The sequence below is a fragment of the Drosophila ananassae genome, chromosome 2R, assembly GCF_017639315.1.
Source record: "Drosophila ananassae strain 14024-0371.13 chromosome 2R, ASM1763931v2, whole genome shotgun sequence".
Taxonomy (NCBI): domain Eukaryota; kingdom Metazoa; phylum Arthropoda; class Insecta; order Diptera; family Drosophilidae; genus Drosophila; species Drosophila ananassae.
Genome location: NC_057928.1, coordinates 13,135,146 through 13,570,882, shown reverse-complemented (window position 1 = coordinate 13,570,882; position 435,737 = coordinate 13,135,146). Strand labels below are relative to the sequence as shown.

The 435,737-nt window shown below is 46.7% G+C and overlaps 58 protein-coding genes, 3 long non-coding RNA genes and 9 other non-coding genes across 119 annotated transcripts; 38 read left to right on the top strand and 32 right to left on the bottom strand.

Annotated features, from left to right (window-relative positions):
• Positions 1-10,117: 10,117 nt before the first annotated feature.
• LOC6493347 (protein kinase 4) lies at positions 10,118-15,373 on the top strand. Its single transcript, XM_001957533.4, is given in 4 exon segments — positions 10,118-10,196; positions 11,140-11,391; positions 14,183-14,305; positions 14,371-15,373. Coding segments are annotated over 3 exon segments (1,137 nt in total). The 5' UTR covers positions 10,118-10,196; positions 11,140-11,217; the 3' UTR covers positions 15,211-15,373.
• Positions 15,374-16,942, bottom strand: LOC123257086. Its single transcript, XR_006507021.1, has 2 exons — positions 16,433-16,942; positions 15,374-16,360 (listed from the first exon to the last, which is right to left on the bottom strand). It is a non-coding gene; the product is annotated as an uncharacterized LOC123257086 (long non-coding RNA).
• A 7,623-nt stretch (positions 16,943-24,565) lies between these two features.
• On the top strand, positions 24,566-25,406 carry LOC123257085. Its single transcript, XM_044714576.1, has 2 exons — positions 24,566-25,102; positions 25,170-25,406. Exons 1-2 carry the CDS (start codon positions 24,774-24,776, stop codon positions 25,369-25,371), a joined length of 531 nt encoding a protein of 176 aa, XP_044570511.1. The 5' UTR covers positions 24,566-24,773; the 3' UTR covers positions 25,372-25,406.
• Positions 25,407-48,607: 23,201 nt separating this feature from the next.
• LOC123257084 lies at positions 48,608-49,348 on the bottom strand. Its single transcript, XR_006507020.1, has 3 exons — positions 49,254-49,348; positions 48,714-49,186; positions 48,608-48,646 (listed from the first exon to the last, which is right to left on the bottom strand). It is a non-coding gene; the product is annotated as an uncharacterized LOC123257084 (long non-coding RNA).
• A 4,426-nt stretch (positions 49,349-53,774) lies between these two features.
• LOC123257083 (skin secretory protein xP2-like) lies at positions 53,775-54,775 on the bottom strand. Of its 2 annotated transcripts, XR_006507019.1 has the most exons (3): positions 54,291-54,775; positions 53,908-54,223; positions 53,843-53,860 (listed from the first exon to the last, which is right to left on the bottom strand). XR_006507019.1 is itself a non-coding variant. In XM_044714575.1 (2 exons), the coding sequence occupies exons 1-2, from the start codon at positions 54,758-54,760 to the stop codon at positions 53,983-53,985; spliced, it is 711 nt and encodes a 236-aa protein (XP_044570510.1). In that variant the 5' UTR covers positions 54,761-54,775; the 3' UTR covers positions 53,775-53,982. The 2 variants fall into 2 exon arrangements, 1 of the variants encoding a protein (XP_044570510.1); XM_044714575.1 differs by having other exon boundaries at positions 53,775-54,223.
• Positions 54,776-56,257: 1,482 nt separating this feature from the next.
• LOC123257082 lies at positions 56,258-57,658 on the bottom strand. Its single transcript, XM_044714574.1, has 3 exons — positions 57,351-57,658; positions 56,774-57,283; positions 56,258-56,706 (listed from the first exon to the last, which is right to left on the bottom strand). Exons 1-3 carry the CDS (start codon positions 57,383-57,385, stop codon positions 56,466-56,468), a joined length of 786 nt encoding a protein of 261 aa, XP_044570509.1. The 5' UTR covers positions 57,386-57,658; the 3' UTR covers positions 56,258-56,465.
• A 163-nt stretch (positions 57,659-57,821) lies between these two features.
• Positions 57,822-58,757, bottom strand: LOC123257081. Its single transcript, XM_044714573.1, has 3 exons — positions 58,450-58,757; positions 57,928-58,382; positions 57,822-57,860 (listed from the first exon to the last, which is right to left on the bottom strand). Exons 1-2 carry the CDS (start codon positions 58,482-58,484, stop codon positions 57,962-57,964), a joined length of 456 nt encoding a protein of 151 aa, XP_044570508.1. The 5' UTR covers positions 58,485-58,757; the 3' UTR covers positions 57,822-57,860; positions 57,928-57,961.
• Positions 58,758-70,891: 12,134 nt separating this feature from the next.
• On the top strand, positions 70,892-75,013 carry LOC6493348. 2 transcript variants are annotated; one of them, XM_001957535.3, is made up of 2 exons: positions 70,892-71,029; positions 73,963-75,013. In XM_001957535.3, the coding sequence occupies exon 2, from the start codon at positions 74,430-74,432 to the stop codon at positions 74,694-74,696; it is 267 nt and encodes an 88-aa protein (XP_001957571.1). In that variant the 5' UTR covers positions 70,892-71,029; positions 73,963-74,429; the 3' UTR covers positions 74,697-75,013. The 2 variants fall into 2 exon arrangements, with proteins under 2 accessions (XP_001957571.1, XP_044570507.1); XM_044714572.1 differs by lacking the exon at positions 70,892-71,029 and adding an exon at positions 72,295-73,389.
• A 2,442-nt stretch (positions 75,014-77,455) lies between these two features.
• Positions 77,456-86,222, top strand: LOC6493349 (nucleolar protein dao-5). Of its 3 annotated transcripts, XR_006507017.1 has the most exons (10): positions 77,457-77,561; positions 78,098-78,245; positions 82,149-82,236; positions 82,401-82,594; positions 82,661-82,755; positions 82,818-82,932; positions 83,197-83,330; positions 83,397-84,675; positions 85,310-85,495; positions 85,553-86,222. XR_006507017.1 is itself a non-coding variant. In XM_001957536.4 (9 exons), the coding sequence occupies exons 3-8, from the start codon at positions 82,197-82,199 to the stop codon at positions 85,474-85,476; spliced, it is 2,658 nt and encodes an 885-aa protein (XP_001957572.1). In that variant the 5' UTR covers positions 77,456-77,561; positions 78,098-78,245; positions 82,149-82,196; the 3' UTR covers positions 85,477-85,495; positions 85,553-86,222. The 3 variants fall into 3 exon arrangements, 2 of the variants coding, with proteins under 2 accessions (XP_001957572.1, XP_044570506.1); XM_001957536.4 differs by having other exon boundaries at positions 77,456-77,561; positions 83,397-85,495; XM_044714571.1 differs by having other exon boundaries at positions 77,465-78,245; positions 83,397-85,495.
• LOC6506598 (helicase POLQ-like) lies at positions 85,983-90,401 on the bottom strand. The gene is made up of 7 exons (XM_001957537.4): positions 89,554-90,401; positions 89,051-89,503; positions 88,787-88,992; positions 88,130-88,732; positions 86,597-87,475; positions 86,402-86,536; positions 85,983-86,324 (listed from the first exon to the last, which is right to left on the bottom strand). Exons 1-7 carry the CDS (start codon positions 90,350-90,352, stop codon positions 86,250-86,252), a joined length of 3,150 nt encoding a protein of 1,049 aa, XP_001957573.1. The 5' UTR covers positions 90,353-90,401; the 3' UTR covers positions 85,983-86,249.
• LOC6493350 (probable helicase senataxin) lies at positions 87,737-96,380 on the top strand. Its single transcript, XM_014908857.3, has 8 exons — positions 87,737-87,919; positions 90,639-90,881; positions 90,945-91,929; positions 91,986-94,005; positions 94,066-94,199; positions 94,263-94,364; positions 94,421-96,045; positions 96,103-96,380. Exons 2-8 carry the CDS (start codon positions 90,702-90,704, stop codon positions 96,241-96,243), a joined length of 5,187 nt encoding a protein of 1,728 aa, XP_014764343.1. The 5' UTR covers positions 87,737-87,919; positions 90,639-90,701; the 3' UTR covers positions 96,244-96,380.
• LOC6506597 (phosphatidate cytidylyltransferase, photoreceptor-specific) lies at positions 96,377-100,186 on the bottom strand. Its single transcript, XM_001957539.4, has 7 exons — positions 99,789-100,186; positions 98,796-98,920; positions 98,492-98,588; positions 98,260-98,436; positions 97,713-98,201; positions 97,525-97,656; positions 96,377-97,466 (listed from the first exon to the last, which is right to left on the bottom strand). The coding sequence occupies exons 1-7, from the start codon at positions 99,921-99,923 to the stop codon at positions 97,254-97,256; spliced, it is 1,368 nt and encodes a 455-aa protein (XP_001957575.1). The 5' UTR covers positions 99,924-100,186; the 3' UTR covers positions 96,377-97,253.
• A 302-nt stretch (positions 100,187-100,488) lies between these two features.
• Positions 100,489-103,059, top strand: LOC6493351 (SUMO-activating enzyme subunit 2). Its single transcript, XM_001957540.4, has 4 exons — positions 100,489-100,778; positions 100,838-100,992; positions 101,051-101,338; positions 101,401-103,059. The coding sequence occupies exons 1-4, from the start codon at positions 100,635-100,637 to the stop codon at positions 102,887-102,889; spliced, it is 2,076 nt and encodes a 691-aa protein (XP_001957576.1). The 5' UTR covers positions 100,489-100,634; the 3' UTR covers positions 102,890-103,059.
• A 22-nt stretch (positions 103,060-103,081) lies between these two features.
• Positions 103,082-103,665, top strand: LOC6493352 (39S ribosomal protein L36, mitochondrial). The gene is made up of 2 exons (XM_001957541.4): positions 103,082-103,155; positions 103,210-103,665. Exon 2 carries the CDS (start codon positions 103,210-103,212, stop codon positions 103,594-103,596), a length of 387 nt encoding a protein of 128 aa, XP_001957577.1. The 5' UTR covers positions 103,082-103,155; the 3' UTR covers positions 103,597-103,665.
• Positions 103,666-103,700: 35 nt separating this feature from the next.
• On the top strand, positions 103,701-104,678 carry LOC6493353 (2-aminoethanethiol dioxygenase). The gene has a single exon (XM_001957542.4). It carries the CDS (start codon positions 103,860-103,862, stop codon positions 104,589-104,591), a length of 732 nt encoding a protein of 243 aa, XP_001957578.1. The 5' UTR covers positions 103,701-103,859; the 3' UTR covers positions 104,592-104,678.
• Positions 104,618-106,527, bottom strand: LOC6506595 (lariat debranching enzyme). Its single transcript, XM_001957543.4, has 2 exons — positions 106,157-106,527; positions 104,618-106,099 (listed from the first exon to the last, which is right to left on the bottom strand). Exons 1-2 carry the CDS (start codon positions 106,351-106,353, stop codon positions 104,710-104,712), a joined length of 1,587 nt encoding a protein of 528 aa, XP_001957579.1. The 5' UTR covers positions 106,354-106,527; the 3' UTR covers positions 104,618-104,709.
• Positions 106,528-106,649: 122 nt separating this feature from the next.
• Positions 106,650-111,988, bottom strand: LOC6506594 (importin-7). Its single transcript, XM_001957544.4, has 10 exons — positions 111,630-111,988; positions 110,574-110,809; positions 110,021-110,518; positions 109,781-109,957; positions 109,574-109,719; positions 108,720-109,517; positions 108,437-108,660; positions 108,062-108,372; positions 107,528-108,000; positions 106,650-107,458 (listed from the first exon to the last, which is right to left on the bottom strand). The coding sequence occupies exons 1-10, from the start codon at positions 111,717-111,719 to the stop codon at positions 107,262-107,264; spliced, it is 3,150 nt and encodes a 1,049-aa protein (XP_001957580.1). The 5' UTR covers positions 111,720-111,988; the 3' UTR covers positions 106,650-107,261.
• A 379-nt stretch (positions 111,989-112,367) lies between these two features.
• Positions 112,368-114,875, top strand: LOC6493354 (actin-related protein 3). The gene is made up of 6 exons (XM_001957545.4): positions 112,368-112,607; positions 112,714-112,894; positions 112,966-113,280; positions 113,472-114,008; positions 114,063-114,146; positions 114,201-114,875. The coding sequence occupies exons 1-6, from the start codon at positions 112,564-112,566 to the stop codon at positions 114,294-114,296; spliced, it is 1,257 nt and encodes a 418-aa protein (XP_001957581.1). The 5' UTR covers positions 112,368-112,563; the 3' UTR covers positions 114,297-114,875.
• LOC6506593 (transcription factor 25) lies at positions 114,845-117,760 on the bottom strand. 2 transcript variants are annotated; one of them, XM_001957546.4, is made up of 6 exons: positions 117,414-117,760; positions 116,982-117,349; positions 116,028-116,894; positions 115,630-115,956; positions 115,348-115,565; positions 114,845-115,279 (listed from the first exon to the last, which is right to left on the bottom strand). In XM_001957546.4, the coding sequence occupies exons 1-6, from the start codon at positions 117,567-117,569 to the stop codon at positions 115,122-115,124; spliced, it is 2,094 nt and encodes a 697-aa protein (XP_001957582.1). In that variant the 5' UTR covers positions 117,570-117,760; the 3' UTR covers positions 114,845-115,121. The 2 variants fall into 2 exon arrangements, with proteins under 2 accessions (XP_001957582.1, XP_014764840.1); XM_014909354.3 differs by having other exon boundaries at positions 114,845-115,276.
• A 244-nt stretch (positions 117,761-118,004) lies between these two features.
• LOC6506592 (vesicle-associated membrane protein-associated protein A) lies at positions 118,005-118,944 on the bottom strand. The gene has a single exon (XM_001957547.4). It carries the CDS (start codon positions 118,847-118,849, stop codon positions 118,130-118,132), a length of 720 nt encoding a protein of 239 aa, XP_001957583.2. The 5' UTR covers positions 118,850-118,944; the 3' UTR covers positions 118,005-118,129.
• Positions 118,945-119,163: 219 nt separating this feature from the next.
• LOC6493355 (gametocyte-specific factor 1 homolog) lies at positions 119,164-120,021 on the top strand. Of its 2 annotated transcripts, none has more exons than XM_014908858.3 (2): positions 119,164-119,492; positions 119,571-120,021. In XM_014908858.3, exons 1-2 carry the CDS (start codon positions 119,313-119,315, stop codon positions 119,835-119,837), a joined length of 447 nt encoding a protein of 148 aa, XP_014764344.1. In that variant the 5' UTR covers positions 119,164-119,312; the 3' UTR covers positions 119,838-120,021. The 2 variants fall into 2 exon arrangements, with proteins under 2 accessions (XP_014764344.1, XP_001957584.1); XM_001957548.4 differs by having other exon boundaries at positions 119,178-119,507.
• LOC6506590 (NAD(+) hydrolase sarm1) lies at positions 120,012-165,914 on the bottom strand. 9 transcript variants are annotated; one of them, XM_044714567.1, is made up of 13 exons: positions 165,369-165,912; positions 158,939-159,360; positions 158,064-158,857; positions 157,875-157,999; positions 135,488-135,751; positions 130,474-130,895; positions 129,736-130,126; positions 124,108-126,024; positions 123,866-124,045; positions 123,627-123,796; positions 123,245-123,492; positions 121,923-122,862; positions 120,012-120,190 (listed from the first exon to the last, which is right to left on the bottom strand). In XM_044714567.1, exons 3-13 carry the CDS (start codon positions 158,566-158,568, stop codon positions 120,106-120,108), a joined length of 5,247 nt encoding a protein of 1,748 aa, XP_044570502.1. In that variant the 5' UTR covers positions 158,569-158,857; positions 158,939-159,360; positions 165,369-165,912; the 3' UTR covers positions 120,012-120,105. The 9 variants fall into 9 exon arrangements, with proteins under 9 accessions (XP_044570502.1, XP_014764836.1, XP_014764838.1 ...); XM_014909348.3 differs by lacking the exon at positions 120,012-120,190 and adding an exon at positions 120,252-120,554; XM_032453596.2 differs by lacking the exons at positions 120,012-120,190; positions 121,923-122,862 and adding an exon at positions 120,252-120,554 and having other exon boundaries at positions 165,369-165,914.
• On the top strand, positions 136,727-141,039 carry LOC6493356 (dyslexia-associated protein KIAA0319-like protein). Its single transcript, XM_001957551.4, has 8 exons — positions 136,727-137,649; positions 137,709-138,995; positions 139,053-139,184; positions 139,241-139,349; positions 139,407-139,597; positions 139,651-140,167; positions 140,224-140,391; positions 140,454-141,039. Exons 1-8 carry the CDS (start codon positions 137,017-137,019, stop codon positions 140,639-140,641), a joined length of 3,225 nt encoding a protein of 1,074 aa, XP_001957587.1. The 5' UTR covers positions 136,727-137,016; the 3' UTR covers positions 140,642-141,039.
• LOC26513815 lies at positions 152,636-158,211 on the top strand. Of its 3 annotated transcripts, none has more exons than XR_004310785.2 (4): positions 152,636-153,373; positions 153,434-153,499; positions 153,557-154,101; positions 156,590-156,860. It is a non-coding gene; the product is annotated as an uncharacterized LOC26513815 (long non-coding RNA). The 3 variants fall into 3 exon arrangements; XR_006507018.1 differs by lacking the exons at positions 152,636-153,373; positions 153,434-153,499; positions 153,557-154,101 and adding exons at positions 154,199-154,519; positions 157,741-157,990; positions 158,071-158,211 and having other exon boundaries at positions 156,590-157,061; XR_004310784.2 differs by lacking the exons at positions 152,636-153,373; positions 153,434-153,499; positions 153,557-154,101 and adding exons at positions 154,205-154,519; positions 156,935-157,061; positions 157,741-157,875 and having other exon boundaries at positions 156,590-156,769.
• Positions 160,676-161,122, top strand: LOC116655924. The gene has a single exon (XM_032454950.1). The coding sequence runs from the start codon at positions 160,676-160,678 to the stop codon at positions 161,120-161,122; it is 447 nt and encodes a 148-aa protein (XP_032310841.1).
• On the top strand, positions 161,446-161,528 carry Trnal-cag. Its single transcript has one exon. It is a non-coding gene; the product is annotated as a tRNA-Leu (tRNA).
• On the top strand, positions 161,822-161,904 carry Trnal-cag. The gene has a single exon. It is a non-coding gene; the product is annotated as a tRNA-Leu (tRNA).
• On the top strand, positions 163,931-164,013 carry Trnal-cag. The gene has a single exon. It is a non-coding gene; the product is annotated as a tRNA-Leu (tRNA).
• Positions 164,162-164,244, top strand: Trnal-cag. The gene has a single exon. It is a non-coding gene; the product is annotated as a tRNA-Leu (tRNA).
• Positions 164,393-164,475, top strand: Trnal-cag. Its single transcript has one exon. It is a non-coding gene; the product is annotated as a tRNA-Leu (tRNA).
• A 3,043-nt stretch (positions 165,915-168,957) lies between the features above and the next one.
• Positions 168,958-169,040, top strand: Trnal-cag. Its single transcript has one exon. It is a non-coding gene; the product is annotated as a tRNA-Leu (tRNA).
• A 146-nt stretch (positions 169,041-169,186) lies between these two features.
• Positions 169,187-169,269, top strand: Trnal-cag. Its single transcript has one exon. It is a non-coding gene; the product is annotated as a tRNA-Leu (tRNA).
• A 147-nt stretch (positions 169,270-169,416) lies between these two features.
• Positions 169,417-169,499, top strand: Trnal-cag. Its single transcript has one exon. It is a non-coding gene; the product is annotated as a tRNA-Leu (tRNA).
• Positions 169,500-169,645: 146 nt separating this feature from the next.
• Trnal-cag lies at positions 169,646-169,728 on the top strand. The gene has a single exon. It is a non-coding gene; the product is annotated as a tRNA-Leu (tRNA).
• Positions 169,729-172,951: 3,223 nt separating this feature from the next.
• LOC6493358 (molybdenum cofactor biosynthesis protein 1) lies at positions 172,952-175,833 on the top strand. Of its 2 annotated transcripts, XM_014908860.3 has the most exons (5): positions 172,952-173,077; positions 173,194-173,403; positions 173,466-173,544; positions 174,116-174,967; positions 175,126-175,833. In XM_014908860.3, exons 2-5 carry the CDS (start codon positions 173,230-173,232, stop codon positions 175,692-175,694), a joined length of 1,674 nt encoding a protein of 557 aa, XP_014764346.1. In that variant the 5' UTR covers positions 172,952-173,077; positions 173,194-173,229; the 3' UTR covers positions 175,695-175,833. The 2 variants fall into 2 exon arrangements, with proteins under 2 accessions (XP_014764346.1, XP_032309750.1); XM_032453859.2 differs by having other exon boundaries at positions 172,965-173,403; positions 175,032-175,833.
• Positions 175,834-175,892: 59 nt separating this feature from the next.
• LOC6506587 (probable prefoldin subunit 2) lies at positions 175,893-176,871 on the bottom strand. The gene is made up of 2 exons (XM_001957557.4): positions 176,598-176,871; positions 175,893-176,482 (listed from the first exon to the last, which is right to left on the bottom strand). The coding sequence occupies exons 1-2, from the start codon at positions 176,726-176,728 to the stop codon at positions 176,182-176,184; spliced, it is 432 nt and encodes a 143-aa protein (XP_001957593.1). The 5' UTR covers positions 176,729-176,871; the 3' UTR covers positions 175,893-176,181.
• A 315-nt stretch (positions 176,872-177,186) lies between these two features.
• LOC6493359 (lebercilin-like protein) lies at positions 177,187-179,758 on the top strand. The gene is made up of 5 exons (XM_001957558.4): positions 177,187-177,476; positions 177,541-178,044; positions 178,104-178,329; positions 178,394-179,185; positions 179,244-179,758. The coding sequence occupies exons 1-5, from the start codon at positions 177,406-177,408 to the stop codon at positions 179,511-179,513; spliced, it is 1,863 nt and encodes a 620-aa protein (XP_001957594.2). The 5' UTR covers positions 177,187-177,405; the 3' UTR covers positions 179,514-179,758.
• Positions 179,759-179,939: 181 nt separating this feature from the next.
• On the bottom strand, positions 179,940-183,644 carry LOC6506586 (ribosome biogenesis protein BMS1 homolog). The gene is made up of 2 exons (XM_001957559.4): positions 181,761-183,644; positions 179,940-181,707 (listed from the first exon to the last, which is right to left on the bottom strand). Exons 1-2 carry the CDS (start codon positions 183,538-183,540, stop codon positions 180,014-180,016), a joined length of 3,474 nt encoding a protein of 1,157 aa, XP_001957595.1. The 5' UTR covers positions 183,541-183,644; the 3' UTR covers positions 179,940-180,013.
• Positions 183,645-183,893: 249 nt separating this feature from the next.
• On the top strand, positions 183,894-187,142 carry LOC6493360 (coiled-coil domain-containing protein 6). Of its 2 annotated transcripts, none has more exons than XM_001957560.4 (5): positions 183,894-184,234; positions 184,707-184,824; positions 184,890-184,980; positions 185,057-185,968; positions 186,030-187,142. In XM_001957560.4, exons 2-5 carry the CDS (start codon positions 184,709-184,711, stop codon positions 186,519-186,521), a joined length of 1,611 nt encoding a protein of 536 aa, XP_001957596.1. In that variant the 5' UTR covers positions 183,894-184,234; positions 184,707-184,708; the 3' UTR covers positions 186,522-187,142. The 2 variants fall into 2 exon arrangements, with proteins under 2 accessions (XP_001957596.1, XP_014764348.1); XM_014908862.3 differs by having other exon boundaries at positions 184,687-184,824.
• A 573-nt stretch (positions 187,143-187,715) lies between these two features.
• Positions 187,716-203,292, top strand: LOC6493361 (folliculin-interacting protein 1). 4 transcript variants are annotated; one of them, XM_014908864.3, is made up of 8 exons: positions 187,716-187,886; positions 188,689-188,974; positions 198,178-198,469; positions 198,535-199,557; positions 199,619-199,806; positions 199,867-201,988; positions 202,050-202,319; positions 202,383-203,284. In XM_014908864.3, exons 2-8 carry the CDS (start codon positions 188,727-188,729, stop codon positions 202,587-202,589), a joined length of 4,350 nt encoding a protein of 1,449 aa, XP_014764350.1. In that variant the 5' UTR covers positions 187,716-187,886; positions 188,689-188,726; the 3' UTR covers positions 202,590-203,284. The 4 variants fall into 4 exon arrangements, with proteins under 4 accessions (XP_014764350.1, XP_032309707.1, XP_032309706.1 ...); XM_032453816.2 differs by having other exon boundaries at positions 187,716-187,909; XM_001957561.4 differs by lacking the exons at positions 187,716-187,886; positions 188,689-188,974 and adding exons at positions 196,435-196,718; positions 197,000-197,137.
• Positions 203,293-208,207: 4,915 nt separating this feature from the next.
• On the top strand, positions 208,208-209,572 carry LOC26515390. Its single transcript, XM_014910239.3, has 2 exons — positions 208,208-208,475; positions 208,534-209,572. The coding sequence occupies exons 1-2, from the start codon at positions 208,307-208,309 to the stop codon at positions 209,496-209,498; spliced, it is 1,134 nt and encodes a 377-aa protein (XP_014765725.2). The 5' UTR covers positions 208,208-208,306; the 3' UTR covers positions 209,499-209,572.
• A 22-nt stretch (positions 209,573-209,594) lies between these two features.
• LOC6506584 (rho guanine nucleotide exchange factor 16) lies at positions 209,595-234,069 on the bottom strand. Of its 5 annotated transcripts, none has more exons than XM_014909346.3 (10): positions 233,522-234,055; positions 220,122-223,413; positions 218,779-218,879; positions 214,536-214,783; positions 213,505-214,470; positions 213,252-213,444; positions 210,783-211,354; positions 210,279-210,728; positions 210,014-210,218; positions 209,595-209,948 (listed from the first exon to the last, which is right to left on the bottom strand). In XM_014909346.3, the coding sequence occupies exons 2-10, from the start codon at positions 223,277-223,279 to the stop codon at positions 209,785-209,787; spliced, it is 6,057 nt and encodes a 2,018-aa protein (XP_014764832.1). In that variant the 5' UTR covers positions 223,280-223,413; positions 233,522-234,055; the 3' UTR covers positions 209,595-209,784. The 5 variants fall into 5 exon arrangements, with proteins under 5 accessions (XP_014764832.1, XP_032310837.1, XP_044570501.1 ...); XM_032454946.2 differs by lacking the exon at positions 233,522-234,055 and adding an exon at positions 227,425-227,946; XM_044714566.1 differs by lacking the exons at positions 218,779-218,879; positions 220,122-223,413; positions 233,522-234,055 and adding exons at positions 214,919-215,296; positions 218,058-218,168.
• Positions 211,595-213,246, top strand: LOC6493362. Its single transcript, XM_001957563.4, has 2 exons — positions 211,595-212,142; positions 212,197-213,246. The coding sequence occupies exons 1-2, from the start codon at positions 211,959-211,961 to the stop codon at positions 213,186-213,188; spliced, it is 1,176 nt and encodes a 391-aa protein (XP_001957599.1). The 5' UTR covers positions 211,595-211,958; the 3' UTR covers positions 213,189-213,246.
• Positions 234,070-236,458: 2,389 nt separating the features above from the next.
• On the bottom strand, positions 236,459-248,810 carry LOC6506582 (2-oxoglutarate dehydrogenase, mitochondrial). 5 transcript variants are annotated; one of them, XM_014909342.3, is made up of 12 exons: positions 248,719-248,810; positions 245,170-245,287; positions 244,974-245,111; positions 244,606-244,785; positions 243,768-243,897; positions 241,881-241,959; positions 241,408-241,819; positions 240,485-241,353; positions 239,528-240,422; positions 239,310-239,464; positions 238,057-238,356; positions 236,459-237,019 (listed from the first exon to the last, which is right to left on the bottom strand). In XM_014909342.3, the coding sequence occupies exons 2-12, from the start codon at positions 245,263-245,265 to the stop codon at positions 236,920-236,922; spliced, it is 3,354 nt and encodes a 1,117-aa protein (XP_014764828.1). In that variant the 5' UTR covers positions 245,266-245,287; positions 248,719-248,810; the 3' UTR covers positions 236,459-236,919. The 5 variants fall into 5 exon arrangements, with proteins under 5 accessions (XP_014764828.1, XP_032310736.1, XP_001957601.1 ...); XM_032454845.2 differs by lacking the exon at positions 243,768-243,897 and adding an exon at positions 242,721-242,823 and having other exon boundaries at positions 248,719-248,809; XM_001957565.4 differs by lacking the exon at positions 248,719-248,810 and adding an exon at positions 247,010-247,116.
• Positions 248,811-248,939: 129 nt separating this feature from the next.
• LOC6506581 (general odorant-binding protein 70) lies at positions 248,940-250,972 on the bottom strand. Its single transcript, XM_001957566.3, has 3 exons — positions 250,423-250,972; positions 250,069-250,358; positions 248,940-249,609 (listed from the first exon to the last, which is right to left on the bottom strand). The coding sequence occupies exons 1-3, from the start codon at positions 250,601-250,603 to the stop codon at positions 249,322-249,324; spliced, it is 759 nt and encodes a 252-aa protein (XP_001957602.1). The 5' UTR covers positions 250,604-250,972; the 3' UTR covers positions 248,940-249,321.
• Positions 250,973-252,568: 1,596 nt separating this feature from the next.
• Positions 252,569-256,219, top strand: LOC6493363 (fibroin heavy chain). The gene is made up of 4 exons (XM_001957567.4): positions 252,569-252,899; positions 253,619-253,756; positions 254,492-254,673; positions 254,726-256,219. The coding sequence occupies exons 1-4, from the start codon at positions 252,772-252,774 to the stop codon at positions 256,078-256,080; spliced, it is 1,803 nt and encodes a 600-aa protein (XP_001957603.2). The 5' UTR covers positions 252,569-252,771; the 3' UTR covers positions 256,081-256,219.
• Positions 256,220-256,344: 125 nt separating this feature from the next.
• Positions 256,345-256,995, top strand: LOC6493364. Its single transcript, XM_001957568.3, has one exon. It carries the CDS (start codon positions 256,377-256,379, stop codon positions 256,968-256,970), a length of 594 nt encoding a protein of 197 aa, XP_001957604.1. The 5' UTR covers positions 256,345-256,376; the 3' UTR covers positions 256,971-256,995.
• Positions 256,996-259,763: 2,768 nt separating this feature from the next.
• Positions 259,764-266,970, top strand: LOC6493366. 5 transcript variants are annotated; one of them, XM_032454681.2, is made up of 5 exons: positions 259,769-259,866; positions 260,054-260,149; positions 261,922-261,992; positions 265,670-266,349; positions 266,415-266,970. In XM_032454681.2, the coding sequence occupies exons 2-5, from the start codon at positions 260,135-260,137 to the stop codon at positions 266,855-266,857; spliced, it is 1,209 nt and encodes a 402-aa protein (XP_032310572.1). In that variant the 5' UTR covers positions 259,769-259,866; positions 260,054-260,134; the 3' UTR covers positions 266,858-266,970. The 5 variants fall into 5 exon arrangements, with proteins under 5 accessions (XP_032310573.1, XP_032310570.1, XP_032310571.1 ...); XM_044714564.1 differs by having other exon boundaries at positions 259,775-259,876; XM_032454682.2 differs by lacking the exons at positions 265,670-266,349; positions 266,415-266,970 and adding an exon at positions 264,320-265,509 and having other exon boundaries at positions 259,764-259,866.
• Positions 266,971-268,276: 1,306 nt separating this feature from the next.
• On the top strand, positions 268,277-271,332 carry LOC6493368 (cip1-interacting zinc finger protein). Its single transcript, XM_001957572.3, has 3 exons — positions 268,277-268,495; positions 269,710-270,704; positions 270,768-271,332. The coding sequence occupies exons 2-3, from the start codon at positions 269,711-269,713 to the stop codon at positions 270,962-270,964; spliced, it is 1,191 nt and encodes a 396-aa protein (XP_001957608.1). The 5' UTR covers positions 268,277-268,495; position 269,710; the 3' UTR covers positions 270,965-271,332.
• Positions 271,333-271,818: 486 nt separating this feature from the next.
• LOC6506580 lies at positions 271,819-272,994 on the bottom strand. The gene has a single exon (XM_001957573.4). It carries the CDS (start codon positions 272,495-272,497, stop codon positions 271,916-271,918), a length of 582 nt encoding a protein of 193 aa, XP_001957609.1. The 5' UTR covers positions 272,498-272,994; the 3' UTR covers positions 271,819-271,915.
• A 350-nt stretch (positions 272,995-273,344) lies between these two features.
• LOC6506579 (four and a half LIM domains protein 2) lies at positions 273,345-327,755 on the bottom strand. Of its 9 annotated transcripts, XM_014909330.3 has the most exons (10): positions 327,668-327,755; positions 326,136-326,357; positions 311,202-311,287; positions 297,963-298,339; positions 297,601-297,845; positions 282,941-283,141; positions 281,921-282,095; positions 274,982-275,151; positions 274,449-274,635; positions 273,345-274,387 (listed from the first exon to the last, which is right to left on the bottom strand). In XM_014909330.3, the coding sequence occupies exons 2-10, from the start codon at positions 326,217-326,219 to the stop codon at positions 274,230-274,232; spliced, it is 1,683 nt and encodes a 560-aa protein (XP_014764816.1). In that variant the 5' UTR covers positions 326,220-326,357; positions 327,668-327,755; the 3' UTR covers positions 273,345-274,229. The 9 variants fall into 9 exon arrangements, with proteins under 9 accessions (XP_014764816.1, XP_014764817.1, XP_014764825.1 ...); XM_014909331.3 differs by lacking the exons at positions 311,202-311,287; positions 326,136-326,357; positions 327,668-327,755 and adding an exon at positions 307,526-307,854; XM_014909339.3 differs by lacking the exons at positions 311,202-311,287; positions 326,136-326,357; positions 327,668-327,755 and adding an exon at positions 298,519-299,034.
• LOC26514698 lies at positions 314,992-317,041 on the bottom strand. Its single transcript, XM_014910169.3, has one exon. The coding sequence runs from the start codon at positions 316,802-316,804 to the stop codon at positions 315,248-315,250; it is 1,557 nt and encodes a 518-aa protein (XP_014765655.1). The 5' UTR covers positions 316,805-317,041; the 3' UTR covers positions 314,992-315,247.
• A 506-nt stretch (positions 327,756-328,261) lies between the features above and the next one.
• Positions 328,262-330,208, bottom strand: LOC6506577 (coiled-coil domain-containing protein 22 homolog). Its single transcript, XM_001957578.4, has one exon. The coding sequence runs from the start codon at positions 330,108-330,110 to the stop codon at positions 328,440-328,442; it is 1,671 nt and encodes a 556-aa protein (XP_001957614.1). The 5' UTR covers positions 330,111-330,208; the 3' UTR covers positions 328,262-328,439.
• A 98-nt stretch (positions 330,209-330,306) lies between these two features.
• Positions 330,307-331,351, bottom strand: LOC6506576 (probable palmitoyltransferase ZDHHC24). Of its 2 annotated transcripts, none has more exons than XM_014909329.3 (2): positions 330,922-331,351; positions 330,307-330,863 (listed from the first exon to the last, which is right to left on the bottom strand). In XM_014909329.3, exons 1-2 carry the CDS (start codon positions 331,264-331,266, stop codon positions 330,825-330,827), a joined length of 384 nt encoding a protein of 127 aa, XP_014764815.1. In that variant the 5' UTR covers positions 331,267-331,351; the 3' UTR covers positions 330,307-330,824. The 2 variants fall into 2 exon arrangements, with proteins under 2 accessions (XP_014764815.1, XP_001957615.2); XM_001957579.4 differs by having other exon boundaries at positions 330,307-330,868; positions 330,922-331,349.
• A 257-nt stretch (positions 331,352-331,608) lies between these two features.
• Positions 331,609-341,222, top strand: LOC6493369 (opsin Rh4). Its single transcript, XM_001957580.3, has 2 exons — positions 331,609-332,250; positions 340,516-341,222. Exons 1-2 carry the CDS (start codon positions 331,659-331,661, stop codon positions 341,064-341,066), a joined length of 1,143 nt encoding a protein of 380 aa, XP_001957616.1. The 5' UTR covers positions 331,609-331,658; the 3' UTR covers positions 341,067-341,222.
• LOC6506575 (probable protein S-acyltransferase 12) lies at positions 332,384-333,457 on the bottom strand. The gene is made up of 2 exons (XM_001957581.4): positions 333,051-333,457; positions 332,384-332,996 (listed from the first exon to the last, which is right to left on the bottom strand). Exons 1-2 carry the CDS (start codon positions 333,453-333,455, stop codon positions 332,436-332,438), a joined length of 966 nt encoding a protein of 321 aa, XP_001957617.2. The 5' UTR covers positions 333,456-333,457; the 3' UTR covers positions 332,384-332,435.
• On the bottom strand, positions 333,592-334,990 carry LOC6506573 (probable E3 ubiquitin-protein ligase sinah). The gene is made up of 2 exons (XM_044714563.1): positions 334,500-334,990; positions 333,592-334,439 (listed from the first exon to the last, which is right to left on the bottom strand). The coding sequence occupies exons 1-2, from the start codon at positions 334,757-334,759 to the stop codon at positions 333,773-333,775; spliced, it is 927 nt and encodes a 308-aa protein (XP_044570498.1). The 5' UTR covers positions 334,760-334,990; the 3' UTR covers positions 333,592-333,772.
• On the bottom strand, positions 335,448-340,170 carry LOC6506572 (E3 ubiquitin-protein ligase sina). Its single transcript, XM_001957583.4, has 2 exons — positions 339,399-340,170; positions 335,448-337,840 (listed from the first exon to the last, which is right to left on the bottom strand). The coding sequence occupies exon 2, from the start codon at positions 337,717-337,719 to the stop codon at positions 336,751-336,753; it is 969 nt and encodes a 322-aa protein (XP_001957619.1). The 5' UTR covers positions 337,720-337,840; positions 339,399-340,170; the 3' UTR covers positions 335,448-336,750.
• A 28-nt stretch (positions 341,223-341,250) lies between the features above and the next one.
• Positions 341,251-348,041, bottom strand: LOC6506571. Its single transcript, XM_001957585.4, has 6 exons — positions 347,919-348,041; positions 347,573-347,864; positions 344,131-346,302; positions 343,866-344,065; positions 343,664-343,801; positions 341,251-343,606 (listed from the first exon to the last, which is right to left on the bottom strand). Exons 1-6 carry the CDS (start codon positions 347,925-347,927, stop codon positions 341,423-341,425), a joined length of 4,995 nt encoding a protein of 1,664 aa, XP_001957621.2. The 5' UTR covers positions 347,928-348,041; the 3' UTR covers positions 341,251-341,422.
• LOC6502785 lies at positions 346,409-347,705 on the bottom strand. Its single transcript, XM_001957584.4, has 2 exons — positions 347,573-347,705; positions 346,409-347,519 (listed from the first exon to the last, which is right to left on the bottom strand). Exon 2 carries the CDS (start codon positions 347,126-347,128, stop codon positions 346,433-346,435), a length of 696 nt encoding a protein of 231 aa, XP_001957620.1. The 5' UTR covers positions 347,129-347,519; positions 347,573-347,705; the 3' UTR covers positions 346,409-346,432.
• A 16-nt stretch (positions 348,042-348,057) lies between the features above and the next one.
• On the top strand, positions 348,058-348,567 carry LOC6493370 (transmembrane protein 258). The gene is made up of 2 exons (XM_001957586.4): positions 348,058-348,198; positions 348,259-348,567. The coding sequence occupies exon 2, from the start codon at positions 348,260-348,262 to the stop codon at positions 348,494-348,496; it is 237 nt and encodes a 78-aa protein (XP_001957622.1). The 5' UTR covers positions 348,058-348,198; position 348,259; the 3' UTR covers positions 348,497-348,567.
• On the bottom strand, positions 348,548-350,693 carry LOC6506570 (tumor susceptibility gene 101 protein). Its single transcript, XM_001957587.4, has 7 exons — positions 350,485-350,693; positions 350,298-350,382; positions 350,152-350,217; positions 349,806-350,081; positions 349,435-349,655; positions 349,024-349,373; positions 348,548-348,966 (listed from the first exon to the last, which is right to left on the bottom strand). The coding sequence occupies exons 1-7, from the start codon at positions 350,527-350,529 to the stop codon at positions 348,780-348,782; spliced, it is 1,230 nt and encodes a 409-aa protein (XP_001957623.1). The 5' UTR covers positions 350,530-350,693; the 3' UTR covers positions 348,548-348,779.
• A 5,589-nt stretch (positions 350,694-356,282) lies between these two features.
• On the top strand, positions 356,283-381,076 carry LOC6493371 (vitellogenin-2). Of its 3 annotated transcripts, none has more exons than XM_032454021.2 (4): positions 356,283-356,415; positions 379,798-380,067; positions 380,179-380,629; positions 380,693-381,076. In XM_032454021.2, exons 2-4 carry the CDS (start codon positions 379,798-379,800, stop codon positions 380,719-380,721), a joined length of 750 nt encoding a protein of 249 aa, XP_032309912.1. In that variant the 5' UTR covers positions 356,283-356,415; the 3' UTR covers positions 380,722-381,076. The 3 variants fall into 3 exon arrangements, with proteins under 3 accessions (XP_032309912.1, XP_014764351.1, XP_001957625.1); XM_014908865.3 differs by lacking the exon at positions 356,283-356,415 and adding an exon at positions 363,267-363,812; XM_001957589.4 differs by lacking the exon at positions 356,283-356,415 and adding an exon at positions 378,474-378,879.
• Positions 371,685-382,474, bottom strand: LOC6506569 (nuclear migration protein nudC). The gene is made up of 5 exons (XM_001957588.4): positions 382,015-382,474; positions 381,659-381,942; positions 381,409-381,598; positions 371,929-372,326; positions 371,685-371,865 (listed from the first exon to the last, which is right to left on the bottom strand). The coding sequence occupies exons 1-5, from the start codon at positions 382,087-382,089 to the stop codon at positions 371,814-371,816; spliced, it is 999 nt and encodes a 332-aa protein (XP_001957624.1). The 5' UTR covers positions 382,090-382,474; the 3' UTR covers positions 371,685-371,813.
• Positions 382,475-382,848: 374 nt separating this feature from the next.
• LOC6493372 (glutamate synthase [NADH], amyloplastic) lies at positions 382,849-402,245 on the top strand. 5 transcript variants are annotated; one of them, XM_014908866.3, is made up of 16 exons: positions 382,849-383,073; positions 390,370-390,900; positions 391,137-391,264; positions 394,148-395,234; positions 395,501-395,503; positions 395,652-395,818; positions 395,883-397,046; positions 397,102-397,232; positions 397,294-397,652; positions 397,712-397,857; positions 398,614-398,723; positions 398,777-398,910; positions 398,966-399,297; positions 399,357-400,844; positions 400,905-401,563; positions 401,634-402,245. In XM_014908866.3, exons 2-16 carry the CDS (start codon positions 390,562-390,564, stop codon positions 401,765-401,767), a joined length of 6,381 nt encoding a protein of 2,126 aa, XP_014764352.1. In that variant the 5' UTR covers positions 382,849-383,073; positions 390,370-390,561; the 3' UTR covers positions 401,768-402,245. The 5 variants fall into 5 exon arrangements, 3 of the variants coding, with proteins under 3 accessions (XP_014764352.1, XP_014764353.1, XP_032310704.1); XM_014908867.3 differs by lacking the exon at positions 382,849-383,073 and adding an exon at positions 390,085-390,189; XM_032454813.2 differs by lacking the exons at positions 382,849-383,073; positions 395,501-395,503 and adding an exon at positions 390,085-390,189.
• Positions 402,246-403,200: 955 nt separating this feature from the next.
• LOC6493373 (eukaryotic translation initiation factor 3 subunit E) lies at positions 403,201-404,875 on the top strand. The gene is made up of 3 exons (XM_001957591.4): positions 403,201-403,404; positions 403,489-403,881; positions 403,943-404,875. The coding sequence occupies exons 1-3, from the start codon at positions 403,315-403,317 to the stop codon at positions 404,762-404,764; spliced, it is 1,305 nt and encodes a 434-aa protein (XP_001957627.1). The 5' UTR covers positions 403,201-403,314; the 3' UTR covers positions 404,765-404,875.
• On the bottom strand, positions 404,867-407,013 carry LOC6506568 (acetyl-coenzyme A transporter 1). Its single transcript, XM_001957592.4, has 3 exons — positions 406,772-407,013; positions 405,294-406,715; positions 404,867-405,236 (listed from the first exon to the last, which is right to left on the bottom strand). Exons 2-3 carry the CDS (start codon positions 406,704-406,706, stop codon positions 405,063-405,065), a joined length of 1,587 nt encoding a protein of 528 aa, XP_001957628.1. The 5' UTR covers positions 406,707-406,715; positions 406,772-407,013; the 3' UTR covers positions 404,867-405,062.
• Positions 407,014-409,602: 2,589 nt separating this feature from the next.
• LOC6506567 (cold shock domain-containing protein CG9705) lies at positions 409,603-411,725 on the bottom strand. Its single transcript, XM_001957593.3, has 4 exons — positions 411,372-411,725; positions 411,019-411,279; positions 410,394-410,516; positions 409,603-410,305 (listed from the first exon to the last, which is right to left on the bottom strand). Exons 2-4 carry the CDS (start codon positions 411,150-411,152, stop codon positions 410,134-410,136), a joined length of 429 nt encoding a protein of 142 aa, XP_001957629.1. The 5' UTR covers positions 411,153-411,279; positions 411,372-411,725; the 3' UTR covers positions 409,603-410,133.
• A 148-nt stretch (positions 411,726-411,873) lies between these two features.
• On the top strand, positions 411,874-415,503 carry LOC6493374 (E3 ubiquitin-protein ligase RFWD3). The gene is made up of 2 exons (XM_001957594.4): positions 411,874-413,787; positions 413,842-415,503. Exons 1-2 carry the CDS (start codon positions 412,056-412,058, stop codon positions 414,399-414,401), a joined length of 2,292 nt encoding a protein of 763 aa, XP_001957630.1. The 5' UTR covers positions 411,874-412,055; the 3' UTR covers positions 414,402-415,503.
• On the bottom strand, positions 414,497-425,158 carry LOC6506566 (neurotactin). 2 transcript variants are annotated; one of them, XM_014909326.3, is made up of 3 exons: positions 424,582-425,158; positions 417,679-418,328; positions 414,497-417,618 (listed from the first exon to the last, which is right to left on the bottom strand). In XM_014909326.3, exons 2-3 carry the CDS (start codon positions 418,283-418,285, stop codon positions 415,691-415,693), a joined length of 2,535 nt encoding a protein of 844 aa, XP_014764812.1. In that variant the 5' UTR covers positions 418,286-418,328; positions 424,582-425,158; the 3' UTR covers positions 414,497-415,690. The 2 variants fall into 2 exon arrangements, with proteins under 2 accessions (XP_014764812.1, XP_001957631.1); XM_001957595.4 differs by lacking the exon at positions 424,582-425,158 and adding an exon at positions 418,406-418,553.
• Positions 425,159-435,737: the final 10,579 nt, after the last annotated feature.

Genomic DNA, 435,737 nt, shown 5'->3' with positions numbered 1-435,737 from the left:
ATGGGGTTTCGAGAGGTGGTAGAGAGTCTGTTAGGGTCTAATAGTTCAATGAGATTTCCATTGTGATTTATAGCCAATTTCGTTACTGATAATGCCAAATAATTGAAGACTTCTAAAATAAGTAGGGTAAGTTAGATACCCTTTCCTCGCTGATTCTCTCAAGGCTAAAGTTCTTAAGGATCTACTTTGAAAACTATGCTTTAGTTATAGGGAGCTATAGATTATTTTTAATTATCCGTATAACTTACAGGCAGACGGAGATGAACTTTCCGACAAAGATTCAGAAGTTCCTATCCTTATGTCTTATGTAAAGGCTGAATAAAAAATCTTCCTTTTGCTTACTTTCTTCCCACTTACTTAGTACTTCCACTTTCTCCGGTTTGCTTTCTCCCTTTCTTTTTTGTTAAAGAGAACTCTGGGGAAATATCGTCCGAGCAAATTGAGGCACAAAATTAAGAAGAAAGAAATCATCTAGAGGAAATGCAATCTGTAAGTGATGCTGCCTGATTGGGTTTGTCTGCTTTCATTACGACCTTGGGATGGCTTCCGCCCCACCAATGCCACCGCGCAGTCCCTCCATCTCTCCGGGGCAATCATACAGACCATTTAACTTTAACGACAGTCTGAGGCGAAGAAAGCAGAAGGCGGAGAAAGCTAGGCTCGCTGGCCAAACTTCTCCACTCATTACAATTATATTTGCGAAACTTTTTCAGCACATTTTTCCAGCTATTCAATTTCTTGCTTTTTGTTGACTTGACTTTAAGTGTCGTCTTTCGTTTATTATTCATATGTTGTTTGTTTATCGAAACTCTGTATTTTATGAGACTTTCCCGAAGGCGGAAGGGGATGCGCTCCGGAATCTGAAAAATTAATAGAATCAAGGTGCCAACAGAAGTCGAGGAAGTCCAACAGGACGAGGGGTTGAGAATATTTATGGGACTTGCAATAAAATTGCCACTGAATGAATTCCCTTTGGCCCTCTGACCTTTCAGACAGCCTCAAATCGTTTTTCATAACCATAAATTGGTGGGCAAGGGAAAATCAGGAGACTAAAGGCCAAGTGCCAGTCTCTCAAGCCGCCCTTTGTTTGAAGTTTGAGTTGTTTATTTTGAAAAGGAAAACTCTATTGAATTGCAGGTTGTGGTAGAATCATATTAATCCATCAGTACGTTTTTATTTTACATTTTATATAAGTTTAAAGTTTTAAGTTCGAAGAAGTAGTGTATGAAAATGATTTTTCACCTACATAGCATGAAACTGAAATATAAAATATAGAGTAACTCTTTTAGAAATTTTATAAAAATATAATTTTAACACCAGCAATATAACCAGAAAAATACAAATTTATAATTTAAAATGTTATGATTCTTATTTATTTTTTGTATAAAAACAGGCTATAAATAACAGGTACGCCATCTTGAGTTTGTTACAAGAAGCACAGGCCACCATCGTAGTGCCAGTTTTGTCTGCACAGATGGCGCTAGCATATGCGTGGGAGTCGGTATATTCGGAGTTTCGTTAAATGGCTCGAAACTTGGTTTTATAGGAAACTTTGAGTGAAAGTCCTTCAAACTTTACATCCTTATTATATTAAAGCTCATCAAAACTTGCCATTTGAGTCATTTTGACTCTGCCTCGCCAAAAATATTCACATAATCACCCACCTTTGGGCAAATGTCAATCGAATCACATCTACCAGCTTCCATTTCCAAAACCTCAACAATCGATCAAGTCTATTAGCTCATAAATTTACACCAAATAATCCCACGGCAATGGAGCAATAAAAATTGATGCTCATTGCCGAAAGAAACTGTATATTTAGCCTAAAATAAACAAATGCCAAACTCGTTTAGAGGCAAATTGCAGTTCCAGCTTCAATAAAATCGGAAATCAATTCCAAGCAAAAAACAAAACATTGGCTGAGTCATTTCCAATAGCATCACGAAATGGATAAATCTGAAATCTGGCCGAAGGTGTCATCTTCAAATCAGCCAAAGTCTAGCCAAAGGTCGTCCTTACTCCGTTCGCACGAACAACAAATAATAATACAACTAAAATACAAGCAAAACAAGCAAAATCAGCAGCAAATAGCATTGAAGTTAAAGTTGTCGGATCAGTGAAGCGTTTGATAAAGGTTTTTTATGACTTGGCCATTTTGAGGGGCCTTTGCCTTCTCGTGCCGCCGTTGTTTGTGATTACTCGAGTAGGTACTCCTCGTCGTACTCCACCACTTTGGGTATACAAATCTCAAACTCGACCCAATTACAACTTGTTTGTTCTGACTCGAACACGAAAGTGAGACATCAACGCGCCATCATCCTCAAAGTCTCTAAAGTCTATAAAGTCTATGAAGTCTACGAAGTCTACGAAGTCATCGCCATGATCATCGGTTTTGCCTTTTCTGCAAATGGCCTTGCTTCCAACATTACTCCAGTTTCGAGACATAAAAAAAATCAATTTACAGCCAACAAATACAAAATAAAAGGAAAAAATAATACATAACAAGAACTTGAATGGCAGAAGTTGCGGACCACATGACGTATGCGGAATATTTTTGTTTTGAACAGATGCTTTGCTCTTGGAAGTTATTTCTTTGGATTTCTTTCAAATCTTTATAAAATAAAAATAAATTAAACAAGGAATTGTGTAACTGTATAGATTATGTCCCCAAATACATGATATGATTTATAGACTTGTACAAATAATGACAAGAATGTATCTATTGTTTAAAGTGGTTTGTAATTCATATACAAAATAATTGACCTGATGGAATTTAACACTCTTTGCCAAAATTCCTCAAATCACTTAGCTGCACAAAAACAAAAGATACACAAAATAGTTAGTTAGTAATTCCCACTCAAGCGATCACAAGACAAAAACCAATTGTTGCACCTTGCTGACAATTTTGGCAACTGCTTTTGGACCCGATTCTGGTGGCCAGCATCTAGTTTTTCCTAGCCAGACACTCGTGTTTCGAGTTCAACTGGCCGGCACCGAAAGGTGATCGCCGCCAAGAGGCTACCAGAGCTGACCCTGTTCGCACCTCGTTATGTTCCGATCCAATCCAATGCAAACCAATCGCATCCAATCCGATCCGAGGACTGGCATTTCGCAGAGCTCCGTCATAAGTACCCACGACGTATCTGGTTAATGTAATCTCGAGCTCTCCTCGCTTATTCATGGCATTTTCTGTATGAAATTTCCCCTAAAGCGCTGTCTATCAGCACCATCATTCTCCTCCACCTCCGAACCGTGAACTTTGCAATCCGATCGGACAGAGTTCAGTTGGCCTTCTAGTTTCTGGCGTTTTTATATTTTTGAATGGATCTGCCATTAATTTCAATCATCTTCAACAGCTTTTGGCATTGTTGGTGTAATTGGTTTTCCTTTTGTGTTATTTCTTGTGAATTTTCAATTTTTTGTTTGTCACTTTGCTTTTGGTGAATAATTTGTGATATATGAATGGCAACTAAATCAATTTTTTATGGCATTTTCCTAACAGATATTTCGTTAATGACAAATTGCAGTTATAAATTTTGAGGTTCAAGAAAATGCAATGTATTAGATTCTCTATACTTTTAAAAATGTATGTAAAATATCAGTCATCAAATGCCAAGACAATTTATCAAATAAAGTATAGTTCTAAAATTCAGTTAATTTTGACGCAGTTTGGAGAATCTTTCTACAAATCGTTAAAGGTATTCCGTTTAAGGATATGATGATTATTGGCGAAGATATGGCCTTCGTTGTAGGCCATAATGTTATTTGCAGCGGTTTTCATAATTTTGAAGGGGACCCCCAGGAAAATATCAAAAAAATCTGAAAAAAAATTCGTTCTCAGGTTTTGACGCAGTTTTATGGAGAATCTTTCTAACAATCGTTTAAGGTATTCCGTTTAAGAATCTGATAATTATTGGCGAAGATATGGCCTTCGTTGAAGGCCATAATGTCCCTCGCAGCGGATTTCATAATTTTGAAGGGGACCCCCAGGAAAATATCAAAAAAATCTGAAAAAAAATTCGTTCTCAGGTTTTGACGCAGTTTTATGGAGAATCTTTCTAACAATCGTTTAAGGTATTCCGTTTAAGAATCTGATAATTATTGGCGAAGATATGGCCTTCGTTGAAGGCCATAATGTCCCTCGCAGCGGATTTCATAATTTTGAAGGGGACCCCCAGGAAAATATCAAAAAAATCTGAAAAAAAATTCGTTCTCAGGTTTTGACGCAGTTTTATGGAGAATCTTTCTAACAATCGTTTAAGGTATTCCGTTTAAGAATCTGATAATTATTGGCGAAGATATGGCCTTCGTTGAAGGCCATAATGTCCCTCGCAGCGGATTTCATAAATTTGAAGGGGACCCCCAGGAAAACATCAAAAAAATCTAAAAAAAATTCGTTCTCAGATTTTGACGCAGTTTTATGGAGAATCTTTTTACAAATCGTTTAAGGTATTCCGTTTAACAATCTGATGATTATTGGCGAAGATATGGCCTTCGTTGTAGGCCATAATGTCATTTGCAGCGGATTTCATAATTTTGAAGGGGACCCCCAGGAAAATATCAAAAAAATCTGAAAAAAAATTCGTTCTCAGATTTTGACGCAGTTTTATGGAGAATCTTTCTAACAATCGTTTAAGGTATTCCGTTTAAGAATCTGATAATTATTGGCGAAGATATGGCCTTCGTTGAAGGCCATAATGTCCCTCGCAGCGGATTTCATAATTTTGAAGGGGACCCCCAGGAAAACATCAAAAAAATCTAAAAAAAAATTCGTTCTCAGATTTTGACGCAGTTTTATGGAGAATCTTTCTAACAATCGTTTAAGGTATTCCGTTTAAGAATCTGATAATTATTGGCGTAGATATGGCCTTCGTTGTAGGCCATAATGTCATTTGCAGCGGTTTTCATAATTTTGAAGGGGCCCCCAGGAAAATATCAAAAAAATCTAAAAAAAAAATGTGTTCCCAGATTTTGACGCAGTTTTATGGAGAATTTTTCTACAAATCGTTTAAGGTATTCCGTTTAAGAATCTGATGATTATTGGCGAAGATATGGCCTTCGTTGTAGGCCATAATGTCATTTGCAGCGGTTTTCATAATTTTGAAGGGGACCCCCAGGAAAATATCAAAAAAATCTAAAAAAAAATTTGTTCCCAGATTTTGACGTAGTTTTATGGAGAATCTTTTTACAAATCGTTTAAGGTATACCGTTTAAGAATCTGATGATTATTGGCGAAGATATGGCCTTCGTTGTAGGCCATAATGTCGTTTGCAGCGGTTTTCATAATTTTGAAGGGGACCCCCAGGAAAATATCAAAAAAATCTAAAAAAAAATGTGTTCCCAGATTTTGACGCAGTTTTATGGAGAATTTTTCTACAAATCGTTTAAGGTATTCCGTTTAAGAATCTGATGATTATTGGCGAAGATATGGCCTTCGTTGTAGGCCATAATGTCATTTGCAGCGGTTTTCATAATTTTGAAGGGGACCCCCAGGAAAATATCAAAAAAATCGGAAAAAAAATTCGTTCTCAGATTTTGACGCAGTTTTATGGAGAATCTTTCTAACAATCGTTTAAGGTATTCCGTTTAAGAATCTGATAATTATTGGCGTAGATATGGCCTTCGTTGTAGGCCATAATGTTATTTGCAGCGGTTTTCATAATTTTGAAGGGAAGGGAAGGGATAAAAACGAAACAAAAATTTGTTCCCAGATTTTGATGTAGTTTTGTGGAGAAATTCTCCATTTTTCCGAATCTAAAGGTTTGGTCGTAACAAATTTGTTCAAAGGAAACTGTTAACTGTTATTTGCAAGCTCTGCTTCTGATGAAAAAAATACTGTTCAAAGCTCACACTTTTGATTCACATGGCCCAGTTAAAATTTAACCAAATCTTGGTAATTCCGCAAATTACAATTTTGTCACAAATTGCCAAATATTTCTGCAAATCAATTCACTTAAAAGTCACTTGGAATGACTGAATGACTGGCAGGTAACCAGAAAAGGGAGGAAAAGTATCAATCAGCTTCGAGTTGGGCAACTGGGACTGTAAATGAACTCGACTAATCCGCAAAAGTGACAAAACAATTTCGCAAAACAAAAGCAAATTCGCTTTTGACCCATATGCGGCAGATTCTGCACTTCGTTGGCCACCAAAAACCACTACGAACAAAATTCAATGGAAGAGCTTCGGTTTGATTTCAAAACCCATCGACAACACCACAATTTGCAGTTGAGGTGAAAACTTAACAAAAACAAGAAAACCTTTTAGCCCAGATGATGTATGAGGTCTGCTTCGATTTCGCACGGAGAGTGGAGATCTGGAGATCGGACCCAAAAACAACAAAATAAAAAATGTGGAAGGAAGGGGCGGAGTTGCGCAAATCCAAGACAAAGACTGGTGATGATGATAGATCATGGCTCGGCTTTTGGTATATGGTTTTTGTTTTTCATTTTGGACACCGGCGGATGTGGCATGTGCCACGGCTCCCCAAGGAGGATGTTCTTCTCATCCTACCCAGAGACCAACATACTATACGTTCGACTTGGAACCAGACTGTTTAGCATATTCATTGTTGATTGCAGTGCCATGATAATTATCATTCCTCCGTTGGAACTACAGCTGGCTGCTGTTCTGCCTTTAATTACCTTCCTCTTCTGGCTCTGGCTATTGCTGGCTTTTGCCTTTGCATAATTGCATTGTTGTTGCCGAAATCGTCATTAGAATTTTTATTTGCACAATAATCAACTCGTTCCAAACTCATAAAAAAAGAACCGAAAAAACAGTACCTACCACCCCCAAACCCGACCCGAAGTGCATTGTTTTTGTGCAATGGCAGAGAATTTTTTTACGAGAAGCAGCAAACTCCGAACCAGAACAATGAGATCTAAATGCGTTTATCAAAACGTTTGCGGTCTGTTTGCGAGAGTTTTTTATTAGGATGGATTAAGTGGGAGCTATTTTATGGTGGGGGTAGCTATTTTATTTCCAACAGAAAATGATGTTGACGGGGAGGCCTTACCGCCGGATAATCCATTGGCCAAGTGATGGATTAACTGGCCGAGATGCAAAACGGATTGCAGGCCAAAGGCCCTTGATCTAGTTGGCTTAAAAGATAAATTAAATATGCATTTATCTGCCGGATAAATAAGAAAAAAAAAGGATTTTCTATAGATTATAATCATGATAAATTAGTGGGACTATGTTTATACTGATGAAATAAATGTTTCAAAAAGATAAAATTTTTAAATTTTTGAAATGGAATACAACTCATAGAATCTTGAGTAATATCATTTAAATACCAACTACTCATTAATAACCTTTTGAAACTGGCCCTCTAATTGTATCACATTTGAAAACCGTGCTCCATTTAATGTTTATTTACCACTGATGGTAACCACATAGCACCCAGCACTTGTGGTTAAAAAACGATCACTTAGAGGTCAGCTTCGAACGACCCTGATGTAATGGCATTAAAAGTGTAATCCAGTTCTCCGCACAGCAGAAGACGCTTTGAATCCGCTTCGCCACTTCCCAGAGCACATTAAAAAACATTTCTAAACCAATTTAATAAATTACAGCATCATGCCCATTAGGCTGACAAAAGAATGGAAACGGAAAAGCTGGGGACAGAAGTGTCATATCATAGAGACGGGAAGCCGACATTTATAAGCCACATAATTACTTGATAATTGTTTTCGTCACGTATTAAACAATTTTCAGCACCAGCCAACTAAAATGAAGAAGCTCTGGGCGACTCTACGATGATGATGCCTCTGAATGGGTATAACCTTCAAACGGGTAAAAGTCAAGGTCGATCTGAGTAAATTACCGCAAGCCCAGCGTGTGAAATCATTGGAAATTAATGATTGTTGGGGGAGGTGTTTTGGAAATATTCGAGATCTTCTGGTCAGATCGTTTTATTGTCCATTAGGCGCAAATCAATTGGGAAACCAGAAACCTGCCAGAGAAATACTTCGACCACGACCAACGCCTAATGATAATAAGTTATTTTACGAGAAGTCCATAAGGCAACTCTTGTCCATTTTCAGTGGCCTGGTATCGGCATTTTATGGAGTGCAGTGCAACCAGCACTGTGCTGATTAAGGGAATTTCTCACACAATCCAACCGACGCCGAAACTCGCTCACAAAACTGAAAACTGAAAACTTCAAACCGAAAACTAAGCCACGAAAGACGTTTGGCAATGCTCGACTGCAAATGCTGTGCTTTTCTCGAAGGTGAACCAGAATGCGGTTGTCAGCTCGGTCTCCGTCTGGGTCCCAGCCAAGTCTTGGATCTCCGGTCTCCACTAGCCTCCGTATCTGTTTCTGTCGATGGCGATGTCTCAGCCATCCAGCAATTGAAGCGCACTGAGTGAACCGGATTGCCACCGGATTGTGCACATCTTTTGAAAGTGAGCGGCTGCGACTCAGACTCCGACCCAGACTCCGTACTGCGACTGCATCAATTCTAGAGCAAATGAATGTCTCTTGCCAAAGGCAGAGATGAAAATTTATTGCAGCATTTTATTTTAATTAGTCTAATTTATGATAATTTTTGCAAATCGAAATTAAATGCTGTCAGAGAATGAGGAGAACAGTAAGAATTGCACAAGTTGCATCCGTTGGGAGTAGTTGAAGGTTATGGTGGGAGTCCCTTTCAATTAAGAAATAAGAGTAAATATATTTAAAATTACAACTAAAAAAAATTACAACTTCTTTTCGCTCAAAAACTTAACTTATTTTTTATTTATTTTATTTGCATTATATCTTTTTCAAAAAATAACAAGAAAGGAAAGCTAACTTCGGGCGGAGCCGAAGTTGATATACCCTTGCAGTTCAGTCGCAGTCCGCTAGGTGGCGCCACCCATCTTATTTTATTAGATATATAGCGGATCGTTTATAGTCGGCCGATCCTTATGAAAATTGGCAGATCAGATTGTTTTCCCCAAAATAGAATCTGTACCAAATCCCATCTTTCTAACTTAAAAAACACCAAAGTTATGCCAATTTCGATCGTTCTATGACAGCTATAGGATATAGTCGGCCGATCCTTACGAAATTTTGTACATAAGATATTTTGGTCAAATATAACATGTGTAGAAACTCCCAACCCTCTAACTTAAAAAACACCAAAGTTATGGCATTTCCGATCAATCAGTTATATGGCAGCTATAGGATATAGTCGACCGATCCCGGCCGTTCCGACTTATATACTGCCTGCAAAGGAAAGAAGGGTGTGTGCAAAGTTTCAACTCGATAGCTTTAAAACTGAGAGACTAGTTTGCGTAGAAACAGACAGACGGACAGACGGACAGACGGACCGACGGACAGACGGACAGACGGACAGACGGACAGACGGACATGCTCATATCGACTCAGGAGGTGATCCTGATCAAGAATATATATACTTTATAGGGTCGGAGATGTCTCCTTCACTGCGTTGCACACTTTTGACCAAAATTATAATACCCTCTGCAAGGGTATAAAAACTACCATATTTTAACACCTAAAAGCAAAGTTTAAATAATAGCTATTATTTGCGTTTAAATACTGACCATTTCTTCCTATTTCTGCTACCCCGCTACGCTTTCCGCTTATTTCATTTTTCTAATCAATGCCAATCGAGTTCGTTGCCTAAGTCTTTCGTTTATCCGGCGCTAATGAGCGGCAAACATTTCGCACTACGCTGGCGACAATTAAATTGAATCGCCGTTAAGTTGGCCAAGTGGCATCATCAATAAGCTGAAATTTGCACTAATTTTTGTGCAGCTTTTTGCAACAGAGCCGCCGAGTCCGAGCAAACATCAACAAACCGCGAAAACAAAACAAAAGCCGATACAATGCGATATCGTATTGAACACAAAAATTCCCCCGAACTCTCATGAATGAGAGAAGTGCCGACTCTTCACAAGATTCACGATGATTTAGATTTTCCAGCTTCAGCTTCGGCTCTTGGCCACGATGAGGTTGCTCTTTGGCAATTCCAGCGCGATGACGCGATGGATTTGGCCACTAACCACCAGCGTCGCTCATCTCCAGAGAGCCGTCAGGCCGAAGAACCGGCCGAGCGCCGAACCGAGTATAAAACTAAAATTGATGCGAATTTTTTTACAACTTTTGTATCAACTTCAAACGCGGCAACACGTGCAGAGCTCCAACGCCAGCTCAGCTCCTCCGATCCGTGAAACCATTTGAAGTGAGTCCGTGCGATCCGATCCCCAGAGATACGAGATCCGATCAATAAATATAAAGTGTGTGTTTTGTGTGCGCGGCAAGTGCGTAGCATTCAAATAGTGTGCTGAGAGTTGAGCAATAAATTACGCAAATTGGTTCCCATGAGGTGCTCCTCATAGCAGTTTCAAAAATCAGAACGAAAGTGTGTTGGATTTTTCGTAGCAAAGGATCTTAAGAGTATTAAACTAAACATATATACATTTTGAATCATAAACTGATAGGAAAAGGAAGCTTCGTTCCCTAACCCTACGGTATTCAATTTCAAATCAGATTTCTTCACAAGGATTATGCTGATCACTTAAGGATCCGACTTAATATATATTTTTATTATTTTTGCTCTAGATTTTTTTTCCAACGTCGAATCAACTTCTTAAGAATTTAAGCAAAAGAATTTTTAAAAAAGTAAAAAAAAAGTACTTTGAAGATAGATCCCTATCTAAATATTTTTTTATAAACAAATTTAACAAAAACTCTAAATCCTCTAAAAACTTCGAAAAAACCTTTATTATTCCCAAAAGCTTGCTAAACAAAAAAATAATGGATAATTTGGTCATTCTGCCGGTAAACAATTCAAGTTATTATCAATTAAGATCCCCAAGAAGTATCTACTGAATGCCCCCGCACAAAAAAGTGAATGCAAGCGGCTGCAGCTGCAACATCACGGCAACATCCATTAGCAATTGCGGTTGCCTCCTCTCAGCACTCGACCCCAGCATAATAGACATGTACATATAAAATCTAATTATATGCCGCATAAGCCAATAAACAGAAGAAGCTACTTTTAAAGTTACCTTTCTAAAAAAATAAAAAAATATCTACAAGAAAAACCGAACAAGAAAACTGAAAATTAATATCTTCAACCCACTCGACTCGTTTTCTTTCGATTTTCGTTTTGTATTTTTTAGATAATAACGAAAAAAAATCCCATTTAAATTACGTATTACCAAAAAATCACAAAAAAAAAAACCAAAATCACAGACATCATGGCAGCGACAACAAAAACAACAAAAGTAAGCAAATCACCGCTGCAACATGAAAAGCCGCAGCAGCAACATCACAGACGGCAGCAGCAGCAGCAGCATCTTCAGTGGAGCCTTTGCATTTTGATAGTCGTGTTCGGATTGTTTTCGCTGCTGGCAGGGAACTGTGTCAATGGGGTAAGTCGACCTGGAGCTGCAGCCTCCAACTTCCCGATCTCGAGCACCCTATCCCTTTATCCCTCATGCCCCCCGACCTTACTTTCCGATCTCAGTTTAGTTGGCTTTTATGGCCGGCAATTACTGTAAATATTATTTGATGCGGCCCGTAAAAAGAGTTTTTACCAGCCTGGGAAATGGCTTATTGAATAATTTGGCTCAGCAGTATCTGAACATTGATTTGACAACTTCATTGGCCGACTCTGTTACCATTTGTCTGTCTGTCTGTCTGTCTGTCTGAGAGTATCGTTGCTGTATCAACATGGGCAACAACATGGCCTACACACGCAAAAAAGTGTCATCTGAGATAATTTTGTACATTCGTTCCGAGTAAAAAGATTGCGCACACCATTTGTCTCTTGTTTGATAGCGATCTGAGCCAGCAACAGCCGCAACAAGAAGAAACCCAGCAACATGCAACAACAAACTCCCACGGCAGCAACAATTGTTGCCCAAAAAAAGAGCTGCTGGCTCCCCTATTCCCTTCCCGCACACTGGCCATCATCCCATTCCCGCATGCGGCATGTTGCATGCAGTGTTGCATGCAGTGTTGCAAGTGCAGACGACCCCAAAGAAGCTGCAGATGAGCAGGCCCCGGGGGGGTGGAGCCAAAACACGAAGCAGACAACCTGTCTGCCAAAGTGTTAGACAACTTCTCACGTCCAGGCCAGAAAAAAAAGATGCACATTCGAAAAAGTAAACTAAAAAAAAAAAAAGTAAACTTCTTTCCCTAAGAAGGTGTCGTCATGAGTCTTTCTTCCTCTGATGGATACTCTTTTTAAAAGAGGGTTTTTTGGTTTTACATAGAACTGATATATCTTCTTTAACATGCTAAACAGTTCAAAAAAAAATTTTAAATGTATAAGTGACTTGCTTTCAATATTTGATGAAATCTATTGCTCTGCAATGTCTTATTTTTAAACTGACTGAATAAAAAAATTTAACTTAAAAATCAAAAGTAGAGTAATCTCTTTTCGTTGTCATCCTGTAAAAACGGTAAAAGACCTGTGTTACATTATCAATTAGCCTTGGTTGCCCCGCAGCCGTGCTCGGCAAATAGAAATAAAAGGAAAATGCAGGGAAAATTAACCATTTTTCCATTTTCAAGTTGTAGCTGGAGATGCCCAAAGCTGGCTTTGACTCGTCTGCATGGCAGCTAGTTGGTATTTAAAGGAAAATGCTCTGGCCAAAGGTTGAGAGTGGCGGGAATAATTGTTGCTACAGGGTTTCAAGGGGGATGAGGGGAGGAAGTGGGCGGTGAGTGGTAGGTGACGGTTGGTGGGAGGAATATGGGGTACTGGGCTTTGGAGTTGCATCTTGCTCGCTATTTTTGGGTTACTGAGCCAATGGGCGGTTTATGGCGTTTGCTTTTGTCTCTGGTTTGCTGTTGGAAATGTTAAAAAGCCCAGGAAAGTTATTAGCGTGAAAATTGCAAGCGATTGAGAAAAGTTTAAGCCAAAAAACGAGGTAGCTTAAGTGGAGATTAAGTTAAATAGGAGTATGGCAGGACACTACGAGATATTTGTAGGTTTAAAAAAAACTTTAATAGTATCTTTATATCTTTATTATAACAATTATTTTATTTCCCGGCAAAAAATTATTGTTTGATTTTAAATATTTTATAAAAAAAGTATTAAATAAATGAAGATTAGTCTTTAAAAATTACATTTTTAAAAAGATAAACTTGCTATATTGTATTACAATACCTATGCAACAATCTCTATACAAATGCTACAAAATCTCTCCATTCCCATCCCATCAAATCCTGCACATTGCCAATCACAATCACTTTTGGCCTGTTCCAACATCTTCAATTAGCATAAACTCAACATTAACCCAAATAGACAGGCCGCTTTAACCCCTTGAGGACCCGAAGATGCAGCCAAAGGGAGTGAAATTTATTCGAGCGTAACGACAGCGCCAGAGGCAACAATGGGAAACTGCATTTCGGATCAGAAATTGAGGCAAGATCAAGATAGATGCCCCGATGGGCGCAGATGCAAGATGCAACAAGGGGGCGGCACAAATGAGACTGGAAGGGCTTGGATAAATTCGACTGGAAAACTATATATCCCCAAAAGAGTCACAAGGGGTTACAGATGGGTCATACATCCAATGTGTGTTTTGTGATCCGTGTTGCCGAGTTTATTGTTTTATTTTGCTCTTTTGGGCTTTCATGGTTTCGTACGCATGAGATTGACAGTTGGTTGTCACATAGAAGCCCCCTCTGCCCCATTGCCCCTCCCCCTGGTTTATTTGCAACTATTGCAAGTGCACAATTTTCAACACTCACTGGTTCTTTTGTTGGTTTAGTTTTTTTCCCCCTATTTTTTCGACAGTTTTTTGTGTATGTGCTTTTTGGGTTGTTGCATTTGCATTTTAAATTCGTTGTTTGTGTGGCAATTGTTTCAAATTGTAATTTGTTATTGTTTAGAGTTCATTTTGTTGGTGCTTGAGCAATGTGTGGCTGCCACAAGGCATCCCCTGCCCCACCACCACCACCCACAATTGAAGGTCGCTGGCTAGCTGAGATAATTCACACGAGAGCATCACATCAACAGCACCAGCAACAGCACCCATGGAGTCACAATTTAATTCCATATTTTGTGGTTGAGAGATTCGCCATTAAATGCATTACAATTTAAATTAAAATTTGCATTGTAACTGATATCAAATGGGGGTTAATGGTATACAGGTTGCATTTTAGGTCGAAAAGTGTCGAATACTCAAGGCTCACTTTTCTATTCCCCAGCAAATTGATGGCTATATTGCTGGAGAGGATTATCCTGCCTACGACTCCGTGCCCAAGGGGTTGGCCTTTAACTGCCAAGGACGCCAGCCTGGATACTATGCGGATACAGAGACCCGTTGCCAGGTGAGATATCAGTCTCAATCACTTCATCATGAAAGAATTTATGTTATACTATTGAACCCCCACAGGTATGGCATTGGTGCCTCCACTCGGGCCACCAGTACTCGTTCCTCTGTCCCAACGGAACAGTCTTCAACCAGGCCGTCAGAGTGTGCGATTGGTGGTCGAACGTGAACTGCGCCGGATCGGAGCAACTGTACCAGAACAATGACGAACTGTATCGCATCCCGGAGCGCCAACAGGCGGCTAATGATGTATGATATGAGGCCGATGATGAGTATAAGATTGGGACAGCAAACGGAACCAGACAGCGCGGCGGCAGACAGCGGCAATTTCAACAGCAACAACAGCAGCAGCAACATCAGCAACAGCAACAGCAACAGCAATCACTCAACAACAATATAAGCAGCAACAGAATCGTAGATAGCAGCAACTACAATAAAATGACCAAAAATAGTTTTAGAGGTAGCATGAGATTTACCACACCAAGTACCAATCCTCAATCGTCATACTCATCATCACAGCAGCAACAGCAACAGCAACAGCAACAGCAGCATCAGCAGTATCAGCAACATAATTCTAGTAAAAATAGCGAAAGGAAATCAAAGCCTAGCAGTAGCAATAAGCCCAATAGAGTTAGCCATAGAGATAGGGAAAACCACCAAACTAGATCTAGGTATCGCACTAACAACACCAACCAACCAGGCCAGAAGAGAAAGAATCCCAGCAGCAATACTAACCCACAACACAGCAACAACAACTCGCGAGGAAAACAGCGATACAACACAAATCGATTCGAAAATGATGCAGAACTCAAAGATTATAAGAGCAAGATCAAGAACAAATACAACATCGATTATGATCATTCTTTGGATGAAGAATATGAAATAATTGAGGCCATTGAATGAGTAAAAAAAATAGCTTTGTTCTTGTTGTTGTTGGCAGTCAAAAAACACAGAAAATTGGCGCTAAATTAACACAATCATTTCGTATGTTTCCCAAAATTATCTATTGTAAATAAACACAAAATACTTTCATTGTTAAATACACACGAAACATTTCATAAAAATATAAAATTGTAAAATATATTCCAATTGTGGTAACACAAAACTAAATAAAAAAAATTACACATTAAACGATGTGCATTTAAAATTAAATTTAAGCAATACTTCGCACGAGGAAGAGTTGTACTCCGTGCGCGGATTAAAGACTGGTACCTTATTTCTAGATTGGATACAAACTGGCTGAACTATACGTATGGAAAGGAGAGAAAATATCCAAGGGGGGCAAAATGCCGGAATTTCATAATTTCATTCCACAATCAGCAAACCTTCTGCCATTTTTCCTTATTCAAAGTATTGTTTAAAAGTGATTTAAAAAATTTTTGACCCGATCAGGGAACTATTTGCGGCCGATTTGCATCAAAGGATCTTTTTATTTCCTTAAATTTATAAAAGTGCCATCGTCGTGTTTCTCACACTTTTTGGCGAATATCCTTATCATTTCGCACGGGGTGTGCTCTGCTCGGCGGTGCAGTGCTCCAGGATGCGCTGGATAACACATAGGGATGGGTGCTCAGCGAGTAAACCTGTCCCTTAAAAAGCATTGATGATGAACTGCAGGGCAACCGGATCCACGTATTCAAGCACATGCTTCTCGTCATCCGTGGCTTGCTGCAGCTTCCGTTGGATGAACCGCGAGCCGTGCTGATCCTGCATGAATTCTACATATGGTTAACGAGATCGCGCAGCTGAAGATTCGGGTAGCGCTGGTTGCGGAAATATTCGGCTGTGGCGGCCACTTGACGCGAATTCGCGGCGGCTGCTGCAGCCACTGCTGGAGTTCCCGGGATGGAAAAGTGATTCGAAAATAGTATAAATAGAAAATAACGGCCACCGATCCCTGGGCAGAAGCTGCTGTTGCCGGCAGTTGATGCTGTTGTTGCCGTCGACGGGACTCGGCGCCCGGAGCTAGACTGCCTAACAGGCAGGACTGTGCCGTTGGCGGAGGAGTCAGAAGGGCCCTCCTCTTCGATTCTCATAGCTTGCACATAAGCACCTCCAAAAATTAAAATAGAATAATTATTTTTTTATATTTTTTTTCAATAAAATAAAAAAATAGCGCCCTTACCGGAAGCGGAAGCTCACCACCCTGCCACTGCTGGAGGGGGAGCACACACCTAGCCCTGCTAGAGGAGGCACACCCACCTGCCCCTGCTGGAGGAATGCATCCACCTGCCCCTGCCGGAGGAGGAAGAGCTCCCACCTGCTCATGCTGCAGAAAGAGCAACCATCTAGCACTGCCTGCTGGAGGACGAGCACCAACCTGGTACTGCTGGAGGAGGCGCACCCACCTGTCCCTGCACCTGCTGGAGGTAAAGCAGTTACATTTTTTGTATTTGTTTGTTTTTATTTCAGATCCGTGAATTTAATCGCCACCTGTTCTGACTAGAGGTGGGGAACTATCGATAGTCGGCACCATCGGTAGCGAGCGATAGTTTTTCTCAAACTACCAAGTTCCCCACCTCTAGTACTGGCTAAGCCTATATAAGGCGGACATTCACAACCCCTCAGGCACTTTCCCCTCGGCGGGGGGGCCGGCCGGACTGGCCGGCGACTGGAGGAGGCGCACTCCCCTGCCCCCGCCCCTGACCAGGAGGAGGCGACCTGGCTGGCCCCTGCCCCTGCCCATAACCTGGAGGAGGCGACCTGGCTGGCCCCTGCCCCTAACCTGGAGGAGGCGAACTGGCTGACTGCTGGAGGAGGCGACCTGGCTGGCCCCTGCCCCTAACGTGGAGGAGGTGACCTGGCTAGCCCCTGGAGGAGGTGACCTGGCTGGCCCCTGCCCCTAACCTGGAGGAGGTGACCTGGCTGACCCCTGCCCCTAACCTGGAGGAGGTGACCTGGCTGGCCCCCGCCCCTGACCAGGAGGAGGCGACCTGGCTGGCCCCTGCCCCTGCCCATAACCTGGAGGAGGCGACCTGGCTGGCCCCTGCCCCTAACCTGGAGGAGGTGACCTGGCTGGCTGCTGGAGGAGGCGACGACCTGTCTGGCTGCTGGAGGAGGCGACCTGGCTGGCTGCTGGAGGAGGCGACCTGGCTGGCTGCTGGAGGAGGCGACCTGGCTGGCTGCTGGAGGAGGCGACCTGGCTGGCTGCTGGAGGAGGCGACCTGGCTGGCTGCTGGAGGAGGCGACCTGGCTGGCTGCTGGAGGAGGCGACCTGGCTGGCCCCTGTTCCTAACCTGGAGGAGGCGACTGGAGGAGCTGCCCCTGACCAGGCCGGCGACTGGAGAAGCTGCCCCTGACCTGGCCGGCGACTGGAGAAGCTGCCCCTGACCTGGCCGGCGACTGGAGAAGCTGCCCCTGACCTGGAGGAGGCAAAACTGACCGGCTGCTGGAGGAGGCGCACCCACCTGCCCCTACTGGAGGAAGAGCAACCACATGGCCCTGGCTGCTGGAGGAAGAGCACCCACCTGCCCCTGCCGGAGGAGGAAGAGCTCTCACCTGCCCCTGCCGGAGGAGGCGCACCCACCTGGCCCTGCTGAGGAGGCACACCCTCTGCCACTGCTGAGGAGGCACACCCATCTGCGCCTGCTGGAGGAAGAGCATCCACATGCCCCTGCCGGAGGAGGCGCACCCCTGCCTCTGCTGGAGGAAGAGCAACCACCTAGCCCTGCCGGAGGAGGCGCACCCCCTGCCCCTGCTAATGGAAGCGCACCCATCTGGCCCTGACTGCTGGAGGTAGAGCACCCACCTGGCCATGCTGGAGTTTTCATTTTTTGTAAATACTATTTTGTTTTTATTTCAGATCCGGAATTGGAGGAAGGAGAAAGAGCACCTACCTCGCCATGGCCCTGCTGGAGGAGACGCACTCACCCACCTGGCCCTGCTGGAGGACACGCACCCACCCACCTGGCCCTGCTGGCCCACCTTACCCCACCTTACCCTGCTGGAGGAGGCGCACCCACCTTACCCTGCTGGAGGAGGCGCACCCACCTTACCCTGCTGGAGGAGGCGCACCCACCTGGCCCTGACTGCTGGAGGAGGCGCACCCACCTGGCCCTGAGTGCTGGAGGAGGCGCACCTACCTGGCCCTGACTGCTGGAGGTAGAGCACCCACCTGGCAATGCTGGAGGAGGAGCATTTTAATTTTTTGTAATTAATAATTTGTTTTTATTTCAGATCGGAAATTGGAGGAAGGAGAAAGAGCACCTACCTCGCCATGGCCCTGCTGGAGGAGGCGCACCCACCAGGCCCCGCTGGAGGAGGCGACCTGGCCGGCTGCTGGAGGAGGCGCACCCACCTAGCCCTACTTGAGGAAGAGCAACCACATGGCCCTGGCGGCTGGAGGAAGAGCCCTAACCTGGAGGAGGCGACCTGGCTGGCCCCTGCCCCTAACCTGGAGGGGCCGACCTGGCTGGCTGCTGGAGGAGGCGTCCTGGATGGCTGCTGGAGGAGGTGACCTGGCTGGCCCCTGCCCCTAACCTGGAGGAGGCGACCTGGCTGGCTGCTGGAGGAGGTGACCTGGCTGGCCCCTGTTCGTAACGTGGAGGAGGCGACCTGGCCGGCGACTGGAGGAGGCGCACCCCCGTGCCCCATGACCTGACCGGCGACTGGAGGAGGCAACCTGGCTGGCTGCTGGAGGAGGCGCAACCTCCTGCCCCTGACCTGGTGGAGGCGACCTGGCCGGCTGCTGGAGGAGGTGACCTGGCTGGCCCCTGCCCCCTAACCTGGAGGAGGCGACCTGGCCGGCTGCTGGAGGAGGTGACCTGGCTGGCTGCTGGAGGAGGTGACCTGGCTGGCTGCTGGAGGAGGTGACCCCACCTGACACTGCTGGAGGAGGCGCACCCACCTGGCCCTGACCCTGCTGGAGGTAAAGCGGGAAAATTTTTTGTATTTAATTGTTTGTTTTTATTTCAGATCGGTTAATTATTCGCCACCTGTTCTGACTAGAGGTGGGGAACTATCGATAGTCGGCACCATCGGTAGCGAGCGATAGTTTTTCTCAAACTACCAAGTTCCCCACCTCTAGTACTGGCTAAGCCTATATAAGGCGGACATTCACAACCCCTCAGGCACTTTCCCCTCGGCGGGGAGACCGGCCGGACTGGCCGGCGACTGGAGGAGGCGCACTCCCCTGCCCCCGCCCCTGACCAGGAGGGGCCGACCTGGCTGGCTGCTGGAGGAGGCGACGACCTGGCTGGCTGCTGGAGGAGGCGACGACCTGGCTGGCTGCTGGAGGAGGCGACGACCTGGCTGGCTGCTGGAGGAGGCGACGACCTGGCTGGCTGCTGGAGGAGGCGGCGACCTGGCTGGCCCCTGCCCCTAACCTGGAGGAGGCGATCGGCTGGCCCCTGGAGGAGGTGACCTGGCTGGCTGCTGGAGGAGGCGACGACCTGTCTGGCTGCTGAAGGAGGCGACGACCTGGCTGGCTGCTGGAGGAGGCGACGACCTGGCTGGCTGCTGGAGGAGGCGACGACCTGGCTGACTGCTGGAGGAGGCGGCGACCTGGCTGGCTGCTGGAGGAGGCGGCGACCTGGCTGGCTGCTGGAGGAGGCGGCGACCTGGCTGGCCCCTGCCCCTAACCTGGAGGAGGCGATCGGCAGGCTGCTGGAGGAGGTGACCTGGCTGGCCCCTGGAGGAGGTGACCTGGCTGGCCCCTGGAGGAGGTGACCTGGCTGGCCCCTGCCCCTAACCTGGAGGAGATGACTTGGCTGGCCCCTGTCCCTAACCTGGAGGAGGTGACCTGGCTGGCCCCTGGAGGAGGTGACCTGGCTGGCCCCTGCCCCTAACCTGGAGGAGGTGACCTGGCTGACCCCTGCCCCTAACCTGGAGGAGGTGACCTGGCTGGCCCCTGCCCCTAACCTGGAGGAGGCGACCTGGCTGGCCCCTGCCCCTGCCCATAACCTGGAGGAGGCGACCTGGCTGGCCCCTGCCCCTAACCTGGAGGAGGCGACTGGAGGAGCTGCCCCTGACCTGGCCGGCGACTGGAGGAGCTGCCCCTGACCTGGCCGGCGACTGGAGAAGCTGCCCCTGACCTGGCCGGCGACTGGAGAAGCTGCCCCTGACCTGGAGGAGGCGACCTGACCGGCGACTGGAGGAGCTGCCCCTGACCTGGAGGAGGCAACCTGACCGGCGACTGGAGGAGCTGCCCCTGACCTGGCCGGCTGCTGGAGGAGGCGCACCCACCTGCCCTTACTGGAGGAAGAGCAACCACATGGCCCTGGCTGCTGGAGGAAGAGCACCCACCTGCCCCTGCCGGAGGAGGAAGAGCTCTCACCTGCCCCTGCCGGAGGAGGCGCACCCACCTGGCCCTGCTGAGGAGGCACACCCTCTGCCACTGCTGGCGAAGGAGCACACACCTGGCCCTGCTGGAGGAGGCACACCCATCTGCGCCTGCTGGAGGAAGAGCATCCACCTGCCCCTGCCGGAGGAGGCGCACCCCTGCCCCTGCTGGAGGAAGAGCAACCACCTAGCCCTGCCGGAGGAGGCGCACCCCCTGCCCGTGCTAATGGAAGCGCACCCATCTGGCCCTGACTGCTGGAGGTAGAGCACCCACCTGGCCATGCTGGAGTTTTCATTTTTTGTAAATACTATTTTGTTTTTATTTCAGATCCGGAATTGGAGGAAGGAGAAAGAGCACCTACCTCGCCATGGCCCTGCTGGAGGAGACGCACTCACCCACCTGGCCCTGCTGGAGGACACGCACCCACCCACCTGGCCCTGCTGGCCCACCTTACCCTGCTGCGCACCCACCTTACCCTGCTGGAGGAGGCGCACCCACCTTACCCTGCTGGAGGAGGCGCACCCACCTGGCCCTGACTGCTGGAGGAGGCGCACCCACCTGGCCCTGACTGCTGGAGGAGGCGCACCCACCTGGCCCTGACTGCTGGAGGAGGCGCACCTACCTGGCCCTGACCCTGCTGGAGGTAAAGCGGTAAAATTTTTTGTATTTAATTGTTTGTTTTTATTTCAGATCGGTTAATTATTCGCCACCTGTTCTGACTAGAGGTGGGGAACTATCGATAGTCGGCACCATCGGTAGCGAGCGATAGTTTTTCTCAAACTACCAAGTTCCCCACCTCTAGTACTGGCTAAGCCTATATAAGGCGGACATTCACAACCCCTCAGACACTTTCCCCTCGGCGGGGAGACCGGCCGGACTGGCCGGCGACTGGAGGAGGCGCACTCCCCTGCCCCCGCCCCTGACCAGGAGGGGCCGACCTGGCTGGCTGCTGGAGGAGGCGACCTGGCTGGCTGCTGGAGGAGGCGACCTGGCTGGCTGCTGGAGGAGGCGACCTGGCTGGCTGCTGGAGGAGGCGACCTGGCTGGCTGCTGGAGGAGGCGACCTGGCTGGCTGCTGGAGGAGGCGACCTGGCTGGCTGCTGGAGGAGGCGACCTGGCTGGCTGCTGGAGGAGGCGACCTGGCTGGCTGCTGGAGGAGGCGACCTGGCTGGCTGCTGGAGGAGGCGACCTGGCTGGCTGCTGGAGGAGGCGACCTGGCTGGCTGCTGGAGGAGGCGACCTGGCTGGCTGCTGGAGGAGGCGACCTGGCTGGCCCCTGTTCCTAACCTGGAGGAGGCGACTGGAGGAGCTGCCCCTGACCAGGCCGGCGACTGGAGAAGCTGCCCCTGACCTGGCCGGCGACTGGAGAAGCTGCCCCTGACCTGGCCGGCGACTGGAGAAGCTGCCCCTGACCTGGAGGAGGCGACCTGACCGGCGACTGGAGGAGCTGCCCCTGACCTGGCCGGCGACTGGAGGAGCTACCCCTGACTTGGCCGGCGAACTGGAGGAGCTGCCCCTGACCTGGAGGAGGCAAAACTGACCGGCTGCTGGAGGAGGCGCACCCACCTGCCCCTACTGGAGGAAGAGCAACCACATGGCCCTGGCTGCTGGAGGAAGAGCACCCACCTGCCCCTGTCGGAGGAGGAAGAGCTCTCACCTGCCCCTGCCGGAGGAGGCGCACCCAACTGGCCCTGCTGAGGAGGCACACCCTCTGCCACTGCTGGCGAAGGAGCACACACCTGGCCCTGCTGGAGGAGGCACACCCATCTGCGCCTGCTGGAGGAAGAGCATCCACATGCCCCTGCCGGAGGAGGCGCACCCCTGCCTCTGCTGGAGGAAGAGCAACCACCTAGCCCTGCCGGAGGAGGCGCACCCCCTGCCCCTGCTAATGGAAGCGCACCCATCTGGCCCTGACTGCTGGAGGTAGAGCACCCACCTGGCCATGCTGGAGTTTTCATTTTTTGTAAATACTATTTTGTTTTTATTTCAGATCCGGAATTGGAGGAAGGAGAAAGAGCACCTACCTCGCCATGGCCCTGCTGGAGGAGACGCACTCACCCACCTGGCCCTGCTGGAGGACACGCACCCACCCACCTGGCCCTGCTGGCCCACCTTACCCCACCTTACCCTGCTGGAGGAGGCGCACCCACCTTACCCTGCTGGAGGAGGCGCACCCACCTGGCCCTGACTGCTGGAGGAGGCGCACCCACCTGGCCCTGAGTGCTGGAGGAGGCGCACCTACCTGGCCCTGACTGCTGGAGGTAGAGCACCCACCTGGCAATGCTGGAGGAGGAGCATTTTAATTTTTTGTAATTAATAATTTGTTTTTATTTCAGATCGGAAATTGGAGGAAGGAGAAAGAGCACCTACCTCGCCATGGCCCTGCTGGAGGAGGCGCACCCACCAGGCCCCGCTGGAGGAGGCGACCTGGCCGGCTGCTGGAGGAGGCGCACCCACCTAGCCCTACTTGAGGAAGAGCAACCACATGGCCCTGGCGGCTGGAGGAAGAGCCCTAACCTGGAGGAGGCGACCTGGCTGGCCCCTGCCCCTAACCTGGAGGGGCCGACCTGGCTGGCTGCTGGAGGAGGCGATCGGCTGGCTGCTGGAGGAGGTGACCTTGCTGGCCCCTGGAGGAGGTGACCTGGCTGGCCCCTGCCCCTAACCTGGAGGAGGTGACCTGGCTGGCCCCTGCCCCTAACCTGGAGGAGGTGACCTGGCTGGCCCCTGCCCCTAACCTGGAGGAGGCGATCGGCTGGCTGCTGGAGGAGGTGACCTGGCTGGCCCCTGGAGGAGGTGACCTGGCTGGCCCCTGCCCCTAACCTGGAGGAGGTGACCTGGCTGGCCCCTGGAGGAGGTGACCTGGCTGGCCCCTGTTCCTAACGTGGAGGAGGCGACCTGGCCGGCGACTGGAGGAGGCGCACCCCCGTGCCCCATGACCTGACCGGCGACTGGAGGAGGCAACCTGGCTGGCTGCTGGAGGAGGCGCAACCTCCTGCCCCTGACCTGGTGGAGGCGACCTGGCCGGCTGCTGGAGGAGGTGACCTGGCTGGCCCCTGCCCCCTAACCTGGAGGAGGCGACCTGGCCGGCTGCTGGAGGAGGTGACCTGGCTGGCTGCTGGAGGAGGTGACCTGGCTGGCTGCTGGAGGAGGTGACCCCACCTGACACTGCTGGAGGAGGCGCACCCACCTGGCCCTGACCCTGCTGGAGGTAAAGCGGGAAAATTTTTTGTATTTAATTGTTTGTTTTTATTTCAGATCGGTTAATTATTCGCCACCTGTTCTGACTAGAGGTGGGGAACTATCGATAGTCGGCACCATCGGTAGCGAGCGATAGTTTTTCTCAAACTACCAAGTTCCCCACCTCTAGTACTGGCTAAGCCTATATAAGGCGGACATTCACAACCCCTCAGGCACTTTCCCCTCGGCGGGGAGACCGGCCGGACTGGCCGGCGACTGGAGGAGGCGCACTCCCCTGCCCCCGCCCCTGACCAGGAGGGGCCGACCTGGCTGGCTGCTGGAGGAGGCGACCTGGCTGGCTGCTGGAGGAGGCGACCTGGCTGGCTGCTGGAGGAGGCGACCTGGCTGGCTGCTGGAGGAGGCGACCTGGCTGGCTGCTGGAGGAGGCGACCTGGCTGGCTGCTGGAGGAGGCGACCTGGCTGGCTGCTGGAGGAGGCGACCTGGCTGGCTGCTGGAGGAGGCGACCTGGCTGGCTGCTGGAGGAGGCGACCTGGCTGGCTGCTGGAGGAGGCGACCTGGCTGGCTGCTGGAGGAGGCGACCTGGCTGGCTGCTGGAGGAGGCGACCTGGCTGGCTGCTGGAGGAGGCGACCTGGCTGGCCCCTGTTCCTAACCTGGAGGAGGCGACTGGAGGAGCTGCCCCTGACCAGGCCGGCGACTGGAGAAGCTGCCCCTGACCTGGCCGGCGACTGGAGAAGCTGCCCCTGACCTGGCCGGCGACTGGAGAAGCTGCCCCTGACCTGGCCGGCGACTGGAGAAGCTGCCCCTGACCTGGAGGAGGCGACCTGACCGGCGACTGGAGGAGCTGCCCCTGACCTGGCCGGCGACTGGAGGAGCTACCCCTGACTTGGCCGGCGAACTGGAGGAGCTGCCCCTGACCTGGAGGAGGCAAAACTGACCGGCTGCTGGAGGAGGCGCACCCACCTGCCCCTACTGGAGGAAGAGCAACCACATGGCCCTGGCTGCTGGAGGAAGAGCACCCACCTGCCCCTGTCGGAGGAGGAAGAGCTCTCACCTGCCCCTGCCGGAGGAGGCGCACCCAACTGGCCCTGCTGAGGAGGCACACCCTCTGCCACTGCTGGCGAAGGAGCACACACCTGGCCCTGCTGGAGGAGGCACACCCATCTGCGCCTGCTGGAGGAAGAGCATCCACATGCCCCTGCCGGAGGAGGCGCACCCCTGCCTCTGCTGGAGGAAGAGCAACCACCTAGCCCTGCCGGAGGAGGCGCACCCCCTGCCCCTGCTAATGGAAGCGCACCCATCTGGCCCTGACTGCTGGAGGTAGAGCACCCACCTGGCCATGCTGGAGTTTTCATTTTTTGTAAATACTATTTTGTTTTTATTTCAGATCCGGAATTGGAGGAAGGAGAAAGAGCACCTACCTCGCCATGGCCCTGCTGGAGGAGACGCACTCACCCACCTGGCCCTGCTGGAGGACACGCACCCACCCACCTGGCCCTGCTGGCCCACCTTACCCCACCTTACCCTGCTGGAGGAGGCGCACCCACCTGGCCCTGACTGCTGGAGGAGGCGCACCCACCTGGCCCTGAGTGCTGGAGGAGGCGCACCTACCTGGCCCTGACTGCTGGAGGTAGAGCACCCACCTGGCAATGCTGGAGGAGGAGCATTTTAATTTTTTGTAATTAATAATTTGTTTTTATTTCAGATCGGAAATTGGAGGAAGGAGAAAGAGCACCTACCTCGCCATGGCCCTGCTGGAGGAGGCGCACCCACCAGGCCCCGCTGGAGGAGGCGACCTGGCCGGCTGCTGGAGGAGGCGCACCCACCTAGCCCTACTTGAGGAAGAGCAACCACATGGCCCTGGCGGCTGGAGGAAGAGCCCTAACCTGGAGGAGGCGACCTGGCTGGCCCCTGCCCCTAACCTGGAGGGGCCGACCTGGCTGGCTGCTGGAGGAGGCGACCTGGATGGCTGCTGGAGGAGGTGACCTGGCTGGCCCCTGCCCCTAACCTGGAGGAGGCGACCTGGCTGGCTGCTGGAGGAGGTGACCTGGCTGGCCCCTGTTCCTAACGTGGAGGAGGCGACCTGGCCGGCGACTGGAGGAGGCGCACCCCCGTGCCCCATGACCTGACCGGCGACTGGAGGAGGCAACCTGGCTGGCTGCTGGAGGAGGCGCAACCTCCTGCCCCTGACCTGGTGGAGGCGACCTGGCCGGCTGCTGGAGGAGGTGACCTGGCTGGCCCCTGCCCCCTAACCTGGAGGAGGCGACCTGGCCGGCTGCTGGAGGAGGCGACCTGGCCGGCTGCTGGAGGAGGTGACCTGGCTGGCTGCTGGAGGAGGTGACCTGGTTGGCTGCTGGAGGAGGTGACCCCACCTGACACTGCTGGAGGAGGCGCACCCACCTGGCCCTGACCCTGCTGGAGGTAAAGCAGGAACATTTTTTGTATTTAATTGTTTGTTTTTATTTCAGATCGGTTAATTATTCGCCACCTGTTCTGACTAGAGGTGGGGAACTATCGATAGTCGGCACCATCGGTAGCGAGCGATAGTTTTTCTCAAACTACCAAGTTCCCCACCTCTAGTACTGGCTAAGCCTATATAAGGCGGACATTCACAACCCCTCAGGCACTTTCCCCTCGGCGGGGAGACCGGCCGGACTGGCCGGCGACTGGAGGAGGCGCACTCCCCTGCCCCCGCCCCTGACCAGGAGGGGCCGACCTGGCTGGCTGCTGGAGGAGGCGGCGACCTGGCTGGCCCCTGCCCCTAACCTGGAGGAGGTGACCTGGCTGGCTGCTGGAGGAGGCGACGACCTGTCTGGCTGCTGGAGGAGGCGACCTGGCTGGCTGCTGGAGGAGGCGACCTGGCTGGCTGCTGGAGGAGGCGACCTGGCTGGCTGCTGGAGGAGGCGACCTGGCTGGCTGCTGGAGGAGGCGACCTGGCTGGCTGCTGGAGGAGGCGACCTGGCTGGCTGCTGGAGGAGGCGACCTGGCTGGCCCCTGTTCCTAACCTGGAGGAGGCGACTGGAGGAGCTGCCCCTGACCAGGCCGGCGACTGGAGAAGCTGCCCCTGACCTGGCCGGCGACTGGAGAAGCTGCCCCTGACCTGGAGGAGGCAAAACTGACCGGCTGCTGGAGGAGGCGCACCCACCTGCCCCTACTGGAGGAAGAGCAACCACATGGCCCTGGCTGCTGGAGGAAGAGCACCCACCTGCCCCTGCCGGAGGAGGAAGAGCTCTCACCTGCCCCTGCCGGAGGAGGCGCACCCACCTGGCCCTGCTGAGGAGGCACACCCTCTGCCACTGCTGAGGAGGCACACCCATCTGCGCCTGCTGGAGGAAGAGCATCCACATGCCCCTGCCGGAGGAGGCGCACCCCTGCCTCTGCTGGAGGAAGAGCAACCACCTAGCCCTGCCGGAGGAGGCGCACCCCCTGCCCCTGCTAATGGAAGCGCACCCATCTGGCCCTGACTGCTGGAGGTAGAGCACCCACCTGGCCATGCTGGAGTTTTCATTTTTTGTAAATACTATTTTGTTTTTATTTCAGATCCGGAATTGGAGGAAGGAGAAAGAGCACCTACCTCGCCATGGCCCTGCTGGAGGAGACGCACTCACCCACCTGGCCCTGCTGGAGGACACGCACCCACCCACCTGGCCCTGCTGGCCCACCTTACCCCACCTTACCCTGCTGGAGGAGGCGCACCCACCTTACCCTGCTGGAGGAGGCGCACCCACCTTACCCTGCTGGAGGAGGCGCACCCACCTGGCCCTGACTGCTGGAGGAGGCGCACCCACCTGGCCCTGAGTGCTGGAGGAGGCGCACCTACCTGGCCCTGACTGCTGGAGGTAGAGCACCCACCTGGCAATGCTGGAGGAGGAGCATTTTAATTTTTTGTAATTAATAATTTGTTTTTATTTCAGATCGGAAATTGGAGGAAGGAGAAAGAGCACCTACCTCGCCATGGCCCTGCTGGAGGAGGCGCACCCACCAGGCCCCGCTGGAGGAGGCGACCTGGCCGGCTGCTGGAGGAGGCGCACCCACCTAGCCCTACTTGAGGAAGAGCAACCACATGGCCCTGGCGGCTGGAGGAAGAGCCCTAACCTGGAGGAGGCGACCTGGCTGGCCCCTGCCCCTAACCTGGAGGGGCCGACCTGGCTGGCTGCTGGAGGAGGCGTCCTGGATGGCTGCTGGAGGAGGTGACCTGGCTGGCCCCTGCCCCTAACCTGGAGGAGGCGACCTGGCTGGCTGCTGGAGGAGGTGACCTGGCTGGCCCCTGTTCGTAACGTGGAGGAGGCGACCTGGCCGGCGACTGGAGGAGGCGCACCCCCGTGCCCCATGACCTGACCGGCGACTGGAGGAGGCAACCTGGCTGGCTGCTGGAGGAGGCGCAACCTCCTGCCCCTGACCTGGTGGAGGCGACCTGGCCGGCTGCTGGAGGAGGTGACCTGGCTGGCCCCTGCCCCCTAACCTGGAGGAGGCGACCTGGCCGGCTGCTGGAGGAGGTGACCTGGCTGGCTGCTGGAGGAGGTGACCTGGCTGGCTGCTGGAGGAGGTGACCTGGCTGGCTGCTGGAGGAGGTGACCCCACCTGACACTGCTGGAGGAGGCGCACCCACCTGGCCCTGACCCTGCTGGAGGTAAAGCGGGAAAATTTTTTGTATTTAATTGTTTGTTTTTATTTCAGATCGGTTAATTATTCGCCACCTGTTCTGACTAGAGGTGGGGAACTATCGATAGTCGGCACCATCGGTAGCGAGCGATAGTTTTTCTCAAACTACCAAGTTCCCCACCTCTAGTACTGGCTAAGCCTATATAAGGCGGACATTCACAACCCCTCAGGCACTTTCCCCTCGGCGGGGAGACCGGCCGGACTGGCCGGCGACTGGAGGAGGCGCACTCCCCTGCCCCCGCCCCTGACCAGGAGGGGCCGACCTGGCTGGCTGCTGGAGGAGGCGACGACCTGGCTGGCTGCTGGAGGAGGCGACGACCTGGCTGGCTGCTGGAGGAGGCGACGACCTGGCTGGCTGCTGGAGGAGGCGGCGACCTGGCTGGCCCCTGCCCCTAACCTGGAGGAGGCGATCGGCTGGCCCCTGGAGGAGGTGACCTGGCTGGCTGCTGGAGGAGGCGACGACCTGTCTGGCTGCTGAAGGAGGCGACGACCTGGCTGGCTGCTGGAGGAGGCGACGACCTGGCTGGCTGCTGGAGGAGGCGACGACCTGGCTGGCTGCTGGAGGAGGCGACGACCTGTCTGGCTGCTGGATGAGGCGGCGGCGACCTGGCTGGCTGCTGGAGGAGGCGGCGGCGACCTGGCTGGCTGCTGGAGGAGGCGGCGGCGACCTGGCTGGCTGCTGGAGGAGGCGGCGACCTGGCTGGCCCCTGCCCCTAACCTGGAGGAGGCGATCGGCTGGCCCCTGCCCCTAACCTGGAGGAGGCGATCGGCTGGCTGCTGGAGGAGGTGACCTGGCTGGCCCCTGCCCCTAACCTGGAGGAGGTGACCTGGCTGGCCCCTGCCCCTAACCTGGAGGAGGTGACCTGGCTGGCCCCTGCCCCTAACCTGGAGGGGCCGACCTGGCTGGCTGCTGGAGGAGGCGACCTGGCTGGCTGCTGGAGGAGGCGACCTGGCTGGCTGCTGGAGGAGGCGACGACCTGTCTGGCTGCTGGAGGAGGCGACGACCTGTCTGGCTGCTGGAGGAGGCGACGACCTGGCTGGCTGCTGGAGGAGGCGACGACCTGGCTGACTGCTGGAGGAGGCGGCGACCTGGCTGGCTGCTGGAGGAGGCGGCGACCTGGCTGGCTGCTGGAGGAGGCGGCGACCTGGCTGGCCCCTGCCCCTAACCTGGAGGAGGCGATCGGCTGGCCCCTGCCCCTAACCTGGAGGAGGCGATCGGCTGGCTGCTGGAGGAGGTGACCTGGCTGGCCCCTGCCCCTAACCTGGAGGAGGTGACCTGGCTGGCCCCTGCCCCTAACCTGGAGGAGGTGACCTGGCTGGCCCCTGCCCCTAACCTGGAGGAGGCGATCGGCTGGCTGCTGGAGGAGGTGACCTGGCTGGCCCCTGCCCCTAACCTGGAGGAGGTGACCTGGCTGGCCCCTGCCCCTAACCTGGAGGAGGTGACCTGGCTGGCCCCTGCCCCTAACCTGGAGGAGGCGATCGGCAGGCTGCTGGAGGAGGTGACCTGGCTGGCCCCTGGAGGAGGTGACCTGGCTGGCCCCTGGAGGAGGTGACCTGGCTGGCCCCTGCCCCTAACCTGGAGGAGATGACTTGGCTGGCCCCTGTCCCTAACCTGGAGGAGGTGACCTGGCTGGCCCCTGGAGGAGGTGACCTGGCTGGCCCCTGCCCCTAACCTGGAGGAGGTGACCTGGCTGACCCCTGCCCCTAACCTGGAGGAGGTGACCTGGCTGGCCCCTGCCCCTAACCTGGAGGAGGCGACCTGGCTGGCCCCTGCCCCTAACCTGGAGGAGGCGACCTGGCTGGCCCCTGCCCCTAACCTGGAGGAGGCGACTGGAGGAGCTGCCCCTGACCTGGCCGGCGACTGGAGGAGCTGCCCCTGACCTGGCCGGCGACTGGAGAAGCTGCCCCTGACCTGGCCGGCGACTGGAGAAGCTGCCCCTGACCTGGAGGAGGCGACCTGACCGGCGACTGGAGGAGCTGCCCCTGACCTGGAGGAGGCAACCTGACCGGCGACTGGAGGAGCTGCCCCTGACCTGGCCGGCTGCTGGAGGAGGCGCACCCACCTGCCCTTACTGGAGGAAGAGCAACCACATGGCCCTGGCTGCTGGAGGAAGAGCACCCACCTGCCCCTGCCGGAGGAGGAAGAGCTCTCACCTGCCCCTGCCGGAGGAGGCGCACCCACCTGGCCCTGCTGAGGAGGCACACCCTCTGCCACTGCTGGCGAAGGAGCACACACCTGGCCCTGCTGGAGGAGGCACACCCATCTGCGCCTGCTGGAGGAAGAGCATCCACCTGCCCCTGCCGGAGGAGGCGCACCCCTGCCCCTGCTGGAGGAAGAGCAACCACCTAGCCCTGCCGGAGGAGGCGCACCCCCTGCCCGTGCTAATGGAAGCGCACCCATCTGGCCCTGACTGCTGGAGGTAGAGCACCCACCTGGCCATGCTGGAGTTTTCATTTTTTGTAAATACTATTTTGTTTTTATTTCAGATCCGGAATTGGAGGAAGGAGAAAGAGCACCTACCTCGCCATGGCCCTGCTGGAGGAGACGCACTCACCCACCTGGCCCTGCTGGAGGACACGCACCCACCCACCTGGCCCTGCTGGCCCACCTTACCCTGCTGCGCACCCACCTTACCCTGCTGGAGGAGGCGCACCCACCTTACCCTGCTGGAGGAGGCGCACCCACCTGGCCCTGACTGCTGGAGGAGGCGCACCCACCTGGCCCTGACTGCTGGAGGAGGCGCACCCACCTGGCCCTGACTGCTGGAGGAGGCGCACCTACCTGGCCCTGACCCTGCTGGAGGTAAAGCGGTAAAATTTTTTGTATTTAATTGTTTGTTTTTATTTCAGATCGGTTAATTATTCGCCACCTGTTCTGACTAGAGGTGGGGAACTATCGATAGTCGGCACCATCGGTAGCGAGCGATAGTTTTTCTCAAACTACCAAGTTCCCCACCTCTAGTACTGGCTAAGCCTATATAAGGCGGACATTCACAACCCCTCAGACACTTTCCCCTCGGCGGGGAGACCGGCCGGACTGGCCGGCGACTGGAGGAGGCGCACTCCCCTGCCCCCGCCCCTGACCAGGAGGGGCCGACCTGGCTGGCTGCTGGAGGAGGCGACCTGGCTGGCTGCTGGAGGAGGCGACCTGGCTGGCTGCTGGAGGAGGCGACCTGGCTGGCTGCTGGAGGAGGCGACCTGGCTGGCTGCTGGAGGAGGCGACCTGGCTGGCTGCTGGAGGAGGCGACCTGGCTGGCTGCTGGAGGAGGCGACCTGGCTGGCTGCTGGAGGAGGCGACCTGGCTGGCTGCTGGAGGAGGCGACCTGGCTGGCTGCTGGAGGAGGCGACCTGGCTGGCTGCTGGAGGAGGCGACCTGGCTGGCCCCTGTTCCTAACCTGGAGGAGGCGACTGGAGGAGCTGCCCCTGACCAGGCCGGCGACTGGAGAAGCTGCCCCTGACCTGGCCGGCGACTGGAGAAGCTGCCCCTGACCTGGCCGGCGACTGGAGAAGCTGCCCCTGACCTGGAGGAGGCGACCTGACCGGCGACTGGAGGAGCTGCCCCTGACCTGGCCGGCGACTGGAGGAGCTACCCCTGACTTGGCCGGCGAACTGGAGGAGCTGCCCCTGACCTGGAGGAAGCAAAACTGACCGGCTGCTGGAGGAGGCGCACCCACCTGCCCCTACTGGAGGAAGAGCAACCACATGGCCCTGGCTGCTGGAGGAAGAGCACCCACCTGCCCCTGTCGGAGGAGGAAGAGCTCTCACCTGCCCCTGCCGGAGGAGGCGCACCCAACTGGCCCTGCTGAGGAGGCACACCCTCTGCCACTGCTGGCGAAGGAGCACACACCTGGCCCTGCTGGAGGAGGCACACCCATCTGCGCCTGCTGGAGGAAGAGCATCCACATGCCCCTGCCGGAGGAGGCGCACCCCTGCCTCTGCTGGAGGAAGAGCAACCACCTAGCCCTGCCGGAGGAGGCGCACCCCCTGCCCCTGCTAATGGAAGCGCACCCATCTGGCCCTGACTGCTGGAGGTAGAGCACCCACCTGGCCATGCTGGAGTTTTCATTTTTTGTAAATACTATTTTGTTTTTATTTCAGATCCGGAATTGGAGGAAGGAGAAAGAGCACCTACCTCGCCATGGCCCTGCTGGAGGAGACGCACTCACCCACCTGGCCCTGCTGGAGGACACGCACCCACCCACCTGGCCCTGCTGGCCCACCTTACCCCACCTTACCCTGCTGGAGGAGGCGCACCCACCTTACCCTGCTGGAGGAGGCGCACCCACCTGGCCCTGACTGCTGGAGGAGGCGCACCCACCTGGCCCTGAGTGCTGGAGGAGGCGCACCTACCTGGCCCTGACTGCTGGAGGTAGAGCACCCACCTGGCAATGCTGGAGGAGGAGCATTTTAATTTTTTGTAATTAATAATTTGTTTTTATTTCAGATCGGAAATTGGAGGAAGGAGAAAGAGCACCTACCTCGCCATGGCCCTGCTGGAGGAGGCGCACCCACCAGGCCCCGCTGGAGGAGGCGACCTGGCCGGCTGCTGGAGGAGGCGCACCCACCTAGCCCTACTTGAGGAAGAGCAACCACATGGCCCTGGCGGCTGGAGGAAGAGCCCTAACCTGGAGGAGGCGACCTGGCTGGCCCCTGCCCCTAACCTGGAGGGGCCGACCTGGCTGGCTGCTGGAGGAGGCGATCGGCTGGCTGCTGGAGGAGGTGACCTGGCTGGCCCCTGGAGGAGGTGACCTGGCTGGCCCCTGCCCCTAACCTGGAGGAGGTGACCTGGCTGGCCCCTGCCCCTAACCTGGAGGAGGTGACCTGGCTGGCCCCTGCCCCTAACCTGGAGGAGGCGATCGGCTGGCTGCTGGAGGAGGTGACCTGGCTGGCCCCTGGAGGAGGTGACCTGGCTGGCCCCTGCCCCTAACCTGGAGGAGGTGACCTGGCTGGCCCCTGGAGGAGGTGACCTGGCTGGCCCCTGTTCCTAACGTGGAGGAGGCGACCTGGCCGGCGACTGGAGGAGGCGCACCCCCGTGCCCCATGACCTGACCGGCGACTGGAGGAGGCAACCTGGCTGGCTGCTGGAGGAGGCGCAACCTCCTGCCCCTGACCTGGTGGAGGCGACCTGGCCGGCTGCTGGAGGAGGTGACCTGGCTGGCCCCTGCCCCCTAACCTGGAGGAGGCGACCTGGCCGGCTGCTGGAGGAGGTGACCTGGCTGGCTGCTGGAGGAGGTGACCTGGCTGGCTGCTGGAGGAGGTGACCCCACCTGACACTGCTGGAGGAGGCGCACCCACCTGGCCCTGACCCTGCTGGAGGTAAAGCGGGAAAATTTTTTGTATTTAATTGTTTGTTTTTATTTCAGATCGGTTAATTATTCGCCACCTGTTCTGACTAGAGGTGGGGAACTATCGATAGTCGGCACCATCGGTAGCGAGCGATAGTTTTTCTCAAACTACCAAGTTCCCCACCTCTAGTACTGGCTAAGCCTATATAAGGCGGACATTCACAACCCCTCAGGCACTTTCCCCTCGGCGGGGAGACCGGCCGGACTGGCCGGCGACTGGAGGAGGCGCACTCCCCTGCCCCCGCCCCTGACCAGGAGGGGCCGACCTGGCTGGCTGCTGGAGGAGGCGACCTGGCTGGCTGCTGGAGGAGGCGACCTGGCTGGCTGCTGGAGGAGGCGACCTGGCTGGCTGCTGGAGGAGGCGACCTGGCTGGCTGCTGGAGGAGGCGACCTGGCTGGCTGCTGGAGGAGGCGACCTGGCTGGCCCCTGTTCCTAACCTGGAGGAGGCGACTGGAGGAGCTGCCCCTGACCAGGCCGGCGACTGGAGAAGCTGCCCCTGACCTGGCCGGCGACTGGAGAAGCTGCCCCTGACCTGGCCGGCGACTGGAGAAGCTGCCCCTGACCTGGCCGGCGACTGGAGAAGCTGCCCCTGACCTGGAGGAGGCGACCTGACCGGCGACTGGAGGAGCTGCCCCTGACCTGGCCGGCGACTGGAGGAGCTACCCCTGACTTGGCCGGCGAACTGGAGGAGCTGCCCCTGACCTGGAGGAGGCAAAACTGACCGGCTGCTGGAGGAGGCGCACCCACCTGCCCCTACTGGAGGACGAGCAACCACATGGCCCTGGCTGCTGGAGGAAGAGCACCCACCTGCCCCTGTCGGAGGAGGAAGAGCTCTCACCTGCCCCTGCCGGAGGAGGCGCACCCAACTGGCCCTGCTGAGGAGGCACACCCTCTGCCACTGCTGGCGAAGGAGCACACACCTGGCCCTGCTGGAGGAGGCACACCCATCTGCGCCTGCTGGAGGAAGAGCATCCACCTGCCCCTGCCGGAGGAGGCGCACCCCTGCCTCTGCTGGAGGAAGAGCAACCACCTAGCCCTGCCGGAGGAGGCGCACCCCCTGCCCCTGCTAATGGAAGCGCACCCATCTGGCCCTGACTGCTGGAGGTAGAGCACCCACCTGGCCATGCTGGAGTTTTCATTTTTTGTAAATACTATTTTGTTTTTATTTCAGATCCGGAATTGGAGGAAGGAGAAAGAGCACCTACCTCGCCATGGCCCTGCTGGAGGAGACGCACTCACCCACCTGGCCCTGCTGGAGGACACGCACCCACCCACCTGGCCCTGCTGGCCCACCTTACCCCACCTTACCCTGCTGGAGGAGGCGCACCCACCTTACCCTGCTGGAGGAGGCGCACCCACCTGGCCCTGACTGCTGGAGGAGGCGCACCCACCTGGCCCTGAGTGCTGGAGGAGGCGCACCTACCTGGCCCTGACTGCTGGAGGTAGAGCACCCACCTGGCAATGCTGGAGGAGGAGCATTTTAATTTTTTGTAATTAATAATTTGTTTTTATTTCAGATCGGAAATTGGAGGAAGGAGAAAGAGCACCTACCTCGCCATGGCCCTGCTGGAGGAGGCGCACCCACCAGGCCCCGCTGGAGGAGGCGACCTGGCCGGCTGCTGGAGGAGGCGCACCCACCTAGCCCTACTTGAGGAAGAGCAACCACATGGCCCTGGCGGCTGGAGGAAGAGCCCTAACCTGGAGGAGGCGACCTGGCTGGCCCCTGCCCCTAACCTGGAGGGGCCGACCTGGCTGGCTGCTGGAGGAGGCGACCTGGATGGCTGCTGGAGGAGGTGACCTGGCTGGCCCCTGCCCCTAACCTGGAGGAGGCGACCTGGCTGGCTGCTGGAGGAGGTGACCTGGCTGGCCCCTGTTCCTAACGTGGAGGAGGCGACCTGGCCGGCGACTGGAGGAGGCGCACCCCCGTGCCCCATGACCTGACCGGCGACTGGAGGAGGCAACCTGGCTGGCTGCTGGAGGAGGCGCAACCTCCTGCCCCTGACCTGGTGGAGGCGACCTGGCCGGCTGCTGGAGGAGGTGACCTGGCCGGCTGCTGGAGGAGGTGACCTGGCTGGCCCCTGCCCCCTAACCTGGAGGAGGCGACCTGGCCGGCTGCTGGAGGAGGTGACCTGGCTGGCTGCTGGAGGAGGTGACCTGGCTGGCTGCTGGAGGAGGTGACCCCACCTGGCACTGCTGGAGGAGGCGCACCCACCTGGCCCTGACCCTGCTGGAGGTAAAGCGGGAAAATTTTTTGTATTTAATTGTTTGTTTTTATTTCAGATCGGTTAATTATTCGCCACCTGTTCTGACTAGAGGTGGGGAACTATCGATAGTCGGCACCATCGGTAGCGAGCGATAGTTTTTCTCAAACTACCAAGTTCCCCACCTCTAGTACTGGCTAAGCCTATATAAGGCGGACATTCACAACCCCTCAGACACTTTCCCCTCGGCGGGGAGACCGGCCGGACTGGCCGGCGACTGGAGGAGGCGCACTCCCCTGCCCCCGCCCCTGACCAGGAGGGGCCGACCTGGCTGGCTGCTGGAGGAGGCGACCTGGCTGGCTGCTGGAGGAGGCGACCTGGCTGGCTGCTGGAGGAGGCGACCTGGCTGGCTGCTGGAGGAGGCGACCTGGCTGGCTGCTGGAGGAGGCGACCTGGCTGGCTGCTGGAGGAGGCGACCTGGCTGGCTGCTGGAGGAGGCGACCTGGCTGGCCCCTGTTCCTAACCTGGAGGAGGCGACTGGAGGAGCTGCCCCTGACCAGGCCGGCGACTGGAGAAGCTGCCCCTGACCTGGCCGGCGACTGGAGAAGCTGCCCCTGACCTGGCCGGCGACTGGAGAAGCTGCCCCTGACCTGGCCGGCGACTGGAGAAGCTGCCCCTGACCTGGAGGAGGCGACCTGACCGGCGACTGGAGGAGCTGCCCCTGACCTGGCCGGCGACTGGAGGAGCTACCCCTGACTTGGCCGGCGAACTGGAGGAGCTGCCCCTGACCTGGAGGAGGCAAAACTGACCGGCTGCTGGAGGAGGCGCACCCACCTGCCCCTACTGGAGGACGAGCAACCACATGGCCCTGGCTGCTGGAGGAAGAGCACCCACCTGCCCCTGTCGGAGGAGGAAGAGCTCTCACCTGCCCCTGCCGGAGGAGGCGCACCCAACTGGCCCTGCTGAGGAGGCACACCCTCTGCCACTGCTGGCGAAGGAGCACACACCTGGCCCTGCTGGAGGAGGCACACCCATCTGCGCCTGCTGGAGGAAGAGCATCCACCTGCCCCTGCCGGAGGAGGCGCACCCCTGCCTCTGCTGGAGGAAGAGCAACCACCTAGCCCTGCCGGAGGAGGCGCACCCCCTGCCCCTGCTAATGGAAGCGCACCCATCTGGCCCTGACTGCTGGAGGTAGAGCAGCCACCTGGCCATGCTGGAGTTTTCATTTTTTGTAAATACTATTTTGTTTTTATTTCAGATCCGGAATTGGAGGAAGGAGAAAGAGCACCTACCTCGCCATGGCCCTGCTGGAGGAGACGCACTCACCCACCTGGCCCTGCTGGAGGACACGCACCCACCCACCTGGCCCTGCTGGCCCACCTTACCCCACCTTACCCTGCTGGAGGAGGCGCACCCACCTTACCCTGCTGGAGGAGGCGCACCCACCTGGCCCTGACTGCTGGAGGAGGCGCACCCACCTGGCCCTGAGTGCTGGAGGAGGCGCACCTACCTGGCCCTGACTGCTGGAGGTAGAGCACCCACCTGGCAATGCTGGAGGAGGAGCATTTTAATTTTTTGTAATTAATAATTTGTTTTTATTTCAGATCGGAAATTGGAGGAAGGAGAAAGAGCACCTACCTCGCCATGGCCCTGCTGGAGGAGGCGCACCCACCAGGCCCCGCTGGAGGAGGCGACCTGGCCGGCTGCTGGAGGAGGCGCACCCACCTAGCCCTACTTGAGGAAGAGCAACCACATGGCCCTGGCGGCTGGAGGAAGAGCCCTAACCTGGAGGAGGCGACCTGGCTGGCCCCTGCCCCTAACCTGGAGGGGCCGACCTGGCTGGCTGCTGGAGGAGGCGACCTGGATGGCTGCTGGAGGAGGTGACCTGGCTGGCCCCTGCCCCTAACCTGGAGGAGGCGACCTGGCTGGCTGCTGGAGGAGGTGACCTGGCTGGCCCCTGTTCCTAACGTGGAGGAGGCGACCTGGCCGGCGACTGGAGGAGGCGCACCCCCGTGCCCCATGACCTGACCGGCGACTGGAGGAGGCAACCTGGCTGGCTGCTGGAGGAGGCGCAACCTCCTGCCCCTGACCTGGTGGAGGCGACCTGGCCGGCTGCTGGAGGAGGTGACCTGGCCGGCTGCTGGAGGAGGTGACCTGGCTGGCCCCTGCCCCCTAACCTGGAGGAGGCGACCTGGCCGGCTGCTGGAGGAGGTGACCTGGCTGGCTGCTGGAGGAGGTGACCTGGCTGGCTGCTGGAGGAGGTGACCCCACCTGGCACTGCTGGAGGAGGCGCACCCACCTGGCCCTGACCCTGCTGGAGGTAAAGCGGGAAAATTTTTTGTATTTAATTGTTTGTTTTTATTTCAGATCGGTTAATTATTCGCCACCTGTTCTGACTAGAGGTGGGGAACTATCGATAGTCGGCACCATCGGTAGCGAGCGATAGTTTTTCTCAAACTACCAAGTTCCCCACCTCTAGTACTGGCTAAGCCTATATAAGGCGGACATTCACAACCCCTCAGACACTTTCCCCTCGGCGGGGAGACCGGCCGGACTGGCCGGCGACTGGAGGAGGCGCACTCCCCTGCCCCCGCCCCTGACCAGGAGGGGCCGACCTGGCTGGCTGCTGGAGGAGGCGACCTGGCTGGCTGCTGGAGGAGGCGACCTGGCTGGCTGCTGGAGGAGGCGACCTGGCTGGCTGCTGGAGGAGGCGACCTGGCTGGCTGCTGGAGGAGGCGACCTGGCTGGCTGCTGGAGGAGGCGGCGGCGACCTGGCTGGCTGCTGGAGGAGGCGGCGGCGACCTGGCTGGCTGCTGGAGGAGGCGGCGACCTGGCTGGCTGCTGGAGGAGGCGGCGACCTGGCTGGCCCCTGCCCCTAACCTGGAGGAGGCGATCGGCTGGCCCCTGCCCCTAACCTGGAGGAGGCGATCGGCTGGCTGCTGGAGGAGGTGACCTGGCTGGCCCCTGCCCCTAACCTGGAGGAGGTGACCTGGCTGGCCCCTGCCCCTAACCTGGAGGGGCCGACCTGGCTGGCTGCTGGAGGAGGCGACGACCTGTCTGGCTGCTGGAGGAGGCGACGACCTGTCTGGCTGCTGGAGGAGGCGACGACCTGTCTGGCTGCTGGAGGAGGCGACGACCTGTCTGGCTGCTGGAGGAGGCGACGACCTGTCTGGCTACTGGAGGAGGCGACGACCTGGCTGGCTGCTGGAGGAGGCGACGACCTGGCTGACTGCTGGAGGAGGCGGCGACCTGGCTGGCTGCTGGAGGAGGCTGCGACCTGGCTGGCCCCTGCCCCTAACCTGGAGGAGGCGATCGGCTGGCCCCTGCCCCTAACCTGGAGGAGGCGACTGGAGGAGCTGCCCCTGACCTGGCCGGCGACTGGAGGAGCTGCCCCTGACCTGGCCGGCGACTGGAGAAGCTGCCCCTGACCTGGCCGGCGACTGGAGAAGCTGCCCCTGACCTGGAGGAGGCGACCTGACCGGCGACTGGAGGAGCTGCCCCTGACCTGGAGGAGGCAACCTGACCGGCGACTGGAGGAGCTGCCCCTGACCTGGCCGGCTGCTGGAGGAGGCGCACCCACCTGCCCTTACTGGAGGAAGAGCAACCACATGGCCCTGGCTGCTGGCCCTGGAGGGGCATGTGGATGCTCTTCCTCCAGCAGGCGCAGATGGGTGTGCCTCCTCCAGCAGGGCCAGGTGTGTGCTCCTTCGCCAGCAGTGGCAGAGGGTGTGCCTCCTCAGCAGGGCCAGTTGGGTGCGCCTCCTCCGGCAGGGGCAGGTGAGAGCTCTTCCTCCTCCGACAGGGGCAGGTGGGTGCTCTTCCTCCAGCAGCCAGGGCCATGTGGTTGCTCTTCCTCCAGTAGGGGCAGGTGGGTGCGCCTCCTCCAGCAGCCGGTCAGTTTTGCCTCCTCCAGGTCAGGGGCAGCTCCTCCAGTTCGCCGGCCAAGTCAGGGGTAGCTCCTCCAGTCGCCGGCCAGGTCAGGGGCAGCTCCTCCAGTCGCCGGTCAGGTCGCCTCCTCCAGGTCAGGGGCAGCTTCTCCAGTCGCCGGCCAGGTCAGGGGCAGCTCCTCCAGTCGCCTCCTCCAGGTTAGGGGCAGGGGCCAGCCAGGTCGCCTCCTCCAGGTTAGGGGCAGGGGCCAGCCAGGTCGCCTCCTCCAGGTTAGGGGCAGGGGCCAGCCAGGTCACCTCCTCCAGGTTAGGGGCAGGGGTCAGCCAGGTCACCTCCTCCAGGTTAGGGGCAGGGGCCAGCCAGGTCACCTCCTCCAGGGGCCAGCCAGGTCACCTCCTCCAGGTTAGGGACAGGGGCCAGCCAAGTCATCTCCTCCAGGTTAGGGGCAGGGGCCAGCCAGGTCACCTCCTCCAGGGGCCAGCCAGGTCACCTCCTCCAGGGGCCAGCCAGGTCACCTCCTCCAGCAGCCTGCCGATCGCCTCCTCCAGGTTAGGGGCAGGGGCCAGCCAGGTCACCTCCTCCAGGTTAGGGGCAGGGGCCAGCCAGGTCACCTCCTCCAGGTTAGGGGCAGGGGCCAGCCAGGTCACCTCCTCCAGGGGCCAGCCAGGTCACCTCCTCCAGCAGCCAGCCGATCGCCTCCTCCAGCAGCCAGCCAGGTCGGCCCCTCCAGGTTAGGGGCAGGGGCCAGCCAGGTCGCCTCCTCCAGGTTAGGGCTCTTCCTCCAGCCGCCAGGGCCATGTGGTTGCTCTTCCTCAAGTAGGGCTAGGTGGGTGCGCCTCCTCCAGCAGCCAGCCAGGTCGCCTCCTCCAGCAGCCAGCCAGGTCGCCTCCTCCAGCAGCCAGCCAGGTCGCCTCCTCCAGCAGCCAGCCAGGTCGCCTCCTCCAGCAGCCAGCCAGGTCGCCTCCTCCAGCAGCCAGCCAGGCCGCCTCCTCCAGCAGCCAGCCAGGTCGCCTCCTCCAGCAGCCAGCCAGGTCGCCTCCTCCAGCAGCCAGCCAGGTCGCCTCCTCCAGCAGCCAGCCAGGTCGCCTCCTCCAGCAGCCAGCCAGGTCGCCTCCTCCAGCAGCCAGCCAGGTCGGCCCCTCCTGGTCAGGGGCGGGGGCAGGGGAGTGCGCCTCCTCCAGTCGCCGGCCAGTCCGGCCGGTCTCCCCGCCGAGGGGAAAGTGCCTGAGGGGTTGTGAATGTCCGCCTTATATAGGCTTAGCCAGTACTAGAGGTGGGGAACTTGGTAGTTTGAGAAAAACTATCGCTCGCTACCGATGGTGCCGACTATCGATAGTTCCCCACCTCTAGTCAGAACAGGTGGCGAATAATTAACCGATCTGAAATAAAAACAAACAATTAAATACAAAAAATTTTCCCGCTTTACCTCCAGCAGGGTCAGGGCCAGGTGGGTGCGCCTCCTCCAGCAGTGCCAGGTGGGGTCACCTCCTCCAGCAGCCAGCCAGGTCACCTCCTCCAGCAGCCAGCCAGGTCACCTCCTCCAGCAGCCGGCCAGGTCGCCTCCTCCAGGTTAGGGGGCAGGGGCCAGCCAGGTCACCTCCTCCAGCAGCCGGCCAGGTCACCTCCTCCAGCAGCCGGCCAGGTCGCCTCCACCAGGTCAGGGGCAGGAGGTTGCGCCTCCTCCAGCAGCCAGCCAGGTTGCCTCCTCCAGTCGCCGGTCAGGTCATGGGGCACGGGGGTGCGCCTCCTCCAGTCGCCGGCCAGGTCGCCTCCTCCACGTTAGGAACAGGGGCCAGCCAGGTCACCTCCTCCAGCAGCCAGCCAGGTCGCCTCCTCCAGGTTAGGGGCAGGGGCCAGCCAGGTCACCTCCTCCAGCAGCCATCCAGGACGCCTCCTCCAGCAGCCAGCCAGGTCGGCCCCTCCAGGTTAGGGGCAGGGGCCAGCCAGGTCGCCTCCTCCAGGTTAGGGCTCTTCCTCCAGCCGCCAGGGCCATGTGGTTGCTCTTCCTCAAGTAGGGCTAGGTGGGTGCGCCTCCTCCAGCAGCCGGCCAGGTCGCCTCCTCCAGCGGGGCCTGGTGGGTGCGCCTCCTCCAGCAGGGCCATGGCGAGGTAGGTGCTCTTTCTCCTTCCTCCAATTTCCGATCTGAAATAAAAACAAATTATTAATTACAAAAAATTAAAATGCTCCTCCTCCAGCATTGCCAGGTGGGTGCTCTACCTCCAGCAGTCAGGGCCAGGTAGGTGCGCCTCCTCCAGCAGTCAGGGCCAGGTGGGTGCGCCTCCTCCAGCAGGGTAAGGTGGGTGCGCCTCCTCCAGCAGGGTAAGGTGGGGTAAGGTGGGCCAGCAGGGCCAGGTGGGTGGGTGCGTGTCCTCCAGCAGGGCCAGGTGGGTGAGTGCGTCTCCTCCAGCAGGGCCATGGCGAGGTAGGTGCTCTTTCTCCTTCCTCCAATTCCGGATCTGAAATAAAAACAAAATAGTATTTACAAAAAATGAAAACTCCAGCATGGCCAGGTGGGTGCTCTACCTCCAGCAGTCAGGGCCAGATGGGTGCGCTTCCATTAGCAGGGGCAGGGGGTGCGCCTCCTCCGGCAGGGCTAGGTGGTTGCTCTTCCTCCAGCAGAGGCAGGGGTGCGCCTCCTCCAGCAGGGGCAGGGGTGCGCCTCCTCCGGCAGGTGCAGGTGGATGCTCCTTCGCCAGCAGTGGCAGAGGGTGTGCCTCCTCAGCAGGGCCAGGTGGGTGCGCCTCCTCCGGCAGGGGCAGGTGAGAGCTCTTCCTCCTCCGGCAGGGGCAGGTGAGAGCTCTTCCTCCTCCGGCAGGGGCAGGTGGGTGCTCTTCCTCCAGCAGCCAGGGCCATGTGGTTGCTCTTCCTCCAGTAAGGGCAGGTGGGTGCGCCTCCTCCAGCAGCCGGCCAGGTCAGGGGCAGCTCCTCCAGTCGCCGGTCAGGTTGCCTCCTCCAGGTCAGGGGCAGCTCCTCCAGTCGCCGGTCAGGTCGCCTCCTCCAGGTCAGGGGCAGCTCCTCCAGTCGCCGGTCAGGTCGCCTCCTCCAGGTCAGGGGCAGCTCCTCCAGTCGCCGGTCAGGTCGCCTCCTCCAGGTCAGGGGCAGCTTCTCCAGTCGCCGGCCAGGTCAGGGGCAGCTTCTCCAGTCGCCGGCCAGGTCAGGGGCAGCTCCTCCAGTCGCCGGCCAGGTCAGGGGCAGCTCCTCCAGTCGCCTCCTCCAGGTTAGGGGCAGGGGCCAGCCAGGTCGCCTCCTCCAGGTTAAGGGCAGGGGCCAGCCAGGTCGCCTCCTCCAGGTTAGGGGCAGGGGCCAGCCAGTCAGGTCACCTCCTCCAGCAGCCGGCCAGGTCGCCTCCTCCAGGTTAGGGAGCAGGGGCCAGCCAGGTCACCTCCTCCAGCAGCCGGCCAGGTCGCCTCCACCAGGTCAGGGGCAGGAGGTTGCGCCTCCTCCAGCAGCCAGCCAGGTTGCCTCCTCCAGTCGCCGGTCAGGTCATGGGGCACGGGGGTGCGCCTCCTCCAGTCGCCGGCCAGGTCGCCTCCTCCACGTTAGGAACAGGGGCCAGCCAGGTCACCTCCTCCAGCAGCCAGCCAGGTCGCCTCCTCCAGGTTAGGGGCAGGGGCCAGCCAGGTCACCTCCTCCAGCAGCCATCCAGGTCGCCTCCTCCAGCAGCCAGCCAGGTCGGCCCCTCCAGGTTAGGGGCAGGGGCCAGCCAGGTCGCCTCCTCCAGGTTAGGGCTCTTCCTCCAGCCGCCAGGGCCATGTGGTTGCTCTTCCTCAAGTAGGGCTAGGTGGGTGCGCCTCCTCCAGCAGCCGGCCAGGTCGCCTCCTCCAGCGGGGCCTGGTGGGTGCGCCTCCTCCAGCAGGGCCATGGCGAGGTAGGTGCTCTTTCTCCTTCCTCCAATTTCCGATCTGAAATAAAAACAAATTATTAATTACAAAAAATTAAAATGCTCCTCCTCCAGCATTGCCAGGTGGGTGCTCTACCTCCAGCAGTCAGGGCCAGGTAGGTGCGCCTCCTCCAGCACTCAGGGCCAGGTGGGTGCGCCTCCTCCAGCAGTCAGGGCCAGGTGGGTGCGCCTCCTCCAGCAGGGTAAGGTGGGTGCGCCTCCTCCAGCAGGGTAAGGTGGGGTAAGGTGGGCCAGCAGGGCCAGGTGGGTGGGTGCGTGTCCTCCAGCAGGGCCAGGTGGGTGAGTGCGTCTCCTCCAGCAGGGCCATGGCGAGGTAGGTGCTCTTTCTCCTTCCTCCAATTCCGGATCTGAAATAAAAACAAAATAGTATTTACAAAAAATGAAAACTCCAGCATGGCCAGGTGGGTGCTCTACCTCCAGCAGTCAGGGCCAGATGGGTGCGCTTCCATTAGCAGGGGCAGGGGGTGCGCCTCCTCCGGCAGGGCTAGGTGGTTGCTCTTCCTCCAGCAGAGGCAGGGGTGCGCCTCCTCCGGCAGGGGCAGGTGGATGCTCTTCCTCCAGCAGGCGCAGATGGGTGTGCCTCCTCCAGCAGGGCCAGGTGTGTGCTCCTTCGCCAGCAGTGGCAGAGGGTGTGCCTCCTCAGCAGGGCCAGTTGGGTGCGCCTCCTCCGGCAGGGGCAGGTGAGAGCTCTTCCTCCTCCGACAGGGGCAGGTGGGTGCTCTTCCTCCAGCAGCCAGGGCCATGTGGTTGCTCGTCCTCCAGTAGGGGCAGGTGGGTGCGCCTCCTCCAGCAGCCGGTCAGTTTTGCCTCCTCCAGGTCAGGGGCAGCTCCTCCAGTTCGCCGGCCAAGTCAGGGGTAGCTCCTCCAGTCGCCGGCCAGGTCAGGGGCAGCTCCTCCAGTCGCCGGTCAGGTCGCCTCCTCCAGGTCAGGGGCAGCTTCTCCAGTCGCCGGCCAGGTCAGGGGCAGCTTCTCCAGTCGCCGGCCAGGTCAGGGGCAGCTTCTCCAGTCGCCGGCCAGGTCAGGGGCAGCTTCTCCAGTCGCCGGCCTGGTCAGGGGCAGCTCCTCCAGTCGCCTCCTCCAGGTTAGGAACAGGGGCCAGCCAGGTCGCCTCCTCCAGCAGCCAGCCAGGTCGCCTCCTCCAGCAGCCAGCCAGGTCGCCTCCTCCAGCAGCCAGCCAGGTCGCCTCCTCCAGCAGCCAGCCAGGTCGCCTCCTCCAGCAGCCAGCCAGGTCGCCTCCTCCAGCAGCCAGCCAGGTCGCCTCCTCCAGCAGCCAGCCAGGTCGCCTCCTCCAGCAGCCAGCCAGGTCGGCCCCTCCTGGTCAGGGGCGGGGGCAGGGGAGTGCGCCTCCTCCAGTCGCCGGCCAGTCCGGCCGGTCTCCCCGCCGAGGGGAAAGTGCCTGAGGGGTTGTGAATGTCCGCCTTATATAGGCTTAGCCAGTACTAGAGGTGGGGAACTTGGTAGTTTGAGAAAAACTATCGCTCGCTACCGATGGTGCCGACTATCGATAGTTCCCCACCTCTAGTCAGAACAGGTGGCGAATAATTAACCGATCTGAAATAAAAACAAACAATTAAATACAAAAAATTTTCCCGCTTTACCTCCAGCAGGGTCAGGGCCAGGTGGGTGCGCCTCCTCCAGCAGTGTCAGGTGGGGTCACCTCCTCCAGCAGCCAGCCAGGTCACCTCCTCCAGCAGCCAGCCAGGTCACCTCCTCCAGCAGCCGGCCAGGTCGCCTCCTCCAGGTTAGGGGGCAGGGGCCAGCCAGGTCACCTCCTCCAGCAGCCGGCCAGGTCGCCTCCACCAGGTCAGGGGCAGGAGGTTGCGCCTCCTCCAGCAGCCAGCCAGGTTGCCTCCTCCAGTCGCCGGTCAGGTCATGGGGCACGGGGGTGCGCCTCCTCCAGTCGCCGGCCAGGTCGCCTCCTCCACGTTAGGAACAGGGGCCAGCCAGGTCACCTCCTCCAGGGGCCAGCCAGGTCACCTCCTCCAGGTTAGGGGCAGGGGCCAGCCAGGTCACCTCCTCCAGGGGCCAGCCAGGTCACCTCCTCCAGCAGCCAGCCGATCGCCTCCTCCAGGTTAGGGGCAGGGGCCAGCCAGGTCACCTCCTCCAGGTTAGGGGCAGGGGCCAGCCAGGTCACCTCCTCCAGGTTAGGGGCAGGGGCCAGCCAGGTCACCTCCTCCAGGGGCCAGCCAGGTCACCTCCTCCAGCAGCCAGCCGATCGCCTCCTCCAGCAGCCAGCCAGGTCGGCCCCTCCAGGTTAGGGGCAGGGGCCAGCCAGGTCGCCTCCTCCAGGTTAGGGCTCTTCCTCCAGCCGCCAGGGCCATGTGGTTGCTCTTCCTCAAGTAGGGCTAGGTGGGTGCGCCTCCTCCAGCAGCCGGCCAGGTCGCCTCCTCCAGCGGGGCCTGGTGGGTGCGCCTCCTCCAGCAGGGCCATGGCGAGGTAGGTGCTCTTTCTCCTTCCTCCAATTTCCGATCTGAAATAAAAACAAATTATTAATTACAAAAAATTAAAATGCTCCTCCTCCAGCATTGCCAGGTGGGTGCTCTACCTCCAGCAGTCAGGGCCAGGTAGGTGCGCCTCCTCCAGCACTCAGGGCCAGGTGGGTGCGCCTCCTCCAGCAGTCAGGGCCAGGTGGGTGCGCCTCCTCCAGCAGGGTAAGGTGGGTGCGCCTCCTCCAGCAGGGTAAGGTGGGGTAAGGTGGGCCAGCAGGGCCAGGTGGGTGGGTGCGTGTCCTCCAGCAGGGCCAGGTGGGTGAGTGCGTCTCCTCCAGCAGGGCCATGGCGAGGTAGGTGCTCTTTCTCCTTCCTCCAATTCCGGATCTGAAATAAAAACAAAATAGTATTTACAAAAAATGAAAACTCCAGCATGGCCAGGTGGGTGCTCTACCTCCAGCAGTCAGGGCCAGATGGGTGCGCTTCCATTAGCAGGGGCAGGGGGTGCGCCTCCTCCGGCAGGGCTAGGTGGTTGCTCTTCCTCCAGCAGAGGCAGGGGTGCGCCTCCTCCGGCAGGGGCATGTGGATGCTCTTCCTCCAGCAGGCGCAGATGGGTGTGCCTCCTCCAGCAGGGCCAGGTGTGTGCTCCTTCGCCAGCAGTGGCAGAGGGTGTGCCTCCTCAGCAGGGCCAGTTGGGTGCGCCTCCTCCGGCAGGGGCAGGTGAGAGCTCTTCCTCCTCCGACAGGGGCAGGTGGGTGCTCTTCCTCCAGCAGCCAGGGCCATGTGGTTGCTCTTCCTCCAGTAGGGGCAGGTGGGTGCGCCTCCTCCAGCAGCCGGTCAGTTTTGCTTCCTCCAGGTCAGGGGCAGCTCCTCCAGTTCGCCGGCCAAGTCAGGGGTAGCTCCTCCAGTCGCCGGCCAGGTCAGGGGCAGCTCCTCCAGTCGCCGGTCAGGTCGCCTCCTCCAGGTCAGGGGCAGCTTCTCCAGTCGCCGGCCAGGTCAGGGGCAGCTTCTCCAGTCGCCGGCCAGGTCAGGGGCAGCTTCTCCAGTCGCCGGCCTGGTCAGGGGCAGCTCCTCCAGTCGCCTCCTCCAGGTTAGGAACAGGGGCCAGCCAGGTCGCCTCCTCCAGCAGCCAGCCAGGTCGCCTCCTCCAGCAGCCAGCCAGGTCGCCTCCTCCAGCAGCCAGCCAGGTCGCCTCCTCCAGCAGCCAGCCAGGTCGCCTCCTCCAGCAGCCAGCCAGGTCGCCTCCTCCAGCAGCCAGCCAGGTCGCCTCCTCCAGCAGCCAGCCAGGTCGCCTCCTCCAGCAGCCAGCCAGGTCGCCTCCTCCAGCAGCCAGCCAGGTCGCCTCCTCCAGCAGCCAGCCAGGTCGCCTCCTCCAGCAGCCAGCCAGGTCGGCCCCTCCTGGTCAGGGGCGGGGGCAGGGGAGTGCGCCTCCTCCAGTCGCCGGCCAGTCCGGCCGGTCTCCCCGCCGAGGGGAAAGTGTCTGAGGGGTTGTGAATGTCCGCCTTATATAGGCTTAGCCAGTACTAGAGGTGGGGAACTTGGTAGTTTGAGAAAAACTATCGCTCGCTACCGATGGTGCCGACTATCGATAGTTCCCCACCTCTAGTCAGAACAGGTGGCGAATAATTAACCGATCTGAAATAAAAACAAACAATTAAATACAAAAAATTTTACCGCTTTACCTCCAGCAGGGTCAGGGCCAGGTAGGTGCGCCTCCTCCAGCAGTCAGGGCCAGGTGGGTGCGCCTCCTCCAGCAGTCAGGGCCAGGTGGGTGCGCCTCCTCCAGCAGTCAGGGCCAGGTGGGTGCGCCTCCTCCAGCAGGGTAAGGTGGGTGCGCCTCCTCCAGCAGGGTAAGGTGGGTGCGCAGCAGGGTAAGGTGGGCCAGCAGGGCCAGGTGGGTGGGTGCGTGTCCTCCAGCAGGGCCAGGTGGGTGAGTGCGTCTCCTCCAGCAGGGCCATGGCGAGGTAGGTGCTCTTTCTCCTTCCTCCAATTCCGGATCTGAAATAAAAACAAAATAGTATTTACAAAAAATGAAAACTCCAGCATGGCCAGGTGGGTGCTCTACCTCCAGCAGTCAGGGCCAGATGGGTGCGCTTCCATTAGCACGGGCAGGGGGTGCGCCTCCTCCGGCAGGGCTAGGTGGTTGCTCTTCCTCCAGCAGGGGCAGGGGTGCGCCTCCTCCGGCAGGGGCAGGTGAATGCTCTTCCTCCTCCGGCAGGGGCAGGTGGGTGCTCTTCCTCCAGCAGCCAGGGCCAGGTGGGTGCGCCGCCTCCTCCTGCAGTGTAAGGTGGGTGCGCCTCCTCCAGCAGGGCAAGGTGGGCCAGCAGGGCCAGGTGGGTGGGTGCGTGTCCTCCAGCAGGGCCAGGTGGGTGGGTGCGTCTCCTCCAGCAGGGCCATGGCGAGGTAGGTGCTCTTTCTCCTTCCTCCAATTCCGGATCTGAAATAAAAACAAAATAGTATTTACAAAAAATGAAAACTCCAGCATGGCCAGGTGGGTGCTCTACCTCCAGCAGTCAGGGCCAGATGGGTGCGCTTCCATTAGCAGGGGCAGGGGTGCGCCTCCTCCGGCAGGGGCAGGTGGATGCTCTTCCTCCAGCAGGCGCAGATGGGTGTGCCTCCTCCAGCAGGGCCAGGTGTGTGCTCCTTCGCCAGCAGTGGCAAAGGGTGTGCCTCCTCAGCAGGGCCAGGTGGGTGCGCCTCCTCCGGCAGGGGCAGGTGAGAGCTCTTCCTCCTCCGGCAGGGGCAGGTGGGTGCTCTTCCTCCAGCAGCCAGGGCCAGGTGGGTGCGCCGCCACCTCCTGCAGTGTAAGGTGGGTGCGCCTCCTCCAGCAGGGCAAGGTGGGCCAGCAGGGCAAGGTGGGCCAGCAGGGCCAGGTGGGTGGGTGCGTGTCCTCCAGCAGGGCCAGGTGGGTGGGTGCGTCTCCTCCAGCAGGGCCATGGCGAGGTAGGTGCTCTTTCTCCTTCCTCCAATTCCGGATCTGAAATAAAAACAAAATAGTATTTACAAAAAATGAAAACTCCAGCATGGCCAGGTGGGTGCTCTACCTCCAGCAGTCAGGGCCAGATGGGTGCGCTTCCATTAGCAGGGGCAGGGGGTGCGCCTCCTCCGGCAGGGCTAGGTGGTTGCTCTTCCTCCAGCAGGGGCAGGGGTGCGCCTCCTCCGGCAGAAGCAGGTGGATGCTCTTCCTCCAGCAGGCGCAGATGGGTGTGCCTCCTCCAGCAGGGCCAGGTGTGTGCTCCTTCGCCAGCAGTGGCAGAGGGTGTGCCTCCTCAGCAGGGCCAGGTGGGTGCGCCTCCTCCGGCAGGGGCAGGTGAGAGCTCTTCCTCCTCCGGCAGGGGCAGGTGGGTGCTCTTCCTCCAGCAGCCAGGGCCATGTGGTTGCTCTTCCTCCAGTAAGGGCAGGTGGGTGCGCCTCCTCCAGCAGCCGGCCAGGTCAGGGGCAGCTCCTCCAGTCGCCGGTCAGGTTGCCTCCTCCAGGTCAGGGGCAGCTCCTCCAGTCGCCGGTCAGGTCGCCTCCTCCAGGTCAGGGGCAGCTCCTCCAGTCGCCGGTCAGGTCGCCTCCTCCAGGTCAGGGGCAGCTCCTCCAGTCGCCGGTCAGGTCGCCTCCTCCAGGTCAGGGGCAGCTTCTCCAGTCGCCGGCCAGGTCAGGGGCAGCTTCTCCAGTCGCCGGCCAGGTCAGGGGCAGCTCCTCCAGTCGCCGGCCAGGTCAGGGGCAGCTCCTCCAGTCGCCTCCTCCAGGTTAGGGGCAGGGGCCAGCCAGGTCGCCTCCTCCAGGTTAGGGGCAGGGGCCAGCCAGGTCGCCTCCTCCAGGTTAGGGGCAGGGGCCAGCCAGGTCACCTCCTCCAGGTTAGGGGCAGGGGTCAGCCAGGTCACCTCCTCCAGGTTAGGGGCAGGGGCCAGCCAGGTCACCTCCTCCAGGGGCCAGCCAGGTCACCTCCTCCAGGTTAGGGACAGGGGCCAGCCAGGTCATCTCCTCCAGGTTAGGGGCAGGGGCCAGCCAGGTCACCTCCTCCAGGGGCCAGCCAGGTCACCTCCTCCAGGGGCCAGCCAGGTCACCTCCTCCAGGGGCCAGCCAGGTCACCTCCTCCAGCAGCCTGCCGATCGCCTCCTCCAGGTTAGGGGCAGGGGCCAGCCAGGTCACCTCCTCCAGGTTAGGGGCAGGGGCCAGCCAGGTCACCTCCTCCAGGGGCCAGCCAGGTCACCTCCTCCAGCAGCCAGCCGATCGCCTCCTCCAGGTTAGGGGCAGGGGCCAGCCAGGTCACCTCCTCCAGGTTAGGGGCAGGGGCCAGCCAGGTCACCTCCTCCAGGTTAGGGGCAGGGGCCAGCCAGGTCACCTCCTCCAGGGGCCAGCCAGGTCACCTCCTCCAGCAGCCAGCCGATCGCCTCCTCCAGGTTAGGGGCAGGGGCCAGCCGATCGCCTCCTCCAGGTTAGGGGCAGGGGCCAGCCAGGTCACCTCCTCCAGGTTAGGGGCAGGGGCCAGCCAGGTCACCTCCTCCAGGGGCCAGCCAGGTCACCTCCTCCAGCAGCCAGCCAATCGCCTCCTCCAGGTTAGGGGCAGGGGCCAGCCAGGTCACCTCCTCCAGGTTAGGGGCAGGGGCCAGCCAGGTCACCTCCTCCAGGTTAGGGGCAGGGGCCAGCCAGGTCACCTCCTCCAGGGGCCAGCCAGGTCACCTCCTCCAGGTTAGGGGCAGGGGCCAGCCAGGTCACCTCCTCCAGCAGCCAGCCGATCGCCTCCTCCAGGTTAGGGGCAGGGGCCAGCCGATCGCCTCCTCCAGGTTAGGGGCAGGGGCCAGCCAGGTCGTCGCCTCCTCCAGCAGCCAGCCAGGTCGTCGCCTCCTCCAGCAGCCAGCCAGGTCGTCGCCTCCTCCAGCAGCCAGCCAGGTCGCCGCCTCCTCCAGCAGCCAGCCAGGTCGGCCCCTCCTGGTCAGGGGCGGGGGCAGGGGAGTGCGCCTCCTCCAGTCGCCGGCCAGTCCGGCCGGTCTCCCCGCCGAGGGGAAAGTGCCTGAGGGGTTGTGAATGTCCGCCTTATATAGGCTTAGCCAGTACTAGAGGTGGGGAACTTGGTAGTTTGAGAAAAACTATCGCTCGCTACCGATGGTGCCGACTATCGATAGTTCCCCACCTCTAGTCAGAACAGGTGGCGAATAATTAACCGATCTGAAATAAAAACAAACAATTAAATACAAAAAATTTTCCCGCTTTACCTCCAGCAGGGTCAGGGCCAGGTGGGTGCGCCTCCTCCAGCAGTGTCAGGTGGGTTCACCTCCTCCAGCAGCCAGCCAGGTCACCTCCTCCAGCAGCCAGCCAGGTCACCTCCTCCAGCAGCCGGCCAGGTCGCCTCCTCCAGGTTAGGGGGCAGGGGCCAGCCAGGTCACCTCCTCCAGCAGCCGGCCAGGTCACCTCCTCCAGCAGCCGGCCAGGTCGCCTCCACCAGGTCAGGGGCAGGAGGTTGCGCCTCCTCCAGCAGCCAGCCAGGTTGCCTCCTCCAGTCGCCGGTCAGGTCATGGGGCACGGGGGTGCGCCTCCTCCAGTCGCCGGCCAGGTCGCCTCCTCCACGTTAGGAACAGGGGCCAGCCAGGTCACCTCCTCCAGCAGCCAGCCAGGTCGCCTCCTCCAGGTTAGGGGCAGGGGCCAGCCAGGTCACCTCCTCCAGCAGCCATCCAGGTCGCCTCCTCCAGCAGCCAGCCAGGTCGGCCCCTCCAGGTTAGGGGCAGGGGCCAGCCAGGTCGCCTCCTCCAGGTTAGGGCTCTTCCTCCAGCCGCCAGGGCCATGTGGTTGCTCTTCCTCAAGTAGGGCTAGGTGGGTGCGCCTCCTCCAGCAGCCGGCCAGGTCGCCTCCTCCAGCGGGGCCTGGTGGGTGCGCCTCCTCCAGCAGGGCCATGGCGAGGTAGGTGCTCTTTCTCCTTCCTCCAATTTCCGATCTGAAATAAAAACAAATTATTAATTACAAAAAATTAAAATGCTCCTCCTCCAGCATTGCCAGGTGGGTGCTCTACCTCCAGCAGTCAGGGCCAGGTAGGTGCGCCTCCTCCAGCACTCAGGGCCAGGTGGGTGCGCCTCCTCCAGCAGTCAGGGCCAGGTGGGTGCGCCTCCTCCAGCAGGGTAAGGTGGGTGCGCCTCCTCCAGCAGGGTAAGGTGGGGTAAGGTGGGCCAGCAGGGCCAGGTGGGTGGGTGCGTGTCCTCCAGCAGGGCCAGGTGGGTGAGTGCGTCTCCTCCAGCAGGGCCATGGCGAGGTAGGTGCTCTTTCTCCTTCCTCCAATTCCGGATCTGAAATAAAAACAAAATAGTATTTACAAAAAATGAAAACTCCAGCATGGCCAGGTGGGTGCTCTACCTCCAGCAGTCAGGGCCAGATGGGTGCGCTTCCATTAGCAGGGGCAGGGGGTGCGCCTCCTCCGGCAGGGCTAGGTGGTTGCTCTTCCTCCAGCAGAGGCAGGGGTGCGCCTCCTCCGGCAGGGGCATGTGGATGCTCTTCCTCCAGCAGGCGCAGATGGGTGTGCCTCCTCCAGCAGGGCCAGGTGTGTGCTCCTTCGCCAGCAGTGGCAGAGGGTGTGCCTCCTCAGCAGGGCCAGTTGGGTGCGCCTCCTCCGGCAGGGGCAGGTGAGAGCTCTTCCTCCTCCGACAGGGGCAGGTGGGTGCTCTTCCTCCAGCAGCCAGGGCCATGTGGTTGCTCTTCCTCCAGTAGGGGCAGGTGGGTGCGCCTCCTCCAGCAGCCGGTCAGTTTTGCTTCCTCCAGGTCAGGGGCAGCTCCTCCAGTTCGCCGGCCAAGTCAGGGGTAGCTCCTCCAGTCGCCGGCCAGGTCAGGGGCAGCTCCTCCAGTCGCCGGTCAGGTCGCCTCCTCCAGGTCAGGGGCAGCTTCTCCAGTCGCCGGCCAGGTCAGGGGCAGCTTCTCCAGTCGCCGGCCAGGTCAGGGGCAGCTTCTCCAGTCGCCGGCCAGGTCAGGGGCAGCTTCTCCAGTCGCCGGCCAGGTCAGGGGCAGCTTCTCCAGTCGCCGGCCTGGTCAGGGGCAGCTCCTCCAGTCGCCTCCTCCAGGTTAGGAACAGGGGCCAGCCAGGTCGCCTCCTCCAGCAGCCAGCCAGGTCGCCTCCTCCAGCAGCCAGCCAGGTCGCCTCCTCCAGCAGCCAGCCAGGTCGCCTCCTCCAGCAGCCAGCCAGGTCGCCTCCTCCAGCAGCCAGCCAGGTCGCCTCCTCCAGCAGCCAGCCAGGTCGCCTCCTCCAGCAGCCAGCCAGGTCGCCTCCTCCAGCAGCCAGCCAGGTCGCCTCCTCCAGCAGCCAGCCAGGTCGCCTCCTCCAGCAGCCAGCCAGGTCGCCTCCTCCAGCAGCCAGCCAGGTCGCCTCCTCCAGCAGCCAGCCAGGTCGCCTCCTCCAGCAGCCAGCCAGGTCGCCTCCTCCAGCAGCCAGCCAGGTCGGCCCCTCCTGGTCAGGGGCGGGGGCAGGGGAGTGCGCCTCCTCCAGTCGCCGGCCAGTCCGGCCGGTCTCCCCGCCGAGGGGAAAGTGCCTGAGGGGTTGTGAATGTCCGCCTTATATAGGCTTAGCCAGTACTAGAGGTGGGGAACTTGGTAGTTTGAGAAAAACTATCGCTCGCTACCGATGGTGCCGACTATCGATAGTTCCCCACCTCTAGTCAGAACAGGTGGCGAATAATTAACCGATCTGAAATAAAAACAAACAATTAAATACAAAAAATTTTACCGCTTTACCTCCAGCAGGGTCAGGGCCAGGTAGGTGCGCCTCCTCCAGCAGTCAGGGCCAGGTGGGTGCGCCTCCTCCAGCAGTCAGGGCCAGGTGGGTGCGCCTCCTCCAGCAGTCAGGGCCAGGTGGGTGCGCCTCCTCCAGCAGGGTAAGGTGGGTGCGCCTCCTCCAGCAGGGTAAGGTGGGTGCGCAGCAGGGTAAGGTGGGCCAGCAGGGCCAGGTGGGTGGGTGCGTGTCCTCCAGCAGGGCCAGGTGGGTGAGTGCGTCTCCTCCAGCAGGGCCATGGCGAGGTAGGTGCTCTTTCTCCTTCCTCCAATTCCGGATCTGAAATAAAAACAAAATAGTATTTACAAAAAATGAAAACTCCAGCATGGCCAGGTGGGTGCTCTACCTCCAGCAGTCAGGGCCAGATGGGTGCGCTTCCATTAGCACGGGCAGGGGGTGCGCCTCCTCCGGCAGGGCTAGGTGGTTGCTCTTCCTCCAGCAGGGGCAGGGGTGCGCCTCCTCCGGCAGGGGCAGGTGGATGCTCTTCCTCCAGCAGGCGCAGATGGGTGTGCCTCCTCCAGCAGGGCCAGGTGTGTGCTCCTTCGCCAGCAGTGGCAAAGGGTGTGCCTCCTCAGCAGGGCCAGGTGGGTGCGCCTCCTCCGGCAGGGGCAGGTGAGAGCTCTTCCTCCTCCGGCAGGGGCAGGTGGGTGCTCTTCCTCCAGCAGCCAGGGCCAGGTGGGTGCGCCGCCTCCTCCTGCAGTGTAAGGTGGGTGCGCCTCCTCCAGCAGGGCAAGGTGGGCCAGCAGGGCCAGGTGGGTGGGTGCGTGTCCTCCAGCAGGGCCAGGTGGGTGGGTGCGTCTCCTCCAGCAGGGCCATGGCGAGGTAGGTGCTCTTTCTCCTTCCTCCAATTCCGGATCTGAAATAAAAACAAAATAGTATTTACAAAAAATGAAAACTCCAGCATGGCCAGGTGGATGCTCTTCCTCCAGCAGGCGCAGATGGGTGTGCCTCCTCCAGCAGGGCCAGGTGTGTGCTCCTTCGCCAGCAGTGGCAGAGGGTGTGCCTCCTCAGCAGGGCCAGGTGGGTGCGCCTCCTCCGGCAGGGGCAGGTGAGAGCTCTTCCTCCTCCGGCAGGGGCAGGTGGGTGCTCTTCCTCCAGCAGCCAGGGCCATGTGGTTGCTCTTCCTCCAGTAAGGGCAGGTGGGTGCGCCTCCTCCAGCAGCCGGCCAGGTCAGGGGCAGCTCCTCCAGTCGCCGGTCAGGTTGCCTCCTCCAGGTCAGGGGCAGCTCCTCCAGTCGCCGGTCAGGTCGCCTCCTCCAGGTCAGGGGCAGCTTCTCCAGTCGCCGGCCAGGTCAGGGGCAGCTTCTCCAGTCGCCGGCCAGGTCAGGGGCAGCTTCTCCAGTCGCCGGCCAGGTCAGGGGCAGCTCCTCCAGTCGCCGGCCAGGTCAGGGGCAGCTCCTCCAGTCGCCTCCTCCAGGTTAGGGGCAGGGGCCAGCCAGGTCGCCTCCTCCAGGTTAAGGGCAGGGGCCAGCCAGGTCGCCTCCTCCAGGTTAGGGGCAGGGGCCAGCCAGTCAGGTCACCTCCTCCAGCAGCCGGCCAGGTCGCCTCCTCCAGGTTAGGGAGCAGGGGCCAGCCAGGTCACCTCCTCCAGCAGCCAGGTCAGGGGCAGCTTCTCCAGTCGCCGGCCAGGTCAGGGGCAGCTTCTCCAGTCGCCGGCCAGGTCAGGGGCAGCTTCTCCAGTCGCCGGCCAGGTCAGGGGCAGCTTCTCCAGTCGCCGGCCTGGTCAGGGGCAGCTCCTCCAGTCGCCTCCTCCAGGTTAGGAACAGGGGCCAGCCAGGTCGCCTCCTCCAGCAGCCAGCCAGGTCGCCTCCTCCAGCAGCCAGCCAGGTCGCCTCCTCCAGCAGCCAGCCAGGTCGCCTCCTCCAGCAGCCAGCCAGGTCGCCTCCTCCAGCAGCCAGCCAGGTCGCCTCCTCCAGCAGCCAGCCAGGTCGCCTCCTCCAGCAGCCAGCCAGGTCGCCTCCTCCAGCAGCCAGCCAGGTCGCCTCCTCCAGCAGCCAGCCAGGTCGCCTCCTCCAGCAGCCAGCCAGGTCGCCTCCTCCAGCAGCCAGCCAGGTCGCCTCCTCCAGCAGCCAGCCAGGTCGCCTCCTCCAGCAGCCAGCCAGGTCGCCTCCTCCAGCAGCCAGCCAGGTCGCCTCCTCCAGCAGCCAGCCAGGTCGGCCCCTCCTGGTCAGGGGCGGGGGCAGGGGAGTGCGCCTCCTCCAGTCGCCGGCCAGTCCGGCCGGTCTCCCCGCCGAGGGGAAAGTGCCTGAGGGGTTGTGAATGTCCGCCTTATATAGGCTTAGCCAGTACTAGAGGTGGGGAACTTGGTAGTTTGAGAAAAACTATCGCTCGCTACCGATGGTGCCGACTATCGATAGTTCCCCACCTCTAGTCAGAACAGGTGGCGAATAATTAACCGATCTGAAATAAAAACAAACAATTAAATACAAAAAATTTTACCGCTTTACCTCCAGCAGGGTCAGGGCCAGGTAGGTGCGCCTCCTCCAGCAGTCAGGGCCAGGTGGGTGCGCCTCCTCCAGCAGTCAGGGCCAGGTGGGTGCGCCTCCTCCAGCAGTCAGGGCCAGGTGGGTGCGCCTCCTCCAGCAGGGTAAGGTGGGTGCGCCTCCTCCAGCAGGGTAAGGTGGGTGCGCAGCAGGGTAAGGTGGGCCAGCAGGGCCAGGTGGGTGGGTGCGTGTCCTCCAGCAGGGCCAGGTGGGTGAGTGCGTCTCCTCCAGCAGGGCCATGGCGAGGTAGGTGCTCTTTCTCCTTCCTCCAATTCCGGATCTGAAATAAAAACAAAATAGTATTTACAAAAAATGAAAACTCCAGCATGGCCAGGTGGCTGCTCTACCTCCAGCAGTCAGGGCCAGATGGGTGCGCTTCCATTAGCACGGGCAGGGGGTGCGCCTCCTCCGGCAGGGCTAGGTGGTTGCTCTTCCTCCAGCAGGGGCAGGGGTGCGCCTCCTCCGGCAGGGGCAGGTGGATGCTCTTCCTCCAGCAGGCGCAGATGGGTGTGCCTCCTCCAGCAGGGCCAGGTGTGTGCTCCTTCGCCAGCAGTGGCAAAGGGTGTGCCTCCTCAGCAGGGCCAGGTGGGTGCGCCTCCTCCGGCAGGGGCAGGTGAGAGCTCTTCCTCCTCCGGCAGGGGCAGGTGGGTGCTCTTCCTCCAGCAGCCAGGGCCAGGTGGGTGCGCCGCCTCCTCCTGCAGTGTAAGGTGGGTGCGCCTCCTCCAGCAGGGCAAGGTGGGCCAGCAGGGCCAGGTGGGTGGGTGCGTGTCCTCCAGCAGGGCCAGGTGGGTGGGTGCGTCTCCTCCAGCAGGGCCATGGCGAGGTAGGTGCTCTTTCTCCTTCCTCCAATTCCGGATCTGAAATAAAAACAAAATAGTATTTACAAAAAATGAAAACTCCAGCATGGCCAGGTGGGTGCTCTACCTCCAGCAGTCAGGGCCAGATGGGTGCGCTTCCATTAGCAGGGGCAGGGGGTGCGCCTCCTCCGGCAGGGCTAGGTGGTTGCTTTTCCTCCAGCAGGGGCAGGGGTGCGCCTCCTCCGGCAGGGGCAGGTGGATGCTCTTCCTCCAGCAGGCGCAGATGGGTGTGCCTCCTCCAGCAGGGCCAGGTGTGTGCTCCTTCGCCAGCAGTGGCAAAGGGTGTGCCTCCTCAGCAGGGCCAGGTGGGTGCGCCTCCTCCGGCAGGGGCAGGTGAGAGCTCTTCCTCCTCCGGCAGGGGCAGGTGGGTGCTCTTCCTCCAGCAGCCAGGGCCAGGTGGGTGCGTCGCCTCCTCCTGCAGTGTAAGGTGGGTGCGCCTCCTCCAGCAGGGCAAGGTGGGCCAGCAGGGCCAGGTGGGTGGGTGCGTGTCCTCCAGCAGGGCCAGGTGGGTGGGTGCGTCTCCTCCAGCAGGGCCATGGCGAGGTAGGTGCTCTTTCTCCTTCCTCCAATTCCGGATCTGAAATAAAAACAAAATAGTATTTACAAAAAATTAAAACTCCAGCATGGCCAGGTGGGTGCTCTACCTCCAGCAGTCAGGGCCAGATGGGTGCGCTTCCATTAGCAGGGGCAGGGGTGCGCCTCCTCCGGCAGGGGCAGGTGGATGCTCTTCCTCCAGCAGGCGCAGATGGGTGTGCCTCCTCCAGCAGGGCCAGGTGTGTGCTCCTTCGCCAGCAGTGGCAAAGGGTGTGCCTCCTCAGCAGGGCCAGGTGGGTGCGCCTCCTCCGGCAGGGGCAGGTGAGAGCTCTTCCTCCTCCGGCAGGGGCAGGTGGGTGCTCTTCCTCCAGCAGCCAGGGCCAGGTGGGTGCGCCGCCTCCTCCTGCAGTGTAAGGTGGGTGCGCCTCCTCCAGCAGGGCAAGGTGGGCCAGCAGGGCCAGGTGGGTGGGTGCGTGTCCTCCAGCAGGGCCAGGTGGGTGGGTGCGTCTCCTCCAGCAGGGCCATGGCGAGGTAGGTGCTCTTTCTCCTTCCTCCAATTCCGGATCTGAAATAAAAACAAAATAGTATTTACAAAAAATTCAAACTCCAGCATGGCCAGGTGGGTGCTCTACCTCCAGCAGTCAGGGCCAGATGGGTGCGCTTCCATTAGCAGGGGCAGGGGGTGCGCCTCCTCCGGCAGGGCTAGGTGGTTGCTTTTCCTCCAGCAGGGGCAGGGGTGCGCCTCCTCCGGCAGGGGCAGGTGGATGCTCTTCCTCCAGCAGGCGCAGATGGGTGTGCCTCCTCCAGCAGGGCCAGGTGTGTGCTCCTTCGCCAGCAGTGGCAAAGGGTGTGCCTCCTCAGCAGGGCCAGGTGGGTGCGCCTCCTCCGGCAGGGGCAGGTGAGAGCTCTTCCTCCTCCGGCAGGGGCAGGTGGGTGCTCTTCCTCCAGCAGCCAGGGCCAGGTGGGTGCGTCGCCTCCTCCTGCAGTGTAAGGTGGGTGCGCCTCCTCCAGCAGGGCAAGGTGGGCCAGCAGGGCCAGGTGGGTGGGTGCGTGTCCTCCAGCAGGGCCAGGTGGGTGGGTGCGTCTCCTCCAGCAGGGCCATGGCGAGGTAGGTGCTCTTTCTCCTTCCTCCAATTCCGGATCTGAAATAAAAACAAAATAGTATTTACAAAAAATGAAAACTCCAGCATGGCCAGGTGGATGCTCTTCCTCCAGCAGGCGCAGATGGGTGTGCCTCCTCCAGCAGGGCCAGGTGTGTGCTCCTTCGCCAGCAGTGGCAGAGGGTGTGCCTCCTCAGCAGGGCCAGGTGGGTGCGCCTCCTCCGGCAGGGGCAGGTGAGAGCTCTTCCTCCTCCGGCAGGGGCAGGTGGGTGCTCTTCCTCCAGCAGCCAGGGCCATGTGGTTGCTCTTCCTCCAGTAAGGGCAGGTGGGTGCGCCTCCTCCAGCAGCCGGCCAGGTCAGGGGCAGCTCCTCCAGTCGCCGGTCAGGTTGCCTCCTCCAGGTCAGGGGCAGCTCCTCCAGTCGCCGGTCAGGTCGCCTCCTCCAGGTCAGGGGCAGCTTCTCCAGTCGCCGGCCAGGTCAGGGGCAGCTTCTCCAGTCGCCGGCCAGGTCAGGGGCAGCTTCTCCAGTCGCCGGCCAGGTCAGGGGCAGCTCCTCCAGTCGCCGGCCAGGTCAGGGGCAGCTCCTCCAGTCGCCTCCTCCAGGTTAGGGGCAGGGGCCAGCCAGGTCGCCTCCTCCAGGTTAAGGGCAGGGGCCAGCCAGGTCGCCTCCTCCAGGTTAGGGGCAGGGGCCAGCCAGTCAGGTCACCTCCTCCAGCAGCCGGCCAGGTCGCCTCCTCCAGGTTAGGGAGCAGGGGCCAGCCAGGTCACCTCCTCCAGCAGCCAGGTCAGGGGCAGCTTCTCCAGTCGCCGGCCAGGTCAGGGGCAGCTTCTCCAGTCGCCGGCCAGGTCAGGGGCAGCTTCTCCAGTCGCCGGCCAGGTCAGGGGCAGCTTCTCCAGTCGCCGGCCTGGTCAGGGGCAGCTCCTCCAGTCGCCTCCTCCAGGTTAGGAACAGGGGCCAGCCAGGTCGCCTCCTCCAGCAGCCAGCCAGGTCGCCTCCTCCAGCAGCCAGCCAGGTCGCCTCCTCCAGCAGCCAGCCAGGTCGCCTCCTCCAGCAGCCAGCCAGGTCGCCTCCTCCAGCAGCCAGCCAGGTCGCCTCCTCCAGCAGCCAGCCAGGTCGCCTCCTCCAGCAGCCAGCCAGGTCGCCTCCTCCAGCAGCCAGCCAGGTCGCCTCCTCCAGCAGCCAGCCAGGTCGCCTCCTCCAGCAGCCAGCCAGGTCGCCTCCTCCAGCAGCCAGCCAGGTCGCCTCCTCCAGCAGCCAGCCAGGTCGCCTCCTCCAGCAGCCAGCCAGGTCGGCCCCTCCTGGTCAGGGGCGGGGGCAGGGGAGTGCGCCTCCTCCAGTCGCCGGCCAGTCCGGCCGGTCTCCCCGCCGAGGGGAAAGTGCCTGAGGGGTTGTGAATGTCCGCCTTATATAGGCTTAGCCAGTACTAGAGGTGGGGAACTTGGTAGTTTGAGAAAAACTATCGCTCGCTACCGATGGTGCCGACTATCGATAGTTCCCCACCTCTAGTCAGAACAGGTGGCGAATAATTAACCGATCTGAAATAAAAACAAACAATTAAATACAAAAAATTTTACCGCTTTACCTCCAGCAGGGTCAGGGCCAGGTGGGTGCGCCTCCTCCAGCAGTGTCAGGTGGGGTCACCTCCTCCAGCAGCCAGCCAGGTCACCTCCTCCAGCAGCCAGCCAGGTCACCTCCTCCAGCAGCCGGCCAGGTCGCCTCCTCCAGGTTAGGGGGCAGGGGCCAGCCAGGTCACCTCCTCCAGCAGCCGGCCAGGTCGCCTCCACCAGGTCAGGGGCAGGAGGTTGCGCCTCCTCCAGCAGCCAGCCAGGTTGCCTCCTCCAGTCGCCGGTCAGGTCATGGGGCACGGGGGTGCGCCTCCTCCAGTCGCCGGCCAGGTCGCCTCCTCCACGTTACGAACAGGGGCCAGCCAGGTCACCTCCTCCAGCAGCCAGCCAGGTCGCCTCCTCCAGGTTAGGGGCAGGGGCCAGCCAGGTCACCTCCTCCAGCAGCCATCCAGGACGCCTCCTCCAGCAGCCAGCCAGGTCGGCCCCTCCAGGTTAGGGGCAGGGGCCAGCCAGGTCGCCTCCTCCAGGTTAGGGCTCTTCCTCCAGCCGCCAGGGCCATGTGGTTGCTCTTCCTCAAGTAGGGCTAGGTGGGTGCGCCTCCTCCAGCAGCCGGCCAGGTCGCCTCCTCCAGCGGGGCCTGGTGGGTGCGCCTCCTCCAGCAGGGCCATGGCGAGGTAGGTGCTCTTTCTCCTTCCTCCAATTTCCGATCTGAAATAAAAACAAATTATTAATTACAAAAAATTAAAATGCTCCTCCTCCAGCATTGCCAGGTGGGTGCTCTACCTCCAGCAGTCAGGGCCAGGTAGGTGCGCCTCCTCCAGCACTCAGGGCCAGGTGGGTGCGCCTCCTCCAGCAGTCAGGGCCAGGTGGGTGCGCCTCCTCCAGCAGGGTAAGGTGGGTGCGCCTCCTCCAGCAGGGTAAGGTGGGTGCGCCTCCTCCAGCAGGGTAAGGTGGGGTAAGGTGGGCCAGCAGGGCCAGGTGGGTGGGTGCGTGTCCTCCAGCAGGGCCAGGTGGGTGAGTGCGTCTCCTCCAGCAGGGCCATGGCGAGGTAGGTGCTCTTTCTCCTTCCTCCAATTCCGGATCTGAAATAAAAACAAAATAGTATTTACAAAAAATGAAAACTCCAGCATGGCCAGGTGGGTGCTCTACCTCCAGCAGTCAGGGCCAGATGGGTGCGCTTCCATTAGCAGGGGCAGGGGGTGCGCCTCCTCCGGCAGGGCTAGGTGGTTGCTCTTCCTCCAGCAGAGGCAGGGGTGCGCCTCCTCCGGCAGGGGCATGTGGATGCTCTTCCTCCAGCAGGCGCAGATGGGTGTGCCTCCTCAGCAGTGGCAGAGGGTGTGCCTCCTCAGCAGGGCCAGGTGGGTGCGCCTCCTCCGGCAGGGGCAGGTGAGAGCTCTTCCTCCTCCGGCAGGGGCAGGTGGGTGCTCTTCCTCCAGCAGCCAGGGCCATGTGGTTGCTCTTCCTCCAGTAGGGGCAGGTGGGTGCGCCTCCTCCAGCAGCCGGTCAGTTTTGCCTCCTCCAGGTCAGGGGCAGCTTCTCCAGTCGCCGGCCAGGTCAGGGGCAGCTTCTCCAGTCGCCGGCCAGGTCAGGGGCAGCTTCTCCAGTCGCCGGCCTGGTCAGGGGCAGCTCCTCCAGTCGCCGGCCAGGTCAGGGGCAGCTCCTCCAGTCGCCGGTCAGGTCGCCTCCTCCAGGTCAGGGGCAGCTTCTCCAGTCGCCGGCCAGGTCAGGGGCAGCTTCTCCAGTCGCCGGCCAGGTCAGGGGCAGCTCCTCCAGTCGCCGGCCAGGTCAGGGGCAGCTCCTCCAGTCGCCGGTCAGGTCGCCTCCTCCAGGTCAGGGGCAGCTTCTCCAGTCGCCGGCCAGGTCAGGGGCAGCTTCTCCAGTCGCCGGCCAGGTCAGGGGCAGCTCCTCCAGTCGCCGGCCAGGTCAGCGGCAGCTCCTCCAGTCGCCTCCTCCAGGTTAGGAACAGGGGCCAGCCAGGTCGCCTCCTCCAGCAGCCAGCCAGGTCGCCTCCTCCAGCAGCCAGCCAGGTCGCCTCCTCCAGCAGCCAGCCAGGTCGCCTCCTCCAGCAGCCAGCCAGGTCGCCTCCTCCAGCAGCCAGCCAGGTCGCCTCCTCCAGCAGCCAGCCAGGTCGCCTCCTCCAGCAGCCAGCCAGGTCGCCTCCTCCAGCAGCCAGCCAGGTCGCCTCCTCCAGCAGCCAGCCAGGTCGCCTCCTCCAGCAGCCAGCCAGGTCGCCTCCTCCAGCAGCCAGCCAGGTCGCCTCCTCCAGCAGCCAGCCAGGTCGGCCCCTCCTGGTCAGGGGCGGGGGCAGGGGAGTGCGCCTCCTCCAGTCGCCGGCCAGTCCGGCCGGTCTCCCCGCCGAGGGGAAAGTGTCTGAGGGGTTGTGAATGTCCGCCTTATATAGGCTTAGCCAGTACTAGAGGTGGGGAACTTGGTAGTTTGAGAAAAACTATCGCTCGCTACCGATGGTGCCGACTATCGATAGTTCCCCACCTCTAGTCAGAACAGGTGGCGAATAATTAACCGATCTGAAATAAAAACAAACAATTAAATACAAAAAATTTTACCGCTTTACCTCCAGCAGGGTCAGGGCCAGGTAGGTGCGCCTCCTCCAGCAGTCAGGGCCAGGTGGGTGCGCCTCCTCCAGCAGTCAGGGCCAGGTGGGTGCGCCTCCTCCAGCAGTCAGGGCCAGGTGGGTGCGCCTCCTCCAGCAGGGTAAGGTGGGTGCGCCTCCTCCAGCAGGGTAAGGTGGGTGCGCAGCAGGGTAAGGTGGGCCAGCAGGGCCAGGTGGGTGGGTGCGTGTCCTCCAGCAGGGCCAGGTGGGTGAGTGCGTCTCCTCCAGCAGGGCCATGGCGAGGTAGGTGCTCTTTCTCCTTCCTCCAATTCCGGATCTGAAATAAAAACAAAATAGTATTTACAAAAAATGAAAACTCCAGCATGGCCAGGTGGGTGCTCTACCTCCAGCAGTCAGGGCCAGATGGGTGCGCTTCCATTAGCACGGGCAGGGGGTGCGCCTCCTCCGGCAGGGCTAGGTGGTTGCTCTTCCTCCAGCAGGGGCAGGGGTGCGCCTCCTCCGGCAGGGGCAGGTGGATGCTCTTCCTCCAGCAGGCGCAGATGGGTGTGCCTCCTCCAGCAGGGCCAGGTGTGTGCTCCTTCGCCAGCAGTGGCAGAGGGTGTGCCTCCTCAGCAGGGCCAGGTGGGTGCGCCTCCTCCGGCAGGGGCAGGTGAGAGCTCTTCCTCCTCCGGCAGGGGCAGGTGGGTGCTCTTCCTCCAGCAGCCAGGGCCATGTGGTTGCTCTTCCTCCAGTAAGGGCAGGTGGGTGCGCCTCCTCCAGCAGCCGGCCAGGTCAGGGGCAGCTCCTCCAGTCGCCGGTCAGGTTGCCTCCTCCAGGTCAGGGGCAGCTCCTCCAGTCGCCGGTCAGGTCGCCTCCTCCAGGTCAGGGGCAGCTTCTCCAGTCGCCGGCCAGGTCAGGGGCAGCTTCTCCAGTCGCCGGCCAGGTCAGGGGCAGCTCCTCCAGTCGCCGGCCAGGTCAGGGGCAGCTCCTCCAGTCGCCTCCTCCAGGTTAGGGGCAGGGGCCAGCCAGGTCGCCTCCTCCAGGTTAGGGGCAGGGGCCAGCCAGGTCGCCTCCTCCAGGTTAGGGGCAGGGGCCAGCCAGGTCACCTCCTCCAGGTTAGGGGCAGGGGTCAGCCAGGTCACCTCCTCCAGGTTAGGGGCAGGGGCCAGCCAGGTCACCTCCTCCAGGGGCCAGCCAGGTCACCTCCTCCAGGTTAGGGACAGGGGCCAGCCAAGTCATCTCCTCCAGGTTAGGGGCAGGGGCCAGCCAGGTCACCTCCTCCAGGGGCCAGCCAGGTCACCTCCTCCAGGGGCCAGCCAGGTCACCTCCTCCAGCAGCCTGCCGATCGCCTCCTCCAGGTTAGGGGCAGGGGCCAGCCAGGTCACCTCCTCCAGGTTAGGGGCAGGGGCCAGCCAGGTCACCTCCTCCAGGTTAGGGGCAGGGGCCAGCCAGGTCACCTCCTCCAGCAGCCAGCCAGGTCGCCTCCTCCAGCAGCCAGCCAGGTCGCCTCCTCCAGCAGCCAGCCAGGTCGCCTCCTCCAGCAGCCAGCCAGGTCGCCTCCTCCAGCAGCCAGCCAGGTCGCCTCCTCCAGCAGCCAGCCAGGTCGGCCCCTCCTGGTCAGGGGCGGGGGCAGGGGAGTGCGCCTCCTCCAGTCGCCGGCCAGTCCGGCCGGTCTCCCCGCCGAGGGGAAAGTGCCTGAGGGGTTGTGAATGTCCGCCTTATATAGGCTTAGCCAGTACTAGAGGTGGGGAACTTGGTAGTTTGAGAAAAACTATCGCTCGCTACCGATGGTGCCGACTATCGATAGTTCCCCACCTCTAGTCAGAACAGGTGGCGAATAATTAACCGATCTGAAATAAAAACAAACAATTAAATACAAAAAATTTTCCCGCTTTACCTCCAGCAGGGTCAGGGCCAGGTGGGTGCGCCTCCTCCAGCAGTGTCAGGTGGGGTCACCTCCTCCAGCAGCCAGCCAGGTCACCTCCTCCAGCAGCCAGCCAGGTCGCCTCCTCCAGGTTAGGGGCAGGGGCCAGCCAGGTCACCTCCTCCAGCAGCCATCCAGGACGCCTCCTCCAGCAGCCAGCCAGGTCGGCCCCTCCAGGTTAGGGGCAGGGGCCAGCCAGGTCGCCTCCTCCAGGTTAGGGCTCTTCCTCCAGCCGCCAGGGCCATGTGGTTGCTCTTCCTCAAGTAGGGCTAGGTGGGTGCGCCTCCTCCAGCAGCCGGCCAGGTCGCCTCCTCCAGCGGGGCCTGGTGGGTGCGCCTCCTCCAGCAGGGCCATGGCGAGGTAGGTGCTCTTTCTCCTTCCTCCAATTTCCGATCTGAAATAAAAACAAATTATTAATTACAAAAAATTAAAATGCTCCTCCTCCAGCATTGCCAGGTGGGTGCTCTACCTCCAGCAGTCAGGGCCAGGTAGGTGCGCCTCCTCCAGCACTCAGGGCCAGGTGGGTGCGCCTCCTCCAGCACTCAGGGCCAGGTGGGTGCGCCTCCTCCAGCAGTCAGGGCCAGGTGGGTGCGCCTCCTCCAGCAGGGTAAGGTGGGTGCGCCTCCTCCAGCAGGGTAAGGTGGGGTAAGGTGGGCAAGGTGGGCCAGCAGGGCAAGGTGGGCCAGCAGGGCCAGGTGGATGGGTGCGTCTCCTCCAGCAGGGCCATGGCGAGGTAGGTGCTCTTTCTCCTTCCTCCAATTCCGGATCTGAAATAAAAACAAAATAGTATTTACAAAAAATTCAAACTCCAGCATGGCCAGGTGGGTGCTCTACCTCCAGCAGTCAGGGCCAGATGGGTGCGCTTCCATTAGCAGGGGCAGGGGGTGCGCCTCCTCCGGCAGGGCTAGGTGGTTGCTCTTCCTCCAGCAGGGGCAGGGGTGCGCCTCCTCCGGCAGGGGCAGGTGGATGCTCCTTCGCCAGCAGTGGCAGAGGGTGTGCCTCCTCAGCAGGGCCAGGTGGGCCAGCAGGGCCAGGTGGGTGGGTGCGTGTCCTCCAGCAGGGCCAGGTGGGTGGGTGCGTCTCCTCCAGCAGGGCCATGGCGAGGTAGGTGCTCTTTCTCCTTCCTCCAATTCCGGATCTGAAATAAAAACAAAATAGTATTTACAAAAAATTAAAACTCCAGCATGGCCAGGTGGGTGCTCTACCTCCAGCAGTCAGGGCCAGATGGGTGCGCTTCCATTAGCAGGGGCAGGGGGTGCGCCTCCTCCGGAAGGGCTAGGTGGTTGCTCTTCCTCCAGCAGGGGCAGGGGTGCGCCTCCTCCGGCAGAAGCAGGTGGATGCTCTTCCTCCAGCAGGCGCAGATGGGTGTGCCTCCTCCAGCAGGGCCAGGTGTGTGCTCCTTCGCCAGCAGTGGCAGAGGGTGTGCCTCCTCAGCAGGGCCAGGTGGGTGCGCCTCCTCCGGCAGGGGCAGGTGAGAGCTCTTCCTCCTCCGGCAGGGGCAGGTGGGTGCTCTTCCTCCTCCGGCAGGGCTAGGTGGTTGCTCTTCCTCCAGCAGGGCCAGGTGTGTGCTCCTTCGCCAGCAGTGGCAGAGGGTGTGCCTCCTCAGCAGGGCCAGGTGGGTGCGCCTCCTCCGGCAGGGGCAGTTGAGAGCTCTTCCTCCTCCGGCAGGGGCAGGTGGGTGCTCTTCCTCCAGCAGCCAGGGCCATGTGGTTGCTCTTCCTCCAGTAGGGGGCAGGTGGGTGCGCCTCCTCCAGCAGCCGGTCAGTTTTGCCTCCTCCAGTTCGCCGGCCAGGTCAGGGGCAGCTCCTCCAGTCGCCGGCCAGGTCAGGGGCAGCTCCTCCAGTCGCCGGCCAGGTCAGGGGCAGCTCCTCCAGTCGCCGGCCAGGTCAGGGGCAGCTCCTCCAGTCGCCGGCCAGGTCAGGGGCAGCTCCTCCAGTCGCCGGTCAGGTTGCCTCCTCCAGGTCAGGGGCAGCTCCTCCAGTCGCCGGTCAGGTCGCCTCCTCCAGGTCAGGGGCAGCTTCTCCAGTCGCCGGCTAGGTCAGGGGCAGCTTCTCCAGTCGCCGGCCAGGTCAGGGGCAGCTTCTCCAGTCGCCGGCCAGATCAGGGGCAGGGGCCAGCCAGGTCGCCTCCTCCAGCAGCCAGCCAGGTCGCCTCCTCCAGCAGCCAGCCAGGTCGCCTCCTCCAGCAGCCAGCCAGGTCGGCGCCTCCCGGTCAGGGGCGGGGGCAGGGGAGTGCGCCTCCTCCAGTCGCCGGCCAGTCCGGCCGGTCTCCCCGCCGAGGGGAAAGTGCCTGAGGGGTTGTGAATGTCCGCCTTATATAGGCTTAGCCAGTACTAGAGGTGGGGAACTTGGTAGTTTGAGAAAAACTATCGCTCGCTACCGATGGTGCCGACTATCGATAGTTCCCCACCTCTAGTCAGAACAGGTGGCGAATAATTAACCGATCTGAAATAAAAACAAACAATTAAATACAAAAAATTTTACCGCTTTACCTCCAGCAGGGTCAGGGCCAGGTGGGTGCGCCTCCTCCAGCAGTGTCAGGTGGGGTCACCTCCTCCAGCAGTGTCAGGTGGGGTCACCTCCTCCAGCAGCCAGCCGATCGCCTCCTTCAGGTTAGGGGCAGGGGCCAGCCAGGTCACCTCCTCCAGCAGCCGGCCAGGTCGCCTCCTCCAGGTTAGGGGGCAGGGGCCAGCCAGGTCACCTCCTCCAGCAGCCAGCCAGGTCGCCTCCTCCAGTCGCCGGTCAGGTCATGGGCCCCGGGGGTGCGCCTCCTCCAGTCGCCTCCTCCAGCAGCCAGCCAGGTCGGCCCCTCCAGGTTAGGGGCAGGGGCCAGCCAGGTCGCCTCCTCCAGGTTAGGGCTCTTCCTCCAGCCGCCAGGGCCATGTGGTTGCTCTTCCTCAAGTAGGGCTAGGTGGGTGCGCCTCCTCCAGCAGCCGGCCAGGTCGCCTCCTCCAGCGGGGTCTGGTGGGTGCGCCTCCTCCAGCAGGGCCATGGCGAGGTAGGTGCTCTTTCTCCTTCCTTCAATTTCCGATCTGAAATAAAAACAAATTATTAATTACAAAAAATTAAAATGCTCCTCCTCCAGCATTGCCAGGTGGGTGCTCTTCCTCCTCCGGCAGGGGCAGGTGAGAGCTCTTCCTCCTCCGGCAGGGCTAGGTGGTTGCTCTTCCTCCAGCAGGGCCAGGTGTGTGCTCCTTCGCCAGCAGTGGCAGAGGGTGTGCCTCCTCAGCAGGGCCAGGTGGGTGCGCCTCCTCCGGCAGGGGCAGGTGAGAGCTCTTCCTCCTCCGGCAGGGGCAGGTGAGAGCTCTTCCTCCTCCGGCAGGGGCAGGTGGGTGCTCTTCCTCCAGCAGCCAGGGCCATGTGGTTGCTCTTCCTCCAGTAGGGGGCAGGTGGGTGCGCCTCCTCCAGCAGCCGGTCAGTTTTGCCTCCTCCAGTTCGCCGGCCAGGTCAGGGGCAGCTCCTCCAGTCGCCGGCCAGGTCAGGGGCAGCTCCTCCAGTCGCCGGCCAGGTCAGGGGCAGCTCCTCCAGTCGCCGGTCAGGTTGCCTCCTCCAGGTCAGGGGCAGCTCCTCCAGTCGCCGGTCAGGTCGCCTCCTCCAGGTCAGGGGCAGCTTCTCCAGTCGCCGGCTAGGTCAGGGGCAGCTTCTCCAGTCGCCGGCCAGGTCAGGGGCAGCTTCTCCAGTCGCCGGCCAGGTCAGGGGCAGCTTCTCCAGTCGCCGGCCAGGTCAGGGGCAGCTTCTCCAGTCGCCGGCCAGGTCAGGGGCAGCTCCTCCAGTCGCCTCCTCCAGGTTAGGGGCAGGGGCCAGCCAGGTCACCTCCTCCAGGTTAGGGGCAGGGGCCAGCCAGGTCGCCTCCTCCAGCAGCCAGACGATCGCCTCCTCCAGGTTAGGGGCAGGGGCCAGCCAGGTCGCCTCCCCTCCAGCAGCCAGCCAGGTCGCCTCCTCCAGCAGCCAGCCAGGTCGCCCCCTCCAGCAGCCAGCCAGGTCGCCTCCTCCAGCAGCCAGCCAGGTCGCCTCCTCCAGCAGCCAGCCAGGTCGCCTCCTCCAGCAGCCAGCCAGGTCGCCTCCTCCAGCAGCCAGCCAGGTCGCCTCCTCCAGCAGCCAGCCAGGTCGCCTCCTCCAGCAGCCAGCCAGGTCGCCTCCTCCAGCAGCCAGCCAGGTCGCCTCCTCCAGCAGCCAGCCAGGTCGCCTCCTCCAGCAGCCAGCCAGGTCGCCTCCTCCAGCAGCCAGCCAGGTCGCCTCCTCCAGCAGCCAGCCAGGTCGCCTCCTCCAGCAGCCAGCCAGGTCGCCTCCTCCAGCAGCCAGCCAGGTCGCCTCCTCCAGCAGCCAGCCAGGTCGCCTCTTCCAGCAGCCAGCCAGGTCGCCTCCTCCAGCAGCCAGCCAGGTCGCCTCCTCCAGCAGCCAGCCAGGTCGCCTCCTCCAGCAGCCAGCCAGGTCGCCTCCTCCAGCAGCCAGCCAGGTCGCCTCCTCCAGAAGCCAGCCAGGTCGCCTCCTCCAGCAGCCAGCCAGGTCGCCTCCTCCAGCAGCCAGCCAGGTCGCCTCCTCCAGTCGCCGGTCAGGTCATGGGGCCCGGGGGTGCGCCTCCTCCAGTCGCCTCCTCCAGCAGCCAGCCAGGTCGGCCCCTCCAGGTTAGGGGCAGGGGCCAGCCAGGTCGCCTCCCCTCCAGCAGCCAGCCAGGTCGCCTCCTCCAGCAGCCAGCCAGGTCGCCTCCTCCAGCAGCCGGCCAGGTCACCTCCTCCAGCAGAGCCAGGTGTGTGCTCCTCCGCCAGCAGTGGCAGGGGTGTGCCTCCTCAGCAGGTGGGTGCGCCTCCTCCGTCAGGGGCAGGTGAGAGCTCTTCCTCCTCCGGCAGGGGCAGGTGGGTGTGCCTTTTCCGGCAGGGGCAGGTGGGTGCGCCTCCTCCACCAGCAGGGCCAGGTGTGTGCGCCGCCTCCTCCTCCAGCAGGGCCAGGTGGGTGCGCCTTCTCCATCAGCAGGGCCAGATGGGTGCGCCTCCTCCAGCAGGGCCATGGCGAGGTAGGTGCTCTTTCTCTTTCCTCCAATTCCCGATCTGATGTAAAAACAAATTATTAAATACAAAAAATTAAAATGCTCTTCCTCCAGCATTGCCAGGTGGGTGCTCTACCTCCAGGAGTCAGGGCCAGGTTGGTGCGCCTCCTTCCGCGTGGGTGCGCCTCCTCCTCTAGCAGGCAGGGTCAGGTGGGTGCGCCTCCTCCAGAAGGGCAAGGTGGGTGCGCTTCCATCAGCAGGGGCAGGGGGTGCTCTTCCTCCCAAGTGAGCAGGCCCAAGTGGGTGCGCCTCCTCCAGCAGGGCCAAGTGGGTGCGTCTCCTCCAGCAGGGCCAGGTGGGTTCCCTCCCTCCGGCAGGGGTTGCTCCTTCTCCAGCAGGGGCAGGGGGTTGCTCTTCCTCCAGCAGGGCTAGGTGGGTGCGTATATTATTAAACACAGCCTTCCGATTTTCAACTGGGATACATTAAAGGAATCTAGGAACCGTTCCCCATCGATCCCCATCAACACCTTGCCGCCACGGTTTTGATACATTTTTTGGCTCCATTCAGAATTTGTTAAATATGCTTTTCCAAGGTTTTGTGAAACTTTTTAAGGCTGTATAATTATTAACCGTCAACCGATTTTTATGTGGCATACTTTTGGTTACCTAATTACTGAATGGTTATCATGGTTTGGCTCCTTAGCTAAGACAACCACCAATTTTGCTGTGAAATTATAAAATAATTTATACAAGAAACAGTTATGTTTATATGTTTGTTTGTTTTAATGTTTTAAAAGATGAATATGTGTTTTAAAAGAAAAATATATAGTATTAAAATAGTTGAATAAAACGCTTTACATTTAGTCTTCATTTATTTTATATGTTTCTATAAGTTTTTAATATGTTAACTGTTACGTTGACTGCAGACTCTGTAAAGCTCAACTTGACAGAAATCAGCTGATGATCATATGGCATTTAAGCTTTCGATCCAACTGGAAGAAGAAGCTTTTGCGCGTCAAAACTTATTATTTGTGCAATTGTGTTTTTTGTTTAATGTTTGTAGATTATGGATTAAGAGATAATGGACCTGTAAGTACAGCAAACGATGATCGACAGGCAGATGAAACTTTGGACTTTGAGGGTATTACTTTGGGAGTACCGTAAATACCAAATGCTAACCTGCCCCCCTTATACTAACAAGTTGGGGGAAATGCACACAAACGAGGCCTAAATACTGGGTGAATGTTGACTTTTTGATGTTGAACTGGGAAGAGGAACTAGACAATGGTTGGCAAACATAATAAGTTGGCTAAACCCCCTTCACCGGATTAGCATCTCTACTAATGGTGGGTGGCACAAGCTTTATGTTTGGGATACAAAGGTTGCCTAAAATAAATTGAAATTTGAGAGGCATTAACCCTTCAAAAAGTGTTGATTTATTCCATAAAACGCAAGCCAAACACCTTCTTTTATCGCCACGATCTGATCTGATCCATAATCCCCCAAAACCCGAAATCCAAATCCATTTCAACACACTCAAAATTCAAATGAGGAGGAAAACGGGGCAGAAGAAGTAGTTCAAGTTTTGTATGCCACAACGGGAGACTCCGTTTCCGCGTACAACAAACCGAAGTAATCACTGGTAATTATATACCATATATGTATACCCCAACTACACCTACGCAACTCCAGTCGCTCGTGCATAAGTTATAGGCCTCCAGCTGCGATGCGGAAATATCGCTTTTTAACCAAATGAACTGGCCAAGTAAGACACATACAATCAAAATCAAAAACAAAACCAAAACGAAACCAAAAACCTAATTAAAAGTCAATTTCAATTTCAGTCATTAACCGAAAACTGAAAACCGGCGGGCACACAAATAGTTTGTGACACACTTTTGGTATGACACTTGGTCTACCACTTGGACCGCCCTCCCTTCTTAGCCACCTTGTGGCAACGGAATTATAAATCACAAAATGTTATTTTTCTTGACCATTCACCGGTCACCCACATTCGGGTCTCCCTCTTCGTTGTACGGTTTTTAATGGGCTAGACGACAGCCCAGCAACAAAAAACTGGTAACTGGAGTCAAGTTAACACCATTTGCATTATGTAAGGAGCTTAAACAATATTTTTGGCCCTCATATATATGTATGTTTCTTTGTTGCGGGCTGTGGGTTGTGGGAAGTGTCCACTAATTAATATGCAACTAAATAATTTACAATGTGACGCGAATTTCATGCAAAATATTAGCAGAAATACGAGACTGTCGGCGAAAAGAGGGCCATTCATAAACGAGAAATTATTTAATTAACTGGACTGGAGGATGTTGAGAAATTGTCTTTAATAAATTGCGCAAATTTAATTTATTTACGAGGTGGGATGACTACATTTCAAGGACCTCAAATGCTCTTAACAGAGATTTCTTACAACATGTTTTTTTAGGAAACTCATTAAAACAATCCTTTAATTTCTAGGGACTCTTTTAGAATTTTTTAAGGTAGAATTTTATTTATTCTTCACAAAGAACCTCTTTAAGTTGAAGAGCCAACGTCCAGAGACAAAAAGCAGAGTAACCGAATCAGCAAAATGTCAGAAGGTCTCTCAAGGTGTCTGGCTCTGGTCTCGAAAAACCGGTAGATCTCGTCTCCATCGTCGAATCTCCATGGAGAAGAGTCTTCTGCGAAATCTTCTTGTCCATTTGCCGGCCGACCTGTCAGATTCAATTCTCCTCCATCCTCCAGTCTCCGGTCTCCGGCCAGTCACGGTTGATTTTATGCGACAGTTCAACTTCAGCATTTGCCATTTTTTTGCAGGAAGCGTCTCGACTCGGCTCCATCCCCCAAAATGCTCCCCCCGCCCCGCCGTTGAAGGCTATTCATATTACCATATTGGCAACTGGTTTTTGAATATTTTTTTTAAAAAGACCCACTGCAGTTTGGGATTTGTTTTCTGTTTCGCATGCGTTTTGAAATTAATGCAAAACATTTCTGCGATCTGGCAGCCGGAGGCTCAATTCCCAGTGCCGGGGCTACCGAACAGGTTGGAGTTAAAGTTGATTTGTGTGCTTAGTATAATTGCTGCGATTATCGAGTCGGCGAAGAGGAGTCGCAGTCGTCGGTTCGTAGTCGTTTGCGTTAAGCGATTGTCAAGTGTATTCAAATCCGAAAGATGCAATCTCCCCCATGGAGGAGCTTGAATGGGGTTTGTCTCGTCTTGGCGAATGGCGAATGCCAGTGGCGTGGGCCAGTCAGAGGGGGATCTGCGATATGAATCAAAATTTGAATAATCGTCACTACCAAGGCTGAACTAGCTGGTGGAGTGCGCGTCACAGGTGACTGATCTTTGATCCATTTTGATTGGATCTCTTGAAGACTTGTGAGTCGAAAATGGATTGACCGACAAGTGGGATTAGAGCCGTTCATTACCAAGGTCATGGGGGAGTTGAGTAAGTGATTGGACACTTTAAAATTTATTAACATCGTATAAGGTCAATGTTTCAGTCAAAAGTGTAATAAACGTTGATGAGTTTATTTTGGGAACACACGAAATCAATCGACTTGACGAGTTTTGAGTGGAAATTGCCAATGAGTTACTGGTTGTATTTTCGCATATTAAAGAGTATTAATTATTTATGTAGAAAATAGCAAAATGTCTTCAGTACATCATATTTTTTCATTAACCTTTAACATATATTTTTTATTACAAAACCTGGACTTGATTCCAAGGTTTCCCCGGACAAATTTGATCTTGTTTCCCGTCCCCACCATCTATCTGTTTCGAATTAAATATTCAATTTAGCCCAACACCAATTTTCTATGCAAATCGAGTAATCTGACCTGCCCCAAGACCCACGAGATATCCATCCCATCGATCTACCATTTCGGTCACACCTTGTGCTCCAGTTTTTTGGATCACTTTTTCGCAATCCAATTTGTTTACCCTTTCGTTCATCTTTTTGTGTCTCTCTAATTAATTTTGCGATCAAATTAAAACGAAATTTGTTTGTCTGGCATTTCAGGGAGCTGAAAACTGAAGACCGAAGCCGAAAATGATTTTAAATCTCTGAAAACAACGGCGCTGAGAAAGAAAGAAAGGCCACAAAGGCCCCCTGAAAGACAGAGCCGTGCTGCTCCACAAAAATTAGCATAATTAAGGTGCCTACCCAATGGCTGACCATTGAGAGATATCGAGAAATAGACGCACTTTTGTGCCGCGATCATCAACACTATCAAATGCAAATGAGCCCACATCGACGGAGGCGACATCACTCAAGAGCCGAAAGCCAGACTCCAAAACTTTGAGCTAACCATTGCATAATAGGGCCCAGGCTGCGCCAGCTAACCGAACACGACCTCATTTACAAAATCGCAAGCTTTGATCAAACAGAAACTACACAACAAAACTACAAAAATAAATAAATAAAACCAAAAACTACACAAAAGACTCCAACTTTTGCATGACGTATACGCAACGTGGGCCGCAGTAATGGATCTAATGGAGCTGCTGCATCAGCTGGCCTGGAATGCTTTCGATATCTTCAAGATCTACATTAAGTTCGCTCTGCTGACGCTGGTCTTCTACCTCATAGCCGAGTGGTACATCCTCCGGTATGGAGCCGAGCTGGAGGCCCAGCTGGACGCCCACCTGGCGGAGGGGGCACCGCTGCAGGGGCAGTCCCCCGGGGAGCGGCCCGAATCGAACAGCACATTGAGCAAGGTGCTGCGATTTGTGGTGAACTTCTTCATCCTATAATCGAGTGACTGATCGGACCGGGCCACTCAATCGAAACGCACTCACTCAATCACAAGCTCATGGCGGCAAGGTCAATCTCATCGCAGCTGAATCGGTTTATTGGATTTTGTGCTTTTATTTCGCGGAATTGCAATTCGTTTCAGCTACCACATCTCAAGGCCCCTCCCCGTCAAGAGAATGTAACCGACCACTTTTGATACAATCGAACCAGTTGCATTTAACAACAAAAAACAGAAAAACTAACTCAAAAGCCACCAAGTAAACACAATCTTTATATGTAATAAACAATAACAATAAGGAGCTGAACAAAAAAACAAGTTAGGCGACTTTTTATTTCGAAGGGTACCAAGGGGGAGCTATATGAGAAATATACTTAGGAGCTCTTGAGTAAGCAAATAAGAATAACTCGGAAAAAAGGGTGAGGTTGTCACGTATTTGGGCTAATTACTGAATAAGCCAGCAAGAATTTGGAAGTTAAAAAGTTGAGCACACTTAAGGATATGCAAATTGTTGTTAAAGAATTTCTTTGAAGAGCCAATTATCATAAAAGATTTATATTCCATTCCAATCCTTGTTACTTTTCAGTTACCACCTCTTTGTGAAATGCATAAAATTTGCACCAAATTGCAGTTTTTATCAGGAGTTATCTAAAGCAGTGGACTGGGGAGTGGGGATCTATTGATCTGGCTGTTTGAGGTTTGTCGACCAGTTAAGTAGTAGTTACAACACGTAGTAAGCTACCTGCCACCAAAGTGGAATACCGGTTCAACAAACCGTCGACCCACACAACCGATCACGAAAAAAATAAAAAACAGACACATCGGACTCGGTAGCCAGGCGACACGGTGCTCTCATTCTCATACGAGCCAGATACAGATACGGATACATTTACAAGATATAGGGGGGGGAAGACACAGATACTTAGATACATAGATACACAGATACCTAAATCTGAAACCGAAGGGGCATGCCGCATGCGTTTGTTGCAAGATGTGAGGCACACGCCGTTAGAGATAAAAAAAAGGCACTCGACACTCGACAATTCCGCATGCTACAGATACTCGTATCTGTATCTTACGGATGGCGGCCCAGAGCCCGGCTATGTTCCAATTTGAATATGTTACCAAGTCGTTACCAAGTCAGCCGTCTAAGCGGTAAGTTCAGTTCAGTTGAGTTAACTCGAGTGGAGTTTAGTTTTCGAATTCAACTTTCACATGCTATGCGGAACGAGCGCAGATGCAGTGCAGTGTTATTACTATTAATGCTGTGGCAGCTACTAGTACACTGGGAGAAATAATCCAAACTAATATTTGAAAAAAAACAGGAAGCAGAGCCTTTCAATCATCACATCTTGAAACTTATTTGCAAACCAAACTGGTAGATCTTGTTCTAATTCCACTCATAATATAACTTTTCTCTCAGTGTATTGTTAAGCCAATGCTACAGTACCTTGTGACGTAATAAGACCTGAAAGAGACAGCTGCAGATATTAAGAGCTAAGGCCAGAAAGAGATAAGGCCCAAAGCCGCAGCGAACGGTGATTGATTCCATTATGAGGAGGGAATGCCGCGAAATGGTTTGCATTATTTTGCATTCGAAACGAATTTCGAACGATCTGCTTGCGAGTGAGTAGGCATTTGGTCAATGAATAGGCTTTTGGCCATAGCAAAGTGCAGTCTTGACCAACTACTGTTGCCCAGCCATTTAATTGCCAAACGAAGCGAGCCAGGCACTCGAACGACCGAACGGGCGAACGAGCGGACCACGCGGCGTATGCGCAATAATTCATGAGGCGTTTAAATAATTTTTGTTTTTATTTACTGCTCTGGTGTGTGTGTGTGTGAGTGCGTATCTGAGTGGTTGTGACTAATGCGTTGGCAGATGGTTCGGGTTCGAGTTCGTTTTGGGCCAACGCGGTTCATTAATTGAACTGTAACCGTAATTTGGTTGTGTTATTGTTACCATTATGTCATTGCGGTCAGTCCGGCGAGTGAAAGAGGCAGAGAGGGAGAGAAAAGTGGGCATTTTGGCCACTAAATATAAAAATAAACAATGCACACCGGCATTTTAGTTGCTAAATCGATAATGGATCATGATCAATTTGTTAAGTAATCAGTAATATATTGTGGGACAGCAGATTGAGGCATTAAAAACAAATTGATATTTTCGGGGGCTAAATTATGGATAATTTGAGTGTTTAAAATTAGTATGAAACATAAAATAAATTTAATATTTCTTCTAGAAGAATCTCAGGTATTAGGCAGAATTAATATACCCTCTGTAGCTCACTTTGGCCCACCAACTGCTGTGATAAGCCCGTATTAATTTCTGTTACATTTTTTCCATATTTTGCAAGAAAAGAGACAAAAAGGTCTGACAAAAAAAAAAATCTTAATAAATAAACCTGTTAAGCACGATTATCGAGCACCCGCCAAGCCAGCATGCCCCAAACGCAATCCAAAGTCAGCGAAGCAAAGTCAAACCAAAGACAAAAGCCAATCGCAAAGACAAACGATTGCAGAATGCTGTCAAAGGAAAATGACAAAGTCAAACGGAAAAAGCTCTCCAGCCGGAGAGCCAAAAGAGAGGCTCTCAGCTCGGCTTCGCCGAAGCGGCAAGAAACCCGTTTTTCTCAAGCCCCAGCCGCAGACGGACCAAAATTAGCGAGCGCCAAAGCTTTCAACGACAAAAAAAGATACAAATCAAAGGCAAAACCCAAAAGGCAAAAGGCAAAATACAAAAGACAAAAGCAAAGCCAGCCGAATTCCCATTTTTATGCCAACCCCGGGTTGGCCAATACGATCTGCAATTTCAGTCTGCAAGCGGTCAGCCAGGTGAACGGCAGCCAGCACAGCTGGGCACTGAGTAAGTGGGCGTGGCAGGCGGCAGTATCAGCTACCGATCGAGTGCATATATATTTTTTATATATATATATTTGTATCCGAAGACGTCGACGGGTCTTGTTGTGCGTGTGATGTGTTGAAGAGTGTGCGTGTTTGGGAAAAATTATATAAAAAATAGTGGAAAATATTAAGAGAAAATGCAAAAATAATGCGAAAATAGTGTTTCAAAAAATGAGATATTTAAGATATATAAGAAATCCCTTAAAGGAATGGCTTTTCCTTTAATTTAAAAACAAATAACCGCAAAGGCTGTTACAAAATCAGCCAAACAACAATAAAAATTTCCACAATTACACCAACACAACAACAAACCAACAACACAGACACAAAGAAAACTGCAACATGAACACCAATACAAGTGCAAGGGAAAAACATAAATGATTTTCCTTTGTACAAAGTATGTGCGATTTTTCTTGCGTTTCTTGCGTTGCTTTTGTGTGTGTGTGTTTGTTTTGTGAGTGTGACTAAAATTTTTATTGTTATTGTTCATCATCTAAGAGGACCCATTAAATAAAATTCAAATAAAAAGCATCTGGAAATTTTCAAATCAGAGATAATCTGCCCTAGCAGATAATAAAACTAATGCGAACACATTAAACCTTAATTGTGGATTATAAAATCAACAAATTTCGACCATCAATAAAAGGTAAGTAAGTTGGATGATTAGTTTAGGGAGGGGGGTCTTGGGGATTTATGTTCATGGCAGACACCTCCGAGTGGGGTGTATAGCACCTCTGTTTTTTGGCTTTTTGCTTTTTACCAACCATTAACGGCCAACTCTCATGGCCAAAAGAGCGTTTTGCAAACACAAAAATGATCTCAGGCGTTGCTAATTATTTCTCCGAGACTTGTACATTGTTAGGTACCCCCTGCCCCATCCGCCATCCGCCTCCGCAGACACGCCCCCTGGGCTATCCGCCCCCCCTTATTTTTGCAGTTACAGTTTATATCGGTGTCTGTGTGGAGAGATGTTCAAATTGTTTGCGCATCTTCAGCCAACACCAACAGCAGCAGCAACCACGAATATGGCCAACATAACTAAGCCAAGATTTTACTTTCATCATCAGCAACACAACAACAACAGCAAAAGCAACAAAAACAAAAACAACAACAACCAACAAGAGGCAAAGCAACATCAGCAACAGCAGCCACAAGCAACAAATGAAATTTTGAAATTTTACTTTCATCCATCTCTCTGACTGAAATGTTTTATTCGGCGCTTTTCACTCTCGATTTCTTTGCCATCTTCTTTGTAATATCTTCTTCTTTTTCTACTGCAACATTTGAAGTTTTCCACAATTAAGCCAAAGTGTTAACAATAATATTTTTGGCTAATTGTCCCAGAGCGCCAGAAGTTGAATAATCACTTCTTTTTTACGAGCTTCTCTCAAGTGCCTGGGAACTGAACTCCCAGGGTGTTGGGGTCATCAAGTTGGCCAACTAGATGAAGAGTTTTAGCCATATTTTGAAGCCAGTATATAAGCCAAAGTAAATGCAAAGACAAAATACAAATTGATTTTGATTTGTGTGTGGCCAAAAAGGAAATTCAGTTTTCACTTGCTGCCAATCAAAGCGCTGGAAATGCCGTGAAAAGTTGGTAATGGGTGCCATGTTGGCCAAGATTTGGGTTAAATATAGGAAAATATAAAGCAATATAAAGGAGAAAAGTGACAAATATATTATTGATATTATTTCTTGCTTATAAATATTTACAAGGCTTCCGAGAATTGAGACTAACGTTAAAGCCAAACAATTTATGGCCGTTAGTCATTCGACAAAAAATATAAAAAAGTGTTAAACAAGTTATGCTTCGGTGCTCCTAATTAAGTCTTCAAGAACTGGCTTCCCCTTCCTGTGAACTACATACCTGCGTCAGACAATTAATAATTCATAAAGCCAGAAGTTAAAACGATTAGGGTTTAGGGCAACTATAGGCCATAAAACTAATTGAGCCATAAAGACTAAAGGCATCTCTGTGCCAGCAGGTATCAGGGAAATTCTTTGAATCTCCAATGCACCAATAAACCAAAAACTAATAATCAACGACCTTGAAGAGATCTCATAACCACTTATAAAGATGCTAATTTCTTGTGACGACCAGCAACCTGTCTGGGCCAGATGGCAACTGGCCAGGAGAGTGAAATGATGGTCCAACTTCTGCTTCTATCGGGCAACCGGATCGGGCCAACTTGGATCATAAATTTTGGATCGCAAAACCCGTTGCTGACGTCGAAGAAATTTATACGCAAAATGTAAACGAAAACGAGAGTTTGCTGTTGGCCATGATGCATCTCCCAGGCCAATAAAATTATAAAACTCTGTCTTAATTGCTCATTGTGGAGGAGGGAGACACGAACATGGCTCGACCTTCGTAAGATTCTAGGGGCCTTTTGTTGTTTCGGATCGTCAACGTCAAGTGGAAAAATTTGCACAGCTTCAAGGAAACCCCAAAGACAGCCGGTGGCCCATAAAAATGTATATTATATGCAAATTCTCCAATTAAATTAATATCAAATAAATTTTTGGAGGCCCTCGACAAATTGAAACGAATTTCCTAAAAACCTGATCTCAATTTTATTGTTCTCTCTTGTTTTTAATTTCCGTTTTTTGTGTTTGTTTTTTAACTGCAGTCGGATATGACTGAATATTCATCAATTCAGTTAATTCGAGAAACAAAAGTGGCAACATCTTGCCGGTATTTGTCATCGTGCTTAGCCTTGAATTTGAACTTGGCCAAGACAATAAGGCCTGCCTGCCTCTCGGCTCGTCTCGTCTCGCATCGATTGGATCATTTATTGTCTCAGCTCTTGGCTATCTCCGTGGGCCGTAAAGATTAGATGGCCAAAATTAATAAATTAATATTTCATTTATGAACAATGTGCTGCATCAAATGGGCGACTTTAAACAAAAAAGGCTGAAAATCAGAAAAGCAGAGCCATAAATTAACTCGGCACAGGGCAGGCAATTTATCACCAATATCCGAAGACAGTCGATGGGCGGGATGACCTTTACTTTTGGCCAAGAAAATGTGAAAAACTGAGAAGCAAATAAGCAGTAGTTGATGGATGGAAGGTCTTGGAACGAATGTGTGGGTTTTTACATGCTAATAACTTGAGAATATATTACACTTTTGGAAGATCAACTCGAAGTATAGGTTCTACAATAGAGTGTTTCTACCTTTTATTAAAAAATTGGAAAAATATTTATGACAGCCAAGAACCCTTTGACATTTCATCAGAATTGTTATCTCAGCCAAAGCCAAACAATTATCATATTTTGTCAGATGTTTATCGCCGCACTCGGCCCACTCGCTCAGCCAAAATGTCAAAAAGTGCAAAGCAGCTAAAACACAAACAGAAAAACACTCAACAGAGACGACAGCGAGACATCAAATCCAATCAAATCTCCACTTAAAATGCACGACACACTTTTTGGTTAAACAACAAAAAGTTGAAAAAATTGAAAAAAAATACAAATTCAGGCTCAAAACAGGGTGTGAACGTCTAAATCTTTGAACTCATGGCCCATAGGGGCCACTAAAATTGCGCATAAATGGTGCGGAGGAGGAGCCATCAAGTATACGCCCCGTGTGTGTTTGTTTGCTGGCCAAGAAAACCATCCGAAACAATGCACAATAAAAATACCTATTCAATTTTTTTTTTTATTTCTGGATAAACAAATTGCATTTTATTTTGCCTATCGACTGCCAAATTACATTGCTCCAATGATCTTTTCCGCGGCAAGGGTATAAAATCGAAAAAAAACGCATTTTGGAAATGAAAGTTCGCTTTTCAATTTGTTATAGTTATGCATTGTGTTTATTATGTAGCCAAAGTATTTATTTATTTATTTGCGGCACTCGACAGCTACCGAGTACCGAGCTATGGAGCTACCCTTTCAATTTCGCTCTCCTTACGTAAGTTAGCCCGGCCAAAAGTGACATTGAAGGCTGAGGCTGCCGGAGCCAAAAAGCCAAAGCCAAAGCTAATTATGCAATTACCAGACCCCCGAGACGGAAATCGAAAAGTGAAGCTGATTAAGTCGTATACAATAAAGTTTACTCAGATTGCATTAGTTAATTGAGCGTTTATGGCTGAAAGAGAGTGCCATTTAATAGGAGTACTTAGATATGAGACCTTTATTTTTGGTATCATTTTTAAAGGCAGTCCCCTTTACCTCTAAAATTTCACTTATTTTCTTTTACCAAAATCGAGGAAAACTTTAAGAACACTTTCTACAGACAATTTTGGGAGTGAGTGTTCGATTCCCCTAGAAATACATCCCAATATAAGTAGTTAGTTTCCAGTCTTGGCCACTTGAATGACAAGCACGGAAAGTAACGTTAATCCCAGAACGTGCCGGGCATTATAATTCGATCATAAGTCCAGAACCTTAATTCAAAAGCCCCGAAAGAGGAAGAAAGCCAAAGACAGGTCTTTGAAGCGTTCAACGACTCTGCTAGAACATAAATCTTTCACAAAGACGTGGGCAATAGAGACTTAAGTTTCAATATTTACATAATATTTCATACTTTATATGGTCTTTTCAGTTGGCCAGAGGAGTTTAAGCCAAAAACCAGAGACCTGAAGCCGTCAAGATGAAAAGAGCCAAAGGCTGGCTGTTAATGACAGCAACAGGTGAGTGGGTTTGGACTGACCCGAAGGACACTCATCCGAAGCACTTAATCTTGTTACTCGAACCGGACCGTGACATAACACGGCCATCCTGGCCAAAAGATGTTATGCAATTTCAGTGAAATTTTTAATTAATTTTAATTTTTGTTTCCATGACACGATCGCAGTGCTGCTGCTGAGCCTGCTGGCCACCACAGATGCCGCCCTGCCCTTCAAGAAGGTATCCATTGCCAAGACACCCGCCTCCACGAGCAGCACCAGCAGCACCACAACCACCACAGAGGCAGCCGCCGGCGAGGAGGAGCCGGAGGAGGAGCAGCCAGTGCCCAGCGGGGAAGGTGCCGACAGTCAAAGTGTCAAGGTAGGGGAACCGATGTCCGATGTCCCTTTTAAGTGAAGTTTCATGTAAATCCATTTATTTTAATAGTCGGACAATGGCACACTGTCGAAGAACTCCAAGCTGACGGGCATTCCACAAATCGATTACATCTGGGATCCCAATCTGCCCAGGGAACTGAGGGGGTAAGCATGTTAAAAAAAATAATAATAAGTATGGTAAAGACATTCAAGAGTCTCTCCTTTAGGTACAACCTTTCAACGTATCCCTTTTTGGCCACTGTCCCGCCCATGGATGAGATTCACTTCGAGTGCGAGGGTCTGCACGACGGCTTCTATGCCTCCATCGAGTACAAATGCCAGGTGAGTTAGCCGGCATGACCTTGTCTGGCCAAAATAGCCACATAACCCAAGAGCCAAGCCCCAAACCCCAAACCCCAAACGTAGTTGCATGTCCAGTAATTTCTCTTTTGTCGACTGTCTCTACTGTCGACGTGACGCCAAAAAATAAACTTGTTTGTGGGTCGATCTTGACCTCAAAAGCGGGCACAGAGAAGCGCTAAACGATGGCTGTTAGCCGGATTAGTTATGGCCAAATGTGATTAACAAATATTGGACTTGTTGCAGATCTACCACCACTGTGTCTACGGCATCAGGCACGATTTTCTGTGCGCCAATTTCACGGCCTTTGACCAGCGCACCTTCATCTGCCACTTTGCCTCCGATGTGGACTGCGAGGGATCCCAGAAGTACTGGAACAGGTGAGTCTCCTGGAAGAAGGTACTCTTTGATTTCTTTAATCTTTCAATAATAATTACCTGCTCCAGGAACGATGAGCTGTACATGGCCACCACCACCACCTCCACGAGTACCACCACAACGCCACCGCCTCCCACGGAAGCCTCTGCCCCCCGCCGGCGACCTCAGAGACCTCAGCGGCCACTGAGGCGGCCCTACAAGCGGAGGCCCATCGACGATTACTACTACGAGGAGGACCAGTACGAGGACGACTACTACGAGGAGCGACCTGTCCGAAGGCCAAAGCCCAGACCCCACCAGCGCAAGCACAAGGTGGAGGTGGACTACGACGATGAGTACGATGAGAAGCGGGCGGAGGCGGAGAAGCCACTGCGAAGGAACAGGAATCGCTACCGGGACGAGGAGGAGGCCCCGGAGGACGACTACGATGAACGGCCCAGCAAGAGGCAGAGGGGCAAGACCACTGCGGGACCATCGGGCCGTAAAGTCTCGCCCCGAAAGCCGGGACGGGTAGAGGAGCGACGCAGCTTCAATGAGGATCGCCCGCTGGGCAGAAGGCGCATCGAGAAGCAACGCACCACGCCCTCATCAGCCTTGGACGACCTGGACGAGTACGAGAAGCCCTACGGTGGAGCGGATCAGGAGGAGGCCGCCGAAGAGCAAACCCCGCAAAAGGTCAAGACCACTCCAAAGCCCCTGGCGGAGTTCATCACTCCCAAGGCAGCAGCAGCCTCCGTATACGCTCGTCCTCGTGCTCCTCCCAGGATCGCCCGTCCAGTGCCCATCAACGAGAAGAAGAAGTACTCCTATCCAGTGCAGAAGAACACGGCCACCACTCAGGCCCCTTCAGAGGAGGAGGAATACGCTGATGAGCAGGTGGATGACTACGAACAGCCACCGCCGAGGAACACACCCAAAAGACGCACTCCGGCTCCACGAGTCGAGCAGAAGCCTACGAGGAATACTCTCCGCAAACCGGTGACGGAGAAGAAGCCCCTGGAGGAGGATTACTACGAGCCAGCAGAGCAGCCAGAGCCCGTGAGGCCACGAAAGCGTCCCTTGGCCCCCCGATCTCGAGCACCGGCTCGGGACGTGGACTTCGAGGATGTGGATTACGAGGAAAGCCCGGCACCGCCTTCCAGCACAGCCGCGCCAGCAAGGAATCAGAGATTGAGGGCCAAGACCACCACACGGAAGCCCACAGTGCCGCCACGGCCGCGGCAGCCCATCGTGGAGGAGGAAGAGGAACTGGAACACGCGGAGGAACCGGCGGAAGAGGAGACGCCAGCTCCCAGGACGAGAGCCAACTCCCTGAACGGCCGAGGCAAGGCGCAGCGTCCGTCGTCGGTACGTGTGGTCAAGCGACCCTTCCTGCCCTCCAGAGGCGGAAGTCCCTATCTGCCCCGTGGCCTTCAGCCCGTGGGCGTGGCATTAAAATCACTCCCCACCACCGATAGCACGCCCATTGACATGGGCTCCACCATTTCGGGAGTGCGTCTCCTGGAGCATGGCGCCCCCTTGCTAAGAGGCGATCCGGATAGCGAGGAGGAGGTGGATCCACCACCATCCCCCAGTCCTCCAAGGACTACGCTACCACCGCGCAGTGCTCTGCCGGCCACGCCGAAACGGGCGGAGCCACAGCGTCCGAAACTGAATCTCGATGAGCTCTATGAGAACGACTACGACGTGACATTGAACGATGCTCTCGATCCCACGCTGAAGCCACTGTCGCCCCAGCATCCGCATCCCCATTCGCTTCCACATCAGCATCAGCTTCCATACCACCAGCAGCAGCAGCAACAGCAGCAGCAGCAGCCACAATCGCAGCAACAACGGCAATACGCCAGTGCATATAATCCATTTGGCTATCAGCCAGCGTATCAATCACCAACATCCGCTTCAGCATCAGCATCTGCATCCGCACCTGCATCTGCATCACAGCCAGCTGGCTATCATAGTGATTCCTATTTCTCATCGACAGATATACGCCGGCGGGCTGTTGTCCCGGCGCAAGCCGCGCGTCCACATCGACTCGAATACGCTTCTACCGGAGGAGCAGCCGGCGGATCATCCGGCGGAGGAGTGAGCCGGAGTTACCAGCCAGTGGGCCGGGTTGCCCAGCATTTCTACGACGACTTTGCGTACTGAAAAGTTTGCGTATTCTTAGGTAAGTGTTCCTTATAATCTATTTAAGTTTAAAGGTTAATAGTTTCTTTTTTTTCAGTTTCTTCAGCTGTAAATAAGTTTCCCCCAACATAGAGGAGAGTTCCAATTGGTGCACGACTCCAACTTCTTAAACAAAATCTGTCTCTACCTTAGTTTAGCCGCAAAATGAAATACCTACTCTTAATTCAAAAAACAAGGTTCAGGACCTAACCAAAACGCTATAATATAAGCGATCTAAAAACAATAATCATCCCTGAGAGAGAGATATAATATTTGAACCTCAACTACATCGCTTATAATGCTGTTGCGTTGAATAGATGATTCGTCCGGAACCCCTCTAATTATATATACGTTGTATAATACTCAATTGTCGTGATAGTAGCAGCTTGCGAATGAATTTTTCTGCTAGCTCCTTTCTAGTAGTTGATAAACCTAACATCCTGCTCATCCTTCTCCGCTAAATTGGAAATCAAAATGCAGAACACACATCCAACAGTACAGTACGGAACAGTTAACAACAACAGCCGGACAGCCGTACAGTGTTTAATGTACATTTAGTGAGAACGAAATACCTAAAAATTTAATTTAAAATTGCAATTTTTATAAGAATTGTCCGTAATATTTAAGCTTTGTCGGAGATCGCGTCCGTTGTGGAGAGCCAGGATCCAAGACTTAAGTCGGAGTGCATAACAATCAAAATAAAAACTCAAATAAATATAAAACTTAAATTATGTTTCTCCTATTGCTCCAATCTACTACTTTCTTTGCAGGCACACCTTCAGGTTTTCCGTTTCCTCTTCCAAGTGATCTAGTTTTTTCATAAGAATGATCTAGAAACGAAAAAATAACACACATATTATAATAAATGATTAAAAAGCTAAGCAATTAGATTTAAAGATCTGTCCACCTTAGCTGCAGAAACAATTTCGGTTGCTACTCTGAGAGGCATGTGCTCTACGGACTGGACCAGTGTCATAGCTGGTATTCTGGCTATATCTTCGATGGTTCTGAAGCCGGCGGCATACAATTGCTTGGCACGGTTCTAAAATATATTGAAAATTAAATAATAAATAGTAGCATCTATTAAAAAGTATCTACTCACAATTTTAACAGCGGGCAGTTCCAGCAATGGCTCCAGTTCGTATGTGCCGCATCGGTCCATTTTGTGAAGAATGCGCTCAAACAAGGGCTTGTAGCACCAGAACTCATCCATCTCCTCGCAGAGCCGGACAATTGCACTGGAGGCAGCTATTGATTGGCTGATCAGGTGCTGCAAGGTTCCGCGCTCCACGTTGTATTTGTTGGCCACAGTGGGCAGCGGAATCAGCTCCAAGACATCCTCCAGAATAAGCACCTTGTAGAGGCGATTAAGTTGTACGGATAGAGGGCCCTGCACCGATTGCGTTTTCAGGAGCCTGGCTGCATGAGCTTCGGTGAATCCCAGCTGCTTGAAGAGAGCCTGCGACTCCACCGGAAGAGATGTATAGGCCCGAAAGAGTATGCTGGCATTGGCAGGAAACAGTTCGTCTCCCTTTTCATTGGAATTGAAGCACACGACGAGGTACAGTAGGTGGGAGTAGTTGGTCAGGATGAGCTGCTGCTGGGCCTGCTTCAGCTCCTTGTGTATGGCCTGGGCCTTCTTGTAGTCGATGCCCGCCTTGAAGGCAGCTCTTCCAATACTGGTTAACTTGAAACGCGTAGACTGGCCGATGAGGAGGCGTCGCTCTCCAGCAGGACGGTTGCTCTGATTCGCATCCTGGGTTGTTATGATCTCCGAGCAATCGATCTTTGACTTGGAGTCGGGTTCGCTTAACTGAAGCACCTTCTTCTTGAACATCTCACGCAGAATAAGGAGCACTACTTTGTCCACGGCCACATTCAAGGTATCAGCCTGCACGGAGAGCAGAGTACTGTCCACCAAACGGTTCAGATCCCGACGACATTCCGCCAGGTTCAGACCAATCACACTGAGAATTAATGACTGAACAAATGGGGGTATTATTAGTAAATGTGCTGACAAACTCCATTGCATTATTATCTAATATTTTAAAGCTCATCTGAATTTGCAATTCCCTCAAAAAAATTGCAATATAATCTTATTTTCCAAAAAAAAACTGCAAGCATTGGCAAATGTATCAATTACACTTGGAATCAGCATAATTATTTGATTTGACTCAGATACCTGCTTCCGTAAAACAAATTTAACAAGTATGCTACCCTCGAGCTGTATATAAGCCGAAATATTTGACTTTTTAACTTCAGTTCTCATTACTTTCTCGTGCCTGCAACATCTTTAAAAAAAGTAATCTTTAAAAGTATATTTTTCTGTGATGTAGAAAGAAAATAAAAGTATTTAAAATTATAGTGCCTGTGATTATAGTTCTGTGATATAGTAAGCTGGTATATAGTTTACTTTGCATTTGTGGTAAGTAATAAAAGATAAAATATGTAGTATTTAGTTTTTTCGGTAAGTATAGAATATAAGTAATGTATGTGATCCGAGATGATTCCTTTCACGAACAGGTAAGTAAACAAACCAAAGGCAATAAAACATTGAAAACCAAACCACTGCTTTTTCTTTCAACAACTCTCGTCTAAGAATTCTGTGAAAAGTTAGTCTTCTTTCAAGCATTACCTGTAATCCCACTGCCTCTTGCTGATCCATTGAGCTCAGAGCCTTGTCCATTGGCGAAAAAAGCATCTGACCGACTTGTAAGTTATCCCTGCTCTGGGCAATTAGAATACTTTCACCCGCCTCGCCCAATCCTGCGCGTCCAGCTCGTCCCACCATTTGCTTGTACTTGCACAGCGTCATGAACTCCTGGCCGACATAGGGAGCTCTAATTATGACCCGCTTAGCGGGAAGGTTTACCCCTGCAGCCAGGGTTGAAGTGCAGCAGATTACAGTCACCACTCCGAAGCGATAGGCAGTTTCTATGTACTTCCGTTCATCGGTGGTCAACCCGGAATGATGGTAGGCAATGCCATATGGTAGAGTTTTGGCAAGCACCGGGCTGAGAATGCCACACATCTTGTCGAGGGCGTCCATTAGATCCACTTTCTCGCTCCGACGATGTTCGAAGAACTTTTGTTTCGGCACTATGCGGCTAAGTAGAAGTGCCACATTTTCGCAGTTTTTCCTGCTGGGGCAGAAAACCAGGCAACAGTTTTCCGGAGCACATTCGCTAACCAAGCCGGCCAAATGGTCGGGATCCGCGCGTTTCACAGCTTCACTATACTGTAGGAAAGAGTATAAGTCCCTAATTCCAGCTATTATTCACAGAAAACATACTTTAAAGTCAACGGTTCGACTGGGCACAAAGATCTCCTCCAGCGTGTGACCTTCCGAATGGATTTCTAACAAATCAGGGCCACATTTTATATACTCCTTCAGTTCCACGGGACGAAAGCCCCTTGTGTAGACATCGGCATTCAGAAAGGAAGATATTTCGCTTAGATTTCCAATCGTGGCACTCATACCCACAATTTGTATGTTGGCTAAAAAAATACACCAAATAATTACAAGTGAAAAAGTTGAAATATTTTGAGAAATTACCATTCAAAAACATTACTTTGGTGAGAAAAGCCTCCAAGGTTGCTCCCCTTCCCCGTTCTCCAATTAAATGCAGTTCATCCACAACTACCAGGCCAATTTCGTGGGGTCTTTCCACATCGATCAAGCTATCCATTAAAACTGCACCCTTTTCTATGGAAGCTATGAAGAGACTGCGCCTCTTGCGACGTGGTTGAGGCGGACATTTTCCCTTGCCCGCGGTGTATTCCTCCACAAGGAAGTCCAGGTCGATAGCAAAGGGTGACATGGCACTAACCTTTTCTTGAACAATAGAAACATATGGCAGAATGAACAGAACGTTCCGTTCGCGACATAGAAGTTCGCGTAGCATAAGAATCTCGGCCACCAGGGTCTTCCCACCGCTCGTAGGTAGAGCATATATCAGGTTTTTCCGCTGCTTTATGGCAGGTAGGTTCAGGCATTCGTCCTGCCATTCTAAAAGGAATAAAAATTAACAAAGAATGGTAGTTCACTTTTTAACTTACCATATAGACTCTTGATGCCCTTGTGCTCCAAAATCATCTTCTTAACTTTCTCTGGAAGTCCGTAGAAGTCACCTTTGCTGGGAAATGTGTCCTTTGTTTGGTTGGATGCGGTTTTCTTCTCAAAGTCTGCAAAGGCTTGAGATTCCCAGATGGAAGGGTCCAAAATAGATCTATTCCTCAGTGCCTCACAAGTCTCGTATTGAGTTCCATGGACTATACCCTCCAAAATCGACTTGGACATAATCGACTCGTCAATGGGCCGCGCTGGAATCTTCTCCGGTGTCTTGGGAACTTTGAAAGCCACTGCATCTAAGAAAATCTGGGTATTTTGTACGAGGGGCTCACTGAAATCCTCTGCGCCATGGAAAATATCCTCCATTTCTGTTATGCTCAGATCGTTTAGGTTGATCTTCTTGAACAGCGAGTCCGGATCTCCCTCTGCCAGGTCGATTGGATGGTTGCCGCCTGTGTCAGCGGCCTCTTTATGATCTTGGGTGGGCAGTAGCTTCTCCGTGGCCGGGAACGAGGTGTCGCCGAAGAGTCCATCGTCTGATCCGCTCTGGTGCAGCTTGCTGGCGCTGCTTGTCTGGGCCTGGGTGCCAAAGAGCTCCGTATTTCGCCCGCTAAGCAAGTCTTCCAACTTGGCATTGGAAAAAATGCTGTCGTCGTCACTATCCGGCCAAAAGAGGTTTTCGCTGCACTGCCGCTTTGCATGGCTTTGACTTTCCGGGTGTTCGGTCAGCTCTAAACATCTTTTATTGCAATTTGGGGCATTGTTTTGATTTTGCTGATTCGACATCCGTGAAACTTGGCGCTCAACAGTGTGACCGTTGCAGCGAAGTTTACAACGGGATAAATTAAATACCAGCGATCGAAAGCGGCTTAACCACGACCTGTTGAACTTTTCTAGACCTATTTATATAAATTGATAAGGGGAAAAAGAAATTCTGAACTTGGGCTAAGCTTAAACTATGTCTATATCAATAACCTGATTTATTTAGAATACTATCTTTTCTGAACTGATTCTGGTCACACCGCCCTATCACCTGTTATTGCGCGTCCTTTTTGGTATTTGATTTCACCAGCTTACATCTGAGACGTAAACAAACTTTTGTTCTGGCAAAAGAACGCCTCAAACGCTTGCCAAGATGAGCAGCTGGTATTTGGAGCATGTTACGACCCGGGACAAGATTATCCTCCACAAGGGGGATAATGTTATGGGCCGCCATTCCCGCTGCAGGATTGTGATGAAGGCGAGCTACGAGTACGTTTCCCGGGAGCACGTCAACATGATTGTCGACGGCGACAAAGTAGTGGTTAAATCAATGGTAGGTTCATCTCAATCTAAAGAATAAACACCACCTTTTAAAGTCTGTCTCTGTGTCCACCAGAACGCTCTGAACGGAGTCTTTATCAACCAAGGACGTTTAAGTAACAAGATTAAGTGCCTTGAGGTACTCGAGGGCTCCGTCATCAGCTTGGGAGTGGAGGGACCAGCCATTGATGTGCCTGCTAACCACGCCATGTTCATCCTACGAAAAATAGCCCCAGTTGAAGAAGCCGTCGTACTTTCTTCAGACGACGACGACACTAATCCGCTGCCACCTTTGAAAACGCCCCTTGGTGCCAAGGATCCCATAGAGTTTAATCTGGAGAAGCAGCTCAATGGCAGCGAAAATATTCCAGATAAGATTAAGAAGGATGTCCAGGCTCCCTGCGCCAACCTGCACCTCCCCAAACTGCCCGAAGTGAAGCAGGAACTGATGAAACAAACCTCCGAAGAAATTACTAACATCTTCGGCGAACCGAATGAGGCCATACTGGGAGGCGTTTTAAACATTAATCCCTATATTTATAATACTCTTAGCGCTCAAAGTGGCGCTAGTATGAGCACCGCCAAGAAAATGCACGATGGCGACTCAATAGAACTAGACTCGGTGGAGGAAAATGGTGAAATGCTTCCGCCGGCAGTGCCAGCCCAAAAAAATAAAGCGAACGAGGAATTCGACGAACGGTTCGAATTTTCCCAGGCTGTGCTCCAAGAAATTAAGGATGAGATGGACTTCTGCGATGGAGAGGAAGACTTTCTGGAGACAAATGGATTAGACTACGGTGATCCTGAATCTCCTTCGTCCCAGTTGGGTGAAGGCGAGATCATCTTGAGTGATGATGAAGATTACGACGTATCCAGTTGGTCTGATAAATTGCATAGCCAGAAACCTGCCGATGACTTCCCCATGTCGCAGGCATACCCCATGATGGGGGATGCTGGATCGGACAACGAATCCGAGATGCAAGTGAAAATTCCGCCTAAGCCACTGTGCATCGATACCAGCTCCTCTGAAGACGAGGACCCCAGTGGCAGTCTTCGCGAAGGTAGATATACTTTAACATTTGCTTTTTCTCCATTCATTGTTTCTATACTTCCACAGCGGACAGTACATCATTTATCCGGCAATGCTACGTTCGTCTTCAACCTGTTGCTCAGCCAGAAATCAGCTCTACGGTCGAAGAACCACAACTATTCTCACGGCGCAACAAGAAAGCGTCTAAGACTGAAGAGAGGAGCCATGAACGTCTCTTTCAACGACGCCCTGCTTTAAAAGAAGCAAATAATAAATCCAATGATAGTGACATTGAAATAATCTTAGATAGTGGAGACTTATTGGAGAAAGAACCACTTATTCCTGACCAACCATCCTCTCCTAAGGTTGGCGTGGCAAAAGATTCAGAAAAGCCGAAAACTCGTAGTCGTTCCAAATCAGTGGCTTGTCGCGAGGACTTGGATGCGGACACTCCCACCACGTCCAAGAAATTCGTGGCGGAAAAACTGCCAATTCCTAATCTTGAGGCTGAGAAAAGTTCGGAGAAGTCTAAAATGCGTACTCGAACCAAATCGGTGGCTTGTAGGGAGGACTTGAATGCAGAAACTCTCACTACGTCCAAGAAACTCGTGACAGAACGACCATCCATTAGTAGTATTGAGGCTGAAAACAGTTCGGATAAGTCGAACATTCGGAAACGAACAAAATCAGTGGCTTGTCGCGAGGACTTGGAGGCAGAAACTCCTACCACATCCAAGAAGTCGAGTGTCCTGGGAGCCCTACACAAGCCAGTGGAGAAAAGCATGCGTCTTCGTAACCGTTCCAAATCTTGTTATGTTGAGGAACCAATCGAACTGGACATCCCAGAAGAGGAATTGAAACCTGTGGAAATAACAGAGTCGAAGGCGTCTTCGTCCACGAAAACATGTTCCATAAAACAGCGACGAAAAAGTATCTGTGACCAAGAGAACGATAAACAAAAGTCAAATAGTGTGCTTGCGAAGGAGTCTAAAGAAGCTCCCAAGCCAGCGGAATCTCTAACCAAACCTAGAATAAGTCCCCGTCTTCAAAACCGAGCCAAATCATGCTACGTTGAGTTCGAAGCTTTGCCCCCCGCATCAAGTGATTCAGCGAAGAAAGAGACCAAGAAATCATCACCAGCTAAGACTGATGCATCCGCCAGAGTATCGGACTTCAAGGAGAATAGACTGAACCGCGGTCCTTCAGTAATAGATCCGCCTGCCCTGCCACAGAATCGTGGCAAGCTCAGGGGAGTTTCCGTTGAGGTGAAGGGTCAGGATAAACAGAAGCAATATGTGCTTGCGAAGCAAAAGCTTATCGATGATGCGAAACGATTGAACGACAAATGGAAGCAAAAGCCAAAGGATAAGAAAAAAGAGGACAAGGAGATAAAAGACAGACGCCGGGAGGTATTAAAGAAGCTATCCGAGAAGCCAAAGGAGCAGGAAAAGTCGAGTGGCGAGAAAAGGAAACACGCAACCACCGTGCCAACCGTGAACAACTCCAATCGTGGCGAATTCCTGACCAAGGAAGTAGAGGGTCCACCACCGAAAGTGCCTAAAAAAGACAATGCTAAGAAGGATCAGATGCCCGCACCCAAAAAACCATTGCCACCGAGGCGGTCTACGATTGAAAGCTTCTCCCAGCAGCTTCTGGCAGCCGATGATGCAACTATTAATCAGCCAAAGCGAGGCGCTCGTCCGGCGGAGCGTAGGGAAGCGGAAGCGGCTAGAAACCAGCGTACCTGCAACCGGGTGACCTTTGCCGAAATGGAACGCCAAAGACAATGGCAAGAGGACCAAAAGAAAAAGAGCAAGCGCGTCCGGTTCGATGACAACGTGAAGATTATCTACATCGAAAAGATCGTTGGAGTTTCGAAGTTCAGAGGCTCGAAAGAGTCGAATAAGCTTATCCTTAGCACCTATAAGGAGCGCAGGGAGTGGACACTTAATGGCGGGAAGGCAACCAACGACATCAGGCACCACTCCAGGACAATATTGAAATGGGGGAACCAGTGGCTTAAGCACCGGAGTGTGGATGCGGTTGCCGAGACTGATGTCCTTATTCCCATTCCCCAAGATTTTGAAAACTTCAAGCAGTACAGGAAGTGAGTATATTTAGATGGTATGGCTAGGTCGAAAGGCAGTTAACCATTACATCCCCACAGCATCATTATTCCGCTGATGAAACTAGAGCTGCTTTCCACCATCGAACGAGACTACAAGAGCTCGAATACCACTTTTGAGGTCGGCGTTGTGAGCGTCTACAGCGAGGACAACTGTTATCGCTTGATTACCAGAGGTAGTTAATACTTCTAACTACTTACTTACTTATTAATAATCAATATTTCTTTATGACTTCCAGTCAACAGCCGTCCCATCGGAAAATTTATCCTTTACACGCTGAAAAGTGGCAGCGAACTTCCCGAAACTTTTGGCAACCTGCAAGACCAAAAGTGTATTGGTGGTTGGTGTTTAAAATATTTAATAAATGAATTTATATTTAATAGTTTTTTTTTTTAGGAAACGCCTACAACATGACCTTCGATATACTGATGCAGGACATTTCGCTGGAAACCATGAACAAAATCAAGCGCATTACTGTCCGTCCCGTGATCGATAGTCTGCGCATCGAGCTGGGGGCCATGAGTGCCGTGCATCAGCTCTACCGGTCGCCGCTTTGCGGAAGGATCATGCGGCCTGCGAAGGCGGCAATGCCATTCCGGCTGCCAAAAACAGGCCAAGCATTCAACTACAAGGGCTACGACAAGTTGAATGAACATCAAGAGGATGTCATCCTTAAAACCTACCAGCGGGTTATCGACGACGCCAATCCCAGCCTGACGTTGATACAGGGTCCGCCTGGAACTGGGAAATCCGCTGTGATATCGAACATCTCGCTGCAATGCTTGTACGGTAATGCTGCCAACAAACTAGATCGAAAGATCCTGATTTGTGCCCACTCCAACACTGCGATAGACCGCATCGTGAGCACGCTCTATTCCGTCCACCGCCTGATGAGCAAAGTGCAATTCGAGCTACTGCGTTTCGGATTGTTCGAGAAAATGAGCGACAAGGCGCGTTTTTTCTCCCTGGAAGCGCGATTTCAAATCGTCAAGGATCAGAAACTCAAGCGGTTATCGCCCGAGAACTTGGCGATTCTTCAAAAGCAGTACGCGGTTCTTAAATCCGATATTATAAAGTTGAAGGAGAAGGAGAATCTCGCAACCACGTACCTTCAGCAGCAGCTCCAGCAAAAGGAGAAACAGCTACAGTTAATTAGCGAGCAGATCCATCCGGGACTGACACAACGGGAGGAGTTCGAGATCGCCAAGAGTTGCCTTAGCCGGGCCAACATAGTCTGCACCACCCTGTCCTCGTGCGTCAAGCTGGCCAACTACATAGACTTCTTTGACATCTGCATCATCGACGAGGCCACACAGTGCACAGAACCCTGGACACTCCTGCCAATGCGATTCGGCCTGCGACACCTTGTTCTGGTGGGGGACACCCAGCAGCTCCCGGCGGTGGTGCTCTCCCAGAAGGCTATTGAGTACGGACTTTCAAACTCGATGTTCGATCGGATTCAAAGGAGCCTGCAGAAACAACTCGAGAGCCCCGGGTCAAATCAGTTTATTCACACGAAACTGTTTAAGCTGAGTGTCCAGTACAGGATGCACCCGGAGATATGTCGCTGGCCGAACAAGTACTTCTACGAGGACCAACTGGTCAGTGCGCCATGCACCGAAAAAAGTGCGGCTCTCATTCCCTATAGTGTCATCAATCTGAGCTACACCAGGGACAGCAGTACCATGTCAAACAGGAGCATCAGCAATGACGAAGAGGCACGCTTTGTGGCCAAACTGATAACAGCGATGCAGAAGCTCATGCCCACCAAAAGATATTCCTACGGACTGATCTCGCCATACAGCAACCAGTGCTACGCCTTGAGCCAAGTAATGACGGAGGACATGAAGGTGACTCCCCTGACCATCGATGCGTACCAAGGTCTCGAAAAGGACGTCATCATCATTTCGTACGCAAGGACGCGCGGCTGCGGCTTCCTCTCGAACTACCAACGCCTCAATGTTGCCCTGACGAGACCGAAGCGATGCCTGGTCATATGTGGAAACTTCGATGATCTACAGGTGAGTTAAATAGCTTCCCACACAGGCAAGATACTTATGTCTTGATGTTTCTTCCAGTCTGTGGACATGTGGCGGCAGCTGCTAGACGATGCCCGCCAGCGCAACGTTTACTTCGACGTGGAACGCAAGGACGCAGATGACCTAACAGTTCTGATGGAGAAGATGGCCACCAAGAGAGCAGCGCCTCCAAGACAATAGCATTGACGAATATGACAGAATAGGAGTTGCAGAGGCTAATATAGATATAAGAAAAGTAACATAATTACAGATATGTGCCATACAATGCCAAAAGGGGCTTCCAAAGAGTTGAATTAAATACATTTTTTTTACATTCATTCATTTTCATTTATTTTTAACATCGATAGAGACTTGAAATTTGAAGTTTGTTCATCGAAATCTTTGTACACTTATTCTTAAACATCGTAGACTCGCATTTCATTCGTAAATGCCCCATACATATATGTATTTGAATAACAGGGTTTATAAGTAACCATTTATATATCATCTATATATATATTTTTTTGTTTTGTGATAGCGACGAGTTCTCTGGATGATAAATGTGTATTACCAAAGGAACGTTAAGAAATAAAGAATTGTTTTCCCATCGTTTACTTTCTACGTATTGCACTATATAGAATCGTAAGCATAGTATTTAGAAGTTCTTCCCCATCCTTTAATCAACTAAAATGCATTCTAATTATGCTAATCTCTCCGACTACTGGTCTTCTGCTTCCGCTAAATTCTCATCTATAAGTTATAGTAATAGTATTTAAATTCACTAACAACACTCACACACATTTAGTCAATTTTAAATTCATAATCTGTTTGCTTAGCCATGCGTTTGATGTCTCGCCGAAGCCACCCACTTTCATTCAGCATTAGACGTTCGGCATTAAAATTAATGGAATCACTTAACAAGTCATGGAACTGTCAACACAATCTGGTAAACTTAATCCAAAATCAAAACGGGAGGTGGAACTTAAAAAATAATAACAAAAGTCTAACTAGGGTCTAAAAACATAACAAAAATTATGCCTGTAATTATAACTAATTTTATGTGGCTGCCGAAAGTGCTGCCCGCATTCTTATAGTTACACATATAATGGTATATATAATATATATATATATAAATTTTGCATTTATATGTAGAACGTACGACTAAAGCAAACATTTTGTCCGAATCTAACTGGTAACCTGGTGATTAAAACTTAATTTAGCATGTCGCCCAGATTGTCCTTGAGCGACTGATAGATTTGGTATTGCTGATCGGGTTTTAGGTTATAGATTTGCGTCAGCAACTTAGCGGGCGAGGGAGTTCTGATGAAGCTCGAAATGTAGACATTGACAAAGGTGGCCATTAGGAACTGGCAGTCGAAACGATCCATGATGCCGCCATGTCCGGGAATCATGTCGCCAAAGTCCTAAAGATTACAATTGTTTCAATTACTGATTCAAATTCCAAAAAGACTCAAAACCCACCTTGATTTTGAATGCCCTCTTAAAGCCGGATGCAAAGAAGCCTCCAAAGGGTCCAATGATGGAGCTGAACAAGCTCAGGGAGATTGAATGCCAGATGAAAGGGTAAACGTTTAAGGTCTTGCCAATGCCAAGCTGGAAGCAAATAGGTATTAATAGGAACCTCTAAAGCATAGAAAACTTTGACATACCAGCTTGAGGTTGTACTCCTGGGGGGTGAAGAGATAGCTGGGTACACAGGACATGGTCATGCGACCCAATTCCTCCGAATACTGGATGGGGCAAATGAAGTACTGGTAGTTGCACAGCACATACGAAAATAGAATGCCAAAGAGGACGGTGGCGAAACCGCCACCTATGAAGCCCTCCCAAGTCTTCTTCGGGCTGAGCTTGATGAGGGGTGTGCGTCCAAAGAAGAAGCCGAACACATACGCCATGACATCATTGCACACAATCATCGAGACAGGTACGATGAACCAAATGAGACCCTCGAATATATTCTGGATGATGAGGTAGCTCTGGGTGACGACAATCAGCAGGGAGACGTGTGTCCAGGCGAACAGGCTGAACTGCTTGATGTAGTACTTCTTCACGAGCGAGAGCACAAACCACACAAATCCAATGATGTACAGGGCGAAGGACAAGAAGCGGTGGTAGGTCACCAGGAACTTAAGGTACTCCTGCAAAGAAAAGTAGGGTGAACATAGAAGCCCCACAAAACAGATAGATAGAACTTACCACTCGGTTGATAACCACCCCAAAGTAGTCCACCAGATTCTCCCCGTAGAAGAAGTAGTTAGAGGTGAGAAGGAAGTACCAAGAGAGACTCCGGAACCAGGGCAGTCCGTGAATCCTATACACCTGGTAGCCAATAGAGATGATCTCCTGGAAGCACTTCACCTGGACCAGCAGCGTCTGTTGGATAGTATTTATAGAATAGGTTTGTTTTTGAAGATTCAATGGCACTTACAGTGATCATCAGGGCCAGTGGTCCGCCGTAGATGATCAGAGCGAAGCCGCAGATCATAATCCATGTGAAGATGCCGCGAATGATCCAGTTCCTCCATCTGCGGAATGCAAAAAAATATTGTTTCTGTTATTTCACACATTTGTTTATTTGGAATATTTGCTAGCCAAGTGCAGCCAGCTGTGGGTGGAATATTTTTGGAGCACAGTTTCTTAAATACAAGACCAAATGGATGATATCACCACTCTCGTTACACATTCATATTTTATGAGTTTATTTTAAAAATAAATATTTTAAAACCACTTACCGATCGGGCAAATCCTTTAGAGCTGCGTCAAGTATCTCTGGTGTTTTGTCGGTTCCCTGGGGCAGGTTCTTGGCCAGCTCCTCGACGAACTTCTCCTCGGGAATCTTCTCCTCCTCGGAGTCCACCTGCAACCAGAACGAATGCACTTCATTGATAGCCCGTTCAGACTTATTGGCAATCGGGAATCGGTAGAGAGAGGAAGGGCTTTCGACCACTTTCTATTGAATGGGTGGCGTGCAAAGTCCAAGATACGTGTATGTACATACATATGGCTCTGTATGTCTATGGCTATATACCCATAATCAGTATATCAGGCGTTTATCCAAGACCCGCACACATGCAAAGCCAACACAAGGAGGTCGCACGGGGAGAGACAAATTGCGGCGGGCTTTTTTGGTGGCGTGTTTTGTTTGTTGCCAAATAGCGTGGTGATAAGACATGCTGGGGGACATGGGGGGAGAAGTGGGCGCTTATCGCCCAAGAAAAACTTAGCCGGAACCTTTGCAAAAAAAAAAATGGTATTAAGAACGGGAAACCGAGAACCACCAAGTGGGTGGGTGGTAATTTGGTGCTTCCGTAATTTTGCCGTCAACTTAATTGGATTTTCTCGAAATAATGGCACTATATTGCAACACAGCGGGGGGTATTGGGGGTGGGGGTGGTGTGGTGTGGTGTGTTATGGGGGCCTCCATGTAACATTGTTATGGTGTGTTCTGCGTATTTGTTATTGGATTTTCTCCTGTCTTCTCTCGCCTGGCTCTCCTGCGCTCTCCGGTTCTCTGTTTCGCCCACCTGCTTGTGCGTCAGAGAATAACAAAAACATACACACACAACGAAACACACCGTGCTGGTATACACACATTTGTTTCCCATGTTTCTTTTGCGCTCCAATGAATTATGCAAATGGATCGGAATTGGAATCGAAATCGGGAACCGGAGAGCAGGTCGCTCCACTTAGGAGTCATTGGCACACACTGGGTCGTGGACACTTACATGATCCGATGAGTCCGCGGCGGAGGAGTTGCGCTTACTGGCTGCCGATGGGGCCGATGCTGATGCGGATGCTGGGATACCAGCAGATTCTTCCAGTGCCTCCTCCTCCTGCTTCCTTCGTCGCACTTCGGTCATTGTTTTCGGCTTCTTTTCTAGTCGTCTCACTCGAGCTGTGGCAGGTTCCTAGTCCGTGATCTGTGTCTGGCTTTGTCCACAAACACTTTGTCCTAAACAAGTCCAAGTGTCTCCCGACTTTTCTCTATTTCTGATTGGAGCACTGCCTGTCGGGAGGAGGGGGTGTGACCAGAGCGGCAGCGCAGATAAAAATGCACTAAAAATGCGGGTTGACGCAGTGCTGGAAAACGTATTTACTTTTTTAAATCTTCAAATATGATTTATAAAAAAATTTGGAATCAAATGTATTTCTAGCACAAGATAAGTTAAAAAACAAATGAGAGGAGTGAAGGATAAATCGGTTGTTATAAACTTTGTTTTGGGATTTCCTTTAAACAATACATTTCTTTCTTATTGCCATTTAACTTTTTACTCTGTGCCAAAAATCATTCTAAGCTCAAATATATTCTATTATTTTTTGGTCTGAAACTAAAAATAACAGACAAAATATATAGAAACAAGTCGAAGTCACTCTTAGCTGATCACAGTTTCAGTCACACCAAAAGTCACAATGTTGTTAAGGTCCGGTCTTTCTTTTGACGTTGTCCAGCACTTGCATCGCCGGCGTCTTTACAGATTTTTTTGCAATTTGCAATTTTTGTGCCGAAAAAGCAAAGAATAAGAACCTTTCCTATAACAGTTAATTTTTACTAAAGATAAACTTCAACGAAAATGGCAGCCGCTATTGATGGCGTTTTCCCGGCGTCCTTGCAGGAGCTGGTGAAAAAGTCAAAGGTCCTGGTCGTGGGAGCTGGTGGAATTGGTTGCGAGGTGCTGAAGAACCTTGTCCTCAGCGGCTTCACGGATATCGAAATTGTAAGTAGTTTAAGCATCTTTTTAATCCCACTAAAACTAAAATTAACATTTCATTTCAGATCGATCTGGATACCATAGATTTGAGCAACTTGAACCGCCAGTTCCTCTTTCATCGCGAGCACGTTGGGAAGTCAAAGGCGCGTGTGGCGCGTGAGAGTGCTTTGAGCTTCAATCCAGATGCCAAAATTACCGCCTACCATGACAGCGTTACATCGTGGGTATTGCATTTGTTTCATTGTTAAAAATGTCCTAATACCATCTAATATTTGCAGGACCGATTATGGTGTTAACTTTTTCAAGAAGTTCGACGTTGTCCTGAGTGCTTTGGACAATAGGGCTGCCAGAAATCACGTGAATCGAATGTGCTTGAACGCAGATGTCCCCTTGGTCGAAAGTGGCACCTCTGGTTACAATGGCCAGGTGGAGCTAATCAAGCGGGGCCTGACACAGTGCTATGAGTGTATGCCGAAGGAGGCGCAGCGCAGTTTCCCAGGATGCACAATTCGTAATACTCCTTCAGAGCCGATCCACTGCATTGTGTGGGCCAAGCATCTGTTCAAGTGAGTTGGGCTGGCATATTCTTCTCCAACAGTTTTCTAATATTTGCCATTTTCGTTTTCAGTCAACTCTTTGGCGAGTCTCAGGAGGATGAGGACATTTCTCCCGATGCCGCCGATCCAGATGCTAAGGATGCTTCAGAAAAAGAAGGGGAGTCAACTACTGTGAGCAACGAAAAGGATAAAGAAGCCGAAGATACCGCCAACGGCAATGTGGTGCGCATTAACACGCGACAGTGGGCCAAGGACTGCAACTACGATGCCGGCAAGCTCTTCAACAAGTTCTTTAACGAGGATATCAACTATTTGCTGCAAATGTCGAATCTTTGGAAGACCCGCAAGGCACCTGTTCCCGTTCAATGGGATACTCTGTTGCCAGAAGGCGCGGCCGATGGCGAGAAGGAGTTTGCCAAGCAGCATCACAAGGTATGGAGCGTTGAGGAGTGCGCCCACATCTTTGCCAATGCTTTGAAGGAGCTGAGTGCCTCTTTCCTGAAGCTAGAAGGGGATGATACTTTGGTGTGGGACAAGGACGACCGGCCCGCCATGGACTTTGTGGCCGCCTGCGCCAACGTTCGCTCGCACATCTTCAACATAGAGCAAAAGTCTCGATTCGAAATCAAGTCGATGGCGGGCAACATTATACCAGCTATTGCCACAACTAATGCCATTACGGCGGGTATTTCCGTGATGCGGGCATTCAACGTATTGGAATCAAAGTGGGAACAGTGCAAGGCCGTCTATACCCGCTTGCGGCTGAACGCACGCAACCAGATCCTTGTACCGGAACTGTTCTTCCCCAAGCCCAATCCCAACTGCTATGTGTGCTCCAGTGACCCGGCTATAGGACTCAAAATCGACACCAAGAAAGTGAACATAAAGCAGCTGCGCGACGACGTTCTCGTCAAGACACTCAACATGCTCAATCCTGATGTTACGGTGGAAAGCACGGGCTCGATCCTGATATCCTCAGAGGAGGGTGAAACCGAGTGCAACGAGGATAAGCTACTGGCTGATATGAACATCGTGGATGGCGTGATCCTTAAGTGTGACGACTTTTTCCAAAACTACGAGCTGAGCATTATAATTTCACACTTCGATTCCGAGCGGGATGAGGCTGTGTTCGAAGTTGTTGCCGATCCCAAGCAACTGCAACCGAAGGAGCAGGATAAGGAGGAAAGCGTAGCAGCTCCCGAAGAAACCAAAGTTGCCAAGAAACGATCTGCTAATGGAAATGAAGTTGCCGCCGACGAAGGACCATCTACTTCTAAGAAGAGTCGCCCCACGATAGTCGAGGACGACGACGACGATGACTGTCTGTTGATCGAGGATGAGGATGAGACTGCACAGGAGGAAGCTCCCGTCGCCAGTGATAAGCTGAGTTCCCCGAAAACAGCTACGAAGCGCAAGCCCAGCACAGATGTAATCGATGCTGACGAGGACATTACGGAGATTCTCGACTCCTCCGATGAAGAGGAAGCGGGACCCACCAAGTGCAAACGATCGCGGCTGGATGAGCAGCCGAAGCCCGTAGAGATCATCAATATTGATTAAGAAAACATTCTTATAAGTTATCAGCCACATTCTACGATGTTTCAGTTTTTTTTCACAGAAATGCATTTCTTTTATTTAAGCCCCATTTTCAATTTGCATCTGTTAAACAAGTTTTGTATTCCCTTTTTAAAGAAAATAATCTAAAAGAAAGCTCCATTAAATATCAAAAAGTTTTGTTTAAAATTTTAAACCGATTGGCGAAGAACCAGTGTTGGCTAACACTTGGGGACATTTGTGTTATCGTTTATTTGGACTGCCCACAAAATGTGAGTTCTTCGACTGAAATTTCTGTAAATTCTAACTGAAAATCACTTTTTCAGATGTCTCTGGTCAGCAGAATTCTGCAGCAAGGCTCTTCTGTATGGAATAGCCTAAGTGCCGCTCGGGGTTTCCACATGTTGGTGCGACCGACTGCCGCTCCAATGATGACCTCCCAGAACACACAACTCATGACCGGCGCGAATGTCCTAACACAGCGACCCGGACTGCTGACACCTTGCTTTACCCTACTGCAGCAGGTGGCTGGATTCAAGGTCAAGGGGCGTCTGAAGCGACGATGCAAGGATTGCTACATTGTTGTCCGTCAGGAACGGGGTTATGTCATCTGTCCCACGCACCCGCGCCACAAGCAAATGTCGATGAAGAAACGCGACTACAAGTCGTGGATCCTGACCCACGCCACCCAGTCGAAGGAACGGGGCTATTAGCTTATACTAGTTAAAAGCATTTTCAATTAAATACATTTGTTTTAAAAATATATAACATTACAAATCGAAGCAGCCATAACGGACCTTTTCAACACTGTCTCGCGCAGCTGTTGTTTTGTTTATCTTGATTTGTGGAGTCGGAGATTTTAGTCACTCTTGCCGTAACTGTGGACTGCTCTTTTTCGCCCGGAGTCTTGACCGTCTGACGTCAGCGCTGTGTTACGGCTGCAGTGCAGTCACGATAGCCTGAAAATCATATCAAAATGACGACGCACTTCATCAATGTGCTGCGGCAGGCCTTCAAAACCTTCGACCGGGCGAACCATGCCAATTTCCAAGCCAATCTTCAACATCTACGCCAGCTAACAGACGAACTGACACACCGGGATCTGCACCTACGGGAGGAGCTCTTCCGCAGTCTGGCCACTAACCGTGCCCCCTGCAGCTACATGCACATCTTCGAGGACGAGCGCTTCTCCATGAGTTTGTTTATAGTCAGAGGATCGAGCAATATTCCTCTCCATGATCATCCCATGATGTTTGGACTGCTCCGCTGCATCTGGGGCCAACTGCTGGTGCAGAGCTATACCCAACAAATCGGATCGGATGATCCTATAGCCTATGATCCCCATCCCACGATGGTTAAGGTGAATGCTGAAGAGCCATGTCTGGTTACCCCCGATACTCCGTGTGCCACATTGACCCCGAGGAAGAGGAACTACCATCAGGTGGCTCAGACGGGAAGTGGAGGCGTGGCCGCGTTTTTTGATATTCTAAGTCCGCCGTATGATGCGGATATGCCCGTATATGGGCCTCGCCAGTGCCGCTTTTATCGCCCCAAAACAGATGGTGGACAGCTGCAACTGCAATGCATACCCTCCCCTGTCACCTACTACTGCGATGTGGTTGCTACCCCGGAGTCTGTTCAGCGAGCTGCGTTCCAAGTCGCCGATGAATGCTATGCGGCCAGTTCCGTCATGCCAAGGAAGCAGTGATTCCTCGCTACCTCGATTTCCGGTATCAAACCCTCCTATTTATTCGCCCAGCTGTGTTATTTAAATAAAATTGCCTCTTTTTTTTAATTAGTTCCGCTTTTACGGAATTTGTTATTTGTTAATCTTCTTCAGATTTATAGATGTTCTGATTGCGTCGTTTAAGTTTCTTTATATTGGGACTAGGCTCCTGGAGTGGCTCTTCTTTAGTGGGTGTGTCCTCTTCTTTTGTCTCTTCCTCGACCTCCTCTGGTATTTCTACCTCCTCTGGAACCTGGACAGGTGCTGGCAAGGACAAGTTGAGTTTCCGTTTCGTTGGAGTTATCAAGGGTTCACTTATTTTCTCCGGCTTGTGCTCTTCGTCTTCACCAATGTCCAACGTTGTTTCTGGAGCCTTTGATTGTTCCAGAGGCCTGGCCACTGGTAATTCCTTTCCATTGGCCAACAAAACCAAGCAGAGAGGATCATCTATTCCAAGAGCGGCACAAAATGAATTGCTCTGTGGATTCAGTTGCGGCTGGGGTTGGCTCAACACCATGTTCTTATAGTTGGACTCCTTTTCGGGATCATAAGCTGGCACTGTGCATTCAAAATTTTCTGGGACCTTGAGGCTCTTAAACTTTTCAGTCACTGCTTCCAATTCGTCCGCTGTGGGTGTGAAATTATAGCGCTCTGTGACTTCCCCAGCCTTTTTCCCGGGCAAATAGTAATAGTTTTCTTTCACGGAAATCAAGTGGTTGGTACTGTGCAAGATGGCCAGCCACTCAGCGTCATACTCCAGCTGAGGATTCCCCTCTACCGGAGCACTGGGAATGTCCACTATTTGGAGGAATCCTCTTCTGGGAAGGCATTTGTCCAAAGCCAGAAACTTGGTGACAGAAACTGGCGCAGCAGATGGTGTAGAAGCGGGTTTACTTTTGACCTCCTCATCGTCTTCATCCTCGCTACTACTGCTACTGGATTGGTTGTCGTCGTCTGTTCCCTTTTGGCTTGAAATGTGCGGAACCAAAGCAGCGAACTTGCAGTGCAGATGAGCAGCAAACCAGTATGTGGGCTGTAGGGCCTTCAGTAGCTCCTCCAGAGGCCGGCTACCCAGCTTTCCGCTTTCCATGTCCGCAGCAAAGAAAGGTTTCTTCCGCAGCAACTGTGCCTTGTTTCCATATTCGTAGATTCCCGTCGGCCAGTCATGGGAGATAATGATGTCTATTTTTCCGGAGAGCTGTTTGAGCCGGAAAACCTCCAGCTGGCGCACATGGTAGACACTTCTGCATGTGGATTCTGTATAAGGAGGGTATTCATGGTGTCCTCTGAGAAAGTCGTGGCCCTTAAAGATGCCACTAACGCCTGCAATGCGAACACCATTGACGTTGACAACTCCGGCATAACCAAGATAGTAAATGTTGGGTGCAACCCATCCTCCATACGGCAGTTCTTGCAAATAGTTTGAAGCCTCGTGGTTCCCGCCAATGAAAATTGTTAGAACTGGAGCCACTCGCTCACCGCTGTAGTACCTAATGAGTTAATCAAACAGTATATTAGTTATTCTGGAGATCGGTTTCCTTAATTACTTGTAAAAGGTGCAAATATCCAAGTATTTCTTGGGCACCGCCATCGTCTGCAAATCCTCGAGATTCCGGGTGGACTGGAAATCGCCGCAGCATAGTAGCAGATCGATTTTGGTGCCGCTCTCCTTTTCAATCCCCTCAATGGTGTCATAGATGCGCTCCAGTTCGCCATGGGCACATCCTTCCACAGCTATTTTCATGGTTTCACAAGTTTATTTACTTTTTGCAATTGTAAACAAAAATCAAAGCGGCATGGACACAGTGTAATAAAGGAACATTATGTTCTGCATTTTGCAACACTATTTATCGATCTGCATTTATCGAAGGCGCGTAAACAATATAAATTTAAATATTAAGTTAAAATACTACAAAAATATAAATATAGATAACAATACATCCAAAATTAGATCTTGGGAAAAAATCATCTGATTTATGAGTGAAAAAACCGAAACATATAAATATACTTGAAAGAGATTGTTTTTTTTTATCCAGTTCAAACGTTAAAAATGTTTTGTTTATTTTTCAAAAATATCGCTCCATTTAGTAAAATATATACGTTTATGTGTATAAAGAAAATGTATGTGAAATGCTCTTCGTTGAATTCTCATCCTCTGACCGAATTGCCGTACTTTTTTGGAGTTCTGGGGGGCGTGCGGGTGGGCACAATCTCATTACATGAGACCTTTTCGTCCTCGACGTGTTTGTTTTTCGTTTCGTTTCGATTTGTTTACATACAAAGATTTACAATAGACTTTCGACTTAAGTTATCATAATTTAGTTGGCAGCCGCGTGCCAAGAAATAGGAAATAAAATATAAATCTACAATAAATATAGGTGCGGTCTCACCGCTGCTCAAATCGACCGCTAGCTACTGTGGTCGACCAACGCAGCACTTGGTACACGGAGTGTACGAAAACCAGGAGAATGCCTTAAAGCCATTTAGCAGCACGCCACATCTGTATGTTTGACGTTGTTAGTTTTTTTCTTTTTTTTTTTTTCGTTTTAGTTTTTTTTGTTTTGTTTTGTTTGGAAAGAATAAGAGAAACAATCAAGTCAGAAATCGAACCAAGTCTCTTGTGATCTGGTCATTTCAATTTAGTTGATTCAGTTAGGAGCCGAACTTGAAGGACGTGGGCACGGCTGTCTGGGGGAAGGCGAAGCCACCCTGCTTCTCAATCAGCTTCGATTCCTTGGCGGCCTTGCGTTGGTCGGCGGTAACCACAACTTCTTGCAACGCCTTGGTCTGATCGGCGGTCAGGTTCGACGTCAGCTGGTTATACCAGGCAAGGTCCTGTGCGGAAAGTGCTATATTCCAAGAAAAAAAATAGTTAAAGTTATGGAGGGATAGTGGAGGGATAACTATCAAAATTTCACCTGTAATAACTTCCTTAAACGTCCAGTACTCGTCGATGGCGCTCTCGTTCTCCTCGTCGTCGATCGGCGTGGTGAACGACTCTAGTCCCGTCTCGTTCAGATCTCCAATGGACTCTTCGGCCTCACCGTCCGAATCCGCATCCTCGTCCTTAATTTCAGTCGTAACCTCGAAGCCGGCTTCACCCGCCTTGGACTTGGTGAACTCGGCCAGCTTGTCCAGATAATTGGGAGCCATGTCATCCATATCGTCTTCGTCGCTGGACAGAGCCTCCTCGCAGTCATCGCCATCGTCCTCCTCCTCCTCTTCTTCCTCTTCCTGAGCACGCGACTCGTAAGCTCGCTTCAGTCCATCAAAGAGCAGTATTAGAGCCGGCACGATCTTGCTAGCCACCTCGCTCAAGACTTGCGGCTTGGCATCGCCCAACGAGATGAGTGTGCACAGGCCCAGGACGCACAGCTTGCGATCATGAATTCTACAATAAAAATAAAATATAAATAAATGATTTAAACTAAAAATTGATGAGCAATCTTTACCCCAAGAAGCAGTCGGTGTCGTGGAGCCACTGCTTGATGAAATGCGCGCTAATCGACTCGTTGTTCTGCTGCGACATCTTGTCCAGAATGGAGAGCAGAAGCTGGGGATTGTAGTAGAGGGCAGCGATCACCACTTGCAGGCACATGGTTCGCAGCTCCGAGGACTGCACCTCCCGCGTCAATCGCGACAGAGCCAGCTCCACGAACATGTGTATCACTGAGTCGATCTGGCCCTTGCACTGCAGAATGATAACCTCCATCAGTTTGGCGGCATGGCACTCTGGATCCTCGCCAGGGCTGCCAGTTAACATCTAATAGAAAAGGAGTTGAAAATTAAAATCACAATAAGATTCCAAAGCCAGTCAGCATTCTTACAGTCTTGCACATGTCGAGAATGGCCAGCAGCCTGTTGGGATTGGAGAGGAATGCGGGCGTGTCGACAGTCACATAGTTATGCAGAGCCGGCATAATGTCGATGAAGTAGTCAATGCCGTCCTTCTTGAACACCTGGTAGATCAGTTCCAGCATCTGCCACATCTCGGGCGAGATGGACTTGGCCGTCAAATCGTAGACAAGAGAGAAGGTCTCCTCATAGAAGTCTAAAAATAACATAAGAATTTAAAATATAGACCTTTATTGGGAGAGAATCCCAACCCACCAGTAATGTTGTGCTGGAAAATGTGTCCCACCACATTGATAACAATCGGATGAAGATTGAGGAGGACGTCGGGATGCTCCTCCATCACACTGAGCAGAGTCTCGATGGTGTTGAGCAGACTCATGGCGGTGATGGCCTTCTCGTCGGATCCCTCCTCGGACTCCAACACCTGGCTGAAGGTGGTTGCCAAGTGCTGGCAAATCTCGGTGGCGACCGGCAACAGTTGCTCCGTAAAGGTGCACACGATCTTCTGCATCACGTTGGTCAGATCTTCGTTCTCGGTTTCACGAATGATGGTGAGCAGCTCCTTGGTGATCTCCTTAATCTGACCCTCAACGTATTGGGGCGCCTCGTCCTGGGATGAGAGGAACATCTGCAGGCCAATGGCCGCCTCCACTTTAACGGGCAGTTCCTTGTCCGTAAGCAGGGCATTGGTGGTTAGCCGCATGATCTCGGCCAGGACCTGGGGATTCTTGATCTGCACTTCGCAGAAATAGTGCAGAACCCAACATGCACGCGCCCGCATATGGCCGGCGGGATTCTGGAACTCCGGGAAAACGTATGTGGTTAGCATAGATTCCACTTGGTCCCGGTATTGAGCCTTCTTGAGCAGGACATCCGCTAGAGTTCCAATCATGTGCAGAGCACCATCCTTTTGCTTGTTGTCCGCATTCGGCGACGTGATGACCTGCATAATTGTGCTCATGGCCTTGGGCAGAATGCCCTTGCGTTTCTTGCACATGGAATGCAGCATGGATTGGGCAGCCGGAACTGGCGTGGCATAGTCCTCAAATATATCTGAAAATTATGGAATTAAGAAGGTTCTTTTGTTTCAAAAGATTGCTATTATTTACCAAACTTCAGGCGGATATACTCGTAGGGATCGTTCTCCCACAGGTCCTGATCGGAGTCGGTGAATGACATGATGGGGAATATCACATCCTGGATAACTGCCACCATGTGCGGCTTGATTAGCTTCCAGGTATAGGCGTGGCTTACACTAAAAAGAATGATAACAAAAATAATATAGAAGGATTAGGGATAAAGTGGCAGGTACTTACGCATTCTTCAGATAGTTGAGCACATTCGTGAGGACACGCGGCGATACGTAGATACGATTGCGGTACTGGTCGAGGATCTTGAGAAGCACCTCCAGGACACCTTGGCTGAACGTTGGCAAATACCACTCGGCGAATTTTTGGTACTTTTCACTAACTACGTTGCTGGGACTTCCATACCTAAAAAACACAAGAAAATTTCAAGTTTTCGACAAGAAGTTTATGATTCCTTTGGAAACTTACCTCTCGAACATGCGGACCATGATGTGGAGAGCCCACTTCTTGGTCTTCCAGTAGGGGAATTCGGTGCGCTCATCATCGTCCAAATGGGAGCTATCGGGCACATCCCGATCAGCAATTTGGCGACAAATCTCCATCCACTGGGAGAAGATCTCCTTGGTGATGAGATCCAGCGGCAGACTGTACTGCGTAAGGGCGAAGTAGATCTTAAGGATCTGCTTCTGGAGCAGCACCGACTGCTCCGACTGCTCGGTCAGGAGGCGCACCATCAGCTGGTAGATCATCGGCAGCAAGAGGTTCATGGCCTCGTTCAGGGGCGTTCGCTCCTCGCTCCGCTTGTACTCGTAGGTCTTCACCAACTGGTACATGGTCACCAGGGCTCCATTCCAGCCGTTCACATCCTGATTCTGCAGATAGATGCTGATGTTGTCCACCACCTGGGGCCATCGTCCCGGGAAGTCACTCTTAATGATGTGATTCACGCAGACGGAGAGTTGAACTCTAAAATAGAAAATCACATTAGACGAATTCGAAGTGGAATCTACCTGAATCTTACCTGATCAGCTCGGGGGCATGGACAATGGCGTCCACAATGGAGCCACGGATCATGGCACGGTCCTGCTCGTGAATAGAGAAGGGAATCGGCTCGCCCGGCTTGGCCTCGTGGTCGGACCAGCTGCTGTTGATCAAGTTCTTCAGGTAGACAGCGCCCGCCTGGCGCACCGGCTGCTCCACGGTCGTCTGCATGACGATCTGCAGTATGGTGGGCACGAATCCGATGATTTTGTGTATCTGCAGAGGAGGAAACAATGTTATAGATTTGTTTACACAGCTGTCGGTTGGAAAAATACACAATCGGTGGGGTTGGATTGGGATTGCCTCGAAGAATCGATGGTAGCACATGGTTAGGGCACTTAAAATTCTGCTCACAGCCCTCTCGACTAATATGGAGGAGCCAAGAGCCACTGGCTATAAACGCTGATAAAGTTAATTAACCCAAGAAGGGGTGGCGATGGGAGGGGCATGCAAATCGTTAGATGCTGACTCAGTCGTAATGAGCATGCCTGGACAGTGGTGCCGAAGCAATTGGTTAATTGCGGCCGGGCTCTAATTAGGCGAAATGTTCTGATTGGATGGACAGTGTAGAGTGCCTCTAATCCCAGTAGGATTGCATAAGTCCAATTAGGTAGAACCTCTTGGCGACAGCTCGATTATTTATTAACAATTTACTTCTCAAGAATTCAATTAAAACCACAGTGCTGACAAACACATGGGCATCGCCACCGCGTATATATTTTCTTCATACATATATCCCTCATTTTAGCACACATACAGTGTGTAGAGGTGGCCATGGGCACATCAGTACTTGTTGCCGGAATGAAAACGGGCAGAGGGCAAAGGGAATAATGACAGGAATATAAAGGTCAACACAGGAGCACCGATATCGGCTTACACTGCCATTACCCCGCCGCCGCACAAATACAAACATCCCAGAAACAAAGCTAGGGAGAGGGAGGTTAAAAGCGAACAATTAAAAAAGCACATGGTTTCGGACGATGGCGCCACCCCGGAGATCTTTTGAATTTGCACGGCCTGGTAGTTGGACTCTTACCTGGGCCAGTTGATCCTCGGCCGCCTTCCGTTGCTCCGGATTCGGATCAATAGTTGCGCGCAACAGTTCCGTCAGTTTTTGTGCCTCCATTTTTGCGATTCGTTCCTCCTAATCCGTATCAAATCCGAATGCGGCTCTGTGCCGGTCGTTGCTGCTTCTGCTGCTGCTGTTACTGTCCCTGCTGTCCGTTGCGGCGACACCCGCTGATCCTTTGTTTTCCTGCTTGAGAAGTCACCTCGCGTTGGCTCCAATCTCGGGGGCCACTGGCAAAAATCTCTGCACCCTGCACCCAGAGGAAAAAAACGTGGAAAAGGCTCAAAGTGTGACCATTGGCTGGAAAGATGGAAACCCTTCCTTTGCGGCTTTCCGCCAATCTTGGAGAGAGAGGACAGAGCGCGAGAGAAAACGAGATGTTTTGCAAAAATTTAGAATCTGGCTCGCATTTATGTTTTTTATTTCTAAAATTTTGGAATAAAAGTAGTTTTTATAGGGGCTTTAGAACTGTAATACTATTTATTCAAAAAATATATATTTTAAGTTTAATGGCTGTTTAAAGCTAAGCAATAACTAAGTCTTTTCTTTTTAGCAAAAATATAAGTTATCCATTTCGTCTTCAATGTTTAAATTATAAATAAAATATATTATTTAAACAAATGGATAAAAATATGTATGTTTATCAGAATTTTGAACAATCGCCATTCAGTTGCAGGCCTATAATGGCGCTGTTGCAACTCTGGCAGCTGCAAGTACGTGAGCTGTGCATGTGTGAGTGACAAAGAGCAAAGTGACACATCGTTTGGCGGAGGCGTGGTTGAAAATATATAGATTTTGGTGTTTATCGGCTCAGAAACGGCCCCAAACTAGTGGCAACCGAGAGCTCAGACAGGAATTCATTTGTTTTGAATAGCAGCAAGCCGAAAACCAGAACAGCGACATGGCAGGCAGGCTACCGGCGTGCGTAATCGATGTTGGTACCGGGTAAGTTGGATTTTACAATTGGATGCCCGTGGGGGTCTCTCCGTCGCTTCCAATTGGGGAAAAGAGGTCGTGTGACTCAACAGACCTATTGTTTGTGTTATTTTAGATACTCCAAGCTGGGCTTCGCCGGTAACAAGGAGCCACAATTCATCATCCCATCGGCCATTGCCATCAAGGAGTCCGCGCGAGTGGGCGACACCAACACAAGGCGCATCACAAAGGGCATCGAGGATCTGGACTTCTTTATCGGCGACGAGGCCTTCGATGCCACCGGATACTCCATAAAGGTGTTGTCCAGCCACTTCAGCTCACTCCCCGCCCAGTTATGACTTTTATCTTTTTTTCATTCTCGGTTCAGTACCCGGTGCGTCATGGCCTGGTCGAAGATTGGGATCTGATGGAACGATTCTTGGAGCAATGCGTCTTCAAGTATCTGCGCGCTGAGCCCGAGGACCACTACTTCCTGCTGACCGAGCCGCCGCTAAATACGCCCGAGAACCGGGAGTACACGGCCGAGATCATGTTCGAGACGTTCAACGTTCCCGGATTGTACATCGCCGTGCAGGCCGTTCTTGCCCTGGCTGCCAGTTGGGCCTCCCGATCTGCCGAGGAGCGCACCCTTACGGGCATAGTGGTGGACAGCGGTGATGGAGTGACGCATGTTATACCCGTGGTAAGTAGCACACTCCTATCTTATCAGTTGAGTTGTGTTCTGGCTACAGTAGTTATCGGCTAAAAGGGAGGCAATTCAAATCATTCATGTACCCTTAAAGAAAAAGTATTTATTGCTCAAGAATTGCTTTCACTTTTTATCATGCTTTTCAATGAGTCATAAGTCATGCTTCTCAATGCGTTGTGTTTCAGGCCGAGGGCTACGTTATTGGCTCCTGCATCAAGCACATCCCGATTGCCGGCCGCAACATCACCTCCTTTATCCAAAGCCTGCTCCGGGAACGCGAGGTCGGCATTCCACCGGAACAGAGCCTCGAAACTGCCAAAGCGATCAAGGAGAAGCACTGCTACATATGCCCAGACATCGCCAAAGAGTTCGCCAAGTACGACACGGAGCCCGGCAAGTGGATACGAAACTATACGGGTGTCAATACGGTGACCAAGCAGCCGTTTAATGTTGATGTCGGCTACGAGCGCTTCCTGGGCCCCGAGATCTTCTTCCATCCTGAGTTCTCGAACCCCGACTTTACCATCCCGCTCTCCGAGATTGTGGATAACGTGATCCAGAACTGTCCCATCGATGTGCGGCGTCCGCTTTACAACAACATTGTTCTGAGTGGAGGATCCACCATGTTCAAGGACTTTGGCAGGAGACTGCAGCGGGACATCAAGCGCTCGGTGGATACGCGTCTCCGGATCAGTGAGAATCTATCGGAGGGACGCATCAAGGTGAGTAACAAGCTCTTGGGAGTGATGAAGTCATAATATCGGTCTCTGTTCCAGCCAAAACCCATTGACGTTCAAGTGATTACGCATCATATGCAGCGGTATGCCGTTTGGTTTGGTGGCAGTATGTTGGCTTCAACGGTGAGTAGTAGTAGCAGTTTCTAAAAGTTAATAACAACTAATTTACATTTTCAGCCGGAGTTCTATCAGGTGTGTCACACAAAGGCCGCTTATGAGGAGTATGGCCCGAGCATTTGCCGTCACAACCCGGTTTTCGGCACCATGACATAATTGATCCGATCCAATCGGCCTGCAGCACTATTTCTATTGATTTATTTTTCAATTTTAAATATGATTTCTTCCCGAACTATCTATATATATATATTGCGATTATGTATTCCACACTAAAGTATTAGTAATGTTTCTTCCCATTGTGTATGTGTTTAGCTCTAAACTCTGTGTGAATCGTTTAATTTCGTGTGATTCTGTTAGGATAACAACAAACTGTTCTGATGTCTGCCAGTTGAACTCTACTAAGGTGCATTTTATCTAGAAGATTATCTAGACCCTAAAGCCAAACTCGATCATGATCACATACACCGCCACTCTGCACACCAAACAAAGATCTTTTTGAAAAAAAAATCCCCCTTCTCTTCACACTTATATACGAGAAAGCTGTACTTGTCATAGTAATATTTATAATTGAAACAAACTAAATGTCGGTTTATACACAACAGGAATGGAAAAACAAAGAAACTGATTGAACAAAAAAATGAAAACGATAATATTGATGAGAAATCTGTTTGTTATATTGATAAGCGTAATTGAAAAGGCATTAATTAAATCAATAAAACATTCTTTAAGCTCAGAGCGCTCGCTCGTCTCTTCTTTTGATCTAAAGCTTGTACTGGAAAATTTTATTCAATGCATAAGTTCATAAGGTTCGTAAGTGTTCAAATTTCTCTAGTATATATACTAATATATATATATATATATTTCGTATATATCAATTTTTGTGACGGTGTCGCTTAGCTAAGGGAATAGCAAAAGGTGGTGGTCTCGAAAAAAACTGTTCCAATCGTAACATCGCATGCGTTTCACATAATTGACAACTGACTAGTCCACGTAGTCGCTGGAGCCCTCCTCCTCGTCGGTGCTGCTGGTGGACTGGGCCGCCGCCGTTTCCGGCGAGCGCAGATGCTCCGCAATCCTAAAGTTCTGCAGAAAGTCTCGCATGGCGTCCATCATAATGGTCAGCGACTGTTGTAGGCCTGCTTTCGTGTAAAATAGATACATTTTATAAAATAATTGATCGTAAAAGGAGTAAGAGAAGTGTGCCAACCTTCACCATCACCGTTAGCCGCTCTGGGTTCATCAATTGCAGCTGCGGCGCCGGCGGCGCCTGCGCCTGCTTCAGGTAGAGCTGCAGCTCCGGCTCCGGCAGCCTGGGGTTGCTGAGCAGCTGCCAGGTTGTTGATGTTGAACGACGGCAAGAGCGACTGAAAAAACATGGATACGGAATTGTTCGGGTTCGTTGTTGGGCTGCTACTGGAAGATTTTCTAAAAATAATAAAAGAAAATTATCAAAAACAATTAATACTTAAAACATATAATTTCAACCCACCGCTCATAGCTGTTGATGCTGTTTGGTGGCGGCAGTGGGTCGTAAGTCATGATGGCCTGCTTTTCCTTGGACACAAAGACGGCCAGCGGCACCTTCTCCTTGTAGTCTGACAATATCACATGGCGTAGAATGGGCCTGGGCGGTGTTCCTCCATAACGCAGCGATCGCTTTTCCTTGTACTCGTTGACCAGGGGATCTTTCTTCTCAATCCTGTCCAGCACTATGTTCACATTGGACTCCAGCCAGGGCAGAACTTCATTCTGGCGCCATACAACACGGGCTCGGCACACGTACAGGCACACCAGTTGGTGCAAAGCTGGCGATTGACTAGAAAACAAGATAAGATATAGATAGAATCCATTAATCATCAAATGAGATAAGCCTTGCCAGACACTTACTTGCCAGACACATCCGGGAAGAAGTAGGTGGAGGCCAGCACCCGCTTGTCCGTTTGCACGGACATTTCGTCAAGGAGCGGACGCAGGACACCAGGGAACATCAGCAAGGCGTATTGCAAGGCTTCGTTTGAACGTTCGCACGCTCCGTGCAGGGTGTGTAATGCCAGGGCATACGAATAGGCCATGTTGGGCAGTTGATTGAGGTTTCTGGCGGCGTTGTACTCCTCGTAGAACTCCACAAACCATCCAAACTGCTTGCTGCGCAAAGCGTAGTAATCGATTACCAGGATCATAGCTAAGGGATCTGTGTCGGGTTGCAAGCTCAGGATCAGTTTGGAAATCTCGAAGGCTGTGCGACTACAGGCGCGCTCTTCCAGGTACTGGGCATGCTTAAAGAGTACAATAAAGAAAGAACGGTTCTCCTGGCGGCGGTAGTCCAGCCGGCAGTTGCCCGATGTCAGGCTGAAATTGATATGCAGCGATGACTCCAAGAGCAGGAGAGCTCTCTCTAGGAGCTCCGAGGCCAAGGCAAAGTCTTCGGTCATCTTGCACACCTCACTCAGTTGAACCAAAGAGTCCACATGATATGGACACCGTTTAATCAACGTAATTAAGAACTCTGAATCCATACGCTCCAGGGCAGCTAGAAACATGTGCTGAACTCCTTGGTAATATTGGCTATGTTCGAATCTGAACCACTCAACAGCGCCGCTATTTTCGGCGGATGACTTGGATGAATCTGGTGGCACCTCGGACGCCGGCAGACATATCATGGTTATGGTGTTTTTGGTCAATGGTGGCCAGGATTCCTTGGCCGTCACCATATAAGTTGACTTCAAGGTGGGCTTCTGCCGGCCACGTTTGTTTCTGAAACGGATTATGAATGTTAGAGAAAGAGAACAACTAAAAAAGACTCAGGTCCATCTATCCATCACTCCCTTAAACGCCACTTACTCCACTTTAACCACTTTCTTTCCAAAGGTACGTCGCATCTCGTTCTGGGAGTTCAGGTGTCGCAGCTCCACGCCCAGCAACTTTTTGGTTGCGGGAGGGCCTGCTGCGACCACCTGTTTCGCCGACTGCTTGGGCACAGCATCGTAGACCTTGCCCAGCAGCGGATCGACTTTCTCGAAGTACTTGTCCTGGCGCTTGTTGTCCTCGCTGCTGATGTTGTTGCCACTGGACCGAACCTTCTTCTTGCGCTTCTTCTTCTTCTTCTTGGCGGCAGCACTGGCATTCGGCAGGGCCGTCGATGGGGGCTCCGTTTCGTTATCGTCCTCCTTGAACTCACTCTCCGACAGACTTAGTCCCGGCTGGTTGAGCTGCCCCAATGGATAAGATATACTATAATGTCGAGTTGGCAATAGGGGGCAGCAAGTTACCCACCAAATCGAATGGATTAAGGTGCGTCTTACGATCACGTTGGACTTCGTCGTCCTCCAACTCGTCATTGTCCGACAGCTCCTCGTTGTCCTCGTCTTCTGACGGAGGCGCCAGCTTGTCGGCGTCCCGTTGGAGCTTTTTAAGCATTCGCGCGGACATATTGGGGTCCGGTGGTCGGTTGGATACCCAATGCTCTGGTCCTATATATTTTTGTCGCGGAAATACGTATGTATTTGATGTTCTACGCTGTATTTGTATTGTTCTGCGCTGGATTTCCCATTCGGAGCGGCAGTGTTGTGTAGCGTCAACGTTGACAAACAGCGCAGTGTTGCAAAGGCTGCGAATATGCAGAACTTTCGTGACACCTCTTCCACTGACAGTTGATGGCGCCAAAAGCTTTTGGATTAAATTAATTCCTGTTATCACCCAGGTTTTTCTATTTTTTACGTTGTAGGATCATTTTTTGAATGAAATGATTACTTCCTGTTCTCTAGAAGCCCCAAAACTGAATTCGTATATATTTCTTTAGTCCTTACTTCTTGTTTCCTTTTAAAATTTAAATATTTGTAATATCTAGAATTAAAACATTCGGAATTAAATGAAACCAAAAAAACCCTATAGAAGGCCTGACTATATTTTCCTTTCATTGACAAATAATTTCTGTACAATTTGGGCCAAACCACAGGCTTCTTAATTTCAAAATGATATTTTTTAAAGATTCACAAATAATGTTTGCCATAAAATGCGCCAACAATGGCAGCCAGGACAGTGAAAATACAGGCGATGAAGGTGAAGAGGCTTCTGCGTCCCTCCTGGCTGCGGCGGATCATCCGCTGCTCCACTCCGTCCTCCCGCATCATTTTGATCTCATCCTTGAGGGCTGAGCGCTCATCCTCCAATACGCTGACCTGCTTTAGCAGCTTGGCAACCGGCTCACTGACCTCGAGGGCATCGTACTCCCCCTCTGTGTCGCTGCGCGGAGAGGCGGCCACCATTCCACCTCCAGCTTGGCGGTACTGATCGTCAGACTTTGCTGGAACCAGCTCACATTTGATCTTCGTGTCCCAGATATGTCCGGACTTCTGCTGTTTCCAGAACTCTGTTAGATCGGTGACTTCCGGTGGCGCCGGGGCCCCCAGGATCAAGAACTTGTGACGCTTCTGTCCCGGCTCTATGACGATTGGCTGCATGAAGATGTCCACAGTGACCGATTCGTTTGGCGCCAACATGCCGATATTGGGGCGAACGAAGAAGAGCCTAGGCGAGGTGGTCTTCATCTTGAATGCTACCCTAGTAGTCTTGCTGGTATTACCGATGACCAGCTTCTTGCACACGGAACGGTTGAATGGACCGTGGAAAACAAGCTCCTCGCTAGGATCCAGAGACAATAGGTCTCCGGACATGCCCGCGCTATTTTTTAATTCTTGCATATTATTCATCACAACCGGATTCGGGATTTCTTTTTATTTTTAGACTCCAAAACGATGTGAATGGGTGTGGGTCCGAACGGGAAATGATTAAGATTGATAATATAAGCTAGAAACTCCGAAAAGTGACACATCAGACTCATGGACTACTTCTAAACAATAATCTTTCTACTTTTTGGGATTAGCAGTGCCAACGAAGGAACCAAGAAAGTGATATATTTAACTATATATGTTTTTTAATAATCCTTGGTAAAAATTTCTAGGGACTAAGCCATGATCCCCGCCAAATTTCCTTAAATTAGATCCCTCGATAACTCGATAACTTCGATATCTAGTTTTCCTTGTGAACTTTCAAAATCGAAAGTTTTCGATAAATGACAGCATGGGATTTTTGTTCATTCTTATTTTCAGGTTGAATGACGAAGGAAGTATTCTGTTCTTAGGAAAATAAATAGAATAAATAGAATTTGTGAAAATGTCGGAAAATAAAGTGTCGGTGGCCGGACCTTCTTATGAAAATTACATAACATGTCCGTACGATCCAGTACATCGCTTGGCTCCAGAACGCTTCGCCTTTCATTTGACACGCTGTGCCAGGAATTTTCCGGCTTCGAAGATGGTGCGCTGCCCTTTCAACAACACCCATTTGTTTCAGGTGGATGCCATGCACGTAAGAGTCTTCTTACATAGCTATTTTAATCCGAAAATTAACTCCTCTTTCTTTAATATCCAGCGGCACGTGGTGATGTGTCCGAATAGGGCGTATTTCGTGCGCTATACAAATCCGGACAAGCTGCCCCCAGCTGAGCCACCAACTAAGCCATTTGAAATAGAGACATCCGAGGATTGGGACGCAGAACCACCAGCTCCTACATACGATCCTGCAAAGCGCTGTCGGGAGGGATTCGTAATCGTAACCCCACAGGGTTCTTCACTATCCGGCCGTCGCAAGTTTCGCGAGAAGGAACGCAGGCGTTTCCTCGATAATGACAAGTTTTAGGCGTTTGGACTTATGGAATTAGGACTTAATTTACATAATTTAAATTCCATACCTTAACATATCCTCACATTGGTTCAATTTAAACAATTATTACTCTGAATTTACTTCTAACAACTATGCCAATGTTACATACAGAACCATAAAGTCCATCAAAAACACTAGTTTATTGATTCGTTCGTTTTTATTCGGTCGTTTTTTTTTAATATTTATAAATATTTACACAAATTCGATGGGTTGGTAGGATTGGGGTGAGGTTCTGGGCGTTCCATTACCAAAATATCATGCGGCCTGCATTGGGAGAAGTGGCTTTGGAGAGGATTATTCCCGACAGTTCATCGTCCTCCAGTTCGTTGCTGTTTAAGGTTTAAGGGAAGGATATAATGATTTTTTAACAGTAATTTTGAACATAAGATATTGGATTTATGAAATTATATACACGTTTATTGGTATTCGCAATGCTGATACTCTTTTTGTGGATATCTGGTTTCTTCAGTTTCGCAATAAATTAGAATGAATGTTGGTTGGGTTGTCGAGACAGCGGATGCTGGATCACCACCGCTGGTGAGTTGGGATGAAAGTCGGGGGTTCTCAGAGTCGATTCGATCGATTGTGAGGGTGGTTGGTGGTCGTGTGGTTGTGTGGGCGGGGTGTAGTACAACAGGCACAACGATAACAACAGTTATAACGGATTGCGTTAGCCAATATCGCTTTTATGGTCTACAAATATAGAGTCCGGTCAGGACAGAGAGAAAGACATAGAGAGGGAAGAAAAGAAATTGATAAAAAAAATATACAAATTCCAAACACAAGATCAAGTATGGAACAAAGTAACAAAATCATGACACATAAACAAAAACAATCTGGTGTGGGAGGACATGCAGTTTGATGATTGGAGCGGATGGGCTGATAAAGCAGGGCACAGGACCAAAAGGACAATAATACACATTTCGATTTAATTGATTCATATTTTATTTTTTGTTCCTTTGTTTTATTTTTCTTTGCGATTTTCGTTTCTTTTCAAACTTTAGGCACTATTTAAATATTAAATATTAAATATATTGCAAAAATCAATAAAAAAATATGCCTTAAAAACTCCTGCGCTAAAAATTAGGTTTTGTACAGCATTTTGTAGTTGTAAAAACTTTGAATTAAATAAATTTCGATTATAATTTAAATATCACTTAAATATTTTCGTTTCAAGCCACACAGTTTTAATTTCAAATTTTGTCAAATTTTGATTTGAAATTTCTAATTTACGCTTTCGGACGGTTACACGAACAAATTGCATACTCGAGAAATTTACAAAATTTTATGTATATATTATTTATAAATAGCATATTAAATATAGAGTGTATTTTTTTTGTTTTCTTTTTGTGTGTGTGGTTTTTTTTAATTAGTTTGTTTTGTTTTCTATAAATTAGGTTTCGTAGTTATGCAGTCGTTAATTGTTTTTTTTTTTTTTTGTTTTGTATAAATTAGTTTATCAATTGCAGTGTAAATTCGCTTACTCATTTACGTAAAAAATTAATAATCAAAGTCAACAACTAATCACAAGGCAAATAGACTGTCTAGAGAAAGTGAAGAGGAGGTAGGGCGTTTTTGTTTTTTTGCTTTCGAACAACGCAGGCGATTTAGTGGATGCGTAGCGTAACGAGTTGAGTCAACGAGTGGCGAGAGATAAATAGCAGGGGAAGTACCAGCACCAGAGAAGTAGAGATTTTGTTTTTGATTTTGATTTTGAAGAACAGTAACAGTAACAGTAATAGAGAGAGAGAGGCACAAATGGGGTAGAGGGAATGCGATGGGGCCCAGGGTCTGGGGATTGGATGATTGGGTGGACAGGTGAGATTCTTTTTAGATGGCACAAATGCAGCGAGTAACGGGTTAGCAGGCACTTAGTGAGCGAGTAACAGGAAACAAACTTTCAAGATCTGATTTATCGTAGCATACTTTTTAGGTGCTATGACTTTCAGACCAGATCTTAAAAATGTGTTTCATTTTTAGATGGAATACTCTGCGAGACGAGACAGCGAGTTGTTGTCCGGCTCGCTCCTCCGTACGTTTCGACTCTGTCGATTGGCTTACTTTTTCATCAGCGAACGGACCTTCTTCATCGTACGATTAAAGATGGTCTTGTTGTTGCCGCCGGCACTGTTGGTGGAGCCCAGCGATGAGTTGGAGGTCTTGTTGCTGGTCAAGCTGGCGCCTCGGTGAACGGAAGCGGAAGCCCTCTGTTGGTTCCCGTGCCTCAGGCACCCGTCCGCCTGGTCCTCCCGCTCGCTCTCCGTCGCACTCACACCCTCGGGGCTCTGACGCTCCCGCGGCACCCTCTCCCTCGCCGGCGGCGGTGGCCTGTCCGGAGACGGTGACTTCGAGGAGGAGCTGGTATCCCTACGCTGCGGCTGGGGGGTCATTGGAATGGCCAGGTTCTGCATACTTTGGGTTTCATCCACTGGCTCGCTCCCGGGCGGCAGTAGCTCCGCCAACGTCTGCTTGCTGAGGATGTGGTCCAGGCTGCGGGATTTCCGGTGCTGCTGGACATTAGATGGCGGGGATAGAGTGTGCTTGTCGCGACGCGTCACCGGATCCGGACGGGCTTCCGCTTCCTCCTCCTCCTCGGGCTGCAGAGTGCGCGTTGAACTGGCATTGGTCAGAGCCGTGCTCCCCGCCGCCACCATCGCAGCAGCCGCTGCTATCCGTTGCTCCGGCGTTGTGGAGCTGGAACCCGCCTGGTCGAGCAAACCGTCCACACTGTGCGATCGATAGCCACTGCCCATGCCCGAACTGGCTCCCAATCCCGCCGCCGAACTCCTTCGGGGCGGTAGATACGCCAGCGGTGTCATGTTTTGCATGGATGCGGATCCTGCTCCCGACTTGTTCAGCAGAGCCGCCTGCTGGGTGCGATAGGGGGGCAGGATTTGGGAGCGCTTGGCCGGGGCCCGGGAGTAGCCACTCAGCTGGGAGGTGCTGCCGCGTTGTCGTGCCGGCGAGGGGGACTGGCGGTACCTATTTGCCTGGTGATTAGCTGCGCGTGAGTCGGCGTTTTGAAGCGATTTTGAGTGTGTGGCAATCAGAATTAAATCATAATTAATATTAGGTAAGAGTAAAGGAGTAATGGGTAGTGGGTGATCTGTGACGGGTGATTCGTTTCGTGGGTGGGTGGTGTTGAGTATATGTGGGTGTGGAGTATATGGAATTAAGAGAGAGGGGGAGATAGAGAGAGTTGTACTAGAGAGTGTGACTGAGGATCTCTGCTTAAGCCTAAAAACATATTCGAGGTGGCTAGCTCTGCAAATCATTAGCTTATCTTCGCTCACTCTACGCTGGACTGGTAGCTGAGCTCGAGCTCGGATTTGAGTTGGAGCTGGGTAGTTGGGTAGAAGTAGTTGAAGTACTCGTTGGCCCACCTTGTCCGCTGCCATTGGTCGCCACCATAAGGCCATCCACCACACTGCCTGCGCCGCCGCTGCCGTTGCCGCCGCCGCCACCACCTCCTCCTGACGATGCTCCAGATCCGCCTGGCGGCCCTCCTCCGCCGCCGCCACCGCCTTGATAATCGGAGTCGTTGCTGTGCATTCTTTGGTATGAGACCGAGCCGGGTGTGCCGGGCACCATTGCCGCAATGCGATCGATATTCTTTTCGCCTCGCAAAAATCTGCCGCATCAGAAGAATGGGAATCGTTTAAGTTTGTTATGAGATTGGAACAAGCTAACAGGCTATCGGGAATGGAGTTATCCATCGTCCTAGTCCCCAAGGCTAATCCAGGCTAAATGCGTCGCTTAATATACCTTTCGAGCTTATCGATGCACGCGTCCTGGTAGTCGTGGATCCAGCTAACGCCATTAAAGTGCGCCACACTACGCATGTCCTCCGGCAGCGTCTCCACCTCCGGCCAATAGAATTGCTGATCCATGATGGGTATGATGTTGCAGTTGGAGTTCAGGGCAGCCACGATTTCCTACAAGGATGGATGGGACAACGTATAGGGCTTCTGTTGTAGGGGTTTCTGGGGAGGCAGGATACTCACGCGGTGCACCCAGTCCTTGCAGTCCTCGTCGTTGATGCAGCGGTGCAGGGCATCGGGGGTTAATACTAAGACAAAGTTCTTTGCCTGCCGAATACTGTTCAAGAGGCCGTTGTCGAATTTGCCCGCCTCCAGTCGCTCCACGTCAATGAATACGGAGAAGCCACGCAGCTGTAGATGAACCTGTGGATGAAGTGAATGAGTGGATGAAGTTGTTCCATAAATACCACAAAAGTAATACGCACCTTGAGCAAACTAGCCAGCTGGGAGCCATTGGAACGCCTGTAGCTAACAAACACGTCCAGTGTCTTGGCCATGTTCTCCTCCGACGAGCTGGGCAGCGAGTTCTCCAGGTTCTTCACCGCATTGAGGATGCGCAACCGATGGATCGAATTGTGGATGCCACACTCCGTCATCAGCATGTCCTCGTTAACATGCGGCAGGGAGCACTTGTCGATGCCGGCATTCAGCATCGCGTACGTATACGTGCAGTAGTCGGCGCCGATCTCCAGCAGGAACTGATGCATTTTGGCCGTGTCCTTCGAGGAGTAGTCCGCCATTCGCTTCAGGCACTGCAGTTCGCGTTCGAAGCGCTTCAACAGGATGCCATTGCCGATGCCAATATCGTCGCGCAAGTTGTCCTGGTTGAGCTTCAGCAGCAAGTCACCGTCCACCTGGGACTCCTTGAACTGGTCGATGTAGTCGTTGAAGCCGATCTGCTTCACCCACTCCTGGACATCCTCGACGGACCACAGGGGCACCTGCTGGGACAGCTTATGGGGCACCGTCTCGCCGATTAATCTCAGTGCCTGGGCGGCAAACTTGGAGGCGATGGCGTTCGGGCAACTTGCCACGGTCTTCAGCGCCTCAATGGCATTGATTTCCCGGAAGATGTCTGTGTTTCCCTGCTCCCGCTTGATGCCCGCCTCCATGCAGAAGTGGAAGGCGGCCAGGTTGCGGGCCTCCTCGCGATTCGAGCTCAGCACCGGCACCAGTCGCTGCAGCCAGTGCTTGCTCTGGCCATGGGCGTGGGCCAGGTTGGAGCGCGCGAAGGCCGAGGGATCGTGGCTGGTGACGAACGGCTCCACCAGATCCAGGCAGCCGGACTTCAGCACTTCCGCCTCGATCTCTTTGTTGGCCACCAGCACCGCGATGGCCAGGCAGGCGTAGTACTTGATGTTGTCGTCGTTGTGGAAGGCCAGCGGGAACAGCCACATGGGCACTTTGCGGACGATCATTTCCTCCTGGTTCTCGGCTCCGCCGTAAAGCGACAGATTCGCCAGAGCGCTGGCACAATGTCGCAGTGTCTCCACATCGCTGGTTCGGCACTCGAAGAGCACGGCATCCAGGCCGCCCAGCCTAATCACATCGGAGCAGGTTCCCTCCGAGTGCTTGAACAGATGCTCCAGGATCCCGGTGCCAACGCGGGAGTGCTCCATATTCGACTTTTTGGTGCAGACGCAGGCCACATTAACCACCTTGTCCAGGCCATTGTCCACCACGTGCTTGCGGTTCTCGGTGGTCAGACACTGCTCCAGCAGCTGGGCGGAGGAGAACTGAAGATCGGGCTTCACGCAGTTCTTCATCAGCAGGTCGAGGCCGCCGCTTTGCCGGAGCGAGTTGCACAGGGAGTAGCCCAGCTCGTGGCCATGTGTGGGCACTGCCCAGGCCCTCCGGATGACTTCGTTGATCTTCTCCAGGTACTCGGACTTCTCCTGACCGGCCACATGCTGGGTCAGGCCCCGTTCGTCGTCCTGCAGCGAACTCACGATGGAGGTCAGCATGTTGGAATACTTGTTGATCGTCTGCTCGATCTCCTGCTGGCCACTGCCGGCGGTCAGGGACTTGAGGTCGTCCAGTTTGAGATCGGTGAGCTTGACCATTTGGCCGTTCATGGCGGACATCTGGGAGGAGCTGGTGATCATGCTGCTGCCGGAGCTGGAGACGCCCTTGTGGGTCATGGAGTAGTTGGCCTGGGACGCGGATGAGACGTGCGAGTTCTGGCTAATGATACCGTTGGAGGTCATCGTCTGGGACTGCTGCGACTGCGAGATGGCCTTCTTGTCCGCCGAGAAGGTGTCGCTCTGGACGCTAATACTGGAGGCGGCCACATTGTTGCTGGCCTGCTGGGTGATGTCGCCGGTGCGCAGGGAGAGTGCTTCCTGGATCGCAAAATGGAATAGAAATATTGGAATATATACAAAAAATAATATATTTTGTAAAAAATTTTAAAAGGATACAAAATGTTTAGTACGAGCTTAATAACATGCTGCAATATACTGTTATGAGAACGGTATTTTATTGTTTGGGTTTTCGGGGGACCTGATATGGTATTTTTTCGGGAAATTCTTAGAAAAAAATACCATAAATTTGCTAAAATTTAGATTAAAATTGATTGATACAGATTGTGTTCAAAGAAAGTATAAATTCAAAACCATAGCTTCTTTCTTTTGATTTTGAAGAGGATCAACCATAAGTTACCAATTTTTCTACATATATTACTCATACGACCCGTGGTCCACCTAGTACATGGTATTTATGGGGAAATTCTTAGTTATTTTACCAAAAATTCCCAAAAATTAGGTACAAATTTAAAACCATAGCTTCTTATATTGATTTTGAAAAGGATCGACCCTAAAGTCTTCCATCAAAAATTACTTATACGACCCGTGGCCCAACTAATTTTTAATTCCAAGGTTTGTTACCTAAAATTCCTTTAAAGCTAAGATGAGGCTATTGAAATTTAACTCTGGGTAGAAATTATTGGTTCTAAATGGTATTAGATCTAAATGATTGAACAAAGTCTGCCTACTTCTGCATAAATTACTCATACGACCCGTAAGCCGACTCCCAATTTCTTGTAAGAAATACTCCCATAATTATTATAATCCTAAGCCTAGATTTTAAGTTTGGATTGTTTTAATATCTCTGTAAGGGAGAAACTTTCCTAGAAAAACCGTTTATGAACTAATTTCCCCTCCACTTTATACCTTACTCTGCTCCACCTCTATGGGAATTTCGCGCACATGTTTCATGTGATTTCCGTTGCAGTTGTGATTGTTGTTGTGATTGGGTGTTGTAATTGTCGAGTGGTTGTTCTTGCAGTGATTGTTGTTGTTGTTGTTGTTGTTGTTGTTGTTGTTGCTGGGGTTGGGTGTGGGCGTGGTTGTGGGTGGTGGAGGAAGTAGTTGCAGCTGAAGTTGCTGCTGTGGTGGTGGTGGCGACAGTGGGCAGTTGCTAATTGGCTGTAGGGGCGGATTAGAACTCTTACGTACTCTTGTGTGCGAACTAGAACTGGAGGACGACGACGACGATGACGACGACGAAGAGGAGGAGGAGGCAGAGGCGGAGGAGGAGGAGCAAGAAGCAGAGGCGGCAGTTGCTCCAGACATTCTGGCAGCGGACGCCGTGGACATGGTAGTGGCTGAAGTTCCACCGGCCACCACTTGAATGGGCTGAGGAGGTGGCGAGAGTGGCGAGCTGATCCCGAAGCGATTGCCGGAGGGAGGCGTGGCCACCGGAGGCGGGGAGAGCGGCATCTCGACAATGGGACTGGGCGAGCGGGTGGGCGTGAAATCCGACTGGCCGGTAGAGCGGAAGATGCCCTTGCGGACGGGCCAAGGCGCCTGGTTCGCGGACATGGCTATCTGTGTTTTGTATTTTTTTTTGTCAGGTATTTGAATATGTATTTCAATGCCAAAGTCGGATCGGTAGTTGCTGATTATTTCGTTGTTCTCGTCGGCACTCGGACTATAGATGCCTTTCCGTCTTATATACTTAATATTTATTTATTTTCATTCACATAAAAATAGCGCACAAATTGGCTGCGTCGACGTCGTTATACTTTCTCTCTCAGTATCTGTATCTGTATCTGTATCTGTATCTGTATCTGTATCTGTGTATTTGTATCTCAGTATCTGTATTTTAGTTGTATTTGTGTATCTTGTGGGTGACACTGACCGACAAATAGAGCTTGTTGTAATAATTTACAGTTAAAAGGGCAATTAACAAGGCACTTGACACAACTTCGTGGAACGACACTCTGGGCATGCTATGACCGAATCGTGGGGCACTTGTTGAGCCGCATTTGCATATGGATTGAGTCGATTGAGGGGCGAACAGAACAGAAAACTCAACGAAGGCATTAGGAAAAGCTCACATAACGCCGAAAGCGGTAGGCCATCTGTCTTTGTTTTTTTTTTTTTTCAAAATTTTTCTTCCTTATGATTTCAAAATTTTCGTTGTCAAATTTCACTTTAAAATGATTTCATCACAGATTCAAAGCCAGTGACTTTGACCTTCATGTTCTCTTTATTTTCAGCTGCGACAATATTTCACTTTCGTCAACATTAACTTCCAAGTGTTTTGGGCCAAGAACTCCTTGTCACTCGCTGTTGCCACAGATTATCATCGGATTCGTCACCGTACATTCAGTATATATGCAAATAATTGTACTAATCTGCTCAAATACCATATAGTTCGATCGGTCTAGAAACGCTCGCGACGATGGTCTGTCTGCTACTGAGCTCCCCCCATCGCTCCCAGTCGTTTTATTCTAAAGATTTTTCGAAAATAAAACAAAGAGAGCGTCGCACTTATTTTTTCGAAAAATACATTTTCAGAGCGTAATATCGGGCGTGGGAAATAAATCAAAAATAGTATAGAATCTCTTATTTCTCAGTTTACTTCTTGGAAGTAATTTCGGGCAGTGCGTGCCATTCCATGGGATTCTCGCAATTGACGCAAATGTCCTAAGACCGATTGGATTGTTCCACCATCCCATGAAATTCATCCCAAGTATTTTTATTGAATTTTTTATTAATTCCCAAGCCAGAGCACTTGTCGGGGGGCACATGTGGAGGAGCGTGGCTGGTTGTCTGTCTGCTATTTGGATTTTTTGGCCATCGTCCAGGCACAAGCTGCCTTTTAAATTAATGTTTTTCTTTTTCTTTTTAATAGCCTGTAAGCAGTTCTATCTTTTGATGAATGATGTGATGATTTGAAGGGATTTCTAAAAGTGATCTTCAATCTTAAAAGTTCCAGAAACATTAACCTACTTCTCCTAATTCTTTTGGAACATCCAACTCTTTCCATTGTCCTTGACATTTGCATGCCAGGGAATTTAATCATCCCATTATAAAATAATTAATGCTAATATACATTATCCATGAAAACAAACAATGATGTAATAAAACAAAAACCCGCCCCCAACCCGTCTGATTAGATAAACGAGACTATTGCCGGGGCTTAGTGGTTCCCCTTTATGGGAATGGGAATTTCGCAGTAACCCAGGGTAACAAGTGCCCCAGATGGAGGTACAAACATTGAACCTGAAGTATACCTGAAATTTTCGAAACATTCCTGTACGTTTATCCTTCTTCGATTTGCAATAGTTACGCACTAGTTTGGGGCTCCCGAGGAGCAGGCACTTGCCGAGAAACATTTCACATTACTTTCGCGCAAAAGTGTTGCCTAGTTTTTGGCGCCAGACAATCGATTTTCTTTGTTTCTGGCGGTCGGAGTCTCTGGCACTTTACAACTTGACAGACTTTCACTTTCGGTCGGCTTCTGAGGAATGTTCTTGATGTTCGGTTAACGCCTTGGCACTGGTGGCCCTTATGCGACCTTAACATGCACGCGATGAACTCCCAACTGAAAGGAGTGCCCCGGTCTAACAGTTAGCGAAAGCTCTCCAAGCCGGGGGTAGTAACTTTCCTCCCCACTCCACAGGAGTGGTCACTCCTAAAGCTCAGCGGAAAAGCTCAGCTAGGGGGAAGGAAATGTCAAAGGAACGAGTTCAATGACTATGCAGCAGGTTATTAACTCTGATTGTATCCTTGTTAGTTACTTTTCGAATGAGGATTCAAACTCACCTTAACAATGGCTGCCTTCTCCTCGGTTTTGACTCCGTCCACCTCCAATCGATTCTGCATCGCCGCCGTGGCCTTCTTCTCCTGGTAGTCTATGTCCCCGGCCTGGAGTCGCTTCATCTCCGCCGAATTGCTGGTGGCCTGCTCGGAGCTGAAGCCATCGGTGACGACCTTGGTCTTGGACTCGGTCTTCATGCGTTTCTCCTGGAATTTGATCGTGTCGATCGTTTTGTTCGAACCACTTAGCCCACTGGCGCTCAGCTGGGCGGCGGTGGGGTGGGTGAGGTCCAGGCCACTGCCAAAGTGGTTGGTGGGGCAGTCGTCGTCGTCCGGCAGGGTAACGATCACATTGCTGTCATCGTCGACGTCCAGATTCTCGAACGACTGTCGAAGTCTGTCGGAGGAGAGAGGAGTTGTATGAAAATCATATGTCTGATAGGGAATTCGACACCCCACTTGAAGTGAATCATGAGAAGGTATTCATTTCAAAGGCATTTTATCTCTTGGAACTTGAGTGAACCACAAAATGAATGACTTGCGTCAATAGCATTCAAACATTGACATTTTTATTCATTAATTTGATTCAGGAACAAGGAATTTGTTTAATAAAAATTAGATGACTAAAGTTTGTAGTTATACTTAGTCTTCTAATACCTCAGTCTTCTAGCCACCTCATTATTACATAAGTAAGACTATCTATTAGGTTTCTGACCAAATTGGCCATCTCACTGTGACACTCACTTCTTTTGCAGCTGCGTAATCTTGTCCTGGTTGCTGAGACCCCTGAGATCGTCGATCGACGGATGGGCCGATGTGAGTTTGGGCGTCAGCCGGCTGGCCGTCGTCTGGGCCATTGTGCTGGGCGCTGTGATGGCCTGTGTGGATGATGTGTTTGATCCCGATCCTGCTCCTGTGATACGCTCAATGGCCAGATCGTTGATTTCCGACATGGACTTCTGGATGTTTGTGAGATCGCGCTTAACCATCGCCGCCTTCATCTCCGAGGATGTGGACAGGGCCTGGGCGGTGGAGCTGGAGGAGGACGATGAGGAGGTAGATGAGCTGGAGGATGAGGAGGTTATGTGGTGGTGCAGGCGCTGTGATTTCTTCTCCACTCGCGTCGTTGTGGTGCTGCTGCTGCTATTGCTGCTGCTGTTGACAACCTAATAAATAAATAAATATAGATAGTTTGTGGTTATTTTTTGGCACAGACTCATAGGCGTAGGAATGTGTGGAATGCGTTGCGTACAGAGACTCTCTGTGCAAATATTATATATTTTATTTCCCACCCTGTCTGGCGCTATCTCTGAATGCCTCGGTTTATGGCAGGCCAGTATAAATCATATTATTTTTTTATGGAAAATGGATGGCCTTCCCTCTCCTAATTCCTAGATATTTTTTTTTCTATAAAATTCTATTAAATTGTAGCTTCATTTCTGTGGAATATGATGACATTCAAGCCATTGACCCTAGCCCTAGGTCAGTAAACCTGTTGATGCTCTCATCAGGCCTTAATTAGCCGAGTATCGATTCTTTAAAATATGATTTATTAAATTCTAAATTAGCTATTTATTTTATTCCCCACTCTGACACTCATAACTTTCTTGGAAAAACCCGACAGAAGAGACTTTTCTATTTATGGTTTTGTTGCCGATATGAGAAAATAAGCCAAGACTCGCTGCTTTTTGACAAATGTTCGGGCATTACGAATCAAATCTAATTTTGGCCAGAGATTTCTGGCGTCTGGCATCAAGAGACAAGGTAAGAAGAAGCCCCAAAAGTCAAACCCGTGTGGGCTGCGATCGGTTTTATAAGGCGTTCTTCTGGTTGGCCAAAAAGACACACAAATCGAGAGCGATTTGCGATTTAAATGAACGTTACGCATACGCCATGTTGGCCCCGAGCGAACTCTCCTCTCTTCTATTTTCAAACTGTCTGACATACAGTTATCGGTAAGGTAACACCCTCAAGCACCTACTGATCAATAAATATTTTATTTCCCTTACAAGTGCTGGGGAGCTTGGCTCGGACATGAAATCGAAAGATTAGATATCACTTGTGTTTTTATTTTCTCAGCCATTTGCTTGCAGAGAGCGACTCTGCGTCATTTTACCAATTTATCACAATGATGTTTTATGCGAGGAACACCGACTAACTAACCCTGTTTCTATAACTCTCTATATATATTAACTTCTTCGAATGGCTGCTTTGCTTTCAATTGAATATTACGTATACGCCTACGTTCTGATAAAGCACTTAACTCGGACATAAACGTATGCGTTTATTGTATACTATATAGTACTTCTATATAATCAGTTTTGGATGAGGGTCTGTGCTTATCAGACCCACTGTCACACACACACACACACACACTGGCACACAGTATACCTTTGCAATGAAATTCAACCGTTAGACCCCTAATGGTTAGCTTTAATTACCGTTATGTTTACAGGACTTTTACTTTTATTTTCCAGCACTTTTCTTACTCTACACTGACTTTTCACGCTTTCATTTTTTTTTAACGGCTTGTCGTTGTTCGTTTTTTATTTTTTATTATTTATTTGTGCAAATACTGATAACAAAGAGAGTTCGTTTAATTGTTCGTTAATAGGCGAAAAAAAACCCACGATTTTTCGCCAATTGATTTCGTTCGATACTCGTTAAATTAAAGAAATTATTATTATATTTTCTTGATTTTTATGGGTTTTGGTGTTTATTTTTTTCGACGGCACACACGCTGGCAATAGAAATACACGGCACGGCAATAGAGGGCAAAAAATTATTTCCGCTTCGGTCGCGTTGACTGGTTGTTCGAGTATTTTTGCTTAGTATTTCTTGAATTTCTCAGCGCGGCGCTGGTTCGTTCGTTTCGTTAACTAAAATAAAAATGAGCGCCGAGTGCGAAATGGCTGGCTTCGAAGGCAGCGTGGGAGCTTGGCGAGAGCTTTTTTTTTACCTCAGTCGCGTCGCTGCTAGCGTCATTTTAAAGTGCGATCGGTAGGATGCACTGAGAGAAACAGTATGGATGAAAGGTATAGATTTTTTACCTTTAAATAATAAAATAATTTAAGAGTCTATAATTTTAAACATTCTTTTTAAAAATAATTATTATTTAATTTTATTTTAGTTATACATATATTTTTTACAGTGCATGAGAGAGAGATAATGGCTGAATGACAACACACGAAGGTGTGCTGGTGTGAGTAGGTTCGCAAGTCGAGGAATTCTAGGAAATCAAATTGTAAATAAAAGTCGGCGGTCGGCTCTCCTTCTATAATGTTTTTTTTTTTTTATTTATATTCTGATGTGTGTGTTTATTTGCCGTGTTTCCCTTCGCTTAATCTTTAATTTATGCTGTGAATAATTTGCATTTTCATAATTCAGCCACCTAAGCCCAGTTCTGTTCACGTTTTTTTTGTCCAAGCTTCAGCTTCTCTAATTAACGCGTTCTTAGCTTGTAGCTTCGATATTTCATTTTTTTCATTTGATTTTGTGATTTGAGCTTGTTGGAGATTGTATCTCGTTCTGCTCATTTCAATTTGCGTTGTTTACTTTTCTGATTACCACGACGGGTAAACTTTTTCTTCCCCCCATCTCGTAGAGTATATGATTGTGTGGGTTTAGGGGGGGGGCTCTTTAGCTTGTTTTGTTTTCATTTAATATTTGAATAATTGAGTGTTAATCTATTCGTAATTATTCAGAAAATTAGTTGTGCTATTTATATTATTTAAAACATCATTAGATTTATTATTTCCTTTGAAAGAGAGGAGAAATTGTATAATAGTTGGGCTATACCCGTCATAATATTTATTCTTCTAGTTTACCTCAACAAATTCTGCGAATAGGCAATCATATCGGCCAATGGACTGACTGGCTAACCCATCTAAAATAAAGCTCTTTTCCCCAGAAAACTCAAATTGTCACAAGTCAGACACACAATTCATTGATGATTCGCCGAACCCAAAGGTAATTTCTGCCTCTGTTTCCAATTTCATTCAACATGAATGAAAATGTTGATATTTCGAGGGGAGGAAGTCGTCAAAATAACAATCACTGACGAGGCTTGTTGAACTTGGACCACTTGGTCCGGTACAATCTCAGACCCAAGACCCAAGACCCAACCAGGATGTAAACAGATAACGAGCAAACAATCGCACCATCAAAACCCGAATAGGAGGCAGAATTCTACTATATATAGTATAGTATGTACATATATATATATTTTTTTTTTAATATTTAAAAAGCGGAGGCACCGGCTGCTGGTGCTGGTGCTGACGTCGAATCCAATGGAGGAGGCACACTTCGCCGGCAGCCGGCAAGTGACTCAGCCTCCCATTTAAAGCGAGTCAATAGGAGGGCGTCTGTGGAAGTGTGCTTTTATTTTTATGGCCATACCCTACAGTAGAAGGGATGGATATATTCGATATCTGCTAACCAGATATTTGATCAGGTATAACCATAAAACAAGAGTCTAAAAAGTATTGAAATTATTTGAAAATTAAATTTCAATTTTAATGGTTTTTCAAAACTGATTTTTGAAATATTATAAAGCATACTTTAAGGCTTCTTAAGCACTTAAGATGCAATTTCTAAAGAAAATAGTATTTGTAATTTAAATGTTTTTCAAGTAAATATTTAATTACTTTATCTGGAATACCTCCCAGGAAGTAGCTTGTAAAAATGTATCATAAATAAAAATAAATACAAAAGACAACAACTTCAACAGTGACTATCTAACTAAACTTTCCGACTATAGTTTAATAAATCAACCACAAGTAACGAAGAGAATTGTAGATCATGTCAGGGTCTATTTCTAATAGATGAGTGGTCAGTCAGGGTGGTCAGGACTTGATGAACTCGTTTCCAGTTCCAAGTAGATCCAAACTTTCCACGTCAATACTATATAATTGAAAGTTTCAAATGGGTCAGTATCTATTTTTGTCGGGGCGAGAGTGTCAACTATCTGAATGATAGACTATCTGATTGAAAACTTACTCCTTATCGAAGAAACAGCGGGAAAAACATTTAGATAACTGGTATAGGTGATGGCTATGCAAATTCTGGTGAAAACCCAATTCATATCTTATCTGGCTGAATCATAAAAAAAGGCATAAACAAGTTGTTAACAGGTCATTATAAAATTGTCAAACACTTGTGCTGGCACGTTTTTCATCGCCTTTTGTCTTCTCTCGACTTGACTGTTTGGCAATTACTTAAGTGTGTATTTATGTACCCACAACTCAATCAACCTGATGATTAATACTTTTGTCCAGCAGCCTCACTGTCGCCTATGGCATTCCAGAGACTAATCTAATCAGGGACCTAAAAGGGGGGTGGCCATTTGGGAGGCAGGTGTCGCCATAGAAGGGCACATAGCCGATCGGTTTGTTGGAATTCTTTATCAACTACATATTAACCTCAAGACTTATCGGTGAAACAGTAACAATACAGAAAGGTTCCCTCGATTAGGGGCTTCCTTAGTTAATGCTTTAAAAGTAGCGACATTATGCCAGCCAGTCAGCCAGCTAGCTCTACCTGATTCTGATTCCGATTCCGATTCTATACTCCTCTGTTACGATATCTAAGCTGATGACCAGAGCTGCGTCAGAATTTATTTTGTCTAATCGGGGCACTTACGATTCTCAATGAAAAAATCAGTCAAAATTAACTCTTGAGCCAGACCATCAAATTGTTAAATATTTATGACAGATAAAATGTTAAATTGTTCAAGTATTATTAATCAATCATTTCTCACCTGTTGCGAAGTGGATGTGGACTGGTGTGAGGTTTCCTTAAGACTACTGCATGAACTAGAGCTGGTATTGATCTGCCTTCCATTCGCCGTGCCGGCCACCACGCCACCCACTCCACCCACTACAGATCCGTTCAGGGCTGCGGGTGTCACCATGGTGGTGGTGCTAGTGGGCTGTGGAGAGCCGTTCTTCTTGTGGAAATTCTCGATCAGGGAAGTGGCCGGACTCAGCACTCCGCTGGGCGAACTATCCGAGAAGTCTGTCATCTGGGGGAGAGAAGAAAAACAGAGAGATAAGCAACCAGGGGATATAGTTTCCCTTATATGGTCAAGTCTACGACCAATGACTAATCCTAGTCTCACTGCTCTCAGTGATAAATGTAAAGTAAATAGAAATTCTGGAATCCCCCTTAAATAATTCAACTAATTAGACATTCAAACAAACCACTCACATATAGAGACTTGAAATATCAACATTTTTGCAAAAAATACCATTTAATTTTTGAACCATTTCCACTCTCACAGTGCACTACCATGCCGTATGGCTGTAATCAATATTTTATTAAGCTAGTTAATGCAACAGCTTTAGATAAAACACACAGCTGGCCATAAAAATTGTCAAAAAGGCCGTGAAAATTATGCGTCGAGATAAGCAGGCTTTCAGAGGACTTTCGGAGTTCGAAACCCAAACCAAATAGGCGACTGGAATAGGAATTGAGATTCGTATTCATAGTCTGTGGCTCGATTCGGTCAATCCAAGTTGATTTATGTTCTTTTTTTTGCTATTGCCTGTTTTGCAATTAACGATTTGCATAAATACAATGCAGTGATTTATTCCTACTCGCCTGGAAGGTAATTAATTTTTTCTGCAATAGTATTTCTCGATTTGCGAAATTCGATTGGCGCGTGGGCCGTGTTATAACTTATTTAAATCAGAAGGCAATGGGTGTGGGTAGAGTGGCGTCTATAAATGGTAATATCAGTAGCAACTAAAAAAAAATAATATTAGTCTCTAAAGAAGACGAAATCAAGGCATTTCACCAGATTTATTTCACACTTTTGTGAAATTCTCAGCAGATAAAAACTTTGTTTAGGTCTTCATGATTATTTAAACTTAAATATACCTAAAATATTACCTAAAAGTTAACTCATATACATACATCTGGCAATTCTACCCTAGAAATCAATATAATCCATTTATTTAAATGAGGTTTAAAGACCTTTAGTATTAGAGCTAAGAAACCGTTACCAAGCCAACAAAGAAAGCTTTCCCGCCAAGCTTTTTCTAACGCTCTATTCCATGGGCACCCTCCAACACTCTCCCGGGCTATCTATCTCTGTTACACCCCCAGAAGGCCACTTACAACACTGCTTCATAAATCAGCTGTCAGCTGGAGGAATTGGTTTTTTTTTTGTTGTGCGCTGGCGAAAAAGAAGAAAAATTGCAGTTCTGGTGTTTTGCTAGTGATTTTCGCCATTTTCTGAACTTTGGCAAGGCCCTTGTCTACTCGAAGGCGGATATTGCATTGGAGATGGCCGGCGCACGAAGACGGATTTTCAAATGGCTCTTGCTGGCCGCTTGGATGGCGTCAGCATATGCCGACGTCACGGGCGGCAGTGGAGGTGGTGGAGGTGTTACCACGCAAAATGCCCTGCTGCTGGGCAAGAAGCACAAAGAGACTGCGGACGCGGCAACTGGCGGTGGCCTGTCCCAGTCCGGAGTTTGCCCACGAATGCTGCGCCACGTATTCGAGAACGCCACACCGCGGGACGAGCAGCAGGCCGGAGTCTTCGAGGAGTACAAACCCTCACCGGACAGTGGGGAGCCCATCGAGGAGGAGGCCTACCTGTGGAACTGTCTGCAGGCCTGCTGCGACAAGCCCCGCAACCAGACTGTTCCCTGCAACGTGGTCCTGGTTTTCAAGGGAAAGTGCTACCACATCCGCTGCAAGAGCGATGATGCATGTTTGCCGAAGCAGAGGATTCGTTTGGCTAACGAGAAGGTCCAGATGGTGCTGGTCAATCCCGTGGGCGAGGCCTCATGGCCCCAGCTCCTGAAAGCCGAGGCAGCCAAGCAGAATGCCGAGATCCTGCCGTACGATGAGGCAGCCCTGAACTTCTGGAAGCAGCCCAGGCGACTGGGATACCTAGGGTCGCGTAATCAGGTGAAAAAATCCATTCCATCCACAAAATAAATTTAATAATCTATCCCTCGACCTTTTAGGAATCCCCCGCTTACGAAGACGAGGACTTCCCCTTGGCCGACAAGCGAATGAATGGCCAGATGATCCTCCAGCCGGACGACACTGATGTGCTGGCCAACGAGGAGCTCGGCTTCTACGACCAGAACTCCAAGTTCACGGCTTGCGACATAGAGAACCCCTGCCCGCCGCCCCAACAGTGTGTGCCCCTGCAGGCCAATGCCGTGAGGGGCGTGTGCACCTGTCCGAATGGATTTGTGTGGAACAAGCAGCGGAAGTGCGTGATGGCTGCCATTCCGTACAGCTCCTACCTCACCAGCAACGAGGTGGTGCAGCCGGACACGGCGGCCAGTGACAATTCGCCCGAAGTATCGTCCTCATCCACGAAAGCCGAGCCAAACAAGGACATTGTGGTGTCGGTGATGTCCAAGGAGGTGCGTCTGCCGGAGCAGGAGGTGACACTGGCCGCCTTCACGGTGCCCGATGAGCAGACCAGCAACACCAAGTACAAGTACCTTTGGACTCTGATCTCGCAGCCGAAGGGACCGATGAATGGCACCATTTCGGACCAGAGCAAGTCCAAGGTGAAGCTATCGAATCTATCCGAGGGACTGTACACTTTTAAGGTCACCGTAACGGGCGACAATGGAACCTTTGGCGAGGCGACAGCGAACGTCACCGTGCTTCCCGAGAATCGCATCAACCAGCCGCCCCAGGTTATTATTTCTCCCAGCGAGCAGATCATCCGGCAGCCCACCACGAACGCCATCTTAGACGGCAGCACCAGCACGGATGACGACAAAATCACCAACTGGCACTGGGAGGTGATCTCGGGACCCATTGGCTATCAGCCAGTGCTGCCGGAGGTCAACACCCTCCAGCTGGATCTCACCTCTCCGGGCAACTACACTTTCAAGCTCACCGTAACCGACTCGAATAACGTCACCAACTCCACCACGGCCACGATAGCGGTGCTGAAGGAAACCGACTATGCTCCAGTGGCCAATGCTGGAGACGCTGTCATCCTCTATCTGCCGAACAACAATGTCACTTTGAACGGAACTGCCAGCTCGGATGACCACGAGATCGTGGCCTGGGAGTGGACAAAGGACGCCAGTGACGAGGCCAAAGCGGTGGACATGCAGAACACAAGGACCCCGTATGCCCAGCTCTCCAATCTGGAGGAGGGCATGTACACCTTTGTCCTGAAAGTGACGGATGGCAGCGGGCAGTCTAGCACCGCCAAGGTCCATGTCTTTGTGAAGCCTCCAACCAACTCTCCACCAGTGGCACGGGCAGGTGCCAATGCAGTAGGTTTAGTTTCCGATTCGAGGATTAACTTGAAAGATAACTCTTTTCGCTTTCAGACCACCAGTTTGCCCATCAACTGGGTGCTTCTCAATGGCTCTGAATCCAAGGACGATATAGGCATCAAGTCCTACCTTTGGAAGCAGCTGAGTGGCCCCAACAACGCCGTCATTCTAAAGTCCAACTCTTCGGTGAGTCCAAGGACTTGATGCAGTTACTCCAACTCTAAGATTCTCCTCCCCAACAGATTGCCAATGCCACTTCCCTGACCCTAGGTCTCTACCAGTTCGAGCTGAGTGTCTCGGATGAGAACAACAACACCGCCACCGACACCACCTGGGTCAAGATTGTACAAGGTGGGAGTAGCTCCTAAGACCTCAACGAAACACTTAACCATTTTATTTTCAAAACAGAACGTAATGCACCTCCGATAGCCAACGCTGGCGGAGATCGCAGCATCACCCTGCCGGCCACCGCAATCTACTTCAATGGGTCCAAATCCTGGGACGACCTGGCGGTGGTGAAGTATTCTTGGACGCGGGAGGACAACAGCCTGGCGGCAGGTGTCATTGTCGCCGACACCGACAAGCAACCAGTGATGATTGTGAGTCTCCAAATCTTGTCAAGCCAACTGCTCCTAAGGCACCTTCTTTGCAGCTGACCAACCTCGTCAATGGACGCTACGTCTTCAAGCTAACTGTGAGCGATGACCAGGGACTAACCAGTTCGGATACGGTCAGCGTGAACGTCCATCCCGATCCCATGCTGATGCACCTCGTCCAGATGACACTGCCCATGGGCATGTCGGTGCTCGCACAGTCCGAGCTGGACTCGGTGGTCCAGAAACTGCAACTGTTGCTTGGCGACGAGAACAAAATCCAGATCAGGGAGCTCAAGTACGACCTGCACACGGGAGCGGCTGTCCTGGTCTTTTATGTCAACGATGGGAGTGGAAAGCCAGTCGATGGCCTGCATGTGGAGCGGCAGTTGCGGGCCCAGCTGCAGAAGGATGCCTCCATCTTGGGTGCCCTCTTCGTGGACATTCGCACAACGGTCTGCCAGAACAATTGCTCCGGCCATGGCAGCTGCAATCCCACCACCAGAGCCTGCATCTGCGAGGCTTTTTGGATGCCCTCGGCAGGGTTCTTCTTCAACAACCAGGAGGCCAATTGCGGTAGGAGAGACATTTTATTTCAGACTATTAGATAGATTTTAATGATCCTATTTCAGATTGGTCCATCCTGTATGTCTTTGTGGGAGTCATTGTTGGCTGCCTGCTGTTGTCGGGCGTGTTTTGGGGCATTGCCTGCGCCTGCCGGCAGTCGAAGAAGTCGCGTCAGCGCCAGAAAGTGCAGAAGTACGCACTGATAGGCAACCAGGACGAGGAGGCAGCTGGTTGTAAGTACAATATTAACATTTTTAAAAGAATAATAGTAAGAATATTATAATTTCACCCGCAGATTCCCGTAACACATCGCTGACTGAATCGGAAACCGACTCCGATGTCCTGTTCGAGACGCGCACAAAGTCCAATGGCTTGGGCAAGCACAAGCCCCACCACCACGGCAGCAGTGGCGGCAGTGGCTCCTCCGGACGGGAGGGACACAAGTACAGTATGCAGAAGCTGGGCCGCAAGATCAAGGCCTGAACAGGCGAACAGCGAAGTAGACAGTATATATAAGTGTGTGTTAGTCGATCAACTATACTGTGTGTGTGATATATAATTGTATTTCTATCTTGTACTCCTTTTTTTTATACTTTTTATCTGCACACCCCACCCTTGTTGGGTGGGGGTGTCCTTGCCACTTTTGTCTCTATGTTCCTTTATGTTAAGTATTTTTATTCATTATTTGTTATATTTTTAAGCTGCTGCTGCTGTGCAACAAAGATTTATGTTTAATTTTAAATGGAAATGCTTTACCTCGATATCGATATACTTTTTATGTCTGTATATAGAGATAGCTGTTCACAATCAATGTAACAAACGACATGTAACTGCTTAAAGTGCATTATTCCCACATTAAACGAAACCAATAGATGAAAAAAGTCTTCTTTTTAATTATTCTGATGGGGGCAGGTACTTGAATCTCATTTAGTTGATGGGAGAAAAGATTTATTGCAGTTGGCTGGGAGCTCTGGCTCTGGCTCTGGCTCTGGTCATTGGTATGCAGATGCCATCCGCCTAATAATTGACATTTTTTTTGTAGCCAACTTGTTGATAAGTCAGTGATGTTGCCGTGTTTCTGGCAGCTTCTCTCTAAGATCACTCATTGACGCATTCGATTCGACCCGGCCCACACACCTAATGCCAAAAAGGTAAGTTGGCAGGCGGATTTCTTGCCAATTTCTGCACTGAGAGAAATGTTTAATCTCAAAAGTTTCATTTCTTTCGAGTGTCATGTCAGAAATCTGACACTTTGAATTAAAAAAGTGTTGGGAAATACCCATTTTTGACATGTTTTAGACTTGTCTTAGATAACAGTACTTTTACTTGGTAACAGTATTTTTCTTTCGGTATATTTTTAAACTCAATATCTTTAAGAGTGCGCTGATTCAGTCTGAGCTGGGGGCTTAAGTATTTGCGTGTTTGTTATTGATTTTAGCCGGATTTGGGCGGCTTGGTTTGGTCCTGACCCGGACCCGACCCCCCCCCCCCCCCCCCCTGTCGACTGTCACGCGCGACCCATTTTTCACAGCTGGGAGCGGCCAAGACACGCGATTTCCCCATAGCCGTGTGGCGCCTCTAGCCTGTAGCCTGCCACATGTCATGACCATTGTACGCTGTCCTCTTGGCTCTAATTACCCCACCCCCCCACTCTTTATCATTATGATCCTCAACCCACTTGGTGTTTCTTATCCAAGCTGACCTTTGTGGCGGACCGAAGGTTCTTGAACCCATCTCTTCCAACCCACCCACCCTGTTCTTTTTTATTCAAAACTTGTTTAATTGTTTGTTTTCCCCTCGTAAGACTCAATTAAACGCCTTTGGTCTGAGGAATGCCAGACTCTTGAATTCTTTTCCACGAACTCTTCAAAAAATTATGAATTTTTAATTCCCCAATATCCGAGAAGAGCTCCCAACTAATTTGCATGATCTCTGATCTCAGCCGATGACAGTTAACAGCTTTTTTTCAGAGAGGAGGGGGTATGGTCAGTAATAATCACCTTTATAAAGCCTAGACCCCCCCAGCCCCCAACAGGTGGCTACTGGTATTATCATTATTTTTTGTCATTTGTCAAATCAGCCTAAAAAAAAACTGATTTTTAAGTCGAATTCCGCTGTCGCTTTGAGTTATGAAGCATTTTGCATAAATTACCTGATGTCTTTATTTTGTTTTAAAATTAAGAAAAAAAATACAACAAAAAATTAAAACGTTTATTTAAGGAATTCAGCGTATGAATGATTTATGAGGTGGATGGATAAATTAATAGCATTTTTCAGGGGAAATATAATCAAATTTAAAACTGACCTAGACATCAATAAACAATTAAATTAGAGTAGCTTTTAAATTAAAATATTAAAAATAAAATAAACAAATTTTTAAGAGTGTTTAAGAGTCTGTTTATAGAACCTGTGACATTTTAAGGCTCTTAAGTCCTATTTTATCTGAAATCTTAAACTTAAAAACAGTGATAAGCAAAGTTTTATTGACTTATCATAGAATATTTTGTTGTTTTTGCTATTTATATTTAAACTTAAAAGGTTTTAAGACTTAAAACCATTTCAAGGCTAGTGTTTCTCTTAGTTTTGTTGTATAATTTCATTAAAAAGTTATAAAACTTTATCAATTAACATAAAATACAAAAATTGAGAAGACAAAGAACAGAACCCGTAATAGAATATCAAGTTTTTTTGTTTGATTTTTTTTTATGTGATTTAAATGAACACATTTTTTTGCAAGAGGAGAGATCTAAGGGGGGGCAGCCAAAAAAAAAAATAGAAAAAAAAAAAATTGGCACACGAGACAACGGTTGAGTGATTTTTAATGTATTCGTGACAATAATTTTTTTTTTTTTGGGTGGTGCTGATATGGGCTAAGGTATAAGAGGGGGTGGTGAGTGGGTGGGTGGCGGCGGCAACACCATAAAATGTTTGTATTTTGCCGTTTTATTTGCGTTTTATTATCGTTTAATTAGTCCCTGGCATTCATCTATGAATGCCAAAACTTTTGTTTGCAGTGGAAGAACAGCTCCTCCCCCTTTTCAGCTCCCACACACAGTCTCTCTGGCAGAAACACAAATAAAATTTTCCATCGTCATGAAGCAAGTTTATTGTTCTAGGGCGGCAAAAAAAAAATCAAAAAAAAAAAAATGCAAAAAAAGAAGCTGGAAGAGACACTGAGACTGCGACTGTTTCCGCCGCAGCAGGTCGTAGGTTGAGGTCGTTGGCGTGGGCGTGGGCGTGGGCGTGGGCGAACTCGATAAACGAGCTGAAAGTGCTGAAAGTGCACCCCCAGCACACACAGTGAGTGCAAAAAGTTGATAAATGGCCCAGCTCGAGCAGTCAACAATAAAGAAAAGCAAATACAAAAGATATATGTATTCCGAAAGAGCTCTTTTCAAAGAACTCTTTAAAAAAATAATATTCAGTTTTTTGCTTGAAAGATAATTGGGTCGTAAAAATGGTTCTTTATGTTTTACAAACAGGCGGGGTGTTGCCAAATGTCTGTTTAAACAAATTAACAAACTTTGAAATTAAATGCCAGTCAGGGCTGTAAAGTAATTCTAAAACAATATAATCTAGTATTGGCTTAGAACTTGGCTTAGAAACTCCTCTAGAATCTAGATATATGACCTTATACGCACACTTGTGGCACTCACTGTCTTTGGCAACTGCCACCTTCGAGTGCACTTATTTTAGCCAACTCTCAATAATTCACTTTTAGCGCTTTCCTCTCCGCCGATGCACCTGTCCGTCTGGCCGCCTGGCATCCCACCTGCCAAGTGCGCGACGAGTTTCGCAATTCGAGCTCTCAAAGGCAGCAAATTGAATGAAAAATGGAAGAAAAAAATAAATAAAAATAAAGCGGGAAACTATCAGAGAGTGGCTATGACTGGCAGTCGCTGGAATTTCCGTTCTCAGTTCAATTTTCTATTCAAATGGCTTCGAGCTTCGGGCTTTGGGCCATAGATAATTCAATCGGCTAAGCTACTAAGCCAAAGGGAAAATCAGAAAGAAAGAAAAGAAAACAAAATAAAACCGCACAAGTTCAAGGTCACTGCCATTGTCATTCGTCGGCTAAAATAGTATCTGGGGGATTGCATCTCGAGAGTGCACTAGCGGCAGCTGTTGGGGCAGCCACTGCCGTTGCCAATTAGTGTTGCCTCAAATTTGTCTCATTAGCCGCAGATTAATCTAATTCTGTTGCGATTTGACGTTACATTTGGCCCCCGACTGCGTGGGCGGCTGTTGCACCTGAGAGCCCAGCCAAGAGTGCCAGGAGGGGGAGAGGGGGTTAAAGGGGAGCACTCTTCAGGTATTGAAGGATAAAGATACATTTTCAAAATAAAAATAAAAATTTGATAGTTTACAGAAGTAGTTTCTAATAGATAATTTTATTTAAGATCTTGGCTTAAGTTTCTTTTAAGATTTTTATTTTGAATAAAATCTTAATAGAAACATATATAATTTACAGAATAAAATAATAGAATAAAAAATACTATAAAAATAACTATTTCCTGGAATAGAACTCCCCCTAAAAAGTATCTTTCTTGAAGGCTAAAATAAGAAAACCCCCTAGGCCTCTCATTTAAAACCCAATTTCATCATTTCTTGCAATTAAAATTGTATAAATTAATAAATAAAAAGTAATAATAACAAGATTCAATGTACTCTCAGTATTATTACAATTAAATAGCAGTAGAACAAGGGTTGTTTTCCTTACAAACACCATTCCCTACCCCAAAGACCTAAGACAGTGCCTTATATCCTCTAATGACGCATTTTGAAAATGAATTTTTTGTTGTTTGAAGGCGCCAATGTTTTTGGATGTCTGCCTGGGGGCGAGGAGGTCATCAGGTCGGGTCAGATTGCAATCCCTGCAACACCATTACCCCCTTTCAACCAAAGGGGGTGTGTGTTTGTTTTGGTGGCAACACCGCTTTGATTGCCCGATTGCGTGGGCCAGACCAATGTCTTTGGACAAGTTGGCGGTGCTCGCGATTCGATAACAGTTGTGTAGTGGCAGTGAGATAAGCCATAAATAACATTTCGCCAACATTCCGCCTCTCTACTCATATCTATGTAAGACAGGGGCGGTATTTTACCTGAAAAAATACCTTGAACCTCAAACCGGTTCGCATATTCTTTTCACCTGGGCGAGTGCCAAGTGCCAAAATGGGTTGGTTGGTTGGTTGGTGGTTCCTCTATCCTCTATGGCGAGGTGCAATCAGAAAGCATAATCGACCCGATCGACCATGAAACTGAGCAACAAGCCGACGGAAACAATCTACAAGATACATTTCCTCAGATTCTATAAACAATAACAAGACAACAATAGTTTATAATAGAATTTCCTGTGATAAAATTTTACATAAAATTTTTGATAGAAACTAAAACTCAAATCTTTAGAGATTCTTGGTAACTATTTTTCACTTTTTACCTTTCAAGATCACCTGATAATTAGCAAAACATTGATAGTTTCAAACATCAATATTTATACTCTATTTAATCACTGTTTTTTCCTCTATTTCTTTTAATAATTCTTAATCATTTTTTGGTTTTAGTTTTCAGTGAAAACTTTTCCCATCACAAGATCAACATTTTCACACTTCACTTCACAGGTTCTATCACTTTTTTTCCATAATCTTCCAATCTTCCATCACTTTTTTTTTTTTTTTTATTTTTTATTGATAGCTTAACCCGTCGTATAAAAAGTGGGGAATTTCTGATTTATTATTCCGTTTTAAAATCAGTTAATAATCGTATTTCAATTTCGATTTCTCAGATTTTGCACGCGCGGCGGCCACTGCGACTGCGAGTGCGACTGCGACGAACACATCTGAGCTATGAAAACTGAATGAAAAGCACAAAAGCAGAGCAAAGTAAACTTGTTTGTGTTTGGACGCCCGCCCACCCCCAAACCAGCCAGAGAGAGCGCTTTTTGACCAACACTGGCAGCGGTGAGCGTGAGGCATTGCCAGCCAAAACGGTCAAAAGCTTTCCCATACTTGTTGCTCTTGTTTATGTTTACAAGAGCCTCCATGGGTAGTTCTCTCTTCCCTCCTCGGATAGCCTCTCTCTTGGATAATATAAATATAATTACTTTGGGAGAAGTAATAATGAGAGAGTGGCAAAGATCAACTGGAAACCCGGCTTTACTTTTCTCATGGGGAGCACCCTCCCATATCCCCATCTCTTTCTCGCACTTCCAGCCGTTGCAAATTTGAATTAAGGCTTTTTAATTTTTTATTTTCTTGTAATTAAGTTGAACTGCAAGTGGAGCGTGTGAGATCTAGGGGGTTTTCCACATCTTAATTGAATTCATTCATAAATTATCTGTCTGCCAGGCGCTATCTGGAAAACATCTACGAAATTGCTTAATAAGTCAGAAAATTAATCGAAGGCCCATTCGGAAAATGGATTTTAATTGATTCGGTTTGGGATAAAAAAGAAAAGTTGAAAATCACTGAAAAATTCAGTCTTAAATGGATGTAAATAGAAAATTAATTATGGGATTTTTTTTAACCAAATTATAAACAAAATGAAATTTAAATGCAAATAAAATGTTAAAAAAGATATCCGAATGTAAGAACGAAGAATTTCCCAAGAAGCAAACAATTAAATCTAGAAAACTAAAATTAAGTTACTACGCCGCCCATAATTTATCCCATAAACAGACCCGAAGGGGGCGCCAAAAAAGATACATCTCAGCATACGCATGAGATACGATTCCCCCCTAATCTCTGGGTCTCTGGCAGAGAAGTCTCCTGCTCCTCCTGTCTGCCAGTCCGCCAGTCAGCCAGTCCGCCCCTCCATTGACGTCAAGAGTCAGTGAGGCAGGCCAGAAGAGGCACGTACTGGAAATCAAACGATGTAGTTTCTACATTATACGAGATATAGACAAAGGCGACGTCGGCCGCAGCAACAGGCTACAGAAATAAAACATTCGGTTCCACTTTCAGAACAGAAAAATCCAAACCGAAACGCCAGAGGAAAGATTTCCGATCATCTTGGGGGCTACAATTTTATTTTTATCAAAAAAAAAAAAAAAGAGGCACAATTCTTCAAGCAATCTTAGGGCTGTGGCTTTTTCCTTGGGCCAGGTCGAGAGTTCACATTGGCAGATGTTTTTCGGTGGCGAGTCGGAAAGTCAGAAACCCCCTTTTGGGCCAACTGCAGTTGACGCATTTTCCGCCGAGCTATTTGAATTTCATTAAACAAAAGCCACACGGAATTAATTATAAACAAATAGCCCCGTTTCTCGATTAGATTTATATTTATGTGCCGGCATTTCCAATTGTTTTGTTTTCAGAAATTTGCCAAAAAGGCAAATTTCAGTGCTACGGGGAATTAAATTAGAGGAATTATAAAGCATCGTTTAAAAAGGATTTTATTTATTTTTACAACCGACCTTCAAAACCATAGTTGCCTTAAAGTCTAGACTTTAGACTAAAATATGGAAATATTTGGAAAAATTATATTTTTGAAACTGGTACAGTAGTTCCTCTAACTCCCCTAATCACTAACTATTTTAGTATTATTAGTTAAGTCTCAAAAAACAAATCAATCTTAGCTCAGATGAGCTATTTTTTTATGACCTTCTGGGCAGTATTTTTCCGGGAATTTCCACCCGCTGGGCTTGGAACCTCAATTACCAGTTACTGTCTCATTGCGTCACACAACCGATCATAAATAATATTATTATAGGTAGTCAAAAAATATATATATGTCTGTATATCTAAAGAATAGAGCGCCTTTGTAGTCCGGCCTTTCACTGACCATTAGAGAGTTAAATGGCCGACTGTCTGGTCTGGTCTGGTCTGGTCTGGTTGGTAATTTTCAAAGCGGCGACGGTCGCCTCGGGGTTAATGTACTTTCCGACCTAAACCCTTAGCACTGGGATAGTCTTTAAGAGGGGGGAGGCTTTATAGAGGGGATTGTTGATTGACAATTTACCTGATAGTGCTGGCGGGGGAATATGAGACGCGATCGCAGAGCGGCTGCCGTGTGGCTGCCACTTGAAGTGGCATTCGGGGGCTGGGTCTGCGCCAGCAGTGGACTCCTCGTCGAGGTGACGACCATTATTGATCTCTGATACTGATACTGATTCTGATTTTGATTCAGATTCTGATTTTGATTTATTCACTTTTCTGTTTGAATCACTCACTTAAGAGAGTTTAATTTTCTTGAACTTTCGCTTTAAGATCACACGATTTATTTATGCGGGGGTTCGTTGGCATTTTTCCCAGGAATTCTTCTAGTCGAACCAAAACAGAAACATTTTTCATTTAAATAATTATTAACAAGTCGGGGGGGTTAACAACAGAAACCAAAACAGTGTAATTTATCCGCATAATCGCACTCTGAAATGGTTTTTTGGCTCTCTGAAAGTATCTCAGTGTTGTGGCGCATAAACAATTATAATTATCAGGCATCTGGTTTTGTGCTTCGGCTTTTATTCTGATTATTTTTAATGCTTTTATTTTTATTTCAGATTTTTGTATTATGGCTGGTGGCTTGTGGAGAAGCAACCGTTAACCAAAAAAAAAAAAAGATACAAAAGATCGGGAAAGCCTTACACAAGATATGTTCCCCACAAGTGGGAACAGGTTTTCGTGCCTGGCAGTGGCAGTGACAAAAGTATCTGCAAGATACACAATAAGCGTAGCTGATTATGCCTGCCTTCTATGGCTAGATATTGTCCAGAAATTCTCCGAATTTTTCTTTTATTTATCAATAACTAATGATTCATTATTATGTTTTGAAAAATAATAAAAAAAAAGGAATCTCTTTCAAGAAATTACACTTCTCTTTATCATTTCTTTACAATCTTTTTAATGGTCTATAAAATACAAAAACCTTTCTGGAAATTCAATGCCTTTTATTACAAAAATTCCAGGTTTTTCCAACCTGGCCTCTGAGCCACATCCAACATCCACCAGATGCAAATGAGTAACTCCGAGATGCGAGCTTCTTTGGCTTCAGACCTTGACTCGATTCGACTTTGGTCTGGTTTTTCACACTTAAATGGGCGTGGGGACAAGTTCAAAGCCCACATCTCGAAGCTCGAATCTCGAATCTCGAAATATCCGAAAAAAACCCACGTGCTGTGGGTCTTTTCCTTGGGGGCTTCACTGTAGCCAGCGCTCATGTAACTTGGCTAATGAGTTTCCGCTTGGCTAAGGCGTTAACAGCCTTTTCCTGTTGCACTTTTGGCCCGGCCAACAAACAGTTGGCCAGTGGTAGTACCTGTGGGCGACTGTCTGATTGATTTCTTGTCTACTTGGCCACAAAGGCCTACGCAACAATTTCAGTTTTCAGTTTTCAGTTTGTGGTTTTCAAGTGATTTTCCGAGCCAACTACTGCGGTTCGACTGGTTTCTGCTGTTAACTCGTTTTATTAGCCCACTTATGTATTATTTATTTAGGCAATTTATGGTAATATATTCTTGAATTTTCTATTATCTCTGCACTAGATATTATGTTTGATTTTATTATATTTTTTATTAATTTGTTTTATAAACTTCTAGAATGTATCTCTTGCACTCTACACTCTTTCCACATGTATCTTTCGGATCTTAAACGTCACATATGTGACGAAAAACAAGAATTTGTTTTATTTTTAAGCCTTTTAGCATTTTATTTTTAGACTTCTTCTAATTTATGAGCACTGGCCATTATAGCCTTTCGCTTTACGCACTTTTCACTTCGATTTATTGCGACTTTTAGGCATTTTTCTCTATTTCACAATTCTACGTTTATTTTTTTAAACAAATTTATTGTTATGCTTTGATTTTAATTTAAGACTCTTTGTTGTTTTAAATTATTTGTCGTTGTCTTCGATAGCGACTCTTCGAACTCGACGGTTGAGTGTTCGACACAAGACTGAGGACTGGATGGCTGGCTGGCTCTTGAAAAGATACAAGATACAAAAGCGGGAGAGAGTCTTCGGAGAAAGAGTATCTCAAGAGAGCTAGCTACGAGAGAGAGCCTCAACAAGTTATTCGTATTATTCGATTTGATTTCTTGTTATTTTTTGATATTTTTACATTTTGGCAACGAAATGCCTCGAAACATTTTTCGCGGAAATCTTTCACAGATTTCACCTTTTTTTTCCTATTCTGATTGCTTCCCTACAGATCGCATCATTGTTTATATTTACAATTTATTTATTTGTACGACTATTTTGTTTTATTTACTCTCGAAACTAAGCAAACAGCAATCATCTCTAATCGACTCGAGTTCGACACGTGCGTTTGCAAATCTTTTAACATGTTTTTTTGGCATTTTTTTGGCTTTCTTTTCAGTTTACTTGATCCAAGGTGTATTTGTTTATATGTTCTTTTATGTGTTTCCAGGAAATGGCAAAGTGGAACAAAAATAAGCAAATCTTCGCGGGGGGAAAACGTAAAAATCTAAACTGAAAAAGGCCAAAAGAGCGCCACCTACATCTCGCAGCTACAACTCAGTATCCATCAGATACAGTGTACTTCAATTGTTATGCAATATCCCTGCAGAGTAATTCAACATCTTGGCAAGTTGCTCGCACAAATCTGTCGCATCCTTCAGATACATACTTTCGCTATTCAGGTCAGCAAATTAGTCACTAAATCAGTGTCAGTTTCTTTTGAAAATTCGTACAAATTCGTATTCGCTGAAAGAAATATTAAAAGAGATGTTCCAATTTATCTTTAGTTGAAGTGTCAAGTCCTTCAACTGACTCATGAATGCAATTTTTTCCCATAGTATCTGAGTATCTGAGTATCTGTATCTGTGTATCTATGTAGAAATGAATGAATGGGAGGCTTTCGCCTAAAACATCTCTGACTCATCGTCGTCATCGTCGGTGGAGAGCCGTGTCTTGAGTTTTGAATCAAAACAGAAACACACACACTTGCCCCGAAGGAGTTTTAAGCTCTGACTCACTGTAGCTCGTCGTGGGAGCTTTGTATCTGGCGGATGCATCCGCATCTAAGAATTAGTTAGTCAAGAGTGGAGTACTGACACGCCCCTTTCCTCTTCTGGCTAGCCACGCATGCGCTTCATCATTTTCGTTGATTTTTGACTCCAGATTGGAATTTTCACGCGTAATTGATTTTTATGCATTTCCCTGCCAGCCCCTGCCATTCCCCTCCACCACAGATATTATTTATTTATTTAAGATTTAAGATTTGAATGGAAAGAGCGTGCTTAACACGTTTATTGGCCCCTTCTCTGGCACTTTTGTGATTTATTTGTGACTCGGAATTGGGTCACTTGCGGGTCTCCAGTGTAATTCCTTCCGAACCCCCAGGGGAATGGATTTCATTTCTGGTTTTTCGATTTTCAGTTTTCGGACCAAAAGATACTCGTAATTTATGGTGATTAAAAGGGTCTTGAGTGCTACGATAAAGGCAATTTAATATTGAAAAGTCATCGAAAAAAAAAACCCAAATTTCTATACTACTTGAAGTTATCAAAATAAATGCTTTAGTGTTTTTCTTATTAAAAGAAATATTATATCACTAGTTTTTAGAAATATCTATAGCTATTTAAAGGCATTACTTAAGTGTTTTGTTGCCTCTTAAAAGGTATCTGCGTCGTTTATTGAATTGTTATCTAACAAGATATTGAAACCCTTCCTCTCCCTCCAGTGCTATCATCAGGTCTTGTTTACAAATTCAATTAGAGCTCTGGGGGAGTCATAAATTATGACGGCTTATCCCGATCGAGACAGACACCTTACAAGCATCCGCATTTACAAAAAATGCTAATGACACCATCTCTTGAAATCCAAAGAGCTCCGAAAACAATTTGTTTTTCAGATTTTGGCCATGAACTGAGTAGCATATCAAAATAATTCAAGTTTGGCTTTTGTTTTCATTTCGACAAGCATATCTATTTCTAATGCCATTGCTATTGCTATTGCCATTCAAATGACATAATTGTTGTTTTAGCCCGGCCGTGTGTGGAATGTGTCGAGTGGAACTACTCACCTTGACAGTGGCCAGTGGCATTAGTGGTGCATTAACTTTCATACTGGAATTGGTCAATTCCCGATACGTTTGTTCCACCGTAGCAATGGCCCGATCTTCAGGCAGTTCTGTTTTATTCGAAATTTGTTTCTTATTCGTCAGAGATAATCGCCGCACGCTGCCAATGCGAAAGATACCTCTACCATCACTCCGATTCCGGCCGGATTTATTGCTACTGGTAGTGCGATTCTTATCCGATGACCCACCGGAAGTGTCACTGGGCTTCTTCGTGAACTCTTCGTGGGTAATACTCAATGTTGTCTTTTTGCACCACAATCCGCTCAAACGATTGCCCATGCTATCCGGATTTCACATCAACTTTCCAGCACGGGACTTCAGCACGATCTAAACACGAAGCCAGGCCAGTTTCCGAGCCAACAACAACACTATTCCACTCAGTCACTCAGTCTAAACAATTAATCTCGAATATTTACACAAATTCTCAACAGATCTAAGGCTGAGACATCCAAACGGCAGAGATACAGATACAGAACCGGTGCGCATCTCAATTCAGCAAATACTGAAAATGGAATTCTTGCCGAAAACCACAAAATGCAATCCGGATTCCGCGGATGCATCGGCTCCAGAAGTGGCCAAAAAGAGGCAAGAAGTGGCCAAAAAGAGGCAAGAAGTGGCCAAAAATAGGCCAGAATTTTCGCCGGAGAGGATCGCGGTAACTCCTCGGAGGTCGCCCAGTCCCCTTGGAGAATTAAGTAATGTAATGAGTCCTTTGCCGAATCTTCCGAGCCCCCCCCGTGCAGTGGAGGATAATTTAATTAATTTATCGGCCACGCCTCCTCGCAAAAGAAGGAGGTTCCACCCCACAATTTTTTGGAAGCCGGAATCGCACAAGGACGGCAGTGGTCGAGAGTGGACCACATTAAAATATCAATGCGAAATTTGTTTTAAAATTTGCCAAAAACCGAAGGCATATGAGAACCACATAATGTTGTGCAAAAATGATTGCAAAACAGTGGCTTGCAAGTGGTGCCCCTATGTCCAAAAGTCCTCCAATTTGGGAAATCACTGGAAGAGGTGCATAGGGGGGAAAAAATTGTATATCCCCATTGGGGAACAATTGAAGCAGCGGAAAATGTGGTCCGAAATGAAGGACACGTCGGGATCGAAATCGCAAGTGGAAAGTGTGGCCTCCACCCAAGATTTTGGATTTTCGGAAACGATGCAGTTCGTCTTCAATTCCATTGGTAAGTAATTTTTCGACATTCATATATGTATACATTTTAATTTATTTCTTTTATCAACAGATGAAGACTTTTGAAAAAATATTGCCCACGGAGAAGTTACTTCCTTTCGTGTTTTATTTTACCTCTGTAAGTTTAAAGCTGAATTATAATATTCGAAATGCTAATATAATTGATTTCTTCCAGCGCTGAAAACCCGATCCAGCTTTCACATAATCCTGCCCAGCTTGTCCAGCTTACAACAACTATTTTACAGAATTTCCCTGGTTATTATTATCTGCATATACATACATATATTATCTGTACATATATATATATATATATATATATTTTGATTTTCGTTTTAGTGTTGAAAATTTCTCAAATTAAGCTGTTGAAAGTGTTGAAAATTTCTCAAATTAAGCTGTTGAAAGTGTTGAAAATTTCTCAAATTAAGCTGCTGGAAAAATAAATTTTTTTTCAATTTTTTTATTTCAATTTTTTACAATTAATTTGTGTTACCATTTAAACAAGCGCCAGCAAGAGAATTGCTACAATTTGTTGCATTATTTTGGCTAAATTCTAATAATTACTACAAGTCCACGTCGTGTTTACAATTTTCTTAGGCTAGTGATGGGAGTATTGACCCGGCTGTTGCGATAGTCGCTACATACCAAAGGCACCCTGTACTTAGCCGAAACGAAAAAAGCAACGATAAAGGGTATTATATCTTTGCTACCTGCGGGAGAAAGGTAAAATAAACGTATTTAAGAGTGAGGACACAAAAGCATGAGTATTTTTAAAATTGAAGCCACGTTCGTGCTTTCGATATTTAGGCAAAATCCTTACCCGATTGCAGCACTACGTTTATCGATATATTGATAGTTTTGGTATATTATCAACAACCCTAATACTTTGAACGTCCCTAGTTTTTTTTTTGTTTTGCTTCGCTCGCGGTGAAAAATTAAAGTAATTATTAAACCACACTCCAACTGCCAACTGCATACGAGTCAACGAATCGCGTCGCCGAAAAACCAAACAGTATTACCTGTGCGAGTGTTTGGCAACAGCACCAAATTTGTGTGGCAAATCAATAAACCGTGAGAGCGCTGCGCAAAAGAGAAAACCAAGAAATCGACCAACGCATAGGAGAAGAAAAAAAAAAACAAGGTGAATAAATAGAACATGGCAAGCAGAATCAATTCGAATTCAATTCGAGCCACAGAAATAGAAAAAAAAAGGGCAGGGGGCTGGAGTGGACAGGAGGAGGAGAGCAGTATTAGGCCATTAGCCTAAGGAGCTCCAGGAGAACTCTCTCTCTCCCTCCCTCCCCCTCTCTCTCCCAGCCCGCCTGAGTTAGTGTGTGTGTGTGTATGTGTTTATGTTTTGTTTAGAAAATTAATAATCTTAATTCCAGTGGGATTTCACCACTCAGGTGCTAAAAAGAAAAAAAAAAGTGCACACCGTGATAACTCTGGCCTTTGTGTGTGCTACTTGTGTGTACTTGTTTATACTTGTTTGTTTAATTCATATTTATTCAAGTAAATTAATTCATTTGCCCTTGTACAATAACAATAACAACTGCAGACGCTGTTTGCTTAGAAACTCGTTCTGGCCTGCAGTTGTTCTTGTCTCTCTCTCTCTCTAACTGTTGGCTCCCCTCCCCCATGTCCTCTAAATTCTTTTTCTCTATTCTCTCTTTTTTGCATCATTTCTGTGTTCTGTTTTTTCCATTCAATGCAAGACGGAAACGGCCCCTTAAGATTTTCATTCATTCGGCTTCTTCCGCTTGCATCTTCATCTCTGTTCTCTCTGCATCTCGTTTAACTGGTTTCCTGCATCATCAGGGGGCAGCTGCAGTTCAGTCTCCCCCCCTGCCTCGCTGCTACTGTCTCGTTCTCACTCATACACCTGCAGCTCGGCAGCTGTCCACGCGCTCAAATTTCTTATCAACGGCACATGTACATATTTATGGTTCGATGCATTGGATCCCTTCAAGGGCAGGTCGTCCAGGCAAAGGGCGGACTCCCAGCCCCACACCCCCCAGTTCTTTTCAAACAATAATTTCTACAACAACAAGAAAGAGAATCAACTGCAGCAGCTGGGAGCTTGAAGAAAAATATTATCAGAAAAATGCATTGTAATGGAAGGTAAACAGGTGATTGTGCAAAAAAACTAAACAACAATTATATTTGCCAACGTGCTCACTGATCCGGAATTTCCTTTGCTGAAATGTATATTATAATAAGATTACTAATTAGTTTATTAAATAATTATTTTTAAACAAAAACACGAAAATATAGGGGGTCTGTCTTTCGATTGAGGACCTTCCTTATGACTATTATATCCTTATAATTACATCCCTCTAATAGATAAATATTAAGAGTACCTAGATCAAAAGTGATATCTCATAAAGCTATGGGAAGCTATGGTGTCAAGGCTGCGTCACACATCAGAAATAGATATCAGATACGATTTTGGCGCGTATTAATGTGCTATTTGCTATTTCAGTTACCACAATTACTCCAACAGGCTGATCAAATATTAACCAACTTGAGGACCATGTGAGCCATGTGGGGAGAAAGAAATTAATTGATCGAGGGTCTATGGGGTAAATATGAACAGGGAAATACCCTCCAAGATCGTGCAGGGAATTCACAATTATCGAATATTTGGACACTATAACTCACAGCCGATAAAGTTTAGTAATTTTCAATGTACCCTTCAGAGGTTTTTCATATCAGACCTTTAGGATCTTGTAAGATTGTTTATTATTTTTTCAACCTTATCAAGTAACTCGTAATGCCCTCCAATATATGGGTCATCGGTTATTATTATTTTTGTTTTTTAATTAAAAGGTTGTTGGCTTTCCTAATCTTTTGATTTGTGTTCTAATGAACACGAATACCTTTGTTTTTTTTTATTATAAACTGATTAAATTGGTAGATCTTTATTATATTCGAATGTTATAGGGACAAATGGTTTGAAAATTTAGGTATACCCCGGGAAGGGCATTTCGCTAACGAGAAATTTGCTTAACGACGCACGAGCCATGCTAAAAATCAACGCCAACTGCCGATTATTCATAGCCGGTATCCATATAATAATGTGGTTTTAGCTTTATATACTCTGTCCCTTTTTCCCCCACTCCTGCTTTCTCTCTCCCCAGACTTTTGTCTTGAAAACGTGCTAAATGTTATTTATTAATTAAGTTGACGCTATTTTCTACCTATTTTCTAGCTATTTACATAAAACAAGGCACCAGTCGCCGAGTCTGAAAAGAGAGTCATCATCATCGTTGTTTCTGGACGAAGCCGGTTTTTGGGAAAGTCGCCAAAGTCAGGGAGTGGTTCCAGACCCCAGACCCCAATCCCTAATCCCCAACAGAGCTCCAATCCCGCTCCAATGGTCGCGTGCGAGGTGTGGGTTTATGTACATAAGTATTTTCTTAAAAAATGTTTTTCTTATTTAAATATAATTAATAAAATATGAAATAAATAATAAAAAAATATCTCAAGCTTTGGGTTTATTTATTTTATAATTTTTTTCTATTATTTCATTCAAATATATATCTATTTTTCCAAGTGTATGCAAAACTATAATCAGAGAGAACCTGAACATAGGCCTAAAAGGACTTGGACTTGGACTTGTGGCAGTCTGATAGAGAGAACTTATGGACAGAAAGAGTCTACCAAGCCGGGAACGAGTTCAAGTGAGTCATGACCTTTGCCTTGCTGTGCGTTTTTAAAAATAGCCATCGGCAATTATTGCGAGTGTGAATTTATAAAGCCTAAAGGGTCGCTACTCAGCAGTTAACGACCTGCAGGTTGGGCATATGCGTTTGCAGGGGAGCTTCAATATGGCCCAAAAAGAAAGTTATATCTTTGGTAATACATTTCAGATTTATAAACGGAATACCTTAAATGATTCGTAGATCCATTCCCTTCCAATCTGCATTAAAATCTACCAAAAACTTATTTTTTTTCGATTTTTCTAAAAATTTATAGAAGATTCCCTTTAAAAAGTGCGAAAAAATGCATTAAAGGCTAATATGGCTCATATCGAAGGATATATCTCAGCCAATGATCGTCCGTTTCTTAAAAGGGATACCTTAAACGATTTGTAGATAGATTCTCCATCAATCTGCATCAAAATCTGGATGTAAATATTTTTTAAATTTTTTTTGTGAAATTTTTTGGAGGATCCACTGCAAAAATAAAGAAAGCGCATGGAAGGCCAATATGGTTCATATCTAAGGATATATATTTCGGCATATTAATGCCCGATTTCTAAAAGGAATACCTGAAACGATCAGTATATCGATTATCTCTCAATCTGCATGAAAATCTATAAACAAATTATTTTATTTTTAATTTTTTTTATTTTTTTAGGTGTCAATCTTCTAAAATCTTGAAAATGCATGGGAAGCCCAATATGGCATATTTGTTTATTTTATTTTAAAATAATGTTTCTCTTAATATAAATCTAAAAATAATTCCACAAAAGCTCACATATAAGTACTCACATTTCCGTAACTCCTGATACTGGAAGGACTCAAGCTGAAGAGCCTGCCCAGCTGGTGGTGATGGGTTGGCGATCCATTGCTGTTTGCCGAAGAGATGTCCGTAAACATGGGCGAGTGTGAGTGATCTGGAAAGATTAATGTTTAAATATTGTATATTATTTTATAAAATGAATTTTAAATTATTATTACCACTCAGAACTGGCGACATGTCCTTGGGGAAGGAGAACAGATCATTGTTGTTCCTGATGTCCGAGGAGTTCAAGGTCAGGCTGGGCTTTCGCACCCCCAAGAAATTGGAGGCTGAGGAGGCGCTGGAGCAGCCGCTGCCATAGCCCAGGCGAGTGGGCGTGACATTGGGCAGGTGATGGGACTCCAGGGGTGAGGCGGATTTCGGAATTCCAGTGCTGCAGCTGGTGCCGGGAGTGACCCTCTTGAGAACCGGAGCCGGTGGCAGCTGCGAAGGGGAGTGCCGGAAAACACCCACTGTGTGGGGGTGGCCAAGTGTGCTGCTGGGGTCACCCGGTTGTTGTTTGGGAATCGCCAATCTGAGAGTTTGCCGGGCGGCTAGCCTTCTTCCAGGCGCGTACTTATTCGCCGACTGAGCAGTCGACGCTTGCTGCGGCAACGACGTCGAACCGGCGTTCTCAGTGTGGTGAGCTTGCGCCGCTGTTTGCACCAGCTGTGGTGAGTTCATGGCTGAGAGAGAAACCTGTTGCTCTCACGAATGTTTTCTTTTTTATTTTTATTAATTTTTATAATTAAAAATTATATTTATATTTTTTAATTTTTTTTATATTATGTTTGTTAAACACTTTACTTTAAGTAGTATATAATTTTTTATTGATACTGTTAACTGCTGTCTCTGTTATCTCTCTGTTAAGTTTTTGTTTTTTAATTTGTATGACACTTTTTTATTGTTTTTGTTTTTTTATTGCCATTTTTTATCAATGAATTGTTTGTGTTTGTTGTTGTTCTTCGGGGAACTGCAATGATTGCATAATTACTTTGTATCCCATATGCATTTGTAAACAAAAGCGGCTGAGGCGTATAATAAATTAACTTACAACTCTGTCGGCAGATTTTTTTTTATTGCTGCAATTTCTTGGAACGTGCCAATGGCAAAAATGTATCTTTTGTCAGCCTTTTCTTCCTCTTCTTCTTTTGACCCACTTGTCCAGAAATGCAGGTAATACCGTGAATATTTTCTTCAATTTTTTGATGACTTTTTTGTATTTTCTTTCTTTAATTAACCGGATTTGATGTTCCCACAGTTTTAGTTTTATTTTATTTTTTTGTTTTTATTAAACTTAATTTTTTTTTGTCCGCCAGTGAACTTGAGAATTGGTATGCTACGTGGTCCGAGTCTCAGTCTCCGGAGCAATAATATGAGAATTATCCGACAATGAGAAATCTCCGTTCAGTTTTCGTGACTTTGCGTGGGACCAGCGACCATAAAAGCCACACGCCATTTAATTCTCGGGTTAATCTGTAATAAATATATAGACACATGTATGGGCATCAGTATATATAGCGAAATTCGTTTTAGTTAAATTACTTGGAAACGTGAATGAATCTTAGGCTATATGGCAGTGGCTATGACTTTATTTGTCTGAATATGGTGGGTTGCAACTTGCAAGATCGTTGGAAATGAGATTATTTTGCCCTTGAACTCGGGGGGAGAGAAAAGCTTCTTTTTTCCCACCACTAGCCTAAAGGAGCGAGTAACGATGCCGCATAATGTACGGCTCAATTAGAGAGGGTTTTATCAAGCGAGTAAAGGAGAGAGTTAATCGGATAAGGTCTTAAAGATAAAAGATTTAAAATTAGAAGTAATCCTATCATACTCATTTATATTTTCTACTTCAATAATTTGTATATTTATTGGATTAAATAAAACTGATTAAATAATCTAATTGATCAGGTTATAGGTTATCTTTCCAATTATTTTAATTCCAATCCCTATTATATCAATTTTCCCCAGAAATGCACTTGCGTTGAGAACTTTTGAATAGAAACCTGTAACTTGCACTCGACCGAGTGCCTATCCCTAACAATTTATTGGCAATTTATCAATTAGAGAATCGTTAACCCACTTGGCCAATCGCAGCTCCAGCTCCGCTGACAACTAATTAGCAACAATGTCAGATGGAGTGCACACACAGATTGCTGATTGATGGCCAGCCCGCCGATTGACACGAAATACTAAAGAGCCTCGATTTCCCAGAGGCTGAGAGGCTCAGAGGCTGGCCAACAATTAGTGGAGATATTCTTTTGAAGTCACTCTCATGGAGTTGGAGTGCAATTTGCATATGACAGGCAGAGTTGGCTGAAACCAACAGATCGGGCAGACAGTCGGAGATTAAACAAATCCAAATGCGTGATTCGTGAAAAGCCGTTGGCCTCTGGTTTGCCTTAAAGAGCTGCAAATTTCTTGAATATTTGCACACGGATTTACAATAAATTGCAATTATGCAAATTGAAGTCGTATGGAGCTGCAACTCTCTGCCAGAAAATGCCAGACATTAATCATTGCGAGCATTTAGCAATTATTGATATTGACGGGGCGTGTCAATGGCTGGCTGGAAGGGGAAATGATAAATGATTTTGGCATTTCGAGTGAGTTTTTGTTTACTTTTCGAGTCAGCCCTGGATTGACAGTCCATGTTCAAGTAGTCTCTGAGTTAAATGCCTTCCTGATCTAGAAAACAATCAAAAAATTAAATTTGAGAATGGAGCGTAAGACGGAATCATCTAAAAATATGAATTTGGAATGTGAACAAGTTTTGGAACAAAAATCAAGAATGCGCCGCCATCCGTCGCAGGTTTGTGGCAAGCCGGCTTCAAGGTGGCGCTTTAAGGTGGCGCCCCTCTTCAAGCCAATACGCCGGAATCTATTTTCCGCCGGGGTGGACTTCAAGTGTTTCGTGGTCACCGTCCTCTATAGTCGGCAGGGCAACAGGCGGTTCTTCCTCAACCTGTCGCGCCATCACAGGCAGCTGCCGAAGGTCCTTACGACCACGTTGAACACACTCCGTTGGAAAAACTGGCACACCTTCTTCATGCTAACCCCGGCCCGGGAATTCCTCTACTGGCGACTCCGCTATCCCATGAATCCCATCAACGCACTAGACAGAGAAGCTACCTCCAGTCTGGAGCTATGCCGGAAGAAGCTGAAGGTCATTTGCAAGCCCAAGAGGTGGGAGGGCCATGGAAGGAAGCATCGGAACGCTCACAATTCCATCCTTTAGATGAATAAAGTAGATGCCAACCCAAAAAACATTTGTTTTCAGAGTCTATTGAATACGTCAGATTTTAATCCGCAGGCCCACCAGGAGCACAAGGTTAATTGCGGATCTATTTTCACGCTTCTGAGGGCATTCATCCTCGTGTCTGGCCTCAAAGGTGCTCGGCCATCGAACTAAAGGTGAAATTTATTCGACGGCTAGCGTACATATACGATATAGCCGTAATATAGCCGGATTTTTTGGGTAAACAAATTTAGTTTGATTTATTCCAGATTTTGTTTTGTGTCGTTGTCTTAAATAGACACTCTGGCCCGCTGCCGGCATAAGTCAGGATGGCCGAGTGGTCTAAGGCGCTGCGTTCAGGTCGCAGTCTACTCTGTAGGCGTGGGTTCGAATCCCACTTCTGACAAGACTTTTTTTTTCATACTTTATTTTTTTTTTATTAATTTTCTAAAATTAAAAATAATTTACTTAATCAGTCAAGCACCTGTTAATTTCTTTTCTTTTCTTTAATAAAAAGATATGAAAATGAAAATTTTATGAAAACTTTAGCCGGCATTTGTTACATTATTTAAGTTTGAACTATATTTACTTATTATATTTGAGAAAACACCTCTAAATTACTATAATTATACTATAATTAAATACAATAAGTAAAAAAAAAGAAAGTCAGAACATTTTCTGGCACTCGCTACTTTAACAGTCAGGATGGCCGAGTGGTCTAAGGCGCTGCGTTCAGGTCGCAGTCTACTCTGTAGGCGTGGGTTCGAATCCCACTTCTGACAATAATACTTTTTGTATATTTTTCTTTTATTTTTAATGCCTAGTATATATATTTTCCGGTTATTATCGTTTTGGGATGGAGTGCAAAGACCTTCAAATCACAATCAAGCCATTTCTCACGCCTTACCTGACACTAAAAAGTGGAAACCTATATCGTGGCTGGGGGCTTGTATTTGTTTAGCTCATTGTGGTTCATATTCACATGATATTGGGTAATCGAGAGGGCATTAAAGTGCATTAGGAGTGCCGCAAAACGGCTTATCACGGCGCGAACATGACTGCCGCGTCGCAAGTCATTCATCAAACGGCTGGCCGTGAGGAGGTGGCTCGGTTGGCTACTAATGGATACAGGTTTGCGGCCAGGAGAGTGAGTGACTCCCCATCCCCATCCACTCACACTAGATAAACACTCGAAACAGAACTGATAAACCCGTCCAGACCTTGTGCGGTAAACGCTTTCGATTCCCCCATTCCGAAATCTGTTGACGCAGTGGGTTTAGTTTTGCGCAATTCTCTGCATTCGCATTTATAATTTTATATATTTATTTATAAGCGATACGAATATAGAGTAACAACAGAACTGACCCAGCCGAATGGCATTGAGCTCCTGCCCTGAAATCGGAATCCAGCTCGGAATCAGAATCAGTATCATCATAATCCAGTAGAACTGTGTCAGCTGCTTCGAGTGGCTCGACTGCTCTTTTGTTTACAAACAAATGCGAAAAAATTCACTTCACCTCGATGTCCACTACTAAATGGTGTCACTTTCGAACTTATCCATTCCTCCAGCAGTTTCTGCACTGTTGACAACTATTTAGTATTTAATAAAATTGAATAAATAGCTGGCCAACTTGGAACTATACTCGGTTTAGAATTAATTTCCTAAAACTATCTACTTTTCTGATTATGATAGCTGGTGGGGAGAAGTTCAATGGCAATCGATTGTCAAAACATTCCTTGATTTGATTTTTCCGTTTCAGATTCTGTATTCAGATTCTTGAGCTTTTGGTTATTTTCTTTTAATAAACAAATAATTAGCGGGAAAATGCGCAAATTCAAATTACGCCAATACCCACTGGCATAGACACATGTCTAGCTCATATCTATCTGAAAATAGTATCTGAAAAAAGTATCTGAAAGTAAGAAGATGTCGGCACACATTCAAAGGCAATGCCATAAACAATGCCCGTCCATTCTTTGTCAAAATCTAATTTGAATTTCCTTTCTCTTCAGCAGCAGACACTTCTTTTTTTTTTTGCGGAAAACTGTCGTCCAAACTCATTAAAATATCCATTTCCCAACTGTAGTAAAAAAATATGGAAGAAAAAGAGCTTCTACCAATCATAATAAATAATACAGAATATTAAAAAAACAACAAAAGACAGGCCGCCGCTTAATGAGAAGGGTTCGCGCGTTCCATTCCCATGCTGGCGCTGCCACGCCTCCTTCAACCGGATTATTATTAGCGAGCTGCGGGTCTTGACCTCTTTTTTTTGTTTTGGGAAATCCATAAAAGGCCAGTACGGAGTTATAGATATTAATGGCACAATTCTTTAAGACCATGTTTTCTTTTGTTCGCTGGCAGTGGCAGTGATTGTGTTGTTTCCACGCCGACTCGCGAGTCGCGACTCGATCGGCTCTCGGCCCAACCCCCAACTTACAGATAAGATTTATCTGTATGGAAAATGACTGAGTAAACAGTTTGTCGGCATTTGAACAAAGTGCAGCGAAAAGCTGCTGATCGAATCGATTTAATTTGCAATTATTCCGTCATGAAACTGGCCGGGCCAGCTCTTGTCTCGTTAGTTAGCTCTCAATTAGTTTTGTAATGCTGGCAAATTAGCGTCCACAGCTATTATCCACGGATACTGAGAAATATGTACAATTTCCATCACAAGAAAGTTGTATAATTTGCATAACATCCGCCATAACATCTAAAAATGTGGATTTATTTTCTAAAATCACGATTTTACAGAAAGTGACAGCGAGTGTAGGGCAAACTGCTCATTTGGTGCGCTCACCCCAGATGTCAGGATGGCCGAGTGGTCTAAGGCGCTGCGTTCAGGTCGCAGTCTACTCTGTAGGCGTGGGTTCGAATCCCACTTCTGACAAACTTTTTTCCCCATTTTTATTTGTTTATTTTAATTGGAACTAATTCATTATATTTGAGAAAACACCTTTTAATTATTATAATTATACTATAAGTAAAAATTAACGAAAAGAAAGTCAGAACATTTACTGGCACTCGCTACTTTAACAGTCAGGATGGCCGAGTGGTCTAAGGCGCTGCGTTCAGGTCGCAGTCTACTCTGTAGGCGTGGGTTCGAATCCCACTTCTGACAAACTTTTTTCCCCATTTTTATTTGTTTATTTTAATTGGAACTAATTCATTATATTTGAGAAAACACCTTTTAATTATTATAATTATACTATAAGTAAAAATTAACGAAAAGAAAGTCAGAACATTTACTGGCACTCGCTACTTTAACAGTCAGGATGGCCGAGTGGTCTAAGGCGCTGCGTTCAGGTCGCAGTCTACTCTGTAGGCGTGGGTTCGAATCCCACTTCTGACAAATGACTTTTTGCCCTTTTTTTTTTTGATTTCTCAAATTAATTTGTTTATTCTTTGGAGCTAATTTTGGTTAGTTTTTAGTTGTCTGCGGGAAAAAACAACAATTTTGGATGTATGAATCCAAATAAATACGTACGTAAATTCGTGTGTGTTCGCCTGTTTATGGCATAAACAAAAACATGTGCAAAAGGCCAAAACTTCAATCAAGTGAAATGGAAATTGAAAATTTAAAATTGAAAATGGAAAAACATGTGGGAAAACGCAAAACAAATTGTTTGGGGCAAAGGAGAAAGAACGCAGGCGGCAGGCTGGTTATGCGAATGGAACATACGCTTCCCGGAATTGCCAAATTCCGTATCTGCGGCCGAGAGGCTCCATTGCGGCTCGAACAAATAGATTTCCAAATACCCGTTTTCGTATACATTTTAATGTGTGGGTGTCGTCTGTTTTGGTTTTATGGAAAAACGGAAAATCACAGTGGCAGCGGCGATTTGTGGGGGGAATTTAATTAGAATTTAATAAACTTTTGGCGAAGATAAATTAAAGCCATTCCAACTGCCAATCCCCCGGCATGGGAGGTGATAACTCATGGCGCCTCCGCTGTCTGTCTGTTTAACATTTAAATTACTTGTTTCTTTGTTGTTTTTCCCCTTGTTGTTTTTTTGGGTAATTTATCCGATGCCCTTTCATTGATTGACTTGACTTTTATGTGCATTTTTATAGGCGTTGAATTGACGTGAGTACAGCCCAAATAAAGCCCCCAAAAAAAATCCCCAAAATGTGTACACTTACGAAGTTTATGACTCTGCAGAAAAAAATACACATTTCCAACTATATATATATATACACATTGGATTTTTAAAGTATGTTTGTGGCAGAAGATGTGCAACTTACAGCAGACGATGCAACTTGGAGCGTTTCACAAGCGATCGAAATCGCGTCGGAAGATAAGGCTGGGAAGCAACGGAAGCTGCGCGGATGCGTCTGCGGCTGCTGGATTTTGTTTTCGGGTTATCTCTCAAGGGGATTCACTCACACACACCAAATTCCTTCAAGTCAATCAACCCGTCAGTTATGCTGATGATATTTCATATTTAGCATTTCGGCCTTTTTGCTTTTTAGTCGGGTTTTTCGCCTTTTGTTGCTGGCGTATTTATAGACGCACACATGGAAGCGCAGCCAAAATTAAAACGCACAAATATCACACAACACACACACACAGGGAATTTCGTAATTGCACGGCCGGTTGGGATTTTTCAAAATTTCTTATATTTTTTTTTGTTTTCACATTACTAAACACTATTTAATATAATCTTCGGTAGCAAACTAAAGTTGTTTCCACAAAAACAAAGCGACGCACCAAAGCGACGAGTGCTGGCTTTTATTTACCGTTTACCGCTCGATGTTGACTGCGACGCCGTCGCCGACTGAATGCAGCGGGCAGTGCCAGAGCAGCGCCACAAAAGCCAGCCGATCCACAATGGGAAGTAGTTCTCCGGTTTGGGAATTAATTTTTAATAAAATATAATTATTTATCACATATAGCTTCTGTTTATTCATAAAGCCAAGCCAAGTATAAAATAACTAAACGTATTTTTAAAATATTTAAAAAGTTTTATAGAAATTAGATTGATAGTCCTATTTAAAAAAAAAATATATATATATTTAGGTACTTTTCTAGTAATTAATAATTAAAAACATATTATTTTGCCCACTGTGCGATCGTGGGAGCAACTGAGAGAGGGCGTGAGAGTTTGGCGAGAGGGCTTCCATTATCGAACTCAGAGAGCGCCACAGAGAGAGCAAGAGAGCGGGCGAGAGAGTGCGTGGGCGAGGGCCAACACAAATATACAAACAAATTTGTACCGTTGCACGTGCAGTGCAAAAACAAAAATTTTTTGGAAACGTATCCCGAAGATAGATAGTCAAATATTGAAGAGATACAAATTGCATGTTTAATTAAGTGTCTTCTATAACAGGCTTTTTGTTGTGCAGCTTCGTATTGAAGTGCTTTCTCGCCCGTCGCGCATACGCCCCCGCGATATTTTGCTTTATTGCGGCCATAAAAAACAAACTAAGCAACAAAATGCGAAAAACACAAAAAAAAAAAAAAAGAAATATGCGTTTGAGCCGCCAAAAGCCAAGACAATGAAACCTGTTAATTAACTTTGTACAAATTTGGCTGAAAAGTGTCGCGACAAAATAGCCAGAGCAAAAATAAAAATAAACCGGAGGGAATATTGATTAATGCTCTGCGAAGTCTTCAGTTCGCTTAGACACCGGACCCCTCCTTAATATTTTGTTTATATTTTTTAGCGTCTTTTTTTTGACTTTGAACTTGAAAAGGAGCATTGACTTCAGATCGATGGAGTTGGATCAATCGAACAATAATTGAAACAAAATTGAGAGTTATTCTTGCTGATTTCAAAATTAATTGAAGTTGAAAAATTGCGAATGTTTTGCATCAAATTTAATGGACAAGGTGATTTATTATCTGTTAGATATTGGTAATATATTATAATTGAGGGAGGAATAATGTTTCAGAAAGGGGAGCCACATGTTTATTATTTTTCTAAATATTTTTAAACAGGAATAAAATTAATACATTTTTTATTAGTTCACTATTTCACCTTTTTAAATAAAAAATAATCTATAGTTATCTGTTTAAAACTAAAACTTTCCCTACTTCTAACCTTACTCTATCTCGGATCGATTGCCGCCGTATCTTATGCGGCAGCGCCCCATGCAGCGCAAAAAAAAACTCTCTTTTGTTGAAAGGCAAATAAATATCAAATAAATCTATTTCTCTATTGAAAGCAAAATTTAAATATGAATGTAATTACGAAACTAACTCCATAAATCAAAGCTAACAAAAATGTATGTCGTTTAGGCTGTCTGTGTTTTAGAACGGCCATTTATCATTAGGAACCAGAGGAAAATAATTTAAGCAACTGCATCCCCAACCCACCAGAGCCAGAGCCAGATTAAATCTTTGAGAACCAGACAATGTCTTCATTAATCGATTTGTTCTACAAAGACGAGACCAAGGTAATCTGGCACTTGATTCGAGATAACTTAATCCGAAGTACGTCTGATTTAGATTCAGAATCAGATTCAAATAAAAGTTAAAAAGTAGCCTCGCATTCTGACCTTTGTGCGGCTGTGTTAACAACTCCACTGACAACAGTGGGCTATGGCTATGGCTATGGCTTTTGGCCGGGAGGGGATTTTCCATTGTTGACCCACATCTATAGCTAACCAGAATTATTGTTATGGTAATTTACAACCTCCAGTTAAATATTTCAGCTGCACCCAACTGTTGCAGCTCCCCTCCCGCTGGGTAGCGATTATTTATATTTGTATTGTGATCGAGTTGACAGTAGCACAAATTTTGATTGATGACTCCTGATTGACATTCGGGCCATTTGCTAATTCTATTTCGAGTTGGGACCCCAAAGTGGGTCACACTGTGGTTTGGTTTGGTTTGGTTTGGCGATTGGAGAAGTATGTTCTGGTGCTCCGGAATCATTAATCATAATGAATGCAATTGCCATCAAGCATCAGCCATCAGGCTATCAGCTTGAGGTAGTCATTGAAGGGGCTGCTATGGTCTGATCTGGTCTGGTCTGGCCTGGTCGTTCTAACGAACAAATTAATAGGAATTATGTATGCTGGGTGGCTGTCTCCTAGTCTCCTACTGCATCGCGTTAACTTTAATTAACTTGGGCTGTCAGGTCGGGCCGATTAACATACGCACTTGTGAGACTATCAAGTGTCTGCCATCAGTCTATAAAAATGGAAAATATCCACTGCTCGAGGCAGTGGCACTCAAAGTCAAAGTGGAGCGAGCGGCTCTGGCCCCAAACTAATTGAAATGCATTGAAAGTGCGTGAGATACCAGCAACAACAACCGATCCGACAGCTACTGCAGCTGCGTGTGAAATGTCAAGCTGGGCCTCCAACTCCGACTCCGGATCCGGATAGTTGGCATTTGGCAGTCGCCATTTAGTTTTTGGCCAAAAACTACAACTTAATTATTGGACTTCCTTGGCATCGACTGCCCGCTCTCCTTCTTTTTTCTGATGAATATCGGTGTTTTGTTAGCTGCCATTTGTTGCAAAATAAATCGAATAATATAAAAAAAGTGACACTCGCCAATCTGCACGGTGTGTGATGTATGACGTTGACCTGATTTGGCCCGCTTTTTATTATCATTTCCATCAACTGCATGTTGATTTCATGTCTTGTTCGAAACACACCTCTCCATGACGCGACGAGCGGCAATTTGTCGTTGCCTTTGGGCCGCCGATTACAATAACTCACCTGGAATGGTTTTTGTGTTTCTCGCCTGTGTAGGCAGCCAAGTTCAAAGTGTTATTAAGAGTGAGCGGCCAGCATGTGTAATACGGGGCGTATGCTTGATATGTCGCCCATTAACAATGCCAGCGAATCGGAATGCTCTTTTGACACACGTCCGGCAGCAGTCAGGATGGCCGAGTGGTCTAAGGCGCTGCGTTCAGGTCGCAGTCTACTCTGTAGGCGTGGGTTCGAATCCCACTTCTGACAAGATTTTTTTTACTTTTCTTCATTTTCTTAATTATAATTAATTAATTAAATATAAAAAATTCTACTTTCCATGCAAAAATTACCTTTTTTTTCTAAAAATAATTAAGTTTGTAGCAGTGAAAATTATGGCACTCGCTACTTTAACAGTCAGGATGGCCGAGTGGTCTAAGGCGCTGCGTTCAGGTCGCAGTCTACTCTGTAGGCGTGGGTTCGAATCCCACTTCTGACAAGATTTTTTTTTACTTTTCTTCATTTTCTTAATTATAATTAATTAATTAAATATAAAAAATTCTACTTTCCATGCAAAAATTACCTTTTTTTTCTAAAAATAATTAAGTTTGTAGCAGTGAAAATTATGGCACTCGCTACTTTAACAGTCAGGATGGCCGAGTGGTCTAAGGCGCTGCGTTCAGGTCGCAGTCTACTCTGTAGGCGTGGGTTCGAATCCCACTTCTGACAAACCTTTTTTTTTATTTTTTTAAGTTTTGTTTTTACTTTTATTTTACTTAAACAGTTATTATTTTTAAGTATTTTATCTTCTATATACTAATATAAAAAATGTTTATGTGAACCGAAAATCTTGTTAGGTCGGCCCGATTTCAAGAGTCAGGATGGCCGAGTGGTCTAAGGCGCTGCGTTCAGGTCGCAGTCTACTCTGTAGGCGTGGGTTCGAATCCCACTTCTGACAAATTATTTTTTGTAATTTTTTTCGTTTTTAATTATCTCCTTGTTTTGTCGACCCTCGCACAATGATCCCTATTTGTTTGTTATAATGGCCTGTGTAGATCGACATCAATTAGCAACTTTTAACGAGCGAATTTCCCCCTGAGGGGCGCCAAAAAAATTACAAGTAAATCAATTTGTAAGCGTCTAATTGTCAATATTCCAATCACATAATCTCCTGCCAGTAAACGGCTGCCCTCCGGCTGTCGGCCAGACAAATGTTGGAGACCACACACCATCAAAACCCCACCGAGTCAGCTCGATCGATGGCGGTGCGATGATGCCTGATGGCTGCCCCCACGAGAATTATCGCCGTCTGGGCATCGCCGGCACACACTTCTGCTGCTGCTGCTCCAAGTATCCAAGTCTCCGAACCTCATTCAGCTCAATCAGACTGAAATTAAAATGCTGACTGAGCACGATTTGAAATGCGGCCCACTTAGTAGTTTGTGTTTGCACAATTGTTCTTGGGAAAAACAGATCAGGCCCATCTGTAATTATGCTGCCATGGATGGTTGTCCGGTTGTCCGGTTGTCGGTCGTAAAATGCAATCAACTTGCCGCACACAATTGACAATTTGGACAGAAAAAAAATTAGAGAAAAAACCGATCATAAAATTCTAGCTGTTAAAGTTTTATTGTGTTTGGCATTTGGCACTTGTGAAGGCCTGGGAAATTGAGGCTGGTCCGGACGGGAGGGTCAATTGGCATGATGGACATATGTACATAAGTTGCAAATTTCCACAGACGACAATGCAATTCCTCGTTGACGTCTCGCAAATATGAGTGATGTGACAAGTGGATGCTTATCTGCGGCTCGACGCCCCTGCTTTTTTCCAAGGGGGTTTTCCTTTCGCCTGATGAGCGACCATTGAAATTTATGACACCGTCGAACCGCCAATTGATTGGCTTTTAAAGACCCAAATGGATGCTGCCAGTTGCAAGTTGTAAGGCTGTAATTAATGTACACAAATCGTTTGAACGCACGCCCGCTCCAACACCTGCTGCTATTGGTACACATATTTATTTATTGAAAAGCTCTTAACACTCTCAATTAATTATGGAATGGAAAACTTGTCGGCCCAGCCATGTGGAAAATTTATGGTACTTACAAATGATAAGACCAACTGCTATCTAAATGCAAATTTTCCATGCCGCGCTTAGCTTAGAGCAGATGAAAAATCACTTGCATTTCAATTAATATTCCGATTTTACATACACGAAACGAAAAGCAATGACCCTAAAATGCAATACTTAAATAACATAAATCCATAACTATTTATAAGTTATGTTTAACCACAAAAAACTTATGATCCAAGTTCTTTTTAGGACCCACATCTAACCGTGTTTAGAGTCGAAGACCTCAATCCCATTCTCAAAGGGCTTCTAGATAAATTCTCCACCAATCTGCTAAAAAATATGGATACAGATTATTTTTTTATATTTTTTGTGAAATTTGTATTTAAATTCTGTAGCTGATTAGGTACAACTTATGAGAAGCGAGGAGGAGGGCGGTATTATTTCTTAATTTAATTAAATTTTTATTTAAATATTATTTATTTTTAATATAATTTTTTTTATTTTTGTAGCTGATTAGGTACAACTTATGAGAATCGAGGAGGACGGAACTTTTTTTTTACATTTTATTTTTGTTTTTTTATGCATTGAAATTCAAAAATAATTAGTAAATGCTAAACGGTATAATTTATACTGATAAATAATGTGCTTTAAACAGCTACAAACATGTTGAAGTCCACCTACTGGCTCCTAATTTGTGGTCGTAAATAACGCCCCCATCGCGGGATGCCTAAGCCATTTTTAAATGGATTCTCCGGGATACCTTAAACGATTTGTAGATCGATTTTCTGGTTCTGGAACAAAATAATTTTTTAGATTTTTTGTCAAATTTTGTGGGGCATCCCCTTCGAAAACTATAAAAACAGCATGGAAGGCCCATATGAGCCACTGCGAAGGCTATATCTTGGCCAATACTCATCCGATCTCTGAGCGGGATACCTTAAACGATTTCTAGATCGATTCTCCATCAATCTGCATCAAAATCGGGATCAAAATTATTTTTTAGATTTTTTGTCAAATCTTGTGGGGCATCCCCTTCGAAAACTATAAAAACAGCAGGAAGGCCAATATGAGCCACTGCGAAGGCTATATCTTGGCCAATACTCATCCGATCTCTGAGCGGGGTACCTTAAACAATTTGTAGATCGATTCTCCATCAACCTGCATCAAAATCTGGATCAAAATTATTTTTTAGATTTTTTGTCAAATCTTGTGGGGCATCCCCTTCGAAAACTATAAAAACAGCAGGAAGGCCAATATGAGCCACTGCGAAGGCTATATCTTGGCCAATACTCATCCGATCCCTAAGCGGGATACCTTAAACGATTTGTAGATTGATTCTCCATCAACCTACATCAAAATCTGGATCAAAATTTTTTTTTAGATTTTTTGTCAAATTTTGTGGGGCATCCCCTTCGAAAACTATAAAAACAGCAGGAAGGCCAATATGAGCCACTGCGAAGGCTATATCTTGGCCAATACTCATCCGATCTCTGAGCGGGATACCTTAAACAATTTGTAGATCGATTCTCCATCAACCTGCATCAAAATCTGGATCAAAATTATTTTTTAGATTTTTTGTCAAATCTTGTGGGGCATCCCCTTCGAAAACTATAAAAACAGCAGGAAGGCCAATATGAGCCACTGCGAAGGCTATATCTTGGCTAATAATCATCCGATCCCCAAGCGGGATACCTTAAACGATTTTTAGATCGATTCTCCATCAATCTGCATCAAAATATGGGTGAAAATTATTTTTTTTTTTTTTTTTGCAAATTTTATGGGGCATCTCCTTCAAAAACTATGAAAACTGCATGAAAGGCCAATTTAAGCCACTGAAAAAGCTTTATTTTCGCCAATAATTTATGGTGGTGAACATAATTTAAATTTGAAAATAAGTTTTAAACCTAAAACGTGCAATGCAGCGTTAAATTTATATACTCCTCCACTTAGGTAAGCATTTTCCGATTAATCCGGAGGTCAAAGCTCTGTGGACTGCACACTGTTGCTCCCCAGTTTGGTGGAAGTGCTCAGCAATTATTAGAAAAGTTCGCCGTATTTTTATTTAAAAAGCTTTGGCGAAAGCTGCGTTAGAAGCTCGGCCAGATGATCGCCAAGTTTATTTTTTATTTTATAAACAACACTCGCCGGGTTCGGTCGGAATCGGACTGCGGTATTATAGAACGGCGTGGTGCGGAGCATATGTAATTGCTTATCAGAGGGAGCTGTCCGAAATCGGTATGTTTTCACCGCTCGAGTGATACTTGATTCCCGGCGATTACCCATCCCAGCCCCCCGCAGACCGGCGGTTTACGTAAGTCCATTCAATTTCATTCGCTTGGAACACATTTTAGCCGAGAGCACATCAATCAAGCAATAATAAAACCAAAATGCGGCTACTGGCGAGACACGCGATTCAGACGGTGCTGCGGCAGGAAAACAGGGAGCTCTTGGGGGGAGGAGGAGCAGGTGTCCGGCAGAAGGCCACAACCGGTTACCTGAAGCTGGCACAGACTGCGGCACTGGAGCCGGAGAAACCGATCCAACAGGTGGATCAGCTAAAAGTAAGTGGATATTTAGATCACCCCTTCTCCAAATTCGATTTCTATAGCCTGTATTTTCGCAGAACTCACCGTTGACGGACACATTTGGCCGGCACCACACCTACCTGAGGATCTCCCTCACCGAACGCTGCAACCTGAGATGTAAGTTCCATTCCATCCTCCATCCTACCACAATAGTTTTGTTCATTTTTTCAACCTTATCAGTGGCACCCCATTATTACTATAAATATTTCTGATAATTCTGGCCCTGAAGTGGATTCCTACCTTGATTGAATTTTGTTGCGAAATTCGTGTCAGACACATGTACTTACAATAATGGTTAGAAAAATAGTCTTTCAGTTACTATATTTGACCTTTAATTTACTTGAATTAGTGTAAATGTTCTAATTTAATAAAGGGATTGAATTGAAGTGAATTATTTTGCAGACACCTCGTTTATTTGCTGGAATAAGTTGTTTAAACCAATATTTTCCAAATATATTCTAGAATATTCCATTCAAAAATTTCCAATGTGATAATAAAAGGTCAATAAAAACAAAATATAAATTATATAAAGTTTATATATCAACTAAAAAACAAGTTATCTAAGTTTAAAATAAGGTTCTTTGAACTTTTATAAAAAATTAAAACAAACATTATTTCTGAAATAATTGATAACATTCTTAGGGTGAACTTTATTACACAGAGCTAACACGCAATATTCCAATTCCAGGTGATTACTGCATGCCCGCTGAGGGAGTTCCCCTGCAACCCAAGGCGAATCTGCTGACCACCGAGGAAGTCCTACGCCTGGCACGGATATTCGTGGAGCAAGGAGTGCGCAAGATTCGTCTGACCGGAGGCGAACCCACTGTCCGCCGAGACATAGTGGATATAGTGGCACAAATGAAGGCCCTGCCGCAGCTGGAACATGTTGGCATCACCACCAATGGCCTGGTTCTGACCCGGCTACTGTTGCCGCTTCAAAGAGCCGGGCTGGACTCCTTGAACATTAGCTTGGACACCCTGAAAAAAGATCGATTCGAGAAGATCACCCGACGAAAGGGCTGGGAGCGGGTGATAGCTGGCATTGATTTGGCGGTCCAGTTGGGCTATACGCCCAAAGTGAACTGTGTTCTTATGCGGGACTTCAATGAGGACGAGATCTGCGATTTTGTGGAGTTCACCAAGGATCGTCCGGTGGATGTGAGGTTCATAGAGTACATGCCCTTCTCCGGAAACAAGTGGCACACGGAACGGCTCATTTGCTACAAGGACACGGTGACCGCAATCCGTAAAAGATGGCCAGACTTTCAAGCTCTGCCCAATGGACCCAATGATACGTCCAAAGCCTATGCCGTGCCTGGCTTTAAGGGTCAAGTGGGCTTCATAACCTCCATGACGGAACACTTTTGTGGAACCTGCAACAGATTACGACTCACAGCCGATGGGAACATAAAGGTTTGCCTGTTCGGGAACAAGGAGTTCTCCTTGAGAGACGCCATGCGCAGGAAGGACGTCACCGAGGATCAGCTGGTGGATTTCATTGCGGCGGCAGTTCAGCGCAAAAAGAAGCAGCATGCAGGTGAGTGGTAACATCCCTAAACTGTATATCCAGATGGTTCTCAGAACTTGGTCCTCCTTCGCAGGCATGCTCAACCTGTCGCAGATGGAGAACCGGCCCATGATCCTCATTGGCGGCTAGTAGACACACCACACTCTCCATCCTCTCTCCCGTTGCAGGTGCAGTTCCGTATCATCCTCATCTATTACTTCATCAAATGACTCATCCTGCCAGGCTGCAGATCCGCAACGGCAGTCACCTGACCCACGTCAATGCCCAAGGCAAGGCCCAAATGGTGGATGTGGGCGGAAAGGCGTCAACCACAAGACTAGCCCAAGCAGAGGCCACTGTCCGAGTGGGCGAGCAGTTAACCCAGTTAATAGCAGCCAACGAATTGGCCAAAGGCGATGTCTTAACGGTCGCCCAGCTGGCAGGCATCATGGGAGCCAAACGCACCTCAGAACTCATACCCTTGTGCCACAACATCAGCTTATCCTCCGTCAAAGTTCAGGCCGTTCTACAGAAGAGCACTCAATCCGTTCACCTAAAAGCATCCGTACGCTGCTCGGGTCAAACGGGCGTGGAGATGGAAGCTCTGACAGCTGTCTCCATCGCTGCCCTGACGGTGTACGACATGTGCAAGGCCGTGTCTCACGACATCTGCATTACCAACATCCGACTACTAAGCAAATCCGGCGGCAAAAGAGACTTCCATCGGGAGGAGGCCACTCAACCAGACATCGAATGAAGCTACACTGACTGAATGGATTGGTTGAGGTTGGAAAACTAATTCAAGATGGCTTTGAATTGGAAAACTAATTACTTTTAAGAAACACTCCAATATGGTTATTGTAAGCAGGGATTAAAGAGCATTTCTATTCTCCAAACTAACAATCTTTTCAGTCAATGGCTCTTCAACAGAAATAACAAAATAACAAGTCTAGCGTTTCCGTTTACAGAAGTTCAAGTTTGAGGTTTGATTTAATTTCGTAGCCAGAGGGGGTTATGTTAAATGAGGGAAGTGGAGATGGGATTGGATGTGTTGGTGCCATTTTTGTTGGGTGTGTCGTGAACTGCGCCTTACAGCTAGTATTACATACAACATCAGAACTGTTCCGTTATCGCGGATTATTGTTCGCGAATCCTGGCAGAGTTCCCTCTCCTCTTCACAAAGACACAATAAATACGGTGCACTTATCGGCGTGTGGCGTGGGGCGGAGGAGAAGTGCCTATTCCTAGTTAGAGACCAGGACGTTACGGTTCTCCGCCTTCTCCGCAGCATCCGAACCCTTTGATCCCTCAGTTCCAAGGTGTTCGCCCCGGATCTTGATGTTGTGATCCTCCTTGAACTTGTTCAATTCGCTTCCTTTTTTGCTCAGGTCATCTGTGACCATGGTGATGGTTTTGGCAATAAAGTCCTTGTTCTCCACCAGCTGCGGAAGGACCTCCTTAACAGTCCGTTCGCAGAGGACACCGCCAATCAGACGGAAGCACTTACGCTCCGGATCCGCCGACTCCAGGGTTTCTATCACAGTTCTGCGGGTAAGAAATTGTGTGTTATTACGATATTTAAACAACTTTTAAGTAACCATTTGGTTTTGCTTTCATTGAATCACTCCCAATGACCATTTATCGACCATTGGTGACTCACTTGTGCTCCCGCAAATCCATTTCCAGGGTGTTTAGACTGTTGGCCAAGTTGCGCTGCTCGTTCCGCAGCTGTTGGAACTGGGCCACAATGGCCTCCTGGCTCAAGGCCGGCTTCGCCGATTCGGTGCTCATTGCGCTGCTGGATCCCCAAAAGGACCGTTTCCCAAGCTAGGTATGCTAAATCGCTCCAAATTCACGAAAATCGGGATTTTTCTTTCAAAATAAGTCGGCGAACACGAGGGTAAGGGCAGTGTGACCGCTCGAGGGAAGAATGAAAAATACCATTTGGTGCAAGGGTCTAAAAAAGCCTGTGGAAAAATACCAAAATAAGTTTATTCAGAAAACTTATTTAACGGTTTCAATTTCAAATTTAAATTTTAAATAATTCAACTCCTTTGAAAAGACAAAGAACTTAATCAGCTACAAAATTTAAATAAAAACCCCATGCCTATATTAAAACGTGGGCTTCCCCCATTCGATAAGCGATAGGCAGGTGCTGTCTCCATGGTAACGGTCTATTGCCTGAGCCCCCGATCCAGGACCAGACTGGAGTGGATTTAACCCCCAACGGGGCAACGCAGCAGTCGGCGAGCAAACAATAAATAAACATCAAACAGCGTAACCACAGCAGCAGGTACTTTTCAGGGTTTTCAGTTCCAGTTCGATTTCGACATCCCCTGGCACCGGCTCTCTCTCTTTACACTGAACATCCGAAATAGCATTTGAAAAATTAGCGGCAAGTCTACTGGTTTCAAATCTTCCGGTTTGAGAATTCTACCGGAGACATCACAGGATTTGCAAGACATTAGATGGTATCGCCGCGCAAGCCGGCATCCTCCTTAAGCTCAGCACCCCGCGCGGCGACCAGCAATCTGATGGCGTGAGTAGTTCCTCCCCCAGCTCCAAACCGCTTACTCAATTTTTGTTTACTCCCCTCCTTCCAGAGCTTCAGCCAAGAGCTGCGAGAGCCTGTTCTCGGCCAGCTCCCGGGAATCGGCCAGTTTGATCTACCAACGAAAACAGGCGCCGGCCCATCGAGGCGCAATGAAGGGATCTGGCAGCGGGAATATCCGTGGCCCCAACATGGTGACTCAGAACCACAGCGAGATCCATCAGCGGGTCATGTCGGCCAGAAATCTGCGGGCCAAGACTTTCCAGAATCAACTGGCCGATGCCCAGGCGGAGATCGCGAATCTTGCCCATGAAAACAGGATGCTCCGGACCCTCCACAAACGCCAGTCGTCGGCACTGAACAAATACGAGTCCAACAATGCAGAGCTGCCCCAGCTACTCCACTCCCATGCCGAGGAGCTCCGAGTGTGGCAGACGAAGCATCGCAACTTACAGGCGATTAACAAGGACCTGGAGCAGAAGCTGAAGCAGAAGGAAGCCATTATCCTGTCGCTGAGCGACCAGAACAAGCACTACAGTCAGCTCAACAAGGACAAGTGGGTGTCCTCTATTACAAATTATTCCTTACTAAATTAATTTTTAAATATTTTTGCAGAAATCTCGATGAGCGCCAAAAGCTACAGGAGAAATTGCGCTCCCTGGAACAGCGCCTGGAGGAAAAGGATAACGACATGAAGCTGATGGCACGAAAAGTGCAACTGGAATCCAAGAACTTCCGCCAGCAGCTTCTCAACGAGCAGAAGAAGTGCAAGGAGGTGATGCTGAAACTCGAAAAGGCCAAACTGGAGGTCAGTGGCTACCGCAAGCTCGAAGAGTACACAGTAAGTTGGCAAATAAAATAGGATTCTAGATATGAGAAATTATTTTTTTCAAATATTCCAATAGCTTGGAACCGATAAGGTGAACCCTCTGGCCTCAGGACGCCGGACCAAGCTGAGCGGGGTGGCTGAGGAGCCGGATAAGATCGACAAGCTGGAGAAGTCTCTGGAGATGCTGGACAAGGCGATCGAGAAGAACAATCAGTGCGAGTTCAACGCTTTAACAGATGTTCTGGAATCCGAGTCATTCTTTGATTTCGAAAACAATGACGGAGAGGACAAGAGTGCGCCCAATTCTCCGCCGGCTCAGCCGGAGCGCCAGGCCACCGGTAGCAAGAGCAATAAACTCACCCTGCCGCCGGCCACCAACCCGGCCAAGATGAACCACACCCAGAGCCGGTCCACATTGAGCCAAGTGCTCTCGGCTCAGGGCAAGACTCCACTGGCCACCGGAAAAAACAGCCGCGGCAGGCTGGGATCAGGAGCTACGGTTCTGGTGCCACCACCCAAGACAGATAGCTTGCCGGCCAGCAAGCGTCGCGATCCGGATACTCTGTCCAAGATGTCGTCCGCAAATACGGGCAAGAGCAAGCAGCAGTCTTTGAAGTCCGTGGAGTACGATTACGAGGATGATTATGAGCCGGCTGGCGAGGATGATGAAGAGGATTCCTTCGGGATTATGAGTAAGATGGAGGGAATGGAGCCGGAGGATAACAGCGACGAAAATGTCAACGATGCCAGTCTGGTTAACTATGCCAACTACATGGATGCCAAGAGTAGCGAGGGTGATCTGTTGGAGGAGTTCCTCGAGGAGGACGACGATGGCACTGACGGCCAGCAAACTCAGCGCAGCGATGAGGTAAGATAACAAGACAACCTAAAGAGAATCCTTCTTAGCCCTTGCCATTTATTTGTAGTCACAGGAAAGCAGTATCCGTGCTCCGCGCCTCAAGGAGAACATGTCCAGCATTCGCAAGCAGATCTCCGATGACTACAAGGAGCGCGAGAGCTTCCTGAAGACGTTCTGCCGTCAGGCCAGCAGCAGCAACATGCGCGACGATCCGGCGTCCAAGAAACGCAACAGCATCGCCGGTGGTGCAGCGGCCAGTGGCCACATGACCGGCAGCCGGAAGCATGCCCTTCTGGCGGCCCTCAAGACGATCGACGATAACAAGAGCCAGGACTAGAGCACACACACTGTTCGTTCTAGTTTCCAAAAAAATCCAAATATTGTCCAGTTCAAGTTAGTACCTAAGCGGTGTTGAGTTATATATATATATATTTTTCAAGCAGAGCCCGGTGCTTCCGGTCCAGTTGGAGCAACTGCAGCAGCCACTGGACAAGCTATTGCAGGTATGGTGCTCCGGTGGTGGCTGCAGTTGCTCCCACGTCGGAACACGAAGGGCGTTGAGTAAATTTTAATTGAAAATAATCTGTTAGTGGCCTCCTCCTGTTTTGTAATTTAAGAAATATTTTTAAAATTTTTTCCAAGTTAATGGGGGTTTGTGTCTCGTCTATCTGGCTAAGTGAAGCTGAGAATAGTTTTCAGACTACTGGGAACACTTTACTCGCCTGGTACTTCTAAGCTAGGAACAGTTCATGAAGATTATTTTTTGTGAATTTTATTTTACTTATTTTTAAAAACGTAAAATGTTTAATATTTTTTACAACTCAATAGTTTAAAACATTAGGCATTCTGCTTCCCCCGCATCTTGCTAATGGCCCTGGACACCTTCTTGCGCAGCTCCTTCTGCCGGCGCTCCTTGGACGCCAACTTTTCGCGCTTTTTCTCGCGGAAGTTCTTCATCCGCTTCTTCATATCCTGACGCTCCCGCTGCCGCTTGTCCTTGTAGTTCGTCTCGATCATCTTCATCATCTTGGCCACCTTCTGCTCATACGGTGAGTTAACCACGGCCACTCGTTCGGGCGCCGCCTTGGGATTTTCCGGCCCGAATTTCGGCTTGTCCTTGTAGGGCAGGGCCCGTTGCAGAGCCTTGGGGATGTTGAGGGGCCGGAAGATCTTCTCCTTGCGCACAATGGTCGTGTACATGCTGTCCGGCTGGGCGGCGTTCTGGACATCCCGCTCTCGCTTCAGCTGACCCAACGTCTTCATGCCCTGCCACTGGCTCTTCTGGTCCAGGGGCAGCAACAGAGAGGTCACGGGCGCATAGAACCTGGGCACTTCCACGCGGAACCAGGTGCGGCAGAATACAATGTCACTGAGTAGGATCTTATCCTCGAAAGTGGCACGATACGATCCTTCGGGGGTATGGTGGGATTTCTTGATCTGACCACGTATTCCGGACACTGTCTTGATCTTAGCTCCTTCGAATTTGGCCACCTCCAGGGAGGAGTTGAACATGTCCTTGATGAAAGCAGTCTTCTTGTAGACCTTGAACGGATGACCGACCAGCTTCAGTTTCTTCATGATCTGCGAGGATTTGTCGAGCTCAGTGACGCAACCAGTAGCCGCGATACGGAATCCCAATCGTCGCATCTCCTCCTGATCCTGACGCACAGTTTGCAGCGCCAGGAAACCAGTATTTTGCGGAGTGATGGGTCCCCAGAAAGTCATGCTGCAGGTAACGTGATTGGGTGTGTACTTCAGGTAACGCTGCCGGAAGTTATCCTCCACTTTGGCGTAGATGGCCACCGTCTGGAATCGACGCCAACCCATCGAGATGATCAGAGGATCGCCGGTTTTCAGAATCTTCTTGTACCAGCGATGCTTCTTTACCTTGCAGTTCACATAACCCACATTCTCCTCGGTCATGTTCAGGGCGCCCACCAACACCGGGTAACTGGGATCGAAGTTCTCCACGAATTCCGCGGGCAACTGCTTGAAGCCAAGCCGCACATAAAGTCCTGGTCGGTAGCCCTCGATTTGGATGCGGAACTCGTTGTCCAGGTGAGCAAATTCACTTTTGTTCAGCTCGCTCTGTCGCTGCGCCTCCGCTTTCAAATCTTCGTAGAAGCCGTGATCCCCCGTGATGCGTCCGGTGTCCTCTTCACCTTTTCCCTCGCCACTGTTGTCGTACTCGGCATCAAACTTGGCTTTGAGCTTCAGTTTCTTGGCCATCAGTTCGGCCTTTGTTAGGTTTTCCTCCTCCACCCGGGTTAGTTTCCTCTTGGCTGCTGCTGGATCCTCCGCCTTGGCGCCTTCTTCTTCGGACTGCTCGCCATCCTGTGACTTTGGTTTTCCGCTGACTTGAGTGCCCGTTTCCAGATCCTCAAAATCGCCGTACACCTCGCTCTCCGCATCACTCATGTCGTCCATTTTCAGCAGATTCTCGGCATCCTCGCTGGCCTTCCACTTTCCAGTTACGAAACAGTTCTTGATCAGCTCCTTGTTCTCCTCAGAAAGCCAGTCGCGGGTGGTATCTAAAATATATATATTATAGTATACTGAGAGGAAATACTGAGTCCCCACTTACCTCCGTGATATTCAAAGAAGCAGCGCTCATCTTTGTCCCTGATGTCCTTGTCCTTCTGCTGCTGGCTTTGCTTTTTGGCAGCCACTCGGAAGAGACCACCTAGCTCCTCCTCAGAGTCCTCATTTTCATCTTCGGCATCTTCTTTGCTCCTCTCGCTCTGGTTGTAGACGCCATAGACGAGGCGCATCAGATTCTTCGACTCGGAGTGGCGCTGCAGGAAGGCATCTCGGGCTTTTTCCGCCAGGTTGGTTTTCCAGCTCATGTTGCTGGCCAGGACGCGGGCCTCTTCGTCGTCGGAGTCCGAATCATTGCCGAGTTGGACATCTCCAAGACTCTGATACTCCTCGTCGCCCGATGACCCGGCATCAGAGTCATCCTCCTGCTCCTCCTCGTCGCTATCTTCGCCGCGCCAATCATCCGCCCCAAACTCTTCTTGCTCCTCCTCGCTGTCCGCTGCATCCAGGCCAGAGTCGTCGGCCTCTTCATCCTCATCATCGCTGGAGGAGCCCTCATCCTCGTCTTGATCGGTGCGGAAGTCCTGGGATTTTATCGGCTTGGCATCGGAAAACAGACGGAACTCCTGCTGCTCCATTTGCTCGTCCAGAGTGGCCTTTTTGTCGATGAGCTTGCCAAGAAGCTCTGCTTGCTCCGCCGCCTCGGCAGTCTGCTCCTTCTCCTTGTGGGAATGCGATCCCTGCAGCTCAATATAGACTGCATCCTTGTCGTAAACAATGCCGCCCACTCCGGACATCGGGGCATAGAGCAAGCGCTCCTTCTCCAGCAAGCTCCGCTTCTTCTCGGTTCCGGGAAGGGGACAAGGATCGGGTATGGTGCTCAGCTCATCAATACGGGCATCGCCCAGGCCAGCTATATGCACCATGTGCTCCTGCTTCAAAGGCACCCCTCGTACATAGCCATAAAGGACAACATCCCGATCGCATTTCGGATCCCTGCGAATTTTATCCGTGTTCGTGACATCCTCCAGACGATCCACCAACAGGTAACTATGTGCTCCACGCCACTGAAGCGGCCTAAACTTCATGACGGATATAAAGCGTCCCAGGTTCTTGATCTCATTCCTCAGATACTCTCCATGAATTAGTCCCGAGAGGTAGAACAACTTGGCGCCGTCATAAACTTCTGTCCAGAAACGATGCTTCAGTTCCTTCTTCCTTTTGCGCAGCTGCTTGGGATTCTTAATCATGTCCAGGTGAGTGAGGACACCCATGATTTTGGGCATTCCATGCACCTGGCATATGTTGAGGAACTCAAAGATCTCCATTTCGAAGCCATAGCTTGCGTCGCAGAGTAGCAGGACCAGATCCGCACACTTGGCCACGTCGATCATGGAGTTGACATCGTTATTGCACTCCAAGAGCGTGATGCGGCGCTTCTTAGACGTGACAATTGTAATAGGACCCTTGATGTCCGTCACATTGGTGCGGGTGAAGCTCTTGATGAGGTTCTTGATCACCGTGGTCTTTCCCACCTTCGGCGGCCCCACGACGGCAATCAGAACTGGAGGCGGTTCATCCGGCGTCTGGTCCACAACCGGAATGTGCTGCTTCTTGGCCGTAATATCCTCCTTTCGTCGGAAATTCCGCTCCGCTCGCTGGGCCGAATTGATTGCAAATGCCTTGGGATTTCTTTGGCGGGCGGTGAGTTCGGGCTCCTTTTGATTCCCATCTTTTTTTGCCTTCACCTTTTTCTTGTCCGCCTTTACACCGGACTGCCGGGCACGATGCTGCTTCCGCTTGTCCTGGCCGGAGTCGTCGGCCATCCTTAAAGACGTTTATTAAGACGAATTTATATATTAGACGGTGTTTAGCGCTGCACGTGTTAGTTTTAATATTTTTTTTATCGGCCGGTTCTCCCCAGTTTATGTCTATCGATAGTTTTTGGTTTCCAATTATTTTTAGTATTTTCCATATCGGATAGTTCCTATCTGCACTTTAAAAAAATGTTTTATATCACATACTAAAAAGTTGATTTAATGTTCTTGATACATTGTTTTGATAATTAAATATATTATTTAAAGCTTAATAGGGGAAAATTTACTTTAAATTGAGTATTCTTGGTAAAATCTTGCCACTATCTTAAAATACCAAAAACTTGCGGCGTTTCCACTGAGCGCTTTTTCGGCATTTTACTCCGTGTACGGTCACATTTCTGCACTGCAATTTTTCGCAATTTGATATTTGATTCATTTTACTTTCGATCGGGCAAAATGTTTCGCACGCCATTCTGTTCCCCTTAAAAGCAGACGCTCCAGCTCCACTGGCCACGAGTTAATCGTTCGATTGAAATCAAAGTGTTCACCTGGGCGAAGGTGAAAAGCTGAAGAAGCAGAGCGGAGTAGCAGCGAAGCGCAGAGAGGAGCGGAGCCGCGAGGAAAGGAGAGGAGGCGAGGAGGAGCAGTAGCAGGGAGCAGGAAGAGGAAAAGTCTTTTGAAGTCCAACCGAACCAAAATCCAGGTAAAGTTCATCATTTAAAAAAGCATAGCTAGACTTTGTGAACCGGCATGAAACATAAGGATGAACAGGGCAAGGGAACAGCAGCAGTAGGGGGTGGTGGTAGAAGTGGGTGGTTGCTGGGTGGCTCTGGGAGGTGGTTAGGGGGGGTGGTGCTGGCAACCTCCGACCTTGCCCTTCTATCGATTTCCGAAAATGCATCAAGCCAGATGCAAATCAAAAGTCACGAATCACAGCTGAAGGTTAAACTTTTCTATAGGATCAGGGCCAAAAAAGCAGCCAGCAGCCACCGAGCTCTTTATTCTTTGTTCGCCAAGTAAAAAAAAAACGGGGAAAGCAACAAAGAACAGCCCCGCATATAGCTAAGAGTGTTGCATACATTATTCGACTTGACTTGTAAAACTGTATATGCTTTAAAAGTGAAAGCATTTTAATGACTGACGTCAATGGGTCAGTTTCCCCATTCATTTTCCAGACATGGAGAGTCCTTGCGAGTCGGAGAGCTCATTGGACGGAGGCACCATGCTTCCTCCAAGCCCAGTATCTAGGGAGCAGCTCCAGAAACGAATCGAGTCGTTAACCCAACAGAACAAGTGAGTAACAAATGCGATACACATTATTCCATTCCATGTAACATAAGCTTGTTTTCGTTCAATAGAGTGCTGAAAGCTGAGCTGGACACCTTTAAAACCAAGTGTAAGGTGGTGCAGGAGGAGAATCGTTGCCTCAAACAGGCCTCCGTTATCATTGTTAGTATCATTTCTGTATAAACACATACTTCTTCCTTCTTTACTTAAAATATGTTTCTTTTTCCTAAAAACACAGCAAGCAAAAGCCGAACAGGAGGAAGAGTACATCTCGAACACTCTGCTGAAGAAGATCCAGGCGCTGAAAAAGGAAAAGGAGACGTTAGCGCATCACTACGAACGCGAGGAGGAGTGTCTGACCAACGATCTCTCCCGCAAGCTGGACCAGCTGCGTCAGGAGAAGTGCAAGCTCGAGCAGACCCTCGAGCAGGAGCAGGAGTGCCTCGTTAACAAGCTGATGCGCAAGATTGAGAAGCTGCAAGCCGAAACGGACAACAAGCAAACGAATCTGGAGCAACTGCGCCGTGAGATGGTGGAATTGGAAAACACTCTCGAACAGGAGCAAGAGGCACTAGTCAACAAGCTGTGGAAGCGAATGGACAAGCTGGAAACGGAGAAGCGCTCGCTGCAGATCAAGCTGGATCAACCCGTTTCGGATCCCACCACTCCGCGCGACATTACAAACAATGCTCATGCGAATGGAGGTGATACGGCCACTAGCTTGAGTGCCCACATCCAGAATCTACGGTCGGAGGTTCTTCGTCTGCGAGCTAATCTTGCCGCGGCCCAGAAGGAGACCACCATCAAGATGCAGCAGTTTGCGTTGGAGGAGAAGTCCATTCGCGAGGAGAACGCACGCCTTCAGAGGAAACTGAAACAGGAAGTCGAGCGCCGTGAAGCGCTCTGCCGTCACCTCTCCGAGTCGGAATCCTCGCTGGAAATGGACGAGGAACGTTTCTACAACGAGAGCATGATGTCGGGAACAGCGGCAGCAGCTGCAGCGGCGGTGGCGGCGGCAGCAGCATCGGCGGTTAGCGCCCAAAGGCAGCGCACCATTAGTAGTCCAGTTTCCCACAGCCCCTCCAGCAGCCGGCCACTTAGTCCAGGCACGGCCGGTCAGAACCGCTGCTATGCCTGCGGACAAATTGTGGTGAGTGAGCCTTAGATTGGCTTAATTTTTGTTGCGTGCTAATATGCTCTCCTAATTGTAGAATCGTCGTGCTAGCGAGCGCTTTATCAAGCCAGCACTGCCAACGCCCATGTTGGGCCTAAACACTTCCGCACCGAACGTGCTAACCCCTACAAACCCGCTCCTGGGCATGATGGGTCCCAGTGGCTCCTCGGCCTCTGTCTCCTCATCATCGGCATCTGGATCTGGGAATGCCGCTGGCGGCTTTCTATCGAATTTGGGCGGCGAACGACTAAGCCTCGGATCGATGACCACGGCTGGCGTTGGTGGTGGCAGCTCCACGTTTCTGGCAGGCGGTGGCCTGCTCTCCCAGTTGACTGGCAACTCCAGCGCCTCATCGTCGTCGTCCAATCTGATGAACATCAGTCTGAATAACTCGTCCAGCGGCAATCTGGTCAACAGCAGCAGCAACTCGTCGCTGTCAGCCTTCACTCCAACCAATCCGCCCAGCTCGGCGGCACCGGCTTTTATCCAGCCGGCCAGCCCCATGGACACGTCCACCTGCAAAGATTAGACAGGCAGGATGCACCATCGCCAGCCAATCCATTAAAAAAGAAAAAAAAACATGACTTATTTTCAAAACACTGAAACACACATACACTCTATTCATAAACACGCACGCACTTATGCAAGCAACCAGTTAAACGAAAGTAACAACATAAGTAAACTAAATTCAAGAAATGAAAGATGTCGAAAGATGAGACACAATTGAAACTATCGTAAGCTTCTCCAAGGTGCGACTCAAAGTCGCTTCATTTATATATATGGTTAATATGTATGTTCTATTTGATCAAAATCTCTTACACCCTTTCAATATCGGAATTCCTAAGCGAACGAATATTTAACGCTAATGTTTAAGATTTGAATGTTTTTTCTACTTTCGCTCGGTTCCAGTTAAAGTTAAGTGAAAAAAAAAAACTAAAAAATACAAAAAAAGATGATTAAAAATAAGGAGGGGAGGTATATGCAGCAGAGGAGGGTCAGCAAATGCAACCAGATCGTATGAATTTATATAAATGGTGAATTCTATTCATGTCGAAACCAATTTCCCACACTTCCTTCGCAAGTGGGCCTAAAATTTTGAAGTATATATATGTAAGCCAACAAAAATAAAGTTCAACAATTTAAAATTTAACCATGCATTTGTAAACAAACTTTCTAATGGGCTTTCGTTCTCAGTAAATAAGTTTTCAAAAGTATCAACAAATATCCGGTTCAGCGGCTCGAGAGTGCTGTATCTTTTAGTTCGGACCTCACTCTCCAAAATGGCCAAAATATAGAATATTCCATCGGATTTTTGGACATTTTAAAGATTTTTCTTGGATTTTTTTGAAGAATGCATAATTTGGATAATATGCCCCAAGTAAGAGCTATATTTTTAAAAATTAAAATCGGATTCTTAAGTAGAACACCTTTATAGATTTTTAGATCGATTCATCATCAATCTGCATTAAAATCTTGTAAGAAATATCAATTTTTTTTAGATATTTGGTAAATATTTTAAGTTGAAACATTGTTTTGAAAACATTTAAAGAATGTATGGCCGAAAAAAATAAGCAATCACAACCACATACCTTAATGAATTTAATAATCTGATTAATTCTTTAAAAATAATTTAATTTATAAATTTGAATATCCGTTAGTGTGGCTGCCTGCACTATTTGAAAGACACCCCAAAAGTGCATGGCGTTTTGCAGCACTGCCTCTGGTGAGCTGCGGCCAACTTCACGTTGCAAAATACTGTTGTTTGTGTTTGTAAATAAAGGCCAAACAGAGTTCGGGAAACTCGACTCGAAACCAACCTTTAGACCAGAATGTAACACCTCGAAAACGCAAACAACATAAGCCACAAAGTGTTCAGTTGAAATAAGAGAAGCAAGTGAGCGAACGGCAAGCAAACAAGTGAGAGACAGCGAAAAGTGGTGGGCAGGAAGTGGGAAGTGCGATGTATGACAACAAACGAGGCGACGAAAAAAGAAAAAAGTGTGTATTGGCCAAGCCAAGCTCAAGAAAAGGTTAAAAAAGTTAGCAACAAAAAGCAGCATTTTGCTCTCACACACACACAGTCGGCGACGGCGTCGGCGGCGGGGCTCCACGACGCTCGCCCTCACACTAAATCGGCCGTACATATCTCTCGAAAAAAAAAACTTTTTAAAGCGGACGCCAGCGTTTTGGTTCTCATTTCGTTGAAACGGTGAAACGGTAAAGAACCTGTCGCTTGTCGGATAGAAGCGATTTCCGCCGTTCAGCAAAAATAGCTTTATTTTTCTATTAAAACGAGTGTGTGTGTCGTCTATGTGTGTGTGGCTTTTTTATGCATCAGAAGAGATCATCATTTGCCAAAAAGCAAGAAAGCAAGCAAGCAAGAAGAAGAGAAAGAAGAAGAAGCAGTAGTAGCTGAAAAATACGTAAAAGAAAAGTGCAAAGCGAAAGTTCGTTTGTGCAGCATCCGCCTGCTCGCTCGAGTAACGGTAACGCCTCCCCCTTAAAGCCTCTGCAACCGGGTCGCCGTCGCTCTCTCTCTCACTCACTCTCTCTCTCTCTGTTCCACCAACACATTCCACGGAAAGCGAAAAGCGCGTGTGTGTGCCTGGGTGTGTGTGTATGTGTGTGATTTCCTTAAGCGATTTCCATTTCAATATTTTTCAATTCCCAATAAATTGTGTTCGGACACTGGCCAGATGTGTTTATTAAATGATTGCGCACACTGTATGTTATTATGGCCTTATTGAATAAACTCTTCTTCCCGTCGGCACCAACACCACCCGCAGCAGCAGCAGCAGCAACAACAACAGCATCTGCGGCAACGTTAATTAATAGCCAAACAACAGCACCCACATTGCCGGCACGTACGAATCACGCCTCTGCCGCGGTCGGCGTTGCTCAGTCGGCCACCCCCTCAGTCGGCGGCGGCAATAGTTCGTCGTCCGCAAAAGCTACAAAACAAACTTCGCGAAATTATCTAAGGTAAGTGTTTATCTGCTTAACTGCATATAGCCCCATACACCCCCTCTCCACACTCCCCGTGTCTAACATGCCAATAGAGTTCCTAATACCCGGTATTAGTCGCCGATACAAATACATTCGCAAATGGGAAGCAAACAAAAGAAAGGGGTGCAGCTGGAAAAGCACACACACACACAGACACACGCACCAAAAGGCACTCTCATGATGCGTTTCACACTTGGGCACTCTCTCCCTCCCTCTCTCACCTGGTCTGGCTGGCCAAGCACTCCCATTCCCCCTCCCCCATTCTACCTGCGCTTCCTCTTCCCTTTGTTCGTACGCAAATTGGCAAGCGTAAACGAGGACGATAACCCAGCAAACATATTTGGCAAGGCCCAGACGGCCAACGAGCCGAGTCACGTACGCCGCCGCTGCTGCCAATGCAGATCTATTGCCAAAGTAGGAAGAGGCAGATGCAAATCTGTAGCAGCTGGAGAAAGTCTTTTCTTAAGACTGCACAATAGGCCAACCCAGCATTGTCTTTTTTTTGAAGAAATGGCAGGATGATGCGGATTACAGGCAGCACGACAGCTGCCTTGAGTTTTCTTCAAGAATAAATGGCAACAGTAATCCTTAACCCCCGCCAGGATAACCTACAGGGTCAAAAACTCTTATTTTGTATACCTTTTTCGTTCAATAATAAATAAAAACTAAAAAAAAAAGGATTAGTTTTTATAGAATTACATTTTATCTTTTACTAGGAATGGGGCCATCAGTATCTTTGGCTGCTCCACTGTATATCGATAACAACAAACAACACAGGATAGAATAGAAAGAAAAGTCATCACCAACTTTGAACACCCCCAGCAGTGCATTGGGTAGTCATACGCCAAGAGCCACCCAGAGCCCCACATGTCCGTGTGTTAGAGCAGGGGCCAGAGGTAGTGGGCTCCCTTTCGCACCTATGCCTTCATACCGGATCGATTGAGCTGCGCGCGCAAATAACTGGGCCCCCACTAATGCTCTCTCTTCGCCTCTCATTTGGGCCCCACTCGGCACTCTTCGTTATCACTTCGTGTGCGCTATCTGCTTCTCGCTCGCACTGCTTTAGACTTGGGTCTCGATGGCTGTTCGGTGGGCGTAGATGGTGGGCCCCAAAGGGGCGCGGCGGCCGGAGAGGGGGCCACGGCGGCGCAACGTCAGGCGCAAATGTAAATAAAAGCGAATCACATGACTTGCTAATCGGCGGTCGCGGCCTGCTCTCGTGATTATTATGTCATACATATTTTGTTGTTGCTGCGGGGCATTGTTTTTGTTGCTCTCCTCCCTCGCGCCTGCCACCCTCTGCCTCCACCCCCTCAGCTTTTCGCTTAATTCATTTCATTATTATTTATTACACTATTTATTCATGCCGCTGCATACGCTTCATTTACAATGTTGATTTTTGACACTTTCCGAGCTTTGTGCGTGGGTTCTGATAGTTTTTTGTTGATTATTTATCATTTAGTTGTGATTGAATGGGGGCGGGGGATGCTAGGTTAACGGTTAACTGTTGGAGACAGCCATGTCCATTTCGTGAGTGATTCGATATATCGATTTCACCTAATTCCATTAGTGACGTACTCACGGACGTGATTAAAATAAGCTTTATCGCTAATACGAAATCTTATCGGATTGAAATGGGAGAAAACTGATTTTAATGGAATGATTTTTATGGAAATTGTTAGAAACATATGATTTTATAGTATAGTATAGTAGAAATAAATCATTTGCACTTGTCCGACCACTACTGAGCTACACCGGAAAAGGAAACTGGTTCTTAAAATGCAAAACCCGAATCACTGATATCGCATAGATATAAATACGAATGCTTATGAGAAGGCGAATTCCTGATTGATGATCTGTTTTTGGTGAATTTTTCATTCCTGGCCCACATAATTGTTGGCCATGGCTTAGAGTTTTTGGCCAGGAGCAGGCCCGGTAATCTGAGGCGCAGCGCCCCTCGCACTCGATTAATCGTCGCCTTATCGGTCAGACCGCCGAGCAAACGTTTACTAATAATATATATAGCGTAATGGTGAAATTGTCAGATTCGAGTGTGTATTGACCAATATTCGGGCCAGTATATACATTTATGGCCGTGCTTGTCACCAGCGCCTGCCATCACGTGATAGAAACTTTTTACTTTGCTAATTAAGCGCCGTGAGCTTTTTGGGGTTTTTGCACTTTGATCAGAGGTGCTCCTCAATCCCCCCATCTCTAGCGATAGAAAAAAAAAAACCTGTAAAGTGTGCCCCCTCTAGCACTTTAAGCCCCACCCGCGCTAATTATGACGCTATCTTTGGACTAGGTCAGTTTTTATTCGAATTCTATGTAAACTAAACAAAAAAAAACCGTTTACACTAATAGCGTTTAAAAAGGTGTACTCCAGAATTTGTTTGTTTATTTGCTTAATTTAGTTGTAGGGGTGGGGGTGGGGTGACGGTAATAAATAATGTCCGGGCGGGCAGCACGCCTGGGTAAATTTCCACGCTGCGACAGAATCTGATGCGGAATGAACCCCTCCACTTATCGTTCATATTTGCCAGCGGGCCTGGCCTGGCCTGGCCAAAAATACAAATAGAAATGCTGGAAATTTCGACACCCACCCACAGCCGACAATCGAAGAAGAGGTGTTTAAGTGAATCAACTTGTGGCCCGGACAAGTGAATCATATCCAGTTTCCAGTTCCCGTTCCCCGTTCCATTCAAAACAGCAACGTCGTGACCATGTTTAGACATTTGCTAGCCAGTTGCTTGGTCACATGACACTTTTTTTTTTTTATCCAACATATGTACATACAAGCAAAAAAAAAAAAACCAAAATCGAAACCAAAACCAGACGTCTGGTTGGCATCATGTGCCTCCGAAGGCGCACATTCCTTAACCCAATTCGCAAGTCATTCGCATTCGCATTCGCAGTTGTTCGATATCCATCAGCCACAGGTGATGTGGTGGCCCATAAGAGGGTCCAAAAATACATATAGCTGTTATTAGCGGAGTGGTATTAATTCCCGATAAGTTCGGGGATTTCAACCTGTCGTCCTACACTTGGTGGCTATATGCAAACTGTGATTTCATACACTCTATGGCGGCCATACCGTCTGACTTTCCTTATAATTCCATTATTTATTCTTCCCAGATACGTAAATCGAAACAATTAGCACCCTTTGTGGAAAACTTTGGTCCAACAATCCCCCCATTATGAGGCAGGAGGGCTTTACGGCACGTGTGAAGTACAATAATCCGATATCCAACTTTGATTGGCGATCAAACAAAGCCACAAACCATATATCACATATCAATCTTCCTTTCATCCAACCACCCACCAACCCGCCAATATAGTCTCTCAACAAATAATAACAATAAATATATAGAAAACTGTCTGTCTGAATGAACCATTATGGATGATTTCACTTAGAGCCTTTGCGCCGGCTTAGTGCCATGCCAAATGAGTCGTAAATTGGGAGCGAATGAGAATTCATTAATAGTTTTTGATAACTGCCCGCCAATTGAATGGCCAAACATTTATTCCGGACATCAATCAAACGGGCCAACAACTAGCTAGCTACCGAACCGAACCGAACCGATCGTCCGATCGTCCAGGTGTGAATGTTACATGGTCCGTAACGTAACGCCATGGTAGTACTGGAGGGGGTAATAGAGTAATAGACTAGGTGCCAGAGTGTCTGGGCCATATGTCAAGAGGAGGAGCCACACGGCCAGCACTACTACCACGGCCATCTGACCAGGCTTCATGTAATCATCAACAGCCCAACAAACACAGACTATAGTTTAGTTTATTTAAATAGCAGCTCTCGAGTGGCTAGCTGGGACGAGTTGGGACGGATGAGGTGATGAGGTGGCGAACTGGGTGCTTCATGTGCGAAGTCGCGTGGTCTGCCAAGTCATATGAGTAGTGAGTCGACTACGTATCCAGTTTTTGTAGTTGCCTCGATAGCTGCGACACTTGGAGAATACTTCCACTTTGAATCTGAAAATAAAAACCAAATACGACTTATCTTGGCTAAGTTACTGCGCATTAGCATTTCTAGCTAATATTATTCATTGTTTTTGGAATGTAAAAACAGCTATTATTATGTCTATAGTTATTTTTCAGTGTAGACTCCAGCGCTTCACTGTCTGCTGCCATTATCAGTTGACAAAAACACTTTTGTTTCACGACTGCCTGACTGCCAGCCCTCCTTCCACGCTATCAATAAATAAGACAAATAAAGTAAGCGCCCCGTGCCTAAAGTGCCTAAGCCGAGAGCTTCATTAACAGAAGCTCAACGAGACACCTTATGGTGTTTGAACCATTTTCAAATCATTCCCAGGTCCTATTTGCCGATTCTTTACGGTCTAAACTTTTCGACCAATTCGTATAGCCCGGCATTATCGCTGTGACAACAACACCTGGGATTACTTTCGGATATTACTTCATGGAAATGCTATAAGGGGCCTGCGAGCTGTGCAAACAAACGCCTTTAAATATTACCCTTTATTGCCGTTTTTCGTTGAAAAATAAAGCAATTCTATAAACAACTTTTGAAGCGTTAAAGTCCAAATATCAAGTCGGGTTTATGGGGAAATCTGATGTTTAGGAGTCGGGAAACTCGGAAAAGGTGATAGATGATCGTAAAATAACAAATAAATGTTTGCCGTTTGCCTTTTGCCTTTTGCCAGTTAAGAAACAATAATATGGTACTATATGCCACCGAAACCCTATCTCCGGAGCTAACAAAGAGCTCGCTTGTTGGGTCTTATCGGCAAGGTCTGATGGTCTGCTGGACTGCTGCTCTGCTCCCTTAAACCCGTGACTCTTTATGTAAAAATTAACTTAACTAATTAGTTATTCTGATGAGGTTCTTCGATACCTTGGTGATGACGGAAGTCTCTATTTGCCGGAAGATGAATGGCTTTTGATGACTCGGTCTATTGACATTTGTCCGAAAGGTGTCCATCTGTAGTGATCTCACTGGTAAGTAGCTGTGTGGGACTGCCCGTTGGCCTGAGTCACGTTGTGTTTGCCAGGTGACACTCCACTCAGTCCACAGTTAGCACTTGCTACGTTCATTGATTGATTGCGCCCCCAAGTGCTCACCTTTCCCGAGACTCCGACTGAGTCCCAGTCCCAGTCCCCGTCCGGGGTCTGTTTGCATTGGTCTCAAGTGACAATGGAAATCACTCGATATTTTTGTCGTCATTTGCTCATTAGTATTGTGAGCGACAAGTCTTGTGTCTGCCCTGCTCAAGTGTTTCTGTTTTATCAGTCATGTCGTTATACCCTTGTAGGGGGTATATCCCTCTATCAGATACCACCCAGAAATGGAAGTAAGACGGATACACCTTGTTTCCAGGCACTTAATCGGCTTTAATCTATAAGGAGATTAGGAATTAAAACTTAATCTCTCATAATCACTGGCTCTACTTGATTGTGACTTGATTTCAAAAGTGATCACTGATCAGAAATAAAGCAATTCTATTAATACCCACTTGAGTGTATCTAAAATTCGTGGGGTTTCTGTGGACATTACCTGGACTGGAGAGTCGAATTGGCGAATCGCCTTGAACTTGACATACGCTTTTCGCCAAAAGGACGGACGGACGGACGGATGGGGTGAAGGTCGTTCGTTTCTATATCCGATAGACTGACGGAGATTTAGTGTTTTTGTTTGGCCAGCACTGTGTTTAGTGGACTTGTTTGTGTGCCTAACTGCTTATAATCGGCCCAGTGGTAATGATAGCCAATTTGCTGGGGCAGCTGCGCCCGTTGTCGTTGTCATATCCATTCCCATTCCCATTTCCATTGTCGTAGCCTCCAGTCTCCAGTCTCCAGTGACAGTGCCAGCGCCTATAGACCATCCCGTCAGTCTCTACCCCCATCATCTCCCATCATCGCCATCGCCATCGCCATCATCGTTGTTGGGTTGGTCGGTCGGTTCGGTTGGGTCATGTGACTTGTTGAATGGAGCAACTGGTTGTTGTTTTGCTTTTCTGTTGCTTTTGCTTTTGCTGTTGCCTTGCTTGGCTTGCCTTGCTTTGCTTTGCTTTTCAGTTGCCTTTATTATTGTCGTCGGTTTGGAAATCTGTATGTTTATTAGCCACGCTCTCTTTCTTTCATACACTGAGGGAAAATGTGTCCTCAAAGGGCATGATTTTCATGGCTATTGGCAGTCTAAAGTATAGATATCAGAGCCATTAACAGTCTCTGATTTGATTATAATTGTTGGCCACCAAAAGTCTGGTCTTTCCACTCCTCCCCAAATCAATCAGCCCAGAGGCGCAGGGTATCCAAGGGCTAATCAAAACATAATCCCGACAAAGTCCGATAACACCTGTCAGTGGCCACTTGAGTGCCACTCCACTCTCCACTCCCCACCCACACGCCCAGCTATTAATACTTACCTGACCATCAAATCAATCAAAATGTAGTCCAGAGAGGGTCTACAGTGGCCAGGCCCACTCCCAAAAATTCTTCCTCACATACTTACTATATGGTATATGGTATATGGTAATCTTGGAAGCCCCTTTGTTCATTATGTATGCATGTGTGTACATATGTACTTATGTGTTTATTTGCTTAATATTGTTTGGCTGTGGCTCGCTTTTGTTTTGCTTGCGTAGCTGAAAAGAGCATGTGATCCAAGTGAATGCCCCTCCTGCCTGGCTGGCTGGCTGCTCCCCAACCCAGAGGGGGAAATAATGAAAATAAAAGCGAAAAATATCAGAATAAACAGCGGGGAACTCTGCCTCCGCCTCCTCCTCCTACTCGGACTCGGACTTGGACTTGGTGATAAGTCAACTTAGCGGCGATTCGATAATTGTTTCGAGCTGATCTCTCCGGTGCGATTTTGGTCAGGTCAGCAGGCAGATGATTCCATCTTAACTATTGGCCGGATAGAGCATTCCATCTTCGTCTAAATTGAACTGGCTGGGGTGTCTGCCTCCCTAAAATTTCCCCCATTAACTTTTGGCAACACTCCTTTCAACTAATTCATCAAACAATCATTCATCGTTGTCTCTTGACTTTGACTTTTGGCCAAATATTTGTTCCTTTCTCTTTTTTTTTTACCAACATATTAACACATCAGTCTTTGACAAGCAACAAATGGCCGCAGGTTGGCCCCTACTGGTGGCCACATGATGCTCTTCTTCCACTTCCACTTCGACTTTTGGATTTCGATGTCGAGTCGAGTCGGGTCTGGTTCGGATATGTTCGTTTTTAGGGGCTTCGGGCGGGCATCTGGACGGATTCGGAATCATGTGAGCGACGCTCCAAATTGGATGCCCATGCCCATGCCCCCATCCCATACCCATACCCATACCCATACCATGTCGCCCCTGTATTATCATTATCTGCATGGCGTACTATACAGTACACTCCATAGAATATATAGTATTTATACTGCGGACAGTACATACAGTATCGATTGGGCTCGGGCCTTATTATAATGCATATGCGAGTGAGTTTTGCCCCGCCGTCTCGTTCTATAGCCTTCTCATCGCAAGCCGTACGCCGTACGCTATACGCCGTAGTATACCGGCACGGGACCTGGGCGTTTCAGTTCTCCCATAGTACGAGGCCGGGCCAGCCGGCAGCCAGTTGTTCCCTCCCAAGTTTCCCGATCGACCGAATGAGTTCCCAGTCCGATCGCGAACGCCTTGAACTTCATTTGCTGACTAGCATCGCAGCCATAAAGATATCGACGCGTCGTCCGTCTCCGGTAGATATAGTTCTCCAACCACCTCTTCTCCACCTTCAAGAGAATCAGAATATTAATTTTCATGAATATTTATGGTCTTATTTGTGAAATGAATAACTATTCTGGGACTATTTTTATCAGAACTAGCCTTTGAGTCATGGTTTATTGTTAAAGAATTAAATAAAAAGTAGACCAACTTTATCAGTAGTATGTAAAAAAAAAGTGCTAATCGACATAATGTTAGTGAATATAATTACGTTCGTGAGTTAATGCCGACATTCCATTGCGATATCATTTTTTAGGATTCACAGAGGAGTTTGTTTTGGAGGGAAGGTCGAGTTGGGACTGGACTGTGTATAGCCGAGATCGAGATCGAGATCCCCGCTAGACAGTGGACTTACCCTTTGTCGCATGCATACGCCGCCGCCCTTCAAATCCAAGTAAGCACTGGGCCAATAAATTGGTCGAAAAATCCGGCCAACCGCCCACCGCCTACCGTCGTCGTAGAACAAAAGGGCCGCCACTGGTCAAGACGGCGGACGGGGGTTAGAACTATCCACACAATATCAGTCCGAAACTCGTGACCAGCCCACAAAAAAAAATAACAAAACTATTTTAGAAAACACCTTCCTTTGTAATCTCGGTGCGTGGAGTAAGCGTTTGTGGTCCCCCGTCTTATCGCCGGGCAGTAAAACATTTATTAAGCTCTCTACAACTAGTCCGCCCACTGGCCGGACGGCCCACCCCCGTGCCATTAGAAGGTAGTCCCAACTATCATCATTTCGGGCTAATTGTTAATTATAGCGCTAATTTCAGAGGAGAGGCGAGGCGAGGCGCTACTTAGACAAGCCACTTAGTTTATAAGGCCACTAAAAATAAATTGGCGCAAATCTGTTGTACCAGCTTGAAATGGGAGTACTTTTGGCACTCAAATATATTATTATAATATTTTTCAATTCAATTGTAAATAGAAACTGCTGCCTAGATAGATATCTTTTAGTTTTGCGCTACTACTTAGATCATCCAATTATAGAACGCCAAAAATAAATTGGTTTAATTTAACATTCGCGTTTGCCGTCATGTGACTAGCGACTAGTGGTATACCTCCATCTTCCCCTCCTCATTGGGAGGGAGGTGGTTCAAAGGTCATCATTAGTACGCTTTCATGGCCTTATCTACTCTCGCCCTCTGAGCTTCAGAGATTCTGAGATTTCTAGACAAACGCCGTCCGCCAAACATTCATGAGTAATCGTCACGTGCCGAGTGTCGGATCGCTATATATAGAATGGAATATACAACATTTGCCATTTTATCGACGACAATAGAGAATAGAATAATAGAATAGAATTAGAGAGCAGAGATGTGCGCATTATAGCGAACCTCGTCTGGCATGGGCCTGAAAGACTATCCCTTTATGATAAAACTATTCAATAGATAGTGTTTAATGGCCTACCTTCTACTATCTATTGATTTTTTGCAGTCGATTCCCTTTCGAGGGCAGCCAGGTGCGAGTTCTGCTCTACAAGGAGGATGATAGCCGGCGGCTGCTCTTCGACTCCAATGCCCTGCAGAAGGTGACGCACAGGGACGCATCTTCCGCATCTGGATCTGCATCGGTGACCTCCTCGTCAGCCTCGTCAGTGAGTGGTGGTGGCGGAAAGTTCGTCAAAAATGAAAAGTACACATCGCTGCAAAATGGCAAAATCCAGGCCAAGGCACATTCCACCAATGGCACCAATTTCATCGACGTGTGTGCGGAGTACGGCTTCAAGGTAAGCATAGCTTATAGTTTCTTCCAATCGAAGGATCAATAATACAATCTTTTCTTGGTTTTCAGCACAATCGGCCAAACGGTGACGACATCACACCGCTGGGCGAGATGGTGTTCGGCTCGTTGCCGATGTCCTTTTGCGGCACGGCCCTGAAGGTTCACTGGCTGCCGGAACCGGCACGTATCCTATGCTCTCAGGTGTATCTGACGCCCACGAATAATGGAGTGTCTGGTTCCCGAGCCGATCACTCGCCCTACTCCACTCTGTCCACCGGCAGCTTGGCGACACCTCGCACCTCCATCTGCAGCGAGCACGGCTCCATGGACGGACTGTCGATGAACTCGTTCTCGATGCCATTCAGTGTCAGTGTGGGCCGGCAGATGAGCTTGACGCCACCGCTGGATGTTCCGGTGGCGCCGTCGGATCAGCAGTCGCTCTCCATTCATTCAGTCGACTCCAGTGGTCCTCGATTCTCCTCCACCTACAGCACGGCCACGGACTCGGGCTACTCTGCCAGCGGGAGTGGCAGTGGAACTGGCGGAGATCAGTGGTCGTACCAGTCCACGCGCAGCAGCTTGGGCAGTGTTCTATCCGATCAGTCGGATGCACTGCGAAAACTAAGCGTGGACTCGGCGTGCTACACCGGATCATCGCCCTACCTGGACGGATTTGCCAGCGACGGCTGCCTGCAGCGACGAATCTCGCGCAACTTGCGCACCTCCTTTGAGAACGAGCATTCCAAGAACGATTTTATCGGCTTCCTAAGCGACAACTACCCCACAGTTCCCACGGCTGGTGGTGTAGGCGTCGGCGGTGGCAGCGAGGGCGGCGGCATGGCTCCGCCCCAGTATAGACGGGCCAGTTACAGTGCGAATGAGACGCGCAGCAATCCGGAGATGGGCAGGCGGCAGGCCAATCTCCGCCGCCGGGCCAAACTCGGCTTGGCCGTGTGCATTTCGATGAGCGAGTCCTTCGAGGAGGAGATGGAGCTCTTCTGCAGCGAGCACATTGCCCTGCTGGAGTCCATGCTCAGCCGGCTGAGGGCCAGCACGGAACATGCCTACATAAATCACAAAAACTTTCTGCAGGTGAGCAGTTCAAGCTTAGCGAGGTCTGTTCCAGTTTCCTAACATTCTTCCGCTCCTTTAGATCATGTTCCAGGCCTGGCAGGACACACAGCAGTGGTTCAGCGACCTGTTCACCGCTCCGCGCATCAAGACCCCCGTCTGGCTGAGCATCACCACCAGCGGCAGCAAGTACTCCAAGACGGTGGCCGAGCGCTTCATCAAGGAACTGTGCGATCTGCTCTCCTTCGCCGACACCAAGGACTCCAATTTGTAAGTTCATCCGCTGGATATCCTCTCAGTGATGTAATTAAGCTCCACAATTCCTTACAGCTTTATTAGCACCATGTTGACCGGCATTCTCACCCACCACCTTGGCTGGGTGGCCACAGTGTCCGCATTCAACAGCGCTGGTCGCCGGCGATCGGAGATCGCCTCGTCGGCTTCCTCGGCGGCTATCGAGCAGCGGGCGAAGCTCCAGCAGGTGGCCCAAAAGCATCCCTATAACGCACTGTGGGCGCAGCTGGGCGATCTGTATGGGGCCATTGGGATGCCGCCCAAGCTGGCACGCACCATTGTGTGTGGTGCGGAGAAACTGTGGGTGGAGAAGCTGCTCAATGTGCTCACCTACTTCATTCGCTGCAGCGAGGTGCGACGTGCCGCCAAGCGGGAGGACTTCAACAAGCAACTCATCAACGATCTGGTCTCACAGAATCAGAATCAAACCCAGCCGGGCAACCAGGAGCGCCACAAAAGTCCACCAACCCAAATGCGAGGACTTAGTCGGGCAGCCACCTGCAAACAGAACCTAAATGCCATTGCGGATGATGGGGACATCGAATGCAACCCGAACGAGTATGGGCTGGAGGGAGAACTGGTGATAGACTCCGGTGATGGGATGCAGACTCTAAAGAAGAACGAGATTCCCACGGTGCTGGCCTTCAGGGACTCGCATTTTGTGCAGCAGGAGCTGCGTATCGGTAACTATCTGATGGACACGGGAATCGAGAAGAAAACTTTGCTGGCGCGGCAGGCGCAACAGTACTTCCACACGGGAAAGGACGGCCGGATCCGTTTAACCGTGACGACACCGGATAATGTGGAACTTTGCATGGAGGAGGATCAATCCAGTGGCACCACCGGATCCGTGGGGACTGGCTCCGTGGATGATGGTGCCATCGAGGCTATAGAGTTTGATGAGAACGAGGAAGCCCCGCCCAAGAAGAACATCTTCTGGAACATGGCGAGCGTTAAGGAAGGTCTCAGTCTCAGCGACTTTGCCAAGTTGCAGCAAGGTATCCGTATCATCAACCGAAAGTTGGATCGCCGCTGCAGCAGTTATTCGGTGGAAGGGATTCCGGATCAACTGATAAAGGCACCAGGAGGTGACTTTGAACCGCTGACCCACGAGCGACGGGCCTCGCACTTATCGCTCTCCGATCTGATAACCCAGAACAGTATGGGCAAGAGCGATCGCATGACCTGGGGCATTGAGCCCATAAAGGAGAACGTGAGCTTGGAGGAGCAGATCCACTTTGACCACTGCCACAAGCTGATAGAACGGGAGCACGGAATATGCAGACAGCAGTCGGCCGACAATGGCAATGGCGTAGTGTTCGTTTTGGGGGACAATGAGCCGCTCATCAATTTGAAGAAGAGCAGCGAGGATCTTAGTGGGGATCAGGAGGCCAAGCCAACCACACTGATGCTGTGCGCCCAGCACCAGCGCACCCACGACAACAAGAAGCACTCCGGAATGAAGTTCAACTTTGAGCAATATCCACAGATCGCCACCAACTACATGAAAAGTAAAAACCTCGTCATGTCTAACTACGATCTGCTGATGGACAAGGCCACCAAGTTGGAAGCTAGCGAAGCGGCGGCTCTGAAGGGAAGTGACAGCACTGCCACGCTGGCGGCCAGCAGCAGCTCCACCGCAGCCCTGCCTCCCAATCCGGCTGCCCCCAATGCCACGACGGCCAGCGGTGAAAGATGTGTAATCTGCAGTAGCGGCACCACTTCTGCTACCTGGAACCAAACGCCCTCGAACGCCACCGAATTGGAGTTCGAGACGGACGAAGTCCACTGCTACAGCCAAAGTGGCAACTCCAGCTCCATGGCATTGCAGTCCGTGAACTCGGCTGCCTCTATTGATACCCTTAAGTCGGCCGTAACCGTGGAGCCTCAGAGTCCAACGATTCCCAGTCAGGTTCAGACCACCTACGTGCGTAAACAGCAGCCCAAGAGGGTGCCATCGGGACGTAGTTCTGTCTCCTCGGTGGCCGCCAAGTGTGCGGCCGTGAATGTGTCTCAGCAACTACTGAAGCTGCCCGTTCCTGGCATCAAGGAGCTGCCGCAGGATGACGATTCGCCAGGCGATCAGTTGAGGGCAGGCTTCATTCCATCGCTGTTGCTCAGTGTCAGCGATCACTACGTTTCGGATATGGTGTTACAGGTAGGTCTCACGCTTGGAAACGAAACAATGAGATATTAATACAATTTGTATCTGGTATTAGGGTACCTGTGCTCCGCCCAACAAGTGGGAGATGGATCTTCGCGAGGATCTGGCCCTGGCCGCACGCTCCGCCTCTCTGATCTCACAGCCGGCGGAGAACATAGCCATTGTGGCGGACATGGACAAGTGGGATGTGCGTCTCATCTCCTCGCAAACCCAGCAGTTTCCATATGCCGGCGGCCAGAGCTCGCCGGTGGGCATGTCTCAGTTGGTGTCCAGCATGCTGGAGACCGTCCAAGCCATGCACGCTGGCGGTATACCTGCCTATGAGGTAGTTACACTTGAACATATAATTTCCCAGTGCATTTTTAACCATCTCGTTTGATGATTTCAGTGTCTGTCGTTTCTGGAATCGAAGCTGCAGGAAATCTATCTTCAATCGGAGACACTGGCAGCCTTTCTGCTAGAAACGGATCCATGTCGACTGAGCGACATCACTACACCGCTGCAGCTGTCCGAGAACGATGTGCCGCTGTTGCTGTCCATCGCCTACATACATACACCTAAGATCAGTCGCAAGTGCGGCATTAGCTTCAGATGACAAGCCAAGACATTGCCAAACATCGAACCATTTTAAAAACTGTACCAACCAATCATCATCATCAGAGATCATGCATCATCCAAAGCAAAACAAGCAAATACTCCAGCGAATTTTCATTTCACTGATTATGTGATATATATTTATACGTGTATGAATCTAGCGCTTAAAAGCAGGATACATTAGTGAGCCATAGCTTAGCCTTAGCCCTCGAACCCCCACATACCATGTACACACATTCATATATTTAGTTTTTAATCGACTGGATGCAAGCCGTCGTGGTCGTTCATCGAAATTTATCACATCCACTCATCGCGGTCACATTGAAGTATTGTAAATTATTCGAACTAGATTTAGTTGGGTGGGAATGGGTCGGACGATGGCGATGGCGTTTGACGGTGACGATTACAACCATGATTATAAAGACTCCGGCTTAGCAGCACTCGACACGGACCATCGGAATCGATATCTTGCCCCCATACCGCTCCACTTTGTACACTTTGTAGTGCTTGATTTAGATTTAATAATTTATGACAGCAGTAATATAATCATAGAATTAATTGTATACACTTACAATACCATAGGGATGGAGTGCAGCTACTAAAATAATTTATAATGCATTCGAGCTAACTAAAACAACAAATAAATCAAAATATGTATATATTTTTGCAAAGAATATACAAGAATTTTAAAAAAGATATACCCTTATGTTTTATTTAATGTTTTTTTTTCAAATTATTCTTAAATATTAAATTTTTTCAAAGAAAGGCCTCACAGGAAAGCAATTAAAATTAGTCCTCTTAAAGAAGAAATAGATAATTAACTGAAAATATAATACCAAGATAAGAAAGCTATTAAGAGGATTTCGTGCCAGGGTCGACACACTTGCGATCGTTCAATTATATGGCAGCTATGGGATATAGTCGGCCGATCCTTATGAGAATTTGATTTGGCATATCAAACTATTTTTGCCCAAATAAAATCTCTATAAAGTCGATTTCGATAGATTAGTTATAAGGCAGCTATAGGATATAGTCGACCGATCCCTGTCGTTGCGACATGTATGTATATACTGCGTGCAAAGTAAGAAAGGATGTTTAAAGAGCAAAGTTTAAATTAGATAGCTTCAAAAATAAGAGACTTTAATCCGATCTGGAAATAGCATACCATTTTGAGCTCAGCGCATCGCGTAGCTCCATTCCTCATGTATATCATTGCTTAAATACCATTTTGAAATTTTTCGAAATTTTGCAATTTTGTACCCCTATAAAAAAGTGGGGTTTCCCAGTTTCCCCAGTTGACCCCCTTCCGATAGACATATCTCTGCCAATTTTAATCCGATCTGGAAATACCATACCATTTTGAGCTTAGCGAATCGCGTAGCTCCATTCCTCATTTAAAACATTGCTTAAATACCATTTTAAAATTTTTCTATAAAAATGTGCTGTTTCCGCATTTCCCCAGTAGGCCCACTTCTGGTAGCCATAGCTCTGCCAATTTTAATCCGATCTGGAAATATCATACCATTTTGAGCTAAGGGAATCGCTTAGCTCCATTCCTCATTTAAAACATTGCTTAAATACCATTTTGAAATTTTTCGAAATTTTGCAAGGGGTACCCCTATAAAAAAGTGGGGTTTCCCAGTTTCCCCAGTTGACCCCCTTCCGATAGCTATATCTCTGCCAATTTTAATCCGATCTGGAAATATCATACCATTTTGAGCTTAGCGAATCGCGTAGCTCCATTCCTCATTTAAAACATTGCTTAAATACCATTTTGAAATTTTTCGAAATTTTGCAAGGGGTACCCCTATAAAAAAGTGGGGTTTCCTAATTTCCCCAGTTGACCCCCTTCCGATAGCCATATCTCTGCTAATTTTAATCCGATCTGGAAATATCATACAATTTTGAGCTTAACGAATTGCGTAGCTCCATTCCTCATTTAAAACATTGCGTAAATACCATTTTGAAATTTTTCGAAATTTTGCAAGGGGTACCCCTATAAAAAAGTGGGGTTTCCCAGTTTCCCCAGTCACCCCCTTCCGATAGCTATATCTCTGCCAATTTTAATCCGATCTGGAAATATCATACCATTTTGAGCTTAGCGAATCGCGTAGCTCCATTCCTCATTTAAAACATTGCTTAAATACCATTTTGAAATTTTTGGAAATTTTGCAAGGGGTACCCCTATAAAAAAGTGGGGTTTCCCAGTTTCCCCAGTTGACCCCCTTCCGATAGCTATATCTCTGCCAATTTTAATCCGATCTGGAAATATCATACCATTTTGAGCTTAGCGAATCGCGTAGCTCCATTCCTCATTTAAAACATTGCTTAAATACCATTTTGAAATTTTTGGAAATTTTGCAAGGGGTACCCCTATAAAAAAGTGGGGTTTCCCAGTTTCCCCAGTTGACCCCCTTCCGATAGCCATATCTCTGCCAATTTTAATCCGATCTGGAAATATCATACCATTTTGAGCTTAGCGAATCGCGTAGCTCCATTCCTCATTTAAAACATTGCTTAAATACCATTTTGAAATTTTTGGAAATTTTGCAAGGGGTACCCCTATAAAAAAGTGGGGTTTCCCAGTTTCCCCAGTTGACCCCCTTCCGATAGCCATATCTCTGCCAATTTTAATCCGATCTGGAAATATCATACCATTTTGAGCTTAGCGAATCGCGTAGCTCCATTCCTCATTTAAAACATTGCTTAAATACCATTTTGAAATTTTTCGAAATTTTGCAAGGGGTACCCCTATAAAAAAGTGGGGTTTCCCAATTTGCCCAGTTGACCCCCTTCCGATAGCTATATCTCTGCCAATTTTAATCCGATCTGGAAATATCATACCATTTTGAGCTTAGCGAATCGCGTAGCTCCATTCCTCATTTAAAACATTGCTTAAATACCATTTTGAAATTTTTGGAAATTTTGCAAGGGGTACCCCTATAAAAAAGTGGGGTTTTCCAGTTTCCCCAGTTGACCCCCTTCCGATAGCCATATCTCTGCCAATTTTAATCCGATCTGGAAATATCATACCATTTTGAGCTTAGCGAATCACGTAGCTCCATTCCTCATTTAAAACATTGCTTAAATACCATTTTGAAATTTTTGGAAATTTTGCAAGGGGTACCCCTATAAAAAAGTGGGGTTTTCCAGTTTCCCCAGTTGACCCCCTTCCGATAGCTATATCTCTGCCAATTTTTATCCGATCTGGAAATATCATACCATTTTGAGCTTAGCGAATCGCGTAGCTCCATTCCTCATTTAAAACATTGCTTAAATACCATTTTGAAATTTTTCGAAATTTTGCAAGGGGTACCCCTATAAAAAAGTGGGGTTTCCCAGTTTCCCCAGTTGACCCCCTTCCGATAGCTATATCTCTGCCAATTTTAATCCGATCTGGAAATATCATACCATTTTGAGCTTAGCGAATCGCGTAGCTCCATTCCTCATTTAAAACATTGCTTAAATACCATTTTGAAATTTTTCGAAATTTTGCAAGGGGTACCCCTATAAAAAAGTGGGGTTTCCTAATTTCCCCAGTTGACCCCCTTCCGATAGCCATATCTCTGCTAATTTTAATCCGATCTGGAAATATCATACAATTTTGAGCTTAACGAATTGCGTAGCTCCATTCCTCATTTAAAACATTGCGTAAATACCATTTTGAAATTTTTCGAAATTTTGCAAGGGGTACCCCTATAAAAAAGTGGGGTTTCCCAGTTTCCCCAGTCACCCCCTTCCGATAGCTATATCTCTGCCAATTTTAATCCGATCTGGAAATATCATACCATTTTGAGCTTAGCGAATCGCGTAGCTCCATTCCTCATTTAAAACATTGCTTAAATACCATTTTGAAATTTTTCGAAATTTTGCAAGGGGTACCCCTATAAAAAAGTGGGGTTTCCCAGTTTCCCCAGTTGACCCCCTTCCGATAGCTATATCTCTGCCAATTTTAATCCGATCTGGAAATATCATACCATTTTGAGCTTAGCGAATCGCGTAGCTCCATTCCTCATTTAAAACATTGCTTAAATACCATTTTGAAATTTTTGGAAATTTTGCAAGGGGTACCCCTATAAAAAAGTGGGGTTTCCCAGTTTCCCCAGTTGACCCCCTTCCGATAGCCATATCTCTGCCAATTTTAATCCGATCTGGAAATATCATACCATTTTGAGCTTAGCGAATCGCGTAGCTCCATTCCTCATTTAAAACATTGCTTAAATACCATTTTGAAATTTTTGGAAATTTTGCAAGGGGTACCCCTATAAAAAAGTGGGGTTTCCCAGTTTCCCCAGTTGACCCCCTTCCGATAGCCATATCTCTGCCAATTTTAATCCGATCTGGAAATATCATACCATTTTGAGCTTAGCGAATCGCGTAGCTCCATTCCTCATTTAAAACATTGCTTAAATACCATTTTGAAATTTTTCGAAATTTTGCAAGGGGTACCCCTATAAAAAAGTGGGGTTTCCCAATTTGCCCAGTTGACCCCCTTCCGATAGCTATATCTCTGCCAATTTTAATCCGATCTGGAAATATCATACCATTTTGAGCTTAGCGAATCGCGTAGCTCCATTCCTCATTTAAAACATTGCTTAAATACCATTTTGAAATTTTTGGAAATTTTGCAAGGGGTACCCCTATAAAAAAGTGGGGTTTTCCAGTTTCCCCAGTTGACCCCCTTCCGATAGCCATATCTCTGCCAATTTTAATCCGATCTGGAAATATCATACCATTTTGAGCTTAGCGAATCACGTAGCTCCATTCCTCATTTAAAACATTGCTTAAATACCATTTTGAAATTTTTGGAAATTTTGCAAGGGGTACCCCTATAAAAAAGTGGGGTTTTCCAGTTTCCCCAGTTGACCCCCTTCCGATAGCTATATCTCTGCCAATTTTAATCCGATCTGGAAATATCATACCATTTTGAGCTTAGCGAATCGCGTAGCTCCATTCCTCATTTAAAACATTGCTTAAATACCATTTCGAAATTTTTGGAAATTTTGCAAGGGGTACCCCTATAAAAAAGTGGGGTTTCCCAATTTTCATCAGTTGACCCCCTTCCGATAGCTATATCTCTGCCAATTTTAATCCGATCTGGAAATATCATACCATTTTGAGCTTAGCGAATCACGTAGCTCCATTCCTCATTTAAAACATTGCTTAAATACCATTTTGAAATTTTTCGAAATTTTGCAAGGGGTACCCCTATAAAAAAGTGGGGTTTCCCAATTTCCCCAGTTGACCCCCTTCCGATAGCTATATCTCTGCCAATTTTAATCCGATCTGGAAATATCATACCATTTTGAGCTTAGCGAATCGCGTAGCTCCATTCCTCATTTAAAACATTGCTTAAATACCATTTCGAAATTTTTGGAAATTTTGCAAGGGGTACCCCTATAAAAAAGTGGGGTTTCCCAATTTTCATCAGTTGACCCCCTTCCGATAGCTATATCTCTGCCAATTTTAATCCGATCTGGAAATATCATACCATTTTGAGCTTAGCGAATCGCGTAGCTCCATTCCTCATTTAAAACATTGCTTAAATACCATTTCGAAATTTTTGGAAATTTTGCAATTTTGATAAAAACTACAATCGATAGGAAAGCAGTGTATAACCGAGTAGCTTTGAAATAGTTGTTAAATGCTACAAGACATATTCATATCGTTCTACAATTTCTACAATTGAGTGATTAAAAAAGAAAAAAAACTGAAAAAATGGATAAACCGTGCCAGTTGTTTTCTGCAAGCTTAAATAAAATTGCTTGCAAATTAATGGTCAAGGAAAGAAAAGATGGAAAGCCGAAAGTACCAAAAGGTATTCTAGATGAATATGAAATGTATATTAAACATATGTCCCAGCATTTGATGTCGAACTTCGAACTGGGTGAGTTTCATATCCACTTTATTGCTCGAAATACACAAACTGTTTCTTATTTTTATAGACCATCCCCTAAATATAACCAAAAATATTGTCGATGATACGTATAATATCCATATTAAAGTAGAGTTTCCATTCAAACTGACCCCAAAGAGAGACGAAATGCGTTCCGGTTTTGTATTTTTATGCGCCGATGAAAAGGTGGATCATCCCGCTGTAGTTGATGGCTATCTGGATCGTCTAGCCCTCGTTCATTGGGTAAAACAAAAAATATTAATGCCATTGGGTTCAAATCAACTTATTCACGTACCGGTGGTGGAGTTTGACTACTCTCAGTTTCCGAAGGAATATCTTCCCAGTAAGGAATGTGGTCTACTGCATCATACATGGTATGCAGTACCGATTATAACAACTCCCCTTGATAGGAGAAGCTTCATGGTCTGGGCTCCGGACTGGGAGAGATGCGTAATGGACAGTCATCCACAAAGCCGGGCCCTTTCGTGCCTGCTGAAGACTCTCTGTTTGGAACGATTTAAAGATGAGAATCATATGGATAAGCTGATCCGTTCTTTGCTGCTGCACGAGATACCCAAATTACCCCGCGACCTAGGAGCTAGTCTGATGCATCTTCTTGAGACCTTAGTGAAAAGATTGTCGATGGGCAGATTGCCACCAATCCTAGTTGATAATGTCAACTTGCTATCGATGGACATGGAAAGCTTAGAGAAGTTTCACGATACATTGAAGTCATTATTGAAGTACCTGAGATGTCACATTGAAAAAGCTAACGAGTTTCCTAATGATAAAACTGACCCTAATGCATCATTTTTACAAGATGATAAGGAGAAGAAGGATGAGAAGAAGTATAATTCCGAAGATGAGGAGGAAGATGAGGTGGACCATAAAGTGGAAGATGATATTTTGTTGTGGCACAAATATCTTGAAATTATGTTTGGTTTAAAGCCCGACCCATCCCCATATCGCAATAAGGGGATATCCCACAAAAAAAATTATTTTCACAACAAATAATTATTTGCACATCCCAACTTCGACAAGGGTTGTATTTATAATTTAATCTTAATTTTTAAGAATAACATAAATACAAAAAGTTAAAACATCATTGACTATTTGTGGGGGGAAGTTATATTTCAGGATTCCCGATTTCGTAAACATATAAATCGATATTTAAGCAATTATCACATTTCCTTAACTCTACAAGGCTAAAAGGCTACTATGGTAGTTCACATAGAATTTGATTCGGACTATAAAAATGGAATTGCAACTGGTCAGGATGTGGATGTGGCCACTGGCCAGTTCACTTTGCCTTCTGGGCCTCCAGATATGTGGCCGTGAAGGTAAGTAGTCGGTGTCGCTGCTTCAGGTTTCGAGCTCGAACGTGAGCCGAGTTCAGCTCCTCGGTATAGCTTCCGGGGAACCAACCGACGGCGCCGTCACGAATCCTTTCGCCCTGGTACCAGCCTGAAAATAAGGACGTGAGCATTTTTTTTTTGTAATGATAACAGCACACTGATTGGGCCACTCACCATCGGGTAGCTTGCGGGACACGTTGACAACATCGCCCAACTCCAGCTGAAGAACGTCCGGCTCATCCGATTCGTAGCTATGTTTGGCCACCACCTGCGGACAGTCCCAGGACTCGTATAGCTTCTCGCCGGGCGTCTCCGCCTCTGGCGGTCGCATCGCCTGCAGCCATCGCTGCTGGTCGGACACCGAGGGGCAGGACAAGACCTGTATGTAGATAGTAACTTTAGTCAGAGATGGATTTAATAGATTTTAAATATATCATACCAGTTCGATGGTCTTGCGGTCACAGTTCTCCAGCAGGGTCATCAGGATGAGGTTCTTGCCAGCCTGGTCCTTGAGGTCTTTGGTGGGCAGCTGGGGTAGCGAATCGCCAGCGGCTAGTGTCAGCATGCTCCGCGGGCAGTAGTCGAAGACACTGAAGCTGGACTCACCTCGCCGTTTGCAGAGCACCAGCAGGTCCGAGAAGAGGAAGGCGTAAATGCTGACCTTCGTTAGGCGCTTACCGAAGGTCAGCTTGGCGTCCTCTCCCCGCCAGACAAGGTGGGTTAGCTCGCCACGTTTCACCAAATAGCGGGGTTTCGCTCCCGTCCTCGGCACACCCACCGGAGCGATGGCCAGCGCACGGACGTGGGCAGGAAACTCCAGTTGGGTGGCAATGCGCTCCAGCTCGTAGGCCTGCTCCCGGCGATTGGCCGCTTCGTTGCACTGGGCCACCTGCAAATATGGGTAAATAAGGATTCTCCAAGTTCCATATCAACAATATATTACCAGTTTCTGGACGAGGGCAAGCGTCAGCTTCCAGCCTTCGTACTCCTCGCGATTCAGCGGCGACTCCTTGCTGAAGACGGCGTCGATAAGGAGAGGTAGGCGGGTAATCCTCTGCATGGGCAACATCAGGAACGAGTGGAGGTTCAAGCCACAGCAGTTGGGACTGGCCTCCAGTCGCTCCAAGTGCTGCTGGAAGGCCATAGACTCCTTGGACTCCTTTAGCCGTCGCAACGTCCTGTCCATCCGACCCTGGTGCTCACAGAATGCAACATACACATGAAAATGCCGCTCGGCAATCTCATAGATGCACCGACTTAGTCCAAGGAGCATGATGTTGTCCTGCCAGCAGGCTTCCAGCTCCGTGAGTAGACGTTCCGAGCACTCGTGCACGGGCACAATATAGGAGAATAATGCCTTCCGGTCCTTGGCACTTAGCACGGAGGTGTCCAGAAAGGCGCTGTGGTTCATGAAGTGGCGCCGGAGCAGGTTGAGCGACTTTAGGTAGCTCGCCTCCGATGTGATTATCTCGAACTTGGCTTCCTGAAGATTTCGTTCGCGACTCGTCAAGGTGGCTGCAATAATAAGGGTTCAGTTTACAAACAGTTTTAAGTTTAAAAATTTAATTTAAACAACAATAGTTTTAATTATTCATCCATCCATTTATGCTTTAGGGCAGTGGATTCTAGAGCCATTGAGTAACAGAATATTTTGTTATGATATATTTTTATAGGTTTTTGGGAGGAACAAACTTCAACATTAGGTTTCTGGGAGCCCATTACGAGAGGGAAATAAGACGCCAGCCGTTTTGAGGAGTCTGGGTCTCCCACTTAAAACGAAATGAGAAGCGGGGATCTCAAGTTTCTCTCCAAATAAACAGTCTGCCTGTACTCCAGGCTTATGTACTTAAAAATATACATATAAATAAGAAATACATAGCATATGTATGTATGTACATATGTATATGACAAATTATATCCAAGTCTTGCCTTTCTGCGAACAGTTCGGAATTCGAATTCATAGAACGCGGTCGCTTCTGCGCACAAGCATAGTTTTGGAAAAAATAACTGAGATATCGATAGAAGACTTTGATATTCGAAGCTTTCGTATCTGTTCTTCAACACTGAAATCTGAAAAACTTTTTATTGCGTTTCAAAAAGAAACAACCCCCAAGAAGCAATGTCGGAAACATCGAGCAAGTTGCTATGCCAAACTTTAAACACCGCCCTGAGGACGCTGGTGCTCCGAGATAGTCCCCCAGTTAAGATTCCACAGCATGTGCTGAGCTTGCAAAAAGATATCCTCAAGGAGCTTAACAAGATCGATGGCTCGAACGGAGCACGTTTCAGCTTAGTGGAGATGGGTAAGTTTAATGTAATATTAATCGCGGGATAAAAACCTAATTCCCATATTTTAGGCTGTCCCCAGCAGCAGATCCATAAGGTTGAGGAAGATGCGTACGAGGTCTTTGTTAAAGTGCAGTTTCCGTTCAAACTGACTCCCATTCGGGACGAGGTGCGTCCGGGATTTGTGATGTTGTATGCCGGCGACAAAGTGAATCATCCGACTGTCTATCAAGGATTTGTGTTCCGGGAGCTCATCGGCAGCTGGCTAATGGGAATCAGTACCCCAAAGCTGTCATCTATGCTACGACTTGATGCGTCCACTGCCCAGGTGGAAGCGCCCCAGACTGGTGTCCATTTGACTTGGCTGCCGGTGATTGAGTTTCAGCACTCGGATTGGCAGCTGCCATGTCCCTGGCTGACGGAGAGTCACGACTTGAAGCCGGACTTGGCGGCCTATCGCTGGTACGCTGTGCCCCAGGTGACGACGCCCTTTGAACACCGCAGCTTTATGGTCTGGGCCCCGGAACTGGAGCGCCGTCTTATGGCTGCCCATCCCCACTCCCGGGGAGTACTGCGCCTGCTCATGTCGACGTGCACAAAGAATCAGAACATTATGCGCATCAAAATAAAAGGACTCGACGATGCAATCCGGGCAGTGATCCTGCAGGAGCTTCCCAGATTGCCATGCGATCTGGACACTTGTTGTATTGCTGTCTTCGAGACCTTAGTGAATCATATCGAACGCGGCAGTGTGCCGAGATACCTTACGCCGAACGTCAATATGTTTCATTTCAATGACTTGGTGACGCTGGAGAGATACCACCAGAAATTGAAGAGCACTTTCCAGAGCCTGAAGGCCTTCAGGGAAGAGGCACTGGCCGAGGAACGTGGCGAGGAGGTGTACAAGAAGGACGAAAGGAATAGCGATGACGAGGAGCGATACAAGTACATATACGTGGACGATAAAGGGAGGAGGTATGAGTTCGATCAGACGGATAGTTCCGACGAGGACGAGTCCTGGTCGGCCTATGTGCTTCGAATTTTCGATGTACTTGAGTATTGAACTTTAAAGTTTCAACCTTTTACATAAAAATATAAATATGTATGGCCCATTTGTTGAACTCACGCAGTATGTGGGACTGAATGACTTCGGGGATTTCGCTCCACAGGGTTCGGGATGGCCCGTTCTTGGGCTCCACCAGCTGCAGGGCCGAGGGTCGTGGCTTCGCCATCGGCTCTGGCTTGGTCTTCGCGTGCTGGCCAATCTCCTCGTAGCCGTCGGTGGAACTCTCGTGCGCCTCCAGGTCGCGGGTGATCGACTGAAAATGAACCGATTAATGTCAGACACTGTCGGACATGGAAGGGGAATAAAATCTTACCTCCAGCTTGGCGGCACTGTACATTTGGTAGAGCGGTTCGTTGGAGAACAGACTATGCGGCTCCGAGGGCAGTTCATCGCCTAGGCCGGCCTCGTTGCCCGTGGAAACGCCCGAGCTGCCGCTGGAGCTGGCCACGGACACGCCGCTGGTCTGGTAGAGACCTGACTCTGCGTACCACGAGCTGACGCCTCCATGGCCGCTGGGCGTGGGCGTGACCGGCTCATCGCCTCGGGGAGACACAGTGGCAGCACTGGTGGCCTGCTTAAAGACTCCACACTCCGCGTACCAGGAGGTGGTCTGGCCCGGTTCTTGTTCTCGCTCGTTTTCCCGCTCTCCGGCTTCGGTGGGCGTCTTGTTGCCTGTGATCGGTGGCGGAGGCGGGGGCGGGGGTGGATCGTGGGGTCGCAGACCGATGGTGGTGCGGCGCCGGGCGGCCTTCGCCTCCTTCTTGGCTTTCCGCGCCATCGTTGAGAACTTCTGGGTCTCCGGCGTTGGTGTCGTCTTTTCCGAGAAGCCGGAATCCATTTCTCCAGAACCATGTAGCTCCGGGATTAGTGCCTCGGGATCCTCCACGTAGAAGGTGCTCCGTGTGGCTGACAAGGTGGATAGCTGTTTGCTGTCGAAACTGGAACCGACCAGGCTCTTTCGGAGCCGGGAACGCAGACTTTTGCCATTCTTCTGCTGCTTCCTGAGAACCGGCGGCTGCTCTAGGTGGCTCGATGCCGGAGGACTTCGTTCCGGACCATAATCCGTACTTTCGTAGAGATCCTCCGATCGCTTGCCGCTCTCGACGTAGAACTGAGTGGGTGCCGGGGCCGGGGCGTTCTCGTACAGCTTCTGTTGGCTGCTCTTTGGAGATTTCTTGCTGGAGAAGAAGAATTTGCGGACAAATTCGTAGACTTGGTTTTGGGCAGCAGGTGGCTTCGGGAGCCGGTGATTCCGCATGTCCACGCCGCTGTCATTTTGCTGGAATTGGAAAGATGGTTCAGTTCTTCGAATCCGAATATCTCAAATGGGTGAAAGTCACTCACGTTTCGCAGCCTTTGGTTTGTTTCCTCCTCGCCGTGCTCATCGCTGTCCGTCTCAAAGGAGTCGTAGTCATCCGACATGACCACGTGCTCACCCAGGGCATGGGCGGAGATGGAGTGGTTCTTGCTGCGACGGCTGGAGGAGCGAGCGGATCGCACTTGCCCGGCATCCTGGTGATGTCGGACCAGCTGCGTCGAATGGCGCTTGTCCTTGAAAGGCGACAGAGTCTCGTAGTAATGATCCGAGTCATCTACGTGGAATTAAAAAAGTGGTATTATTATTTTAAAGTTTAAAAGTTTAATGAATAAATAGTTTAGCCTGAAGTAATGGCCTTGGAAAAGATTAGACTATTTAGATATTATCACATTTTTGTACCAGAACGAACCTACAAAAGTGCTCACTGTCATGGTGACTTTTCCGGAATTTTCGGAACACACCCTCATGGATGTTAGCAGCTTTGCCCGTTGGTGGGCGTGACTCCAGCGCTGGCTGATGGCCGCCGCCTCGTTCTGGTAGACGGGCTCGGGCGCTGGACGCACTGGCTCGGCGGACGGCGGTCCGTTGAGGTAGACGCTGCTGGAGTTGCGATAATGGCTGGTGACCGCCACCTCGCCGACGGCCCGGGAGCGTCTCTTGCGCGGCAGGGTGACCGGTTCTGAGGGATGACCGCTGCTGGTGCTGTTGAGGCTGCCGGTGCAGCTGAGACGCTGGCCATTGCTGGGATTAACGGTCGACATCTTGTCGCATCTTTGGGGTCAGACGCCTATTAACAACGTATTTGTATTGAATGAATCAGTGAAGAAGAAACTCCCGGAGATGCTGTCGTTGCTGTTCTTGGATTGGTCTCAATTGAATCCAATTAAAACTGCAATTGCCCGGCCTCTAACTGATTCCCTCCGCCAGTTCCCTTCTCCGATATGCTAATTAAAGCGACCCGCCAAGTGTCGCTCCTATGTGGCTAGTGCTAAGCTATAAACTAAACTGAAACGAACTGGAATCAAATCAAAGCGAAAACCCAAATGCCGGGGAATGCAAAACAGCGCAAATTATAATGGAATCATGGTTGAATGCAGACAACAAAACCAAAGTCACACCGCCAGCACCAGCACACAATGTGAGCTGTGATTAACATACATGGTTGGAAAATCAAATACCACATACCCCAAAGTGGCACACGTAGCAGGTGCCTGCCCGCCCACCGAATACCCTGAAAACTCACAATATTAGCACATTTTCAATCGACTAGTATGTTGATAGACATTCCACCCCACTCGGTAGAACTCGGAAAGCAAACCAGATACAATCAGTTTGGAATATTACGTATACGTATGTGGTACGCGGATGGTGAGGATGGGATGGCAGGGAAGGCAGGGAAGGCAGGCAAGCGCAGCGAATGGTTGGAGAGACCGGTTCGAGATCGTCAATAAAAGCCAAGCTCTGCAGTATGAACATGAATATGAGCTTGTATCTGGCAGCTATGCCGTAAATACAGTAACGGGCAAAATAAAAGCACACAAGAATGCCTCGTTCGAGGGAAGGAAATGTGGCACTTTGCGGGAAATTAAAACAATTGCCACTAAACAGATTAGATATCTGAGCAATTTATTTGTAATTTCCATTGAAAATGTCTTAAATAATTGCGGGCTATGGGTGTTTTTGGCGCCAAGCACTTGTTGAGCGTGGGTTCAAGTTATGGGAGCTTATATGGATGGTGGTAGTAGTTCTGGCTCGAAAGCCTGTCTGGAGAAGGAGCTGGCACTCCAAGTTACCGGTTTCAGGTTCAGTGCAAATACATATATGGCTTGAATACATGTTCTCTGGGGAAATTCAGCGAATTTCGGCTCTTGGCTTTGTGCGTGTAAAGTGAATGTTGATATCATACAGCAGCAAAGCCCGAAATACGGAAATGGTTTACTTCATTGGCCCACTCATGCCTTGGCAAACAAAGACGAAACAAAGCCACTATTTCAGAAAATATTCATGGCTATATAGTGCCTAGTACATGGTATATATGTGAAAGACAAGATGATCTCTGGGGGTCTTTGTTTGGGGGAATGCAGCAAGTGCAAGGCCGGGCATACTCTGGCACTCTTCACGCACAAACGATTAACAATTAAGAGTGCAGCTGGAAACAATCTGCTGGATGGAGCAACGGTGGAGCAACGGATCGAACGGTCGATTGATTGCCAGACGCATTAAGGTTAAGATTATTAAGTGCCAAACGATGTCATTGTCTGAACTGGACTGGCTGATAGGAAGCAGCCTTCAAGGCTATCAAATATCATCATAACTCTATGGAGAGTGTGACTTTTATTGATATTTTAATTAGCCATAATCTTATGCCCTAAAGTCATTCTATGGCTCATGGATGTCTGTTTTTAGATAGTATATAGTATAGTCTAGTGTCTAGTCACTCATATAATTGCAAAGGCCCTGCACTCTTCGTCATCTAATTGAAAGTAGTGCACTCATTCCGGAGATCATCCAATTGGAAGTGGAATCTTCCTGCATGCAACAGTCACCCACCCCACTCATAAATTTTCATTGCGACAACCCATGTTTCCACGACACTTTCGCTGCGGGGTTTTTGGCGTTGCGTGTCGGCTTCAGGGTACAAAAAAAAAATATAAAAAAAAACCTAAAGCCAAAAGCAACTAACGAGCCAAAGTTGAACGTGCCAGCAGCGGGTAAAAGTTAAAAGTTAAGCTGAGAATTTCCATTTAAAACCTAAGTGCAACCCATTGCCGGTTTGTGGGTTTCGCCCATAAAACAAGAAAACAATTACAATTACAAGATATTTTCCGATAATCGAGTTGCGTTCGCTGAACTCCCCTGTGTGTTTTTTTTAACGAATTTCTGCAAAGAGAGAGAGCATTGCGAAGCCTTTTTTAGGATTATGCGCATGCGCACACTTTTCGCACTCGAATTTCGTATTTTGTATTCGAAATGGAATTGCACATTGCAGACTGAATTTTTTTTTGTGCAATAGATAGGTTTCTTTTGTGGGGTTTCTTTTCGTGGGTATTTTTTTTTGCAAAAGTCATCGCCAAATTGGGGAATAGTGATTCCTTTTTTGGCCAAAATAAACTGCTATGTTGTACCTACGATTTTTTGCCTTGTTTTGTTTTGTGTTTTCGGTTTCTTTAAGACGGCTTCAAGGTTGTGCGGCTTGCGTTTTATATTTCTAGACTGGTTTTCGTGTTCGCTAAACAATTTCGTCATCGCTGGCTTGAAAAAACTATAATAACTACTACACCAGCTATCAGGGGGGAGGGGCAGGGGGAGTGGGAGGTGGTATCAGTTTCACAACAAAAACAAGAAACAACAACGACAACTAACAGCACATAAATAATACAAAAACAAAAAAAACTTGTAATGCAAACTGCACTCTTGCATCGTGTATCTCATCGTTTGCACTTTGCATCTTTCTGTCCGAAGATTGGCTTCTTCAATTTTAGATGCACTTCCTATTTATGAGATTTCTCATATTCCCCCATATCTTTATTGTGCACACAGATATTCACATTTATCACACGAATTTTTCGGAACCGCCTGGCGTTGGCGAGCGCGTTGTATCTTTTTCTGACCGTTGAAGTTGAGCGATGTGGAACGAATGAGAGCTGCAGATACTGAGAGCAGATACATCCCAAAACAGCGACGTAAAGTGCACACTGCGTCCACTTTATGGGCATCGAGAGCTTCTCTCGGGTGTGGAACGCGTCGACTGTGCGACTTGCTCATGTAATCCCAGCTCGGCCCCACTCTCACTCTCACTCTCATTTGTAGAAACCAGCACCAGGGGAGCTCCATTATCCGCTCTGCTAGGTGCTCGCCTTGTTAACCAAAGTCGTGTTCCGCGTCACTTTTGGCCTTTTCTTTTGGGGCGCCCAGACGTCGCTGCAGGCGAACACTTATGCAAATTTTTCAAAAAGCAAAACGGCTAAGTGGCCCTGATGGGCCATTCATAGAAATTAACCAGTTGGTAATTATTGGTTGGACCGTGTCAAGTTTGTGGGAGCCAGCAAACAGTTACATGTGTGGATGGTAAGATCGGGTAGCTTAGCCGGGACACAAACCATAGTCTGCTGTAAAAGCTTTACTGAAAGCTTTCTGGCTGGGGAACCCCCCTTTAAATAGTTGCTAAGAAATTCACCTTAGTGAGCACTTTTGTTCCTTTTTTGGGGGAAATAATTAACAGAAAACTTAGTTTTTAAAGTTTATCGTATAAAATAGCTTGTTACTCACCCTCTATACAGCTTTTCGCCTTCTGCTGCAGTCTTTTGTCTCTGATGCGTTTCGACCAATCCGGGCTGCGTGTGCGATGCGGCTTGAATCTCTCCCTAACACTGCAACAGAGAAGCCAAATACACTTATTAAATCTTTGAACAATTACTCATTTAATTGACTTAAAATAGTTTTCATTAAGTACTTAATAGTTCCACAAACCGATCGATCAAAACAATTCCACCCAACAGATCTCCCATGACTGCTTTTGGGGAACTGCTTTTTGGGACTTCCCTCCAAGAGGCCCGGCTTTCTTATCGATTGATAACCAAAGAAATTGTAGGTCAGAGCTACAATTGATGGAGGGGCCCAATCACCAGAAAGAGTGTTGCAATTGGGTTATGGCCTGTGTCAAAAAGCGTGACATTGTTCTAATTAAGTGCGATAAGTTCTGGAAGATAGTAATCATAGGGTAGAGAAGACCACAAACTATCTCTTAATTGTGTGACGTTGGGGACTTAATTGTCTCATTATATCTTACAAAACTTTAGATGAGCTAGCCTTAAGTCATGTGTTTATTATTTTGCGAAAAATATAATATATCTTTGAAAAGAACGTCATTTGTTTAGCTTGTCATCACTTTCTGGCGCAATCTCTCCGGTTCTTTGTTTATTTTAAAACGAGATTACGTCAAGAAATGCGTAAAATACTTGAATGATTCAATTTTAATAAAAAAGCAACCCGTTTTAAAGTGAAAATTAAATAATTTAATTCATTGTGAGAGTTAAAGTAAAGTCTGTAAACCTTTAAAGCCTAATGCCAGCCACCTTGACCTGATTGATAGTATTGTTTTGGTATCAGGCCATGTGCAGCAAGGGATATAAATACCATATAGCATTTACCCATTTAGCAACCCTTGCAACATCGCCTCCGGTGGGCTGGTTTCCCCTGCAGTTGGCTGTCGTTTTCTCAGCCGATTAGATAAGGCCAAACCCAAACAAACTGATAAGCAATCTACGCAGAATTTTCTATATACTTCCCCAGTATATCTACATAGTGGAGGGAGAAGCATTACGATCTTCTTCCGCTGGCTATCGTTTTTCTCAAAATAGAGGAAATCATACCTTCTTGTAGATATATATTTATTTTATATATATTTTTTTAATATTAGTAATTTTTAACCTGACCTACGAGTGTTGATATTTTAAACTGAAAAGGTAGCAGATAGTGGGGATTATTGATTGCTGGTATCAGTTCACTGATTAGACAGTTCGAAGTGCTATTTAAACCAGGAATCTATCTTCTAATTAAACTGACTAACCTGAAAGTTTAAATAAATTAAAAAAAAAATGAAAAGTACTTACACAATAAACTGGGCTTCCGGGGCGGCTGGTTCCTGGGCCGCCTGTCCATGCTCGCCATCCGAAATGTCCACCCAGGCGTCGCTGTTGTCGCTGGACCCTGCTATCGAGGACCTCTTGTCCCTGGGCTTCCCGCTGTCCCGGCTGCCCGAGCTGCTGCCCAGGGAGGACCGGCAACCGACACTGGCACTTCCGTAGATCACACAGCCGGCCGCCGCCAGGGAGGACTCGTAGAGGCTGTTGGTCTTGTGGTCCGAGGAGATGGTCAGGGTGGAACCACTGCTCGAGAGCTGGATGCAACTGCCGCCATTCGCTGCCTGATTCTGATTCCCTCCCGCCGATATCCTCGTTTTCTTGTAGTGCAAGATACTCTCGTAGCAGTTGGAGGTCAGGGAAATGGCATCTGTGGTCAGCGTGACTGTGCCATTGGAGAAGGAGGAGGAGGACGCCGAGGAGGCCTTCAGGTTGACGGACTCATAGCAGCCCTTGATGGTGTCGTAGATGTTCTCATCCTCCTCGGACTCCTTGACATCGGGCTTGGGCGGAGCTGGTCGGTGAGGCATCGGAGAAGTGTGAAGCACTCTCTTGGGCTTGGGCAGCTCCGGCAACTGATCCCGTGTATTCCGGCCCAGGGTGCCGGTGCCTGCCGAGGGCGTGGGGGGTGTGGTAACCACCTCTTCAGGGGCGAAGGACTCGTAGCCATCATACACCAAGGCAGAAGCCTCCTGGGATCCGGCTATCGACTCGTATCCCTCCAGCCAGTTAGTCGGCTTTGTCTCCTCCAGCGTTTGGTATATATCCTCCACGATCTCTTGGCTTTTGGAAGCAATCTTGTAGAGGCTGGAAGTCTGGGTTTCAGTCTTGGTTTCAATGTTGTTCAGGGTTATTGGCTCGTAGATGGACTCCTGCTCCTCCTGCTCTGTTGTCTGCTTTGGTTTCTGCTCCACTAGTTCCTCCTCCAACTCCCTGATCTTCACCAGCTGCTTCTGCTCCATGATCATCTGCTCGCCCTCAATGGCGTTCACCAGAGTAACGTTCACCGCCTGGTTGAGCAGGATCTGGTTGTTGGAGATCTGCTTGTTGGCCGACTGGAAAACGAACGAGTTATTGGGCAGGATGCGCTGTTCGAAGTCATCGTTGGCGGCTATCAGGAGTTCACCGTCCCCGGACGTGGACATCTCACATGGGTGGCTGAGCACCTTCAGCTTCTGGTCGAGAACTTCCAGGGCATCAAGGATTTTGGCATCGGCCTCGATGCAAGGCGAGACCAGGGATCCACGATCGGTGTCCACCTTCACAGGGGTATCCTCTTTGGGAATTTGTAGTCTGAGAGGCTCTGGCTCGGGCTCTTCCTTGGTGATCTCTTCTGGGATGGCTGCCTCCTCCTTGGCCCGTCCCTTGGTGGGCGAGGGACTGGCTGACTTTCGTCCCTTGAAGGGGAATCTCAGCTTTTCGTAAATGGAGGACTTTTTGTGTTTCCACTTCTGCCTGAAGCCCTCCTCCTGCTCGGGCTCCTGCTCGTCAGCTGCTTCTTCCGTTTCTTTGTTTATTACCAGACGCAGTTCCTCATTGGATCTGGCATCCACCTCCTCTTTCGGTGTTTGATCCTTTGGTAGATTAGCTGGCTGTTCGGGAATACCAGAGATGCCTCTATCCGTCGTCGCCTTCATCTCCTCCTCGGGGATTCCCACACATCCCGCGGGCAGCTTGAGATTCCTCTTGACTCTGGAACCTTTGGGATTGAGACTTCCCCGCGGACTGCTGGCCATCAGCTCGCGGTGCTTCCGCATCAGTTGCTCTGTCTTCAGGGGAATGGATGGCTTCTCCAGCTTTTCGAACTTTTTGATGTTCCTCTGGACCGTGGAGTTGCGGTTTTCCTCCGGACTGCCCTGCTCCCGCTCGATGACCTTGTAGACGTGGGTGCCTCGTGACAGCCAGACGCCATTGTTGCGCTTCACCTGCTCCAGAAGTCGCACATCCTTCTGGATAATCTCGTTGAACTGCTGAGTCAGCTTGGCCACCAAACTGGGGCCGTTCGAGGCACTGTTGTGGGCGTCCATGTTGCTCACCCGGCGGATGGGGTGGTGATGTTGGTGATAGGACTTGCCGGCGTGCGTCTTAAAGCTATATTTGCGCCGGCCACCGGAACGACCCGCCGATGACGTCACGGTGGCAGCGGTGGCCGTCGATGAGGTCGAAGTGTGAATGGATTCCGAACTGCCGCAGCCACTCCTGCCGCTCGTCGCACTGAGACTAAAATCGCTGGCGACATTACGCTCCCGTTTCGCTCGGAGCTCCACTTGTTCTTCCAGCCACTCACCCGCCTCCGCTCGCGACGCTACCTCGCCTTCGTCCTCCGCCGCCTGCCCCTGCTCCGCCGTAGTCTTATCTACAGCTGATAGGAGCTCCATGTCATTGCGGTTCTCGCGGCTTTCGCCGGCGACTATTGTCGCAGTCGCCTCGTCGTTGACGCGCTTCAGCTTGGCCTGCATTCTGGCCTGCTCGGCGTTCTTGTACTTGTAGAAGTTGTCCTTCTCCTTCTGCAGCAGCAGGTGCTTCGAGTCCTGCAGGTTGTGCAGGCTGGCCGTGCGCTTAGCCAGCGATTTCTCGGGCGTGGAGAAGTCGCGCGAATTGTTGAAAACATTCACCAGACAACTGACACTCTTGTTCAGTTTCTTCAGAGTGCCCAAGGTGGGGTTGGCCGCCTGGGCGTGGGCGTGGGAGTGGGAGTGGGCAGTGTAGTGGGCGTGATCCTCACTGGCACTTTTGATGCGCTTGCTCCACAACAAGCGTAGTGTTTGCACACCGCGGAAATCGCGAAACGCGCGCGACTCGCAGCTGCAATTATTATTTGGATTTGGATTTGGATTTGGATTCGGACTCGGATTTGGATTATGATTCGGATTCGTATTCGGATTTGTTTGGCTCTTACTACTTTTAGGGTTATCGCACGTTAAGCGATTGTTGTTGTCACTGTTCACCAGCCAATTGATAATTGTCTTTTTCGTTTTTCGCGGCGAATTTGATGCTGATGTTGCACTTGCACTTGCAGTTGCAGTTGCTGTTGCTGTTGCAGTTGCTGTTGCTGGTGTTGCATTGCCATTGAGATCACGGGAAGGGGCGATCGCAGCCGCATCCAAGACAAATGGTGACATCGCCATGGCGTTGATTTGCTCTGATCTTGGCCAGAAAACGATCACGTACTCGGCTATCCAAGAAGCTGACAGCTAAGAAGTTGCTGTTGCAGGTGTTGCGGCTGTTGCTGCCGCTGCTGCTTCTGATGTTGCCTCGAGGCCTGAAGAAAATATAAGAAAAAAATAAAAGAAGAGAAAAAAAATCAGAGAGTGGAAGAGAAAGCTCGTGAAAATCTTGTCATGCAAATTGGGTGCCAGCAATTAGCTTGGGCATTCCATTGGAAGGCGTGTCTAACCACAGCAATTATGGCTGATAAGGTGGCTTGTCTTCATCAGTGATATTCCGGTTGTCTACACCCATTTTGAGAGTAAGTTTATTTTAAGAAAAACTTGAAAAAATAAAACTATTTTGAACGGTTCTAAACTATACACTACATCCTAATAGATACCAAGTTTTTAGTTAAATAAAAATATGAATCAACTTAGTCATTATTCCTATAAACTTCCTACTAGTAAGTATATATACAATATTTTTATAGAAATTTACTGGATAAGAATATTTTAAGAAAAACTTAAAGCAACTTTTCACTTTGCCTTTTAACTTGAAACTGAATTATTCGAAAAATCGTATTATAAGAAAGATCTTGCATGTAAGATATTGCTGGAATTAGGTTTAAAAAATATTTATTTTATATCTGATAAAGATCTTAAACTTGATAGCAAGATATAGTTGTTTGATTTCTTTACAATAAATAATGATTCTAAAGCTTAAAAATAGCACACTTTTGTTTTCTTTACAAACAATTAGAAAATCGCCTAAAATACCTGTCCAAAAATCGTGTAATCTGTAATGGCATTTTAAGCCGCTTTTCGTACTTTGACTCACATCTGGCTCGAATAATGAGTAGCTATTATTTTGTTGGGGAAACAGAAAACTTGGGCAAGCGAGAAATCAGTGCATATGTTTCTTGCGGCTGCGGGACACCATTGCGTATGCTTGATGCGTTATGAATGCGCTGGCTTATCGTTCAGCGATCGAATCTTTTTGTTGTTTTTTGGTTTGTGGGTTGTGTGTTGTGGGTTGGAGGGATTGCACAAAAAATTCAGCCGCAATATTGTCTTACCGCCTCTTCGCACCTGACAATTGTACACCTTACATCCCCCATACATCTGTTCCCCTCGTCTGTTGTCACGTTTTTTGTTATCCATTTTTTGTCACACACAAATGCCAATTATAATGAGCGATTACATAAAGGCAAGAGACAGCGCGAAAAAAAAAACAATTTCTTCTGCCTCACATGCGGTATCGTAAAATGGATTTTAAGCGGCTTTCGGTACGTTCGTTAGCCATTTTCATCTCTGATGGCTTCTGCTTCTTATTTCCCTTTCATACTTCACATAGTATATGGTATATGGATGTACCTATCCATGTATTTGTTTTCTCTAGTTGTCACATTGTGCCGCACACGCGGCAAGAATAACAAAATTAATTTTATTTGCCATTGCAAAAAGGTTTTTTAAACAAAATATTATATACGACCCTCATCACACGCACACACATCAAATGTCTTGGTTAAATAATAAGTAAGTAAGGCTATGATGGAGTTTATCGACTATACGGTACCTGGTACTCAACTCTTTCAGCCCTTTCTTTTCATAAAATTATTTTTAAATTTTATTGAATTGCATACTTTTGAGGGCTACGAAACAAGCCACTTCAGTAAGAAAGATAAGGTCTAAGAAGAAAAGTCTATAAATCATCCAAAAGTTATCCGATTTAACTGAATTTTGTTTTATATATACATCTTGGCTAGTTTTACATCAAAATCTCCTTTAAAGTAGCACTCCTTCTCCCTGTTAAACATAAATTCTCATAAATAGAATATACCCTTGTACTCTACGAGGTATAAAATGACTATAAAATGGCTATAACCGCCGATTACGCAAACCTCTTTGACAACATGTATGTTTTCTTCCTTTATTATTTCAAGTCTAAAGGAAATTGTTGGCCAAAAAGTGTGTTTGCATAAAATATCTTGTTTATTCGAAATGGAATTCCATCCGCGATTATTTGCCAATTGCAAGGCGGAAAGCAAACCGGCTGCCAAAACGGGGAATACCAGACAAAAATTGATAAAAAATTAAAAAAACGACTGTCTTGCCACTTATCAATTAGCCAAGAATTCAGGCGATGAACCATTAATCTCAGAGCTTTCGGTTTTCGGGTTTTAGCCACCAAACAATGATAATTTCAATGCCTTTCATGCGTCTATATAGACTATAGACTGGATGGAGTCTAAGGCCATTTAAGTCGTTGGGCGGTCAACCGCTTTTTGGCCTGGTCGATAAAAATGCTTTGCATATTAAGCAGTCTCGGCTGTCGGAAAGGAAAATGTAAACACTTCACACCGAGTCGAGACGGATCGGAGCTTCATCTTGTGGAGAAGAAATAATAAAAAAGAAACTTGATGAGCTGCAGTTTTCGGTTTTTTAGGCTAAGCTGCAGCTGCACCTGCCACACATTTATTATGAAGCTATATCTATGTATCCATAGGTATGCAAATGGCTTTCAAAACGGATGCAGTGTTTTGTTTGATTTCGTTTTCTTAACTTTTTATCACAATACTCTCCGAGGGCGGGGTGGATGGAGGGTTTCCATTTACAACAAAAAAATGGTAAAAATTCAAAAGGTACTGACAGATGGAGGGAAAGTGATAATGCGCTCCGGCGACGAGAAGAAAGAATCCGGAGATTAGACACGCAGCTAATCTTCCAATGCGGAAGACACTGGGAAATGATAGCCAATGAAATGGCATAAAATATAATGAAATAATCTATCCAGCAGAGACAACGAAATATTTTAATTTCTAGAAATTAAATCAAAGAAAATTTATTGCCATTTTGCATAGAAAAAAATAAAAGACAAAAAAAATATATATATAAAGAAGAAACAACAAAAGCCGCCATTAGAAATGTGAAAGTTTACTTTTCCTTTTTGTGGCTCTCAGGTTTTTGTCATTTGAGAGCTAATGAACTGTCTGCCGTGTGATTTAGAGCCTCTGGTGGGATAGTTCTTGGCTTACACAATGGTTTCTTTTCAGGTTTTTAATGCACCGACTTAGTTTACATCATCACTCGACACTCAAGGACTTTCGATTGGGAAGTGTGTTTGTTATTTTGTTAAGCAGTTTGTTTATGTTTTGGCCACGTTGCCGTGGCAAAGTACTACCTACCACCGACCAACACGGTCCTTAGCCAACTGAAGGGTCTGGCCCGGAGCAACCCCTATACGTTAAGCCAACACTGCGTATGGTAAACACGGCGACGGGTCGATAGTCTTTCGAAGGGTAGTTCCTATATACGTTTAGTACATATGACTAAAGAACCCCTCTTAAATCTTGAAACTACTCATGCTACTCGGGCTGAGGCAAATTGAATTTTGTTAAATTGATGCACACAAGTGACACAGTTTATGGGTATATTTAGCGAGGCTTATCGGTTGCCTGATTACAGAGTGAGTCACACGGTTGGACTTTATCGGGTGGGAAATTGGGGAATCAATAATGTAGTGGCTAGAACAACGGGCATTAACTGCATTCCAAGCGCCGTTGCCTAAGAACCGCAACAAGATGCCAGATACTAGCAGGCTAGACCTAGGTCTGGACTCACTATAACCGCGTAAGGCACAGAGGCGTATAATTAGCGTGCAGCATTGGCAAAGTGAAGCTAATGGAACCAAAACAACACAAAAAACATGGCCACGGAACATGCTCACAAAAACACACATCACACACTCTACCAGACAAACGTTGATTTTTTAACCGTAATTCTAAAAAACCGTAAGCGGAGAATCCAACATGACATGGAAGAAGAGGTCAGTTCGGAGGCCAATTCGTACGTATACGAAATGCGAAAAAAAAAAACACACAAATTATAAACAACATCAGAGCCAGTGGACTTTACAGTTAATTCATGGAGACAAGTGGCCAAAAGCTTGGCCAAAAATTATGGCTCTTTTATAATTACATTTAATTGCCATCAAAATTCAATAAATTCCAGACATAAATTATGGTTTCAAGACTACAGATTTCCTTCAAATATTTATTAAATATTATTTTTAATAGATCCTGTTTCTATATCTATTTAGAACACTTAGAAATGCAATTATTTACCATCAAACGTCAAGTCCAATTATTAAAATCCATCAAGGAAATCGAAGCTTTTAGGCACAAAGATTTCGGAGGAGCCTGTTCTTGGTGAAATTTCGCTTCTACTTGATGGCTATTTCTTGTATGTATGTGGAATTTAGCCAAGTGGTTTGGCTAGATTCTTTCAAGAGCACACGACGTATACGACTAGCACCACCGCCACTGTCAGCACCACCAAGCACACCAAGATTTTTCTTGTGGGCGTTTCACTTTTGCCAGCTTTCATTTCACTCTGGCCCAAAAAAATAACTAAACTCTACTGAATTCTAGTGAACTCGATTTCAGCTATTGCACTGCCTTGGATTTTGCATATTGCAAATTGCACATTATCTAAAATATTTGTATGGGCGATCCGAGCGAGAAGAAACACTAAAACAACACACACACGACAACGCGCGCCGAGGAGTGCCGAGATCTCCAACCAGGTGAGTGAAGAAAGGTGTTTCGTTTGCGTTCAAAAGGCAACTCCAACGTCCGACGACCGAAAAACAACTAATTCCACGAAGAGTTGCTGTCGTCGTCGATATTGCTGTTGACGTTGCTGTTGCTGCTTGCTGTTGCTGTTGCTGTTGCTGCTATTGCTGTTGCTGTTGATGTTGCTGGTTGCTGTTATGGATATTGCTGCTGTTACTGGCTAGTGTCTCGCCCCTGTTGATGGTTGCTGTCGATAGCGGTTAACGTCGCAGCCGGAGCCGGAGCTTGATGTTGCTGCTACTGATATTGCTGTCGTTGCTGCCATTGATGTTGCTGTTAAAGCACTGGGAAAAATTTCTACAAATCAAGAATATTTAAGCTTAGAAGACTAAGACTTAAAAGAGGTCGAACATGTTGGCATTTTCTTGAATGCGATTTGATGTTGCTGGTACTGATATTGCTACCATTGATGTTGCTGGCAAATTCTTGTATGAATCAATATTATTTTAGTTAATAATTCTAATAAAAATAAGTCTAAAATATGTATATCTTTATTTTTCCCAGTGCTCTGCCTTTTCTCTTGAGAATCGTGGCTATTTCTCCATGGCGTTTGTATTGCATTCTTGTGCATTGGCTTTTGGCGCTGCATTTTGTTCTGATTCTCCGCCCGAGTAACTGAGTATCTGAGTATCTGTATCTGTAGCTGTTGCCTTTTCTTTTTGCTCCAACTGCGAACTGCATTTCTCCGGAGGCATGCGACCCACAAAGGCGCTGAAGACTCTTCTATAGTTTCTGCCAGAGCAGGCACAAAGAACACGCGTTGTACGCGTTCGTTCACACTGACTCTTATGGCTTTTAATTAGCCAAACACAAATTTTAATTAAGTCGCAGCGCCTCTAATTGATTTGGCAGGCCCATTGAGGCATCGACATCGGCATGCCCACAAGAACAAAACGTTAAATCACTTTGGACGTAGCTGGGGCCTGGGAAGCGGAAACTGGTTTCTTGTGGCATCTCGTGAATCTCTCCCACACTACAAGGGATCTACGAATATTGCAATACCCTTAATGAAATAGCTCAATCACTGCCAATCAATCGGCACGAATCGGTTAAGAAGCTGTTAGCCAGAAAACCGGTTCGAGAGCACGGCTCTGTGAAATTCAATACCAATACCAGTTCTTTACCAAGTTCAGCTTCAAAAATAACAGACAGACTCCGTAAATAAATAAAAAAACACAAAACACAAAAAAACAAACCCAAACACACACAAAAAGTAAATAAAGATAAATAAACAAAAGCACCAAAACTAAAAGCAAAGCCAAAACAAATTGAAAATAAAAATGGTGTGCTTTTGGGGTGACCATTTGTCGCTGTTAATGGCAGTAACTTAACCCTATAAAGGCAAAGGGGTAACTTATAGCCAATATATATATAAATAAATTTCATTATCTTAGTAAAAAATACACTTTTACTATTACTACCAACTTATAAATATTTATACTTTCAGGCACCGTGAGAAACCAGTGGGTTAACAGAAGTGGCACAAAATGAAAAGGAATTTTTGCATTTCGCAAAGTTTCGGCGGGCACGAAAAACTCTAAAATCTGAGCGACCTGCAAACCTGGTTTTCATTTTCATTTCCATTCAATGCGATGCAAAAAACAGCCAACGGTGGAGGCCCGGTGGAGTAAAAAGCGACAAAAAAATATACACACAACGCCCATACATGGACTTCTCAGTGCAACCGCTTTGTACTTGGAACGTAGCATCATTCCACTGAAAAAAAATATAGCAAAAACTAAAGATATTTGATTCAAAAAGGAATAAAGAAAGATACGATTTTAAGAATTTACCTTTTATTTTATTCATAGAGTTCTTTAAACTAACTTTAAGATTTAAAAAAGAACTATAAACCTAACTTTCACTAACTATAATCTAACTATATTTTCCCCACTGTGTATCTACATCATCTGTGGCTATTTATGTTTATGATATCCCCACCCAGTTGTTTGGTTGCCACATGTGGCAACTTCATTTCCATACGCAGCCAGACACTTGTTTTTCTATATCATACTGCCCGTATCTGTATCTTTGTATCTTTGTATCTGTCTCTGTAATTTGCATTAAGTGGCTGATTTCGTCTTAATCTTTGTTTGTTTTTTGGGTTTTAGGGCGGTTTTTGGGCCGGGCCCTTCTGTGGGGCAACGGGGCGTATGCGAAACAATGCCCATTAATCAGAGGCAGCTGCCTGTAATGCAAAACTTTAATTATCGTTACCATTTCAGCTGACGAAACTTTTGGCGTACGAAAAGCCCATATCTTAGCTAGTTGGTTTTTTTTTGGTCTATTTAATTTATTGTACAACTGTTGCGGGAGAGTGAGAGCTGAAACCTGAAACGAGATCTGAAATCTGGGCGCAGAAAATAAATTTCAAGCACTTTCCAACTGTCATCATCAGTTCCAACTGTGGTGGCATGCAACAGCCCTGTCAAGCGGCACAGCCGAAACTGTGGCAAAGATTTGACAAAAATGCGCATTTGAAGAAATGAAGAAAGCCCCGGTTAGAAGATGGCCTTGCCAGGGGTCTTCGGGTTCTCGATTACCCATCACAGCCCCTCGAAAACGTGATTTGCTTCGAATTGAATCGAAACCACGTACCATGTTGGCTAAAATCGTGTTTAATCATTAAAAATAAAAAAAGTCCCATATCGAGGAATATTTTTAACTGAAAAGGGGAAAGTCGGGAACATAAAAAGTGTGACAGATATCCTGCCAATCTTAAAATATAAAAAAAAAACATTATTTTTGTTTTGTGTATTTTATGTTTTTAATTTACAAAATATGTTAAATAAAAGCCCACAGCTTATTTTGCGGTTATGCCTCATTAGAGGTAATGCCCCGGGGACTTCTTTCTCCCAAAGATCTTGCGGTGATCTTGCAAACCTGTTATTTTCACTTATTCATGGGCAGGTGATGGCTCATCACATGTTTGTTTTGAGTTTCGATCATCGAACTCTCTAGGCCAAATAAGACCTCGGATCTTGGCTCAATCTTGCCATTTGGCTCAGCACCTCCAAGCCATCGCCCACACTCGATCGGGGTGACATAGTTTGGCCAGCATTGAACCATATAGAATGCTTGACTTGCCACGATTGTGGATCATTGTCGCACGACCTGCGATTGGGCCAAAATGCCGAATGCATACCAATGAGGGGAATTTCACAAGCCCCAAAAAAATTGGCAGACCCCGAAAAGAACCTGATGTGGCTGCTGTTGCTGCTGAAACCTGATGACAGCTCCATTGGCATTCGCAGCTCCGATCGACGATCGATCGATTAAGTCAACATAATTTACGGTGCACTTTTCCCACTGAAAATGTCATCAAGTATGCCAGCAATGGCGATGACGTGTTTGTTTCTCCTATTGTTGTTTCTTCAGGATTTGATGTATTTATTTTTATGCAATTTTTTTTTTGTTATACTCTTACAGAGGGTATTAATGTCCATTAATTGGAAAATGATTAAATAAGGAGAAGAAGGGCCTGTCCTCCCATGTAAGACTATATCTCTTCTAAAAAAACATTCGATCGATCGATAGAATTGTAGATTTATTATATAAATTTCGTCTCAAGACGAAATACAACGTTTTTCCTTTAATACAACTGATCCACAAGTGATCACCTTGAAAATGAAAAAGATGTCCATCATAATCTACAATTTTTCACATTTTTTTCTAGATACTCCTTTTGAAGAATATGTCCAGGTTTAGCTCAAAATTTATGCCCTCAGACATCTACTAAAGAACTATAAAATTCATAAGAGTACACCAACTTCGGATTAGTGTAAAGTTGCCCTTGTCTACACTTTTTGTGATAACTGCTGATGCCAGAGTTTCAAAGTTCAATGGCTGGTACGTCGAATGCATTCGCCCAGTAACTGGCCAACGCATTTGCTCGGAGAAAGACCAAAGCCAAGATTTGTCATTATTTCTGTGACGTGTTATTTATTGAAAGTACAAAAAATATGTATAACTTTCAACTCTTAGAATTTATACAAGTTTTAGTAAAGACAGAAAAGATTACCTTAAAACTAAAGGCAACTACGTATATCTTTCAGAAACCTCTCCATCACTAAAGCGTTACTTATAACGAGTACTTGTAGCTAATTTCTTCCAGTGCCCACTTGACCACGTGAGTAAGCCGAGTTTTGTCTTGGCTGCCACTACGACAGGTTTTGACCAGCATCATCTGAGTTTCGTTTTTGGGCCATGAGTCACCAGTGGAGCCGTGGAATGCCAGGGAAAAGTCCCCCTCGCCAGAGCCTTTAGCTAATTCCATTCCGACCAGGGCTGTCAGCGACTGTAAGCTGCACCTACAATTTACAATTATGGGATATCTATTCGTATCTGCCAGATACAAATAGATACGTGGGGCTCTAATTATATGGCCAGTACTTAGACAGCTAACGATTGTTATGCAAAGAAGCTGATCTCGAAAGATGGTCTGCTCCGCGGGGGTCTGAGATCATGTGAATGAAAATGGAAAGTGGTTGGTCGGGGTATGACCCCCCCCTAGTCGCAAGTCCCCTCCTTCTCATCCACCCCATGGGGCGGCATAATCTTGTCGGATAATTTCGCCGACTGCATAACTAAAAGAGTTATTATGGTGATTTCTTCTTTGACGACAAAAGCGAAACGGAAGCCATGACCAGGCCACTTCAATTCACTTCGCTGGCATTACAGAATTACACACATGAGTGTATACACTCGTCGCAAATGTGTGTGCCAACTCGTATTTGCCTTTTAATAAGGCCGGAAGAAACTGTTGTAATTGTAACGGTGGCTCTGGCTTGGAGTGGCAATAAAATCGAAACTGGAACTGGGCAGTGTGCAAAGGCACGAAGGCTGGGCTCTGGGTCTAAAAACAAATATAAGCTACCAGGTGAGGAAATCCCAAATGCACTGTAAGAAAAGGGAAAGGATTACTATGGCTTGAGTTTCTAGACATGACTATCTAGTGTCTAGACTTATAGAGACTTTGATGAAATAATAGTAGTTATATCTCGACAGGTCATCTTTCGTTTAGTCATTTATAAAGATGTATGTTCCAATCCATCAAAAAATATAAACACTTCAACTTGAATTAAAAATATAAGTGGAAATTCACGATTTAGTTTATGATTTCCTCAATTTGCAGGTAATAAAGGTAGAAAAGTCATAGAACTCGGTTTCGTCACGATGTGAATCGATCGTCTTTCACTTTTTACCTCCGATTCCCCAATTCCCCAATTCCCCAACCTGAATCCGTGAGATAAACAACTTTCAAAGAGAGTATAGAGCCCGACCTTTATTTGCTTTTGGCAGCTTTCTAACCCAAGCCGTAAATTGGCAAAGAAGGGCGTAAGGCAGCCAAAAAAATCGACCAGATCGAGAAGTGCTATAAAAAAAGAGGTAGAGCTCACAGACTGGGAATCGTATGATTTATATACATATGAAAAGAGTTGGAGGGAAATAAGTTATTTTTTCCAAGAAAACTGCCCGATAAGTCGGCCATTTATCAGACATTGTTTTTTATATTATTGTTCCAGCATTAAAATCCAATGAAAATTGCACTCCTTATCGTGGCTTTTGTTACCAGCGGGATACTTACATGTTGAGGCCGTTCATTGTAATATAATCCGAATACAATCCCAATATTGGCACTTAATGTCGTTTTAAATCAATCACTTTCTGCGCTTCGCTTTCTTCTATTTTTATGCTAATGGACTAATTCAATAGTTATGTAAGGGAGTGACCCGGTATTATTATCTTTCACGCTTTCATACACAAATCACAACTGCCAGTGATTATAATTTTATCAATTTAAAATGCTTTTTATCTCGCCATTCGGAGTGGTGGCGAATCTTTTGTGCACTTTTCCGCGGCAGAAGCTGCTGTGGCTGCCACTTGGCCACTCAGCCACCCAGCCACTTGCCACATATTTCCACTTTTACTTTTCTTATTGCTCTTTCTGATAATACTCTTTTTTTATTTTCCTTCAAGCTGCAAAGCTGCAGCAACACCATTCACTGACAGCAATCAATCACACCAACCGACGCGCCACTCGATCGGCTTCGATAATAATTATTTGTGAAGTAAATCGAACCAAAACGGATCCGAACCGCGCGCTGATGGAGCTCGTCGGAGTATGATCGCTGGGGCCGAGAGACAGAGACCCCGAGCCCAGAGACCGGAGGCCGATACGATATTGTATTGTCTTGCCGCCGGAGTGGAGCGCCGGCGAGAGCGTGCGAGAGTGCAATAACAATAACCATGCCAGACGACCGACGACCGCCGACCGTCGTCCGGTCCGCGTGGAGTTCGCTGGGGGGCCGGGGGTCAGGCCACCCGAAGGCGTAGGAGCTCCCGCCTGACCCAGCACCGGGTGATCCGTGCACGCAGCTCGGATTCTTCGGCAGGGCCGAGAAGAATTGCTCCAAGCGGTAAACGACCACGACGTCCCCAATTCCCCAGTTTTTATTTACTTTTCTGGCACTTTTTATATCAATAAAAAGTTATACCCTAACAAGGGACACATTCATTGGCTCGGAAAGTGAGGAAGTCAAGGGCATGATAACGTTTTTATCAAAACAATTCTGCAATTAAATTCAAACAGTGCGTTTTTATCTAAGCTGATATTGGAAACAGTGTTGATTGTTTCCCCAATACTTTCTTTCGCCAATAATTTTGGAGGTATTTCGATTTTTAATGATATTTTTTCAAGCTTCTTGAGGGGTTTTACAAATTGGTTGAAATATATCTCATACGCCATGTATTCACTTGTATAGCTTTCTCTCAATTTATTTTATTTTACAAATATAATTAATAAGTACTATTTATTATAAAATATTAAATTTTTTGATTGATCTAAGTTCTAATTATGACTCAAAAAATTTCTTTAAAGATGAAAGTAAAAATAGCTCATACGCCACGTATTCCCTTGTATAGCTCTCTACAAAAAATATCTATATTACTTTAAAAATATAACTAACAAATAATTATAATTATGAACTAATTATTAGTTTTAACAGAAAATATTTGTATCCAAACTTATGCTGTGGAAAAGGTCTTTAAATTTGCTTTTAAAATAGCTCATACGCCTCGTGTTCCCGTTTCAAATCCATAGAATAGTACATAGAAATTTCATTCTAAAAGTCTAAAATATTTATAATTCTATTTTTTATTCTAGAAGTATTATACAAAATTTCAATAAAAAGAGTATAGCATTACCTTTACTTATTTCTTTTAGAAATATTGTTTTGGCAAAGAGATAGCCATAAAAACGCAAAATACTTGAGTAAACAAATAATAATAAAGCATTCCAGACACGTCGTGGCCGCTTCTGATACAGTTTAGACAATAACCCGAAACCGAGGCAGATCTAAACCCCCCTCTACCCAAAAGAAATACTGTCAACATTAGAAAGTAAGGCAAAAGTGAGGCAGAAACTGAGCCGAAGATGTTCAATGAAATTGCTTTTGCAGGGGAACAGGAAAAACGCCAACTAACTTGGCCAGCTGAGGGGGAAATTGACCAAAAGTGAGCACTTCGCCTGCCCAATTTGTGGTGTCCAAGTTGTCTGGGGACAGGAAGATGAAGCCGAGAGCCGAGAGGAACTTGGCCAGAGCATGTGAAAGTGGCCATAGAATGGCCGGGTTGTGAAAATGGAAATTGCTCATCGGCCCACTTCCTGTTGAAAATCTTGTCTCGGAGCCTCTCCGAGCAGGTTTCCCAACCATACTGACCATAAAAGGTTCACCATATTTTCCTTATAAATAGAATAAAACGCGTTGTGTGCCATGCTTTATATAGTAAATTGTATATTTCCTTTTATATCGTGTTAGTCCCCCACATTTTACAATAACTTCCAACTCTCTCGATCTGAGAGCTTATCAAGAGTGTTGCTTCTTGCGTAATATTTGATTTCAACATTCTACTTACTTACTTGGTGCAAAGTTGTGATTTCTTTTTTATATATTTTTGTAACATTAAAAATGTAGAGTTAAGGTTAGATTTTCGACAATGTCGCACACACATACTCTCTCTCTCGTAAAATAGTTTCTTTTTCATTTGGTTTTTTCCTTGGAAAAGTTAGCTGAAGGTTTAAGTTTTTCCTCAGCTTTATCACTCTACAAATCAATATCATATATTGGTGCGAGACAAGGTGCATTGTTAATATTAAATATTTGTTGATTTTCTTTTAGTTAAATATTTTTCAAGAGGATCAAAAAAGAATTAAAGCATTCTAGCTGCATTTAGATGCGTTCCAAAAGGGGTTTCTCAAAAAGAAAAGTATATATTTAATAAAATATTTAATCGCATCCATGATAGTTCTCCTTCCGCGATGAACTAAAGCACAACTCTGTTGGTGTTTCGTGGTTTCAGAATTATACTTGTCCGTTTATTTAAAACAAAAGTGTGTAACTTAGGCAAACAAAAAACACTAATTGATTTCCGACCCGGCTGCTGTCGATCAAAGATGTGGCTTGCAGATCTTGAGATAGTTTAATTATATATAATACAATAAAATAAATATTAAACATAGAAGTAAGAAATAAAAGTAAAAGGATTTTATTCATTCCGAAAGTGTGGCTCAAGTCCTCTATGCGTCGTTACGTTTCAATCCATGCGTTCATATTCGCATAAAGGCTATTTACTAGTTCTGGTATCTTTAGTTTGGATTAAAGATTTCTTTGAGTGGTTTTAGTTTTAGTTTTTGCTTTTTCTTGTTTTCATTGTTCACTAAACACTAAACATTTCGTGTTACTTTTTTTTTACGTTTGCTGTTTGCTTTGTAATTTAACTAAACTAATATTTAACATTTCATTACTTTCACACAATGCTCTTAACAATTTCGTCATCAAAAAATCGTATCAAAGAGTCTGCATACGTTTCAATACAAAATATAATCGTAATTAATATTCATCTTCATCTCCGGAACTCCGGCAATCCGTCACTCCGGTACTCCATCTCCCCGAGAACATCATCACTATCAAATCTAGAGGCGCCTTAAGTCGAAATCGCATCGTTCAGCAGCGCGTTCAGCTCCCTGATGTGCATGGCCTTGGATCCGGTGGCCGTGGAGGCTCCGCAGGCGCGTCCGACATAGCTGTTTAGGATCAAGATATCGATTAGTAAGGATTATATAATCGCTCTAGGTGGGTGAGTTTGCACAACATTCGATTCTTGACGGTTAGACACGTGCACTAAACCTTAGTCTAGTTCAATGGTTTGATTTTTAGCACAGTTATGTAAAAAATGTTCAATGAAATGAGGGGTTAGAGCAAGCGAGGGGTATTAGACAGAGTATTTATTATAAATGTGATGAGGTCTTAGGTCGAGGGGGTAATAATAAAAGGGAAACCACACGAAACCCAAACATTGTGGACACAATGGACCCCACGGGAAAAGAGAGACTCTGGATCATCAGATTATATACCATTATTCTCAAGCTTTCTTGAACAGCAAATTGCCTAAAATCGGATGGAATATGCATGAGATGTCTGCCTACAAGCCTCAAGGTGGCACAGAGTATGTTTTTTTATGTCTTTGCTGGCATTCACAACACTTTGGACAAACATACAGTACAGATAGAGGTTAGATGGGGGGGGGTACGAGTAGAACAAATGTCGGGGTTAACTGTGGTTATCTCTTTTACGACTGGGACTTGCGAACGGCCAAAAAATAAAAAACGGGGGTGGTATCAAACATATCAAAAAACGAACGAAAAACTTTCCAAACACGGGACTGGGACTCGAAATCAAGGCGACAGTGCTCGAGGATTAAAAGTTAGGAGAGTGGAGTAGTAAGTATTAGTGTCTTGTCTTATTTTAATTTAATTTTGTTTTTTTTTCTTGCGATTATGGAACATTCAACATCATGCCAAACAACGGAAATCAGAAAGAATCGCAATCGAGGGGAAAACGTACAAAAAAATAGGAAACAATAGGAGACAAATGAAGAGTTATACGGAACTGAGAGTATTAATTTGGTTCGCTCCGAATAGTTAGGATTAATAAAATAGTATTAGATAGTAGGTAGATTAGATTAAGTTTTAGATTTGTTTGTTGTTGTTGTTTTAAGTTTATTTTATCGCACGCATCGGGGCAGAGCTTCTAAGAGCTACTTTTGGGGGCCCGCTCTCACCTAATTTTGCGTCCGGTTTTCGATATGCGGCCGCCCGGTGCGGCAGCGACGCCCGCGGGCCTATTGAAATCGTGGCGTACGTGAAAGTGTTTGGCGGCATTAAAGTCACTACCGATGGCGCCGCTAGCAGGCGATGCCGGATCGGAACCAGAATCCGATTCCTTCGTAAACATGCGGCTCAGCCAGGGTTTCGATTTTTGGAGGAGTTCGGAGTTAGAATCGGAATCGGTGGCGGATACTTGATTAGTATGATCAGTAGTATTGGTAGTATTGGAGTAGGAGGATTGCTGATCGCTTTGGCTGTAACAATAACACATACACAGAGAGAAATACGGAGAGAGAGAAAAAGAGAGAAAGGATTTGGATTTTGTTGCTTTTCGTTTCGATATTTTCTAAATCTTTCCATATTTTTTGGTTTTGGTTTCTTAAATTTTGTTAATTATTTTTTTGTTTGTTTTTTAAACCAATTGCACGTATTTACAGAACGAGTGGATGTGGATTGGGGAGGGTGGACAAAGGGTTTCTCAAATAAAACAATACTTTGGTTTGCTCGTCTTTCACAAGGTTCGATTAGTAAGTTGAAAGATAAAACTGAACGGAATCAAAAGTTAAACGAAATCATAAATAAAAAGCCATGCTAATTAATGATGGAATGATTATGGATGAAGCCAATTTGCTGATGGACTCGCTTCGAGAATCTCAATGCTATTTACTTTTGAGTTTAATGATTAAATTTTCTTTCTTTTTTTTTGCAGTGCTGGACATGCTCATCCAAACGAAAAGATAAACCAGAAGCGTATATCAGTTCAGTGTTTGTGTTCTTCTGTGGAATGTTCTTATAAGACTGGCTAATATTAGGAGGTATTGCTAGGAGAGAGATAGAAAGGGTAGTGGGTGCTTCGAGAAGAAATTAAATCTGCAGCTAGAAAGCATATGAGGGATGAGATAAAACAATTTCAGAAGCAGTATGACGACTGCCGAGCCAATGATACATGAGAATAATTTCAAATCAAAGATAGATTAATGCAAAAAATGATAGAATGAAACAATAGCAAAGTAGAGGAAGATAATCAGAGAAAATCAACGTAAAATTAGACACAGTGCACGATGAGAGAGCGGTGCACGCCAGAGATTGTGGAGACAGAGAACTAATAGAAGAGAATGTTTGAAGAATTGGACCCTGAGATAGACAGGGGGACTCGGGTCGGGTGGATTGATTCTGTGGCCTTAGATTTCTAGACCCCGGCACCTACCTCACGTCGCGGCTGTGGTTGAGGGCGGTGAGGAAACGCGGCTGGACGTAGGTCCAGCAGCCCTGGTTCTTGTGCTCCTCCTGGGCCCAGACGAGCTCGGCGTTCTTGTAGAGGTTGGCCTGCTCCTTGACCAGGTCGAAGGGGAAGGGCGATACCTAAGAACCAAAGGAGATTCAGCTCAAAGCTCATAAACTCAGCTCCAAACAACTTCGGCTCACCTGCTCCACGCGCACAATGGCGATGTCGCTCTCCAGCTGCTTCTCGGTACGAGTCTTGGTCAGATCGTAGTAGACACGGCCCGTGCAGAAGACGACCTTCTTCACGTTGCTGGGATTCTGGCCGGCGGGGCCGTTGTCGGGGATGATGCGCTGGAACTCGCTGCCCTCGCTCATCTCGCTGAAGGGGCTCTTGGCCTCCGGGTGACGGAGCAGGGACTTGGGCGTGCACAGGATGAGGGGCTTGCGGAAGGGCAAGGCGATCTGGCGACGCAGGATGTGGTAGTAGTTGGCGGGCGTAGTGCAGTTGGCCACGATCCAGTTGATGTCGTGCAGCTGGCGGATAGCGAACTCATCGGACTCCGGAGGGAAGTAGTCGGGATCGTCGCTGCTCATCTGCAGGAAGCGCTCCACGCGGCACGAAGAATGCTCGGGACCCATGCCCTCCATGCCATGAGGCAGCAGCATCACCAGACCGGACTGGCGCACCCACTTGGACTGGCCGCTGGAGATGAACTGATCGATGATCGACTGCGCGGTGTTGCTGAAGTCACCGAACTGGGCCTCCCACAAGACGAGGGCATTGGGGTTGGTCATCGAGTAGCCGTGCTCGAATCCGAGCACAGCGTATTCCGACAGCGAGCTGTTGGACACGGAGTAGGGAGCCTGGTCGGGGTACATGTGCTGCAGCGAGTTGTAGGTGGCCTTGTCCACCAGCTGATGGTGGAGCACGTGGTGACGGTGCGAGAAGGTGCCACGCTCCACATCCTGACCGGACAGGCGGACGTGGATGCCCTCCTTCAGCAGGGAGCCGAAGGCCATGGCCTCACCCAGAGCCCAGTCGGCAATCTTCTCATCAACCATAGCCTTGCGGGCAGCCAACACACGCAGCAGACCCCTGAAAATGGGAATAGGATGGTTAGTCACAAGATCAAGTAGTTTTCGCAGTTTCTGGATTACTTGTGGATCACGAATTCAGCGGCATTGGGTGGGGGCGACGAGAATCGGTTGCCAATGTGGATCAGGGTCTCCTCCTTCACACCAGTGGGGGCCACCTTGAGGGGATCCTTGCCCTCGAAGAAGCCGGACCAGGGCGAGTCCAACCAGTCCTTGTACTTGACGTGAGTCTCGGTCTTGGCCAGGGCGAAGGCCTCTTCGCAGATGTTCTCGTACTTGGCGGCCACGGACTTGACCTCCTCGGCGGTGCAGGTGCCCTCGGCGATCAGCTTGTCAGCGTAGAGATCCAGGCAGTTCTTGTGCTTGCGGATCTTCTGGTACATGAGTGGCTGCGTGAACATCGGCTCATCGATCTCGTTGTGTCCGTTGCGTCGGTATCCCACCAGATCAATGACACAGTCCTTGTGGAAAGTGGCACGCCATTCAGCCGCCACCTTGCACACATGCATCACGGCCTCCGGATCGTCGGCGTTGACGTGGAAAATGGGGGCATTCACGACACGAGCAACATCTGTGCAGTAGGGGGAGGAGCGCGAGAAACGGGGATCGGTGGTGAAGCCGATTTGGTTGTTGGCCACCACGTGGATGGTGCCGTGGGTGGTGTAGTCGGGCAGATCCGACAGATGCATCGTCTCGTAGACGACACCCTGCCCGCAGAAGGCGGCATCACCGTGAATCAAGATGGACATGACCTTCTTGCCCTCCTGGTCGCCGCGGTAGAACTGCTCGGCACGGGTCTTGCCCTGGACGACGGGATCGACGGCTTCCAGATGCGATGGATTGGCCACCACAGCCAGGCGGATGTTCTTGTTTGTGACGCGGTTCAGACGCTCAATGTATGTGCCCAAGTGGTACTTCACATCACCAGAACCCTGAATGAATAGGAGTTAGTAACTGGTTCCTAAGTATTCCCTGAGCAAACTCACATCATCAGCGGCCTCCAGACCAGCGAACTGGGTGAAGATCTGGTTCAGGGGCTTACGGCACACATTGGCCAAGGTGTTGAGACGTCCACGATGGGGCATGCCCATGATGACCGACTCCACGCCCAGCTCGGTGGACACATCGATGATCTCCTTGAGGGCGGGGATCATGATTTCACATCCCTCCAGACCGAAACGCTTCTCCGAAGAGTACTTCTTGGCCAGGAAGGCCTCGAAGCCGGTTGCGCGGGTCAAACGGGCCAGGATCAGACGCTTCTCCTCGGGCGAGAAGTTCAGGACGCCGGGGGTCTCGAAACGCTTGCGGATCCAGTTGCACTGCTCCAGGGAGTTGATGAACATGAACTCCACGCCGATCTTGTTGCAGTAGACGTTCTCCAGACGGTTCAGGATTTCCCTAAAAATGGTCAGGAGTTAAGTATTTTAGAGGAGAGGTAACATACTTGGTGGCTACTCACTTGAGGGGCAGAGAAGCCTCATCACCTCCGATGAAAGTGGTGCTGGGCAGTTTGAACTGACGCTCCATGTCCTGCTCGCCTGTGTTTTTTATATTTTTTTGGTTATGGGAGGGAAGGCAATACATTAGTAAGGTGCTCCTTGAGATTGGACTAAAGTGTGGGGGTTAGTAGTAAACTGTAGGCGGCAAATGTTGGTTTGAAATTCGGAGTGTAATGACTTTTGTTGCTTCTTAGTTCGGGGAGTGTACGAACAAGTATTTCATGCTCATCTCGGTACTGGACTCGGTTCATCTTAAACTCATCTTAGGGACAGTTAAACTGGCATGCATTGGACTCTTTTTTAAAGTGATAACTGAGGTGTTTCTTCTATCAGACTAAATGGGGCTTATCAGTCGATTTCCCTCCTTTTTTAATCATGCAATCTATTTATGAACTTGTCGAATGTCAAGTATGTCCTTCTATATAATATATATATATTTTAACTCATTGTCACGACAAACACACAACAACAATTAAAATAATAATAATAATAGTATGGCAAACGATGTAACACAAATTTATTGGCAATATATAGGCGTATATTTACTTGGTTCTATATATCATTTGGATACATTTGTGTGTCGGTTTGATTTTGATTTTGATGTTGATATCGGTGAGCGTGCGTGGGTGGGCGCGTGAAAGACAGAAAGACGTCACTACCACAATGTTTATTGGTAAGGTACTTAAGGTATTTACAAATCGAGAGGCGGTTAAGGTTTTAAACTCAAATGGGAATTGGCTCCCGGGATGGGAGGGTGTCGAGTGGGGTCAAGTAGGTACCAACGCCGAGTATTTACTTACCAAAACTGAAATTAGCGTAAATGGTTTTCGTCGAGGAGTTGCCTGGCAAGTCTGGTGTATTAATTTCAAGTGGGTCGAGGTGAGCAATATTATGTCCTCGAATCTAACGTGTCAGTAATTATTGGATGGTGTTGGTTTTTTTGTATTTTTGGTGGCAGAGTATTAACAATGTTTTCGGATTGGATTTCGATTAGGTTTTTTTTTTTTTTTTGGCACAACACACACACATAATACAAAGAGAGAGAATTTGGAATTTTCGTTTAAACATTGTTTTTAAGACGATTTGTGGCGTATATTTGGTATCGATTGCAGTTTTTGTGTTTTTTTATTCGATTAGGGTTTAGGTTAGGAAGCGGTTATATAAAAATAAAGAAAAAGAAATTAATAAATTAAAATTATAGAATAATAGAGTATGGACATTGAAACAGATACAGTTCTCAGCGCACAAAACATAAAACGAAGCAGACACTAAAAGCGGCGACAGGATTTCAAGTTAATCAGGAGTAGTTCGGAGGACAATGATCGCTTGACGGATGGGGCGGGGATTCTAATGTGTTCTAATCATTGGGTTTTCGAGTGTTAATCAGGGATTATCGGGATAACGCAGTGCACAGTTAAGTTGAACAGAAGAGTCAAGGATCTAGGGGTGCCGGAACAGAGACATGGAGAAGAGCGAGTTGAGAAATGGGGATGCTTAACTTTAAACTTTAAACCGTAACTGGAAGAGAATGCCAAACACCAAGGTTACTTACTGGATACTTATAGACCTACATATATAGACTAATCCTAATCCCTTCCTCATCAACTCCGAATTTCATTTAACATTCATTTCATTTTGGCTGTTAAATGTTACTTAAGCACGAGATAAAATTTTCAGAAACAAAAGTGCATATGTCGAGGGGGTGTTTAGGTTTTAGGTTTAGGTTTGTGGAAATGCGGGGGAGTAGCAGGTGGGTGTGCACTGGAGTATCGGGTGGTTCGGTGGTGCGACTAGGGTTACATGAGAGATTGAGAGTGAGAGCAAGAGTTCTGTAACAAAGAATTTACCAAACAAAAACCCAGAGTGCTGCCGGAGCACATCTTCGTTAGCACGACGTGCTAGCCCATCCTTGCAAACGGTCTTTTCGCGCGTTAAAATTCCAAGCGGATCCAGATCAGATGCCAAATGACCACGTGACTATATATATGTGACGTACATATCGTAGACAGATTGATTATATATGTAAGGTATAGGTATATCAAGTTAAATGCAAAACGGTAGCGGGTACTGGGTACTGGGTTCTGGGGTGGGGGATTATCGTGTGAAACTCAACTACAACTCAGAGGACTTAAATTTTATTCAAAATAATTTTCAATAAGAGAGTGCAAATAAAAATAGTAATTCCTTGGATTCTTCCCCCGTTGGAGATTCTACTGCTAGTTCTTTGGTAATGACATGGAAGGCGGTGAAGAAGGATTTGTGACCAATCTTTCCCCCCCCAACAACAGAAGCTACTTGGTGGTGGTGGGTGAGCCCGAAATGAAAAACAGAAAACCAAGCTACCATGATCCATCCCAGATATAAATATGCTCTCTACCAACTAAATGGGGGATGCAGTGGAGAAATCATAGACAGCGTTCTAATCTACCATGAATACTGGACTCGAAATGATCTGGTCGGGGGGTATATGCACAAAAATGAGAACACACAATAAACGGAAGGCGGAGGCGGAGGCAACTCTAGGGGTCTATAAAACATAAACAATTAACTGAACCTAAGAGAACGAAACAATAAGCGCCAAACGAATACGAAAACGATCCGCAATGGCTGTAGCTGTCGCTGCAATCTCAACTTCAATCGACTTGGATTGAGAGGGGGTGCCGGGACGAGCACGAGCCGACGTACCTGGTAGCTCCTGATGATGGCCTGAACGGCCAGATGGTCGTCGATGGTCTTCGAGTCGGGCGCAGCTCCGCCAACGGCGCCTCCAAAGTTGAAAGCGGTCAGGGGCAGAGTGTTGGCCTGAACCGGGGCGAGGTTGGGCGGGCTGGTGTAGCTGTTGCTGCGGAAATAGGCATCCCAGGACTGTAATAGAAAGTAATTAGTAGGTTCTGCTACTTCCTTAAAGGCAATACTAATTTTAAACGGAAGCTACTGATGAGTAAGCACTTGAATAATAAATATTTAATAATCCGGAACTGGAAACAGGTATGCAAATTTGTTTCGTAATGCAGATCCGGTTTATTAACCTCCCAAAATCCCGATTCACTTACGGTGTGCACTGAGGTTGGATCCCGGAGCCAGGCGTTGTACATCTCCTCCACGTAGGAGGCGGTGGAGCCATTGGCAAAAGGTTCGGCTGCGGCGGAGTTGTAGGTGCGCACAGCGGCCGCTGCAGTTGCCTTGGCCATCTGAAAGTAGATCCAAAGTAGAAGATATCTGGATGTTAATCCCATTCCGCAGACTCACCTGCTGGCTGCTGGTGCTCTTGAGCAGCCATGTGGCAAAGTTCTTGTGTGCCTTGGGCGACAGGGCCAGGCTAAAGGCTGTGTGGGCTCTATGCATTTTGTAGCTTTACAAAATAGAACTGAAAATAGAGAAGGAGGAACTATTAATTAGACGACATCTTATCAGCGTTATCAGTGCTCTATTATATCACTACTCGGTTCTGATTAATTGATGGGGGGAGGAGAGCTGTTTGTTGACAAACAACCTGACCCACGGCTGCTGTAAATGCGATTAGATAGACCACCGCCGTCCCAGAAGTTGCCATGTACGTCATGGCCAAACTCCACCTTCTTAACTGTGTCATCGAATCTAACCGTCTAATTGAAACTTGTTGCCAGGCCGTTGCCGGTTATGAAATTCCGGCACGAAACCTGTTAACAATCGGTCTGTACTGTGATACAAAATTTACATACGCGTCTCTTGGCCAGACTAGACTCTAGATGAGAGATGTGGGAACCGCTTGAAAAAGCACACGTGACGGCGATTGCTGACGAGACTGACTCCCAATGACGTCAAACTGGCGTGGGCAGGTTCGTCTTTTTGATAATCAGCCAAAAAACAACAATGCCCGAGATACTATGCCCCCAAAAATTATATATTTAATGGTGAAATGGGTTTATTATATGGCCGAAAAACAAAAAACACCTCAAGAGAGAGAGGAGAAGGTCGTTTTTTGCGCAGTTTTTTGTCGAGTCGTGTCGTTTCGTTTCCCAACTTTTAATCAGTTTTGAATATTTGCTGGTTAAATAAAAAGCAGGCACATTTGTTTGTGGTTTTTGAATCACGACCAACATGTTACCTGTTTTATTTTCAGGGGGGGATGGAGGGATAGCCAAGATAATGTCAAGTGTGAATGTCCCGAGGGCTCCCGAGAGCAATAAATTCCTTTTAGGCCATGACGCAGCAAGGAAACCTCTAGACTGTAGACTCTATTAAGAGCCGATAAGGATGCAGGCCCCCGGACTCGATCATGCCACGTAAATTATTCCAGAAATTGTCAAATTAATAATGAAATCGTTCGTGATAAGCCAGCGCGTGCGGATGTCGTAATTGAAGGCTGGTCGCCAATCACTATCTAGACTCTAGAGTCAGTTGTGCAAAAAAAAAGAAATATAAGAATTGGGAATGGGTCGGGTGTGGGGATTAGGGAGAAGGCGTGGCTGCCCGGGTCACATGCCTTATCGATCCGCCAAACGCATGCTGCTGGCCAGACAAATGATTACAAAACACTGGCCCCAAGACCTCCAAAAAAATTAGACAACAATTGGAACAAATAAACCGGTTTGGAGCGGTCAAAGTTAAATATTAGAAAGGCTCGCCTATCACTCTATTGTAGATGCAGTTACTGTCCCAGTTGTGGACACAGATGTTTGGATAATTCAATTTAGTGGGGGCCAGAGGCGGTTATTTATCTATCTGTTTGCTGGCTGGGTGACGGAGCTTTTCACTGTTTTTCCTGCAATTATATTTTTCTGCTCGACATCGTAGCAGCTGGTTACGAAAACACATTACATAAGTGCAAAAAAACAGACTCGCGTGAGAGAAGAAAAAGTTATTAGAACGCTCGAACGGAGGAAGATGATGACGAACGACTCGGGTTGGTCTAATTAGCGTTAAATAGCTCACTGGATTTAATAGCTCCAACACGGAGCATGACTGGAAAAATCCATTTAAATAGCTAGGAGAAGAGTGAATAGAGAGAAACCGAATGAATATACACTGCACTGCGACGTGGAATAGACGAAATAAAATAAATATATATGCATCGCATATACTGTATGCGATTGCTCCAAAAACCAACCGAATATATGTACTCGTCGTACTCGTATCCGTATCTGACAGATACGCGGCAAACGTTTGTTCGTGCTGAGTGCTGCGCGTCGACTGAAGGCGAGCTGAAATACGAAAAAAAGCGGCCGCCGCCGTCGAGAGTGAAATACAAAATTTTAGAAATCGAATTTGCTCTTCACGTAGCACCTTCACCTCCCTTCCCTCCCCCATGGCCAAAAAGGAAGGGGTATCGGGGGATCGGTGGAAAGCCAGACCAGAGTATGTGATAAAAAAAAACACACACACACCGAACACCGGGCACATGACAACGTCGAACGTATCTGTATCTTTGGAGGAAAAGGGGGTCTGGTTTCCTACTGCCCACTAAAAAAAAAAAATACAAAAACCGGAGAGCTGATAAGAACCAAGTAGAATGCCTATATTTCCTGCGCTTATCTAACCGCCTCTCTCCGGCCACCTATTTGTCTATCTTCCTCCCCGTAGCTGGTATTTATAGCCGGAATTTTTGTTTACAACAAACCCAAAGTCCGCTCCTCAGCCGGCTGGTCGTCTAAAAGAAAAGCCGCCCACACAGCCACCCGAAATTCAAGAGAGCCAGAAAGTGTTACAGGCCAAGTGCAAGAAATGAGGAGGAGGAGGAGGAGTGGGACCTGCTTCTGTATCGATTACCGCCTTCGCTAATCAATACAATTTTCAAGTTCACACACGGGCCTAATTCATTTATCAACCAACTCGAGTGTGGGTGCAAATTGGGTGAGAGTCTAAAGGAGAAGAAACCGAACTTTGGAATACCATTTTGGTGTTATTTTTCAACCAAATATATAGAAACTAATAGAGTTAAAGACTCTCAGGAAGAGTATTCAGAAATCCATAATCAATAGGGTTTTGGACTCAGCTTAGCCGGTTCTGGAACCAGCCTGCAACTGCATTCCATTAAGAAAAAAAAAAAAACCCTAGACGAGCCCCCTTGAACAAGAAGAAGAAGAAGACGGAAGGGCCAACAGCGTGAGGTAACCGAAGCGTGTCCAATTCGGAGGGGAAGGAAGGAAGGAGGAGGATTGTAACTGTGACTGATCTGGGGCCACCACAACAGACTTATCGTAGGCTCCACAGACAACTGCCAGCAACCACTAGTTGTGTGTGAGGTTCCCCACGAGAGGGGGATAACATAAATATGCTGACAATGCGGCCGCGCGCTTTCTACGCGGTTTTGATTGATGATTCATTGGGTTGCCGAGAAAAAGCACACGCGGCAATCTCCAATAAACATTGCGTCATCCGTGCCGAGCTGCTCCACGTTCAGTTTACAAATGCGGACCTGCCGCTTGTTTTGCATTTGCGGAATTTCACTTTTCCACTTTTCACGCAAGCGCTTTTCCAAGGTCCGCCCACCTGCATTTTCATTGTGCTTATATAAGAAGAGTCCTTGAAAAAGTGGGTTTTCAGGCAAATGCCATGATTCTGAAGCTGATGGATTCCAAGAAATCGACGCCATTTGGAAGGGGAGGACCACGCGGATGGTCAATGGAGTGAAGAAACGCCAATGAGACTCCACATGATGGCCAAGCGGGTCTCGAAAGTGGGCCAAGCGGAAAACACATGAAATACATGTTTTTCCTTGAAACCAAAACAAGATGTCCATTGCTATGCTTTCTGAGCTCTTTTTCTTGCTTCACCGCACTTTTAAAGTTTAAAATTAGAAAAAGTTTAAATATTTACGTTTTTACAGCCGAAAACTTTTGCAGGGATGAGAGATTGTTGATAGCTTGACACTATCAATATATCGATACATTCTCTTGGAAGTCTTTTAGTGTTATCGACTTTGTTCGATAAGTCGAACATGTTCGAATCGAACATAATGTCTGAGCAAAGACACAAACCACTGTCAAAAACGGGGCCGCCCATAAAATGGCGGGCTTTCAAAAATAAGAGTTTGGTAGATGTTGGAAAAAAGGCTTATTAATTTACAGGCCATTAATTACTTCATCATAAATAGGACTTGGGGAATTCTAAAGCAAGTTTTCAAGGAAATAAATAGTAACTAAGCCTCACAAATATAGGACATGAAAGTCACCCAAGCTTGTTCTTCCTGTCAGAAATGTTTGAAATTGAATTATAATCGTAGTTATTAAAAAATTGAAAAAGATAGTAAAACAAACTGATATATTATTTTTTAAATGACGACTTTAATGGCTCGAAAGCTAGACAGACTGCTAGATAAGTCACCATTTCCAACCATAACAAACAAACATTCGACAAACATCCAATTCGACTGGCTCTAAACATTTTTATTGCAACAAACACAGACTAATAACAGACTAATTAATACCTGCTGTACTGATCCAGACAGTAGCCGGTAATTTGGTCCGATATACAGTCGAAGACGTCGAAAGCCAGATCGCAGCTTTCACCTCTCTGGGGCAGCTCCTTGCGATCGACGCCGTACCTAGCGGTCATTGTCCGGAGGCAGATGTTCACGGCCCGCAACGTGGCCATGAAGAAGCCGTGCTCGTGGACGCCCTCCGAGTAGAACTGGACAAGTCCGTCCAGGGTGGGCCAGCCCTTGTGATCGATGGCATTGTTCCGGGCGTATACGCAATGCAGGAGGCACTGAAAAGTGGCTTGATTAGTTTTTCCAAACAACTGTCAGATGTAATTTTCCATTCCTCCTATATATAGATGTATATTCATCCCAGATATACCCATTCAATTTGCTGATGCATAAAAGCCAGCTAATGTGTATTAAGTGCCGACATAAAGTGCGCTTTTCAGTCATCAAATTTAGCTTTTTGCTGGAGGTGTGCGAAAAACCTCTGACTGCGTCGGAGGTGTGTGAATTTTTGAAAAAAAAAAAAAAAACTGCATCTGAAAAGGCATTGCATCTGCGGCTCGTGCTTTTCTTTCAATTGTCTGACGACCCTGACTTTAGGTTTTTGTGGGGCTGATGCCAATTGTTTCTTTGGGCTGCCATTGAACTTAATTGAGCGTCGCTTTGCATTTCATTAACACGAGAAGAAGAAAAGCTAACTGGAAGACACTGCCATTCTGGCGGAATGGCCAGACACTTACCCCGGCTATGCGCTTATCTTCCAGCGGCACCAATGTGGGATGATAGATTCCCGAACTGGCCACGTCCAGCCGGCGAATATTCCTCATCAGCCTGGCCATGTGGCGCTGGGGATGGGGCTCATCGTAAATAATATACTCGTAGTTGCTAAGATTCAGTGGGCCACTGGGTGGGTGATCCAGTTCGATGGCTGCTCCGTTCGAGGGCCAAATAAAGTCAATGGAGTCATCGTTGGGATCAATGGGAGGGGGCTGGTTCTGGGAGACCTGCTCCTTCAGAATTTCATACGCCTCTGTGGGGGGAGCAACCCGTTTAAGGAGTTGTACTTAAGGATGCTTTTCCTATTGAGGACTCACCATTTACCAGCTTGTTTCTGACCTCATCCTGGCACTCCCCAATGACCGACTCCACCTTCCTGGCCGTTCTGGGCGGATTTAGGCAGCGGGCCTTTTTCGTCTCGAAGCGAATTATATATTCCAGTGCATCGATCGATGCGATAACCACACTGGAGATATACAACAGTTGTGTAATGTTCATGGCTGCGATTAATTGGATACTCCTCGCCGATCCGAACGCCTTGGCTGCTGTCAATTGAATGTCCCCCAAAAGAAATGCCTCGCCGATGAAAACGAAAGCATTTTCACTTTCCAGCTAGGCTGGCAGGATGGCCACTGACCACTGGCCAACAACTGTTACTACTAACTTGCTTATGAATTTCCAGTTTTGCTCAATGGGTATGTGGTTCAATGGCAAATGCAACTGCCACAACTGGTTGCACATTTCCCATGCGTGCAGTTGCCTCCAAAGTCGCTGCTCCGTTAGAAACTTGTCCTTAAAATGATGCAGTCTCCTCTACCTCCGTAGTCTCCTCCTCCCAACCACATGCCTTTGAAAATGGTCATTGGCAGATGTGGGCATATAGTACCTCTCCGATCGCATTAGGTTTCATTTCATTGTTTCTGCGGTTATTGTTCTGCGATTCTGTAATTGAGTTGGAAACGCACTCGCTTCGATTGAGTGCACAATTAACCAATAAATGGCCATCACGACCAGGCCCAAACCGGGCAAACTCTTCCGCCTTCTGGCCAAAAAACAACACGAGAATCCCCCCATAAAGATTATCAAAGGCGGTAGTCAAGATGGGCTGGGTTCTGGCCATAAACTATAAGCCACTAAATACAAACAGAGCCATAGCCATAGCCAGCGAAGCGATTCGATCTGGTCAGAGGGCTTGACACAACCACCTAAGATGTCTAGAACCCCAGAGACCATAGGCCAGATACCATAGACCAGGGCTAAGAACAATGGCCAATAACTGTACTTGGAAGTTGGCTTCTGCTGGCCACCGTCCCCACACTAATTATGCTTCATTAAAATGCTCGCAGATCGCGGATCCGCGAATCCTAGGCGGAAATTGTCATAAAGCACTCTCGTCTCCTTTCAGCTGCCGGGTAATTGCCTTTAATTGCAATGCCGCTGCAGTGCCGCACGAAAATTGCACCCAAAGTGGCTAAGACACTGACCTAGACTCCGGCTGGATCGAATCTGTAATCCGTAATAGGTTCCCCCGGCTAACGGTGTCGGGAAATGGAATCTAAAAATTGAAAATTGGTCTTCATAATGGTCTTAAGCGGGGTGAAGTTCAATGTTCTGGGTACTTGATTTTTTAGGATTAAAATTATTTTCCCTACAAATAATATACATTTTTATTATATGTTATGGGAGTATTAAGAAAGAGGTGGTCTAAGATATGAAAATTAAATAATATACTTCCTATTTACTGTTGGATGTCTTAGCTATAAAATCTGAAAACGGAAATTGTTAATAAAAACAATAATTAGATTAGTTTTAAACTAACAATGGAAAGATTCTTACTGTGCATGGGCCAGAATACTTGGCCAAGATTTTGGAGAGGAGGCGGAGGGCAACTGGGAGGCAACATTGTCAACAGGAAGCTCTCCAGGTTGCAACATCGGAGAACAAGAACAACGTGAGCTAATTGACAGACAGCAACAGAGGCACGATTTTCCATTTCCCAGTTTTGCATTTTCTCCGTGGCCATGGCATGGCCACCATTTGACTTTTCCCCATCGTAAATTCCTGTTGCAAGAACTAACGAACAAGGAGTCGGTGCAGCCACAAAATAAATAAGCAACAAGACCAAGAAGAGTCTGGAGTGCAACAGCTGCCACAGCAACAACAACAACACTTGCGTGTCCGTCATTAGAACAAATTCTCTCACCTGCCCCGCCCCCTGACTAAGTTAAAACCCACCGCCCCCCTGAATTTCTTGTAACGCAATTTGCACACAAATGCTGCTGTTTCATCTTCGTGTGGAAGCCACTGCCTAGCTGGGTGTGCTTTTTTTTGTGGGTGGTCAGGTGAGACAAGTGGCAGCAGCACCACCACCACCACCGACTAGCTCCACCGATAGAAGCAACGGCACGAACCGCTTTAGTGGCCACCGTTGGCTGCCTCGCCTGAGAATCGTATTTAAATACGAAGGTCTAACGCTGGATCGCATCAGTCGTCGTCGTCGCGTTGTTCTCATCAAGTCGGAGCTATACTTTCCAGTCGGGATCTAGACCTCGGATTCGGTTTTCCTCAGATCGGGATAAGATAAACATTCGTTTGGTGACTCTGTGGCTGCCACAGGATGCGCGTTTGATTGCAGTTTCTTCTTCTGGATTAAATGCGATTTCAAGATGCTGCACTCGCACCTGCCCCTGCATCTCATTTCAGTTTTCGGTGCTCTTTTGGGTTTCTTTGTGGATCCAGGGAGTGCTGAAATTGAATACAATACTATTAACGAGGATGGATCCTTTCAATTTCGGTACAAGGATATAACTAACTATAACTATTTGGAGATTGGAGATTATGGAGTATAATTTAAGAAAGCAAGTGTTAAAGGACTCAAGAAAAGTGAAACCATAAGAACAATTCTTTTGAAGAATAGACTTATTTTTGAATATAAAACATATAAGTAATAAGATCCTTTTGAAGGTCCTTTACAGTACTTTTTCAATACAAAACCCCACTCAAAACTATCGCTGAAAAGTAAAGAATATTTGCAGAAGTTCTTCCTGAAAATCAAAATGCCAAAAATCATAAATCATTCAAGTGGCTTTCATTAAGAAATATGCAAAATTCTTGAGCTTCTAATAGCTCCATCGTAGAGAAGCCTCAATGGAATTCCAAGGAATACGAATCACTGCCAAAATCTCAATTACCGTTTTCCCCTGGCATGGGTCATAAATCTAACAAATCATCTAATCGGTCAATGGTGTTCGGTTATGTTGCCATCACACTCGAGCAAGTTTTGAGATTTTTGAACACCTCTTTAGGGCTACAATGTTTGGCAACCAGAAAACCGAAAACAACATAAACTGAAATAACAATAACCCGCTTCCGACAATCATTCCTTCTCTATTACATTTCCATTTCAATTTCCATTTCTCACGCATGGTGTGCAACGCAATTACTTGTGGTTCGACTTGTGGCAACGGCTACTGCTGCTCCTCCACATACGCCCCATCCTATGCCCCAAAACAGACATGCAAATGATGACATTGGCGGCTACTATCACAGCGCCTCGGGCACTCCGGACAACACGGTGCGAGGTCGCTACGGTTCGAGGAGTCCGGCGAGCGGCCAGATCGAGGAGACGGTCTACACGGCCGGACCACGTGGGTGAGTAAACGAAGACGTCTGCGGATCTTGGCATAGAGGGTAAGGCAATGGGATACACTGGGAGAAATGTTCGTGGGATTGGAATAAGACTAAGAGCTAGAAGAATTCTTAAGATCTAGAGCTAGGGCTATTCTTCTCCCATATCTGAACCCCTCACTTCAAGAGTAGAGTTTTTTTTCGAGTGTACTGGGTGGTAAAGGAAGTGGCGGCACAAACTGAGTTATCTCCCCTCGCTGTCGGAGTTGAGCTCATATATCAGCGGTTGGCGGCAGGCGGCGGCCACTGAAGCGAATCTCGAGCTGAATACCAACTCGAAGCCGTTCTAACACATTGGACTGCTTTTTCTGGCGTTGCCTAAACGTTTTTCCATTACTTGCCACCACTGCTGGCTGCTACTGTTTGTTGTTTTTTGCAATCTCCGGTAAATTGGACGGGGGAAACAAAAAGCTGTTAACAAATTGACTGGCCTGGGAGTTCCGAGAGCAGTTAAAAAACAGGGTAGGGGCAAAAAAAAGCAACGTCTAATACCCGTGGAGATCGGAGATGCTCAGCGATAGCGATGATTCTCAATGGGAGATCGTTTCCCCGGAGATGTGTGGTTTGGTAATCAAGCTAACGACGTGGCGGGCCCAGATCGAATCTAGATTCCGACTTGCAGTTCCGCTGGGAGGGTTTACCCAACCCATTGTAAAAGGTGGCCAATTAATTTCTATTCCCCTCATCAATTTCCCACAGATTCCGGGCTAACGGACCGAAAATTCATCGGAAAATGGACTTGGCCCAGTATCCGGTTCTGCCACGAGGGAGTCCAGACGACCCACTAGCCGATCCCTTCGACGATCCCTCCTATAGCTTCAGTTTCCGCACCCCGGATCAGTCGCGGAGCGAGGAGAATGATTCTGGAAACAGGATCAGGGGTGAGTTTGGGAAACAACATTTAGTACAGCAATCATGCCCACTGTCTTCCAGGACTCTACTCCTACTTGGATGATGTTGGCGAGCGACACAGTGTCCGGTACGCCGCAGGAGCCGGAACTGGCTTCGAGATCTCCAATGCCGTGCCGGACAGTCCGTCCAGTGTGGCCTACTCCAGTCCCTTGTACAAGTCCCATCCCAAGACCCGAGGCAAGATGGCCGTGCAACGAGGTCCTGCTGGAAGCTACAAACTAATCGCTGCTGGTCCGGACCACCGTAGGGCGGAGAGCCGGGCACCAGACGGCTTGGTGCGCGGCACCTACTCCTTCCTGGACGACAAGGGCGTCCAGAGGACAGTGGAATATATAGCTGGAGCGGGAATAGGCTATCGAGTGGTGCACAACAGGATTGGTCCTGGCACGCACATTAATCCTTCGGTGGCCGACTTCCGTTTGGCGGATCCGGACTTCCGCTTGGCCAATGACTTCGGCAGAGGTGCTGGTGGTGGTCTGGGGCCCAAAACAGGAGGATCCGGCGGATCAGGAGCAGCACGGGGTGGGGGGGGTTTATCATCCGGATCTGGGGGCACCAGTACTGGGAACAGGGGTCGCCCTGGCAGTCGAACAGGCGGAGGCGGTAGCAGGGATCATTTGGAGGCAGATGCGGAGGCGGCAGGAAACGATCTTGGATCTGATGACGGAAATGGCGATGACGACATTGGTGTAAGTCAGGGATCCAGTGGATCAACCTCTTTTAATGGCAAAGAGGATCGACGGGGCTTTGCAGCCGGAAACTCCAACAGGGGCAACACAAGGTATGACGGTGGAAGTGGCAACTCCGAGCGAGGCGGAGGTGGAAGCGGAAACGGAGGTGTAGGCGGAAGTGGGGGCTCCTCCAGGGTAAGCGGAAATGGGTCGAGAAATCGGAATAGATTCAGTGGGAGTGGAGGAGCAGGTTCCTCCGAAAGAGGAGGGTCTGGGGTAAGAGGCAGCGGTGGCGGCAGTCGCCGGGGTGGAGGATCCTCAAGCTCCGGCTCCAGAGAGGGCGATTCCGGTCTGGGCTACCTGCCCCCTGCCACAAGTGGCTCAGGCAGCAGTGCCGTCAGCGGACCCGGCGACAATTACCACCTAAACGATGACGACGTGGGCAGCTCGTTGCCACCTCTGGTGACGGCCAACCACCGGATCCTGGAGATCGATCGGGACAGGGAGTGGGTGCAGCGACATCGGGACTCCACGGTGATCAAGAATGTGGGCAAGTGGTACGTGGGCCTGCCACCGGGCCAGAGTGTCCGGGCCCATGTCCAGAACATCGACATAATACCGCTGGGCGGAAGGATCGGTCTGTCGCCATCGGAGGCTCTGCGGCAGGATGAGATTGCCGAGCTGAACGCCTCCCGGGAGCACTAATCGGCAGTAGTTTGTAGTAACTGGTAGTTAGCTCTAAGTGATCAGCGTTAAGTAACCGAAACTGGGTTGAATCCAATCGCTCCACGTGGAAACTGTAACAGTATTTTAAGGCGGAATACATTTAATGCCTGTATCTGTATCTGATTTTGTATCTATATCTTTGTGGTCATGTGATATCCGTGGCGGCATCTTAAAGCAGGTTGAGCTAAACATTGCGGTTTTCTTCGGATCTGCATATAAGCCCAAGCCTATGACATCCAAGAGTTTAGTTTGTCATTCAGTTTCCTTTCGATAAGATGCTGCCGGTTTGGTTGGGACTACTAGGGATTTCCTGTATTCAGGCAGCTCAGGTGTACATGGAGTTCAACGGCAATAGGTACTCCTACAACACCGATGGCGACAGGCTGGACAGGAGTGTCTACACACCCAATTATGGCTCTGTCGGATATGGTCCTAGTAATTCCCTAGAGCCCATGGATTCCTTGCAGTTCGTCCAGCAAGCTTTGAGAAGTAGACCGAATACCGTACCTGCCATGTCGTACAACTCCCAGGATTATCAGGCTTCCTCAGCGCTGAGTGGAGGATACATAACGAATCCCAGTCCCCAGAAGAGCCATCGGAACTTTGACTTCAGCACATCCCAAATGGCGCACTCCCAGCACACCGACGAGGCCGGGAATGTCCTGGGAAAGTACTCCTACTACGACGAGGCTGGCTACCATGAGCTGAGCTACAAGGCGGGTGCCGGCATCGGGTTTGTGGTCATGGGCGGCAACTTGGCCAAGGCAACTAATGCCGAACCACAGACGGAAATCGGAAACGGAATCCACTCAAAGGCAAACACCTTGACGAACTTCCAAGAGTTGCATAAATATCGCGGCTACACGTAAATAAACAAATTATTTGAACCACTAACGGGTCGTTCTACTGGGTTGCTTTTTGGCGTTAATGGGGCGATTTATAGATCACTGGGTGCCAGCTGTCATGTCTAACATCTACGTGATTGGGGACTTAAAGATAATATATTTGCAATACAAATATGTGGCAAAAGTTTCTAAAAGTTTTGACTAAAAGGCAGATTTTCTTAAGAGATCTAATAGTACTAGATCTAGTTTAAGTTATAGCCTAAAAACAAAGATGCATTGACATTTTTATATCGAAAAACATTGTAACAACTCTAATTGCCAGTGGCACGTGTCTTGGCCCAAGACAACCTGTCCAATTTATGCATTTGATAATGCCTAATTGATTTTCCGCTCATAAAAAAGGGTAATTCGGACGGACAAAGTCAATTTACAAATGGGAGGTGCATCCCAAAGCCACATTGAGTCAGCTTTTGTTTTTTTGGGCAATTTCTTGTCAGCAAAGAGACCAAAATAATACCAAATTTGAAATGTTCGACGCGTGCCCGCACTTGCCAAATAATTTGAATTGAACGGAAAGCCTTGGCGACCACATCGTGGCCTAAATAAAAATATATATTTCGGGTAGTAGCCAAAACAAAGAAAAGCCCAAACCAACCAGTCTCATTAATAATATGTGCGTTTGCCAAAAGGGTAAAAAAATAATAATAAAAGCAGACAGAAAAATATAAACAAAATTATTACCGAGGCCTGTGTATAAAACGAAAGTTTCACTGCCACAATTTAGTTTGATGTCAAGAGATCTAAGCGGTTAATTTCCATTAAACAAGTTCCGACGCACTCCGCAACTTTCTTCGGAGAATGCACTGAAAGAATGTACGGCAAGAGCCGTAAAGCTTGCCACTGACATAGATTCTATTTGGAGGTTGGCCTAGGGCTCCGACTCTAACCACTGGCCACGTTCCCAGCTTTGATATCAATGTTCCCCCACCTGGGAACGAGGTGCATAATTGGGTTAGCATAGCGGCCGTGGAGTGGAGTGAGTTGCATTGGAACCACAAATTACCACCGCAGCTCTCCCAGGTGCCAGTTACCTGTTATTTCAGTCTATAAACAACGATTTGGTTCTGAGTCTCAGCCGAAGGTCAGCCAGGGCCTAGGCAACGACATCCCACTAGCAGTCCCGTTTCGCCTTTATTTTATAAATAGGTCTCAAGGTCTCTTGGGGCTACATCTCTGGCCCTTCAGCTCCTCTACTCCCTCTCGTTGCCTCTTCGATTTATAGCCTTTTGATGGCTGCATTCCAATTGCGAGTCATCGGATTTACATTTGGGTTTACAACGTGTGGCTGCTAATTTCGTATGACTCCCTCGGGGCGAAACCATAAATCTTGTGGCAATTTTATCGATGCGTGTGCCTGCGTGTGCCACAAAGGTCGGCGGTTCGGGACTCGAGTGCAACTGTAATCAATAAATATGCATTATTTTCGCCCGCAGCTAAAATCAGTAGCTGGTCTGCTGGGTAGCAGAAAACCAATAAAGATTTAAATTGTAGTTCTGTACAAAAAGAAAATTAATGGTTTTGGGCCAATAAAGATCTTTGGAGGCGGAGAAAACAAATGACTTAGAACACGAACTTGGAAAGGAAATCAATTTCCGACGTGCGATCTGGCGATTTGTAAAATTGATAAATTCCTATATATATTTTAGGTTTTTGTGCTCTAGTTTTTGGTATTTTAGCTGTCGTTGTTGCCCTAATTTCTAATTTCTTTAAAGAAATTTGTATTTTTATTAGAAAATGTGACGTTTCTTTACTACAATGTATTAGAGTCATAAGTTTAAAGAATATTCTAGATATTTGATGACTAAATATAAGATTTAATATCCAAATATTTGGGTATGTATAATAATTTGTAATGTTCTTTAAAATTAAAAATTAAATTATTAAAACTATAATCATTTCATCGATTTTATTATTAAATCCTATCCTTCCTTTCTTCCAACCTTTTTTTTTATTTTCTATTTATTTTTAAAGTCTTAAGACTCTTACAGAATTGTTTATATAATGTGTGTTGAGATTTTGTAGCAGAAAACCAAGAATTGCCCGAGGACAAGAGCAAAATCCAACATTTTCGGACACCTGAGAAGTGTGTGAAGTTGTCAAATCAGAGAACGCGAACTTGAGCTCAATTTTTTTGGGTTCTTTCTTTCTACTTGAAACTTTCTAACGAGTTTCAGGCAAACATTTCAATTGATTCGATTCATTCATCAGCGAAGGGAGCGTGTGTCTTAAGTCGTTTGCCATTTTGGCTTATGTCATGTTCTGGGCAGATCCGAGCTGATTACCTCTCAGCTACCTTCCCACACACGCACATTTCGGGGCTCCACTTGTAATGGCCAGTCACACTCAATCAAGCCAATAAACGGCCAATTAATCAACGTCAGCAGTGGCTGTGGCCAGAAGATTCTGGCCAGAAGAAAAACGGTAGCGTGGAGAAGCCTCTGTCAGCACATCTTAACTTGTTAGGGTGAAAAAAAAGTGCGAGCATGTATGCTTGGAGTGTTAGCTATGGGCGGATCCCAGGCGGAGATTCAAATCCTAGAGCTAGAGGAAGCTTGAATATCAATTGGGAGCTCTGGTACCCTAAAATCCCAGCTATCCAGCTAACTGATTCACGCTCCAAGATAAAAGCCAGGCCAAGGCGCTGAAGTACGTGCTGGGATCTCGGGTTTCTCTTCGGCCCCTCGCTCTTAGCCCAACTCTCTCTTCGGGCCCTGTTTTCTTGGCCATTCCGCTGACGTTTGGATCGCTAATGGAAATGTTATAAACAGAGGCGCTGGGCCCGGCCACACTCAGTTCATCTTCAGTCGCCGTCTGGCTTGTTGGCTTTTGGTTCTTGGCCATCTACAGGGTCTGCTAGCAGGTGTGTGTATGTGAGTGTGTGTCCAGTTCAAGTCCTCAAGTCCCTCAGCCTGTTCCGTGTTCTTAACCAATAAAAAGAATATAAAGAAACAAGACAGACCAGAAACAATGGCAAATTAAAAGCCCTGCAGGATTGGTTCCAAGTGCCAGTGTGTGTTTGTGTGATAACGTTGGTTTCTCGTTTGCAGTTCAAGGATATTTAAACGAGGCGAGGATTCATCTACACAGAGCCAAGAATATTGAAGAAAACTTTTAAAGCTACTTTCAAAATGCGCTTCTTTGCTGTAAGTATACAAATTAAAATACAAAATTAGTGGTTAAGAATATCGGGTTTCTGGGAAAAGGAAATGAAACTAGCTTGGACCTGACCGCAATTAATTATTTATTACACTTTGCTGCCGTTGAACTCATTATCTCGTCAACTGGCCCAAGTTCGTGCCTTGAGTCTTTCGTTCTTTCACTTCGGAATTGAAATGAACTTTCACTAAGCGACATTTTTGGCCAGAAACGCCAGAGAGGTTCTTTGCTCAGTTCTCGGCCGCGGATATTAGCCTTAATTATGGCCTGTGCCATATGCAAATATTCTGGCTAACCTTTAAGGGGCATTATGGTCATCAAAAATCAATTTAAATGCAAAGAGCTGATTATTGAATTTTTTAATAAAAGATTTTAGAGTATTTGTAAAGGCTGCTCTAAGAATTCTATTCAATTTAAACTTTAGAGCCTTAAAAAGTGAAAAAATGCCACCCTTCCTAGAATTTAAAAAGTGAGAATGATTAATTTATAGCCCTGGCCGGATTATCCCTTGCATTATTCATCGCCCCTCCCAAAGAAAATAAAAATGTACTCATGCCCTTAAAAGTCCAAATGCGTCAGCACCGTGTTCATAAGGAACAATACCATTCAATTATAACCATAACCAATTCAAAAACTTATAATGAAAAGCCCAAAAATTAATTATGACTCGAAGAAATAAAAATTAATATGCCAGAAACGTAAGAAAATCATGCGTGGGCTAACAAATGGCAATAAAAGTGTTCCTTCTTTCTTCTGGGCCCCCACCCAGTACAATCAAAGCCATTTGTGTGGGGGCTCTCAATAAAAATGGAAAAAAAAGAATCAAAGTTCCATAAACTAGAAGTGCATTCATTTGTTCTTTGAGTTTCTGTCAATGTTGTGATAGGGGCTCATAAATTAATGAATTGATGGTTGTAGTCCCACACTTCCAGGGCCCGAAGTCCATCAATCTCAATTAGGGCTGGAGTATCATATCAACCCAAGAGACACCTGAGCGGACCTGATCCCATTTACATCTCGTTTGAGAACATAAAATGCTGCGCTTAAACTTTGCATTCGAGCCATTAACCCAGTTTATTTTTGGACAAGACACACCCGATCTGGGGTCGTACAGGTTTCATTATAGCCGGCAACATAATAAATATAAAACAGACAAAAGAAAGCCAGCAGACAGACGGAGCAGACAGAAATACATCTTGGCAAGAGATGCAAGAGATCTTGCAAATCAATGACAACCGAAGTTCGACAGCCTCTTCTGGCCAGAACGTATGTATTTATTTTTTCTTTCGAGTTACGCTTTGGCCCGAAATCGTAACAGACGCCTAGTGGTTCAGGTCAATGACACAACACGAGCCCCGACTTGGGTTTCGGTATCGGAATCAGCTTTTTGGCTCCAGTCCCAGCCGTGTTTGAGTTCCCGGCTTAGTGACATTTCAGCTTTGATAGATGGGCGTTTTGCCGGCTAACGGTTGCGTCAATATTGACTTTGCCAAACGCCCGTGGTGGCTGCGGGAAACGGAGTCTCTTTGCCGGAGAAGTGAGTCAAATATTTGGGCATCTTGTTGGGAGGGAAAAATTTCAAACAGTACATGGGAGGTTCTTCTCCAGCTTGGCTCTCACTTTTCGCCTCACTTTGGTAGTTAAGAAATGCCTAAGAAATTATGCAAATTAACGAGGGAGAGACTTTCGCAAGGCTCTTGACCGCATTCTATGAACCATTACGACATTGGAATACTGAAAATCACCATTTATCTTTCAGCTGTCAACGCTACTGGTGGTCTCTCTGGCCGCCGTCCAGGCCCATCCCGATGCCAGTGGACTGGCCGTAGAGTAAGTAATCGAAAAACTAGTCCCACAGTTCCTAAGCCCCGACTAACAGCCTTGCCTGTGCCACCAAAAGCCAGAAACTATGACTGACTGTGTCAACGCTAATGCTCATTCCAAAGTAGAAGTTGATGCGCTCGCCTAGAATTTGTGACTAAAACTAATCCGTCCCCACTCCCCCGCCCCGACTTGTGACTAACCCGAAATCATTCCCATGCATTAGCAAATAGAAACTAGCCAAGTAGCTGCTAACCAAAAGTAACCAGAGATAGAGACAAAAAAAAAAACGACAAAAAACCCACTTTCGTTTGCAGAATTCAGAAGCAGAGGCTGATTAAATTTCCGGAGGAATTCGAGGCCAATGCGCCGCCGCCGTCGGATAAGGCGGACGAGGCCAAGCGCATTCTCGAGCAGATCGCCAAGGTGAACGAGGCCTTCGGGTATGTGAAGAAGCAGCCGGAGCAACCCAAGCTGCCCCCGATCCTAGACTCCAGTCAGTATCTGTTCCCCAAGCCGGCGCAGCATCCGTTCCACTCCCAGCAGCACCATTTCTCGGGCAGCAACGGCCAGACCTTGCTGGAGCCCTCGATCAGAGCTGTGAAGCTCACCGGCAACTACAACCTCCCACCCAGATTGCGTCAGACCCATGAAAGCTCCTCCAACGAGGTCAATAAGTCCAAGGAGCAGCTCTACTTCCGACCCAACAGAGTGGAGGTCCCACGGCCCAGTTCCCCGGAGGAGGCCCAGCAGTTGCCCGCCCACTTTGTCATTCCCGTGCACTTGTACAAGCTGAACAAGGATCAGTACCTTAAGGAGCATGCCTCGCAGGAGTACCGGGTCAAGGGCTACAAGATCATCGGTGATGTGGACAGCTTCTATGGAAAGGCCAAGACTGGCAGGAAGCAGACCAAGACCACTCCCAAATATCATCTGTTCTTCCTGCCCCGAGAACTGGCCCTCAACGAGGATGGCACACCAAAGAGGGGAAACACTACCACAACTACTACCAAAGCTCCCGGCTCTCCTGGGGTCTTCAGCTTTAAGGAATCTCGACTGGACTCGCGCGAAAAGCCCTCACCAAAGCCCCTCAGGACTCAGCCCAGCTTGGCTCCGGAACAGAACTCGGGAAATCGCAAGAAAGTTATTGCTACCAGCAAGCCAGTCCGCGTTAGTGGCAAGGATGCAGAGCAACCCAGCTCCACTACAGCTCCCATTTTCCTAAGTTCCACCCTACCTCCTTCCGGCGGCCTGCTTCCCAACCGAAATCGCTTGAATCCCTTCCGGGTGCCTGGCGTAAATCTCGCCGAAATGCAAAACCAAACCTCGGCGGCCATCAAGAATGCTTTCAGCAACATATTCAAGCTGCCCTTCCGGTCACCCGCGACAGGAGGAGCTCCTGTGATTGTGGGAAGCCTTCCCACCAAGAATCAGATTAGCGATTCCCAGGACTACAAGTGGGACGATGAGAACGAGGGCGGCGGCGATGGCAACTCAGATGATGTGGACACCGTTGAAAATACGGCTGCCGAGCTACAGGACTCCAGTGCCTCCTCGGAGAAGCATCTGTTTGCCCACAAGGCCCATCATTTAGTGCACACGGTCGGCCAGGTGGCCACCGCCCAGCAGAGTACCCAGAAACAGGCGCTCCGTGAGGGGGGAATCATCATACAGCGACTGAAGGTGCGCAAGGGAGGCATCGCCATTGCCGGGCCGGGCGGTGTGGCCACTGCCGGCAGCGGTGGCACAGCCATTGTGGGTCCCGGCGGCTATGCCCTCACCCATCCACGTAGTCTCACAATCGCCGGACCCGGAGCCAAGGTGATCTCCATACCGGCGAATGTGGACCTGAAAGATGCGCTCGCCCGCACTGATCTGGAGGCCAGGAGTTTCCCCCGTGAGGGCAAAGTGGTGGCCACCGGACCCACCGTCTACTACGCTCCGCCCACGGCAACGATGGAGGCCGATGAAGAAGAGGAGGAGGGGGATCAAGGACCGGGGGCTATTTGAGTCTATTGTTTGCACTTTTAGTTAGGTTCCCTAGTTGGTATTCTTTAGTTTTTTAATAAATTCGTGTACTTTCCTAACCGTCTGTGCTTTGCTTTTGTCATGTAAATAGTGTGTAAATAGAACATGTAAATATTTAGTTACATTACATTAATCCTCACCTGGCATGTAAATAACCCGTCACAGTTGCTCTCTTATCCTCTCTAACCCATCGATTTATTGCTGTAAATATTCTCAAAACTAACCGGCGGCTCTCTCTTCAACATTCTTCCCATTTTGCTTTTCTTACAAACCAAACAAAAAATCGAAAAACTATTCTAACCCAAAAGTGCCTACTGGCGCACCGCCAACATCGAGGCCTGGCCACCGAGCGGTCCCGTTCCGGTTGCCGCCGAGTCCACAAAACTGCTGGATGCCACCCAACTTACGCCGTATGGAGCCTACTATGCCGCCTACAATCTGGCCCCCCTGCCCCTGGCCTACGTACTGCAACCCACCTCCACCGCGATCCAGGCAGCCAGTGCCCCAACCACCCCCACCACAGGCCAGCCCGAAAGCTTAGCCGAAGACAGCTCCACTGAGTTGGAGAGTGAGAAGCCAGAAAAGCTCCAGGCCCTGCCCCCCAAAGAAGCCAAGACACAAACCAGCGGCGATCTCAAGAGTGATGTCGGTCTCCGTTCGGCGGTTAGCAAGATAAATCCGGATTATGTGATTGAGGAGATAGTCCCCATTCCCGGCAAGCTTGTAATCTCCACCAGCTCCACCAAGCAGGAGTTCCAAAAGCTGCAGCAGCAGCGACAGCTCAAGAAATTGCCGCCCCAAAAGCTAAGAAAGCAAGCCCCCAAAGTGGAGGCCACTGGCAAGACCAGCACCAGTTCTGCGAACTTTCCGCAAATACCTTTCGGCAACTACTTCCTTCCCTATCAGCCGGACAAGGCTCAGGCCATACAAGGACGCAAGCAGGCGGCTTTGATTCTGGAGCCCCACTCCAAGGCTGTGGTGGGTAATGGTGGCACCGCCATTTCCACGCCCATTTCCAAGGCGTATCTGAAGCGGGGCGTTCCCACCAATGTGTACTTCAATCCGGAATCAGTGGCCATAGCAGGGGTGGGTGGCAAGGCGCACGCCACGGCGGATCTGGAGCTGGACTTGTTCCAATAAAGGAGTCGCCAGGAGGAGGCCATTAAGTTACTATCAGCCAAAGGAATTGTTTTCGATTCATTTTCAAAGTTATCCTTAGACTGAAACACCGCAGATGGACTTTATCTGAAAACAAAGCCATTTCTTTGGCATTTTCTTAAAACTTTCTTTTCATGAATTGATTTTTTAATTAAGAACTTACATAAAAAAATCAATCCATGAAAAAGAAAACTTAAATATATTTAGTGTAACCATGTAAGGCTCATTGGGATGGTTAGATCCTTTACCCAAAACTCCCCATGTTCCTATGTTAAGAACAGAGGCCTTTAAAATGTGTCATTCCTAGACTGTAAATAAAGTACGTCCTACCTAAATCGTATAGCTACCGCCTTGGGTCATCGAGTAGTCCGCTAATCCCCTGTAGATATCCCCATTGCTTTAAACCCCAACCCCCAGCTTAATCCCCGCTTTTCCAGTTCCAAAATCCGTGTAATCAAAAGATTAACCCCCAAAAACTCAAACCCATAAAACAACAACAGACACAGATCGAGGGCAGCTCCGCTGATCTTCGAGGAGCATCCCTACTACGGCGGACTGAGGGGCCAGTTGCTGCAGCTGCGTCCGCAGCGGGACGGCAGTGTGGGAAGCTTCATCCTGCAGCGCCAGGCGCAGCCCCAAGTCAGGGCAGTGCCCAGGGACTCCGATGATACCATCACCATTTCGGCTGCCAGCATCTCAGCCATTGCTGATGGCTCCGGAGCCAGCAACTCCATCTCGGCCAGCGCCAGTGACTTTAATCGGATTCAGTTAGCCGCCGCTCGTCTGGTGGCCATCCAGGAGCTGGCCAAGCGCAAGGGATCCTTTAGCGAGGAGGACAACAAGGTATATGCCAGTAGCCTTCTAGAGCTTGGCCAAGCGGCCCAGAGCTTGGCTCTTCTCCAGCAGACTGGACAGATCAAGGACTTTAGTGTCCTGTTGCAGCCTGAGCTGTTCGCGATGCCCCAGAAGCAGCCCTCAAACTTTGGCTTGGAGGCACCCAACAGTCCGGCGGATCAGAAAATCGACGAGCAAAAACTGGACGAGGTCACCGAGCAGCAGTTCTCCCCGGATGAGCAGTTCCTGCCACCCAACAACGAAGATCCCTACGAGGATGTCAATGACAGTGTTTCCGTAATGGCTCCCAAAAAAGATGCCGCTGTGGCTGAAGCCAAGCCCGTCGGTGAGTTCTTAATAAAAATAGTCCTTAACCACCGCATTTAATTTAATCCTTCAACGCCGTTTCAGGTCTTTCCATTGCCGGTGAAGGAGGAGTGGCCTCATCGAAGCCAAATGCCGTGGCCCTTTCCGGCCGTAATGGCTTAGCCGTAGCCTCTCCAAAAGCCACTGCCATTGCCGGAGTCTCACCCGAGGAGGCAGCTGCTTTCAGCATTTCCTTGCCTTCCAGGAATCAGCTGGTTATCAAGAGTCCCAACTCGGCTTCGGAAAGGGTTAGCGATGACTATGACTACAACGATGTACCCCTGAACCTAGCCCGTTTCCCCCTTACCCGTGAGACCCCGCAGCAACTGGTTCCGGTTCGTATCTCAGGAGGAGATGCCCTGGTGGACAGGTGGCGCACTGCCATTGCCGAGGACTATGCCGCCAGGCAGGCCCAGGCTAAGGTCGCCAAGCCCCAGCCTACACCCTTCATCCGCATGGCTCCCAAGAGACGTCTCCATTCGGAGTAGAAATAGTCCCCTCGAATGGAACTCGATTGCAATGAGATTTATAGAATATATTTTACAACATTTTGTGTGCCAGCTACCGATTTGCCAATAAAATTTGCCTATTTAATTGAATATCTCTAAAATAGTTTCTTGAAAGAAAAGGATCTAACGACACCCTTGCATTCTAACCACACCTTGCCCTCAAAGGGATACATCACAATTTTCATCAAAAATCCAAAAAAAATGAGCTTCCCATATTTTCACACAGATTAATGCGGATTAGTTCCCTGATTCGTAAATGGTACTCCTTTTTAAAATCGGATACCATTTGGCTAAGATATTGGCTATAATGTGTCTGAAAAGCTTGTATTTTGGCCACACATCATGATGGCCAAATTCATCAAGGGGTACCATCACAATTTTCATCAAAAATCCAAAAAAAATGAGCTTCCCATATTTTTACATAGGTTAATGCGGATTAGTTCCCTGATTCATAAATGGAACTCCTTTTCAAAATCGGATACCATTTGGCTTAGATATTAGTCGGAAGGACTTCCATTGGACGTCTTAGCAGGGACTGCCATAAAAATGCCTTTTGCTTTTGTAATTTTTTGGTTAATCGATTTACAGAATCAATTTTACAAACAATCAAAGAATTGCATCCCAGAAGGCCAATGAACTGGAAATTCATCTCTATTGCCCGATGCCAGGCATCCCAGCCGAAGACCGCAACTGAAGCTGACATTGCCCGAAGATCCCACAGAGACAGTGACAGGAAGACAGGGCGACGCATCTAATTGCTGCGGGAAGTGATTACAGTTTATAACGAAAATAAATTTATTTACGCGATTGCGCACAAAACGAAAATCTAAGGCGGACTGAATGCAAGCATGTGCAAATCTTGATTAATCTTTTCCGCCAGGGCGGCCAACATGAAAATAAATTATCTAAGCGGGGAGGTGGAAATGGAGATGGAGATGGAGACTGGAAAGGAGATGGGAATGGAGATGGAGCTAGCGATGGAGGATAGGTACTGGGATGCATTCAATTTGCACCTGAACCAGTTGCCCAGAGTTCCAAGCCGTCAATGCGGCTTCAATGCAACGCTTGACTTCTATTACGCAGCGGGCAGGTTTAACAAACTTGCAACTTGCAACAGCAACTTGCAACTTGCAACTAGAGGCGAGGTACGGGCAAGAACCGCATCTACGTTGACCATCTGCCATCTGCAGCGAACCTGAAACCAGAAAGTACATATCTGCAGAGACTCCTTTTGGCCAAAAGCTGGACTGTTGGTTGCCCCTTCCTCCGGGAAGCTGGGCATTTACCAACATCGTCTCCGGCTTCAGGTTCTTTGGTTCTTTGTTCTTGGCCTAGGTCAGGGTCTGCCAGGGCGGGACGAGGGTCTCTGGCCGCACATTATAAAAGGCCATGGTCGCGTAGCGTTGGCCACCAGTTTCCTTGAAGTGGTCGCCGTGTTAACACTGAAGTCTAAAATAGCCCAGCCGCACTGTGCCTTTGTTAGCGACTGTCTAGTGATATTTGCAGATTCTTCTCGAGCGGATCGAGCCGGAGCGTATTTTGTGGCCATTAAAGTGCTCTCGAGTTAGCTGTCTACGTTTGGGAAAGCAGTGAAAGGCTATTAAGCCCAACTAAAAGGTAAGCTCTAGTTTCGAGAAAGTAATTTCTAGGCTTAGTTCTAACAAGTACGTTTAATTCAATCTGGTTTAGCTAGCCTCTTAAATTCCTTTTATGGGGTCACAGAAGAACAGTAGTTAAATTTATAGATAAAAGTACAAAGTAGAGAGGAATAAAGATAAACTTAACACTTCTTGGCTTTATTCAGATTACACATAACTTACCATATTAAAATAATAAGAATTAAAAGAATTATGAATAAGAAAGTTTACATTTAGTGTCTCTAAATCAGATGTATAACTATTTTTTTTTTTTAACTTTGCTTTTATCACAATTTCTTACATAATAATAATAAGAACTATAAACTTAAATGATTCAATTCAGGGATTATAAACTTTAAATGTGAAGGATAACTATATTTTCACTATAACGAAGACACTATTAATTTCTCAAGATTATTAATTTCTCAAAAAACTTTTAATCCTAAAATAATCTGGATACACATAAAAAATATATTAGGATACTTTATAAGTTTAAGATACAAAATATATTATCATATTTAAGTCTAATCCCAATCCTTAAAGTTGCAACTATAGAAAAAAATTGCATCTACGCTAAAAAGATTCTTTCACCACGAAACAAAAGACTTACGCAACGAACTTGCTTTGTGCAAAGACCACACAAAGAACCTTCTTCAGAATTAGAGGATGGGGGAATGGGAGGAACAGCGACAAACTTGACTATCAAGTACCGATTTAAGCCATAAAGCTGCCTGCAGTCATTAGCCAGCAAGTATCTACACCAGAAGTGCTTGCCTAAGAGGTTCTCCTGGCCGGGCCAATCAATTGCAAACCGGTTGATAGCCAATAATAGTGCATCCATGTAAGTGGCGGAGCATCCTGTCCGACTAGCACTATGCAATTATATACACGGACACACACTGCCGCACCAAATAACGTTAAATTTAGAATGGACTTTGGTGCGGTGGCAGGAGAGTGGCTAAAAATAACCCATGGGGCGTAGACCAGTTTGCAGTACTCTGGTCAAGTAGGAACAATTATGGTCATGATTTCCTAGAACTCTTGGGACAGCAGTCTTAAGAATAAATGTGACTTAGGATTCTAAGCTTCTTATTGTTCAATTTCTTACATATATTTCAACTACATTAAATTAAATTTTAGAAAATAGAATAAAATATTTCTAGCGTAGACTACACAAATGCATCCTTCTTGCAGAATGTTCCTTCTAGCGGCCCTTTGTTTGGCCCTGGCCTCGGTGGGTGGCCTGGCCAAGCCCTTGGAGCCCCATGCGCAGCACATAGTCATCGTGACGCCGCAGGCTCAGGTGCATCTAGAGCCTGCTCTCCGCTATGTCCATGGCCTTTCACCCTTGGCCCGAGTGGCGGCGCCGCCCTACCACGAGGAGACGATTGTTTATGTCCCGGCCGGAACTGCTGCCCAAGTGTCGCCTGTGGTCGAATCTGTGGGCTCCGGCAGAGCGGACGGTGCTCCGGCCACCAAGCAGCAGTGGGAGGGCGTGCAGGAGAACATCAACCAGATCCAGCAGCAGGCTCAGCAGGGCGTCGAGATTGTGAGTGGCCAGTTCGGAGAGGCAGCCGCTGCGGCAGCCTCCACTGGTGCCAACTTCTTCCCGTCCCTGTTCCCTCCCAGCGGTTCCAAGAAGGAGGAGCAGCTGCTGAAGACCGAGGAGAAGATTCAACTGATCGAGACTCCGGCCAACACTCAGCCCCTGATTCCGGCCCCCGAGGCCAGGCACTTCTATAGCCTGCCGCAGGTCTTCCACACCCCGGTGGTGGATGTGGTGCATACCCCGGTCTACACCTGGCCCATTTCGGCCATCAGGGCTCGTAGCATCCAGGAGCCACAGCTGGCTGAGCAGGCTGCCGAACAGACTGCAGCCGAGCCCCAAGCCCTGAAGCAGATTGTGGCCATCAAGGAGGAACTGCCGCAGCCGACCCTGGCCCAGGCAGAGATCCAGCCGGAGATTCAGCCTCAGGCCTTGTTGAAGGAGCAGCCGCTTCTGAAGGAGCAGCCCCAGCCTCTGCTGAAGGAGCAGCCCTTGGAGCAGCCCATCCAGGAGACAAAGCAGCCAATTGTCGAAGCCCTTCAAGAGCCGAAGGCTGAGATTGCAGGACGTCTGCTGGAGAGCAATGCCATTAAGCAGGAGCTGCAGAGTGCCGAGTTGGCCAAGGAGCCGATTAAGGAAGAAAGTGAGTCAACAATCACTCAACTAGTTATTCAATTTAATAAATATTTAATATTTTCAATTGCAGTTAAGTTACAGCCCCAGGAGGAGCCCTTGATTAAGACCATTCCGGCTGCTCCTGCTGCCGAGCCCTTAACCAAGACCATACCCTCCACTGAGCCGCTCCAGGCTGAGCAGCCCAAGCAGGAGCAGCAGCAGATCCAACAGATCCAGCCGGCGCAGCCTGCCGAGATTATTGCCGATGCCATTTTGCCACAGGCTTAGTTAACTGGAATCACTGTATCTATGTATCTCAACCTATTTGGGTAGCTTTGGTTCTTCGACTGAATAATATAACTGGCCTGGTCCGCACCAGAACGGACCTTGCCAAGGGGTATCCTCCCACACCACACACACAAACACACCCACCTACAACCGTATGTTTAGGTACTAACAATCACAAGACACAAGAGCATCCGCATTTTCCATTTTCCAGACATTAATTAACAAACTGAAGCGCAGCAAGACAGAGACATTCATTCGTTCATAATTATCATCACGAAACGTTCGTATTCATCATCATCATTACATATTCATTAACCATAACATTGAAAACGTAAAACAGAACAATAAAAAAGTGAATGTAAAATGTATAAAAAAGAAATTTTATCTTGGGGTGTAGGTCTGTGGCATGGGAAAATGAAAAAGTTTCTTGAGAACTTTTCCTGGAGAAATTGTTACACCGGAAAACTGATACTTTTCATGGCTTTTAAATAAAGATGTTAAGATCACAATATTTATTTGGGTTTGATAAGATTTTTAAGATATTTTTTATGGTTTTAGTTGTATATGAAATCGAGGCATATCTTTTGGAACAACATTTTCAGATATCACTCTGTGTATTTTTGTCTTCTATAGCCTAACTATACCTCCTATTAGTTATTTCATTACATAACAACAATGACCCTCAAAAAGTGCGAATAGTTTCTTACGCAGTCCAGTAAATTCCCCAAAAATATTGCACATATTACACAGTTGTGTAAATAAGATCATAAATTTTGCCCACAACCATGGCAATGAATACCAAGTAACCCCCGAACGTGTCCAAATATCGAGTGAGGGTGAAGGCAATCACAAAATGATATGGATACGGAAACTTTTATTAATTTTCTACGAACTATGGACGACAATAAATGGAATAAATAGATCGATGAAAGGGTTTATAACGAAACTATCCTAATGAGAATCCTCTCCCACTGTAATGTAGGCATCCTGTTCTCCGATGGACGTCAGTTCGTCCGAATCCTCCTCTTGTTTCAAAGTGGTTTCGCCCACTGACTCGGATATGATTGTATTTTCTTCTTCTGGCTTCTCGGATATGGTTGTGTTTTCTTTCCGTTGAAAGTTGGGCTTACTGGTATCCGTGTAGCGGTATACGGAAAAGTAGGTCTGAATGCGCTGGATGACGTTCTCCAGGAAAGGTGGGAACTTGAGCTCCACCCCATCACCATAGAGTTTCAAAGCTACCTGGGCTTCGCTTCCAGCCTCTGATATTTTCGTGGGACTTAGCTTAAGGGCTTGCAGGACTCCCCGAAGCAGGAGAAGATTCTGAAGATTGCTGCCACTCTGGTTGGGGGCTCTCCGAAGAATCAAAGAGCCATTTGGCTTCACCTCGAGGTAACCAAATTTGTCTGTGTCCATGGGCGTTGGAACTTCCGCTTCCTGGATCAGAGTCAGGGGGAGGATGGCTGCTTCCAGAACTGTGGAGAGCAGCCCCAGCCCCAGAACCCATCCCATCGATATCTGGAGCAACTGCATCACTGTCTGGCGTGGTTGTATACCGGTGATCCACTCTGGCCCTGGTGCGAGGTTGCACTAATTTTGGCTTCGCCTTGGCCAACGAACTTATTCCAACTGCTGCGCTTTTTCACATACATATTTTGACCGTTTTCCGTACGTTTTTGAGTGTAATTGAGTGCCGTTTGTGTATTTACCTTTGTTTGGCTTTGGGTTCGGTTTGGCCAAGAGCTTGGCACATGGCCAACATCCAGACGTGCCCTGGGCACTCGCTGCGCTTTGGTTTTTGAGCCATTTCGGCTGTTTGAGTTACTTATTTGCATTTATTTGTCAATTTTCTGTTATATTATTCTTCACTTGGCCCCGAAACTCAGGCAAACTCACGCATATTGCCAATATCGTTGGAGGTACCGGGGAGTGAAAGTGTTATATTTTCTGGAGAGAGATTCCAAGGGACGATACCTTTGTGGTTTTACTCTTTGAAGTTGTTTACGGAACGTTGTTGTTATTAAAGAATGAAATATGTGTAAAAAAAACTTGTTGGTTCAACTGCTGTCTTTTTTGGGAGGGGATTCTTTTATATAATTCAACATATATGAGTTCATTTTGGGGTTTTATAAGAAAATATAGGAGAAGTAAGTGAAAGAATTTTCTAACAAAATCACTATGGTTAAATTTCACGTTTTTTAAATATATATGTTTTAAAATTTCAAAAGTTAAGACCTCAGTCTCTAACTATCTTTATTCGCCAGTCTGGCAACCATGTCGATAAGCTTGCCCATAAGCTTAGGCCATCTGCCTATCGAAACTATAACGGTTTCTTCAACTTCGATTGTACTTTCTCTGAGCTTTTAATAAAAAAGAACCATTTTTTGATAATTTATTAATTTATTTAGATTGAATTTCATTAAATAGTTAAGGACATTGATATAATGTTGTGTCGCAATTATCATTATTATTTGTGTGGTTGTGTGTGTGGGTGTGTGGTGTCTGTGTATTTAGTGCTTTAAGTAAGCAAAGTCTCTAACATAAGAAGTAGGACAATAAATCAAAAAGAAAATAATATAAACTAAACAATTAAATTGCTAGGACATGTGTCTGTGTATCTGTGTATTGGCGATTGTGTGGCGTATTTGTTGCTGTTTTAATTGACAAACCATCAAAATCGAACATAATTGTGTGCTATTTAAATACAATAGAACTGTTTAGAACTGAAACCCGCGGTTAGGAAACTTTCATCTTTCTTTCTGACACGTCGCTTGGTTAAAACTTAAAATAAATAAATAAACATACATTTTTCAATGTGGCAACAATAGTTACAATTGGTTCAGTATTTTGATTTCTTGTTTTTATCATTTTTTTTTTTACTTTTTTGTGTGATTCTGATTTTGCCTTTTGAAATGCAATTACAAATAATAAGTATCTATACAATCCGATGTGCTGATCTATCCGAGTGAAGATAAAGCAAAGTAAGCTAATTCTAACGACTTGAAATTTTACAAAATTTGATTTGCTTTTCTTTTGATTCAATAGGACTTCTCATCTTCTCATCTCTAATATAAGTGTAAGGCATTATCTTCTCTGTATATCGTTTTAATACATTTATGTATATATATATATATATATTCCACTTTATCGTTTTTCATTCACTTCCATCCTGCTCTGATTTGATCCATAATTTCGTTGAATTTGTTTATGGCTACTTTTGATCCTGCCTCTCGTCCTTCCTCTCCATCCTCTGCAAGTGAAGGACTTACATCAGCTTCTGCTTGGCACAATCAGGACACAGGATGTCGGGTCCGTCGGTGATGAATCCACGGCCCACCAGACTAGCTTTGCAGCTGGCACACACGAAGCAGTCGTGATGCCAATGGCGATCCTCGAACGAGATGAATCGTGTGCCGCCAATTCCTAAAGGAATACATTTTTATTAAATTAGTAACAGTTAAGATATAGGATAAGGATAACTAACCTGTTATGGGCTTCACACAGGCCGTGCAGCGTTTGGCAAACAGCTCGCCAAAGCACTCGGCACAATAGGGCTTCTCGTCCCGGCTGGTGAACCGCTGGCCGGCTAGCGTGATGTTGCAGTGGGTGCAGGTGAAGCACTCGCGATGCCACGGCTCGTTCTTGTAGGTTACACCACCCGAGGTGATGACCTAAAATATACAAAATAAAATAACATTAAGTAAGATAATCTATCTAATATTGTACTTATAGTTTTATGAAATAAAACAAAGTTTTAAGGATTACTCATAAAATGTATATTGCTCACAATAGCTATTAATCAAGTAGGTTTTTTACTAAAATATTTATAATCTGACTTGCTTATTGAATCATTAAAGGAATGATTTCACTTTAATAAGGTATTCCCTACATGGATCGGGTGATAATTAGCAATGATTTAGTTGATTTTAATGAAGAATATCTTTACAAGTTTTATTTGTTTTTTAAATATTATACTATGACACCTTCATTTATAATATTTCTACCATAATCCCTTACCTTATTGCACTTGATGCAGCGTGTGGCAAACTTCTCCTCGTAGCAGCCGGCGCAGTAGATCTCCTGCTCCCGGGGGATGAAGGACTTGGTGCCAATGGCCGTCTTGCAGACGCAGCAACAGAAGCAGTTCTCGTGCCACTGCCTAGTTTTGTATTCCATCTTCTTGGTACCTAAAAAAACACAATCAATAAAACAAAAGATAAAATCAATTTCCGGCTTTCTTTTGTAGACAGCGAACCTTGAACCTTGAACTTTGTCAACCCACTAACCCAGCTACTAGAGCCGATCAAATCAATCTGAATAAGGGGAAAACTCAATTTCAGACAACGACAGATTGAGGCCAGAGTGAGTTCAATCAGTGAATGGAAGACAATCCATTTTCAATATATATAAAAGTTGAGTATATTTGGAAACACAAAACTTTCCGCCCTTATGTCAGCCAGACATGCAACTTTTTTCCCGGAGAGCGGGGGCTCCTGACACGCCCCTAGCCCGACCTAGAATTCCTTTCCGTCGAGGGGGTTCGACATTTTCATAACAATTAATGCAGAAATTACACAAATTTTTGGCTAGTCTCGAGACAAAAGGCATGCCGCCACTTGATTTAGGGCTATAGCCGCTTTATTGGATCATATAAGCCCTCGAAAGATGTTTTCTGTCTTGGCCAAATGTCTTTGCTGGGTTTATTTATTGCGTGTTCGGAATGTTTCTTGCCAAAAATAAGCAGACAACGGCGAGTTAAAGACGGCCCCTAGGATGGGTAATTGAGTGGAAATTCTGTTTCCCGAAAATTATTCTTTAATTCACGGTTGTCGAGCAAGACAATTGGTGAACATAACTCGACTTTAAGTTGGGAAAAAAGGGTTAAGGTTGTTGTCACAATACCTAAGTTTAATTTGGAGCTTAACAACAAGTAATAATGAAAGTCAAAATAAAAATTAAATTATTCTTAATGGCATCACCTTTATGGATAACATTATAGCTTGTAAATCAAAGCAATTCCATTGTATTTCTTAATTTAAATATTCCAATTTTATAGAAAAAAAAAACCGTGTAGCAGACATAATTTATTAAGTTAATAGACCCTACATTTTTATGGATTGGATTAGATGTCTGGCGGCTTTGAGTGTTTCCCTAAATGGCCAAATCATTACTCATCATCACACCGCCAATGCGATGACGCTATGGACCTGGCCCAGTGCCCGTGGGCGGTTCCTTTCTTCTGGCCAATTTGAATAGTTTTCGGCCAGCAATAATATTGATAAATTATGATGTCTCATCCGCTGTTAATTAACATAGACGCCGTCCAAGTTACCTGCTTTGGTGGCACGGGGATCGCCGATGCGGCAATAATCGCCCAGTTGGCAATAAAAGTTGCGGTTCTCCTCCACGGCGGAGGCATTGGGCAGGAACATGCTCAGCACGGCAATGTCCTCGTTGTTGTCCTTGGCCTTCTTGATCCGCTCGGCGCCAATCGTTTTGGTTTGCAGATGAAGTCGCGACTTCATCCTCGAGCTAAGCACATCCACGTCGGTCATGATCGAGGGCTGCCCGAAGATTAATTCCAAATGAGTGGGAGGTGGAAGGGTCGTAGTGGAAAGTGTACCCCGGCAGAAAGGCTCCTTCATTGGCGAATCAGTTAAATACCAGTACTTTCTTAATAAGTCACGAAACAGTCAAGCCCCCCGATGCCATCGGCTCGAAGTGGGTCAGTTTGGTGATCGAAGACCCAGAAAAACTAGTTAAGACCGGGCAGCATTATCTAAAGGCGATCTCGGGAATTAAGTAGAAAACAAATTTGGCGTCGACCAGTCTCTGGCCAGGTCTCTTTTTTCACTAGAGATCTACTATGATCTCAAGGCGTTGTCTCTATGACATCATTTGCCAAATAACAAGTTTCATTAAACTTAGCGAATGCTTATAAATAAAATCCAAAACCAAATTGGATATAATGGAAATGAAACAACGGCAACAACAAAACACCGCAACTGGCTATCATAAATCATTAAATAATTAACTTTTTTGTAAATCCAACAAAAACTGCTGAGCAGAACACGAAAAAACCGCTGAGTTTCTACGATCATGAGCGATCTTTTGTCGAAGCTCGTGCGCAAATTGAAGCAGGAAATTGTCCAAGCTGGAGGCGCACAGGAAACTGAGAACAGAGTTTTTGGATTGGAATTATATCCAAAATCAACCCACACAATGGGGAAGATCTGCTCGGATATCAGAGGAATGCTAGCGATAGAAATCTAGAAGAGGTATGAAATTGTAGTGCCCCAGAGTGGCAGCCGATGATGTAAGAAGGGGAAATTGGAATATGGAATTCTAATTCAAAAACACATTCTATCCAAATTAAAGATGATGTAATTCCGCTAAACGGGTATATTAAATCCGTTTAATTGGAAATTTATGTATTGTTGCTTAAATTCTATCCATAAGACTCCAAGCTATCGAATATAAAAATCTTCCACAGCTTCCACCCATATTGAGCTATAGCTTCTGGCAAATATTTGCCTTGACACAAGGATGTGAAATCTGGCATTTGATTGTACCTAATGAGAAGCCAACAGAGCTCACAGTTTAAATAAATTAAATACCTTAACTCCTAAATCTCACTATTAAACAATTTTATGGCTTGGCTGGGCTGAACTCTTTTTCATTTCGAAAACCAGACTGTGACCCCAAAGGTTTCCGATTACCAGCTCATAACCGCAGCATTCGTATGGGTTTCTGCGGCCAAATGGCGGGGCATAAATAACTTTTATTTATAGCGACCAGTGTCTAACATAATTATAACTAATTGTGATGGGTTGTCAGGCGCGGAATGGCCAAAGACATCGCCCACGGGCAGATCAACCGACTAGAGACGACGCCTACAACAAACGCCACCGCCACCGCCACCGCCACTGAAGCAATGACGATCTACTGTGAGCTGATCAACTCCTGAGGTCAAGTGTAGAGACATTGAGACAATGATATATTGACAGGTCGCCGACTGGCGTGATTGATGGCATTTGCATTGGCCCGCTAAGCTCTAAACGCTAAACGCGGCCCATTCAGGGTGTCATGAGCCGTAAAAATGAAAGTGGATTCGTTGGATTTGTCAAGCCGAGAAACCAAAACAGAAATTGAAACCCTTGCGCCGTGCATGGTCTGCATTTTTAATTGCAAACGAGTGCAAATGCGAGTGCACAGAAAGAAATTACCTCAAATCGTAATATTTTTTCAAGTGCTCCACCATTTAAGATTAATAATGCGGCCGCACCGCACCGCAATGTTTGATTTTCTCTCGAAGACAAGATCTTTGACTTTGACCCGCCGCAGGGCACAGGTATGCTGGCTGGTTGACTGGCTGGCTTAAAGCCAAGATTTATTGGCCGCTTAGATTCGGTGAAAAGAGAAATTGAATTTGCTTGTTTTCGGGCCTTTGTTTTGATAAGACAAACGGATGACATCGGCATGAGGGAGTGCTCTTAGCGGCTGTCCGAGGGGGCGATAGGATCTTTAATTAGCCGATCCCCAGCAGCAGTCCCCCAAGGGCAGTTCCCATTTGAGTCACCCTTTTCCTTAATCACCCCGACCGCAATTAAGGCCGCAATTCAATTGAAAACCACTCGGAACTAAATAGTCTCCAGCGATTTCGTTTTCATTTCCAATTTCAATTGAAATTCAATTGCAATGACAACCATAATAATCGAAAGAAAGGCCACGCAACTCAATTGCGTGCATATTCATGTGAAAATATACACACATATGTCTCTGAATAGTATGTCCAATTTCTTTGCTTTACATGATTTCCATTTCGGGCTGAATTTGAATGTGGAACACGTCGAAGTGGCCGCCGCTTGACACTAAATGCATCCAAAATGAGTCCGAAATCTGTTTCCGGTTTTGCCGGCACGAAATTTCTTTTGGACCAACTATCTTATGTTATCTATATGTCTTTATGGTTATATGTCTGGGAAATCGCAGTTTGTAACTTGAGCAGAGGCGGTTGCAGCTGCAACACGAGTGGATATTGTGCAATGTGTGTGGGCCGGCTGTTACGTATACGCCCAGGATACATTAAGTATACGCAATGTGGGTCGCAGGAAGGGGGAGCTGAGCTAGTCTCTGGCAGGTACCACAAATAAACATACGAATAGGGTCCAGCACAACAATTGCAATTTACAATCAACGAAAACAGAAGCCTTGCCGGGGTACACTTTGCATTTTCACAAAAATTGTTTACAGGTGAGTTCCTCTAAACAAGCCAAGATGTTTATAATTGGAGACTGCCTGGCTTCTCTCAATTATGGCGATTAACTGCGGAAATACTTTTTTTTTGCTTTATGGTTCTTTATGGGCCAGAGATGATCGGGAGTTAGTGCAACACGTTGTTCCGATCAGAAAACAAAAACACACACAGGTTGTTCTACTATCCGCGGCACATTCCGCGCGCTTCGAAAACTTTTCAAACTTTGAATCCGGCGAGTCAACACAATGTTGCTCGAAGTGTTACAAAAATGTTGCTCGAAATGCAGCTCAAATGGATGAGAGTAAGCACAGAGCCGAAGACTGCCGAAGCTTGTTGATTTCGAGTGGTTTTCGACTGTTTTGAGTCTGAAAGCCGAGGGTCCAAACAACAAACCGATGCCGGAGTTTGGATACGAGAGCCAGAGAGCAGACAGTTGAGTCGAGTGTGAGTACTTTTGAGTGAAAATCCGAGTATGAGTAGTTGGGGAGCTGGAGAGGCGGTACCTGTTGCATGCCGCCTCCGACAAGATAGCGTCTTGTTGCCTCCAAAACACGACAGCAGCAGCACAGAAAAAATATCTGATATAGCAAGGTAGTCGAGGTGCCATTTAGAGACACCAACAATCTGCCAATCTCCGCCCGCTGCCAGGCAATTATGAACTATTTTGACTAGGGGGAACCGGCCCCAGTACCCAGTACCCAGTACCCAGTCCCCAGACTAGCCAGTTCAGGGAGATTGACGAACCCGTGTTGTGGCCCCTGTTTTATGCAGATTACCCGCACTTTTCAGTGTAGGCATTCGCCCCATCCATAATACACTTTCAGCTCTGGATATGTCAACTAGACCCAGAAGTCGCTGCGCAACGCCCAGTGGCATTTTAGCATTTGTTAAAATGGGAAATGGCTTGCAATTGCAGTTTATTTTTTAATCAAATTCCGGCCCAATATGGTGCGGCTGAATGAAGTTAATTTCGCTGGCACCGTTTCTCTGATTAATTGGCCAGTTGGACGGAAATGGTTCGACACGCGTTGGATGATCCGCCGAATAAGCGTGGGACTCCCCCTCGGATTCGGCTACTAACAAATCAATCAATTGAAAGTCTATAAAAAATCATAGTACATACAAGAAACCATAAAGCAATTGGCTTAGTTTCGTCATTAATTCTTCGAAATTCTATATATATACATTCCCACAAAATGAAAGTCTGTTCCGTGCCAAAAAAAAGCAAATGCTATTTAATAATACCCGCTGATTCGCAATTTCGGCCGCACCTCCGCCCCCGACAGCACCATAATAATCATTTTTCATTCTAATGAATCCCAAGCAAGGCAATTTAAAAGCCACAAATCAATGGGGGGACCGAAATCTAAAAATCTCTTCAAATCTGTGGGGCTTGACCAGCGCCTGGCCTGATGGGTTTATAAAATTTAAAAATTTTTCTGAGAGATAAAAATTCTTAAAAAGGGATTTTTAATTAGCAAGTGATTAATATGCACTTGAAAAGATGATTAGTTAGTCTAACCAAATTGGTCTGTCAGGTGGAGATCCACCTTTGACAAACAACAGAATATCTCAATCCCAACGAGATGTGTGTGGGATTTTTTGACATTGAAATAACTTTTTGCAAAGTGCAGGAAAATCAACAGACAAGTATCGGCGAGCAATATTATTTACTGCCGCTGTTTCTGGCCTGTTCTACACGTAATTGGCAACGACGCGTGGTTGGCAACCTTGCGTTAATGTTAACACGAAAGTGTCACGGCCCCTTCAACGTTTTGGCCAAATTGGGAACGTGCCGAGGGGTCGGATTGGACCCGAGATCAGATCGGGTGTTGGTGTTTCTCATACATATTTCACTCGCTCGGAACTGATCTGCGGCATTTATCAGCCATAAATTTATCACTCAGAGTCAATGTATTTTTATTCCATTCCGTTTGTGGCGACAGTATTTACTTTTCTGTCATATTTATTTGCGCTACAATTGAAAGCGGAGCAACAACAGACACCTTGTCTCAAAAGGAGGCAGGCATCGGTGGCAGAGGGGGTTTCTCGAGAGCGGGTTCAGGGTCTGGCGTGGGTTGCATTGTTTGTTTGTCCGTTTCATTAAGAGTCCGAACACAGGTGACAATGAACTTGCAGTTCAGCCAGTCAGCAACGCACTTACGTAAGCAACTCTCCACTGCAGCACTCCTATCTATGTATCTTAGTATCTTTGCATCTCAAAACTGGAAGCACTCGAGAGTGGCAAGTTCATTTGCGGGAGTATGAAATATTAAGATGGACTTTTAACTACAAAATGTTTATAAACTATATACTTTAATTTAATCATTAACTTTTCCTTTCTCCTTTAAAGTCTTAAAGTCCACCTTAATTCTACTCAAACGGAACATAGTCCAGCCAAAGCAATTAATTTCCTGACGTTGAAATTATTTATTGATCAAGTATCTGAGATATGCCATGGATGCCTGTGCCTATCCACCTGTGCTGAACCAGTTTTCGGCCTCTTTCTGAGCTCCTGATCAGTTTCCATTTATCGGCTAACAATTAGGAGGAGCTAACAGTAACAAGTAGAACTTGATTTCCCCCGGAAACCATTTTTTTTTCATAGCTAGGGCTGCCATTTTTCAGAGACCGCCCATAAGTATGCAACAAAATGTGAGTAAATAGATTTTGGCCTAGTTTGGCTTAATTGCTCTTACCTGCGCGAAAAACTTCGCCACAGCCATCGCAGCGGGACGCGAACTGGGCATCGTAGCAGTTTCCGCAGTAGATCTTATCCGCCTTGGCTCCAAACTGCTTGTCCACCAGCGACAGATGGCACTTGAAGCACAAAAAGCATGCCTCATGCCAGTGCTTGTCTTTGTAGGAAAGATCCTGGAAAGAAATAAGTTATTTTGGGGAAAATTAAGACATTAAAAGGGTATTATCTATAGACTATAAAAAACAAATAACTTTAATGGATTGTTGTATAGAAGGCTTATCTGTTCATAAACAAAATTATAATAGTTTTCAGATGGAAAAGATACTATAACATTTTTCCATGATTAATATATTTAAGATAGCTAGTATACACCTGATTTTAAATGAGAATTTCCGACAATGAATAGATAGTATTATAACTGAAAATGATTCTAGAAAAGTTACCTCTTAGAATGACACATCTTGTTAAACATATTTATAATTTCTATCTAATCCCTACAGACAATTACCTATTAGGAGCAAGGTTATTTGGCTAATTTGTGAAAATAATTCACGGACCATTACCCAATATAAGACACTGCATCTTGTCTTGCATATTTCAATCTATTTTTAATGTTATGATTAAAATTACGACTAGACCCATAAAAACCACATAAAAAGAAACACGACAGACATAAAATATAGAGGCACACGAGCCAGACATAAACTCGATATTAAAAATCAATATTTTTTTTTGGTAATCTGTTGTAATCAAAGTTTTGATTTGGGTTTTTGAATGTTTATTGATTTAAATTTGTGGCTTTTTATGAGCTGCACCCGAAACTGGTTTTGTCAAGGGAAGTGGTAGCGGTAGTGGATGTGGATGTGGAAGTGCGGGCTACTTACTCTTCTGAGAGTTTCTATATCTGTGTCTGCCCTACTTTATGGTTATTAAATACTTGGACTGCCCACATATGGCCATAAATACGGTTTACGATCAGTTTATGGGTCCTGAACATTTTTATTTCCAGTGCACTCACCTTCGAGTCGATGCCAATGATCTTGCTGCACTCCTCGCACGTATTGGCGAACACGTTCTCGTAGCACTTGATGCAGTACGGATGGTCGTCCCGGATGACGTAACGCTGTCCGGTGAGGCTCTCGTCGCACTGCCAGCAGCAGAAGTGTCCGGAGTGCCAGTCCTTGTCCATGGCTTTTGTGTACTCGCCACTGAAAATTAACTGCAAGCACATCGGGGATATTGGATCATATAGAAAGTCACATTTCACATTTTTTACAAAAAGGATAGAGGATTTAAAAAAAAAAGACATAAATCGCATATATTTTTAAGGTGTGTGTATAATTCTTATCCAATTGTTGTGTTTTTCAGTGTAATTTTGTTTCATGTTAGATTGTTTCTTTGTGGCACTTGGGATTTTGTTTGGTTTTCGGTTTGTTGTGGCTTAAAAAGACTTGGTGGATACCTTTTAGTAAACATTTTGGCCGAGGAAAGTAGAGTAGTAACGTGTGTCGGTTTTGTAAAAGTTCGAAATGCGAGAGTTCATATTTGGAAACTATACAATAGTATTTCTGATTTTTTGAAAAATGTTGGTGTGGTTTTTTTTTTTTGAGAATTTCAAAAAGGAGTTGGTTTTGAATTTGAATGAAAAGTGGGAAAGTGGAAAACATCGTTTACGAACTGCCACAAAACTGTGCTGGGACACACATGACACAGGTCACCTACCCCCTTTCCTCGATGGTGGCGTCCACCTCGACCTCGCTGATCTGGACCTCGGACTCGCGCCGCTTCGACGACTTCTTGACCTTTTTCGTTTTCTTCACTTCCGTTTGCACGGTTTGCATAATTTCCACGTCCGCCATCGCGACCGACTGAACTTTCTATTATTATTATAGTATCTTGTGGATGCGTGTATTTGTATCTGTATCTGCGTGTTCTGGTCGAGCGTGTGTATTTGTGTTTAGTTTTGATGTGTACTTTTGTATTGCGAACGCGTTGGATTCGATTCGATCGAGGTCCAGAACGTTATGAACTTTGCCGAGTCGGGATCTCAACTGGCGCAATGCTTTCAAAAATGGTTTTTGAAATGCTCGAAATGCCCGAGATGCTGTGCTGCACCGCTCTGTATCTTTGTATCTCTGTATCTAGTTTCGCCACCGCCAAGTGTAAAAATAAAATCTCGGAGAGTACCAGTACTCGATTCGTAGAAGAGCGCACTACTATCGCCGTCTCTAGAGATTTCCCCCCATCGAGAGAGAGACAGAGAAAGAGGTGGAGTGAGATATATGGTATCGTAGAACCCGAACCCGCGGAGACAGACGATTTGAAATATTGCGGTGGACAATGTAAATATCGCCAATAATTAACAAAAATATTGGCCAATTTCTTCAGCAATTTTGGCCAATTTGCATGCAATATTTCGTGCGACTTTTCCGCTAAAAATAGTAAATGAAAAATCGAAGCAAACGCATCTCGCAGGTGCCAAGAGGTGTGGGTGGCTGGGGTGGCACACCTGCCCGACCGCCGTCTGCCGGTCACAGGGGTGTGGCAGCCGGGATGACCCCTCCGGTCCCTCCGGAACAGCTTGTCAGGGGTTTTTGAAAAATTTTAAATTTTCTTTCACCCCCTCCCTCCTCGACACTGCGATGTAGTGTGTTTTCCTTATGGGTCTTAGTTGTTGCTGGCGCTTGTGCACACGACACACAAGTCGGAAAACTCTCACCAGCTCACACACACACTCTCGGAACTCTCGAAATTTGAAAATTCAAAATTTTCTCTTTCTTCGCACACTGCCCAGCACAGAATCCCTCCCCAAATGAAGCATAAATATTGAATTAAAACCAAAACGATGATCCAAGTCTGGCATTTACTTATCGCACCCGAACCGTACCTCTTTGAATTCCAAATAGAAAGATTTTCTAATTGATCTTGTGTGATCTGCGTGGGTTCTTCTAGATATCCATATATTAGCGTAATGGTATTTAATAAATCGAATTTAGTGGCGCATTGGCATTCCTTGATTTTCGAAAAAAAATTACACCATTCGGCATACAGACATCGTTGGGATTGAAATGCCAATGAGGGGTCGTGTGTTTACTAAAACGGACCAACAGGTGTGCCGGCGAATAGCCCAAATAATTCCAAAGATTGTGTAATTTCATATACAAACAAGTCTATAAGAAATAGTTAATATTATTTCATGAATCTCTCTGACATTCTGACATTTGATGGATCTATCAGCATAGATTATAACCCATTAGCAGAGCACTCTTTCCCAATGACCTCATCAATCCGGTTGGCCATTAATTTCGACGCCTGGTTTCGGCATATAATATAATATTTTTTAGCCCAATTAATAGCCAATGTTTGTGGAAAAGCAGAGCAAACTTCCATTAGACAAATTGGGCCGACACCTAAGGGCAGTCGGCCATCAAGGTGAGCAAGTACAAATAGCCAAAAGTGACAGTTCAGTGGTAGAAATCAATTACCAAGGCTAGAAACCTCTCCCCCTAGACCAGGATCTACAATACATATCAAAATGCGAAAATAAACAAAAACTTATTGTTTAAAAATCAAAATGTTGATGTAAACTGATTCACTGCCGCGATGGGCAGAATTTATGGGCTAAAGGGGAATAAAACCAAATAAATACAACATAAATTTCCCGGCGAAGGTCAAGGAAGTATAATTTCTTTCAAAACAAAAATTTTAATAACAAAAATGGTCAGAGCTTTTAAGTGGGCCACAAAACTATTCCAGAGCCCAGACATATATTATATATTTTCTATCTATCAAGTGCATGTTCGTGTACATAAAATATAGTAATGCATTGCATGTGCATATTTATTAGTTGTTGCCCCAACCCAACTATTTCTGCCACAGACACCACTGCCCCGGCATTGGAGCCGTCGAGTGTAATGCAATCTCCGAGTTTCTCTAAAAATAAGTTGCATTTTGCGAATCTTTGATAAAAAGTTTTTTTTCTGACGCCGCGGCGGTTATTTGGCGTTTTTCACGCAGGCGTTTAGGCGTTAATTGGGTCATAAATTTATATATAAATAATACCACACATATAGCCATGCCAGGCCATGGCAGGCGTATATTTTCCAACGTATTTTCGTGTTTTTTATTGAGTGCCAAATTCAAAAAAGCGACAAGACATGCCAATTCTGTGTAATCAAGAGGGGCGAACACTTTATGTCGATCTGTGGGGGGTCGGGCAGTGCCTATAAGTTCAAGTTTAAGTTTGTTTGGTTCTCTAGATTCTAGATTCTAGATTCTAGATGACACCGAAAAACAGCTGCTGATTTTAATTTGTCTTTCGTCCGGTCCATGCGATTCAAATTAAATCATGTTATTTGAAAATGATTTAAAAATTATTGAAAAATACTGAAATAAAATGCATGAAATTGATGACTCTCGTGTGTATTTTTGGGAGAAGAAAGGTGTTTCATTTAACTGACACTGAATATGAAAAATTCATTTACCAGCAGCTGTACGCACAATATTCAAGTGAATTTTTTTAAAAAATATTTAAGGCGATTTCCCGCAGACCGCAGAGGAATACATATTTTCTACAAGTACTTTGTGTCTGAAGAAGGGGTTTCTGGGGGAAAACGTTGGAGAAATATGAAAGAAAATAAAACCGCAGGCTTTTAAGTGTGCCCCGTAAGAAAAATGAATTCATGTCAAAGACGAAACTATTGAATAAGACTTTTTGGCAACGTTCTGGCCACGTTTGTTTGCTTGTGGCTCTAACGCAAGTTCGGAGAGATACAAGTACATTTATTTGCTGTATATTCTGTATTACGTAATTAGTTTTACAGACACTGAATTATACGGATAGATGCTCCAAATGGTCCGTTTAGACCCCGTGTAGAGGTAGAGGTTGGTGGTGGACAAAGCCAAGTGAGCTGCGTAAACAAATCACTCGAGTGACACACTTTCCTGTTGGCCTGTCATAAATATTTTGGGAATTTTTCATTTCTTCATTTCCAATTTCCCCCATTTTTGGGGCCGACTGACAGTCGCGAAAATAATTTGTTATCTTTGCGAACCTTTGTCGCCTTTCAGTGGCCGGCTTTAGCTTAATTTGACTAAAGATACGACATATAAAATATGACAGCAGCATTTCACCAAAAAGAACAATTTCAAAAACACGGTACTATATTTTCCTTTGAAGCGGAAAGAGTCGCGGGCGAACAAAATGGTTTCTGTTTTTCTGATTTCTGTAGCATACTTTTCGGGATTACGATATTCCATATTCTTCTGATAACTTTTAGGTTTCTTATAGTTTGAGTTTTATTTGTTTATTAATTGGAGAAGAATGATATTTGTACTTAACTATTATTTAAGAAAATTTTAAAGCATCAAAATATATATACTTGTGTTCAAAAATGATTGGGTTTTATGATTCATTTATATATGATTATCTATAGAGTTTTATAAAGATATTCCAACTTATCCATCTCGATTTATTTTACACTTAAGAATAATAAAAGATCTCCCACATATCTTTTGAAGACAAAACTCATGCCAAACTTAATGCCATTTAGCCCTGACCTTAGATCGTATTATTCCGACATAAGACCCCCGAAAGACAGACGGTTTTTGTTTTGGCTTATTTGCCAGACTGACAAGAGCATTAAGAATCGAGTAAATCTAGATGGCAAGCGATTTGCATCGGGATTTATGTGCTGGCCCCTCAACGGGCTCATTGGTAATACTCGTGTGTCAAAACGATGACATCATGTTCGAGGGAAAGGAGCCAAAATGCAAATTGGGCCAACATACAACGCATATACGATACACCGGCTATATAGATACAGATGTGTGTATATGGGTAATTGTGGGACGATTTATGGGTCCCCATACCTCATTATATCTCCGTACCCCCTTGTGAGTGTCAGTGCACTTGGTGGTGCACCCATGGATGGATGACAACGGTGCCGCGGCATGAATGATCTCAATGCCCGAGTATTTCGGTGGCCGATGCAGAATTGGCACAAACCGCAGATACAAATTCGGGAGGGTGTATGGGTGGCGATATTTTTAGCAGCCAGTGTAGAACCAAATGTTTTCTTCATTTATTCAGTTGGCATTTATTCTCGGCATTCACGTTTTTATTTATTCTTTTTATTAAGACAAAATCGTTAAATAAACTAACAGCTAAGGTAAACAATCCTTCAATCGTTCGATGATTCTTGGGTTCATTTTTATAGTTTGCGGTTCGTTAGTATAATACATAGTTTATACAGAGCGGGATCAAGGATCTCGATCCCTCAGTCAGAGGAGCGGATGCTGGATGCTGGATACTGGTTGCTAGATTCTGGATTCTGGATTCTGGGCAAGATTCTGGAACTGGGTCTGGTTTCGTGTACAGCGTGCTCGGTTTTTGTGGATATTTGGCATAGACTGGACTGAATTGTGCTGGGCTGTGCTTGGCTTGACGTGACTTGGCTTATGAACATGTCTATAAAACAAAAATATATAGAGAGTCATTCAAATGGGTGATAGAGTGGGGTTAGTGATCGAACCAAGCGCTGTTCTAGAAAAGCGGATAAAAGTTGGCGTCTTTGAGGATGTCGAAAGTGTCCACCACGGATCGGGCGGGCGCCACAGCAGCCACCGCCGGAACATTTGCGATCGTTGGGGAATCTCCAATCGCCTCGATCGACGATGCTGGCGTCAGGCAGACACTATTCCCGGCACTGACAATGGAGAGTAGGTTCTGCTGCGTTGATTCTGGAGTCAAATTGGTGGACACGGAAACGGGGGCTATCTCTGCCAGGGCTGCTGCCAAGGCCTGATCTAGGTGGGAGTCTTCCGGAAGAGGTGGTTGGATTTCTTCTTTTGTCTCTTCTTTAGTTTCCTTGGTGGAAGCCTTCTTGCGCTTCTTGGTCTTTTTCTTGGGCGACGATTGGCCCTCGTCGCGATCCTGGGACTCCATTTCTGCTATTCCCTCCAGGGCTTCCCCCACAAAGGCCAGACTACTTCTGGGCGAGAAGAGTCCGTTACCATCTTCATTGGTTATGCTGCTCTTGGAGCTGCGACGTGATCGGGACTTTCTCTTGGGAGGCTCTGCCATCTCCGGGTCATCGTTTCTTCGGGAGTATCCCGCTTGGGTATCTGAATCGTTGTCATCTCTTAGCTCCTCCTCGGTTTTGGATTCTTTGCGAAGCTTCTTTTTGCTTTTCTTCTTTTTGGGCTTCTCCATGGGTGGCTCTTCTGCAGCAGCTGCCTCTTCTGGATATTCTTTGGGCGGCTCTTCATCTTGGGGCAGCTCCTCGGGCACGTCCGCGAGTAGTTCACGAACAGGACTGCGACTAAACAGGGTGATACTTTCGCCTCCAAGACTATAACGACGAAGATCTACCGGCTCTCCATTGACATCTCCGTTTTCTTCGTAACTATAAGGGACTTCGTTCTGTTCCTGTTCTTCTGCAGGATCTTGCAGCTCTGATTCCTCCAACTGATCTCCAATCTCCTCATCCATTTCATTTCCATTCTCATTCTCTGTTCCATTGTTTTCCACTTCATCATTGTCGTCGAGGCGGAAGTTCTTCCGCCAGTTGTATTCCCTTTTTGGTTTGTAATTCAAGTCCACCTCGATGTCATCTTCTAGGGCGCCGACTTCCAGCTTGGGATTGTAGCCGTAGCGGGTTCGCAACCTCGTGGATTGCCGGGCAGCCACATGGGCATCCCCCAGGTACCGCATCTCCGACTCCCTCCGATCATTTTCCGGAACTAGTCCCAAAGCAATATCCACATCGGCATGACGATGCGCGGAACTAGATCTCTCCAGTTCCCTGGTTTTGGCCCAGAGGGCATACCGCTCACTCTCCGAGCCGGACTTTTCCTTCTCCGACTCGCTAGTATCCGACGGGAGCTGCTCCTGGACCATTGTCTCGTACTCCCTCAGAATTCCAGACTGCTTTCTGTTCTTAATGGCGTCGTTGTAGATCTGTTCAATGAACGAATCCGGATCGGAGTACGGGGTGGCTCCTCCAACAGCTCCGTCATCCAATCCGTAGTCCAAGAAGTCCTCCGCATCGTCAACCTCTTCCCAATCCTGGGCTCCGCGATTGGCATAACGATCGGTATTCCGTTCCGCTTCCTCGCACTCGGAGGTGTCGTGGTGGGACTCATCCGTGGGCTGGGTGCGTTCGTTGTTATCCGAGATTCCCTCGTCCAGTTCGAACTCGTAGTCGTCTTCGTCGTCGATCTCCACCACTGTCTGCCTGTCGTCGCTCTCGTTGGAGCTGCTCCTCTCCTGGTCGAGATTCTCGTGGTCGCCAACTATATCGTATCTGTAGATGGCATTGGTGGAGTCGAACTCCGCTGCCTCAGCCTCGGCCGCCAGGACTGCTCTGGCCCATGACTCCTGATCGACCATTTCATCCCTGGAGCCCGCAAAATCATCCGGCTCCTGAACGTAGAAGTCCTCCTTCAACCAGGTTCTGGTGCCCGTCAAGGTGCGCACCTCGATTTGCGAAATATAAACATAGTCATCGCTTGGATATTCCTCCACTGGCTGCTCCTGGGCCAGGGAATAGCGCCGGAAGTGGTGGTATTCCTCCGGCTCCAGTTCACTCATCAAGGCCGAGTCCGAAGCCCGGCGCTCGCTGTCCAGGAAATCGGCATTCAGATTCCGCGAAAAGTTCTCAAAGTTAATGCTCGAGGCGGCCAGCTTGTCCAGCAACTGATCCTGCAGCTCCCGCTTGGCTACCTCTGCCTCAATGTCCTTCAGTTGGTTGAGTTCTTCCTCCCGCAGGGGCGAACGACTCTGGCTACGAGATCTCTGGAACTCGGCGGTGCGATGACGCAGATCGTCCAACTCGGCGGGTGACATTTCCTGGGACTGAACCGATCGCTCCTCGGAGAAGGTCTTTGGCTTGGCTCCTAAACGGTTTTCGGTTAGGGAGTCCAGGATGGCGGCTTGCAGCTCCCTTTGGACCGCTGCCTGTTCCCGGGCCTCTTCAAAGCTTAGTCCTGGCGAGGGACTCCTCGATCTCTCAAATTCAGCAGCTTCGCGTCGAAGATCTCTGAACTGGTCACTTCCCAAGTCCAGGGACTCTCCCACGTAGGTGGAGCGCTTAAAGCCACTGGCCATTAGCTCGTCCTGCAGTTCCTGGGCCATCTCGGAAACAGTGCGCTCCAGATCCGGTATATCCTTGGTCATTTCAACCACCCGTTCCAGCTCCGAAGCTGTGGGGCTAAGGACACGCAGCTCGATTTCCTCCTGGGCGTTGTGCAGCTTCTCCAGGGCCTCCAAGTCCACCTCCCTTTGCTTAACACTGGAGGCTAACACGCTCTCCACCTCCTCGCTATTCTTCCGAAGAGTACGCAGCTCACTGCCCTCCAGGTTGAGCATCAAGTGGAAGTCATCCGCCTCTACTTGACCCTGAGACTTGGACCGCGAGCGGCACGGTGACTTGGATCTGGACCGAGAAGGCGACAAGGAGCGCATGTCACGGGTCTCAATAGTAGATTCCTCCGTCTCCTGGACAAATTCGTAGACATATTCCACTGTCAGACGTGTCTCTGGCTCCGGAGTCCTTGCCCTCTCCTGAAGGACCTCAAAGAACTGATCGTTCTGGGCAATCAGTTTCTCACGTCGCTTCTGGAGGCTTTGCTCCAAATTGGCGGCGGTAGGCAGGGGAGAACGGGAGCGGGACCGCGAATGGGAACGGACTCGGTTGAGACGCAGTTGCTCAAACAACCTGGCCATGCTCTCCGGAGTATCTTCCGGCTCTGCTTCGAGCTTAGCTTCCTCCTCGGGCGGTGGCTCCGCAATTTCTATGCATATCATGGGCAAAGGAGACGCTGGAGGAGATCCTGTGGGGGAACAACCTTTCACTATAATCTCTGGTGACATTGGGGGAGCGGCAGACTCCACTATAACCTCTGGAGATTGCATTTGAAGCTGGAGCTTCTCGAATATCTGGTCATTGTGTTGGATGCGTTTCAGTCGACGACTCTCCAGGCTCTTCTCGATGTTATCCGACGTGGGCAGCGGAGACCGGGAGCGGGATCGGGATCGTGAATGGGAGCGGGCACACCTCTCGGCTCTCAGAGTTTCCACAAAGAGGAGCATCTGTTCGGGAGTCGTTTCCAGATCCTCCATTGGTGCATCCGCCATCTGATTGATTTCTATCACGGGCTGCGGAAGAGCCTCTTCTGACTGGGGACTTGCCCTGCCGTTGCCATTAGTTTCGATCTCCATGGCACCTTCCGTGCCCGAGTGGGACAACCTCTCACCCAGATCGTCATTCTGCTTGATCAATCTCTTCCTGCGTTTGCTGATGCTCCGCTCCAGGTTTTCCGAAGTGGGAAGCGGTGAACGGGACCGAGAGCGGGATCGTGATCGTCCTCTCTCCTCCCGGGGAGCCTCCAAGGTCTCGTATATCATTGGGACGAGTGCATTGCCATTTCTGGCGTCATCAGCCACATTATGGACTTGGATTTGGTTGTCCTGGTGCTCGTTTTCATTCAAATTGGATTCCAATAGTTGCAGAACAGATTCGCAGTTTAGTTCTCCCGCCATCACTCCCTCCTGGGTGTCATCGTACACCTCCAGGGACTTTTCCGCGTCCACATCCATGAGGTTGGCCACATTTTTGGGTACTGGAGAGGGATTTCGCGAGGTGGATCGGGATCTGGAGGGGTTGACGGAGGCCGTGAAGTCATAAAAATCGCTGAGTCCCTCCATAAGGAGTCCGTGCTCATCCCGCCACGGGGCCGTATCCGGTGGCTGGTGGATGTTTATGGTGGGCGCTCCCGCCGGTGGCTGCTCTGGTGGTGGCTCCTGTCTGGCGGACCAGCGCTCCTCGTAGTGATCCATCTCGTCGATGCGCGGACTGCGACGCAGGCCAGGTGAGCCACCCCTCGACTGCTCCTCCGTGGCAGAGGAGGTTTGCAGCTGAGGGGGTGAAAGCGGGGGGTAGGAGGCAAGCGGAAGCGGAAGCGGTAGCGGTAGCAGTTTATGAAAAGCAAAGAAGCGAAGCAGTTAGAAAAGGCTACAGAGCGGCAGGGGGTTGAAAGGATCAAGGACTAGGATGGGGGAATGAGCTGCAGCTGGAGCTGGACTTGGCTGGCTGACCTACGCACTTACATTGGCTTTGTTGCTGTCGCTGTTATCCGCTGCCTGCGAGGTGTCCTTCTCCTTTTCGTTGTCCTAAACACAGTAAACAATCGGTAAAGGTCCTTGAAGGATACCGCCACTTACTCACCGCCTGCTCCTTGGAGTGTTGCTTCTTTAAAGATTCCACCGCCTGTTCGTTCTGCGCCTCTGTGGCTTCCTCGAAGGACGAGGACTTCGGTTCGTTGGTGGCTTCGTCCTCTACCTCCTCTCCCCGGGTGGACTTCTCTAGCTCCACGCCCTCCTCGTCAATGGACAAGGCCTTCTCCCGCTTCCAGAACTCGGTGTCCTTGTAGTGTTCCGGTACCACCTCACCCCAAGGATTGGTGCTCTCCTCGCCGAGCATCTCCAGGGAGCCACTGGCCTCGGGCGGTGGCTTCACGTCCTTGGCCGGACTCCGCTTGTGGCGTCGATGGTGCTGCTTGACTTTCAAGGTGGGCTCACTGGTGTACTTGATGGGATTGTAGTCCTCTCGGTCGCCATGTCGCAGCTCCTCCTCCTCCAGCGAGGTGAACATCTTCAACTCCTCGTCGCGTGAGGCACGTGAGTCACGCGATGAGTTGGAGCTGCCACTGGAGCGTCGTTTCTTGAAGGCTCTCCGCCTTCCCGAGCCATCCTCCCGGACCAAAGGACGATTCTTGATTCCGTCTAGAGATCGTAGATACTCCTCGGTGTACTGGACATCGGATACCTGATCCTCTCCCTCCGGTTCGGGTCGCTCTCCTGCTCGATTGATTTCATCGGAAAGTTGGGTGCTGAACGAGGACTTCTGGCTGGACATGGGCTCCATGGAGGATCCCTCATCGGAGACGCCCGGGAAGGTAAGAGTTATGGACTTGACCAGGCCCTCTTCGGAGCCGCTGCCTTGACCAAACTGGGTTTTGACTTTCTGCACCACCAGTGGCTCCTCCACCTCGGGTTCCTCGAAGCGGGGCGGCAGTAACTTCTTCACACACGGCTCCTCACACACGGGTTCCATTCCGGCGTACTCATCTTCCTCCTCTTTGCTGCGGTTGGCCTGCAACTGGCGCTGCTGCAGCATCACCATCTCCTCCTCAGCCTCCAGGAATCTTCTGGCGTTCTCCTCGATCATCTTCTGCTTCTGCTCCAGGTCCTGTTTGCTGGAGATTAGCCGACGGCTCTGTTCGGCCAGAACCGCGTCCTCTTCCAGCTCGCTCTCGGTGGCGCTCATGTTGAGCTCCCTCTCCGCCGCCAGGAGGCGCTCCACGATTTCCGCATCCTTGCGAGCCTGTTCTTCCTCGGCTGCCTGGTCGAGCTCCCTCTGCTTCTCCGCTTGGAAGAGGCGTCTCTCGGCCTCGGCTGCCTCGGCTTCGGCCAGCTCTCGTTGGCGCTCAGCTTCCTGGCGCTCCTGCTCGGCTTGGAACAGTCTTCTTTCGTTCTCTTCGCGCTCCCGCTGCTCTTCCGCAGCCTGCAGCCGGCGCTCGTTCTCCTCGCGCTCCCTCTCCGCTGCTATGAGTCTTCTCTCGTTCTCCTCGCGCTGCAGGCGATCTCTCTCGGCTATGTCCCGCTCTTGGCGCTCTCTCTGTTCGCGCAGTTCCCTTTCCGCTTGCTCCTTTTCCCGCTGCCTCTCGGCCTCTGCCATTTTCCGGGCCTGCTCCTCGGCCTCCTCCTTCTCTCTCTGGATCCTTTGGCGCTCCTCCGCCAACTTGGCTTCCGCTTCCGCCAGTTGGCGTCGCGTTTCGGCCTCTATTTGCTGCTGGCGCTCCAGTTCAGCTTCCAGTTTTCCCACTGGCTCCCCGGAAGGCGTCACCCGGAAGCCTTTAGAGTAGAGGACGCCGTCTTCCATGACATTCGTGCCTGCGAGGGACTCCCTCTCGCCCGCCTCCCTTATCTCCTTGTCCAGTCGCTCGCGCATTCGGGGCAGCTCCTCCGCATCGGCGGCTGCGTCCACGGAAGAGTCACTCGGATGCCGGAAGGTCCAGTGGTAGAGGTGTCTCGCCACAAAGGCGAACTCCAGGGCGCCCAGATAGCCGATTATCAGCGAGAAAATCAGCTCTCCGACGCCGGTCAGCGCCGTCTCTTCGGCGGCCATTGCGTAATCCGAATCCGAATCCGAATCCGAGTCCTCCGACGGTCAAAGATGCAATGAGTGTTCTCGCCGAGAAAAACAGCCGCTGTTGCTGGCGCGTATTATATAAATTTTATTCACCACGCACTCGACCAAAAAATCACTCACACTTTGGCAGCTCACGTTAATGGCCAGCCGATTAGGTAATTCGAAAAATATTTATTTCACTTTCACTCAAAATTTATTGGACCAATCATCGATTGATATTTGCGAACATATATCTCTATATGTGCTTCTGTCGAAGTCTGTTCTCTACTATGTATTCCGGGATATGGGCGCTCGTCGGAGAGGTTGGTCGGACGTGCAGCTCGGAGCTCGGTTGCACGGTGGCGGGACTCTTGTTAACCGCTAATCGATCGTCTTGCAACTGATTAATGCCCCACTGGCGGAAAGTGGCCAAGGGCCCTCTTCTGCGCGATTCTACTGGCAAGTGAGTCTAGTGTCTAGCCTCTAGAGAGCCTCTAGAGAACCAAGAAATCACCATTCAAATGGCAAACGGCGCTAATTGACGGCCAGCTGAGAGGAGAACACTCGACTGACAAGACAGGCGGCTAAAATGAAAAAACTTTTGTCACTGGCAATTTGGCAACAGAAGTGCCTCCGCTCTTGTTGCACTGCCACTCGCTTTTTGTTTTCATTTGCCTTCACTACGGCCGTGTCAAATGCCAAAGCAATCGGAATCGGAATAGGAATCGGCCAAGGCGGATTTTCTAATCAGTTTAGCAGCACCCGACCGAGCCCCCCGGGAGCTTCTTTTCGGGAGGGAATCTATTTTTTGCCATTTCGATGTTTCGATGTCTATTTTCCACAAAAAACACTTTTCGCCACTTTCTGCTTTGCTAGCAGCTTTCGTGCGGGACAACAGTCAGCGAAATGAATGTAAGGCACTTAAAATAGATGCCAGATAAGGCTTCGTAAAGGTGTTCCTTTTCGAATTGATTTGGCAGGCACAAAGAGGGGAATAGGGTCTGGGGTTTTTATCCTAAATAAAGGCTTATACTTAATATCCTTTAAAAAAATATGTTTTTTTAAATCTATAAACAAAATATTATAATTTTTGTTATAAACAATAAATGGGTTAAAATATTACTCATTCGCCATGTTGGCTTTTTGAATGCCTGTATGAAATACTATGAATTTTGGCATAAATCACTCATACGCACTGTTCTCTTTAATGATAATTATTTAAAATTTATTGTTAAAATTGATAATTAAGTAATTTAGGCTAAGAAGATTTTTTAAGACAATAAACAATAACAATATTTAAAAGCCACCATATCAAACATTACTCATACGCCCTGTTGACTCTCTACCGAGTAAGACCTGGAAAAATAGCTCTGCTCATTACTCGCACTGTACTCAGTGTTTGCAAATATTTTTTCTGTTTGGCATGGCCAATGCCGGGGGCCAGGGTCGCCACGCCCCTGCTCTAAACGCCTCCGCGTGAACTGCACACAAATGTTTGTCATAAATTTTGTCTCGGCACTGACACTAACATTGCCAACAGATTGTGGCCAGAGCTCTTTTGCCTCTTTCGAAAAAAGAAATCTCCGACGGCGCTCTCTTCTGTGTTTTCTTTACATTATGATGCGGCCGAAGGCAACAAGAGCCAACTATTAGCTTAATTATTGTCACTTTGTGCATAATTGTGTTCTTGGCCCACATTACGGCACAGCTATTTTCGCATTCTATTGTTTATTTTCGTCAAACTCGAGATTTGGCCAAAAATACATAAATTGTGAATGAGTATATGGGTCGCCAGGGTGCTGATTTATTTATTTATTTTGATTTTCGCAGATGAAAGCGAAAGTATTTCTTTTCGGTAGAATGGGAAAGTGATTAAAGCTGAATGTTTTGTATTTAAAACTTTGTAAGTTTAATTTATAACTTTAATTTGCAATTAAATCAGTGTATAGTAGCGAATAGCTTCACTGATTTTCGCAATCTGTGACCTTAACCGATTGCCACTAGTTTCCGGCTCACCCACAATCGACTTCCGCTCGCCGGAAGACAACACGTCAAGCGCCAATGCTGCCAAGGAACTGCCGGGGCGGTCTCCTCATTTCTTTGTTGCCGTCGCAGCGGCGCTGCAGCGGACTGAAGGAGCTGGAAACAGCTCCCCGACTCCTTCAGCTGGCAAAGTGAAGTTCAATGAAAATGCCATAACCTTTTAGGCGGACATAGGTATAGGGTTGGAGCGGAGGAAATAAAAGGGCGATAGCCGCACCTATGCAATAAATGTGAACTGCGTGTGGCGGACGATAAAAACCAGAGCCCGTGACAGTGAGCACTCACTCACATCCATCCACCACACTCGCACTGCTATCGACACACACACACACACACACACACATACAGCAGAGTGCGCCCCAAAGTATGCCCCACAATAATTTTCAATTAGGGATCGCAAGAGTAGCTAAAAGGACACAGGACACTGGGGCACGGTACTCACCTCATCACAGCCAGCACAGCGGGGCTTCAGCATTTCCGCATAGTGACGCTCGCAGTAGATTTTGTCGTCGTGAACGCAGTAGGTTAGGTCCACCAGCAGCGAGTTGCAAGTGCTGCAGGTGAAGCACTTCGGGTGCCACATCACGCTCTCCACAAACTTGGGCGCCGCCACGACCAGATCCCCGGCGGCAATCTCGTTATCACAGTGCGCACAATGCTCATCGTAGGGGGCATCCTTGATGTAGCCTACCCCGCCCAGGAAGATAATGCAAATTGTAATCAGTTTCAGTTTCTGTTTCTGAAAAAATGAGGTAAGCTGGTGGGCAGCCTCGCTGGTGGGGGCATTAACCTCCTATAACCCACCTATGTCTAGCGCGATTTCATTTCGTGCCGTCACAAAGTCCTCAAAGGAAGCCTCGTGTTGCACCTCCAGGTGCTTGCAGTGCTCCAAGGAGAGGTCCTGCTTGGGCAGCTGGTACGAGATCTGCCGCTCCCGGATGCAGGCTCCATCGCTGCCCAAACGTGGTACCACCTCCTCGGGCAGCTGCTCGAAGTAGCGGTTGATCCGCGAGGAGGCCCTCACGCCCGGAGGCACCCACGTGAAGCCCAAGTCGCGGGCCTCCACTCCCGAATCCGCTGGAGAGACCAGCTTGAAGCCGAGTCGCTCATGGACATTGGTTGTCTGTTGCTGATAAATGGCATGCGCTTCCCTAGGACATTTGCAGGATTGGCAGGTTTTCCTGAAAAAAATAAGAACAATAAATTTAGAAATATATTTTTGAAGAAATTCAGGGATAAATGTTAATAAATAACAATAAGATTTCAAATATTTCGCACCACTGTGCCTCTTAAGAAAAAGTTCGACCAACTGGCGCCATCGAACGGCAGCTTTCGGCACTAGACAGAACATATATCTTACCTCACGATGAGATCGTAAATTTCTTTCCTATCGAACACTTTGCAGTAAATACTGAGAACATTGAGGCAGGCATAGTCCATGCCCGTCCATGGGACATCCGAGGAGGCCAGTGCCGCCCACAGTGGGCACTCTGCGTGACGGTCCAGGTCGAGCATTTTCACCATTTTACGCCACTTTAACTTGAGAAACTCTTTCGTTCAGTTTTTTGTATTGTGCCTATTACCCCTGGATTTGGTCTTAATGAACTTGGCTTTCATGGGGTTTATGTTTAAAAATATCTTTTCTTATGACTTGACTCAGCGAAAATGGTCTGCTCTGCCGCCTCCACTGGTAGAAGAAAACAGAAAACTAAGAGATCTCGCATTTAAGTAAAATCACCTTTCATTCGGCACGTCGGGGCTCGTTATTTGCTCATTGACATTTTGATTAAAGTGTTAATTCGACCTTTGTTCTGGGGCTCTTTTGTTTACTACTCTGGTGTGTTGTACCGCGGAATTCGAGGGGAATCTGTCTGCGAATCTGAGTTTCTAGTATAATTGCTTGTTTACTTATTTTTCAATTAGAACTACAAGCTAAATAATAGACCCCATAAACACGCCCACGCCACTGGAATTGTGCGTAAAGTATTTAAGATTAAGAATCATTTTCTTTCTCGTTTCAGGGAACTGAAATGAGCTCAAGATTATGGCCTGCATGGCCTGTGGGTCTGAAATGAAATAAAAGGTAGAAGAGCATCTTTTGATAAGATTAACAAGGGTCTCTCCCCTCGGAACCCACAACTCCCTGGTAGGATTGGTCACTGGTCTGTGCGAGTGTGATGTCATCGAGGCAACAGAACGGAAAAATAAAAAACAGAAAACCCAAAAACCGAAATTGCCAAATTCCATTTGCTCAATCATCGGCGGAGGACAAACTGTGTTAGCGTTCAGAAAAAGATAAGCCGATGTGAGTTCTTCCACCCCAACTGCTATCGAGGAGGGGGTGCCTGTCCAAGAATTCCACAGCCAGGTTGACCTTTTATGGGCTTCCAGCTGACGAGGAACTGTTTGGCTAATTGCTCACGACTTTGATGCGGAAAAGTGCAACAGGTTTGGATTGGAGGAGGAGAGATAGGTGGGTCAGGCAATGCAAATAAATGGAATAATTTAATGTGTGCTCAGGTGACTCACAAGCGTCATTATCGAGAACTAGATCTGCCAGTTGTGTTTATATTTTCACAGTACACCGGTATGGAAATGAAAAATAAACTAAATTTAAATTGGCAACTCATATTCCACCATCGATAGGCAACTTCCAATTAGACTCCATGGAGATTCTGCCAATAAATTCATATTTTCACAAAATTTATGCCTCGTATTCGGCCGCAGCATAATTAATGGCGTTCCGATATTCAATTATCCACTGATTACAGCCCGAAAACAATTGCCTTTGATTGATTTTAAATGAAAAATATTATGAAAGAAATTGGAAAGAGTTCATCGTCAATACACCTCATACCACTAAGTATTTCTGTGTGTACACCCCGAAATAAATGTCATTTCTCGTAATTGATGTGGAAAAAAATTTAATTTGACAGATTTCCAAGCACAGATAGATCACACGGACGGGATCTAAATTTAAAAATTTCGAATACCCGCAGCTGTGACAGAACTTTACAGTCTAGAGTGTGGACCTTGAGGAGCACATTTGTGTTTGCCCCAAAAGATAACTGACAATGCACCAATGCGGGCCATATGTGCTAATATGGTTAATAACGAGCCGCGGAGAGAGAGTCTCCATCTGAAGATCCATATTCCTGAAAGTATCTTTGTCTGGTTCTGGGTCTGGTTCTGGCTGTTTGCTTTCAGTTGAGAGGAGATGCGCAATGTTATCGCTGAATAAACAATTAAAATGCCATTAAAACGTGTTCATTTCAGATTAGAGTCGTCCCAAGAGCGACAAGAGTTCTGTTTGCTTTTTTTTTTTTACTTTTTTTTTGTCATATCAGAAACAGGCGCAAAACTGTGAATACGGCTCAGCCAACGTTTGCCATCTGCCACAGATTTTTGTTTAATTGAAATGGCCAGACCCCAGCCCCCACCCCCCAAAACAGCCAAATAGAATCATAATATAATAATAACTGATATCGTATGGTGTACAATCAACAGCAATGCGTATGAAAAACAAATAAAACTAGTTTGGGGACTGAAAGTTCTGCCAGATAAATGTAATTAAAAGCCGAAAGTTGGCTACAGTCTGCTCCATAATTGAATAGCTTTCCCTGACTTTTGTGTGGATTGTAGATTAGTTTCTAGTTGGAAACAAGCTTTAAAATAATGAATATTTAATAAGAGCTTAAGGAATACAAGTTTCAATGTTGGAGGGTTACTCTTCCCCCTAAGTGTTAACTTTTAAGCTACTTTGCTGATAAAAAAGCGCTTCCTATTTTAGACATATTACGTGTTCATTGTAGATATGTTATCTTGTAGAACCTGGCTACTGACATACTGACTAAGAGCCTTACAATGTTGTCCTACACTGTATGCATAGAGCAAACTCAGAGACAAATTCGGCGACAACTTTTCTTGTTAGTAGGCCCCGCAGCATTTCGCGAGGCTTTGTGGGGTCGAGTCGAGGCAGAGGTAACCCGGAGCCACAATTACAATTGATAAGCCCCAAAGTCACTTTCATTTATAGAGGCAAACGTCGAGCGGCAACCGCAATTGGAAAAGTTTTTGGGGCAGACTCCCCCAGATGTCTCTCCCCGTCTCTTACTAAGGATGCGCCCGATATGTTTACACTCCTGGCTGGAGAACTCCTGCGAGAAGCGAGCAATCAGCATTGTTTGACCAACAATTTGTTTCCAGGGTAAAAACCTCAAAAACCTTCTAGGATAGGAGAGGATGGGGGAAAGGAAAGCGCTTTTCCACTGGGAGGAAATCCAATTTTCCACTGTAATTGCACTTACATGTTGCCGCTGTAAACAATAAACAATTAAAAGTGCTCTCGCATAAAAGTCAACGTCGGAGTGCAACAAATCTCAATTATGAGCTATGGCCCCCTCTCCACCCACATCCCACTTGCCACTAGTCCCTGAGTAAGGCGGGGGGTGTGGCATGAAGGTAAAAGTGGAAGTACAGAACTTAGTGTGTGCTCTCTTTTTCGCTTTCGATTAAACGACTTTTAATGCGATTACCCCAACAACAACAACAACAACAACAGAACAATGCACTTTACTGTCGGACGCTCAGATTGCCCTATATACGGGACATACATATACCCACATCCACCCATAAATATGGGTTATGTGCGTATGGCTACCGCTAATTGAATCAGTGAGTGGATGAGACCCCACGCTGCCTTCCTGCCTTTCTGCTACCTTCCCCCTGCTATCATTGGCCAGGTGGGATAATTAACATATGCACCGGAGTATGCACAAGCCCCGACCTGAGACCAGCTTAGTTGATATTTACGAGCCAGGGGTTAGACTCAAAGTTATCGGTTGGACGGTTGGTCGGTTGGTTGGTTGGGGGAGGGGTAGGGGACTATGAGGCACTCTCTGCCGGACGCAAATAGATAGAATATTCTTCAGCTACAAATTGCATGGTAAATTATTGCTACCTTGCCCGGAGTTTCCCACAGAGATGAACTGCTAGTCGCTCTATAAATCACAGCTAAGACCAAGTTCTAAAACTAGAAGAAAAAATACACAAATAGGTAGTATAAACTCCCTTAATCTTATTTGTGGTGGTGCAGATACAGATACAGATACAGATACAGGCCTTGTAGCACACAAGATAACACCCAGATAGCAGAACGTCATACCGGAATTGATAACCTTGTTTTCTATCTTGGTCTATCAATAGATCCGATCGTAGAGCAAACATCTCATTACCCAGTTATTCTGATTACACTATTTACCCACTTCAGATGACTTAAGACTCTTACACACTTTTAGTTAGAAGTGTAGTCTTTGTTTGCCTCCAAAGTCGCAATCATCTTCACTTTATTGTCTCATCAGATGGCGGTGCAAGTAAATAAACCCATTAACCCATTAAGATCGCCCCTTAGATGACCCACAAAGGCAATGGATCTGGCAGCTCAGTTGAGTTCTGGGGAACTACGGGTATCCGACGGATAAAGATCCCACAGATATCTATCACTCGGCACCGAGGGGCAGAAATATTCGCCAACGAGCTTGGGGGATTACAATTCCGCGAAATCTGGTCACAATGTGTTACAAAATTGGAAAAAAGCGCAATGGGCCATGAAAAAGGGAGAAAATCTGTTCAGGAATAAACAAATGTCAATGTGTGGGATCTGGAAACTGACTCATATTTTGGGGCTTCGAAAAATGTCCAATTTTGGCATTAAAATTTAAGATTTCTTAAAATTCTGCCCTGCTCTCCTGAATATAAATTTTTGGCAATTGACATTTGCAGTAAGACATTTCTGCAATAAGAATTTTTAAGCAATAGGAGGAGAAACCGCAGAGCCAAAGAATGTAAACAAATCGAAGAATTCTGTTTGTGTTTACGATTCAAATAAATGTTAAAACACTTGAAACCGAGCAAATTAGCCGCCAAGCCGAACACCGACGTCACGGCCGCCAAGTCGTTGGCCAAATGAAGAGGTGAATATACAAAAAATGTGCAATTAAATTTAATTCGATTTAATTAAATTTATTTACAATTTTTATTTTTTTATTTGTTCCAACAAACACACGCACACACACACACTGGGAGGGAGCACAACACTGAGAAACGCGGATGAAACGCGCGCAAAACGCGCGGCAGCCGAAATCGTTGGGGAAACGCCAGCGAACAGCACCGCAACCGCACCGTTGTACAAGCCAATTCTAACTGAACTCGGCTGCGTCGGCGTCGCTGTCTGCGCCTCCAGTTCGGCCCGGCTGGTTCGGCCCTCGGCCGAAGGTGGAAAGCAGAAACCCGAAGTGCAGCATAAGAAAGAAAGTGCCAGGTGGGGCGGGTGGGTGAGAGTGGCTGCTGGCCGGTGGAGCGGGAGGAAGCTCCAAAGGTGAACGATAATGACACAGCCACTGCATCCTGAGGGGGGAGGGGAGTATACTGGGGGGGAGGCCGGGCCACGAGAACCGCTTATTAGCAATGCATTGCGTCGGTTTTTTATGATGCTCTTCATTAACGCGGCACACGACGCTGCACACACCCGCACCTGAGAGTGACAATGCGGTGGGAGTTGCAACTCATATGCGACGGAGTTGCATAAAGGTGCACTGGGAAAAAAAGGGGTTACTAGAGAGATAGGGAGTTATGTATATGGATTGAGATGGATTTAAGAATAAATACTTTTATTTGTTGCATATTCTATATATGTATTATATAGAATTCTATATTTCTATGATGATCTTAGCATTAGAGCCGAAGTTGTAGCTATTTAAAGCAGATATTATATTATATTTATAGAACATCGGCCCAAACTAGAATCTTGAAGCCCTTTTATCTCAGAATTCTATTTTTCGAAAATACCTTTGCCATGGATACTATTATTAAAACACTCTCAACTGGATCAACCCTTAGTTTTTACGATAATAGATAATCCTTGAAAGGAAGATTACTAGGAAGACATATATTTTAAGTACGTTTACAAGAAAAAAAAGAACATTTTGTTGATTTATTCGCATTTATTTTTCTTTTAATCTCGATTTAAACAAATCCTTTGTTCAAGGACTAGACTACTAACAAAGTTGCTGAGATTCGAATGAACTGTTCTAAGAATTCAACAATTCCCTTCCAAAGAAAAGCGCCTAGGACATAGGCAATGCATTTTGTGAAATAAATAATTTGAAATAATTTGAACGAGTTCATAGAAATATGTACTAAACAATGCTGAAAAAAAGATTTCCCTCTAGATACCCTCTAGATCCCTCTCTAGAAGATACCCTCTATACCTTTATACCCACTGTACCCCTTAAAAAGCCTATTTAAATCCAAAAAGGTATATAATTTATAATAAAAACACAACAAACAAACAAACAATATAGAAAATATCATATTTCTGATAGCTACTTTTCCTCAGTGTAGTTTAGTAACCTGAGTTAATGAGTCAACAGGTAGTGCGCTTGGCTGGCGAAGCGCTTAGATACTTTTTTGAAGAGGAAGAAGGGTGGCAGGAACGGTAAACGCAAAGTGCATAGTGGAGGAGTGGCTGTGGCAGTGGCAGGGGGCAATGTGGTAATTCCGGCAAATTAATGGCCATCGGTCCCTGCACTTATTACTCGAAATGTAAACCAAGAGCCGCACACATATGCGATAAGCGGCGAGCTGACTGCTTCCGGTGGAAGGCGGTCAAGGTCGTAATTGGCGGACAACGCAGTCCACCCCCCGCTAGCCACTAGCCACTTGCTCTGGTCATTTATCAAAGGGGGCGTCTGCCGGGCGACTGGCGACACTTTTTCCACACTTTGACTTTGATTGCCACATCTAAGCATCTAGGCAGCCAGCAGACACGAAACAAGTCCCGAAATGCAATTATTTATAAGCCGAAAGCGCAACTGGCTAAAAGGCCAAGTTAGCTGGACAAAATCCATAAAGACACGGCCAATGGGCCATGACAGTATAGAGGGCTTAGTCCCAAATAGGGGGTTCTGGTTAGGATAATATGACAAATTATTATGTAAGCAAAAGAGTATTGTTCATAAAATATTAAAAGAGTTTTATTTATTTTTTCACAGACTTTGCCTTGATCGAAAAGATTAAAAATTGTTATTAAAAGAACAGCCCCCCCTGACATAAGTTCGGACTACGCAACTGCTTTAATAACATTATGATGCCATTGGAGGGGCTTTGTTGGTGCTTCTGTTTCGCTCTGGTAGCGGCACTTGGCCAAATTTGTATATTTGCACTAAAAATATACAAAGCCTTTGAGTGGGCGGCGGGTGGCACTTGATTGCTGCCGCCAAGTGTTTTCATTCATGGGGCTATGGGACTATGAGGCTATGGGGCTATGGGGCATGGGGCACAGAGACGAAAAAGAGTCAACAGTCGGATAGCTGGCACATTATTTAGGTAGCTGACCCATCCTGATGTAATTTATGTCCGAGTTGATGTTGCCTCAGCGTTTTAATCGTAAATATTAATGATTAATTTGCTGAATTGCACAATAAAATCAGACAACTAATGTGCTCTGTTCTTCCCTCGTGAGACGTCTGTATCTGCAGTTACAGTACGTTCTGCGTATCCGGAAGATTGATGACCGTGGCCGGAGAGTTCAAGTCTGAGCCTCCAACCACTTAATTAGAGAGGCCCACAAAAGTCCAGGATTCCAGCACCAGCTCCAAGTCCAGGTGGTTCGTGCAGTGTGTCCCTGTCGCCGCCGTGTCTGTCAACTTGATAAGCAGGCACATTAACCGTATAGCCGTATATACGACTGGCTCGAGTAGTACCTCACAGATAGCCAGATACATTGGCGAAATGCAAAACGTGACTGCGACCAGGCGGCTGATTAATGGACGCGGAGACAAGCCAAGTGCCGGAACCACTAGGGACTGCATGGCCAATATTTATATGGGATATGTGGATAATGTATCTCTCGGCTTGCCAATCGATTCGACACGTGATCGCAACTGAGGTTTGGCTTACGGATAGCTCTTCTGGTTAAGGTCTTAACTAATAATTTGCTGGAACTGGAAAATAAATATTAAATGAACTCGCCCAATTAAAGCCCCATGAGATGCAGTGATCGGGAATATTAAGTGCACATGCAGATGCAATTGGGCAGAAATCGAACCATTTATCACCTGAGCTCTTCGATGGGTAAACATCGGCGGGGATGCCTGTTTGTTTGTTTGTTTGTTTATTAACCCAGCCATCAGACATGAGCCGCCCACCAGCCGCCCATCAGCCGCCCCCCAGTTGCACGAGCCTGTCGTTTGTTGCTTTTAATTACCCGAACACGCACAAACAGCCAAAAGGAAATTACATTCATTACATTACAGAAAAAAAGAGAAAAAGAGAGGGAGAGAGAGAGATACATATACAGATGCTGTGTATCTTGTATCTGCTGGATACATTTGGCGCTTGTCGCTGGCCACAGGTGTAAATGGCTCAGATGGGCTGCCATTAAGGCATCATCTCTTCTCTGTTCGTTGCCCCAAAAAGGTGCCTACAAATGCTGTTTTATTTTTTAAATGGAACCTATTTATTTGTGTTTCATGTATATATTTTTATTTTGGCTTTGACGTTTGCTTTGATTCGTGGAAATTCACGTTAACATTAGCGTCACATTAAGTAAACACTGAAATAATTTGTGCCTCTGCCTTTTGGCCAGCTCGCCACTGTTTATTGTTGCTCCAAGTACGATGATCATTCGTCACTATTTCGACTCTGGCTGGCCAAATGTTTTAAATTGCTTTCTTGTCAAAAATTTCGGTATCCCTCCCTGGGATAGTGGGATATACATATTTATGTGAAACATTGCATAATCATTTCTAAACTGAAAACATTTTTTAAATCGAACTGATAGAGTAACTTGTTTATTTGCAAAGAAAATTATATAAACAAATGGAAAGTAATTAAATAATCAAATGAGAACTTTTTTTAGACTAGGAATTAGGAGAAAATAATCTAATAGATTGGAATTATAATTAAAGATACCGATTTTTGATTTAAATTCAGCAATCAGCACCTGCTTGCCGCAGAAAGTGGCACGCCATTAAAATCTGATACCGCAAAGTGCGAACTTATGCAAAGCAGCAGCCAAAAAAGCCAAAAACAACATGAGCTGCCAAAATCAAAGTAAAATTTAAGAATTTATTCAAGTTCTTCGTGTTGTTCTTGGCCTTTGGCTCCTCGACTCTCGACTCGGCACTTTCCCGAGGCGAGTGCCGAAAGATTGATGCCCAATTAAAATACTTTGTGGGCCGCGGGCCAATCCATTAGCCGATAATTACCACCTCAATAACTCATAAATAGCTGACCCGGCAGAAGACCTCTTTAGACCACCATCCCATCCCATCCCATTCCCCCTGTAGACCACTAACACTGCTCACCGTTGCTCCACGCCGTCTGGCGATATGGTTTTTATTGTTTCTGGGATGACCGTGGCCGTGGCCGTGGCCGTGGACTTTTTCCGCCGTATGGCCATGTGGCGTTCGCGGGTGGGGAACTTGGGCTGCTTCTTCACCAGCACCGGCTGCACTTGCAAGACGTCACATGACTGCACCTTCAACAGCATGCTGTTGGCCAAACTTCAACGTAAACTTCGCACGCAACTTGAAATCACAAGCAATCGAGGGCCAAGCCAAACAATCTTCAAGTTGGCTAACTTTCCAGAGTGTGTGTCTCAGATTTTCATTTTATTTCATGGCACTGTGGAGAGCCCAGGTTGAAGGTTAAGTTTTCTTATTCTATAATTCAGAGTTTTTATTTCAGGTATATTTTCAAAAGCACCACAAGCACTAAGTATTATATTTTTGACATTTCTTACTAAACACTTTCATGTATGACTTTACAATTTTCTTTGGTAGGTTTATTATAAAAATTCTTTATAAATAATTTGATGATCCACTACTATTACTCATAATCACAGCGTTGACTGATTCGAATATTGATAACGAATATTGAGAAATAAAATATTGTACATTTAATGCCGATAAGTTTCAACTGACACATCGCGTGCTCGCCGCTCTCACTTTTCGTTTGACTTTTTCTGTTTTTTTTGTTGAAAAAAATGTTTAAAATTTAGTTGAATATTCATTCGCTCTCTGACACAGCCCGATCGTGTGGGCCACTGAGTAACAACTGCTTTAACAGTTAAACAATGCAATTTGAGCTCGTCTCAGCTCGAAAAACACAAAAATACACAAGCACAAAAAATATATATAAATCGGCAAACTCAAAACGAATACGCAGCTGTTAGAGACAAGTACGTACTACAACGAAGCACAAACACCAGTTCAGCCCAGCCCGATCGTCAGTCAGCCAGTCAGTTGGTCCGACACTCCGTCAGTCAATGTCAGTGTTCGTTGCTCAATAATCGTAAGCCCTAAAAAAATAAGAGACGGCCGGCAAAAAACAAAACTGCACGCGTCGCTGGAAAGCTTGAACTTGAGCTGAACCCGGCAAATTGATGTTGCAACCACATGGCGGTCCTCAATCTCCAATCTCGAATCTCGATTCGGTTCCCTGGCAATCTGGGAAGAGCAAACAAATGTGTGTTGCTTGGGCAAATATAGAAAATCGAGTCAAGGTCTTTAATTGCCAACTAATTGCCGCAAAAGTGAAATCAAAATTACTATGCAATGGAGGTGCCAAGTCAACCTCATAATCAGTTAAGGTTTGCCAGAATATTCTTCGAATTCTTTTCCCAAAAATATCATAAATTTTCATTAAATAATTATGATGATCTTGATGATTTATTTATTAATAGAAATCCGCCCAATAACTTTTTTATGATTCTCCGCTACAAGTTCTTTGGTTAGAGAAATGGGAATTTTTAATTTAGTACCTGCACGTTTGATAGCCAGATTTTGAAAACGAAAACACGAAACCCAAGCCAACAAAGATATTTGCTTTTAAGAATATATCCAAATTAAAGGCTGAAAGCCAAACAAAAACCAATAAGGCATTATTGAAACAATTGGTAAAAAGTGCAAAAGGTAAACATGGAAAATGAAAGATACTCTACCAAGAAAGGGATCTAAAAACTAGTGTTTATAAATAATTAAAAAAACAAATATTTTATAAAAATATTTAATCAGGTTATGGAAATTCTCTTAAACTAGCATTTATTAAATGTTTCAATTAATTCAAATTGCTTCTGTCAAAGTGCAGCAGTACCTTTCCTCCCCTATAGTAATATAGCGTATACGCCCCGTAAATCATCAAATGGAATTGGCGTGCGGCCAGCATCAAAATGAAAACACAAACAGAAAGCACCACCACCACAGTTAGACAAAGGAGACGACAGACGCCCGGCGGACTAGCGGACAGGCGGACTCACGGACACACGGACAGACGGACACACGGACAGACGGACATTCGGTTCAGTTCACGAATTAATGGCGTAATTTCAAATGGGTTTTGCGGATGAAAATACTAAGTGTTTGGCCAATTGCTGAAATGTTTCCCGATCTGCATATATGGGTTGTTACTATTTTTTTTTTTGCATAATTGCTCGCAAAATTGCATAGTTTTGGCTATTAAAAAAATAAATAAAAAGTTAGAGTGGGGTGTTATTTTCCACTCGCAAATAACAATGATAAATAGTGAAAATAATGAGAGCTGAAATAATGTTTATTTGGAACGCGGCCACAACAGGGGCAATAAATTAGCGCTGCGGCCAGTTTGAACTGTGTGTGCTGCACGTTGCATCGATGTCATCGGTACTGTATACAAACATATATAGATAGTATCTATTAGTTACACCCATGAGTCGCCGGAGGCAGTGCCAAATCTGTTTCTTGCCCACTGACTTGCGGATTTCTGGTTTTCCGCGAGAATCTATCTCAGAGTCTCTCAAACCACTGAATTTGCGGGGCTGTTTTTGGCCATTTTCTGATTCCCTGCTGCTTGAGAGGTGGCTGCGATGGTTCCTCCGCTTTTGGCACCGCTGACGCATAATTTATCTATCGAAACACACTAATTGCGATCCCCCCACACAGCAAAATGTTCTATAAACGCCGAATTTAAATCATCCCAAATGATTCTATTATGGTTTTATAACAATACACACATCAACGTTGTTTTTTTTTGGCTTGTTTATCTTTTTGGCGGTATAAATTTCGGATTATTTTTATTTTAATTCTGGAATAACATTTTATATTATTTTGTTAATCAAATGTTTTGTGGGCACCATCTAGCGGTTATGTTTGGTACTGTACCCGAAGCTTTGGAAGAGCTTTACAGTGGTAGCACAAAAAGTGAGTACGGTTTATGGTTTTTCGATCTTATTATACCCTTGCAGAGGGTATTATAATTTTGGTCAAAAGTGTGCAACGCAGTGAAGGAGACATCTCCGACCCTATAAAGTATATATATTCTTGATCAGGACCACCTCCTGAGTCGATATGAGCATGTCCGTCTGTCCGTCTGTCCGTCTGTCCGTCTGTCTGTTTCTACGCAAACTAGTCTCTCAGTTTTAAAGCTATCGAGTTGAAACTTTGCACACACCCTTCTTTCCTTTGCAGGCAGTATATAAGTCGGAACGGCCGGGATCGGTCGACTATATCCTATAGCTGCCATATAACTGATTGATCGGAAATGCCATAACTTTGGTGTTTTTTAAGTTAGAGGGTTGGGAGTTTCTACACATGTTATATTTGACCAAAATATCTTATGTACAAAATTTCGTAAGGATCGGCCGACTATATCCTATAGCTGTCATAGAACGATCGAAATTGGCATAACTTTGGTGTTTTTTAAGTTAGAAAGATGGGATTTGGTACAGATTCTATTTTGGGGAAAACAATCTGATCTGCCAATTTTCATAAGGATCGGCCGACTATAAACGATCCGCTATATATCTAATAAAATAAGATGGGTGGCGCCACCTAGCGGACTGCGACTGAACTGCAAGGGTATATCAACTTCGGCTCCGCCCGAAGTTAGCTTTCCTTTCTTGTTTTTAATTATAAGTTTAAAAAGAGAAAAATTTAGGGAAATCCTAAGCCTTGGATCTTAGTTATAGCTCAAAATATTTGTTTAAGGAACTATTTTATATCTCACCTCCAATCATGCGCCGCAAATCCAGGACAATCTGACTTGCATTGCTCGCAGCGAACTCCATCTTCAACCTCTCTGATGATGGCACCCTAAAAATAAATATAAAAGTCAGATTAATATAAAATAAATCAACCGATATAAAACTTAGTGATAAATTCCTTGAAAAAGGACTGTGATCTTCCCAGTCTTCTCTCAAAACAGTCGCCACTAAATGGCTAACATATGTGTGCAGAACTGCAATTTTAATTAAAAGCCCTTTTATATTAAACATAAAACCTTCTTGTTTAATTTCTGATAAAAAGAGAGAACACAAAAATCCTTAACAAGGGCCCAGACAAAAACGATTTACGATTCTACAACTTAATTTCTGCCCTGCTCATTTACGCGCCATTGCACCAAACAATTCCATGTTCTTCTGGCCTTATCTGAAATGACCGGGCTAAGACCGAGGGCTGAGGGCTGAGGGTTCAGGCTGCTGGCGATGGGAATGGGGATGGCGCTTGTTGGAGATGCAAATACAAGTATATATGGAAATTGCAGTTGGTGAGCCAAAGGAAAACGGAAGCAAAAACCGATGCCACATGCCAAAAAGTTAAGCTCAAAAAAGATGGGGCAAATACCGGGAGAATGCGGCTGCTGTGGCAATTGCAGTTGCTGCCCGTGGATGTTGCAGTTGCCGCTAGTGGATGTTGCACTTGTTCCAAAAATACACGACGGCCGGAGACAAACCGAAAACCGAAACAAACACAACGCTAAGGGGAAGCACAGAAATTGCACTTGGCACGCTTCCATTTTTGGCCACGTTGCCTTTGTCTTTGTGTGTTTATGTGGAGAAGGCCCTGGTGAACTGCAGGAAAATAGTTTTCCTTTTTCGGTTTGCCAGTCAGTCGGTTTCCCTCCTGACTGCGACGAGGACTGCAGTGGCAAAATGCTTGTCAATAAACACGAAATTTGACTTTTCATAGCGATGACCCGGAGCATTAATATTCCGGATGTCCTGCCATGCCCTCAGTGCACTTTACCATTTTTATTTCCCCTTTTGTTTTTTTGTTTTAGGCAGCCATTTGGGTGCCATCGAATCCATCGCTGGCAGCGATAATTGTGACACGTCGCCGGCCAAAAATCGATGCTGACCCAGTTCAAAGGCGGCGAAATAAAATTCCACATAGCCAGGCCAGGCCAGGCCAGGCAGGGAAAAGGACAATGACAATGACATGGGGGATTGGCAAGGACGAGAACTAGACAGGGCAAACATTTGCGCCCTGACGCGCGGATATTATTGGCATTAAGTTGCAACTCGGGCCGCTGTTCGGCAAATGTTTGATTTCCACTTAAGCGGGTCGCCGCTTTGTCTTCCGCTTTGACTTTGAAGCTTTTTTCTTTCTATATGTTTGTATATTTTTTGGCTCTTTTTCATTGCTTGAAGCAAAGATTAATGTGTCTCCAATTAAACAAATGGGTATGTCAATAAATCCCTGATGGCAAAAGTTTCACCAAATGCGATATTAAGCAGATACCATTCGGATCTGAGCCGGGCCGGGCCGGGCTTATCAACCGATTTGTATTCCTCCCCCGAAAATAATCCGTGATGTCATTTGCCATTTCGCTCGCCTGCGAACCAATTTCATTTTTAATTTTCATAATCTCCAGCATAAATAAACATGAGCCATGGGGCTGCAATTGCCATTTTGGGCTCCTTGGCCTTTTGGCTCGCTGTCTTGTAACTCTTAAATCGAACAAATCTGGCTCTACTGGCAGCCAGTCCAGTTTCGTCGAGCCCACTCACTGGCCTCCCACTCGGTGCTAAAATTCTAGCTCAGCCGAGACAATATTCCGCGAAATATCGAAAATATACACAAATCTGAATTCAAACAGCTAAGACACTACATTTTCGAACTATGACGTTATGTGCCACTGGCTGTTGACTGTTTGTCTGCAGTAGAAAGAGAGTGTAACTTTTTAGGGTAAAGACCATACAATACCTCCTAACGATGGGAGAAAAAATCACTCATACGCACTGTGGTGCAAGACCTCCAACAAGCTTATAAAAGGTTTTTTTTTAATAACAGTTTAAGGATTTCATTCAGTTTATAAATAATTATTAAAAATACTCCCAAATAGAGTTTAAATTTCCAAAAACAGCCCATACTTGAACTGGCTTACTAGTCGTATGAGTAATTTTCTCAACCGATCAAGTTTCTTTCTTAAATCTTTTAGTTTATTTATTTAATTCCGTTTTATTCTACAAATAAATGACCAATAAATAAACTGAAAGCCCATATATGGAACTTGGTACCATTTTTTATTATATTAACCCGAAATACCCTTGATTTCCAACCTGTACAGGGTAATAAAATCCGTAGGTCGTCGTCTCCATTGGCGGCAGTATAAACAATAAAAAAAATCAGAAAACCGGTCTTCAGTTACTTGGAAATGAATCTATGCGTAGTAAAAAAAAACACACTCTCTTATACTATATATTTTAAAGCGCAAGCAGAACAGTAAGTGTTTGTTTATTGCGAAACTCAACCCAAAAAAAATATAATAAAAAAAGAAAGAAACAGACACACTTGCCAGTAAGGTAAAGTACAAACGGAACAAGTGAAGTTTTGTGTTTTTCGGATTCAGTTGCGGGAAACCAGCGACCTAATGATCACGAATTAGCCTAATGTTATTTACGGGCCCAGCTGGTAGCTGGTATATGGTAGATGACTCAAAGTCTAATTTCAACCTGTTTTTTAGACCCACGCAAAGATCGCACCAAGATTCCCACCCATCCGGGCAAGGTTAATCTGCGTTTTAGCTTACATTGCAAACTGATTTTTTTCACACTCCAGTTAACGACTGCGAAATGGAAAAACTAGACAACTAGACAACCAGACAAAGTGCGTGGCGAACTGAGACGCTGCCAACAGATCTCGACTGAATGTAGTTCAAGATCATGCGTAGAGTTGGGCAAGTTGCACTGGCCATGTTTAGGCCCGACTAAAGACTAACTAAAGAAGTTTTCGCGAAGCTAATGGCGCTTTTGGCCATAAGACGAGTCGTGGCTGGCCTCGTTGCTGCCAAATTAGAAAGTGAAAAGAGCGCAGAGCTGGGCTTAGATTTTGTGGGCCAGAGATCTGCTAATTAGTGGACAGCCGCCAGCCCAGAGACGGATACGGTCAGAGAAACTCCAAGAAAGATTAAAGCCACTATTAAATAAACAATTTATATAATTCATCCGATTGTCTGGGAGTATGCTGTGTCATATCGGATTTATAAAAGCAAATCTCATTAACTGATTTGTTCTACGATGCAGTCTTCATCTAAATAAGATGACAATCTAGTAGAACGTCTGTTGACATCACCATAGCCCCGGGGGCAAGACAATTTATTCCATAATTTCTATGCGAGTACGAATAGATTTGTTTCGAAACCAAATACGGCCAAAAACTCATCAGCTGCTTTCTAACTAGACATCGGGCATCCCGCCCTCGTCTTGTCAACCAATCGAGTTACCATATTTAATGCCTGTCACGTAACGCTCGCTCATTTTCATGCACAGTTAGTCATACGGATAGTCATACAGTGCGACATGTTCATATATATATCCGTTGACCCAACTACGCTTTTTTAGAGCAGCAAGAGCGCACAGTCAGCCCTATTTTCGGGGCCCAGCTCCAGGCTGACAATTAACACTCTAGACTGAAAGTTTTGAGTGCTTTTTCGGGTTCGCTGGATGGCAATTCGTCGAATGGCAATTTATGGATAAAAATTCCCCCCCATTTAAGCTAGCGTACATTTTTCATTATCTGTTTGTCGTTTGTTTGTTTTTTATTATTTACTTAGCCATAATTTTACGTATAAAAAAAATTCACAACGCTCGACATGGATTGCATGGACTGATGGATACATAAATCATTTGTTTGCCCATTATCGACTGGCAACAAAAATCAAGAGTCAAGACTGCGCTAAGCTCCCAGCTCTGATAGTGACGCAATTGAAGAATTCTCCTGATTCTCCACTCTCCTGGTTCTCCATTCTTAGAATCTCAATTCGGTTGACGCCTACCGCCACGGCATTTTGATCGGCGATCGATTCCGACGTGGCATGGGGGCGGCGACGTGGGCGGCCGATGTGTGAGTGTTCGCGGCACGTGTTGGCGGCTCGCGACGCCCCAAATATACAGTGGGACCTCCGCTGGACGCGATCCTATTGGCGGGCTTGGCAGGTGCATTGTAGTGACCACCAAAGTACGTGGTCTGTTGCGGCTGGCGGCTCTGCGGCTTGCTGCCGTACAGCTGCACCCTTGTGGGTGCCCGTCCCCTGGTTGCCGGGGGGATGTTCTTGCTCTGATCGGATCCTATGTGGACCAGGGTGCGTCCTCCCTTCTGCTGGGAGCTCTGGCCCCCGACACTCAGGCGGGTGGGGGAGGTCGGCTGGCGGTGCCATCTGCTCTGGCCCGGACTGCTACTCCTCACGGGCGGTCGGCTGGGATTGGTGGCCAGCAATCTTTGGGCGTAGTACTCCGTAGTGGGCATCGGCTTGGCCACGCCCACGGGCACGAATCTGCCGGGCGAGTGCGGGGATATGGAGTTCTTGATCTCGATTCGAATGGAGGGGGCGGGCACTGGTTCCGGCGAGGGGGTTATGTGACGCAGCGAGGACTGGGTGACCCGGAAGGTCTCGTTTCTTTTCACCGGGGAGCGAGTGGCGGAACGCGAGGGACGATCCCGGAGCGGAGAACGCGAGGTGGGTCTGTAGTTCTCGTTCTCGAAGACCAGGAAGTCCGGGCGGTTCTCTTTGGACTCGCGACGCTCCAGGTTCTTGCCAGCTGCCGGCTGGGCGGGAACTTCCACGAACCAGGCGGGATTGTGGGGAGCCTCCTTCTGCTGCTGCAGCAGACGATCTCTGAAGGACTTCCTGAAGCTGTTCAGCGTGACTGTCTTGTACTTCTCCTTCTCGTCCTCCTCGCGCTGCTGGTCCTCCAGGAGGTCGTCGTTGGAGTGGGTCTTCAGCTGCTCCAGCTGCTCTCTCAGGTGCGTGGGTGTCTTGTTCTTGCGGTACGTGGAGGAGTCGAAGCTGCCGCTGGAGTTCGAGCCTATGCTGGACTGGCGATGAACGCCTCCACTGCCGGAGTCCCCTGTTTGGAGGGCCCTCAGGCTGGAGTGCTGCTCGTAGAGGAAATTGAAGGGATCCGCCTGGGCGTCGTAGTCCTGCAGGCGATCGGCGCCATCGCTCCGCCACTTGTAGTAGGTATTGGTGGCCGTGTCACTGGGATGGTGTTCGTAGCTGGCCACTTCCTCTGGGGAGGGGGTCTTCTTCCGCTTGGTGAAGGTGCTAAACTTGCTAAAGACCTTGGACTTTTTCGATTTCTTCTCCAGGGTGGAGGTGTTCGAGGCGGGAGCGACATCCTCCTCGGAGTTGGGCAGTATGAATGTGTCGCCCCGCTGGAAAGTGGAGCTGGCGATGGAGTCCCTGCGACTGGTGGCGGTGGCGGCACTAATCACACTGGCCGGGCGGGAACCGGACGACCGTACGGGCGTTGTGTCGCGGGAGGAGGAGCGGGAGCTCTTGGCCCGGGACGACGAGAGTGAGGAGCGTATATTCCGAAAAAACGACATCACGATTCCTATGTGGGTGATCTTCGTACTTTGTCTTCTGGCTAATTGACCTTGAAGGCGAACGTAATCGCTGCTGATCTGTCAATAGCGATTCGCGATCTCCGATCTCTGATCTGTGATCTGTGATCCGTGATCTGCGCGATCCAAGCCGCGAACCGACAATGTCAACAGCCGCCGAGCAACTTGGGTAGACTTGGATTTCTGTTTGGGACTGAACCGACTGAGCAACTGAGCGCCCAAACTTCAGTTATTACGCGGATCACTAGAATTTCTCTCACTCTCTGTCTCTGTTGGTGGAAATATCCGTCTCTTTCGACTCGGGGTATAGCCATCTCTCTTACCAAAGCCCGATACGTTTGTTTTGACCAATTTAGCGTATTAACTTCATCATCGCGTTCCGCACGCTTTGAGCCGCTTTTATAACATGGCTATGTGCTCATCGCCAGCTGACTGCGTGGGTGCTTTACGCCAAACACACACACTGCCAAGCATCAGGTATTATGTAAATTAACCCTTTTTTCCAGACTGACTTGGGAAAACAGCACATTCGTAATTTATGCACCGGCAATCGCTCTAATTAGCAAAAGCCAGCGGGCTTGAACAGCTCATTAAACGCATTAGCGTTTACACTGCCATGCCAGAAATTACTGACAATTAATAGAACTTAGTTATTGAATAAGTAGATATTCGATTGGGAGATACCCATTATATAAGGTGGATTATGTATCTTTAATTTCAAATATTTGGGGGAAGAAATTCGCAGACACGTTCTGGATTATTAGCTTTTCAATCATTAACACTAAAGTGCTAAAATATTATAGTTTACAAATGCTAATATTAAATGTGGATCAAAGGTTTTCCAATTTAAGGCTTAGGTAGTCTTTTTAAATCATTTTCCCCATTAGAATTATCTATATATCATTATTAGTTATTATTAAAAAGTTCAATAACCCTATATTAATACTGTCTATATTCCTTATTGGAAAATAAGAATCGTATATGGCTACCCCTGAGTAAGCTTCCTGTTGCAAACAAAACAAGCGCCTTATATGCCCCATTTTGGGAATACAGACTTTTCCGGGGGTGTATAGACTCTGCCGGGGTGTCGAGCCAACAAAATAGACAATGAACAAAAGACACAACAACGCAACACCTGAGTTCAGGTGCTTGGCTGTTTGTCAGTTTCTTTGAAGTGCTGAGCATTCTATGGGAGCTGTTCAAACACGAGTTTTGATGACGAAGACAGTGACCGGCTGGTCGTCTCTTTGTTTGGTCTAATGAGTGATTCGAAAAGATTCAAGAGGGGGAACAGAGGTGTGATGTCGTGTGATGTCGGGGGGCTCTGGGGTTTTTTTTCCCCCGATTTTTGTTCACTTTTTTGTGGCATTTTGATTTGTTTCGCTTCCGATTCCGCGGTGCTCAAAAGCGCTTTATGCGAGTCATTAGATCGTATCTCCATATCTGTGTATCTGTGAGATTCGAGTGCCGACACAGTTGTTGATGGCTGTTGGAAGTGAAGTTGAAAGCCGCTTTGAAAAACTCCGCAGCCGCAGCTACAGCTACAGCTGCCTGACAATTAAAGGCTGCATATTTTAAGAAAATAGACACACACGTGTTTTTATTCGATGGCATTTAAGAGCCCTGCTGCAGTTCGGCAATCCCAGTTGACTCGTAAATCTCTGGGTGAATTACATTTGCCTATTTTTCAATTGTAATCTTCTTTAATTTGAAATTCAGGTTCTGGCTCCCCAGGTCCCCCAGTTGGGGCTTGCCTACTTTTAGGCTCAGTTCTCGGCCAAGAGCAGCTGCTGCCCGAAAGTAGGCAGCCCCTGTGTGTTTCGGCCACCTTGTGGGCATATAAATATAAACGTATGTACATAAATAATTAAGCAGCACGTGCCCATGTGTGCGGATTAAATCTTTGTTAAATTCTGAATGGCATAATGAGGGTATTATGTTTATTGATTTTATTGAAGCAATTTAGAAGTGATTTAAGCCTAATGGAAATTATAAAGACATAGGCAGGAGGATAACTTTAAAAGTATTTAAACCATTTAACACCAAAATGAATTCCATCAAGACTAGCCAGAATAACTCTTCACCTTTCCACCTACTCTATTATTTCATTTAATTGTTAAATCATTCAGCCTGTAGCCTTTAGAAAATACATTCGACTGTTTAACAAAAATATACACTGGTACTGGGGCAATCTAAAATCACAGCGGGATACGAGGAAACGAAGAACCCCGACTTTGGCTGGGGGCTGGGGGAAAGTTCACGCCATTCGCAGAATCATGAGCCAGCAACTTCCATACACAAACACTTTTCAGCAGCAGAGGCAGCAGCAGCAGCATCTGCAGGCGAGAAAATAAAGAAACCGAAGACTTTGCCACATGCTGCATGCCACAAGCACACTGTCGTGGCCACCAAATTGGGTGCCACCCCCAGGCTTCAGGCTCAGAGCAGGAGAAATATTGCTGCGCCAAAATGTTTATTGTGAAGAGATTAATAAAATATGTATAACTGGAAATTGGAACGGTTTTGAGTTCAGAGAGCCGGAAAAAAATTCAAACTTCAATGAATATTCAATTTGTAGAAAATGTTACTCATACGACCCGTTGTCTCTGCAAAAAAAACAGGGATTGTGAATTAATCATTTAAAGTGTGTTCCTTGGGGGATGGCTTTGTTCTAAACATAAACATCAAAGGAACTATATTTAAGGATTGAGGTAGGCCGGCAGATGGACTACAGAGACTCGGACCATTTTTAATATTTATGGCTCGTGTGCGAAATAAATCACTTGAAGAGAAAAAAGTCTGTGGCGTGGAGTGAAGAAAGCCAAATGATATATCTTCCAGTCGCTTGAGTATCATATCAAATGGAACAAATGCTCATTGCTCATTGAATCGGCATTTAGGTGTACATTTTAATGTTTATTGAATAAAGATGAGAGGCCCACATCCCATCTTTTTATGCAATTTTTAAAAATATTTACTTTTCTTATAAGGGGGCCTGCCCTTGATAACAAAATCAATATTGGAATATGTAATGAGCACTCCACACAGAAGACACAATTCCGGCTGGGCCAACTGCATTGTGTGCCAAGTATCAAGTATAGAGACCCATATATCTGCTGGGCTATACGACCTACCATTTAGAATTTATCAGCTATTAAGTCATGCACAAACAGAGATAAGAGGGAGGCTCCCAAAGTATTCAAAGTGATATCTCTCATATTTGGTCTTGGAGGACTGTTAGCTATTCAATACTGTAGAGTCCACCCTCGTCCTCACTCTCATCACCCAATGACAGCTGTTCGGGGCCCAATGCCAGCTACAATAAAATCCAAAAAAACATATAACACACAAAAAAAAATGGCAACAATCCCCGAGCTGGGTAACAGCCACAAATAAGCCAAATTATGGGTGGGTGTTGAAATTGAAAATTGTGAGTTGCGGATTGTGTATCGTTGGCGAGCGTACGGCTATTGTGTATTTATGTGCACATTTAGCACAATTAAAAATTAACACACACATGGGGGTCCCGTCGTCATCTCGTCGTCGATCGCCCTGAGCACACTGAGCTGGATATAGAAGATCGTAAATGGAGATCGAGGGAGGGCATATATAATACATATAAGCCGACATATATAAACGATACAGAACGATGTCTTGGTCAAATGCCGGCTCTTAAGGAAGTGGGCGAGCGTGTTTTTACAGTTATAGAGCACACACAGCTGCTCCAATCGGCTGCCTACCTATTTACTTATAACGAGAATGGGGCTTACCCCCACACGGAGGGGGGCAGCAGCATCACCCGGCAGTACCAACAACAAAGAATAAACGTGACCGGTTGCCGGCAGGCCGAGAGACCAAGAGACCGCGGCTCAAGATATGGCCCAGAGGAGAAGATGAGGGAAAATAGACCATTAAGAGTATGAGTACGAGAACGAGTACGAGTAGAAGGGGCCTGGACCATCCAATACTCACATTCAACATTCAGACACACTCATGAATGCCAACACATGCCAGCCGAGCCAGACAGCAGGGGTCATGATAATAGCAACAAGGTAAAGATCTGTTTTGAAAAGATTTGTAAACTTTTCAAGATTTTATACGGAAGTATAGAAAACTTAAGAAAATAAATACATTTTGTTTAGCAGTACTTTTATTCAAATGATTCAGTTTTAATATCAAATTGATTGATTCATTTGAACTTTATGATTTATGGGTAGATTCATTTCTCATGAAAACATGATCTAGAAATGTATTAGTTTGTACTTTTATTTATATTAATATTAGTAGTCATAAGTCATCTTAATAAATCATTCAAACCACCATTCAAGGATGCAAAACCGCATAAAGACTCACAAGAATGAGTGGCCACTAAAGGTCTGAATCGAACATCTTCTGAGGGATAGTTTCCCAGGATTATAAACATCTAATCCAATCCCCTCATTAAGTTTAACAAAAAACAAACATAAAACCATAAAAATAAACCCAAATCGCAGCTAGTTTTTTAGCCAAAAGTGTGCTAAATAGGTGCCAAGTGGAAGCACGCATGACGCGAGCTTTGCGAAACTCTACGGCAGGCCGTGTGGAAGGTGGCAAGGCCTGTGGCACAAGGGGGCAGGTGGCACGGCCCCATGACTGTTTTATTTGAAAATTTTTGGAGAAAGGCCACATGGCACGAAGCCGAAGGAGAAGTGGCCGAAAACGGCAACTGCAGTGGCACTGCCCGGAGGTGCCGGAGCAGCCGGAGGAGGAGGAATGTGTTGGAGTCAAAACGCTAAACGATGACGTAGAGCCTTATTTTTGGGCAACGAATGGAGAAGGAGGTTTTCTTAACTCACTTATTCGAGCTTGTAGCATTAAAGAGCTGGATGCATTCTTGTCCGTGGAACATATCGTTTTGAGGAATTTTAACAAAATATCATTTTGGCCGGCCATCCCAGTAGGTGACGAAGCACATCCTTGCTTATACAAATATTTATATTTAATTCTGCTCATAAAAAATTGTCATAAATTTCCTAATCATAACACTTTGATCTTATTTGATTTATAGAATTTAAATTTGGATATTTTATTACTTGACTTTTATTTTAACCTTCCTGTTGATCTCTTAATTAATTGGCTTTGTTTCTTAGAAGGAAAGAAAAGAAATAAAAAAACCTCATTCTGGGATTCTGGGAGACTTGCTTCAATTGAAGGGGCTCCTCAATTTCCGATCTGCGCGTGTTGCCCTCGATGACGTCATCCAGTTAAAAAAACCAACAATAAAAAACCCAGAACCGTGCAAAAAATCCACAAAAAATAACAATATTGACTTTCAGCTTGAGGAGAGCTTAAGATTCGTTGACGAGATTTGAAGAGAAACAGCGTCGGCTCAAAGCCATTTATATTCAAAAACGCTCAGAACTGGATTTTTGGCGGGGTGTGAAATGTTGACTGGCGCGAATGATTAGCAGAAATTAAATCTAAACAACCTGACAAATAATAAACATATCACAAAGAACACATCTAATGCAAATTGGGGTTACCGCAGTTCAAAGCCGAAAGAGAATCCGCAGAAGATCACAGGCACAGAAACCAGGCAAGTATTTAGCATTAAAGTAATTTGAATAGAACGCTTGTAGTTGAGCCAAAATTTATGACAAAATTATATCTGAATGGAGGAATATTCTAAAAATAGGCAAACGAGGAGAGCGTAAACTTTTTGTGTTAATAACGTTTTCGCCAGCTGTTCCAAAATAAACGAATTAAAGTCCAAATCAATTAAATTAATAACAACAGAATGGAAAAAGCGACAAGGGCCCCCCTCCGAAAAATGATGAAGACAAACAGAAACAGGAGCAGCACCTTCAGGAGGTGGCAGGTCGGTGATGATGAGTCCACCATCCCCCTGGCTATCCGCTGGAGGTGGAGCAGAGTGAGGCCCTAAAAGTAGAAGCCTAGAAGCGATAGCGTGCCAGCATTCCATTGCGCAAACACCGCGCCATGTGATATGGCACTGGCCACATGGCCATCTAGCCTTATAGACACCCTAGCTACCTAGTCACTGGACCACCTGGCCCATCCCTTTGCCACCCCGTGTGTTTTTTGGAAAGGTGTGCAAGATGATATCCGCACCCACACTTCTGTAGCTCCAAACGCCGTTCCACCATTCACTGGGCATATCTATGAACCGTCCAACTAACACGCCCCTGGGAAATATAACAAAGGCACGCAACAATCTACGGAAGAGCCAAAAACGGACACCGGAATTCGACACGCCCCAAAAACGTGAAGGAGGAGGGAGGTCTATAGAGGGCGCCAAAAAAAGCAAATTAACGAGCTACCATCCAGAATTCAAAAATTTCAAAATACGTTGCGAGGGGGAGGCTTCAGGGTACATCATTTGAAGCCATTTGCCCGCAAATTGTCAGGCAATGAAAACTAATAATGCAATTAAAAAGTTGACAAAGTTGTCAACTGTAAGTCGGCAGTTAAAGCCACTTACCAGTTACCTCTTACCAGTTGCCAGTTGCCAGTTAGCCAGTTACTGACTGTCAGTCAGACCGTTTTGGTCGTAGCTCAGCCAAGTGCAAGGTTGTTTTTTTAAAACGCAAAATAATGGCAAGCGTCGCGTCTCCAAATGCAAATACATAGCCACTTATATGCACATACGACGCTATATACTATATACTATATACTATATAGATTCATGGTCTGGCATTTGGAAGCCGCAGAATGACTGCCTCGGATTTCACAGTGTCAAAAAAATGAAGCGGAACCGAAAGCAGATAGAGCTCGGAAGACCCACAAGATTTGAGCACAAAGTTTCAAAAGTATTTCGAGTTTAAATTTCATTTGCCATTAAAACTTTATAGCATATATTTTAGACTAATTATGGATTATAATAATCAACTAATTACAGTATCTTATTAAGCAGATATCTCCATAGATCGAAACCCTAAAAGCCACAAAGTATTCTTGTTTATTGACTTGTTCAGATATCGATCACTAATATGACAGCTATAGACTAAGGCAGTTGTAATCCGACACGGAATGTAAATACTATTAAAATGCAAATACATATTCCTGCTTTTTGGACTGAGTCATAAGTTTTAGATTTTGTTACTGATTTAAACAGGATCTGAGGCACCATCAGTGGGCCATAAATTAACTCACCACCATAAAGATTGTCATCAAACAAAGCAATTATAATTAAAATTCGTCACCTTCCAGAGCAATTATGGCAGGAGCCTGAGCGATTTAAGATATAACAGTCTTCCAATTAATTTAAATTTAAGAAAATTCTATCCTTTTTTTGTTTGGAGTGTAGAGGAGACAAAGAAGGGCATCTCTTGAAGGAAGAAAAGGAGGTGGGCTGTCAACATGATGATGCACCATGATGAGTCAGAATCAGAATCCGTTGAGGAAATTCCTTAATCTCGCCCTGAAAAATGTAAAGCCCGAAGAGACTCCACCGGCTAATGAAACGATTATGCTGGCCTTAGCTTATTATAATTATGAGCGGCTTATTACGCTTGTGTGGGCTTCGAGGGGTAGCTCCAATCCAGATTCGGATGAAGAATCTTGCCGGCGATGATCTCATCGATTGCATCAGATTTCGCACGGTTTGTTGTTTTATGTGGCGCGCAATTTTTGTTCTCATTTTCGTATTCTCCGGCTTATGGCGCTTTTAATGTTCCAAAGACATATGCAGAATATTCAAAATTAGCCGTTGGCACGCCAACCAGCGCTATCAACCGAGCTTTTTTAAGGCGGGCCGGGCCAATAACGAACTGGCCGAAATATAAAGTTTTGGGCTTCATGGCCAATGCCATGAATTCGTTGCATTGGACGCTTGAGTGACAATCGTTGACAGGCCAGATAAAAAGCGAAATACCTGAACATAGGAGCATGAGACATATAAATGCCTCCAACTCCCGCGCACAGGTAGCCTCCAATGAGGCTCTCCAATCGGGGTGGGGGAAAAAAAATCACGGCGTGTGCAGCAAATTGATTGATCTTACACACAATCCTACACTTTGTGTGTGTCGCCGACTGTGGCGAATCAATCAATTGACAAAAATTGAGCAAAACAACACACAAAAATAAAGTAATGCTGCTGATTGCTTCGAATGGAGTCTCTTAATTTGGCTCAATTCCTTTCCCCCAACATCTTGACATCTCCATTGGAAGCCGAGGAATTCTTGGGCGTTGTCTGGCGACAGCTTTTGTGCGATCCAGATACAGGCCATAAATAATGAGATTTGCATATGAATTTGTAACTGTTCGGTGTCTATTAATATCGCCATACATCAAGCTCCGTTGCCTCAAATGCTAATGATCGTCTAAATCCAGTTTAGAGCCCTCCCGTAATGGGGCTTCGTCGTCCACCGACCGACCCACTTCACACTGACCTCTCATTAAGCCCGCGAATGAATTTCGAATTTGAATTTGTTATTGCAGCAAGTGTTTTCAGTTCTCGGTATTTGTTTTTTTTTTGCATTTCAAGTGGTTCCAGTGACGTCAACCTCCAGTGAAGAATGATAATCAAAAGCGCTCTTCGATGGCCAATACCCCAAAAGTCATTTTATGGCCCTCTAATAAAATATTGCCAGCAAATATTACCCAGATTTTGATCGAAGGCCGCTTAAGCAAGCCAATATTTAAATTTAAACCACAACACCTTTTCAATTCGGCGGAAAAGTACACATCTCATAGTGATTTATTAGACGTAGAACTGAAATCTTCCGCCCGAAACCCAAAAAATAACGCGGTAGAGTAACTCAGAAGCGAGTACAGCGATTATGGATTGCCAGCCGATATCTTATCATCGAAATTTCCGCGCATTACGTAGGCCATGGCCACAACTCGATGTGATTAGTCAGAGCCAAGAATAAAAGCGAGCAAACCCGACCGATCGAGACCAGGTCGGAAACAGATCGAGGTAAAAAGGTGATGGGGTAACGGAAGCCATAATATAGGGACCAGGTGGGAGAGATTACGACAGAGGTCCAGGGAATCTGCGATGACAGCGATATTTATTCGCCGAACACTGATCTGTATATAGACCCCGATCGGGATCGAGTACATATATTTTATTGTAGAAACGCACAAGAAAACAAACAAAAGCGCTATTGGGAAAAGAAAAAGAAAACTTTAAGGCCAAAATGTTTATGTTTTTCTTTCTTGGCATCAGAACATTTGGTCGATTAAAAGAAACAGGAAGTTTAGCCAATATCAAATGGGGATGGGGGTCTCCTACTAATAGATAGCACTTGTAAGTACTCAACAATCTATCTATCTAACTATCTATCTATCTAAGTATCTAGCCACTTACCTTCTCGGCAAACTCCTCCCGGGGACGCCGCGAAATAGTTGGCGTGGCACTCATGGTAAGTTCCTTGGTCGGCGATGGTGTCATTTTTTTAATAGTTATCTCTCTCCTATCGTTGTTTATTAAATTTAAAAAACTCACTGGGAACTGTATTTCGTATTGCTTTTGGTTGCACTATGAATTTTAAGGTTTCTACTTCTTTGCTTTTTCGATTGGCTTTGCCGGCTGCGAAGCAAATTAAATTTATTATTATATTTTATCAGTTGGCTATGTTTTCTTGGCTTTTTTTTAGGTCTATAAACAAATTATTGCGTTGCCGTTGAAAAATGTTGCTAACGTGAAACTGTTTTTGCCACTTTAGTTTTGTTTTTGCTTTTCATTAATTGCCGGTTGGGGCGTTGGTGTTTGTACAGTGGATACCTGAAGTGGCCCGAAGTCTAGGGAGGCCAAGAGGCCCTAACTTTAAAATATATACTACTAAACTAAGCCATGGAAAAAGTATATTTTCTATAATAGTATAGAGTAGCTAGTATAGCCACAAATCAACTTTTAATAATTCTTCCATAAATAGCAAAAATAAGCGATTAGTTTAATTGAAATTTATGAGATATTAAAGATATGCAAATATAGAAGCTAGAAGCCCCCCAGCGTGGGCGCTGTAACCGATATCCACTGTATATTTTGCCATGTTGCCGGTTGCGATGGCTATACTCCCAATTACAGTTACAATTTCAAATCGCTAATGAGTCTGGAAGTTGGATCGTATGCAAAGAATGTTGTCATTTTGTTATTTTTAGCCCACAACGTCACAGAAAGGTGAACCGGAACGCTCCCAAAGTCGGTGTGGTTGTTGCTGCCAGTTGCTGCCACCACCACCGATGTTGCTGGCTTTTGTGGAACGTTGATTATTGACCCCGAGCGGGTGAAAGATGAACAGGCACCAGCGGAGCAAAGCCGGCCGGCTAAATACAATCGATTAATTGGCTTTTTTCTATTGATATTTCTTGTAATTTGTTTTAGTTTTTATCAGCCTTTCGCTTTGGGAGAGAGAGCGACCTTCACAGATTGCAATTCTAATTGGAATTCAATTATGGCCCTGCGGCTACCCGAAGAAGAAGCAACAGTTTGTTGAAGGAGTCGCCACACACACACACAAATACACACTGGCACGGATACAGATACTCGTACTCAAAGATACAGAGATACTTGGCTCACACGCACACCGGTTTTAAACTTGTTATCGGTAAACCAAAAACTAAAAACTCAAAACTCAAACTCAAAACTCTAGGCCGGCTCCCCAAGAAACGAGTTCTGGAATAGCACCACCACCACCACCACCACCATCAGCAAGACCATCAGCACCACCAAGCCGCACTCAAGTGTTTTATTTTGAAACGCATGCTTTTTTTCCCCCCCCCCCATCCAACTATTTCACATGTGTAATTTGAGTTTATTTTTATTTCTTAGACTTTAGTTTTTTTGTTTCAACCGCCAGGAGCAAAATAACAGTGAGACACACACTCGACCCTTTTTACTTTAAATTAAAAACAAACGAAAGTAAATCAACGAAAACGAAACGGAAACCCGAACGAGCGCCACACCGCCGACGCGATTCAGTTCCAAAAGCGTACTGACTGGGTTGTTGATAATATCACTGGGGGTCGACCGTCCACGTAGGTGACGAACAGCTCCCGTAGTTGCATTTTTTGTTAATTATATTCCAGGGGTCTAACCTTGGGTCTAGTCTAATCGAATCCCATCTAATATGAGCAAGTTTAGATACCTTAATTACGTTTCTCATTATACATATTAAAATATTAGCTTTCTTTGGATAAAAAATTATATAATTATGATATATTGTATACAACTTTTTTGTGCTTTTTTGAAAACTTAAGACCCTAATATTCCAGCCTACAATATTTTCACATTATACCCCATTTTCTCCAAGTGTTTCAAGTAGTTGGAGCCTTCAGTTCGCTCCAAACACATTCGGTCTGTCGAACAAGGTTGGAGCAATACGCAACATGTTCGCAGCAGTGGGGCTATAAGAACCAAAAAATTCAAACTTTCGCGGTTAAAATATCATTTAAATATTTAGTAATTAAATAAATATAAACATAGTACTGAAATATATTTTCCATTAACTTTAATGTAATTTAACATTTGTATTTAAATAAATGCTAGTTAATGCTGTCATAAAGGCAACCAATCGAGGAAAACCGTCACCTTTGGCTACTAAAGTAAACGCTACGCGTGCAAGGATTCCTTTATTGCAATTGGCACTGGTACACATGAGCTTCCAAGCATCTAACTACCGCGGTTCGCCTGCTCCACGGCCTGGATCTGGGCCTGAAGCTCTTGGATGTGCTGCTCGAACTTCTGGATGTCGCCCGTAATCTGCTGAAGGCTGGTCAGCACATTCTTCAGCTTCTCCGCATCGATTTGGACTTCCAGCTCCCGAATCTGCTTGGTGACATTCCCGGTGAGCGAAACACATTCCACCAGCTCACTGCAATTGGAATGCAGCTGGGCCAGCAGTTTGTAGGCCCTCTTGGCATGGAGATCGTGCTTGGCGCTCTGGAAGAGCAGGTCGTCCGTATAATTGAACTGTCGCTGCAGCTGGGCTCCCACCACATTCAGTTGTTTCTGAAGCTGTCGCGTATCGTCGAGAACTTTGAAGATATCCGCTCTCTGCTTCCGGATGTTGCCAATAAATTCGTGTATCCTGCGAGTGTATTCCTTGCGAGGCGCAAGAGATTGGCTGGAGTTTCTGAGGGCGGCATTGAGTTCGTTGTGCAGCTGAGTCTTTTCTTGGAGCTCCTTTTCCAACTGTTCTATATTGCTGCGGATGCCCTGGACATGCTGGGCTTCCTTGGCGGACTTCAGAGTCTCGAGGTTTTCCAGAAGCGGCTTCCTATATTCCTGCCACTGCTGAGTGAGTGTTTGTCTTTTCGCCTGAGTGGACTTGAGTAAGGCCTCCAGTTTGGCGATGTTCTCCTCGGGATCCGCCAAAACCAAAGAGGCCCGTTCGTGGGCTTTTAGCAGAGGTTGGATGCGGTTTATTTCCTCGGCAGCCTTACTCTCCCGAAGCTTAAGGGCACTCAAGGCAGCTGCATGAGACTTGCGCTCCGCCAACAGGGTTTCGCATTGTATTTGAAGCTCTTGGACTTGATTGCTCAGCTCCTGGGTAGGGTCAACATCCTCCACGTCGCTAGAAGATTTCTCTGGATGGCTCTTACTGGGATTCAGTATGGGCGTGGGCTCTTCACTATCCACAAACAAAAGATCCGAGTCCTGCAATTCACGACCCCACCGATCCAGTTCGTTTTTGTGCAGCACCGAAGCGATGAGATCCACCGAGCTGGAGGCAGTCTGCTGGAAGAGATTCGGTGCCAGCTGGTCGAAGTATTGCTGCTCCTCCTTGGTCCGCTTCTCGGGATCGGCGGACGGAACACTGAGATTTACGTGTGGCCGGAATTCAATGCAAAGGCTGCTGCAACCCATGGACTTTCTGTTTCCCACGGACCGGGCGAATTGCGGCACCCAGGGTGTCTTCAACTGGGTAGTCAGCTCCTTGCGGATGCGACGCTGCAGCAGCTCACGGTGGCTGAGGGATTGCTGTTTCCCGGTTCCCTCCTCTTTTTCCAGGCGCTCGCGAGGCAGTTGCTCAATCAGATACATCAGCAACCGTCGCAGCTCTACGGCATTGGGATAAAGGAATGTCTGGTAGCCGATGTCGCCCCTGTAGCCACATTCCTTGCAGCCCTCCGCCAGGGAGCTGGCTACTCCGAACCGCTGGGCCATGGCTCCTCCAGGCAAAGAACGGGGCAGCTCCAGTTCTGGACGAATCTCGGACAGGCAGCCGGAAACTGCACGAACCACCTGTTCCGGGGTAAACTCCGATAACTCCTCCGTGGGATCGATGCCGGGGTCCACCTGGTTCAGCTGGTGCATAATTATTTTGTCCACTTCGTCCATGGTTGGATTATTTTGATGGTTCGTTTATTTTGGATATTTATTTTCGCATTTTGCAGTGTGCCCAGAGCACCGCGTAAAGAAAATACTCCATTCAGCTGAGTGTTGATTTGCTTGGCAGCACTGGCGATTTAAAATCACTTTTTAAATGTTCTTAAATTAAATAAAATCTAAAATAAACAATATAACTAATATTGTGAAGTATACAAGCATTAGCAGAATTTTATTTATAAGAGTTTGGTGGGTAAGGTCTTAGTTTTCCAACGGGTTCCGTCTAATGGCAAAGGACTTTGGACGACAGGAGACAAAAAAGTCCAATACCATCGTTTTCCCAATATTATCCTTATGTTTTCCAAAACGCCCAGATTGTAAACACTTTCGGAACTTTTGTGAAAAGTAGCATTTGCGAGAATCAACGCGACTTGGTAACCCAACATTATAACTGGCGCCACAAAAGCGAAAACATTAATCAGGACTATCAAGTCCATCCAGATGCTCCAGTTATCCCAATCCAGTCCATAATCAATGGCCATGAATATATTCAACGTAAACCTAACTTGCAGGAAGGCTAAAGAGTTGTTCTCCGTGAAAAGGTAGAAATAATTAGTTGCCAATGCTATGGCAGTGCCCAATGTCATGTAGAAGTTGAACCAGAAGAAGTACCTTTGGTTCTTCAATCCGACACAGGTGGCGGTGAAGATGCAGTGATGGTCTCGCCTAAGAATGCAGCATCGGCACAGTTTGCAGTGCCAGGATCTGGGCTATTATGGAAAACATAGTTTATATAATAAAGAACTTATTTGGAAGGTATTACCGGGACCAGCATCTTGCACAAGTCACAGCGATGCCACAATCTCGCCTCTTCTGGCTTCGGAGATCTCTGCTCCTGCGTCAGACCATCCACGGAAGTATCTGTGCAATAGACGGCCAAAAGGTTCGCAAAGATATTGTAGCTTATGTACACGGCCAGCATCCAGTAGATCTTGTAGGCCAGGCTCTCAGCTCCGAACATGGTGGGCACCACAAATAGCATTTCCGTTAAAACCAGAAACATGGTGCACCCAATGACTATGGCGATTGCAAACGGATGGGCTATGGCCACGAAGAGTCTGGGAGACCGATCCGCATAAAATTTACAAGAGTCCACCACAAAACACATTTTCTAGATATTACAAAATATAAATAGTTTTCTACTTAAATGTGTTCAGTATTCTAACAAAGAATTCAATGAAGTGTTTCCAAAAAAGACTCTATTTAAAATGTATAAGTATGTAAACTGTGCCCCTGACATTTGGCGTCTTAACGTCATTATCATCTGACCACCGACCTGTGACCCTTTTGACTGTGATTGAGTGAAAATTCGCTGATATTATTTTATTGCACGCCGGGCAGAAAATCGACTTTGCCGGCACGCAACCACAAAGCCTAATTGAATTTGTCCAACACCTGGAACGGCGTATAAATAAAGAAATGGATTGAGGGGCAACAGTTCAGCCCTGTGGTCTGGGGTATCCGATTCGAGTCGGGTATATCCGTGTCGGGTTAGCCGAAATGGAGCCGCTGTGCAACGCTAGCGAACCGCCTTTACGGCCGGAGGCGCGAATGTCCTCCGGCAACGGCGAACTGCAGTTACTCGGCTGGAACGTGCCACCCGATCAAATCCAGTACATTCCGGAGCACTGGCTGACCCAATTGGAGCCACCGGCCTCCATGCACTACATGCTGGGCGTCTTCTACATCTTCCTGTTCTGCGCCTCCACTTGCGGCAATGGCATGGTCATCTGGATCTTCAGCACCTCCAAGTCCCTAAGGACACCCTCCAACATGTTCGTCCTCAACCTGGCCGTCTTCGATCTGATCATGTGCCTGAAGGCTCCGATCTTCATCTACAACAGTTTCCACAGGGGCTTCGCCTTGGGCAATACCTGGTGCCAGATATTCGCCTCCATTGGCTCCTACTCTGGGATTGGAGCGGGCATGACCAACGCCGCCATTGGATACGATCGGTACAATGTGATCACCAAGCCCATGAACCGGAATATGACATTCACCAAGGCCGTTATAATGAACATTATCATCTGGCTCTACTGCACTCCGTGGGTTGTCCTGCCGCTGACTCAGTTCTGGGATAGATTTGTGCCAGGTGAGTGGGGGAGGCTATCTATCTAATCTATACCTTTATCATATCTTCGGGAATACCTGTCATATATATCACAGGGGGTTGGCCATATCTTTTATAAAAAACATCCAATCTTTAAGACCAACTTTTCATCCAATCTTTCTTTTAAACATTTATTAAACCAGAATATTTATGGAATTTTTAGGATTCTAAACTTCAGACTCCATAACTTTAGAATCGAGATTTGTTTTCCAAATAGTTCCATCATGTTGCAAAGTACTCTTCAGGTTGGGCGCCAAAAAAGTCCAGAACCCGCGCTTTCCCAAAACAAGCTGGAAGGTTTTCCGAGTTCCCAGATGGTATTGGCGCTTATACTTGGGCATAAAGTCACCCTTTATATATGTGGTCATGAGTTGGCACACGAAACCACCGCCCGTGGCCGCCGCAACCAGTACGCTCAAGAAGTAAAGCAAATCCAGGAAGTTGTCCAAGTGTTCTATGTTTTCTAGGCTCTTAACAGGAGTCTTCTTTGGAAGCAGGAACTCGGGGTGGACGAAAGCCCTTGCATAATAGTTAAGAAAGGACCTTTTGTTCACCACAATGGCGGTGAAGTTGGTGACCATCACCAAGAAACTGCCAAAGGCCAGGTAGAAGGTGAACCAGAAAAAGTACCTATGATTGTTGTGTCCGATGCAGGATGCTGTTAGGATGCAGTGGTGATCTCGTTTCAGGATACAGACATTACAAAGCTTGCAGTGCCAGCTCCTAGGCTGTGGGAGAAGAGGAATATACAAAGTTTCTCCAATATATAGTATTCCTATTACCGGCACCATCTTCTTGCATTTGTAACAGAAGTGCCACATATGCTCCTCATGGGGTTTGGGATTCTGTCGCTCCTTGGGGAGACTCCCCACCGAGGTGTCCGTGAAATGGGCAGCCAACAAATTGGCAATGATGTTGTAGGCAATAAAAAGGCTCAACAACCAGAGTAGGAAGTAAATCACACTTCCAGTGCTGATGATCTGGGGTACCACGTAGAGCATTTCCGCGAAAAGGAAAAACTTGGTTCCTGCCAGGACAAGAGCGACGGATGGCACGTGGGTTAAAAACACGAATCTCCGAGGATTTCGATTTAGATATCTTTTAAAAAAGGGCACCAAAAAACACATTATGATAAAATATATGTAGTTTTGTATAGACTTGTACTGTGGGGTGTATTGTAGTGACATATATTTCTATAATATAGAACAGTTTTTAAAAAGAAAGAGTTGATTTTTTTCGAAAGGATCATAGGTTTTTGAGAGTCTATCTATCTTGAGAGAAGAACTATCATAGATATCTTCCATATTATGATATAACAAACACTTTACTACTAAGGATTTATATTTCCAAATTGACAGACCCCACGAGTTACGTACAATATATTTTTATGGGATTATATGGGCACACATAGCTGAAGGGCAGTTTACCAGGTCGGCGTGAAGTTGGGCATAGCCATAGTTGGTCTGCATCCAAGGGTCAGCGGGATGGCTCCAAGGCTCCTCAACTAGCTCTCGCCAGCTTCCTGAGCCTTGCGGATGACCACGTTCAGCGCCAGGTTACCCTCCTCGGAGAACAGTTCCACGGTTGACTTGTTGAGGACCAAGAAGTCGGCGTTGGTGAACGACACGAAGCTCTCGCGAATAGAGCGGGGCTTGGACTGCCAGCGCAGGGTGCGATTGTTGGCCTCCAGCGAGATGTTGTAGACGAATTCGGCGGCATCCCGCATTGTGCCGATCATCCGGCAGGCGGCAAAGTACTGCTGACAGCCCTCGCCCAAGTGAATCTTCTCCAGCGAGAGTAGGAAGTGGCGGCCATGACAAGATTGCACCATTGTCCAATCGAGCGCACCCTCGAGATTCACATTTGTGGCCAGGAAGATGATATCGTTGCCCTCCATGGTGATCACGTTCTCGTGAGTACTAACCAGATGCTGGTAAACATCCTTCAGTGGACCCTGCCAAACGCACTTGTCGTCCGGATAGGGACAGAAGTACGGGCGGAATTCGCAGTCCTCCTCGTGATTCTTTTTGTCAGCATACGAGAGCCGGATGCGGCAACCGCAGTGTGAATGTTTGCACGGAAAGATCAGCTTGGACGCCACCTTCTCCATGGCCAGATTCCGGATATTGCTCATTGAGACCCGGCAGACGGGGCATACGGAGAGCTTGTGCCTGCAAGAGGAGCAGATGAGGTGCCCGCGGGCGCACTGCATGATCGGCGGCATCATGTACCCAAAGCACACCGGGCACTCGAGCAGCGAGACAAGGAACTCACTGATGGCCCCGTCACGGGGCCTTATGGCCTGACTGGGATTGGCTCCTTCCTGCCCGTGGTCCTGCGATGGTGGCGGCAGCTGTTCACCGGCGGCTGCCGGATCCGGTGACCCTGGCATGGGGCAGCATACATCATCTGGCTTCCGGATCGGTGATGCCGTTGGATCTCCACTGTTCAGGCTGGCCAGTTCCGGGGCTGATTGACCGCGTGAGAGCATTCTCCTTTTGTCGTGGTCTGGTGGTCTAAAGATAAAGAATTTCGCGGTTCCCAAGATGTATTATAGTCTGATTTAGGGGTCGGAACTATAAGAATTTTGAATATATATATATATTTTTTTTGTTTTTTTTTTTTTTTTGTTTAAATATTTTGAACACTGAGAATTTCGTTCTGGGTTTAAAAGCAGAAGAGGGATAGATCGGAACTGAGAAGTTGTCTAGATATCTGGCTCTCAAAAAGTGATTGGCAGAAAGAAGCCTACTAAAGGATATATTTTAGATCTATTTGAGGCCTACAATTTCAAAACATATATTATATATTAAAAGAGAGAAAAGTATTTAAACCAAAACTTGAATACATTTAATTTAATTGTTTAGTTGATGTGGCATATTGGACTTGTTTTAAGTTCTAAGATTAGTATTAAGTATTTTTATTAAGATTCTCTTAATATTCTGAGTGGAAGTGTTAGTGTGTTTTGTTTAAAATAATATTAGAACTTTTAGGTAATTTCAGGCAATGACACTAAAATGTAGGATGGCTTATATGATTTTTAAAAGATATAATATGTGTTAAGAAATTATTAAAATAAATCCCAAGCAGATATTACCTCATTATCTGTTTGAAAACATGATCCATTTAAGCACTACTCTTTCCCCTTTCTTCCCCAAAAATTAATAAAAAAATTAACATTTATTTTTTACTTTTACTAATCACGTTTATTTCACTTCAGTAGTTTGTGTGTGTGAGTGATCTCGTATGGTAGTGGCGCGGTAAATCGGCGCATTAAAAGCTAATTACGGTGCAGATGCTTTAAAATCATTTTTCATCCATTTTCGATTGGGAGCCGGAAACGGGCAGATAGAAGTCGAAAGAAACCAAAACATATATAAGTCTGGGGGGGCTGGGGGATATCGTCTAAACTAGGTGGAAATTTAAACATTAACATTGCTTTTCGTACGATTGAAGATGGGGATTGGGGCTTAGGAGGGAGTGTCTTTTTCTTTTATAATTGGCGAACAAAAAAATGATTTCTTATTATTTCTGTGATGGTTTGGCTGCTGCAACTCTCAATCAAACAACTCTCGAGTTATTACAGATTATATAGCTATCAAATATGATGTTTCTTTGTGGTTTCGCATTTGTTGCTATTGTTATTTGTTATTTGTTGTGTGTTTTTTGTTAATTTCGTTAAACTGCTCGTTTACTTATTACCATTTACAAGTATTGTATAAAATAATTTACATTAACTAAACTAGGATTTTCAGTGTTCGAGTTCGAGTGTGTCCTCCTTCTATGTAGTGTAGTGTAGTGGATAGTGGATAGTGGGTAGTGGGTGGTGGCAGGCAGCTCTGCTCCAGGTGTGTGTATGTGTGTGGCCCGCCGCAATCGGCTTACAAACTAAATTGAACTAAAGCAGAACCCCACGAGCCAAACAGAAACAAAAAAAACTAAACACAAAATATAGTATAGGGATGAAAAACTCAAGTCCTAGATCTAAAGTACCAATCGAACCGTTTAGACATACAAACATACAGGCCCGATGTCGATTTTCCCAACTGAAGATTATCGCGGAAAGTGTGCCAATAATTCAATTAATTAAAAGACAAATAATTATTACAACCTTTGGGATCATACAGTAGTTCTCACATAGAACACAGAACTAACATCTTCACAAAGACATAAAAACCAAAAGATTTCACTTCCCCTCAGATGTGAAAATCGGTATCGGGCCTGATATTTCCATAGATATATACACATATGCATGTACGTGGCTATTAGAATGGAGAATCATTTTTATAAAACAACTCTGCACAACTATTTCTGTCTTCTCACATTCATTCCTCAAGAGTTAAACGCCTCAAGAACAGGGAGGAACAGGGAACAGGGAACAGGGGGGCTATAGGCTATAGGCTATAAACTATATGCATATATATATATGTATCGGAAAAGTAAACAAAAAAAAGTAAGAACTCGGCGAATTGACAGTGCGCTTTAGACCAGGGAGATGGTCACGTTGATGCCCAGGTTGCCATTATCGGCGAAAAGTTGCGCAATCGACGTGTCGAACACCAGACAGTCCGAGTTATGGATCGCAGAGGCCACGCCCTCGTGTATGGAACGCGGCATGGCCTCCCAGGTTAGCCGCCGCCTGTTTCCGTTTAGTTCCAGACGATACACAAAGTTCTCCGCCTCCTTGCGCGATCCAATCAGCTGGACAATGGCAAAGAACTGCTGGTGGCCGTCGTACTTCTCCTGCTTCTCCAAAACGAGCATAAAATGATGGCCGAAACAGGACTGCATCATCACCCAGTCAACGGCGCCGGGCAGGTTGATGTCAGTGGCCAGGAACACAATATCCTCGCCCTGCAGCGTTGTGATGCTCTTGTGGGACATCATTAGGTGCTGCATGACTAGGTCGAGCGGTCCCTGCCACTTGCAGCTGGCACCTGGGCAGGGACAGAGATATGGCCGGCATTCGCACGTCTCCTCGTGCTCCGTTTTCTCCGTATATACCAGTGACGCAGTGCATCCATAGCCGGAGTGCTTGCACGGAAATTTAACATTGGAGGCTACCTTTTCCATTGCCAAATTCCGGATATTCGCCAGCGGGCCACGGCAGGTGGGACAGCAGGTGAGCTTTGAGCGGCAGGAGACGCACACCAGGTGCCCGCTAGAGCATTGTAGAATGGGGGGCAGTACATAGTCGAAGCACACGGGGCACTCGAACAGTGATGTCAGATCGGCGGACATGCCGGCATCACCGCCGCCGGCGGACGACAGCGATGAGCTGGATGACGAGGATGTGTTTGCCGATGATGTGTTACCAGCGCTCGATGTTCCTGTCGAACTGCTCGTATTGGTGGCCACACCAGTGGCTCCAACTCCGACTCCGGCTCCGGCTCCTGCTGCTACGGCTGCTGCTGTCGGTTCGCGGCGTTTCGGATTGATTTTATTGGACATCGGGAGGGCTCTAGCTGCGGCACGAATGTGTCTACAATTCCTCTGGTCCTGGTCCTGGTCCTGTTTTCCTGCAATCCTCGCCAGATTCAGGGTCGGTTCTCCAGCAGTTGTGCGCGTCTAGCTGCAATTATAGAGAGAGTGTGGAGGTTTAGAGTCTGGTATTTGGATAGTATTCTTAGGGAAAGGCTCTCTGGATATTCTAGATTCTAAAATATTTGTGCGTTTGTCGCTCTAATTGGAGTCGGAACTTGCTGTTATACGTTGTAGGTCTGTCAGACTCTAGTCCGATGACGAATAAATCGAGGCACCTCCAACTACAAGCTCTCCAGTGACGGATGAACATGCTCCTCCGTATAAAAGCCACCGCAATTAATCATGCCCTGACCTTCACCTTGCCGCGGATTCCCAATTGTTGTCATTACCCACAAAAAAAAGACAAGAAAACACGCACTGTATGGCTTTTTGGGAATTGCATTTAAAGCAATTATTTAAAGCGGAACGGTATCGAACTAGAGTTGGACTCACAGCCCAGAGCCGTCCGTAGGAGGCCATCGTCACGTCTCCGGGCCGAAACCCTCTTGGTGGCACGTGTGGAGCGGAACGAAGCAAATATGTTGGCTCTTATCAGCAAGAGCTGACGAATCCCTCGTTGATGGACGGCCATTAGGGACGACGACCCGTTGGGTGGGTGTAAGCGGAGGGGGAGTGGCAGGGGGAGTGGGAGTGGGATGGATGTTGGTGCTGTTGTAATGGGTGTGGTTGCCAGCGGTGTCCACGTCGGACACAATGGGCACACATGGATATGTGGGCTATATGAGGGTAGGCACTGCCTAGTAGCAGGCAGTCACCAGGCCCCAGACCGTTTATGCGCCAATTTTCATGACTTTTTAGATTCTCAGAAAAAAGTTGAAAATATTATCTTGAAAACTGAGTAATGGTTGGGACTTATCAGGTTAGTAATTATTTTTTGTTTATTGTATAGACTATAGAGAGACTCTAGAGAAATATATTATTTTAAAAGTGACGCATCGGTTCACTATCCGAATTTAAATTCCTCACTTATCTACTCTTTTCTCGCAATTGAATGAAAATCAGGTTGAAGCCAGTGGTTGCGAAACAAGCCAGTATATATTATCTTGCAAAATGAAAGTTACCAGGCAGAGGGGGGCGAGGGGGGAGGAGAAAATTGGCAACACATGCAAGTCGTCATAAAAGCATGATTTTCACAAAAACTCAACCCGCATAAACGTTAGGGCACGCAATGAAATGCGCGTAACGTAACGTAACCTCTGCAGTGGCTGGGAGGAGGAGTGGGGGATGGAGGGGTGTCCAACACACACACACACACACATGGACTAGCACACATAATTAACAGTTCGTTTACGCTGCGTACCGTACGTATTAAAAAAAATAAAATAAAGTTAAAAAAAAAAGAAAAACATTCATATGCAGACTGTGGGTAAAATGGTAATTGCCGCCACAAAAGTCATAGCCATGAATATAATTAACTTTTTTTTCCACCAATGAGTTGCAAAATAAAATAGAAAACGTAAGTTGCAGACCAGAGCGATAGTTATAGTTATAGTTAGTATAAACAAAAACAACAACAAATCAAAATATAATATGTATAAATTTGTATGTAAATATGTAACTATGTACATAATGCGATGTAAACTTACATGGCAGGCTGCCTCCAAGAAATGCCGTTTATTTTATTTTCCTTTTTTTTTTATCAGTCAGCCTTTATGACCACACTCACACACACACGCATGCAGGCCAACATATATATATATGTGTGTGTGGGTATATATCCTCTGCAAGTTCCGTTGGATACGGTTTTTGTTGCTGTTTTTTTGTTGTTGTTTTTTTCTTTACTATAAATCAATGCAGGTGGTTTTTCAACTGCACGCACACTGGGAAAATGGAAAACTGTTTTGATTGCTTTTCGCCTTTTGGTTCACCTTGCACCAAACTCGAAATTCAGGCGTGAGCTAATTTCATTTGGCGTTTTTTTTTTTTTTTATCTCATTTTCTTCTACGCGCACACATCCATTGAAAATATGTACATTTTCAGCTCTGGCTGATGTTGTTGCTGCGCTGTTTTTCGCTTTTCCGTAGCTGTGCGTTTATTTTTGCTTTTGTTGCTGCCTGCACGAAAATATACCATTTGCATTTACACACAGCGAACACTTTTCCGTCGCGTGTGTTCTTTTTTTTTTTTTTACATATATTGCGTATACTACGTTTTCCGGCCGCTGTGCTGCCTTGTTGCGTTATTGCACTTGCACTCGCGCGTTGTGGAATCAGTCTTTTTCGGCATTACATATTAGGTGTGATGTCTACAGTTGTTAGAGACTTAATTAATTAATTAATTTACTAAGTTTCTTCTTCTATGTCCGCGTCGGTCAGTGTTAGAGATGCAACGACAATCGATTGTATGTCGATAGATCTGTCTTATCGCTCAGTGTTGGGAAGCACTTTTTTTTCAATAAGTAAACTCAGTCATTCAAATGAGTTAAAATAAATACAGGAAAAAGTGGAAAGAATCGCTTTATTCACGAAATGCGAGGCTAAAGTGCCTCCGCCGCGAAAAATTTTCTTTTGTAATAAATCGTTGTACATATAATGCATAGATTGACTTCTTTTATCGTTATCGGTTCGCGATTGCAAAGGCCACACTGCATCTTAAGGCGCGCATTTTGAATTTAAAAGCCTAAAATTCAAAAATTTATTGTCGCTTTGATTTAATACTAACTTTTATAATATAATAATACTAACTTTTTTCTTTTGTTTCAGAGGGCTACCTTACCTCCTGTTCTTTTGACTATTTGTCGGACAACTTTGATACTCGGCTGTTTGTGGGCACTATATTCTTCTTCAGCTTCGTGTGCCCCACGTTGATGATCCTGTACTACTACTCGCAGATTGTGGGCCACGTCTTTGGCCACGAGAAAGCATTGAGGGAGCAGGCCAAGAAAATGAATGTGGAGTCGCTGCGCTCCAACGTAGACAAGAGCAAGAAGGCGGCGGAGATCCGCGTGGCCAAGACAGCCATTACCATCTGCTTCCTGTTCTTCGTATCCTGGACGCCCTACGGCGTAATGTCTCTAATTGGGGCATTTGGGGATAAGAGCCTGCTCACTCCAGGTGCTACCATGATCCCGGCCTGCACCTGCAAGCTGGTGGCCTGCATAGACCCCTTCGTCTATGCGATAAGTCATCCAAGATACCGCATGGAGCTCCAGAAGCGTTGCCCCTGGCTGGGAGTACACGAGAAGTCCGGAGGAGAATCGTCCTCCGCCCAGTCCACCACCACGCAGGAGCAACAACAGACCACAGCCGCCTAGACCAATGGACATCGATGCTTGGACTCTATTGACTTCGTAATACAAAAGCCGCGGGAAACTATAAAATATGAAACGAAAAGCGAATGAATTTCTTATGATTTGTAGGTGCATATTTTTTGTTAATCAATAAATAGAATATTATGGCAGACAAAGTAATCAGAACCCCCCTTTTAAAAGTCGAAAATTTTTCGAAAATAGTCAATAGAATATGTATTTATTCGGTTACTGGGTAATATCTTTCAGATACCCAATATCTGTTATGTTGGTATTTGTTAAACAAAGTGCTGGCGAATGTCCCTGTGCGAACCTAAGTCCTCTAGCCAAGATCAAGACCCATCTGGCCTAGATCCATCTCCTCATTTGGATAGAATCGTGTGCAGTCGGATCACTGCACGGTAGTCGTTAAACGACAACTGACCACGCTCCGATCGCTGGAGCACACGATTGAGCCTCTCTGTGGTGTCCGGGCTGGAGGTTCTCTTGAACAGATCGTCTAGGTACTTGAGCGACTCGCGCGACCAGAACATGGACGGCTTGTCCGCATCCTTGTCGACGTTGCCATGCTGATCCATCTCTTTGAAAAGGCGATCGCACTCGGGATTCAGGTTCTGATGGAGATGCAAGTCGGCTCGGGATCTCTGTTGGGGATTGTTGAACGGCATTTGTTTGTTTTGTGGTCGCCGGAATTGCATCTGTTGGTTGTTTTGTTGTTGTTGCTGTTGCTGCTGCTGCTGTTGCATGCGTTGCTGCTGTTGTTGCTGCTGTTGCAATCGTTGTTGCTGCTGCTGTTGCTGTTGCTGCAATCGTTGTTGCTGCTCCTGTTGCTGTTGTTGCACCACCTGTCGCTGCTTCTTTTTGGGGATTTTCGGTGGAGGCGGCGGCGCCATATGCGTCCAGGCAGGCGCAGGCGGGATGGGGGATGACGGTCGCTTTCCGGGCGATGAAGGAGCACTCTGAACCGACTTCTTGTTCGGTTGCAGTCCCAGCAGCACCGGATCGATGTGCAGCGAAGGAACACGGTTCTTTTGATCCAACTTCCCGTAGCTCTGCAGCAAGGAGTCGTAGTTCGGATGGGGATACGAGGTGAAGATCATGCGCCAGTGCTCGTCGATTTCGTTTCGCAGCTCCGGAGTGGCATTGTCATCCGGTGACAAGTCCATCAACTTCCGCAACAACACCAGCAGTTGGTCGAGATGGGTGGTGCCGTTCAGCAGGCCGGCCTGGCCCACAAGGATCATGTTAAGCTGACGCCGCTTCTTCTCGGCCATTTTGAAGCCGTTCTTGGTGTTCATGTCCTCCAGCTCCTTGATGCGCAGGTAGTGGTTGGAGGCGTTGCCCAAGTTGCTGGTCAGGCTGTTGATGCCATCCCGCATAAACCGAATCAAGACATCGATTCGTTTCGGTGGTTTCTGGCTCTGGAACTCGATGGTTTTGCGTTTCACTTCCTGATTGCGGCGCAGGAGCTTTAACTGCAGTTCCTCCTGCTTTTCCTTCAGCCCATATATCACCAGGACATAGCCGTAGTCCTTCAAGTCCATCCGCACGCTAACCTGGCACTGTTTAGCAGTTGTAGAAAGGAACTCTCTGCCTTCCGGACTGAACAGATACTCCGATTGATCTCGAGCCATCAGGATTTTACCTTCACAGGGTACATCCGGTAGGGGCTCCTCACCAGATTTCGGTTCTGCCGCCTCGCTCTTTCTGCCACTGTTGCTGGGATTCGCATTCACACACATGGATATGCCCTGGTAGCTGGTGGACGGCTCTTCGAAGTCATCATCAACGCTGCTTAGAGGTATAACATCCGGCAACGAGGCCATGGGATGATCAGGAGGTAGTTGGCTGCGCTGTGGCACTGAGGTCTTCCTATTCTCGGTCGTGGTCGAGCTGGGCACTTCGAAATGCTCTGAAAAGCTATAGTTCGAATCCGAATCGATATCGTGGGGAGGAACCACTGTCTTGGCTTTGGTTGTGTCATTCTGTTGGGTCTCGAAGTTTGTGCTAATCTCCTCACGCTGGATGGGATCACTCGTTTCTTCAGGCGGTTGCGCCTCAACCGTTTGCTCCTCAACGGCCGGCGTCTCAGGTGTCTGTTCCTTTGGCGGGGCAGCGCTCTTGTTGGCATTACCGCTGGCTGCCTTGGCCAAAGGATTCGGCACATACTCGCGGGTGAAGACCTTGGCTGGAAGCTCCTCCAAAACCGTAGTTGGCTTCCTCTTCACGGACTGCATGCGCGCCAAATTCGCATGAACCAGGAACTTAGCGTAGTAGCTGGCCTTGGGAATACTCTGCTTGCTCCATTGAAAGTGGAAGGGAGTCTCGATGTCAAAGAAGTCATTCAGATTGCCCAAGTCACCAGTCGGATCATTACGATCCGGATAGACCTTCTGGTGCGTGACAATCTGGCTCATCAAGTTGGTATTGCGATACTCGCCGATCCTCTGGCGACAGTTCTCGAAGAGATGACCGCGTCCGGCGCAATAGCTGCACTGCTTGCTCTTGTAGTGCACGTTGCTGTTGAGTTCCACATTCGATTGTGTCTGAGGAGAGAATAATGGTGCTTTATTCCTGGAAAGCTAAGGCTGAAATGGACTTACCGTTGAGTGATAGCGACGCCACTTATCTGGGCAGTGGTCCATGCCGTGGCCTCGCAACCGGCACAGCTGGCAAACAAGGCGGCTGTGGAAGGTGCACTTGTTGCACTGCTGCACATACATCTCCTGCTTCGAGCCGCACTGAAAAGATAAACAGGAAACAATAGTACTTCCGGAATAAGTTGGAGTTCTGGTTACGACCTACCCCAAAGCACAAGGCGTTGGGACAACGCGGCTCGGCATGACCCATTTCGCCGCACATGAAACAAACTGGCGGCTTCCTGGGACGGGGGCACTTGGAGCGGACATGGCCCATCTCCAGGCAGTTGGTGCACTTGGCATGCGAACGAGGACGCGACACTGGGAACCGGTCGGCATTCCTGAGTCTCCACTCATTGCGATTGGCTGCAAAAATAATCCAAAAATATATATTTATTTTCAGAGATGACTTGCGACTAGAAGATACCCACCAGACATGGCCCTTTGGCTGTTCGTCACCGAGAAATGTTCGCCACGCCAACTGTCGTTGTAGAAGCGACACATTTCATCGTTCCATCCAATCAAGTCGCCGCCACTGGGAGGGCTGTCGTCAGTAAGAGCCGGAAGATTATGGTCTATCTGAATGTCAGATTCTTCCATCGACACGTCCTCATTGCCCGGCTCTGGATCCGCACCTTGCAACTCCAGGGCAGCCTCCATTTCAACATCCTCTGCCAGGGAAACCGTTGTGTCGGCAGGAACATCCCTCGAGTCATCTTCGTTGGAGGAGATGTAGCCACTGGCCTCTTCGTCATCTAAGTCCTGGGATTTCCTGCTCTGGGCATCGATGCGCTCGAAGACAGCAGTTATTCGGTCTGTCATGGCGTCATTGAACTCCGCTTCCCCTTCCTCATCAGCATCGGAGCCAATGGAAATGGAATCCAATACCTCGTCCGTTGAGGGTTGTGGGTTAGCCGGCCTGTTGGTCTGGCCCTCCTCCTGCTTGAGCAACCTCTCAGCTATCTCCCGGGCACTGGGCACCTCGTCCTCAGAAGCCGATTCGGCGGAGCTGGCTTCTTTGTTCACCAATGGCTTTGGCTTTTGGATGCGTGCTCCACTCTTCTGACTGCTTGACGGAATCTTGCGCTTGCATCGCTCTACGGCCATGCCCCGAGCTATCCCCGGAACCCCAGTGGAGTGGACACCGTCGTCGCTGTCGGAATCATCCTCGTCGTTATTGCCCTCAGACTGACTGTGATTGTTGGTCGACATGGATCGCTTGCGCAGGCGCTTTGTTTTCTGGACCACGGCCTCCACTACCTCCTCCACGGAGGAGTTGCCGGATGGAGAGTCAACGTTGCGTATAATGGTTGGAACGGTTTTCGATTTCGCTTTGGAATACACTCCACTCTCCGTAAGATCCGACTCGCTTTCGTACACATCCAAGGCGCGAAACTGTTGCTCATCTACCCGATAATTCTTCTTAATCTCCTCCAGGCGCGATGGCGGCACAAATTCGTACTCCGAGCAAGTGTCTGGATCAGCAGCTGGATCGGGATCGGCGGTCTGTGGAGCATCCACCTGACTGGGACCCTGTTCTGGCTCATTTTCCTGCCGATCCAGGGACTCCCTGATGGCATTTTCTGTCAAAACCAAAAGATCCTTGTCGCTGGACTTCTCCTTATCTGCCTGCAACCGAGTAATGTCCTTCTGGACAATAAAATCGTCACTGGACAGCACCGAATTGGAAGGAGAAATTAATGAGGGGGGAACACCTTCTCCAGATCTTGCGTCTGGCTGGACAGATTGCGTTTCCCCAGAAGACACCACATTCAAGTGTGTGGCGTCCATGGCGTCCTCTTCGTGATATACCAGAGGAGAGCCACTTGGCAGCTCCTCGTCGCTGGGGTCTAAGTCGATTATAGGAGGTGGGGAGAGTGGTACATGGACGACGTCGTCATCATCGGAGCCTTCATGGCTGCTTTCCGCCAGATCCACAAACTCCACTGGCTTCGGGTTCTGACTCCGCTGTTTTTTATTAAACTGAGCCTGCTTGGACTTCTGTTTCTTGGCCGCCAGCTTCTTCAGAAGCTCCAACTTCCGATTGGCCTTGCCTTGAGGTCCTGACTCTGTCTGCTGTTTGTTTTGTTGCTGCTTGTTCTGTTGTTGTTTATTCGACTGCTGCTGCTGCTTTTTATTCTGCGGCGGCTCCTGCTGCTTCTTTTGTGGCTCCTGCTGCTGTTTGTTTTGCTTTTTGGGCGGGCAGTTTGGTGGGATGGCCACGAGGAGTCGCTGATCGAAGCGCTCCTCCTCATAGGCCTCGTGGTTGGTCTTCACGGGTGTGCTGATGGTGGTGGTGGTGGAGGATGCCTGTGTTTTTGGCTTTTGTACTGCTGGCGATGCGTTGGCCGGAACTTTCTCCTTCGGTTGGTTCTGCTGCTGTTTCTTCTTCTGGTTCTGTTGTTGCTTGGACTTTTGATTGTTTTGCTGTTTCTGTTGCTGTTTCTGTTGATGATTCTGCTGCTGCTTTTTGGACTTTTGTTTTGGCTGTTGGTTTCCCGTCTTATTTGGATTGGGATTGGGAGCACCCTTGTTTGGAGTAATCGGTGGACGTTTCGGCTTTTCAATCCCCTGCTGGGATGAGGTGGCATTAACCTCAGTATCTGCAAGATTATCAATTATATGTAGAACACATCTTCATTTCAAAGTGATTTATTAGTAATTGTAGCGACCACCCTTTTACTAAACACTAAACACCCCCAAAATACATCGAATTTATAGACTTGGGACACTTTAATACCAGGGTGGATTTAGCAAGTTACTCAGACGCGTATTGACGACATCGTGCCCCTCCACATCGCCCAGCCGGTAGCCCAGACTGGACAGTTCCACTAGCTGGGCCTCGCTGATGTGGAAGAGGACAAAGGGCTCCGCCTGCAGGTCCGACCGATTGGGCCACAACAGGACACGGACTGAGGTGCGAAACTCGTCTATCGCCTCCCGGATCAGCTGCTGGGCCATGGACAGGTGTTCAAAGGGCTGAAGCTTGAGGCCCTCACCCACGGTATCATTCTTCTCCTGCTGCGCCTGCACTTTGAGGGCCTGTTCCAGTTGCTTCACCAAACGCAAGAACACGAACCTCCGGTAGCGTTCCTCGAAGTGCTGGCGCGGCAGGTTGTAGCGACTCATCTGACGACGGATCAAAGCTGAGAAAAGAATGGCGTCTACGCAGGAACCCAGGACACTGACAGAGCCTATGAGGACAATCCCGGACAGTAGATAATCGACTAGTCGCCGGTCCAGCTCGTCGCGCCAATAAAAAAGATCCCGACCGTGCCGCGCTAGCTGATAGTGCATCAGGCAGACAACACAGAGCAGGTCCAACGTGACCAGCGCCAGCAAGCAGTGATCCAGATGACCGAGCCACCGGTTGAGCGCTTGACGGGCACACCTACCCACACCCAGCATTCGGCTGACGAAACAGGTCATCGTCGGTTAGAAGTTGTCGGAAATTTTGAAGTCACGCCAACGAAATATTTTGAACGGTTGGGTTTTAACCCAAGTCCCAAAGCCAAGGTGATAGCCCAATGATGCAGGGAGAGGTGAAGTTAAAGAAACATACACTAAAGTGTGTCACTTTGGATATGATCGCATTCTGAAGCTCATGAGTTCCATTTCGTTGGGTTCTTCATTGATTCTTTTGGAGTTTTTGAGAAAACAGGATGCCATATCCTCTGTATACTGTATGTTTTGAAAAATTCTTGACTTGTTGAAACTATACATGGGAGCAAGCGCCAAATCTTATTCAAAATATTTTTAAACCTGCAGGCAACATAGAACATGTCCGTACGCATAGGTTTTTGTTCCCGCCTTATAGCTACTGTTAAAGAAATCACAATAATCACTTTAGAATCTAGAAAGAGCGCCCCTCACCTGAGTTTGTTTTGTTTGGGGCTGCTGCCTCCTCGACCTGCCCCCCGGCCACTGTTTCTCCCGCCCAGTATCGGGGTTTCGGTTTAGCGTTGTTGATTACACGGGTTCCACTGACTACTCGCAAGGGTTGCTGAAAGGGCGAATCCTTCTGCTGCTGCAGGGGCGGTGGCATGCTCCTTCCATCCTGGTCGCTGGCTGGGGGCTCCACAACATCCAATCCATCGCTGTAGTGGACCGAAGCATACAAAATAGACTCTAGCTCGTTCAGGCGCTCGCTGTCGAGCTCATCAAGCTGCAAAGACCACAAAATAGAGGTGGGTCGGGGAGACTGGATGCATCAACTCACATCTTCCATCAGGTGTGTTGTTGTATTCCTTTTTATTTGCTGTCAATTCGATATTATTGAACATTGATAAAAACAAAGAAAAGAGAGCACGTTGATCTAGCGATGGGCAAATTTCAAGAGCTGATACCATAGAGATGGGATTCTGCCAGGCCATGTTCTAAGACCTATCGATAGTGGGCTTGCCCATCGATATCGATAACGCTTTGAGCAACTCTCGCTGCCGGGCCACGTACGATTTGCGACAAAAAATAACAAGTGTAAATTAAAGCTAAAATACAATGTAAGTCAATAGTAAATAATGAAAGAAACTATCCGTATTTAATATCAATCCTATAAGCAGCATGGAAGTGATGAAGCGCTACGTATCGCCTGTGAACCCAGCCGTTTTCCCCCACCTAGCCACCGTTCTTCTGATTATTGGAACCTTTTTCACCGCCTGGTTCTTCATCTTTGTGGTGTCTCGGAAAAACTCAAAGGAATCCACGCTTATCAAGGAGCTTCTGATTAGCCTGTGCGCTTCGATATTCCTGGGATTCGGCATTGTGTTCCTACTTTTAACCGTCGGTATTTACGTATGATGTATAAGGATAAGCGAATCATTCCGAGTAGAAATAAATTGAAGATCTGTCTGTGGGCGTGAACGTAAGAATGAGGCCTTCTTTTATTTCAATATATTGTAATTTCAATTTTTAAGATTCAATTTGCGCTTAAAACAATGTCGAATATATATTATGTTAACACATATCAATCGTCTATACTCGTGCAATACCCCCGTCGAATGAAAAATCACTGCAACTTTTAAATCGAAACATTTCGAATCTGAACCTGAACATCGCTGAACTAGTCTGGTTACGGTGATCTCTATCCGGCCAACCCGGCCTTTTGTCTGCACTTCTGCATGGTGGCACGCAGAATAAACTGCTTCCGAGACAGCGTACGAACATGTTTTAGGAAAGTCTCGAGGTCGATGACGCCACCGCGTAGTCCCTCGCCCAAATAGTATATGGCATCCTCGGTGGCAGCTTCGTCGGCATAGGCGTTGAGTAATCTGGAATAATCTGGTCTTAGCATTATGTCGTTAAGATTAATATGATGTTGAACTTACTGTCGGTATAGCGGCGCTGTGGTAGTCACCGCCTCATCTGGATCGATCGCCTCGGCGCTCTCCAACGTTTCAAGGCTCTTCTCCAGCTCCTCTTCCTTGTCCTTCAGCACGGCAATGTTTTTCTGCAAATCGACTTGCTCGCGTTCTAAGCGCGATATAATAGAATCGATCTTGGCACTGCCCTCGACCAATTCTTGCTTAGTCCGATTCAACGTTTCAATCTCTGCTTGATACTGATTTACTTTTTCCTGAATGCGACGACGCAGCTTGTCCTCCACGGCACTGATTAGTGATGCTTTTATGTGCTCCTCCGTAATAGTACCTGTCGAGCTGGCATTGGACGAGGGATTCTACAAAAAAAAAACAAATATATGAACAAAATTCTATACTCCAATAAGATACGAATCATACATAGCCCGCAGCTGGTGGATAGCCACCGGATGGTTGTGGGAAATTCATGTAGGGCGGATAACCAGCGCCATGACCAGCAGGACCACTGCCGGCCGGAGGATATGGTCCGAAATTGGAGCCAGTGGGGTATGGCGGAAAGTTGCCGCCACCAGCACCACCGGCAGTGGGATACGGCAAATAGGAGCCGCTAGGTCCAGCCCCTCCAGGCTGAGGCATGAAAGCTGCAACAGAAGTTTTTTTTATAGTATATAGAACGAGCTTTTTCCAACTAAGTTATATGACACACGAAGTACCAGACATTGTAAAGTCTCAAGTGTTTTACAAACATATGGACAAACGAGCAATTCAGTGGAATGATAATAGAAACTTACAGTTAGTGGGGTATGGCGCAGCAATTTGTTCCTTCGGCTTGGAGTACACCGGCGGATGATCTCCAAAGGTGACCATCATCACCTGGATGAGTGACAGCAGGTCAGATGAGTGAGGCTGCCAATCGTGTAAGTATGGCAAGTACACTTTCCCGTTGTGGTCCACATACATCGACACTTTTATCTGCATGGTGGGAGTGGGTTTCACAAAACACATGGGCGCATTTTGCGGGTGGGTGTCCATAAGCCATATACATATGGGAATGTGATAGGTGTTATCTGGAAAAACCGGAAAACGTAAATAAAAAAGCAATCTTAAGTGTAATGAGGCGCTGTTATATATTCTTACTTTTGTAGACAACGGGTATGGTTCCCTGTAGAGTGAACAAATCCTTGGCGGTGCCATCGTTGAAAACTGAAATCCAGAGATTTCACAATCATGAGATTATGCTAATTTATGGGTTTTTTGGGAGGCAGCTGTCAGTTGGTACTCACCGAACCGTTGAAGATCATAGGTTAAACTTCTATATGACGTGACCACATCGACCACATCTTTCTTGGTGGCCCCCACATACTTGTACTGAAATCAAAATACCATTGTTTAATTAATTGCGTTGCGTGCAAATAAGGAAAAAAAAGCAAAATCCCAAAGATTGGCCATGAGTCATCTGGGAGGTCCCACCTTTGAAAGATATCTCGTTATTTGTGCCTCTTCGACCGCGGGCATTCTTGAGGTATATTAGCTTATGAATTCCGCCTCGGCACCAGACCGAAATTGATCTCGAGAATTAATTTACAGGTAATTTTCTGAACAAAAACAAATGTATGAAGTGTAGGTGTAGGGCTCTCAGATTAGTGTTGGTAAGTATCCAAAAGTGGAGCCAAGTAGGCTTATGGGATAAAACCATAAACGGTCCCACTAAGAAAGAGGACATTCTTTATAAGGACTTTATCGTTTCAATATGTCTAAAATGGGGCACAAAAATGGCTTAAATTAAAATATTTTATGCATTTTCAGAGTATTTCAAGAAGCAATAAACTTAGCGTTGCCAGAAAGTTGCTTAATATTCGATTGTTCTTGTTATCGATTAATTGCCGTTAAATATACATTTAAAATATTTAAATTCCTCTAACAATAAAATCCTTATAGTTAAAGGCTTTTTATATCAATTACAACAACGATTAACTTTGTGCGTATTTATTTTAATTATTTAAGAGCCAAGGTTTTTATAGACCTCATCCTTAGGGTCCATTACCACTTACACCGACACAACGTGCTTATTCTAATTAAACAAATCTTGTCCCAATCGATATACCCTCGGGCTAGCTTTACCACAATTAAGCCAAAAACGTGCCATTTACCGACTTGCTTATCTCTGCAAAGTAAATCCATGTACAGACCCATTGCTCCACTCGTTAAGCCTAATTGTGGCCGCAAATTGGCGCGAGTCGTTAAACTTTTTCGAGGCACTTTGTCGCAAATTTCAATTTCAATTCCGATGCGGATTCCGCTTTGACAGTAATTACGTCCAATGTCTCAAGTTCGCGCACATAAAATTTCGATTCCAAGGAAGGTCAGCTCTAATGCCTTTTGTTACTGTTTGCTTTGCTGATTGATTTTTTGGCCAGGCCAAAACGTAATCAATAAATCGGTGAGCACTTTACAGTAGCCAAATGTTGCCCTTACTTGATGGGGTATACTGGCAGTAGGATAAGGGATTGGAGTTTAGAGATATTACTTTAGAACTTATACTGGCAGATGATAAGATTTATCCTCAAAAAAACAGCATAATAAAACTTGTATTAGATAAGAGAAAAATGACTGGGTATAGCCGATTCGTTCAAGTGTATAATTTTAAGGGGAACGACAAGTGCTTTTGGACAATTGGCTTCTTGTGGTCTTTGCCTTCGGCCAAAAAAATTGTTGCTCTGTGTACTTGAACTTGCGCCAAGTGCTCGGCTGCTCCGCTGAAGTTCAAATCAGTTGTGAATACGCATAAATCATATTGGGCACACTCTGGTCTGGTCTGGCCGACTGGCTGGCTGGCTGATTACTCATACGCCTCGTGGTCGCTTTTAATTAGCCAAAGCGATTCTTATCACTGCTGGCTACTGGTCGGGGAACTGCTGACGACGCTACTTGGATGCCACGGCTGCGTCCGCTCTGTAATTGCCTCTGGCTTTTGTAAACTTGATTTTCTCAACCGCGTTGACCTCCGGCCAGCTGTGCTTCTTCTGCGACAGCTTTGGATAATAATGATCATCATCAAAATGATCATCGAAATGATCGGGTCTTTGTATATTCTCTTTTTTTGGCTGTGAAATCTTCTAGCCCCTGTCCCAAGGCCAGGCAAATTACAACAAAGCTCTGGGCAGCAATTGAGTTCATTATCATAATAACCCATTGACCAACTAACTGTTGTAACTTTTTCAGAGCCGAGTTCAGCATGGGAGGTCTTCGATTCGCCTCAGAATCGCCATCGATCGTGGCGATGATATATGCGACCGGATTGGGAAGATCGAATCTCGTCCAGAAGTCACCATCAATTTTGTCACCTGAAATGCACACCACGATTAATCACTTCACGCCTGCCAATGACTTTTAATGAGTGCCATTAATTAGAAGTAAACAATTTTCAGAAACTGGCACTTATCGTGCACTTTGAGGCCGAGCACTTGACCCAAAACACCCTCTCCGGCCAGAAGTTCTAGCTTTGCTGAATCCGTTTCGGCGTAATGGTCTCTGCCAAAGCGGAAGTGGGCTGGCAAAGCTCCGGCTAATTGGCTGTCATTATGTCTTTACATTTTATAAATAGGAAATCTTCGTGATTTATTTTCGGCGTACTTATAGCTCGCAGTTCTAAAAATAAAGCCTAATGAGCGCACTCAAACAAACAATAATAAACTAAAAATAAAATTAAATTAATCCGTCAGTGTCGACCAAAAAAAAAAATAAACACAAACGACCGCAAAGAGATTCCATAAAGAGAAAAGCCAAAGATCCCCGAAAAATTCCGAGGAACCAATCTTCTATTGAACTCATTATTCATGTAGCCGTGTAGTTCGTCCGCCCCAGTGACCCCTTGATTTGGGTTCCGCTGTCAAAATCCATTGTAATGCTATTTAATTCATTATGCTCTTAGAAAAAAAAATCAATTTAAACAAAAGAGCGGCACAAGAATCAATAATACACCTGATGCTGGATGCTGATGCCGCCATGACATGCTATATGCTATATTCGTACATCTAAAGATATGTCGGTGCCAGCCCCCACTGACAATATCATTAACAACAAAGAGCTGCTAGATTTCTGCCAGCATCACTTTGCAGCTATTAATGAACAAAACCGAAGATATTGGAAAAAACAAAACCTATCCAAGAACAAATAAATACGTAGAAATACGCCAGCCATGAAGTATTATTATTTTATAAAAGGCTTGAACTTTGAGCATGAAATGTTTTTGGCGCATAATACTTTTTAATAATAATGTACGCATACAAATAATCTTAGAGAGTTACCTTTTCAGGTAAAATATGTATACCTATATGTAAAAACTTATTATATCCCTTGGTCTCTATCCAATATATTAATATTAAGTATCAGTTCTCATTCTTCGTTTTCCAGAAGATTCATAATTCAAGCTCCAGCGTTAAAACCCAAGCTAGGCTCACCTGTTTTTCGTTTTTGGGCGTTGCTGGAGGTCACTTCCGGGTCAAGACCTCCTCCCCCTTCCCGGGCGTTTTACATTTTCTGAACTCTGCCACTCAGTGGCGATGTGCTCGCCGACGAAAGAAATCATTAATTAGCAAATTACTTTGTTTTTGTGACAAAATACCCGAAATTGTTCGTGTGCTGGGATGATTGATGGATGTTTGATTTGTGCGAACATTGAATTAGCCATCATTTGTGGGACTGTCAGCGATCGGTAATGTGAACAGGGACTTGGACTCTGGGGACGGGCTCTTCCTTCGGGCGAAAACCGTAAGCTCCGGTTCCGCATTGCTGGCGTTAAAAAAATGATAAATTATTAGGACACACTCCGTACTTGACTATTTTAGCTTCCTCGGCTGTAGCTTTTCTGACATGGAGCACTAAAGAGCACTAAATAAAGGCAATGACACGGCGCTGACAGTTCAGAATGTGAAATGAGCCGCGAAAAACCTTCGCGCGGTCGTCGTTGTTGTGTTTTCTAGAACCCCAAAAACCCATTTCAAGTTAACAATAATTTTCGAGCATAATTACGACGACAGCAGCGGACACAATTACCCAGATTTTTAAATTATATGGAAGGAGGGGGACAGGTGGTTCAATGTCACTATTACAGGAAGCGTTTCAAATTGTTTTGTCTTACTTAGTTTAGTTTGGAGAGCTTCGTGTCTAGCCCTGGCCGGATTATCACGCCTCAATAATATTATTTCACTTATCAATGGCGCTCAGAATAAAATTAAATAAACTGCCATTTGTCTATGTTTCTCGCTACTGTTTTTGGTTCGATTTTGGTTTCGATTTCTGTTTCTGTTTCTGATGGCTGTTAGATTTCGCATAAAAGTTCAATTAATTATGGAAACAAATGATCGCGAAATATTTGGATTTGGATTTGGTTTCGCCTGTGCTCCGCTATCGTTAAAGCAAATTTTATGAATGATCGGGGTTTCCAGTTTGTGATTTCGAATGTTCGGCACGTAATCCAAAGCCTAGGCCAAAGCACTCACGCTCAAATTGGCTTATATAATTCTATGACCATTTTGCATTGTAATCTTTTCAGTTAAATTGATCGATTCTGTTCTTTTTTCTCTTTACTGGCAATTAATGAAATGGCAAATTATCAATAATCTTAGATCAGCTCCTTTCAAGTGGCAAATTAGAACAGAAGTTGACGGATGCTGGTTGAATAACTCACGGAGTGGGTTCTGTCTGAGTCACAAATTAGTCAGCTTCTTAGTGGTTTGTGGTATGTTCTTTTTTCATTAGTAATGGGAATAGTCCATAATGGGTAAGAAATATTTAAATTATTTTTAATGAGATTTTCAATCCATATTTCAATTCCAAATCTTTAATAAATGGAATTGTTGATGCAATTTGTTAGTTTTTGTTTATTTAATGAAGTGACACCCAATCATTAATCTTAGTATAAGTGGAAAATTAGAATATTAATTGACTAATGGGGATTTAATCAGTTTTGAATGTAAGTCACTGTTTTGGATGCGATTAGTAGGTTGTGTAATTCCATAGAGTAAAGCACTTTAGGGAAGTCATACCTACACCTAGAATTGTATATTGTATAATAAATAATAATTTCAAGTATTTTGTATTCCAAATAAATCACCCTCCTCAACAAAAATATTGCTTATTACATCCAAATGTTTTTTATTTGTTACAAGCCGTAATAAATTCTCAAAAAAATCGTTTTTAATTATTCCGAATTCGCTTGCATGCCAGATATGTATGTATACCCCCCACCTCTCCGTTCGCGATCCACATACAGTAGCACTTCACTGGTCACATCCGACTACCGCAGTTACTCATCACTGGACTCGAGTGCTTCCGGTAATGCGAAAACACCTGACGAAAATCAAAAGACTTAGGCAACGAACTTGTCGCCGCCGCTCGGCCTTTGCGACCTTTCTCATGCTCTGCCCTAGCCTGCTGGCCGACGACTATTGCCCCTTGGGCCCCGTCGCATACAAATGCTGGCTTAAGTGAACTTTAATTGTCGCCAGGGCCCCGCCCACTCGCCCTCGAATGAAAAAGCTGAGACGGATAGTGCTCGGAATCGATGAGTTTGGCACGTAATATTGATTTTTTGTCCGGGCCAGAACTTATTTTTTTTCGGGGGAGTACGTGACATGCCAACTGGCCCGGAGATAATGAGAGACCCAAAGAGACAAAACCCCACCGCTCCCCTTGGAAGTCGGCGGCAAGTTCGAGAACCACGTCACCGCGAATGGAATGCAAGGCGAAGAGCATTCGTTGCGCCTGTCCCAGCAAAACGGATTCGGATTCGGCAATTGAACAAACCCGGGCAGCCAAAGCTGAATTTAAATTTAAATTCAACTTAAATGAAAAATTGATGTCTGCTCATCGTCGGCCGACGAGACCTTTGACGAGCGTTAAATGTTTGTTTTGGGCTGACAGTTGTCACTTGGCTTTGTCCGGCGGCGGTAGTCGATCTTTCGGTAGTCTCCCAAAACGAAAAAAATCCCCAAATTGTTTTAAGTTAAATTATGAAATTTACAAAAATCAACCAAAAGTGGTGTCGCTCGTGTGCGTTTTCTTTAACAGTTGTTTAAACACCCATCAAAGCCAAACAAACAAGAGCTACAGAAGTCTAGGAAGCCAACCGACACCCACAAAGGAGAACTTTAGACCCCAGCCACTCAAAAGTGCATAAAAAAAAATAGAGCTTAGTGTTGGTTGAAACTGGAAACTAACAAAGACGCGGAGTAAAAACCAAACTCTGATTTTCATAAACAACCGCGTTCATTGACCAATTTCATACAACAAAAGTCAGCGGAGTCGGCAATCAAATGCGTCACGCTCAGCTCTAAACCACAACAATAATAAGAAAATTTAAATTAAGCCAGCCAAGGAACAAATTTTGAACGATACAAGGTAGGTGGTGAAATACGCTTCTATGTTTAATTTAAAATATAAATAGTAGAGTTTAAAAAAAAGATGAAAAGTGATTTGGTAGAGTTTTATTTTAAGCTTTATTATTTAATTTTTTTTTTTAACATTTTAAGTTAGTATCTTAGGTCTAATTTTTCTTTTTTTTATTTATAAGAGTATTATTTCTTGACCACAAAACGACAAGACTGGCGCCAGTTGCGTTTTCTTACCAAATTCGTCGACGCTTTTATTAATTTTTTTATTTTGCGGCAAACGCTTGGCAGTTTCCAAAGAATTCGCATGAGAATTCCATTTAAACATCAAAGGCAGTAAAATATAATATACAACTAAAATATTTAAAATATGTTTTGTTTTTTTTTATATTTTTTGCATACATTTTCGTTGATTGGTTGGCGCCAGATGTGCTGACTCACTGGCAGAAAAAAATGTATATGTATTCCATCGATAGAACTGGCGAATAAAAGTGAGTTTGATTCTCAAGTGGGAAAATTGCCAACTGATCGGCTGCCAGGGTCAATTGCAGGCAAATGATTGATATGTAATTGGCAGAAGGGGGCTGGGGGTGGCAATGTAATGAGGGGGTGGTGTCACCCAGCTCTGAATTCGCAGATAAACGCTGCCAGCTGTTCTGCTGCTAGACTGACTGACAGTCTCCATCGGCGGTGGCCATAACCATAAATCTCGCTCAGAATGTGTGCACAGCTGTGTGCCCTAGACAAGGCCACCAAAAGATCAAATCCATCCCCCACTCTGTAGTCGGTGGCCTGCAATTTAAGTCCAATTAGCAGAAAAGGGTAAGCTGTTGATTATCACCTGCGGCTCAAGTTGGCTTCTGCAGCTTAATTAAAAGCTCTGCCGAGCTACTAGAACTGCCGTCTCATCTTGGCCGCTCTTATATGCATACCTAGGGGTCTCCATAAGCAGAGACCAGCACTTGGATATACATCTAGCATCGTGTATTCTATATAAAAGTTGTCATTCCGCTTGCCTTGCATATGATTCTCGGATCGTGTTCGCCAGATGAAAAAAATCGTGTCTAATTTGTAGATTCTCTTGTGGATATTCATACACTTTCATGGAGCATTCTAAATTTTTCGAACAGTTTTTATTTCCAAGCGTATTAAAGAAGAAATCTCAGACTCTACAAAATATTTTCGATCATAGATTTTTCATAGAAATTTTTGAAGGGGAAATTTCCTCCAGGATATTTAACAAAAATTCTTTAAAAAATGTTGCATCCAGATTTTGATAAAGAATTGCGGAAAATCTATTCACAAATCGATTAAGGTATTCCGCTTAAGAATCGGATACTTTTTGGCGAAGATATAGCCTTCGCAGTGGTTCATATAGGGCTCCCGGCGACTTTCATTATTTTTGAAGGGGACCCCCAGGAAATTTGACAAAAAATTGAAAAAATATTTTGTATCCAGATTTTGATGCAGATTTGCGGAAAATCTATCCACAAATCGATTAAGGTATTCCGCTTAAGAATCGGATACTTTTTGGCGAAGATATAGCCTTCGCAGTGGCTCATTTTTTTTGAAGGGGGCCCCCCAGGAATTTCCTGTGACATTCATTATTTTTGAAGTAGGATCCTATTTTATTCAAAAAGTCTTGGTCACAACACTTTTTCAAAGAACCTAGAAGAGTATACAACTAACGTCTATATAAATTGTTTGCCTCTATACTTGATTTTTTTTCAATTTATTTGACTTCTGATGGCGATGCACTACATCGATAGCCAGATGGATATATAAAGATATAGGCATGCCGATCTACAGCCAGCCGTTGCATTACCATTTGCATTCATAACTCAGCAGATGTAGAAACACGGCACAAAAAATATAAAAAATTTAACATACAGATAGCTGTAGAAAAATTGTTGCGCCCGTAAATGACACATATTTGAAATTCGAATTTGCAACTGAGGCATTAGACACTAAGCTGCAAGGTAGAAGATTTGAAATATTTATTAAATAAATATAATATTTTATTTAACATTTTAATTTGTTAATTTAATGTTTGTTTGTTTTCTTAATATTTAATTAAAATTAATATAAAATATTCCCTTGTAGTCCTGTGTAGGTCTGAACTCATCTGGCAGCTGCTGCTGCAGTTACCCTACCACCTGTTGTAATCGCCCCACCCCCCCTCAGCTAGCCCCTTGGCCTGTTTTATGTGACCGCACAATTAATGCACGTAGCATTTGCCAAGTCGACTAATTTTGCAAGTGCCATGGCCCGTTCATAATTACCATGATTTGCCATTTTGCCGCAACTCTTAACCCTTTTGACTAACCGGGCACCCCTCCTCCTCCTCCAGCTAACCAGCCCCTGCTGATTGATCCGCCCCCATTCGAAAGCCAAATTGATTGACTAGATTTGGCTGACAGAAGATGGGTGGGAGGTGGGGAATCAAGAACCCAGTGACTGACTGAATGACTGGCTGACTGACAGAGTGAGGGACTCAGAAGCTCAGTGCAGTCCAGATGTGCTCACGAACTGGCTCGCGCCTTTTTTTTCGTTTGATTTTAACAATTATCATCTTGAACTTGTCTCTAATGTTTATTTATATAAGCCAAATGATCTGACTGGCAGGGGTTCGTATTCATTAGATAACATAAACCGATCCGATCCATACCGAACCGGAGATTGTCCCATTAATGAATGCAAAATGGCAAAAATAGTTGAGAAAATCGAAAAGCGTCGGCGTGGGAATCTAAACACATATATGTATATATCTTTGTTTGTATTCCTTCAAATTGAAGTGACCCTGTGACCGACTAATGGATCAATCGCTCGGCTGCACAATTGAAGTCTAATTGAAACTAGGAAGTTGATCCGCTCGACGATCTAGAAGTTGGAAAAAGGGGAAGTGGATTACATTCGAGGGCAGTTTGGCGCGAAGATTTCGTAATAAATCAAAGACAAAGACTAATTTCCGACTTTAGTTCCGCGATGCGTGTCCAGCCCTCTGGTTTTCAGACCAAACCGACTCAGACACCGCCTCCACCTTCGAAGGTCACGAAGCGTGGCAATATCAAGTATACGCAGATGAGTAATGCCCATTAAATGACTTGTTATACTTGTTGGGTGCTCCCCTAATGGTCTATAAAGAATTGAAATTGGCCATTAGCCGGACAAAGAGCAGGAAGCCAGCCCGAGCTCTGCCAAATGCAAAATTAATAATAAAAAACATCAAAATAAACTCAAATAGCTCAAAACATGTTTACCATTTAACGCTTTAAAATGTAACAAGTTTTCGAAATAATTAAATATACAATTTTATTATTTAATTAGCCATTAATTGTGGCGTGTGTTGGGTCAGGTGGTCGATTGTTTCATAAGTTTCTTCAAAAGGAAATCCATAGATCGAGTTGGAAGGCTATTATAATTAAAATATTTTCTTAACTAAACTAATCTTTGTTGCATTCATGTACCCCGGTGCTTGTTCTTTTAGAAAGTTATCTAATAAACCATCTGATATAATAGCTTTTCAATAAATTATCAAGCAAGCTTAGCTACTGACCAGCTTTAGTTTTTGAATTAATTGGTGTAGGGCTAGTTTATATGCAAACAGAATCAGTTATCTAAACGATGATGAAATTATCGCTCTGGAAATTGGATTCTAGCCATATAAAGACTGTAATTGTTACATGGAGACTGTAATTGCATTTCCCAGGTGTATATCGAAAGGCCCTTGACTTAAGGTCCCCGACCTCTCTGAGCTTGGCATTCGAAAACTTTCCCAGCAACCTCAGAGAACGTTTACCAAACAGTGGCAAGGGCACTCCGGAGAAATCTGGCTAAAATCGGCGCTAATGCTGAAAACCGCACCTGAAGGTCCCTCGGTTGAGATATTTTTTGTTTTCGTAGTTTTCAGCCTGCCAATTGTATGCATATAGATATAAATTGTAAATAATTTGCAAGCTCGTTAGGCGGCCGTCTGTTTTGGCTTTATAATTTGATTGAGCTACCGAAAAATTGAACGAGGCACGAGTCCCCCTCACTGGCCCCCCAACAAACCACTTTTGGCAGTCTCCACAGTTTTGACAACTAGCCAGTCTGACAGTTTGTATTTATTAATAACTTATTTATTAACTTACTCATGTTGAGCGCGGCAAATTGATTTGCCAAAAAACTGTGGTCTCCACTCGCGAAAATGCAAATAAAAGTCAGGTTCAATGGCCGATAAGCAGCACGACATTGGCATAACCATCTTTGTTTTGTTTTCACATTGTTTCGGCCAATTTGTTTAACACCTTTTATTTAATTTTATTTAATAGAGTAGTCATCAAGTTAGGCGAACTTGGACGGCAGCTCGTACCACGCTAAGTATGAGTGATATGTTTTAAATTAATTCCTAGGTATTTTTATGAGCGCATTAAATATATATAAAGCTGATATTTATGCATCATGCATATTTATAGTGAACTGCAGGGCCATTTAATACCAATCAGTTCTGAACTTTGTTGCCCCAAAAGCCACAAATCAAAAGTACACACCTTGGGTAGGTATTCCAATATCCAACCGGGAACATTTGACTTTTGCACTTGGGCTGTTAGCCCTCCAACCCCCCTTTGGGAGTCGACCATGCAAATGTCAGCCAAGACACTGTTTGGCGCGAATAACTGTAATTAAAGCCATCGCCGTCTTAACTGGCCAAGAGAGAAGTTGGTAAGTCGCTGCCAAGGCTTTTGTGGCATTTGTCAAGCGCTGAGACCCCCTTCTGAGATTAGACCTCGTCGGCTCTCTGGCTGGCTGGCTTTAATTCTGCACCGCACAGGGAAAAATATTATTTTTAATTTGCATTTCAGGCGATTCGCATTACCAAGGTTCTTGGCCAGCTTTGATCCACTTATGGTCGAGTGCTGTAAATATTTTGGCTAAAAATTAACAGCAATTCGCAGACGAGCGCTAAACTGATGAATGTGAGCCGTTTAAGCCACCATAACATATGTACGTATGTATATCCCCACCGAGTTGCAAAAAAAATACAACCAAAGGGCCAGGCCAGATCGTGTTGGCCTGGAAAATCTGACTCGTCACTGGCAAACAAAACAAACCTGACCGTCGGCAACAAAGCCACTCGAAATACACACAAATTTCGAAGAAATAAAATGTGCAGCATGGGGGAGTTTCCAAAAAATCTTTATCAACGATATGCCCATAACTTTGACACTTTAATGCCGAGCTGATGAAATCTGTCGGTGACTTCATGACGATTTCTATTTTTAATATTTTTTACTTTGCTGGATTATATAAAATCAGCAACTAGTTTGTTTTCTTTTTTTATTCCTTTATTTGGCGGGCGGAGCTAATTCGAATTTATTTTAACTAGGCTCTTAAATTTCACGGTCGCATACGGGATTATTTATTTGAAACCATTATACAATTGCCTTTACAACTGTTAATCATTTAATTGCTAAACATAAAGTTTTAATGACTTTTACGATCTCACGTTTTGCGGAACGTTTCAAGAGTTGAAGTTTTTAAAATAATTTTTAAAAAGTTAATATTTAAGGGAAAGATTTTGAAAGATAGATGTCGGGTGTAGATTTTTTGGCAAGACTATAAACTTTGTAGTATAATATATATTATTTTATTCATTTTACCAGAAAAATCTTACACTTTTTGTTTACAAAACGTGACCTTCATTATTAACACGCTCCAGATTCGGTCCGGCTTCCGAGCCCAATCGAATTCAAGTTCAATGGCCAAAAACCAAAAAAGTTACCTGTTTCCCCCGACCCTCCCATACAGTCGACTACCTTTACCTTTTCTCTTTTCTTTCACCAAATGACTCACTGGCCAAAAAGTCCAAATGGCCGCAACTGTAACGAGTTTTCCTAACCAACTCCGTTGGTCGTTGACTCTGGCGGTAAAATGAAATATGTGTCAAGGTCGTTGCCGGGCGGGCTCTCTTTCTCGTCGTAGTATCAGCGCGATGTACGTGCTGAATGGCAGACAGAAAAGCCATAAAAAAAATGTACACAATTTCACAATTTTGGGCAAAAAAGCGATCATGCTCGGAATCTCCCTCGACATGGAAGCTGAACAATTAAAATTGCATTACTTCATCGTCGCGGGGTTCGAAATTCGAATTCAAACAAAAAAGCCAAGGAGGAAAACCGCAATGAAAGAAACGGAAGCTCGTATGACCTTGATTTAGTGGCTGGTTCTCTGATAGAGAGTGAAGCCTAAATGCACCAATACACTGGAAGAAATATTAAGAAATACTTGACTTTATTTGCTTAACAAAGAAAAGACTTAGGTTTAGAGAGTGTCTGTTTTGGAATTCTTTTGAAAGGGTTTTAAAAGGGAGTTTTACCCAAAAAGTCTAGAAAGTTTTGGGAAAAAGATAAAGTAAGAAATAAATTTATTAAATATAAGATTTAGAGATAGAAGAGATATATTTCGAAAGAAAGTAAATCTTTTCCTATTACATTTTGTTTATAATTTTGAATAAAAATATTTATAAACCAAAGGCCAATAGTTAATACTTTTAAAGTATTAATTAATTAATTTACTACCCCTTACTTTTGTCTAGTGTATTGGCAGTTCTTCGAGCCCTCTTAGTCCACTCCCGACCCCACTTCCACGCCCACCTCAGCCCCAGCCCCAGCCTCAGTTCCAGCATCTCCCGCCCACTCGAGCAGAAGCCAACTTTTGGCATTAACCACAAAAGTTCAGATCTCAGATCGGAGTAAAAATTATAGCTGCCTGCCTCCGTGCGAGTGTGAGTGTTGTGCTCTCCCTGGTTGTGCCCCACTCAAAGTGTGTGTGTGTGTGTGTGAGTGTGCAGGCCCCCAAAGCAAACAATGTTTAATGTAGTTTTTTTCTTAATACTTGAAGCGTCGGGCGGCCGCGGTCGCAGTTAGTCTCAGCACAGCCGCAACGGAGTGTGCACGCGCCAGAGCAGAGCAGTTAAAAAAATAGCTTTTCAAAAATACAAAAAATAAGGCTTTCAGTCTTAAGGCTTAGCTACTAGTGTGTTCCATAAACCGTCAAGAGCTTCGAGTCCCGAACTAGTTTGCCGAATGTGAATGCGAAAATTAATCATTTTTCCAAATTCGAAACAAAGTTGTGGCGGTTTACCAGCTTTTGCAACCGAAAATCACAAGAGAAAAACAAGTTGATATTTTGTCAATTCAAAATTGTTTGCATTGCGATATTGAGTGATTGAGAAAAGCCCAAAAATAAAGTGACACACCACAAAACATACACTGTACTCTGATAACCTTCGAAACGAACTAAAAATAAACACACAAAGTAGCCCAAGTGAAGACACCGTCAATAATTGAATTTCGATCGAGTAGCCCACAGCTGCCACCCACCCACCTTTCGCTCACCTGGCCAAAAATGGATGCGCCCAAGCAGGTAAATGACAAATTTATCCCACCACCACCTTAAAGTTTAACAAGTTAACTAGGCTAAGAGGCAACAAATGTGCGTGACAGGTTGTCGGCTGTCTTTGTGCCTCCAAAACCTGCCACGCCCCTTGGCCCATTAATGCAAGGCGGCATCGTAATGGCCCGAAACGTGTTTACAATTTGTTTTTATTTTTTATTTTAGCTGTAAGTGTCTCCTTTTTTTTGGTATTATTTTGGTTTGTTTCTTTTTTTGTCTTATGTCTTAGGCGATTGCAAATTTTCTTAGCCTCTATCATTCATCATAATTTGGCGACATATATTTTATGGTTTTGTTTTTAGTAAAAAATATGTGTAGATTGATTAATAAATTATCTGAATGTTCAAGCTAAAATGGTAATTTATTAATATTTCAAGAAGCCATAAAATAAATGGTTTCAGTAAGAGTATTAGTCAGATTTCTCAGATCTCTTAGATCTATATTCTCTGCAAGTGTATAGTTACTTTTAAATATTTCTTTCTCTTTAGTAGTTTCTAAAAAATATTTACTTTAAAGTTTAGAATCTTTAAACTTAAGAAACCCTATAAAAAACATTCTATAACCATAACCATTATATTCCTTATGAATAAGTATTAATATTAACTCTGTTATAACAAATACCAGTTAAAATTGTGCAGGTAGGAGTAGGATCTCTAAAATATTTTATTATATTAATTAAATGTTTTTCGTTTTTTTTATAATAAATTTAATCAAAAGTTTCACAAACCTTATAAAAGTAAATCACTCTATAACCTTAACCATTCTATTCTTTGCGAATAAGTTTTGGCTATAATTTTTTCCTAGATACCAGTTTAATTCAAGCCCTGTTAGACTGCAGTTTGTTGGCCAAAAAAAAAAAACGTGCCAAAGTACCAAAACACAGATACAAATTAACACACACAAAGGCAGAGAACTGCAAATTGCATTCGGTTATTAAAATTGTTAAAGAGAAGCAATTTTTCGGCGGCTTTCAATGCAAACTTTAATTGCATTCAATTTAGATAACCTTGTGCAGAATTCTCGAACAAAGCAAAGTAAATGCTAAATGTTGGGCAATTTCTGCTCAGCCATGCAATTTAGTTTAATTGCGAGTCAATAACAAATTCTATTAAAATCTATCCCCAATTCGGGACGGAAGCTATAGAAAAAGATATATAATATAAATTTTACGACAATGGAGACATGATCCATTTGGACACGTGTCAACAAAGGCAGTACTTAAACGCCAAGTTGATCGCATTCTCCCTTCACTTTGTCGATTCGCCACTTCAGATTTGACAATATCAGACATATATATATACTATATATTCGACTCCCACGTAAATATACACAAGACAGTTGCCAAAAAGAATGGGGAAGCAACCGAGGCATCCAATTTGGTAGCAACAAATCTTTATAATTTATTATTGTGTAAGAGATACACAAATAAACATTTTGAAGAGTCTCCTTTTTTGTGGAGCTGATCTTTAAATCGGATAATGACTGAAACCAAAACGGCTTCGGAATTGGCATCTGAGACACATTTGGTTCTGGCATTTTCACTTTCAAAAAAAATAATATAAAAAATGTGATCTTAACCAGATGTTGGAGGTATCATAAAAATATTTTAGAACAAAGAGGAAGGAAGTTGTTAAAAAGATGTTGGAATTTTATCAGATCTTAGAACAAGAGGACTGGGATATTTTTCAAGTTTTAATTAAAGAAGCCATTAACCCATGAGCTGGCTTGTGTAAAGTTAATTAAATTGGTTACTTACCTCGATTCAGATAGAACTGATAATCCAAATAACTAGAACATAGGGGCTCTGTTCTTAACACATAAGAAATACTTTAAGATTCAATTAAAGAAGCCATAAACCTTATGTAATGTTGATTAATTTTATTTATTGCTTTGGTTCTATGAGATGGAAATAATAATCCAAATTAATAGAACATTACTGCCTTTTATGGGCCGTAACTTCTATGGCCCGTGTTGCATCAACTCTATCATTATTTTAAATACCAAATCACCCACCTATCAGGTTTTCTAATCAGCTCCCATTCACCATCTACCGTGTCACCTGCCACACGCGGAATCCGTTAATTGCCCGCCTCAATAATTCAATGCAAATCTCTGGCAAATCTCCGGCATGAGGTGTCCGCTCTAGGAACGAAATCTAGCCAAGAATGTATCCCCCATTAAGAGGAGCTGGAACTGGCCGAGGAGGTGGGCATGGCCGCATGAGCAGTAAGAGGCCAATAGATATGTGCATATTTATGGGAAAACGATAAAAAATGCTTCCACGTGCCGGCGATGAGTCGGGTGGAAGAGCTCCTTCATTAATGCGCGAAATGTGTTAACCAATTAATAATAGAAATTAAGATTTTGCCAAAAAACAAAAGCCGACAAAATTGAAATTAATTAGAAGTTCATTGTGTTTAGAGGAGGTCTCTGGATTTCAAATTTGTTTTCGAAGTCACTTTGGCTAAAAGCCGTGCCAGCCAACTTGGCACCGAACATGACTCAAAATTAGGCGGCGAGCTCAGATTAGAGATCTGCTCCGGCCTGGGATCTCACCAGCGGGACGATCGTGAGATGATCTGACCTGACCCAGGCCTGGGATCGTTCCGGCTGGGATTTATTTATTTTAGAATTTCCAATGAGTGCTCCCCATTGCATGTCCGTCGCATCAGCAGGGGGCTTGTGCAACTCATCCCGCACCCACAATGCCCCCAAGTCCCCCTTTTTTCAGATCCGGCAAAGTTCAGAGCATGCAATTCTCAGACTTGACTTCTTGCCACTAAAATAAAAAACAGTTTTCGTAAGCCATTTTGGCCATGTGAATACCGGGTGGCGAATAGCAACAGATGTGGCGACGAGTAACAAAGGCAGCTGCACTGCAAGAAAAAACAGATAGTTTTTGACTTAAGTATTTAAGAAAAATAGGGAAATTTTATGAAATTATATATACAGGATTAGGGGTAGTGTCCCTCGGAAAGGATAAACAGAGGGGGTGGGATAAATTTATAATCTTTCATCATACTTATTGGGAAATAGTAAACTTCTTAAAAAATATTATTAAAATAAAATCGTAGCTAATAAGTAGCAAATTAAATAAATTTCTCTCTCTGCAAAAAGCCGCAATTTTTTTTTAGTTGGCCCGCACTTGAGGTTGAGTTATTACACGGGTTTCTGTCTCCATCTCACCTACTTCCACCCGCCCGCCTTCTGGGGGAGCTCTTCGGCCCCGGCTTCGGTTGGGGCTCCTCTGTGTTGTTGTTTTGTCTCTTTTATCTGTGTCGCCGCCGTCACACTCGCACACTCGCACTCACATGTGTCCGCCTGGCCACCCGCCGCCTCCCTCGCTCGCTTGTGTGCTTTTCTGTTATGAAACAAAATTGTGTCAAGGTCGAATTTGCATGAACACGCTAAGCAGCCGTAGCCGCTGCCGCTGCCGCTGCGTCTTGGCGGGTGGTGGCAGGTCTCAGAGGGGCAGGTCTCAGCTGTTCTCCGCCAGAGAGCTTTGCAAATAGTTGGCCTTAGTGCTTTTTTTTTTTTTGGTTAAAAGCCAAGTTAAAAGTAAAATGCTGGAGGAGCTGACAATGTAAACCCTAAATTATGGGACGGTCGTTGGCGGTGAAAACAAAATAAATATTTGCCACGCCCGGCATCTCCGACATCCCCGGCGGCGGGGCAGTTTGGGGTTAAGTATTCCCCATATTTGCATCCCCCTAAACGAATTCGAGCCGGTACGGGGCATTTCCCGAGTCAACTGTAATGACAGTTTATTGTTGGCTTGGGGTTTTGGCTTTTATTTAACTTTTATTTTATATTTAACTTGGCAGTTGTGTGACAAATGATGCAAGTGCATCGCAGCTCGCTAATGAAATGTATAAACAAACTGCATGTTTTAAAAATCTATACAAGACTCTACTATATCTCTACTATACTATTCCCTGGAGTTGAAGTCTTCTAATTGATTTCCAGTGAGCTGGCACTTGGTAAGAGAGCACTCTTTGTAAGAAATTATGCAATTCAGTGTCAAGCAGGCCCCATTATTCAGACACAAATTACTTATGCAATCTGGCAGGAGAAGAACTTCCTCCATTCAAAGTTTAATGAAATGAAATCATTCTCTAATTATCCATTTACAATACATATCTATGCACTCGGGGATGCATCATCATCATCATCACCCATCACCCATCACCCATCACCGTCGCTGTTCTGATTGCTCTTCGGCCTTTCACACAACATTCTCGGATGATGAACACAGCATATATTCCTATATTGATATTGTTGTGTTATTAATAACTTTGATTATATGGCTGCGGTCTCCCCCGCCTTTCCATCAGGTACCTGGATGAGTTATGGTTGACCACCCACGATGTCCACTGGATAAACATTTGTTTTCGGTTTTACTTTGTTTATCATTAAACAGTAAATAATAAAGTACCAAGGAAGTTTATTTTGGTCTTGAGTCATGAGAACATTTCTACCTTTATGTTTTTTTAAATTGTAGCAGCACTCTACTTAACAGATAATTGCAATTAATTTGTCACCAGCCGCGCTTTAAAAATAATCTGACTAAAAATTAGTCATGTCCCAGACACAAGATAAAGCCCCGAAAACAAAGCTGGAAATAATAATTTGCCAAAAATGGCCAATTAATAGATCGCTATCAGAAAGGTGAACGGCGGAGCCAGCTGCTGTATGCCGCTTGCTACCAAATGTTTTAGGCCAACTGAGCTCAGTTGGCAACAAGAAATTATTGAATAAGAAAATACAATAAGCAAACAATATAGGGTTGCAATCAAGACATTTATACAAGTATATAAGTAAGTACTTATCGTAAATCCCCCAAAAAGCCAGCTAATAGCATCGATAAATCGCTCAGCACCCCGATATGCAAATGCAGCAGCCATTACCAAAGCTAATTGGAAATTCCTGCAGGCAATGGTGGCCAAAAAGTGAAGGCAGCCACAGTGCCAGACCCAGACAACATGAAAATAAATAAAAGCAACACAACGGCAGCAACATGAATCAGGTCCGGGAACGCAGCCGGATATAATTTACATTTATCCGCGTATCGACATGCAACTGCAGAGCTTAGAACCCTCGAAGAACTGGCTGACGGAGCTGGCTGACGAAATGCCAAGAGTGCTGGCCATAAGCCGCACCGAAGACATTAATCTCCGCCTGTCTGCACATCTCGAGACCTGGCCAAGACATTGCCCCTCCCAGGCCCCTGCCACTTACACAGTCAATGGTGGCCCAGACACTCCACAGTTCATTGGCGTTGACAAGCCCACCAACAGCAACTGGTTTGTAGCAGGGCCTACAAAAGGGGTTTTTAACTAAAACTTATAAACCGTTAAGCCTCTAAGTGAAGGAGATAAAAAAAGATATCCTTTTTATTCGCTTTAATCCTTTTTATGCACTATATATATGATTAAAATCCTCTAAAGAGCTCCTTATTTTATGAATTTTTAAAGTTTTATGCATCAACAATTACCAGTTGTCACTGCAGTTTAGGTTCGACCTTCAAACCGTATTATGTTGACTTTTCAGTGCCTGGCAACGCAAAACTTTCCAGTCTCCAGGCCAGAGATTTCTAAGCAAGTTCGTTGCCTAAGTCTTTTGTCTGAGCCAGAGTCTAGACGAATTTATGAGGCGTGACCACCGGCATGACGCTGTCTTTACAATAGAGTCATCAGCCCTGGCTCCCGACCCCCTTCCCCTGCCCCTTCCCCCAACCCCCTCCCACTCCCCAGCCCCTTTCACCCCCACCAACGGTTATGGTTAATGGGTGAAAAAAAAAAAAAACTAAACCCAAAAAATGGCTAAAAATAACAAATGTGCCGCAATTACCAGCATAAAAAAAAATAAGTTGGGGGCAAAAAATAACATGGCCCACGCGACCGTCAAACAAGCTGAGAACGCCCCAAAGGAATATATAATTTTTTTTTTCTGTATAGTATCGTGTGTGTGTGCTTGTGTTTGATGTGGGAAACACTCGAAATTACCAAAAATTTTCAGCTGTCGAAACAATAATAATAAAAACTCAACAGAACTCAGTATGGAACAGAATGGAGAGCCGAAAGAACGGGGCAAACAGGCGATAGCCCGGCACCCGGATTTATTATTTATGGCTCACATTGTGGTTGCTGCTTGATTTGCTTTTTATTTTTTTTCCATACATACTCGTATATTTAATATTTATTGATTTCTCTGCTGGACAACGCTGCTGGCACAGGCCAGACAAGACGCATTCATCACGTGCGTCATTTAACAGTTCAATTGATTTGAATAAAAATGCTATTTATAGAGCCTGACTTCTGCCTGGAATATTATTATAAAAATGCCCCCTAGGGCTGCTAAATTGGCGAGATTTAAAGGGTCAAGCCGCAAGCGGCAAGCGGCAAGCCGTAAATCGCAAATCAGCTAATCGGAGGAGTCTGAATGACTCACATTCTGGATGCAGAAAAGTTTACGGATTATCTAACCACTCTGGTGGGCTTTCTCTTTCCCCCATAGCCAGTGAACCGGTCTGGGGTCTTCTAATTGGCAGAAAGGCTAAAAACCAAAGCGGATATATAAACTGAAAGCATTTTGTACTTTCCAATTTATAACAAACAAAATTCCGCATTTAAGTTCAAACCAAAACCAAAAATCCGGTTCGGCTACGGGTTCTCAGATTCGGATTCGGGTTCGGGTTCGGGTTCTCCTTTTATCTTAATGTTTGTTCTCTGGCTAAACAATTTGTTACAATTTATTTTTGGCTATTAGCAGGGGAATGGACTCCCACAATGCACAATTTTTGGCAAACTTTTTATTTACCCACAGCTCTCCATTGACAGTAATTTATGATTTTAATTGGTAATTAATTAAGTGAAGCATATATGCGATCACATGAGACACTGAACAGTGCCCCCACAAACGATGACCAAATGATCATTTGATGGGATTACTAGCCACAACTATCCCAAAGCCATCTCCACCACTGGCCTCCACCCCGTTCGGCGATGGGGAAACCATTAATTAATTAGGGCCTCCGCCTGCATTGTTCGTCTTTTTTATGGTTTGCTAAGCACAGATTAAAAACTAAACGTTTTATTTAATTAATGAGCTACGAGAATTAACAACTAAACGGGGCGTATCGAGTGTCTTTTATCCCACATAGAGGTGGAAGTGAGACACCTATTCTGATAGTCTTTCTAAACAACACAATTAGCTTTAGAAATGAATGATTTTAATGCCTAATACCTTCTAATTAGCTTCCTTCGTGTCACGCTGGTATCTCTAGCCAAAAATTCATGGCGCGTGGCAAATAAAAATCCCCACAAAACAACAACTTCAAAGGCAAGACAACAAATTAGTTGCCAAATTAGTCGTAGCCATTAAAAAATTGCTTAGCACTTTACAAATTATACAACAAAGCATTGGGAATCAGCATATAAACTATTTATTATAAGAACTCCACTAAATTTACGATCGGCTGGCTCTAAGAACGGGTTCAAACAGATCGGTGGTAACAAAAAAAATATGGGGCATAAAAATTAATCAGATCATTGACCCAGAGAACTACTGAGAAATTTCGATCGGGACCACACCCATTGCCAAAATAAAGAAGAGTACCCCGAACCGTTAACGATAAGAAGTGAATTCCTTCGATCCAGTTCCTCCGATCTCGTTTTGATCCAATAAATAAAATCATTTAAATTCGGCTAAAAGGTAGCCATAAAAACGAGAAATTACCTCGAACATTTGCAGATTATTTCTTTTTTTTTTTTTTGCTTTGACTGCCTTTGGCTTTCACTTACTAATTGGTATTAACATATTCAATATATTTAAAGATTCGGGTTTTTTTTTGTCGTTTTACAATGTATATTTATTTAGCTTGCATTGGTTTATTGTGGTTTGTGGGAAAATATGAAGAACGGGCGAAGAGTGCGTTAGGGAAAGTGTGAATTTTAAACCGAGAATGTTAAACTAATTGAATTTACATTTGGAAAAGTCCATCTCGGGATGCTGCTGTTTGAATCTGCAAAGCATAAAATAATTATTAATAACATAATTAATAAGAGAATCTCCATTCAATACTCACTTCTCGAGAATGTCCTGCTTCTTGCGATCCTCGCTGGTCGGCAGACCCATCTCCTTCTGCCTCTGATCGAACATCATCTTCTCCACCATGCTGCGGGTCTCACCATCCAAGTCCGATAGCTTCGAGGGCTCTGGATTGATCTTTCGTGTGGATATCTCCGGATCGGTGGTCACCAGGCGATTCCACCAGTTCATCTTGTTGATCTTATCGAGGGTGATCATCACGGTCTTGCTGTCTTGCAAGACCCAAACGGACTCCTCCTGCTTCACCTCGCCGCACAGCTCGCCGTCGATGATGGGCTCTTGACCTTTGAGGCCCACCTTCAGGGTCTTCTTGCCGATGATGACCACCAGATCTCGAGCGCGCAGAGCGAATGTCACGTTGAAGGGAATCTTGAGCTGCAGATGAAAATTGTTATTATTACTACTTGTATTATCCAACCTTGATCTTTGAAAACTGAGAACTGAATGTGTTTCTAAAGGCCTGCAAAAACAAGTGTCAAGTCTTCCTATCCCTTTTCTTCGAGTGTATTTAATGCAAAAGCGATTGGGTTAATGACGAACAAACTAAAGTAGAGTGGATCATTCAGAGGTTCTTCATGTAACCAAGCTTGGAGTGGCAGGTCGACTGGTGATTAATGATCGGATGTGTGTAGAGCTTCTCATGGGGCTGGAGGAGATTCTTTTTAGCCAGACTTTGCTTTGGACATTGCACAACCTTGGAAAGCTAATAACGATCTCTGGCTCTATAAATAACCGAATGCAGCAGGGGCACGTCTCTGCCACTGATGATATCGTCTCTGCGGCAGCAGCTGCCCTTCACCAGCAGAGCCAGGGCCTCCTTTGTTCAAGGACCTCGTATAGAACGGGAATTTAGTTCAGCTGGCAGTTCAAGGACGTACAGCGGTTCTTCAGGTCCGGCTTTAAATTCAGGTCCGAACGAGAGCAGTGCCGGCGGCAGGAGCTTAGCAAGAATGTCGCCCAACAGGTTGCAACGGAGGCTACCTGCGGACGAGTGCTACACTGGCTGTTGGCCAAGTTCACAGCAATTACACTGGCGTCTAGAATTATATGCCACGGCTTGGCCATTAATTATAAAAATCTCATGGAGGGCTGACTACTAGATGGCTGCCTGGCTGACTGGCGTACATGCATACATTAACACCTTTCCCATTAGCTCGCAGGCAGCATAATTAAAGCCAAAGTTATTAGACAACCGGCTGTGCAATCAATTAGCGAATCGCATGTGTGGCAGAAACAATGAGGCTCAAGTTAAAGGCTTTAATTTAAATCTCACGACGCATCAAGGACGCTTTCGTTGTGCGACTCCGCGACTGGCGGATTCATTCGTGTGGGCAGTCAGCCAAGGCAGAAGCTATTCGATTCGATTCTTCTGGCCCCAAGAGCACGCGGCACATGTCAACACAGTACACCAAATAAATTATAAAAAAATTAAACACACAACCCATGTGGGTGGCATCTTCATCAGCCAACGATCGCCGTGGAAAAAAAAATGTGTCAAAAGCTGAAATTGAAGCGGATGTCAATTGGAAACTCTGATTCGTACGCGGATGTAAGCCAACAACAGAAACAGGGCTAGAAGCAAAAAAGTGGCAACAAAAATAGCAGCCAAGAATACCTGGATACGTGGGCTACTCCGCCGTTTGGCAACCAACCGAACATTGTTCGCAAATTAGTGCAAATGCGAAAAGAATTTTTTTAATAATCCAATTATTTTGCAGAACTCTATTTTTTTGAGGAGGAAATAAGCCAAGCTGATCTCAAATATTTTCCTTTCACTTACATTCACTAATCACTACAAGAAACAAGACCAGTTTCTGTTTATTTATTTTTTGTTAGAAAATTAAGACAACTGAGATATGTGACCACTTAACAGAAACAAATTTTATTCTGCGTCTTATTAATTTTTTTAGGAATTGTGTGGATAGTCCCATTTAAGTGGCATTTTATCAGGTTGTAGATTTGGCAATCTTTGCAATCGATTAAGCTTGTTTTTAAATTAATTAAATAAATGTAAAATAGAGACGGGATTTCAGTGAATTTTAAAAGCTAATGGTGGCTTTCTCAAGGGCCCATTCTGCAGGGGCCGAAGGTTATGCAAATGGCATAGAAGAACTAGGAAATTTACAAACCTGAGAGGCCAAAAGGAAAAACAATACACCTCAGCAGCGGCAGTAGACTCTGGGCCAAAACCGAAAGGTAAACACAATGCTGAAGCGTCACTGCGGCGGCTGCCAGTCAAAGTCAGAGTTCGTATTTGAGTTCAAAAAAAAACAGCATAAAAGGTGTCGTGAATGAATTAATGAATAATAACAAATATTGATGACTGCGACAACGGCAGAAAAAATAAAAAATAAAAACGGGCACGAGACATGGCACACTTATCCAGGTGAGAGCAGAAACCGCAGACGAAACGTCTGACGGTGGGCGATTTTATGCAAATTGAAAAGTTAATGCTGGCTGCACGTTAACTCGCCAATCAGTTAATCGATCATTCAAACATGATCGAATCCCCAGACTTGTGAACTAATTCGCCAACAGACAGCTCTTCTCCCTGTAAAGTGAAAGAGAAGAGCTACTCCTCCGTGGCCCGGACTCCGGAGTCCGGACCAGCTTTGTTGTTGGCCCGCTTCTTGATTAATTCTATAAAACTTGAACAGCATTTCATTTTCTTTAAATATCTAGCCGAGTATAATTTATGCTAAAAGATGCGATTCGGTGCCAGGCACCACCAAAAAAAAATTAAATAGGAAAAAAGAACGGCCCCACAAACAACAAACACAAACGATCTCCGACAAAAGTAGCGTAGAAACAACAAAACATCCATTTAAACTTAAACAAAATAGACAAAAAGCAAAAAAAAATGCTTCGTTTGATGGAGTCGAGTGGTTTCTTTATAAGTGTTTTGTATTCGATAATGTTATCAGGCGAAACAGCTGAGTAGCCACCAAAAAATACAGTCTTAACTCTTAGAGATCAACCAATACGAAAATATCTAAAACTTTTCATTATCTTCCAATTTTTTTCCAAAACGCCATATTTTTATTAAATCATTAAAAAGCAATTCTCATCCTCAGAGATTCTTATAATGGAGTGCCTACTGTTGGCTCATTAAAAGCGGCTTAAACTTGACTTATTTGTGGCCAGAAGTGGAGTAGAATACCCCCTAGAAGACGGAGTCGAGAGCGTGGCAAATTTTTTGTTTTTATTCCATCCCATTTAGAATTGTTTTGGGTTTAAATCTGATTAGAACGTTGGCTCCAAACTAGTTCCCATTGGGTAACTGTCTGACTGACTGGGGCTCTCCTCTCGAGTGGTGTGTACAATAGAATCCGTATTGACATTTGCATGGTAAATGAGATTGGAGATTTGAGAGTTCGATCTGGTAGCTATTTGTTTGCGCCATAAGCGGATTACAGAACAAATGATATTGGAAACTCTATCCGGTTAACCTACTCAGAGTTTTCGGAGGGGGTATATCCCAAAATAATGATCGCCGAGCCGTCGAGAGATCTCCCTCCGATCTAGCCAGATCTGATATTGTCATCTTGAATGGCTTTTCCATAAATTAAATAAATGTAAAACTGAATAGAAGTCACGAGAACAAAAGTATTTGATATTCGATACCTCTCGACACAAACTTGTTTCGAATAAATGCCGGAAATTGGTAAACTAAAGCCCAGATAAGAAGTTTCAGAACTTTTAAATGAAACTTTTCCCAGAATATGGTTCGATACTTTATGGTTCGATCTGGATAGTTAATTCTCTATCAGGAATTCTCTCTATATTTCTTGGGTGCTTTGGCTGGTTGTGTTCGAGTTCTTTGTTCGCACTTTGTTTGGGCTTCCAGTCCCCAGTTTTCAGCCGCGCCAAAGTTGACTTTTGCGAGATTTATAGGAGAAACCCATTAAGAGGTTTATAAGCTAAGCAGGTGTGAAACGGACAAATAAAAGATCAGTTTCATTTATATAAGCCGCAATTAGAAGCCAATATCAGATATATTATATATAGAATCGACACGTAATGCTATCCGACATGATATCAGTATTTCCGCTTGATTACCGAATGAGTCAAACATTCAGGTATTTCTAATGATTTTCTGCATTAACCGAAAAAACCAAATAAATACCCATCCTCTGGACTGATGACCAAAGGCAGAATCCGTAGAACGTTCTCTAAAATTAAGATTTAATAGCGGCAATCAAGAAAGATATAGCCCAGGGCCCTTTTGGCACATAAGCGTGGCATACGTCAACGGATCTATCCAGATAGCTCCGAGGGATTTCCCCGTTTACCACGACAAAATTATGGATTCTCACACATATTTGAATATTATTTTTTTTATTAATCCCAATTGTTGTCACCCAAAATGGAACACAAACCTCTGGGGCACGTAAGATCCGTCCGGCGTCACTGGCTACTACTTTGCATGCCTAATTATATGCGAGATTTTGTCTTTAGCTTCATAATACAAATAAATAAATACACATATATCGTTTTTTGTTGTTTGATGAGGCGAGGTGAATGCTGTTTGGATTCTATGGGGGGAATGTCTCGGAATGGTTCGACTTCTAGCCGATCTATAGCAAGTGTTTGGCTCCCATTCGCCGTCATCCCAGCTCCTCAAGTGGCGACGTCCCTCAATCTTCGTCTTGAAGTGATCTCGATCGCCGGCTGATTCTCTTTCCGATTATTTTTTTGTTGTTAATGCGATTCGCGTTCGCTGGAGTCCATTGGCATTGCTCTGGCAACTGGTAACTGGCCGTGTCAGGTAATCTTTGTCAACTCTCCGCTGATTAAATCGGCCAGACTGGCCCATGCCAGCACTTCACCCATACCATCATAACTCAGAGAATACCCCAAAAAAAAAAATAATAAAAAATGGGCAGCAAGCCACTCACTTGTCTCACTTAAAAGGTGATAACAAGATGCCCGACAACGGGAGGCTATAAAAACTATAAAGAGAAAGAATCGGATACAATTTGCTACCTAGGAGCTCCACCAGATGACAGATCGGCAGACTCCCAGCCAAAGCAAATAAATCTGTAATAGAAATATCCGAGGTCTTTGCTTGTTTGTCCACTCAAACAAGGGATTAGGCGATGAATGATATAAGGTGGGATCTGCCGCGGATTAGATCTGGTCAGATCGAAGATAAATAAACAATAGTTGAACAAATTTAAAATTCTGGGGATTTTTGGCAATTTGTTTAACAAATGCTACCAAGAGAAACGTAAACATTCAGATAGTCTGACTGATAGTATTCAAAAGAAGGAATTTTGTTAATGGGAATAATTTATTTAAAAGATGACTCACTCACACTAAGTTGGAATTTTCATTGAGTCAACATTCGATGTTTCATATTCTTTAAACAAACATGTTTAAAGAGATGTAAATTTTATAAAATTGTTACCGAGAGTAACTAACTATAATTTTGTTTCAAAACCTTGTATATCATGTTTCAAATTCTCATCATAATCAATCGATTAATTTTGTTTTCATTATTAAAGGCGCTGATATAAGGCTATTGTGTGTTTCGTTGACGTTAAATGCTTTCTTAGAATTTTAAATTAGCCAAAAATAGACTTGCTTAAATACGAAATGGCCATATTAATAACGGCCATATTATTAACATATAAGACCGTAAACCGTTGATTTAATAATGGAATACGAATTAATCAAAGAATAATGGTGCTACAGCGAATGGGCGTGGCTCGGTGTGGTCTGTAAGGTGGTCAAGGTTTGCCCTTAATTAAGTTAACATTAAAAGAGAATTATGGGTTTTCCCAAGCAATCAAACTCGGATTTCTGGGCTGCCGAAACGGATCTAGAGAGAACGCCCACACGCCAGAAACCATCAAGAGCCCTTCATTTTTTTTCTTTCTGTTAATGGTTTGAAGAGCCACAGAATCAGAAATAGCCAGAGAATCCGCCAAAGGGCGGCCCAAGCCGGCAGAAAGCCAAATAGAGTGCTGCGAAGAAAGTGGGCAAGTCAGTCCAAACATCAAAGCCGGCAACAAGCTCATCAAACATAAATGAAAACAAAAGATTTGGAAGAAAAAGTTGCCAATCGTTGAGTGGTTTATAAATACAGGAGACAGTGGAGGTTGCTGAAATGCAAATATTTATAAAAATATATAATTTCTGAGACTAATTCTAGTCTAATTTCTAGTTTAATAACGTTATTAAATAAAATATCCAGTATAAGTTGTCTCATACTCGCACCCTGCAATTACTATTTATTTAATAAAAGCGTTTTGCTATTCAAAAGTCAATTGTTTAGCCTAATTAGAGGCTGTTTTAATTTACGAGCGACTACTGTGGCCAGAACAACAATGGGAACCGCACCAGTGTTATGACATGCAAAATCCGGCAGAAAGCCAGCGCAACAACAAACACTTACACTCCGAAAAGGTTTGCGCATCAACGTCAACGTCGACGTCGCAGTCGGCAGTCGGCAGTCGGCAGCGACGCTCAGGTGGGCAGAACTCAGGTGAGCAGAGGTGGTGCTGCTTAAGCCAGACTTATCCACCAAGCCAGAGCTCGGCATCAGTTCGATTCTTGAGGCCGTTTAGATCGGTTCTGTTTGGCGGCACGCGCGGAAAAGTCTGGATTGTAATTCTTCGCTGTGCGAGAGAAGCGAAGAAAGAAGACGAGAGACGAGAGACCCAAGGCGAAGAATTGCGAGGAGAATTGCGAGGTTTCCCCAAACAGCAGCCGTTTGATCAGCTGAGTGTTTCGCGAGCCGCACACCGCACAAATAAAATCAAATAAATTATCCACTCGGCCGAGACATCATAAAAGGCCCAATTAAAGACTGACAACCGGAGCGAGAACTCCAAAAATTAAAAATAATCCAAAATTGTGATACTAATTAGCTTAAATTGTGTGTGTGTGATAAATTACTGTTTAACAATTAAAACAAATCAAAGTAAGTAAAAAAAAATAATGCGAGGCAGTGACAAAATAAAATACTGAAGAAAAATGCCAAAAATAACAATGTGAGAAGAAAAAACAAACCGAACCGAAAACTGGCCAATCAAGTTGAATCAATACCGAAATGATAAGACTTCCGCATGCCTAAATAATATTTACAATAAATATAAAACGGAAGAAGCAGAACGAACAAATTTATTAACTTCTGTTCTCTGTAAGCCAAAATAAATAAAGCCACCAACCGCACCGGGCCAACAAACAAAAGACTAGACTCAAGACACAAACTTGAAATGTTACCTTTTTTCATTGAAGTAAATTTGTTATTTGTTTTTTTTTTGGTATAGAATTCATGCGTTTATTAGAATCCCAATTAATTGCTGCAATTACGTCAAAGTCACACAATCTACAAAAAAATCAATTTCAGAGAAAGGCCAGGAGATAAAAGCCAGGGCCCAACAAAAACTGTAGCAGTGGGTGCTACCAACAAAAATATATGGCCGAATATTAAACACAAATCTGGCTTTTAGCCATCCACGACCAGAGACCATAAATATCAAACAAGTTGGCAACAAATGCAAAACAAAGACAGCTCGAAAGTTCAGGTTTTGTCTTTTTTCTACTGATTTCTTCTTCTGACGCTAGCAAAAATACAAATTTTTTTGGATTTGGTGGCAGGAAGAAGGTGGCGGAGGAGGAGTAGCAGCCGGGAACAGGGCCTGGGGAAGACTTAAATGTGCTGCGAATAAATTCTAGAGTAGAGCGGATGTGCGAAATCGTGACACGATTTAAAACTAAAGTGGCTTTCCTATCAGGTTTCAGTTATAAGGGAGGGTATTACTTAAAAAGGACTAAGGCTAATTAATATTGCAGACCTTAAACACTAAATCTAACCAATATATTTCTTTCTTTTTAGATGCAGGACTATTGGCACATTCCCCGCGCCTCTTTGGCCTCTTCCTCGAGCTCGGCCATCAGCTCAGCCAGCTCCTCAAAGTCCTCGAACAAATCCCATTCGAATCCGCCCACCCTCAACCAGCGCAGCTCTCCCAGCAACATCGCCAGCAGCAACAATAATGCGACAAGTGCTGCTGTGACAGCGGCAGCGGCGGCGGCAGTTCTGGCGGCTGCCAAAAGGGGATCACGGAGCTCTCAGGGCTCCAGCGATAGCAACAACAGCACACGGGTGAGTAAGCCGAGCCCACGCAGGCAATCGGAATTCGAATCCGAATCTGAATCCGAATCCGTGTCCAAACCTCAAGAACCGTGACTCAACGAACATTCTCTTTACATATAGAGTGCTGCTTCCGGCTCACTGCTGTTGACGGCGGCGAATCTGGAACGCTTCGCGGAGATCCACAAGAAGCAGGAGCGCCGCAACAAGATGCTGATGGACAGCAACAGCAACAGCAGTAGCAGTCACAACAATCCGGCCGGCCACCAGCACTCGGCGTCCAACTACAATGCCAACCTGGCGCTGGCCAGCGGCAAGGATGCAGTTATTGAGATCGGAGGCCAGGCCGCCGGCGGATTGCAAGATCCCAACTTGGAGTACATCAAAACCAAAGACCTGGACACCGTGTCCATAGCCAGCTCTATGCACTTCACGATGGTCAACGGCGAAGGCGGTCCGCCCAAGAAACCGAAGCGTGGTCTCTGCGATCGCGGACGCCAGGTCACCGTTTTGATTGTCAGCATGAGCACCATCTTCATGCTGCTCATCATGGGCATGGTCTATGCCCTGGAGAGTAAGTTTTTTATCTAAAGTCTCAAGATTGCATTGTTAATAATTTTTTTTTAACCATTTCCAGTGCGTGCCCGCGACATGCCCAAGAGCTAGGGGTCAGCCTCCCATCGCATAGCCAATTAGTTTAATATTTATTGTATTGTCTTTGTCCCCCCATTATTATTATTATTTTTATTATTATTATAATTGTTATCATGTCGTCTTGGCGCTAGTTGTGTAAGCTATTTATTAAACGATTGTTTGGATGGAGGAGGATGGATTCGAGTCAGTCGAAGCTGGGAAAATTCGTTAGTATTAAGCAAGCTATGCTACAGAAACAGAGAAAAATACAAGAACTAGATCGGATAAACGCCGCCTGTTATCGGATAATGCTGTATCTTCTGGTTAGCAAATAAGTTATTTATCCCTGTGATATGTTTAATAAAGAGAATTTTATATTTGTAAACCGCGCCACGGTGGTGAGTCATATTATATAGTTGGGGTCATTAACATTCGAGGGTATTTTTGGTTGCTAACCAACATAGTTGACGTTTCAGTTGGGGGTTTTAGTGGTTAAAACTTGGAGACTTGACTAAAATATTAAAACAGTATTAAAACAGACTAAGATATTAAATTCTTAAGGGTTTAAGGACACAGTATATCCATGAACCAGAACCTCAACGACTCAATGGCAGCTAACTTGGCAACACCTTCAGCCAGTATAGTAATAACCATGGCAACACCTCACTGGGTCAACAACGAAAAAGATTAAATTTATGTACTACCCCCACACGGACTCACCTCCACCTCCTGCAGGGTTTGTGTCCAGGTGTACTTGTCCAGGGTGGCTCCATTGCCAGCATTTGGCTTCAGCTTGCCAACCTCATCCTTCTCCGACTCGTCGTCCACATTTTCGATGGGCTTGGACAGATCGTTGAGGTTTGTGGCAGCTGGCTCCCCTCCAGCACCATCCAGCAGCTGCTGTCGTTTTCTGGCAGGGATTAGAGACCAAGTTAGAGTAGGATTCAATGATTTCTACAACTATGTTTACTTGTCTTCCTCCTCTTTGATTATGGCTGCCGCCTCCTCGTCGGTGATATCACAAATTTTGTTTTCGTCGATCTCCTTTTGGCGCGCCTCCCGTTCCGCCCGCTCCTTCTCCTCCTTTTTCTTTTGGGCAGCCTCACGGTTCTTCTGCTTCTCGGTGTGGGCGGCCATGGCCAATTTGGACTCCTTGTGGAACACGTCGAGCAGCATCTTCTCCCATTCTGCCTGCTTGGCTCCGGTGAAGAAGTCGGTTTTGCGGCGCAGAAAACTGGCCAGGGTGCCAAGGAACTATGAGGGAATATAAGAAAAACAATGAATTAACTTTAAAACAAAGAAAGCGTTCCTTTGTGATTTGTTTACTTCGGGCACGCCCCCGCGATGCTTTTCCGCCACGGCCAGCAGGATATTGTCGTAAAGTCCTTCTTCGGCAGACATTCTGGAGTGTGTTTAGCTCTTTATTAAATACTATTCGTCTGTATTCTGGACGTTTCGATCAAAACCTGACTCGATGCAAAATATGTTGTGTGCCGGCACATGTACGAAGCAGGGTTGCCAGGTTTAAAGTGTTTTTATTTGTTTGATGGGAGTGGGATCTATATAGCACAGTTTAAACAAAAAGACAGTCATGATTCTTAGATATAAGTTCATAGATTTAGAAATTAAAGATTAATTTAAATATTTCATCATATAAATCATCTTTACATTTATTTTTTTATCAACTATCGCATATGTTTTTATTGTTACATTTACATTTGAATAGAATTCCTGCTCAAAAACGTTATATAAGATTTATTTATGTTGATTTCCACTAAATAATAAATTAAAACAATGAATACACTATGTATTATTATTTTAAAAAATAAGAAATAAGTTTAAATGGCCAAAGTTAATCAACACTGGTGTTTTAGCTAACGGCCACTCTAAATCTTGTTCAAGTGGCGCCCTCTGTCTCGATGTGTAACGGTCGAATCTTTGAGAAAGCTTTTGAATTTTTTAAATAAGAAAATCGTTCAAATCGGAAATAAAACACTGACTAACTTTAAAAACTGTAGAAATTTTATTTTGTTAGTCTCCTTTATCACGATTCTGCCACTAAACTTTGCTTGGAGCCGCCTGTAAGCTGATACGCAGTTCTACGCTCCCATAAGCTTTCGGATTCTTACTTAAGGGGGATAGTTGCGATTTTCGTCCTAGGCTGGCTGGCGATTCTCTCGTTCTCATTCTCATTCGGTCTCTTGAAGGAATCGCACGTATTCTGAATACGCGGAAAGCAAAGCAATCACAATCCAAATCGAAGTGGCAGTGCTGAAAGCAAGTGGTAGATTGAAAAAGTGAAAAACTCTCAAGTTCTTGGTTTTGTGGAAAGCGCAAAATTCGGAAAAACTGTGCAAAGTGGAGCGGTGTATCAGCGATTAAAACGTAAATGGAAAAGAAATGTGCGGAATTCGTTTTTTGTGGTCGCTTGGAAAAATGTGATATGCAAACTTCTACACACACACGCACTCCCTCCCAAAACACACTTTAAAAAAGCTAGCGTGCATGATATTTACAAAATAGTTAAGGAATGGGCAAGAACGTAATACGGAATACGGAAAAGAGATAAGGGTTCCGGCTCCCAGTCCCCTTACAATTTTCTCCCTTTTCAGTTTCCCGTAGGAGTTTCTCGGCAAAAAATCAATAAATTTTACATGCCGAACAGACACACAAATACTCACACACACAAACCCACATAGTGAAAAGAAGAAGAAGCGGCCTATCAAGAGAGCAGGAGAAGTAGGGGAGCCAGCTCCCCATCCGAGAACACAGTGATGGTCATGAAGATACAAACAGAGAGGGGGAAATAATATTGCAATTAAGATAAAAAATAAAATAGAAAAATTCAGGACATCTTGATAATTCAAATTTAAATAAAGCTGAAAAGGAACTACACTTGAAGAATTTTAATAACCTTTCTGTGACTAACGCTAATCTTAAAAAATAAATAATTTTTCTAGGAAATGGGTTTGGTTTTAAAGACTATTCCTAAACATAAAATGAATAAGTAGTATTTCTTATCACATTCCTAACCTCGTGTCTGGTTTTGCGGCAGTAGTTTTTTTTTGCCCTGCCGCAAGCTTCTTGCTCTTGTTCTCGTCCCAGCCACCTCCCCTTCAGACTATTCTTCAACTCGAGTTGACTATTTTATGGCCAGAGCTTCATTCCTGAATCTTGTTTCTGCTATTACCCGCCCCTTTTCTCCGCTCCAGCTGCCTCTCCACTTCACCATCCACCACAGAGACATGTGCGATGCAGACCAGCTGCGTTTGCTCTTCTCCGGTTCGGTTCACTCCGCTTCAAGGTCAGAGTAAGGTTAGCTCCGCACCGCAGGGCCATGGCAGTGATTTCTTCTCGGCTCCACCGTCTCAGGCCCCTCTTCCTCTTTCTATTCGGCGGCACAGTGGCAGCTGAAAAGCTGTAGCCACCGAACCACCGAACGCCGCAAATTGTTTTGCCTAATGGTCGCATCAAAATTAATGACAGCTGTTGTGTCTTTGTATCCTATTCTTCAGTGGGCTGTGTGGGAGGGCAATTTGGTCCTTGCCTACGTCACTACACTGAGAAAATAAATACACAAAAACCTATACAGATATAATCTCTTATATCTCTCTATCGAAGAAAATTTGACAGATTTCCTCTTTTTTCCTCTTTTAATAAAATTGCAATTTATTGATTTTTTAAACCGAATGATATTATTTGTCGGTTGCCCTTTGACATTTTCGGATTGCGTGGGTGCCAGCTTCCGACCACTCTCACTTGCTCTCTGATAAACTTTCTCTCTCTCTCCGGCATTTCTCTCTCTTTACATAACCGTTATGTAATCAGTTCGGCACTTCCTAGAAAGGCTTTCTCGCCTCAATTGCACTTCCATTTAAAGGATAACGTTCCTTTGTTTTATTGCCCATTTCTGTGTTTGCTCATGTAAGTGTTTGAGTGTTTGAGTGTTTGTGTGTCCTAGTCCTTGGCAAGGATTCTGCTAAATTGGCTGAGCAAACGAGGAGGAACAATGGGCCCAGGACTTGAGAAAGATTGGGTGAGATTTGCCCGAAAGTGTGAACTAAGGCCCCTCCAGCAGCTAAGTAGGTTCAAAGCTCTCTATAAGCTCATCAAGGATCTGCCAGACAAATAAAAGAGCTAATAAAAGAGCCTAGGTAGGGAAGTGAATTTCCTTTAATGGGCAGGCCCATTGAATTAAATTCCTTAGCCAGTTTTTGAAATTGGATACCCTCCTTTGTGGTCTGAAAAGTTTGGTTTAATGGTTCAGTGATTTTACAAATGAGAAAAATAAATTTTAATTACGTAGCAGTGATTTCAGAGGAATAATGGGGATTACGGGCATAATACTCTATCAGAAGATTTAGGTATTATTTGAAATAATTAATAACTTTATTAATTACCTGTTGAAATTGTTCCCCTGGCCATTGATTTTCCATCGTCAGGATTACCTGGTTCTGTTGCTGATAAGCCCTGTCCCGAGGTCTCTTGTGGAAATATATGACTATAATAAACAGAAGCGCCCAGAAGTGACTCAGCTCCCCGCTGCAATTCACCTGGATGGCCGGCCACTTGTTTACATAACTCCGGAGCAGAAGAAGGGGATTGCCAGGGGCTGGACAACCTACCCCAAAAGTGCAGCCGATCCCCAGTTCAGATACGTTCATTGGAAACTAATGTAAATTGCGATGTAGTTGTTTGTTTATTGACTGCAAACTGTATTTGCCGCTTAATTAGTGGAATGGTAGTGGGGGGGGATACCTTGCCGATACATAGAGGTAGTAGTGGGTGGTGGTGGGGAGCTGACCGCACCCAGGCCATAAATAGCAGACAGCTGCGATAAATTCAAGCGACAGACAGGAATTTATGGAGAAAATAAGCTTCGACGCTGGAAACTTTTCCACATTTTCCTTTAAATATAACGCCTCTGAAACGTAATCCCTTTCCCACAAACTTCTGTAAAAACAAACTCTTTTGTAAATAAAACATTTAAAACTAATTGGAAACAAGATACTTTCAGTTTCTTACAAGCCATTCGAAGCAAAACACCTTTTCTGAATTACAGATTTCTTAAAAATAAGAAGTGATAATTAATTCTTTATTAGCACCTCTAGAATTGATCTTTGGACCTTCAAGATTTCAAGTTTAATTAGTTACTGAAATATGTTACCTGTGATTACAGTACGTTTCAAAAATGTAATAACACTTCGCTTATCGCACGCGTCCAATCAAAGTTATCTATTATTATTAAAGGAGGAATTGGACAAGATTAATTATCGATTGGAGGGAATTATCAGACCTTACAGTTCTGGTAGCTTTGGCGCCCACTGTACCGGTAGATAAAAATAATATTCTCATAATACTAATTTGCTCAACGTAATTCCAAAGCGCAATAAAAAGCCAACCCAACCGCAAGACGGTCCGGGGAATCTCTAATTAAAAAGCTAAAAAAGCTACCCGGTCTATATAGAGACCTATATAGGGTGGTGGCGATAATGAAAACTAATTGCAACTATTTTTAAACCAATTGAGGTGGGGATCGCCCCCCTTCGGAGTGCCCCCTCGAGCGCCCACCGAGTGTTTCCCCAGCTGACTCAAGTGCACAGGTTGGAGGCCATAAAACAGAGAGGGCCACCAATAAAGTTGGCCCCGACTGCCTGATAAGCGACACAGCCGGGTCAGATAATGCGCATTTATAATGCCAATAGACCAAAGGAGCCGTACCTTCACCAGATATTTCATATCATAAATCGCTGGAATAAAAAGTTTATAGCAACTGCCGGCTACTGGTATTGGGAACTACTGGGAACCAGTACTGATTTGAGATTGGGAGACGGGGAGAAAGGCTTTCGCTTTAGGCTAATGAGTTTTCTATTGAGCCTAGGAACCTGGCACCCATTAGGACCACTAATTACCCCAGAGATAATGGCCTCGTGGCATGCCCCATCGCTTATCCGTACTAACCACACGCAATGTTGTCGACGCACAATTTATTTATTCGTTTTGGCTTTTGGGGCCTGGGGTTATTGAAACTTGTTGCCTGCTCTTGTTTACATTAAAGATATATATGTATATCGCAGGAGAGCAACTGTAGATGGGAATACATAGGCGCTAAACACCGATATCCGAGGCCTATAGATGTGGATGTGGGCCGGCGCGTTTCGGACTTTGAGCCAAACGGACGGATCATCCTCTCTCCCATTCACAGACCACATCTCTATATATCTCACCGATCTATTCTCAGCCGGTTGGTCTGCAGACTTGTTTGCCAAATGGGATATCTTGCTTCTTCCTCTCAGAGTGTCTCTTATTTTCTTTATTTCTGCTTAGCTGGAAGTCTAAATATTTACGTTGACTTCAGTGCAGAGTCTGGGATATCGGGTCCCTGGAACAGGGTGTCCCATTATACCATAATACCCATTAAAGCCAATCAATTCGATGTGTCACATCATCGTGTAAATACCATTTAACACGTGATCAATAATTCCCCAGGAATTTATGTTCACAACTACATCGTATCTATATATCTAATATAGATAAGTTATATGTATCCGCTTGGCTGGCATTATTCTGTCAGAGTTCCTACACTGAAAATAGCATTATATTATGACGCATTTGGGAAAGTTATGCAAGGAGACCGACGGAAATGAGATGAATTGTGAAAGGAAATAAATTGACGAACAATCTAAATGGCAGATAGATTCGATTTAAGACTCCCCTCAGAATAAGTTTTTATCATAATATTATTTTAAAAAAATTTCCACAAACATTTTATTGTTTTATTTTAGTTGGATTCTATATTTTCTACCATCTAATCTTTTCTGCAAAAATTCTTTTAACCCATTGCCACTACAGATATACGGAAAGATATGCGTTTTATTCAAGTCATGATTATGGAGTTTTATTGGCGGTCGTAAATGTTACCAAAGTTGCTCTTTCTTTTTGCGACTTAACTGGGAGGTGGGTGAGAAACTTTTCCACTGAACTCCGAACAGATAGAGTTCGCTGGTGGTCTATTATCCCATCTATATAGCCTATGCAGTACGTCACAATATAGCGATTCACAAGTCACAACAAGAGCCTTATCGTCCCGGGATTGTATTACGCATGCAGCCAGAAATCGAACATGTGTATATTTATAGCCCATTCCTCTCAATCACGCATGCAAATCGTGAAAAACGCCTTGCTCCCCAATGGAATGGAATGCCTAGAGCTCTGGGGTTCTGGTGGTTCCATTCTGAATCCGAAAAACACCTAATAACATACTCCCCCTACCCCTAAAAAAATGGTATATAAAAAGGTTCAGTGGGCCAGCAGACTCCGCAATGAATCCCATGTCTTATCTGGGCTCTAGAATAGCCGGGGGGTGGCGGCGGTGCCAAAAGTTTATTAACTTATTAATAAAAAAGTAAAGAAACCACCGCCCTTGCCTCTGCCTCAGTCCCAGACACTCGCCCGGCACATGTTAGACGCCTGATTCGAAAAAGCAAAAAAACATGAAATTCGCATGTTGGAGATCGAAGGAAATAATGCTCATTAAATAATTAAAATATTCATTTTAGATTAATTTCTTATCAGATAAGTTTTTATGGGAATTTCAGAGTACTCTCCGCGATAAGCCAGGAAATAGTTTAAAAAGTTAAAAGTTAGTTTCAAAAAAGATAACTAATATATTATTTTTATAAATAGTTCTCTAGATATTTAATAATTTGAGAAAATATATTTAAAATAATAATTATTAATAATATTTAATTAAATAATTATATACCCCCGATCGTATATACCCATTTTATTGTACCAGGTGCAGACACCCCGCAATAGAGAATCTATCTTATCGGTTGACAAAATTTCGGCACTTATCTGCGAGGTGCAGCCGGGGGAACCGGTTCCGATCCCCACCAAGCACCACCCCTGTGTCCTCTTGAGGAGCTCCCCCCCCACAAATGATTGTGGCGGGACTGGGAGAATGTGTCACCCGAAGATTGCGATGTGACGTGGTAGCCCCGGCCGGCCAGATAATTCCGATCGCTCTCTGGGACTTTGAACCAGAACCACCAGCCTATGGGTATATAATTCGAAACATTCATTCGTCTGTGGGGCACAATAGAAGCAGAAGTCCGATAAGGGGGGAAGTGATTTCGTTTGGGGGCAATCGAACGCATGAACTTGGAATTGGAATCTAATACCCATTCGCATCTTATCAGGTCCACCTTTTTGATTGATTACTTTATTCTGGCCTAATTAAATGAATTCCACTATATTGTGGCTATTTTAGTCTCCCATGAAATAAAAAAAACGAATAAAACGAGCTGCTAACTTTAATTAAACGGCAAAAGCAATGGAAAATTTCTGAAAAAGCATTTGAGACCAGCATGATCATCTAATGGAGATTCTATTTATATCGTAGCTCATAAACAGCAAAATGTATCTCTAAGATACATATTTTCGAATGCATTTCGCTGGTCAAAAGTTGAAAGACCCCATAGAGCGATATTTAAAAAGAATATTCCATATGTGACACTGAATTATTGATGATCGGATCTGTCAAGATCCCTCCCCAAAAAAATATCTAAAATTATAATCCTAAAAAAAACATCAGATTTCATGTGACACTTATTTGTTATTTTGTGCCTTGAATTTTTGCTAAAATATATTTATTTGAGAAAAACAGAATTCGGTTTTGTTGTTTATTCGACATTTTTGAAATTGTTATTGTTCAATTTTATTGCAATTCTCGTTTAAAGTATTTTGTTATTGTTATTTGAAACAAATCTATTGTGACGCCGTTTAATAGTTACCACGTAGAAATTATTGCACAGTTTGATAACGTTTAGCGATTCCAAATCACAATTGTTCCTATTTCGATAAAAGAGTGCAAATATGGGGCCTGGAATCCCAAGGTTGAACTTCTGGATGCAACGATTGTTCAATCAGTGTGTCAATCAATCAATTGAAAGATCGATTTGTTGAAATGTCTATTTAGGGAACAATTTAGAGAAGCCATTCAGGCAAAAAAGAGACACTCAGTTACGTAAATCAAGTCCAACTCTTGATAGATAAAGATTGTACAATATATTACCTAATAAATAAAATAATCTTTTTTTTTTTTATGTGCATATGTAGTGTTTAATATTTATGAAATTCTTTTGCATAAATGACACTGTAAATATTTTTCTGATAAGCTGAAATTGCATGTAATGCATGTAATATTGATATTGATTTAGAATTCAGAATCAGAATCGGAATCAGAATTCAGAATCAGGCGTCCGATTGCGTCGCCACCTCCGAGAGGTGCCATATCTCCCCATAGAGCGCGAGAATCACTGGGGGGAGAGAGCGTAGAGTAGAGCACTGGTGCCTGGTGGGGATTGAGTGCGATCTTTGGGGGGTTCTAGGTGCTGGGGCTGCTCCACCGGCGCTCATTCGCTTGCGAGCAGCCGTCAGTGTCGCGTGTGCCAACAGCGAGAAAAGAAATTGCACAAAATATCTGCCAGTGTATACAAAGTACGTGTGTGTTAGTGTTCTGTGTGTGTGTGAGTGTGTGTGTGTGCGAAAATAGTGCAAAATCCGCCAGCGACACAAAATAACTGAATATAGTGCAAAAAATCACTTTCAAGTGCAACCAAAATATTTTAAATTAAATAAAGAAATTAAATTAAATTCTTTTTGCTATTTTTTTTACAGCCAGCAACAATAAACAATAAACTGTATCAAGTGTGCTAATTATAGCTGAAAAAAGTACTGTTATTCTGTTAACTGTGTAACTGTAAACGGTGTGAACACGCAAATCGAGCCAGAAACCATAAAACCATAAAAATCTATATACCAGAAACCGAGTGAAAATCAAATTAGATCGCGAGAGACTTTCAACGTATAATGGCACCAACAACCACTGACAATTGCGAATTTGAATGTGCAACTGTTGAAGCAACAACAACAACAACATCGATTAGCGGCAATTTCGATTTTGAAAATTCGGAAGCCAACACCGGCAGTGGCAACGGCAACGGCAGCAACTTTGAAGAATCGAATGAATTGCATTTGAGCGGCCAGCATCAGGATCATCAGGATCAGGATGTCCAGCAGGATGTGGAGCAGCAAAAGCAGATGCCATGGGAGGCACCTGGCAAACAGGGACTCTACGATCCCCAGAACGAGCACGAGGCCTGCGGTGTCGGTTTCATCGTGGCCATCGATGGAAAGCGCTCTCACAAGGTAAAGATCCTTTCAGGATTAAAGATTTAAAAATTCGAAATCACTATCTTTTAGAACCTTAATTTTATGGATTTTTTTTAAGTCAAGATCTCTTCCAGAAATGTCTCTTTCTTTTTAGAAATTGTTGAAAGTTGCAACACTTCCTTTTAAATCCCTAAAATTGTTAATTTCTGTTGCTTAAATTTATTTTAATATATCCCCTATATAACAACCTCTATCTTTCCGATCTCCTCCAGATTCTACGTGATGCCCAGACCCTCTCAGAACGGATGAATCATCGCGGTGCCTGTGCCTGCGACAATGACACTGGTGATGGTGCTGGCGTTTTGGCTTCCATTCCTCACGGACTCTATGCCAAGGCCCTGTAAGTTCCACCTAAAAAACTATATATGTTTTCTTTTATATGTAGTGTAAACAAAATGTATGCTTAAATATGCCGGTTCCTCTGGCGCCGTCGCCATTTACACGGGATCTGTCTAGGAGGGGGAACTGACAGCAGAACGATATCGGTGCGATCTCGTGCGCGAAATACGAAAATAGCTCAAAGCTGCTGCTGTGTCGTTTGTCGCTGTCTATCAGTTTGAGATTACTCTTTTAGCAGTAAAGTATCAGGATTTTATGATCAAATTTGCTAAAAATAAATTTAAGAAAATAAAAGTGTTGTAGAATTAGATATTTCTAAGTTAGGAACCTGAGAAACAGAAGTATTTATAAACGATTCAGGGATAGAACCACACATAAAATCGTGAAATTATCTATAAGGATGTATTAGAGATCTTTAAAAAGACTATTGATTGTTAATTTAATTAGTTTTATAACTAAAATTGATTAAATATTCCCCAAATAAGTAAACTTGACCTTATAAGGCGACCTTCATTCCTTTAAAACTTATCTTTATTAACCTCACTTGAGCATATTATCTAAACAATTTTATTAGAGGTAGGAAATATTAGAATAAGACTATTATTTGCACTTTTGCTTAACTGGCATTATTTAATCCCAGGGTTCAATAGTCAACAGCCTCAATAAATAGTTATGACAGTCCGGACACGTAACAATTTCAATTGAGATTTATTGCCAGCTTTCAGCTACCTATTTTCAGACGATGTTTGAATGACTTTCAATGCACGTGTTAGCTTTAGAATGATTATTTTTCTAAACTATAGCCCTTAATGGGGGAGAGTATTTAGTTTAACGGATCATATCCGATGGCTACCCTTCATTGAGCGCCAAATCTCAAAGTACTGTGAAAACATTCGTCTAGAATGTCAAAAATAGTCTGTTGAAATGAAGCACATCCACAGATCCACAGAGATATATCCCCCAACGACGGTCAGGTAGACATATGTAGATATATAGTTAGTACTTGTCAGTATGTACCAGGGTATTTGCGTACCAACACCGATCCGACAATCCAACATCTGCTCTCTGCTCCCGTCCAACGATTTCTGTTTTCTGTTTATTTTGTCAGCATTTTGGCACGGTTCTTGTTTTCGTCACGCTTTGACCAGAATCGGTTCATACGTACATATCCATATAGTATATATATTTAATAGGCTCTATACGTAGTGCTCTATTGAGGGAGAAAGTTATACGGACAGGAGGAGGAGCTGAATAGAATGGAGGCCATTCAGGGGCAATTACTTTGCGCGAATTATTCCATTCCACAATATAACATAATAATTTCGACTGAGTATCCATTTAACTGGACTGTGCCAAATGGAAAAACACGGCAAGGTCCCCTCCCAGTCCAGTAGCCAGATGGGCATAGTAATGAGGTTCGGTCTGGTTAGAATCAGGCATTCTGAGTGAAGAACAATTTGGGAATTTCACCAAGTTCGGCTTGATTTCATAGAACTGATGATAGAGTTTCCTAAAGTTTGTAGGGTAGGTCGATTAATTTAATTTATATTTATTTAAAGTCTAGCAGTCTATTGAGATTGTGGGGACCAGTTTAATAAGGTTAACTGATTTAAATCAATGCCAAGTGAAACTTACAAAGCGAAGCTCAATAACACAGCCTTTCAATCATCTTAAAATAGCTTAATTTTTAAATAGCGAGGAAACTATAAACCTTACGGATTTAAGGCCCTTCGAAAGCTCAGTTCCCTAACCCCAGCTAATAAAAACGACACTGCCCAATCGATTTACAACTCGGTGTGCTAATCAATGGCGCGAATTTGCAACTATTTGCTAAGTAATTAGTGGCCCAGCTGTCTAATATATAGTAGGTATATGGAAAACGTATATGCGATTGATGGATGGATCATTAAATGGCGTAATGTCGCACGACAGACCATAAATCTAGTTCAATTATCGTCTGTCCGGGGATTTAATTGATATGTCCGAGCATTTTTTGGGGGGACTGGAGGGAGTTCTTGGTGGGTTATGGGGATTTCGTCCTACAGAGTATAGGTTCTATAGAAAGCGAGGAAATTGTGAAATACTTGGCATGTTCAGGGGGATCGGGAAGCAAAAACAGGCTCTAGACACGCACGTGCCGCCGTCATGGAGAGCCGGCTCGAGATTGCGATCTGGGAGAGCAACAAGTCGGTGAATGCCAAGTTCAAGGACCTCTCCAAGTCTTGGACTAATTGCGAAATTATGGCAAAGCACTTAGGCAGGTTACCCCTCCCCGGATCGGATCGGAGCGGAATACTGCGACGTAATAAGAACAAGCTTCGGTTACAGATCAACCTCAATGGCACTGCGAGAAAAAGTCATCCAGCTGGCTTATCTTCCTAGTATGGGACGAGCAGAGCATCCATTTTTATTCTCAGTGGAGCAATATGCCTGTCAGAATGACACAAACAGGTGGCGGATGGGGGAACGACTCATGCGAATCGACAGGCTGGTCGTAGGGGGATGGGAAGTGGGCCTGGGAGGTGGATGGGTTCTGATGGCTGGACCGCTGACAGCTTCTAGAGAGATGCTGATAAGGTGCGACTTGCGGCGGACTTGTTTCGTCACTCGCCCTGAATGGATCTCACTGATCCGAATGGCGCGATGAATGAAATGACTGAAACGCTGAACCGGGCGCGCCGGATTCAATTGCAACAAATGGAAACCTGACTAGGAGCGACTTAATGGCGCATTAAACTCAAGATTCAATTGCATGGGCGTGGGGTGGGGTTAGGCAGTGCACCCAACTAATGCGACATTACTGGAGGAGATGGAGAAAACCAGATATTCTACCCTATACTCTCCAAGATCTAATAAAAATTTCCATTTCTTTCTATACTTTCAGAGCCAAGCAGGGTGTAACCTTGCCGGAATTGGGTGACTATGCCACAGGCATCTTCTACCTGGATGAGGCGCAGCACGCCGCCGCCGAGAAGGAGTTCGATGCTCTGGCCAAGAGCCTGGGTCTCGAGGTGATCGCCTGGCGCACGGTTCCGGCCAACCAGGCGGCCATCGGCGTGGTGGCCCGCAAATCGGAGCCCCTGTCCCGTCAGGTGTTCGTCCGTCGACCGGCCGGAAGCGACGAGAAGTCCTTCGAACGGCAGGTGTTCGTCCTGCGGAAGAGGGCCAGCCACGAGCTGACCAAGCCGGGCAGACGCTTCTACATCTGCTCGATGTCCGACCGTACCGTGGTGTACAAGGGTCTGTTCACCTCGGACCAGTTGTGGGAGTATTATACGGACCTCAAGGATCCGGAGTTTGAGACGTACTTGGCCCTGGTCCATACGCGCTTCTCCACCAACACCTTCCCCAGCTGGGAGCGCGCCCATCCCCTGCGTGTCCTCGCCCACAACGGCGAGATCAACACCCTCCGGGGCAACGTGAACCTGATGAAGGCCCGCGAGGGTGTGATGCAGTCGGACCTGTTCGGGGATCAGCTGAAGAAGCTCTATCCCGTGGTGGAGCCGAATCTCTCCGACTCGGGCAGCTTCGACTGTGTCCTGGAGTTCATCACCATGGCCAGCGAGAGGTCGCTGCCGGAATCGGTGATGACCATGGTGCCGGAGGCGTGGCAGAACGACAAGACCATGCCGCAGGAGAAGCGCGACTTCTACCAGTGGGCCGCCTGTGTGATGGAGCCCTGGGACGGACCGGCCCTGATCAGCTTCACCGACGGCCGCTACATCGGAGCCGTGCTGGACCGGAACGGCCTGCGTCCGTCGCGCTTCTACGTGACCAAGGAGAATGTGCTGGTCATGGCCTCCGAGGTGGGAGTCTACGACGTAGATCCCTCGCAGGTGACACTCAAGAGCCGCTTGAAGCCCGGCCGGATGCTGCTGGTGGACACCAAGGAGCAGAAGCTCATCCAGGACATTGAGCTGAAGTCGCAGATTGCCAAGTCGAGGCCCCATTCCGAGTGGCTGCAGCAGAAGGTGAGTTAAGCTGAGACACACTCGGGTGATGAGTTCCATCACCCCCAAGCACACTGATCATGCTCACAGCCTCGAATCCCACTAATCATCTCGAGACACGAATAGCCCATCTCCAGACACAAAATTAAAAAAAAAAACAAAAAACGATTAAACAAAACTAATTATAAAAAAATTGTATTTGGTCTAAATTTATCCATTCTCTCTCTCACGCTATCCCCTAATCTCAATCTCTGTGTATATGTGTGTTAATTTTTGGACTGATCCAGATGGTAAGTTACCTAGGTCCTTTGGCCAACCCCGAGTAGTCCTTTGAGTTGCGTTCCGTTGCCAAGTTTCCATTTTGCATGTCCTTTTTGGTTGCTTTTGATTCAGCTTTGCTTGGGCCACCTACTGATTCACTTTTCTGCTCCCGAACAGATCACTCTGGACGAGATTCGCAATGCGAATGTCCTGAACACTGCTCCCGTGGATGAGTTGGCCAAGTTGCCCGCCTCCCAGAGGGGCATCTTCGATCCAAGGCTCTCGCTCTTCGGCTACACCACGGAAACGGTCAATATGCTCCTCATTCCGATGTTCAAGAACAAGTAAGTAGTCCCTCGAACCCTTCTATATCATCCGATTTCAGGACTAAATATTATCGACTTGCAGGAAGGAAGCCCTGGGCTCCATGGGCAACGATGCTCCACTGGCCTGTCTGTCCACCTTCCAGCCGATCCCGTACGAGTATTTCAAGCAACTGTTCGCCCAGGTGACCAATCCGCCCATCGATCCATTCCGCGAGAAGGTGGTCATGTCGATGCAGTGCCCCATCGGACCGGAGGCCAATCTCCTCCAGCCGTCGGCGCAGCAGGTGCACCGCATTTGGCTGCCCAATCCCATACTGAGCATTCCAGACACCCAGCTGCTCAAGCGGAACACGCACCGCGGCTGGCGTACCAAAGTCCTGGACATCACATTCCAGTACAACGAGGGCGTCCAGGGCTACCTGGACTGCATCGATCGTGTGTGCCGCGAAGGTGCTGCCGCCGCCCAAGCCGGCTACCAACTCCTGGTGGTCTCCGATCGTGGGGCCGGAGTCGGTGGCAAGGTGGCTGTTTCTGCCTTGCTTGCCCTGGGTGCACTGCATCATCACTTGATTGAGACGCTGCAGCGCATGAAGGTGGGCATTGTGGTGGAGACGGCCGAGGCCCGAGAGGTTCATCATATTTGCGTGCTCCTCGGCTACGGAGCGGACGCCATTTGTCCGTATTTGGCCTTCGAACTGGCCCAGGCCCTGCGGGACGACGGCGTCATTGGTCCGGAAGTGAACGACAAGCAGATCTACGCCGCCTACGCCCAGGCCATTGATACGGGCATTGCCAAGGTGATGGCCAAAATGGGCATTAGTACCCTGCAGTCCTACAAGAGCGCCCAGATCTTCGAGGCCGTCGGCTTGGGCAGCGAACTGGTCGCCAAGTGCTTCCGCGGCACCCAGAGTCGCATCGGCGGCGTTACCCTGGAGATCCTGGCCAAGGAGGGCCTCGAAAGGTATCAGCTGACCTATGGAAAGAGCTCACCTGACACGCGCATCCTCCGAAACCCTGGACAGTACCACTGGCGTCACGGTGGTGAGGCTCACATCAATGAGCCCTCCTCCATTGGCAGTCTGCAGGAAGCGGCGGTCAACAAGAACCTCGATGCCTTCGAGGCCTTCAAAAAGACCACCCTGGACAGCGTGAAGAAGTGCGCCCTGCGTGGCCAGTTGGAGTTCGTCACTGACCGCCAAAAGATTGATATTTCCGAGGTGGAGCCGGCCAGCGAGATTGTCAAGCGGTAGGTCTGATTCCTAAACGAAAAGTATTATTTTACAAATTATTTTCCTCTAAAGATTCGCCACTGGAGCCATGAGCTTTGGCAGCATCTCTCTGGAGGCCCATCAGACTCTTTCCATTACCATGAACCGTATTGGCGGCAAGAGCAACACCGGAGAAGGTGGCGAGGATTCCGATCGTTATTTGAGTAAGTTTCCAAAGATAATCCTCCGAAGAAAGTCTTTCAATCTTCGATGTTCACCCCGCAGATCAGGATCCCAACAACAGCCGTCGCTCGGCCATCAAGCAGGTGGCTTCCGGTCGCTTTGGTGTCACGGCCTCCTACCTGGCCAACGCCGATGATCTGCAGATCAAGATGGCCCAGGGAGCCAAGCCCGGAGAGGGCGGCGAGCTGCCCGGCTACAAGGTCACCAAGGACATTGCCAAGACCCGTAAATCGGTGCCGGGAGTGGGCCTGATTTCGCCACCACCTCATCACGATATCTACTCGATCGAGGACTTGGCTGAGCTGATCTACGATCTGAAGTGCTCGAATCCCAATGCCCGGATCAGTGTGAAGCTGGTGTCCGAAGTGGGTGTGGGTGTTGTGGCTTCCGGAGTGGCCAAAGTGAGTAGCTAAGTAGTTTTTTAAAAAGGCAGTTTGTGAGAGTACTCTTTCCAATCCAGGGCAAAGCCGAACACATTGTCATTTCGGGACATGATGGCGGCACTGGAGCCAGCTCATGGACTGGCATCAAGAACGCCGGATTACCCTGGGAACTGGGTGTGGCCGAAACCCATCAGGTGCTGGTCCTGAACAATCTCCGATCACGGTAAGTTTCCGACCAGGAGAAGGTGCCATATCCGCTCTCTCCTGTTGTTTGTTGTTACTAATCATGAACCGATACATTACTGAAAGTGCCTGGTTATCCAGATGACAGCGTTGGAAAACCTGTTCAGAACATGTATTCCCCAAATAAGCAGATATCGATCCTAGAGATTGATCATCGGAAAGTTGGGCTGATCCCCCAAAACACAACCCCATTGAAACTCCTCGATACATGTGGCCAGTGGGCAGTGGGCAGGAGGACATTGACAAGGCGGACGAGGAGGGCGAGCAAGGAATCGCAATAGATCCTCCATAGAGCACTCAGAACTCAAAACTGATCCTTGAAAGTGGAGGAAACTGATCCGTTTGACAGAAAACCACCAAGATGGAGACCAATTGTGGACTGAATCCAATGAGTATTGCCCACAAAAGTGGACAGAAACTGCTCATCCTGAAAGTGATCTAGAGATCCCGATCTGATGCACTGATTTCCACTGCCAGTCGCTCCGGTCCACTCGCTCTACTCCACTCCACTCAACTCCACTCCACTCACTCGCTCACTCGATCACGATCCACGTCGCGCTGTGCTCCATTCGTAATTTCTTCTCATTACATTTATTTTTGCTCCAAGTTGGGGTTGCTAACGTTGCCTTCCTTTCTATGTCGTGTCTTCCCACTCTAATCGGTCTGGATCTGGATCTGCTTCCGGTTCTGTCTGGGATTGGTCTGGCTGCCCTTGTTGATTCCCCATCTTCACCAGAGTGATTGTCCAAGCCGATGGCCAGCTGCGTACAGGATTCGATGTGGTGGTCGCTGCTCTTCTGGGTGCCGATGAGTTTGGCTTCAGTACAGCTCCTCTTATTGTGATGGGTAAGTTCTTCCTTAAGGATTATATTATTCATATTAATGACCTCCTCTAACAGGCTGCACCATGATGCGCAAGTGCCACCTGAACACCTGCCCGGTGGGCATTGCCACCCAGGATCCAGTGCTGCGCAAGAAGTTCACTGGCAAGCCGGAGCATGTCATCAATTTCTTCTTCATGCTGGCGGAGGATGTAAGATTCTATGCCTCAATACCTCCTCAATAGATGACTAACACATGTCCTTTAGATCCGTAAAATCATGGCTGGACTGGGCATCCGCAAGTTCCAGGATCTGATTGGTCGCACCGACTTGCTCCGCATTGCCACCCAGCGCGAGGCCAAGGCCAGCAACCTGGATCTGAAGCTGCTCCTGCAGCCAGCTTTGGAGCTCCGCCCTGGAACCAACATCGTTGGTGGCTCCGTCAAGCAGGACTTCCAGCTGGAGAAGCGCTCCGACAACCAACTGATCGCCAAGGCTCAGCAAATCTTCAGCGGAGCCGACGACAACGTGACTGTCAAGATGCGCATCCACAACGAGGAGAGAGCCTTTGGATCCACCCTGAGCTACCATATTGCATGGTGGGTTTTAGTTTGATTTTCATCCAAAGTTTCCTACATAGATTATCTTTCTTTTGCAGCAAATACGGAGAAGCCGGTCTGCCCTCGGGCAAGAGCATCGACATCTTCCTGGAGGGCTCTGCCGGCCAGAGCTTCTGCGCCTTCCTGGCCCGTGGTGTGAACGTGACCCTCAAGGGCGATGCCAACGACTATGTCGGCAAGGGCCTGTGCGGTGGCAATGTGGTCATCACTCCCCCGGACACGGCTCCCTTCGAGTCGCACCTGAACGTCATTGTGGGCAATGTCTGCCTCTACGGAGCCACCGAGGGAACCGCCTTCTTCCGAGGTATTGCCGCCGAGCGCTTCTGCGTGAGGAACTCCGGCGTCACGGCCGTGGTAGAAGGTGTGGGTGACCACGGTTGCGAGTACATGACTGGGGGACTAGTGGTCATCCTGGGTCTGACTGGACGCAACTTTGCCGCCGGCATGTCGGGAGGCATTGCCTATGTCTATGACATCGATGGCTCCTTCAAGCCCAAGGTGAACCCGGAGAGTGTGGAGCTGCTGCCGCTGGAGATCGAGAAGGATGTGCAGTTGGTGAAGCAGCTGCTGGCTGACTTTATCGAGAAAACAGGCTCCAAGGTGGCCAAGGAACTGCTCGCCAACTGGGCCCAGGCCCAGTCCAAGTTTGTCAAGGTCTTCCCGTACGAATACCAAAAGGCTCTGCAGGATTTGGCCGAGCAGGAGTCCCTCGAGCAACCACTGAAGACCTCGGCCATCGAGAATGGAAATGGCAAGCATGAGCCACACATCAAGGACATCGAGGAGGCCATCCAGGACGTGGCACTGGAGCAGAAGCGTGCAGAGCGAGTGCTGGACAAGACCCGGGGTTTCGTCAAGTACAAGAGGGAGGCGGCTCCCTACCGCGATGCCGGTGACCGACAGAAGGATTGGGACGAGGTCTACAACTTCTCACACGTCCGCAAGAACCTGAAGGTCCAGGCCGCCCGGTGCATGGAGTGCGGTGTTCCGTTCTGTCAGTCCAACTCCACTGGCTGTCCGCTGGGCAACATCATTCCCAAGTGGAACGACCTCGTCTTCCACGGCGAGTGGCAGGAGGCTCTGCGCCAGCTGCTGCAGACCAACAACTTCCCGGAGTTCACGGGTCGAGTCTGCCCGGCTCCCTGCGAGGGTTCCTGTGTGCTGGGCATTTCCGAGCCGGCTGTCACCATCAAGAACATCGAGTGCGCCATCATCGACCATGCCTTCGAGCAGGGCTGGATCAAGCCGGAGATTCCCGAGGTGCGCACTGGCAAGCGGGTGGCCATTGTGGGATCCGGTCCCTCCGGTCTGGCTGCCTCCCAGCAGCTGAACCGCGCTGGCCACTTTGTCAGCGTCTTCGAGCGGAATGATCGCGTTGGCGGTCTCCTGCAATACGGCATTCCCACGATGAAGCTGTCCAAGGAGGTGGTCAAGCGGCGGGTGGACCTCATGGCGGACGAGGGCATTGAGTTCCGCACGAACGTGCATGTGGGCAAGGACCTTAAGGCGGAGCAGCTGCTGAAGGAGTAAGTACATCCAGAATCCTCTGGGGAAGTCTTGACTAAAATTGGCAATTCCACTTCCAGATATGATGCAGTTTTGCTGACCACAGGATCCACCTGGCCGCGAGACTTGCCGTTGGCGAATCGCGATCTCAAGGGCATCCACTTCGCCATGGAGTTCCTCGAGGCCCAGCAGAAGAAGCAGCTGGGCGGTAAGCAGGACATCATCTCGGCGGCGGGCAAGGATGTGATCATTATCGGAGGCGGCGACACTGGCTGCGATTGCATCGCCACCTCGCTGCGTCAGGGCGCTAAGAGCATCACCACCTTCGAGATTCTCCCAGAGCCACCACAGAAGCGCGCCGAGGACAATCCCTGGCCCCAGTGGCCGAAAGTCTTCCGCGTCGACTACGGCCACGAGGAGGTGAAACTCAAGTGGGGCAAGGATCCTCGCCAGTACTGCACCACCACCAAGGAGTTCATCGGCGAGAACGGCACCATTAAGGGCGTCAACACCGTCGAGGTGGAGTGGACCAAGACGGAGACGGGTCAGTGGCGTATGCAGGAAGTGGCTGGTTCCGAGAAATACTTCCCTGCCGATCTGATCCTGCTGGCCATGGGCTTCCTGGGACCCGAGAAGACAGTGCCCGGCGAGCTCGGCCTCGATCTTGATCCGCGCGGCAACATCAAGGCCTGCAACGGACAGTATGGAACCTCCAACTCCAAGGTCTTTGCGGCAGGCGGTAAGTTTTGGAATTAGTGTTATCCTTTTAGGATATTTTCTAACTCTCTATGGTTATCCTTTGATTTCAGATTGCCGGCGTGGCCAGTCGCTGGTCGTCTGGGCCATAACCGAAGGTCGTCAGGCCGCCCGCCAGGTGGACTCCTATCTGACCGGCCGACCCAGTGGGCTACCAGGACCCGGCGGTGTTGTCGGGACATCCTAAGCTGGATAGCCGAGATCAAGTTTTGTGTGCGTGCATCGTCCTTAGCCCATAGAGCGAACTTCTTTACCGATTTGCAATTTGTGATTTTTATTTTCGCGATTTTAGTTTAGTTTACACTGAAAGAAAAAAAAAGACTTGAGTTTTTTTTTACACACCAAACCAAAAACATAACGAAACCCCTTTCATTTAGTTTTATTTTCATCGCAAAGCTGGCTGGGAATTTAAGTTTGTTGTTTATTTTCGGTTTCCTCGGTTACCTCGGTTACCTCGGTGAGTCGAAATGCCCTCCATAGGATGATGCTGCGGCAGAAGTCAATTAAGAGTGCAAAAAGGGCTGATTGCAGCCAATCGAATACTTCTATATACATAAACTTATATCTTAAATGAATTTGAATATCCAACCATGAAAAATCTAAGGACAATAACTAGAAATTTACCGTTATCGTTAAATCGAAAAAAAAAATAATTAAAATTAATTAACTGAACATACATATTTAGAGAATGCTTATTTTCAATGTTGTTCGACTTGTGTTGCCTGTTCTCTAAAACAAAAAACAAAAATATATTATGTGAAAATTGGTATGCTGATCTCCACCTCCTATATACTAATATATACGATATAGCGTATATAGACAGACAAATGTATTACACTCGGCCAATATCGAACCGCATTTTTTAGATGTTGTTTGTGTGTTTTTAACTGCATTCGACCGTTAATCGCAGAAGTACCTAAGTGGCTAATTGTTAAAAATCGAAATGTGCTCTTTGGACGTTATATGTATGAAAAAAATACAACTATTTATACAAACGAAATATTTAACCCAACTGTATACCCTTATACATACTTCTATATATGAATATATTTATGTGCAAGTATTTGATGAAATAAATATTCAAAATTACCAAAATCTTTTTGCCTTTTTTAAATCTAACAGTAGAAAATGGGTTTTAAATTACACAGATACTATAAATTTAAAAATTAATCCCATCCTAGTTAAAAGAAATGCTTATAACACTGCGAGTGGTTTCGTCACCTACGTAAAACACTGCTTTTAAAACCCAACTGATTTTCTGTTAAAAAAAGCAAATTAGTGGCTTTTTTTAATAAAAACTAAATGTAAATAAACCAACTAGGAATATTATATTTCACAAAACACCTTTTTCTCCTTAAACAATTATTTCATATACATTTTATTATTGTTTGTAAATCAATATTAATATACATCTTATTTTTAGAAGAAATACGAGAAGTACGTTTCCCAAACATTTTGTCACCAAATTAAAGGCCAGTAGTATACATTTAGGTAACAAATTAAGTGTTAATTTAAAAAACAAAGTTTATTATTTTTAAATTTAAATTTTTTAGCTTTTTTAGCCAAATTTAGTGTGACTGTATTCCCAGGTAACTGTTTTTGGTGTACCAGCCAACGCGAAACCTGGCCACACCCTTTTCGCCTCTGGGCACATTGTTCGCCTTTCGCACGCTTTTTTTCCAGCGATTTTGCGTGTAAATTTCGTCGTTAAAACATAGAAAAACAGCAGAAACCATGGCGCAGTTCGACCTGACACGCATCAACTGTCAATATCTGGACAGGCATCTCACTTTCCCGTTGCTGGAGTTCTTGTGCGGCAAGGAGGTTAGAAAATTTGCAAGGCGGTGCTCCCTCAGTTGTCGTGTCACCAGATAATGTAATGTATGTGTATTTTCCGGTTCCTTGCAGATCTACAACCAACAGGAGCTGCTGGAGTACATCCTGGAGACGGTGAACAAGACCAACATGATTGATTACACCATGGACACGAGGAAGCGTCTCAATCTCAGCCAGGAGATGCCCGAGGAGCTGGTGCAACGGAAAGCGGAGGTCCTGGCCACGCTCAAGCAGCTCCAGAACGAGGTGGCACCTATCATGAAGGCCACCGACATCCTCAAGAACGGCGAGAGCATGAAGGACTCCAAGACTTTCGTCAATGCCCTGCAGAAGGACTACAACTTCAAGGTGGAGCATCTGGAGAGCGCCTACAAGCTGGCCAAGTATCTGTACGAGTGCGGCAACTACCAAGAATCCACCTCCTACCTCTACTTCTGCCTGATTGTCATGTCGCCCAACGACAAGGTGAGAAATATCTTCGATTTTAGATATCCATTCAATGGTTTTATTTCTCGAATCCTTGTAGAACTACCTGAACGTGTTGTGGGGTAAGCTCGCTGCCGAAATCCTGACCCTTAACTGGAACACCGCTCTAGAGGATCTGACGCGCCTGCGCGACTACATCGACAGCGCCAACTTCAGCACAATCCAGGCCCTGCAGCAGCGCACCTGGCTGATCCACTGGTCCGTCCTGGTGTTCTTCAATCACCCCAAGGGACGCGACCTCATCATCGAGATGTTCCTGTACAAGCCCCTGTACTTGAACGCCATCCAGACCATGTGCCCCCACATTATGCGCTACTTGGCCACCGCTGTGGTGATCAACCGCACGCGTCGCAATGCCCTGAAGGATCTGATCAAGGTGATCCAGCAGGAGTCCTACACCTACCGCGATCCCATCACCGAATTCCTGGAGTGCCTGTACGTCAACTTCGACTTCGAAGGCGCGCGTCTGAAGCTGCATGAGTGCCAGACCGTGATTTTGAACGACTTCTTCATCGTTGCCTGCTTGAACGAGTTCGTGGAGGATGCCCGCCTGATGATCTTCGAGACCTTCTGCCGCATCCACCAGTGCATCACCATCAGTATGCTGGCCGACAAGCTGAACATGAAGCCAAATGAGGCCGAGTGCTGGATCGTCAACCTAATCCGTAATGCCCGTCTGAACGCGAAGATTGATTCTAAGCTGGGTCATGTGGTCATGGGAACCCAGCCCCTGAGTCCTTACCAGCAGCTGGTGGAGAAGATTGACTCGCTGTCGATGCGGTCGGAGCATTTAGCCGGGTTGATTGAGCGCAAGAGCAAGCAGAAGAACCAGGAATCGATCGACTCCTGGAAGTACTACTAGGCGTTTGTCTGACTTTAATCCACACCACTTAATTAAGACACTTTGTACCCATTTAAATACCCGATGATTGCGCGCAATCGAGCGAATAAACCAACATCCCTGTTCGCTCTATTCAACATTTAATTTTATTTCCATTGGAATCGGTTTAAGTTGTGTTATACGAAAAACAATACAAGGCGGGAATTTTCAATTTCGCTAGCCTACAGAATGCAAACGTCTCCTAGTCCTAAAACTAGCTGCTTGTACCTACGAACTGGTGCTGAATTTGGATCCTGACTCCTAATCACACGATTGATTGCTACCTCAACTTTTTCTTAACTACCAGCCAGGAGCGCACAGGCAGATCCTGAAGGTGGACGATCCACTTCCGTGCTATGAGTAGCCACAATATGCCGTACACCACGCAGATGGCAGACTCCAAGTAATATCCATCAAAGGCTATCTCGCATTTGCCCTCCGATGCTTCACAGCTCTGCAAAAAGGAGAAACATATAAGATGGAAACAGAAAAAGTAACACAGTCATCGCACCTGCTGCTCCTCCTTTCCGAGACATTCGTTGGCAGGGATTGTCGAGCATTTTTTCCAGGTTAGAACGTCGACCAACCACAGAACCACTGTGTTGGGCCAATTGCCACCCAGGTTGCAGAGAGTATTGAGGAACGTCATGTATGTGCCTCCCACAGCGGGATCCGAGATCTTGGCAAAGAAGGCCATGGCAGCCACGAACATGGAGTAGAGGAACACCTGGTAGCACGCGTAGCTGGTGACCAACAAGGCGTAGTAATAAACCGGGGGAGATCCTCCTTTGATAATGTATGGTGTGGCGTAGGCGAAGAGAGTGGCCACCGAGGCCATGACAATCCGATAGGGGATAGCTTTCAGGTAGACGTCCATAGGACGCGGTCCGTTGGTATAACGTCCCACCGCCAGCGGCAGGATGAGCTGCAGTGGAATCAGAGGGATGGCCAGCAACGCCAGCTTGTCCTTAGGCACTCCGGCATCAATTAATTTTAGACTCGTAACCGCATCCGAAGCGGCAAAGGTCACTTTCACAGTCAGCAGGATAACAGCCAGTATTTGAACGGGACGCTTGCGAACCATGTCCCACAGAATCTTGTAGCTCTGGTGAATGTTCAGCTCGTGCTCCTCTGTGTAGCGGGCATCCATGTGGGCATCCTCGATGTCATTTTCTTTTTTGAAAATGGCAACCAATGTGGTGGCCACGATGAATGTGATGCCCCAGAACCACAGGAAGCGAGGCAGCGTGATCATGCCCTCCTCCAGCGGCGAGTCCCTGAGGTAGGTGTTGCAAAAGTCCTTCGACTCCAGGGCAATGAACACGACATAGCCCAGGAAGTAGCCAGCGGTCTGTCCGACACTATTGCAGGTGGAAGCGTAGCCCACATTGCATCGCTTCAGCATGGTCAATGCCCAGCCATCCACGGCAATATCCTGAGTGGCAGCCAGGAAGTTGAGGAGGAAGAAGAGTAGCGTGAGAAGTGGCACATTTGGTTCCACGCCGTTACCGCCTAGCCATTGATCCACATGCAGGGAGAGCAGCAGCATGAAGGCACCCAACAAGTACTGCACCGGCACCAGCCACGATTTCCTGCGGCCAAACCGACGGATGTACAGAGAGTCCACGATGGGAGCCCAGAGAAGCTTTAAACTAAATGGCCAGTAGGCGAAGGAGAACTCTGCCTGCTGCTTGTAGCTGGCTCCTCTATTCTGCAGGAGCATGGGAATAGCGGCAATAAGGCCAATGGGTATACCCTGCAGTATGTACAGAAACAGAAGTATGGCTATGTTTTTTCTGTCTCCCCGGATGTCTGGTTTTGGTTCATCCTTATGTTTGTGCAGAACTTCAGCCCTGGAGGACTCCTCAACCAGCAACTGGCGATCCCCATCCATACCGTCCTTCTTTCTCCGTATGGCAGACATTCTGAAGTCCTGTAAAGAGCTAATTATGAAATACACCTGCCACTCAATCAGGCCACCGCTCTCACCTGTTCCCCTAATCACCAAAACGAAAAAAACAAACGAAGTCCACGTCACTCAATTCCTAAGCTTTTTTTGTGAAATTCCCAGAATTATTCGTCGTTGCTTTTAATTTTGAGGGGTTCCAGCTCCAGTCTTACATAAATCGAATCTGGTTTAATTTTATTAATTAAAGCATTTTTGCCAACTCAAGTTTTCAGGCCGTGGCATATGTTTGTTGACGTTCCAAAATATTAATTACAGCGATTGATAACACCTCCGGGTGCGGTCATACTGATTTATCGAAATTCAAATCGGCGGCGGGAAAAAAAGCTCAAGCCAGTAACTCCTATTCTCATTTAATATATTGCTTATGTATATGGCATTTTTGTAAGGAGTTTCCACAGTTGACCCCCTTCTGATAGCCATAGCTCTGCCAATTTTAATCCGATCTGGAAATAGCATACCATTTTGAGCTCAGCGCATCGCGTAGCTCCATTCCTCATTTAAAACATTGCTTAAATACCATTTTGAAATTTTTCAAATTTTTTCAAGGGGTACCCCTCTAAAAAAGTGGAGTTTCCCAATTTCCCCAGTTGACCCCCTTCCGATAGCCATAGCTCTCCCAAATTTAATCCGATCTGGAAGTGGCAAACCATTTTGAGCTCAGCGCATCGCGTAGCTCCATTCCTCATTTAAAATATTGCTTAAATACCAATTTGAATTTTTTCAAATTTTTGCAAGGGGTACCCCTCTAAAAAAATGGAGTTTCCAACATTCCTCAGTTGACCCCCTTCCGATAGCCATAGCTCTGACAATTTTAATCCGATTTGGAAATAATATACCATTTTGAGCTCAGCGCATCGCGTAGCTCCATTCCTCATTTAAAATATTGCTTAAATACCATTTTGAAATTTTTCGAAATTTTGCAAAAAAGCATGCTCCCCTATAAAAAAGTGGGGTTTCCCAATTTCCCCAGTTGACCCCATTCTGATAGCCATAGCTCTGCCAATTTTAATCCGATCTGGAAATAGCATACCATTTTGAGCTCAGCGCGTTGAGTAGCTCCATTCCTTATTTAAAATATTGCTTAAATACCATTTTGAAATTTTTCGAAATTTTGCAAGGGGTACCCCTATAAAAAAGTGGGGTTTCCCAATTTCCCCAGTTGACCCCCTTCTGATAGCCATAGCTCTGCCAATTTTAATCCGATCTGGAAATAGCATACCATTTTGAGCTCAGCGCATCGCGTAGCTAAATTCCTCATTTATAACATTTCTTAAATACCATTTTGAAATTTTTCGAAATTTTGCAAGGGGTACCCCTATAAAAAAGTGGGGTTTCCCAATTTCCCCAGTTGACCCCCTTCTGATAGCCATAGCTCTGCCAATTGTAGTCCGATCTGGAAACAGCATACCATTTTGAGCTCAGCGCGTTGAGTAGCTCCATCCCTCATTTAAAATATTGCTTAAATACCATTTTGAAATTTTTCGAAATTTTGCAAGGGGTACCCCTATAAAAAAGTGGGGTTTCCCAATTTCTCCAGTTGACCCCCTTCTGATAGCCATAGCTCTGTCAATTTTAATCCGATCTGAAAATAGCATACCATTTTGAGCTCAGCGCGTTGAGAAGCTCCATTCCTTATTTAAAATATTGCTTAAATACCATTTTGAAATTTTTCCAAATTTTGCAAGGGGTACCCCTATAAAAAAGTGGGGTTTTCCAATTTCCCCAGTTGACCCCCTTCTGATAGCTATAGCTCTGCCAATTTTAATCCGATCTGGAAATAGCATACCATTTTGAGCTCAGCGCATTGAGTAGCTCCATTCCTTATTTAAAACATTGCTTAAATACCATTTTGAAATTTTTCGAAATTTTGCAAGGGGTACCCCTCTAAAAAAATGGAGTTTCCAACATTCCTCAGTTGACCCCCTTCCGATAGCCATAACTTTGCCAATTTATATCCGATCTGGAAATAGCATACCATTTAGAGCTCAGCGCATCGCGTAGCTCCATTCCTTATTTAAAACATTGCTTAAATACCATTTTGAAATTTTTCGAAATTTTCCAAGGGGTACCCCTCTAAAAAAATGGAGTTTCCAACATTCCTCAGTTGACCCCCTTCCGATAGCCATAGCTCTGCCAATTTTAATCCGATCTGGAAATAGCATACCATTTTGAGCTCAGTGCATTGAGTAGCTCCATTCTTCATTTAAAATATTGCTTAAATACCATTTTGAAATTTTTCGAAATTTTCCCTATAAAAAAGTGGGGTTTCCCAATTTATCCAGTTGTCCCCCTTCCTATACTCTTTAAATATAAAAATCTGCCAGCCTATTAATATAAAAATTACGTTTGTTTATACAGAATTGTTTATTGTAGAAAATTATTAGAGTATGATTTAAATATAAAAGAAAATATTTTTTTTTCGCACAATGCAAAACGGGTTAAAATTCCATTGGGAGGACAATGGGGAGCATGAAATGGCTATTTTTGGCCAACTTCTCCCTGCAACAAGCCAGACAGAAGTATATGCGTGGTATATACACACGAGCCGCTCCAACTGCTTGGGTTGACTTCCAGAGTCCCGATAAGATACAAATTTGTTGTTTTTGCGTAACTGGAACACAAAGTACAGTGTAGGTCATGAAATCAGCACTTGAGATTCTTCGAGAAACTGAAATATCAGCTGGACCTAGAAGATTGGCAATAACAATATGCTTAGAAAGCTAATTTAACTTTCCTGAAACTCAATGGACCTATTCACTTGCCCAAAATTGTACTTACACAATAAAGACACATCAAAATGCAGATTATATTCAACGAACTCCCAGCATTTCCCCACAAAAACACCGACACATTTGTTTTGCAGCTTTTGTTTTAATAATAAAGTGAATTACTGAGAGCATTTTGCTTACTTGCTTGGCGAACACATTCATATGTTTCGTTATAATTAAAAGTAATTACTGATACAGGCTCCAGCACCCGGCATCTCGAATAACAATTTCAATTTCCAAATACGTATCAATTTTGTTGTTTTTGTTTAATTAAAAATAAAGACAAAACTGGTTTTTGCTTGCTCTTCTCTCTTCTAGAGGAATATGCAATATTTGTGACTGGGGGATTCTATATGATTTTTATAGTTAGGCTTAAATTCTAATTAAGTGTTCAATTGAAACTCTCTGCTGGCTGGATGGAGGGCAGGCTTGTTATTCTGTTTGTTCTGGTCTGGTCTGGGCTTTCATTTACTTTCATGGTTTCGTGGTTTACTGTTCAACTCTCTGCTTGTTTTTCATTTCGCTCATCTGGTCTGGCGTGCTCCAGCTCAATTAAATTTCGTGGAAGGCCGTTTAGCTTTTAACCGTGTTTTTCGCTTCCTGCCCACTTGGCTTTACTTGGCCGGCGATGATCCGAAGACCGGCTCCTCCCATTTGTGGTGCACCTCGGGCGTCAGGTTGCTAATCTGCACGTGCACCGCTTGGTGCTTCTCGTACTTGGGTGGAATGGCGCACAGACGATATTTGACCTCGTCCCCGGGCATGGGCACGTATTCTCCTTCGATGCTGTGGGACGAAAGTACGATTATTTTTTTTTTTTGAAAATTTAAGGTTTTTAAGAGCCTAAAGGTCAAATGCATTATTCATCACTTACTCGGAAACATGACAGAAAACGTCCTCGCCACCGGCGCTAGGCGTAATAAAGCCGTGTCCTTTGGTGCGGCTGAAGGATTTCACCACGCCGGTCACCATGGGGTTTTCCATTGCCCGAGCGGAGCTAATTTTTGTGTGAATTTGTGTTTGTTTTTGCGTTTGCGCGTGTTTTGGTTTAGCCAGAAATTTCATGCCAGAAAGGGAAAGGGAAGGTGCAGGAAGAAACAATTAAATCAATGTTAGATGAAGGAACATGGGCAGAGGAAGAAAACAGTTTAGGGTGCTTACATTACACGGCCATTAAGGAACAATAAAAATCTAAATGTAGGATGCCCACTTAAATACTTAATAAAATAATAATTTTTATGAATTCTAAAGTATAAAGTCATTATCTATTAAAGACAAAGATATTTCACTCGACATTTTTCATCCCTAAGCTTATTTTTATAACCGGAAACCCCAATTTAGAAAAGCCTACATCAAGGACATTGATGGACATCGAGTTCCTCTCATCCTTCATAACCCCTTCTCAAACTACCACTGCAATAAAAAGCCTAAATCGTTGGGTTCCGGGGCCAAACCCTGACCAGGATGGTGGGGTAAATGGGGGCGGGAGGAGGACTTACGTCGAGGCCGTGCGGGTGCGCCGCGTTATTATGGGACTGGGTAGCTGCAGCGAGGCGTTTGGGCTGTGGCTGTTGTGATGGAAGACCGGCGGCTTGGCGGTCAGCAGCTTCTCGGGCGTCCTTGGCTCGGCCATGGCTATTTTCTCTCTCTTTTCCCTTCCTCTCCTGGCGGCACAAGTTTAGTAGAAGCGGCTTTGCGCGTGTGTGCGTGTGGCGGCGTTCAAAGGTCTGGGTGTGTGGGTGAGTGGACGGCAGCCAAGTCTGTTGAGTTCAAGGCCAAGGGAAGGGGGTATGTTGGGTTAGTCAGCCAGCAAATTGCGATGCGCTAATTTAGCTTTTTCAATGTTGCTTACCACGCAATTTCTCCCACTTCAATTAACACCTTTCGGATGATTTACCTCTGGAACTGGAGCTTCCTGGGTCGGCTTTCACGCTTTCTCTCTCGCTCCTTGACACCCACACTGATGCAATCTTTAAACGCAAGGAGAAATGCCGGTTGGTCGCCTTGTTTTTATATAACTAACAGGCCGATGTCCCTGAACTTTGTTCACTATGAAGCTTTGGCTTTTACAACCTCTAGGGGATAGTATTTTTCTAAGTTTCCTGCGCGCTTTTAAAGGATTTAACTTTTTCAACGAATGGCGGCTGCGAAGGCGTCAAGACTTTCAGAGTGACCGTTTCAAAGTGGGCGAAAAATGTACAACGATATCGAATCAAAGCCACAAATATCGATATCTAGTCGATTATTAAATCTCAACCTGGAGAAATTGAACTTTAATAAATGCTTTATCTAAAGTTCTTATAAAAACCAATTTACATCAAAGCTTTTAAAAACAATTCAATTTCAAAATACATGTATCATATCTCAGATATGTCGCTGCACCCCATCTTATCAATACTCACGTCACTCACGAAGGCTCATCTCTAAGAAGTTGTCGAAATTAAAATTTGAGCGTCTTTCTTGTAAAATTGTTTAAAAGCAGCATAAATCCATTAAAACTACCAATGTTCATGTAATCTTTAAGGCCACTCAAGATATGAGCGACACGGAGAGCGCCGAGGTCGATGGAGACCTGGGGGATGAGATATACTCATCGGACAGCAGGGATTCCGTTCAGCCCGTAGTGCGATTTCCAAGCAGGCTCAGAATTGTCACCCAGGACGAGCTCCTTTTCAATCCTGGTGGGGACAACGCTGACGGTAGTTCCATTGACGACGTCGAGTCCGTCGGATCGGCAGACCAAGGACGAGCTTCCAATTTCCAACTCAGCGATGAGGACTACATGGATGATGATAACGTGCCTCCCATATTGCGTGGCCCAAACAGGCGAAGAAGAATTGTCACCCGGAACGAACCAGTAGGAAATCCCAGTCTAGACGACTTAGCGGACGGTAGTTCAGTTGACGAAGTGGAGTCTGTGGAATCGGCAGACCAAGGAGGTAGCTCCGACGACATGCAGTTCATCGACAGACTGATATTCGAAGTCAGGGTGGCGAGAGCCTTGAATGAGATGGTCGAGCCGCGCTACAATCGTGAAGACGAAGCAGAGCCGAGTGTCAATCAGGAGGGCCAAGAAGGAGGACCTGTGGAGGAAGATTCAAATGATAACCAAGAGGTGCCCGTTGACGAGCAGGTTCCGCAGGAAGAGCCGCAACCGCCAATGGAAGCTCAAGCAGAGCCAAGCATAGAAGATGCCGCTCCAAGGCCAAGTCCACCGCGCATTTCTCGACGATCCCAAGCCCAGGAACCCGTTGTTATCTCATTGGACTCCCCATCTCCTCCCAAAAAGCGAAAGCGAGTGTCTTCCGCGAACACAAGTCTGAAGAAGTCGCCGGAGAACAAACCCCCCGCAAATCTTGACGATGAGGACGACGGCCTGACCTGCCCCATTTGCCTGGACTCCTGGGAGATGAGCGGTGATCACCGTTTAGTATCCCTTCGGTGCGGCCACCTCTTTGGGGAATCATGCATCCGTCGCTGGCTGAACGAAAGTCAACGCCAGTCCTCTGTGAAGGTCTGCCCCCAGTGCAAGACCAAAGCCACTTTCCGCGATATTCGGCATCTGTATGCCAAGCGCATTCAGATGGTGGACACTGAGATAAGGGAGCAATTGGAAACTGAGCGCAGGCGTACACAAACTTTAACGACAGAGCTGGCAACCGCCAAGCTGGCTCACACACTGACCGCCGAGAAGTTATCGGCTCTGCAGAGGGATTACGATCGGATCAAAGAGCTTTTGCGAGCTGGAGGGAGTCGAGGAGCCTTTTCTGGCGAGGGAGCCGGTAGTGCCGGGCAGGTAGGCATCAATCAACTGGCCTCCCACCGGCTGTATATGGAGAAAAACTTTGAAATCACCCGGGAACCGGGATGTCGGGTGTTGCTATATTCCGCCAAACACTCAATACTGGTGGCTTCCCAAAAAAGTGCCCAAAACCTGTTTCCCGGCTATGGAGTGCGCTTCATCGACCCGCCAACGTTTAGGCCGCTGCACTTTCTCCACACCTCCGCCCTGTTGGTGAGGGATATTGCCTTTAGCGAGTCGCAGCACATGCTCACCGTGGCCAGCCGGGAGCCGAAGATCAAACTGTTTGACATTCGGACAAGACTGTGCTCCTCCATGTTCACGGCACACGACAAGATGCTATGGTCCTGTGCTCTGGACAGGAACGAGCGGGAGCACTTCTTGTATGGCGGAGATCTGCGCGGTGGAGTCTACATCTACGATACAAGGTTTCCGGAAACCATACTCAGCGAGTTCCAAGCGGAAGGTAAGTCGGACACGAGGTGCAAAAATCCAATAAAACATTGAATTCCCTTTTCAGAAAACTTTAGTCCTGTGATACACATTGTTGCGGTGCCCCCGAACAAGACTTTCTCCAGTGGTGGCTTCCTGGTCTGCCAGCTCACCGCACTGACCTTCTACGAGTATGAAGCGGCCAGTGAAGCTGCGGTCGCAACCCGGCTCAACGTGGAAGGACCCTTCCTCTCCATGCAGTACGATTCCGTGCTGGACACGCTGCTGATCTCTGCGAGATCCAATTCCAACGCACCCCAGTCCCGGTTCATTCTCGGGAAGTTAGCCAAAATGGACAATACCCCGGTGCTGAAAGTGATGGCCACAGTTTACGGTTCAAAGGCCACACCAATTATGACACGTCCGACCCAACTGGGCGTGGAGGATAACACCCTGATTGTGGGTTATCTGCAGGACACAAAACAGCTGATGATGCACGACGTGCGACGGGAGGAGCGCGTTCAGACGATGCCTGTTAACGAGGTTATCTACGATATCTGTCCAGTGGCCACCCAGGCGGGATCCTACCTGGCCGCCCTCACCGACAACAAGTGTCGCGTCTACAAGGTCAACAGTTCTAAGCGATGATACGAGCGCATGTGTTTTCCATGAAAATGCCCAAAGAGAATTTTTTCTATTCGATTTCTGTGAAATGCCAGAACGAACTTTTGGATAGTTCATAATTTTTAAGTTAAGTTTTTCATATTTTTCCTTTTTATTAAACAACTCGCGTACAAGTTTTCTCTGAACATAAATTTAAGTGTACTTCATGTTCCAATTTTTGATTCTGGATTTCAATTTTGAATGTTCGTAGTCGTCGTTCGGTTGTGATTGATTAAGTTTTGTAAAAAAACAATAGAAAATGTTGGTTCGATTAATAATATACATATAAAGCTATACAAAAATGTGTTATCCATACAATATCCTTTTTGTGTTTAAATACATACTATATATGCGCATTTATAGATGCTCCTAAGCGAAGATTTGGGAATGAGCGAATAGCTGGACAGTCTCTGAAATGTTTTCAACATTTGTTCAATACAATATAGTATTTGGAAAATTCCTCGTTCTCAGAGGGGCGATCTAACTAAGTCTAAATGAATTCGGTTTACTTCTTGAGTCTTCAAGTCTTGAGTATTGTAAAAATTGTATCAAAAAGGTTAAATCGTTGGTCGTTTGCTGGTTACTTTTCTATTATGTTTTTGAGAAAATCAAAAACCTCTGTGGCCTGTGCTCCTACAATATAGTTGTATATGGTTTATAGTTATACGTATAGATTAGTGTTTTTTTGTTTTTTTTTTTGGGTAGTTGAAAGACGCAGATCTATACTTTTCAAGTATAATTTTGTATATTTTGTTGTGTTTTATTTGTGGTTTTTGTGTGTTGTCTGTGTGTGATTTGTGTTCTTTATAGTTAAGATTAGCGAATATACGTAATGTCGAGACGTATGGAGTCAGCTTAAAGAACTTAAACTTAAACTGCAAGAGAACTAAATGTACAGTAATCCGATAGACATATCTTTATATATATATATAAACACTAGATTCACTTAGGCTATACTAAACTCGAAACGAAGTCGGGGGGAAAAACGAAGATCTAGAACTAGCCAACTGAGGATTGGAAAACAGTCAAGATTTTCTCGAATTTTGCCGAAGAACTTTCTCAAAAGAATATAGAAATGTTTGAATGACAAATGCTATGACTCCCAGGACCTTTTTGGACCAAAAAAAACATCCAAGAGACAAAGATTTGAAACACTGAAATTTACGAGATCTTCAAAAAAGTTATAGTCCGAGTTAGACCAATCCCCAGTTGGGTAAAGATGGTTGAAAGATATCTTCAGCGAATGGGTTTCTAGGGTTCTGGTTCTGGGTCGCTTAATCGACGCGCGCATATCGCGGCACTATATCCTTGCTGATCCAGTAGTTGCAGGGCTCGAAGTCCTCCTGCGATTGCGCATCCTGGCCCACATTGATGACCCGTCGCTGGGGCTCGAAGGTCTGCACCGTTCCATGGGACACATAGTAGTAGAAGAGCTGCTGCATGGCGGACACAAAGCGACGCTGCTCCACGGTGTGTGGCTCATAGCGTCCCAGGATGGCTTGCACATCGGCGTCCACGGTGGCCAGCTGATCGGGGCCCTCGCCTTGGGTGACCACGTAGAACGGTACACCCAGTTGCAGTCTCGCGTTGGTGAGCAGCGGGCAGACAGTGCGAATATCTGTGATGATGGACACCAGCGACGCATAGCTGCTGGCGTTGTAGCGCTCGAGCACCTCCTCCGTGAGTCCCATGGCACCGATTTGGGAGTTCGTCAGATAGGCACGCACCTCCTCCCGAGTCCAGTTCGCGTGCAACTCGCGCAGCCTTTCAGAGTGGGCTTCGTGGGCAGTGGCTCCCATGACGAGCAGAGGCTTATCCGTTGCCTTATCCTGTTTCCACGACTCGGAAGGATGCTGGTAGAGAACGTCTCCATCGAGAACCAACCACTCGTGGCGCTGACCGGCGTTGAATTCTTGGGGCTGGGGGATGTCGACCGGGAAGTGCAGCCAGGTGTCCGGAGTGGCGGCCCAGAGGCGTTCACTGGATGCCTCGCGAAGGCACTCCACATCAGCGCACTCCAAAGTGCCCATCAGTTGCTGGTTGAGATTCTCCGAGACGCTCAAAGGTCTTCCGGGCAGAATAGCCGATCCGGATGAAGCCCACGCCCTGGTGTACAGGTCCTTCACCTTGTTGGAGGTCACCAGGGCAGTAACTAGAGTGGCACCAGCACGGTGTCCCAGCAATGTGACCGATTTCGGATCGCCACCAAAGTTCGCAATGTTCAGCTTGATCCACTTGAGCACGGCAATGATGTCGGTGAGAGCATAGTTTCCAGAAGTGGGAGGACGAGTCTCCTTGGTCAGAGCATCCAGGGCGAGGAAGCCGAAGACACCCAGTCGGAAGTTGGGACGCACGAAGATGACGTCGTGGGAGCGAGAGTAGCGTGCCGATGGACGCAGGATGCCAGGCGACGGTCCGGCCAGGGATTCAGCTCCAATCAGGACGACCACGGGCAGGGGATTTGTGTAGCGAACGTGCGGAGTGACCACATCCAGATACAGGCAGTCCTCTTCGCCCACCGTAGTTCCGTTGCCCAGTCTCTGGGTGCACACCACGCTGCTGTTGTGGGTCTGCAGGGTATCGTTCCAGCAGCCATCGATGCTGTCAACCAGTTCGGCTGGTCGCCACCTCAACCCGTCCACCGGCGGCTTGGCATAGGGAATTCCACGGAAGGCAAACGCTCCATCCTCCTTCACTCCCTCGACGGGTCCGCAACTGGTTACAGCCACAATGTAGCGTCCTTCGCGTAGGGGCGGTGATGTCAGGGTCTCGTGGGTCAGCACATAACCGATCACGGCCAGCAGGAGGACAAAGAGCAGGATGCCGAAAACAATCAGGGCATCGTCCACACTGCACTTGTAGCCACGCAGGCGGGTCAGAAGGGGCACGGGTCTTTCGCGTTCCTCCTCCTCGGCGGCCAGTTTCTGTTCAGCGGCCAGCTTCTCGTCCTTCAGGTCGCTTTTGATCTCATCAGTGCCGTTGGTCTTGACGGGAGCACGGTCCACAGTGTCCTGATCCTTGAGGGAATCATCCAGGGTCTCCATGGACGCCAGACCGGCCTTGCCCAGGCCCAACTCCACATCGTCGTTGTTCTTCTTTTTGGGAATCATGTTGGCGATGGGCAGTTTAATGGCGTTAAGAAGTCCTCTCTTTGGGGGCGCCTCGGCAGCATCTTCTGCGGGAGCAGCTTCGGCTGTAGCTTCTAAAAAAGGACACAGATTGGTAAGAGAACTAGGATATTTCCGGTTTTCTGGAAACTTACCCGACTTGGCATCTGCATCGCCATTAACCAGCTGTTTCTTCTCCTTCTCGGCAGCGGGTTTCCGGACAAAGAAGCTGCGCAGACGTTCTCCCAGTCCAGGACGCGCCTTCTGCTCATCCTTTCCAGAGGTGGTGGCGGCATCACCATTGGCCTCCTTGTCCTTGTCCTCCTCCTTCTCTTTTTCGAGCAGCTCACCCTCGGCACCGTCTCCCTCCGCCTTGGGCTTGTTCTTCATGAAGAAGCCGGGCAGCTTGAGCCCTCCGATGGGAATCTTCTTGGGCTTGACCTCGCGCTCCTCCTTGCTGATCTTTTTGTCATCACCCTCCGATGATTTGGTGCCATTCTCGGCAGGAATGTCGATGATCTCCTCCCCGTTTCCTGGCTTTTGGGTATCTCCTTCGACGGCTTTCTTTTCTGCCAGCGGAGAGGACTTCTTGCCGGCGTTCGGGGATGCTGGCTTGGAGGTCTGTGGACTGGGAGTCTTCTCCTTGGCATCGTCCTCCTTTTTGTCCAGCATTTTGTCGGTTTCCTTGGGCTCGTCCAATGCCTCCTGCTGGCTGGTTGTGGTCTCAGTTGGCGGGGTTTCCTTCTCCTCGAGTTCGCCCATCTTGTAGATAGTTCAAGATCGTTTAGAGAACTCTGTGAGAATTCTGGAACGAAAGTACGAACGAGAAAAAATAGTTCCTTAGTATGGTTTTGGAGTTTAAGATTCTCTGCCAAGACAAACCTTGACTTAGTTGAGGGAATAACTAGGTTACACTTTGGTTCTTGGTTTTTTTGAGTATTTTTAAGGATCTACGATCTAGGATCTATCACGATCGGTGGCTTGAATGCTTCTAGCTGCCGATGCCTGATGCAACCGATTTATATACCACTCGCTTTCGGACCGAAGGATCTGCAGCTGATCCTGGCAAATGTCAAAGCCGGCTGCTCTCCTCCATTGTCCTTGCACAATCACTTAAGGGTTTTCCTTTCTCTCTCTCTTTCTTTTTCTACCTGGTCTGGAAATCCTACCTGGAAAAGCGACCCATTCAGGTAGGACGCGGAAATTTGCTCGAATTTCCATCCTGGCATATACCATCCTGCCGTATGGAGTTTTTCGGGGCGGGAAGACCGCAAATTTATAATCGAGACAGCTGCTATATGTGATCCAATCCCCGTTACAGATCCTTCTTACGTTTTTCTTACAAAGTCTGTCATTTTGGTACGTGCGCCTGGTCGCCTTTCTCACATCTCACGTTCCCCGAAAAACACATCTCTCTTAATTGGCGAGAAACTATAAAATCAACGTGGCAGGCAGCCAAGGACATTCGGCAGGATCAGGATCATTATCCTGAAACGCCGCTCGCAGCGGGCTACGGTAGCAAATCACGTCCAGTCTAATCGACCGCACCAGAAACAGCTAGAAGTCATGAGAATTTTTCTTTTTTTTACTGAATTTTTAAATTAACTTTTACTGACTTTCTTTTTTAATGAGTAGGACATTATAATTGCATTAAGGAAAGTCAGGATACGTGATCGTTTAAAGGCCATTTAGGTTGGGAGACTATTTCTTGATAAAGTAGGTCCTTAAAGATTCTTTAAACAATCATTCTGAATCAGAAAATAATCATTTGACATTAGTTTTGATTAGAAATTTAACTGCAAGTCTTTTATAGCAATAGTTAAGCCCTTCTCCTAAAGTTTCTAGACTATTCCCCCTATTAGGGACATATTACAAGTCCATTACTTGTCACAAAAGATATGGCAAAGAAGAAACTGTGCCAAGTCGCGACCTCTGTCATGTAAATCAACCGAAATTCCATTATACTGTGAACTTAAAGTTCACATCGCATTGCGTGCCATAATCTCCCATCATTATCAGTTCATTCTTCAGTTTTTCCCGCTCTGGAGCGATTTGGTCAAATGGAAAAGTGGCAGGGCACGAGGAAAACACAAAACGACAAAACGAAACTGTAGACAGATCGAAAACTATAGCCAGCCAGCTCGACAATGTTGCGTATCGAAAGTGAAAAGAGTGTCACACATGACACTAAGAGTGGTCCGAGTGGGTTGGGGGACAGACGAGACGCATTGAAATCCAATTGAATCGGATTTCAGGGCATTAAAAAAAAACTAGGAGGGAACTGGCTGGTCTGGCCTAGGCCTGGGCCTGGGCCGGGAGTGGAGATAAGTTGTCGTCTGGCCGAAGTGTAGACGAGTCATGGGGTCGTCTATGTAAGCTTCCTTGTTGTTCTTGACGTACTAGTTGGAATCTATTCCGAGCAGAAGCGGGTCAAAGTAATTACAGTTCACTGGAAATGGAGTATCTGCGGTCACTATCTCTGAAGTGGATCTGTACAGTGCGTGTCAGGGCTGTAAAATGGATGAAAATGGGAGCATTTCAAAAAGATCTTGGCAAGCTGTGAGCTACCAATTAAGTCTTTATTTTCATCATAAAATAATTAAGAACTTACAATTTCCAAGGAAACTGTAATCAGTAATGCTAATACTATTTAATATTTAGCTTAGAACTTGACCATAAATTTCAGGCCTGTTATAAGCGACACATTCCTGTCTGCGATCATTGTTAATTAGCTGAGAAATGCCTGTGAAGTGACTTTCCCACTGGGAGGTCAAAGGCACAAAGTGGACGCACCCAAAACGCCATGAAAAGCGTTCGAAAGGAAAACAGTTCCATGTTGTCAAGTCACGCAGTTCCGCACTTTTCCCCACTGCCTTCCTGCCGTTTGATTCTTGGCGGCATTTGTATGTTTGGTCTGTAATTTGTCTTGGCTCGTAAATTAAATCAAATTCGAAACTTGCGTTTGACATGCAATTCGGCTTACTTCTCACAGCCAATCTGCACTCCCTTTCCAGCCATTTATCCATTATCCCCGAATTTTATTTCCATTTCATGCTTTTTTTACTGCCGACCATGGAAATTGCCGTTAAAACATAAAAAACTTACCACATATTAAGTAATATGGTAAGAGGGCATGGAACTGTACTAAATAGAGGATAAGGTTTTTGTTTTATGAAGAATTTTTTAAGGAATATCTCAAACTATATTTTGTTTATTTGAAAAACAGTTAATGTTGAAAAACATGAAAGAGCTTTTTAAAACACTTTCTAGAAGCTAGATTAGAAGCTGAAGCCTCGTAGATTCTCACTTGAGGGCAACTCATAAATTCAACTTTAATATCTCGTATCTAGGAACATGTCAAGAAACACTTAGAAATGCATAAAAATGCAATTGCTTTTGACCATTTATTAGGGTTAGAAAGTGGGGGAGATAACCTCTCCCAAGACCCAGGCCATAGTTTTAAGCCAAAACTGACTCTGATATGGAAGTTTTTAAGTGAGATACTGTACCTTTTAGAAATTAAAAAAGAGGGATTTGACAACTCAAACCTTTAATTTTATTAGATTTCTTTTAAATAAACCTTTTTTCCATGTTGAAACCCCTAAAACACGAGTTGCTACCATAATTTTAGTTACCAAACTAACGGCAGCCAAGCATGAAACGAAAACCGTCCGAAAGAAATGACAAAACGCTGGGGGAGATCTGGAAAAAAAGGGGCTACCCAGGGGTCGGGGCGAACAGTAGTCGGAGGAAGGAGTGTGGGAGGCTTAACCGATCTGCGTCCTGTTATTATTTATTACACTTCCTGTGCGCTAAGCTCACCCCAACACCTTCCACGTCATCTATGTATACCTGCTATGGGCTTGAAGCCAGTGAGTGAAGGTTCTGCCACCCCTCGCCAGATGGCGCTGTACACGCTGCGTGCGTGCTAACCGCCCGTAAGGTGTGAGGAGTTGGAACACACTATTTTGACATGCACTTTCCAAAGTGTTTGTCGTGCGTCCTGGTGTGTGGGTGCCGTTTATGCCCAATTAAACAGGATATTTGAACAATTTCAGGACACTCGTCGCAACCGGACATTAAGATCGACGGATAAAAAAAGCAATCGCTTAAGCCCGCCACCGCAAAGGTAGCTCGTAATTACAGGTACGAGGAAATTTGTCTAGACAGTCGCAACAAAAAACCAAAAAATGCACATAATTGCAATGCAATTTGGAGGCTCCAACTCATTTCCACCTCCTCGGCGCTGAGAGTCCTGCAATCAGCGCTAGATTCAATAACCTCAGGCGCAATAATTTTTCAATTTGCGCCTCCAATTTCCAGGTGAGGCTCCAAAGCGAAATCGCAAGACTTCTAACGAAGTCAATTTGTCATCCGGACGCCATGCTAATGGACTTCTGGTAGGGATGGAGCCTCCATCTCCTCCTCCTCCTCCTCCTCCTGTGTAGTTACAAGAACCGCCAACGGCTACTTTAAAATTACCTTTTAATATTTTGATCTAACAATTTATTATACGGCGGTTGGAGTTTGTTAATTTCATGGCTATTTATTCAAGCTGGCCAAGATCGGAGTATGATGAGCCACATATTCTCCAGGCAATCAAAAGAAGGGTGATTAATGATGAGATCTGACACGTGTTTGAAAATGAAATAGAAGGGGGCACCGCTGGAGTGTACTCAAGCATAAGATACACAAAAAAAAACTCATACAATCATAAGAATATTAAGTTCTTTTATGAAAAGTGAGCCCCAAGTTCTGCTCAGTGCATGTGAGTTGTTGTGGAAACCAGAAACCGCAAACCCCAAAAGGTTTGTATGCACGTGCGATGCCAGTTCCTCCGCTGCCCTTCGCGCTTTGATGGATGATTATCTCCGGGGGCAGGTATAGAGCGGAAATTGGTAAACGAGGACACAGTTCACGAGGTCCCAACAAACCTCAAAGGATCTCCGGACGGCGCTAAGCTGCGCGATAAGAGGAGCGAGGCATGAGGTTTCCCTGTTTTAAAAAAAAAGGCATTTTTATGAATTTGTAATTGCGCTCGAGAGACAAACCACTTGAAGAGATATGAAGTGGATAACCGGGTTGCGGGGAATTCAAATATTTGTTCTTACCCAGTAACCTGTTTTTCTTGGTCGTTTTTTTTAGATTTTATGAGTTGTTCTATTCGCCAGACGAAATATGTGCTGATATTTGGGTTATTACTATGAATGTAGCTACTATGTTTCATTTATTTCTATTTATCAAATGGCTTCCTTTTTTAATAAAATAAATATGACATTTTTTACGAATTGAATCAAGAGTGTAGGATAAAAATCTCCCTAATATATAACATATCTGAGCTATCATTTCCCAGCAATTAAAATTGAGAAACTGTACATCTGCTTGCCACTGTCTATAGGGTTTCAATTTTTGTGTCTCCGGCGTTTAGACTCTAGACTCGACTGTGTCCTTCCCTTTTTTTATTGCACATTCTGTTTCTGTTTTTTAAGATAAGCCAGATATCCTTCGAGATTAAAGGTCTGAGAATTCCTCGTAAACTGAACTCCACCCAGCGCAATTGAGTTTGTCAGTGTGGTATTTATGATACCGGAGGGTTCTTGTAACCCTCATTAGTCAATTGTCAGCAGCCCTTGAGGCAACCGATCGCATCCCAGCACTTGACTCGCTGATGTATTTACAATTTCCCAAAATGAAAACTATATTTTGGTTGTCTGTTGACCATGAACTCTGGGATGGTACCCCCTTTTTTTTTTTGTTTATCTGGGAGACTGGGGACAAGTGTTGAAAATATTGTTTGGTATTCTTGGGGCCCATTTCCTTCTCCATGTTCCTCTTAATTGTTGTTTACATTTCGAGGGAAAGCGGCAAACAACAATTTTCAAATTGAAATGTAACGGAGAGGAAAACTTTTGATTACATTTTGGGGGTAAAGTGAGAAAATGAGATACAACTACGCCACACTCATCATCGTCATCAGAGGATGATGTTCCTCATGGCTGTCGGCTTTGTCTTTTGAAAACTTGGCAAAACAATGAGGGAAGTTGGAAGTCGAGGCTGTGGGTTGGGATGGGGGAGTTGCCTCAATAAATCTCTTTCCGAATGCAAATGTTGCGTCAGCTTGCCATCATCACTTTTTTCACGTTTCCCCTCCTGTTTTTTTTTGTACTTCTTCGTCTTTTGTTGATGTTTTCCTGACTTTTTAGTTGGTCGGATGGGTCGATTCTCCGGAAGTCGCTTTCTGGAGCAAATCGAAAAGAGCAGCAGCTGCCAACTGGAACTTTCTTTTGGAGATCTCTGGATGGAGATCTTGGGGATTTGTGATCTTCCTCCTATGGTAATTGCCAGCGCCTATTAATTCATCATTGAATTATTGTTTCCTGGTATACCCTCCCAATTCGAATATATTCCTTTTTTTCTTTCACTTTTTGGGGATTTATTTCAGTTGGCGTCTGCCTGTGCATACAAATGATCTGAAAGGGTCCGCCGCACACTCTATTTTGGGAACAAGTCCCCAACTCCACTCGAATGTTGATAGATTGAAATATCTTTGGGATGGCGTTTGAGGATTAGCACACATTATGTTTATGAAATGTTCAAAAGGATTTGTCACGGCGCTGATTTATGTCGATATGGTTATGTTTTGCCTCGAACCCCGAAGACACGAGCTATTAGAAAGCATTTCACAAAAGGGGAGCTCTTCGAAAGAGCTGTCTGATCATTGACACGAGCCATTAGACCCCAAGATACATGCTGGAGGGAGGGATTAGTGCAATGGAATCGTGAAGTGCCATTAATCTTATTAAGAGCTTGCGAAGAAATATGTTCCACGGAGGTAATTTAAATTGTTTTGGTAACATTTTTCGATTTTAATTATGGGCTTTAAGATTCATTAGATTAAAGGATTTTCCTGATTTATTTGTATCTTGGGAATGTTTTTCAGAAACAATTTTAGAGATACTTTCCCCAGGAGAACCCTCATACTCCTCTTATAACTCTTCCCTCCCCAAAAATCTTGTTAAATTTTTACAATTCCCCAAACACTTGAGGTTGATCCTTACTTGTTTTTGTTTTTTTTTTTTGTGAATTCAGGAAAACACTACGTGTTGTTTTCCGTGATGATGAAATGCGGCAATTGGGAATAATCCGTGAATGTGAATCCGGAGGAACAGCGGGTGGGCATGTAGCAGAGCGTGAAACGAATCCGATGTCCTTCCTGCAGGACACTTAGGTGTGTATAACACACACGTACAGATTTTTTTTGTTTGTGTGTGTGATTTATTACGTTTTGTAGTTGTTGTTGTTATTTTTGTTGTTTAAAAATTCACAAAAATATTTGCGGGTTTTTAATTTTCTTTGCACTTTTTTTTTGTGAAAAAAACACTCACAATAGGAATATTTTTTGTTGTTTTTGATTTTTGCTACCTTTTTGTGTTTCTTGTTTCTATTTTGCGGCTTTCTTCGCGAATCTAGTGTCGGCGGCGGTCGTGGGTTGTGTCAAAGGACTGTGTGCGAACAGATACAAGATACAAGATACAGATACAAGGCGAACCGGAGCAGAGAAAAAAAGCGTGCGGCGTCGGTCAGAGCGTGGCTCTAACTGATGCCGTCCTCTCTTATTGTCAGTTTCGTGCCGCATTTGCCGGCTCTGTTCGGTTGGCTTGCGAGAGAGAGAAATGTTGGCAGTACACTGGGAGAAATTTTTGCGAAAACTAGGAATTACTAGATAGTTTAGATATTAAATGAGGTGAGTTCAATATTAAAAAGATTATTTAAAAATCTTGTTACTTCTAAAAATCAATTTCAAAGTTAAATAATTTAAAATTATATATTTCAGCCATGGTTTCTGTTTTATATTTCTACTAAAAATATATGTAAAATGTCAAATATTTATTGTGATTTCTTGCAGTGCACGGAGAGAGCCCGCATAAGGGTGGCGCGCAGAGGAAAAGCAGCGCACAGCCGCTGCACTCTCTCCAGAAATAATGTTCTCCGGTCGCCTTGTTTGGTTGTACAGTAAATGCAAAATATTCTATTACCCGATTGTTTTCTGTTTTCTGCCCAAAAGAATGAAGGGATCCGGAGGATTTGGGCTTCAGTTTTGGTTTTTATTTTGTTCTCGGGGTCCTGCAGGACGAGTTCTAGAACTGGTTGGCAAATGGCAAGTGCTGAGACGCAGTTCGTAGAACCGAAACATCTGGCAGATGTAGGGACTTTCCAAGTCCTGATGCGTCATTACAGGAGTAACCCTTTTCCCATTCCGTAGCCTACCTCCCACCACCCCTTTTATTTAAAAAGAGGGTTCATTTCAGCTCCCTACCCCTGAGAAAAGAAACTTTTTTGTTTCAAATACTTGATAATTTTTCACATCAACGTTATCACAATAAGAACGTTGAGGCGAAGAAAATATGATTAACAAGGATATTCCAAAGGAAATCCGGAAATTTCAGGAATTTTCCATTGCGAGTCGAGGGATGGAACTATTTTTCAAAAAAAACCTATAAAGATACCTTTATGGTATAGAAGGACAGCTAGTTCTACAGATGTACAGAAAGATTGGAGCAGCACCCATGACGACACGTGCTAGGAATGGATTATAGGTCCTTCCATAGTTCTCCTCCTCCCACACCGATCGAGGAACCCCAACTACTTGCCCACATGTCAACAACTTTCACGCCCAGAACTATGAGGGTTCCCTATTTAATTATGGAGCTACTGAAGCATTTCATTAGACATGATGTTAGGCGACATCTGCTCCGGAAAACGGGCCCGAAAACGGGTGGAAGGGCAACTGGAATGGAAATAAAGGTAGCATCGAGTTACGATATACAGAGTTTGACGCATGCCTGTCACGTATCGGAGAAGGATCAAAAAATGATCCGATCTCATTATAGTTGTCGAGGGAAACCCGCAAAATTTTTGAACGCAATGGGAAGCACAGGAAGTGGAGAAGTGAACACATGTTCCTGTCTTGTACTCTCTTATGTGTGTGGGTTGTTCAGCGAAATAATTAACAAGTTTAATTTAAATTTGACTCATTCCGCGTGGGCGGGGTGAACAGGAAACTGAAGGGGGCAACCGAAAACGAAATCGAAGCCCTTAAGGAGTTCGTCTTGGTTTTCGTGGGTGAGTCGTGGAGGAACTATCCCACAAAGTGTAATTCAATCATTCGATGATTCGGTTTCAATATGTCCGGTAAACCCCAAAAAGCCGCTTAATGTTTGAGCTCAATTATATGGCTTTTTGTTGTGAGTGGGGTGTGGTGCTTAGTTATCCCTCCACCTCTAGCACATAAACGCCTCAAAGTCGACTACAAAGAGCGAACAACAAGGAAGTTTGGCAGGGCCCCGGGAATCATAAAATTCTTCTTGTTTTTTAGACCCGTTGCAAATTATGTTCGGACATAAAAAAAGGAACTTTTTGCGGCCCACCACTGCAACCCACCCACTTTGTCTGAGGGCAACCGCAAAAGTTACTGTTTTATTTACTCAACTACTGCGGAGTGGAGGGCGAGGCCGGACGAGGTTGTAAGGATGGAGGAGGACTGAGACCCTGCGGATGCGGGACATGTGGCGAACAACAGGCGCAGCAAGTGTTGAGGTGGTGTTGCGGCGCCCCTTAATGGAATCAGTCCCACTGCCGCACGAGACCCGTGCTGCCTCCCAGATAAAACATGAAACGCTTTTAAGTGTTCTTTAGACCTGAGGTTAAACACCTTAAAGGAGACTTACTGCGTCTGGAAAAAGAGCTGTGGTGGTCCTCCCTCCCTGAGACTACAATGTTTGCAGCAATTTACGTGTGGGCAGATCATATTAAATCCAAAATGCAAAACATAACTACTAGAACCTTCTAGTAGGAAGGAAATTAAATATTCAGAGTTTGGCTTTGACATTTCTCATCAAAACTGAACAAATTCCCTAAAGGGAACCTCCCTACTTTGTAGTTTATTCAGTTTTCATCACAAGAACACCCCTGAAGAGTAGGACTTTCCCTTCTTGACAATTAATTAAAAAACAAGTTGCCCTCAAGACGACTCTCCAAGGGTCAATGTGTCCCATCCCCGGTCCCCCAGCAATCAAAACACACCAGACCCGGTCATTGATACTTTTGAAATGCTGTGACAATAAGGGCATATAGACCGGAGTAGCCCACAAAGACGAACACCAAAATGCACAAATGAATGCCAAAGAATGAAAACGAATCTTCAGTAATCTCCAGTACATAATGCCCTATCCGTGACACAAAAAGATACAAAAAGTGAAGCGACAGAAGCGTTCTAAAGAAGCCAGGAGATCTTGAGCGTGAGTGAGTGTGAGAGTCAAGTGAGTGGAATAATCACAGACAATAGAAGAACAGGGGACGCATCTTTCACTGCCACTGTCACTGCAACTGCCTCCAACTCAGTCTCAGTCCCAGTTCCAGTCCCAGTCCCGGAGCATCTTCAGCTACTTCTACTTGCATCTGAAGTGCGAACACAAATTGACAATCCCGGGCAGCCCAAGCTGCAGGAGCAGTCAGAGTTTTAGAGTCGTTGCACTTTTTAAAGTGTTGCACTCGCCACAGAAACACCCAATGAGGGGCCGTCGAGTGACTGGGGGCTTGGTCTCGTCTCCAATTGAGACCCGGTCCAGATTAACATTGAAAACTGTCACTAGCACAGTGGTTTCATCTACAATGATTGGTTTATATAATAAAATGGGATTCCTGAAGTTTCAGCTTATTCTAGGGAAGTTAAATGGCTTAAAGATTATCCTTCGAGCATATAAAGAATAAATCATTAATTAAAACCATTTTAAATCACTTTCAGAGCACTGTGCTGCAATCTTCAAGAGAGGAGACTGGCCTGACATTGACATGCTTGCTGCAAAAGGACTGAAGCCAGAAGCTGCCAGCCACCATCGGAAGCCTCAGAAGCAGAGCAGCTGCCCCTCATAAAGTGCTGGGAGCAGCAGTACTCAGTTCGTGCCCCGTGTGGGCGATGCCAATGGTGGTTTCTGGCTGTTGTTGGGGGCCCAGCCCCGAGACCCTGGTCCAGCTCTATTAATATCCAACTTCCTACAATTTGGTGAATTCGTAAATTGTTTCTCAAAGGAAAGTTGACTTTAATGCGTCATAATTGATGCACAATGTGGAGGGCAGAGTGGCACGGCGATGGCTTGATTTGATTAGCTCAGAATGTAGCGCACAGATACATCCATGCTTGCACAGATACAGATACGAACTGATACAGCCACCCACACGAACAGACTGCGGTTGAAACTTTGACTTACTGCCAAATTATTGATTTTCATTGCAGTTGCCCAGAAAGTGGCCGAGAGTGGGCGACATTTTCAGTCTGAATTTGTAGTAAGTATCTTCAGGCAGTGCGCCTGTGTATCTGAGTATCTGGAAGCTACATGTGTGTGTGTGTGTGGGCGGTCATTTGTCATTTGCAATCGCTTTCGAGGAAACCCTTCAAAGTTCTTTTTGCTTTATTTTCCACGTGCACTGCATCACAATTATCCGCTTAACATGCCAAAGCGGGCCAAAGAAACAATGGGCAAAGTATCTTTAAGATGCAATTCAGTTGAATCCACGCCTCCCCCCTTAACCACTATCGAGATAATTAAGCTCTGTCGCTGGGCAATCGAAAATAAATTTTCAATTAAACGCCCATCAGCGACCCGACAGCTAGATACAATTGCTTTATCTCAGAGATACGCATCGCGCATGCAACGATGCCCCAAGATGCAGCCATGCATCCGCTCTAATGAAGATGATGCAGCGCATTTTGTTGGCTGCACGAATCGAAATTAAGACAAAGTCGGACAAAAGCCAGATGGACAAGCGTCCGAAATGACCAGAAGAAGTTGAAAAGTATCTGACGGATTGCTCTCCACTCCGGACAGCTGCCTGGAACGCGTGCCATTGAACTCTACTGCGGTCGAAAGGAGAAACAAAATCAGTTACTTTTGTATCTGTTGTATCTGACCGATGCTGCAGCGTGAATAATTGAAACTCTGCCAAAGAAGTCAACTCTTCACAATGTCATACAGATACTCCCCACTATTATCCCCATTGCTGAAATCATCGAAAAATTCAATTTCTATTTTGACAGATGGACCTGGGCCCTCCTGTAGATACGTAATTATGAACCAAGGTTGATGCTCTCGAGAGAAAATCAATTTTTAATTCGACAACTGTCGCTGGAAATTGATCTGCTGGCGCAGTGAAAAGATGCAAAAGTATCCCATGGATGCTAAGATACTGCACATTGATTAGGCAACCCGAGAGCCCGGGTCGTCCATTTGATTGCCACTAAAATGGGGCCAACTCATATTCCTTTTTCTTTTCTTTTTATTCCTCCGGAGTGTGTCCCTCTTGGTTGGTGGTCCCTTCGAGTGTTTAATTAAAGATCTCTTCCTTCAGAAATCTGCGTGGGTGGTTGCCGTTTCTTTTCTGATTTTTATTCATATTCCGATACTTATTCCAGACTTTCAGAATCACCAGCTTCCATTTGAATCTGTGGCGGATGTGCAACGGATTTATGGACTTTAAGAAAAGCAACCGTTGGGTGAGAAGCACATTTAAATGTTAATTTCGCCTAAGAACACGTGCACACGAAATAAAAATTAAAACAGAGTCCCAGGCCGACAAAGCTTCGGACACAAGTGTTGAATGTCATTAGCGCTCTGTCGCCCCGGGGTCTTCAATCCAAGTGGGGTAGTCCAATCCAGTTGAGCCTCTGCCTCGAAAGAAGACCAAACAAAAAGCAGTTTTTCTTCGGGGTTAGCTGGTAGAAAGAGGGGCAGCACGGCACCCATTACACATCCGTAAGTGGCCAAGTTGATGACCGGAAACGACAGCGAAACAGTTACATGTAAAGAGGCCCAAAGAACACCTGAGGCCCATCTTCGAAGACAAAGTCGCACTTAATGCGACGACGAGGAGGACGAGGCAGTGCGGAACGGAGGGCAGGTCGACATGCTCTTCCAGCTTTGGGGCGGAATTGATGGTCCGCCCACTGACTCGAGGTCTAAGACTCGAGGCACAGCTGCAGCAGATCTCAAGTTCAGGGCAAAAATTGGCAATTCAAGCGCAAAGCTGTCAACTCTCAAAGAAAAAGATGGTAGAACTACAGTGGGAGAAATGAGGAATAGAAAAGTATTGTATTATTTAACAGAACTCCTATAGATTCTCCCTGTGTAGGCCTACCCATGTAACAATTTAAGATTTTCTTTCGTTTTATTGCAATTCGCTGCAGATGCAGCAGCATTTAAAAATAGCCAACATGTCGCCAGGAAAGCTATGAGCCTGGTAAAAAATGCAAAATGGAAGGGACTGACTAACTGAGTGCAACTGCATCAATGTGGCAATGAAGCAGATCCGAGAGTGAACTGACAACAGGGTTAGAGTATGACTATTCTAGACACTCTATAGGATTGATTTATTCCAAAAAGAAATGTCAAAACTATCCTCTTCGTAGCCAACTTACAAGTCAGATATTAGAGGGTTTATAATTGATATATTATAATATAGTATTTGTAGTTATGATGTATATTATATTCTATATACCCTTTATAAAAAGTTAACTTTAGTTGAAGTTTCCAGGTCGTGAATTTTCCGCCGCTTCTCCACCACCGATTCCCACTCCGATTCGCTTTGATAATGCGCCCAGAAAACGTTTTGGGGCAATGGATTCAGTCCCGGCCCTCCTTCTCCTTCTCTTCTGGTGACAATTGGAGTGGAGGAGCTTGCAATCAGCAGAGGAGGATCTGCCAGTTGCGACTCCAAAGGGGGAGTGCTACAAGGGGGGCGTTTGTCGTGTGCGTGATGCGCATGAGCGAAGCGTCATTGCGCCTTAAATGGGAGCGCGCAACTTGCAACTTGACTGACAATGATGCAGTGTTGCACACAGGGAAAATTTAATGATCAACTCGTTGCAATTCCAAAGGCTAAATAATTATTTATAAATCAATTTATAACTATATTTTGTTCATATAAAAAATATATTATTAACCTTATTTTATTAACTCTAAATTGGTTAGGATTTTTTTTTTATATAGGAAGGGGAAAAGTGTCTGATCGCTTCGAGTTGGCTTGCAATTTTTAGACATATCTCATTGTGTTCATTGGCAGTTGTCTGTGCAGCGATGCGTTTATTAAAGCCAGGGGTGCTCTATGCTTTATGTGGGGGACTCCCTGGCTCCCTTCATCCTACGGACCATGCTGCCTCCCGCCATCATTCCCAATTGTACCCAATCTGAAATTGGCGTTGCCTTTTTTGGTAGCTCTTTTCGGGTCGTCCCCTCGGTTCGACATTGACAGAGCCATAACTCTTCTAAGGGGCCACGTTTTCCTCGCTCCTCCCCATCGTATTACAACTTCCTCCTTACTTTATTTTTGTTTTTCTGTTTTTCTTTTTTTGAACGTCTCCTTTTGTGAATTATTGAAATTGCGCAGTTTTTTGCGATTGATCTCTGACTGAGCGGCACAGTTGCAGTTGGCTGCTTCTGTTTTCTTCTCCGGCAGGCCACTGCAGGCAGTCCGGATTCAGGGTCAGATCCGATGCCAGGTTGCCAGACGGGGCCGGCAATCAATCAATCAGAGAAATAGCTAAGATATCGTTGAGAATTATGGTCCCCCATCCGCCTGCAATCGCATTTCCATTCCCAGTAGTACTTTCGGATCAATTGCAGCCGTATTTATGGATGTGGCTGACACCGCCAGTCACGAAAAATGCTCTCCCAATAAATACCACCTTAAAGTGTTTGAAAGATTCGGCAAAAAAGAAAAATATTGACTTAATAAATCCCCTTTGATTGTCAGGAGATTTGGATCCAATTTCATTATCCCCCATTATTTGATCCAGCTTATGCCACAAAATTCCATTCCCGGTCGAAAGTCAATGCCAAAAATAAAAAATAAACAAAACAGGAGGTAAATTTCGCGCTGACTAGAAATGTTTTCTTTTTCAGAAAAAAACGTTCCCTCGCAGCATCCCAAAGGGAATTCGATGGAATCGTAATGAAAACAGAAAATGGGGACACCGCAGACCGAGCGTGAGGATGAAAGGAAATCAAAACCAGAACCAGAAATTGTGGGGGGAAATCAGAGAAACAGTGGAGATCCCACAGAAATCTGGGAATGGGACTGGGAATGGGATGAAAAAAAAAAATTAAAATGACACTTAATGCTCCACTCCAGAGAGAGAAAAAAAGGGGAAAAAATCCAAGGGGTTTATCCGGGAGAAGCAGCGCAATAAAATGGCCAATTATGACAAATTTCGAAATGAATGCTGTTAATGCTCAGAAAGCATTTCAATCTCTTTCCACTCGAGAGCCGCTCAACGTCATCATTAGCACCCGTAAACGCTGGTCCCTTGAATCCAACCTCAATCTTGAACCCACCTCCACTTCGGGTTTGAAACCTCCTCCTCTGACCAGCAATTATAGCATTCTCTCTTCCAACTTGACCTGAAATTTTGGAATACCCTTGATGAAGGTACAACTTTAATGGGGTGTAGAGTAGTGGGTTGTATCTTCAAACTAAACTTAAACTATATGAGGAAAAATCTTTTTTTCCGGATCTAATGAGATATATTTCTAAGGATATATTCGAAATTAAATAAAACCTGCACTTCCAGTATAAAAAATCTATCTAAAAATAGTTTAAGCCTCAAACTTTAAGGTATTCCGATTAACAATCGGAAGTTCATTGACATTAAGTCATCTAGGAGTCATAACCTGAAGACTAACTGATCATTAGAGTTTAGATTGTTATATTTAAAGATCTTTTAAATAATTTCCATTTTTTAAAGGCCCCCTTAGAACCCCCCCTCTCCTTTTAATAAAAAATAGCCAATGTCGAGCAAATTATAGTTACCTCTAACAGGGCAAGCAATCTGAGAGATCGCTGAAAGAGAAAAGTCAATCCACCGCCAAGCATTTAGCCTAGATTCGGTTTTTGCAGAGTTCAGATTGTGGGTCAAGCAATTTCCTACTCCTAGCCATCGTGCACAACCACCCCCTCCAACCTCACCACCCAAAAGTTGATCAGCAATTATCCAGCAAACGATTTTCACGACTTTTCCCCGATCGTCTTCTTCTCAGAAGTCTTCTACCCATTTTTTCCATCCTTCTCGTTCCGCGGAACGAAATTATTTTACCTCAAAAATAACCATTAACAATTTTTCTCGACTAATCTTTGTATCTATTGGAAGTAGTCCCTGCCTCCCAATCCCCCCAATCCGATCGAAGAACGAAAGAGTTTCCATTAGAAAAAAAAAAATTGCTTTGGGATAATGGCTGGCAATGTATAAAAATGTCAAAGATCGCATCGTTTGGATTAATGATCGTGGCCGTGGGGAAAGGAGAATGTTCAAATGGTCCACCAAAGTGGGTGGGGACTATCTCTGGGCTTTAGTTTGGTAGCTGCAACCACTTAATGACGTCATTACTAGCCACCACAGCACGTGCTCAATTCAGTTACCAGTTGCTGCGATTCCTATTTCTCTCTGGTAGAGGAAAAAAATGATATTAAAATTCAAATTTGAATTCAAATTTTGTACTGAGGCCGCTGGCCAAAACGAGGGTGTAAGCCAAGTTCTATGAATATGCAAATGGGGAAGCCTGGTGTTGTCGTGCGTGAATTGTAAATAAATTTATTGCGTTCACAATCTTTCCCTATCATTCCACATTTGGCTTAAAGGCAGGGCTTTTGTATGACAGAAACCCCAAGGGTGGCCAAAAAATAAGTTGGCAAATGAGAAAATTCTCAAAATGACAAATGATTTATGGAGTTGGGTGGGAAGTGCGTGGATTAGATGGAAATCGGAAGTTCCAAAGTGACAATTGGCCAAAAAAATCGATTTAGAAATGTTTAGGTTGTGTTGAAATTGAAATTAATGAAGAAGCAATGTTATGCCTAGAATAAAACATAAGAATGTGTTTTTTTCCATTCCTGGAATAAATTGCAATCCCTTAAAGTTCAATCCTACATTCCGGGTCGGTCATGGCCAAAGATCGCATGGCATCAGGCATCTGGGCGTCTGGCAATCCCATTGAATAGGATCCAGTGCGATCTAGACCTAATTGATTGACTCCAGAGCAAGGAGGTGCCGATAATATTTACACCACGTACGATTTTTATCCTCCTCCCAGAGCTCCCTCACAGAATGGCAATTAAATAGCATTTTCCGCGGAGAACAATGAGCAATTTCCAAAGATTTCCACGCTTGCACTCACGAGCACGTTGCCAACATGAACCATAAGCACCCAGCAAGTATATGGAGGAGAAGATGATGATGCCGAGGATGCTGGAGTTAGTGGTGCAGCTGCTCTAAGCTCGAACTCCTCCTCCTGTTCTCGCTGAGTTTTCACAGTTTTAAAAGTAGGAAAAATTATCTTGAGGCAGGCAGGCAGCAAACGGTAAACACGATTGCTCTCCTCTTGAAAGAGGAGCTGGATGGAGGCAAGGAGGCCTCCAAAGAAAGGGGTCCCGGCTCCGAAGTAAGTAACAAGTGCAACGTGGCACATTTTCGAAAGCTCCGCCACTCACGATTTTCACCCCAGGCCCCCAGCCAGCGGGAAACATATATTTTTTCCCATTCCCTCTACTTTTCGGCCAAAACGAAGACTACATTGTTGTCCAAAGGATTGGTAACAGGTGCCAGTAATTAGTTTGGAAACATGAGAACAATAGCCTCACGATCCTAAAGAGTTCTATGGATATTGATAAATGATATTTGCCTCAAATAAAGCCATAAACATCTGAAAACTGAAAACCTGTGGTATTATATAAATATTTAAATTAATGGATATGTGCCGAGTCACTACAATTTGTCTGGAGTACTCCACTTGTGTTTCTTTGCCCTCCACCCGACTCTTAATGGGGGATTATGCAGGAAAACAGTTGCAACAGTTGCATCCATCACCGGGAGAGCTGAGGCCCTAACTCGGTTTCTTTCCACCACTCGGTTTCTTTTTTTTTCGTAGCTTTTAGTTGTCAACAGAAAAGTTTGCCGACCGTAGCTGGAAGGAAGCAGCTGAAGGTGGGAGATCCCCGTCCCGGTATGGATGGTGGAGAAATCTCAGCAGGCGGCGCCAGTTGAATGAACTCAACGGAAAAGCTGAAAAATGGTTCATTTTTGTTGCTGTTGCTGTCGCTTGTTCTCCTTTTTTTACTCTTCCTTTTTTTATTTTTTTGTATTTTTATTTTGCGGCCAGGTAATGATGAT

What these genes read in the sequence shown, in the direction of transcription:
- LOC6493360 (XM_001957560.4), top strand. Translation starts at nt 184,709, where the DNA reads ATGGAGAGTCCTTGCGAGTCGGAGAGCTCATTGGACGGAGGCACCATG. An exon ending in TCGTTAACCCAACAGAACAA is followed by an intron (nt 184,825 to 184,889) that starts GTGAGTAACAAA and finishes TTCGTTCAATAG; the next exon opens with AGTGCTGAAAGCTGAGCTGG. An exon ending in AACAGGCCTCCGTTATCATT is followed by an intron (nt 184,981 to 185,056) that starts GTTAGTATCATT and finishes CTAAAAACACAG; the next exon opens with CAAGCAAAAGCCGAACAGGA.
- LOC26514698 (XM_014910169.3), bottom strand. Translation starts at nt 316,804, where the DNA reads ATGTCGTTTTTTCGGAATATACGCTCCTCACTCTCGTCGTCCCGGGCC.
- LOC6493374 (XM_001957594.4), top strand. Translation starts at nt 412,056, where the DNA reads ATGAGCGACACGGAGAGCGCCGAGGTCGATGGAGACCTGGGGGATGAG. An exon ending in CAGCGAGTTCCAAGCGGAAG is followed by an intron (nt 413,788 to 413,841) that starts GTAAGTCGGACA and finishes TTCCCTTTTCAG; the next exon opens with AAAACTTTAGTCCTGTGATA.
- LOC6493361 (XM_032453815.2), top strand. Translation starts at nt 188,727, where the DNA reads ATGGCCTTATTGAATAAACTCTTCTTCCCGTCGGCACCAACACCACCC. An exon ending in GTGCGGAGTACGGCTTCAAG is followed by an intron (nt 198,470 to 198,534) that starts GTAAGCATAGCT and finishes CTTGGTTTTCAG; the next exon opens with CACAATCGGCCAAACGGTGA. An exon ending in ATCACAAAAACTTTCTGCAG is followed by an intron (nt 199,558 to 199,618) that starts GTGAGCAGTTCA and finishes CCGCTCCTTTAG; the next exon opens with ATCATGTTCCAGGCCTGGCA.
- LOC6493359 (XM_001957558.4), top strand. Translation starts at nt 177,406, where the DNA reads ATGGTATCGCCGCGCAAGCCGGCATCCTCCTTAAGCTCAGCACCCCGC. An exon ending in GCGACCAGCAATCTGATGGC is followed by an intron (nt 177,477 to 177,540) that starts GTGAGTAGTTCC and finishes CCCTCCTTCCAG; the next exon opens with AGCTTCAGCCAAGAGCTGCG. An exon ending in GCAAGCTCGAAGAGTACACA is followed by an intron (nt 178,330 to 178,393) that starts GTAAGTTGGCAA and finishes ATATTCCAATAG; the next exon opens with CTTGGAACCGATAAGGTGAA.
- LOC6506586 (XM_001957559.4), bottom strand. Translation starts at nt 183,540, where the DNA reads ATGGCCGACGACTCCGGCCAGGACAAGCGGAAGCAGCATCGTGCCCGG. An exon ending in CTTCTTTGAATATCACGGAG is followed by an intron (nt 181,708 to 181,760) that starts GTAAGTGGGGAC and finishes TATATATTTTAG; the next exon opens with ATACCACCCGCGACTGGCTT.
- LOC6506594 (XM_001957544.4), bottom strand. Translation starts at nt 111,719, where the DNA reads ATGGAGGCACAAAAACTGACGGAACTGTTGCGCGCAACTATTGATCCG. An exon ending in CCGAGGATCAACTGGCCCAG is followed by an intron (nt 110,810 to 111,629) that starts GTAAGAGTCCAA and finishes CCTCCTCTGCAG; the next exon opens with ATACACAAAATCATCGGATT. An exon ending in GTTTAAGGAAGTTATTACAG is followed by an intron (nt 107,459 to 107,527) that starts GTGAAATTTTGA and finishes CTTGGAATATAG; the next exon opens with CACTTTCCGCACAGGACCTT.
- LOC6493348 (XM_001957535.3), top strand. Translation starts at nt 74,430, where the DNA reads ATGGATCTAATGGAGCTGCTGCATCAGCTGGCCTGGAATGCTTTCGAT.
- LOC6493362 (XM_001957563.4), top strand. Translation starts at nt 211,959, where the DNA reads ATGTCGGAAACATCGAGCAAGTTGCTATGCCAAACTTTAAACACCGCC. An exon ending in TTTCAGCTTAGTGGAGATGG is followed by an intron (nt 212,143 to 212,196) that starts GTAAGTTTAATG and finishes CCCATATTTTAG; the next exon opens with GCTGTCCCCAGCAGCAGATC.
- LOC6493363 (XM_001957567.4), top strand. Translation starts at nt 252,772, where the DNA reads ATGCTGCACTCGCACCTGCCCCTGCATCTCATTTCAGTTTTCGGTGCT. An exon ending in GATGGATCCTTTCAATTTCG is followed by an intron (nt 252,900 to 253,618) that starts GTACAAGGATAT and finishes GCCCCAAAACAG; the next exon opens with ACATGCAAATGATGACATTG. An exon ending in TTCTGGAAACAGGATCAGGG is followed by an intron (nt 254,674 to 254,725) that starts GTGAGTTTGGGA and finishes ACTGTCTTCCAG; the next exon opens with GACTCTACTCCTACTTGGAT.
- LOC6506587 (XM_001957557.4), bottom strand. Translation starts at nt 176,728, where the DNA reads ATGAGCACCGAATCGGCGAAGCCGGCCTTGAGCCAGGAGGCCATTGTG. An exon ending in ATGGATTTGCGGGAGCACAA is followed by an intron (nt 176,483 to 176,597) that starts GTGAGTCACCAA and finishes TCTTACCCGCAG; the next exon opens with AACTGTGATAGAAACCCTGG.
- LOC123257083 (XM_044714575.1), bottom strand. Translation starts at nt 54,760, where the DNA reads ATGGCCCTGCTGGAGGAGACGCACCCACCCACCTGGCCCTGCTGGAGG. An exon ending in TCTGGCCCTGACTGCTGGAG is followed by an intron (nt 54,224 to 54,290) that starts GTAGAGCACCCA and finishes TTTTTATTTCAG; the next exon opens with ATCCGGAATTGGAGGAAGGA.
- LOC6506576 (XM_001957579.4), bottom strand. Translation starts at nt 331,266, where the DNA reads ATGTGTTTTGTGGTGGACTCTTGTAAATTTTATGCGGATCGGTCTCCC. An exon ending in TGTGCAAGATGCTGGTCCCG is followed by an intron (nt 330,869 to 330,921) that starts GTAATACCTTCC and finishes TTTCCATAATAG; the next exon opens with CCCAGATCCTGGCACTGCAA.
- LOC6493372 (XM_014908866.3), top strand. Translation starts at nt 390,562, where the DNA reads ATGGCACCAACAACCACTGACAATTGCGAATTTGAATGTGCAACTGTT. An exon ending in CTGAACAATCTCCGATCACG is followed by an intron (nt 397,858 to 398,613) that starts GTAAGTTTCCGA and finishes CATCTTCACCAG; the next exon opens with AGTGATTGTCCAAGCCGATG. An exon ending in CAAGGTCTTTGCGGCAGGCG is followed by an intron (nt 401,564 to 401,633) that starts GTAAGTTTTGGA and finishes CTTTGATTTCAG; the next exon opens with ATTGCCGGCGTGGCCAGTCG.
- LOC123257085 (XM_044714576.1), top strand. Translation starts at nt 24,774, where the DNA reads ATGGCCCTGGCTGCTGGAGGAAGAGCACCCACCTGCCCCTGTCGGAGG. An exon ending in TCTGGCCCTGACTGCTGGAG is followed by an intron (nt 25,103 to 25,169) that starts GTAGAGCACCCA and finishes TTTTTATTTCAG; the next exon opens with ATCCGGAATTGGAGGAAGGA.
- LOC6506579 (XM_014909338.3), bottom strand. Translation starts at nt 295,112, where the DNA reads ATGGCCGCCGAAGAGACGGCGCTGACCGGCGTCGGAGAGCTGATTTTC. An exon ending in AACACTCCAAGGAGCAGGCG is followed by an intron (nt 293,096 to 293,150) that starts GTGAGTAAGTGG and finishes TACTGTGTTTAG; the next exon opens with GACAACGAAAAGGAGAAGGA. An exon ending in GCGACAGCAACAAAGCCAAT is followed by an intron (nt 292,841 to 293,032) that starts GTAAGTGCGTAG and finishes TCACCCCCTCAG; the next exon opens with CTGCAAACCTCCTCTGCCAC.
- LOC6493369 (XM_001957580.3), top strand. Translation starts at nt 331,659, where the DNA reads ATGGAGCCGCTGTGCAACGCTAGCGAACCGCCTTTACGGCCGGAGGCG. An exon ending in CTGGGATAGATTTGTGCCAG is followed by an intron (nt 332,251 to 340,515) that starts GTGAGTGGGGGA and finishes CTTTTGTTTCAG; the next exon opens with AGGGCTACCTTACCTCCTGT.
- LOC6506592 (XM_001957547.4), bottom strand. Translation starts at nt 118,849, where the DNA reads ATGAATAATATGCAAGAATTAAAAAATAGCGCGGGCATGTCCGGAGAC.
- LOC123257081 (XM_044714573.1), bottom strand. Translation starts at nt 58,484, where the DNA reads ATGGAAGCGCACCCATCTGGCCCTGACTGCTGGAG. An exon ending in TCTGGCCCTGACTGCTGGAG is followed by an intron (nt 58,383 to 58,449) that starts GTAGAGCACCCA and finishes TTTTTATTTCAG; the next exon opens with ATCCGGAATTGGAGGAAGGA.
- LOC6506584 (XM_014909346.3), bottom strand. Translation starts at nt 223,279, where the DNA reads ATGGCGATGTCACCATTTGTCTTGGATGCGGCTGCGATCGCCCCTTCC. An exon ending in GGCGAAAAGCTGTATAGAGG is followed by an intron (nt 214,784 to 218,778) that starts GTGAGTAACAAG and finishes AATTCCACGTAG; the next exon opens with ATGACTCGGATCATTACTAC. An exon ending in TTGCCCTCGTCCAGAAACTG is followed by an intron (nt 210,729 to 210,782) that starts GTAATATATTGT and finishes CCATATTTGCAG; the next exon opens with GTGGCCCAGTGCAACGAAGC.
- LOC6502785 (XM_001957584.4), bottom strand. Translation starts at nt 347,128, where the DNA reads ATGACCTGTTTCGTCAGCCGAATGCTGGGTGTGGGTAGGTGTGCCCGT.
- LOC6493352 (XM_001957541.4), top strand. Translation starts at nt 103,210, where the DNA reads ATGTCTCTGGTCAGCAGAATTCTGCAGCAAGGCTCTTCTGTATGGAAT.
- LOC26515390 (XM_014910239.3), top strand. Translation starts at nt 208,307, where the DNA reads ATGGATAAACCGTGCCAGTTGTTTTCTGCAAGCTTAAATAAAATTGCT. An exon ending in GATGTCGAACTTCGAACTGG is followed by an intron (nt 208,476 to 208,533) that starts GTGAGTTTCATA and finishes TTATTTTTATAG; the next exon opens with ACCATCCCCTAAATATAACC.
- LOC6493370 (XM_001957586.4), top strand. Translation starts at nt 348,260, where the DNA reads ATGGAAGTGATGAAGCGCTACGTATCGCCTGTGAACCCAGCCGTTTTC.
- LOC6506595 (XM_001957543.4), bottom strand. Translation starts at nt 106,353, where the DNA reads ATGAAAATAGCTGTGGAAGGATGTGCCCATGGCGAACTGGAGCGCATC. An exon ending in GATATTTGCACCTTTTACAA is followed by an intron (nt 106,100 to 106,156) that starts GTAATTAAGGAA and finishes TTAACTCATTAG; the next exon opens with GTACTACAGCGGTGAGCGAG.
- LOC6506570 (XM_001957587.4), bottom strand. Translation starts at nt 350,529, where the DNA reads ATGCCCGCGGTCGAAGAGGCACAAATAACGAGATATCTTTCAAAG. An exon ending in TGCGCCATACCCCACTAACT is followed by an intron (nt 349,656 to 349,805) that starts GTAAGTTTCTAT and finishes CTTCTGTTGCAG; the next exon opens with CTTTCATGCCTCAGCCTGGA. An exon ending in ACAGCGCCGCTATACCGACA is followed by an intron (nt 348,967 to 349,023) that starts GTAAGTTCAACA and finishes AGATTATTCCAG; the next exon opens with ATTACTCAACGCCTATGCCG.
- LOC6506571 (XM_001957585.4), bottom strand. An exon ending in CCCAAACAAAACAAACTCAG is followed by an intron (nt 346,303 to 347,572) that starts GTGAGGGGCGCT and finishes ATAATCTTGCAG; the next exon opens with ATACTGAGGTTAATGCCACC. An exon ending in GGCGTCGCTATCACTCAACG is followed by an intron (nt 343,607 to 343,663) that starts GTAAGTCCATTT and finishes TTCTCTCCTCAG; the next exon opens with ACACAATCGAATGTGGAACT.
- LOC6506581 (XM_001957566.3), bottom strand. Translation starts at nt 250,603, where the DNA reads ATGAACATTACACAACTGTTGTATATCTCCAGTGTGGTTATCGCATCG. An exon ending in CAGAAACAAGCTGGTAAATG is followed by an intron (nt 250,359 to 250,422) that starts GTGAGTCCTCAA and finishes CTCCCCCCACAG; the next exon opens with AGGCGTATGAAATTCTGAAG. An exon ending in AAGATAAGCGCATAGCCGGG is followed by an intron (nt 249,610 to 250,068) that starts GTAAGTGTCTGG and finishes GCCACTTTTCAG; the next exon opens with TGCCTCCTGCATTGCGTATA.
- LOC6493366 (XM_032454679.2), top strand. An exon ending in GCCAGTGGACTGGCCGTAGA is followed by an intron (nt 261,993 to 262,300) that starts GTAAGTAATCGA and finishes TTTCGTTTGCAG; the next exon opens with AATTCAGAAGCAGAGGCTGA.
- LOC6506566 (XM_014909326.3), bottom strand. Translation starts at nt 418,285, where the DNA reads ATGGGCGAACTCGAGGAGAAGGAAACCCCGCCAACTGAGACCACAACC. An exon ending in CGATGCAGATGCCAAGTCGG is followed by an intron (nt 417,619 to 417,678) that starts GTAAGTTTCCAG and finishes GTCCTTTTTTAG; the next exon opens with AAGCTACAGCCGAAGCTGCT.
- LOC6493349 (XM_001957536.4), top strand. Translation starts at nt 82,197, where the DNA reads ATGAAAAGAGCCAAAGGCTGGCTGTTAATGACAGCAACAG. An exon ending in GCTGTTAATGACAGCAACAG is followed by an intron (nt 82,237 to 82,400) that starts GTGAGTGGGTTT and finishes ACACGATCGCAG; the next exon opens with TGCTGCTGCTGAGCCTGCTG. An exon ending in TCCCAGAAGTACTGGAACAG is followed by an intron (nt 83,331 to 83,396) that starts GTGAGTCTCCTG and finishes TACCTGCTCCAG; the next exon opens with GAACGATGAGCTGTACATGG.
- LOC6506575 (XM_001957581.4), bottom strand. Translation starts at nt 333,455, where the DNA reads ATGTCACTACAATACACCCCACAGTACAAGTCTATACAAAACTACATA. An exon ending in AATGCAAGAAGATGGTGCCG is followed by an intron (nt 332,997 to 333,050) that starts GTAATAGGAATA and finishes CTTCTCCCACAG; the next exon opens with CCTAGGAGCTGGCACTGCAA.
- LOC6506569 (XM_001957588.4), bottom strand. Translation starts at nt 382,089, where the DNA reads ATGTCTGCCGAAGAAGGACTTTACGACAATATCCTGCTGGCCGTGGCG. An exon ending in ATCGCGGGGGCGTGCCCGAA is followed by an intron (nt 381,943 to 382,014) that starts GTAAACAAATCA and finishes ATTCCCTCATAG; the next exon opens with TTCCTTGGCACCCTGGCCAG. An exon ending in AAACCCTGCAGGAGGTGGAG is followed by an intron (nt 372,327 to 381,408) that starts GTGAGTCCGTGT and finishes TTTCATCTGCAG; the next exon opens with CTCAAGATTCCCTTCAACGT.
- LOC6506573 (XM_044714563.1), bottom strand. Translation starts at nt 334,759, where the DNA reads ATGCTCTCACGCGGTCAATCAGCCCCGGAACTGGCCAGCCTGAACAGT. An exon ending in GAGTGCCCGGTGTGCTTTGG is followed by an intron (nt 334,440 to 334,499) that starts GTACATGATGCC and finishes CTCCTCTTGCAG; the next exon opens with GCACAAGCTCTCCGTATGCC.
- LOC6493358 (XM_014908860.3), top strand. Translation starts at nt 173,230, where the DNA reads ATGCGGCTACTGGCGAGACACGCGATTCAGACGGTGCTGCGGCAGGAA. An exon ending in AACAGGTGGATCAGCTAAAA is followed by an intron (nt 173,404 to 173,465) that starts GTAAGTGGATAT and finishes GTATTTTCGCAG; the next exon opens with AACTCACCGTTGACGGACAC. An exon ending in CGAACGCTGCAACCTGAGAT is followed by an intron (nt 173,545 to 174,115) that starts GTAAGTTCCATT and finishes TTCCAATTCCAG; the next exon opens with GTGATTACTGCATGCCCGCT.
- LOC6506590 (XM_044714567.1), bottom strand. Translation starts at nt 158,568, where the DNA reads ATGAACTCACCACAGCTGGTGCAAACAGCGGCGCAAGCTCACCACACT. An exon ending in GTATCAGGAGTTACGGAAAT is followed by an intron (nt 135,752 to 157,874) that starts GTGAGTACTTAT and finishes TCTCTCCCCCAG; the next exon opens with ATGACAGACTTCTCGGATAG. An exon ending in GACCAATGGCAGCGGACAAG is followed by an intron (nt 122,863 to 123,244) that starts GTGGGCCAACGA and finishes ACTCACGCGCAG; the next exon opens with CTAATCACCAGGCAAATAGG.
- LOC6493368 (XM_001957572.3), top strand. Translation starts at nt 269,711, where the DNA reads ATGTTCCTTCTAGCGGCCCTTTGTTTGGCCCTGGCCTCGGTGGGTGGC. An exon ending in GGAGCCGATTAAGGAAGAAA is followed by an intron (nt 270,705 to 270,767) that starts GTGAGTCAACAA and finishes TTTCAATTGCAG; the next exon opens with TTAAGTTACAGCCCCAGGAG.
- LOC6506593 (XM_001957546.4), bottom strand. Translation starts at nt 117,569, where the DNA reads ATGTCCGCGCGAATGCTTAAAAAGCTCCAACGGGACGCCGACAAGCTG. An exon ending in ACCTTAATCCATTCGATTTG is followed by an intron (nt 117,350 to 117,413) that starts GTGGGTAACTTG and finishes CCATTGGGGCAG; the next exon opens with CTCAACCAGCCGGGACTAAG. An exon ending in TTCCCGGATGTGTCTGGCAA is followed by an intron (nt 115,957 to 116,027) that starts GTAAGTGTCTGG and finishes CTTGTTTTCTAG; the next exon opens with TCAATCGCCAGCTTTGCACC.
- LOC6493371 (XM_014908865.3), top strand. An exon ending in ATAGCAACAACAGCACACGG is followed by an intron (nt 380,068 to 380,178) that starts GTGAGTAAGCCG and finishes CTTTACATATAG; the next exon opens with AGTGCTGCTTCCGGCTCACT. An exon ending in CATGGTCTATGCCCTGGAGA is followed by an intron (nt 380,630 to 380,692) that starts GTAAGTTTTTTA and finishes AACCATTTCCAG; the next exon opens with TGCGTGCCCGCGACATGCCC.
- LOC6506568 (XM_001957592.4), bottom strand. Translation starts at nt 406,706, where the DNA reads ATGTCTGCCATACGGAGAAAGAAGGACGGTATGGATGGGGATCGCCAG. An exon ending in TCGGAAAGGAGGAGCAGCAG is followed by an intron (nt 405,237 to 405,293) that starts GTGCGATGACTG and finishes TCCTTTTTGCAG; the next exon opens with AGCTGTGAAGCATCGGAGGG.
- LOC6493351 (XM_001957540.4), top strand. Translation starts at nt 100,635, where the DNA reads ATGGCAGCCGCTATTGATGGCGTTTTCCCGGCGTCCTTGCAGGAGCTG. An exon ending in GCTTCACGGATATCGAAATT is followed by an intron (nt 100,779 to 100,837) that starts GTAAGTAGTTTA and finishes ATTTCATTTCAG; the next exon opens with ATCGATCTGGATACCATAGA. An exon ending in TACCATGACAGCGTTACATC is followed by an intron (nt 100,993 to 101,050) that starts GTGGGTATTGCA and finishes TAATATTTGCAG; the next exon opens with GACCGATTATGGTGTTAACT.
- LOC6506577 (XM_001957578.4), bottom strand. Translation starts at nt 330,110, where the DNA reads ATGGACGAAGTGGACAAAATAATTATGCACCAGCTGAACCAGGTGGAC.
- LOC123257082 (XM_044714574.1), bottom strand. Translation starts at nt 57,385, where the DNA reads ATGGAAGCGCACCCATCTGGCCCTGACTGCTGGAG. An exon ending in TCTGGCCCTGACTGCTGGAG is followed by an intron (nt 57,284 to 57,350) that starts GTAGAGCACCCA and finishes TTTTTATTTCAG; the next exon opens with ATCCGGAATTGGAGGAAGGA. An exon ending in TCTGGCCCTGACTGCTGGAG is followed by an intron (nt 56,707 to 56,773) that starts GTAGAGCAGCCA and finishes TTTTTATTTCAG; the next exon opens with ATCCGGAATTGGAGGAAGGA.
- LOC6506567 (XM_001957593.3), bottom strand. Translation starts at nt 411,152, where the DNA reads ATGGCCGAGCCAAGGACGCCCGAGAAGCTGCTGACCGCCAAGCCGCCG. An exon ending in CGCACCCGCACGGCCTCGAC is followed by an intron (nt 410,517 to 411,018) that starts GTAAGTCCTCCT and finishes CACAAAAATTAG; the next exon opens with CTCCGCTCGGGCAATGGAAA. An exon ending in GTTTTCTGTCATGTTTCCGA is followed by an intron (nt 410,306 to 410,393) that starts GTAAGTGATGAA and finishes TTCGTCCCACAG; the next exon opens with CATCGAAGGAGAATACGTGC.
- LOC6506598 (XM_001957537.4), bottom strand. Translation starts at nt 90,352, where the DNA reads ATGTCGAATCAGCAAAATCAAAACAATGCCCCAAATTGCAATAAAAGA. An exon ending in GTCGAACCGTTGACTTTAAA is followed by an intron (nt 88,733 to 88,786) that starts GTATGTTTTCTG and finishes TCTTTCCTACAG; the next exon opens with TATAGTGAAGCTGTGAAACG. An exon ending in AAATTGTTTCTGCAGCTAAG is followed by an intron (nt 86,325 to 86,401) that starts GTGGACAGATCT and finishes TTTCGTTTCTAG; the next exon opens with ATCATTCTTATGAAAAAACT.
- LOC6506580 (XM_001957573.4), bottom strand. Translation starts at nt 272,497, where the DNA reads ATGCAGTTGCTCCAGATATCGATGGGATGGGTTCTGGGGCTGGGGCTG.
- LOC6493356 (XM_001957551.4), top strand. Translation starts at nt 137,017, where the DNA reads ATGGCCGGCGCACGAAGACGGATTTTCAAATGGCTCTTGCTGGCCGCT. An exon ending in ACCTAGGGTCGCGTAATCAG is followed by an intron (nt 137,650 to 137,708) that starts GTGAAAAAATCC and finishes TCGACCTTTTAG; the next exon opens with GAATCCCCCGCTTACGAAGA. An exon ending in ACAAGCAACCAGTGATGATT is followed by an intron (nt 139,598 to 139,650) that starts GTGAGTCTCCAA and finishes CCTTCTTTGCAG; the next exon opens with CTGACCAACCTCGTCAATGG.
- LOC6493350 (XM_014908857.3), top strand. Translation starts at nt 90,702, where the DNA reads ATGAGCAGCTGGTATTTGGAGCATGTTACGACCCGGGACAAGATTATC. An exon ending in CAGTGGCAGTCTTCGCGAAG is followed by an intron (nt 91,930 to 91,985) that starts GTAGATATACTT and finishes ATACTTCCACAG; the next exon opens with CGGACAGTACATCATTTATC. An exon ending in AGACCAAAAGTGTATTGGTG is followed by an intron (nt 94,365 to 94,420) that starts GTTGGTGTTTAA and finishes TTTTTTTTTTAG; the next exon opens with GAAACGCCTACAACATGACC.
- LOC6493364 (XM_001957568.3), top strand. Translation starts at nt 256,377, where the DNA reads ATGCTGCCGGTTTGGTTGGGACTACTAGGGATTTCCTGTATTCAGGCA.
- LOC6493373 (XM_001957591.4), top strand. Translation starts at nt 403,315, where the DNA reads ATGGCGCAGTTCGACCTGACACGCATCAACTGTCAATATCTGGACAGG. An exon ending in AGTTCTTGTGCGGCAAGGAG is followed by an intron (nt 403,405 to 403,488) that starts GTTAGAAAATTT and finishes GGTTCCTTGCAG; the next exon opens with ATCTACAACCAACAGGAGCT. An exon ending in TCATGTCGCCCAACGACAAG is followed by an intron (nt 403,882 to 403,942) that starts GTGAGAAATATC and finishes GAATCCTTGTAG; the next exon opens with AACTACCTGAACGTGTTGTG.
- LOC6506597 (XM_001957539.4), bottom strand. Translation starts at nt 99,923, where the DNA reads ATGACCGAAGTGCGACGAAGGAAGCAGGAGGAGGAGGCACTGGAAGAA. An exon ending in CACTGGCCCTGATGATCACT is followed by an intron (nt 98,437 to 98,491) that starts GTAAGTGCCATT and finishes ACTATCCAACAG; the next exon opens with ACGCTGCTGGTCCAGGTGAA. An exon ending in AGAGGGCATTCAAAATCAAG is followed by an intron (nt 97,467 to 97,524) that starts GTGGGTTTTGAG and finishes TGTAATCTTTAG; the next exon opens with GACTTTGGCGACATGATTCC.
- LOC6506572 (XM_001957583.4), bottom strand. Translation starts at nt 337,719, where the DNA reads ATGTCCAATAAAATCAATCCGAAACGCCGCGAACCGACAGCAGCAGCC.
- LOC6493354 (XM_001957545.4), top strand. Translation starts at nt 112,564, where the DNA reads ATGGCAGGCAGGCTACCGGCGTGCGTAATCGATGTTGGTACCGG. An exon ending in TATCGGAGGGACGCATCAAG is followed by an intron (nt 114,009 to 114,062) that starts GTGAGTAACAAG and finishes TCTCTGTTCCAG; the next exon opens with CCAAAACCCATTGACGTTCA. An exon ending in GCAGTATGTTGGCTTCAACG is followed by an intron (nt 114,147 to 114,200) that starts GTGAGTAGTAGT and finishes TTACATTTTCAG; the next exon opens with CCGGAGTTCTATCAGGTGTG.
- LOC6493353 (XM_001957542.4), top strand. Translation starts at nt 103,860, where the DNA reads ATGACGACGCACTTCATCAATGTGCTGCGGCAGGCCTTCAAAACCTTC.
- LOC6506582 (XM_014909342.3), bottom strand. Translation starts at nt 245,265, where the DNA reads ATGCATAGAGCCCACACAGCCTTTAGCCTGGCCCTGTCGCCCAAGGCA. An exon ending in ATCCAACCTCAGTGCACACC is followed by an intron (nt 244,786 to 244,973) that starts GTAAGTGAATCG and finishes TTTCTATTACAG; the next exon opens with TCCTGGGATGCCTATTTCCG. An exon ending in AAAACCGGACGCAAAATTAG is followed by an intron (nt 237,020 to 238,056) that starts GTGAGAGCGGGC and finishes GATCCTAAACAG; the next exon opens with CTATGTCGGACGCGCCTGCG.
- LOC116655924 (XM_032454950.1), top strand. Translation starts at nt 160,676, where the DNA reads ATGCGCCGCCATCCGTCGCAGGTTTGTGGCAAGCCGGCTTCAAGGTGG.
- LOC6493355 (XM_001957548.4), top strand. Translation starts at nt 119,313, where the DNA reads ATGTCGGAAAATAAAGTGTCGGTGGCCGGACCTTCTTATGAAAATTAC. An exon ending in TTCAGGTGGATGCCATGCAC is followed by an intron (nt 119,508 to 119,570) that starts GTAAGAGTCTTC and finishes TTTAATATCCAG; the next exon opens with CGGCACGTGGTGATGTGTCC.